General features: G+C 40.6%; 9 protein-coding genes, 1 long non-coding RNA gene and 1 other non-coding gene across 38 annotated transcripts; 5 read left to right on the top strand and 6 right to left on the bottom strand.

Moving 5' to 3' along the window:
- Nucleotides 1-11,472: 11,472 nt before the first annotated feature.
- Nucleotides 11,473-16,822, bottom strand: ACOT4 (acyl-CoA thioesterase 4). The gene is made up of 3 exons (XM_043556556.1): nt 16,096-16,822; nt 14,980-15,182; nt 11,473-12,325 (listed from the first exon to the last, which is right to left on the bottom strand). The coding sequence occupies exons 1-3, from the start codon at nt 16,547-16,549 to the stop codon at nt 11,720-11,722; spliced, it is 1,263 nt and encodes a 420-aa protein (XP_043412491.1). The 5' UTR covers nt 16,550-16,822; the 3' UTR covers nt 11,473-11,719.
- LOC122469863 lies at nt 12,378-12,448 on the top strand. The gene has a single exon (XR_006293744.1). It is a non-coding gene; the product is annotated as a small nucleolar RNA SNORD56 (small nucleolar RNA).
- Nucleotides 16,823-42,153: 25,331 nt separating the features above from the next.
- Nucleotides 42,154-48,229, bottom strand: LOC122469297 (acyl-coenzyme A thioesterase 1-like). The gene is made up of 3 exons (XM_043556554.1): nt 47,652-48,229; nt 45,851-46,053; nt 42,154-43,490 (listed from the first exon to the last, which is right to left on the bottom strand). Exons 1-3 carry the CDS (start codon nt 48,220-48,222, stop codon nt 42,891-42,893), a joined length of 1,374 nt encoding a protein of 457 aa, XP_043412489.1. The 5' UTR covers nt 48,223-48,229; the 3' UTR covers nt 42,154-42,890.
- A 46-nt stretch (nt 48,230-48,275) lies between these two features.
- HEATR4 (HEAT repeat containing 4) lies at nt 48,276-98,346 on the top strand. Of its 3 annotated transcripts, none has more exons than XM_043556533.1 (18): nt 48,276-48,385; nt 57,608-58,561; nt 59,737-59,924; nt 60,909-61,049; nt 65,111-65,314; nt 66,534-66,677; nt 70,344-70,523; nt 72,211-72,371; nt 73,018-73,122; nt 75,434-75,552; nt 76,474-76,654; nt 77,404-77,473; nt 78,284-78,473; nt 79,163-79,241; nt 79,960-80,119; nt 81,543-81,601; nt 95,984-96,146; nt 98,042-98,346. In XM_043556533.1, exons 2-17 carry the CDS (start codon nt 57,651-57,653, stop codon nt 96,140-96,142), a joined length of 3,051 nt encoding a protein of 1,016 aa, XP_043412468.1. In that variant the 5' UTR covers nt 48,276-48,385; nt 57,608-57,650; the 3' UTR covers nt 96,143-96,146; nt 98,042-98,346. The 3 variants fall into 3 exon arrangements, with proteins under 3 accessions (XP_043412468.1, XP_043412471.1, XP_043412470.1); XM_043556535.1 differs by lacking the exon at nt 48,276-48,385 and adding an exon at nt 52,205-52,362; XM_043556536.1 differs by lacking the exons at nt 79,960-80,119; nt 81,543-81,601; nt 95,984-96,146; nt 98,042-98,346 and adding an exon at nt 79,658-79,704.
- RIOX1 (ribosomal oxygenase 1) lies at nt 76,224-84,120 on the bottom strand. Of its 2 annotated transcripts, XM_043556538.1 has the most exons (3): nt 81,321-84,120; nt 80,700-80,876; nt 76,224-76,746 (listed from the first exon to the last, which is right to left on the bottom strand). In XM_043556538.1, the coding sequence occupies exon 1, from the start codon at nt 83,928-83,930 to the stop codon at nt 81,747-81,749; it is 2,184 nt and encodes a 727-aa protein (XP_043412473.1). In that variant the 5' UTR covers nt 83,931-84,120; the 3' UTR covers nt 76,224-76,746; nt 80,700-80,876; nt 81,321-81,746. The 2 variants fall into 2 exon arrangements, with proteins under 2 accessions (XP_043412473.1, XP_043412472.1); XM_043556537.1 differs by having other exon boundaries at nt 80,700-84,120.
- Nucleotides 98,347-100,243: 1,897 nt separating the features above from the next.
- LOC122469300 (histone H3.3A-like) lies at nt 100,244-101,257 on the top strand. The gene has a single exon (XM_043556557.1). It carries the CDS (start codon nt 100,331-100,333, stop codon nt 100,739-100,741), a length of 411 nt encoding a protein of 136 aa, XP_043412492.1. The 5' UTR covers nt 100,244-100,330; the 3' UTR covers nt 100,742-101,257.
- Nucleotides 101,258-117,395: 16,138 nt separating this feature from the next.
- Nucleotides 117,396-320,436, top strand: NUMB (NUMB endocytic adaptor protein). 14 transcript variants are annotated; one of them, XM_043556544.1, is made up of 13 exons: nt 117,401-117,488; nt 160,011-160,143; nt 202,286-202,373; nt 243,877-244,017; nt 275,695-275,769; nt 281,427-281,459; nt 298,833-298,907; nt 301,220-301,360; nt 310,594-310,798; nt 312,688-312,981; nt 314,695-314,844; nt 317,319-317,465; nt 318,368-320,436. In XM_043556544.1, the coding sequence occupies exons 4-13, from the start codon at nt 243,892-243,894 to the stop codon at nt 319,081-319,083; spliced, it is 1,962 nt and encodes a 653-aa protein (XP_043412479.1). In that variant the 5' UTR covers nt 117,401-117,488; nt 160,011-160,143; nt 202,286-202,373; nt 243,877-243,891; the 3' UTR covers nt 319,084-320,436. The 14 variants fall into 14 exon arrangements, with proteins under 14 accessions (XP_043412474.1, XP_043412482.1, XP_043412479.1 ...); XM_043556543.1 differs by lacking the exon at nt 117,401-117,488 and adding an exon at nt 117,662-117,798; XM_043556545.1 differs by lacking the exons at nt 117,401-117,488; nt 202,286-202,373 and adding an exon at nt 117,662-117,798.
- A 2,128-nt stretch (nt 320,437-322,564) lies between these two features.
- On the bottom strand, nt 322,565-356,104 carry PAPLN (papilin, proteoglycan like sulfated glycoprotein). 4 transcript variants are annotated; one of them, XM_043556530.1, is made up of 28 exons: nt 355,963-356,104; nt 352,857-352,928; nt 350,447-350,562; nt 349,548-349,608; nt 349,197-349,299; nt 347,287-347,417; nt 346,340-346,463; nt 345,893-345,973; nt 345,636-345,808; nt 345,392-345,515; nt 344,872-344,998; nt 344,433-344,498; nt 343,691-343,898; nt 342,922-343,104; nt 342,585-342,726; nt 335,879-335,959; nt 335,475-335,715; nt 334,358-334,478; nt 333,952-334,090; nt 332,411-332,888; nt 331,567-331,704; nt 331,336-331,460; nt 330,889-331,042; nt 330,185-330,322; nt 329,331-329,458; nt 329,139-329,247; nt 326,672-326,838; nt 322,565-323,006 (listed from the first exon to the last, which is right to left on the bottom strand). In XM_043556530.1, the coding sequence occupies exons 1-28, from the start codon at nt 356,101-356,103 to the stop codon at nt 322,831-322,833; spliced, it is 4,047 nt and encodes a 1,348-aa protein (XP_043412465.1). In that variant the 5' UTR covers nt 356,104; the 3' UTR covers nt 322,565-322,830. The 4 variants fall into 4 exon arrangements, 3 of the variants coding, with proteins under 3 accessions (XP_043412465.1, XP_043412466.1, XP_043412467.1); XM_043556531.1 differs by lacking the exon at nt 344,433-344,498; XM_043556532.1 differs by lacking the exons at nt 349,548-349,608; nt 350,447-350,562; nt 352,857-352,928; nt 355,963-356,104 and having other exon boundaries at nt 347,287-347,469; nt 349,197-349,287.
- Nucleotides 356,105-358,208: 2,104 nt separating this feature from the next.
- LOC122469290 lies at nt 358,209-362,060 on the top strand. Of its 2 annotated transcripts, XR_006293431.1 has the most exons (4): nt 358,209-358,900; nt 360,130-360,191; nt 360,686-360,803; nt 361,601-362,060. It is a non-coding gene; the product is annotated as an uncharacterized LOC122469290 (long non-coding RNA). The 2 variants fall into 2 exon arrangements; XR_006293430.1 differs by having other exon boundaries at nt 358,222-358,900; nt 360,686-362,060.
- A 10,037-nt stretch (nt 362,061-372,097) lies between these two features.
- On the bottom strand, nt 372,098-443,579 carry PSEN1 (presenilin 1). 4 transcript variants are annotated; one of them, XM_043556528.1, is made up of 12 exons: nt 443,431-443,579; nt 433,890-433,971; nt 433,670-433,797; nt 409,476-409,726; nt 406,522-406,663; nt 400,537-400,604; nt 399,034-399,254; nt 394,093-394,191; nt 385,038-385,124; nt 382,131-382,304; nt 375,107-375,225; nt 372,098-373,359 (listed from the first exon to the last, which is right to left on the bottom strand). In XM_043556528.1, exons 3-12 carry the CDS (start codon nt 433,742-433,744, stop codon nt 373,204-373,206), a joined length of 1,392 nt encoding a protein of 463 aa, XP_043412463.1. In that variant the 5' UTR covers nt 433,745-433,797; nt 433,890-433,971; nt 443,431-443,579; the 3' UTR covers nt 372,098-373,203. The 4 variants fall into 4 exon arrangements, with proteins under 4 accessions (XP_043412463.1, XP_043412461.1, XP_043412462.1 ...); XM_043556526.1 differs by having other exon boundaries at nt 433,658-433,797; nt 443,431-443,571; XM_043556527.1 differs by lacking the exon at nt 433,890-433,971 and having other exon boundaries at nt 433,658-433,797; nt 443,431-443,560.
- Nucleotides 443,580-453,186: 9,607 nt separating this feature from the next.
- RBM25 (RNA binding motif protein 25) lies at nt 453,187-514,184 on the bottom strand. 5 transcript variants are annotated; one of them, XM_043556521.1, is made up of 20 exons: nt 513,916-514,184; nt 505,868-505,984; nt 505,635-505,755; nt 499,091-499,140; nt 497,349-497,516; nt 491,697-491,754; nt 486,097-486,257; nt 476,931-477,116; nt 475,512-475,565; nt 475,190-475,273; nt 471,385-471,671; nt 469,842-470,064; nt 469,453-469,542; nt 466,857-466,930; nt 464,344-464,494; nt 460,929-461,253; nt 460,281-460,555; nt 459,846-459,944; nt 458,013-458,060; nt 453,187-454,214 (listed from the first exon to the last, which is right to left on the bottom strand). In XM_043556521.1, exons 2-20 carry the CDS (start codon nt 505,907-505,909, stop codon nt 454,122-454,124), a joined length of 2,589 nt encoding a protein of 862 aa, XP_043412456.1. In that variant the 5' UTR covers nt 505,910-505,984; nt 513,916-514,184; the 3' UTR covers nt 453,187-454,121. The 5 variants fall into 5 exon arrangements, with proteins under 5 accessions (XP_043412456.1, XP_043412459.1, XP_043412458.1 ...); XM_043556524.1 differs by lacking the exon at nt 505,868-505,984 and adding an exon at nt 511,445-511,504 and having other exon boundaries at nt 513,916-514,104; XM_043556523.1 differs by lacking the exon at nt 505,868-505,984 and having other exon boundaries at nt 513,916-514,104.
- Between the last annotated feature and the right edge of the window lie 18,300 nt (nt 514,185-532,484).

The following is a 532,484-nucleotide window of genomic DNA, read 5'->3' as shown; positions in this document are numbered from 1 at the left end:
CGAGATAGTTTGACCCAGAAACTATTGTACGAACAGAATGAAACACTAGTTCACAAAAATACAATTTTAAAATATTTTAAGGAAGCTCCACACCCAACGTGGGGCTTACAACCCCAAGATCAAGAGTTGCATTCTGTAGAGACTGAGCCAGGCAGATACCCCCTAAAAACGTATTTTCTATTTGCCAGTTCTCTGGCTATTCACCACCAGCACCATCCGTGCCCTGCAATAGCTCTGCTTATAACCATTTGGAAGAGCAGGATGTAAATCTTTGAGAAAATATGAATGCCAGTTTATTTGCAATGTAGTGAAAGCAGATTATTTGGGCAACTGGGGCAGCCTGCTTCAGGCTGATTCAGATGGTCTCTTTAATTATTCCTGATTCCTGCTGTTATAACTCTTCATGACTGCAGTTATTTTCCAATTTCCCATAAGTAGGATCGTGGTAATCTCCATAAGCTCATCACAGAAACAGAGCATCTAACTCTTAGATATCATATTCAGAGGAGAGCGCTCACTGTGAGACCCTCTCTCCCCCAATTCAGCTTGGTCAATCTGAATGTCCTCTGCCTGATCCTAGTAGCCAATTTAACATAGATTTTCCAGAAGTCCGGTTCTATATTATAGTAAGAGCTGGATTTCTTGGTGAGTCAGTAGGTCTCTTCTCAAGAGTGTGTCTATTTGTTAGCCCTTGGAAGCCTTCTTCTTTTACCTTTATTACTGGGAAAGTTTGAGGTGATTTATGGAGAAGGACTAAATAAATTTGCCCTTCAACATCATGAGGAGAAGTCAGAGACTCTTGTCTCAAGAGGCCAGCTGAATGCTCCCTGCTGCTCTGATTTCTTGAAAGCCCAGGAGATAGTACTCTCATCCCCTCATCTTTTTACCCTAAGCTTTAAACTCCAAATCTTCTCCCCAAATAGACTTTCCTCTCATAACATCACAGTTTTCTATTTTAATATTGTCATTATAAGTCAGACCCAGGTCCTGCTAGCTGGAATTGTCTTTGCTGCCTAATGTCCTGTCAGTGTTTTTTCCAGGTGCACAACCTAATTCTAGCATACCCCATGGACTACATAGATTTAGACTACATAGTATTGTTTCCACTGGTGGTGCTTTGAATCTTGAGTGTGGTTCCCAAATTGGACATTTGAAATCTCTACCATAGGACCTTGAACTTGTCTAGGAGGTGATAATATCCTTGGATTAAATGAATGGCATGTGCAGGGTCTTAGAAGAATGTTGTATGTTCACATCATCAAGAACAACATGTAAGAACTTGGCCCTACCAGCAAGAATTACTGGGAACTAGTAGAAACCTCAATACTGGCTTATGATACACAGTGACTGTGCAATATTTACTTTAACCAATGCCAAAGTTCATATAGTTCCAGGCTTTGGACATACCTGAGACCAAACAAAAGCTACATCAGAATCCTGGGATTATGAAGAAAATCCAGAAAGTTGATACCTTCATGCAGATTATATATAGTTCATCTTGGAGTGGACAATGCCTTTTCATTTCTTTATGAGCATGAAGTAAGGTAGATATAAAGAAACTGATTGGCATTTCTGTGATTGGTGAAGATCTTAGGGATGGCACAATATAGGAGACACTCTTGATGAACCATCATCCCTTCTCATGTGATTAAAAGTCAAAGGTGTCTGGAATTACAATTGTAGTGGGCAAGATCTTGTACTAGATAGATAGATAGATAGATAGATAGATAGATAGATAGATAGATAAAGAGAGACAGAGAGATGCAAGACAGTAGAGAACCCCATCATAAGACAAGAGAATCATTCTGTAATAAGAGCACCACCCATTCATGTACTTACGAGATTAAAATGGTAAGAAGAGTGCCTCGCTGGCTCAGGCAGTAGAGCATACAACTCTTGAATCTCAGGGTTGTGAGTTTGAGCCCCATGTTGGGTGTAGAGATTACTTAAAAATAAAATCTTAAACAAGCAGCAAAACTAAAAGGCAACCAACAGAATGGGAGAAGATATTTGCAAATGACATATCAGATAAAGGGTTAGTATCCAAAATCTATAAAGAACTTCTCAAACTCAATACCCAAAAAACAAATAATCCAGTAAAGAAATGGGCAAAAGACATGAATAGACACTTCTCCAAAGAAGACATCCAGATGGCCAACCGATACATGAAAAAATGCTCAACATCACTCATCACCAGGGAAATACAAATCAAAACCACAATGAGACACCACCTTACACCTGTCAGAATGGCTAACATTAACAACCCAGACAACAACAGGTGTTGGCAAGGATGAGCAGGAAGAGGATCTCTTTTGCACTGCTGGTGGGAATGCAAACTGGTGCAGCCACTCTGGAAAACAGGATGGAGGTTCCTCAAAAAACTAAAAATAGAACTACCCTATGACCCAGCAATTGCACTACTAGGCATTTATCCAAGGGACACAGGGATAAAGGGACACATGCACCCCCATGTTTATAGCAGCACTATCAACAATAGCCAAAGTATGGAAAGAGCCCAAATGTCCATTGATGGATGAATGGATAAAGAAGATGTGGTATATATATATATACAATGGAGTATTACTCAGCAGTCAAAAAGAATGAAATCTTGTCATTTGCAACTACATGGATGGAACTGGAGGGTATTATGCTACGCGAGATTGGTCAGTCAGAGAAAGACAAATGTCATATGACTTCACTCATATGAGGACTTCAAGACACAAAACAGATGAATGTAAGGGAAGGAAAACAAAAATAATTAAAAACAGGGAGAGGGACAAAACATAAGAGACTCTTAAATATGGAGAACAAACTGAGGGTTACGGGAGGGGTTGTGGGAGGAGGGATGGGCTCAATGGGTAAGGGGCATTAAGGAATCTACTCCTGAAATCATTGTTGCACTATATGCTAACTAATTTGGATGTAAATTAAAAATAAAATAAAATAAAATAAAAATTATTTCTCCAATAAAATAAAACAAAATAAAATAAAATACAATCTTAAGAGACGTGCCTGGGTGGCTCAGTCAGTTAAGCGTCTGACTTTGGCTTAGGTCAGGGTCTCACCATTCTTGAGTTTGAGCCCCTCATCTGGCTCTCTGCTGTCAGCGATGAGCCTGCTTCAGATCCTCTGTCTCCCTCTCTCTCTGCCCCTGCCCTCAAAAATAAATAAATATTAAAATGAAATAAAATAAAATCTTAAGATAAAATGGAAGAGGTAGGATTTCCTGCTGGCTCAGTCAGTACAGCATATAATTCTTGATATCAGGGTTGTGAGTTTGAGCCCCATGTTGGGTGTTGAATGTTTATTTTTTAAAAAATAAAATAAAAATTTAGAAAAAAAAGATGTAGAGGAATTGCAATGCTAGTGAATGATTTTATGCAGAAGAATCTCAGGAAAACCACAAAAAGACCCAAAGCCTACCAATCTGTAGCACATCACTAATTTATGAGATTATAATGAATATGTGTACAGAATTTAAATTACTGGTCCATATTCATCTGATTAGTAAGGTTTTCCGAAAGAACCAGCATCAGAAAGGAAGTATTACTTACTGAAGACCATTATCTGTTGCTCTTTTTTGAAATGAAACTGGTTTAGTATTTGTATATTGTTGCTGTGGTATGTAAGTATATTGGGTTCAGACCGATTTAAGACATGAAATACACCCAGGGAGTCATCTTAAGCTGTCTTATGTTGGGTAAGAATGGTCAGGGGAAATCAGTCTAGCTAAGAAGATCTCAGTAATAGATTTGAGAAGCTGGGTAAGGAACTCAGAAAAAGTAGAGACAAGTGACTCTTCTTGAAGTCTATATCATTAACTTCTGTCATAAAAGAGCAAAATGGAAAAATGTAGTAGAAATATAAAGTAGATAGGTTATCGCATATCAGATAAACACTACAGAAGTACATTTGCACCCATCCCTTGGAATAGACCTACACTGCTCCCTTTATGTGAATCAGTTCGGGATGCCTAATGTGGTTCTAAATACTGGTGGGCAACGAAGATGTGCAAGGAACACAGAGGGTCCTAACCTAAGGCAGGCAATTCTTCTGGAGTTTTCTTTCTTTTTAAATCTGTATTGATTTTTTTTTAAAGTTAAATGTTGAGTACATCAGAAGAATAATTGAAAAATATGTGAGACTTTAAGGAAAAATAATGACCATTATCTAGTAGTAGTCATAAAACATTGTCTTTACTTCTGAAGCCCCTGTGTGCTGCACCCTGATCCCAATCAAAGGTAATCACCATCTTCAATTTTGTGTCTATTAACCTTTTAGCCTTCTTTATAATTTTATCGTGTTTGTGTCTTTGAACAATATTTTTTACTTTTACCAATTTTTGAATCTTACATAATACATTTATTTTTTTTTTCTTGATCAAAGTTTTTATTTAGCTGAATGCAAATCTTTTTTTTTTTTAATGTTTACTTGTTTATTTTGAGAGTGAGAGAATACATGCTCAGGAACTGAGGAGGGGCAGAGAAAGAGGAAGAGAGAGAATCACCACGCAGGCTCCAACCTGTCAGCACAGAGCCAGACATGGGGCGTGATGTTTAGAAATTTGAGGTTATGATATGAACCGATATCAAGAGTTGGACGCTTAATGGACTGAGCCACCAAGGCACCACTAAATGCAAATCTTATGAGTATATTCTATTTAAAAGAATAACATCTCTGTGTAGTATGATTTGTAGATCATACCATACAATGTATACTTATTTAAATGTATACTTATTTAAATGTATACTTATTTAAAGTATACAATTCAGTGGTTTTAGTATATTCACAAGGTTGTGCAACCAGCACCACTACTAATTCAAGAACAATTTCATCACCCCAAAAAGAAACCCTGTACCCCTTAGCATCACTCTCCATTTAAGCCCAGGTGTCTCCACTCCCAGCCCTAAGCAACCACTTACCTACCATCTGTCTCTATTGATTTGGTTATTCTGGATATTTTTTACAAATGGACTCATACAATTGTGGTCTTTTGTGACTGGCTTCATTCACTTCACATAATGTTTTCAAGGTTTATATTGTAGTATGTATTAGTACTTACTTTATTGCAAGACAATATTCTGTTTTGTGGATATGCTGTACTAAATTTTAATTTTCTGTTGAATGATTTACACTTGGGTTGTATCTGCTTCTTGGCTGTTGTGAATATTGCCAATATTTCTTGGCTATTGTGAATATTTCTGCTGTGAGTACTCATGTGCAAGTTTTTATGCATATGTATATTCTTGCTTTTTTTGGATATACTCTAGGTCTGGAATTGCTGGTCATTGCAATTCTGTATTTAACCTTTTGGAAAAGCCAGACTTTCCAACTGGCTGCACCATGTACAATCCCAACAGCAGTGTATGAGGGTTCCTCTTCTCCACATCCTCACTAACACTTGTTTTTATCTTTTTTTAAAAAGTAGGTTCCACTCCAACATGGGGCTAGAACTCCCGACCCCACCATCAAGAGTCACATGTTCTACCTACTTAGCCAGCCTGGCGTCGCTCTATTTTATTATAGCAATGCTAGTGGGTAAGAAGTGGTATCTCATTGTGACTTTAATTTGTATTTTCCGGATGCCTATTGGTACTGAGCATCGTTCCATGTGCTTATTGGCAGTTTGTATATTTTCTTTGGGGAAATGACTATTCATATCATTGACTATTTAAATTCCCTCAGCCTGAAGTTCCACTCACTCTTTCATCTTCAATCAAGTCTCTGCTCAAAGACTACCTATTCGAATATGCCTTCTCTCACCAGTCTTTAAATAGATATCTTTTTTTTTTTTTTTTCAACGTTTATTTATTTTTGGGACAGAGAGAGACAGAGCATGAATGGGGGAGGGGCAGAGAGAGAGGGAGATACAGAATCGGAAAGAGGCTCCAGGCTCTGAGCCATCAGCCCAGAGCCCAACGCGGGGCTCGAACTCCCGGACCGCGAGATCGTGACCTGGCTGAAGTCGGACGCTTAACCAACTGCGCCACCCAGGCGCCCCTAAATAGATATCTTAAATTAGGTATCACCTCCCTCAGGCTCTCATCTTATATTTTTTATTCTTCACACCATTTATCATTTTATTTTCTTACCTCCAAACTAGAGTAAATGCTTTTGACAGCAAAGACTTCGTTATCTTTGTTCGTCTTTGCCAGGAGCTTAGAACATTCCCCGCCACACTGTAGGCTTTCCATAAATATTTGTGGAGTGAAGTGGGATGACTGAAGGCAACAACAGGAGAGAAAAAAAGCTGTTCTGTTACTTTTGGAGTTCCTTTCAACAAAGGTTGAATAAACACAGGTTTATTTCACCTTGACAAAGTAAATGCCATATTAGTAAGACCTAATATAAATCCATTTGAATATACATAGGAGATACGGAGTTTAAACAGATTGGTTAATATGTTTTCACTCTTATGTGGATCCTGAGAAACTTAACAGAAACCCATGGGGGAGGGGAAGGAAAAAAAATGAGGTTAGAGTAGGAGAGAGCCAAAGCATAAGAGACTCTTAAAAGCTGAGAACAGGGGTGCCTGGGTGGCTCAGTCGGTTAAGCGGCCGACTTTGGCTCAGGTCATGATCTCGCGGCCCGTGAGTTCGAGCCCCGCGTCGGGCTCTGTGCTGACAGCTCAGAGCCTGGAGCCTGTTTCGGATTCTGTGTCTCCCTCTCTCTCTGACCCTCCCCGTTCATGCTCGCTCTCTCTCTGTCTCAAAAATAAATAAATGTTAAAATAAAAATTTTTTTTAAAAAGCTGAGAACAGACTGAGGGTTGATGGGGGGGTGGGAGGGAGGGAAGGGTAGGTGATGGGCATTGAACAGGGCATCTTTTGGGATGAGCACTGGGTGTTGTATGGAAACTAATTTGACAATAAATTTCATATATTAAAAATAAACAAACAAACAAACATTAAAAAAATAAAAATAAACAGATTGGTTAAACTGACTTTAATTTTCATGGAGATTTTATTTCATTCTTCCTTGTTGAAAAAATTCTTAGAACAACGTTTAACTTATCATAATTCTGTTACCTTATGTGTTTCCTTTATGCCCTATACATGTGCCTACTGTCACTTGAGGTTAAGGTGTCCATCTCTTATTTTCTGGAAGGAAGTCAATACTATATATGATCTTATAGCATTTTTTAGAGCACAAGATTGAACACACTAGGAAAATCAACCTGATATCTTGCCCTTTACTGAAATGTATAGTCCAATTACATTTAATGTAATTACTGATCTATTTGAGCTTAAATTATTATTTATTTTCTTTTCTGCTTATTCCATAGTTTTTATCTTCTTTTAGATTTTTAAAAATTATTCCATTTGCCTCCTATATTAGCTTATGGTAATAACTTTCCTGATTTATTAACATTGAATAAAAATTAATATTTGTATCACCTTGTGAAAAATGCAATAACCTCTACTTATTTCCTTCCTACATATGCTATTTAATTCTTTGTGTATTTGAAACCCCATAGTATATTATTTGTAAATATTTATTTAGATTTATCTATGTATTTACACTTTTCATTATATTCCATTTCTTCCTTCACCTACTTGCTTTCCCCTAGAATCATTTTCCTTGTGCTTGAAGAATACTCTTTAGTTTTTCCATTATTGCAGGTAGGCTATATTATCTAAATTCATATTTTTCTAAAAATGATTTTATTTTGATTTCATTAAATTGTTTTCAATAAACTTTATGAACAATACATGCTTCCATACTGAAGTATCTATTTTGCTAGTTATAGGCTTCTAGGTTGTCAGGTATTTTCTGTCATCACATTGAGGATATTATTCCAGTGGTTTCCCTTTTCCATTATTGCTGTTTTTAAGTCAGTTGTTAGGGGCGCCTGGGTGGCGCAGTCGGTTAAGCATCCAACTTCAGCCAGGTCACGATCTCGTGGTCTGTGAGTTCGAGCCCTGCGTCAGGCTCTGGGCTGATGGCTCAGAGCCTGGAGCCTGTTTCCGATTCTGTGTCTCCTTCTCTCTCTGCCCCTCCCCCGTTCATGCTCTGCCTCTCTCTGTCCCAAAAATAAATAAAAAACGTTGAAAAAAGAATTTTAAGTCAGTTGTTAGATCTATTGTTTTTCCTTTGAAGGTTATCTTTTTTCTGTGGCTACTGGTAAGGTGTTTTTTCCCATATTTTTCTTTTTTTATACACATATTTTTAGATTTAGATTCAAATTAGTTAACATATAGTGTAGTATTGGTTTCAGGAGTAGAATTTTGTGATTCAGCACTTACATATAACACCCAGCGCTCATCCCATCAAGTGCCCTCCTTAATGCCTATCAACACATTTAGCCTATCCCTCCCCACCCCCCCCCCACCTTGCTGGTAAGGTTTTTTGTTGTTTTTTAATGTTTATTTATTTATTTTGAGAGAGAGAGAGAGTGCCCTTGTGCACACAAGTGGGGGAGGGGCAGAGAGAGAGAAAGGGAGACAGAATCACAAGCAGGCTCTACACTGTCTGCACAGAGCCCAATGTGGGGCTCAGTCTCACAAACCATGAGATCATGACCTGAGCCCATACCAAAATACAGACTCTTAACCCACTGAACCACCCAGGCGCCCTGCTAGTTAAGTTTCTAATCTTTATCTTTCTTTTCAGTTTTCCTACATAACAAACAATTCTGTGGGAAGACTGCATTTTCCAAAGATCACTGCAACACTAACTCCCATCTCAGATGCTCTTCTAGGAAACTTGCCGTTTTCCTTATCAGGAGATGGGGTCTATAGCCACTTCTCCTTGCACTTGAGGTCTTTGTGTCCACCTCAAACAATAGAGTACAGTTGAAATGATACTATGTGACTTCCAAAGCTAGATCGTAAAAAATGCCATGTATTTCTGCCATCCTCTCTTGGGAAATTCATTCTTGAACCTCCGGTATTATGCTGTGAGAAAACTCAAGCAGCCTGTGGACATACCTATATATACAGGAATCACAACTGCTTTTAGGACTAGGTGGCAGGTGGAAGCTGGAAGGACTTCAAGAAGCCTAAAGGGCCGCATGGAGACTATTATTGAGGGCTAAAGGAAAGCAATAAAAACTTACTGGAAGCTGAAGGCAAGAATGACACAGTAAGGTGAAAAATGGAAAATATACCTAAATGAATTCAATAATCTGGCTAAGGTGATTTCCCAGCAGAATACCCACAGTGCCACCCGGCTTCTTCTTGCTGCCTGTGATAAAATGCAAGAGGACAAATTAAAGAATGCTCTGTTAAATATGAAGGAAGGAGGACTTGCCAAGTTTGACAATAATACTGTTTGTCCTTCCCAGCCTTCCCATGTGTTAATTAGTCTTTAACTAAGACAGGACCTCAGATCAAAGTCAAACCTGGAATGGGTCTGTGGAAGATCATTTGTAAAGACCTCAGAGAGATTCAAGGTAGCGCTTCATGGAACATTTCAGACTGACAAAAGGCCCTCTGAAGATTTTAAGGTGTCCCTAGCAGATCCTATCAAATAACAGAGCTTCTACAAATCTTAAGAGTATTATCCTGCAGCATCCTCACAGGAAGCCCCAGGTAGGGAAGTTCTTATCTCAAATAGACTTCTAGTGGTATGTTTTATCTAATAAGGTGAATCTCACTAAGGTTTTTAGGAAACCCACATAGTTCTTAAGAGAATTGTTCTGGTAGAAGTACAAATTTGAACTAAAACAGAAAAAAATGCCCAAAAAAGGGGGAGGGCGGCACCTGGGTGGCTCAGTGAGTTAAACGTCTGACTTTGTCTCAGGTCATGATCTCATGGTCTATGGGTTCAAGCCCTACATCGGGCTCTGTGCTGACAGCTCAGAGCCTGGAGCCTGCTTTGGATTCTGTGTCTCCCTCTCACTCTGCCCCTCCCCTGCTCATGCTCTATCTGACTCTCTCTCAAAAATAAATAAAAATTAAGAAAAAAAAGAACTTTGGACTCCTAATATTTTTCATCTAGGAAGCAGATTGAGGAGGCTTTGTAGTTATTAATTCAAGTTTTCTTATGGAAAATAAAGGTAACTCATGGGGCAGATTTTCAAAAAATGGTTACAATGTTTCCCATCCCACATTCTTCTAGAATCTCGCCACTCCCCTTTTTCAGAGGTGAACTCTATGTTCTCCTTGAACTTGGATGGGTCTTTGTGATTGCCTTGACCAAGAGAGTAGGGCAAGAGTGATGCCATGTAGCTTCCAAGACTACATCAAAAGAATGGCATGCAATTTTGCCTTGCTCTCTTGCATCCAAGCCCAAGTAGCCAGGGAGAAGGTCCACGAACTGTGAGATCATGACCTGAGCCAAAGTCGGACGCTCAACCGACTGAGCCACCCAGGCGCCCCCATAAGAGACTCTTAAATACTGAGAACAAACTGAGGGTTGATGAGGGGTGGGGGAGAGGGGAAAGTGGGTGATGGGCACTGAGGAGGCACTTGTTGGGGTGAGCACTGGGTGTTGTATGGAAACCAACTTGACAATAAATTATATTTAATATAAATAAATAAAAAATAAATAAGGGCATGAGAGTGAGACCCCCCCCCCATGATGGAATTAGTGCCCTTCTAAAAAGAGGAACAGAAACCAGACCTCACTTTCTCTGCCACATGAAAACACAAGGAGAAGTCAGCCATCTGTAAGCCAGTTAAAAGCCCTTATCAGGAACTAAATCTGCTGGAACATTGATCTTGGACTTCCCAGCCTCCAGAATGAGATAAGTATCTTGTTGTTTCAGCCATCCAGCCTATGATATTTTGTTACAACAGCCCACGCTAAGACATAGTGCTTCTTGAATTGTGGCTTGATGTCCTTATCAGTTTTGGAAAATTCTCAACCCTTATTTCTTCAAATACATTTATGCAATGCTTTGTAGCCCTGATGTCAGGAAAATGAGGAATGATGCCTCTAAGAATGTCACACTATGATTTTCCAAACTATTCTTTTTTTTAATGTTTATTTATTTTTGAGGGGGGGAGGGGCAGAGAGAGAGAGAGAGGGACACAGAATCGGAAGCTGATTCCAGGCTCTGAGCTGTCAGCACAGAGCCTGATGCGGAGCTTGAATCTGTGAACTGTGAGATGACCTGAGCCGAAGTCGGATGCTTAACCAACTGAGCCACCCAGGCACCCCTCCAAACTCTATTCTTAAAGGCAGGAAGCAGGAAAATAAGTCACAGTCATTCATCCTTGGAACAGAGCTTAGACTTAACTATTCTTGGGACAGATGCTCCCCTTCTTACCTCAACTCCTCCTCCCAAAGAATTCATCTCTGATATCTGTGAGGAAAAGGTCAGTCTGGCTATCCTCATATCAACACCTCTCTATACAGTTTTGGCCAATGAAAATTCTATCCTGCTACCAGTATTTGAACCAGTAGCAAACATTGGATGGCAATTCTCCCAGAGATAAAAAAAAAAGTAACCTAGTATTTATTCAACTTTAAATTTCATCCACAGCTCAAAGTGGTAAGTAAAAACCATCTAGAAGAAAACATAAATTTTAACAGGGAATGCTTTTTATTTGTGTGTGTGTGTTGTATACATCTAACTGAATCTTCTGTAATATGCATGTATTACATTAGTAAAATTAATGAAAGAATAATTTATTCAAATTGTTACCTAAAACACATCATTAATACCCATGACATGAATTTAATGTTATCCAGGGGACAACCAATTCACATATGATTATTAAACACCAGAATCTGACCTTGAATTTCTTGTGCAGACAACAGACCCAACACATTACAATTTGGGAGAAGCTATATTCTGGGGACCTCCAAGATGTTTGCAGAAAAAGGTTAGAATTTGTTTCCAAGCATCTTCCTGGGCCTTAGAATGAGCCCTGGGCTCCCCACCCCAGAGCACAGGTTTGTTCAGTAATTTATGCACAGAAGCTGGGCACAGGGGGAAGTAAGGAGGCTCAATGTAATGCCCAGTCCCAGGATAAGAGATGATCTTAAGTCTTTCCTTTCCATGGGCCTGTAACCGTTCAGAGGCTATTTGGGCATATAACTCACTCCTCCAGTTATGGTCATCCTGACCCACGATGAAGAGGATGGGCCCTTGGGCCTTCTCAATTGGAATCATGCTGGGGTTCTCATAGCCTCCTACAGTATCATTCCGTGTATCCACAATGTCCAGGAGGCCTGAGAAAGTGACCTTGATTCTCCTCAGATCATAGCCCAATGAAGGGATGCAAGTCTGCTTGTAGTATATAGGTTTGTTTCCACTTAACCCAGATCCATTGATGGAAACTGTGGCTGAGATGTTCTTTAAAAAAGAGGCCATGGAGAGACAAATATCAGCCCCTAAAGAAATGCCCAGAAGCCCAATGCCTGGGCCCTTTACCTGGAAGAAAAGAAGAAAGAAGCATCAAGAATGTATCTAATAGAAAAATGTTCTACAATGATGGCAGCATTTTTCGTCAATAGCAGCTCACCTAGTGAGTGTTCATACTTTCAGTCTTAGTGAAGCTGAGGGTAGAGGAAAAATAAGAAGTAGCTGTCCTATTAGAGGTTGACAAAAAAAAAAAAAAGGAAAGAAAGAAAGAAAGAAAGAAAGAAAGAAAGAAAGAAAGAAAGAAAGAAAGAAAGAAAATGGGCATTTGGCTGGGTCAGTGGGTAGAGCACACGACTCTTGATCTTAGGGTCCTGTGTTCAAGCCCCACATTGGGCATAGAGATTAGTTTCAAAAAATAAATAAATAAAGGTATTACCTATTAAAAGAAAATGGAATGTAACTAGAGATGCTGCTACCTTTAATTTGTGAATTGGACACAAGAGTATCAACTTCAGCTCAACTTCAACCTCAACCTCTTTCCCATATTAAACATATCTGGCTGAACACATGGCAAACAATTCTTTTTTTTTTTTTTTCATGGCAATCAAAGATTAACCTCACTGGCAAGTCTGGGAATCATTTACAAATGTTCCAGAGAATCATCCACTAGAGAATGCCCAATCATGGAGCCTGTGAAATTCAGGTCCACATTCAGGTAGGCACAATCAAGTCTCAATGGGCCTAGGTGGAATCAAGTTCTGTTCTATTAAGTGAAAGATTCATCAAACCCCATCTAAATACACTACCAAATAATTAACTCTATAGAAACAAAGACTTCAGAATCAAATTAAGTAGTTCTTAGCTTCTGAAATGCGTGAGCAAGTTCTGGTCAAAATTTGGGAACACACATAGTAAATTAAAGATTAAAAAATCAAAATAAAAAGATTCCAGTGAAGGAAACAAACAACAAAACTAAAAGGTAACCTAAGGGATGGGAGAAGATATTTGCAAATTACATATCTTATAAAAGGTAGTATCTAAAATATAGAAAGAATGTATAAAACCCAACATGCAAAAAACAAATAATCAAATTAATAGATGGGCAGGGGCACCTAGCCAGTTCAGTCAGTAGAGCATATGACTCTTAATCTCAGGGTCCTGAGTTCAAGACCCACACTGGGCATGGAGCCTACTTAAAAACAGTTAAGGAAGGAAGGAAGGAAGGAAGGAAGGAGAAAGAAAAAAAGAAAGAAAGAAAGAAAGAAAGAAAGAAAGAAAGAAAGAAAGAAAGAAAGAAAAATGGGCAGAAGAATGAATAGGCATATTTTTAGAGAAGACATACACACCAAAAAAAAAAAAAAAAAAAAAAAAAAAAGAAGAGGAAGACATACAAGCCAACACACATATGAAAACATGCTCAACATCACTCATCATCAGGGAAATGCAAATCAAAACTATGAGATATCACCTCACACCTGTTAGAGTGGCTAAAATCAATAACACAAGAAACAAGTGTTGGCATGGATGTGGAGAAAAAGGAACACACATATACGGGAATGCAAACTCGTGTACCTACTGTGGAAAACAGTATGGAGGTTCCTCAAAAAGTTAAAAATAGAACTATCCTACAATCCAGTATTTGCACTACTGGGTATTTACCCAAAAAATGCAAAAACATGAATTCAAAGGGATACATGCACCCCTATGTTTACTGCAGCATTGTTTACAATAGCCAAATTAGGAATCAGCCCAAGTACGCATGATAGATGAACGGATAAAAATGTGGTGTGTGTGTGTGTGTGTGTGTGTGCGCGCGCGTGCATGTGTATGCATGTAGATAGATAGACATAATTGAGCCATAAAAAAGAATGAAATCTTGCCATTTATAACCCCATGGATAGAACTAGAGAGTATAATGCTAAGTGAAATGAGTCAGTCAGAGAATGACAAATACCATAGAATTTCACTCATAGGTGGAATTTAAAAATCAAAATGAGCAAAGGGAAAAAGAGAGGGAGGGAAATCAACAGACTCTTAACTACAGAGAACAAACTGATGGTTACCAGAGGGGAAGGTGGGTGGGGTTAAATAGGCACTGGGGATTAAGGCTGCAGTTGTGATGGGCCTTGAATCACTATACTGCACACCTGAAAATAATATAACACTGTATGTTAACTATACTGGAATTAAAATTACAAAACTTAATTAAAGGGGCTCCTGGATGGCTCAGCCAGTTGAGCATCCAACTCTTGATCTTGGCTCAGGTCACGATCTCATGATTTGTGAGTTGGAGCCACACGTTGGGCTCTGCGCTAACAACAGGGAGCCTGCTTGGGATTCTCTTTCTCCCCCTCTCTCTGTCCCTCCCCTGCTTGCTCTCTTTCTCAAAAGAAATAAATGAACATTAAAAGAAATTTAATTGAAAAAAGCATGCAAAACTAACAAATTAGAAACCCCATTTGCATAACAAGAGGAATTTTAATGTCCCTGAATAATTCCTTTAAATAAAATCTCACATGGATTTTATGATTAATTCTGCATTACTAAGCCATCTGACAGAGAAAGTGTAAATAGGCACCTAAAGCCAAGGAAGTCTCCAAAAGAAATCTCTGTGAAGGAAGACTAGAGCAGCATCAGGGCACCTGGTACAGGTGAGTGCAAAGTGACACCATCTCTGGATGTATTTCTGGAAAGAATGATACAATAAAGGACATTAGGAGAACCTGGGAGTGTTGAAGCATGTAGCATACGGCTTCTTCAAAGTAGGTCAGGTCTATGCTATCCAATTCCTCGGGAAGATCTTCAAAATTATAATAAGCTAGCGCCAACGTGGCAAAGCCATGACCAGCCAGAAGGCTGGCTCTGTATTCCAACAGGCCCCCTCCAATTCCAAAGATGTCAATGATCCCTGGGAAAGGTCCAGGTCCTAGAGAATAGAATAATATAAAGGAAAGGCATTATACATTTAATGAATTTGTTTTCCTTTTAGAGATCTTTCTAAATTACTTAGTGGGTTCCTATGAATCAAAGGCAAAAATCTGCTCCCCAAGTTACTACTGCAAAGGAACACAAGTACCTTGGAAAGAGGAAAATCTACAAAGTACCTTCTCAGTGATGAGTTTATCCTCCATACGATTCTATAAATTATCTACAAGATTCTAAGAATTTTTGGTTGTCAGGAGAGTAACAAAGTCTGTCATTAATGACTGCAGCATGGAAGGAGGAATTTCATGTTTCAGACAATGTTGATACACAGTGTCCTGTTAGGGGATTGGACATAAAATTAAGAATCTTGAAATAAAGCTTTATGTTGGGTTGCATCGACCCTTGGCTTTCGTGTGTGCGTGTGTGTGTACTGATATTTCAGATGTCTATCTAGAGAGAGGAAAGAAAAATAAATACCCAGAGATGACTTCAGGTGAGAAAGGCAGGGGAGTCTTAAGTGTGACCTGTGGCACCGAGGGCCATGAAGAAGTGGGGAAAAAAAAATGACATGGCAATCCTTCCTTGATCGTTATCATTTTCCCTAAGACCAGTCGGGCTGATGAGATCTACAGAGTAGTTTTTAATAGCAAGGTGGACAACATGCCTACCCATTTTTTTTTTTTTTTTTACCTTCGGAACAATACCCACCTCATTGAGATATTACGGAGATTAAAAGAGATAATGCCAGCAAAACGCGTAACACAGAGCCCAACATCTCAAAATACACACCCCGGTTTGTGCACTGCTTAGCAATCATCAGCTTCTCTGTCCTTAGGGACGACCTAAATTCTCCCTAAAGCAGTACTGGAAACCACGGCCACGTGGGCACCCTGTCCCGCGTGCCTAGCACTCACCAGGCGGCAGGAAGAGCGTGCCGCGCACGCGGCCCGAGCGCACCGGCACGCGCCGCATCCCCGGCCGCAGGAAGTCGCGCTCCAGCACCGTCCGGCTCAGGACCCGCCCGATGTCGGGCTCAAGGCCCTCGAACACCTCCACCTCCACCGCGAAGGGCGTCTGCACGTCCCGCTTCACAAACCGCCAAAAAGGCTTCTCGGGCTCCAAGGCCCAGAGCAGCCCCATGGGCTCGAGCCCCGTGAAGCTGCCGCCCAGCGCGGGCGCGCGCGCCAGGTCCAGGAGGCCGCCGGCGTCCGCTTGATACCGCGCGTGGGCCCGGAAGAGCGCGCCCTTCTCGTCGCGCAGGGACGCGCGCAGCGTGACGTGCTGTCCCGGGGAGAGGCCGCGCACGGTGATGCGCACGGGCTTGTCCCAGCCGCAGCGGCCCGTGGGCTCCAGGATCACGGTCGCCATCCCTGCCCAGATCCGCGTGTAGCGCTCGGCTGCAGTCGCGTCTAGACCGTGGAGAGCGCGCTGGAGGCCCGAAGGGATCAGGCGTCCCCCGGCGCCCGACGGTAGGTGGTGGAGCCGCGTCAGGAGGCGTCAGGGCGCTTCAGACCCGTGGACCGCACGCCCGGGACTCGTCTCAAGGAAAAGCAGCAGGTCGTTCTCTCAGGCCTGGGCGGTGCGGGCGTCCTGAAATCTGGGTGTAGCGTCCAACCCGCCTTCAGAACACTTGTCTCCCTCTGGCCATTGTCACTTGAAGGGAAAATTGTTGGGTAATTGATTCGTGGTGAAACCATAGCCTAACGAGCTTAGGCAGAATTCCAAAAATTCCAGCCCCTTCAGGGAAAAGGGCTGCTTTTTTTTTGTTTTTTTTTGGGGGTGGGGGGTGGGGTGGGTGGGTTTTTTTTGGTTTTTAATTTTCAGTACATTATAACGTACACACAAAAAGCGCTCAGGCCGACCCTAAGAGTACAACCCAGGAAATTTTCACAGCCGGAACATTCCCGTGTCACCAAGCACACGAATCCAGAAACATCATCACCAGCACTCCAGCAGCTACCCTCATTCCTGCTCTAAGCACCTCCCCTGCCCCCACAGGTACTCTATCCTACTCCAACAAAATGGGTTATTTTATGGAAATGAATCCTTCCATGCGTCATCTTTAGTGCTTTCCGCTTTGGCCCAACATTATGTTTTTGAGATTCATGTATATCGTTAGGCGTGGTTGCAAGATGGTCTATTATCACTGCTTAATGCTATTCCATTTTGTGATAGGAAAGGATTTGTCAATTTTACTATCAATGGGCATTTGATAGTTCTCAGATTGGGACTGTAGTGCTATGAACATTCAAGAACCTATTGTTTGATGGACATATATGTGCTTTTCAGTGAAGTATATACCTGGGAGTGGAATTGCTGTATGGTAGGGAATGCATGGGTTTCAAACTTAGTAGATGCTAAAAGTCAACTTTTTGAATGTGACCCTTGAAGCAGCATAAGGTTCAAAGATGCCCAGCGCTTTATTTCTACATATAACAGCTATGCTTTATCAATGCCCAAATGCTTTACATACAAAATTCAGCATGTTCACAAAACACTGGGATTATGTTTCAAATATTGCAAAGGAAGAACTTGAGGCTTGGAGAATATGAAGCCACGAAGTTTACTCTCTAATAAGTGACAGAGCTTTGACCAATTCCAAATGTGGAGCTCAAAGGTGAGAAGCAGCATGGTGGTGAGGTATAATCAGAGTTCTACCTCTGGCTTCATTAACTAGTTCTGTAGCCTTAGGCAAGTTTTTTTTATTTTTCTAGGTCTCAGAGTTCTTGTGTGTAACATGGTAAAAGTCTCTCATAGAGAATGAAACATGATACTGTATGTGAAAGTCTTAGAATGTGTGAAGCAAAATGTAATGTTTGATTTCATAATTGCCAGAGACTGAGCCCATGTGTGTTTCATTTCTCCTGGTCTGAAGATCATTGCCAAAGGTTTGTATATTGCTTTTTAAACTGCTCTGTGCAAGAAAAATCATGGTTCTTTTTTAGAGAAAAAGAATACATTAGAAAAAATTTTAATTTAATTATTTATCTTTGAGAGAAAGAGTGAGCAGGGGAGAAGCAGAGAGAGAGAGAGAGAAGGAATCCCAAGTAGGCTCCAGTACAGAGCCCCATGCGGGGCTCAAACTCAGGAACCGCCAGGTCATGACCACAACATCATGACCTGAGCCAAAATCAAGAGATGGACGCTTAACCAACTGAACCATCCAGGCGTCCCCAAAAATACATGTTTTTTGAAACAGATGTAAGCAATACTGAAAAGTTTAAAATGTGAAGTGATAGAATCTCTTCTTCCAGTTCCCCCTTTCCCCGAAAGATGGGTGCATACATCTTAATTTTTTTCTGAATGTTTGCAGTGTGTAAGCATACGGAAGTGTGAACATACTGAATCTATGTTCTGCAACTTGCAGACCTACGTTTTTATTTTTCTGTATATACAGGAATAGAATTGATAGGCCATATAGTAACTCTATCCTTTTGAGGAGCTGCCAGACTGTTTGCCAAAGTATCTGCACCATTTTACAGTCCCATAGCGGTGCATGAGACTTCCAGTTTCTCCACATCCTTGCCAACACTCATTATTATCTGTCTTTTTCATTATAAACACCCTAATGGGTAATAGTTTCTTTGTACTTTTCATTTGCATTTCCTTGATGGCTAACGATGTCAAGCATCTTGCCATGTACTTATTGACCGTTATATATCTTTGGAGAAATGTCTCTTCAGATCCTTGTCCTGTTTTTTGTTGTTGTTGTTTTGTTTTTGTCCTTTTTTTTTTTTTTAAGTTGGGCTGTCTTTTTATTATTGAGTTGAAAGGGTTTTTATATATTCTACATACATGTCCCTTATCAAATATGTGATTGACAAATATTTTTCCCATTCTGTGAGTTGTTCTTTTATTTTTTTTAAATTAAAAAAATTTTGGGGGCGCCTGGGTGGCTCAGTCGGTTGAGCGTCCGACTTCGGCTCAGGTCATGATCTCACAGTTTGTGAGTTCGAGCCCCGTGTCAGGCTCTGTGCTGACAGCTCAGGGCCTGGAGCCTGCTTCAGATTCTGTGTCTCTGTCTCTCCGTCTCTCTCAAAAATAAATAAACACTAAAAAAATTAAAAAAAAATTTTTTTTAAAGTAGGCTCCATGCCCAATGTGGGACTTGAACTCATGACCTTCAGATTAAGAGTCACATGTTCTACCCACTGAGCCAGCCAGGTGCCCCTATTTTTTTAATGGTATCCTTTGATGCATGAAAGTTTTTGGATTTTTTTGGTTATTATTTTTAAAGTAAGCTCTATGCCCATTGTGGGGCTTGAACTCATGACCCCAAGATCAAGAGTTGCATGCTCCACTGACTAAGCTAGTCAGGTGCCCCTACTCCTGTGTTTTCTTCTAAGAGTTCTGTAGTTTTAGCTCTTACATGTAGGTCTTTGATTCATTTAGAATCAATTTATGTATGGTTTGAGTTAGGGATCCAAATTCATTATTTTGCATGTGGATATCCAGTTGTCTCAAGACCATTTGTTGAAAAGATCTTTCTTTCCCCCATTGAATTTTCTTCTCACCCTTGTCAAAAATCAGTTGACTGTAAATATGAGGGTTTATTTCTGGACTCTCAATTCTGTTCCATTGATCTTTATGTCTGTCCTTAGGTGTGTACCACATTGTCTTCATTATTGTTGCTTTGTACTAAGTTTTGAAGTTGGGTATTACAAATCTTACAACTTTACTCTTTTTCACGATTCTGGGTTCCTTGAATTTCCATAGGAATTTTAGGATCAACTTGTCAATTTATGCAGAGAAGCCAGCTGGAATTTTGATGGAGATTGCATCGAATCTATAAATCAATTTGCAGTCTGCTAGGGTGACCATAACAAATCCCACAGATTTGTGGTGGCTTGAATGACAGAAATTCATTTCCTACAGTTCTGGAGGATAGAAATTTAGGATGAAGCTATCAGCAAGGTTGTTTCCTTCAGGGGGCTGGGAGGGAAAAATCTGTTTACAGACCTCTCATTTTGGCTTCTAGATGACCATCTCTGTGTCTTCACATGGTCTTCTCTCATGCATGTTTGTGTCCTAATTTCCTCTTTGTATAAGGACACTAGCCATATTGGATTTGGGCCCATTCATATGGCCCTATTTACTTTAATTACCATTTTAGAGGTCCTATCTCTAGGGTGCATAGTTGGCTCAGTTGGTTAAGCTTAGGACTCTTGATTTTGGTTCAGGTCATGATCTCAGAGTCCTGAGATCTGAGATCAATCCCCACCTCAGGCTTCGCCTCAGGCTCCACTTCATTGGTTTCCACATCTGGCAAGAAGCCTACTTTAAAAAAAAAAAAAAAAGTTACTGTTTTAATGGTTACTGTTAAAACTTTAACAGAGTGAAGAGTTACTCTTTGCCTTTCTGTCAGAAAATGACAAGATCTTGGAATACTTTTAACTCTCATCAACTCTCATATTTTTGTTGCTTTCTGTTTCCATTTATTATCTGCTTTTATTTATTTTATCAGTGCCTTCTTTCCTGTGTTTATATAGCTATATTTTAATCTAAGTTATTGAGATAAATGATTGGTTCTTTTATTTATTTATTTTTTTATTATATTCCAATGAGTCTATTTGGGCCTGTGCTTTCCTTCTGAATACCAATATGGCTATGTACAGGAGGGTTTGATGTGGACTTTTTCAGTATTGTTTCATCATAATTTTTAACTAGTTTTTAACTTTCTACAGCTCCTTTTTTTTTTTTTAATGTTTATTTATTTTTGAGCGAGAGAGATAGCACACGTATGTGAGTGGATGAGGGGCAGAGAGAGAATCCCAAGGCACCCTGGCACCCCTAACTTTCTACAACTCCTTTTTAATCTGAGTTATTTATTTATTTTCTAAATCTGAGTATTTAGAAGGAGCTTTCATTTTAATTGAAAATTTAGGGGCACTTGGATGGCTCAGTTGGTTGAGCATCCAACTTTGGCTCAGCTCATCATCTCCCAGTTTGTGAGTCTGAGCCCCCCTGTTAGCCTGTCAGTGCAGAGCCTCCTTCAGATCCTCTGTCCCCCTCTCTCTGCCCCTCCCCTGCTTGCGCTTTCCCAAAAATAAGTAAATATTAAAAAGAAGTTAAAAATTTTCCCCAAGTAATTTTGTATATTGTAAAAGTCTAGGAGTAGGAAAGAGCTTAAAATGGAAACCAACAATCTTTTTCCCACCCCTCTTCTATCATAAAGTTCCGTGTCCTTCCGGCAATCTCTTTTAAACTGTTTCTATTTTCACTTGCTTTTATGGTTACCTCCATTATACTAGATACTATGCCTATACCTCCATTTCTTAATTTTTACATTTTAGAATTATCTATTGACTCATGAGTGTTCAACGTACTCTTTCTTCCCCTCTCAGTGTTTGACAGATGTGTTATTACTTTTGACTATTCTGTTGATTACTTTTGTAATTTTAAATACTATATTTAAGTCTTTATTTCTAGTTCCATTGGATCTATGACCTTTTTTTTTTAATGTTTATTTATTTTTGAGAGAGAGAGCATACATGCACACGTGAACCGGGGAAGGGCAGAGAGAGAAGGGGACAAAGGATCCAAATCAGGCTGTGCGCTGACAGCAGCAACCCTGATGTGGGGCTGGAACCCACGAACTTTGAGATCATGACCTAGCCAAAGTCAGACGCTTAACTGACTGAACCACCCAGGTTCTTTTGAAGATATGACTTTTGAAGATAAAGACTTTAGGCAACCTCTATGTTTTCCTTAATGTTTTCTTTCACTTTTCTTCTCTCCCAGAGAGCTGTTAATATTCCATGTAGATAACAAATTTCTTGTTAATTTCTGACTAAACACCTTGCTTGGTGTTTATTTAAAAAAAAAATTTTTTTTTAACGTTTTTATTTTATTTTTGAGAAGAGAGAGACAGAGTGTGAGTGGGGGAGGAGACAAAAAGAGGGAGACACAGAATCTGAAACAGGCTCCAGGCTCCAAGCTGTCAGCACAGAGCTGGATGCGGAGCTCGAACTCATGGACTGCAAGATCATGACCTGAGCTGAAGTCGGACGATTAACAGACTGAGCCACCCAGGCGCCCCTAAAGAATATATTATAGGGGTGCATGGGTGGCTCAGTCAGTTAAGCGTCCAACTCTTGATTTGAACTCAGGTCATGATCTCACAGTTTGTGGGATCAAACCTCACATCAGGCTATGTGCTGACAGTATGGAGCCTGCTTGGGATTCTCTCTCTCCCTATCTCTCTCTCTGCCCCTCTTCCACTCACACATGCTCTCTTTCTCTCAAAATAAATAAACATTAAAAAAAAGAATATATTGGGGCACCTGGGTGGCTCAGTCGGTTAGGCGTCTGACTTCAGCTCAGGTAATGATCTCGCGGTCCATGAGTTCAAGCCCCACATCGGGCTCCCTGCTGACAGCTCAGAGCCTGGAGCCTGCTTCGGAGTCTGTGTCTCCCTCTCTCTCTGCCCCTCCCTGTTCATGCCCTGTCTCTCTGTCTCAAAAATAAATAAAAATATTTATAAAATATATACACACACACACACACACACACACACACATATATATATATTATAGTCTGCATCATTTTTATTCTCAGGATTTTCTTGAACTTTTTTATGTTCTGTACATTGTCAACTTTTATATATATTGTAAGAGTATTTGAGAAAAATATATTGTGTTGCAAACAAAGTTCTCTCTTTCTCTAACTAAACAAATTAATTATGTAGTTTAAATCTTCTATATCTTTACTAATTGTTTATCTTAGATCTATTAGTTTCTTAATGGTTGAAACACATAAACGATTATTGGAGAGCTATAAGTTTCTTGTATTTCTAAAATGTTTGCTTTATGTATTTGAAACTTCATTAAATAGGTATATAAATGTGACTCTTCTGTTGTCTTGCTGAATTGCCTATCTTTTTAATACATGGCCACCAAGAATAAACACTATATTTTCACCTCCTTTGCAGCTAAGAGTGAACGTGTAACAAAGTTCTGGCCAATTGTATACAGGCAGAAGTGGAATGTGAAACTTTGGGAAGTTATTCCCAAGGGAGAGGGTGCCCTTCTGCGCTTTTCTTCTTCCTGCTGGTTGGATTTGTATATAATACTAGAGCTGAGGCGGCTAGTTGTCCTTATCTTAGAGAGCAAAATGGAGTCTCCCATGTTAAGCAGGAGCCTGTGTCAAGCAATGATGCAAGCAGTTAAAGGTACTGCACCTATGAGATACAGCTAGAACCCGCATCAGCTGACCACCCAGAACTGATAACAAGCAGGAGTAGAGGAGGTCTGCAGAGACCCAAGATCAATTAAATCCCTTTAAAAAGGGGAAGATTTTTGCAGCAAACTGTCAGACTCTTCAGACATGACCCCTCCATGTCTGACCACTTAAAAAAGGCAGCTGCCACCGAAGGCCCTGCCCAGTTGATCTTGGAACAGAACTGAGATCCTTCACTGCCTGAATGGCAGCAAGTGCTGAGATCCAACCTGGACCGGACCAAGGCCTTGTCTCCACTGCCTGCCCACAGACTGACTTCATGTTTGGTTCCTTAACTTCCTACACCCTTCTGTTATCCTGTTGTGTTACTTGTCTTATGTTCTGCTCTGTGTGCTTGTAAGAAGCCAAGTTTAATCACATGGTAAAATGTCATTGAGTTTGGAATTCCTGAACCTGCTTTATAATTATGATTTACTTTGCTTTATGATTGAATAAAGCTGACATTGTGGAAAGATCCAAATCATGTGTGCGCTTTCATAGCACGCTCATGATGCTTATATCATGATATGGAGCTACTTAGTGATCATGGTATCTCCCCTACCAGATCACTATGATATTGAAGCCACTTAGTAAAGGCAGCAGAGCTTGGGCCCCTGACATTGCAGAAAATAATCCTTGCATTGTGCCGCTTATCTGGAATATTTGTGTGAGAGAAATTAATATCTATGTTGTTTACACCACGGCTTGGGGGATTTTTCTGTCACTAGCAACCAACTCTAACCCTAAATCCTCTTTTTAACTTTTGTGCTGATAGTTGGGTCTCAGCAAGTCTCTTAAGACTGATAGGAATTTCTGCTAATTTAGAAAGGAGGTTCAGAGGTTAGGCAGCTAAAGAAATGATAAATTACCCCTTTCACTATGATTGGTGCAGGGAGTTTGGGGCAAACTACTAAGTTAGAAGAAATAGTCCTTACAAGAGATTACCCTCACTTCTGATACCAACTGCAAGTTTGGCATGGGGGAGGGGTCTCAAAACTACCCACAGAGTCAATAATACGCTGGAATGACCCAGAGAACAGGCAGAAAGCTATTATATTCATATTATGGTTTATTACAGGGAAGGTACAGATTAAAATCAGCCAAAGGAAGATATGTCCAGGAAGTTTCTATCATGGGGGCGGGGGGAGGGGCAGAGAGAGAGGGAGACACAGAATCTGAAACAGGCTCCAGGCTCTGAGCTGTCAGCACAGAGCCTGATGCAGGGCTCAAACCCATGAACTGTGAGATCATGACCTGAGCTGAAGTCGGGTGCTTAACCGACTGAGCCACCCAGGTGTCCCAATGTGAAGCCTTTTAATCTGAAGGCTGAAGTTGGCTGCACATACTCACCCTCTAGGCATGTGACCACGTGTACTCTTGAGTGTGGGAGGACTTTATACTGTGGCTGTGGGTTTTCTCTTATCCTGAATGTTATTTCTTCTTTCTTTCTTTCTTTCTTTCTTTCTTTCTTTCTTTCTTTCTTTCTTTCTTTCTTTCTTTCTTTCTTTCTTTCTTATTTATTTATTTATTTATTTATTTATTTATTTATTTATTTATTTATTTCGGGGAGGGGAGGGGAGGAGCAGAGAAAGAGGGAGAGAGAATCCCAAGCAGGCCTCACACTGTCAGCACAGAGCCCAACAGGGGCTCGATCTCACAAACCACGGGATCATGACCTGAGCTGAAATCGAGAGTTGGATGTTTAACCAGCTGAACCACCCAGGTGCCCCTTACTTATCCTGAATTCTTAAAGCTAAGTAAACTTTGGGGCACCTGGATGGCCCAGTCGGTTAAGCGTCTGACTTCCTCCACTCAGCTCATGATCTCAAGGTCTGTGAGTTCAAGCCCCGCCTCAGGCTCTGTGCTGACAGCTGAGAGCCCGGAGCCTGCTTCAGATTCTGTGTCTCCCGCTCTCTCTGCCCCTCCCCTGCTCTGCACCCAGTCTCTCTGTCTCTCAAAAATAAGTAAAAACATTAAAAATATAGATAAATAAAGCTAAGTAAAGTTGGTGCTGAGTAAAGCCTATTTGTTTCCTAAATTTGTGTAATCCAAAGCCAAGACGATTGCTATTAAGACAGTGCGCTGGACGTGGGGACCTCCCATTGGGTGGAGACCAGCAGCATAGATGGTGAAAGAATTCACCCAAGGCCAAACAAAGGAGGTAGAAGTTTATTGAATACAGTGCAAGGGAGCAGAGGACAGTACAGCAAAGGAGAGACTACGTGCCAGGAGGCAGTGGTGGGGGCTGTCGTTAAGGGGGAAGGTGAGGAGGTATGGGAACCTATGGAATTTAACTTTGGTAACTGTGTCCGAAGGTAAGTAACCCACTGGTCAGCTAGGACTTCTGGTTATTTTGAGGTGGATTGCCGAATGGGCCTATTTGTATTCAGCCCAGGGGTTATTACCATGGCTCCTTCTACCTTGCTCAGGTTTCTATTGCTAAAATTGGTTGCCTAGAAGTGGCCTCTACACTGGAATTTTCCATGCCTTAATTTTTTCTCGTACATTTCCCACCTCTTACTGTCTCAGCAAAATTATGAGAGGTTTTCTTAACTCTTCCTTCCAAATTCCTAATTTGGCTATTTAGCCATAGCCATTTTGTTTTTCAGCTTATCTACTGAATTGTTTATCTCAGCAATTATATTTGTAATTTCCTTTTTTTTTAAGATTAAAAAAAATTTTTTTAATGTTTACTTATTTTTGAGACAATGCAAGACACAAAGTGCAAGCAGGGGAGGGGCAGACAGAGGGAGACACAGAATCTGAAGCAGGCTCCAGGCTCTGAGCTGTCAGCACAAAGCCCAATGTGGGGCTCGAACTCACGAACCGTTGGATCATGACCTGAACTGAAATCAGATGCTTAACCAACTGAGCCACTCAGGCGCCCCTTAAGATGTTATTTTTAAGTAATCTCTACACCCAGCATATGGCTCAAACTCACAACCCCTAGATAAGAGTTGCACACTTCACCAGCTGAACCAGCCAGGCACCCCTATATTTGTAATTTCCAATGAATTCTTTGATTCCTTTTTTAAATTGCAATTTTTTTCTCATTTTCATGTGAAATATCTTCAAATACCAAATCTGAGGATGCTGAGAATTTTTTCTAAGTTATATATGGTTCACTGGATCATCTGTGTTTACTTTCGGGTCAGTGGTTCTGTTTGCTCAATGTGGTCCTTGTGATTCGTGCTGCTGGTTTCCCTCATGATCCATTTATATTTATAAACAAAGGATTAGACTAATTGGTATAGGTAGATTGCAAGTTCCCTCTGCAGTTGCAGGAGTCTTTTTCCTCAACAGGCCTCTCTCCTCAACTCCTCAACGGAGAGAGTAAACCCCCAGTTACAAACAGTATGACAGTATTTCCCAGCCTCCTCTGTAGTTCTGTTGGGTTTGAATGACTAATGATGAGGGAGTGTGAGGCAAGCTGAGGGCAAAGTGCAGGCTAACAGCACCCGCCCTTCCCACATACACATGGGATATGTGTGATATTCCTCAGACACTCCTGGCTACCCAAGAACAAGGGAAAGGAAAGAAAACATGGTTGACTGATAGAGATCACAGTCACGCAGGACAGGAGTTTCCTTCAGTTTATGGATAACTTAGTAAACTGCAAGAAAAGGGCAATCTTATCCATAGCCTCATCTCCAGAAATCTATATAGACTCCATTTCCTGGAGCCCTAATATCACTCTCATTAAGATGTAAGGAGGTTTAAGTGCTTGCCATGGTGATGTGGGAGACAAAGGCAAATGAAAAATTAAATTCCCTTACTGACTACAGCCCAATGACAAGTCCTTGAAACAGGCAGAGTGACCTTCCTCTAGAAGTTCAGCTGCCTTGATGATGACACTTTGCTAGGGGCAATAGGGAATCTGGCTTAACATTATCCTGACCCCCCAGGATTCTGTAAATCTACCTTAACACATAAAAATTCCTTTGGAAACTTCCTTTATCTCAACTCCCCCAAGATATATGCTGGCAGTCATACTCCAAGCTTATGGTTCCCTGATATACATCTGAAGGGTCTCATGACTGAGGTTTTACTAAACGGTAATAAATGGTGTTTTCCTAATAGCAGCTGGACCCTCAAGGTCCTGGAAACCTTGCCTCCAAAATATCTTAGAGACTTTCTCTATCCCTGACCCCCTCCCCACCTGAAGGCATATAATCAGTTACCCTGTCACAACCCCAGTGCAGCTCTTTCTGCCCAAGGGTCCTATCCCCGTGAGTTAATAAAATCACCTTTTTGCACGAAAGACGTCTTAAAGATTCTTTCTTGGCTGTCAGCTCCAGACCATCCCATCATCACCCCAAAACACCATCAACTAAGTACTAATGGGATGAGGGCAAAAATTATACACCCTAGGCTGGTCATAAAACACGACTCCTTTTCTCTTTCCTTCACATGGCGATTTTGGAAGCCAACCCAGATGTTCCAAATGGCAGGGCTCCATCATAGAAGCCTGGATCCATAAATCAATGCTTGAATAACAGCTACTTAAGTTTGGTTCCCAACTTGCTTCAAATTGTGAGGATAGTGACAAACCATTGTTGTTTTAAGCCACTGAGATTTCAGTTACCAGGGCATACCTAGCATAACCTTAATAACTGTTACCATGCCCAGGGCAATTGGTCCGGAGAGTCTTCATGTTCTTTGTGTTTGTTCATTTTGAGTAAGATTTTTTTTTTTTTTTGGAGCAGTTCATTTTTGAATAGTCTCCCCATATTTGGCCTATGGTTTCTTTCATTCATGTCTATCCCATTTCTTCTGTGTTTTATATTCTAGGAAATCTTTATATTCTCTACACCTTTAAATATCACTCTTTTTTTATTTTCTAAGATTGTTATGGATTTATTCTTTTTTCTTTTTTTATTTTAAGTAGGCTTCATACCCAATGTGGGGCTTGAACTCACCACCCCTGAGGTTAAGAGTCATGTGATGTATGGATGTATGGACTGGGCCAGCCAGGCACCTGTTGGATTTATTCTTTTTTTTTTTTTTTTTAAGTTTTATTTATTTATTTATTTATTTATTTATTTATTTATTTTGAGAGAGAGAGCAAGCATGAGTGAGGGAGGGGCAGAGAGAGAGGGAGATCCTTCCCATGAATTGTGAGATCATGACCTGAGCCAAAACCAAGAGTCAGATGCTTAACTGACTGCACCACCCAGGCACTATGAATTTATTTATTTATTTATTTATTTATTTATTTATTTATTTATTTTAATGTTTTTATTTATTTATGAGAGACAGAGCATGAGCAGGGGAAGGGCAAAGAGAGAGGGAGACACAGAATCTGAAGCAGGCTCCAGGCTCTGAGCTGTCAGCACAGAGCCCGATGTAGGGTTCGAACTCATGGACTGTGAGATCATGACCTGAGCCGAAGTCGGATGCTTAACCGACTGAGCCACCCAGGCACCACTGGATTTATTATTTTTTTTAAGTATGTCTTGGGGTGGGGGCCGGGCACCTTGGTGGTGCTGATGGTGCAGAGCCTGCTTGGAATTCTGTCTCTCCTTCTCTCTGTCCCTCCCCTGCTTGTGCTCTCTCTCTCTCTCTCTCTCTCTCTCTCTGTCTCTCTCTCAATCTCAAAATAAATAAACAAACAAACAAACAAAAAACTTTTTTTTTTTAATGTGCCTTGGGACACCTGGCTGCTCAGTTGTTGGAATGTGCCACTCCTGATCTCAGGGTCGTGAGCTCTAGCCCCACATTGGGTGTACAGGTTACTTAAAATAAAATCTCAAAAAAAAAAAAAAAAAGTATTTTTCATTTGAAGGGATTTGGAAGAAGAAGAGTGATGAATTTAGTCCATCAAGTTCAGCCAATATTATTTCCTATATTTATTATCAATTTGTATTTTACCTTCTGAGAGCAGTCTTTTTATATCTTTTGACCAAGTTTCTTATTGGTTCATAGAAGCCCTTTACATATTTCCTGTGTGTTATGTGTTATATTTTCTCCTATTCTGTAATTTATCTTTTAATTTTCTTTTGCCGTACCTTCACATTTTATAATGTTCGATCTCTTGGTCTTTTCCTTTAGTGTTAAAAAACACCATTCAACCGAGCAAATTTGAAGATCTAAGTGACCTTATTAATCGTAATTCATGAATTGGGCAGCATTCCATCTAGTAAGTGGAGGGGAGCTGTGAAGAGTTGTACAAAAGGGAAGATTTTTAGAGGGAGAGTGGGGCAAGACGTTATTAGCAAGGTCACCCTTCCTAGGGAGAGGATCAAGGGGTCTTATTATGCAGATTACCTCATCTTCCTTTGGGGAATGGCTAGGGCCTCAGGACAGATTCCTCAGTAATTGATGCCGAAAGAAAATTCTTGACTGACCAGTTAAGACTGTTTATGGGAGAGGTTGGAATTGGGGGTTAAGCCCAGGTTTGGTGACTTGGCCTAAATGACACCGTTTTAGGCCCGTGATTTTGTTTTTAACAGTTTCTGGGTTTTGTGTCATGCTAAGGAATACCTTTCCCTATATATGATTATTACATTTTCTCTCTTATATTTTTCCCTAATCTCCTACTTGTATGGCTTTATTTTTTAACAGTTAAACATTTTTAATGTGTTTATTTCCCTTCAATGAGTTAATGAAGGCAGATCACAGGCATACCCAGAGATTTGTCATTCTTTTGTTTGCTTTTAATGTTTATTATTTTTTTTTAAATTTTTTTTTCAACGTTTATTTATTTTGGGGACAGAGAGAGACAGAGCATGAACGGGGGAGGGGCAGAGAGAGAGGGAGACACAGAATCGGAAACAGGCTCCAGGCTCTGAGCCATCAGCCCAGAGCCCGACGCGGGGCTCGAACTCACAGACCGCGAGATCGTGACCTGGCTGAAGTCGGACGCTTAACCGACTGCGCCACCCAGGCGCCCCAAATGTTTATTTTATTTTTGAGAGAGAGCGTGCGAGCACAGGGCAGGGCCAAAAATGGATGTTTAACAGACTGAGCCACCCTGGTGCCCCAACAGTTAAACTTTTATTCCTTCCAGCATTCAGTTGGTCTTTTAAGAATTCTTTAGACAGGGGTGCCTGGGTGGCCCAGTTGGTTAAGCATCTGACTCTTGGTTTGGGCACAGATTAGGATCTCACGATTTGTGAATTTGCATATGTCTGCCTCTGCTTCCACAGCATGGAGTCTGCTTGGGATTGCTATCTGCCCACCCCCTCTCTCGAAAATATATAAATAAACATTTTTTAAAAAAAGAATTTTTTAGTCATGTTAGTGACATTATAGTAGTTAAGCTTCTTTTGATTGCAAGTAAGAAAAACAAATTCAAACTGGTTTAAAAGAAATTATGGGAATTATACATTGTAGGGGAGGCAAAATGATTTCTCTCTACCCTTCAAAGTCTCCTAGCTGGTCTAAGAATTAAATTGACGTGAGGAGACAGATTAACAGGAGAGAAAAAACAAAGTTGTATTATGTGCACATGGAAGCCCAATAGTGAAATTCAGACCCAAAGCAATGACCAAGGCAGGCAGTTTTTAAAAAATTATTTTTATGGTAAGCAGTCTTTATACATTTTAGACAAAGATACAGTACATTTGTGAGGAATTAACAGTACAAAAAAAGACTTGTGTTTAGGAACTTAAATTAGTAAGGAATTCTGAACAGAATCTGGGCTAAAGTAGTAAATTAGTAAAAGATAGCAAAGTTGGGGTGGGTGGTGAATGAATTCACCCAAGGCAGAAGAGATAGAAGTTATGGAATACAGTGCAGGGGAACAGAGGGCTGGACAGCAAAGGAGTGACTGTCTGCCAGGAGGCATTTGGGGAGTGGGAGGCGGCCAGCTGAGTTTGTGGGGGAGTGAGGAGGTATGGGAACATATGGAATTTTCCATTTTTACTACCTGTGCCTGATTATTAAGTAGCCCATCGGTCAACTAGGGTCTATGGGTGTTTTGAGGTGGGTCGCCTAATGGGCCCAGTGGTCACTGTGGACCCTTTTCCTTACTCGGGTTTCCATTGCTCATGTCTACTGCCCAAAAGTGGCCTCTACAGTTGGTTTATACAGCCTTTTTCAGCTCTAAATTCCCTATCTCTGGTGATAAAGATGTCTCTTTCCCTTCTGGTACAGGGAGGGTGCCTTTCTCAGGAAAGATTTATTTCCTTCTTTCTGGGGGACAGAGGGAGTTCTGAGTGTCCTTGCACAGGCTGGTTTTTTTTACATAGTTTTAATTAGAAATAATTAATTTGTCATTGTGGTACATTTAGGGGTGTTCTGCCCAGGGCCCCTACAGCATCTATTAGAATGTCCAAAATCCAGAACACTGACAACACAAAACACTAGCAAGGATGTGGAATAACAGGAACTCTCATTCATTGCTCCTGGGAATGCAAAATAGTATAACCACTTGGGAAGACAATTTGGCAGTTTCTTACAAAATTAAACATACTTTACCATATGATCTAGCAACTGTACTCCTTAGTATTTACCCAAAAGAGATAAAAACTTATATCCACACAAAAACCTGCATACAGATATTTATATACCAGCTTGATTCATAATTTGCCAAAGTGTGAAGCAAACCAAGGTGTCCTTCAGTAGGTAAATGGATAAACAAACTTGGTACTTCCAGACAATGAAATATTATTCAGCAATAAAAAGAAAAGACTATGAAAAGGCTATGAAAAGACATGGAGGGACTAAATGAAAGAAGCCAAGCTGAAAAGGCTACATACATTATGATTCCAACTCTCTGACATTCTGGAAAAGGCAAACATGGCAAAAAAACCAGTGGTTGCCAGGGGTTGTAGGGGAGGGAGTGGTGAAACAGGTGAAACAGGTGAAACAGGTGAACACGAGGATTTTTAGGGCACTGAAACTATTTTGTATATTATAATGGTGGATTCATGTTATTATACATTTGTCCAAACCCATAGAATGTACAATACCAAGAGTTAATGTAATCTAAGGACAGGTAGTAATAATGGGTCAATGTCATTTCATCAGTTGTAACAAATGTGGAGCTCTAGTGGAAGGTATTGGTATTGGGGGGGAGGGGGGCTGTGCATGTATAAGGGCAGGGGGCATATAGGAAGTCTCTGTACCTTCTTTTCAGTTTTACTGGGAACTTAAAACTGCTCTAAAAAGTCTTTTATAAAAAAAAACAAAATAAGGAAATTTATTGCATGGAAATCAAGAATAAGTCTGGTTTCATATTTGTTTGATCAATAGCTCAGTGACGACACCAAGAACGATTTCTTTCTGTCTGTTCTGCCATTCTTGATGTGATAAGGCGGCTGTCAGAATAATTGGGGCTTCAGGCTTCTTCATTCGTGTTTAGTGGGAGAGAGAACATTCAGATCTCCAAGTATGTGACCTAAATCACATATTTTCTTCTTTTTTTTAAATGTTTATTTTTGAGACATAGCCCATGCAAGTGCGCGGGGGGAAGGGCAGAGAGAGGGAGACAGAGGATCGGAAGCTGGCTCCACACTGACAGTAGAGAGCCTGATGTGGGGCTTGAACTCATGAACCATGAGATCATGACCTGAGCTGAAGTCAGATGCTTAAATGACTAAGCCACGCAGGCACCCCTAAATCACATGCTTTCCCTGGATGGAATGTTGAGATTGGCTTAAACCAAACAGGGACCACCATCATTGCCTTTGCCGCCAGAGTGGAGTTAGCTTTCCCCAAAGCCCATTGCTACAGGGAATGGGTGATGCCTGAATACAAATCAGGAATTCTTCTAAAAGGGAGAGGGGTAGTGTTTGCTGGGTAAGTACTTGACAATATCCTTGAAAGCACTGGAAGAGACCCATTATGGCATTGATGGCCTTTAGAAGTTAGGGTAAAAAGGGAAATTTTTTAAATTTAGAGAAAGAAAATGGGATTGATAGGATTTATGACCATTAATGGAACTAATTAAGGAATTTGGAGGTTGACTTTTAGAAAACTCTTGTGTTTTTAGATTTGAACAAAGAATTTGACATAAGAAAACAGGAAACAAGAAGAAATTAAGCACATAGCAGTGCGAGATAAAAATTCTCCCTTAGTTTCTCTTCAATTCTCAAAATCAAGTGGAGAGGAGAGAAACACAGTGGAAATGAGTCGGGAGAAGGGGTTCAGGGGAACGATATCCCAATATGTCCCTTAGGCATACTGATCATTTTGAGCTAAAGGCAATTGAAAAACAGCAGGTGCCGGAAAGGCCCTCATCCCCTCTTCCCCTGAAACAGAAGATGAAACTCCCAGGTGAGAACCACCCTCCCTATACCAGGAGGAAAGAAATCAGTCTTAATGCCAGAAGGAGTCAAGGCTGAGAGAAATCTGCACAAGATCTTATTAAAATACTTCTTTTCCTGGGGCCCCTGGGTGACTCAGTCAGTTAAACATCAGATTCTTTTTCTGATTTTTTTTAAGAAGATATTTATTCATTTTTCGAGGACGGGTTGGGCAGAGAGAGAAGGCGACAGAGGATCCAAAGCGGGCTGTGCACTGACAGCAGCGAGCCCAATGTGAGGCTCAAACTCACAAACCTTGAGATCATGACCCGAGCCGAAGTTGGGCACTTAACCAACTGAGCCACACAGGCGCCTCAAATGTCAGATTCTTGATCTCAGTTCAGGTCTTGATTTCAAGGTTGTGAGTTTGAGCCTTGCGCTGGACTTAAAAACCAAAACCAAAACCAAAACAAACAAATAAAAAAAACTTCTCTTCCTTTAGTTTCCCCATATACTCTACTTTTTCACAATTGCCACTCTGTTCAATCTAGTATGTAAGTACTTGGGTTTTGCCACTTATTTGGGTTGTCCGTTTCTTGTGGAGAGTTCCTTGTACATGTAAAAATCAAATTGGTATGTTTTTCTTTTGTTAATCTGTCTTATGTCAATTTGAATTTTTTATTTTTTTAATTCATTTTTGAAAGAGAAAGAGAGAGAGAGAGAGAGAGAGAGAGAGAGAGAGAGAGAGAGAGAGAGGGCATAAGCAGGGGAGAGGCAGAGAGAGAGGGAGAGACAGAGTCCCAGGCAGGCTCTGCAATGTCAGTACAGAGTCCAAAGCGGTGCTCGATCCCACAAACCTTGAGACCATGACCTGAACCGAAATCAAGAGTTGGACACTTGACCAACCCCAGGCGCCCCTGTCTTATGTCAATTTAATTCTCAGGCTCAGGTAGAAACCCTAAGAAGGCAGAGGTGAAGCTTTGCCTCCCTACACAAGTGGGATAAGGTAAACCCACAGGAAATTCCTAGCAGAAGTTTTGTTGATACTAGAATAGTAATGAGTGTCAAAATAGAGCACAAATGAATGTTGCTGAAATTGGGAGTGAGGCAAGAAGTTCGTCAAATTCCTAGAATCAGTTCTCGACGACTCCTCAACAAGTATGGAAGATACAATATTCTTGTCAGTAAGATCAACCAGCAGTCTGTCCCGACACTCAGAAGAGCTGATCAAAGAAGTGTTGCCTAGGAATGATGGGTGGCAGATTGCAGGGCTGAAGAAATCATCTACTGTCTACACCAAGCATGGAATAATCTAATTTTTCTTTATTAGTCAGGAAATGAAATAAACTCAGTATTCTGTGGTAATATCACCACAAGACCAAAACATAAGGACATAGAAAACATAGATAAAACAGAGACAAAGTATTGGATACGGCTGAACTTTAATGAAAAAGTAAAACAATGTTTTCCATGAGAATCCAAGAAATTACACTGGTTTGACACTTTATGTATCCTTAGAACTCTGGTTTAGCTCCCCCGCCCTACTTTTTTCCACAATTCTCAATTAGTGGCCTACTTTAAAGTTTGCTCTTCCACAAGAATGATTTTTTTTTTATTATATATTTAACACCCTTCCATTTTATACTGATTAAATTAGTAACATAGTATTTGATTAGCCAAGTTCCTGCAGACTTTATGATCCTTAGACTTTTTTGAGGTAGGGAATGTTTATTTATGGATCGTTTTCTTTCAGTGATTTTCCAGCATTATTCTGTTGAATGTTTATAAGAACTTTTTTTTTTCAAGAAAAGTAGATATTCAGAATTTAAAAAAACAGCTATTGGAATTGAATGTTGGTTATATGGATGTTCTCTTTTATTTAATGGATATTCTTTTTGAACTTATTCATTAGTGGTGTATTCTGTATATTCTGTATATTAGGGAAGATCTATAGTTCTCATCCGATGTCTATCTTTCCTGTGTGTCTCCTTTACTACTGACACAGAACACTTTACTTCTGACACTTATGGTCGCTAAATGTGTGGAGTGGCGTTTTTTCCTCACACGCAGCAATGTTCTGTGACACAAGCCGGGTATCCTATACCCAGAATTTAATTCAATGCTGACACTATCTACCTAGAGACAGTGTCTGATCTCACAGGTTAAGGGCTCAGTCGCCCAAGGCAGCTCCCACCCTATTTTACATGCCGATTCCAAGTGGTAGGGCCCCAGGTTACCCACAGATTTGGAGGTTCCCACAACCCTCTCTTCAGGTTCAGTTAATTTGCTAGAGCAGCTCACAGCACTCAGGGAAACGCTTATTTATGTTTACCAGTTTATTACAGGATATGATAAATGAGATAGATGAGCGGCCAAATGACAAGATACATGGGGCGAGGTCTGGGAGGGTTCTGACCACAGGAACTACTGTCTCCATAGAGTTGGGGTATGTGTCACTCTCCCAGTGTGGATGGCTTCAACCTGGAAGCTCTAAAAATCTTGGAGCATGTGACTCTTGATCTCTGAGTCATGAGTTCAAGCCCCACGTGGGGTGTAGAGATTACTTAAATAAATAAAACTTTTAAAAAGTGATAACACATCTTAACTGTAAACCAATTATTCTGTTCTTTGAGTAATCTGCCACAATAAATGTAATACTATTGTCATGGAGAACGGGCACTTAGTGTAGTGGCTAGGAATTTAGCTTTTGAGTGGAAAATTATGTTGAAATGCAAAATTATTGATTTAAAGTAGTTTAATTTCAAGTGTTTCTTTGGTAGAACTAGATAGATTACATTCTAAAATTGATTGAGGTTATACCTTCTTAACTTCTGTACAGACATAGTAATAAATTCACTTATCCCTTATTTGTGTCCAGGAATACACTCATCCTCAACAGTATCTTTTTTTTTTTTAATTGAAAAAGTGACAAGAGTAACTCAAACATATTAAAGTTATGGAGTTTGAACATTTTTAGCTTCATTTTTACCTTATAAGAGTGTTACTTATTAGTCATAACCTAAGGTGCCAGTGAATTTTTGGGTTGCCTTTTTGCGGGGGGGGGGGGGGGTGGTGGTGGTTGCAAAAAAGAGTTCCAAGAAAGGGAAAACATGGAAAAAGTGTAACCAAGTTATCCCATCAAAATCATGAAATTTTGTTTTTTTATTTGTATGCATACCCATAAAATATACAAACTTATTCATTCAGGACAGGTATAGCTATTTGAGATGATATCTTATAATTTATAGCTATGACTATATCTTTCATATGTTATTGAAGCAAGAGTCCTAATGGAAGAACCCTCCCTTTGGAGCCATTTCTTCCCACTTCTCAATTCATGTGAGGCTTACACATCTAGGGAAAATGTTCATGCGGGGCTTTTGTTTGTTTGGTTGGTTTTTCATGTCAGAATAGTTTTGAAGAGGCAGAAAGAAATTTCTCTTTGGGGGAGATTTCCTTCTGTGAGCCTAAACTTTTTCCACATAGAAGCTCTCCTAGAGAAGGGTCTTTTGGTCTGGAGTACTGTTCATTACCCAAAGAACTTCTGAGAGTATAACCTTTCCTCAATTGTGTTGCCACAGAGAATCAGTCACATTCCAGCTTAGGAACAGAAGCTTCTTGGTGGAGAGTCTCCTTTCTAACCCATCATACACATACAACTTCTTGTCACTTTGTGGACTTGCTAGGGGATGGCATGGACTTTTTTTTTTTTTAATGTTTATTTATTTTAGAGACAGTGAGACAGCACAAGCTGGGGAGGGGCAGAGAGAGAGAGAGGGAGACACAGAATCTGAAGCAGGCTGCAGGCTCTGAGCTTTCAGCACAGAGCCCAACGTGGGGCTCGAACCCACAGGCATGGCATGGACTTATACAAAAATGAGACCACATTTTGGCTCATGTGGTAATTTCTCCACTTTTTGATCTGATTCATTGTCATTTGCTTTGGAGAAAAAGAAGCATCCTTCAAATAAAATTTATTTTTATTTTTATTTTTCAACGTTTATTTATTTTTGGGACAGAGAGAGACAGAGCATGAACGGGGGAGGGGCAGAGAGAGGGAGACACAGAATCGGAAACAGGCTCCAGGCTCTGAGCCATCAGCCCAGAGCCCGACGCGGGGCTCGAACTCACGGACCGCGAGATCGTGACCTGGCTGAAGTCGGACGCTTAACCGACTGTGCCACCCAGGCGCCCCTCAAATCAAATTTATAAATATCCTTGTAACTCTGGCTATCTTACAACTACTCAGTCCAGGTTACCCTGAAGGACACTGCCTTTATTTCTATGAAGCTGTAACTCTATTCATACTTTAGATTTTAATGTAATTAATAATTCATTTTCCAGGAAAGAAACTTAACTCCTCAATCAGATGTACCAGAAGTATTTATACTGTAGTAGGGGAAAAGAGCAGTCCCTCTCACCTTGCTGTGACCATTGGAGCCCATACTAATTCATACTCAACTGATTGGCTGATTCTCATTCATAAATCTGAATAGACTCCATCATTAATGTCTGCATTCTCTTTGTTTCACCTTATATGGGCTCTGTCCATCTTCATAACAAAAAGATAACTGTAATTTATTTTATTTTTATTTTTTTAAGTTTTTATTTTAATTCCAGTTAGTTAACATACAGTCCTATAGTAATTTCAACTGTACAATATAGTAATTCAACAATTCCATACATCACCTGGTGCTCATGACAAGTGCACTCCTTAATCTCCATCCCCCCCACCCAACTCCCCTCTGGTAACCATCAGTTTGTTCTCTATAGCTAAGAGTCTGTTTCTTGATTTGTCTCTTTGTCTTTTTTCCCCCCTTTGCTCACTTGTTTCTTAAATTCCATATATCAGTGAAATCATACAGTGTTTGTCCTTCTCTGACTGACTTCTTTTGCTTAGCATTATACCCTCTAGCGCCATCCATGATGTTGCAAATGGCAAGATTCATTATTTTTTATGGCTATAATATTCCATTGTGTAGACACACACCACATCTTTTTTAGCCATTCATCAATCCATGGACACTTGGGCTGCTTTCATATCTTGGCTATTGTAAATAATGCTGCTATAAACATAGGGGTACATGGATCCCTTTGAATTAGTGTTGTATTTTTTGGGCAAATACCCAGTAGTGTGATTGTGAGGTCATAAGGTAGTTCTGTTTCTGGCTTTCTGAGGACCCTCCATACTGTTTTCCATAGCGGCTGCCCAGACTTGCATTCCCACCAACAGTGCACCAGTGTTCCTTTTTCTCCACATCCTTTTCAACGCCTGTTGTTTCTTGCGTTGTTGATTTTAGCCATTCTGACGGGTATAAGGTGATATCTCATTGTAGTTTTTATTTGCATTTCCCTGATGGTTAGTGATAATGAACATCTTTTCATGTGTCTGTTGGCCATCTGTATGTCTTCTTTGGAAAAATTTCTGTTCATGTCTTCTGTCCCTTTTTAATTGGATTATTTGTTTTTCCAGTTTCAAATTTTATAAGTTCTTTCTGTATTTTGGGTACTAACCCTTTATAAGATATGTCATTTGCAAATATCTTCTCCCATTCTGTAGGTTGCCTTTTAGTTTTGTTGATTGTTTCCTTCACTCTGCAGAAGTTTTGAATTTTTTTTCATAGTTTATTTATGTATTTTAATGCTTATTTAGCTTTGAGACAGAGACAGAGCACAAGTGGTGAAGGAGCGAAGAGTGAGGGAGACACAGAATCCCAAGCAGGCTCCAGGCTCTGAGCTGTCAGCACAGAGCCTAACATAGGGCTTGAACTCATGAACAGTGAGATATTGACCTGAGCCAAAGTCTGATGCCCAGCCGACTGAGCCACCCAGGTGCCCCTATTTATTTTGAGAGAGAGAGAGGGTGGGGGAGGGACAGAGAAAGAGGGAGAGAGAGAGAGAGAGAGAGAGAGAGAGAGAGAGAGAGAGAGAACGAACCCCAGGGAGGCTCTGCACCATCAGTACAGAGCTTGATGCAGGGCTCGAACTCACGAATCATGAGATCATGACCTGAGCTGATGTCTGATGCTCAACCCACTGAGCCACCCAAGCACCCCAGAAGCTTTTTATTTTGATGTAGTCTCAATAGTTTATTTTTGCTTTTGTTTTCCTTGCCTCAGGAGACATATCAAGGAAAAAAAAAAAGTTGCTGTGGCTCACGTCAGAGAGGTTACTGCCTGTGTTGTCTTCTAGGACTTTTATGGTTTCAGGTCTCACATTAAGGATTGTAATCCATTTTTGTGTGTGGTGTAAGAAAGTGGTCCAGTTTCATTCTTTTGCATGTTGCTGTCCAGGTTTCCCAACACCCTTTGCTGAAGAGACTGTCCTTCCTGTTGGATGTTGTTTCCTGCTTTGCCAAAGATTAATTGACCCTATAGTTGTGGGTTTATTTCCAGGTTTTCTAATCTGTTCTATTAATCTATGTGTCTGTTTTTGTGCCAGTACCATACTGTTTTGATCACTACAGCTTTGTAATATGACTTAAAGTCTGGAATTGTGATGCCTCCAGCTTTGCTTTTTTTTCCTTAAGACTTCTTTGACTATTTGGGATCTTTTGTGGTTCCATACAAATTTTAGGATTGTTTGTTCTAACTCTGTGAAAAATGCTGTTGGTATTTTGAGAGGGATTTCATTAAATGTGTAGATTGCTTTGGGTAGTATAGACATTTTAACAATATTTCTTCTTCCAACCCATGAGCATGTAATATCTTTCCATTTCCTTGTGCCATCTTCAATTTCTTTTCATCAGTGTTTTATAGTTTTCAGAGTACAGGTCTCTTAACCACTTTAGTTAAGTATTCCTAGGTATCTTATTATTTTTGGTGCAATTGTAAATGGGATTACTTTTTATACCTCCATCTTATTTCAGAAGGGATTAAAGGAGGGTCTCTTCAGCTCCCCATGTCTGTGCTCTAAGGCCCAGTCAAGGAACATGGTCATCCACACTGTTTTTTTTTTTTTTTTTAAGTTTATTTATTTTGAGAGAGAGAGTGCAAGTGGGGGGAGGGGCAGAGAGAGGGGGAAAATCTCAAGCAGGCTCCACACTGTCAGCACAGAGCCCAATGTGGGGCTGGAACTCACAAACCACAAGATCACAACCTGAGCTGAAATCAAGAGTTGGATCCTTGAACGACTGAGCCACCCGGGTGTCCCTGGCCATCCACACTCTTAACATCTTTTTGTTTCTGTCCTGAGGCTCTTTCAGGAACCTGCTCCACAATCTCTGAGGATGCTAAGTATTCCAGCATGATGAACAAGGGAAGAGATTGCCTTGGAGAGTATAGTTAAACCAGTCTGGTTTTTCTTGCCCACGTGCTTAGGAAGGCATGCAGAAAGCACAATCAGCAGTGCAGAGAAAGCTACCTACCTGCTATTACATTCCTGGGCATGGGTGGAAGAGGCATCCCTCAGCCCACTGAGGTTAGTGGGGACTAGAAACTATATAAGCAACACATTTTCTTCATGTGAAAAAAAGAAAACAAAACCTTCGAGTCTTTCATCGCTTTTTGCTTCTTTATTTTTTTCAAAGTTTACTTATTTGAAGGAAAGAGAGAGAGCCCACACGCACCCACAAGAGGGGGAGGGAGGGGCAGAGAGAGAGAGACAGAGAGAGAAAGCATCTCAAGCAGGTTCCACAGCTAGCGAAGTGCCTGATGCAGGGCTTGATCCCACAACTGAGAGATCATGAAAATCAAGAGTCGGGTGCTTAACTGACTGAGCCACCCAGGCATCCTACTTTTTGTTTCTTTTAGTTCTCAATTTTCTTCTATTTTAGTCCTGACTTGGCAGAGCCAGAAACCACAAGCCTCAAGTTAGCACCCTTACTAGAGTTTTTCAAAATGACATTTTATTTATTTAGGTGCTATCTGAATCTGAGGCAGGATTCTCAGTAATGTAGCGATTTAGAAAAATTCAATGAAAAAACAGAAGAGAAAGGGATATATAAATAATATAAACCATAATCCATATTAAGAAAAAAGGATTACGTTGCCATGTTTACATCTTAATAATCTTCCTTTCCTCAGGGCACCTGGGTGGCTCAGTCGGTTGAGCATCTGATTTTGGCTCAGGTCATGGTCTCACGGTTTGTGAGTTTGAGCCCTGCTTTGGACTCCGTGCCTCCCTCTCAAAAATGAATAAACATTTTTAAAAAGTTTTAATAATCGTCCTTTTCTTTTTCTATAATTGTAAATATATTTCCATGTCTGTGTGGATTTCCTGTGCATATGCTATTAAATTTGATTTTTTCCTGTTAATCTGTCTTATGTCAATGTGATTCTTAGTCCAGCTAGAAGGACTTATGACAGGACAGGAATTCTTGCTCCCCGACAGTGGAGACAAGGCTGAAAGCACTGAAAGGAAACAGCAACTTTATCTGTAATGTCCCAATATTTAAACTTTAATAAAAGTTGCTTATACTTAAGGCTCTGTTTTCATTCCTGACACTGTTTGTATGGAGACTTGTTGCGGACTTTGAGTCTGGAGTTCTCTCTTGTCCAGCAAGAGAGTGGATGCAGAATTAAATGTGAGAGAGGCTAATGTCTGGGAGGAGACAAGAGCCCTGAGTAAGGATCTTTGCTCTGTTTTTATTAGGATCAGAACGCTTACAAATGTGATGAACATGCAGAAAGAGACCATGAAACCATGAACATTAACTCATATGTGTGAGAGAAAGGGGGTTTCAAGGATATGTAGTGTTAAGGGTTTGGGTCAATACAAAACAAAATCTTTTCCGCTGAGCAGATGGTTGTTTACACAGGCATGAGGCGCTGTGTCTGTTTATCTTAACTTGCCTAAGGGAGAAGACAGATACAGCAGGCTACCTCAGGGTCAACAAGGCACCTTTCTTTGGCTAATTAGCTCCACTCTGGGCAGCTTCACCCTGCTGCTGTCTAGGTCACCCTGTTGACCCTGTTGACCTATTCTGGACATTCCTTCCTGTGAAAGCAGCTTTCTGCTTTTGTACTATGCTGGGAGTGCTTTTCCCTGTTGACCTAATGTTGGACGCTTTCATTCTGTGGCTTCCCATTCTTATGCTTTTGTACTATGCTGGAGGCGTTTTCGCCCTGTTTACCTTTTCTTGGATACTTTCATCCTAAACCTTGTTAACCCATTAGTGCAAGCTCAGGGAATTCCTAAACTTATTCCCCACAGAGACTATTTTTAACAGTAATGTTATTTAAAGAGAACGGAATAAAAACCCAAAAGCGTTAGCATAATACCTCAGATGAACTGACTTTACCGGATACTTTTTAGCATATATTGGTCTCACACTCACAACCTTCAAATACTGGGTTATGTTTTCAAGAGAGTCTGCCTAACTTTCCCCCACCCAAGTGTTTGTGGAAGAAAGTCTGGAGCTGCTTCCAAGCATCCACCTGGGCCATGGCATGAGCCCTGGGCTCCCCTCCCCAGATGACAGGACCACCCACCAAGGTGTGTAGGGAAGCCTGGCACAAGGGGAAGTAAGGAGGCTCAATATAGTGCCCTGCCCCAGGGTAACAGATGATCTGCGGCTTTTCCTTACCATGGGCCTGTAAGCGCTTAGAGGCCTCATTAGCATAGAATTCACTCTTCCAGTTGTGGTCATCCAGACCTACTAGGAACAGGAAGGCATTCTCAGCCCTTTCCACAGGAATGAAACTCTTCTGGTCAGGTCCCTCCAAAGGGCTGTTCAGCACATCCAGGATGTCTGCCAAGCCGTCTCTGGTCAGCTTGATGCGACTTTGCTCGAAGCCCACAGGAGGCAAAGTTTCATCCTTGTAGTGTAAGGCTCCCCCCACATTGGCCACAGAGCCATTGATTATGACGGCGGCGGTGATGCCTTTCAGGAACGAGGCCATGGAGAGGCAGAGATCACCTCCTTTGGAACTCCCAAGCAGCCCAACTCCCGGACCCTTTACCTGAGAAAAGAACAGAGGAGAGAGGAGAACGAGTCCATGAACAGTGCAGCATGATCTGTAGTGCCTGGAACTGGATACCAGGCAGAACTGAGTCAGAATCTGGGCTCTACCATTTGCCAATTTTACAACCTTGGGGTGTTTACTTTTCCTCCTCTCTGTCTTTTTTTCTACAGTCTCTCCATCATCATTCTTGGGTGACTTCAACAACCATGTGGAGGACAGAGTAAATACTTTGGCTTCTCAGTTCCTTGACCTCAAACTTAAACAATGTTTTTTTCCCTACCCTGTCTCAGCCATCCACTCCCACTGTCATAACCTAAACTGAGTCATCATCAGTGAGTAGTTCATCTCTAAAACCTCAGCTTCAAGCATTCCACTCTCTGATCACCATCTTCAATAATTCCAGGCTAACCATTCTTGTACCACCCAAGTCCACCTCGGTGGCCTTGACTGCCACTGTTGTTTTAACTATCAGTATGTCTCTTGTGTTCTTACTTGCCTCTCACTTACTTCAGATTTCAAGCTTCTTTGTTATTATCACTTCCTTGTAACCACCCTTAACTCTAAGATCTCTCTGCCTTTGGTCATACTTTCCTGGGAAAACACTAACCTTGGTTAAACCCCCTTATTCACTTCCTCCAGACCTGTATTTGTGCAAGTGAACACTGCCGGAAAAAAACTACACATTTATGCTGACAGAGCTCACTTTCATTTCATGACCACAAATTTCAGATAAGCATCCATATTTCCCATCTATCCTGCCACATTTCACTTATGTGCGCTTCCCACTTCTGTAAAAGACTGTGTCACACCTCCTACCTCCTCAAGCCCCTTAACCTTTAACCTTGTTTCTTTCACTTTCAGCTCTTCTACTTGGTGGAGAAAATAAATAGCCCAGTAGGAACTGCTCCTCATTTTCCCCTGCGAGATCTACTTAGTGCCATGTGAACTCAAGCTCTATACCTTCTCTTCTGTTTCCAAAGAAGCAACTCTGTGCTTATCAAAGGCCCCCTGCTGCTTGTACTTGGGATCTCCTCCACTCTCATTCTCAAGGACTTCACTCCTACAATTACATCATCTCCCTCTCCTCTTTCATAACTTTCTTCTCAAATGGCCCATTCCCATCAGTGTACTTAAATGCTCTAGTATCTCTTCCATTTTCACAACAGTCCCTCCACCTCACATCCACTCTGCCCTAGTTTTCTACTCTCTTTTACAGCAAAATTTGTGGAGACAAAATTGTCTATAGCTGTTCTTCTGTCTTCCCTTTTCTACCTAATCCCCTCAGGGTAGCTTGGGTTTGCACTATTCCACAAGGACTGCTCTTGCCCCAGTTACCAAAATCTTCTATTACAAGTGGCCATTTGAGGGGCACCTGGGTGGCTCCAGAATTAAGGATCCGACTCTTGATCTCAGCTCAGGTCATGATCTCAGGGTCCTGAGTTTAAGCCCCACATCGGGCTGTGTGCTGAGCGTGGGGCCTGATTAAGTCTCTCTCTCTCAACAAATGACTAAACTTAAAAAGAAAAACAACCCAAAACAAACAAAAAACCAAATGGCCATTTGAGTCACCTGTCAACAGCAGTCATTTTTTTTTCCTTATGACTTCTCCAATAGCACCCTTGACTGGTTTCAACCATTTACTCCTCATAAAAGAAAAGTACTAGGAATTAAATGATATGTTATTACCATCCCAATTTTTCGGAGGAAAGGGAGGCCCCAAGGTCATGGAACTAGTTACTAGTTGGTGAAATCAAACTTACATTTAACTTTAACTTTTGTCTGTCTACATCTTGTGCTGGTGCCATTACACCCTATCACCTTTTCTAAGAGTTCCACAGCTTCCCATCCACTGTGAGCTCTGAACTGTAAAATAAGTAAGGTGTATCTTCTGATCCTCTGATCCTCTGAACCTATGAAGCCCTCAAAGCACTTGCTAATAACTAGCTTCTTTGGCGGCCCAGTTCTTCATTTAATACTGTGTTCTCAGAAGGGCCACAAAGAAGGGAGCATTGTTAGACACAAACATTTAACCTACGGCCTTCTGGAGATAAGTGATTACCTTCCCCTTTCCCTCTCCTTCCTGTATCGAACTTAGGGTTCTCACATGTGTTTGAGCTGAATATAATAAACTATAAAATACTGGAATTTAAAATTCCAAGCCGAAGAAGAACATCTTTAGTAGCAGAATATATGATAACATATAATTGCAGACAAACTGTCTACGTGAAGTAACTATAAATGGTAATGTGTGTTGGGTACTGGGAGTAGCTGTTGTGAATTTGTCAAGTTGTATCAAAACCAAGAGCAGTCAGGAGAACACCTGATACACAGATCACAAAACCTAGAGACATTCCAACCTCAGGATGATCCAGCAGGTAGTTCACAGCTTCTTCAAAGTACTCCAGGTGGAGGGTCTCTATGCCCTGGGGGAGGTCTTCATAGTTATAATAAGCCAGAGCCATCACAGCAAAACCCTTGCCAGCCAGCAGACAAGCTCGATATTCCGGAAGGCCACCTCCAACTCCAAAAATGTCCACAATCCCAGGGAACGGCCCAGGTTCTTTGGAAGAAGCAAAACACAAAACTGAACTATTTCTTAAACTCTTTGCAGTGGTGTCAAAAGCCATGTGTTGTCTACTTGGTGATGTCAAACTTTTCTATTGACAATCAGAAATGTTAGAAGACCTCTGGCCTTCAAAGATCCAGACAGTGGCACAGACTCAATCCACACTTCCCCTATGCCCAGAGCTTCAAAGCCCCATAGATTTTTTACAGTAAGTATGCATCACTTTTCTAATTAAAAATAATTTACAAGTAGACAATGAAAACAGCAAAACCACTGCCCACTGCCCCCCCAAAAGTGACAATGCCAAATGCCAGAGAACATGTAGAGCAAGTGGAACCTTCATACATTGACGGTGGAAATGCAAAACAATACAGCCACTTTGGAAAACAGTTGAGCAATTTCTTATAAAGGTAAACATATACTTGATCATATGATTTAACAATCTCACTCCTAGGTGCTTACCCAAGAGAAATGAAAATTGGTGTTCATACAAAAACTTGTATGCAACAGTTTGCAGTGACTTTATTCATAATCTCTAAAGACTTGAAACCCAGCCTGAAAACCCCAGTCCTTCAACTGTTGAATGAATAAAACTGAAGTATACCCATGGAATGGAGTACTACTAAGAAACAAGAAGAAACGATTGGATATATGGAGCATGAATGAATCTCAAATGCATTAAACTAGACTCTGTTTATGGGACATTTTCACCCTTTACACAAAAAGTTTGTACTTAACATGCAAAATCTGAAAAAATGATAAGGCAAACACTTTACACCCAACACCTTAAGAAATAACTCAGTACTAACTATCCAAGCCCCGAGTATCTGTGTGCCCCTTCTCTCCCTTTTCACTATGCTGAATTTTATCATTCTCTTATTTTTCTTTACAGTATTACCACTTATACATGTACCTTAAACAGTATTTTATCTTGCCTATTTTTTGAGTTTTATTTATCTGAATGGAATGATATTGAATGTGTTCTTCTGGGACTTCATTGTTTCACTCAGGACTCTTTTGAAATTCATCCATGTTGATTTTTTTTTTTTTTTTAGGGAAACAGCTTCTTTCCTTCCCTTTCCTTCCTTTCTTCCTTTGAGAGAGTGCAGGAGGGCGGGGGGGGGGGGGGGGGGGGGGGGGGGGGGAGGGGCGGAGAGAGAGAATCCCAAGCAGTCAGCGCAGAGGCCTTGCTAACCCACCAAGCCTGAGATTATGACCTGAGCTAAAACCAAGAGTCAGACGCTTAATGGACTGAGTCACCCAGGGGCCCTATACCAATTTTCTTAACCTTGATATACTGTGGGAGTTAGAAGCAAACTTGCTATACTGAGAAACTATTTTAAAAGTCGTTAAAGACTTGGAACTACCTATAAAATGTTTTTGCTTTTACTTACAACTGTCTTTTCCATTTCCTTATGATGTCTTCTAACTGACCTCTAAGTTTTGGAGCAACAGAGCCACCTCCCCAGGCAGGGTACACTTTAACGTCCCCACAGACCTCTGCAATGTTGGGAGTTACATCCTTACTCTTGGTAGACGTGCAGGAGACCAGAGAAAGGCAGACAGGACAGCCTGGGACGCAAGGCACTCACCAGGCGGCAGGAAGAGCGTGCCGCGCACCCGGCCCGCGCGCACCGGCACCCGCCGCATCCCCGGCCGCAGGAAGTCGCGCTCCAGCACCGCCCGGCCCAGGAGCCGCCCGGCGTCGGGCTCGTGGCCCTCGAGCACCTCCAGCTCCACCGCGAAGGGCGTCTGCACGTCCCGCTTCACCAGCCGCACCAAGGGCTTCTCGGGCTCCAGGGCCCAGAGCAGCCCCATGGGCTCGAGCCCCGTGAAGCTGCCGCCCAGCGCGGGCGCGCGCGCCAGGTCCAGGAGGCCGCCGGCGTCCGCTTGATACCGCGCGTGGGCCCGGAAGAGCGCGCCCTTCTCGTCGCGCAGGGACGCGCGCAGCGTGACCGGCTGTCCCGGCGCGAGGCCGTGCACCGCGATGTGCACGGGCTCGTCCCAGCCGCAGCGGCCCGCGGGCTCCAGGCGCCAGGTCGCTGTCCTCCGGGCAGGTGCCCACGAGACCCGGCCACCAGACCATAGCTTTGGAGAGCCTGGCAGCTGACCCCATCGGCGGAGTCCAGAAGCTCGCAGTATAGCCACAGAGGAGGCCACCATTTTGTGTTTTGACTTTTGACCTCGTTTCAATGAACACCGTGGAGAAAGTTAGAAACCAGTAGAGACCCTCTAGTGGCAGGCTGCCTCAGCTGCATGCTGAGAGCCCTGTGCGGCCAAGGAGGACGCCAAATTGAGCTTGGAGGGCCAGACTCTTGCACATCAGGTCAGTAGCTTACTTGTAAAAAAAAAAAAAAAAAAAAGCCAAAGCGGCGCCTGAGTGGCTCAGTCGGTTAAGCATACGACTTGGGATCAGGTCATGATCTCACAGCTCGTGATTTTGTCCCAAGTCCGGTTCTATGCTGACAGCTCAGAGCCTGGAGCCTACGTCAGACTGTCTCCTTCTCTCTCTCTGCCCCTCCCCGGCTGGCGCACTCTCTCTCTCTCTCAAATATAAATAAACAAATAAAAAATAAAAGAAAGAGCGAAAATAGATATACATGAACTTGCTTTATATACTGAAAAACCTGCACTTTTTATGTGGGATAAGAATTTCCTAGTTCTGCTTCTCATAAGCTTTTTGGCTTGTGCAGTGTTGGCTGCACAGGGGCTGGCTGCTGGCTGTCAATGGCTAAGACGAGTGCAGGCCTGGAATTGAGTCTTATCAATTTGTTGACTGATTCACTCCCATTAATAATTATAGGGCGTTTCATTAAAAGTGTGCATCATGGTGTTTTGCTTGTATATTTACCTGTGTATATGCTTATCTTCTACACTATCCTACATTTTAGGGGCCTGGAGTCTTACTAGCTGTGTGACCTCAACCTCATTCCTTATAGGTGTAAAAATAGCCAGTTGAGATTATACTGCATTGTCAAGTTGCTGTATTTAGGCAAACGTGATCTCTTTCTCATCCGGGACATTTCACCTTTTCCCCACTTTTTTTTTTTTTTGAAGTCAAGTCTTTAAAAATTTTTTTCATGTTTATTTTTGAGAGAGAGAGAGAAAGAGAGTTAGAGCACGAGTGGGGGAGGGGCAGAGAGCAGGAGATACAGAATCCCAAGCAGGCTCCAGGCTGACAGCACAGAGCCCCATGTGGGGTTCAAACCCACAAACCGCAAGAGCATGACCTGAGTGTAAGTCAGATGAGACACTCCACCGACTGACCCACCCAGGCTCCCCTCCCCACTTTTTCATAAAATCCACCCAGGAGTGGATATTTCATTAAACTTAACTTCAGGCCCTTTCCAAGGCCTTGTATTTGATTTTACATTCGTGATTTTTCATATCCTTTTTATTAGAGAAACCTGCAAATTGTGTAAGCTTATTTCAAGCCCACAATTTGTGTTTGCCACTGCTCCCAATAAGGCCACCCAAGGACTTTTTACTTAGTTTCGAATGTTCTTCTGTCCTGCTGGTCATTAATCATGCAACTCCCTATAGCTCTAATTACTTCTGCACTGGTTCTGTGGGATATTTCAGTGTATTTTGGGCACAGAAACTAAAGAAAGTCAATAATAATAGCTAGCTCTTAATCCTTACAAGAACCTTATGAGAAAATTAAGGCCTGGAGAGGTGAAATGATTTGCTAAAGTTAGATCAAGCAACTAGATATACTGGGATTTATATCTCTGCAATCAGATTCCAGAGTCTGTGCTCTGAACCATTATGCTTTAAATGTCTTTTTTTTTTTTTTAAGTTTATTTATTTTGGGAGCGCACACACAAGCACGAGGGAAGGGCAGAGGGAGAGACAGAATCCCAAGCAGGCTGAACTTGGAGCCCGATGTGGGGCATGATCCCATCACTGTGAGATCATGACCTAGGCTGAAATCAAGGTGGACGCTTAACCAACTGAGCCACCCAGGCGTCCTGTATTTTGGGTAGTTTTAATTTTCTTCTTTGTCCATAATTTCTATCAGAAATAACATGGCTTTTATAATTAAACAGTATTTTTTTAATTGTATATAGCAACATAAAATGTGCCATTTTAACCATTTTGTTTTAAGTGGGCTTCATGCCCAGAGCAGGGCCCAAACCCATGACCTGGAGATCAAGACCCAAGCAGAGGGGTGCCTGGTGGCTCAGTTGGTTGAGTGTCTGACTTCAGCTCAGGTCATGATATCATGTCTGTGGGTTCAAGGCCCACATCAGGCTCTGTGCTGACCGCTCAGAGCCTGGAGTCTGTTTTGGATTCTGTGTCTCCCTCTCTCTCTGCTCCTCCCCTGCTCACACTCTCTGTCTCTCAAAAAATAAAATGTTAAAAAAAAATAAAAAACAAAAAGACCAATAGTTGGACACCCAATGGACAGAGCCCAGGCACCCCCATTTTAACCATTTTTAAGTGTATAGTTAAATACACTCACATTGTTGTGCAACCATCACCACTGTCCATCTCCAGAACTTTTCATCACCCAAACTGAAAAGCCCCCACAGCCCCTGGAAACCACTTTCTGTCTCTAGGAATTTGATTGTTCTAGTTACCTCATATAAGTGGAATCATTCAGTATTTGTCCCTTTGTGTCTGCTTATTTAAGTTAGTGTGTCTTTCAGGTCCATCCACATATGTAGCATGTATCAGAAATTCCTTCTTTTTTAACGCTGAATAATATTCTGCTGCATGTATGCAACGCATTTTGCTTATCCATCTACTGATGGATATGGGGTTGTTTTCACATTTACTATTGTGAATGTACTGCTATGAACATGAGTGTACAAATACCTGTATAAGAGCCCCTGTTTTCAATTCTTTTGGGTATATACGCAGAAGTAGTAGGATTGCTGAATCACATGGCAATTGTTTAATTAAAAAAAATTTTTTTTAACATTTATTTCTTTTTGAGAGACAGAGACAGAGTGTGAGCAGGGGAGGGGCAGAGAGAAAGGGAGACACAGAACCCAAAGTGGGCTAGCTCCAGGGTCCTTGCTGTTAGCCAAGAGCCTGACATGGGGCTGGGACTCACGAACTGTAAGATCATGACCTGAACCGAAGTTGAACCAACTGAGCCACCCAGGCGCCCCTGTTTTAATTTTTTAAAATGTTTTTATTTATTTTTAAGAGAGAGAGAGGGACAGAATGTGAGCAAGGGCAGGGCAGAGAGGGAGACACACAATCCGAAGCGGGCTCCAGGCTCGGAGCTGTCAGTAAAGAGCCCAGCGCGGGGCTAGAAATCACGAACCGTGAGATCATGACCTGAGTCGAAGTCAGGTGCTTAACTGACTGAGCCACCCAGGTGCCCAAATTCTGTTTAATTTTTTTTAAGTCTTTCAGTCTTTTCATCTCAGAGACCATGTCTTTTCACCCTTTTGTAAGGGTCCCAGGGTCTGAGCACAGCTTGAGCCCAGGCACTGAAGTGAGTGCTCATTTCTCTCAGTGGTAACCACCTGGATAGCATGGCCCCAGGTCAACACAACAGACAGAACCTTATGCCCAGAAATCTTCCCTACCGTCAGGACAAATTAGTTCTGTAAAGGAACTCCTGAAGACTAGTATTCTGGAAGTCTGGGATTTTACTATTAGCAATAGGGGATTTGAAGAATACCTTTGTAAAAATAGTGTCATCAGCTGATAATCTAGCCAGGATTTGGGGACCAGGAGAGATGGAATTGAACTATGTGAAGGAAGGGGATTCAGTGGGGGGGTGGTGATGAAAGGGGAACAGAAAAGACCCCAAAGACAGACCCATTCTATTTACTGTTTGTTCTATCAGCCTAGTGATCTTCATGGCAGAGCTGGGTGTTCATGTGTTCACTGCTTTGCCTTTTCTCAGCAGTACTTATGAAGCCTAGTGGGGGAAAAAATTGAGCAGCACACATCTAGGGGTTTATTTTCAAAGGATGACTAGGAATCCATTGTGGCATCAATCAATAAATACAAGGCAATTTCCCGAAGTTGTTTACAAAAGGAAATTAAATAAATAGTCGAAGATACCACTGATTGAACCTGCAAATTCTGTGAGTAGACTCATGGAATTCTAAAGAGGTGTTGCCTGGTAACCAATATAAACAGCTTTGGAACCTAAGAAACTACAGAAGGTTTAAGATGCTTTTTGATGACTGTGTTGTAGGAGGCCATTTTGAAGGTAATTTCAAAACACTTCTATTTTACCAGTACCTGAAAAGAGTTTTCGTCAGCTGAATGATATAAGACAGCCTGAAGTAGTTGAAAAGATTTTGATTAGGCGTCAAAAGGGTATTACTTCAGGTATCAACCACTACTGTGATCTTAGTCATGTTTTTCCTCTCTGGGCCTCAGTTTTGATATTTGCAAGATATAAGAGTTGAAACAGAGTCATCTTTCTGGCAGTTACCTTAGTAATCTCAGGAGTCGGCAGTATATCTGTGTGAGTACATGGCAAGGAATAGTAATTAGAAAGTAGAGGGGAAAGGGGCGCCTGGGTGGCTCAGTCGGTTGGGCGTCCGACTTCAGCTCAGGTCACGATCTCGCGGTCCGTGGGTTTGAGCCCCGTGTCGGGCTCTGGGCTGATGGCTCAGAGCCTGGAGCCTGCTTCTGATTCTGTGTCTCCCTCTCTCTCTGCCCCTCCCCCGTTCATGCTCTGTCTCTCTCTGTCTCAAAAATAAATAAACGTTAAAAAAAATTAAAAAAAAAAAGAAAAAAAAGAAAGTAGAGGGGAAAAAAATGAACTTTCTGATGAAGAAGAGGCAGCAGAGAGAGGGGTGTGAGTCAAGCCAGGTTGAGGCTGTGTTCCCTGATCCTGCTCTCCCCACCACTAAGCTTCTTTCATATATCCCAAATATAGCTCTTGGGGGGGCGCCTGGGTGGCTCAGTCAGTTGAGCGGCGGACTTCAGCTCAGGTCATGATCTCGCAGTCCGTGAGTTCGAGCCCCGCGTCGGGCTCTGTGCTGACAGCTCGGAGCCTGGAGCCCGTTTCAGATTCTGTGTCTTCCTCTCTCTGACCCTCCCCTGTTCATGCTCTGTCTCTCCCTGTCTCAAAAATAAATAAAACGTTAAAAAAAAATTAGCTCTTGGGGCTATGGCTTCTCTCAATTTAATGTGTATGAACACCTGTGAGAGCTGGTTAAAATACAGATTTCTAGGCCTCACTTGCAGCCTACTCAATCAATATTCTGGGGTGTAGCACACAGGATTCCTCATTTTTAAAAATTTTTTAACGTTTATTTTTGAGACAGAGACGGAGCATGAGCAGGGGAGGGGCACACAGAGAGAGAGACAGAGAGACAGAGAGAGACAGAATCCAAAGCAGGCTCCAGGCTTGAACCCACCAACCGTGAGATCATGACCTGAGGCGAAGTTGGACACTTAACCAACTGAGCCACCCAGGCACCCCTGGGATTCTGCATTTTAACAAGCTCCTCAAATGATCTTGATGCAGAAGATCCTTAACCATTAACACTGTTGTAGAAGCTGACTGTCCCTCTTGGGCCCTACCTTAAAATCTGTGGGTATAGGGGAGAGTGTATTTTCAAAAGCTCTCAGAAAACTGTGCTAAGGTTTATTGCTTTTTAGCCTTCTTTGACAGTTTCTGCTGCTTTAATAACAAAGAAAAAGCAAGGTATTACTCCTTTTGACATGAATCATTCAGCCCACTTTAATTATTTCTGGAGAATAAAGGTACCAGACCAGGGGGTGAGGGTAGGGGAAAATTTGGAACCTCTGAGATATCACTCATTTTGAATCTGGATTCTTCTATTAGGTTTTACTTGGAGGCACGTGGCCTAGCCCTTCCTGCCCCACTCCTGCCTGTCTAGCCTGGTTCTGAGAGGCACAGAGATAATGTTGCTGTTTACCAGATTGTGGGGCCTGGTCTGCAGTTATCCCAGGTTTGACTACAGGATGCCATGTTTCAATTTCTTATGCTCTCAGTATACAAAGGCACCTGGACCTGCCACCCTGTTTTGTTTTAAAGTAGGCTCCATGCCCAACATGGGGCTCGAACTCATGGCCCTGAGATCAAGAGTCGCGTGCTCTACTGGCTATGCCAGCCAGGCTCCCCCTGCTTTTGGTTCTTAAGGGGATGTTTGTGCCTCAATGTTGGTCTAGGTAACATTTAAGTTTGGATAATATGGGGCCTCCAAACTCCATTCATAGGTTTTTTTCTTCCCTCTCTATCCACCTTCTAATTGCCTAGGGCCCCAATAATCCTAACCTGTTCCCTAAGTGCCCAATGCACCATCTAACTGTGGGACCCCAGAGACTTGCCTTCTGGCGGCAGTAGTCCATACTGTAAATCAGTTAACAGTTCCTCTTAGTTGTGTAATACTTTGAAGCTTGCAAAAAAAACAAAAAAACAAAAAAACCCTTTCATACTTGCTCCTTAATTTTGAGCTTCATATCTACACCAAATTAGATATCAAACTGAGACAAACTAGAGATATTAAATCACATCCCCAAGGTAACATGGCTGGGAAGTGCAGAACTTGGCCTTACACTTGTCTTCTGACCCAGTGTCCATCTAGGACAAGTCGCTTTTGACAAAACCCTTCAACATTTTGTCCTGTCCTCATTTCTTTTCAAAACACATCAGGTATTATTCCTCTTTTCACCAACCTGCCTTATTAGATGAGAATAACTATCCCTTGAGAATTTACAAAAAATGGCAATGCTAACATGGTATTCTCTCTGGGATGCTGGCACTGTAACCAAAGATTCTGTGTGTCACAGGCCAAAGAGTGTATATATATGTATTTTGGGACATCCAAAATCATTCCATATAGTCATCTTGGGGCAAAAACTGGTCCTTATCTGTTTTTCAGGTGTTTAGGATCAAATGCCTCCTATCGTAGGAGCAAGATATTGACACACTGATGTGTTAAGAATGATAAAATGTTCTATTAGGCAATACACAAGGCACAAGAACACTAATATTGTTTTCATCTAACAATTCATCTTCAACCAGTAAGAGTAGGCACTGTTTCAGGAAAAGTATCACTTGTGACCACCTTCTAACCTTGCCATAACTTTTTTACATTAACTTTTAAAATACTCACTGCCCTCATGGCCATGTTGCCTTCATGGTTGTGAAGAGATGGAACAACTAAATTTAGTCTTATGTGCAAAAAATCCTGGCGGGATATCATATTAATCACGTATGACTTAATTTGAGTGACATCTAGATAAAAGCAGGCTCTTAACAAAAAGAAATACACCAATAGGTCAGATTTCATACACAGAAGAAAGTAGAAATAATCAATCAATCATCATCATCATCATCATCAATCAAGCCCTGGGAAGCCAATGTGGCATGGAGGTGAAGTGCTCTTAAGTTGGAATCTGGCAACTAGGTTTAAAACCTGGCTCCTCTTCTTATGGCCTGTGTGACCTGAAGCAATTTACTTAACCACTCTGAGCCTCAACTTCTTCCCATTCGCATTCAAGACCGTAATATCTTCCCCATGTAAAGCCCTTAGCAAATTGCAGGCACACCTCATTTTATTTTGCTTTACCTTAATGCACTTCACAGAGATTGCATTTTTTTACAAATTGTAGGTTTGTGGCAACCCTGTGTCGAGCAAGTCTATCACTTCCATTTTTTTCAACAGCATTTGCTTACTCTGTGTTTCTGTGTCACATTTTGGTAATTCTTGCAATACTTCAGACTTTTTCATTATTATTGTATTTGTTATGGTGATCTCTGATCATGACTCACTGAAAGCATAGATGATGGTTAGCATTTTTTAATTAAGGTAGAACATTTTTTTTTAAGTTTATTTCTTTATTTTGAGAGAGAGAAAGAGAAAGAGAGCAAGTGGGGGAAGGGCAGAAACAGAGAGAATCCCAAGCAGGCTCTGTTAGCGCAGAGCCCGATGCGGGGCTCAAACTCATGAACCTTAAGATCATGACCTGAGCCCAAGTCGGACGCCTCGCCAGTTGAGCCACCCAGGTGCCCCTGAACGTTGTTTATTAAACATAATGCTATTGCATACTCAGTCAATTAAAATTTAACTTTTACATGCACTTGGAAAACCAAAAAGTCCATTAGACTCACTTTTGTTATGATATTTGCTTGACTGCAGTGGTCTGGAAAAAAACCCACAATATCTCTGAGGTACGTCTGTACTCCATTATTGTCAATTATCATTATTAGATGAAGGACTTCAGAAGGAAAATTTTTTTAATGTTTGTTTATTTATTTTTCTGGGAGGGGCAGAAAGAGAGGGAGCATCCCAAGCAGGCTCTACGCTGTCAGCGCAGAGCCTGACGTGGGGTTCAAATTCGTGAAAACTGAGATCATGACCTGAGCCAAAATCGAGTCCAACACTTAACTGAATGAGCCACTCAGGTGCCCCCAGAAGGAAAAAAATTTAAAAAAAAAATTTTTTTTTTAAAGTTTATTTACCTTGAGAGAGACAGAGACCGTGTGCAAGTCAGGGAGGGGCAGAGAGAGAGGAAGAGAGAGAATCCCAAGCAGGCTCCACACTGCCAGCATAGAGCCCAACGTGGGGCTCAAATTCACAAAACCGTGAGGTCATGGCCTGAGCTGAAACCAAAAGTCAGAGACGCTTAACTGACCAAGCCACTCAAGCACCCCAGAAGGAAAATTTTTAAAAAAGCAGTAAATGTAAGCTAGCTAAAACATGGAAACAGCTTGCCCCAGTAATTAAGGAGGAGGTGATTTAGCTACTTGGTGAAATACCCTGTAGCTGTTAGACACTTTAACAGTGAGGACTATGTAGTAAGATGGTAAAGTACTGGGGGCTTTGGAAGGGCAGCAGAGACAGAAGACATGATCCTTGGACAGTACAGTTAGCTGAATATTTAACAATGTGAGGTGTCACAGGATTGAGAGTTAAAATTACTGGTACAGAATCAGTGAATTGTACACCTGAAACTGACGCTGTATGTTAACTATACTGGAACTAAAAACACAGATAAGAAACTGGTACAGAGTAGGAGTGATTTATAAATTTGTGTGGGACATGGAGGCCTGGATAAGGTCAAGAAAGTTGTGGAGCAGGTAGGAACTGACCTAGGCCTGGAAGAATGGACAGAATTTGTCAAGAATGGAGTGTGCTAACACACACAGCGGGCACAGAAGGAAGCTCCACTCTGTGGAGGGAGCGATGGGTAGAGATGAGCTAAGAGACTCAAGAGGTTACAGTCGGACAAGGTCATAAACTGGGGTCACACTCATGGAGAACTCTGAATGCCAGGCTGAGGTATCTGAACTTTATGCTATAAATAAGCCTTTTGAACACACATAAAGCAATATTTGAGGAAAAATGAAGGGCTGAGATTTGAGAACAAATGGCAGAACTGGAAGCAAGGGGCTGATACAAGGAATGTTTAGAATGTTCACCATTTCTTCTTTTTTTTTTTGTCCCTCTTCTAATTCACGTGGCTTCTCCCCACTCAGACCCACCCCTGCTCCCCTTATCTGTCTTCCCTTTTCTTCCCTTTCTGTACTGCTATGGCCTACCAATTTCTGCTGACCTAGAGCTCTCACCAGTTCCTCCCATCTCCTCAACAGATACCTGGTCACACCTCCAAACCCTGCATCTGGACCAGGGAGTATGGAAGGAAGCCTTTGCTGGGAAAGGATGACCAGAACCCAACATGGAAAGACCTTTCTTTCCCACCATTTCCATCAGTCACTCCCCCCACGGCTGGGATGGGGCATGATCTTTACCCCTTCGAAACCAAGGAACAAGGAGGAATGTGCCTCTGTCTCCAGTGTACCTCCAGTCTACCACTTTAGCCCACATCGCTGTGTGCACCTCAAGAACCAATATCTGAAAAAGGCTGCTACAAACCTTACCTTCTCTGAGGAGGTGGTGTGGCAGCGAGGGCTTTCCAGCATCCCTTTCAGCCAGTACAACTTTGACCATCTCTATAATGCAGACCACATCATGCAGCCTACCCAGATCAGGAGGGCCCAATATGAGAAACCTATCAGCTTCAAGTTCTTGGGTTCTTCAGGTCCCTCAGCAAGGGTCACCTCCCAGGCTGTGAAGACAGAAAGCTCTGCTGAACTTAAGAAGCAGCTGAAGGAATCAAAGCCAGCAAGTGTAGTCCAGGAAAAACCTTGCCCTCTCGTCCCTCATTCCTTCAGGGATCCGGACGTGCTAGGTCTGTCACTTTCTCCAGATGTGAACCTGGAGGTGAGGGAAGCCTGGCTTCCACCTCCTGAGAAGGAGGCCAGAGCCTGGGAAGCCATCGTGCTGGAAAAGCTGAACAAGCGCACTGCCCGATGGATCCAGAGCAAGCGTCCCCTAAGGTCTCGGGTATCCCCCAACAAGTGGCAGAGCTTTCTGCACCAGCAGTACGACTGGAGCCACATCCGGGATGAGCTTTCTTCCACCAGTGACCTGGAGCTCTTGAAACAGCTGGAAGAAGAAGAAACAGCAGAATTTGAGGATCGAAGTGTTATCCTGCCAATCCAGGAGAAAAAGAAGCCAGAGCTGCTGCTTCCTGTTTACTATAGGTAGACTGGCTGAGGCCTCTGGCACACCTTTGAGAATGCTTGGCTCCCCTTCCAGGACTCCTGCGTTAGTTCACATTCCTTATTTCAGAATGTGCTGTCCCATCAACCTCTTGGAGTTCTCCACTGCCAACCTACTCTCTAAGATCTCCTTCAAGTAAGGTTTCACAGCCTAGGCACTACTGACATCCTGGACTGGATAATCCTGTTGTGGGGGTCTGCCTTATACCTTGTAAGATGTTTAGTAACACCCCACTGGATGACAGTAACACTCTGTAGTTGTGACAACCAGAGAGGTCTCCAGTCATTGACACATGTCCCCTTAAGGGACAAAGTCACTCCCAGATGAGAACCACTGGCTGTAAAGGGATTGGTTTTGGGCCTTTCCTAATAGACTGAGCGATTCTGCTGATCCAGTTACTATCCAGGTGCTCCCAGAAATGTATCCATGGGGAAAATAAGGTTTGGTCCTGCCTCGCTTTGAATTAAGGAGCCAATGTGTCAGTGCCTCAAAAACGAACTGGCAGCAGGACAGAGAACTAAACAATTTGAGGGAAGATTACTGCATATTTCTGGTTGCTTCCTTCTCATTTATAGCTAGATGGAAGACTGGAGCTAGTCTAATGTCCCTGATTCCCAAAAGCGAACTAACAGTAAGTGGGAATCCATTAATTTGTCCATTTATTAGATAAATATAAACTGCATTCCCACTACTTGCCAGGCACTCTGCAAAGTACTGGGAATACAACGTAAACGAGAGATATGGAACCTTTAAGGAGCTTATATGTTCATGGGGTGGAGAGGCATGAAATAAGCACATACATAATAAAGTGAAATAATATAGAATTGGTTCCCTTCCCCACATCAGTGCAATCTCTAAGGGCACCAATGTTGTTGTTGTTTTTGTTTTTTTTTTTTAAAGGGTAATGCTGGGAGCATGGCCACTCTGTCATACTGTCCAGTGGCTACAGGAGTGGCTCTATTAGAGGAAGAGGAAGTTGGCTGCTGATAGGTACCTTCATAGGGCATCTTGGGAGCAAAGTGAATAGTTAAACATAGGTGTTTTCCAGATGCTCATGTGTGTATGAGGTGAGCTTAAAGAGGAGCTGTGGGTCTGATGGAAAGCAGGAGGTCCATCTCCCACCTTTCCCTTCTCTCCCTCTCTCCCTCCTGCTAAGATTGCCCAATTACTTGCCTCAAGTGCAGACAGGTGAACCTATGCCTGGCAACAATAAGACTGCTGAGGGTATCAAAGGAAAGAACATCTGCCAGCCCCCGAACCAGAGGTACTTTCGACAGGTGAATCCTCGAGCTGGAAAGTTTGCTTACTCCACAGACAACACCTTTGAACAGGAAATATACTTTGGTAATAGAGCTGGGGTGTCGTGCTGGGGGCTGGGTGGACATGGAGCAGGGAGGTGGAAAGTAGCCAGGGGATGAAACAGTCATGAGTGTGGACAAGAGGCTCTGGATGACCATTTTTTGGGGGGGGGGGGGGGGGGCGGGGAAGAGGGGCAGGCAGGTATCTGGTGCAGGCGAAACTGTTTTCCCTCTTCCCCTTTCTCTATCCCTTTCTGTTACTAAGGAGGCTGTGGAAGGTGGGGTCATAAAGTAAACAGATTTGGCTCTGAGAACAACTACCTCTTGTCTTCTTTCTTTCCCTTTGAGATAATCCCCCATTGAGGTGCTATGTTAGAAAAAAATCGTGGGATTTGGAGTCTAGTGGAGCCTGGCTTAGCACCTTTCCACTAACCTTCAGTAAGTTATGTAATCCCTCTGAGCCTTATGGACCTTATTTGTAAAATGATATTAACAAAAATGCACCTCAAGTAAAGAACAGACAAGAAAGCATCTATAATGCTTCTTGGCTCATGCTCAATAAATGTCCACTACCTTCCCCTTCCATCTTCCTATCCTTTAGACGCTTGGGCTTCCAAGATACATGATCTAGGTCTGTATGTTCCAAGCTGTTTATTCTTCCTTGCCCCCATCTTCTTCCTAAACTGTCAACTGAAAGTCTTCCTAAAGCATTTAACAGAATTATTCAGATGAAGGTATTTATGAATGGTAGGAAATGAATTAAATCTCCCTTTATTAGTACTTAACTTTTAATAGGGGACAATGCCTGTAAGTTAGACAGGTTCTGCTTTGGTTTCAAGCCTCTATGAAGCCACCAGCTCATATTTCCAAGCAACAATCACCTTCAAGGGATGCCCCCACATCATGGTAGTCGTAAGTCCTAAGAGCTTAGAGTAAAGCAAAAGGAAATTGGGTCTGATCCTGGTGACTGAAAACCCAGCAAGACAGGAAGGAGGGTGGTACTAAGGACTCCTTATTTATTTGTTCACAGATAAAGTCCAGGTCATCCACCAGATTGGTGCAAAGAGAGACCATATTTTCCTGGAAAACTTCAATAGGTACAAGAAGCAGCTCTCCAAAGTTTTCCCTGAAACCCCAGAAAGGTGGACTTCCCAGCCAGTTCCTGAAGCACGTAAGCGGGAAGTGGATAATAGGGGTGATGAGGAAAGTGTGGCTATTTCTTTAAGGACCCTGTTTTATAGGCTGGGCATCACCAGCATGTAGCGGAGTCGCTTCCTGCCAACTAAAAATCATCTCATAAAATTATAAAACACTAACTGTAACTAGGAAGAACCTTTGTGGAACATCCATTCAGTTGAAATCAGGTCAAATTTAGATGTAACCAAGAGATTTAGGGCTTGGTCTCCTTCCAGGAGAAGTACATTGAACCCTTGATCCAGCACTGTCCTGTCCCTTTGGGCTGGCTCTACCGTCCCATTCCATTCTCAGACCCATACCTGCCTCAGCTACTAGGGTCATCCTCTGTTCTAAATTTGTTTTATATCATTCTTGGGGTGCCTGGCTGGCTCAGTTGGTAGAGCATGAAAGAGGAGAATCTTTTTCAAAAAATTTTTCTTGTTTTTGCTACAGGTTTCTTATAGCTTTTTTTTTTTTAAGTTTATTTATTTTGAGAGAGAGAGAGAGGGAGAATCACAAGCAGGCTCCTCACTATCAGCACAGAGCCCGACTTAGGGGCTCAAACCCACAAATCGTGAGATCATGATCTGAGCTGAAATCAAGAGTCAGACACTTAACCAACTGAGCCACCCATGCATCCCAAGAGAGAATCTTAAGCAGGCACCATGCTCAGCACAGAGCCCAATGCAGGGGGTGGGGGTGGGGGGTGGGTCGGATCAATTCCATGACCCTGGGGTCATAACTTGAGCTGGAATCAAGAGTGAGACACTCAACCAAGCCACCAGGAACCCAGAGCATGCAATTCTTGATCTCTGGGTTGTTAGAGTCCCACGTTGGGTGTAGAGATTACTTAAAAAAATCTTCAAAAAGAGAGTATCATTCTTGATTCTGAGAGCGAGAGGGAAGAGAGATGGCTAGGAAATGAGCTTATGAAACAAAAAGTGCCCATCCTCCAAGGGACTATGCTTCCATGTCCCATGACCCTTCTCTTTGCAGTGTCACTGCTCCAATGGGCCTCCTGGCGAACAGAAACTAATGGTAGCGGTGGAGAAAGCACCCCAACAAAGCTTTTGATTGGGTCTATGCAAATCACCTTCTGGGGCTTCACTAGCTTCATTAGAGCTACTAATTGTCCCTACAGCAAGACACTTTTGTAATACTGATTTTTGTGATATTTATTGATACTTAGGGGACTTTGTGAATGCATTTTTGTAAACCATTAAGTGCTATACAAACTCAAGGATTTATTATTAGTATACTACCTTCCCAGAAGCCAACTGGATTGCTTATGTCCTCCCCTCTGAAAAGAGGTGAATCCACAGAGACAGAAAGTTGATCAGGTTGCTGGGGGAAGCGAGGAATAGGCACAGGGTTTATTTTTGGGGGGATAAAAATATCCTAAAATTAGACGTTGTGATAGTTGTACAACTCTGTGAATATATTAAAAACCACTGAAATGTATACATTTAATTTTTTTAAATGTCTTTTTTGTTTTTTTGTTTTTGTTTTTTTGTTTTTAATTTTTGAGACAGAGAGAGACAGAGCATGAGCAGGGGAGGGGCAGACAGAGGGGGAGACACAGAATCTGAAGCAGGCTCCAGGCTCTGAGCTGTCAGCACAGAGCCCGATGCAGGGCTTGAATTCACAGGGTGTGAGATCATGACCTGAGCTGAAGTCTGATGCTTAACCGACTGAGCTACCCAGGTACCCCTGAAATGTATACATTTTAAAAGGATGAATTTTATAGTATGTGAATACTACCACAAAGATGTTATTAAAAAAAGAAACCCCCCTGCTGCATTCAGATGCCTCACCACCTGCCTCACAGGCATTTTTTCCCTAGTGTGCTAGGTGCCTGCTCTCTTCTTCCCTAGAACACAGAATATTTAATGAACAGAAGCTGTGGAATCTTTCCCAAACTTCTTTTTTTAAATAGTGTTTGAAATTGGGGGCACCTGGCTGGCTCCATTGGTAGAGCCTGCAACTCTTGATCTCAGGGTCATGAGTTTCAAGCCCCATGTTGGGTGTGGAGCCTACTTTAAGTAAATAGTATTTGAAATTGTTCTGGGAGAAGGCAAGTCCGAATAGTAATATACATACACCTTCTTATAACTATTTTACTCCTTATTTCAGGAAATACTAGGTATGAGAGAACCTGAAAAAAAAAAATAGGAAAATTCCTGGAGTTAGATGTGGGTAGATTATTTTACTCTCCATTTTGATTGAATTGAAAAACTTAGATAATTTCTTTAAAATGACAAAAATTCTCAAGATACAAAGTGTACTTACTGCTATATAGCCTTAATTTCCCCCAAATCATGATATAAAACTCTAGTGTGCCCACAAGATCACTACAGTTCTTATATATTAAGCATAGGTCTTATGGTACAAAGTCAAAGGCACCATTTGTTTCTGCTAAAAAGCATACTGTGCCTTTTATACCACAGAAAGCCACAAGGTTGTTGCTTCATGTGCTCCCTTCAGAGGACTTTTTTTTTTTTTTACATTTATTTATTTTGAGAGAGAGAGAGAGAGGAGTGAGCGAGCATGGGGGAGGGGCAGAGAGAAGAGAGAGAAAATCCCAAGCAGGCTCTGCACCATTAGGGAAGAGCCCAATACAGGGCTCCATCCCACGAACTACAAGATCATAACCTGCACCAAAATCAAGAGTCAGACACCCAACCAACTGAACCACCCAGGTGTCCCATCTTCAGAGGACTTTTGACATAGAACGTGGCTAATGGGTGTGTTTTAACCTGCCTAGAACTTAAAGGACCAGAAGTAGAATTAGTGTTGGCAGTTGTGCATGTTTATTCCCATGGAGGTTAAATACCAGAGATTCAAGACTTTCTCACCACATCTTTTTTAACTCCCTGAGCAGGGGGACAGAGGAAGAAAGGAACTAATCCAGCCATATCTCACTTTCTTGGGAGGGATTTCAAGCAGGCTGAGAGGAAAGAAATGGTGGAGTGTCATGTGGCAAAGTATCGACTCCCTGGGAGCTGACCTATCTGGATGTGGTTCTACCACTCTGGCTGCACACCCTATACTGAAAGGAAGCCAGCCCTCAACAGGGTGACTGAGCTCCTCCAGTATGACCAACCTGCGGCAGAACCATTCAGAGGGCATGCTCTGTATGGGCATCTGAACTAAAACTGCCCTCGAGTCTCACAAGACTCTTTACATTAGAAGAAAGAAATGGTACTGCCTTCTTTGCTCAAAGGGAAGAATGGATTCAGAACAAATCTAAATGTGTTAGAATGAAATCTTGGAAGAAACATAAACCATTGGTAGTGACAGATTAGAGCATGAGACTGATAAGTGATGCAGCAGATAATGAATTTGGTAATCTGGAAAAGTTTTTATCTGTTTTGCCTTCTCCACACAACTGCTCTTCTTAGGAAGAGGCTTTCTGAATTTGACACCAGGGAGATCACCAAGTCTAGAAAATCTAACCAAATTTATATAATATGCTCTTCTGTCCTCAAATTTCCAGCTGTTATTGGTCAGAATGAGGAAAAACTCAGAGATACTAAAACCTTTCCAACTTAGCAGCTTGTAGCAATGTTTCTTCTCCCAAATTAAAAACATTAAAAAGAAACACAAAACCAGCACCTGGCTGGCTCCAGCGAAGAACATGCGACTCTTGATCTCAGTGTCATGAGTTCGAGTTCCATGTTGGTTGTAGAGATTACTAAAATAAACTTAAAAAGAAAAAAAAAAAAGAAAACCTCGTAAACTAGGAATGGACAATTACACTCTACCTAAACTGCAATATATCAGATACTGGATTTTATGAGAAAATCTTATTACATATAAACATATTTATATTCCTAAAGATTAAACTTATAAAAAGGTTTGCACAGATCTCAATCCCCCCCCTACCCCACCCCCTCCATCAGCACAGCTTTATCATGTCTGCCATCAGGACTTTTCCTAATTCTCTATAATCATGGGAAAGTCTGCTCTCAAGAGTTTTGTTTCGCCTTAATGCTAGCTGGGAACACAGGGTCTAGGGCACTGGGGTAAGACTATCTACACTGCCCTAATGAACAGCCTGCAGGCCTGTGCAAGGAGTCCCGCGCTGGATTGCTCTGCCCACCCCAGTCAAGGATCTGCTGCTCCAGGTGGATGAGGAGGATGTGCCCATTAAGACCAGGAGGCTGAAGAAGCAGGAAAAATCCCAGGAGAAGGCTATGACTTGGGAACTGGTGGTGCTGCAGCGGATGCTGCAGGAATGGAAGACTGCCTGGGCTCTGAGTAAGTGAAGGGGTGGGGGTGGGTCCAGAGATAGCAGTATATATTTTAGGGAGGAAGTTCTTACCTTGGACTAGTTTCTCAATCTCTCAAAATCCATTCCTTGCGAAACATACAAATCTGGTTGCCTCCTCAAGTTTACAATAGAGAAGAGCCTTTTACACAATCATAGTTGACATATAGGCTCTTTGCATTGGCAGGTTTGACTTCAGAAATTTGTGTATACTCACTATCACTACATCGAGGACTCTTCTCAGACAGGGCCTGTCTCATGACCTCTGAAACTTCATGCTCAATAAATGATGCAAGAAGGGAATGACGAAATATGCTGCCCATGCAATGGAAATGTAGTAATCAAAAGAAACTGTAGTTGGCTGCGGTATAAATAACCCTTTTCTAAAATGTGTATGTGAGGCTGGGAGTCTCATATATACATTCTGCCTTTGGAGATATGGGCGTAGAAGGCTGAGTGCCTAAGGGCAGAGTAAAGGCCTAGCAAGGACTGTGTAAAGCTAGAAGACCTGAGGACTCAGGGCTGCTGGCCTGCAAAACACGAGACTAGTTTAATTAGCGTGGGACAAACAGGCAATCCATCACATATACTAGATTAGATAAACAAAAAAGGATTGAAAGAGATTGAGAAAAACCTACTTGATGCTTGCAGAGAAGTTAGCAATAAAGTGAGGAAGACCCTGAAAGCCAGACAGAAGAGCCCTCAAAGGCAGGGCAACATAATAACCACTAACAGTTGAGCCCTTGTCAGGCATTTTACTAAATACTTTGTCCAGTTAACTCATTTAATATTCAAAGTAGCTCAATATGGTAGGTTCTAGTATCATTCCCATTTTACAAATGAGAAATATTAAGCTCAGAGAGGTTAAGTAACTCATCCAAGGTTACACAGCTAATAACTGTGATTCCAAACTGGGTATGTTTGACAACAAAGTACCCTTAATCACTATGTTTTATCACCCCTATTATTTTCCATATGGTAACAATGAAGAGCTATTTAAACAGAGATAGAATATAAAATGGGATGGGGGGGTGAAGTTGTGTTTGGGAACTGCCCCAGAGGGCCCAAGGATTATCAGGGAAGTAACTTCCCAAAGAACCGTGGAGCCCTTTATTTGTCTGAGCTAATGTTTTGCTTGAATTGTGCTAGGAGAAAGCAGACTAACTCTAACCTGATGGTTTTCTTCTCATTTCCCTCCCTGTGGCATAGTTACTGAGTGGCACCATGAGACAGTAGAGGGCCTGCTGCGGGGCTTGGGGGACATGCATGATGACATTCGGATCCGAGCCATCATCACATGTGCTACAGCTGCTTTAGAAAGGCCCCGGATTGCCACCAGCCAAGGGGACTCAGGTCAGAGCCAGAATTGAACTGTTTGAGAATATAAGCAACTCAACACAGCCACGATGTTAACTGGTGCAGACCTTCAACCTTATCTGAGATCATTTTACAAATGTGGAAACCAAGGCCCAGACACTGGCCTGAATACACACAGCTTATCATCAACGGAGATGAAATTAAAATTCCTGACTTATGGTCCAGTGCTTTTTACATCACATTTCATTACCTTTTATTTACTCAGCAGTTTCATGGAAGTCCACATTGTTCCACCTTGAGAGATCCCATTTGTAATAGCCAAAAATTATGTGTGTGTGTGTGTGTGTGTGTGTGTACATTGTAGTCATCAAAAGAAACTGTAGTTGGCTGTGGTATAATATACATACATGTATGTGTGTGTGTGTATACACACACACACACACACACACACACACACACACAATTCACTTTCCCCTCCTGACTCTATTTTAGCACTTCTTTTTTTTTTTTTTTTTTTTTTTTTTTTTTAATTTTTTTTTTTTTTTTTTTCAACGCTTATTTATTTTTGGGACAGAGAGAGACAGAGCATGAACGGGGGAGGGGCAGAGAGAGAGGGAGACAAAGAATCGGAAACAGGCTCCAGGCTCTGAGCCATCAGCCCAGAGCCTGACGCGGGGCTCGAACTCACGGACCGCGAGATCGTGACCTGGCTGAAGTCGGACGCTTAACCGACTGCGCCACCCAGGCGCCCCTAGCACTTCTTTTAACAGCACATCTGAAATCCAAACTGAACTAATCGCCATAGACCCCTCCCCACTTTCCAGATCTCAATCAGCAGCCCTACAATACAGCTATTTGCTGAGTCAGGGCCCTGGGAGTCCTGGACAAATCCTTATTCTTCCCATAACCAATAGATTCTACTCACTCTGCTTCCCTCTTGGTATATTCATCAGTCAACAGATGAATATAAAAGGAGGGAATTCTCTTCCCCTGACTCACTTCCCAGTCCTAGTCCCACCCCATGGCACTCCGAGTCACCAATGTTAGTTTGGCATTTCACATCTTTCTTTGTGCTTTTCCAAATATATGCCAACATGCATGTAGGCTTTTCTACTTATTATAAAAATGAGTGAATTTTATCAGCCATTTCCTAGTTTTTTCTCCTTTAATTTGTGCACACGATGAATTCTCTTGTTAGGCTATAACAGATCATGATATATTATTCTTTTATTACTCCACTGGGTTTGATTTGTTAATATTTTGTTTATTTGTTTGCTTGTTTATTTAGAGAAGAGAGAGCACAAGCAGGGGAGGGTCAGAGAAAGGAGAGAGAGAGAGAATCCCAAGCAGGCTCTGCATGGTCAGCGTGGAGCCTGACTCAGGGCTTGATCCCACAAACCATGAGATCACCTGAACTGAAATCAAGAGTCGATCAACACTTTACTGACTGAGCCACCTAGGTGTCCTGATTTGTTAATATTTTAATGTTTTATTACATTTGGTAGTTTACTTCTGTTAAGTTTTAGTTTTTGCTAGCTTTATAAAATGAACTAAGGACACAGCCATTTTTTCCAATGGTCTTAATCTCTTGGGAAAGCAATGTCAATAGCTTTTTTCCTTAGTAGTAATAAGCACTGAAAAAGGAACATTTCCCATGTACAACAGCCAGAATTGTAATCTGCTGAAGCGCCAGTTTAACAAGACAGAAGGACCCAAATGATAAAGTGCTATTGAAAGGACATAAAACCAACTGACTTATTTCTCAAATGCCCTCACATTTTATGTGAAGCCTGGACTGACACTTTTTCCTCTTTGCTGCTGGTAGCATCCTAATATTATTCTGTCCTAATATTTATTAGTCTATCATAATAGTCTGTTTGCTTTTTTGCCTTTCCTACCAAACAAGGAACTCCTTAATGGCAGGAACTAATTTTATTTCTACGAAGTTGTTAGGTTTTTTAAAGTTTCGTTTCACTTATTTTCTATCTACCAAGTTCCAGATAAAGGGCATTTCTGCTACCGGTTTTTAAATCTGCTGGAAAACTCCTCATTTCTCTTTACCTGATTAACTTCTATACTTGTCCTTCAATTTTCAGCTATCAACTCTTCTGAAGAGTCTTCCCTGCCCCATTACCCAGACTTGGTTCATTCTCCCCACTACATGCTTCCACACATATACTTTTTTTTAAAAAGCTCTATGCCCAATGTGGGCTTGAACTCACGACCCCAAGATCAAGAGTTGCATGTGCCCCACATATACATTTTTTATTGTATACTTATTTCCTTGGGTATTAAATGGATGATGTATTTTCAGTGCCTGGCACAGATAAAACCTTCAGTAGGCAGCAACTGATTATTATAATCTTATCCCCAGATCTTCCACATACGTACAAAGAACACTTTTGTCTGCTCCGAATTATGCCTTCCATTTGATCCCTTTCACATGTTGGTGTCTAGATTGATTTGTTTTGTCTTGTTTCTTCCCCATACATTCTCAAAGAAAATTGTCTTACTCATTATTTCTTGAAATACTCGTTTGACTTCTACATATTCCCCTAAAATACATGTTTCCATCTAGCCTATTCTTAACAAATGGCAGAGTAGCCCACAGCAGTAATAAAACTGGACAGATAAGAAATCTTAAAATTCCTCGTCACAGGTCCAGCTGTTTCTTCTTGGGAAGTCAGTTAGCCTATCTGAATTTCAAATTCCTTATCTCTAAAATGAGGATAACTGTGGATGAAAGGTTAACAGGCCCCTTCCCCTTCTACTTGAGAATTTGAACTTTAGTTAAAATGCCTACCTGTTGCCCAGATAACCTGATCAGGATAGGAACTATCTTTATAGGCAACATTGTTTATGATAAAAATAAACTCTGATAAATCACATTTGGACTGGAAAAAAACTGTAAGTGAAATATAAATACTTTAAAGGGGCACCATCCTTTGGGCTTCCATGAATGCTGTCACTTAATAACAGGCATACCCTTTGTGGACCCTGGAATTATATCTATGGAGTTGTTCTAAGACATACTAACTCCTGTGGAACATAGCACTTGTCCCCAGAAGGATGTGTGGAATGCTGTACAAACTGCATCATGAATTCTGGCCAAAAGGAATGCCTGCTGCTACCCTGTTGGCAAACTGTGCTCCTATCTTATATTCTTCTGAAGACTGGTGCTTTGTGTGGCCTGAGTCTTGTGAGTCTGTTTAAACCTAAAAAGACTCCTGAAATAACTCACATTTCAGGTGGGCTCTACAGTTAATACCTGCCTTGCCTACGTCAATGAGGGCTAGAAGATTGAATGGGATAACATGAAAACACTGTAATTGGCAAAGCACTACCTAAATATAATTGCTATTATTTTTATTATAAATACAAAAAATATACGTGGTAAATAGGTTGATTTTCATCACTAAAACTAATGGTGAAGGTCACCATCGTCTAGCTAGAAACCTTCTGCAGCTTGAATCCAACCCTTTAGAGGCCAGATGATAAAGGATTGGGAACTGGCATGCCCAGCACAGAAGTGAGCCATAAAAGCCTGCCCATTGCAGGGGCTCAGCTAAACTCTTATTAAGTAGCAGTAAGCATCTGCAACTGAGACTGAGGCCGACCACTGTGTGGCTATGGGAAGGAAGCTGTGTTTCAGGGAAAATCAACGTGGCTAGCACTCCTTACCTGGGTCTCTCTTGAACATAGACAAAGAGACCGTGAAGGCCCCATCTATCAAGGACTTGCCAGAGGTTCTACAGCCTGCCCTGGAAGCTGCTCTTTGTGATAAAAATGCCAATGTGCGGATGGCAGCAGCAGTATGCCAATATGCCATACAGTCACACAATCCCCTTGCTCGGGACATCATGCAGACTGCCCTTTTAAAGGGTGAGTAACTCCTTGTCACTTCTGACCTGGGTATATGGGGTAAAGACAGGACATCTCACCATCAGCTTTTCCTGATCCTTTCTTCTCCAATATCATGCTTTGCGATGTCTACTGTATTAGAGGGTTTGGGTTTATGTTTATGAACATCCAGAGATAGCTATTCTTAGGGTACTTTTCCAAAATAGGTATATTGCCACCTAGTGGTACCTAAATATTTCATGGATACATTTGCCTAGAAAACATGTCCCCTTTCATACAAATTTAATTTTTAAAAGAAGTTTGTGTTTAGGGGCACCTGGGTGACTCAGTCAGTTAAGCATCTGACTCTTGATTTTGGTTCAGGTCGCAATCCTAGGGTTGTGGGATCAAGCCCTGCGTTGGGCTCTTTGCTGACAGCATGGAGCCTGCTTGGGACTCTCTTTCTCTCTCTCTCTCTCTCAATCCCCTCCCCCCCCACCCCCGGTCCCCCCTTCACACTCTGTCAAAATAAACTTTAAAAAAAAAGAAAAAAGGAAAAAAGTTTGTGTTTGTGTGTTTATGTATGTATGTATATAATCTCTACACCTGGCATAGGGCTCAAACTCAGGACTCCGAGATCAAGAGTCACATGCTCTTTGGACTGAGCCAGTCGGGAGTCTCACCACAGATTTCCTTTATTTATTTATTTAAATTTTTTTCATGTTTATTTATTTTTTGAGACAGAGCACGAGCCGGAGAAGGGCAGAGAGAGAGGGAAACATAGACTCCAAAGCAGGCTCCAGGCTCTGAGCTGTCGGCACAGAGCCCGACGTGGGGCTTGAACTTACAAACTGCAAGATCATGACCTGAGCTGAAGTCAGATGCTTAACCAACTGAGCCACTCAGGCACCCCACCACAGATTTAACTTTTTTTTTTTTTTAATGTTTATTCTTGAGAGAGAGAGAGAGAGAGCGCTAGCGAGAGCAAGAGAGACAGGGAAACAGAATCTGAAGCAGGCTCCAGGTTCTGAGCTGTAAGCACAGAGCCCGATGTGGGGCTCAAACCCAACTGTGAGATGATGACCTGAGCCAAAGTCAGTCACTTAACTAACTGAGCCACCCAGACGCCCCCACAGATTTACTTTTAATTGAAAAGATGTAAATACTAAAGAATACTTTCTAAAAATTAAAAGAAAAAAATCACCCCTGTTCAAACACATCATGCTTCCATTCTCTACATTAACTTACAGGCATTGTCCACATAAAGCAAAAAGTTGTCAGGTGATTTGCCCAAGGGGGCTGACCCCTCTCTGAAAAAGTACGTTTCTTCCTTTCCTGGGGGCCTGAGCAGACAAGGACAACTGGCTGACTGGTTTGGCCTTCTGCATATAGACCTTAAAAAACCTAATTCATCGTCTTAAGAAAGCCTCCACTCTAGCCTTCCCAATCTCTAGGGGAATGAATAATTGCATCTCTTACCCAGGTCGTAAAAGCCTTGTTGCTGTTACCCAGTAAAAGCCTTTTAGGATTTGACTTTTCAGGTTAAGATTTTCAGTCTATATTGAAAACCTTGATGTGATCCATTTAAATATAGGCGTTGATTTCTCTACAGGGAGGGGCACAAGGAAGTGAGATACCAAGCAGGCAACAGCCTTCAGTACCAATGCTGAAGGCTGACTGTTCACTCTGTGGGAGAGCAGATCACCATTTTTTTTACCCCACCTGACAGGTAACAGCGTGGACAGCTGGGCTGCAGCTCAGTGCCTGGCTCTGGAAGGTGCTGCCACATACCCCGTGATTAAGAGGATCCTCCAGCAGCTGTTTAACAAGAAGAATGAGGACACTGAGCATCAGTCTTATATGCTCCTGAGCCATCTCAGTGGGGAGACAGTATGTGTCCATTACAGGGTCAAAGAAAGAAACCAAGTTGTGGGGAACAATTGAGTCTTTGAGGTCAGTACGTGTAAGGAATTGAAAATGCAGGTGGTTGAGTAAGACGATCTCACACATAAAGCTGGAAAAAGCGTGTGGGCGAACTGGGGTATGCAGGTGTGTATACAAGGAATAGGGACACCTGCCACCTGAGAGAAAGGTGAGAAAAGTAGGTTGCAGATGGTTTCTGTGTTTGCAAGAAGAGTTGTGATATGTAGGATTTGCTTCTGCTACAAGTTTAGAATTGAAAACTGCACAGGCCCACAAGTGTGTTTACTTTCAGTAGAGATGTGAAACTCACAAAGACTGAGGCATATACAAATCACTTTAAGAGTAAAGATAGTTAAAGAGAAGGCCCCAGGAGTCTCTGTTCAAGTTACTAAATCTCTATTTTGTTCTCAGATTTATGATTCCAGAAGTCAGGGGGCTCAGATAGAAAAGTACCCTGTATATTATAAACTACTCTTTCCTTTTTGGAGGGATGGGCATCTCATGTAATTGTGACATTAATTACGCTGAATGCCATGTTAGGATAGAACTTCTTCAAGGCTCCAGCATCTCTCAAAGTTATCATAAGTATCCACATAAGTCTTCCATTCCTCAGACCCTGATACACACCATGCTTGCTGTGGAGCTGAACAGCCACCAGTGGAAGGACCGGATTGTGGCCTGCCAGGCTCTTGGGCGGATCAGTGGAAATGTCAGTTTGGTAAGCCTGCTGTGTTTCCAGGACAGAAAGTCTAAGCAAAAGGAGGCTGGGAGCCCTTCCATGTTTTGCTGCTTAGTATCCCATTCTTACCAAGCAGGTCTTTGTCTTCACACTGCTACCTTAGTCCTTAACCCAGGATTATCTTCATATGCCACCATGTCTGACTCAAGCCACCTGCTCCTTAGCATGGTAGCAAACCACAAACTGTAATCTACCCACAAATAAGCAAAAAAACAAAAAACAACCTAGGAGAATTTAGAAACTTTTATAGTACTTTTACATTGCCTTAACATTAATCTACCATTAAGTATCAGTCAGTGACACCTCCCTCCCCCCCCAACTGGTCCTTCAGCAAATAGTTTGAGAAGTATGGACTTAAACTACCCAACAACCCAACCATACTAGTGTCTATGTTGGCTCTGAGTGTTCAGCACATAAAGAAGGTATAAAACATAGTCACTACTGTGGCGCCTGGGTGGCTCAGTTAAGCGTCTGACTTTTGGTTTCCGTTCAGGTCATGATCTCACAGTTCATGGGTTCAAGCCCCGCATCAGGCTCTGTACTAGCCGTGTGGAGCCTGCTTAGGATGCTCACTCTCTCTCTCTGTCCTTCCTCACTTGCTTTCGCTCTTAAAATAAGACTAAACACACAAATGATTCAAGAACAAGTGATAAATGTAAGATACGCTCTTAATTTTCAGAGAGACATTATTGTAGGCTGAATCTATCAGTTTAAGTTCTGGGAAGGAGTGTGGGACATATGGACTAGACTTGGGCAGAACTGAAGAGGGACTTCCAGGCAAGGTAAACCCTGACCATCATTTGGGCTTTCACTTGACCTGCTTCTTGCCACTATTTTTGAAAACATCTTCAGCTATCCAAACGGGGATATCCCCTTCTTCCTGTGTGGCGCTGTATCTTTTCCTTGTAACACTGAGCACTTCCAAAATGGCCCAGAACACTGCCATACCCATGAGAAGTGAACACCTTCCACCCTTGGGCTCTTGCATGTTGAGTGGAAAGCCCAAAACCTGGTAGAATTCAGTAAAATCACCTGAAAATGTTTTAGTCTGGGTTAATTCTGCCCCAGCTGCCATGTACCCTTCCTCTAAAGTCCTGACCAGCAGCACAGGCATGACCTGGGTTTGTTAGAAGGGCAAAATGTCACTTCAGGCTAACTCAGTCAGAATCTCCATTTTAAATCTGACTCATTTGCACATTCACCTCCTTAGAACTTGGCACTCAAGATTGCCAACCAAAAGTAAAAAAGACATGCAGAGCAGCCAGGGGACTGACCAGATAAAAATGAGTGCTTCAGGTCAGACTGCTGGAATGAAGAAAGGCACTATGTGTATTGGTCCTTCACTCATTCAGTAAGCAAGCAGTTTCTGACCACATCCTACGTGCTAGCCACTATGCCAGCACTGGGGATGCAAAAATATTATGTCTTTTCTTGATAAATGTTATAAATAGCTACAACAGAAGCAACTGTAAAGCATTACAGGGATTTCCTATGCTTGCAGAGGGCAGAGGAGAGTTCAGAGATACTTTTTGAGCTAAATCCTAAAAGAGGTTTCAAACAGGGAGAATAGCTTGGGCATATTTACACAATCATGAACTACAACTGTAGTAATCTTTGTCTCTTCCCTTCCTTTTTTTGAGAGGGGGAGGGAGGAGGTCAGGAGGGGAGTGGGGAGAGAGAGAGACAGAAGGAGGGAGAGAGGGGCAGGCAGGCAGAGGTCATGTGGGGGGAGGGAGAATCCCAAGCAGGCTCCACACCCAGCTCAGGGCCTCACAACTGTGAGATCATGACCTGAGCCGAAATCAAAATTAAGAGTCGGATGCTTAACCAACTGAAGGCACCCAGGTGCCCCTGTCTCTTCCCTTTTGAATGAAGTACTAATATATAGATATTGTAACATATATAGGTCAACTGTCCTGCTTTGTCCAGAACACAGGACTTTTAGTACTAAACCTGGAAAAATCCCAGGCACAGTGGAATGAGTTGGTCACCCTATTAATGTATCACCATCACATTTTAAGTCCTTCAAGTACAGATTACATTGACCCCAACATAGTAGTTTGGAGCCTAAGCTTAGCAAACTGGGTCTGAGTCCAGGTTCTAGCATTCAACAGGTTAACCTTGGGCAAGTAAACCTAAGACTATTTTGTCATCTGCAAATTGTAATCTGCCTCACTGGATTGTTTGGGAGGATTAAGTGATGGGTAAAAACACCTGGCACAGAGCCAAGCACAAAATTGACATTCAATAAATGGCAGCTATTTTATACCTAAATTATACCTCTTTATAGGATATGAAACATAAGTTGATCCAGCTGATGCTGAGTGACTGGAATAAGGAAGTGAGACGTGCAGCGGCCCGAGCTCTGGGGCAAATGAGCCTTGGGAAAGAGGTGCACGACACAATCAGGTAAGACGCATAGTTACGTACACAGTTAATGTACAGTTAACACGCACACAGTAACTTTTATATTCTTGTGTTTAGGAAGCCTGGGATCCAGTCAGCCAGCATCTGCTGAGTTGCTTTGTATGCTTGGCATTGTATTAGGTCCCACTGCAGGATTATCTTAAAAATAAAAATTACCAGTCCCTATGGACACTAACAATGTGCCTAAGGAAAGAATCATTGAGTGCCCACTAGGTGTTAAGCACTGTTTTGGATGTTTGAGGGTTCAAAAGCATGACATGATTCTGACTGTAGGGGCCAGGCATAATTTACAAATGCTTAGTAAGGTCAGCTTTCAGAGAGGATGGATAAGAAAACTACACAGGCAGAGACGCCTGGGTGGCTCAGTCAGTTAAGTGTCTGACTTAGCTCAGGGCATGATCTCGCTGTTCGTGAGTTCGAGCCCCACATCAGGCTCTTTGCTGTCAGCACGGAGCCTGCTTCATATCCTCTGCCTCCCCCTCTCTCTGCCCGTCCCCTGCTCTGTTTCTCTCAAAGATAAATAACCACTTAAAAAAAAAAAAAAGACTACATAGGCAAAGAGAAGGGAAGACATTTCCAGGCTGGGAGCCAAATGCGCAAAATGAGGATGGCATGTGTGAGGGCAGTGGAGAGAACTAGACTGAAACAAGAGGTACATGAAAGTTTCCTTTATTCAGTCATTCAACATAGTTTAGTGCCTAGCATATGCTAGTAATAGGGGTCCAAGTAAATAATGGAGGTCTCTACCCAGTGAAACTTCAACCTCACAGGCATAAGGCTGACTAGGAAAGGGTGGGAATGGATAATGGAGACCCTACAGAGGTTTGATTTTATCTTGAGGGCATTGGTGGTGGGGATGCCAAAAGTTTAAGGAGAGAAAATAAAAGCACTTATGCTTTATAGAGTCAAGCTGAGTCAAGGAAATACCCAGGAGCGTGTGGAAGCTCTCTCCCTTATTGGTGGGCTCAAGCTCATGACCGCCAAGCTTCTCCCAAGTTTCCTGAATTGCTTCTCTGATGACTTCATGGTAGTTCGGTGGGCAGCCTGTTTGGCAGCAGGTGCCCTGCAGATCCGTGATAAGATGGTGAGTCAAAGAAACATGTTGCCATCTTACCTGATTAACCTGAAGAGTGCATTACCTGAGTTTCCCTTGTTGTGCATACTACACTCACCATTCTGTGGGGACACAGAACGAAAGATCAGAAACTGGAAGGTTAGGGGGTAGACTGGCCACATCAATCAGTTAGAACCACATTTTGCTCCCAGCCAGCCCAGACTTAACTCTTGAGCATATCCCTGAATCCTGTTCTCACCTCAGTTATGGGCTTTATGATCAACTCCAGTGAATGGAGTTATAATCCCTAATTATTAGGGGGAAACCTGATTCAAGGTGTTCTAAAGAAGCCTGTATGACCACAGAACTGTGAGCGGAGGAAAATCTAGATAAGCGATAATTCAGCTACTGCACTGTGTGTGTAGACCAGTGCTTCAGCCTCCAGCTCATTTGTCACTAGAATTGACAGAAGCCCATTTTTCAGTTGTAGAGCATTTTTTGTTTTATTTGAGAGAGAAAGCGTGTGCATGTGAGCAAGGGGGAAGGACAGAGGGAGAGAGAGAATCTCACACAGGCTCCACACTCAGTGCATACCCGATGTGGGGCTCAATCCCATGACCCTGGGATCATGACCTGGGCTGAAAGCAAGAGTCAGACACTGAACTTGAGCCACCCAGGTGCCCAATTATAGCACATTTTAGAGATAAGAGGGGTCCCTGTCTCTGGTTCACTTTTCCTCTGGTCCTCTCCACTCAACACTGCCCTTTTATTCATCCCAGGTCCTTGAATGCCTTTTGAACCTGATAGAGAGAGATCCTTACTGGAAAATCAAGGCCTTTGCCATTCAAGGTATGACAGGAGTGGCCCCAACTCTTCAACTTCAAATAGCCTCCCAAATGCTAGTATAGATCCCCAGAATCTCTCTAGGAAGGGGATAAGGTGTAGCTGAAGGGATGATTACACCTTCTCAGAAGTTCTTGCCTGAGAAATTAAAGACTATTTTCTTCTTTTTAATTTTCAGTTAAAGATCCCAAGTCTAGATCTCTGTCAAACTTGTTAAGGCAAAGGGCTGACAAGACAGTCCCTGCCAATAGAATTAGGACTAAGTTCTAAGTAGGTATCCACTATAGGACTCTGTAAAAGACCAGATTCAAGACTGCTACAGACTTAAAACCCTGCCCTCAAATTTTCCCAGGGTTCCTTTTTAAGGATCTTTGGCATTGCTTGTCTCTTGGACAATCTTTGCCCAAGGTAAACCTGTGAAGTAATTGTGTGTCCTTTCCCCATCATCTTGACTTGATGAGGCCAGTGTTCTGAGTTATCCGCCCCATTATCTCATCCCTAGATAAATAAGTAAATTAGTTTATTTTCATATTGTAAGGGGTAAGGATGGGATGGATCCTCCCTCCCCATCCCCACAGGAATCCTTTGGAGACAATGTCCTACTTTAACCCATCCATAAAATTCTAATGATAATTGTCATCCAGAAAAAGATACCAACAAAATACTTAGTTTAAGATTTGCAATACTTAATTTAGCAGGTAGCTGTCTATATGTTATTACTATTTATTAATAAGGCCGTTTCTGGATGTTAGGATATATAGCCAACTCCCTCTTAAGTGACAGTGGAACATACATACTGCCCTCTAATGTCTGCAGCTTTGGGTCAGATTGGCCAAGTGAGTCCCCAGCTGACAGACCTCCTGCTCTGGGCCATCCACTATGAAGAGTCACCAGGTGTACGACTAGAAGCTTGCCGTAGCATCCTAGCCCTCAACCTCCAAGGGGACCGGGTCAGGGACACCTTCCTAGATGTGCTGCTCCTAGAGAACCATGAGGCTGTTCTAAAGTAAGCTCTGAACCTGACTCCTGCCGTGACCTCTTATACTGCCCACTCTCCCATCCTTGTTAACACAATACATCCCTGCATTTCTAGGCTGTCTAATGGCTGTAAAAGCACAGGCTCACCTGTGCCATCCACCTACCTACCTACCTACCTAAGTGGGTAACAGAAAAACTGGCCTAAATTAGATAGGTCATGAAGTTCACACACCTGTTCTCCATTCCAGGTGGTTTTAAGTTATTCATTTATCCAGCTAACATTTATCAAGTGCCTACTGTGATGACAGGCTTTAGAGTCAAAAAGACCAGGGTCTGAATCCCAGGCTCAGGTATATACTAGCAATGTGAACATGGGTAAGTTACTTAAACTTTCTGAGCCTGTTTTTTCATTACCAAATGCAGATTATAAATCTGCCTTATGGGTCTGTGGTAATAATTAAAGAGATGACATGTTTAGTACCCACCATTAAGGTGTTCAATAAATGGTACCATTAGTATCTTCGAATATATCCTCCTAGAAACTACACCAACATCCCTATAAGCTAAGCACCATACCAGTTTTGCAGATAAGGCTCAGCAAAATGCAGTGAAGATTGGAATTTAGGATTCCTGTCTGATTCCTACTCCTGTGTTTTCCACCCTGATACCTTTTTTTTGAGGATAAAAACAATCTAAGAAGTACCTCTTATCTTTCAGGGAAATTCACCAGGCCATGAAGATACTCAACTTAGAAAATGAAGGAAACCAAGAAATGCTTCAGGAGATCAAGAACAGGGTAGTTAAGTGCAAGCTATGTTTTCAAGAGTTCCTCAGACCCTTTTCACCATCACAGAAATACTTTCTACAACCCCTCAGATACATATTTTCTGAAGATACAAAAACATCTATGCAAGATCAGACTATAAAACCCTATTAGTAAAAAAAAATAAAAAATAAAAAAATAAAAACAATCACCGCATCAGCCTATCAAGTAGCCCTCAAAATCAGGGTTGTTGTTTCTGAAATATATTTCCTTCTCCTCCCATTTTCTGCCCACCATCAACTAAACCCAAGTTTGTTTTTTACAAGTAGACCTAGAGATGGAATGAGTGGCTCGAGCTAGCCCCTAGATTTTCCTTTTCCTTTTTAACCTCCTAATCTGGGCTTTTACCAAAGAACATTCTAGTTCAACAGGTGGTTCTAATTTTTCAGAGTTGTTAGAGGAGATGAAGAAACAGAGGGACAAAGACTTTAAAAATGTAAGATTCTTTCTTCATATAATTCACAAAACCAGCTTCACATCAAGCAAGCATTTCTTAGGTTCCTTTCATCATGCCCAAAAAGCTAAAGTAAATTTCTCATTAACAAGTGTAAAACCAACATCAGAAGAGAATGCTCTGAGGCATTGTACCACCACCTAACACCAACAGGCAAATACATTACTTTATTAACGCTTTTTGATGATTTGCAGCCTAATACAATTGTTTTTTTCAACATCATTTCTTCTGATCTAGATTCAAACACTAAGCCAAAAGGACTTGCTGACACAGAAAATATTCAGGATGGAGAGGGCCATAGGAAAAATGAAGGAGGAAGCAAAACGTGTCTACTGGCAGCCCAAGGAAGGGCATAAACCATTGAAACTCCATACTTTTCTACAACAAACTTTTCAGGGTAGGTTCCCTAGGGGTGAGTACTATCACGTGACTCCTTTAACAAGCCTTTTCTGGGATCTGGTGTTTGGGGAGTTTAGTTTTGAGCCTGGTAGGATGAGTCAGGAAAGGTTACTACCTTTCCTTCTTAGCTGCCATCCTTTTAGTCCTTTTATTTTTTTTTCTGTCTGTCCCCTGGTTTTTATTTGCTATTTTGTCACTTAAAAAAAAAAAAAAAAAAGAGGTAGTTCTAACTGAACTGATTTGAAAAGTTAGGTCCAAAACTGACAGATTAGAAAAACAAGAGTATAAAACAAACCAAAAAACAAAACAAACAAACTACCGTATGTTTGATTAAGCATCCAAACAAAGCCTTGTGAGTTTAACTTTTAATAGTAGTTACCTCTGGAAAGTAGAACTGGAGAGAGAGCTATCATTTTTATTTTATGTACATCCATGCTTTCCCAACTTAAAAAAAAAGACCTCAGAAAGTTCTCAATCTTATATAGAACTGCACCTATCAGATATGGTGATAGGCTCTGAAAGTTCCAGACACAACCTAAATGAAGTGCAGACATCAAGCTGTACCAAAATATACTTACAAAATCTGTGTGCCCAGGTGTAGCGGCAGCCTCAGATCATTCAGCCAGCTGCCTACCAGCCACCACCCCAAACCCAGGTCTTCTGGTTCGAAGTCCAGTGCTCTCTCTGGTACACCAGGCTCTTTTCCACCAACCATGAAAATATTCACTTTCCAGGTTTGGGGAAGATTCTTCCAACTGCCAGAAAAAAATGAGAGTGGAAAGTAACTTGAACACCAGCCTCCCTTCATGGCCAGCTTGCTATAAGTTGGTTGACTGAGGCCTATGATAGCACAACTAGGTGACATGCTGTCCCTTGGGGAGCAATGCCAGCCACTGATGCAAGCAAGCACGGAGCAAAAACATAATGCACTCTTAACTTTTCCAATAGGATTGTGCTGTTTGGGGTTCAAGTAGCATGATTAAAATGAATAAATTACCCCCAAAGTTATAGAATTGGCCTCAATCCTAAAGCCACCCCAGGTTACCTTTCACATCAGTCATTATAGATTTTTCCTATCTCCCACCCCCCAACCCAATTCCTTCATAATAATCTAGCCTTTAAAAAGAGAAACATTCTTTGGCACTTTAATAACTTTTCTAACATTCATACAAACTCACAGTAGCAAACAAGATACTGACCCCAACCCTCCCCCCAAACTGAAGAGAACTCAAATGAAGGATGCAAATTCCAAATAAAAACTTCTAATGTCTCAAGCTGAATGACACAGCAAGTGCTACACAGTACGCTGAAGCCTGAGGGTGATGAAGCTGGTGCTCTGAAATGATCAGGGACCAAAGTTACTTCTGCAAAAATTGCTCCTTTTTTCCACCTCCAACTTCTGCTTTTACTTTTGTGCCTAGATGAAGTGGTGATTCCTGGAAAACCATCTGAAATTTGTGACATTAAAGCAGTCATAAAGGTAAATGTGAGCAGTCATAAAGGTAAATGGTTATCAAGGTAAGAACATGAGTCCCTCCTACCCCACCCCCCTGCCAAAAAGATGGTAATGGTGGCTAAGAGAGAATCACCACTGTCTTGCTTCCAACAATCAAGAAGAAACCAGTTCAGGTTAGAGGCATCTTGGTGAGCAGCAGCCCCTTGTCATATAACATGGTCGCTAAGGAAAGCTGGTCCTCCACCGTGTCACAGGGCAGGTCCCCTACTCTCACAAACTCTGGGTAGGAGCGGAGCAAAAGTTCCATGGCATCAGCTTGCTGTGGGTATATCTCCAAGCACTTAGGCTCTTCCAGATGATAAACACGGGAGTTCTCCACTGTATAATAGAGAAACAAATGGCCTCCCTCACCCACCAGCCGAGCTATCCCATCCTGAAGCATGTGCACTTCTGTTTCTGTTGTCAACTGGGCCCCCACGTTAACAGGTTCTCCAGCCTCCCAGCGAATTGGGAGCCCATAAACACTTAGTGCCCTCTCTCTATCAGTCAGCACAGGGGGCAGAGAGTCGTGGATGAAGTCTTTGGCTCGCTGGTCAGCCACAGCATCGACAGGGGCAAAGTGTCCCAAGCGGGCAACCAAGACTCGCACCTTCTCCATAAAAGCGGTTCTTCGTGGATCCTTGGAATCTGAGTGCTGGGCCCCCATGTAATCCATGAAATCTCGGGGAAGACCCCTTCGGAACTCCACATTTTCTTCCATGGCAGCCTGCACTGCCAGGGGCAGGACGGCCTCCAGGAAGTCGCCCCAGGTATTGCGCTGGTACGTGGACAAGGTGAGGTGCAGAGAGTGCACTCCATCCTGGCATTCGGCTTGGTGAATGAAGCCCCGAGGAAAGTAGAGCAAATCTCCAGGTTCCAGCACAGTCTGCAGCACCGGCTCACCGAGGTCGTCCTGGCTGAAGTTGGGACTGGATGTCAGGGCCAGCTCCTCGGTCGGGACCCGGGGTCGGTACACACGCCAGAGTTTCCTACCTTCCAGCTGCAGCACAAAAGCCTCGATGTCGTCGTAGTGGGGGGCAAAGCCCTGCGAATTGGGGGGCGTGAGGTAAACGTTGGAGCCTGCCATGCTGCCAAACTGCTCTTGGAGCACGGCCAAAAACTGCCACACTGTGGTCGAGAAAGCCTGCGGACAGAGGAGGCGCAGGGAGCAGCCGGCCTGGTACAGGGCCCAGGCGGCGGCAGGCAGCGCGCGGCCGGGGGGGTTCAGGGTCTCGCGCCGCCCGTTGACGTACCGAGCAGCATCCAGGTGCTGCCCGAACTGCACCTCCTCGTGGCGCAGCATGGAGTCCAAGTCTGCGGTGGAGAAAAGCCCCTGATAGTAGGCGTGGTCCTGCCGCCGCACCAGCACCGCCTCCCGCTCCCACAGACGCCGGTAGAAATGGTCGGGCGGCATGGGCGAGATGAGCCACTCAAAGAGGCGCGCGGCCCGCCGCCGGCTGCTGGGGATGCGGTTCAGCTCCGCCAGGACGCGCTGCAGCGGCGAGTCCCAGGCCAACTCCCCGCCGGTGCTATCCACCTGCGGCCCCGACAGCGTTGCGGGGGCCACGGATGGCGGGGCGGCCGCCAAGTGCTGGGCAGGGCACAGCAGCGCCGAGGTCTCCACCACGCGCGCCGGCGCAGCGGGCACCTCCACCAGGCGCGCGGGAGGCGCGGGAGCCGGCACTAGGCGCGCGGGCAGGGCGGGCGCCTCCACCAGGCGGGCCGGCGGGGTCTGCGCCTCCACCAGGCGGGCCGGCGGGGTCTGCGCCTCCACCAGCGCGCGGGGGGTCTGCAGGGAGCGGGACGCGGGCGAGGCCTCCAGCAGCTCTGCAGGCCCCAGGTGACCGTACGGCTCTCGCCGGGCCGCATCCGGGACGGTCGCTGCCCCACCAGCCAGCGGGTCTCCAGGATCGTCGACCGTCGACTCCACCCTCGAGTCCTCCGAGTCCTCGCTCGGCAGTGTCTGGGCCCTCAGTGCGGCCATGCGGGACGCCACGCTTCTCCTCAGCTGCCTTCGGATCTTCCTGGGCCTTAAGGGCAGGGCCAGGACCGACCCGCTGTGTGGCTGCGGCTGACGCCGGCGTCTCAACCGCCCGCGCCTCAACAGCCCTGCGCTAGCCCGAAGCCCATCCATGGTGGGAGCACCTTCTGAGCCGGGCCAGGGCTGGCTAGAAAAGAGATCTCGCGGGGAGCGGCTGCGGGGCACTCTGGGAAGGGGGCGCGGCCTCCAGCCGCCTCCGGGTTGGCCACGCCTGCCATTCTTCCGCCCGGCGCCTCCCTCTCGCCCGGCTGGTGGTATGTCTCTCACCACCATAGCGGAGTAGCTGCCAGATCAGCAAGGATTTCACGTTTGCAGGGCAATTTAAAAACCAAATTGCCGGGAACTCTTTAATCTCTGTATATTGGAGTGTGCCCCAGGACGTCCTCATTCCCGAACAGCGTGTTTCCCAGCAACTTTGCACGGGAAGCCTCGAAATTCTTATTTTAAAGGAACGTCCTCGGGCAAAGAGCGAGATTCCTCAGGCAAAGTTCAAACCGGAATGGGGATGGGGGGCGCACCGGGTCTTCTTTCTGAGCAGATGACGTCATTGATTGACGCCGTAACTTCCCTCCTCCTTTGGCCAATACACAATCTCAGTAACTGTGGAGGGTGGGGGGGAGCCTGGCTGACTCATTTGGTAGAGCATATGACTTGATCTCGGGGTTGTGAGTTCAAATCCCTCCTTGACACAACCTCAAATTAGAAAGAAAAAAAAAAAAGCACGGATAGACAAAATTCCAGTCATTTCCCTCTCTATGATATGAGAAAGAAGTTAAAAAAGAAAGTTATGAGCTTTTATACTTGGATTCTTGATATCTGCCTTTTTCACCCCATCTGGGATTTTGTTTCATTAGCTACGACTTCTCCAGAGTTTTGGATCACACATCTGAATCTTAAATTGACTTATTAAATCTGAGCCTCTCATTTAGCAGGCACTGTTCAATGTGGTAGGTATGAGGGTGCAATTGTTGAGAACAGCATGGTCACTATTCCATGTAAGTATTATTGCTTTGTACACAAAGATTCTGTGTCTTCATTTGAATCATTTAAGATAAATTTCCAGGAACTGAATTGCTGGGCCAAAAGGCAAGATAGTTTTTGTTATTGTTAGAAGGTTTTACCAAACTACCTTCAAAAGGGTTTACCAAATTGCCCTTCTAAAGAGTTTAGTGTTGCAAGCAATTAGGAGTATGTTAGACTACATGGCCTATAGGGCCTTTTCACTGGTTCTATTTGATCCCCAGTCCTCTGGACTCCAAACACTTACCAAAGCTTTTAGGTTTTACCCTTGCCCATGTGTCACATCCACCTTTTAAAATTTCTGCCTGTAATATGGTCTATTACAGTGGCCCACAATGGGGGCGATTTTGCCTCAATTGGGGGTGGGGTGGAATGTTATATAGTGAATAGAGGCCAGAGATGCTGCTAAACATCTACAGTGCAAAGAACACCCCCCCACACACACACACCCAGATAATTATGTGACCCAAAAGTCAATAGTGCTGAGACCAAGAATTCCTGATCTATTACAAGTAGCCTCCCAACTGATCTCTATCTTTGATCTCTCCCTGTGCTAATCTATAACACAGGTAGCTACAACATTAATTTTCTCAGGTTTGTATACCCAGACTTGCCATCACCCCACTCAAAACCCATCTGGTATTCCATCCACCAATCCAAGTTCCTTAGCTAGGTACTGAAGTCATGTAATGCTATAGCTTTATCAGCCACAACTCTCCCAAGCTCTACTTCTGTAAGTTAAACTATTTATTGTTCCTTGCCTATGTTCTCCATACCTTTACTCATGCTGTTTCCCCCAAATGCTGTCCTCCAAACATCTTTTGCGAAAACCCTTATTAAAGCCCATTTCATATTCCATCTCCTCCCCAAAGGCTCTCCCATCTCTCTAAGAGAACTTTGACCCTTTCGCACGAGCAATACACCTTGTATTGGTGTATCGTGTGCTTGTCATATTCCTTCCTAAACTTCCTAAACTGTAAACTCTTTCAAAGATTGTGGGATTTCAAGGAAAGGTCTTCCTTATGCCTTTTTCTCTTGCTTTTAGCAAACTGCCTTTCATACAAGAGGTGCACGGGAAATGTTTGTGGGAAACAGACCAACCAGAATTGATTCCTTGTCACTCATTAGTATCTGTGGCATTATTAGCCCAGTCAAGTTACTCTCTCAGGTCTCAGCAATCTTCTCTGTAAAATGGGAATAATAATTAAACTTACTTCTTCATTGAGTTGTGAAGATAAAATAATGCATATAAGGCATTTAGCACAGGGTCTGGTACAGAACTAAACACTTAAAAAATGGTAGCTATGATAATAATTTATTATTATGGAGCAAAGCCCTATAACATGGCTTGTGTGCCCTTGGCCTGGTTTGGAGGAACTTGGAGTGGGATAAGACAGGAAGTTCTTGAATTGGGCAAAGTGACAGCTGGGATGGGGAGATTAAGATTATTTTTGCATATGTTCCATGGAAGTTTAAGTAAATCTACAGGGACCATATCAGACAAGGCCATTGTGTAAGGAACTACTCTGCAGTTATTAGACCAAGGGTCAAAGTATGAGCTGGGGCGGGTGGCAGGGGGGCAGTATCATATCCTCCCAAGTCCTGTGTCTAGTTTAGGGCTTCAGTGCACAGAAGAAGGGACAGCAGGAAAGGGATCCCTCTTCTTAATTGACACACAGGTTGTGTGTGCTGGCAAGGCCAAAATATCAGATCCCTGGGGAAATGTTGAAGAAGGTAGTTTAGTTTGTCACTGGGAGATTTAACTACCTTTTCAAAGGGAATAGTTTTCAGTAGACTAGGGATACATCCTGCAGTGAACTAGGGGGATGGGCTGTGCTTCTGGGCTCACAAAGCTTGGGAAGAAATTCAGCTAGAGGAGAGCTCTAAATTTATATTTTCCACATCCGGTACAAACATCTCCTCTCAGTGTGTCCTGTGACCTCATCCTTTGCTTTTTCAACATTTTGTGATTTCCGCAAAGAGTATTGTTGCTATCTGTCTTCTAGTTTCCCTTGTGACTGAGAGACATCTTTTGGAGCCTGACTTTTTTTTTTTTTTTAATTTTTTTTTCAACGTTTTTTATTTATTTTTGGGACAGAGAGAGACAGAGCATGAACAGGGGAGGGTCAGAGAGAGAGGGAGACACAGAATCGGAAACAGGCTCCAGGCTCCGAGCCATCAGCCCAGAGCCCGACGCGGGGCTCGAACTCCCAGACCGCGAGATCATGACCTGGCTGAAGTCGGACGCTTAACCGACTGCGCCACCCAGGCGCCCCGGAGCCTGACTTTTTAAAAATGTCATCACTTTTCCTGTAATGCTACTTAGTTCTCACTATAAAAGCAGATATTAATAACCATCTTCAGAAATACAATTGAGTGACATGGAATAATGTTCTTAATGTATCATTGGGTGGGAAAAGAAGCAGACGCAACAAGTATTCCAGTAGGATCCCATGTGGGGGGACATTTATGTATGTGTGATGTGTATGTGTATACCTACCTATCCATATATGCATACATACTGTTAAAAAGCAACATTTGAGTAAGTTTTCAGATCTAATTGGCTTTATTCAACAAATTTATGAATTAGGAAGCATCCCATCCAGCAAGTAGAAAGGAGCTCCAAGTTGTACAAAATGGCAGGCATTTTATAGGCAGAAAGAGGGTGGGACAAAGAAGTTAAAAGAATGGGATGTTTCAGTGGAGGTTACCTTCCCATAGGGGAAGACAAAGGGTCTTATCATACGGATTACCTTAGCGGTGCAGATCTGGAAATTCCAGACTGATTGGTTTAAAGTTCCACTGTTGGGAGAGGCTGGAAGTGCAGTTAGGTTTAAATGTTGAGTCTTGATGGGGTTTAGCAAAAGTGACTCCCTTGGGGCCTGTTGTTTATTTCAAAGAAAACATGCTACTAAAGGAAGTTTTGGTGTGTTTGCACCACAATATTTAACAGTGATTACCTTTGGGGGCGCCTAGGTGGCTCAGTCGGTTGAGTGTCCCACTTCAGCTCAGGTCATGATCTCACGGTCTGTGAATTTGAGTTCCGCGTTGGGCTCTGTGCTGACAGCTCAGAACCTGGAGCCTGCTTCAGAATCTGTGGCTCCCTCTCTTTCTGACCCTACCCTGATTACTCTCTGTCTCTCTCTCTCAAAAATAAATAAACATTAAAAAAAAATTTTTTTTTTTAACGTGATTACCTTTGTATAGTGGGATTCAGGTGATTTTTATCTTCTTTGGTTGTTTGTATGTTCTGGGTTTTTCACATAAAACATACTGTTAATGAAACACAAGTTCAGCTGCCGGTCACTTTAAAGGCGAATACTCAAAAGACGATAGATAAGTTTTGTCTGAAAAGGAATATGAGCTTTATTCAGGAGTCTGGCCATCTAGGGAGAAGGCAGACTCTTGTCCAAAGGAGAACTCCCAGGTTTCTGCCTGTTCCAGAAGTGTGTGTGTGTGTGTGTGTGTGTGTGTGTGTGTGCGCGCGCGCGAGCACGTGCGTGCGTTCGCGAGCGGAAGATCATGAGCCAGCAGGCGCCCGCTGCAGACTCCACGATGCCAGCCTCAGTTATCTTGGTACTACTCAGAGGTTGTGCAACAAGTTCTGGTTCCTTGGTACCCAAGGGTTGTGCAAGAATAGTCTGTTCTTTCTGCAAAGGAGGACAAGGTCTACATATGTGCAAAGAGGTCAGTAAAGTCATTTGTGTGACCTTAAAAATGAAAAACATGTTGCTAAGAGGTATCTGAGTTAATCAGAAAGCTAAGGGGACTTCAAACAGACTTGCTGGCTTCTGTGGTCTGGGAACGTTGTGGTCCTCTATTCCACAAGACCAGTGGCCAGCAAATCTCAAAGAAAGCAAATTGGTTCTGTTACAGATGAAGGTCCTTCATCTCCAGCAAGCAAGGAGTGTGTTAACTTGAAGCTAGTTAACTCTTAAGATCAGCTAGAGTGCTGTTACAACATCCTTGTGCAATTAAAAATACAGTGTTTTTTAATCAACAAACTTTACTTTCCCAAACTCATCTCATTTTTCTCGATCTCCAGTCATTGTTTGTCTTGCTTTTCTGTTTTTTTTGAGTCAATAGAATTCTCTTTTAAAAAAGAGAGATGCCCCTGCATGGCTCAGTCGGTTAAGAGTCCAATTCTTGATTTCGGCTCAGGTCATGATCTCGAAGTTCGTGAGTTTGAGCCCCTCGTTGGGCTCTGTGCTGACAGTGCAGGCCCTGCTTGGGATCCTCGCTGTCCCTCTCTCTCTGCCCCTCCCCCACTTGCTCTGCCTCTCTCTCTCTCTCTCTCTCTCTCTCCCTCTCTCTCAAAAATAAATAAGCTTAAAAATTTTTTGAAAATCAAAGGAACTTGACATTCAGATTATAGAAGTTAATAGTTGCTTATCGGAGAAGTTGCTATAGAAAACAAGTTAAATTAGGGCACCTGGGTGGCTCAGTCAGTTAAGTGGCTGACTCTTGATTTTGACTCAGGTCATGATCTCATAGTTTGTGAGTTTGGGCCCCACATCGGGCTCTGTGCTGATGGCATGGAGCCTGCTTGGGATTCTCTGTCTCCCTCACCCTCTCCCTCTCTCCCACTTGAGTGTTTGCACTTGCTCTCTCTCAAACTAAATAAACAAAAAAATAAATAAAATTCAAATACACTGGAAGGTGTATTAGTTTGCTAGGTCTGTCATAACAAAGTACTACAGACTTGATGGCTTAAACAAAAGAAGTTTATTTTCTCATAGTTCTGGAGACTGGAAGTCTGAGGTCAGTGTATTGACGGAGCTGGTTTCTGTGACCTTGTTCCTTGTCTTGTGAAAGGCACCTTGTCTTGTAAAGGACACCAGTCATATTAGATTAGGGTCTACTTTAATGATCTCCTTTTAACTTAGTTACCCCTTTAAAGACTATCTTCAAATATCATATCCTGAGGTACTAGAGGTTAGGACTTTAACATATGAATTTTGTTGGGAGGGGCATACAATTCAGCCCCTAGTGATACAAGCTGTCTGGGTTTGAGGACCCAGAGGGGGTCTTGCAGGACCAGCCAAGAGGATCCTTGGCTTTATGCAGGATAGAAATCAAACTCAAGCCAGCAGGAAGTGAGATCAGAGTTTATTGAAGATATAGAGAGAGTGCTGATGCAGACAGAGCATCTGGGAGATTCCAAAAGGAAAGAAGAATCTGGGATTTGGGGATGATGGTCTGATGTACTATCCTCTCAGGCATCCATGAACCGTTCAAAACAAGGCCGGTGCTCAGGTGTCCTCCATAAGTCACTTATGTCCCTGGAGCCAGGGGTCTCGGTGTCAGGAGTTAGTGGTGTCTGGAGTCAGTGTTCTTGGAAAACCTCGTGACCACCCCACGAAGTCACTTCTTAGATATCATCTATTGTGCTGCAAGACTCCAAAGAACTCATTAACTCCTTGACCTTTACAAGGAGGGCATACATTGTACCATAAGCCCAGATGCAGGGTGGGAGTGCAGGTCTTAGCAAGAATAGAAGCAGGAAAAGGAGTTAAAAAACAGCTTTTGGGGGGCACCTGGGTTACTCAGTCAGTTAAGTATCCAACTTTGGCTCGGGTCATAATCTCACAGTTTGTGAGTTCAAGCCCCGAATCGGGCTCTCTGCTAACAGCTCAGAGCCTGGACCCTCTTTGGATTCTGTGTCTCCCTCTCTCTCTGCCCCTCCCCCACTTTCTCTCTCTCTCTCTCTCTCTCTCTCTCTCTCTCTCTCTCAAAAAAAATAATAATAAACATTAAAAAATTTTTTTTTAAATCAGCTTTTTTTTCATGGAGTCCCTTCAGTTTCCTTGTCTCAATAACAGGGGGGTGATATCTTAGAACAACCTCAGTTTTTCCCTCTTGTATATGGAAAAGCCAGTTCTTTCCTCCTCTTGTGTCTTTCTTATGTGTCTCCTTTACCCTTCACATACAAAACATTCACAACACTTCACTCGGACACTTCTGGTCCCCAGATGCATGAAGGTTTTTCTTCACAACAAGCAATTCTCTGCAACACCAGCTTGGGGTCCTACAATTTAACTCAATTCTAACCCTATCTACCTGGAGATAGTGTCCAATTCCACAGGTTAAGAGGGCTTGGGCCCTCAAGGCTGCTCCTGCCTTACTTCAGATGCCAATCACAAGTAATAGGTCTCCAGGTTACCCTCAGTTTCTGTCCAATTTGACTACAAATCTGAGGTTCCCGCAACCGCCTCCTTGGTTTCAATTAATTTCTTAGAGTAGTTCACAAAACTCAGGGAGACATGTTTACCAGTTTATTAAGGATACGATGAAGGGGACAAGTGAAATGAACAGCCAGACCAAGCCACATAGGGGGAGGTCTGGGAGGGTTCTGAAAGCAGGTTTTGTTCTTATGGAGTTGGGGTGTGTGTCACACTCCTGGTGTGAATGTGTTCACCAACCAGAAATTCTTTGAACTCCACACTATTGGGAGTTTATGGAGGCTTCCCCCCACAGGCATAATTAATTATTAATTATTGGTTTCTAGCCCCTTTACCTTCTCTAAAGGTTGAGGAATGGGCTGAAAATCCCAAGCTTCTAATCATGGCTTGGTCTTTCTGGTGACCAGCTCCCACCCAGAAGCCCACCCAGGGTTATCTCAATAGACCAAAATATCCTCCCCTTTCTCTTTATCACTTAAGAATTTACAAAGGTTTTAAGAGCCCCGTGTCAGGGAAGGGGTCAAGGACAAATATGAGAACAAAAGATGCTCTTAGTACTCTTAAGAAATTATGGGAGCTTCAGGAGCTCTGTGCCAGGAATGGGTGGTGGAGGAGACTAACATATATTTTTTCTATTATCTCACAGGTGATATATACTGAATCACAAGTTCCTTTAAGTACTTTTCCTTCATGAAGGAAGGATCATATGAGAAGTTGTTGAAAGGGGAATAGGAAAAAAGAGAAATAAAAGGAAAATAAAAGAAAACAAATGTCCAGGGCAGTGATTCTCAACTCAAAGTGATTTTGCCCTCAGGGGACATTTGGCATTGTCTAGAGACATTTTTTGGTGTCACAGCAGGAAGTTGCTACTGGCATATAATGGGCAGAGACCAGAGATGCTAATAAACACTCTACAATGTATGGTACAGCCCTACAGCGAAGAATTATTCAACCCAAATGTCAATAGAATCAAGATTGAGAAACTCTAGTATAAACTTTCGGATGACTTCACCAATATAAAAAATTGAAGTCTTTGAATTATTCTACTTTTAGAAATCTATCCTTTAAAATATTCACCTGTGGGGCACCCGGGTGGCTCGGTCAGTTGAGCGTCTGACTTCTGCTCAGGTCATGACCTCATGATTCATGGGTTTGAGCCCCATGTTGGGCTCTGTGCTGACAGCTCAGAGCCTAGAGTCTGCTTCAGATTCTGTGTCTCCTTCTTTCTCTGCTCTTCCCCTACTCATGCTCTCTCTTTGTCTCCCAAAGATGAATAAATGTTAAAAAAAAATTAAAAATATTCACCCATGTGATGGGGTGCCTGGGTAGCTCAGTCAGTTAAGCATCCAACTCTTGATTTTGGCTCAGGTCATGATCGCATGGTCATGAGATCAAACCCAACGTGGGGAGCCTGCTTAAGATTCTCTCTCTCTCCCTCTCTCTCTGCCCCTCCCCGACTTGCATGCAAGTACACTCTCTCTCTCAAAATAAATAAATAAACTTTAAAAAATAAATTAATTAATATAAACCTTTAACATAAAAAAATAAATGAAATATTCACCCATGTGTACAAAGATACACACATACAGATGTTCATTGCTTATAATTTCAAAATTGGAAATGATGCAAATGCCTGTTGATAGGCAATTGTTAACAAGAATGACAAGGAAGGATGTTTAAAATATATTGTAAATTGGAAAATCAAATCGCCAAACAATATATATGTTGTCTTATGTTTTGTTAAAAAAACACAATTCATACATTTATATATGGTTTCTTTATTTTTTTAATTTTTTTTAATGTTTATTTATTTTTGAGACAGGGAGAGACAGAGCGTGAGTGGGGGAGGGGCAGAGAGAGAGGGAGACACAGAATCTGAAACAGGCTCCAGGCTCTGAGCTGTTAGCACAGAGCCCGATGCAGGGCTCGAACCCACGAACCATGAGATCATGACCCGAGCCGAAGTCGGACGCTTAACCGACTGAACCACCCAGGCGCCCCTATATATGGTTTCTTTAGAACTGTATATGTTGTGTGCATATGTATATGTGTTTACACAGGTGAATATCAGGAAAGATATATACCAAACTGAAGACAGATGTTTTCTCTGGGAATGGGATTACGGGCAATAGAAGAACTTTCGTGTTTTACGTCATATATTTCTGATTTACTTTGGTTAAGGCCTCAAGGAATAAGCCTTTGCTTCGTCCAATGTGAGACAGATTGCAGTCTAACTTTGAGACTACTGACTTCTAGTTTTTAAGACTTACCAAATTACTATAATTCAGGGGTCAATAAGTTGTGGCCCTCAGACCAAATCCAGCCTGTCTCTGGTGTTTAAACACTCCATGGAGTAGGAATGATTTTTATAATTTTGAATGTTAAATGAAGAATAATATTTTGCAACATAAATGTATACAAAACTCAAATTTCAGTGCCCACATGTAAACTTATATTGAACACAGCCACACTCATTCATTATAAACTGCCTGTGGCTACTTTCCCATGAGATGATGATTGAACCGTGAGATCATTACATGAGCTGAAGTCGGACGCTTAACCAACTGAACCACCCAGGCACCGGAAGCGTGTGACTCTTGACCTCAGGGTTGGGGGTTTGGGTGCCATGCTGGATGTAGAGATTACTTAAAAATAAAATCTTGGGGTGCCTGGGTGGCTCAGTCAGTTAAGCTTCTGACTCTTGATTTTGCCTCAGGTCATAATCTCACAGTTGTGGGATGGAGCCCCACATTGGGCTCTACAGTGGGTGTGGACCCTGTTTGGGATTCATTCTTTCTCCCTTTGCCCCTCTCCTGGTTACACTCTCTCGCTCACTCTCTCTCTCTTTCTCTCTTACTCTCTCAAAAATAAAATCTTAAAAAAAATTTTTTTTTAATCTTTTTTTAGGGGCATTCATTTTTGAATGCCAGCTCTCTGTAAAGACAGCTTTCATGCTATTCACACTTTCTGATCTTATACTCTATTAAACTTTTGCCTGCTGCTCATTTAAAAAAAAAATCTTTTTAAAAATGCTTATTTGAGGGGGGAGAGGGGCAGAGTGAGGGAGAGACAGAATCCCAAGCAGACTCTGTGTCACCAGCCCAGAGCCCAATGTGGGGTTTGAACTCACAAACTGTGAGATCATGACCTGAGCCAAGATCAAGCCTGATCCACCACATGCCCCAAAAATAAAAAAAAATCGTTACAAAGATAAGTGTTTTCATTTTAAGTTTAATAGATGCAAATGGTATAACTTTTAATATTTACATATTCAGTATTTACACATTGGTATATTTTTTGTTTGTTTTTAATTTTTTTTTTTTAATTTTTTTTTTTCAACGTTTATTTATTTTTGGGACAGAGAGAGACAGAGCATGAACGGGGGAGGGGCAGAGAGAGAGGGAGACACAGAATCGGAAACAGGCTCCAGGCTCTGAGCCATCAGCCCAGAGCCTGACGCGAGATGGTGACCTGGCTGAAGTTGGACGCCCAACCGACTGCGCCACCCAGGCACCCCATTTTGTTTGTTTTTTAAAGTTTATTTGTTCATTTTGAGAGACAGAGAGAGAGAGAGAGAGAGAGAGAGAGGAGGGGAGGGGCAGAGAGAGAGGGAGAGACAGAATTCCAAGCAGGCTCTGCACTCTCAGTGCAGAGCCTGATGCGGGGCTCGATCCCACAAACCATGAGATCATGACCTGAGTTGAAATCAAGAGTCAAACACTTAACCAATGCAGCCACCCAGGTGCCCCTGTTTATTAATTTCAAAATTCTTTATTACTTATTTTTTCTTTTTTTTTTTTAAATTTTTTTTTCAACATTTTTTATTTATTTTTGGGACAGAGAGAGACAGAGCATGAATGGGGGAGGGGCAGAGAGAGAGGGAGACACAGAATCGGAAACAGGCTCCAGGCTCTGAGCCATCAGCTCAGAGCCTGAAGCGGGGCTCGAACTCATGGACCGCGAGATCGTGACCCGGCCGAAGTCGGAGGCTTAACCGACTGCGCCACCCAGGCGCCCCTTATTTTTTCTTTTTTGAGTAAGCTCTAGGCCCAGCTTGGGGCTTGAACGCATGACCCCAACATCAAGAGTCAAATGTTCCACCAACTGGGCCAGCTGGGTGCCCCTTCATTTTTTGTTTTTTTGAGGTTTTTTTTTTTTTCAGATTCCACATATGAGTGAAATCATATGGCATTTGTGTTCCTCAATCTGACTTATTTAACTTAGCGTAGTACCCTGCAGGTCCAGCCATGTTGTTGAAAAATGGCACGATATCATCCTCTTTTATGGCTGTAATATTCATGTGACTGTGTTTCTCACATCTTCCTTATCCATTTCTCTATCAATGTACACCTAGTTTGCTTCCATAGTTTGGCTGTTGTAAATAATGCCGCAATACACATGGGAAGCATATATCTTTTCAAATTAGTGTTTTTTGTTTTCTTTTGGTAAATACCCAGTAGTGGAATTATTGGATCATAATGGTATTTATATTTTCAACTTTCTGAGGATACTCCATACATGTTTTCCACAGTGGCTGTACCAATTTATATTCCTACCAACAGTGCATAAGGGTTCTTTTTTTCTCCACAGAGGATCTCTCTCTTTATTATTCCATGGACTAATACAGAAAATTGATATTACAAGTATCTAGATTTCTGAGGATGCTTTAACCTAGGTACAGGCTCAATCCTGGCCATCACTATATTGGTTTATGGGTTGAAATAGAACAGGACTGCGTCCCCAGGGACTATTCACCCTGAGTGAACATACCTCCTCGGCACACCCCTGGAGCAGGTCTCTTTATTCACGGCTACAAGAGTGGCCCATTGCTGCTGCTGCTGCTGCATGATAGTAAAGACAGAAAATGTAGGCTAGCCCCAAACATCACACAGATACCCAAGACTTCTTGGGCAGAAAATTCAGGCATATTTGCCACATTAGGCTTCTGACTGGGGACAAGGAAAGACAGGTCTTGAATTCATATGATCTGTTTTTTTAGTTATTATAGTAGTTAATAAAGCTGTTCTGATAAACCATGGCTCACAAGGCTTTCTCTTTGGGTCTACCTTTTACGTGAGACCACATGTTTGGCATATGCACTCATGTGTTAATATTTCTCTGCAGCCAGTCAGGCCCCGCACACCAAATCCGTGGTCACAGAGTCCAGTCCTGGGCCTAAACACAAGAAGCAAAGGTCGACCATCACCTGTGAAAGATCTACGCACTGCCCGGGAAAAAAGGATCGTGATGGGACCGTTTGGATCTGACAATCCAGATCTCTAGCTGGGTAAATACTCAGAAGTTTTTTCCAGGGTCATATCCTCTTCCCCCTGAAGGAAAAGTGATTATTTTTAGGACGATCCCTTCTCTTGCTCCAAGACAGGCAGCAGTGGACCTAGTCACATCCTGGTTCTTTAATTGATGTCGTACAGTCTCCTTGTCATTATGTATATAAAGAAAAATCTATTTAACAGTAGTCCTATTTTTTTAATGTGCACCATTTACCCAGAAGGTTAAAGAAAATTGACATCACATTAGATGATTGAGCATATTTTCCCATACCACCGACAGGTTACAAACTAATTTATAGGTCAGAGCTCCAAATTTTACTAGAGTAGAAATATTGAAAGACCCATCATCTCTTGCAAAGTATATAAAGAGCCCTCTGAAACCCAAACTAGAGTACCATTTGTCTAGGAAAGAGACAGCTTTCGTAATTTTTTTTTTTTTTTAATCTACAAGTCTAGTCTTGTTCTAGAGCAAGTTCTTTACAAGAGTGTTACAAGAAAATCAGGGTGGTGGGCTGGCTCAGTCGGAAGAGCATATGACTCTAGATCTCGGGGTTGAGAGTTCGAGCCCCACGTTGGATATAGAGATTACTTAAAAAATAAATTAAAAATTAGGGGCGCCTGGGTGGCGCAGTCGGTTAAGCGTCCGACTTCAGCCAGGTCACGATCTCGCGGTCCGGGAGTTCGAGCCCCGCGTCGGGCTCTGGGCTGATGGCTCAGAGCCTGGAGCCTGCTTCCGATTCTGTGTCTCCCTCTCTCTCTGCCCCTCCCCCGTTCATGCTCTGTCTCTCTCTGTCCCAAAAATAAATAAAAACGTTAAAAAAAAAAAAAATAATAATAAATTAAAAATTAAAAACAACAAGAACAACACAAGAGTGTAGTAAGAAAACCAAGCTGGTGCAATCATTTTCCCTTTGCACCACACAGGTGGGCATGAACACTTTTAGATCCCTTGGAAACATTGATGCAGTTTCACAAGGCTGATTAACAATTCTTATGAACCTCAACAGTACCCTATGGCTTTAAAGCTTTAGGCATGATGAAAGAGTTGCAAACCACGTATGTGTCATTAGATGGCAGTCTGTAAGAGCACACTGATGCAGGCCGGCCAGGTCGAGAACCCAGAGGGGATCCTGCAGGACCAACCAAGAAGGTCTGTGGCTTCATGCAGGATAGAAATCAAACTTGAACCAACTGGAAATGAGATCAGAGTTTATTGAAGGTACAGAGAGAGTAGATACAGATGGAACATTAGGGAGACTCGAGAAAGGAAAAGGAACAGGAGTCTCATCTTCGCTTGGGTCTAGAGTTTTTCCAGAGGGTTGTGGTCTAGTGTACGTCTTCTCAGGGATCCAGGAACTGGTCAAAACATGGGTGAGTGCTCAGGTGTCCTCCATAAGTCACTTATGTCCCTGGAGCCAGGGGTCTTGGAAAACCTCGTGACCACCCCACGAAGTCCCTTCTTAGATATCATCTATTGTGCTGCAAGGCTCCAAAGAACTCATTAACTCCTTGACCTTTACAAGGAGGGCATACATTGTTTGTACCATAAGCCCTGATGCAGGGTGGGAGTGCAGGTCCTAGCAAAAATAGAAGCAGGAAAATGAGCAAAGAAAAAAAACAGCTTTTTTTCATGGGGTCCCTTCAGTTTCCCTGTCTCACAACACAATGCCAAAAAATAAAATAAAATAAAATAAAATAAAATAAAATAAAATAAAATAAAATAAAATAAATCCCCATGGAAGAGGAGAGACCCAGAATTCAAAGTAGTGTGACTCCAGCTTTGTTTCCTAAATACTGATCTCTATTTATAACTGACAAAGTTTTGGGACATTTAGAGGTGAAAATATAAACTATAAAATGAGTGAATCTTTCCCTTTTTCTTCTCTTCCAGTGACACTGTTATCACCAGAAATATAAAAAGCAATAATTTCCACCATGAATGCCTCACAGCTATGGAACACAGGGAAAAAAGGACTTTGGGGGAGTATCAGCTAACCACAAAACAAAATCTTTCCTTTCCCTGACTCATGTAACCCATGTTTTTATTTATTTGTTTATACATTCCCTCCAAGTGAAATGCTGATTCAAAAAGTATCATCATGGATATCAAAGTTATTTCCACTTCTATCAAGCCCGAGGATTCTGGAATCTGGCTACCATGAGGCATTTGAGACAATAAATAATTCTGTACAAGTACTTTCTCAGCCCCTCTATCTTTGACTTTGTCATTTCATAGTGAAAGGACTTTATTGTGCACTCTGCATTGCTGGCCAGAACAAGAGGGCCAATGAACGCTTCAGTCAGTCAGCAAGGCCAGACAGAAGGTCTAGTAGAAGGTCTGCACTGTGGGAGATGTAGCAGCCGCAGAAGAAATGACCCTTGTGCTCAAGGAGTTTACAAGGGGTTTTATAAGACATACATACAAGAATCTTTCAAAGACAATATGCTTAATCTAGTAGGAAATGTGTGGCACCCAGCAGATGTGCTGTAGGAGTCGGGGTGGAGGTGGGAGGTGCTGGAATAGTCATGAAGACACAGGAGTTTGTTTGGATCTCAGTGCACAGGACTTGGATAGACAGAGAGAAGACCCTCCAGATGAGGGGAAGGATATGAGAAAAGGCTGGAGGAAGGAATGAGCTTGCTTTTGTTAATCTGTTCATATAAACAAAATATTATACTGACAAAATACTCCAGGAGTATCCCAAACCCTTTATAAAGAGCCTTGCCTGTCCTTCCCGACTGAAACATCTGTAGGACATGCCCTTCTCAGTTGTCTCCTTTTTATTGTTCCTCTTTTCCTCTTTCCTCTCCCTTTCTTCTGCCACAGACCTTCATTATCTCCACTGGCTGATTAAACAAGTGACAGCTCCCTATCCTACCCTAAAAGGAAGCTTCTGTTTGGCCCAGCATGTGAGAGAAATGCAGTGCCAACCTTCTCTTGGTTGAGATCTAGAGAAAACTTCCATTTTTCAACCAAGATTCACGTCTTTATCAGTTTACACATACCAGCTAAGTTAGTATCCATTAGTGAATTACCATCAACAGCAATCTTCTTGACAAGACCAACAGCAAAGTGGGGCTTGTGGGTCAGAAGGAAAGCATCTGTGTTAGAATTTACTCCCTCTTCTTCACAATCTCCTCCTGGTTATCACTTAATCCTCTCGCTCTACCATCATTTCTTTAAGAAAAAAAATTTTTTAACGTTTATTTTGAGACAAAGAGAGAGTGTGCACGCGCAAGCAGGAGAGGGGCAGAGAGAGGAAGAGAGAGAATCCCAAGCAGGCTCCTCACAGCCAGTGCGTAGCCGGAAGTGGGGCTCAAACCCATGAACCATGAGATCATGACCTGAGCCAGAATCAAAAGTCGGATGCCTAACCAACTGAGCCACTCGGGCATACCCCCCATCATTTCTTGATGATCTATATTGTCAGCAAACATTTATTAAATGCATGTATTATTGGAGCACCTGGCTGGCTCAGTGGGTTAAGAGTTAAGATCAACTCTTGATCTCGGCTCAGGTCATGATCTCACAGTTCATGGGACCGAGCCCCGTGTTGGGCTCTGTGCTGACAGTGCAGAGCCTACTTGGGATTTTCTCCATCTCTCTCTTCCCCTCCCTTTCTCCCTCTCTCAAAATAAACAAATAAAACATTTTAAAAAATGCATCTATTTATTTACTCATCATGGATACGTCAGGAAGCATAAGACCGTTTCTCTTACTTTGAGGAATTTGTCATCCAGTTGGATAAAATAGGATTGTCTGTTTAGAGGCAGCATCAGACCCTCTCAGGGGTCAAGAATGAGCTGGATACTCTAACATTTTTGAGACTCCAGAAGTACTTTATTTATTTTTTTTTTTAACGTTTATTTATTTTTGAGACAGAGAGAGACAGAGCATGAAGGGGGAGGGGCAGAGAGTGAGGGAGACACAGAATCTGAAACAGGCTCCAGGCTCTGAGCTGTCAGCACAGAGCCCGATGCGGGGCTCGAACTCACGGACCGTGAGATCATGACCTGAGCTGAAGTCAGACGCTTAACCCACCAAGCCACCCAGGCGCCCCTCCAGAAGTACTTTAAAAAATAAAGTGCCCAGGCTGTCGCTCGCTAACGCCAGCTCCACTTCTAGCTCACTGAGCTCCAGCCGAAGGAGAAGGGGGGTAAGTGAGAAGGTCTCAGTACCATGGCTCGTACAAAGCAGACTGCCAGCAAATCCACTGGGGGTAGAGCACCGAGGAAGCAACTGGCTACAAAAGCCGCTCGCAAGAGTGCGCCCTCTACTGGAGGGGTGAAGAAACCTCATCGTTACAGGCCTGGTACCGTGGCACTCCGCGAAATTAGACGTTACCAGAAGTCCACTGCACTTCTGTTCCACGAACTTCCTTTCCAGCGTCTGGTGCGAGAAATTGCTCAGGACTTCAAAACAGACCTGTGCTTCCAGAGCGCGGCTATCAGTGCTTTGCAGGAGGCAAGTGAGGCCTACCTGGTGGGCCTCATTGGAGACACCAACCTATGTGCTATCCATGCCAAACGTGTAACAACTATGCCAAAAGACGTCCAGCTAGCGCGCCGCATACGTGGAGAACGTGCTTAAGAATCCGCTCTGATGGAAAACATTTCATGCTTTAAAAAAAAAAAAATTCTCTTCTTCCTCTTATTGTAGTTCTGAACGTTAGATATTTTTTTTCCATGGGGTCAAAAGGTACCCAAGTATATGGCTGCAAATGGAAAAATCGGGGACAGAAATCAGGTATTGGCAAGTTTTTCCATTTTCATTTGTGTGTGAATTTTTAATATAAATGCAGGGACATAAAGCATTAATGCAAGTCAGAATGTTTCAGTGAACACATTTCAGCAGTTCAACTTTATAACAATTATAAATAAACCTGTTAAATTTTTCTGGACAATGCCAGCATTTGGATTTTTTTAAAACAAGTAAATTTCTTATTGACGGCGACTAAATGGTGTTTGTAGCATTTTTATCATACGGTAGATTCCATCCATTCGCTATACTTTTCTAACTGAGTTGTCCTACATGCAAGTATATGTTTTTAATGTTGTCTGTCTTCTGTGCTGTTCCTGTAAGTTTGCTATTAAAATACATTAAACTATAAAAAAATAAAGTGCCCAAACTGAATTTTAATAAATGATGGTAGATTTTTTTAACATATACACTTAAATCACTGCTTTTAACACAAATGACTAACTTTTGAAATAATGTCAAAAACCTAAATTGACATGAATATTCATAACAGCGTTATTCATAATAGCCAAAAAGTGGAACCAGTTCAAATGCCCATCAACTGATGGATGGATAAATACAATTTGCTGTATCTGTACAATAAAATATTATTTTTCAGTAAGAATAAATGAAGTATTAAAAATAATAATCAATGAAATATTGATACAGGCTACAGCATGGCTGAACCCTGAAAATGTTCTAGTAAGTGAAGGAGGCCAGTTTCAAAGGACCACATATTGTATGATTTATATGAAATTTCCAGAGAGACAAATTTACAGAGACAGAAAGTAGATTAGTAGTTGCCTAGGACTGACAAAGGTGGGAATGGGGAGGGAGAGGAGAAAAGGAATTGACTACTAATGGGATTTCTTTCAGGAGAGACAAATATGTTCTAAAATTAGACTGTGATGATGGTTGCACAACCCTGTGAATATACAAAAAAAACCCGTTGCATTGTATGCTTTAAGTGGGTGCATTGTATGGCATATAATTATATCTCAATAAAACCGTTTTTAAAAAGTCTAAATTGAGGGATGCCCGGGTGACTCAGTTGGTTAAACTTCCAACTCTTGGTTTTGGCTCAGGTCATGATCTCCATGTTCATGAGTTCTAGCCCCCCTCTCTGGCTCTGCGCTGACAGTGCAGAGCCTGCTTGGGATATTCTCTCCCTCTCTCTCCGCCCCTCCTTGGCTCTCTCTCTTTCTCTCTTTCAAAATAAATAAATAAACTTTATTTTTTTAATGTTTATTTTTGAGAGAGAGACAGAGACAGAGACAGAGCATGAGTAGGGGAGGGGCAGAGAGAGGGAGACACAGAATCTGAAGCAGGCTCCAGGCTGAGTTGTCAGCACAGAGCCTGACAAGGGGCTTGAACTCACAAACCGTGAGATCATGACCTCAGCCAGAGCCGGACACTTAACTGACTGAGCCACCCAGCTGCCCCAAAATAAATAAATAAACTGTAAAAAAAGTCTAGCTTGAAAGCCTTTTATGATTACAAAAGGCCCACCAGTGTAGGATGCTGAGCAGTGTGGCACAATGGATAGAACACCAGTTCGGAAGTCAAACGCATCCGAATCCAAATTGTCTGCTACTTACCAATTGTGTGACCTTAGGTGAGTTATTTAAATTCTCTGATACTTCTTTTGTTTACTGTGAAATGAAGACAACAGTTCCTCTTATAAGCCTGTTTTGGGATAACATTTATTTTATTATTATTATTTTTTAATTAATTAATTTTTGAAGAACATGTATTTTTAAAATATGTCCTAAACAGTTATTATGTTCTAGGCACTGTTCTACGTTCTGGGGATACAGCAGGTGACCAGGACAGTCAAGGTTCTCTATATTACATCTCACACAAGAAATTGAGATTTTTACATGAAATCTCTCTGATGTTAAATAATGGCAACTAATTTAAAAATATTAAGACTACCATAAGCTAACACTGTGCCAAATACATCTATGTGCCAAATTCTGCCCTTAGGCTGATAGTTTGTGACTCTTGATACAGACTTTTCACGTGGTAAATTTCTAGAATATTGCCCACTTGGCTGAACCTTGGCACTCAGCCTGTTCCCATATGTTGCCCAGCACCAACCAAAGAAACATTTCTCAAAATTCAGGGAAATCATCCTAGCAAGTAATTGAACCAAGCAGTGGCCTGGATCCCATCTCTACAAAATGCTATAGCCTTCCTCGCTGACCCAATGAGGTCCCATTTGTTTTGCATGCCTGGGCTGAGCTGGTATGTTCTATAGGATGGATGTGGAAGAGATTGTGCTTTGCATGCCTTTCAAGATCATCCATCTGTCCTCTTAGGACCTCTGTGGGAGGCCAGTTTAGGACACGGTCTCACATGTTAGACCCTTTTGTTTTCTTTTACCTGCTGATATGTATCATCTCAACTGTTTTGGCCAAACCTGTAAGCATGCAGTAACGGTACAGGCAGCTCTTTCCTGAAACTCAATAATAGATGATTAATTTAATTTGTTTTAATTCTCTAACATATTCACGATCTCAGAAAAAAAAAGTTTTAAATTTATCTCGTAGCTCTTCAATTCACAATCAAACAACTTCACATTGCTCATTTATCTATCTCCGGAGCACTTGAGTTTGAACTCCGGGAAGAGGGAGTCTAGAGAGAGGATTCAGGAAATCAGTGCCTTCATTGGACCATACTATCCCATCAACAGCAAACTGTTGTTTGGAGTACTTCACCCCATTGGATCATGGAATTCCCTAATGCCCTTAAGTTTGAAAAGCTAAGTGGAGCACACCCGACTTCCAAAAGTCTTTGCAAAGGCTATGTGATGTGATAGAAAAATGGTACACTTGAGTTCGAGTTTCCTTCTGCTACTAATAAGTATAGGACTCTGTGCAGATTACCTTATCATTCTGAGTTTTACTTTGATCATTTGTAACATGGAAAGAATAATAATTAGCTCGTGGGTCGATTACAGTGGTTCTCAACCTGGTTGCTTTTTAAAATTGCTTTTGTAAAATGTCACAGCACGTGCCACACCTCCAGCAAATTAAGTCAGAATCTCTGAAGGTGAAACCCAGACACCAGCAAATTTTTAAAAGCTTCACAACCCATTCTAATATGCAATGAGGATTGAAAATAACTGGTGCGGCTTAAATAATGTTACTTGTGTAAAGCAGGTACTCAGCAGTTCCTCGTTAGTCCCCAATTTAAGTTTCAAACCAGCAATTGATATGTTTGGGATGTGTTCTTTTTTTTTTTCTGATATTCATAAACTTTAATGAACTCATTATTAGTTCTTATTGTTTACAGATTTTTTTTATTATGAAATCTATTGTCAAAGTGCTTTCCATACAACACCCAGTGCTCATCTCAACAGGTGCCGTCCTCAATACCCATCACCCACGCACCCCTCCCTCCCACTCCCCATAAACCCTCAGTTTGTTCTCAGTTTTTAGGAGTCTCTTATGTTCTGGCTCCCTCCCTCTCTAACCATTTTTTTTCTTCCCCTCCCCCATGGTCTTCTGTTAAGTTTCTCAGGATCCACATAGGAGTGAAAGCATATGGAATCTGTCCTTCTCTGTATGACTTATTTCACTTAGCATAACACTCTCCAGTTCCATCCATGTTGCTACAAAAGGCCATATTTCATTCTTTCTCATTGCCACATAGCATTCCATTGTGTATATAAACCACAATTTCTTTATCCATTTGTCAGTTGATGGACATTTAGGCTCTTTCCATAATTTAGCTATTGTTGAGATTGCTGCTATAAACATTGGGGTACAAGTGCCCCTGTGCATCAGTACTCCTGCATCCCTTGAGTAAATCCCTAGCAGTGCTACTGCTGGGTCATAGGGTAGGTCTATTTTTGATCTTTTGAGGAACCTCCACACTGTTTTCCAGAGCGGCTGCACCAGTTTGCATTCCCACCAATAGTGCAAGAGGGTTCCCATTTCTCCACATCCTCTCCAGCATCTATAGTCTCCTGTTTTGTTCATTTTAGCCACTCTGACTGGAGTGAGGTGATATCTGAGTGTGGTTTTGATTTGTATTTCCCTGATGAGGAGCGACGTTGAGCATCTTTTCATGTGCCTGTTGGCCATCTGGATGTCTCCTTTAGAGGAGTGTTTATTCATGTTTTCTGCTCATTTCTTCACTGGATTATTTGCTTTTCGGGTGTGGAGTTTGGTGAGCTGTTTATAGATTTTTGGTATGTGTTCTAAGACTGCACCACTAGGTGTCGGTAAGAGCCATACATATTGGTTAGGAGTTTCTGATTATCTGTTGTCCAGGTAACAACTATGTACTATTACAGAACTATTTGTTGAGTACCTACCTTATGCCAGTCACAGTGCTAATGACTCTTAAAACATGGGATTTCTAATCCTATATCAAGTAGGCAAGGTAGTTGTCCCAATCATGAGGAAGCCAAGGGTCCGAATGATTCTGTTACTTGTACAGGTCACAGTAAGTAGCAGAACTGAGATTCAAGCTTCATTAATCCATTTTCTCAGTCAAAACCGCTGAACACTTACTATACACAACATACTGTATGTATCTGCTATTGGGGATCCAAAGGTGAATAAAGCATAGTTTTCATCCTCTGGAAGTCCATCTTTACCCTTAATTCCTAGGTACATTTAGGAAGAAAAGATGGGCATGTTCTTTTACAGTTGTTATTAGCCTTGGGATAGCTATATCTTCTGAAGAACTCAAATGCTGCTATCCTAAGAGGATGGAATGACCCTTAGGTAGAGTTTCCTGGGATAGCTGTTCCACTGTACCCAGCCATTACAATAAAAGTTTAAAAATTTGAGAGCCTGTTAGATTCCTAAAAGGCTAGAGATCACATCTGGCCTGTTTTAACACTGTGGTATTTGCTTAATTTATATCCTCACTAACAAAGTATCAGCATAGAGTACGTATCTAATTTTTAGGCAATGAATATTGCTGAATAAATAAATGAATGCCCAGTACTCTGCTAAACGCTACAAAAAAGAGAGGGGGAAATGTTTAAAGAAGTCTGCACCTTATTCTGGTAAGCAAATCTGAATACTGCCTTCCAAAGGAAAGTTCTAAGGAAATGTTCTAAGAAGCCCCAACTGATCATCCCTGTGGCAGGAAAGTCTCAGATCTTGGAGAAGTTTCTAAATGAGTCAGGGACCACTGGACTGTTATACTACTAGATTTGATCAGGGGATCCAGAGTCTGATGGCTGCTTTAGGGTTTGTTCCATGTCACAAGGATACCAGTTGTGCTTGTCTCTAACCAAGCCTTTTGACAATTAGGATCATAGGGATTACTAGGCTGGGTCAAACCCATAGGCCATTCAGTAGTCTCTTTGGAGAAAAGGTTATTTAAGTAGTGGAATGTAGACCTGATTATGAATCAGAATCACTTGAGGGAGCTTCGCAAAAATGAGATACAGATCCCTGGACCCTGTTCCACCCTAGTGAAGTGAAATCCCTGGAACTAAGAGAGGAAACTGGGATCCTTTTTTTTTTTTTTTTTTTAATTTATTTTGAGAGAGACAAAGTATGAGTGGTGGAGGGGCAGAGAGAGAGAGAAAGGGAGAAAGAGAATCCCTAGCAGCCTCCAAGCGGTCAGTGCACAGAGCCTGACTTGGCGCTCAAACTCATGAAAACGTGAAATCGTGACCTGAGCTGAAGTTGGACGCTTAACTGACTGAGCCACCCAGGTGCTCCAGATCCTGGGATTCTAATATAGAATCAGGGTTGAAAAATGGCTGGTTCACTCATAAATGGCTCTGCAATTCATATACTTTCTATATTCTGATTATATTCCTTCCCTGGGTAAGAATTTCGTGCATTTATCACTTACAGTGTGAAGTAATATTTCTTTTTATCAATACTAAGCTTATCTCTTTTGGAAGTTTGTAAATAACATTGAAATCCTAAGATTTAGGGATTTCAGCGATGAGTCCGTGTTCATTTAACCCACGCTTTTTGTGGTACTGTGGATTTGGGTCTGCTTTCCCCCTAAAGCGGGCCTATTAATCACATGCCCATTCTTGTGATTTTTTGTTTGTTTGTTTGTTTACAAGCAGCTCTGGCTTTATCAAGTGATCCATTCTGCATCAGGTAGACAACCTTTGCCCGCTTTGTGCAAGAGCAGAAAAATAATATCTGTTCCTGTGATAATTGTGACCTGGGATGGCTGCCGCTTTAGGTCACTCAGGACAGGTGAGCACTTGTTGCAGATTTGGGTTAAAGTCTTGTTATGAGTCTAGTCAGCCTGCTAGCTTTGGAGAGACCAGGAAGGGGCTTATACTTTTACTTAATTGTTCAAAGACTAACATACTCCTTCAGAATGACAACCTGAATGGTTTGCAGAAAGAAACCAGAGAAGGGAGTGGAGTGGGAGTATTTATAGAAAAACACACAAGGGGTTGAATAGAGAAGAATACCAGGTTCACATACCTGCCAAATAAAAGGAAAAAGGTCTGATTTAACCACTTTCTTTAAAACAAAAACACTGAGTGATTGTAGGTAGAGAGCTACAATTGGGGTGATCATTTGGGGATCTCCAACTGTCCCTTGATGAATCCAAGTTTCTAAGTAGCCTTATGTACATGTAAAAAAAAAAGAGAGAGAGAGAGAAAGAGAGAGAGAGAAACAGAGGAGAAAGTAGGCTTGGGAGAGATACTGAGAGAGAGAAGTGTTATCCAATCACAGCCTGTACAACCCTCTAGGCAAGTTAGACCTGGCCAGCATCTGTCTGCACAGAAAATTTATCAGAGCGTGGTTGGAAATTTCTAATACTCCAGAGATGAGATTTCTGGTTGTATTCCTTATGGACCTCAACAATGACCCTGCTCTAAGCTAAGGTTATTAGAAAATAGATCACTATTTTCTACAGCTATGAAACTGGGATTGGTCCGCCCAAGGTGAAAAAACTGTGGCCTCTGCTTCCACTACGGGTGCTCAAAGATGCTCTGGCTTCCGTATGATCAACACTCCAAATAATAATAACTCCACATTCAAAATAATAATAACTTCTCCTGGCAATTCTTTTCATCTAGAGATTTCAAAGCATGTCACCCACACCTACTCATCCCCTAGGTAGCTGATTAAGCCACATCTCTGACATTCATCTTTCACTTGGGGTCCTCCCATAAATTGATGACTAAGCTGAAAAGAGTGTGGGCCTCCTGACTCAAGGTCTCACCCTCAGTACCTACTCCACTTTGCTACCCAGTCTTGAGCAGTTTGTGGTACTCCCACAGGGCATAGTTCTTTGTAGGGGCCTACGTATCAGATCTATCTGCTTCTTTGCTGTCATTACCTCCTACTGACTGCATTTCTGGTTCCCTAGTGTCCTGGCAACTGAGCTGTGCCATGGTCACATCTGGGATGCAGGAACTGTTGAAGAATCCACAGGGATTCTTCATGTCTTGTCATCCTTTATCCCAGTTTGCACCTCCTCCCACAGACTCGAGGCCATCATAGTACTGTGTTTTAGGCTTATTTTTCCTCCTTCCCTATCTCCAGTCTCACCTCCCCTCAGCAACAGGAAGCCACAGGCCCAGAGGAAGGAAAGGGAGGGAAACGTCTTTTTTTTTTTTTTTCCCCTCTCAGATTGCCCTCTTGTTCCCACTGAGGGACTGAGGCCATGAATATTGGCCTCAATGGGAAGAAGAAAGGATTAGAAGGATGAGTTTTTGCTTCTATCACTCATCCTGAGGGAGTTAGCTTCTTATTGATTGATTGATTGATTGATTGATTGATTGAAGAAGGGATGGCTCAGTGCAGACCCTTAAAGGGAAATCCGTCTTAGAGTCTGAGGGCCGCCATTTTAATATCCAGTCTGTATTTTAATATCCAGACCAGAATGGTCTCGGAGGAAATTGAACTCTCCCTGTCCCCAGTGTTGGGCCTTCCCCAAAGGAGTACCTCTGCCTTGGGGAGTCTAACAAAGACAGGCAGTGGGATTCCAAATTCAGAATGCAGGGATGGGCCCTATACGCTGGCGGAGGGCTTTATTTAGTCATACTCCACTACTGTGCTTTTTACCTACTAATTACTATAACCACTAGTGATCATTATATGATAATTAGCACATGCCTTTTTTATAACTCCCAGAGCACCACCCCAAAATAAGTGATGGTGTAGGGTGGCAAGGCTGCTCCTAGAGACAACTCCTGACTCATTCATTCACTAAATATGTAGTGAACTACAGTGGGCCAGGCCCTGTGCTGGGCAGCTACGAGCAGCATGAATGTGGTTCTTGGTATCACAATGCTGACACAATACAGGAGGAATAGGCACTAAGGAAGCTTACATGTGGGATGTGTGTATCCAATGTGGAAGGGTCGTGTGTATAAGAGGGGCACCCCACCCAATGGTGGCTGGGAGAGGGGAATGTCAGAAGGTTCCGCTGTAGTAGTAGAAGCTAGTCATGGAATCCAACTTAGGGTAGGCCTACACTGTTTGTTTAATTTCCCCAGAACATAACGTTGACACCAAAGCTGCCTCCTCATATTAACCCTACAAAGTAACTCCCAGGCTATGCCAAATACAGTGCCTCCAACTCCGCTTCTGTACAGTGGGACACTACCTTGGAAAAGTGTGGAAGTGTGAAATTCGACACAAGTGGAAGATGTTATTATTGTATCCCACTAAAGAGAGTCTTTCAGCGAGGAAAATGGCACCAGGGAAATAGGTGCAGAAATCAGAGTCTTCTATTTCCACGCCCAAGCCCAATTCTCTGTGCCCTTGAAAGGGTCTGGGTCTGTGATGGGAAATAGGTTTGTCTGTCTCTCCTTGAGCAACAACATCCTTCTTATCAGCTGCTGCACTGAGAAGACACTGATGTCCTCTTGCAGGAAACTGACAGGAAAAGAAAGAAAGCCTACCACTAAATACACTTCCTGAGAGCAAAATGAAATGGCTGCGGCCCTGGCTGCCTGTAGGAAAGGGCTGAATAAATAAATACAACCATCCCTATTGTGTAGTCAGACTTCCTGGGGGCAAGTCCTCATCTCCCCCGCCCCTTCTTTCCCTTCTAAAATTGGCCATCCTGCAGAGGAGCAGAGGTTTTCCCCAGCTACTGAAAGGTATTGAAACTTACAAGTCTCCAAACACAGAGAAAATACAGAGTTAGAAGGAGAGAAGACAAGACTCACAGAAGGAGGAACTTGATATTGCTACACACCTCTCCTTTAACCTCACAGAACTTTTTCAGCAACTTCTGCTTTGAACCTTTCTGTGCACAAGTCTGGTAATGTCTGGAGACAAGTCAGGAGGAGAAAAGCCTAGGGCTAGTGCATCTCAGAAAATCCATGGGCCTGTTAAAATCACCGCTGGGCAGGTGACCTGATTTGGAGGCAGAGGTGTAAACTGTCATCATCTGTAAATATTTATTGAGCTCTAACGGTGTAGCACCATAGCAGAAACTGCTTGAGAAGGTGACTCTGCAGCAAGGAACAGTTCCAGGGGCTCCTGGCTGGCTTAGTTGGTGGAGCACGCAACTCTCGATCTTAGGGTTGTAAGTTCCAGCCCCATGTTGGGTGTGGAGATTACTTAATAAAATCTTGAAAAAAAAAAAAAAAAAGAGAGAGAGAGAGAGAGAGAAACAATTCCAGTCTAAAGGATCCTAAGGCATTTCCTTGTGAGGAGCTTTTTTCTTCTGCATGGAACACGGACAGAAGGAAAGAACATGTACACAAATGGGGCAGGGGAAGAAGGCATTGGGAGGATAAAGAGAGACTGGGGATAGATACTTCTGGCCTGAAAAGATGAGATCAGATGAGTACTTGAACCTTTGTCTTTCTATAGTGTCTTTGGTCTAAAGATTATTTATACTTTAGGAGAACCCCCCTCATTTTTCTCATATAATCATGAGTGAACCCTGAGAAATGACTCAGAGCCAAAATAATGGGGTTTCTTTGATTATACTTCCTCATTTTCTCTGGCCATAGGCCACCCCTCCATATCCTCCTTCCTTATAAGGAACCTAGCTTCGACCCAGTCACTCCAACCTCTTAGTAATCTTTCTTTCATGTTGCAAACTAGACTCTCTCCCTCCTACTTTCTCTTATTTAAAAATTTAAAAATTTATTTTTATCTTTTTTAAAGTTTATTTACTTTTGAGAGAGAGAGAGAGAGAGAGAGCATGCAGGAGGGGCCGAGAGAGAGGGAGACAGAGAATCCCAAGCAGGCTCTATGCCATCAGCCCAGAGCCCAGCCCAGAGCCCAATGCGTAGCTTAAACTCACAAACCGTGGAGATCACGACGTGAGCTGAAATCAAGAGCCAGTCACTTAATCGACTGAGCCACCAGGTGCCCCTTTCTTTTTTTTTTTTTTAATTAAAAAAAATTTTTTTAAGTTTATTTAAGTGTTTGCTACACCCAAACATGGGGCTCATGACCCGGAGATAAAGAGCTGCACACTCTTCCGACTGAGACAGCCAGGTGCCCCTCTTCCTCCCACTTTCTAATTGCAAAATTGCTATTCTTTTAGTCTCTTGGTTCTTGCTGCTCCCAATCCAGGTATGGAAACTTTCTCTTGAGTGTCCTTACTGTATCCACAGAACCTGTGTGGGAATTACCCTTTCTCTTATCCTCAGTTGAGGACTGACTTAGCAGACTGCACGGTGACCAGCTTTTTTTTTGAAAGGGACAAAGACCACACAACCAAGTCCCTGCCCCCCCGTCCCCCCTCCCCCCGGAACTTCCATGGAGCCAAGCTCAGATTTCTGCATAAAGGAGGTGCTGCCATAATTAGCCCACCTTGCAGGTTTTGAGCATATCTTCTTTGAGCACATCCCCATAGCATAGGGCAGGCAGGAAATTAGGCTGAAGTTTAGATTTGTTGGCCATATTTTATGAATCCCAAATCTGCCATTACCTTCTGGCAAGTATACGATACACATAGATAAATGAGACAAAATATTTGAAAATAAGATCATCCTGGAAAGGTTACTATAATCATAGCATATCCAGTAGCTTGGAGAGGAAAACAGATATCACATACTCATAAAAGTTAATAATAACTAATGGCTACTGTGCACATACCATGTGCTCAGTGCTTCCTGAATTATGTAGATTATCTCATTTATTCCTCATGAAGATTTTGTTCTAATAGCTAGAAGGGGGAGAAAACCATTATATACTCAATAATAACATAAATAGGAATAATAATTATTATATAAGCCAGTTATATATGTCAGGGCTTAAATTGAATATTTTCTCTCATTTAATCTTTTTTTTCTTACATTTATTTATTTATTTTGAGACAGAGAGAGAGAAAGCACAGGGCGGGGGTGGGGGGGGGGTGGGCAAAGACAGAGGGAGAGAGAGAGAATCCCAAGCAGGCTCTGTGCTGTCAGCGCAGAGCCGAACCCCGGGCTCGATCTCACAACCGTGAGATCATGACCTGAGCCCAAATCAAGAGTCAGATGCTTAACTGACTGAGCCACCCAGATGCCCCTCTCTCATTTAATCTTTTATTTATTTATTTATTTATTTGTTTGTTTATTTATTTAAAAATGTTTATTTTTGAGAGAGAGAATGAGAGAGGGAGAGAGGGGGGAGCATGTGCACATGCAGGGGAGGGGCAGAGGGAGAGAGGGAGACACAGACGCTGAAGCAGGCTCTAGGCTCTGAGCTGTCAGCACAGATCCTGATGCGGCACTGGAACCCACGAATCATGAGATCATGACCAAGATCATGACCTGAGCAGAAGCTGGATGCTCACCCGACTGAGCCACTCAAGTAGCCCTCTCATTTAATCTTTAAATGAAACCTACAAGGAGGTGTTGTTATTATTTCCTAAGGTAGGCCACTTCTAAAGTGGCTCCAGTGATCCCCCTCTTGGTGTCTATATTCTCGTGTAATCCTCTCTCCTTCAGCGTGGGCAGTACCTAATGTCTTGCTTCTCAGTGGTAGAATGTGTCCAAAGTGATGCGATATCAGTTCTGTGATTAGATTACAAGTGACTGACTTCTGTCTTGCCAGAAGTCTCTCTTTTGCTGGTCCGCCCTCTTGCTTGCTTACTCTGATGATGTAAGCTGCCATGTTTTGAGATGCTTTGTGGAGAGACCCTCATGGCAAGGCACTGAGGGAGGCCTCATTCAATAGCTCCTGAAGATCTAAGGCCTTAGTCTAAAGCCTGTGAGCTACTGAGTTCTATCAACAATGATGTAAATGAGCTGAGAACAGATCCATCCCGACTGAGCCTTGAGATGATTACAGCCTTGTAAGACCCAGAGCTAGTGGACTCAGCTAAGCTCCATCAGGATTTCTGACCCACAGAAATGGAGATAATAAATGTTGTTTTAAGTTACTAAGTTTTGGGGTAATTTGTAACTAACGCATCCCATTTTGTAGATGAAGAAAACTGAAGCTTGGGGATATAAATCAACTTTCCCAAAGTCACACAGCTAGTAAATGGCAGAGTCAGGATTTGAACACATTTAGATTCAAGAGTGATTTCAAGTCTACTTTCTTACGTAATTCCAGTGCTTGGCAAACTGTAGTTCTAGAAGGCATTCTACTCTCTGAAATCCTTGGAATGCAGCCATGTTTCCAGGAAACTCTTTGTGTGTAAAACAGAGATGGACAAAAGTTTAAATGGTGCTTGGTGCTTTGAGCAGCCCACTCCCTGCTGCGGAAGAATGGCTGGTCCACCCATAGATCTAGTGATAGTAACCAGGGGCTCTATTCAACAGCATAATGGCAGAGCTAAGAGCTGCAGCCCATCCATTTTGCAAGCACTCAAGCTATCTTATCTATAAAATGCAAGGTGGGTAAAGGGGTAGTACACATTTTTCTTGAGGATGAAAATACATGCATTACATAATGAGGCGGTCTGATGTGCTATTTAAAGATCATATGAGCCCCAGCATTAGAAAACAAATGGTTCTACCTGTAGGAACACCATTTTTCACTTAAACCCCCCCCCCCCCCCCCACACACACCTTTTTTTTGGTAAGCTTCTTCCCATCCATGGGAGACAGCTTTGAACTTTGAAACCACAGTGCTTTGTTCCAGCAGGGAAGGCAGCTTGGCACTTCTCTGTGTTGGAATCTCCGCAGTTTGAGATGGTGAAAACATCTTCTTCCAGACGGTTTCCCTTTCTTCATCCAGAGCTTTGTGCCAGTGATCACCTTTATAAAAGGTGGCTGCACGAATCTTGTCAGCTTTGCCCTGATGCCAGAGCAGCAGGCTTTGAGCTCAGGGAGGTTTTCCAGGTGCCAGCGGAGCAAAGATCCCATAGGGTAAAGTTCTGGCATGGTTCTCCTTTCAACCAGTGACAGGCTACACTTTGTTGGTATAATTGTGCAAGCTGGTATAAAGTCCACAGCCAGAGAGATGGGGGTAGGACTCTAAGCTGGCTCAGAACTCTGTGGCCTCTTGACTTTGTCTAGCTTTCCTTACTCTCTTCTCTGCTGGCCCTGCCCCCCACCCTCCTTATCCCAACCCCTCCTCTCTAATCCCTTCATCCCATCAGTCTCCATCTTCAGGGATCCCTGACTCAGGGAACTACCTCTTATCAAATATCTTGGCTTGCTTCCAATTGCTAGAAACAGGCAGCTCTGGCTCTTGTCTACTATCAGAATGATTTTCTTCCCCACCAGTTGTTTGTTTCGCTAATCCATTTGGAATTGTGTCTAGAATCCAGTGTTGGGGGAGGGGAATCCAAAAATAAACAAACAGAAAAGGAGCTTTCCCTAGTGACATTGCCCCCACCCCGGACTAAAATAGAAATGACAGGAAACCTGGATTCTGCTCCCTTGAAAAGTGATATGATGAAAAGAGAGCAGAAAGTAGCATCAGCATTCGCTGAAGCCCGAGGCCTTAGACATCAGGACATCGCCGCAAGTCCTTCGTTTTCTACGTAATCAGGATTTATAAAGGCTATTTTTGCCTTTAATATACCTGCTATCCTGGTCTTGCTCAAGTGCCTCTGAACAGATACCATCTGCACCACCTCCACAGCCAGCCACACAACACAAAGCTACAGACTCCCTGACTCCAGTGTTCTTGCTTTCTAAGATGGGGTCTTAAGAGTGGTGAAGACATAACACAGGAAAGAACAGAGAGGCGGGATGAATTATGTGGTAAGGTTATGTGATAAGGCTCATGCAAAATCAAAACGTGGGGCACAAGCAATAAACTTTCTAGTACTGTGTGGACTTTAATAACGTAATAAATAGCTTTCTGTTGGATCAGAGAATGTTCCTTAAAATCTTCCTTCTTTAAGATTTTTTCTTTTCTTACTGGACTGAACATGTTTATTTTACTTTTTTTTTCTTAACTGATTTCCATAAGGAACAGGAGTGGTAAAATGTATATATGCATGTATGAGTGAAAACATTTGTGAGTACTTTGTTTTCACGGAACGGAATGAATAGCTGACCTTTGTGGAAGTATTCCTTGTTTTGTGATAGTTATTTTGTTGAGTTCCTGGACTTAGATGGCAAGTCCTCTTAGTGAGGCTGGACTAATTCTATGTTCTCTATGGCACCAAATCACTATGGCTGTACAAGAGCCATTATTACCCCAAGTACCATAATAATGCCCATGCCCTCCTATGACGTTATTGTTGCCTATCTGCCAGGACATTAATTGCCTTCTAACTTGCTCTAAAATTGGTAGGTAGGGCATACTGCCAAGACTAGAGAGAAGAAAGCCGCTGGTAATATAATAAAAGGCTGTGTAAAGGATATGCTGATACCTCCTTCTCACTGGGGAATCTTCACATTTGCATGTTACTTCATTTGTTATGGATGTTAGCTCAGGCTTGCCTTATGTCGTGGCTTCCATCTTATCATGGTCAATGTCTGATCTTTCCTTTGACTGAATGATTCAGACATCTCCGAAGTTATTTTGACTTTTCCACTTTCCTTTACAGGCTTTTTATGAGTCATTGAATTGAAGGGGAGGTTATTTCTAAATTGGAAGGTGAGGATGAGGGAAGGGGGAGGAAAGTTCCGGAAAATAACTGGGAAAAGTCACCTTATTGTTATAGTTACTGGAGGAATAATTTCTGCTTAGTTTGGTGATATGTAGTTTATTCAAAGTTGACTAAAAATATAAGCTAGAAATTAGACTTTTTTTTTTCCTGGATAACAAACAGTGAAGTTTTAGACTACTTGTAGCTTGCTCTGCAAAGGACAGGGAGGTGAGTAGAAGAGACATGGGACAAAGAGTTAGCTGGAAGAAGAAAGGGGCAAAGCACAAAATTTCTGAAGTCCAGATTCTCAGTCTCACAGGAAGTTCCCAACCATAAGGTAATGCTTGTGAGGGGGTGCCTCCTTGACCTGTCCCAATCCATCTCTGGTTTGTTTCATGGTCCATGGGTTTGTGTATTACAGGTAGAGTTGTGAGAAAGGTACATTTAAATCTGACTTAGAAATTTAAAGAGTAATCAGGCAAACATTTTGTTATTTAGGACCATGAAAAGTGGGTGGAAATTAAAAAGAAAAGCAAAATCTAAGGATGGATGTATTTCTAGGAGCACAAGAGTTTTTATAGCAACACCAGATTTCTCAAAAATGCGTACTGTGACTTGTACCCAAATGAATAAAAAATGCAATCATTTATTCTCGTGCATTGTGCTAATGTGAGAAAAGAACTGCAATTCATTCAACGGTCCTAATTTAGAATGCTAGGAAAAGACAAGCTTTCAAATATCTGACACACATCTAGTAGGGCTATTTATGAACTGCTGAACATAAAAATCAAATTGGGAGAAGGGGCGGGGAGGGACGGAATTCTCATTTCCAGAGCATCACACGGGTAAATGTGGCCCATTTCGTCCAAACTTGCTCATGGCTGCTTGGTCACTTGGCAGGAGCCAGGGGTGAGTCTGGAGAACTCTCAACATGCCACTTCAGTTTATTAACGACGTTGTAACTGCAACCAAAGTGGGCTGATTTCTACTAAATAAATGGTTGTGCTTTGCCCTTTAGCATGAAGACTTCTGGAAAGAACTTCAAGGAAATAGGGTGCATTGAGACTTCAAGAAGAGGACATTTTTATCTGTGTAAGTGCTTTTCTCCCAAGGAGTTGGAAAACACTCCTTAAACACAACCTCTGATGTTGGTGTTTTGTAAGTACTACCCTCTAAACTATCAGTGATAAACTTCTCCTAATAGGGAGGGAACTGGAGAAAGGGATGAGTTTACAGAATGAACTCTGCAACAAAGAGTTAACCCTTCCCCGGTAACCTCGATTGTGAACATCGGCCCCTTCCTTGCTTTCTACTGCGCAACCAAACTGTGCCCAAGTTTGAACCAACCCTGGCGCTACATCCCTTGCCAATTGACTTAACAGACATTTTCGGTAGCCTATCATAACTTCGAACTGCCCTACCATCAACCAATTACAACTAAAGCTTGGTCCAGGACGCTGTGAGTCCGGGAGGGGGCTAATACCGGGTCCAGGAAAAGGGGCGGTGAGGAAGCTATGACAGACGGGTAAGTGAAACCAATCAGAATAGAGAGCCGCCGCCCCACTATCCAATGGAGAGGTAAGAACTATGAAACGGGGTGGGCCTGTTGTCATGGGGGAGGTGGTGGCGCTTGATGGCTACTGGCGGCCGAGGTAAAGGCAGTGGCGCTGGAGTTGGTTGGGGGCAGCGGCAGGTGAGTGCCGGTAGCGCGGGCCTGAGGTCTGGGGGCCGTCGCGGGGCGGAAACTCCAGCTCGGAGCTCCGGAGGCGGAGGCCGGAGGAAGGGGGCCTGGACTGTGGGCCGGGTCGGGCCGGGGCCAGGGCGGCGGCGGCGGCGGCTGCGGCGAGTTCGCTCCGACTGGGCTGGTGGGAGAATGGCCCGGTTCCCGGCGGCGGAGTTCGCGTTGGCAACATAGGCTGGGGGCAGACCCAAGCGGTTCGTGCCGGGAGGTCCCTTGGGACGTCCCGCTGCTTGGGCGCTGACCGGCGGCCGGTGTGTGAGCGGTAAGTTCCCTGAGGAGACGGGAGCGGACGGGGTCCCGGAGAGGGGGGATGACCCGGGGTGACCGGCAACAACCTGGTCCAAGGACCGGGTGACTCGGGGATACACACCCAGGACAGCTGGGGTGCGAGGGAAGAGAGCAGAGGAACCCGGGAAACCCAGGAGCGGCCCGAGCGGAGGGAGCTGGGGGGCCGGGAAACTGGGAGTGGCCCGGGTCCGAGGGAGAAGAGACACCGAGGGCGGCCGGGGTCCGGGGTGACAGTGAGCGGCCTGGGTCTGAGCGAGGGGCGTCGAGGAAAGGCAGAGAGGGGTGTGGGGACTCTCCTGAGAAAGGCGGCTGTCCGAGGGTGGAGGACTCCGGGGGAGTCTAGGAGAAGCGGGTCTTTAGGAGGGTGGGACCTGTGGAGACCTTGAACAGCTGGGGAGGAACAGGAGCTCCCAGCCCCCACCGCTTGTCTGGGATGGGAGACCCAAGACTGGACTGGGAGCTCCTGGGTCTGAGAATCCGCGGGGGACCATGGGACCTGGAGCAGTAGTTCGGATTTGAGACTGGGGTGAGGGGGTCTACCGGGGAGTGGAAGTTCTCTCAGTTGGAGAGTAGTCACGCAAAATGACACAGGGGTGGGCGGGGAGAAATAATTTCCTTGTAGGAAGCGCGAAGTAGATAGGGCGTAGATAGGACGCAGTAGGAGAAAGTTGCTCTGGAAGAGAGTGGTGGTCTTGTGGAAACTGCCCGTAACAGCAGATATGAGAAATTTACAGTGTAGTTATTAGTAGATTCTAAGGACTTCAGACATAGAAGAAACTTCGGCTTCATAATACTAAGGTGCAAGAGAAGAGCATCCTAAAAGCAGGGTTAAGTGACTTGCATTCTAGTGGCTTAGAAAAAAATTTTTGTTTTAGGATGACACCAATGATATTAGAAAATGAGGACATTGACAGGATGGGGAATTTGAAAGGAAAAAGGGGAGGTGAGGAGTAGCTGAAACTAAGGGAGTAGGAAGGACTGGGGACTTGATCAGAAAGAGGGGAGTCATGAAAGGATAGACATACTCTGGCCAAATTTAAAATAAATTCCACCACTTAGCTTGGATAATTTAACCTCTCTGTGCAAGTTTCCGAATCTGTACGATAGTGATAATAATAGTCCCTATTTCATAGGGTTGTTTTTTCACATGGGTTAATATTTGTAGAACTTTTAGAATAGTGACTGGCATCGAGTAAGCAGTGGGTACTTACTGACTAGATTGTTAAATAGAGGATAAAGACCCGAGTTTTTTTAATGCTGTGATTCTCAAACTTTAGCTTGCACCAGAATCACCTGGAGGGCTTGGTAAAATACAGACTGCTGGCCAGAGTTTCTGATTCAGTACATCTGGGGTGGGTCCTGAGAATTTGTATTTATCTCAGGTGATGGTCAGAGGATCCCACTTTAAAAGCCACTTACTTCAGTGAAAACAGTAATAATGTTTAAACTTCTCAAACTGTCTACCCTGCTAGAGACAAGTAGAGGCAGATTGCAAAAATGATCCAAATATAAGGGATATCCTCTATTAAGCCCTATGTTTCTCAAACTGCGGATTGTGATTTATTAGTAATTTATAAAATCAGTTTAGTGGGTTACCACCAGCATTGAAAATAAAATGAAATAGAACAGAATTGACTAGCATTGCATTTGGTGAAGAAAAATGTTGTTTTGGGAAAATTTTCTTGTGTGTGTACTAGGTCACAATGTAGAATCTGTTTCTTATAGTCAAAGGAGTTTGAAAAACTGTTTTGAGCCATGCAGTGCAGCAAAAGTAGCCCTTCAGTAGGGCTTTCTAGGGACTGAGTTTATTATTTATTTTTATTTTTCTGGTAATTCTGTCTCAGGTGGTCGTACATTCTATTTAATTTCTTTAGCCTGCAATTTGGTTTCTCCTATGTTTGCCTGATCACATACTGCGTTGTGCCTCTTTTTAGATATTGAGAATCTTTGGCATGAGGACTTAAGGAAATTTGAGTCAGAGAAATGAAATTGAGTGGTGTTTCACTTGTGCCCTCTTGTTTACCTTTCTTTTTATACCACGGTATGGTAACCCATTGTCTGTAAAAAACCTAAGTATGCACAGACATATTGGCAGTAAACAACTAACGCTGAAATGGACTGGTTTGAGAACAGTTCATGTATAGAAAATAAGTAAAAACCAAGTAAGACACATTTCAAAGAAGAAAAGCAAAGGAGTGTTTCCTTTTTAAAAGAGAGTGAAAGTAATATAAGGCTTCTCATGGCCTTACACTAATACAAAACATATAAAAGCATTTTTTTTAAGTTTATTTTATTTTGAGAGAGAGAGAGATTGTACCCGTGAGCAGGGGATGGGGAGAGAGAGAATCCCAAGCAGACTCCCTGCTGTCAGTGTGGAGCCCTATGGGACCCTGGGATTGATCATGACTGGAGCTTAACTGAGCCATCCAGGAGCCCCTAATATGAAAGCATTTTTAAGGGAATCAGATATACTTGTGTATTTTAGATTTCTAGGCTTTTGAAGAGAGAAGAAAGTGATAATAATTCACAGTAAAATGCACCTGGGATAGAGGCTTAACTACAAAGCAAATAGTTTATTAAGCAGGAGCCTTTGTTTTGATGATTTTCTCCCTTGAGAATGAACTGGATGTGGTACATGTTGTAAACTTAACTTGTTTGGGGACCTAAATACAATCTACAGTACCTTTTTACAGCTATGTTAAGAATATGTGTATTTTCTGTGCTGTTCTTGGTTTCCTTTTTCTTCTGTAAAAACCTAGATGGTTTATATTTAGGAAGAGATGATTATATTAATTTTTGTGGCTACAGGAACAGAGAAAGTATTGAAAACTTAGAGATTCTTGCAGCTCTCTTTAAAATCTTTAAGGGATTTATGTGGCCCTTTCATTAATGTTTTATGAAATTGTGAAGAAACTCTTGGTGTAGCTTTGCATTAGGATTTTTACATAATTTTTTCTCTCAAAAATAATTGTTCTCAGATTTTTATATTTCATTAAAATTTTTATTTTTGTTTGGAAGCCTACAAAACATATAATCATTATACTTTTGAACTGAAAAAAATAAGCAGTCTTTTCACAAAAGAAATTTACTGATTTTTGTAACAAAGGTTCCAAGGATGAAAGCTTTTGAATTCCTTGCATTGCATTAAATGGAGGATCCCTGCCGCCACAGTGGTTGTTCTTTAAGTCATTGTGCAGTTGGTGGACACATTTGTATAGATCATTCAATTCTTTGCTAATTGATGGAGGAATGTAAAACCTTAATAATTGAATGTGGGGGAAAAATATAAAAGTTCACTGTTCGTAATTGTGAACATTGACCAATTTGATTACTTGCTTTTTAATAAATGGACTTTATTCAGTTGACTTATTATTCATCCATAATCTAATCACACTTACCTATGAATAGCTCTGATTGCTCAACTCATTTTATAGTGAGATTTAGTAATCTGTAGTTGAATGAATGGTGGTTTCTAAATCCCAAAGAAACTGTGTTCCTGACTACAATTTGGTGAGACTTAATTTCACATATCAAAGAAAATTCAAGTAAATGATTTAGAAAAGAAGTTCAATTAACACTAGTTAATTAAGTTTATTTTCTATTTCAGTAGCATTTTATCCTTTTTTATAAATAGCTTCTGATCTGCTCTCTCTGCTGCTGGCCTTCAACTACCCATATAATAAACCTTGATGGAAATGTTGGTGCCTGAGAATTTAGTAGTGTAAAGGTACAGAAACCTATGTCTCGTTTTCAGTTTGCTGAGAGAATTACTTTTATCAGAAAAGATCCCTTGGGAAAGTTACCACCTTAAAAAAAAGGTGTTGTTGTTGTTGTTTTTAAGTTTATTATTTTTTTGAGAGAGAGGGAGAGCCAGCAGGGGAGGGGCAGAGAGAGAGAGGAAGACAGAATCCCAAGCAGTCTCCACACTGTCTGCGCAGAGCCCAGTGCGTGGCTCTAACACACTGTGAGATGATGACCTGAGCCGAAAACCATGAGTTGGACACTTAACCGACTGAGCCACCCAGGCGCCCCTTGTTTATTTAGTAGAGTACTTGAAAACCTGCATTTTATTTTTAGCTTGCCAAAACATATCTATTATGTTTGATAGATTGTGATTTCCACAGAATGACTCTTGAATTCTGAATTCCAGTTTCTGAATTCTGATACATGTTTCCTTGATAGGGCTAGGGAGAAAGGAAACAATTGTACTCCTTAAATATTAAAAAATAAATTTGCTATCTAATTTTTTTTATCTTGACATGATGATAAATTATTTGCCAAGAAAATTTGTTTCAGTCATATAACCTATTGGGATTTTCATTATTAAAGTTACAAGTACTGTATAAAACCTTAGGATGTTTGTTCAGATCTGAGCCACAGGTTCTGATAAATAGGATGTCCTCATGATACTGCTTATATATTTTTGAGAATATAAAATACACACTTGGAAATCTTAGAGCAAAAGGAGGATTGAAACTAAGGGAGAACGAGGAGAACACTGACATGTGTTTAAGGAGGAGTCTGGAGGATCTGTAGGAAGTATGTCTAGAGTAGTGAGCCCCTCTTGGCAGTTTTCCTAGAGTGACATATGTAAAGGAGGATGATCCTATTTGCAGCATTCTCCCATGGACATATTTTTTGTACTGTGCAGTTTCCACTGCCTGCTATAACTCTTCCTTTGTTATCTTCCACTCAGGAAAGCAGGTCAGAATGCAAGTGAATAGACTGAGAATTGCTAGTCCTAGAGGATGGGAGCCTGGGCAGTACCATGTGGATTTAGAAGGCTGGACACTTGTCTCTGCTTCTGCAACTCTTGGGAATAGGTCCCTAGCAGTTGTAACTAGGGCAAGTCATACCATTTGTCTTTCTCTGGTGGAGTCTGGGATTAAGCAGTAGGAAGAGACCCCCAGCCATCTTAAATGGGTTAACCAAGGAGCTAGTGTGTTAATAATTAATGTTCAGTGACTTCCCCTTCTCTCACCACCAAAGTTGAGTTATTTAGGGAGGAAGAGGGATTGAAAGCTGTAGAACACTGTTTGGCTCCTGAATAAAGGGAAAGTCAGGGAAGACTGAGAAAAGCAAAACACTGAGAAAAGCAAAATTTGTAACTTACTTAAGATTGACCTTGGCTATCTTTGACCTTAGAGAAGTAAAAGTTAGTGATGCTTTGTCCTGGTCAATCGTGTACAAGTATACCTTCGGTGCTTTTTAGTTGTGTCATGTTGTGCTGCTTTGCATGATTTATGAAGGTTTATTTAAATATTTTTAATATAACCAACTTTGTTATAAGGAATTTTTGCTCCCAGTATTCTTTAATCAATATAATTTTTTTTCAAAGAATCTTACAGAACCATAGAATACCCTGATGATGACAGAAGGATATTTGTAACTACTATATTATGAAATTGAAAAAGGCATTGTGTTCTGAGGAAGCATGATAGAATGGACATAATCCAGGTTTTAGAATTATATGACCATATTTTTGATTCCTGGCTCTGTTATTTACTAATTTGTCATTTTATTGAAACTCCCTTAGCCTCGGTTTTGTCATCCATAAAATGGAGCTTATACTAGCTTCTTTACCAGCCTGATAATGAGAATTAAATGAAAATCATTTTGTTTAGTGCCTTGCCAATAGTGGGCAGTCAACACATGGTGATGTTAATTATTAATAATTATAACAGTACTAAGCCTATTGTTGACTGCTCTGTTTAGAAGGGCTAATATTCCAAATAGTGTGAGTATAAACAATTTGGCAGTTAGGAAAACCAGAATTTACTTAAAATTTTTATATGTGCTTTAAACATTTACCATCTTAGTTTGTTTATGTGGTTGGTTTAGTTTGGTAGATTAGACTAAAACATGGGGCAAATGAGGCTCATATTTTACTCTGTGGTCATGGGCTCTAGCATATTACCTGATCCTCTTCCAAATATGTATTGTTGTATGAGTTTTTGTATGCTTTTGTTAGCAGTGGGAACCCTTAACCCTACTTCAAGAAAAACTATTAAACATTATAGATTGAATGGTTCTAAGTTAGTTTTAAATGCCAGTTAGAAGGCATTAGTTATCCTCCCCTACAGTTAATACAGTCTTCTTTACTATTTAAGTAGCTTCCTTTGTTAAGGATTTGGTCAAAGGTGAAAGAAAAATCTGTATCTGTAGAAAGCTGTTAAAAGCTGTATTTCTTAAAGTACCTCTGATGAAAGCAGGTGTGTAATTTCTATAACATTCATGATGTAATGGACTTTGCCTTAAGTTTAATTAGTGTACATAATTTTTTTAAATTTTATTAAAATTTTTTTAATGTTTATTAATTTTTGAGAGACAGAGTATGAGTGGGGGAGAGGCAGAGAGAGAGGGAGACACAGAATCTGAAGCAGGCTCCAAGCTCTGAGCTGTCAGCACAGAGTCCTATGCAGAGCTCAGACTCACTAACGGTGAGATCATGACTTGAGCCGAAGTCAGACGCTTAACCAACTGAGCCACCCAGGCACTCCAGTTGTCTTATTTTTAGTCCTATCTGTGGAATAACTTGAATCTCTCTCTTTTTTTTTTTTTTTTTTAATTTTAACATTTATTTATGTTTGAGACAGAGACAGAGCACGAACAGGGGAGGGGCAGAGAGAGAGGGAGACACAGAATCTGAAACAGGCTCCAGGCTCTGAGCGGTCAGCACAGAGCCCGGCGCGGGGCTCGAACTCACGGACCGTGAGATCATGTCCTGAGCCGAAGTTGGACGCTTAACCGACCGAGCCACCCAGGCGCCCCTGAATCTCTCTTTTAATTCAACTATATTTTTTGCCTTTAAGTCACAGTAAATTCTTAATTACTTCCACCCAGATTGGCAGTGTGATAACTGATCCCTAAATTCTTTTGGGTTATGAAGTATAGCTATGGAACCGATTAGACACATTTTTCATTAGACTTGACTTGTATTTTATTTAAGCTAATATTTAAGTATTGGGTCTCCCTGGCATTGAATATCGTTATTAGCAGTTCTCAATTTGTTACCTGCAACTCTTTGAGTTGGAGTGGGTGTTTTCTACAGTTAATCCATTTTCTCATCAAATATTATCATAGACAAAAGTAATAAGTTCTAAAAATATATGTATAGCTAAAACATGTATTTTTAGAACTTATTACTTTCATACATATATACATATTACATGTATTATACATTTATACATATACATCATATGTATAAATGTTGAGATGAACTAAATTTTTTCTTTTGAAGGCTAGACTGAATTCATAGTAGTTTTGGTTGACTATTTGCTCTGTCAGTGGATGTTGAATATATTCAGCTATTATCATATAGAGATCAGTTACTATTTTAACTTTTAAAAGGTTCATCCTTAAAAGCTCTCAGCCTACTTTTTCTACCTTTTACTTACCCAAACGTGCCATTTCAGAAACACTAGTATACTTCTGTTACCCCTAACATGGCAAATACATTCTTTTTTTTGTCTTTCTTTTTTTTTGGACAGATATATTCAGACATAATCGACTACAAGGAAATTGCACATGTTTATACAGTTTGATGAGTTTTTACCTATTTATCCACCACAATCAAGATAAGGAACATTTGGGGCGCCTGGGTGGCTCAGTCGGTTAAGTGTCTGACGTTTGGGTTCTGCTCAGGTCATGATTTCATGGTTCGTGGGTTTGAGCCCTGCATTGGGCTCTGTGCTGAGTGCGGAGACTGCTTGGGATTCTGTCTCTTTTTCTGCCCTTCCCTGCTTGTGTGTGCGCACTCTCTCTCTCTCAAAATAAGTTAGAAAAAAAAAAAGATAAGGACAAAACCACTCAAAGTTTCCTTGTGCCTCTTTGTAATCTATTTCTCCTTTTCTACCCACAGAGGTAACCACTAATCTGCTGTCATCATAGATTAGTTTTCATTTTCTAGAATTTTATGCAAATAGAATTGTATGGTGTGTGCTTTTTTGATAGGTCTGGCTTCTTTCACTCTACCTAATTTATTTGAGATTTATCCATGTTATTTTGTGCATCAAGAATTCATTCCTTTTTATTGCTGAGTAGTATTCCAATATATGGTTATATCACAATTTAAAAAATCTATTCTCTTGTGGTATTGTTTCCAGTTTTGTCTTCAAATAAAGCTGCTGTGAACATTCCTGTATAAGTTTTTGTATGAACATGTGTTTTCATTTTTCTTTGATAATATATCTAGTAGTAGAATTGCTGGGTTATATGGTAACTCAGTTTTCTAAGGCAGCTATACCATTTTATATTTTTGCTGGCAGTGGGAAATGAATATTTCAGTTTCTCCATATCCTCACCAACACTTTTTTTACTTCTGTTTTTTATTATAGCCATCCTAGTAGATGTGAAGTGATAACTCACTGTGGTATTGTTTTCAACTTCCCTGATGGCTAATGATGAGAATTTTTTCATGGGTTTATTAGATATTTGTTTATCTTTGGAGAAATGTTTTTTAGGATCCCTTGACCATTTAAAAAATGGGGTTATTTGCCTTTTATTATTGAGTTTGAGTTGTAAAAAATATACATTCTGGGTATAAGTCCTTATTAGATAAGTGATTTGCAAATATTTTCTTTTTTGGGGGGAAGGTTGTTGTTGTTTTGTAACCTCTATACCCAACGTGGGGCTCTGACTCATGATCCCGAGATGAAGAGTTGCATGCCCTTCTGACTGAGCCAGCCAGGCACTCCTGTTACAAAAGTTTAATAAAATATTCTGTCTTGTTATTAATTCTTCCAAGTAGTAGTTTGTTGGCCTTTTGGTCTGCTGTGGCAGTTGGGGTCATGGTGCTGAGGGAAGCAGTTTAGAGTTGCAAGAATGGGTTATAAATGAACCCACTGATTTAAATATATGGTTGTATGATTTCATTGTTATGTTACTTTATTTTTTTTAATGTTTATTTATTTTTGAGAGACAAAGAAGAGGACATGAGCAGGGGAGAGGCAGAGAGAGAGGGAGACACAGAACCCGAAGCAGGCTCCAGGCTCTGACCTGTCAGCACAGACCCTGACATGGGGCGCGAACTCACGAACCACAAGACCATGACCTGACTCAAGTCGGACACTCAACCGACTGAGCCATCCAGTCGCCCCCATCCTTATGTTACTTTATACTTGAACATTAAATGAAGTTCAGGTATCATTTTTCTGCTTACAGGGCAACCTTGTGTCTGTAGTTCTAGGCAAGCTTCCCTGCTGGACTTTTAATGGAAATTAGGGTCAGATTTTTTAAACATGTTACTTAAAGGAACAATAGTTTCTATTATACCCCTTCTTTTTTCCCTCTCTCCCTGCCTTTCCCCTCTTTGACTCACCTACCCTAGTATCTTTTTATCTAAAGAAGACACTTCTTTTGGATTAAACATATAGCCTTTTTCTGAGGGATGATCAAATACTAAGGCCTTATTCTTTATGGAAATTCAAGGAAATGTTCTATAGTGATGTTTAAAAACATAGAGAAAAATTATAAGGATTTTAATTAGCCGAGGTAAATTCACAATCAAGAATTAACATCATTAATATCAAAGTTTTTTTTAATATCAAAGTTTTCTATGTAATCCTAGTTGAAAGTGAGAAATAGCATGCTATTTTCCTTTTCATTTAAAGTATAGTAAAAATATAGTTCTTTTACAACTTGTGCGATTTACTTAGCCTTTTGAGATACACTGATTCTTTTTTTTGAGAGAGAGAGCGAGCAGGGAGAGGGGAGAGAGTGAGGGAAAGAGAATCCCAACCAGGCTCCATCTGTCAGCACACAGCCCAATGCAGGGGCTCAAACCCAGGAACCTCCAGACAATGACCTGAGCCGAAATCAAGAGTCGGACGCTTAGCTGACCAACCCACCCAGGCTCCCTGAGATAAACCGATTCTTTGTTTTAAGAACATTTAACTCTAAATTGAGCCCTTTTTTCCTGTGTTTTAATATGCATTAATTGTTTTCTTTTTGGAGATCTTAAAAGCAAAGTATAGTATACATCTTTTATATGGTATTTGAATTTTATGTGTTTCCTCTCTGTAGAGTTCTGAGGGCAGTACTTTGCCAAGTAAGAACTAATGTCCTGGGAAATTAGGTTGCTGGCTTGACTTCTTACTGTGCTTTTCTCATCTTTTTCATTGCTTTGTAAAAGAGCTGGGCTTACTTCTGTGGAAAATAACTAAATCACCTAATTATTTTCCTTAGCTCAAATTAAACATGATTGGTATACATTTGCATCATATTGAATTCTGTAACTTTTTCTTGTTATAGACTTGTTTAACATACCTTGAAGGTCTTTGACTTCATTTGATAAGTTGGCTATTTGTATAGCCAAGTAATACTAATGGTGTGTTCCTTCAATGAATGTTCTTATTCTTTAGGTCTTTTCCCCCACCTCTAGTGGACCTAATCAGTGTAGGATATCACTTGTGCAAGAAAGCCCAGATACTTATGAAATATAATCAAAGTCTCTATGATATTGACCCTTCATTATTTTTTAAATGATATTAACATTTATTATCTCTGTGTTTACCTTATGCAAGTTTTTACTATATACATAATTTTGGAACTTGCTTATTCTATTCTACTCTATATACAGAGAGAGTGTGTGCTTGAGTGGGGGTAAGGGGTAGAGGGAGGGAGGGAGGGTGGGAGAGAGAGAGAGACAGACAGAGAGAGAGAGAGAGAGAGAAAATCTTACGCAAGCTCTACACTCATCACAGAGCCCTATACAGGGCTTGATCCCATGACCCTGGGATCATGACCTAAGGCAGAAATCAAGAGTCAAATGCTCAACCCACTGAGCCATCCAGGAGCCCTTGGAACCTGCTTTTTTTTAACATACATTTTAATATCATTACAATTATTTGAAAACAGTTTCAAACTGCTGAAGAAAATTCTATTAAAGGATATATCATCGGGGCGCCTGGGTGGCGCAGTCGGTTAAGCGTCCGACTTCAGCCAGGTCACGATCTCACTGTCCGTGAGTTCGAGCCCCGCGTCGGGCTCTGGGCTGATGGCTCAGAGCCTGGAGCCTGTTTCCAATTCTGTGTATCCCTCTTTCTCTGCCCCTCCCCCATTCATGCTCTGTCTCTCTCTGTCCCAAAAATAAATAAAACGTTGAAAAAAAAAAAAAAATTTAAAAAAAAAAAAAAAAAAAAAAGGATATATCATCATTTATACAACGAGTTTCCATAGTTTTCACATTCAGATTGCTTATTAATTGCCAATTATTATAAACAAATTATTATAAACAAATTATAAACAAACAATTATTATAAACACCACTGACTGGTGGCTCAGTCAGTTAGGTGTCTGACTTTGGCTTAGGTCATGATCTCACGGCACATGAGTTCGAGCCCTGTGTTGGGCTCTGTGCTGACAGCTTAGAGCCTGGAGCCTCCTTCAGATTCTGTGTCTCCCTCTCTCTTTCTGCATCCCACCCCCACTCAGGCTCCATCTCTCTCTCTCTCTCTCTCTCTCTCTCTCTCTCTCTCAAAAATAAACATTAAAAAAAATTATAAACAAATCTTCATTTATATTGCTAAACATATAATCTTTGTCCACATTTCTATATTGTTAAGATAGATTCCCATAAGTAGAATTATCAAGTTCAGGTTTACATTTCTAAGGGTTCTCAAGAGAGCAAAACATTGCATAATTTCTTTCTAGAAAGGTTGTACAAATTTACATTCCCATTAGCAATGTATGAGCTTGAGATATATATCTTTGCCAGCAGTGTTATCATTTAAAAATATTTGCTAATTTGATAGGGAGAAAAGAGTAACTAGTCTCTGAAATTCATATTTTATCACTAGTGGAATATTTTAAATATCATTAACCTTTAAGTATTTCCTTCGAGTGAAGTTATGTTTCTGTTCTTTGTCTTTTTTTTTCTCTTTTTGAGTGATCTCTAATTTTTTTTAATGTTTATTTATTTTTGAGAGAGAGAAAGTACGTGTGCACTCATGAGCTGGGGAGGGGCAAAGAGAGAGGGAGAGATTGAATCCCAAGCAGGCTCTGTGCTGTCAGCACAGAGCCTGATGTGGGGCTCGAACCTGTGAACCATGAGATTGTGACCTGAGCCAAAATCAAGAGTTGGATGCTTAGCCAAGTGAGCCACCCAGGCGCCCCACATGGTCTCTAATTTTTATGTGGAATCTAGGGATGGATAATATTCAAAGCTGTGATTTAATTTATGTAAATGATCAGCAAAAGTGTTTAATGTCCTTTTCAATTTTGTTTTGCCCTCCTTCCTTGCAAGTGCTTTCTGATTTTGTCTGTTCTTGAATTTCATATAAATGGAATGATACTATGTATATTCTTTTTATCTGGCTTCTTTTGCTTAACATACTTTTGAGATTAATTTTGTTTTATATTTTTTATTAAGGAAATGGAAAGTTACAGCAATAGTATTTAAAATGCCTTTTAAATACAATGCCATTTAAGCAATGGCTAAACCATGGTTTGAGTATTCAGTTTATCTCAAGTACAAGTTGTATCTCCCTAAGACACTGTTTCCATCAAAGTAGCTATTTTAAGCCAGCCATCTTTTTATACATGGATAATTTCTGGAGGGAGCATTTAGGATGAACATGCACCAAGAATGCATAAGGAAAGAAAATATATGTGTACATACCTTTAAGAGTATCACTTAATAAAAGGAGTATCACTTAATAAGACCCTGGGGTTTATTTGGCTCTTAAAAGCACCAAGTTAAAATTTTTCAAAAGTTTATATTATGGCACAAAAGCTCAAGTGAGTTACTAAACAAAAAATAAGATTATTTTCAGAATAAAAATTATTTTCAACTAGGGATAAAAATGCATTTTAAAATGAGACAGAATTTGAAGAAAATAAGACGTCCTCATTGAATAATAAATTCATATCATTATTTTAAACAACAGATAATTTCATAGGTCGTACAGTATTCCATTTTATGAATATCACACTTTGTTTTTCCATTCTTCTGTTGATAGACATTTGCGTTATTTCCAGTTCTGCCTGCTTTGAATAAGGCTGCTATAAACATTCTTGTACACGTCTTTTTGGGAGCATATGTTTCATTTCTCTTGGTTGAATACTTAAGAGGGGAATTGTTAGGCCACAGGGTACATGTATGTTTATAAGAAATTGTTGGGGGTGCCCGGGTGGCTTAGTTAGTTAAGTGCGTGACTTGGTTTTGACTCTTGGTTTCGGCTCAGGTCATGATCTCACGGTTTGTAAAGTTGAGCCCCACTTCAGGCTCTGCGCTGAGAGCGCGGAACCTTTTGGGATCTTCTCTCTCCCTCTTTCTGCCCCTCCCCTGCTTGCTTGCTCGCTCACGCACTCTCTCTCTCTCTCTCAAAATAAATAAACTTAACCATTTGGCAAATTCTTTTTTTTTTTTTTTTTTTAATCTACTAGCAGTGTATGAATCCAGTTGCTGCCAATCTTTGCCACCACTTGGGTTGTTAATTTCTTTGATTTTTTTAGCCATTCTCGTGGGTACAAAGTGATGTGTTAGAATGGTTTTAATTTGCATTTTCCAGATGAATAAAGATGTTGAACTTTTTTTTTTTAAATCTTTACAAAGCAAATTTGCAGATTAATATCAAATATCTTAATAAAAAGTTCAGGATGTTTTATTACTACATATGGATCTAGACTTATTAATCTGATTTGTAAGATCAGAGCTTAATTTGTAATTAAAAGTAAAATGAAGGGGTGCCTGGGTGGCTCAGTCAGTTGAGCGTCTGACTTTGGCTCAGGTCATGATCTCATGGTCTGTGGGTTTGAGCCCTGCATCAGGCTCTGTGTTGACAGACAGCTCAGAGCCTGGAGCCTGCTTTGGATTCATGTCTCCCTCTCTTTCTGCCCTCCCCCGCTCACACTCTGTGTCTCTGTCTCTCAAAAATAAATAAACATTAAAAAAAAATTTTTTTTTAAGTAAAATGAGAAGAATTTATTTCAAGCGTATGATTTTTCACAAATTATATATTGTAGTGATAATTCATACAGATTTATTGGAGTTAAGAAAAAATTGACTGTTTATTATTTGTGAGAATTTTGTTTGATAGTAAATGATTCAAAAGGAAGACTTGAGGCTGTGTTTTATAGAGCTTATTTTGAATTTGGTACATTGAATCGCTGATTCAGGAACATTAAAATTGCATAATCTGGCTAGGAAACTAGTCTGTATTTGAGCCACATGTGAGAACTGATATCTAGTAATGGGATCAGGTAGTAATAATACTAGCAGCAGCTAATGCTGTATTCTAGGCATTGTTCTAAGTGCTTTACGTGCACTAATTTAATTCTTGCAATAACTCCTATGAGGCAGGTGTTATTATCCTGTTTTCTTGTTGAGGAATCTGAGGCACAGAGGTTAAACAATTTGCCCAAAATCAGAGCAAATGGTAGACTCAGACATAGATAATCTGGCTCCAGAGGTCATATTCTTACCCTTCAGGGCTTAAGTGGTTAAATGCAGTCAATTTTTAGTTTTTTATAGAGCACTATCCTTGTGTGGCAGTGGCGGTCATTGTTTAAATTGGGATTTCTTTTCTTTTTTATGTTTATTTATTTATTTTCAGAGAGAGAGAGAATCCCAAGCAAGGATTCTCAGCACAGAGCCCCACACGGGGCTTGATGTCACAAACCATGAGATCATGACCTGAGCCAAAAACCAAGAGTCAGACGCTTAAGTGACTGAGCCACCCAGGCGTCCCAAATTGGGATTTCAAAGTTTGCAAATAGGTTCTCTGCAAGTCTCTCTCACTTCACTCTTAATACTCCTGTCATATATCCCAGGGTGGGGGTGATTTATGGAAGGAAAGTTTTATCTGAATTAACAGATGGTGAACAACTCTAGTAACCTGAGATTGAGTGCTTTCCTAGAGAAGATGTCATTTCTGTTTGTACCTTAATTGAGCCTTGGAATTGGAGCAACTACGTTCAGACAGTCTTCAGCAGTGTTTGTTTAACTGGTCTTTGTAAAAATCTCTAAATGTAAATGTTTAACATCCTCTGGAAACAAACTGAGTGAGATATGAGGTTGATGGAATTTGTGACTGAAAAATATTGGGCCTAATAACAGCACTCCCTAAACACTTGATATTTATAGATATTTATAACGTGCTGACCCAGGAATCCATTTTTAAAGCTCTTTTCTTCCTGGGGCGCCTGGGTGGCTCAATTGGTTAAGTGTCCGACTTCAGCTGAGGTTATGATCTCATTGTTTCACAAGTTCAAGCCCTGTGTCCGGCTCTCTGCTGACAGCTCAAAGCCTGGAGACTGTTTCAGATTCTGTGTCTCCTACTCTTTCTACCCCTCCCCCACTCTCACTCTCTGTCTCTCCAAAAAATAAAAACATTAACAAAATTAAAGTTATTTTCTTCCTGAATCTCTCGCATGTTGGATTTAGATAAGATTAATCTTTTAGAGTAGGGCTAGGTTTTTTTTTAAGTTTATTTTATTTATTTATTTTGAGGGGGTAGGGAGGGCAGAGAGAGAGAAAGGATCCCAAGCAGGCCCTGCATTGCCAGCGCAGAGCCCGATGTGGGCCTTGAACCCACAAACCGTGAGATCATGACATGAGCCGAAATCAAGACTTGGATGCTTAACCGACTGAACCACCCAGGCACCCCCTAGATTTTCTTTTTAAGATTTTATTTTTAAGTAAGTAATCTCTATACCGAATGTGGGACTTGAACTCATAACTCCAAGATCAAGAGTTGCACACTCCACTGACTGAACCAGCCATGTGCCCTGTAGATTTTTGAATTTCTTTGAAAGAAGGTTAAGGAAGGAAATGAAAGTATGTATTGGCTTTTTATGTTGCCACACCTTTTGTATCTTTCTCCACTTCTGATTTGACGTTGTTGATATCATGGCTAACTTAAAGAAATTGGGGTAGATGGGAAGCATTTTGTGTGTATTGAATGAAAGGATGTAAACTCTTCAATAAAGAAATCATGAGATAGGGGTTTAATTCCTGTGTGGCCACGCTATGATTTGCCTAAATGTTTTAATCTCTCTGGGTCTTTGTTTTTCTTTAATGAAGTGATGGTATTGGATTTAATGATCTTTAAAGTTTTTTTACTGCTGAAATATTCAAATTATTCTGAAATTATAATGAATAATATATGAATATAGTTAAGTTTTTTAAACAGAAAATAAGTGCCAATGCTGTTTATAGAGTAGCAACCATTTGCCACCAATCTTCATTAAGGATTGTAAGTCATATATCATTTCTATTTACACGTGGGCCTTTTTTATGCTCTGTTTGCCTATCTCAGAGCTGGTATTATACTGTCTTTATTTACTGTAGCTTTGTAATAAATTTAGGTGTCTGGTATGGTGAATCAGCCTCATACCCCCATGTTGTTCTTCTTTAAAATTATCTTGATTATTCTTCAAAATCTCTCTTAACCTTTAAAATTCTGTGATTTTTGTGTATACTGTTTAGACTCCCTGGGTATTTTATCAGTGATCTGTACATTTTTGTTGAATGAATATAGTGAACAACAGCCAGTTACTGTCTAAAGGCTTATGAACAACAGTGTTACAACTTAATATCAGTAAATTACGACTTTTGAGAATTTTGCTAAAAAACTTGCCTTTGTCTTTCAGACGTTTTTAATTAAATTATTCTCAAATTTGGGCTGGGTGTAATATTAAGTATCTTGAGTGGGTGTAATATTAAATATCTTGAGTGGGTGTGATATTAAATATCTTGAGTGGTCATACTCCCCTACCCCCTGCCTGCCACCTCTTTCCATATTCCTTTTGGATTAAAGTTTTGGAAGGAGTAAGATTTTTGAAAAATTGTTATTTAAAATCTTTTGTTTTTAATTTTTTTAAGTGTTTTTATTTTTGAGAGAGAGAGAGAGAGAGACAGCACATGAGTGGGGGAGGGGCAGAGAGAGAGAGGGAGACACAGAATCCAAAGCAGGTTCCAGTCTCTGAGCTGTCAGCTCAGAACCCAGTGTGGAGCTTGAACTCGTGAACCATGAGATCATGACCTGAGCTGAAGTCAGTCACTTAACTGACTGAGCCACCCAGGTGCCCCCCAAAATTGTTTAGACAGTTAGTTTAAAACCACCTTAAAAGTCATGTTAAATTCCATGTGAAATTGATGAAACATTCTTTCAATGAGCACGATCACTTTTTTTTTTTAATTTTTTTTAATGTTTATTTTTATTTTTGAGACAGAGAGAGACAGAACATGGATGGGGGGAGGGTCAGAGAGAGAGGGAGACACAGAATCAGAAGCAGGCTCCAGGCTCTGAGCTGTCAGCACAGAGCCCGACGCGGGGCTCGAACTCACAGACCGCGAGATCACGACCTGAGCCGAAGTCGGACGCTTAACCGACTGAGCCACCCAGGCGCCCCGAGCATGATCACTTTTTACTTTAAAACTAGTTGTGTATATGAGCTCCATCATTTGAAATTTAGATCTGGAAAGGACCTTAGTTTTCATTTACTTGAAAATACTTTATATTGGGGCACCTGGGTGTCTCGGTAGGTTGAGTGTAGGACTTTGGCTCAGGTCACCATCTCATGATTCCTGAGTTCGAGCCTTGCATCCAGCTTACTGCTGTCAGCATGGAGCCCACTTAGGATCCTCTGCCCCCCCTCTTGTGGCACTCCCCCCACTTGTGCTCTGTCCCTCAAAAATAAATAAACCTTGGGGCATCTGGGTGGCTCATTCGGTTAAGTATCCAATTCTTAGTTTTGGCTCAGGTGATGATCTCATGGTTTATGAGTTTGAGCCCTGCATCAGGCTCTCTGCTGTCAGCATGGAGCCTGCTTTGGATCCTGTCTCCCTCTCACTCTGCCCTCCCCTGCTCACTCTCTCTCCCTCCCTCTCTCTCGAAAATAAATAAGCATTAAAAAAAAATAAACCTTTAAAAAGAAAAGAAAATACCTTATATTTTCATTTTATAGTGGGTGAGGTTGAATTCTGTAGCACACTCACTGAAAATTTTTTGTTCCCTAACATCACTGAATATTTCATTGGGATTCTACAGTTTCTCTATGCTGTAGCTGTTTTGATCTTGTTAGCCTCCTCTTCCTGTGTGTCCTTCACTTTTTGCCCTTTTTGTCTTTTTATTAAGCCTGTTTGCTCTGCTTTGAATGAATGTTTTTTTTCCTGTTATCCTTCTAAGCCATAATAGAACCATCTTCTTATATGAGGGCTTTCTTATTCATCACTTTTTCTACATTATATCTCTTTCTCTTTTGATCCCATACCACTTTGTAGCAAAATTATATGGCATAGTATCTGCTTTGCATTTATTTATTTATTTATTTATTTATTTATTTATTTTTCTGCTTTATAGTTAAATATACATTTTTCTCCTTAAGTAGATAATGTACATACTGGGAACAGGATCTTTGTCACTTTGACTTATTCTTTATCACTCCCACAGTTGCCTATCATAGTTCTTTGCATGTAGTGGATCCTCAGTGGTGTTGGACTTGAGTTAACTTAATCATCTCTGCCCCCATGAAACGTGTAATGTAGTGGAAGGGGATATACAATAAGAAGATAAATAAGTACACAGGAAAATTGCCATTTTAGAATATGCAATGAAAATAATAGTATGCTGTGATGGGAGAATAAAGGGGGAACTAGTTTTGCTCTTGTTGGAGAAGGCCACACTTAGGGTTGACATTTGAATTGCTATGAAGAATTAAAAGGAGCCATCATGCACAGAGCTAGAGGTATTCTGTGCATGTGAGAAGACTAAAGTGGGAAAGAGCTTGAATTTTTGAGGAACTGAAGTAAGGCTGGAACCTCCTAGGTGTGAGGAAAAGTAGCTTTTAAAGATGCTACTTTAGATAGGTATAAAGAGGTCAGATCATGAAGTGCCTTGTAGGTTGCTGTAGGGGATTTGGATTTTGTTCTAAAGGTAATGGGATACTATTGAAGGATGGTAAGCAGAGGATAAGATAAATATGATCTACATTTTGAAAACATAAATGGCTGTTATCTGGTAATTGGATTGTAGGGAAGCAAGAAAGAAAGCAGGAAGAGCAATTAGGAGGGTGTTGGAAGTAGAGACAGAAGTGGATGGATTCAAGATGCATTTTAGGGGCTCCTGGGTGGCGCAGTCGGTTAAGCGTCCGACTTCAGCCAGGTCACGATCTCGCAGTCCATGAGTTCAAGCCCCGCGTCGGGCTCTGGGCTGATGGCTCAGAGCCTGGAGCCTGTCTCCGATTCTGTGTCTCCCTCTCTCTCTGCCCCTCCCCCGTTCATGCTCTGTCTCTCTCTGTCCCCAAAATAAATAAACGTTGAAAAAAAAAAATTAAAAAAAAAAAGATGCATTTTAGCTGTAGAGTTTTCAAGATTTACTGATGGATTAGATGTGAAGGAGAAAAAGAAATCAAAGGAATAAAAGCTTATTCCCAAATTTCTGGCTTGGCGTTTATTGAGATATAGGTGGAGTGGGAAAAGAACATTTAAAAAAATCTTTTTTAATATTTATTTTTTATTTATATTAGAGAGACAGAGTGCAAGCAGGGGAGGGGCAGAGAAATGGAGACAGAATCTGAAGCAGGCTCCAGGCTCCAAGCTGCGAGCTGTCAGTACAGAGCCTGATGCGGGGCTTGAACCCACGAGCAGTGAGATCATGACCTGAGCCGGAGTTGGATGCTTAACTGACTGAGCCACCCAGGTACCCCGAACATTTTTTTTTTTTTTATTTTTTTTAATGTTTACCCATCCCTGACAGAGAGACAGAGCATGAGCAGGGGAGGGGCAGAGAGAGAGGGAGACACAGAATCTGAAACAGGCTCCAGGCTCTGAGCTGTCAGCACAGAGCCCGACGCGGGGCTCGAACTCACACTCACAGACTGCGAGATCATGACCTGAGCTGAAGTCGGACGCTCAACCAACTGAGCCACCCAGGCGCCCCCCAAACATTTTTTTAAGAGGATGAGAATGATTGTTTTGGATCTGTGAATTTCCAAGTGACATCTGAAATGATAATGTTGGGATATGGGTGGCTGGAGCTTAAGGAAAGGTGCTGTTGGGAATTGTCATTATATAGATGGGATTGAGAGGCATGAGGAAAAGGTAAGATCAGCTGTCTGGTACTGAGCTCAGAGCACCCCCAAATATGCTATCTGATGAAGGGGGAGGAGGGAGTTTATATGGGGAAAAACTAGGATTTGTCATGTCATGGAAGCCAAGAGAGGAGAGAGGAACCGTGCCAATTTGATATATCAAAATGGAAATTATTGACAATTTTGTGTTGGCCATCTCTGTATGTCTCTCCAGATCTGTTTTTGCCCTTTTCTTCTCTGCTTTGTGCTTCAGAAGGCTGACCTCCATGGTTTATATCACCCAGGCTTCTTTGCCTTCTAGCTTCGTGTTGTGTTCCGCCAGTGGAGGTACAATTGACAGGAGATTGGACAGTGGAAGGAGAAAGAGATTAGGGTTTTTATTCCTTTTCCTTTTCCCTATGTGGCTGCAGTTTAGGCAAAAACTGCATACCTCCACCTGTGGCTGCTTAGCTGCAAAGTACCTTTTCCACTGCCATAGCCTTTTCTGGTTCCAGTAACTTAAGGTTACAGAGAGGTGAGAACTTGTACCCCTGTACTTTCTAGGTGTTTAGAGAAGGTAATAGCTTCTTAATAGCTCTCTAAATAGTCTGTCCATTAAGCTCTCTTCATTTATTCCTTTAAGTGTGCTGTTTAAGAGGCAGTTTCAATGAACTTGTGAAGGTAGATCAGTTTGGAGCAGGTTGAATAGTGAATGAAAGGTTGGGATTAGAGACTGTGAGAGCTGATACTTTTCTGAGAAATGTGACTATAAATGTCAACTGAGGAATGGGGGAGGAGGTGGAGCATAGCTGTGTAGGGAATGATGGGGTACTCGTAAAAAAACCCTGTAACTATGGGAGGTAATGGTACATGTTTACATGAAAATGAGAATGATCTTGTAGAGGAGGAACAATTGATGATACCAGAGTGAATTATGAAAGGAAGGAAATCTTTAAGTGAAAGATAATACAAAGAGCAAACTTCAGTGGCCATTTAACAGTAATCAGAGATACGCATTTTAAAGTAGGGGAAAAGAAGATGACTGGTTCAGTTTGGGGGGGGGTATGTTATAGATTTGGTTGTGGAAAAATAGGGAGCTTTCATCTGATGGCTTCTATTTTCTTAATAAAAGTATTGTAAACTAAGGAGCAGGAAAAATGGAGAGGAGGGGTGAAATGTTTAAGGATTGAGGACAAGTTATACAACAGCCACCACAGAGAGCTTTTAGAGTAATATTGCTGTGGTTGAAGTTGTTAATTGTGAATTTAGGACAGTAATCAGTCTGAGTGGATATGTGATTTTTGTCACTATTTGGCTGCTCTGTTTTGGTCATAGAGAAGGTTAACAGGAGTTTTGGTAGGAGAGTGTGAAGGAGACGTGGGAAACATTAAATTGGGTGCAAGCAGTAATTGAACTGTGAAATCTGTATTGGATAAAAAAGACAAGTGAAACCAGGAGAATGATAGGGAGAAAGTGGAAGTGGAGGGTTTCATAAGTAGGTGGTCTCATTAAAACCAACATTTATTTTGGGGCACCTGGGTGGCTCAGTTGGTTGAGCATCTTTTTTTTTTTTTAAGTTTATTTATTCATCTAGAGAGAGAGCACAAATGGGGGAGGAGCAGAGAGAGAGGAAGAGAAAGAAAGAAAGAACGAATTGCAAGCAGGCCCCGAGCTCTTGCTGCAGAGCCCGATGTGGGGCTTGAACTCACAAACGGTGAGATCATGACCTGAGTATGATTTCAAACATGACATTTTAAAGCCTATTAAAAAATATCTATTTGATAAATGTGAATATTTATCAAATCAACATCCTTTGTTAACTGCTTTCTACATATATATAGCACACAGGAAAATTTCCTCTGATAAATATCTGGATCTATGTGGGATCTTTCTATGAAATTTGTAACATAAGATATAAATTTATTTTTCCTTAAAACCATTAAAAAGCTCTTATTCAGGGGTACCTGGGTGGTTCAGTTGGTTAGGTGTCTGACTCTTGATTTTGGCTCAGGTCACAACCTCAATAGTTTGTGAGTTCAAGCCCCATGTCGGGCTCTGTGCTGGTCTCATGGAGCCTACCTGGAATTCTCTCTCTCCTCTCTGCCCTTCCCCAACTTGTGCTCCCTTGTGTGTTCTCTCTCTCTCTCTCTCTCTCTCTCTCTCTCTCTCTCTTTCTCTTTCTCTCTCTCTCTCTCAAAATAAAAACTTAAAAAAAAAAACAAAAACCAAAAACCCAGAAACCTCTTATTCATTGCTGGTACAGTCTTTTTAGAAAACAGTTTGGCAGGTACTCATATACAGTTAAACACACACGTACTGTAGTGATCTAGTAGTTCCACTCCTAGGACTCAAGTGAAAGGAAAACTTACAGTCAAGCAGAAACGTCTGTGCTAATGCCCCAAACTGGAAACAAATTCAAATGTACTTCAACTGTGAATTGATCAACTCTCGTACCTCTGTACAGTGGAATACTATTTGGTAGTGCATACAGCAGCATAGGTGGATATCGAATGCATTATGCTGAGTGAAAGAAGCCAGACGTAAAAGGCCACATACTGTATATGATTCTATTTTAAGATATTTTGGAATTAGTGAAGCTAAAGGGACAGAAAACTGTGGTTGCCAGGGAGTGGGGGGCATGTGGGAATTTTTTTGGGAAGTATTACATTGCCTATATCTGTTCTGTATCTTGATTGTGGTGACGGTTATATGACTGTATATATTTTTCAAACTCAGAAGTATACACTTGAAAGTGAATTTCAGGGGGTGCCTGGGTGGCTCAGTTGGTTAAGTCTCCAACTTCGGCTCAGGTCATGATCTCACATTTGGTGAGTTTGAATCCCATGTCTGGCTCTGTGCTGACAGCCTGCAGCCTGTTTCAGATTCTCTGTCTCCCTCTCACTCTGCCCCTCCCCAACTTGCGTGCTGTCTCTCTCTCTCTTGCTTACTCAAAAATAAACAAACATCGGGGCGCCTGGGTGGCGCAGTCGGTTGAGCGTCTGACTTCAGCCAGGTCACGATCTCGCGGTCCGTGAGTTTGAGCCCCGCGTTGGGCTCTGGGCTGATGGCTCAGAGCCTGGAGCCTGTTTCCGATTCTGTGTCTCCCTCTCTCTCTGCCCCTCCCCCGTTAATGCTCTGTCTCTCTCTGTCCCAAAAATAAATAAAAACATTGAAAAAAAATTAAAAAAAAATAAACAAACATCAAAAAAAACAACTGAATTTCAGGGTGCCTGGGTAACTCCAGTCGGTTGCATTCAACTCTTGATTTTGGTTCAGGTCATGATCTCATGGTTTGTGAGATCAAGCCCCACGTTGGACTCCTTGCTGACAGTGTGGAGCCTGCTTGGGATTCTCTCTCCCCCTCTTTCTCTGACCCTATGTGCATGCATGTGCTCTCTCTCTCTCCCTCAAAATAAATAAATAAACATTAAAAAATATTAAAGTACTTTGGAAAACTCTCAAGGAAATGTTTAAAAAAATGTTTTTTAATGTTTTATTTATTTTTAAGACAGAGAGAGACAGAGCATGAGTGGGGATGGGGCAGAGAGAGGGAGACACAGAATCCGAAGCAGCTTCCAGGCTCTGAGTTGTCAGCATAGAGCCAACGCAGGGCTCGAACTCACGAACTGTGAGATCATGACCTGAGTCGAAGTCGGACACTTAGCTGACTGAGCCACCCAGGCGCCCCTCAAGGAAATGTTTTAGATTCTACTTATGTGACTTTTTTGGGAGGAGAGAGTGATAGGCATCATTAGCACTTGTAAAGTTCTTTGAAACTTTAGAAAACATGAAAATTTGGAATTTGTTTATGTGGAGCAAACATTCCTGTCAGGTGTTTTAAAGAATGTTATAATGTTAGAATTAGTAGGGAAAAAGAACCTGAAGCCTAAGTTAGGTTAGCCAAAGTCACACAACTAGTTAGTGACAGAGGTAGGTCTAGAATTTAAGTAACGGATTACTAATTTGATGTTTGTTTTACTAAAACACACTTTTTATTCTGAGTTATTCCTTCTAGAGACTATTTTTAATTCCTTTTCGGAACCTTTCAATTGTGTCATCCTAAAGCTGGAAACCACTCCCTTCCTAGTGGTAGGAAAGTCCTGTGTCTGGTTGATAATAGGACTGTGTCTGGTTGATAATAGGAAGGCTAAATTTGAGAGATCCTGCATCACTTAAAGTTTGCTTAGACATAATCAACAAGTTTAGTTATAAAGACACTTTTCTTTAGTTGTGGCAACCTGTATGCTTTAGTTTTGGAGTTGTCAAAGGCTACCAGTTAGAAATAGGTTTTTGTAACTTTATTGCATTAAAAAAAAAAAAACCTTTTCAGATTATCATGATTATTAAGTGGTAGGTTTTTTCTGGTTATTTTAAGTAATGAGGATTTATCTTACAAATACCCATGGGTATGAGGAAGCACCAGAAAGTCTTAATTAGTTACACATTCAGGAAATGGAGAATGGAATGTCCAGAATATAACAGATTTGTCTTCTTTTTTTAAAGGAAAGTATAATTTAATTATTTTCTATTATTTTCTTTAAGTTTTTATTATTGAAGTATGGTTGACATACAATGTTATATTAATTTCAGGTGCACAATATAGTTATTAGACAATCCTATACATTATACAATGTTCCCTCCTTGTATAGAAATTTTATGCTTGCCTGTGGACCCCAATTCTAGAACCGGGTTTAGAGTTCTTGCCCTTCAGAGATATTGGTGATAGTGTGGATATTGCAGATCTAGTCACAGAGCTAGCAGGTGGCCTGGTTACTTTTTTGGTTTTGAAGCTGGGTCTGTGTCCTGCAACCTTCATTGGAGTGATTTAGTATAAACCATACCTCCAGGCAGAGTTGGCAAGTTGTATTTTTTTTTTTTTAAAGATTTTATTTTTAAGTAATCTCTGTATCCATTGGGGGGCTTGAACTCACAACCCTGAGCTCAAGAGTCGCATGCTCCACTGACTGAGCCAGCCAGGCACCCCAAGTTTTCTTTATGAGGGAGCCCTACCCCAGCCCTTGCTCTGGCTTAGCTCTGATAAACCCTCTGTCTTATATGGAGCACTTTAGTCCCTGTTCCCCAGGGAAGCCAAACTTCCAGCTGCCACTGTTTCTGGACTAGGACCCTAGTGGGTTCGTGGCTTTAGCACTGCTTGCCAATTTGCATTTATGTTTCTTAGTGCTGCTTGAGAGAGATGTATGTTATTTTTTGAGCTATTTATGCATTGTTTATTTATGTATTTAACATATTTTGTATATTGTTATTTGGGTGAATTTACTGCACCACGTAGAAACCTTTTTAATCTTTCAAAGTCACAGTTTTTCATCTTTAAAATTGGAATTATAGGGGCTCCCGGGTGGCTCAGTCAGTTGAGCGTCCAAGTTCAGCTCAGGTCATGATCTCACCGCTCGTGGGTTTGAGCCCTGTGTCCTGCTTTGTGCTGACAGCTGGGAGCCTGGATCCTGCTTTGGATTCTATGCACCCCCCGACCCCCACCTTTTCTGGCCCTCCCCTGCTCGCACTCTGTTGCTCTCTCAAAAATAAATATTAAAAAAAATAAAAACGGAATTTGAATTATAGCCATTACCTCTTGTTTTTTATGCTGATGAAATGAGATTATATACATACTGTATCTGAATTCTGTGAACAATGCCTAGCCTATATAAGTCCTTTATATATGGTAGCTCTTAAATTTTCAAGTAAGTCCTGTAATTCCTTTTTGGTTTCTGTGTTTAGACAGATATCTATATCTATATCCATTTCCATATCCATATCTATATGTATAATGACCCCAAAACACTGGTCAATCAGTATTTGAAATTTCTGCAAATATGTCTGGGGATTATGGCATGTTTTGAGGCTTTTGGGTAAGACATTTAAATCTAATTTTAATGTGTGTCTTAGCAACTTTGAATTTGAGGTTTTTCAAGATGAATTGCAATTTTTTTCAATATAATAAAGTGCTTAAGTGCTTAATTCCTTGTATTTGTGCTGGCATTTAAAAATATTCAAACGATTGATATTAAGTTCTATTGCATATATTTTCCATTAGCTACTAATAAAAAAAGTCAGTGCAGTATGTATAGATACCACAGAGATTATGGAAGCTGTAATGGAGTGAATTTCAAGTCAGGAAAAGGGAAGTAACAGTGTGTATGAGGGAGAAAATTAGGGTTTTGTTTGAGGTAGAGTTTTTGGCTTAAACAATCATAGTTATGACTGAGTATAACTCTTCTTTGGGAAAGAGTAACAAAATGGTGAGATAAAATATAAGGCAGGTGCTCCTGGCTGGCTCGGTCTGTAGAGTATGTGACTCTTGATCTTGGGGTTGTAAGTTCAAGCTCCATGTTTGGGTCTAGAAATTACTTAAAAATAAAATCTTAAAAAGTATGTTATAAGACAGCATGTGTGTAGTTTATAACTAATATGCTTGCATATTTTCACTACCTAAAGTCTTTACCCTACTCAAACTTTACCCATGAATTTAGAAGTATAGATGAAAAGAAATTGTTTCTTTTAAAATAGAAATTCAAGGGGCACCTGGGTGGCTCACCTGGTTAAGCTTCTGACTTTGGCTCAGGTCATGATCTCTCTCCTCATGAGTTCAAGCCCCACGTTGGGCTCTGTGCTGACAGCTTAGAACCTGGAGCCTGCTTTGGATTCTGTGTCTCCCTCTCTGTCTCTCTCTGCTCCTCCCCTGCTCACACTCTGTGTCTCAAAAATAAATAACATTAAAAAAAAAAAAAAAAGAAATGTCAAGGGGTTTCTGGGTGGCTCAGTTGGTTAAGCCTTCAACTCTTGATATTGGTTTAGGTTGTGATCTCACAGTTGTGGGATCAAGCCCTGCATCAAGCTCCATGCTGAGTATGGGGCCTGCTTGGGATTCTCTCTCTCCCTCTCTCTCTCTGCACCCCCCTCTCCACACATGTACTCTCTCTTTCTCTCTCTCTCAAAATAAATAAACATTAAAAGACATAAAATAGAAATGCCAAATTATTATTCTTGGGTTTTGGATTCAATTTAGTGGAGAGTTGAGTCTTGTAGATTATTGTCTATTACTTTTTAGGAAGACTATATTATTCTGCCCTTTAGAGATGAGTCTAAGAAGATTGTGCTTGTGATAAATGATCTTCCTTATTACTTCAGTTGAAATAATAAGATATACTACTTCCTTTTTCCTTTTACATCAAACTCTGAGTATGCCTTTGCTTTTATTTTTGTCTTATATTGTAAACTATTGTGTGCACATGAGTGTTTGGATCTATGAAAGTGTATTATCAATTAAGAAGCATAGCACAATACTATTTAGAGTTTTAAAGTAATCTACCAGTCATGAATGAGCACTAATTCAATATGCCATCTCATCATTTTGTTATCCTCAAATGAACTTCAGAGAATTTATTCTGAAAGGACTGATCTACTATCTACGTTAGAGGTGCTGTGGTTAAGCCGAGATTTTATAAAGTTTTTAATGGTTATGCATTTCTCCCCAAAGGGTAAGGTTTTAAAAAAATACACTGTTAACCCTTTAACTCTCAGAATCAATGGTGTGGTTCTGGAACATTGGATTAAGTAGAAGATTGATTAAAATTGCGATCCAGAACCTTTTCGATGTTAGGAAGTAATTACATACTATATATCATGGTAATTGCTAAAATTTTACTTTTTTCTGGGGTGTCTGGCTGGCTTAGTCAGTGGAGCATGCAACTCTCGCTTTTTTTTTTAAATTTTTTCTTGTTCATTATTTTTGAGAGAGAGAGAGAGAGAGAGAGACTGAGAGCAATCAGAGAAGGGGCAGAGAGAAAGGGAGACATAGAATTGGAAGCAGGCTCCAGGCTCTGAGCTCTCAGGACAGAGCCCAACGCGGGGCTTGAACTCACAGACCACAAGATCATGACCTGAGCTGTAGTCAGCTGCTCAACCGACTGAGCCACCCAGGCACCCCAACTCTTTTAAAAAATATATATTTATTTATTAGAGGGTGTGGGCACATATGAGCGGGGGAGGGGCAGAGAGAGAGGGAGAGAGAGAATCTGACAGCACAGAGCCTGATGCAGGGCTTGATCCCATGAACTGTGAAATTATGATCTGAGCTGAAATCAAGAGTTGGATGCTTAATTGACTGAGCCACGCAGGCACCCCTGTGACTCTTGATCTTGGAATTATAAATTTGAACTCCATGTTGGGTGTAGAGATTACTTAAAAATCTTTAAAAATTCCTCATATTCAGAAATAACCACTGTGGGTAGTACAACTGTCTGTGATATATCAAAATACATCGAGATTTTATATTGATCTTTTGCTGTTAACATTTCTGTTGTATTGACTGATGAGTTGTTTTTTTATTTATTTATTTATTTTGAGAGAGAGAGAGAGAGAGACAGCACAAGGTGGGGAGGGGCAGAGAGAAGGAGAGAGAGAATCCCAAGCGTGCTCCATGCTGTCAGCACAGAGTCCAATGTGGGGCTCCAGCTCATGAATCGTGAGGTCATGACCTGAGCCGAGGTTGGATGCTCAACCGACTGAGCCACCTAGGTATCCTAGTGAGTTTCTTTTTATCTGTATTGCCATATTGAATCTTTGTGAAGCAGTATAGTTTGATGGAAAGAACACAGGATTTGAAATCCGAGGACTTGAAGTCCTGTCTCTCAGTTTACCAGCTCTGTGACTTTGACCTTTTTTTGTTGTTCTCCTTATAAGTAATATAAAAAGAATAATGGTATCTGTCTCATAGAATTGCTATAAAGATTCAAATTAAATAATGCTCTGTAAACTATAACATGTTTTGAGTGTTACAGTGCTTTTCAATTGGGACATTTGTTGTATTTTAGCAAAATAACACTGCCCTCAAAGATTGATGTCACATGGGTGAAAAAATTGCCAACCTTTGGTTTAATGTATCAGTTTCATTTAGGGTAAGTATCCTTGTGTTTTAATCTGCCTTTATACTTTCTCCAATAATAAATTTCTTCGCTGTACGAGGATTTCTTCTTTGCCAAAGTTAGAAATTGGGTAGGCTTTATCATTACATTCAGCTTTATGGTGTCATGAAAATAAAGGCTATATGGAGGCCACACTGGGACTTATCCTTTCTTGTAGTCACTGGTTTTCAATGGGGTCAGTACCCCTATGAATGTTTGAATTTTTGAAGGTGCACTTTTGGTTGCCACAGTAATGAAGGTGGGGTGGGTATATATTATTGGCATTCAATGAGCAGGAGCCAAAAATGCCATATATTTTACAATGTTGGAGACAGTTCTGCATGATTTTTGAACTTTTTCCCAGATCTTGTAGGTGAAAAACCTGTTTGCACTTATCTGATGTTAATTCTGTTATGCATTTAAACACATTAAAAAAGGTTTTTTTTGCAGCTTTCTGCCCATGGGTCCTGTCCTCTTGTTTTAATAAAATCACCTTTTTGCACCAAACCAAATAAAAAAACAAACACATTGTTTTTAATGTTTATTTTTGAGAGAGAGCGCAAGTGAGGAAGGAGCATAGAGAGAGAGAGGGAGACACAGAATCTGAAGCAGGCTCCAGGCTCTGAGCTGTCAGCACGGAGCCAGACATGGGGCTTGAACTCATGAACTGTGAGATCATGACCTGAGTGGAAGTCAGATACTTAACAGCCTGGGCCACCTAGGCACCCCACATTTAAACACATTTAACAAAGTAGTATTTTGTATGGTTTTAATAGACACTAAATTTTCCAGGAATGCAACTACTTAGTCTTACATTGTACTTTGTTTTGTTCAGAACTTTAATGAGTTGTTAACTGTTTTGGAAAATCGTATTACCGATGGCATTGCCCCTTTTGGCATCTGATTTTCCAGTACAACTCATTTGTGTCAGTCTACTTTGTAGATGTCGTGTGCATGGCATTTCTGTGTATATGTGCCAGTGTCTATTTCCTTAATAATATGAAATCTAGGATGGTTATACCTGAGCATTTACATATTATAATGTATTATTTTAAGTTACTTTCCTTTTTCTTATATTACATCAGGTATCATCTTAATTTTTAAAAACTGAGGATAGAGGGGCGCCTGGGTGGCTCAGTCGGTTGAGCATCCTACTTCAGCTCAGGTCACGATCTCGCGGTCCATGAGTTCGAGCCCCGTGTTGGGCTCTGGGATGATGGCTCAGAGCCTGGAGCCTGCTTCCGATTCTGTGTCTCCCTCTTTCTCTGCCCCTCCCCCGTTCATGCTCTGTCTCTCTGTGTCTCAAAAATAAATAAACGTTAAAAAAAATTTTTTTTAAACTGAGGATAGAAAAATTGCCTTCATTTCAGGTTTGTGCTCTTAAAAAAAAATCTTATGTTTTAGTGGGGTTTCTGGATGAAGCTTATATATTTTTTTTAATTTGATTTTTTATTTTTTAAAATTTACATCCAAATTAGTTAGCATATAGTGAAACAATGATTTCAGGAGTAGATTCCTTAATGCCCCTTACCCATTTAGCCCATCCCCCCTCCCACAACCCCTCCAGCAATGCTTTCTTTGCTCTCTATATTTCAGAATCTCTTCTGTTTTGTCCCCCTCCCTGTTTTTATATTATTTTTGTTTCCCTTCCCTTATGTTCATCTGTTTTGTCTCTTAAAGTCCTCATATGAGTGAAGTCATATGATTTTTGTCTTTCTCTGACTGACTAATTTCACTTAGCATAATACCCTCCAGTTCCATCCATGTAGTTGTAAATGGCAAGATTTCATTCTTTTTGATTGCTGAGTAATATTCCATTGTATGTATTTACCACATCTTCTTTATCCATTCATCCATTGATGGGCATTTGGGCTTTTCCCAAGCTTTGGCCATTGTTGATAGTGCTGCTATAAACATGGGGGTGCATGTGTCCCTTCGAAACAGCACACCTGTGTCCCATGGATAAATGCCTAGTAGTGCAATGGCTGGGTTGTAGAGTAGTTCTATTTTTAGTTTTTTGAGGAACCTCCATACTGTTTTCCAGAGTGGCTGCACCAGCTGGCATTCCCAGAAAAAGCTTATATTTAATGGGACTTTACATTGCCTGCCCAGGGAGAGATAGGAGGTGCATGTTGACCTATGTTATAGGTGTCCATCCTTCTTTTTCCTTCCCCTCTCTTTTCCTTTTCTGTTTTCCCTTCCCATTATGAAGTATTTAATACGCAGACGAGAATATGGTACTGTGTATGTAAGTAATGAAGCGTGTAATAAAACCAATAGCTGTGAACTCATCACCCAGGTTAAGGAATAGAACATCACCAATATTGTTGGTATATTTCTCCTTGATTTCCACTCACCTGCCTCTCCACTGGGGATGAAACTATTCAGAAATTTATTTTGGTTTTATTATTCCCTTCTTTTAAGTTTACTGCATTTGTATGTATTTCAAAACTATATTGTTTAGTATTGCCTATTTTTTAGATGTAAAAATGGAACCATGTTGCACATATATACATATACTACGTATATATTTTTATTTGCTTTGGCTAATCAGTATTTTTTTTTAAGTTTATTTTGAAAGAGAGAGAGACAGAGACAGAGACAGAGACAGAGAGGGAATCCCAAGCAGACTCTGCACTGTCAGCACAGAGCCCGATGTGAGGCTCAAACCCACGAACTGTGAGATCATGACCTGAGCCAAAATCAAGAGCCAGACACTTAACCAGCTAAGATACCCAGGCACACCTCAGTATTCTGTTTTTAAGATTCATTCATATCAGTGTGTATAACCATGATTCATTTTCTCAGATATATGTATTCGTTGTAAGACTGTACCACAATTTATCTTTTCTTCTAAAGATGGACATTTGTTTTATTTCCATTTTGTTGGTATTGCACACATATTTTTGCTTGTCTTCAGGTGTAAACATACAAGCATTTCCTTACAGCAGTGAATTTAAACATTTTTGATATGGTGACCTGCCCCCCATACACAGAGTTGAAAGAAAAATGAGATTGGTATTCATCCTTAATATAGGTGATGCACTCATCTCTTCCATTTTATTTCTCTCTCTCTCTTTAATTTTTTTTTTAACGTTTATTTATTTTTGAGACAGAGAGAGACAGAGCGTGAATAGGGGAGGGGCAGAGAGAGAGGGAGACACAGAATCCGAAACAGGCTCCAGGCTCTGAGCTGTCAGCACAGAGCCCGACACGGGGCTCGAACTCACGGACCGCAAGATCATGACCCGAGCCGAAGTCGGATGCTCAATTGACTGAGCCACCCAGGCGCCCCTCTTTCTCTCTTTAAAAAAATTAAAAAAAAAATGTTTAATTCTTCTTGAGAGAGAGACACACAGAGTGTGAGTGGGGGAGGGGCAGAGAGAGGGAGACACAGAATCTGAAGCAGACTTTGGGCTGAGCTGTCAGCCCAGAGCCTGATGTGGGGGCTCCAACCCATGAACCGCGAGATCATGACCTGCGCCGAAGTTGGATGTGTAACCAACTGAGCCATCCTGGTGCCCCTACTTTTCTTGTCCTCTTTAAGTGCTAATTGTGACCCAAATGTTTTCACAGTTTAAAATATGTGTCTTGGTTTCTTGTGGAGAGCAGTGTGTTGACTTGACTTAACTTTGCCTATAGAGTGTGCCAGATGCTTCTCATGAGGTGAGAGTGCACCTGGATAAGCAGAGCACTGCTCCCACACCTGGAAACTTCTGGTACTTGAGTTCAATAAAGTTTCAGATAGGACTAAATTTGGATTCACCCCTTACATACCTTTCACTCCTTTATGGAATGAATTACTTAGGTATGCCCTAATCAAATATGTGAGTTATACCAGAGTCAGACCATTCTCAGAGGATGCAAGGGGCAAGATGGGATTGGTTGGAGCTTTCTATTCTTGATGTTTACTTTGATGTCCGACTTGGCCCTTCTTTTTGCTTATTTTGACCATAAGCTGTGTATTCTCAAAGGATCACATCTCGGTAGTTTATTCTTCAGTTTTCTGGTGATTTTCTAATGTGCATATGCAGATACTTGAGATCTTTCATCTTACTGGAGTTCTTTGCTATATTCTAGGTAGCTTGATTTTTTTGCTGAAGAGGATGAGAGTTAGTTTACATGGGAATTTATTTGACTTTCATCTTAAGTAACTTGTAAAAAGCACAGAAGCTACATGTTTTAACTCTGATTTAGTGTCTTATTATTTAGAATAGGTATGTGAACTGTAATTTACAGAGCTATGCTTTGAACTTCAGATGAAGAATATTTACATTTGGTACTATTTTTTTTATATTTAGGTTTTTAATTTAATTCCAGTTAATGTACAGTGTTATATTAGTTTCAGGTGTACAGTATAATGATTCAACAGTTCCATACCTCATCCTGTGCTCATCATGACAAGTGCACTCTCTAATCTCTGTCACCTATGTAACCCATCTTCCACCCCCCTCCTTTCTGATAACTATCAGTATGTTCTCTATAATTAAGAATCTGTTTCTTGATTTCTCTCTTTTTCCCTTGTTTGTTTTGTTTCTTAGAGTCCATATAATGAAATATGGTATTTGTCTTTCTCTGACTTATTTTGCTTAGCCTTATACTCTCCAGCTCCATCCATGTTGTTGCAAATGGCAAGATTTCATTCTTTTTATGGCTGAATAGTATTCCATTACACACACACACACACACACACACACACACACCCCACATCTTCTTTATCCAGTCATCAATCAATGGACACTTGGGCTGCTTCCACATCTTGGCTATTGTGAATAATCCTGCTATAAACATAGGGTGCATGTATCCCTTTGAATTAGTGTTCTTGTAGTCTTAGGGTAAATACCTAGTAGTGAGATTACTGGGTAGTAGGGTAGTTCTACTTTTAACTTTTTGGAGAACCTCCGTATTGTGTTCCACAGTGGCCTTAGCGGTTTGCATTCCCACTAACAGTGCACATGTGTTCCTTTTTCTCCACATCCTTGCCGACACCTGTTGTTTCTTGTGTTGTTGATTTTAGTCATTCTGACAGGTGTGCATTTGGTACTATTCTTGATGACTTGTGTAGGGGATACTGAATAATAATAATAGAACAGAAATAACCAAAGTAATGCATTTTTTTAATCTCACTTTTTATGACTACAACTCAAAAATAATAAACAGTGTTTATTCCAGTCTAGAAGATGTGTTATTGTTTTCATTATAATTTTTTATTGTAATAAAATATACATAACATAAAATTTACTATTTTAACCACGTTATAATTTTTTTCTTGTAACTATTTCAGAATGTACAGTTCAGTGGCATTCAGTACATTCACATTATTGTGCAGCTGTGCTATCCATCTCTAGAACTTTATCTTTCTAAACTGAAACTCTGTACACATTAAACAGTAACAGCTTGTTCTCCCCTTCCCCCAGCCCATGGCAACAACCATTCTACCTTCCTGTCTGAATTTCACTGTTTTGTATATCTCAAAAACATGCAATCATACAATATTTGTCCTTTTGTATCTGGTTTTATTTCACTTAGCATATGTTTTCAAGGTTCATCCATGGTGTAGCATGTGTCAGAACATTGTTTTTTAAGGCTGAATAATATTCCATTGTATGTATATGCCACATTTTGCTTATCATTTAATCTTTCAGTGGGCATTTAGGTTGTTTCCATCTTTTGGCTATTATAAACAATGCTGCTGTGAACTTTGCTGTAAAAAATATCTGAGTCCCTTCTTTCAATTCTATTGGTTATATACCTGGAAATGGAATTGCTGGATCATGTGGTAATTATGTGTTTACTTTTTCTGAGGAACCACCATATGGTTTACTGTTTTTTTCCCTAATTAATAATTATAGATCTGCATTATCATTAAAATTTTTTTTAAGTTTATTTTGAGAGAGAGAGAAAGAGTGTGCATGTGTGCACACAAGTCAGGGAGGGGCAGAGAGGGAAAGAGAGCGAGAGTCCCAAGCAGGTCCGCATTATCAGCGCAGAGCCCGACCCGGAGTTCAAACTCACTGACTACAAGATATGACCTGAGCTGAAATCAAGAGTCAGATGCTTAATCGACTGAGCCACCCAGGCGCCCGCCCCTGCATTATCATTTTTAATGGCTGTATAGGATTTCAATGTATGGATATATCATGGTTTATTAGATACTTCTGTAATGGTAACAGTTTTGCTATTATGAACAATGCTATGATCATTCAACAGTACTATTTATTCATCAGATACTAATTGAACACTGGCTACGTGCTGGGCGTATGCAATGGCTCTTCTGTACATATATATTTAAACACATCCATTTACTTAGAATAAATTTTTTTAATGTTTGTTTATTTTTGAGAGGGGGGAGGGGCAGGGAGAGAGGGAGACAGAATCTGAAGCCGGCTCAAGGCTCTGAGTTGTCAGCACAGAGCCCAATGTGGGACTCGAACCCATGAACTGTGAGATCATGACCTGAGCTGAAGTCAGACTCTCAACTGACTAAGCCACCCAGGCATCCCTAGAATGGGATTTTTTACATTTTACATCCCTAGAATACATTTTTTACAAGTGGGACTGTTGGGTCAAAGGATGGGCATATTTTGAAATGTCTTTATTTTCTTGAAAGCTCTTACAATGATAAACTGTTGATAGGTAGAATCTCAATAGTAGTGAATAGGAGTGCCAGATTTTATATGCCTTATAGAACACTTATGGATCTTACTGATTCACATCTTACTGATGTGTTATATGATTATAACACATACCTTATAGAACAGTATGGATCTTACTGATATTTTTAGTATTTGTCAATCTGAAATGATAATTTGTGTCTCTTACTAATGAAATTTGCATCTTGTGCTTATGATTTTATTTCTTCTTTCGTAAGTTATATTTTCATGTGTTTCTACCCATGTTTTATTAATTTATAGGAGCTGTTTATACATTAAGGGCATTAAATCTCTGTTTTATATTGTGGATACTTTACTAATTTGTCATTCATGTCTTAACTTTCCTTCATGATGACTTTTGCAGTGTAGATGTTTTACATCTAAAATAAAGTTATTGATTGATTGATTGATTGTAATCTCTGCACCCACTGTGGGGCTCAAACTCAGGACCCCTAGATCAAGAGTTGCATGCTCTTCCAACTGAGCCAGCCAGGCACTCATAGATGTTTTACATTAAAAAAAAAATTTTTTTTTTAACGTTTATTTATTTTTGAGAGACAGAGGGAGACAGAGCGTGAGTCAGGGAGAGACAGAAAGGGAGACACAGAATCCAAATCAGGCTCCAGGCTCTGAGCTGTCAGCACAGAGCCTGCTGTGAGGCTCAAACCCACGAACGGTGAGATAATGACCTGAGCCAAAGTCGGACTCTCAACTGACTGAGCCACCCAGGCAGCCCTGTTTTACATTTTTATAGTCAGTCTATGATTTCTACTTTGGTACCTTGTTCTGGTGGTCTTTCCTCACCCTAATTTAACATTTATGGCTTTTTTTTGTTGTTTTTTGTTTGCTTTGCATATAATAGATTTCTAGAAAATGTCTTTTAGAAATAGAAATCTCTGCATGAACTGATTATATCTATGTTTTGGACTAAATCTAATATCATAAATAGGGAAAATGAGGTATAGAAGGTAGGTGAGGAATCAAAACTTAATTTTTTTTTTGTTTTTAATGAAAATCTTCATAGAGATTAATGAAAACTTTCTAGACCTGTGCTTGCCATAGAAAACAAAGTACATATTGAACCTAATTTGCTTTTTAGTGATCTCTGAAGAGGTTAGGGATGTATTTCCTTGTTCCTTATTAATTTAGTTATGTAGGCTATGGTAGATGGGAGAAATGATCCACCAACCCAAGAGATATTCTAAACATTTTCTTAAAAGTTTATTTATTTGTTTTGGGTTGACTTGGTGGCTCAGTCGGTTGGGCAACTGATTTCTGCTCAGGTCATGATCTCGCAGTTCATGAATCTGGGCCCCATGTTGGGCTTTGTGCTGACAGCTCAGAACCTGGATCCTACTTCAGCCTCTGTGTCTCCCTCTCTCTGCTCCTCCCCTGCTCGTGCTCTGTCTCTCTCTGCCTCTCTCTCCCTCTCAAAAAAAAAAAAAAAAACAAACATTAAAAAAGTTTATTTATTTATTTTGAGAGACAGCAAGAGAGAGGGAAAGCATGAGCAGGGGAGAAGCAAAGAGAAAGGGAGAGAATCCCAAGGAGGCTCCACACCCAGGGTGGAATCCCACACAGGGCTTTATCCCACAAGGGTGAAATTGTGACCTGAGCCGATATTGAGAGTTAGACACTTAACCGACTGAGCCACCAGGTGCCTGGATCCCAGAGATATTCTAAAAACAGACTCTCCCTGGGCACCTGGGTGGCTTAGTCAGTTGAGCCTCTCACTCTTGATTTTTGGCTGGGGTCATGATCCCAGGGTCTGGGATTGAGCCCCGTGATGGGCTGTGTGCTGAGCGTGGAGCCTGCTTGGAATTCTCTCTCCCTCTGCCCGTCTCCCCCATTTGCGCTCTTTCTCTCTAAAATAAAAATTAAAAAACATTCTCTCTCTCTTTTTTTTTTAAGTAGGTTCCATGCCTAATGTGAAGCTTCAACTTATGATCCTCAGATCAAGAGTCAGGTGCTCTACCAACTGAGCCAGCCAGGCACCCCAACCCCAGAGATATTCTAGAATTTACTTGCTCCCAAAATTTCTTGCACTATGTGTTAGAAGTTCCTGAAATGGATGTTGGCTCAACTGATACTCTGCTTTTTGCTTTTATAGTCATTTTTCCTTTTCTAAGTCCCTAAATCACGTTCCTTGAGACTTTTGATTGCTATTTACCTCTGATCACTTCTCTATCCGGTTGCCATATCTGGTCCCTATTTTTTTTTTTTTTTCTTTATTTTTTTCTATCCCTTTTGTTTCTTTCCTCTATTTAAACTTAAAGTGCAGTAAAGATTGGAAGCACTTTACTTCTGGCTTTAAAGAAACTAATCATACTATGAAATCTTCAGTTTTTATGTACAGATACTTTGCAACAATGTGTACATTTTAGGTTTCCTTAAACCCTTGAGTGTACAACTTTTCTGGATATTTGAGTTTTGCTAGCTACTTGGATGATAGTGTACATGTAGAGGAAGTATTGTCATTTGACCTAAAATATAATTATAAAATATATTAATATTTATAATACAATGATACCGGGGTGCCTGGCTGGCTCAGTTGGAAGAGCATGTGACTTTTTTTTTTTTAAGTGTTTTATTTTATTTTGAGAGAGAGTGTGTGCTCCTGAGAGAGAGCATGAGTGGGGGAGGGGCAGAGAGAGAGGGAGACACAGATTCCAAAGCAGGTTCCAGGCTCTGAGCTGTCAGCAGAGAGCCCGATGTGGGGCCTAAACCCCACATCGAGATCTGCGAGATGATGACCTGAGCCGAAGTTGGATGCTTAACCTACTGACCCACCTAGGCACCCCGGAGCATGTGACTCTCGATCTTGGAGTCGTGAGGTTAAGCCCCATGATGGGTGTAGAGATTACTTAAAATGGATAAGTTAAAACTTAAAAAAAAAAAAAGATATTATAAAAATGTTTTTGAGCTTTATGAACTTAATAGTGAACCTGCTTTGTGACCTTGTGACCAAGTCATTTAAGGTGGCATATTTTTTATTTTGTAAATTTAGATAATCTTTTAGCTTCCCTTTCCTTAGATAGAATTTTGTTTACATGGCAAATGGAAGAGCCAAAGATTTAAAAGTCAGAGGACCTTAGGGATCATCTGTTGTCTATTTTGTTTCTTCTACAAATATTTACCTGGTACTGTTTTAGTCTTGAGGATACAGTGAAGTCTCTGGCTTCATAAAACTTACAGTCTTTTATGAAAAGAAGGTTGTGAAGAAACTGTGTAATCTTATTTAAAGATTCCTCACTTCATTTTGGTGGGTCTTTTTTTTTTTTTTTTAATGTTTTATTTACTTTTGAGAGAGAGAGAGAGAGACAGAATGCAAGCTGGGGAGGGGCAGAGAGGGAGACACAGAATCGGAAGCAGGCTCCAGGCTCTGAGCTGTCAGCACAGACCCCGACGCGGGGCTTGAACCCACAAACCGTGAGATCATGACCTGAGCCGAAGTCAGACGCTCAACCAACTGAGCCACCCAGGCACCCCTGGTGGGTCTTAATATGCTCAAAAGAAAAAGGATCTCTTTCCTTATATGGCAAATCGCAATTCAAAAACTGTAAGGCAGGAGGAAGGGACCCTGAATTAGTACAGTGCCTCTCAAAATTTTCTTTGTATGAATCACCTGACGTTCATGTTAAAATGCAGAACCTGTTTAGTAGGTATAAGGTAGGGACTGAGATGGTACCAGTTGGTGAACCACATTTTGAGTACAAGGAATTCGTATGTAATTAAGAGAAGAGAATAGCATGCTACTACTTGGAGACGAATGGTTTGGAGCCATGCAGCACAGGCTTGGAGTTGTGAGTAGCACATCACACTTGGCCTTGGCAAAATGTAGTTATGAGAGCTGTTAGTGGTTACATATTAAGAAGGGATATGATATTAAGGAGGTAATCACCCATTTTTTGAAAGTCATTCAGAATTGAGATTGGATGGTGATTGGGTCTAACACCTTTGAACAGATACTGGGAAGTGAAAGGAGGATCTTCGGGTATGATGAAAGTAAATATTTAGTTGGATAAACAGAATTTATGAGTTAAGTTTTGAGTAGGAGGTCTTAATTTGTAATTGGGAAGGTTTCCTCTTTATGATCACTGTAATTGGCATAGCAATTCTAGTAAAAAAAAAAAAAGTAAAAATAAGTGTTTTGTTGTTGTTTTTTTAAATAGATACTGTAGTTTTTTTCCATAGGCATGTTCTTTGTGGGAAGTATGTCAGATTTTTGTCTTCCAGGTCTGAATAAAGCTTAAATGCTGTGCTTAAGTTTCTTTCTCTGATCCATTCCTCTAGGGACAGCTACTTGGAACATAAACCAACCTGGGAGTTCTTTTTCTTTCTTTCTTTCCTTCCTTCCTTCCTTCCTTCCTTCCTTCCTTCCTTCCTTCCTTCCTTCCTTCCTTTCAGTTTATTTATTTTTGAGAGAGAGAGAGTGTGCACCTGTGTGTGTGTGTGTGCACCTGTGCGTGTGTGCATGCAAGTGGGGCAGGGGCAGAGAGAGAGAAGGGGAGAGAGAATCCTAAGTAGACCCCAACCTGTTAGTGCAGAGCCTGACACAGGACTTGATCCCATAACCCTAAGATTCATGACCTGAGCCAAAATCAAGCGTTGGATGCTCAATCGACTGAGCCATCTAGGCACCCCTGTTTTGCTTTTTAAAACAGGCCTGCGTATCCAGGTTGTAATATGACAGGTCTGGGTACTTAAAATACACACTTAAAATTAGTTTTGAATGAAAACTTAAGAATTTTTACTTTCAGCTATTATAACTTTAGTTCCTGTTTTTTTAAAAAAGCCATTCGTTCATTCAGTCCTTTTTTTCTAATAAACTATTTATTAATACTTGCCATTATTAAGGAATTGTACTAGGTGCTAGGAATATAAATGGAGCAAACTTGGTTGTAAGCCTTCAGATGTTTAGAAGTTAGTGTACAAAGGTACCTCTGAGTGTAAATCAGTGTTGTAAATAATCCCTTTTGTGCCAGGTCATTAATATATGATACATTTTTAATTTGTCTTCTGGAAAGTATATAAACCAAATTTTTTGGTGGATTGTCTTTTGTTTTTACATTTTATCTATTTACCACAACTCTGTGTTATCTGTAATCATTCCTGTTTTGCAAGTAAGGAAATTGAGATTTAAAGAAGTTGAGTAATTCTTCATACAATTATAAAGCTCTAAAATCCCACTTAATTTGGGGCACCTGGCTGGCTCAGTTGGTGGAGTGTGTGACTCTTGATCTTAGGGTTGTGAATTCAAGCTCCACATTGGGTGTAGAGATTACTTAAAAAAATAAAATCTCATTTTTTAAAGTTTTATTTATTTAAGTAATCTCTGCACCCAATGTGGGGCTTGAACTCACAACCTTGAGATCAAGAGTTGAATGCTCTTCTGACTGCGCCAGCCAGGTGCCCCCACCCCCTGCAAATAAAATCTTAAGTAATAATTTAAAAAATCCTACTTAATTTAAAAATTCATTCATTCCGCTGTTTTACCTCTTGTATGTTGCAAGGTGTAAAGCCTCTATTACAAAACTTAGCATGTTAAATTGTATTTGAGGTTTATGTGTCTATTTCCCTATTAGATTGGGAGATTTTTAGGAGCAGGAACTAATCTTATTTATTTTGGGGCTTCCCCAGCAACTGGTAGAGTGTCTGTCACATTTTAGGTACCTAAAAAATGCTAGTTGAATAGTAAATATGTGGAATGTTAGAAGTAGAGGGGGTTTTAGAGCTCATGTAAGTTGCATACATACAAGAATTTCTAAAAAGAATTCTATATTGTTTACATAGGGCTATAGGCTTTTGATTTTGACTCTTCAAGACATTTAAAAAACTATACTACTGTCTATCACATCATCTCATAAAAGAAACCATTTTAATAACAAAAAATAGGAAAGACAATCTCAGAGTAAGCACAGTTGGTAACTTTACACCCATTTTTTAGTCATGGCTGGCATCTGTTTAAGGATTAGATTTCAGGAACCATTATCTAAAACAACCCTCTCCTTTTAGAGATGGTATATCTGAACCCAGAGAAGTATCAAAATTCTTACAGCAAGGCAGAATGATAACTGAGTTTAGAACCCAGATCTTCTAACTCCTAGCCCAAGATTTTGATCCAGTCACCACAGTCTTCATTACAGGGTGGGACTTAGGCACAGAGAATTTATTCTTTTTTTTTTAAGTTTGTTTTTGAGAGAGAGTGTGTGAGCAAGGGAGGGGCAGAGAGAGAGAGAGGGAGGGAGGGAGGGAGACACAGAATCCGAAGCAGGCTCCAGGCTCCCAGCTGTCAGCACAGAGCCCAATGTGGGGCTCAAACTCACGAACCGGGAGATCATGACCTGAGCCAAAGTCGGACATTCAACCGAGCCACCCAGGTGCCCTAATTCGTTCTTTCAGTAAGATCATATATCTAGTAAGAAGTAGAGCTGGATCTTGAATCTGCATTACTCCACTTTTGGTGAAACCTGTGTGTTCACTTACATGTAATCTTAACCTACTCTGCCAGCACCCATTTAGTTGTGGAGATGGAATTATAAGTGATTGAAAGGAAATGTTTATATTTAGTATTTATTTTCTTTCCTTAAAAATTTCAGATTTGGGGCTTCAGCAACTTCTTCCCAGGGAGGAGGTCCAGTACAGCTGCTGTTGCAACCCAAGGTCTTGATTCACATCCATAGATTGGAATATTGGTGTACCAGCCATCCTCAGATACCTCACTAAGGACAGGTATGTGAAAGAGTAAAGAGGAGAAAAGTAGAATGACTGTAATGTTTTCTCTTCCTATTTCTAGTTAGATACAAACAGTTGACTACCTTTAAAACTTGGCCCTTTATTCCAGTAAAAATAAAGCATTTGAAATCTTAGGTGAGTGGGGCAAAATATTTTCTTGATGGTAAAATATGTGTCAAAATGTTAACAGTGGTGAAACTTAGTGTAATTAAAGGTTTTCTTCTTCCTCTTTTTGTGCATTTTTCAAATTTTATTTATGAGCTTATGTTATCTATTGTTTACTTAGTGGTTCAAAACATACCACAGCATTTATTTTGATTATGTTTCTGTAATTTGGTCAAGACTTACTTGGGGGGGACAGTTTGTCTCGGTTAATATGTAGCCTGAGGTGGAGTAGCTGGAAGGGTGGGGTGGCTTGATTGACTGGGCAGTGGAATCGTTTGAAGGCTTGCACACTCATGTGTCTGGTGGTTAACGCTGGCTATTGGCAGGGACCTCAGCCTGGGCTCTTGGCCAGAACACCTACACATGACCTTTCATTTTGGCTGCTTGGCTTCCTCACAGCATGGTGGCTAGGTTCCAAGAGAGAGCATCCCAGGAGAACAAGGTGAAGTTGCATGGCATATTTGACTTAGTTTTGGAAGTCACATAGTCTTAAATCTGCTTTTTTCTGTTGGTTGAAGTAGTCAGTAAGGCCCACCTGTGTTCAGAGGAGGGGGTAGACATAGACCACACCACTTGAAGGGAGGAATATCAACATCTCATTATAAGAAGAGATACAATGGGATGGAATCTCCCATTGTAGCTATCTTGGAAGAATATAATGGGCCACAGTTTGTATTACTTTTAAGATGAAGAATATAAACAACATGTATAATATATGAAAAGAGGAATATTGGCAGGAAATTATGGTGTCTGAGTCCAGTAAGAATTTTGCGTGTGTTTCCTGTCTGAGTAGAGTAATGATGCTGAAAATAAGATGCCTAAACAGGAAGAGGTGAAATAGATTTTGAATTTTTGTATCAACAAAGCAGCATAATGAAAAATAGAGATAAAAATTTATAAACAAGATGCAAAATAAAATTCGGGGGCATCTGGGTGGCTCTATTGGTTGAGTGTCTGACTCTTGATTTCTGCTCAAGTCATGATCTCACAGTTTCTGAGTTCGAGCTCCTTATTGGTCTCTGTGCTGACAGCATGGAACCTGACTGGGATTCTCTGTCTCCCCCCCCACCCCAAAATAAATAAACATTAAAAAATAAGATCTGCATCTTCGGTTTTTTGTTTTTGAGTCAGAATTGACTGAGTTTATGAAACAATGTAGTTTATATTTATTTTAGTTCAAAGGCTACTTGTTTTTCCCCCCTTATTTTAATAATTGGAGAATTATTTGGGAAACTGGTTTCCAATATGGTAGATTTAAGAAACTAGTGCCAGTGTTATTGTATGCATCAAGTTTGCTTTTTCTGCTGCTTTTGAGGAAAACTGTGTAAGCTCTTTTTGGATTGTCCAATTTTACTTGCTAAATTTCTGGTAATTAAACATTTTTTTCCAATGGAACAAGAAAATTTACCAAGTTGTAGAGTATTTGGTTGTATTAATCACACTTACTCACCATTTATATAAATTACCTGTCGCAGGTTTGAATATAGCTAGTACTTAATTTCTGGGTGTAATGGGGTAATATTTTTAGATTATCCTCTAAGTATTACATGGAGATGTTGTTCACTATAGGTGGGAAATAAGCTATAATTAATATGTACTATTATATATATACATATACTCATTATCTCTTAGACCCAGAAAATTTTTTTGCTGTCTAGATATGAGCCTAATTTGGCAGCATTGGTTCAGTCCTATTTCCTAGGTACTCACAGGTAGATATCCTACAGTGGAAAATGACGGAGCCAGCAATTGTGACAATAGAGGTAATCTCAGAAGTTTGCTCTTTACTGTGAATAATCAGAATTGACTGAGTTTATGAAATAATATAGTTTATATTACTTTATTATTTTCAATTCAAATTCAAGTTAGTTAACATACAGTGTAGTCTTGGCTTCAGGAGTAGAACCCAGTGATTGATCTCTTACATATGACACCCAGTGCTCATCCTGAAAAGTGCTGTCCTTGATGCCCATCACCCATTTAACCCATTCCCCCTCCCACCCCTCCAGCAACCCTCAGTTTGTTCTCTGTATTTAAGAGTCTCTTATGGTTTGCCTCCCTCACTGTTTTTATCTTATTTTTCCTTATCTTCCCCTATGTTGATCTGTTGAGTTTCTCATTCCATGTGTAAGTGAAATCATGATATCTTTCTCTGAGTTATTTCACTTAGCATAATACCCTTTAGTTCCATCCACGTTGTTGTAAATGATTTCATTCTTTGAAACAATATATTTTAGTTCAAAGTGTAATAAATGGGAAAGCTGTTCTGTTTCATTTTTCATTTAAAAACAAGATGAGATGTTTTCCAGTAGACATAGATTGGGAATAATGGTTAGTGTAAAATATTGTATATTAAATAACAACAATATATGCATATATACACAAGCATATATAAAACCTTTTGTCATTAACTTACCTTATTTTTTGTTTTAAGCATTTTTAAATTTATTTTGAGAGAGAGGGAGGGAGTGTGTGTGTATGTGTGTGCAAGTGGGGAGGGGTCGAGAGGGAAAGAGAATCCCAGGCTGCACTGTCAGCGCAGAGCCCAGCACAGGGCTTGATTGATCGCAAACCACAAAATCATGACCTGAGCTAAAACTAAGAGTCAGATGCTTAGCCGACTGAGCCACCCAGGTGCCCCTGTTTTAAGCATTTAAAAATTTTTTTTAATGTTTATTTATTTCTGAGAGAGAGTGTGAGAGTCAGAATGTGAGCAGGGGCAGGGCAGAGAGAGAGACGGAGACACAGAATTCAAAACAGGCTCCGGGCCCTGAGCTGTCAGCACAGAGCCCTGCACGGGGCTCTAACTCGGGAGCGTCAAGACCATGACCTAGGCCGAAGACTGAAGATGGACGCCTAACCGACCGAGCCACCCAGGTGCCACAACAATAAAAACTTCTAAAAAACCCTATAGAAATTGCAAATATGATTGTGTTTACTCTGTGACATTTTATTCAATCCATGGAAGGAGGTAAATGATAAAAGTTCTTTTGTAAAGATGAATATGTAAATATTCTTCTAACATGCAAAAAAAATTTGAATAATTGTGGAAGGCAGAAATTATATTTCTTTGGGGTTATTGGTTATCCTACTCATCAGTATTCTTTTTTTTTCTTTAGTATTCCCATCTCTAAAATTACAGTGACACTCCATTGAAAAATGACATTCAGTTCATGCTTACACAGATTTTTGGCAAAACAGAAGTTGTGTGACTTTCTTCTCTGGAACTCCCCACCCCATTATTAAAAATTAGAACACTGGGGTGTTCGGGTGGCTTAGTTGTTTAAGCTTCCAACCTTCAGCTTAGGTCATGATCTCATAGCTTGTGAGTTCGAGCTCCGCATCGGGCTCTATGCTGACAGCTCAGAGCCTGGAACCTGCTTCAGATTCTGTGTCCCCTCACTGTCTGCCCCTCCCCCACTTGTGCTCTGTCTCTCTGAAAAATAAACATTAAAAAATTTTAAAAAAGGTATAACACCTTTTGTGTATGAAATATTTAACAAAAGTGTGTAAAATTTGTGGTAAGGAAGTGATTGGCATTGCATAAAATTTAGCATATTAACTCTTTTTTATTTTTTTTTTTATTTTATTTTTTTTTTTGTAGGCTGGTTGAGTCACTTTATTTATTTTTTTTTTCTGAAATTTATTGACAAATTGGTTTCCATACAACACCCAGTGCTCATCCCAAAAGGTGCCCTCCTCAATACCCATCACCCACCCTCTCCTCCCTCCCACCCCCCATCAACCCTCAGTTTGTTCTCAGTTTTTAACAGTCTCCTATGCTTTGGCTCTCTCCCATTCTAACCTCTTTTTTTTTTTTTTTTCCTTCCCCTCCCCCATGGGTTCCTGGTAAGTTTCTCAGGATCCACATAAGAGTGAAACCATATGGTATCTGTCTTTCTCTGTATGGCTTATTTCACTTAGCATCACACTCTCCAGTTCCATCCACGTTGCTACAAAAGGCCATATTTCATTTTTTCTCATTGCCACATAATATTCCATTGTGTATATAAACCACAATTTCTTTATCCATTCATCAGTTGATGGACATTTAGGCTCTTTCCATAATTTGGCTATTGTTGAGAGTGCTGCTATGAACATTGGGGTACAAGTGGCCCTATGCATCAGTGCTCCTGTATCCCTTGGATAAATTCCTAGCAGTGCTATTGCTGGGTCATAGGGTAGGTCTATTTTTAATTTTCTGAGGAACCCCCACACTGCTTTCCAGAGCGGCTGCACCAATTTGCATTCCCACCAACAGTGCAAGAGGGTTCCCGTTTCTCCACATCCTCTCCAGCATCTATAGTCTCCTGATTTGTTCATTTTGGCCACTCTGACTGGCGTGAGGTGATACCTGAGTGTGGTTTTGATTTGTATTTCCCTGATAAGGAGCGACGCTGAACATCTTTTCATGTGCCTGTTGGCCATCCGGATGTCTTCTTTAGAGAAGTGTCTATTCATGTTTTCTGCCCATTTCTTCACTGGGTTATTTGTTTTTCGGGTGTGGAGTTTGGTGAGCTCTTTATAGATTTTGGATACTAGCCCTTTGTCCGATATGTCATTTGCGAATATCTTTTCCCATTCCGTTGGTTGCCTTTTAGTTTTGTTGGTTGTTTCCTTTGCTGTGCAGAAGCTTTTTATCTTCATAAGGTCCCAGTAATTCACTTTTGCTTTTAATTCCCTTGCCTTTGGGGATGTGTCGAGTAAGAGATTGCTACGGCTGAGGTCAGAGAGGTCTTTTCCTGCTTTCTCCTCTAAGGTTTTGATGGTTTCCTGTCTCACATTTAGGTCCTTTATCCATTTTGAGTTTATTTTTGTGAATGGTGTGAGAAAGTGGTCTAGTTTCAACCTTCTGCATGTTGCTGTCCAGTTCTCCCAGCACCATTTGTTAAAGAGGCTGTCTTTTTTCCATTGGATGTTCTTTCCTGCTTTGTCAAAGATGAGTTGGCCATACGTTTGTGGGTCTAGTTCTGGGGTTTCTATTCTATTCCATTGGTCTATGTGTCTGTTTTGGTGCCAATACCATGCTGTCTTGATGATGACAGCTTTGTAGTAGAGGCTTATTAACTCTTTTTTAGTGTAATGTCAGTAAATACATTCACATTGTTGTACAACCCAATCTCTAGAACTTTTCATCTTGTGAAACTGAAACTTGATACCTGTTAAACAACTCCCTATACTCCCATCCCCTCGCCCCTGGCAACCAGGATTCTATTTCTGTCAATGAATTAGACTACTCTAGGTACCTCATATAAATGAAATCATACAGTATTGTCTTTTTGTGACTGGCTTATTTCACTGAGCATAATGTCCTCAAGGACATTTGATGTAGTATATGTGAGAATTTCCTTCAGTTTTGTTTTAAATTTTTAAAAAATGTTTGTTTATTTTTGAGGGGAGGGGAAGATCAAGTGGGGGTGGGGTTGAGAGAGGGAGACACAGAATCCGAAGCAGGCTCCAAGCTCCAAGCTGTCAGCACAGAGCCTGATGCGGTGCTCGAACTCACGAACCGTGAGATCATGACCTGAGCTGAAGTCGGAAGCTCCACCAACTGAGCCACCCAGGCGCCCCAGAATTTCCTTCATTTTTAAGGCTAAATAATATTCTATTATATGTATATACCACATTTTTTTATCCATTCTATAAAAATAGTTTCACTTGTTCCTTTCCAAGTTGGATTTATTTTATTTTTTTTCTTAATTCTCTAGCTAGAATGTCTAGTACAGTGTTGAATAGGACATTGTTTTTTAATGCTTTTTTTTTTTTTTTTTTTTTTTTTTTTGAGAGCATGCAAGCAGGGAAGAGGGGCAGAGGGAAAGAGAATCTTAGGTAGGCTCCACACTGAGTGTGGAGCCTGGCTCAGGGCTCAGTCCCATACCCATGACCTGAGCTGAAATCAAGAATTGGACACTCAACTGACTGAATGACCTGGGCACCCTTAATGCATAACTATTTATAGTGTTTAATAGAGCTAGGCTTATTTTCTGCATTTTGCCAGGGAGGTCTTGCCTTTTGACGCATAGGATGATGTTTCATGTTACGTGAAGTACTAAGTTTTCTTTTTGTCAATTCAGTAATATTGTAATAGCTTAATCGTTCATCAAGACAAGATTATTTTACATTATAAGGTATTGTTAAAAGTATAGATTTATCTTGATTTTAACCTGATTATAATATTAAAAAAAAATTTTTTTAAGGTTTATTTTATTTTTGAGACAGAGACAGAGCATGAACGGGGGAGGGGCAGAGAGAGAGGGAGACACAGAATCGGAAGCAGGCTCCAGGCTCTGAGCCGTCAGCCCAGAGCCCAATGCAGGGCTCGAACTCACAGACAGCGAGATCGTGACCTGAGCTGGAGCCGGACGCTTAACCAACTGAGCCACCCAGGCACCCTGTTAACCTGATTATAATATTTTAAAGAAATGTTAGCTTCTGAGAAAGTTTGGAAGTTTACTAACTCCAAGTTACTTTTACAAATTTACAAATTGAGGAGTCTGTATCAGAGGATTGACAGTAAAAACTTCCTAGGTCCCTATTCATTAGGATACAGATTGTATGTTAATCAGTAAACATTCATATTAGTGATCTAAGGATAAGAGAAGTGAACAGGTGAGGAAAATTGTTGAGGTCTGATTGGAAGAAAGTCATGCTGTCATTAATGGAGATATTTTACAGAGATGTTTTTCTTTCATCATCTGTGGAAAAGAAAACTTGTTCATTAATTCTGAATTTCAAATAACTGTTTGAATTTATAAGAAAAAACTATAAGAAGCCTTTTCTGACTATAGCAGGAGGAAATCAGAACTCCCCCTCCCACTGGGATAATTTAATCTTTGGAAAAAGGAGACTAAGAATTTTGACATCTTTGAATCTCTTGAAAGTCTTAAAACTGGATAAATATCAGGAAAGTCCAATTTTGACAGTAGTTAGAGGTAAATTAGAAAATCAGTGCTTAAGGGGCGCCTGGGTGGCTCAGTCGGTTAAGCGGCCGACTTCGGCTCAGGTCATGATCTCGCGGTCCGTGAGTTCGAGCCCCGCGTCGGGCTCTGTGCTGACAGCTCAGAGCCTGGAGCCTGTTTCAGATTCTGTGTCTCCCTCTCTCTGACCCTCCCCCATTCATGCTCTGTCTCTCTCTGTCTTAAAAATAAATAAACGTTAAAAAAAACTTTTGAAAAAAAAAATCAGTGCTTAATAAAACCAGGGTTAGAATGAGCAGTGAGGGGTGAGTTAAAGATTAATCAGGTATTTTGACATTGATATTTAAGTCACATCTCCTCTTTTTGAGTATTATGCGTTAATACTAGTTTATATATATTAAAAAGTTCTGTTTAACAGAAAAACATAATGGAATGAAAAATGTGTTATTTTCAGAGTCTATTAATCATATAAGAAAAAGTGGTTATACATATCATAAAACTGTACCACTGTCCAGCATGTTGCATTTTATCTGATTTGTGACACATTGATTAAGAAGTAAAGGAGAATAGAGGCTTGAGCACCTTACAGAGCTAAGTCTGTAAAGTAATGACAATGCCATAAGAAGGAATTTCTCAGATCTCAGGGTACTAAATTAAAATTAACTCTTGGGGCATCTGGGTGTCTCAGTCAATTAAACATCTGACTCTTGGTTTTGGCTCAGGTCATGATCTCACGACTCGCAAGTTTGAGCCCCGCATAGGTTCTGTGCTGATAGTGCTGAGCTTGCTTGGGATTTTCTCTCTCCCTCTCTCTCTCAAAATAAATAAATAAACATTTAAAAATAAAAAAATTCTTTCACCAGAGCAAAGCTGAGATTGTATTGATTGGGTCTGGTTTTTGGAATTTTAAGATTAATAAGAATATTGTTTATTTTATTGATGTAATATGTACCTGTTAAATATGTAATCTCAGTAATTTTTGATGTGATAATTTGATAGCCTTACTCTGCATTTTAACTTGAAGCAAGTCCTCTTTGCGTTCTCATTATCACTGTCTTACATTTAGGTCTCCATGGTGTCTTTTGACTGTCAATTAGGCCCCTTAACAACCTTTTTACTTCCACCTTTCTGTTTTCTAGGCAATTAGGAACTTACTTTGCATAGATTTCTACATTAAAATATTCACATTATGTTTAGTTTTTGTTTTCAAGCAGTTTTATTGACAAATAATTCATATACATAAAATTCACTTGTAAGGGTACAAATCAGTGATTTTTAGTAAATTTACAAAGTTGTATAGTCATCACCACAATTCAGTTTTAGAACATTTTCATCACCTCCTAGAAATCCCTTCTGCCTATTTGTAGTCAATTCTTATTTCTAACCCCAGCCTCAGGTAATCATAAATCTACTTTCTGTCTCTAAAAATTTGCTTTTCCTGGAGATTTGATATAAATGGAATCATACAACATGTGGTCTTGTGTCCAGCTTCTTTTACTTATCTTAATGTTCTTGAGGGCCATTATATTGTAGCATGTATCAGCATTGTTCCTTTTTATTATTGAGTAGTATGCTGTTGTATGGATACACCAATTTTATTTATTTATTTATGAATTTATAAATTTATGATTTTATTTTATTAAATTTTTTAAAAGTTTGTTTTGAGAAACAGAGAGAGTGAGTGGGGAAGGGGCAGAGAGAGAGAGTGAGAGAGAATCCCAAGCAGGCTCTGCACTGTCAGCACGGAGTCTGATCTCAAAGCCACAAACTATGAGATCATGACCTGAACTGAAACCAGGTGTCAGATGCTCAACTGACTGAGCCATCCAGGCACCCCTGATTTTATTTTTAAGTGATCTCTACACCCAGCATGGGGCTTGAACCTGCAACCCTGATATCAGGAGTCACATGCTCTACTGACTGACCCAGCCAGGCATATACCATCTAATGCTGGATATACCAATTTAAAAAGTTAATTCATCAGTTGATGGGCGTTTGAATTATTTCTACTTTTCATCTATTATTTTATTTATTATGTCATCATTTAAACACTTTCTACTTTGTACATTTAATATATGTATACATTTAATACATTTGACCATAATGTCTAAATGTAATAAATATACATATATTGAGGGGATATACTCAAAAGTTTTTAGTAATGCGTATGGGATCAAAAAAGTTTGGAAGTCACTGTTCTAGTCCACAACAGTCAGAAAATAGAAAACATCTAGAATTATCCTTAGTCACAGGTCTGATTGTACCATTCATAATTATACTTTGCTATCTGTGAACAAAAGGTAAATTTCTTAATGTGATGTTTAAGGAGGTGTACCTTTATGGACCTACACTTTTTATCTGTTTTCTAGCTACACTTCAATCTTACAGCTCAGTGCTTCTGTTTATTTTTACGGGGTTTTTTTTTTTCAGTGCTTCCTTTAAGATTATTCTCACCAAATTCCTTGTAGTTCCTTTAATATACGATGCTCTTCTGCCTTTGAGCTTTTGCCAGCTCTTCCTACTTCCCAGAATGCTGTGTCCTGCCCACCTTGTCTTTTTAGGGGTACCACAATATATCATTTAAGCTCCAGCTAAATCACTTCTCTGAAGTGCTCCCTAGCTTGTCCATTGAATTGCTTCATCTTCTGCAATAACTCTGTATCTAGTATGTACCTTTATTATAGCAGCTCTCAAACTAAATTGCAGTTATTTACTACATCCTCTCCTAGACTGCTACCTCCTTGAGGACAAAGAAGGGGCCTTATTCATCCAATACTTATTGCTTAAGTGAATGGAATAGCCTTATGAATGAGGCACTTGGATGACCCTGATAGTGATTACTTCTGGATGGAGCTCTACCCATTATCTCAGTTTTCAAAGTTTTTGTTATGTATTACATTGGGTCCATACCTACATAAGTTGAGGGTGAGCTCAGAGTTCATAAACAACTTTATGGACTCGTTTCCCTGAGGACACAGAGAAAAGGAAAAAAAAAATGGAGTTTGTCCTGTCCACTTGGAGGCAAGGGCTCCATTGAATGGAGAGGAAGGTTCCCCTCTAAATTTTCACCCCTGGAGGCTTTCTATTTTCAGATACTCTTGCTGCTGCTGCTGCTGCTGCTGCTGCTGCTGCTGCTGCTTTGCTGTACTCACCACAGAAGACCTGGGGACTGGAACATGAAAGGATGGGGAGAAAGAGAGGAAAAATTCCCAAAGGATTTGGGAATCCTCACTTTTTCTGAGCGTTACACGTTCCCTTTTCTAGCTTTGAGCGAGAGCTAGAGGGCTTCTTCTGTATTTCTCACCACCTGCGCCATAGTGCTCACTTCTGAGTTTTGGATTGTGTTGAGTTTAGGCTGGAAAATACTAGAGGAAAGAAATGTTAAGTTCACAGCAGGTTCAGTGATACTTTGAATTCTGGTGCTGTTCCCAAATCCACCTGTAATATTTACTTTTCAGGGTCTTCAAATAGTTGTTGATGCATACTGTCCAGGTTTTATAATTCAGTGAGAGATAAAGGGAGGTGTTTGTTTATCCTATTACCAAACAAGAAGTCTTCTCAGTACTTTGGTTTTAACATTTTATTTTGATATAGTTCTAGATTCATAGGAAGTTGTAAAAAGAGGAGAGGTCTGGTGTGACTTTTACCTAGTTTTCCCCAGTGGTTATATTTTACATAGTTATAGCAAAATACCCAAGCCAGGAAACTAACATTAATGCCAACTTTTATTATGAGACATTTCAAGTGTGTAAGAATGTTGAAAGAAGAGTACATTGAACATCTGTATCTCTCTGATAATTCAGTAACTTAAATATTTTGTCATACTTTATATATATGCTTTATATATATATTCTAATACATGTGTATTTTTTTCTGTGAACCATGAAAGAAAGTTGCAGGCATCATTATACTTCATCCCTAAGTACTTAAGTGTCCATCTTCTTAAAAAAAAGGTCATTATACTTCAATAAATATGTAATAAAAGCAAATTATTTTTCTATTTAACTCCCAATACCATATCATACCTAAGAATATTAGCAATATGAATTTGGGAAGACAGTGGTCTTAATGTTTCCAGGTTTTTGTTTTGAAGTTTACTCTTTTTTTTTTTTTTAATTTTTTTTTTCAACGTTTATTTATTTTTGGGACAGAGAGAGACAGAGCATGAACGGGGGAAGGGCAGAGAGAGAGGGAGACACAGAATCGGAAACAGGCTCCAGGCTCTGAGCCATCAGCCCAGAGCCCGACGCGGGGCTCGAACTCACGGACCGCAAGATCGTGACCTGGCTGAAGTCGGACGCTTAACCGACTGCGCCACCCAGGCGCCCCTGAAGTTTACTCTTGAAGGCTTAAGTTATTATTTGAGGGGATGGCCCTCTTGATGATATATTCTTGGTAATTGTTTTGAGAGTCTGAGCTCCTACCATGTGTGCAATTCAGAGCCCCTGGATCTTCCTGATTCTGTATTCTTGTTTTCTGTCATTCTTCCCTCAGCTCAGACTTCCTAAGCTGTCTGAGCAAATACTTAGAATAGTCCTTATCAGGAGATTATAACTTTGTCAGACTGATTTAGGACTAGCAAGTAACTTTGGTTTTAGTTATTTGTCAGGAAATTACAGTTAAAGTTGTGGTAGAGTTTCTGATATGGTGGTGTATAAGGATTGTATCCAACTCTAAGTAATTGAAAACCTGACTACAAGGCTTAAACAAAGAAAGGTCTGTTTTTCTTACATAATTCTGGAAGTAGGCAGTTGCTCATGTTGTTTCAGTGGCTTAACAATGTTGGGACCCATATCTTTGTGATTTGCTTGGCCTTCATGGCCCTAAGACAGCTCCAGCTCCAGACTTCCACCCACATTTAAGGAGGAAGGCAAAAGGTCCAGGCTGAGCAAAAGCTTTCCTATTAGTGCTTCTAGCAAGTTACTTCTAATGTCTCCTGGGCCCAAATTGGGTCATATAGTCACTTCTAACTGTAAGTAGCTTTTGGCCTCTATAGTGAGAGGCAAGGAGGAAGGAAGGATTTGGGAATGGCAGCCAGTTTAGGCAGCCAGTTAATAGAATCTGTCACAATTATATGATTGCATTCATTTTCCTTCAAAAATTCATTTGACTTCAGTACGATATTTGGTACATAGGTGCTTTATGAATATATAGTAACATCTTACTGGGTATTGTGGGAAACAAAAGGAATTTTACTAATATTATATATATATCTTAAAATATAAATCCAAGTTAACATATAGTAATAATTTGGGCTCTGTCAATACTTTGGCTATTGTCAATAGCACTGCTAGAAACATTGGGGTGCATGGCATGTGCCCCTTTGAATCAGCACTCCTGTATCCTTTGAATAAATACTTAGTAGTGCAATTACTGGGTCGTAGGGTAGTTACATTATTAATTTTTTGAGGAACCTCCATAATGTTTTCCAGAATGCACCAGTTTCCATCTCTGATTTTTTTTTTTTTTTTTTTTTTTTTAAGAGAGAAAGAGGGTGCCCACATGTGAGCAGGGGAGAGAGAAAAAGAAAAATCTTAAGCAGGCTTCATGCCCAGTGCAGGTCTTGATGGGGGGCTTGATCTCACGATCTGAGATCACGACCTGAGCTGAAATCAAGAGTCCAGCGCCTAATCGACTGAGCCACTCAGGAGTCCCAAAAGGAATTTTAAATTTAGTTGTGAAGGTGAGCTTTTGCTTATGCAAGGCAAACCTTAGCTTGAATTTTGGGACCTTGGGCATGGTTTTAAATATGTAAGCATCTGTTTTCTCATCTGTGAAATGGGGTTAATAATACCTGACTTTTAGGGTAATTGTCAAATGTGAAGGAGATAATTTAAGTACCTACTACAGTGCCTGCTGCATTGGAAGTGTGACAAGGAGATATTATTAGACATTGTGCTAGAGTGGAAGAGCATGGACTTCATAGTTGACAGACTTGATTTGATTCTTAACTTTCACTACACAATAAATGTGTGGTGTTAGGCAAATCAATTAATCTCTCTGAGATAGTTTATTAATGTGCTGTGTTTATCTCTCAGGATTATTAGAAGGATTAGAGATTCTATTTGTATGGTGCAGTACCATGTAGGCTTTCAGTAAAAGGCATCTATTCCTGGGGGTGGCTGGGTGGCTAAGTCAGTTGAGCATCTGACTCTTTATTTCAGCTCAGATCATAATCCCAGGGTCATGGGATCAAACCCTGTGTCAAGCTCCATACCGGCTGTGGAGCCTGCTTGGGATTCTCTCTCTCTGTCCCTCTGCCCCTCTCCCCTGCTCATGTTCTCGCTCTAAAATTAAAAAAAAAAATTAAAGCATCTGTTCTTACTATTTTTAGTTATTACTTATAAAATTATAATAGGTAGGGAACCAGTCATTGAATTTACTTTAGAAATTTATGTGAGGTTTACTTTATTTGTAGTAAAAGGGATATTCATTAGTAGTGAAAATGTTTCATCTGTTCAAAAACATCAGTCAGCTGCAGAAACTGGACACTATTACTCTTGGAAGCAAAAAGATTTCTAAATTTAGTTGTGAAGGTGAGCTTTTGCTTATGCAAGGTAAAATGGCATGAATTTTGGGACTTTGATATAATGGTGTTGTGTTGTGAATCTCACTTGTTCTTTTTTGCTCAGTGCTCTCTTAAGATTTAAACATATTTAAGATTTAGTTTAGGGGCATGTGGATGACTCAGTAGGTTAAGAGTCTGACTCTTGATCTCAGCTCAGGTCTTGGTCTCAGGGTCATGAGTTCAAACCCTGCATTGGACTCCATGCTCGGTGTGAAGCCTACTTAAAAAAACAAAAATCTATAACTATTGACAGTTGTATAATATTCCATTGTATGCACATTTCTACATTTTATTTATTTGTTTCTTTAGTGGATTTTTAGGTGTGGCTTGGAAACTGCTAACACAAAAGTACTGCTATGCATTTCCTTATACTTTTGACTTGTGCAAAGGTTTCTTTGTGGTATATATGAGGAAAGGAATTGCTGACATATGGTCTGTATACATAATTAATTTTACTAAATATTGCCAGATTGTTTTCTAGAATGGTTGCCTAGTTTATGCTCCCACCAGCACTGTATAAGGGTTCCCATTTCCTTAAATCCTTACCAGCGTTTGGTCTTATCCATCTGTTTAGTCTTGCAATCTGATGGGTATAAAGTAGTATTTTGTTTTAATTTATATTTCTGTGATTGAACATGAGATTTGACATCTCTTTATTTACTTGATACCGTTTGCATTTCCCTTGCATGTTGAGTAAAAAATTTACCCAAATCATACGTATTTGTTGTAGATATTTTTTAAATTTGTCTTTTTTTTTTGTTGTTTTTTTTTGTAGATGTATTAAGACAATTTTTTGTACAGAGTATTTTTTGTAATTTTTTGAGTTTATTATTTATTTTGAGAGAGAGAAAGAGAGCATGAGCAAGGGAGGGGCAGAGAGTGAGGGAGAGAGAGAATCCCAAGCAGGCTCCGCACTGTAAGCATGGCATCCAATGTCGGGGGTTGAACTCCTGAATCATGAGATAATGACCTGAGCAGAAACCAAGAGTTGGATGCTTAACCGACTGATCCACCCAGGTGCCACCCCTCCAATTTTTTTTTAATGTTTAGTTTTAAGAGAGAGAGAGAGAGAGAGAGAGAGAGAGTGAGCTAGGGGAGGGGCAGAGAGAGAGGAAGACACAGAGTCCAAAGCAGGCTCCAGGCTCTGAGCTGTCCGTACAGAGCCCAACATGGGGCTCCAACTTACGGACTGAAAGACATGACACTTGAGCTGATGTCAGACGCTCAACTGACTGAGCTACCCAGGCACCCCTGTAGGTATATTTTTTTAATTTATGTTTTTTATTTTTTATTTTCAAGAGAGAGGGGGAGAGAGAACGAGCAAGCATGTACCTGTGTCGGGGAGGGGGAGGTGGAGAGAGAGAGAATCTTAAGCAGGCTCCACGCTCAGTGCCGAGCCTCACCCAGGGATCATAATCTGAACCAAAATCAAGAGTTGGGTGCTCAACTAAGTGAACCACCCAGGCGTCCCTGTTGTAGATATTTTTGAAAATGCAGATCATCTATAATACCCTCGTCCAGAGATAATTATTGTTAACTTTGGCTATATCTTTCTGGTCTTTAAATATTCATACACATATAAATTTATACACAAATGTGTATTTTTGTTTATTAATAGGATCATATACCCAGTTTTGTAATGTACACTTTCCATTCCACAATGATTTATGACCATTTTCCTGTGTTTTTGGAAATGTATCTATATTACCATGTAATAGGTGCATATCATTTCATTTTATGGCTTTAAGTTATTTGATCTTATATTGTGGGATATATATGCTTTTTTTTTTTTTTTTTTGCCATTAACAATACTTTGGTGAACTGTTAATCAAGCCTAAGCCTACATTTTGATGAGGCAAGGCTAGAGGGATTATGCTCTTACTCCCTTTGTGAAACTGGGCTTATAGTAGTAAGTTGCAGCTGTCTCAGTTTATTTTCCGCTTGAATTCTATGGTTGCTATTAACACCTCGATGTTGCAGGGCTAGACTTTAAAGAATTCCCATTTAGGCCTTATTCTCTTATTTGCTCGCTCTCTCCTTTTCTCACTTTGGCAAGGCCTGGTTAGTAAAGGATAGTGGAAGAATAGTGGATAGATCTGTATTTAAATATCCTTGTCCCTTCTGATAAAGGAGCTGCTAAATTTCAACTGTCAAGAACTCTAATCTAAATTGATAACTCCATTTTATTTTTTAAACTGTTAATAGCTTTTTATTATAAAAGTAAGAATGTTATAAAGCAATTGAGAAAACAGAAAATGATAAAATAAAATTCCCATAATCCTTCTACTCAGAGATAATTGCTATTACAGTTTTACCTTATATCCTTTTAGATATTTTTCTACATGGTGTGCATTGGCTTACCAGAACCAGTAATTAAATAATTATGCAAGCCAAAATCATTGATAACTTGATATTAGCTACAGTGGGAATAGTTACACCACAGAAATTGGCAAATGCTATAAATCAGGGCTTCTTTCTCTCTGCCTAAATCCATCCAGAGCCAGTTATCAGCACACTACTGCATACACACACACACATACACACACACACACACTCACACTTAAACTCACATTCACACATATGTATATAGTATCAATATAGATCTACTTCACTATTAATGGCTTCATAGAAGTACGTTGTATAGATCAGTGGTTCTTAGTGTGGTCGTTGGAGCAGCAGTATCAGGGTTACCTGGAAATATTATAGACATGTAAATTCTTAGCCTCCATCCAGACCTACAGAATTACAAACTCTTCTGTTAGGGCCCAGCCAGTCTATGGTCCTACAAGCTCTGAGGGTGACTCTGATGTAGAATCACTGATGAGAACCAGTGGTATAGATATACCATAAATTATCTGATTGGTCTGATGATTTTTGTGTGATAAATTTCTAGATATATGCTCATTTAAAAATCTGTAGATGGATAGCCAAGTTGTATTTTAGAAAGACTACTAGTTTCCATTCCCACATGAAGTCTACATCAGTTTCATTTTAGGTTCTAGTTCCATGGAGAGAAAAACAGGTTAAAGATCTTCTTTTCTAGCTGCATCTATATCAATTTATCCATCCTAGAACTCATTTCACTTGCATTGTCTTCAACAATAAAGTGTTTTAATGTTATTTATACTTTCAAAAAGAGGACAGTTCAGACAGAGGGGAAAAAAAAACTATGCCTTGCTTGCAGAACACATCTAGCATCATGTGTGACTATACCTGTGAGTACCTACCTTTAATCCTCATGTGAATGATTAACTCATGCTTCTTTCCTTACCTTTGGCATATTACATTGTTCTGAAACACCACTTTAAAGTGTGTTAAGACCTGCTTGCTGTGAAAGTTGCTATTAATGGTTATAAGCTGTTAGAAAGGGGCAAAAGATCCTAGTAAGAGCTTGTGACTCCGCTTGTAAATATTTTAAAGATTTTTGTTAGGGACTCCTAGGTGGCTCAGTTGGTTAAGTGTTCAACTCTTGATTTCAGATCAGGTCATGATCTCACGGTTCATGAGATTGAACCCTGAGTTGGGTTCTGCCCTGACTGTGGAGCCTGCTTGGGGTTCTCTGCTGCCCCACTCCCCACCCCATTACCCCCACTGTGCATGCACATGCACACTTTCTCTCAAAATAAATGAATAAACTTAAAAAAAAAGATTTTTGTTAGGTTAGGAGCTAGAATTTATTAGTATTGGCTAAAAGCGGATAATTTAAGCAGCTTTGCTATATTTCCTTGGCCCTGATTTTTGGCACCCATGTTTCTTCATTTTGAACTTTTATTGAAGAAGAGTTGCAAACATCAAAACTGGCCCTTATCCCAAGCTTCATCCTTAAGGTACTTTTTTTTTCTTCCCCCTAGAATGAGTGCTTTGGACTCAAAACTTAATTTTATGATGACATTAATAGGGTCTGCCAAATTGCCAATATTCCAGATTATACAGCCTCAGAAATGATTTTATTATTTAACAATTTAATGCCTTAATTTAGGTAGATTAAACTTAAATAGTTCTGTTTGAAGTGATGTCTCTCCCAAGCTTATGTTCTTGACCTGAACAGTTAAGTTCTCAGAGATTCTGCTCGGAAGGAAAAAAGAAGATTGGAATTGAAATGATAGCCCCCAGTTCTTTGTTGTTTCATCTTACCTTCCAGTACAGTGTGATAGCTTGGATAGCTGCTTATCCTGGATTAAGTCACTTGATTTCTTGGTGCCTCAGTTTTCTTATCTGTAAAATTGAGCTGCTGATACCCATCTCACAAGATTATTATCAGGATTAAATACAATATATGTAATGTGCACAGCATAATTCTCATAGGTACCTAGTAATAAGTAGATGCCTTTTGATTTCTCCATTTTGTTGTTGTTTGTTTTAGAGAGAAAGAGGGAAAGGGCAGAGGAAGAGACAGAATCAGCACAGAGCCTGATGTGGGCCTTGATACCATGATCCTGGGATTATGCATGACCTGAGCCAAAATCAAGAGTCAGATGCTCAACTGACTGAGCCACCCAGACACCCCACGATTTCTCTTCTTGATATAAGCATTCCTCATACATAGCTCTCTCCTTTGATATTTCCTCTCCTTATACTGGTAGTTCTTAACTTGTCCTCCTTTCAGAATCTAATATAAGGAATGATCTCTCTTATCAGAAAAATTTGCCTATTAAACTTTACCTGTAGTTTGGGGGAGTTTATAGGACCCCCACCACACCCCACCTTTCCCAGAGCTCATCTTTGAACCAGGTTGAGGATATTTGTAGACCATCTCCTAGGCAGACTCTCCAGTTTCCTGGATTCAATTGTCATCTCAGTATAGGTGGCTCCTAAATGTGGTTGTCTGGTGAACTTCTACTTGCTGGACAGATTGATCATGATATCCTTGTGTAGTAGAGACTTAATAAGTGAATGGAGGAATAATCACACATTTTAATTTTTGATATAGGCCAAATAAATTATGGCTCTATGTGGCTAGTTTTAGAGATCTTCCTCACTATAAGTTACAGCTAATAAAGTTAAGTGAGGTTATGTATTGATTTAGGCACAACTGTCTCATTTCTTGTGGAATCCATTGACACTTAAGTGTGAACTTGTGAAAAAGGTTTTGGTCACAAATTCTAGTGAGGGAATGAGTTTCCAGGAAACCCCTCAAATGTGGTAGCTTCTTTCGGACCATCAGGTTATAGCCAAAATGTAATCTCACCTGAAAATTTGCTATTTCACTGCCAAGAATTATGGACAGCTGTATGTTATTAGAGCCTTGTGCCTTCATCTCTTCCATCTCTTCTCCCCACAGTTTTAGGTAGGACTCTAATAGTTGCAGAGGACAGAAACCCAATTTAAGGGGGAAGAAGAGTTATTGGCCCAAGTAATTGAATAATTAGTCAATCTGATTTGATAATTAGAGTCAAATCTGATTTAGTAGAGATTTAGGGGCTCAAATGACTGTTAGGGGCTCCCACTTTTATTTCTTATTACTCAGCTCTATTTTTCTTTACTTCTTTTCCTTCTGAGACAGGTAGCTTTATTTATGTATGTAGTCAAGGAAGAAGGCTGCAAGCAGGCCCAGTTTATATTGGTTTTATAACCTCAATCCTAGAGAAAGAGAGGTAACTTTCCTCTAGTATCAGAAAAAAATCCTGGGAAAGACTGTGGACTTGATTGCTAAATTACCTATATAAATGATTCTCAAAGTGTGGTCTCTGGGCCAGCATTATCAGCATCATCTGGGAGCTTATGAGCAATGTAAATTCTGGGGCTTCTGCCCAGTTATACTGAATCTGAAACCTTGGAGTTAGCAATCTGTGCCTTAACAAGCCTTCTGGGTGATTTCTGATGCATGCAAAAACTTGAGAACCATTGAACTATAGTATCAATATTCAACAGCTGTCTGAAATAGAGAAGCAGAATCTTCACCTTTGGAATAATTAATGGTTTTATTACTTTCCCTAACAAGTGCTGGTGAATGATTTTTTAAAATTTAAATTTCTGCAAGATTACGGTCTGTACAGTTCATTTTGAGCATTTCAATTCTCTTTAAGTAGATGAGTTTCTCTAATTTTTAAATGATATACTGTCATCAGGAAAAAAGCAAAGCAGAGTAACATTATTTGCATGCCATGTATATACCAGTCAGGTCAAATATGTTTATACACAGGTCTTGAGTCCCTCACACAATTCTCTAAAATAGGTCCTGGTTTTGTATCCCCATTGTTGCTTAAAAACAACAACAACAACAACAACAACAAACAAACAAAAAACCTGAGGCTGAGAGAGATTTGTCTGACATAGCCTCAAGTTGTGGATCTCATCAGCAGAAAAGTAGAGTTTGAATGTAGACATTCAACAAGCATTTTATAGAGCGTCTGCTGTGTGCTGGGACCTGTTTTAAGTATCAAGATACAAAACTGCTTAAGACCTTATTTTTGTCCTCAAGGAACTTAGTCTCATAAGGAAGACAAGACAGTGCAGAGTGCAGGGTAATGACTCCGATAACAAAGATCCTGAAAGAGTGATTTTGTACACTGTCAAGGGAGCTTCCAACTTTGCTTGGAGGATTGGAGAAAACTTCAAAAAAAAAAAGGATATGAGCTTTGATGTTTAAGTAGACATCATTTTGAAAATTCCTTTGATAGTGGAGCCTGGGTGGCTCAGTCGGTTGAGCTTCTGACTCTTGATTTTGGCTCAGGTCGTGATCTCAGGGTTGTGGGATTGGGCTCTATGTCGGGCTCTGCTCTGAGCGTGGAGCCTGCTTAGGATTCTCTGTCTCCATCTGCCCCTGTCCTTTACTCACGCACTCCCTCTCTCTCTAAAATACATAAAATGAGAAAAGATTTTAAAAAATTCCTTGATAAGCACAAAAATCTCATTCTACTTTCATGTTTAATGAAATTTTAAAGTAAATTACTTTTTCTAAAAGCAAATGAGAGCAATGTTAACTTTAGAATGCTTTTGCAAACAATATTTGCCTTTTATCCCATTATCATAATGTGTTTTCGTGTCCTTGAAGGAGGAGCTTGTTTTAGCACTTCATAATTTTAAAAACTACATTGTATGCCATGGTAGATGTGCCTTAATTTATTCAGCCAGTCCCCCAACTTTTTTTTTTTTTACATTTAAGCTTATAGTTTTTACTGTTATAAATGGTGCTATGGTGAATGTTTTTTACATTCATCTTTGTATACTTGTATTATGCCCTTATTATAATTCCTAGAAATAGAATTAATGGACCAAATATTTGTATTATGCATTTATATTCCTCTTTTTGTCATCTGTCATTGTCATTTGCCTTTTTTTGTTTGTTTTTAAAATACTCTTCATATGTTATGCCTTCATAACATGAGTTATATTTTAGGGGTTTGGTACACTTGTTTTTCATTTTTGTTGATAAGTAGATTAAACGTAGTTAATTTCTGGTGATCTTTTGGCATGTAAGCCTGTTAAAGTAAGGCAATACACATAAGCAGTTTGTCTCTGTTAATATAGTTTAAGGTAGTACACTTAAGAGGAAAGAATGCCAGTAGAAATCACAATGTACATATGGTCACATCTTAAACAGTGGCTATTTAATCATATGATTTTATTTTATTGTTTTAATATTTATTTAGTTTTGAGAGAATGCAGGTGGGGGAGGGCTAGCGAGGGGGGGACAGAGGATCTGAAGTGCACTCTGTGCTGACCGTCTGAGAGCAGCAAGCCCAAGGTGGGGCTCGAACTCATGAACTGCAAGATCATGACCTGAGCTGAAGTTGGATGCTCAACCAACTGAGCCAACAAAGTGACCCAATTATATGATTTTAAAGTTATTTTTGTCATTTATGTATTTCCCTATCCAAGATATAGGAATAGTATTAGCTTTGTTTTTGCCTATCTTATAAAATAAGAAAAGATATGTATAAAGTGGGGACCACAGACATTATTTGACATATTTAAAGTCATATAGTTTGAAAGTGCCAGTGAGGATTTTACCACAGGTCTTCTGACTTCAAGTCCAATATTCTCTCATCTGTGTTACAGCCCTATTAGAGATATGGTATATAGAGCAAAAGAACTATAGAAAATAAAGTACATATGCTACATCAAACCATCTGTTAGCTTTTCCCATGATACCATAGCCTTTAAAAAACAAAAAAAACAAAAAAACCCCAAAAAAACCACATGCCTTTGAATTCCATTTTCTGTTCCAAACAAGTTGATGAGAGATTCAGATGGAATTTAAATGAACAGAAGAATGTATTCTGAGATGGGTAGATTACTGATAATAAAAGAGAAAATTATAGAAATGGTAGTATAAAGCTGGAAGAACTATGGCTACCTAAATGATATTGGAATATAGGAAGACATAAACAAATGGAAATATTAGAAAATAAGAATACTGTTAGTGCAGTGACTTTTTGTCTCCAAGTAAACTTTTTTTCATCCTTAGGTAGAGAGATTTCTTTTTAGATGATAATTGGTCTCCAGGATGGAGCTGACTTTGGACACACACACACACACACACACACACACACACACACACACACCCCCATACCACCCCTGTAGATTGTGAACATCAACATAAGTTATGGTGATATGAATATGGGCCACAATGCATTTTTTCATGTAATTTATTCCTGGTGAACTTAAGTGTACGCTATAGTCACATCAATTAGTGATCTGGCCTGCAAGGTGTACATTTTCCTTTACTAAATTTGTCAAAATTCTTGGAATTTTCTGGGAAACAAATCCAGTAAATACATTTGTTTCAGCCTTTTTTTTTTTTTTTTTCATTTGAAACCCTATTCTTAATAGGGGATATTAATCTTGCCCCTGAAGAACTTTGGATCTAGTATGAAGTAAACTGGTGAATATGTACCTGTCAAGTTTCTTCTTTAATACTTGATTTACAAATGATGAAAAATGTGAAACTGAGTACTCAGACCCACAACAGAGAGGCAATACTGATTTTTAAAAGAAGTAATAAAATATGTATAAATCATTTATTCTAATAAACTTCTACCAAATTTGCTTTCTGCTGTACTACAGTCATTAAAATTTTCATTTCTTTTTTTAATAATTTTTTAAATGTTTATTTTTGAGAGAGAGCACGAGCAGGGGAGGAGCAGAGAGAGAGGGAGACACAGAATCCAAAGCAGGCTCCAGGCTCTGAGCTGTCAGCACAGAGCCCAGGCTCTAACTCATGAACTGTGAGATCGTGACCTGAGCCAAAGTCAGACACTTAACTGACTGAGCCACCCTGGCGCCCCTAAAAGTTTCATTTCTGATTTAAAAAAAATTTCTTTACAAGGAAGTTATATCTTACCACGGAGATGTTTTCCAGAATTTTAGTTTTAATGGTAAGGTTTCTTCTATTGGAATTCTTAAAGCATCTGATAGATTAGGTGTCCTTTATTCCCTTTGATTTATAATCTCACTGGTTAGGATTAGGCTGGGTACATATTAGAGTATCAATGAAATCTTTGTGGTTGCTAGATACTAAGGACCTTTAAAACCTTTAGATTGTACAATATAGGAAAAAGTTTGGAGTTTTCTTTCCTGTTTTTTTGTTTTGTTTTTTGTTTTTCTGTCAGAACTTCCTGATGGTATTCAGCTAGGACTCAGGGATTTTCTTCTAGAGATCATGCAGCCTGTTCACTCTTTAGGAGTTACTCAGAATCTTTTTTCCTTTGTGGTATGTGCTTACCAGGCAGAGTAGCCATGGTATTCTAGTAAGAAAACCTATTGCCAAAACACTCAGTAGAGCAGAAAACTGACCTACTTAATGCTGACAAGTTGAAAAAAAATCTGTGGAATTGTACCAGCATTGGATCAACTTCTTCCTTCTCTTAGGGTGAATGGGGTGGGGGTAGAGAAGAGGATAAGAAAAGATAGTGAACTGCTGCAGGGAAGTAAGTAATGTAGTAAATGAATAATTACCTGAAGTTATTTAATTAAAAGCTATTCATCTGGTAGAATTTGAAGGCCTCTAAAACTTAAAAACTTTAAACTTAAAAAAAACTGTAAAAAAAATAGGAAATTCCTAGGAATTTTATGCTAATAATTTAGGAAAGCCCTCTAGGTAAAGTTGTCTGCCAACATTTGATGAATAATTGTTTTTTTGCAGGATATGGTGAAGTTATTTTTTTTTTTCAGTTTATTTTATCAGTGTGTAGTACATTTTGGAGTTTATGGGTACTGAGACAAAAAAAAAGAATGTTTGGAATATTTATTTGTAGCAAGTGACTATGGGCCTTAACTTTGTCAAACTCAGATTTTCCAGTGTTATCCAATCTAATTTTCACTACTCTCAGTATCTCTAGCATCTAAATTTTAGAGATGTGCTGTCCAGTACAGAAGCCACTAGCTATATGTGGCTACGTAAATTTTAATAAATTAAAACTATTCTGATTAAAATAAAAACTCTAGTTCTTCTGTCAAACTACCCACATTTTAAGTGCTTACTAGCGGGATGTGGCTAGTGGCTACTATATTGGGTAACACAGATGTAGAAATTTTCATCACTGAAGAAACTTGTGTTGGAAGTTTCTGTTGGAAAGATCTGTTGTATCATGTTTTCTAACCCCCATTGACCAAAGCAGGTCACATGGACAAAATGCAAATTAAAGAGGTAAAGAAATAGATTCCACCTCTTGATAGGAAGGTAACTAAGTCACAGTATAAAGGAGTGTACATAAGGAATGAAGAAATTGTTGCCATTTAAAAAAAATTTATTTATTTTGAGAGAGTGTGCATGCATGTGAGCATGCACAAGTGGGGGAGGGACAGAGAGGGGGAGGGGAAAAAGAGAATCTCAAGCAGCCTCCATGCCATCAGTGAAGATCCCACGAACTGGGAGATCATGGCCTGAGCTGAAATCAAGAGTCAAATGCTCAACTTACTGAGCCACCCAGGCACCCCTATGGCCATTTTTGCGAAAATTTCCTGCTATCATTTTCTGGACAACACAAGGACATTGTTACCCTTTCATTACATTTATCATTTTCCTCTTGGTTGCTTGTTTTTGCTTTGTTTTTATTTTGTTGTTTTAAATCTGTATTTAATTTTACTCACATACTTCCTTTTTCTTTTTTCCTATGTTACCATGCTTCCATCTGAGATTACTACCTTTCTTCATAGATAATTCCTTTCTTTTACTGTGGGTCTACTGGTAGTGAATGTTCTGTTCTTACCTGAAAGCATTTTTTATTTTGTCTTTATATTTGAAGGATTCTTCTTTAATAATGAGAAATTTTATTTCTTCCCATTTTTTCCCTAAACTCGTATTTTCATTCTCCTTTCCTCAGAGGATTTATCCTAATATTTTTATGCTTAAACATATTTTAAAAAATATTAATTCTAATATAGTTCACATACAGTGTTATATTAGTTTCAGGTGTACAATATAGTGATTCAGCAATTCTATACATCATTCAGTGCTTATCACGGTAAGTGTACTCTTAATCTCCTTCTATTTCATCCATCCCCCCACCCATCTCCCCTCTGGTAACCATTCTTTTGTTCTCTGTAGTTAAGAGTCTGTTTTCTTTAATCTCTTTTCTTTACTTCATTTTTTTGTTTGTTTGTTTTGGTTTTCTCATGGTGTTTATTACATATTTTCTCTTAATAAAGTGAATATTCAGAATGAGAAATCATTACAGGTTTTAAAAAGGCTCATAAAACCACACACATCAGAAAATAACATTATTATTAACTGGCAAAATGGTCATTTTTTTTTTTTAAGTTTCCTTCATTTGATTGCCTTTTTTTTTTTTTTTTTACAACGTTTATTCATTTTTGGGACAGAGAGAGACAGAGCATGAATGCGGGAGGGGGCAGAGAGAGAGGGAGACACAGAATCAGAAACAGGCTCCAGGCTCTGAGCCGTCAGCCCAGAGCCTGACGCGGGGCTCGAACTCACGGAGTGAGAGATCGTGACCTGGCTGAAGTCGGACGCTTAACCGACTGCGCCACCCAGGCGCCCCTTGATTGCCTTTTTAAAAATTTTTAACCTTTTAAGTTTTTTTACTTTTTTAATTTACATCCAAGTTTGTAGCATATAGTGCAACAGTGATTTCAGGAGTAGATTCCTTAGTGCCCCTGACCCATTTAGCCCATCTCCCCTCTCACAACCCCTCCAATAACCTTCTGTTTGTTCTCCATATTTAAGAGTCTCTTATGTTTTGTCCCCATCCCTGTTTTTATATTATTTTTGAATCCCTTCCCTTATGTTCATCTGTTTTGTATCTTAAAGTCCTCATATGAGTGAAGTCATATGGTATTTGTCTTTCTCTAATTTTGCTTAGCAAAATACCCTCTGGTTCCATCCACATAGTTGCAGATGGCAAGATTTCATTCTTTTTTATTGCTAAGTAATACTCCATTATATATATATGGAGTAATACTGCATTATATATATATATGTATATACACATATATATACATATATACGTATATATATGTGTGTGTATATATATGTGTGTGTATATATATATATATACATATATGTGTATATATATATACATATATGTATGTGTATATATATATATATATATATATATATATATATATATATATCTCACATCTTCTTTATCCATCATCCAGCATTGGACATTTTGGACTCTTTCCATACTTTGGCTATTGTTGATAGTGCTGCTATAAACATTGGGGTGCATGTGCCCCTTCGAAACAGTGTACCTGTATCCCTTGGATAAATACCTAGTAGTGCAATTGCTGGGTTGTAGGGTAGTTCTATTTTTAATTTTTTGAGGAACCTCCATACTGTTTTCCAGAGTGGCTGTACCACTTTGCATTCCTATGTTTCCTTCGTTTCTTAAATTCTACATATGAGTGAGATCACATGGTATTTGTTTTTCTCTGACTGACTTGTTCCACCAGCATTATACTCTAGATCCATCCATGTTGTTGCAAATGGCAAGATTTCACTTGTTGTTCTGGCTGAGTAATATTCCACTGTGTAAAACACTACATCTTCTTTACGCATGCATCTATCAATGGACACTTCATAATGTGGGCTGCTTCCATAATTTGGCTATTGTAAATAATGCTGCAGTAAACACTGGGGTGCATGTCTCCCTTGGGATTAGTGTTTTTATATTCTCTGGGTAAATACCTAGTAATGGAACTACTGGATCATAAGGTAATTCTATTTTTAACTTTCTGAGGAACCTCCATGCTGTTTTCCACGGTGGCTGCACCACAGCATTCCAGCAGCAGCAGGGCACAGGGGTTCCTTTTTCTCCACATCCTCACCAACACTTGTTTCTTGTGTTGTTGGTTTTAGCCATTCTGACAGGTGTGAGGTGATATCTCATTGTGATTTTGACTTGCATTTCCCTGATGGCTAGTGATGTTGAACATCTTTTCATGTGTGTGTTGGCCATCGGTATATCTTCTTTAGAGAAATGTCTGTCCAGACATTTAGAGAAAGTGGTCTAGTTTCATTCTTTTCCATGTAGCTGCCCAGTTTTCTCAATGCCATAGGTTGAAGAGACTGTCTTTTTGCCATTGTACATTCTTGCCTCCTTTGTCAGAGATTAATTGACCATATAATTGTGGGTTTACTTCTGGGCTCTCTGCTCTGTTCCATCGATCTATGTGTCTGTTTTTTGTGCCAGTACCATATTGTTGTGACTACTACAGCTTTGTAGTAGGTCTTGAAATCTCCGTTTGTGATACCTCCAGTTTTGCTCTTCCTTTTCAAGACTGCTTTGACAGTTTGGGGTCTTTTGTGGTTCCATACAAGTTTTAGGATTATTTGTTCTAGTTCTGTGAAAAATGCTGTTGGTTACTTTGATAGGGATTGCATTAAATCTGTAGGTTGCTTTGGGCAGTATGGCCATTTTGACAATATTTGTTCTTCCAGTCCATGAGCATGGAATGTCTTTCCATTTCTTTGTGTCGTCTTCATTTCTTTCATCGGTTTTTCAGAGTACAGGTCTTTCACCTCTTTGGTTAAGTTTATTCCTAGGTATTTTATTATTTTTGGTGCAGTTGTAAATGGGATTGTTTTCTCAATCTCTCTTTCTGCTACTGCATTATTAGTGTCTAGAAATGCAAAGGATTTCTGTATACTGATTTTGTATCCCATGACCTTACTGAATTAATTTATCGGTTCTAGTAGCTTTTTGGTGGAATCGTTGGGGCTTTCTATATGTAGAATCATGTCATCTGCAAATAGTGAAATATTTTACTTCTTCCTTACCAATCTTGGATAGCTTTTATTTCTTCTTCTTGTCTCATTGCTCTGGCTAGGACTTCCAGGGCTATGTTGAATAAAAGTGGTGAGAGTGGATATCCTGGTCTTGTTCCTGATCTTAAGGGGAAGGCTCTCAGTTTTTCACTGTTGAGTATGATGCTAGCTCTGGGTTTTTCCTTACATGGCCTTTTTTATGCTGAGGTATGTTCCTTCTAAACCTGCTTTGTTGAGGGTCTTTATCATGAATGGATGTTGTACTTCGTCAAATGATTTCTCTGCATCTACTGAAATGATCACGGTTTTTCTCCTTTCTCTTGTTGATGTGATGTATCACGTTGATTGAGTTGTGAATACTGAACCACCCTTGCATCCCGGGAACAAATCCCACTCGATTGTGCGATTGTGGTGAAAGATTTTTTTTAATGTATTATTGGATTCGGTTTGCTAATATTTTGTTGAGGATTACTGCATCTATGTGCATTAGAGATATTGGTCTGTAGTTCTCTTTTTCTGTAGTGTCTATTTGGTTTTGGTATCAGAGTAATGCTGGCTTCATAGGATAAATTTGGAGGCTTTTTGAAGGATATTTTTATTGGGCATAGAATTCCAGCTTAGCAGTTATTTTTTTTAAGTATTTTAAATATATCCTATTGTCTTCTGATTCCACTTTTTGTTGTTGTTAGGGAAGCAGTGTCTTTGGTTTCCATTAGTTTTTTTTTTTTAATTTATCATTTTTAAAAGTTTATTTATATATTTTTGAGGGAAAAATAGAAGCAGAGAGACAAGGAGAGAGAGAATCCCAAGCAGGCTCCATGCTGTCAGCACAGAGCCCAATGCAGGGCTTGATCTCACAAACCATGATATCATGGCCTCAGCCTAAATCAAAAGTTGGATGCTTAACCAACTGATCCACCCAGGTGCCCTTCTTCAGTTTTAAATAATTCTTCCAGGTGGGTTTCTTTGTATATAAGTTGCTTGGATTCCATAGACCCCTTTGAATCTGTAGCTTGATGTGTTTTGTCAGGTTTGGAATATTTTTAAGATATTGTTTTTGCCCCAGTCGCATTCACTACTTCTGGGATTCTGCAGAACTGTATGTTCTATCTTTCTCTGTAGCCTATATGCCTCTCATGTGCTTTTCTTGTTTTTCCATCTGTTTTTTGTGTTTTTTTTTTTTTGTCCTTCATGTGGATATTTTCTGTTGATCTGTTTTCTAACTTATTTAGTGTCAAATCTGTTATAAGCATGTTTTTCTAATTAATTTTATATTTTTTAGTTTCAGAATTTCAGTTTTATGATTTTTTATTTGTCTGTATAGATTCCAAGTCTCTAGTGAAATTCTCATCTATTTTCCTGAACATATTAATCACAGTTCTTTTAAAATCTGTGTCTGGTGATTTAAGATATTTGGATCACCATTTGGTCTTTTTTTATTGCCTGCTTTTTCTCTTGTCTTTCAGTCATTTGGTCTTGTCTCCTAGCATTTCTGGTAATTTTTAAAATGAATGTCAGATATTGTGTATAAAAAATTATAGAGGGTGTTAATGATGATACTGTTCTCTAGAAAGGATTTAATTTTCTTGTAGTGGTATTTAAAAGTAGGAGCAAATGACCTTGATCCAATACAGGCTTGAGATGACTTGAGGCTTTGTTTTAGACTTCTTAAGAGCTGGTTTAAGTCCAGTTTCCCCTTACTCTGAAGAGTGTTGTCCTTCAGAGGTATCAAATGGAATCCTGGGGTATTTGCCAGAGGCTGTCCTTCTTGGCAGGCCCTGAACTGTAATTTTTCTTTTCCCAGCACTGTGAACCTACCAGAAGTTCTACTTACCTTTTTGGCTTTAAAATAGCAACCCCCCCCCCCCCCCATCCCTCTTGCTCCATGCACAGGTTAGGATTCAGTAAATACCCTAAGGGCAAATGCGGTACAGAATTTCCAGATTCATTTTTCTGTGGTTGCCTTTTATGTGGAATCTCAGCCCCTCAAATCCTACCTGTCTTGATAAGCCCTGAGCTCTAATTTCTGTCTCTGCAGTCCTGTGAGATGGCCAAAAGGTCTAGTATGCAGCTAGTTGCCTCAGGAGGCAAAAGTAGTGAATGTCAGACTTAGCTCTGCCTTTTCTTTTCCTTCGGTATTTTGGCTTCTCATATCTAATCTGCTTTCTGTGTATATTTTTTTGTTTTTAAATCCTGTTTTTATAGATTTTGTTGCCAGGAGAATTGATCAGACACAGTCTACTCTATAACAATTTGTAAGGGATGTTTCTCATTAAATCATTTCCTAAATAATAACTTATAATAATAAAGCAATATTATAAACAATTTTAAGCATTTACTAATCATTTGCAGTGAACTTGACAGATGAGGATCCTGCCGTCATGCTGTTTTTATTCTTGCAGAGAAGAGACGTATTAAGTACACATTTATTTATATTGTGATAAAGTGTAAAAGAGAAGCAGGATGTTACTTGCTTATTATAGAGATTTAGTTCAGGTGAGAGAGGCAGTGGTCAAGGACAGTTACTTTGAGGTAGTGATATCTGAACAGAGCTCTGAAGAATGAGTAGAATTGGGGGCAGCTGGGTGGCTCGGTTGGTTAAGTGTCTCAACCTCAGCTCAGGTCATGATCTCCTGGTTCGTGAGTTCAGGCCCTGCATGAGGATCTGTGTTGACAGCTCAGAGCCTGGAGCCTGCTTCAGATCCTGTGTCTCCCTCTCTCTCTGCCCCTCTCTGGCTCATTCTCTCTCTCTCTCTCTCTCTCTCTCTCTCTCTCTCTCTCAAAAATAATAAAAATTAAAAAAATAACGAGTAGGATTAACTTAGGGAAAAGTAAGCTATTGTTAAAACTATCAATTAGAGAGACCTTATGGTGAAAGGAAGCATGGCAGGTTTAAGATATCAAAGGACAGGTGTAGTTGGACCAATGGGCAAGCCCAAAGTTATGCCAAACTTTTTACAAGCCTTATTAAGGATTTTATCTTTTTTCCCCTGCTTTTTCCAATTCTGATCTGATCATTGGTCTGACTCTAATTCATCTTCTGTCCCTAAACAGAGTTATTTATTTTAGTTATTTATTTGGTACAAATATATTAGGTGCCTTTTGAAAACAAGGTTCTAAATTAGATGCTGAAGTTGATTAAAGACAACATGGAACATTGGCTCTAGAGTCAGACAAACCTGAGTTAAAATGTTACCCTACTAATTATCTGTATAGTTTTGCATCAGTTATTTAATATCTCTAAACCTGAATTTTCTGATGTGCTAAATACTAATGGAAGTGATAATAGGATTAAATGAGCTGACTGATAAATATCCTCAGTAAGTGGTGGCCCTTTTTCTTTTTCTTTCTTTTTTTTCTTTTTCTTTTCCTTTTCTTTCTTTCTTTCTTTCTTTCTTTCTTTCTTTCTTTCTTTCTTTCCTTCTTTCTTTCTTTCTTTCTTTCTTTCTTTCTTTCTTTCTTTCTTTCTTTCTTTCTTTCTTTCTTTCTTTTGTTAGAGAGTGCAAGCAGGGGAGGGGGCCAGCGGGAGAGAGAGAATCTTAAGCAGGCTCCATGCTCAGAGCAGAGTCCAACATGGGGCTTGATCCCACAACCCTGCGATCATGACCTGAGCTGAAATCAAGAGTTGGATGCTTAACTAAGCCACCCAGGCATCCCAACAGTGGCCCTTTATTACTATTAAACAACTATAAACTATGAATTCTACTCTCAAGGTGCTTAAATTCTATAGGACATGATCTACACCAATAGTTATAATATGTAAAATGTAGTAAATGCTACAAGAAGTTTTTGAAAAAGCAGTGATTCAGAGGAAGGAGATACTGCTTCCAGACTTGGAGTAGTTAGGACTGTTTAATGATGAATATTACGTGTGATAGACTTGGAGGTAGCCATTTTCAAAAGCTAATATGACATATAGCTATCTTATTCATAAACTTTTACATTTTATTGGGCTTAACAACCAAACTCCTGATTTCTCCCCTCATAATATCCTGTGAAACCATATGAAGAACTTGGCTTCCTTTCTGACCTTGTTTCCCATTCTCCCTTTACTAAGAAAGCTATATAGCTACATTATCTCCTTTCTATTCCTCAAACACACTGGGCATAGTTCTGCCTCAGGAATTGGGCACTTGGTGTTCCTTTGACCCAGAATGCTCTCTCTCACCTGTGTACTTGGGTTTTCCCTCTTACTGCTCAATATCTTCAGATCTGTCTGCTCAAATATAACCTAGTGAGATTTTCCACTCCCAGAAACCCCACCCCTGTCACTGCTGCTGCTGGAGTGCAGAAGAGTGGGGTGCCCAGTGTAGAGAGAAAGTGTGGAGAGGAGTTAAGATGATGGAGAAATAGGGTGACCAGGATTTCCCTCACCCTCAAACACAGCTGTATTGAGGTCAGATCACTTGGAACACCCAGGAAATTAATCTGCAGAGTGGCAGAAGGATCTCCACAGGTAGAGGAGACAGCTCGGCAGGATCTCAACTAACAAATCAAAGCACACCTGATGGAAGGTCCAGACACTCTACCATGACAGGCAAAGAGGAGCTTTGCAGAGGACTGAACAGCGGGATAGAGCAGCCAAATGTGCAACAACAGAATGCAGGCAACACACTCCAAAAACACTTCCTGAAGTGCCAGGCCCTGGACAGTGTATGATCCCTTTTTAATATAGTAGTACTCACAGGTGCAGGACACATTACAAGCTATTAAAACACATAAAGGACAGAAACCTAGCCAAAATCATGAAACAGAAGAATTCTCCTCAAAAGAAAATCCAGGAAGAAATGACAGAGAATTGCTCAAAACAGATATAAACAACATATCTGACTAAGAATTTAGAATAACATAAGACTAATAGCTGGGCTTGAAAACGTAGAAGACAGCAGAGAATCTTGCTGCAGAGATCAAAGACCTACGAAGTATGGTGAATTAAGAAATGCTACAGGGGTGCCTGGGTGGCCCAGTCGGTAAGTGTCCAACTTCGGCTCAGGTCATGATCTCACTGTTGGTGAGTTCGAGACCCATGTCGGGCTCTGTGCTGACAGCTCAGAGCCTGGAGCCTGCTTTGGATATTGTGTCTCCCTCTCTGTCTGCTCCTCCCCCACTCACACTCTGTCTCTCAAAAATAAATAAACATTAAAAAAAAATTTTTTTAATGCTACAAATAAGATGCAAAATAAACTAGATACAAGGACAGCGAGGATGGAGGATGCAGAGGAGAGAATAGGTGAAATAGAAGATAAAATTATGGAAAATGATGAAGCTGAAAAACAGAGGGAATGAAAATTACTGGATCATGAGGGGATAATTAGAGAGCTGGTGATTCCATGAAACGAAAATAATAGCCATATATAGGAGTTCCAGAAGAAGAGGGAGAGAAAGGGGAACAAGGTTTATTTGAACAGATTATAGCTGAGAACTCCCCTAATCTGAGGAAGGAAACAGACATCCAAGTCCACGAGGCACAGAGAACTCCCTTCAAAATCAAAAACAGGTCAACACCATGACATATCATAGTGAAACTGGCAAAATACAAAGATAAAGAGAGCTGAAAGCAGCTAGCGACAAACGGGCCTTAACCAACAAGGGTAGACACATAAGGGTAGTAGCAAACTGTCCACTGAAACTTGGCAGGCCAGAAGGGAGTGGCAGGAAATATTCACTGTGTCGAATAAGAAAAATATGCAGCCAAGAATCCTTTATCCAGCAAGGCTGTCATTCAGAATAGAAAGAGAGATCAAGGCTTTCCCAGACAAACAAAAACTAAAGGAGTTCATGCCCACTAAACCAGTCCTGCAGGAGAGCCTAAAGGGTATTCTGATAGTGGAAAGCAGCAATGACTACAAAGGACCAGAGACATCACCACAAACATGAGACCTACAGCTAACACAATGGCACTAAATCCATACCTTTCAGTAATCACTCTGAATATAAATGGACTAAATGCCCCAATCAAAAGACATAGGGTATCAGAATGGATAAAAAACCAAGATCCATCTATGTGCTGTCTACAAGAGACTCATTTCAGACCTAAGGACACTTGCAGATTGAAAGTGAGGGGATAGAAAACCATCTATCATGCTATTGGACGGCCAAAGAAAGCTGGAGTAGCCATACTTCTATCAGACAAACTAGATTTTAAAACAAAGACCGTAAAAAGAGATGAAGGGCATTATATCATTATTACAGGGTCTATTCATCAAGAAGAGCTAACAGTTGTAAATGTTTATGCCCCCAATATGAAAGTACCCAAATATATAAATCAGTTAATCACAAACATAAACACCTGTATAGATAATAATACTGTAATTATAGGGAACTTGAATACTCCACTTATAGCAATGGACAGATCATCTAGGCAGAAAATCAGTAAGGAAACTATGGCTCTGAATGACACATTGGACTAGATGGACTTAACAGATATATTTAGAACTTTTCATCTTAAAGCAGCAGAATATACATTCTTCTCAAGTGCACATAGAACATTCTCCGAAATAGATCACATACTGGGTCACAAAATAGCCCTCAATAAGTATAATAAGGTAATATTATCTTATAAGTATAATAAGATAATAAGTATATAATAATACCATGCATATTTTGAGATCACAATGCTATGAAACTTGAAATCAATCACAAGAAAAACCCTGGAAAGTCCCCAAATGCATGGAGGTTAAGGAATATCCTCCTAAAGAATGAATGGGCCAACCAAGAAATTAAAGAACTACTAAAAAAAATATATGGAAGCAAATGAAAATGAAAACAAGATAGTCTAAATCCTTTGGGATGCAGCAAAGGCAGTCCTAAGGTGAAAATACACTGCAATTCAGGGCTATCTCAAGAAGCAAGAAAGGTCCCATATACAGCCTAACCTTACACCTAAAGTAGCTAGAAAGGCAGCAGCAGAAAAAGCCCAAAGCTAGCAGAAGAGGAGAAATAATAAAGATTAGAGCAGAAATAAACAATATAAAATCCAAAAAAAACAGTCGAACAGAGCAATGAATCTAAGAGCTGGTTGTTTGAAAGAATAAACAAAATTGATAAACCCCTGGCCATATGTCTCAAAAACAAAAGAGAGAGGACCCAAATGGTACCAAATAGGACCAGGGTAAAATCATGAATGAAAGAGCAGAGATCACAACCAACACCACAGAAAAACAGATCATTAGAGAGTACTATGAAAAATTATATGTCAACAAACTGGACAATCTGGAAGAGATGGACCAATTCCTAGACACTCACACACTACCAAAACTCAAACAGGAAGAAATAGAACAGACCCATAACCAGCAAAGAAATTGAATCAGTTATCAAAAATCTTCTAACAAATAATAGTCCTGGACCAAATGGCTTCCCAGAGGAATTCTACCAGACATTTATAGCAGAGCAGAGTTAATACCTATTCTTCTCAAACTGTTCCAAAAAACAGAAACGGAAGGAAAGCTTGAAGCCAACCTTACCTTGATTCCCAAACCAGACAAAGACTCTACTAAAAAGGAGAATTAGAGGCCAGTATCTCTGATGAACCTGGATGCAGAAATTCTTGACAAGGTACTAGCAAATCGAATTCAACAGTATATAAAAAGAATTACTCACCATGATCAAGTGGGATTCATTCCTGGACTGCAGGGCTGGTTCAATATTTGCAAATCAGTCAACGTTATACGTCACATTAATAGAAGAAAGGATAAGAACCATATGATCCTGTCAATAGATGGAGAAAAAGCATTTGACAAAATACAGCATCCTTCCTTAATAAAAAAAACCCTTAAGAAAGTCAGGATAGAAGGAACATACTTTAACATCATAAAAACCATATATGAAAGGCCTACATCTAGTATCATCCTCAATGGGGAAAAACTGAGAGCTTTCCCCCTCAGATCAGGAACATGACAGGGATGTCCACTCTCACCACTGTTGTTTAACATAGTGTTGGAAGTCCTAGCCTTAGCAGTCAGACAACAAAATGAAATAAAAGGCATCCACATTGGCAAAGAAGTCAAACTTTCACTTTTTGCAAATGACATGATACTCTACATGGAAAATCCAAAGACTCCACCAAAAAACTGCCAGAGCTGGTACAGGAATTCAGCAAAGTCTCAGGATATAAAACCAGTGTACAGAAATTGGTCACATTTCTATATACCAATAATGAAGCAACAGAAAGAGAGATCACGGAATCGATCCCATTTACAATTGCATCAAAAAACGTAAAATGCCTAGGAATAAACCTAACCGAAGAGGTAGAAGATCTCTGAAAAGTATAGAAAGCTTATCAAAGAAATTGAAGAAGACACAAAGAAATGGATAAAAACATTCCATGCTCATGGATTGGGAGAACAGATATTGTTAAAATGTCAATACTACCCAGAGCAATCCTCACATTCAATTCAGTCCCAATCAAAATAACACCAGCATTCTTCACAGAGCTAGAACAAACAATCCTAAAATTTGAATGGAACCACCAAAGACCCCGAATAACCAAAGTAATGTTGGGGGAAAAAAAACAAAGCTGGGGGCATCACAATCCTGGACTTTAGCCTGTATTACAAAGTTGTAATTGTCAAGACAGTGTGGTATTGACACAAAAACAGATACATAGATCAATGGAACCCACAAATGGACCCACAAGTATATGGCCAACCAATCTTCCACAAAGCAAGAAAGAGTATCCAATGGAGAAAAGACACTCTCTTTAGCAAATGGTGTTAGAAGAACTGGTCAGCAACATGTAGAAGAATGAAACTGGACCACTTTCTTACACCACACACAAAAATAAATTCAAAATGAATAAAAGACCTAAATGTGAGACAGGAAACCATCAAATTCCTACATGAGAAAACAGGCAGCAACCCCTTTGACCTTGGCCACAGCAGGTTCTTACTTGACATGTCTCTCTCCGAAGGCAAGGAAAATAAAAGCAAAAATGAACTTTTGGGACCTGATCACAATAAAAAGCTTCTGCACAGCAAAGGAAACAACAAAACTAAAAGGCAGCCTAAAGAATGGGAGAAGATATTTGCCATGGCATATCGGATAAAGGGTTAGTATCAAAAATCTATAAAGAATTTACCAAACTCAATACTCAAAAGACAAATAATCCAGTGAAGAAATGAGCAGAAGACATGAATAGACTTTTCCTTTTTTAATTTTTTTAGTATGTGTTCATTTTTTAAATATATATATTTTTACATTTATTTATTATTGAGAGTCAGAGAGAGACAGAGCATGAGCAGGGGAGGGGCAGAGAGGGGGAGATACAGAATCTTAAGCAGGCTCCAGGCTCTGAGCTGTCAGCATAGAGCCCACTGAGGGGCTCGAATTCACAAACCAGGAGATCATGACCTGAGCCGAAGTCAGATGCTTAAACAACTGAGCCACCCAGGTGCCCCTTATTCAGTTTTGTTTTTTTTTTTTTTTGAGAAAGACTGAGTACAAGTGGGGGAGGGGCAGAGAGAGAGGGAGACCCAGAATCTGAAGCATGCTCCAGGCTCTGAGCTGTCAGCACAGAACCCGATGTGGGATTTGAACCCATGAACTGTGAGATCATGACTTGAACCGAAGTCAGACACTTAACTGACTGAGCTACCCAGGTGCCCGTAGACACTTTTCCAAAGAAGACATTCAGGTGGCAAACAGACACATGAAAATATGCTCAAAATCACTCACCATTAGGTAAATACAGATCAAAACCACAGTGAGATACCACCTCACACTGGTCAGAGTGGCTAAAATTAACAACTCAGGCAACAACACATGTTGGTGAGGAAGTGGATAAAGGGGAACCCTCTTGTACTGTTGGTGGGAATGCAAACTGATGCAGCCACTCTGGAAAACAGTGTGGAGGTTCCTCAAAAAATTAAAAATAGAATTACCCTACAACCCAGCTATTACACTACTAGCAATTTATTCAAAGGATACAGGAGTGTTGATTTGAAGGGGCACATGCACCCCAATGTTTATAGCAGTGCTATCAATAATAGCTAAATTATGGAAAGAGCCCAAATGTCCATGAAGTGATGAATGGATCAAGAAGATGTGGTATATATACACACAATGGAATACTACTTGGCAAGGAAAAAGAATGATATCTTGCCATTTCCAACAATGTGGATGGAACTAGAGTGTATTATGCCAAGCAAATAAGTCAGTCAGAGAAAGACATATCACATGATTTCACTCACATGTGGAATTTGAGAAACTTAACAGATGATCATAGGGGAAGGGTAGGAAATAGCTTACACATAGTAAGATCTGATTAAATGATACCTGTTATTATTATGCAGTTTTGTACTTAGATTCAGACTGAGTTTAAGATGTGAGTGATACGACTTAGCACAACTGAGAAAGATCAGCGGCACCTGGGTGGCTTAGTCAGTTAAGTGTCCGACTTCAGCTCAGGTAATTATCTCACAGTTTGTGAGTTTGAGCCCCACGTTGGGCTTTGTGCTGACAGCTCACAGCCTGGATCCTGCTTTGGATTCTGTGTCTCTGTCTCTCTCTCCCCTTCTGTTCATGTTCTTTCTCTTTCTCTCTCTCTCTCAAAAATAAATAAACATTAAAAAAAAGAAAAAAGAAAAAATGACTATTTCAGAACAATTTAAATAGTACTTTCACGCAAGAATAATTTACAAGTACCAAAACTATTAGGTGAAAGTTTGATAAGGAACGTGATATTTACATAGCCTCAAGATAGTTCCTTACAAAATATTAACTTATTACAAAGAGAAAATTAGTAACTTTACAGTAGAGAAACTTGGCAGGAGACTCTTTTACCAAATGATCAAAGTTAGTATCACTGATAATAGAACCCACTAGCCTCTTGGAGTTTTTGATATGTGCGTGAAGGACCCAACATTACTTTGTGACATTCCTGTAAAAAATGCATAGCCTGAGTTTAAACATGAGAGACCATCAGACAAACATAATTGAGGGACATTCTGCAAGATAACTAGTCTATATTCTTTTAAAATATTAGTTTTAAAAGACACAGACTAAGGAACTGTTCAGATGGTAAGTTTCTATAGAGACATTACCACTAAATGTAATGCAAGGTCCTGAATTGGATTTTGGACTGGGGAAATCAGTAGCTTTAAAGGACATTTTTAAGGCAGTTGGAAACATTTGAACATGGAGTGTAATTATGTAACAGAAATTTTAACATTGATACAATACTGCTCTGATTTGCTACACTGTGGTTATCTAAGTGCATTATCTGTCTTCCTGGGAAAATACTGTAGAAACATTGAGTGCTGCTCATATGTGGATCCTGAGAAACCTAACAGAAGACCATGGGGGAGGGAAAAGGGGAAAAAAATAGTTACAGAGAAGGAGGGAGGCAAACCATAAGAGACTCTTAAATACTGAGAACAGAGGGTTGATGGGAGGGTGGGGGAGAGGGGAAAGTGGGTGATAGGCCTTGAGGAGGGCACCTGTTGGGATGAGCACTGGGTGTTGTATGGAAACCAATTTGACAATAAATTATATTTAATAATAAAAAAAGAAACATTGAGTGCCAAAATGGTACAGTGTCTGCGACTCACATGGTTCAGGAAAAAAAAAGTGTGAAAGAATGACAAAGCAAATGAGGGAAATGTAAATAATCAGTGGTATTTGCAAGCTATATAAAATAAAAAGCTACCTAAAAATTCCTAAGTCACAATTTTTCATATTTGTGAGTTGTGATTGAGCAACTAGATTTTATTGGTTATTAATAGAGTCACAAAAAGGACAAAAATTATTCTCATCACTTACAGAAAGTAAAGTACTGAAGGAAATGCTTATCAAGTTGAAAAATTACAAATTGTTAAGATACAGAGCAGAAGGACTTGAATTTTTGTTTGGAGTTCTGTAATGGCCAAGTTACCTCAAGCACCTTATTTTCCTATATTCATTTCCTTTGATATGTTTACAAAAGTTTTTTAAAGGATTTCCTAAGGATTTCCTATTTAACTAATAAGTTTTCTTTAAAAAGGGTGCTTTGTGAAAACAGATTGCCATATTCCAGACAAAAACTTTTATAAATTTATTAAGAAAATTTGAAGGCTATTTTTGGAATTATATTTTGTTTAGTTTTTTAAAGTTTTAATTTAAGTTCCAGTTAACATACAGTGTAATATTAGTTTCAGATGTACAATTTAGTGGTACAATTCCATATAAAATGCAGTGCTCATCACAACAAGCACACTCCTCCTCAATCCCCATCACCTATTTCACCTATCCCCCACCCCCCAACCTCCCTTCTGTTAACCATCAGTTGGTTTTCTATAGTTAAGAGTCTTTTTCTTGGTTTATGTCTCTGTCTCTCTTCCCCTTTGCTCATTTGTTTTGATTCTTAAATTCCACATATGAGTGAAATCATATGGTGCTTGTCTTTCTCTGATTTCACTCAGCATAATACTCTCTAGCTCCATCCATGTTGTTGCAAATGGCAAGATTTCATTTTTTATGGCTAATATTCCACTGTATATATTTACCACATCTTCTTTGTTCATCAGTTGATGGACACTTGGGCTGCTTCCATATCTTGGCTATTAAAAATAATGCTGCTATAAACATACGGGCACATGTATCCCTTTAAATTAGTGTTCTTGTATTCTTTGGGTAAGTACCTACTAGTGCATTTTTGAAGAACCTGCCTACTGTTTTCCAGTGACTACAGCAGTTTGCATTCCCACCAGCAGTGCATGAGTGTTCCTTTTTCTCTATATCCTTGCCAACATCTGTTCTTGTGTTGTTGGTTTTAGTCATTGACAAAGATGATGTGATTTGTCATTGTAGTTTTGATTTGCATTTCCCTGATGATTATTGATGATGAGCATCTTTTCATGTGTCGGTGTTTTTGCAATTATTTGTTAAAAGGGAATATATTAGGGAATGGACATTCTGTATTAAATCTTTGAGCTAGGGGCGCCTGGGTGGCTCAGTCATTGAAGTGTCCAAGTTCAGTTCAGGTCATTGCTCACAGTTCCTGAGTTTGAGCCCCACCCACATCAGGCTCTCTGCTGTCAACACAGAGCTTGCTTCAGATCCTCTGTCCCAGTCTCTCTCTGCCCCTCTTCCACCCATTCTCTTTTTCTCTCTCAAAATAAATGCATAAACATTAAAAATAAATAAATCTTTGAGCTACAATGAACAATCATTTTAATAATTATTTTATGTAATAAGTTATTTTAATACTTAGTAGAATTCTTGCTATTAGACTGGTGACATTCATAAAAACTCACCTTGATAATATTGATGAGCTGTTTAACAAAATTATCGTATAGGGCTTTTGTAAAATATTATTCCTATCATTCCTTTAAAAACAGGTTTTTATATTGTATTACTAAAACTTCCCCCTTCAAAGAAACAACTAACTTTATCACAAATAGATAATGTTACAGATGATTTATTGGTAAATGCAGGTATTAATAGAAATGTGTTTATTTATTGTAAAATTATTTTATTGAGATTCTAAAGGCAGCAATAGTGACAATTAAACTTGTTTGACCCATAAAATACTAGTTACAAATGAAATAATCATTCCTTAGTAGTAATATACTAATACCCTGCTTTGATGACATGCCTCTTTCTTTGTATTTTTCTTACAAAAATTTCTTCCTACCATAGCTAGGAATCACTCCTTGTCGATACAGCTATTCACGTTTTGGGCCCCTTGAATACTATCAGTCTTTTTTTTTTTTTAATGTTTATTTATATTTGAGAGAGAGAGAGAGAGAGACAGAGCATGAGTGGGAGAGGGACAGGGAGAGATGGAGACAAAATCTAAAGCAGGCTCAGACTCTGAGCTGTCAGCGCAGGAGCACAGCCTGGTGCAGGGCTCCAGCTCACAAGCTGTGAGATCATGACCTAAGCTGAAGTCGGACACTCAACGGACTGAGCCACTCAGGTGCCCCTGAATACTACCAGTCTTAGAAAGGATATGTACGGAATGGAATTTGTGCGAGTTGTCAGCAAACAACAGTGTCTGTTCTGTTCGTCTCTTTCTTTGTGTCTATACAGTATTTTATATTTCACAGATTCAGTCTTTTACCTCTCAGGCATTTGACTTGTAATTAGGGGAATTATTTGTTATGAATTAGAGGAGATTTTGCTTCTACACCAGTGTGTGGATTTTATAGTTTCTATGGTAACTTGGAGTGGTCATTTTACATCATTAGAATAAAGTCCTGTTCTCTGGGGTAAATTGAGAATCTCATCTTTGTATTTTGTGTACCTGTATTTTGTTTGGAGTTACCCTATCACTGTAACATAGCAGTAATTATGTTACAACAACAGTTTTGTGAGATGTTTATTATTCTCATTTTACAGATGAGGAAACTGAGGCTTGGTGAAGTTACGAAACTTGTCCAAAGTCACACAGCTTACTGTAAAGGGCACAGCCAAGATTCAGAGCCAGGTCTGTCCAACTTCAAAACTCTTAATTGTAGCCATGAAACTTTGAAATAGCTGTTAAGTATCAACCTATGATAAGTTATATTGCTATTAATATTGCTTAACTGTTGTTTAACTGTTACTAATAATTTTTTTAATGGTGAGTTTTTCTGTCCATGATAATTTTATGTATCTTTTAAATATTGTGAAAAGAAGTATAACATAGTAATTGAGGGTCTGGGCTCTCGAGACAGATTCCTGGTTATGAATCCCTAAGCTTTTCTACTTGTGTGACATTAGGAAAGTGACTTAACTTTTTCTGTACCTCAGTTTTTCTATCTGTAAAATGGTGATAGTAATATTATCCACCTGATAAAGTTGTAAAGATTAAATTATATAATATGTACCAAAGCACTTATAACAGTACCTGATACATAGTAAGCCATCAATAATCATCTCCTAGGAGTTAGTAAAACAAATGATCATTATTTCTATATCAGGAAACTGAATAAGGAAAGTTTAAGCACCAATATAAGGTATCATAAAATTCACATGAACTAAAATTAAATTTGAATAAGTTAGACCTAGGGAAAATCATACATTTAATCAATTTCACATCTGTCGTAGAACAAACTGGGCAACTGCTTATGAGCCTCACAAGTACAAGAATATTTTACGTGTAAGGACCAAACATAGTTCCACTATAAATACCCTTTGAGCCCTATATGATCATTGTATTATGAATGTGTTTTATCTGTTTTCTCCTTATAAATGCAATTTATATTCAGAATAAATGTTTACATTTTTAGGTGGCTTTTAAGGAGATATTTTGGCAATATTTGTAGATAATTACAAATAACCAAACCTTATGTGTTATGTAAAATGTTGGCAACATTTCATCATTTGCAGGAATAGTTACCAGAACTTAACATTGTATTGAATGTGCACAGTGATTGACCTTTGAACTGGTGGGGCCACAGCACATTCAGCTAGAACTCATCCACGTACTGATCACGTACTCTTTACTAATGCTTGTTCATTGCAGCTGTAAGAATTCTTGGGGCACCTGGGTGGCTCAGTTGGTTGAGCGACCAACTTTGGCTCAGGTCATCTCTCACGGTTTGTGAGTTCGAGCCCCGTGTCGGGCTCTGTGCTGACAGCTCAGAGCCTGGAGCCTGCTTCTGAGTCTGTGTCTCCCTCTCTCTCTGCCCCTCCCCCACTCATGTTCTGTCTCTGTCTCAGAAATAAATAAATAAACATTAAAAAACATTAAAAAAAAAAAAGAATTCTGAAGTGCCACATCCACTCTTACTATAGCTTAAAGTAAAATATGTGATCAGTGACTAAGAAGTTTATACCAATTGCAAATATATGCATAAATGGGAGTATTTTGGGTCAAGTTCTGCAAATATTCCAAAGCTGTTGTTTTAAAATGGGACTTTCCCAGGAGTGCTTGGGTGGCTCAGTCAGTTGAGTGTCTGACTTGATTTCAGCTCAGGTCATGATCCTGGGGTTGTGAGATCGAGCCCCATCGGACTCTGCACTGAGCGTGGAGCATGCTTGGCATTCATTCTTTCTCTTTCCCACTCCCTCTTCCTCTCTTTCCCCCTTTTCTCCCCTTCTCTCTCTTCTTCCTCTCCCTCTCCCCATTTGCCCCCTCTCTGGCTTGCACTTTCTCTCAAATAAAAATTAAAAAATATATGTATATGTATGTGTATATATTATATATATGTATATATATTATGTATGTATGTTGTATATATATTAGATAGGTATATATAAATTAAATAAATACATAAAATGGGACTTGCCTTGTATATGAGCCCAAGATCTCCCTGTAACTTTTTTTTTTTTAATGGTTTTTTATTTATTTTGAGAGTGAAAGAGTGAGCACAAGCAGGGGAGGGCAGAGAGAGAGGGGGACAGAAGATCTGAAGCCGGCTGTGTGTTGCCAGCAGAGAGCCTGATGTGGGGCTTGAACTCACAAACTGCGAGATCATGACCTGAGCCAAAGTCTGACACTTAACCAACTGAGCCACCCAAGTGCCCCAGATCTCTGTAACTTTTTAAAAAAGATCTTTGTAACTTTTAATCTACACGTGCATTAATTCTGTTATATGATACCGAATCTTCATATCCTTGAACATGGTATGTCTTTCTAGTTCTTTAAGTATTTAAAAATATCTCAGTAAAGTTTTTTATTTTTCTCTAAATGTCTCTCAAACCTTCTCTTTGAATTATTAGATGCCTTATTTCTTGTTACTATTATAAATAGTATACTTTTCCTCTTTTGTTTTTCCTTTCCATTTCTATTTGCTGATGTAAGCTTTTTTGGTAAACAGATCTATGTTCAGTCACCTTACTAAATTACTTTATTAAAATAATGTGAATGCAAATTGTGTCTTCCTTTGCAATGCTTACATCTTTTCTCCTTTTTTTGTCTTACTATACTAGTTAGGACTTACAGCATAATATTCGATACAAGTGTTAATAGTGGGCATTCTTATGTTGCACTTAAAAAAATTTTTTTTTAATGTTTATTTATTTTTGATAGAGTGTGAGCAGGGGAGATGTAGAGAGAGGGAGACACAGAATGCAAAGCAGGCTCCAGATTCTAAACTGTCAGCACAGAGCCCAACACAGGGCTTGAACTCACAGACTATGAGATCGTGACCTGAGCCGAAGTTGAACCTAACTGACTGAGCCACCCAGGCGCCCCATGTTGCACTTAATTTTTAAAAGCAAGTGCTTCATGGAATGCCTCGGTGGCTCAGTTGGTTAAGCATCCGATTTCGACTCAGGTTATGATCTCACGGTTTGTGAGTTTGAACCCTGTGTCGGGCTCTGTGTTGATAGCTCGGAGCCTGGAGCCTGGAGCTTCAGATTCTGTGTCTCCGTCTCTCTCTGCCCCTCCCCTTCTTGCATACTGTCTCTGTCTCCCTCTCTCTCTCTCTCAAAAATAAATAAACATAAAAAAAAACAAAGTGAGTGCTTCTTATGTTTTATGATTAAGAATAGTGCTTGCTGTAGATTTTTTTTCTTTTAAGTTTCTCTGTTTAAGTAAACGGTACACCCAACATGGAGTTCTAACTCATGACCCAGAGTTCAAGAGCACATGTTCTTCCAACTCAGCCCCAGATGCCCCACTGTTTGTTGTAGGTTTTTCATAGATATGCTATAGGTTAAAGACATTTCTGTTGCTAGTTGGCTAAGATGTTTTTTTGTGTGTGAAGAATGAGTATTAAGTTTTATCAGACACTTTTTCTGTACTTGTGAGATCATATGTTGTCCTTCCTTATTCTGTTCAGGGTGGTGAATGACATTTATATATTTTCTAATGTTGAATTACCCTTGCATTGCTGGAATGAACCAAACTTAATCATGATAGTCTTTTTTTTTTTTTTATACATACAAGTGGATTTAGTTTATTAGTATTTCATTTAGGATTTTTGTATCTATGTTCATGGGTAATGTTGGCCCATAATTTCATTTCTTACATTATCTTTGTTTGATTTTGGTGTTCAGATCATACCAGCCTTGGGGTGCTTACCTGGCCCAGTCGGTAGAGCATGTGATTCTTGATCTCAGGGTTGTGAGTTCAGGCCCCATATGGGGCATAAATCTCAGTTTAAAAAAGTAAATTAATAAAAACAAATGTCAAAAAGATTATAACAGCCTCAAAGAATGAGTTGAGAACTATTCCTCCCCCCTCCACTCTGGTCCCCCCATCACCACTAACGGTTTATGTAAGACTAGAATGATCTGGGGCCCCTGGGTATCTTGGTCGGTTGAATGTCAGACTCTTGACTTTGGCTCAGGTCGTGAACTCATGGTTGTGGGATCAAGACCCGTGTTGGGCTCAGAACAAAGTGCGGTTGGGATTCTCTCTCTCCTGCTGTCTCTGCCCTTTCCCTCCTTGTGCTCTCTCTCTCTCTCTCTCTCTCAAATAAATAAATTAAAAACAAAACAAAACAAAAGACTAGAATGATCTGTTTCCTGTTTCTTGAACATTTGGCCAAACTTCTGTTCAACTGTCTGGGCTTAGTATTTTGGGGGGAGTGAGTGGGCTTAGAATTTTTTTTGGTAGGTATGTATTCAGTTTTCTAATGGTTTTATTTAAATTTTCTGTTTGTAGTTACGTCAGTTTGTAGAAAAACTTTTTCTTTGGGGCGCCTGGGTAGCTTAGTCAGTTGAGCATCTGACCTCAGCTCAGGTCACGATCTCACGGTCTGTGAGTTTGAGCCCTGCATGGGGCTCTGTTTTGTCTGTTTTGTTTTGTTTTGTTTTTTAAGTATTTGGCATAGGGGCACCTGGGTGTCTCAGTTGATTAAGCATCTTACTCTTGATTTCAACTCAGGTCATGATCTCACAGTTGATGTGTTCAAGTCCTGTGTTGGGCTTTGTACTCACAGTGCTGAGCCTGCTTAGGATTCTCTCTCCCTCTCTGCCCCTCCTTGCTCATGTGCATGTGCGTGTTCTCTCTTTCTCTCAAAATAAATCAATAAACTTAAGAGTATTTGGCATAAAGTTATTCAAAGCATTCTTTTATTATCCTTTAAATTTCTGCTTAGTATTTCTTTTTTATTCCTAATATTTTTTGTGACTTCTTTTTTTCTTCATCTATCTTGCTAAAGTGTTTATATATTTTCTTAGCTGTGTCAAAAACTAGTGCTTGACTTTGATTTTCTTTATTGTATGTTTTCTGTTTATTAATTGTTGGTCATTTTCCTTTACATACCTTTTAAGTGAAAAGCAGAATCTAATATAAGGACATTAGAGTATCTCATATTTTCCAAGGACAGGATTTCATGAAGAAATTTTTTTTTTAATGTTTATTTTTGAGAGAGAGAGACAGAGCATGAGCAGGAGAGGGACAGAGAGAGAGAGAGGGAGACACAGAATCTGAAACAGGCTTCAGACCCTGAGGTGTCAGCACAGAACCCAACGCAGGGCTCAAACTCAAAAGCTGTGAGATTTTTTTTTTTTTTTAATTTTTTTTTCAACGTTTATTTATTTTTGGGACAGAGAGAGACAGAGCATGAACGGGGGAGGGGCAGAGAGAGAGGGAGACAGAATCGGAAACAGGCTCCAGGGTCCGAGCCATCAGCCCAGAGCCTGACGCGGGGCTCGAACTCCCGGACCGTGAGATCGTGACCTGGCTGAAGTCGGACGCTTAACCGACTGCGCCACCCAGGTGCCCCAAAAAGCTGTGAGATCTTGATCTGAGCTGAAGTTGGATGCTCAACTGACTGAGCCCACCCAGGTGCCCCCCAGGTACAGGATTTCAGTCGGCCTTAAGAACAGCTGCACTCAGGGGCTTACAGTGCTACTAGAACTTTACTTCTTTCCTTTGAGTCTGTTTCTTTTGTCTCATTGTCAACTGGGTTTTCTATTCTTCGGTCTACATGGCAGAAAATGGTGACAGTGAGCCTCTGAATGTGATGTCATTCCCAACTTTGTGTGCTCTTGATTCCTCCAGTGATTTCAGATTTTTCCATCTGGATCACTTCTTTGTTTTTGAAGATTTTTTTTTCTTTAGAATTCTCTTTAATGAGATTTTTTGTAGTAAACTCTGTTTTTGTTTGTTTTTGTCTGAAAGTGTCTGTATTATTTTTTTTTGATAGATATTTCACTAGGTATAAAATTACAGGCTGGCAGTATTATTTTAGTCATTGGAAGAAATAATTCCACTCCCTTCTGGTTTCCATTGTTTATATTGATAAATCAGCTGCCTAATAGTTGTTAATATAAGTGAATGTGTCTTTTTTTTTTTTTTTTTTTTAATCTCTGGCTGCTTTTGTACTGTTTATGTTTTTGGTTTCCTGAACTTTCATATGCTGTGCCTAGGTATAGATTTCTTTTTATTTTTCCTGTGTGAGACTTTTACTGTGAATTGCTTATTTTCCCTGGAAAAATATTTGTGGTTCTTCTTTGAGACCCGAGAACGAAATGCGTTGCTTCAAGAGTATATACCTTTAGGGGCGCCTGGGTGGCGCAGTCGGTTAAGCGTCTGACTTCAGCCAGGTCACGATCTTGCGGTCTGTGAGTTCGAGCCCCGCGTCAGGCTCTGGGCTGCCAGGTCACGATCTTGCGGTCCGTGAGTTCGAGCCCCGCGTCGGGCTCTGGGCTAATGGCTCAGAGCCTGGAGCCTGTTTCCGATTCTGTGTCTCCCTCTCTCTCTGCCCCTCCCCCGTTCATGCTCTGTCTCTCTCTGTCCCAAAAATAAACGTTGAAAAAAAAAATTTAAAAAAAAGAGTATATACCTTTAGTTTTTTTCCCCCAGATACCTCAAGGTACTGCAACATGGTGACTAAATTTATCCCTAGAGGTTTTGTGCCACCCTAATGGGGTGACTGTGGATTGCAAATATGTGTATGAGCCTTCTTGTCCACAACCTCTTAGAAATCCTTGTTCTCTTTCCATCAAGAAGACAAATTTCCTTGTCCTTCGGTGATGAGATGTGGGAAGAGATGGACTGGATTTACTTCCTGTTCACTCTTTTCCTGAACATAAAACTTTTGGGGTGTGTGTGTGGGGGCAGGTCTCAGTTTTATGCAGAAAGGTTCTCCTATTACATTTCCATGTTGGGTAGGTCTTATTCTTTGATTTCTGTTTTCTCCCAAGAGATCATCAAAAGTGAAGCTCAACTTGGTGAGTTATGCAGATGTATACAGGATAAAAACTCTTTCATTATGCCACTGCTCTCTTTGAGTTTCTGCTTTCTTATAGATTGTGGTCTGGTTATTCCTTTATGATCTTGTCAACTCTTCATGCTTCAGTGCTTTTAATATTTTTTGAAATAAAATTTTACCCATCACTTTTAGCTGTTTTCAATGAGATAATTGGGTGAAAATCTAGCCTGATATATTACTGGAAGTGGAATTTTATTCTAATTTCTTTGTGTTTTCTTTTTGTGATTCCTTCAGATAGATGCTTAACTCGCCAATTACTAGGCTTTTTTCTCATATAAGCATTTAAAATTATACATTTAGGTCTTTCATCCATTTTGAATTTATTTTTGTGTATGGTGTAAGAAATTGGTCCAGTTTCATTTTTCTGCATGTCGCTAAATTAACTCAGGAAACAACAGATGTTGGTGAGGATGCGGAAGAAGGGGAACCCTTTTGCACTGTTGGTGGGAATGCAAACTGGTGCAGCCACTCTGGAAAACAATATGGAGGTTCCTCAAAAAATTAAAAATAGAACTACCCTATGACCCAGCAATTTTATCCAAAGGATACAAAATTTATCCAAAGGATACAAAAATGCTGATTTGAAGGGGCACATGCACCCCAATGTTTATAGCAGTGCTGTCATCGATAGCCAAATTTTGCAAAGAATCCAAATGTCCATCGACTGATGAATGGATAAAGAAGTGGTGTGTTTATCTATATCTATATAGATATACTGTGGAATACTACTCGGCAATGGAAAAGGATGAAATCTTGCCATTTGTGGGGCGCCTGGGTGGGTGGGTCAGTCACTTAAACATCTGATTTTGATTTTGGCTCAGGTCATGATTTCACAGTTTGTGAGTTCTAGTCCCATCTTGGGCTCCACGCTGACAGTGCAGAACCTGCTTTGGATTCTCTCTCTCTCCTTATCTCTCTCTGCCCCTCCCCTGAGTGTCTCTATCAATAAATAAATTTAAAAAAAAAACTTGACATTTGCAACAATGTGGATGGAACTAGAGTATGTTATGCTAAGTGAAATAAGTCAGTCAGAAAAAGATACCATATGATTTCAGTCATGAAACACAACAATTTGAGAAACACAACAGATGAACATAGGGGAATGAAGGAAAAATAAGATAAAAACAGAGAAGGAGGCAAACCATAAGAGACTCTTAAATACAGAGAACAAACAGGGTTGCTGGAGGGGAGGTTGGTAGGAGGATGGGTTAAATGGTCGATGGGCATCAAGGAGGGCACTTTTTGGGATGAGCACTGGGTATCATACGTAAGAGATGAATCACTGGGTTCTACTCCTAAAGCCAGACTACACTGTATGTTAACTAACTTGAATTAATATAGGGGTGCCTAGGTGGCTCAGTTGGTTAAGTGTCTGACTTCAGGTCAGGTCATGATCTCATGGTTAACAAGTTTGAGCCCCGCATAGGGCTTTCTGATGTCAGTGCTGAGCCTGCTTTGGATCCTCTGTCTCCCTCTCTCTCCTCCTCCCCTGCTCATGCTGTCCCTCTCAAAAATAAACATTTAAAAAAATTATACATTTATAAGTGACTTAATAAGGTTTGAAATGGAATATTTTCATTATTTTTAACTATATCCATTTAAGATTTTTCATTTTCTATTATAATTTTTAGGTATATTTGCTCCTTTAAGCCATGACCTATGATCCTCAAGTCAATTAGGAGTTTTGAAATACATGAATTTTAAAAGATGTATCTTTTTTGTTATATTTAACTCACCTCTAAAAAGAATTCATGATTTTCAGTTTGGTTCACAAAGCAAGACTCAACTATGTGCTATATGTAAGAGATATAAAAAGTGATTTAGAAAAGCTAAAAATAAAGGGAAAGGCAAAGATATGCAAAGCAAATGAAAACAATATGAAAGTATGGGTTGCTCTGTGACCACTCTTTTTAGGGATTTTTCTCCCCTTCCTGATAACAAACTTTAGTGAATAACCAGTATTCCATATCATTGAGACTTTTTGAAGTTCTCGGAAGATTGATTTTATATTAACAATTGAATGGTCATTTTTCTTTCTTCTTCTCCTGCCCCTGCCCCTTTCCTTCCCCTCTTCTCCCTTCCCTACTTCCTCTTTTCCTTACACTTTAACATCTCTGAAACTGGGATCTATCTCATATTGGTATGCATCTTACTACTCATGATATTTCACAGTTAATGAACAGTTATTAATAATTAATTTTGGCAGGAATTTTTCTTAGTGCAACATATCTTGCAATCTCTGGCATGTTAGTTTTGGTGAAATATACATTATACGTATCATGACTCTTCCTTCATTCCAACCCATCCCCTGCTTGAAATGCATCCCCTTTTTTGTCCTTCCTATCCTATGCTTACTTATATCATTCAAGACCTTAAGGGTAGAAATAATCTTTAGTACTTCATGCTGGTTCCTCTTCTGCCAGCACCTAGCATAATATGTTGTTGGACACAGGGTTTTAAACAAGTAAGGGAAATGTGTACATATAATGAATCATAGCATGGGCTGTGATATATTTATATTAGTGATCAATTTTTTAGCTTGTTAGTAAGAGAAGATAAACATGTACATTTTGGATAGAAAGAACAGAGCCCAATGATTCCTATATAAAGCAACTTTGAGAATTCATTGGATCGATGCTTAGTCATCTGATGACGGTCAAGGGTTTAACCAATGAAACAAAAAAAAAATTATGAACTATAAACACTGAAGGAAATAAAAAGAACGGTATAATACAGAATAATAGAGAATGGTATTTAGAGGAAAAAAGAAGGCCTCGTCAACAAGATATATTTTTTTTAAATACTTGCACATCCACAAATATTTTTTTTTTAATGGTTATTTTTGAGAGAGAAAAAGATCATGTGCAGGGGTAGGTCAGAGAGAGTGGGAGACACAGAATCCGAAGCAGGCTCCAGGCTCTGAGCTGTCAGCACAGAGCCTGACACGGGGCTTGAACTCGCAAACTACAAGATCGTGACCTGAGCTGAAGTCTGACACTTAACCAACTGAGCCACGCAGGTTCCCCAATAAGATATTTAGGTTGAGACTTGAGATAGGAATGAAAGACAGAAGTTCTTGAAGGGTCTGAAAGAAAAGCATTTCAGACAGGGAAATAGCCAACCCAAAGTGGGAGAGAGCTTTTAGTTAACTGAAAGGCTCATAGCTAGGGAGAGTGTCACCTCAAGGTAAGAGAAGCAGGCAGGAGCTATACCTTATATGTTAACATTTACTCAACCTTTGTGATGTTCTGGGCATTGTTCCATGCATTTCTTGGGCATTGTCTGTTATTCTGCCATACTGACTTCCCAAATGCTGAGAGTTTGGATTTAATTTGAAGGTGCATTAGAAAGCCATGGAACTATTATGCAGTGCATGATTCATTTTACGTTTTTAAAGATTACACTGGCTACCTTGTACACAGTTGATCAGAGGGGGACAGTAGAGGAAATAAAGATAAATACTGGTTGATGGCTTATACTAGTAAGATAAGAGGGAAAGTTGTTTTGGACCATGGTTCTTGATGGTGGAGATAAAGAGCAATGGACAAACTTAAGATAATATTTTATAAGTCTTTTGTTAATGGTTTGGATAAGGGGAGAGGATTGTGAGGGAAAAGGAGTCCAATCACAGAGCAGAGAGGGTTAAAGAATTGAAGAGATGATGTATGTAGATGATATGTGAAGTTCTTTGTGAGGAAAGGAGTGCAGAGCTGTTTTTAACCTTCTTATTTCTATAATTTTTCCAGTGACATTTCTGTCTCTCTTTTAAATTCTTGGAACCAAATATATTTTTATTCTAGTCTGCCTCTCCAGATTCAGCACCTTTTTCTCATCCCACACTTAACAGATGCTTAGAGGAGGGAAGTCAGTGTAAAAGTAGGCTAGCATTCTCAGCAGTTCTGCCCTTTTTCATCAGGATGTTCCTTGCTAAATCAGTCCTTGCTATATCAGAGAAAACCATTTTGTTTTATAAGTACAGTTTAATTTTTGAAGGAACACCATTTTAATGAAGTCAGTTGTATATATTTGTATTGTGAGGTTAGGGGTGATGGCCATATTTTTATGTTCAGTCTTAACATGCCTTAAAAGGTAGAGGTGAGTATAGCTGAATTGCAAATTCAGTTCACCGATTGTTTTCTCAATTGAAAGGCAAGAGATCAACTAAAAGATAAAATTGATTGTGTAACTAACCGAAAGAAAAAGTCTTCAGAAGAGATAGCTTTGTTTCTTTAATATTGCAGGTTTTTTAAATATTACAAGGTCAGCTTTTGAAACCACTGTTGACTGCAGTTTTAAGTAGACAGGTTCTTTACTCATTTTATGAAGCTCTAGTTTTCTCTTACAGTCTTTTAAGAGTGAATAAAGAAGCCAGAGCCACATATCTAAACAAAAGAAATAATTTTGTAAACAAGATGAGTGGGAAGATTAAAAGGAAGGTAGAAACTGAAAATTAAACGCTGATGATAGATCAGGATCGCAAAATACTGTTTAAATCCACTTAAATTTTCAATAGTTACAGAATCCTTTGAGATTCTGATGAAAGTTGAAGAATCTGGTCCCAGAAAGTGCACAGACAAGTGCACATTCAAGTTTGTGTGTAATATTAGGGCATTGCCAAATCTGAAGAGCCTGATGCACGATGCCCTAGTCAAGAACATGTGGTGTAAAAGGCAGTCAGGGTGAGGGAGTATATGGCTGAAGACTTTTGGCATTCAAACTGTGACAGTGTTCCCTTCTCAAATACCAATCTTTAGGACAACCAAGATTAATTTGTTGTTTTTAAGCCTCTGGTCTGACAGCTGATAGCAAAACAACTTTTAGTTTTAGCTATTGAAAAATTAGAATAATCTGTTCTTAAAATCTTTTCTTTGAAAATGCTGTAGATGGCAGAACTTTCTGAAATAAGGCAATATTGTGTTCAGGATATCCTAACATACGTAACTCATAAATTTGAACTGGAATAGAAACAAATTTTAAATTAACCAACAACTGTGTATATACAAGAACTAAATGAATGTTTCTTTTGAGAAGTAAATTTAAACAAAAGCAAAACCAGCCCTTTATTCTTTCTACCTTTCTATGAATCTGTTTGTAAATTAATTTTTATCATAAAAGTGACTGAGCTTTTAAAATGAATTTTATTGGGGCACCTGGGTGGTTCATTCGGGTGAGCGTCAGACTTCAGCTCAGGTCATGATCTCGAGGTCCGTGAGTGCAAGCCCTGCGTCGGGCTCTGTGCTGACAGCTCAGGGCCTGGAGCCTGCTTTGGATTCTGTGTCTTCCTCTATCTCTGTCCCTCCCTGCTCACTCTCTCTCTCTCAAAAATAAATAAATATTAATAAAATAAAATGAATTTTATTAATTCTGTAAGTTTAATATTGAGTATTTTAATTTTACTGTGGATGATGAAGCTATACTTTGTTGCAATTCACTTGGCTCCGTGCCTAAGTGGAACACTGAGCCAGTGATACAACTTAATAAGTTATAAATTGTTTCCTGTTAGGCCAATATTTAATGTAATCCAGAATTCTTAGAATTCATTGATTCAGTAGGAGATTGACTAGATGACCTACTGCTGAATCCTTTGGCCATGTGGAAAGTCTAGGATTCCTTATATTTTTTAAACTTACTTAACTTGATGAAATAAAAAAAATTTTTTTTCACTCTAAATGTCTTATGACTTGAAAGCATGTTACACACCATAAGAAATAGTAGAAATCAAAGAAAACTCAGAGATGAGTTTTTTTGCTTTTTGCTTGTGGTACAATATTCTTTGTTAATGTAATGATTATTTAATATGTCATTTTTAGCTTAAATTTTAGTGAGTGAATAAAAAAAATGTTTTTGGCAGATGGACAGTCAGTGCATTTTTTTTTCTCATAACTTTCCCTGTAGAATTCTGGAATAGAAGTGTGAGAAAGAATATAGTAGGATTGTATATTTTCACATCCAACCATATTTGTTTAGAGAATAATAAAGTTAAAGGCAATAAAATTAAATTTAGGTTCTCTTTGCTGTTCTACTCAGCAAGTTTCTTCTCTACAGTGTTTTTGTGCCTCCCATAGTGTGAGCATACCCTGTGATTCTAGTGCTAGATAGATGCTTTTCTCATGGCATAGTTCCTAAGCATAAGGCAGCTACTTTAACTGTATTCAGTTGAAAATAGCAAACTGTTCCATACTAGAAAAATCCTGTTTGTGTTGGATTTATTGCAAGATAGTGTAATACTATACTTTGTGGCTGATTTGAGGTATTCCCAAGATAATTATCAATTTATGTGATTTTTGCTTTTAGTGCTATCTTTGGAATAGCCTTGTGGGATTAGAGTCTCCTGAAAAAAGAAGTTTAGCTAATTTAAGGAAATTTGTGAGTTTTCTATTTTTTCAGGTTTTCAAAATGGTACCTATGGTTTAATAGTTTAGTTTATATATTGTTACATTTGGTACTAGTTAATACATTTATAAAAATTAGAGTAATCTTACCATTTTGGCTTTGTTTCTTTTTCTTACAAGGAAACAATCTTAAGTGTCAGGGTCAAGTTTCCTGAGTGTGTCTTTTATATCTCCTATGTATATCAAATTTGGGCTATAGTTTTGGGGTTTTTTCTCCTCATAGTTAACTTTCTGAAGCATACTCCTGTCTTTTCCACTCGTCCTTATAATTTATATACAAGAGAGGCCTAAAGTTAGAGGTGTGGTTGTGACTATAGAACAAATAAAAGCAAACAAATATAATGTAGGGGGGAAAAACTCTAGAAAGTTCCCATTTCTCTAAGAGTTGTACCTCTAAAGGCTTCTGGTTCATTCCAGATTTGGCTGGACAGACTAAATTTCAATGACTTTATTTTTTTAAATAAAAGTGAGAAAGTCTTTTAACTTTTATAACTATGTGTGATTTATTTTTCTTACTCTTTGTTAGATATCTCTTAATTATGTGTGCATATGTATTATATTTCTATATTCCCCATCTTAATCCTCAGTTTCAGGAAAGGATTTTCCACCTTAATCTTCACCTAAAATTATAAAATAGTTGATCTATCCAAAAGAATATATATAACATATGTGGGGTATAGAGCATAATGAACTGAAAACTTGTGTATCTACAACTCAGTTTAAGAATTAGAACAGGGGTGGGGTGCCTGGGTGGCTCAGTCGGTTGAACATCTGACTTTGGCTCAGGTCACCATCTCATAGTTGGTGGGTTCTAGCCCCATGTCAGGCTCTCTGCTATCACCGTGGAGCCTGCTTTTGATCTTCTGTCTCCCTCTGTCTCTGCCCCTCACCTGCTCACTTGCTCTCAAAAATAAATAAACATTAAAAAAACTTAAAAAAAAAAAAAAGAATTAGAACAGGGGCGCCTGGGGTGGCTCAATCAGTTGAGCATCCAACTTTGGCTTGGGTCATGATCTCATGGTTCATGAGTTCAAGCCCTGCGTCAGGCTCTATGCTGACAGCTCAGAGCCTGGAGCCTGCTTCGGATTCTATGTCTCCCTCTCTCTTTGCTCCTCCCCTGCTCGCTCTCTCTCTCTCTCTCTCTCAAAAATAAACATTAAAAAATTTTTTTTCTTAAAGAATTAGAACATTACTGGGGTGCCTAGGAGGCTCAGTCAGTTAAGTGTCCAACTTCAGCCCATGTCATGATCTCATAGCTTGTGAGTTCAGGCCCCCCATCAGGCTCTGTTCACATAGCTCAGAGCCTGGAGCCTACTTTGGATTCTGTGTCTCTGTCTCTACTGTCCCTTACTCATGCTCTGTCTCTCTCTTAAAAATAAAAATAAAAAAAAAAAAAAGAAGAATTAGAACATTATTTAACATTCACATTATAGGGATCCGAGAAAGAGAAGAGAAAGAAAGGGGGACAGGAAATTTGTTTCAAGAAATAATAGTTGAAGACTTCTCAAATCTGGGAAAGGAAACAGAAATCCAGATCCAGGACACAAAGAGAGCCACAAAATCATACCAAGACACATAGTAATTAACATGGCAAGGAGTACTGATAAGGAGAGAATTTTTAAAGCAGCAAGAGAAAAGAACACAACTCTCCATATACAAGGGAAATCCCATAAGTCTCTCAGCTGATTTTTCAGCAGAAACTCTACAGACCAGAAAGGAGTGGCATGATATTTTCAAAGTGCTGAAAGAAAAAAACCTGCAGCCAAGATTATTCTTACCAGCAAGGTTATTTAGAACAGAAGGAGAGATAAAGAGTTTCCCAAACAAAAATTAAAGGAATCCATGACCACTAAACCAGCCCTACAAGAAATGTTAAATGGGAGTCTTTGAATGGAAAGGAAAGACCATAAGCAGGAGTGAGAAAAGCTAGGAAGTACAAAAGCAGTAAAATTAAGTATGTCTATAAAAATCAGTCAAGGGATTCACAAAATAAAAGGATATAAGAAAGTATGACACCATATACCTAAAAAATGGTGGGGGTGGGTAGTAAAGAATGGGTTTAAACTTAAGTGACCATCAACTTAATATAGACTGCTCTATGCCTAAGAAGTTATATATGAACCAATGGTAACCACCAGTAAAAAATCTGTAATAGAAATACAAAAAATAAAGAGAAAGGAATCCAAGTATATGGCTAAAGAAAGCAAAAATCATAAGAGAAGAGAGCAAGAGAAGAAAGGAACAGGGAAGAACTACAGAAACAGCCATAAAGCAAATAGCAAAATGGCAGTAAGTACATACCTATCAACAATTACTTTGAATGTAAATGGACTAAACGGTCCAATCAAAAGACACAGGGTGGTGGAATGCATAAAAAAGTAAGAGCTGCCTACAAGAGACTGTTTTCAGACCTAAAGACACATACAAATTGAAAGGGTAGGGATAGAAAAGCATTTATCATGTAAATGGAAGTGAAAAGAAATCTAGGGTAGCAATACTTATATAGGACAAAATATACTTTAAAACAAAGACTGTAACAAGAGACAAAGAAGGACACTACATAATCTAAAGGGGAATAATTCAACAAGAAAATATAACAATTGTAAAAATTTATGACCCAACCTGGTAGCGCTGAAATACATAAAGCAGCTAATAACAAACATAAAGGAACTAACTGATAGTAATACAATAATAGTGGGGGACTTCAACACCATATTCACATCAATGGATAGATCATCAACAAGGTAACAGTGGCTTTGAATGACACATTGGACCAGATGGAGCTAAGAGATATACATTCAGAACATTCCATCCTAAAAGAACAGAATACATATTCCTTTGAAGTATGGAACATTCTCCAGAATATATCACATATTAGGCCACAAAACAAGTCTCAACAGATTCAAAAAGTTGAAGTCATACCATGCACCTTTTCTATGAAAACCGGAAGCACTATGAAACCGCACTATGAAACCGGAAATCAACCACACACACACACACACACACACACACACACACACACACGCACCTGGAAAGAACACAGATACATGGAGCTTAAATAACATGTTACTAAACACTGCATGGGTCAACCAAGAAGTCAAAGAGGAAGTGAAAAAAAAATACAATGAGACAAATGAAAACAAAAGCACATTGATCCAAAAATCTTTGAGATGCGAAAGCTGTTTTAAGAGGAAAGTTATTGGAGTATAGACAAACCCCAAAAGCAAGAAAAATCTCAAATAACCTAAACATACACCTAAAATTAGAGCTATAAAAAGAACAAATGAAACTCAAAACCAGTAGAAGGAAGGAAATAAAGATTAGAGCAGAAATGAATGAAATAGAAACTAAAAAACAGTAAAACAGATCAATGAAACCGGGAGCTGGTTCTTCAAAAAGATCAACAAAATTAATAAACCTTCAGCCAGACTCATCAGAAAAAAACAAACAAAAAAAGAGAGGACTCAAAGAAAATCAGAAATGAAAGAGGAGAATTAACAACACAGAAATGCAAAGGATTATAAAGAATATTATGAAAAATTACATTCCAACAAATTGAACAACCTAGAAGAAATAGATAAATTCCTAGAAACATATAACCTCCCAATACGGAATCAGGGAGAAATAGAAAATTTGAACAGACCAATTACCAGCAATGAAATTGAATCAGTAATAAAAAATACTCTCAAGAAACAAAAAGTCCAGCACCAGACAACTTCACAAGTGAGTTATACAACACAATTAAAGAAAAGTTAATACCTATTCTTCTAAAACTATTCCAAAACACAGAAGAGGAAGGAAAGCTTCCAATTCATTCTGTGAATCCAGCGTTACTCTGATACCAAAACCAGATAAAGACTCTACAGAAAAAGAGAACTATAGACCAATATCTCTAATGCACATAGATGCAGTAATCCTCAACAAAATATTAACAAACCGAATCCAACAATACACTAAAAAAATCTTTCACCACAATCACACAATCGAGTGGGATTTGTTCCCGGGATGCAAGGGTGGTTCAGTATCCACAACTCAATCAACGTGATGCATCATCACATCAATAAGAGAAAGGAGAAAAACCGTGATCATTTCAGTAGATGCAGAGAAATCATTTGACAAAGTACAACATGCATTCATGATAAAGACCCTCAACAAAGCAGGTTTAGAAGGAACATACCTCAGCATAAAAAAGGCCATGTAAGGAAAAACCCAGAGCTAGCATCATACTCAACAGTGAAAAACTGAGAGCCTTCCCCTTAAGATCAGGAACAAGACCAGGATATCCACTCTCACCACTTTTATTCAACATAGCCCTGGAAGTCCTAGCCAGAGCAATGAGACAAGAAGAAGAAATAAAAGCTATCCAAGATTGGTAAGGAAGAAGTAAAATATTTCACTATTTGCAGATGACATGATTCTACATATAGAAAGCCCCAACGATTCCACCCAAAAGCTACTAGAACCGATAAATTAATTCAGTAAGGTCATGGGATACAAAATCAGTATACAGAAATCCTTTGCATCTCTAGACACTAATAATGCAGTAGCAGAAAGAGAGATTGAGAAAACAATCCCATTTACAACTGCACCAAAAATAATAAAATACCTAGGAATAAACTTAACCAAATAGGTGAAAGACCTGTACTCTGAAAAACCGATGAAAGAAATTGAAGATGACACAAAGAAATGGAAAGACATTCCATGCTCATGGACTGGAAGAACAAATATTGTCAAAATGGCCATACTGCCCAAAGCAACCTACAGATTTAATGCAATCCCTATCAAAGTAACCAACAGCATTTTTCACAGAACTAGAACAAATAATCCTAAAACTTGTATGGAACCACAAAAGACCCCAAACTGTCAAAGCAGTCTTGAAAAGGAAGAGCAAAACTGGAGGTATCACAAACGGAGATTTCAAGACCTACTACAAAGCTGTAGTAGTCACAACAATATGGTACTGGCACAAAAAACAGACACATAGATCGATGGAACAGAGCAGAGAGCCCAGAAGTAAACCCACAATTATATGGTCAATTAATCTCTGACAAAGGAGGCAAGAATGTACAATGGCAAAAAGACAGTCTCTTCAACCTATGGCATTGGGAAAACTGGGCAGCTACATGGAAAAGAATGAAACTAGACCACTTTCTCTAAATGTCTGGACAGACATTTCTCTAAAGAAGATATACCGATGGCCAACACACACATGAAAAGATGTTCAACATCACTAGCCATCAGGGAAATGCAAGTCAAAATCACAATGAGATATCACCTCACACCTCTCAGAATGGCTAAAACCAACAACACAAGAAACAAGTGTTGGTGAGGATGTGGAGAAAAAGGAACCCCTGTGCCCTGCTGCTGCTGGAATGCTGTGGTGTAGCCACCGTGGAAAACAGCATGGAGGTTCCTCAGAAAGTTAAAAATAGAATTACCTTATGATCCAGTAGTTCCATTACTAGGTATTTACCCAGAGAATATAAAAACACTAATCCCAAGGGAGACATGCACCCCAGTGTTTACTGCAGCATTATTTACAATAGCCAAATTATGGAAGCAGCGCACATTATGGAAGTGTCCATTGATAGATGCATGCGTAAAGAAGATGTAGTGTTTTACACAGTGGAATATTACTCAGCCAGAACAACAAGTGAAATCTTGCCATTTGCAACAACATGGATGGATCTAGAGTATAATGCTGGTGGAACAAGTCAGTCAGAGAAAAACAAATACCATGTGATCTCATTCATATGTAGAATTTAAGAAATGAAGGAAACAAAGAAAAAAGATTTAAAAATCAGACTCTTAACTATAGAGATCAAACTGATGGTTACCAGAGGGGATGGTGAAATAGAAGGGGATTAAGAGTGTCCTTACTGGGGCACGTGGGTGGCTCAGTCACTTGAATGTCCCACTGTTGATTTTGGCCTAGGTCATGATCTCACAGTTGGTGAGATCCAGCCTGGTCAGGCTCTCTGCTGTGTGTGGAGCCTGCTTGGGATTTTCTCCCCCTCTCTCTCTCTGCCCCTTTCCCCACTTGCATACTTTATCTCAAAAGCAATAAATAAACTTAAGAAATAAAGTACAGTTACCATGATAAGTACTGGGTAATGTATAGAATTGTCATAGCATTATGTTGTACACCTGAAGCAAATATAATACTGCATGTTAACTATACTGGGATTAAAATTAAAAAAATAAAGAATTAGAACATTACTAAAACTTTTAAGTCCCCATGTGAACTTTTCCCTGTTATGTCCCCCTTTCTTTTACCTCAGTAACACTGCTCTTAATTATGTTTATCATTCTTTTATTTTCTTTAGTTTTGTTAATTATGTATGTATCCTTGATGTTATCTTGTTTAGTTTTGCATATTTTTGAGAGGCAGTGTAATGTCAGAAAACTAAGAACACAGATTCTTATGCCAGGTGGTTCTGCCACCATGTAATTTGGGCAAATTACTTCTCTGTGCCTGCTTCTTCATGTATGAAAAAAGAGATTAAAAATAGAATTTACTTGGGCAACCTGGTGGTTCAGTTGGCTGGGCATCTGACTCTTGATATTGGCTCAGGTCATGATCCCAGGATCGAGGGATTGAGCCCCCAACCCCGCATCTGGCTCTGCGCTGTCAGCTCACTTTGTCTCTCTCTATGCCACCCCGCATGTGTGTGCATGTTCTCTTTCTCTCTCTCTCAAAATAAATAAATAATCTTAAAAAATATAGAATTTACCTGATAGTGCTGTTTTGAGGATTAAATGAATCATTACCTGCAATGTGTACAGTGCCTGTTATATAGGTGATATTTTCTCAGTGTTGTTAGTATGCATATAAATGAATCATAATATAAGCAATTTGCTCCCTTCTTTCAACATTGTGATTGTGAGATTCATCCATGTTATATGCTGTAGATCATTCCTTTTTACTTCTCTTACTCTTGATTAATTTATTTTTTGAGATTTATTTTTTATCAAGGTATCATTTTTACTTCTGCAGGGTATTCTAATGTGTGAGTATTCTGTATTTCTTCTCTGAATGGATAATTAGATTCTAGTGTTATTTTACTGTTACAACAAACAGTGCTACATAGATATTATGTTGCATACCTTTTTGTACACCTGTGTGAGAATTTCTCTAGAATGTAGACCTAGAAATGGAATTAGTAAATTGTAAAGGAATATGTGTCTTCAACTTTCCTAGGCAATGCCAGATTATTTTTCAAAATGGTTGCACCAATTTATGCTCCTATTAAGGGAGTAAGAATGCTTTTGCTCCATGTTTTATTATTTGATTATTTAATATTTGCTAAACTGACAGAGGTAAAATGACATATGGTGTTTTGATTTGCATATTCCTGATTACTCAGAAAAGTGATACTTATGCAGTCTTTCTGAGTAGTCCATTCTAATGTAAACAACCACTATAGAAAGTCTTGTATTATTATAGAGTTACTCTTATTAAAATATTTTTATATTAAAATAATCCAACTTCATTACCGTAAAACTAACTACATATGCCACATTGATAAGCCATTGTTAGAAATTATACTTTTTGTTCCATTAATTCTTGGTCTTTTTAGTTTCATTACGTTTTTCCAACAGATAAGACCATTTCCAGCTTGTGGCTCACCATGTGAATCAATTATTGTTCCTTATTGTATATTAGAGAATTTTTGTTTGTTTAAAGACATAATAGTAGTATACCTTACATGACTGAACTGGCCATAGAAGATTCTTTTAGGAATTTTAACCTCCTTAGTTGTTGAGAACATGTCAGATGAACCTTTGCTTACTAGTTAAGTTTTTCTTAACAGAGAATCGGTTTAGAATGCTTTCCTTTATTTGGGGTTTTATTTTGCCATTTTCTGTATGTGATGTTTTTAGGGGGCATTTAGGAGTTAATCCTATAATTAGTCTCTTCCCTTTCATGCCGGCTTCCTGTGGTTAGGGACAGTTATTTCTTAACAATCTGTAAACTTGCACATGAAACTCTTACTATAGTATTATTCACACAGTGGATGCCTGATATTTATTATATCTTCTTGTTCTTTATTCTTCCCTGTGTAGAGCAAATTACTCTAAAATGTGCATGTAATCCATCATACATTCATACACTTAGGCAGTGTTGAAGAAATTTATTTATTTTGTTAAGCATGAAGTTAAATTGCCATGAAAAATAGGACAGTTCAGCTGATCTTTTGATTGATACTGTAGATAAGACTTCCTGTTTGAAACAGTTGATCTGTTTGTGTTTAATTTCAGCATTAATAGTGGGATCTCATATACCTGTCTCCCATTTAAATAGACTTAATGTGATTTCAACAGATACTGTATCAGTGAACAGTGCATTTTCTAGAGCTGTTAAGGAAATCAGATTCAGGAGCACTTCTATTAACCATCTGGATCCAGTTCACCATCATCTGTTGTATTATTATAGTAGCCTCCTAATTGTCTCCCTAACCTCATGCTTTTTCCCTTCAATCCATTCTTTTTTGTTTTTAAGTGAATAATTCAGTGGTATTTATTAGTACATTCACAGTGTTGTACAACCACCACCTCTGTTTCCAAAACATTTTTTATTCATTCATTTATTTTTTTTATGTATAATTTACATAGTGTTATATTAATTTCAGGTGTACAGTATACTGATTCAGCAATTCCATACATTACTCAGTGCTCAATATGATAAGTGTACCCTTAATCCCCTTTGTTTCACTCACCCCCCTACCATCTCCCCTCTGATAGCCACTAGTTTGTTCTCTGTATTTGAGACAAGGTTTTTTGTTTGTCTTCTTTTTTCTTGGTTTGTTTATTTTCTTTCTTAAATTTCACATATGAGTGAGATAATATATTTGTGTTTTTCTGACTGACTTATTTCACTTAGCTTTGTATTCTCTAGGGTCCATGTTGTTGCAAATGGCAAAATCTCATTCTTTTTTATGACTGAGTAGTATTCCATTGTACACATATACCGTATCTTTATCCATTCATCTATTCATAGACACTTGGGTTGCTTCCATTATCTGGGCTATTGTAATAATGCTGCAGTAAACATAAGGGTGCATGTATTTTTTTGAATTAGTGTTTTCATTTCCCTTTTTTTTTTTTTAAGGTTATTTATTTTGAGAGAGAGCGCACACAGACGTGCAAGCCAGGGAGGGGCAAAGGGAGAGAATCCCAAGCAGGCTCTGTACTGTCTGCTCAGAGCCTGATGTGGGGCTCGATCCCATGAGCTGTGAGATCATGACCTGAGCTGAAATCAAGAGTTAGATGCTCAACCGAGCTCCCCAGGCACTCCAATGTTTTCATTTCCTTTGGGGAAATTTGCAGTAATGGAATTACTGGATCATATGGTAATTCTATTTTTAACATTTTAAGGAACCTCCATACTCTTTTCCACAGTGGCTGTAGCAGTTTACTTATAAAACTCACTTGAGACCTAAAGACACGTGCAGATTGAAAGGGAAGGGGTGAAAAAACATTCCTCATGCAAATGGAAGTAGAAAGAAAACTGAGGTAGCAATACTTATATAAGCAAAATAGAATGTAAAACAAAGAATGTAACAAGAGACAAAGAAGGATACTGTAATCATAAAGGGAACAATCCAACAAGAGAATGTAACAATTATTAATGTTTATACACCCAACATGGGAGCACCTAAACACATAAAGCAAACTATTAACAGACATAAAGGAAGAAATTAACAGTAATGCAATAATAGTAGGGGAGTTTAACACCCCGCTTACATCAATGGATAGTAGTCATCCAGACAGAAAATCAACAAGGAAATAGTGGCTTTGACTGACACATTGGACCAGATGGATCTAAAAGATACAGTCAAAACATTCCATCCCAAAACAGGAGTATACACATTCTTTTCAAGTGCACCTGGAACATACTATAGAATAGGTTATGCTGGCCCACAAAACAAATTTCAACAGATTCAAAAAAACTGAAATCCTATTCTTGCATCTTTTCTTAAAAAATTTTTTTTAACGTTTATTTATTTTTGAGAGAGAAAGAGACACACAGAGCACGAGCAGGGGAGGAGTAGAGGGGAAGACAAAGAATCTGAATCAGGCTCCAGGCTGCACACTGTCAGCACAGAGGCCAGTGCGGGGTTCACACTCATAAATCGCGAGATTGTGACCTGAGCCTAAGTCAGCGCTTAACCGACTGAGCCACCCAGGTGCCCCATCATGCATCTTTTCTGATCACAACATTATGAAACTAGGAATCAATCACAAGAAAGAAAAAAAAAAAAAAACTGGAAAGATCCCAAATACGTGAATCTAAAGAACATGCTATAAACAATGAATGGTTCCACCAAGAAATCAAAAAGGAAATCTTCAATCCATTCTTTTTTTTTTTAATTTTTGTTTACTTTTGAGAGAAATAGAGAGAGAGAGTGAGTGTGAACAGAGGAGGGGCAGAGAGAGAGGGAGACACAGAATCCGAAGACAGCTCAGAGCCTGACACAAGGCTCAAACCCACAAACTGTGCAATCATGACCTGAGCCAAAGTCGGACACTTAACTGACTGAGCTACCCAGGCATCCCTCTTCAATCCATTCTTAACCCAGCAGCCAATTGCAAAACAAGTTCTATTTAGAACCTTGAATGACTTCCCATTTCTCTCAGAGGAAGAATCAGTGTTTAGCCTACAGGACCCTATATGACTTTGCCCTGTGTAACCATTTGGTCTCCTCTCTCCTACTCTATTGTCTTCATTTTGCACTGAACACACTTTCACTGACCTCCTTTCTTTTTGTCAGACACTCAAGACAAGCCAGCCCCTCAGGAGCTTCACACTGATTATTTTCTTTTTCTGGAACTGTCATCCTGTTCATATAGCTCACTTTTTTAGCTCCTTCAGTTCTTTGCTCAAATGTTACTTTCTTAACTTAAAACTTTATCCCTGCCTCCAGCACTTCTGATCCCCCTCTTAACGCTGTTCATCTTTTTGTGTATAGCACTTACCATCTTCTAACATGCTAGTCAGTGGTGTGCTAGTAAATGTGTCACTGCTAGTTCTCTGTGTAGTTGTAGCTTGAAGGATGGTTGATGTTTCGGTTTGTGCTAATGACTAAGGTCAAAGTGAAACAATGAAGGTGTATGTCAACATTTCCCTGGCATGTTGATGATGTGAGAAACTTCTTTGCTGAATTGGATAGTAGTTTTCAATTACTAGAAGAATATGTTCTCCATTTTTGTGTAGTTCATAATGTAATGGTTCTAGACAGCACACGCTTTGAATTTAGTCAACATTAACATTTTCTCCATCAATTTCTTAGATCTGGACATTAATAAAACAATCATTCAAGCTATGATTAGTAGGTTTTGCCAAATTCTGTGGTGTAAATACTTCCACTATGGCTGATTTCAAGCCACCAACATGAAGTCACTGAATATGATGTTGTGGAGATACAGAATAGCCTAGCATTACATACTTTTTCCACATACAGATACAAAATCATAAATAACTTCAGGAGCATAAATAATAAAATGTAATAAAATGATCAGGAAGTGATAAGTTTTTAGTATTTATTAACTTTGTTTTAAATAACTTATTTAGGGGGCACCTGGGTGGCTCAGTCCGTTAAGCGTCCAGTCTCAGCTCAGGTCATGATCTCCTGGTTTGTGAGTTTGAGCCCCACATTGGGCTCTGTGCTGACAGCTCAGAGCCTGGAGCCTGCTTCGGATTCTCCCTTTCTCTCTACCCCTCCCCTGCTCATGCTCATGTGAGCGTGCGTGCTCTATCTCTCTGAAAAATAAACCTTTAAAAAATAATAAAATATACAGGGGTAGCCGCATGAAGGTAGCCGCATCTACTGAAACTTGGCAGGCCAGAAGGAGTGGCGGGAAATATTTAATGTTGCGAATAGGAAAAATATACAGCTAAGATTCCTTTATCCAGCGAGACTGTCAATTGAGAATGGAAGGAAAGACAAAGGTTTTCCCAGATAAACAAAAACTGAAGGAGTTCATCACCACTAAACCAGCCCTACAAGAGATCCTAAAGGGGAATCTTTGGATTGTTGCAAAGACTACAAAGGACCAGAGAAATCACTACAAGCATGAAACCTACAGATAATACAATGACACTAAATCCATATCTTTTAATAATAACACTGAATGTAAATAGACTAAACGCTCCAATCAAAAGACATAGGGTATCAGAATGGATAAAAATCAAGACCCATCTATTTGCTATCTACAAGAGACCCATTTTAGACCTGAGGACACCTTCAGGTTGAAAGTCAGGGGATGGAGAACCATGTAACATGCTACTAGAAGTCAAAAGAAAGCTGAAATAGCCATACTTATATCAGACAAACTAGATTTTAAACTAAAAGACTATAACAAGGGATGAGGAAGGGCATTATATTATAATTATGGGATCTATCCACCAAGAAGAGCTAACAATTATAAATTTTTATGCACCCAATTTGGAAGCCACAAATATATAAAACAATCACAAACATAAGCAATCTAATTGATAGGAATGCGGTAATTGCAGGTTACTTTAATACTCCACTTACAACAATGGACAGATAATCTAGGCAGGAAGTCAATAAAGAAACAATGTCCCTGAATGATACACTGGACCAGATGGACTTGACAGGTATATTCAGAACTTTATATCCAAAAGCAGCAGAATATACACATTCTTCTCAAGTGCACGTGGAACATCCTCCAAGTTAGATCACATACTGGGTCACACAATAGCCCTCAATAAATATAAAATAATTGAGATCATACCATGCACACTTTCAGATCACAGTGCTTTGAAACTTGAAATCAACTACAGGAAAAAGCCTGGAAAACCTCCAAATGCATGGAGGTTAAACATCTTACTAAAGAATGAATGGGTAAACCAAGCAATTAAAGAAGAAATTAAAAAATACATGGAAACAAGTAAAAATGAAAATGAAAGTCCAAACCCTTTGGGATGCAGCAAAGGCAGTCCTAAGAGGAAAATACATTGCAATCCAGACCTATCTCAAAAAACAAGAAAAATCTAAAATACAAAATTTAACAGCACACCTAAAGGAACTAGAAGCAGAACAGCCAATAAACCCCAAGGCCAGCAGAAGAAGAGAAATAATAAAGATTAGAGCAGAAATAAAAAATATAGAATCGATAAAAAGAGTAGAACAGATCAATGAATATCAGACAAACTAGATTTTAAACTAAGAATGAAATGAAACTAAGAGGTGGTTTTTTGAAAAAAAATAAAATAAAATTGATAAACCCCTAGCCAGACTTCTCAAAAAGAAGAGAGAGGACCCAAATAGATAAAATCACAAGTGAAACTGGACTTATCACACCTAGCCCCTCAGAAATACAAACAATTATCAGAGAATATTAGGAAAAATTATGTGCCAACAAACTGGATAACCTGGAAGAGAGGGAAAAATTCCTAGATACCCACACACTACCAAAACTCAAACAGGAAGAAATAGAATATTTGAACAGACCCATAACTAGTGAAGAAATTGAATCAGGTATCAAAAATCTCCCAACAAATAAGAGTCCTAGGTCAGATGGCTTCCTAGGGGAATTCTACAAGACATTTAAAGCAGAGTTAATACCTATCCTTCTCAAACTGTTCCAAAAAATAGAAATGGAAGGAAGGCTTCCAGACTCATTCTATGAAGCCAGCATTACTTTGATTCCCAAACCAGACAAAGACTCTACTAAAAAGGAGATTTAGATGCCTATATCTCTGATGAATCTGGATGCAGAAATTCTCAACAAGGTACTAGTAAAGCGAATTCAACAGCGTATAAAAAGAATTATTCACCATGATCAAGTGGTATTCATTCCTGGGCTGCAAGCCTGGTTCAATATTTGCAAATCAATCACTGTGATACATTACATGAATAAAAGAAAGGATAAGAACCATATGATCCTGTCAATAGAGGAAGAAAAAGCATTTGACAAAATACAGCATCCTTCCTTAATAAAAACCTTCAAGAAAGTTGGGACAGAAGGAACATACCTAAACATCATAAAAACCATATATGAAAAGCCCACAGCTAATATCATCCTCAGTTGGGAAAAACTGAGAGCTTTCCCCCTAAGACCAGGAACATGACAGGGATGTCCACTCTCACCACTGTTGTTTAACATAGTGTTGGAAGTCCTAGCCTTAGCAGTCAGACAACAAAATGAAATAAAAGGCATCCACATTGGCAAAGAAGAAGTCAAACTTTCACTTTTTACAGACAACATGATACTCTACATGGAAAACCCGAAAAAGGCTCCACCAAAAAGCTGATAGAGCTGATACATGAATTCAGCAAAGTCACAGGATACAAAATCAGTGTACAGAAATTAGTTGCATTTCTATACACCAATAATGAAGCAATAGAAAGAGAAGTCAAGAAATCAGTCCCATTTACAATTGTACCAAGAACCATAAAATACCTAGGAATAAACCTAACCAAAAATGTAAAAGATCTGTATGCTGAAAACTATAGAAGACTTATGAAGAAAATTGATGAAGAAGACTGAAAGAAATGGAAAAACATTCCATGCTCATGGATTGGAAGAATAAATATTGTTAAAATGTCAATACTACCCAAAGTAATCTACACATTCAATTTAATCCCAATCAGAATTGCACCAGCATTCTTCTCAAAGCTAGAACAAACCTAAAATTTGTGTGGAACCACAAAAGACCCCAAATAGCCAAAGTAATATTGAAGGAGAAACCCAAAGTGGGAGGCATCACAGTCCCAGACTTTAGCCTCTACCACAAAACTGTAATCATCATGACAGTGTGGTATTGGCCAAAAACAGACACATAGACCAGTGGAATAGAATAGAGAACCTAGAATTGGACCCACAAATCTATGGCCAACTAATCTTTGACAAAGCAGGAAAGAGTATCCAGTGGAAAAAAGACAGTCTCTTTAGCAAATGGTGCTGGGAGAACTGGACAGCAACCTGCATAAGAATGAAACTAGACCACTTTCTTATACCATACACAAAAATAAACTCAAAATAGATGAAAGACCTAAATGTGAGACCGGAAATCATCAAACCTCTCGAGGAGAAAACAGGCAACAACCTCTTTGACCTCAGCCACAGCAACTTCTTGCTCTACACGTCTCCAAAGGCAAGGGAATTAAAAGCAAAAATGAATATTGGGACCTCATCAAGATAAAAAGCTTCTGCACTGCAAAGGAAACAATCAACAGAACTAAAAGGCAACCAATGGAATGGGAAAAGATATTTGCAAATGACATACCAGATAAAGGATTAGTATCCAAAATCTATAAAGAACTTACCAGACTCAATACCCAAAAAACAAATAATCCAGTGAAGAAAAGGGCAGAAGACATGAATAGACTCTTTTCCAAAGAAGACATCCAGATGGCCAACAGACACATGAGAAGATACTCAACGTCACTCATCATCAGGGAAATATAAATCAAAACCACACGGAGGTACCACCTCACACTGGTCAGAGTGGCTAAAATTAACACCTCAGGAAACAACAGATGCTGGCAAGAATGTGGAGAAATGGGAACCCTCTTACACTGCTGGTGGGAATGCAAACTGGTGCAGCCGCTCTGGAAAACAGTATGGAAGTTTCTCAAAAAATGAAAAATAGAACTACCCTATGACCCAGCAATAGCACTACTAGGAATTTATCCAAAGGATACAGGAGTGCTGATTCATAGGGATACATGTACCCCAATATTTATAGCACTTTCAACAATAGCCAAACTATGGAAAGAGCCTACATGTCCATCAATTGATGAATGGATAAAGAAGATGTGGTTTATATATACAATGGGCTACTACTTGGCAATGAGAAAGAATGAAATCTTGCCATTTGCAGCAATGTGGATGGAACTAGAGGGTATTATGCTAAGTGAAATAAGTCAGAGAAAGGCAGATATCATATGTTTCACTCATATGTGGAACTTGAGAAACTTAACAGAAGACCATGGGGGAAGGGAAGGGGAAAAAATAGTTAAAACAGAGAGGGAGGGAGACAAACCATAGGAGATGCTTAAATACAGAGAACAAACTGAGAGTTGATGTGGGTGGCAGGGGAGAGGGGAAAATGGGTGATAGGCATTGAGGAGGCACTTGTTGGGATGAGCATGAGTGTTATATATAAGCAATGAATCATAGGAATCTACCCCCAAAACCAAGAGCACACTGTACACACTGTATGTTAGCTAATTTGATAATAAATTGTATTTTTAAAAATAAAAAATAATAAAATAAAATAACTTACTTAGGGGCGCCTGGATGGCTCAGTTGGTTAATTATCTGGCTTGTGATTTCGGCTCAGGTTATGATCTCACAGTCTGTGGGATGGAGCCCTGAGTTGGACTTGCACTGACAGCACAGAGCCTGCTTGGGATTCTCTTTCCCTTGTGTGCTTTCTCTCCTTTCTCAAGAGAAATAAACTTTAAAAATTTTTAATAATTTATTTTATTATATGGTGTATAATTTAATTTTTAATAAAGGCTGTGTTTAATACCCAGTTTGCGAACATGCTGAAAACTTATTTGATCTTATCTGTAAATAATCTGCCTACTTACTTTCTATCTTCATAGAGGCAGGCTTTTTTTGTTCTTTTTATTGCTTTATGGCATGGTAGATAGTCAATAAATACTTATTAATAAGTTTTAATTAAAATATTCAAGGTTTTGTAATATGTAAATTAAAATTTACATGAACAAATGTCTACGGGATGCTGAGTAAAACAAATCTTATCTTCAAATAAATGTGAAACCTCTTTTCTCTTTTTTTATAATTTTACCCTTTTTTTTATTTAAAAAAATTTTTTGTAATGTTTCTTTATTTTTGAGAGAGAGAGAGACAGAGCGCGAGCCAGGGAGGGGCAGAGAGAGGGAGACATAGAATCCAAAGCAGGCTCCAAGCTGTCAGTACAGAGTCCGACGCGGGGCTTGAACCCACAAACTGAACCGCGAGACCATGACCTGCCGAAGTCAGATGCTCAACCAACTGAGCCACCCAGGCGTGCAAACACCTGCCTCTTGATTTCAGCTCTAGTCATGATCTCACGGTTGTAAGAATGAGCCCAGCATCAGGCTCCACACCCAGAGTTTGCTGTTATAATTGTAAAGCTTTGATGGTTGTAAAAATGTTACGTAGAAATAGGAAAATCAGGGGGAAGAGCTTGATTGAAAGGAAACATGAATTTGATTTGAAGACATCTGAGGTGGAGTTGGGAGTACATGACTATAATTCACACCAAAAAATCAGGGCTAAGTATTAACTTTCTATGATATATATAAATATTATGCTTAAAATTAGTTGACTTTTAACCCATTAAAAAAAATCTCAGTATAATCTTTGAATTCAAGGAAGAAAAGGTATAGCTTCAAACTTAAATATTGACAGGGACATTTAAATTTTGCTAATAAGGTGAATTACATTGATTTTTGAATGTTACTTAACTGCATTTCTTAGAAAAACTCCATGTAGTCATGATGTATTATCCTTTTAATGTTTTGTTTGGTTTGATTTGCTAAAATTTTGTTTAGAATTTTTGCATGTATGCTCATGAGAGATACTGGTCTATAGCTTTTTTTTTTTAATGTATGTTTATTTTGAGAGAGAGAGCATGCACACACACACATGTGAGCCGGGGGGAGGGGTGGAAAGAGAGGTAGACAGAGAATTCCAAGTGGGTTCCATGCTGTCAGCACAGAGCCTGACTTAGGGCTCAATCTCAGGAACTGTGAACCTCTGGGATGCAGCAAAGGTCATAAGAGGAAAGCATAGATCTCAGATACACAACATAACCTTACGCCTTAAAGAGCTGGAAAAAGAACAGCAAATAAAACCCAAAACCAGCAGAAGACAGGAAATAATAAAGATTAGAGCAGAAATTAATGCTATTGAAACCAAAAAAAAAAAACAACCCAAAAAACAAAAAAACAATAGAACAGATCGATGAAACCAGAAGCTGGTTCTTTGAAAGAATTAATAAAATTGATAAATCACCAGCCAGTTTGATCAAAAAGGAAAGGACCGAAATAAAATCAAGAATGGAAGAGGAGAGATCACAACCAATACAGCAGAAATAAAAACAATAATAAGAGAATATTATGAACAATTATATGCCAATAAAATGGGCAATCTGGAAGAAATGGACAAATTCCTAGAAACATATACACTACCAAAACCGAAACAGGAGGAAATAGAAAATTTGAACAGACCCATAACCAGTAAAGAAATCAAATCAGTAATCAAAAATCTGCCAAAAAACGAGTCCAGGGCCAGATGGCTTTCCAGGGGAATTCTACCAAACATCTAAGGAAGAGTTAACACCTATTCTCTTGAAGCTGTTCCAAAAAATAGAAATGGAAGGAAAACTTCCAAACTTATTCCATGAAGCCAGCATTACCTTGATTGCAAAACCAGACAAAGACCCCACTAAAAAGGAGAACTATAGACCAATTTCCCTGATGAACAAGGATGCAAAAGTCCTCAACAAGATATTAGCCAACCGGCTCCAACAATACATTAAAAAAATTATCCACCACGACCACATGGGATTTATACCTGGGATGCAGGGCTGGTTCAATATCCGCAAAACAATTAACATGATTCATCACATCAATAAAAGAAAGGACAAGAACCATATGATCCTCTCAATAGATGCAGAGAAAGCATTTGACAATATACAGCATCCTTTCTTGATAAAAACCCTCAAGAAAGTAGGATAGAAGGAGCGTACCTCGAGATCATGAAAGCCATATATGAATGACCCAATGCTAATATCATCCTCGATGGGGAAAAATTGAGGGCTTTCCCCCTAAGGTCAGGAACATGACAGGGATGTCCACTCTCGCCACTGTTATTCAGCATAGTATTGGAAGTCTTAACCTCTGCAATCAGACAACACAAAGAAACAAAAGGCATCCAAATCAGCCAGGAGGAGGCCAAACTTTCACTCTTCGCAGATAACATGATACTCTACATGGAAAACCCTAAAGATTCCACCAAAAAACTGCTAGAACTGATTCATGAATTCAGCAAAGTTGCAGGATATAAAATCAATGCACAGAAATCGGTTGCATTCCTATACACCAACAATGAAGCAACAGAAAGAGAAATCAAGGAATCGATCCCATTTACAGTTGCACCAAAACCCATAAAATATGTAGGAATAAATCTAACCAAAGAGGTGAAAAATCTATACACTGAAAACTATAGGAAGCTTATGAAAGAAATTGAAGAAGACACAAAAAAATGGAAAAAGATTCCATGCTCCTGGCTCGGAAGAACAAATACTGTTAAAATGTCGATACTACCCAAAGCAATCTACATATTCAATGCAATCCCTATCAAAATAACACCAGCATTCTTCTCAGAGCTAGAACGAACAATCCTAAAATTTGTATGGAACCAGAAAAGACCCCAAATAGCCAAAGCAATCTTGAAAAAGAAAACCAAAGCAGGAGACTCTTATTAACCTGATAGAAGAATTTGAGAAATATTCATCCCCCCCCCCCCACCGCCCTTCAATATTTTGGTAAGAGTTTGCATAGAATTGGTATGATTTCTTTTTTTTTTTTTTAATTTTTTTAATCTTTATTTTTGAGAGAGAGAGAGAGACAGAGACAGAGTACAAGCAGGGGAGGGACACAGAGAGAGGGAGACACAGAATCCGAAGGAGGCTCCAGGCTCTGAGCTGTCAGCACAGAGCCTGACGCAGGGCTGGAACTCACAAGCTGTGAGATCATGACCTGAGCCAAAGTTGGACACCCAACCGACTGAGCCACCCAGATGCCCCATAGAATTGGTATGATTTCTTAAATGTTTGGTAGAATTCATCAGTGAATCCATAGCCCAGGAGTTATCTTTGTGGAAAGATTTTTAACTATAAATCCAATTTCATTAATAGGTTAGGTATAGGACTGTTTATGTTATCTATTTCGTCTTAAGTGAGCTGTGGTAGTTTGGCACTTGCAAGGTGTATTTCCATGTTATCAATGAATTTGTTAGCCTAAACTTGTTCATAATATTCCCTTATTATTCTTTTCTATAGTGATGACATTCTTTCATTCTTGATATTGGTCATTTGTATCTTTTTACCCCCTGATCAGTGTGGCTACAGGTTTATCAGTTTTGTTGATCTTCTCAAAGAATAATCTTTTGGTTTCCCTTTTTCTGTTTTTATTTTCCTACTTTTTACTGCTTTCTGTTCTGATCTCTACTCTTTCCTTTTTTCTGCTTACTTTGCACTTCTTTGTCCCTTTAGTTTTTATAGGTGGAAGCTTAGGACATGGTTAAGTAAGACCTTTCTTTTATTTTTATTTTATTTTATTTTATTTTTCAACGTTTATTTATTTTTGGGACAGAGAGAGACAGAGCATGAACGGGGGAGGGGCAGAGAGAGAGGGAGACACAGAATCGGAAACAGGCTCCAGACTCCGAGCTATCAGCCCAGAGCCTGACGCGGGGCTCGAACTCACGGACCGCGAGATCGTGACCTGGCTGAAGTCGGACGCTTAACCGACTGCGCCACCCAGGCGCCCCAAGACCTTTCTTTTAAAAACAAAAAGTACAGGGGCGCCTGGGTGGCGCAGCCGGTTGAGCGTCCGACTTCAGCCAGGTCACGATCTCGAGGTCCATGAGTTCGAGCCCCGCGTCAGGCTCTGGGCTGATGGCTCAGAGCCTGGAGCCTGTTTCCGATTCTGTGTCTCCCTCTCTCTCTGCCCCTCCCCCGTTCATGCTCTGTCTCTCTCTGTCCCAAAAATAAATAAACGTTGAAAAAAATTAAAAAAAATAAATAAAATAAATAAAATAAAAACAAAAAGTACAGACATTTTGGGGCACCTGGGGAGCTCAGTCAGTTAAGCGTCCACATTTGGCTCAGGTCATGATCTCATGGTTTATGAGTTCAAGTGCAGAACCTGATAGTGCAGAGCCTGCTTGGAATTCACTCTCTCTCCCTCTCTCTCTCTCTGTCCTTCCCCTCCCTCCCTCCCTCTCTCTCTCTCTCTCTCTCTCAAATAAGCTTATAAAAATAGATATTTAGTGCAGGGTTTCTCAATAGTGGCACTATTGACATTTTAAGCTAGATGATTCTTTGTTGTGGGGCTGTCCTATAGGATGTTTAGCAGTGTCCCTGGCCAATACCCACTAGATGCCAATAACACCTCCCTGGGAACAACCAAAAATATTTCCAGATATTGCCAAATGTGTCCAGATATGCAGTGAATGTCCCTGGTTGAAAAGCACTGGTTTAGTGCTATCTTGCTAAGTATTGCTTTTGCAGCATCCTGTAAATTTTTATAGATTGTGTTTTCATTTAGTCCAAAATACTTTCTGAATTCCCTTTTGATTTGTACTTTGACCCATGGGCTATTTTGAAATGTAGTTTACAAATATTTGGTGATTTAATTCCATTGTTGTTAGACATCATACTTTGTATGGCTCCTTTTAAATTTGAGAGTTGTTTTATGGCCCAGAACATGGTCTATGTTGCTAAATGTTCCACATGCACTTCAGAAGAATGTATAATCTGTTATCATTGGATAGAAGAATTCTATAAATGTCAATCAGATCATGTTGGTTGATACTGTTGTTCAAGTTTTGCTGTTTATATACTTGTTGATTCTGCCTACTTATTCTATTGGTTATTGAGAAGGGAATGTACAGCCACTCCAGCTTTATTTTGACTACTATTAATGTGGTGTATTGTTTTTTGTCTTTTTACTTTTAACCTATTTGTGTCTTTATGTTTAAAATAGGTTTACTGTAGGGGCGCCTGGGTGGCTCAGTTGGTTAAGCGTCCCACTTTGGCTCAGGTCATGATCTCGCAGTTCATGGGTTCCAGCCCTGCATTGGACTCTGTGCTGACAGTTCGGAGCCTGCTTCAGATTCTGTGTCTCCCTCTCTCTCTGCCCCTCCCCTGCTCATGCTCTGTCTCTCTGTCTCTCAAAAATAAACATTAAAAAAAATTTTTTTAATAAAAAAAAGTAGGTTTACTGGAGACAGCATATAATTGGATCTTGCTATTTTATCCATTAATGAAGAGCTAGTTGGTCTGTTTGACTACTGGATAGCTAGTGTCGCCGTTTACGGTGCTGTCTTCTCTAACTCGTCTATTCCTGATCTCACCTGGAATATTTCGAGATGGGGACCCACATGGTGGACAGAATGGAGAGTTATTGCATCTTCCTCTTTGGACCAGGCAGTTGCCCACAAAGGGAGGGCAACCCTCTGAGAACCATGTAGGGAGCCAATGGGTATGCCTGGGAGAGATGGGACTTTGGAATCTGACTTGTATTGTTACTGGCCAATCAAAACCTTCACTGGCCTTAGTACTCTGTTAAACTGGGTATTAACCTATTAGTTGTTGAGTTGTGGAAGGTGAAGTGATGGATAGGAGAGAAATCTAGCACAGTGGCTATTTACTATCTAGAATGTAAGCATTGCAAAAATGTAATCACTGGTATGGCTGTATGTATTAGTACATACTGGCCAATTATGTAGTGCGTGCACTTCTTACCATGTTTAAGTAAGCTGAGTTTAATTCTGTTTACTGCATCCTACCTTCTATTAGGGAAAAAGAGGAAAATGAAGAGACATTCACAGGAAAAATTACACCTATAATGACTGTCTATCATTGCCCTGACCTCTCCCCAAGAGAAGCCTATACACATCCCTACATGGAAGCCCTATCAGCATCCCCCTCAAATTCAACAATTCATTTTGCTGAGGCCTAACTAAAACTTAGGAGTCATATTTGGATTTCTTTCTCTTCCTTAACATCCATAATCTGTCACCAATTCCTGCCATTGACTTTCCCCATCAAAAGAATCCTGTTGATTCAGCAAAGCTGAGGTTATTAAACTTACTGCAACAAGGGCAAGCACCAGTTTGACAGTCTTGGTAGTTAGGGGAAGTCAGGAAAGAGTACTTCTAGGGATTTGAGATTTGTACTCATGTGGTTTAAGGCACGTCCTTCAAGATGGGGAACTGTTTGGGATGGGCAGGGTTTTGACATGATATTTAGAATTAGTGGACATAATAAGAAAAGGGTCTTGAAGCAATTTGTTATCCTGTCAGGAGACCTGTTTGCTCTAAGGCACACACTGTTTACCCAGATAAGTTAGTTTGCAAGAATTTCTTGGAGCAAACAATGAAGCTAATTACTGGTTTAGTCTTATCACCCTGGGCAAAAGAAAATTTCTTGCAGCAGATATATCATGTTGACTCAATTCTCTTTGCTACTCTTACTTTTAAACTTTTCATTTCCCTTTTTCTAGCTACACCACTACCACTGGCCTAGTTCAAGCTGTTTTCATAAATTGCCTAGACTATTTAAAACTCCTTCTGGGGCGCCTGGGTGGCGCAGTCGGTTAAGCGTCCGACTTCAGCCAGGTCACGATCTCGCGGTCCGGGAATTCGAGCCCCGCGTCGGGCTCTGGGCTGATGGCTTAGAGCCTGGAGCCTGTTTCCGATTCTGTGTCTCCCTCTCTCTCTGCCCCTCGCCCGTTCATGCTCTGTCTCTCTCTGTCCCAAAAATAAATAAACGTTGAAAAAAAAATTAAAAAAAAAAATAAAAAATAAAACTCCTTCTAACTCATTTATAGTCTTTTGCCCTCAGATTTGTTTTCCATACTGCCACCAGAATAATCTAACTATGTTGCAATTCTGACCATGTCATTGACGTGTGTAAAACCTTTTAGTGGTTTCTGGTTGTCCATAGGATGAAATCAGTACCTGATCTTTGTCTGCACTCTTCTTGAATTGCTGCCTAGCATTTGATTTCCTGCATCTGTTTGTTGATGCTGTTGCCTCTACCTGGAATATCTTTTCCCTCCTATTGTATGTGGCTAATTTTTGTTCTTCCTTTAAAAGTTAACTCGGGCAATATCTTCTATAGGAAATGTTTCCTGAACCTTGATTGTGCTTCCAGAGCATACTTTGCATAGTGCTATTATTACATTAACCTTTCATGAGGGGAGAGAGCCACCTAAAGGCAAATTGTCTTATTAATTTCTGTATCCACTAGCATCTGCAACAGGGCCCAGCACATAGTAAGTTCTCAGTTTTTACTGACCCAAACAAATTGGGTCAGACAGAAGGGGAGGACTTAAGGGGAGGTAAGAGGTGATGATTTAACTTTAAATTGATGTATTTGAGGCAACACCAATGCACCTAAATAGAGGAATTTGAATACAAGAGTAAGATTATTATTATTGGGAAATCATCACAGTTGGAGTGATGGTTTAAGTTGATTATTTCACCAAGAGTGATAGTATAAACAAGGAAGTACAAATTGAGGACCGATATTTGGGGAATACCCTCAGTGGGTGGGAAAAAGTAGAGGAAGCCCTCAGAGTATCGGCAGCAACAGAGGTGAAGAAGATAAGCCAGAGGTGTGGGGTTTTGGGGTGGGGAGAGACAACAAGGAAAGAAGTGTACAAAGGAGAGCTGGAATCATGGTGTCAAATTTTGCAGAGCAGTTAAGAATGAGAACTGTGAAGAGATTTTCTACATTTGGCAATTATGTCTAGCTAGTACAATGGGGATGACTTTTTTTTAAATTTAGTTTGTGGTACAAAGTAAGATTTTTTTTTTAATTTTTTTAACGTTTATTTATTTTTGAGACAGAGAGAGACAGAGCATGAACGGGGGAGGGTCAGAGAGAGGGAGACACAGAATCTGAAACAGGCTCCAGACTCTGAGCTGTCAGCACAGAGCCCGACGCGGGGCTCGAACTCACAGACCATGAGATCATGACCTGAGCCGAACTCGGCCGCTTAACCGACTGAGCCACTCAGGCGCCCCAAAGTAAGATTTTTTTGTTCTCATTTTTTATACTAACAAAAATATATACTTTACCTGTGTTCAACCAGGACTTTCTCAAGGGGTATGATTTTCTTTATTTGGTAGTAAAGTTTAACTTTATGGAGGGCCTATAGTGAATGTTACTTTATATTAACAGGTTTTGTATTTTTTCTTGTTGTCTCTTTTGTCTTTGTAAGCAAAATCATTATATATAGATTACTTGAAAACAGAATGTTTGGTCTCTCCCTTGCTTATTTACAAACCATTGGTAGTTACTCATTAAGAAGTAACAAGCAAGATATTATATTTTCATTTTGCCAAGTTCATTTTAGAACTGTTATGATTATATCACTCATTTTCAAAAAATTTTCAGCCATGAAACCCTTTCCTTAAACATATATGGAATCCCAATATGTGAATCAGATAAAGTGGAGTTTGTCTGTTTGAAGCTGTGACAGGGACCTGATGTCCCTCCTGAATTGAGTGTAGTCTTCTAACTTTGTTCTCTTTATTTCCACAACCAACTAGTGGCACCTGGGTCTCCTCCCTGGAAATCCTAGGGCTACTTAAAGCATAATTTGAAAATCACTGATAAGTAATACTCTCTGTAGAAATGCTGATAATGATTTTAGTACTGAAAGTCACAAGATTTTTTTTTTTTTTTTAATTTTTGAGAGATACAGTATGCACAGGGGAGGGACAGGGAGAGAGCAGTGGGTCGGGGAGAGAGCGGTGGTGGGGGGGGGGGGTAGGGCAGAGAGAGAATGGGCAGGCTCAGTGTGGGCAGGCTCCACACTGTCAACACAGAGCCCTAAGCAGGGCTCAAACTCATGAACCATGAGGTCATAACCTGAGCTGAAACCAAGAGTTGGACGCTTAACCAACTGAGCCACTCGGGCCCCAGTCACAAGATATTTAGATTCCAAATCTTGATACTTCTGTTCTCTTATTGGTCAGCAGAATGTACAACAATAAGTAACTGCCCAAAGATGAAATAAACCTATACTAGAGTTATTTAGACAGAGACCGTATGTCTTCCTTTAAGGGAAGTTGTCAAGGTGGTTCTTTTGTCAGTGGGAGGCTGGCCTACCATTATCTCTGCAGTCTCTTCCAACACCGGTGATTCTCTCTGCTCCTATATGTCTACATTTATCCTACCTGGTAAATATTATCTAATATGATGGGGGTCTATTTTATCTTTTATTTCTTCAAATTTATAGTGTGCCATGTATATGAGAGATGCAGGGGTAGTATTTAAATAAATAAGATAGAGTTTACTATTAAGGAAATAGAAAATTGCTGTTAGGTTTGATGAGTGCAGTAAAAGAAGTAATCCAAGGATATTAATGGGAATCATATGAAATGGAAGGACCTAACCCCATCCAGCTAGGGGCTTGTCAAGAAGACAATGCTACTAGCTTCCCTGAAGACTCCCAAATTGACTCTTCCAAGATGAGTAGACTTTAATCAGAGGCACATGGGGAAAGGTCTTGCTAGGCAGATGGAGGAACACACAAATAGGCTCTGAAAGAGGGCATGCCTTGTTTGGAGAGTTGTAAGTAGTTTAGTGTGGCTGGAGCTTAGCATGTCAATGGGGATTGGTGAGTGAAGCCAGATGAAAAAGCACTGTGTTTTGCCAAGTTTAGGAATTTGGACTTTATCTGGAAAGTATTGTGAAGCAAGTGAAGGATTTTAAGCTGAGTAATTGCATGGTCAGATTTGTGTTTTATAAAGCACTCTGCCAGTAATCAAGAGAACAGATTAGAATGGACCTTTCTTGGAAGCAAAGCAACCATTAAGTAATAGACTTTGGCAATAATTTACACAAAAATGTCTGAGGATAGAACTGATGTGGTGGGTGGGGGAATGAATTCAAGATATACTAAGGAGGCAAAAGCAGCAGAATTGTTGGTCAGAGAAAGAGTGAATGAGGAGATGACTTTCAGGTGTCTGACCAGGACAACTGAGTGTAGGTTACCCCCTACGCCTCTTTTTTTGCTAAGAGAAAGAAATTAAGAAGAAAGGAAGCTCTTGGGCTTTTTACCTCAAGATTCTCAGAGTGCCAACTTGAGCAAGGATATAGGTTTTTTTTTTTTTCTTATATTTGTGTATATGTTTTAAAGTATGATACGAGGAAGTAATAACAGGATGTATTGTCAGGAAAGGTTGTGGAATTTGGGGGAGGAATGAGGGGAGCCTATTAGATTAAGGTAGACTCTTCTTTAAAGTAGTTTAGGAATGAGTCATCTACTTAAAGGCAAAAGAGTGGACTACCTTTTGTCCAGTCGTGTGATTATTTAGTATCTACTTCTTATACTCTACAAATCAATTGTGATTTGAGAAAAAATAAATTCATTTTTAGAAAACCCAGGGGTTTTTACATTGCCATTTGTCAGAATTTTTACCTTTTAAGAAGATATGTGGTAAGATTGGCTCGTCTGTGCAAATTAGCTAATTTAGTAATAGTTCTGGTGTGGCATTATGCATTTTAAAATACAAAATTATTTTCCTCAGAATGCTAACTTTGATTTTTGAAGCTTTTCATTGGTGTCATTTGGGAACTAATGTTCAATTCCTTGCTATTTAACACTCTGACAGAGATGTTTCCTTTTATACCTTTGTCACATCATTTTCAAAAGTTAAGATCTCTTTGAGACTGGTTGAGGTGGTTAAATCCCTTCAGGGAAAGAATGAACAATGCTGTGCTCCTTAACGGAAAACTGGAGATATTGGTTTCAGATTTTGAGACCTGCTCTGTAAAGGGACACTTATTCATTACATTTATTCATAGGTTCTTGAATGTCCTGTTGTTTTTTATCAGTTAGGTCTTCCTTCCCTGTAGTTTTGTGATTTCTACTGAAGGCATTAGAGAGGTACCTCTTCTAGTAACAAAACCAAAAATGACTATAGTTTAATCCCTTTTAATTTACAGTTAATGATGAGACTTGGACCTTTATAATGGAAAGCTATTAGTTTACTTTCATTCTGTAATAATTATAGATATGAAAGTACATTCTGATGTTATACTACTTGCAAGAATTTTTTTTCTTTAGAATAATTTAATCCTAGTAGAACTTCTTCTTTAAGTATGTTTAAAGGAAACTTTATTTTCTTCCTTTTTATAAAACATCTTTATGAAAAGGTGGTTACAGTCCATGCTTTGTTTAATGTTTTCTAATAGTAAGTCAAAAAGGTCCTAAATTTTAGTGTTTAGGAATGGTTTTTTTCCTAATAAGTATGAAAGTTTTCAAAATGTTTTCAGAAATCGTTAGCAGTCTATAATTTGACCTACATGTACAGATTTCCTTATTCAGGAATTAGAATGGATTTGAGGGGTAGATCAATAGGAATATTCATTGGATTATTACAATTAAAATGCTTGAAACTTCTTAGAATAACATCTCTTCAAATCATACAAGTTATTTGAATTAGTATTATAGTTGTTTTTTTGAAAAATGAAATGATTTGTTTGAGCTTAGAGTTACTCTAAGAAGAGGGATACTAATTGCTCATTTTCTATTAAACCAAAATGTTTAGTTTGGAACATTAGTTTTTTATCAGCATAGTAATCCAAAGTTTAAATATATGAGAAGATAATAACTTCTTTTTCATATTTCTTTTACTCTGTCTGCAGGTTGTAAAAATTAAAATGAATAAACTACGGCAAAGTTTTAGGAGAAAGAAAGATGTTTATGTTCCAGAGGCCAGTCGTCCACATCAGTGGCAGACAGATGAAGAAGGGGTTCGTACTGGAAAATGTAGCTTCCCAGTTAAGGTAAGAGCTTGTGCTTCTGTAATTCTAGATGCGGAAAAGAATTGATAGTCTATTGTGTGTGAAATCCTATTAATTAGGACAATTAAAAGAGAACCCTCTAAAAATGAATCTCTTCATCTTCTGCTTCAAGGTAGAATTAATAAGGAAAACGATTATAATTAGTGATTTTTTTTCTCTTTATATTTAAATAGGAATTTCTGATATATACTCTAGAATCACTACAAATAAGATCATTTCTGATGAAAAACTAATCCTGAAATATCTAAAAATCCCAAATTATTATTATTATTACTATTACTATTATTATTATTATTTTTAATAACAACTTTGAATGGATAGCTTTCCTTGTTTTGTTTTGTTTATTTTTGAGAGAGAGTGAGTGAGCACAAGCAGGGGAGAGACAGAGAGAGGGTGACAGAGGATCTGAAGAAGAGAGCCTGATGTGGGGCTTGAACTCACAAACCTAGAGATCACAACCTGAGCCAAAAGTCGGACACTTAACAAACTGAGCCACCCAGGTGCTCCCAAGTCCCAAATTATTACAAATGAAATTATTTTGAGTGGTAAATGTTTACTAAGTGGTGGAGCAGAGGGAATAAGGAGTCTGTTTTCTTAAATACAGGCCTGGTATGTTCTAGAAAATCTTAAAAGAGTTAAATCAAAAGGAATTTTCTCTTTAATCTTACAACTGTTAATCTTACAGAGGTCATTTAAACTAATGCCTTCATCTGTAAGATCAGAAAATGGAAGCTCAAAGAAGTAATAACATAATGAAGATCTAGAGAAGGGGGTGCCATATAGGTGTTTTTTCTTACTATTACTTGACACTCTGAAGAAGGGTCACATTTAAGGTCATGAAAGAAGTATACATGTTATAGAAAAGAAGTAATTTATAATTATATAAGCATGCTATGAGATGTATTAAGTGTGGATATAAAAAAATAGAAGGAACTAGACCAAAATGTTAATATCTTCCAGAAAAAAATTTAGTCTAATATAAAATGTTAACATATTTCTCTATTTTCTACATATTCTTATGTATACATAGTCTTATTGTGATTTTCTACCATTGATTGAAACATAGCCTGAAGCTTCAGAAAGGAAAAAAATCTATATGACAGAAAAGTGATTTATAGAATATACGTTTTAAATAAATACATGAAAAATATACAAATTTTTCCACAGTCTGTCAATTACTAAGCATTTTCTGGGGTGCCTGGGTGGCTCAAGTTGATTAAGTGTCTTGACTCTTGATTTCAGCTCAGGTATTGATCCCAGGGTCATAGGTTTCCAGACTTAGTAAGGATCCTGCTTTCTCTCTCTTCTGTGTCTGTCTGTCTGTCTGTCTGTCTGTCTCTCTCTCTCTGTCTTTCTCTTTCTCTCCCCCGCCTTCCGTCCCTCTACCCTCCTTGTGCACACAGTCTCTCAAAGAAAAAAAAAAAAGAAATCCTAATCACTTAGCTTTGCTACTTATTCGCTGAAATGAGTTCTTTTATAGGAATAATAAACTTAAATATTTTATTTTAAAATTTTTGGCATGATATTAAGATATGAAAAAAACCCTCTCATACAAAAACTAACACTCTTCACTTCCCCCAACCTCACCCCCCAAAATAGGCTCATTTTGATTATACGAGTAGTGTGGAAATGGGTACTCTTACACATTGTTGATTGCTTGGAATATAAATTATAACATATTAGGAGAGCAATTTGGAAATATCAGTTAAAATTTTAAATGCACTTTTCATTTGACCAGACATTTTACTTTTAAGAATTACATTTAAGGGGCACCTAGCTGGCTCAATTGGAAGAACATGCAACTCTTGATCTCAGGGTAATGAGTTTGAGCCCCAAGTTGGGTATGGAAATTACTAAAAAAAATAAACTTAAAAAAAAAGAATTACATTTAAGTACATTCACAGATAAACTGGCAAAAGTGGTCATCTTAGCATCGTTTGATAGCAAAAATCTGGAAACAAGTTAAATGCCCATCATTCTGGGATTAGATAAAGACGTTAGGAATCCATTAAGTAGAATTCTTTGCCACTATTAAAAAACAAGAGGGGCGCCTGGGTGGCTCAGTCCGTTAAGCGTCTGTGCTGACAGCTCAGAGCCTGGAGCCTGCTTTGGATTCTGTGTCTCCCTCTCTCTCTGTCCCTCCCCTGCTCATGCTCTGTCTCTCTCTCTCAATAATAAATAAATGTTACAAAAAAAAAAAAAGAATAAGATAGGTCTGTATTCATTTAATAAAAATTTTTGAATACCTACTGTGCACCAGGCATATGCTAAGTGGTAAATAAAAAGACGGTTCTTGCTCTTGTAGAGTTGATAGTGTCCTTGTAGGAAGACAGACTTTAATTAGATATTTGCATTAATATGATTACAAACGGAGATAAGTGCTTTTTAAAGAGGGAAGGCTATGGTGTAAGAAGTTATATGAGATGAACCTGGAAAGAAATAGGGTGGGGCCCTTGTAGGCCATGTTAAGGATTTTGGACTTTAAGAGTTACTGGAAGCCACTAAATGGTGTGGGGTTTTTTCATCTTTTGTTCATTTTATTGTGGTAAAATATGTAACATAAAATTCACCATTATAACCATTTCTATGCGTATAGTACACTAATATTAGTAACATTCATATTGTTATGCAGTCATCAGCACCACCCATCTCCAGAACTTTTTCCTCTTCCCAAACTGGGACTGTGGGTGTGGTGTGGTTTGGAGGTAGTCCATAGTAGGTGCAAAGAGTCTGGTGAAAGATTATTACAATAATCCAGAGGAGAGATCATGTTTAGTCTGGACTAAGATGGTAACTGTGGAGACGAAAAGAAATGAAGTAAATTGAGAGATAATTAAGAGATAAAGGCAATAGGAATTGGAAATGGACTGAACCTAGGGAATGAAAAAGAATGGTGTTAAGGCTGATACCTGGTTTCTTGTCCCAAACTGATAGAGGTGATGATCATTGACTGACAGAGGAAACACTGAAAGAATATTCTCTGACATGCTCATACAGAAAGATGACTTTAGTGTATTATTAAGTGATAAAGGCAGGGCATGAACAGTATACATAGTATGATTCTGTTTATAGTTAAAAAGAAAAAATCTGGGGTGCCTGGGTGGCTCAGTCTGTTAAGCGTCTGACTTCAGCTTAGGTAGTGATCTCATGGTTTGTGAGTTCGAGCCCCACGTCAGGCTCTGTGCAAACAGCTCGGAGCCTGGAGCCTGCTTCAGATTCTGTTTCTCTCTCTCTCTCTCTCTCTCTGCCACTCCCCCACTTGTGCTCTGTCTCTCAAAAATAATAAATAAATGTTAAAATTTTTTTAAAGAAAAAAATCTATATATCTGCTTATATATATAAGAAATACCTGTTAAGAAGACACAAATAAATATGAATTACGGAATGGGTGTGAAGGTTTGGGGATCTTTTTACTTTTCACTATGTATCCTTTGGAACTAGTGACATTTCTTGTCATGAACATGTTATATTTGTAATAAATAAACATATATATTTTTAAAAACCTCATTCACAGGGTTCTGAGAGGCTGGTATATAGTACTGAAATAACTGAAGTAAAATTAATCGAAGCACTTCCAATTGGCTATGAAATATACAACTTTTAAGTATTTTGTGTGTGATAAATAAGGTTCACTATCATTCAGTGGTACTGTCATTTGTCATAAGAAACAGCTGATTAGATGTGCTTTAGAGATAAACATTTAAGATGTAAGATTTACATCTTATGCAGGCAGGACACCTTACTTAGGACGTTTTTTGTATGATCTTCTCCAAATGGTGTTTTGAAATCCTTTCGACAAAACATTCATCCCCTCTTCTACGTGGTGGCTCCCCACCCCTTATCTGCCTTCCCTTCCCACCCCATGCACTTAAGTACAAATGCCATATGGTTGGATAGGAGAATCAGAACCTGAATTATTTTCTATAGCCTAAAAATAGATGAATTTCCTCAAATATAGCTGGACAAATGATGTCTTATCTGGCCTTGTCTTGGGGACTACTGAATTCTGAACTACTGATGAGTTGGTATAAAAAGTTTCTCATGTAGACAACTAGTAAGGTGATGAGCATGCTCACTGAGGAAGAACACGTTTGAGGGTAGAGAAGATGAATTTCTTTTGAGGTGTCTAGGAAAGATGGACATGAAGATACCTACTTAACCACAAACACCATGAGTTTTCATTTTGAGATTACAAATAAATTCTAGTAAGTAGGCAAATTTGCAAATAAGGAATCCTTGAATAATGAGAGTTGACTATATATAAATTATCATTGAAGTCATGAGTAAGTGAGATTGCCTAGAAGAAGTGAGAGGAGAGGGGGGCCTAGGACAAACATAGAAGGGACAGGCAGTGAAATGGGTTATCTTCAAAGGAGAATAAGAATGAGTAGCCAGAGAGGTATAAGGGAAACCTGAAGAGTGTGATCTCAGAAGCCAAGTTTCAAGGAAGGAGAAAGTGGTCAAGTGCTATCGAGGAGAAAATGAAACTTCATTAATTTAAAAATTTGAAAGTCCTGGTGATTCTAATGATAGCACTTACAGTGGAGTCATAAGGATGGAGTCTAGATTGAGGAGTGAATGGATGCAAAATAAGAAAGAAGATGACAAATCTAGAGATTACTAATTCGAGAAGTTCGTCAGACAAGGTTGTGTGAAGATGGGGAGGGGAGAAAGGGAAGTATTACAAAGCCCACAAGGAAACTTTTAGTGGTGATGGCTGATTATTATATTGATTGTGATCATGGTTTCTCAGGTATATGCAAGAACTCAGCATATTGTAACTTTAAGTATATATAGTTCATTATATGTCAGTTATACCTCAATAAGGTAGTTAAAAAAATTTTTAATGAAAAAGTTTGTCTTCAAAGGAGAGCAGAAAGGCAGAGTAGCAAAGGGAGTGTGAGGTTGAAAAGCTGTGTGTTATTGTTGTTTTTACCAGTTTTACTAGATATAATTTACATACCATAAAGTTTACTCAGTTAAAGTCTATAAATCACTGGTAGTTTGATTTTATGTTGAATTTTGTTTTTAAGGTAGGAGAGACTTGAGCATAACTAAAGGGCCTTTAAGAAGCATGTAGAAAGTGGATTTGTTTTAGATGGAGGAAGGATGCTGCTTCTATTTTAATAGTAGCAAAGGTAACAAACGGAGTGTAAATGCCTTACATTTATGGTGTTGGTGGCTTAAAATTGGAGTTTAAAGGCATATTTTCTCAAGGAAATAGGAAGTGAAGACATCTGTAGAAGAGTGAGGAGAGTTGTGGAATTAGATTTGAAGACATTAGAATAGCTACTCCAGAGGATGGGAGATACAGAATATGCAATTACTGGAAATAGAAATGTGATTACTAGACTGTAATCAAGTGAAACTGCAACTAGTTTGATCTCTGCCAAGTATGTTAAAGTATACTGGTGCCTGTATAAGTACAATTTAGTATTACAATTTAATTAGTAATTAATTAAAGTAGGTTTCAAACCTTGTCTTGCAATTCTGCTAGTGTAACAGAGATCATCTTTTTTTTTTAAGTGTTTATTTTGAGAGAGAGAGAGGGAGAAAGAGAATCCCAAGCGGTTCCATGCTTAGTGCAGAGCCTGACGTGGGGCTCAATCTTGTGAACCGTGAGATTATGACCTGAGCACATATCAAGAGTCAGACACTTAACTGACTGAGCCACCCAGGTGCCCCAATAATTTTTTTAATGGAGGAGGAATTTTAATGTTAGAAGTGAAGTATTACCTATAAAAACTTAATGTAGTGGTTCTCAAAGTGAGGTCCCCAAAATCTTTTTGTGAGATCCTGAAGTACTTTCTTTTCCAACTATATATCTGTGTGTGAAAATATGTATCAAAATGACATATTCCAATAGATTGAATCTAGATGCAAATTTGAGAATCTAGTTTTCTATTAAGCCAGATATTAGCCAAATTTGAGAATCTAGTTTTCTATTAAGCCAGATATTAGGGAGATTTGCAGAAATGTGAAACAGTGCCACCCTTCTCACAAAATTGTTTCATTTTGATATAGTTATTTTCCATTAAATGCCATTTACATTAACATGTAAATGCATTTATTATTTTTCAATGAATTAAATATTTTTAAAAGTTCTTAGTTTTAATTTCTAATATAGTAAAATTATCAATAGATATAACTGACACAAACAAAAATGCTTTGGGGTCCTCAGTGTAATTGGGTCCTGTGACCAAAAATTTTGAGAACCGTTGATTAAAAACAGTATGCTTCAGGGGCGCCTGGGTGGCGCAGTCGGTTAAGCGTCCGACTTCAGCCAGGTCACGATCTTGCGGTCCGGGAGTTCGAGCCCCGCGTCGGGCTCTGGGCTGATGGCTCAGAGCCTGGAGCCTGTTTCCGATTCTGTGTCTCCCTCTCTCTCTGCCCCTCCCCCGTTCATGCTCTGTCTCTCTCTGTCCCAAAAATAAATTTAAAAAAACGTTGGAAAAAAAAAAAAAAAAACAGTATGCTTCAGGGGCGCCTGGGTGGCTCAGTCGGTTAAGCGGCCGACTTTGGCTCAGGTCATGATCTTGCAGTCCGTGAGTTCGAGCCTCACGTCGGGCTCTGTGCTGACAGCTCAGAGCCTGGAGCCTGTTTCAGATTCTGTGTCTCCCTCTCTCTGACCCTCCCTTGTTCATGCTCTGTCTCTCCCTGTCTCAAAAATAAATAAAACGTTAAAAAAAAAACAAAAACAAAAAAAACCAGTATGCTTCATCAGTTAAAGTAATATACTAAGTTTATTTGTAATTGCGTACTAACATTATATTTTAAAATGCTAGTGTTATTTTCGGTTAAAATCAGTTGCTGGAATCTAAGCCAGTTCATCAGTCCTTTGATTTGTAATTAAAATCTTAATTCTCTAGTTATGTAGAATACATACAGAATGCTAAAATGGACCTTCTGTTGGATAGATTCTGGATTTCATATTATCTTCAAATTTGGGAGATTTGAGGGTCTGGATACAGGATTTATGCTTATTCGTATTGTTTGTAAACTGATCTAATTCAATTCACTGCTAAATGAGATGGAAGGACTTCATTCCATTGGTTTAAGGTTATAATCCTGAACCAGGAAGTGGGCTGGTATGTACAAATCGGATAGACCAAATGGAGAATTGAGCACATGAATGGCTGGAATTGGATGTGTTTACCTCCTGGACCAACATTTTGCTATATTAAGTGATCTGCCAAGTTGTTCTGGGCCCCATTTCTTTCTAAGATAAGGATTGCCATTGTGCTAGAAGTTTTAAGAGGTAGTATTTTAATAATAGGGTTTTTTGTGTTGTCCATTAGAACATGGTGAGGGGGATCATCTCCCCACCCCCTGCCCTAGCAACACCAAGCAGCTCTTAGACACCAGCGTAGTGTTTGAGAATTCATCAGATTCCAGTTTCATGCTTCAGTCCTATAAGACTTTCCTCTCACCCCCTATTTCAGATGCCCTACTTCACAAGCCCCAGGCTGTTAACCTGTGTTTTTGAGTAACCAGTTACAGATTGGAGATCCAATGATCTCCTTAGAGATTGGCTAGAGCTGCCCACAGAACTCAAGGGGACACTTACATTTAATAGTTGATGAAAGGACATGATAAAGGGTATGAATCAACAGTGAGATAAAGAGATATATAGGGTGAGGTTTTGAACAAAGTAGCTTCTGGCCTCATGGAGCTTGGGGACTGGCTTGGTGGCATGTGAAAATGTTCTGGTTACCCAAGTATGGAAGCACTCCAAAAATAAAAGCCAAAAAACTGTCCTTTTGGGTTTTTATGAGGTATCATTACATAGTCATAATTGACTAAGTCATTGGCTGATTCAGTTTCTAGCCCCTCTCCCCTCTCCAGGGGTTGGTAGGTGAGACTGACAGATCCAACCGTTTATTCACATGGTTGGTCCTCCTGGCAACCAGCTGCCATCCTTAGGTGTTTTCCGAGAAAGTTGCCTCCTTTATGGAACAAAAGACACCTTTATCACTCTCAATACTCAGGAAATTCCAAAGATTTTGGGAGCTGTGAGTCAGGAACTGTGGATGAAGACCAAATATATATGAGAAATACATTGTGGTTATCTGAATGACCAAATCTGTGTTTCTTATAAATCATAGTATCACACAGGCTTTTTTTATTTTGCGTGTAAGCATATAGCCATGGTACAGAAAGTAGGGCTCTTGCTATTTCAGTATTTCTGATCCAGTGGCTTACCTACCATGTAACGTGTATTTTGATGTACAATGTTAATACTAAATTAGAAGTTACTAAATATACTTTTGTGCATGAATGCACAAAAAAAATAATAAAATGGGAAAATAATCACAGATACCATTGGCATTTTTAAAATTAAGATTCTATAGGGGTGCCTGGGTGACCCAGTCAGTTGAGTATCTAACTCTTGATTTTGGCTCAGGTCATGATCCCAGGGTCATGGGATCAAGCACTGCATCAGACTCTACTCTGAGTATGGAGCCTAAGATTCATATTCTCTCTCTCTCTCTCTCTCTCTCTCTCTCTCTCTCTCTCCCCTTCCCTCTCTCTCCCCTTCCCTCTCTCTCCCCTTCCCTCTCTCTCCCCCCCTTTCCCTCTCCCCCTTCCTCTGCCTCTCTCCCCTACTCTTGCCCTTTCTCTTTCTCTCTCTTAAAAAAAAAATATAGGCAAATAAACTTGAAAACATGGATAGAATTGGTAATATTCTTGGGTTGTATAAATGACCAAAACTAACTCCAAAGAAACAAAATATAAAAAGACCAACTCCTGTAGAAGAAATATTGTAATATGTAAAAGTTACCTACCTCCCTTTTTCTACTTTCCAACCCTAACATACCAAGGGAACTATTAATATATTTTTTTTAAGTGTACTCATTTATTTTGAGAGAGAGAGAGAGAGTATGTGCATGCATGTGTGAGCGGGGGAGGAGCAGAGAGAAAAGGAGAGAGAGAATCCCAAGCAGGCTCTGCACTGCCAAGCGTAAGGCTCAACCCCTCGAACCGCAAGATCATGACCCAAGCTGAAATCAAGAGCCAGATGTTTAACCAACTGAGCCACCCAAGTGCCCTGGGAACTATTAATCTTTTAACGAAAAGATGAAAGTCATGCTTTATTTGTTCATCAGCGCCTTCCAAATTCATTTTATAACCTTAGAAATTTCTTTTTATATGTGTAGCATTCTAAAACTTGACAGCATAAGAGAAGGAAACTACAAACTAAATTATTGTATAGATATTAACACAAAACTTTTGACAAAATATTAACAGACAGAATCCAGCAACCTAATTTAAAGTAGGGCACCTGGCTGGCCAAGTCCAGTTGAGCATCCAACTCTTGGTTTTGGCTCAGGTCATGATCTCACAGTTCGTGGGTTTGAGCCCTGCCATCAGGCTCTGTGCTGACAGCGTGGAGCCTGCTTGGGATTCTGTCTCTCCCTCTCTCTGCTGCTTCCCTGCTCTCTCTCACACACTCTCTCTCAAAATAAATAAACTTTTTTAAAAAAAGAATAATTTATACCCTCACTCATCATTATCTAAAGATAAAGACTAGGGAGTAAATGTCTTTTATATCAGAATGGGACAGCCCCTTACAAACATACACACAGAGACTTCCTACTGCTTTTCCTTTGGCTAGGATTGAATTAAACTTCCATGCTATAGTTGCAAGGAAAGCCAAGAAAGCAATTATTTGCTATTTTCAGCTGTACCAAGGAGTTAGGCTCTTTTGGCAGGGGAAATCCATTGAAAGACTGGCTGACATGTAGGCAACTAACAATGTCAGTCACTGTCATTATATCATATCTATACTTCTTAAATATCTATCCTCTGCCTTTTTGTTCTTTCTCCTACTGCTACTGTTTAATCGAGTCCTCAGCTTTTTTTTCTCCCTAGACCATTATAGTTCTCTTGACTGTTTTTCTTGTGGCTAATCCCTTTCAAACTATTATCTTAAGGCTGTAATAGTGATCTTCTTAAATTGCAGATATGACTATGTCACTTGCCTGCTTTCTGTCCTTCATTGGCTCTGTAATAAATTTTAGAGAGGCATCTAGAGCATATGCTTTCTTTTTTTTTTTTTTCAATACATGAAGTTTATTGTCAAATTGGTTTCCATACAACACCCAGTGCTCATCCCAAAAGGTGCCCTCCTCAATACCCATCACCTCCCCTCCCCTCCCTCCCACCCCCCATCTACCCTCAGTTTGTTCTCAGTTTTTAAGAGTCTCTTATGCTTTGGCTCTCTCCCACTCTAACCTCTTTTTTTTTTTTTTTCTTCCCCTCCCCCATGGGTTTCTGTTAAGTTTCTCAGGATCCACCTAAGAGTGAACACATAGGGTATCTTTCTCTGTATGGCTTATTTCACTTAGCATCACACTCTCCAGTTCCATCCACGTTGCTACAAAGGGCCATATTTCATTTTTTCTCACTGCCACGTAGTACTCCATTGTGTATATAAACCACAATTTCTTTATCCATTTAGAGCATATGCTTTCAAGCCAAACTACCCAAGTTTGTATTGGTGCTATGCCAGTTATTATTAACTGTGACCATAATCAAATTACTTAAACTTTCTCCACCTCTGTTTCTTCAGCTGTAAAATGAGAAATAGTACTTATCTAATATAGGTGTTCTGAGAAATAAATGAGCAAATACGGTACATGAAAAACACAACACTGCTGGCACATAGTATACAATAAATTTTGGTGCTGCTGTTATTGTTATTTGTTAGATGCCAACTGAATACTGGAGTTCTAAATCTGCATTTCTTATTTCTTGGGTTTTTTCCTTAATTGAATTTTTAACACTGTAAGTTAAATATGTTCTCTTGAATAGAAGTCAGAAGCTTTTGATAGATGTTTGATGCCTGAGGACTTAATGCATTGGTCGCAGCAATCTCTTACAGCTTTAAAAATTCTATTTATCCCAAGGGATGGGACTTTTATTGCTACTCATAATTTTATTGTCTGAATGTGACAATCTTCTGCATATGCAATAATGTTTCATTTCATAGCTGCCTCACACTGTAATTTTTTGGAAGATGCTCCAGTTGACTGGTAGTGATCCAAACGTAAGGTTCACATATATGGTACCAATGAAATAAATCAATCGAAGTGACCAGTTGGTTAATAGATAGATACATTGTATTCATTTCTTAGTTCTCTAGCTTGCTAACAGTGACAACTATACATCATAATCTGGTTTTCTGTTTGAAACATTAAAAATTTGGGTGTGCCTCCCTGGCTCAATCAGAGGAGCATGGGACTCTTTATCTCAGGGTCGTGGGTTCAAGCTCCCGGTTGGGTGTAGAGATTACTGAAACATTAAAAATTTGGGAAAAATGTTTCTTGTTTCAGATAACTTTTTAACATAAACTGTGAAATGTTATTGGTTTATGAATCCCAAGCATTTCGGTTACTCATGATTTGCTGTGCATTTTGAAAGGAAGTGTTAGTTCTATTCAGAATCTCTTAAGAGCTGATGATTTTGTTTATGACATAATATGATGCAGTGAGATTTCTGTTACATGATAGTGCTAGTGAATAGTTGGTGATATCTGATTATTTGAAGCCAACACTGAATTCCTGTGGTCTAGACTTAGAAGATTGTGTTCTTTTTCTTTCTTTTTTTTTTTTAATTTTTTAAAAGTTTATTTATTTTTGAGAGAGAGAGACAGAGTATGAGCAGGGGAGAGAGAGAGAGCGAGACACAGAGTCCGAAGCAGGCTCCAGGCTCTGAGCTGTCAGCACAGAGCCCGACATGGGGCTCAAACTCACAAACCACGAGATTATGACCTGAGCTGAAGTTGGACTCTTAACTGACTGAGCCACCCAGGCGCCCCTAGAGGATTGTGTTCTTAAGGACTACATTATGATTTTATAACCATGATATGTGAATTAAAATTTTATTAAAATGGTGTTGAATTTAATTTAAACTTAAAATTTTTCATTGAAGTAATATATGCTTGTGGTGAGAAAACAACACCTTCTCTACCACTAATCCCACTTCCCAGGGACATTTAACCATTTTTATTTCTGCTTCTATAATTGGTAATATTTTACCTTCTTTAGATAATATCATTTTAGTGTCTGTTCTTAACTTACCAGTTTTATCATTGGTTCTCCACTGTAAAGGTGACAAAGGATCATTTAACCCACATATCCTGTCCTTCCATCTTCTCTTTGTCTCTTCTCCACCCAGACTTTTGGAATTACTATTTTTGGTTTTTCTTTTTCTTTTTTTTTAAACTTTTTTTTTTAACGTTTATTTATTTTTAAAAAAAAAATTTTTTTTTTCAACGTTTATTTATTTTTGGGACAGAGAGAGACAGAGCATGAACGGGGGAGGGGCAGAGAGAGAGGGAGACACAGAATCGGAAACAGGCTCCAGGCTCTGAGCCATCAGCCCAGAGCCTGACGCGGGGCTCGAACTCACGGACCGCGAGATCGTGACCTGGCTGAAGTCGGACGCTTAACCGACTGCGCCACCCAGGCGCCCCTAACGTTTATTTATTTTTGAGACAGAGAGAGACAGAGCATGAACGGGGGAGGGTCAGAGAGAGGGAGACACAGAATCTGAAACAGGCTCCAGGCTCTGAGCTGTCAGGCCAGAGCCCGACGCGGGGCTCGAACTCACAGACCGCAAGATCATGACCTGAGCTGAAGTCGGCCGCTTAACCGACTGAGCCACCCAGGCGCCCCTATTTTTGGTTTTTCTATTAGTTTCCTATACTCATAAATTTTTTCTTCTTTAATTTTAGATGGTATATCTCGATTCTCTACCATATAAAATAAAAATACTAAAACCCCTAACTCTCTTACCTTCAAACTTATGTCAACTGTGCTTTTCTTTTTAGTATTATAAGGTCAGTAACATTTACATTTTGTCTTACAACCATAAATTGTCCCCCTTTCTTTTTTTCTTTTCTTTCCTTTTTCTTTCCTTTTTTTTCTTTTTTTTTTTTTTAGTAAGGGAATGAGAGAAAGAAGCAGGGCTAATGCTCACTTGACGCAGGACTCATGCTCACCCAAAGTGGGGCTCTTGGTCACCTGTTGGGGGGCTCAAACTCAAGAACCATGAGATCATGACCTGAGCCAAAGTCCGATGCTTAACCGACTGAGCCACCCAGGTGCCCCTGTCCCCCTTTCTTTGTCAAGTTTAGTGTAAGAGGTTTCAGTATAATGATTCTTAATTGTTTAATGTAGAGCTAAGTAATGTGTTACATTTTCTTCTCTATGAGTCTAGTAATTCATTAATTCATTTAAAAGTTATTCAATTTACTGAATGCCTGCTGTTTGCCGGACAGTGTTCTAGGCATGGGTAGTATAGCAAACAAAACAGACAAAATTCCTGCACAGTGTATACATTCTAGTTGGTTTTAACAATGAAAAAATAAAAATGTATGAAGTACCTGGTATGTCAAAAGGGTTCTAGGTTTGAAGGAAGTGCATGGTGATAAGGATAGTGAAATTTAAAATAAGATGGTTGGGGGAGCCTTCACTGCAAAAGTGACTTTTCAGTGAAGACTCAAAGAAAGTAAGAGGCAGATTGTAGACAGAAAGGGCAGCAAATGCAAAGGGTCTAGGGCAGGAGAATGGTATGTTGGAGACAGAGCAAGGAAGCCAGTGTATTTAGAGCAGGTAGTACAAGTAGAGGTAAGATCAGCTAAGTAGCAGAGTGCCTGATCATGCATGTAGTTTAATACTTTTCACACTGGTCAGATCTATCATCTATATTTTTACTACAAATATCTTATAATACTTCTTATACTATCCTAAATGAAATATATGCATAGTATAACCTACTTATGCTTACATAATTAAATATATAAAGAAGAAACAAAAAAACGTTAATAAAATTAAACCAGTGTGTGAGTGCTTGGACATAATTACCCTAGAAGACCTAAAGTAGTAAACCTTTACCTTAGAATCACTGTGGATGAGAGCTGCAAATGTAGACTGATACGATATATTGATAACTCATATACCACAAGTGGATTGTAAGTGGTGATGTTATTTTCTGAAATGGTGAACAGCTTTTGGTAAAATTCTTATCAAAGTAAAATTCTTTCCTTGATTGACATAGCAATTGCAATTATGCAAAAAATATTGTGTATATATGTAAAATGGAGTTAGAGTTTAAATGATTACAAGTAAGTTTTTTATCCATTCACTTAAAATGGATACTAATGCCCAGTAGCGCAGTCAGATGTCATACAGGAAGCAGGGTATCATCTGTGCACAATACCTATGAGTAATTTTCCAAGTCACTGTTACCAAAAATGCCTCCATATATTTCCTGAACACACCTCTTTGAAAAAACCAGTGGTATAGAGTCTTATAAGACCATTTTAAGGACTTTGGCTTTTATTTAGAGTGAAATGAGAAGCCACTGGAGGAATTTGAGCAGAGGAGTGACATTATATAACTTAGATTGTAAAAGGATTACTCTGACTCTTGTGCTAAGAATCTACTGTAGAGACGAGCAAGGGTGAAAGCAGAGAGACCGGTTAAGTGGCTGTTATGAAAATCCAGACCTGAAAGATGATGATGGCTTACATCAGGGTGATAGTACTGAAAGTGGTGAGAAGGGATTAGATTCTGCATGTATTTTGTAGATAGGGCTGGTGGTATTTGTTGATTTATTAAATTTGTGAAGTGTTGACAAAGAGAAAGAGAAATCAAAGATAGTGTCAAGGTGTTTTTTCTTTTTTAAGTTTGTTTATTTTGAGAGAGAGAGCATTCACACAGGAGGGGCAGAGAGAGAATCCCAAGTGAGCTCCCGCTGTTAGCAAGGAGCCTAACTCAGGGCTTGAACTCACGAACTGTGGGATCATGGCCTGACCTGAAATCAGAAATCCAATGCTTAACTGACTGAGCCACCCAGGCATCCCTAGTGCCAAGGTTTTTGATCTGAGCAATTGGAAGGGTAGAGTTGCCATATTATTTTAGGAAAGATGTTGTTAGAAGAATAGATTCATGAATGAAGGATAACATCAGGCATTTAGTTTTGATTCTGTTATTGGTGTCTTTTTCAAAATTTCATTTTCTGCTTATTGCTGTTATAGAAATACAATTGACTTTTTAAAAAATTGAAATATAATGGACATATAACATTATATTAGTTTCAGATGTACAACATAATGATTCAATATTTGTATATACTGTGAAATGATACAATTGGCTTTTGTATGTTGAAATTATATCTACAGTCCTTCTAAACTCATTTATTAATTCTAATAATTTATTTGTATATTCCTTTGGGTTTTTTACTAATACAGTTATATTATCTCTGAATAATTGTTGTATTTCTTATATATACTTAAAAGTTTTTTGTCCCGGGGCGCCTGGGTGGCGCAGTCAGTTAAGCGTCTGACTTCAGCCAGGTCACGATCTCGCGGTCCGTGAGTTCGAGCCCCGCGTCAGGCTCTGGGCTGATGGCTCAGAGCCTGGAGCCTGTTTCCGATTCTGTGTCTCCCTCTCTCTCTGCCCCTCCCCCGTTCATGCTCTGTCTCTCTCTGTCCCAAAAATAAATAAAAACGTTAAAAAAAAAAAAGTTTTTTGTCCCTTTGTTTCATTGGTCAGGGACTGATATATAACTCTGAGTAGAATTGGTAATAACAAGAATTCTTACCTCATTCCCAATCTTGCCACAGTTTATCAGATTAAACAAGTTCCCTTCTGTTCTTGGTTAAAAAATAGTTTAAATTATGAGTGGAAATTAGGTTTTATCAGAAGTGTATTCTGTACCTATAGAGGTTATATAATCTTTATCTTTAATTCTGTTGGGTAGTAAATTATACTTAGTAGATTTTTTGAATAGTTAACCTTACATTCCTGGAATAAGCTCAACTTGATCATTAGAGGTACTCAATCAAGTTGAGTTTACTGAGTATATTTCTGGATTCTCTTTGCTAATACTTTGTTCAAAAATTTCACATCTAGGGGCGCCTGGGTGGCGCAGTCGGTTAAGCGTCCGACTTCAGCCAGGTCACGATCTCGCGGTCTGTGAGTTCGAGCCCCGCGTCGGGCTCTGGGCTGATGGCTCGGAGCCTGGAGCCTGTTTCCGATTCTGTGTCTCCCTCTCTCTCTGCCCCTCCCCCGTTCATGCTCTGTCTCTCTCTGTCCCAAAAATAAATAAACGTTGAAAAAAAAAAATTTTTTTTTAAAAATTTCACATCTATACTTTTGCTCCTGAATGGATTGTAATTTTTCTTTCTCATAATGTCCTTGTCTGGTTTTATATTAAGAGAAGCTGGATTACAGTTTTAAGAAGGCTCTGTCTACTTCAGGTTTACTTCTACTTTTAGGGAATTCTTTTTGGCATTTGAATTGAGATACTTTGGTGTTCACTGGTGTTAATCTAGTTGGTCTGGAACTCTAATTCTTCACTCTTCAGCAAATTGAAAATGCCAAAAATTCATTCTGTTTAACATGTTCCTCTGTTTCATGTAATTAAAAAAAAATGTTTTTAATGTTTTGTTTATTTTTGTGAGAGAGAGAGACACAGAGTGTGAGTCAGAAAAAGGCAGAGAGAGAGGGAGACACAGAATTCGAAGCAGGCTCCAAGCTCTGAGCTGTCAGCACAGAGCCAGATGCAGAGCTCTAACCCATGAACCCTGAGATCATGACCTGAGCTGGTCGGATGCTTAACCAACTGAACCACCCAGGCGCCCCTGTTTCCTATAATTTTTGTGGGTTGGTTCTTAAAGGCTTGATCAGATTTAGCTTAGATTGTGTTTGTTTGCTTGCTTGCTTGCTTGCTTGTTTTTCCAGGAATACTTCATTGGTGTTGTGGGCTATGATCAGGAGACGCACAATAGCTGATTATCTTTTTGTGATATCAGTAGCCATTCATGATCATTGCCTGGGATTATTAAATCATTAAGTTGGAAAATGGTGATACTTTAATTCTGTCATCCTTTCTTTACTTATCAGCTATAATATTTTTATAAAGCAAAATCCCCCATATCTACTCTTTGGTTAGCAGTACTATAGTGTTACTAGGAAAGTCAGGGTAATTTCATTTATGAAGGAAATATTGAGCTCTGAGGAAGAATGCCCCCCACCCACTTCAGCCATAAACAACATTGCCAAAATGGATGACTATTCCTATTTGATCAACCTCTCTTTCTTTCTTTTTTTTTTTTTAAAGTAGACTAGCATTAAGTTAATGTATGTAAGACCAGTAAACTATAAACCATTATTTGAATAGCAAAGTTGCAGAGGTAATGTGAGATAGTAAACAGAAGATAGTGAGATAGTTGAAAGAAGAAAGATCTAGAAGTGAAAAGATCAAAGTTTTATTCCTGGCTCTGTTAATTTACTAGTTATATGACTTTGTGTAAATCACTTAACTTTTTTGACACTGTGTGCCACATTTGAAAGGTAAAGTTTCTGAATCTCTTTAAGTTCTTTTCAGCTTTAAACTTCTGTGATTAGATTTAATGCATATATTTAGGTCAGATGACTTGTTCAAATGTAATTGTACTCCAAAATTATATGTAAAAGTAACCCATTTTAATTTGACTTAACTACTCTCCTTTGATTAAAGGCCTGAAACAAGTTTTGATATCATGTTCTACACATCTACATCCTATATTTGCTATATAATACTGGACATGTATACCTGATAATGTGCCTTACACTTTCTTGTAAATTAATCATTATGTTACTTTTTGCTAATGTTGGGAAGTGTTGACTACGTAGTCTTTCACATCAGAACTCTGCATTTCTTCTCAGAACTCCGCATTTCTTCTCATAGCTAACATTACCAAAAATAAGGGGGGAAATCTATTTGAATAATTTTTTCAAGGAAAGGAAAAATGACCTAATTCATCCAAGAATGAAATTCCACATACTAGTTTTTCTAAAGTACATTTTTGTGAATAAAAGTCCCTTACTCAGAAGGAGTTCGGAAAAGGCATACAGACAAAAGAAGTCCCAGTGTCAAATATTTTAGCCATTAAAACACAAGTCAGCTGCAATTCTTCAGTGAGATAGTGTCTCAGAAAAGAAAAGAGACCTCTTTAATAATGTTTTTTTCAATGGGCATGTTTTTCTCATAGTCTAGTAAAGCACAACACTGATTTCCATCTCCACATTTCCAAAATAGATTTTGCAGCTAAGAGTCATTCCATATATGAGATATTTTTGTTCTCTCCTTTCCATTAAGTCTCCCTACCCCCCCCCCTTTTTTTTTTACCGGGATAAATACCCATAAGAGATCAGTTGAAGTCACCACAATGATAGAATAAAATCCTCTGGAAACACTTGGAAACCTATATTCATATCTCAGCACCTAAAGGTAACTCAGCGACCATAAAACCCTACTTTGTCATTTTATTATTAATAAAAAATGGAAACAGGGATTAAGTGACTTGGATATAGTATTAGGAATGAGTCCTAATAAAGAAAAAGAAAGAAAACACAGATATATAATACTAGAGATAAGAAAGTGAGGAGACCCAATCACAGATTTAAGTTATGTGAACATTATATAGTTTATGGTGATAAATTTGAAATTTTAGATTAAGAATGTTCTAGGAAGGGGGCGCTGGGTGTCTCAGTCGGTTAAGTGTCCAACTTCAGCTCAGGTCATGATCTCACAGTTTGTGGGTTGGCGCCCCACATCAGGCTCTCTACTGTCAGCACAGGGTCTGTGTCAGGTCTCTCCTCTTTTCTCTCTGCCCCTCCCTCCTCTTCTTTTAAAAAAAGAATGTTCTAGGAAAATATATATTACTAAAATTAATTAAAGTAGAAAATGAAAAGTTGAATAGGCCTGTAACCATGAAGGAAATAGTGTTTTTAAAACCCAAAACTATCTCCCCAAAAAGATTATAGATGGTTACACAGGTTGATTCTTTCAAAACCTCAAAGAATAATTCTTATGCTCTTTAACTATACCAGAGCATATGGGGGTTGGGGGAGAAAAGAATGGTTTCCAGATTTTTTTATGGCATTAACAGAATCCTGATATAACAAAGATAGCATAAAAGAAAAAGAAAACCATAGACCAGTTCCACTTATAAATATAGATGAAAAAGTAGGCAGAAAAATAGAACAAGTAGGATCTAAAAGTATAATAAAGACCAAAGTAGGGTTTAACTTAAGAATCCACAAATAATTCAGTATTAGGAAATTTGATATAGTTCATCACATTGATGAACCTAAGAAAAGGACTTCATCATTGAAATGGAAGCAAAGTTGAATGATACACACTTGTGGATTTCAGAACTTAGTACAAATCTATAGTAATCAGAACAATGTCATACTGACATAAGGATAGATGTATAAAACAATGTAATAGAATTGAGAGTACAGAAATAAACCTATACATCTGTGGCCAATTGATTTTTGAGAAGGGTACCAAGACCATTCAATGGGGAAAGAATGGTCTCTTCAACAAATGGTGATGGAACAACTTGATTTCCACATTGAAAAAAAAATGAAGCCAGACCTCTACCTTACACTATGTACAGAAAATTAACTTAAAAGTTAATATAAGAATATAAGAATAGGGGTACCTGGGCAGCTCAGTTGGTTAAGCATCCAACTTCAGCTCAGGTAATGATCTCACTGTTCCTGAGTTCTAGTCCTGCATCGGGCTCTGTGCTGATAGCTCAGAGCCTGGAGCCTGCTTCGGATTCTGTGTCTCCCTCTCTCTCTGTCCCTCCCCCACTTGGTGCTGTCTGTCTGTCTGTCTCTCTCTCTCTCTCTCTCTCTCTCCCGCCCCCCCCCTCAAAAATAAATAAACATTAAAAAAAATTTTAAGGAATATAAGACTATTAAGTCTTATAAACCATAAAATTCGTAGAAGAAAACTTAGTGGTAAATTATCATGACCTTGGATCTGGCAATAGATTCTTAGAAAAGACATCAAAACCATGAGCAACAAAAGAAAAAATAGATAAACTGGACTTAATTAAAATGTAAAATTTTTGTGCACTAAGGAAGTTATCAAGAAGATTAAAAAACTGCAGAATGGGAGAAAATATTTGGGAATCACATGTTTGATAAGAGTCTAGTATTTAGAATATATAAAAGAACATGATTTAAAAATAGGCAAAGGATTGGAATAGAAATTTCTCCTAAGAAGATGTACGGATGGCCAACAAGTACATGAAAAGATACTCAACATCATTAGGTATTAGGGAAATACATATCAAAACCACAATGAAATGCCACATCACACCCACTTGGATGGTTCTCCTTTAAAAAAAAAAAAAAAAGGAAAATAAGTTTTGGTAAGGATGTGGGGAAACCAGAATCCTTATATGTTACTAGTGGGAAAGTAAAATGGTTCAATTTCTGTGGATGGCAGTTTGGTGGTTCCTCAAAAAGCTAAACATAGAGTTATCATAGGACTCAGCAATTCTGCTGCTAGGTATATACCCTCAAAGAAGTGAAAACTCAAATAAATACGTGTACATTCATTCTTGTTTATACCACCACTATTCATAAAGTCAAAAGGTAGAAACAGCCCACATATCCCTCAGTGGAAGAATGGATATACAAACTATGGTACATACATACAGTGGAATATTGTATGTATCAGCTATAAAAAGTAATGAAGTTCTCCTGTATACTACGATGTGTGAACCTCAAAAATAACTTGCTAAGTGAAATACTCCAGACACAAAAGATCACATATTGTATGATTTCGTTTATATGAAATATCCAGATTAGGTAAATCCATACAGACAGAATGCAGGTTATTGGTTGCTAAGGGGCTTCAGGAAAGTGCTGCTACAGGTAGTAGATGCTTAATGTGTACAGGTTTTTCTTTTGGTTTTTCTTTTAAAATTAGATAAAGGCGGTGATTGCACAACACTGAATGTACTAAGTGCCACTGAATTATTCACTTTGAAATGGTTATGTGATGTGGATTACCTCTCAATTTTTTTTTACAGTTTAAAATATTATTCAATCCCAATAAATCTTCTTAGCAAAATAGGAATAGAATAATACATTCTTTAAATGAGTAAAAAACTGTCCCAGGGTCATACATGGTGAAATATTTCCATTGAATTTGGGAGGATGATGAGGTTGCTCTTTTTTTCTTTTCTTTTCTTATTTTTTTCTTTTTCTTTTCTTTTTTTCTTTTTAGAGAGAGTGAGTAGGGGAGGGGCAGAGGGAGAGAAAGAATCTTAAGCAGGTTCCATGTCTAGCGTGGAGCCTGATGTAGGGCTCAATCTCACAACCATGAGATCATGACCTGAGCTGAAATCAAGAGTCAGAAGCTTAACCAACTGAGCCAACCAGGCACCCCAAGGTTGCTCTTATATAGGACTGTTATTCAACACTGATTTAGAAATGGTGATAAGTACCTTTGGATAAGAAAATAAAAGTTACAGGGGCGCCTGGGTGGCTCAGTCGGTTAAGCGTCCGACTTCAGCTCAGGTCACGATCTCGCGGTCCGTGAGTTCGAGCCCCGCGTCGGGCTCTGGGCTGATGGCTCAGAGCCTGGAGCCTGCTTCCGATTCTGTGTCTCCCTTTCTCTCTGCCCCTGCCCCGTTCATGCTCTGTCTCTCTCTGTCTCAAAAATAAATAAAACGTTAAAAAAAAAATTAAGAAAAAAAAAAGAATGGGGCGCCTGGGTGGCGCAGTCGGTTAAGCGTCCGACTTCAGCCAGGTCACGATCTCGCGGTCCGTGAGTTCGAGCCCCGCGTCGGGCTCTGGGCTGATGGCTCAGAGCCTGGAGCCTGTTTCCGATTCTGTGTCTCCCTCTCTCTCTGCCCCTCCCCCATTCATGCTCTGTCTCTCTCTGTCCCAAAAATAAAATAAATTAATAAAAAAAAAAAAAAGAAAAAAAGAAAAGTTATAAAAGTGGGAAATCAAGACTTTTTGTGTCTTATTTGTTTCTGCAGATGTTATCTTTGAAAAACCAAGAGAATCAACCAAAAAACTGCTTAAAATTATAGGAAACTCCAGTATTTTGGCTACTTACAAGATATACTAAAGCCAATAGATAGCAAAAACAGTTTTGTTGAAAAATATGACAGGTGTTTTCATTCTTGCAAAAAGTGTATTAAGCTAACATAGAAATATTCCCAATACAAATATCTAGAAATGCTGAATACATTTATAAACAACCTTTTTCTCTTAAAACACATCTGAGCTTTCAATAAAGACCAATCTCTCCAGTTACTAGAAATTAAGAGGGAATTTGCAAACACAGCAGTAATTATGCTGGCATGGTACAACCTAGGAGGTAGAAGATTTGTGAGCTAGAGCCTTTGGTTTTAACATTCATTCTAAAAGTCCTGGACTTATAAAAACCAGAGCATCAGAACTGAGAACCCAGCATAGAACCAGAAACTTCAGTGGGCTTTATAATCAGTGAAATATAGAACTAAGAGAAGAAGCAAAAAACAAAACAAAAAAATTAAAAAGCAGAATCTTGCCTCTGCTCAGATCCTGGGTGAAAAAAAGGAGTCTCTAAGGAAAAATTGAAACTGTGGATTTGGACTTCAGATGCTAAAACCTGCATGGTGTAAGAATCCTCAAATTAATTACAATAGGTCTTAGGCTACTGATACACCTGGGGTATCTTTTAGAAGCAAATATAAAATCACTCCATATTCCAGAATGCATGAATTTCCCTCAGTGAAGTTGAGCTTCAGTGAGGATGAACTTACAGTTTAAAAAGTAAGTTATAAATCATATATGAAAATGATCAGCAGATATAATAAGGATTATACAATAAAGGACAAGATTAGCTCTGTAAGAACTTGAATTGATAGACTATAGAGGACACTATAAAATATGTATATATAAAATCATTAGAGACATACAAAAATTCAAACCATAAGAAAAAAATAAGACATGAAAAAAAAGGAATTAAATCTGACAAAGAATCAAATCTGAGCTTCTTAAAATGAAAAATACTGTTACTGAGATTGTATTTGGTGGATAGATTCAATAGTGCATTAGACCTAGCTGAAAAGAGAATTGGTAAACTGGAAGGTAGATTTAATAAAGTTACCCAGAATGCAGCACAAGATGATAAAGAGAAAATACGAAAAAGAGATGAGGAAACATGGATGAACAAATTAAAAAGGCCAGTAGAACTTCCAGGCCTAATGGGAGCTACAGGAGGAGAGAGGAAGATGAATTCATTTAAAGCAGTATTTGAATCCTCAGATTGAAGAAGCAAATAAGATAGATTAAATATAGTCTGATATATTTTTGTCCAGTTGATTTTTGACAAGGGTGCAGAGTCCACTCAAGGGGGAAAGAATTGTCATCCATGCATCCATTGGGACAGCTGGATTTTCACATTAAAAAAAAATTTTATGTTTATTTCTGAGACAGAGACAGAGCATGAGTGGGGAGGGGCAGAAAGAGAGGCAGACACAGAATCAGAAGCAGGGTCCAGGCTCTGAGCTGTCAGCCCAGAGCCCAACACAGGGCTCGAACTCACAAACTGTGAGATCATGACCTGAGCCGAAGTCAGTCACTCAACCAACTGAGCCACCCAGGCGCCCTAGGATTTTCACATTTAAAAGAATGAAGTTAGAGCTCTACCTTAAACCATGTAAAAAATTAACTTACTGAATCAATGATCTAAATATAAGAGTAATAACCATAAAATTCATAGAAGAAAGCACAGGGGTAAATCTTCATGATTTTAAATATGGTAGCAGAGTCTTAAATAGGACATCAAGAGCATGAACAACAAAAGAAAAAATAGATATATTGAACTTCATCAAAGTTTGAAAGTTTTGCGCAAAGGATGTTTTCAAAAAAGTGAAAAGACAATATACAGAATAGGAGAAAGTATTTGGAAATCATGTATTTGATAAAGGCTTAATACCCAGAATATAATGAGAATTCTTACAACTCAACAATTCAAAGACATACAACCCAATTAGAAAATGAGCAAAGGAATGAAAATACAACAGTTCAAAACCTTTGGGGTGCAACAAAACTTTCCTAAGAAGGGAAGTGTATAGCAGTACAGGCCCACCTCAGGAAGCAAGAAAAATCTCAAATAAACAACCTAACCCTACACCTAAAGGAGCTAGAAAGAGAACAACAAACAAAGCCTAAAGCCATCAGAAGGAAGGAAATAATAAAAGATTAGAGCAAAAATATATAGAAACTAATAAAACAATAGAATAGATCAATGAAACCAGGAGCACTGGTTCTCTGAAAAAAAATCAACAAAATTGATAAACCTTGAGAGAGAGGGAGAGAGATAATCCTGAGCAGGCTCTGCAGGGCTCGATCTCACCAACTGTGAGATCATGACCTGAGCCAAAATCAAGAGTTGGACACTTAAACAGCTGAGCCACCCAGGCACCCCCTCTAGCCAGACTTACCAAAAAGAAAAGAGAAAGGACCCAAATAAGTAAAATCACAAATGAGAGAGAAGAAATAACAACCAATACCACAGAAATAAAATTATAAGAGAATATTTTGAAAAACTATATGCCAACAAATTCGAAGACCTAGAAGAAATGTATTAACTCCTATAAACATATAAATTACCAGAACTGAAACAGAAAGTAAACTTGAACAAGCTGATAACCAGCAAAGAAATTGAATTAGTAATAAAAAAAACTCCCAACAAACAAAAGTCCAGGACCAGATGGCTTCACAGGTGAATTCTACCAAACATTTAAAGAAGAGTTAATACCTTTTCTTCTCAAACTATTCCAAAAAATAGAAAAGAAAGGAAATTTTCTAAATTCATTCAGTGAGGCCAGCATTACCCCAATACCAAAACCAGATAAAGACACCATTAAAAAAGAGAACTACAAGCCAATGTCCCTGATGAACATAGATGCAAAAATTGTCAATAAAATACTAGCAAACTGAATCCAACAATACATTAAAAATATTCAGCCTAATCAAGTGAGATTTTTTTCCCTAGGTTGCAAGTGTGGTTCAGTATTCGCAAATCAATCAACATGATATATCACATCAATAAGAGAAAGGTAAAAAAGAGAGAGATAAAAACTTTGATCATTCCCATAAATGCAGAAAAAGCATTTGACAAAGTACAACATGATAACTACCTTCAACAAAGCAAGTTTAGAGGCAACATACCTCAGCATAAAAAAGGCCAAGTATCAAATATGGAAAACCCAAAGCTAGCATCATACTCAATGGTGAAAAACTGAGAACTTTCCTCCTACAGTCAGGAACAAGGCAGGGATGTGCACTCTCACCACTTTTACTCAACATAGTGCTAAAAGTGATAGCCACAGTAATCAGACTACAAAAAGAAAAGGCATCCAAATTGGCAAGGAAGAAGTAAAACTTTCACTCTTTGCAGATGACATGATACTATATATAGAAACGCCTAAAGATTCCACTAAAAAACTACTAGAACTGATAAATTCAGTAAAGTCTCAGGATACAAAATCAGTGTACAGAAATCTGTTGCATTTCTGTACTCCAATAATGAAGCGGCAGGAAGAAAACCTAAGGAATCAGTCCTATTTATAGTTGCACCAAAAGCAATAGGATACCTAGGAATAAACCTAACCAAAGAGGTGAAAGACCTGTACTCTGAAAACTATAAAACACTGATGAAAGAAATTGAAGATGACACAAACAAATGGAAAGACATCCCATGCTAATAGGTTGGAATAACAAATACTGCTAAAATGTCTATACCACCCAAGGCAACCTACACATTTAATGGAATCCCTCTCAAAATACTAACAACTTTTTTCACAGAGCTTAGAACAAGCTATTCTAAAATCTGTATGGAACCACAGAAGACCCTGAATAGCCATAGCAACCTTATGAAAGAAAAAGCTGAAGGCATCACAATTCTGAACTTCAAGTTATATTACAAAGCTGTAGTAATCAATATACTATGGTACTGGCACAAAAATAGACACATAGATCAATGGGACAGAATAGAAGACCCAAGAATGAACCCACAACTATGTAGTCAATTAATCTTCAACAAATCCGGAAAGACTATCCAGTGGGGAAAAGACAGTCTCTTCAACAAATGGTGTTGGGAAAACTGGACAGCTACCTGCAAAAGAATGAAACTGAACCACTTTCTTACACCACACACAACAACAAATTCAAAATGGATTAAAGACCTGAGTGTAAGATGTAAAATCATAAAAATCCTAGAAGAGAACACTGGCAGTAAATTTCTTTGATGTTGACCATAGCATATTATTTCTAGGTACGTCTTCTGAGGCGAGGGAAACAAAAGCAAAAGTGAACTGTTGGGACTACATCAAAATAAATGTCTTCTGCACAGCAAAGGAAACAATCAACAGAACTAAAAGGCAACCTATGGAATGGGAGAAGATATTTGTAAATAGCATATCTGATAAAGGGTTAGTATCCAAAATCTAAAAAGAACTTATAAAACTCAACACCCCAAAAATGAATAATTAAAAATGGGCAGAAGAGATAAATAGACATTTTTCCAAAGAAGACATACAGATGGCCAACAGACACATGAAAAGATGGTCAACCTCACTTATCATCAGGGAAATGCAAATCAAAACTACAGTGAGAGAACACCTCACAACTGTCAGAATGGCTAAAATCAAGAACACAAGAAACAACAGGTGTTGGCAAGGATGTGAAGAAAAGGGAACCTTCTTGCACTGTTGGGAATGCAAACTAATGCAGTCACTCTGGAAAACAGAGTGGAGATTCCTCAGGAAGTTAAAAATAGAATTACCCTACAATCCAGCAATTGCACTACTAGGTGTTTACCCAAAGAATGCAAAAATATTAGTTCGGAGAGATACATGTACTCTGGTGTTTATAGCAGCTTTATCTATAATATCTAAATTATGGAAACAGCCCACTGTTCATCCATTGACAAATGGATAAAGATGTGGTGTATATATGCAATAGAATATTACTTAGCCATAAAAAAGAATAAGATCTTGCTATTTTCAAGGACGTGGATGGAGCTAGAGAGTAGTATTAATGCTAAGCAAAGTAAGTCAGAAAAAGGACAAATACCATATGATTTCACTCATGTGTAATTTAAGAAACAAATGAGCAAAGGGGAAAAAAAAGAGGCAGATGAAGAAACAGACTCTTAAATATAGAGAACAAACTAATGGTTACCAGAAGGGAGGTGGGTGGGGGGTGGGTTAAATAGGTGACAGAGATGAAAGAGTGTACTTGTTTGTGATGAGCATTGGGTGGTGTATAGAAATGTTCAATCACTATATTGTACATCTGAAACTAATATTACACTCCTAACTGGAGTTTAAATAAAACTTAAAAAGTATATAAATAGGCCAAATTTTAAAAAATGAGCAAAGGATATGAATTGGTATTTCTCCAAAGAAGATATACAAATGGCTAATTAGCACACAGAAAGATACAGATACTTAGTATCATTAGTCATTAGGAGCATGCAAATCAAAATCACAAGATACTACTTGTTTAATACTACCTATTAAAGGATGGTATAATTTAAAAAATGATAGAAAATAAAGTGCTGATGAGCATGTAGGGAAATTGAACCCGTCATACACTTTGATGGGAATGTTAAATGGTGCAGTGCTATGGAATATACTTATTAATCTAGAAAGAAATGTACAAGAGTATATTTGAAGGCTACTATAAAACTTCAGAGATATAAAAGACTTGAATAAATAGTGTTAGATGGAATAGGTCAGTATTATAATGTCAGTTTTTCTCAGATTAACTAGTGAACTTAAGGTGACCTTAATTAAAACACCAAAGTTTTTTTTGGACAGGAATTGAACAAAATTATTCCAAAGTTGATACCAAAGATTAAACATAGGAAATAACCAGGAAAATTCTGTGGGAGAAAAATTAGTGAAAGTGACCATGCTAAACCATGTTAAAATGCATTCTTAAATTAACCGTAATGATCAAAATAGCATGTTATAGTGCCACAATAGAAAGACACAACAGTAGAACAAAATAGAAAGTCCAGGATAATGTAATTTTAAAAAATATATATTTGGCATTTCAAGTCAGTGATTAAGGGTAAAGAAACAAAAAGAACTTAATATATGTGACAAGGCACTAAGAATGAGCTGCCAGAATTTGTTAAAATGTCAGAACAATGATGCAAATAGTTCAGTTGCTAAGATTTTACTCTTTACCACTGCTTTATTTTCTTTGCTTATTGGACCACAAAATTAAAATTATGTTTTTGGACTTTGAAAAAGGCCAAATATCAACAGAAAATAAAGCAATCCTTTCTAGAGCTGAATTCAACTAAGGAGGTATTTAAAAGTCCATTCATCATTGTCTTCTAAGCTGAAAAATAGAGCTTTCCAGAATTTGAGTGTAATATACCTATCACTATTGCATCTAACTGAATGATGAAAACAGTCTTCAGTGAGAGAGTACTTTATTATTTCTGAGTGTGAGTCAATCTGAACATCTAGAGCTAGTTCAGAGCCACCAAACATTTGACTTTTCTGATAGCCTATAATTTGGGGGTAAAATTGTTCTAACTTAGTAGAAAAAAGAGGTAAGCAAAGATGACGAAATATGGAATCTGTCTTAAAGTTATCCTTTGTTGAGCCAGACAAAGGTACACATGAAAATTTGCTACCAGCATCCTTTCTTATTGATATGAAATACTATTATGTATTGTTTTTAATGTAGTAGTTTAGAAATTCTCTAAAATTTGAAGCCCTTGTATATACTGAGTATCCATAATGGATTCAGTGATGTTGAGTTTGAGAAAACATTACCACTGTTTCTCATCTATAAAACCAAAGAGTGGAACTAAATGTGGATCTAGATAGAAAGTGTTTAGAAAATAAAATTTGTAGCCAAAATTTGTTGCACTTGACAATCTAAAATAGAATATGTAAAGATTTATCTTGTTGGATTTCATATTATTCAGATTTGGCCTAAAGAGGTTAGACTCCTTCAGCTTAGAACTATATATAATACATCATTTGATTCACTAAAAAGTGAGGATTCTTCCTATTTATATAATGTTCACTCAAAATTATAGCTGTTAAAATTCTTCAGACATTTAATTATTTTGGTCTTAGGTAATGATCGTTATGATTGATGCCTCAAGTTACTTGAAGTCAAATAGTTTCCTAAATTGATTGTAATACACTGGTTTTACGCACTTATGCAGTATTGGAAAGATTTGAGTAAAAATGAAAAATTCCATACATATGAGCATTATAAGATGGTTCTTGGTCAGGCTGCTTGGGTTTGAGTATTCACTAGCTCAGTGACCTTGGGCAAGTTACTTAAACTCTATGCCTGTGTTTCCTGGGGTTCTTGTTGTTCTGCTCTCCCATACGTTCCCACTGTTTCACCTCTATGCAGGGCCAAATGGTGGGAGATATACAAAGGGGGAGAAAAGCAGAAAGGGTGTTGGTCCCGTCTTCCTGGAATCACAGTTTCACTAACCGGGAGGAAAGTTCCCCTCCCTCAGAAGTGTGGCTCTTGCAGGTTTCCATTGCTGCCATCAGCGCCACCACCACAGGATATTTTGGGGAGCTGGGATGTGAGACAACAAAGAATTAAGAGAGAAAAATAAAAGGGAGTATGATTCCTATACTCTCTCCTGATCTTAGAGCCACAGCTAGAGTGCTTTTCCCAGAGTTCTTTTTTATTTCCCTCAGAGTTCTTTCTTTGCCACAGCACTCACTTTTGGATTTCTGGCTGTGTTAAGTTCAAACTGGAAGCATCAAAAAAGAGAGGGAGGAAAAAAGGAGGAGGAGAATGGGAGGTAAACTCCCTGCCAGTTCAGAAGTACTTTAGGGTGCCTGGATGGTTCAGTCGGCTAGGCATCTTGAGAGTCTGGCTCTTGATTACAGCTCAGGTCATGATCTCACAGTTTTGTGAGTTCAAGTGCTGCATCAGGCTCTGCGCTGACGGCACAGAGCCTGTGTGGAATTCTCTCTCTCCCTCTCTGCCCCTTCCCAGATCCATGCTTGCTCACTCATTCTCTCTCTCTCTCTCTCAAAATAAATACTAAAAAATATATATCTAAGATCCTGGTATTCTTCTTGAATTTCTTTTCTACTCTTTACAAAAGAGACCTCAGATAGGTGCTCCATGCATTCTGTCCAGGTTTTATGGTTTCATTCAGCGGGTTGGACAGAGAAAAGTGGGTCTACTCAATGTTAACCCAGAACCAGACCATAAATTTCCTTTTAAAAGAGAGCACTTTCAGGGGTGCCAAGGGGGTTCCATCGGTTGAGTGTCCAACTCTTGATTTTGGCTCAGATCGTGATCCCAGGGTTGTAGGAGCTCATGTGGCTCTGTGCTGAGCATGGAGCCTGCTTAAGATTTCCTCCCTCCCTCCCTCCCTCCCTCTCTCTCCCTCCCTCCCTCTCCCTCCCCTGCTTGCAAGGCTCGCACTCCCTCCCTCCCTCCCTCCCTCCCTCCCTCCCTCTCTCTCTCTCTGTCACAAAATAAATACATAAATACATAAATAAGAGTACTTTTGTAATATTCCCACCATCCCTTCTGTTTTCTCTTACCTATTCCCATGCTAAGGTACAGTTTGAATTACATTACTGTAACCTTGCAAAAAAAAGCTTTATTAGCTCTCTATGGACTCTAGGATTAAAGAGAGACTCGGGGCCCATGGGTGGCTTAGTGGGTTAAGCATCCAGCTCTTGATTTTGGCTGGGATTGTGATCTCACGGCTTGTGTGAGTTCGAGCCCCACGTCTGTCGGGCTTTGCGTTGACAGTGCGGAGCCTGCTTAGGATTCTCTTTCCCTCTCTCTACGCCTCCCTCACTCACACACACACTCTCTTTATCTCCAAATAAATAAACATTTGAAATAAATAAATAAATAAATAAATAAATAAATAAATAAATAAATAAAAATAAAAATAAATAAAGACACATTCCAGCATTAAAGTTCCCCAGCTGTATATATCTCATGTTCTAGCCAAACAGGAATACTTGCAGATATATAGTTATGCTTTTCTACACCTATAACTTTTGTTAAGTTCTCTTGGCCTGAAATAGTTTTCTAGCCTTTCAATTTTTGCCTCTTCAAATTCTACACATCTTATAAATATTTTTTTAAATGTTTATTCATTTTTGAGAGAGACACAGGGACAGAGACAAAGTGTGAGTGGGGGAGGGGCAGAGAGAGAGGGAAACACAGAATCCCAAACAGGCTCCTGGCTCTGAGCTGTCAGCACAGATCCCAGCTCAGGGCTCAAACTGACAAACCCCTCTACACATCTTTTAAAGCTTAAATGTACTGCCCTCTTAAAATTTGTTTTTTAGTTCTCTGCCCTGCTCTTATATGCTTGCCATAAAAGGAATATGTGATCTCTTCATCCTTTGAGTAACTGTTCTTTTTATTTGTGCCTTTTTCAATATGTGTGTATACATATACGTACATGTATTTATTTATGTATACATACACAGTTGATTTTAGGATTATTTTTTGTGTTCAGAGACACAGTAACTGTGTCTAGCACAGGCTATTATGTTCAGATCCAATAGATTTAGGTAACATTTAGTGCTTACCATGTACTTTTTCACTTCTCTATAACAGCTCTTTGAGACATTTATTCTAAATCTCATTTATATGAGGACACTGAGGGTTAGAAACATTATCTTAACTCTTCTATAGTAGTAGTTTCTTACGTGCAGAAATTTTGATATTCAATTTTCTACCAACTGATACTTGCCATATAGTAGCTACTCAATAAGCATAGCAATAACCCTAACTTTTTTCTTCTTTTCTACAGTACCTCGGCCATGTAGAAGTTGATGAGTCAAGAGGAATGCACATCTGTGAAGATGCTGTAAAAAGATTGAAAGCTGTATGTATTTGATGGTTGCCAGGGTTGATCTATATGCTGAAATATTTTTTTAAAGATTTTGCTCAATAAATTTTAATGATTCGCTATCCAATAACAGTATTTCTCTTAAGGCAAAAGATGTGGGCTCTCTAATAAAGAGCATCTCATGTTGTCATCCAAAGATGTCAATAATAAAGACCAATTTTGCCAATTTAGGCCAGACATTATCCAAAAGTTACTTTTGATTCAGAACCTAAATTAAACAAGTGGTATGAAATCTTACAGATGAATAATGTTCTAAAACCAAGAGAAAACTATTAGAGTTAGTGTCTTAACTGTGGTAACTGGGTTTTAATTACTGATTTTAAATTTATTACAATAAACAGCTTTCCAGGAAAAAGTAGAAGATAGAGTTACCTGTGATGATGGCTAGTGAGGTTTACAGTTGGGGGGAGGGCTTACTATTTTGGCTACTACTCCCCAGTTTCCTTCTATATACTCCTTTAACGTAAACAGTGTATTTCCCCTGCCTTTTGCACAAATTGAGCATACTTGAAATGGAGAGGCCTTTTCCAGGATACATAATGTTTTCTTTGCCTATTATACCATAAAACAAATCCCAGGCACAGGCCTGTGTATTTAGTAAAAGGAGAGAATGGATTCAGAATTCATAAAGGTTTGCAGTAAAGTGTTAATATCATATTGTGGATAGATTTGAAGAATGTTTCATAAACTCTGACAATCCTCTTCGCAACCTTCCTTCTCTCCAATGTGTGGCCTTTTACCCTTTTGCTATGAAAGCATTAACCATTACTTTTGCATGCCCTGCCCTAGACAGCATTAAATACTTGTTGCTTTAGGTTTGCTCGTATGGTAGGCTGTCACAAGTCTGGCTACTAGTGAGTGCTTTTTTTTTTATCAATTTGCTTAATAATCAAAACTTTTCTACTTCTTGGTACATCTCATATGACCTCTCTTCTGTAATCCCTCAATATAAAAGATACAATAATAAAGAAGCAACCAACTTAGAGAGGTCTATTATATTTTGGAACAAATGTCTGTGAATCTATTGTAGAAGGGAAAGGAGAAAAATAACTGATTATAGTATGCAAAAAACTAAAAATAAACCAATATGTAGACACATGTACATATACACACACATACATAACATTTACCTCAGATTTTGGTCATTTAAATTCTTAAATGATTGAAGCCCTTCCTAGTCTAATCATCATTAATGTTAAAGGGATTATATTCATCTATTATGATATGTGAAACTATAATTTATAGATTGGTCATGTCCACTTGAGTTTATTCTCCAGTTACATACAGCCTAAGTAATGTAATTTTCCAAGAAACATAAATTCAGTCTCTTCTTTAACAAAATAATTCTGAGTTCACTAGAAGAATAAGTTTAGCTTAGAAAATTTTTAAAGTAATGCAATGATTTGCCCTACTAGTCATTAAAGAATATTTTAAGCATCATAATACTAATGATCGAAATCAATAGACAAATCAGTGAATATATTACGTAGACCTGAAACAAACTACAAATAGTTATTAAATCTTATAACTTATATAACTTACACCTAGAAGGCTAGTCTTTTAATTCAGAGTGTGGCTTCATGTTCACTTTCTAAATAAGGGAAAACTAGGGATGGTTTCAGTTTGTACAGAATATATTAAGAAATGGTATTTAGTTTAATGAGTAGTGAATCCGCTTAAGTGGTTTTTTTGAGAGAGGGTGAGAGAGCTTGAGCAGGGGAGGGTCAGAGAGAGGGGGAGACACAGAATCTAAAGCAGGCTCCAGGCCTGGCTCGATCCCAGGAGACTGTGAGATCATGACCTGAATCAAAGTCGGATACTTAACTAACTGAGCCATCCAGGTGCTCCTTAAGTGTTTTTTTTAAGCCTACTTTTCATTAGAAACATCTCTTCATTATATACATAAGTTAATTGTGTAAAATACAAATGAATAAAAACAGTACATAAAATTTCTTGCAATCCCAGAGATGGCCATTATTCACCATCTAATTTTATTTTTGTTTTTATTTAAAGCTTATTTTTTTATTTGGAGAGAGAGAGAGAGAGAGAGAGCGTGCGCACAAGTAGGGTAGGAACAGAGAGAGAGGGAGGGAGGGAGAATCACAAGCAGGCTCTGCATTGCCAGTGCAGAGCCTGACACAGGGCTCGGACTGACAGACTGAACTATGAGATCATGACGTGAGCCAAAATCATCAGTTGGACGCTTAACCAACTGAGTCACCCAGGCGCCCCTTCACCAGCTAGTTTTAAAACTAATTTTTTTAGGAGCAACTGGCTGGCTCAGTCAGAAGAACATGTGACTCTTGATCTCAGTTGTGGGTTCAAGCCCCATGTTGAGTGTAGAAATTACTTAAATGTATAAAGTTAATAAAAAAAACTAATTTTTTTAATCAAATGAAATTTTTACCTTTTTTTTTAACCATGAAGATTATAAACTATAAACATGATTATTTGAGGTATGGGACTATTTAGTTAATAAAATTTAATGGGTTTTATTTTCATCAGAAATAGTAACCAAATTGCCATTTAAAAAATTATGCCTATGCCTGGAACAGTGTTTGGTACATAGTAGCCACTCAAAAAATATTTCTAGAATGAGTATACAGAAAATAATTAGGCCTTCAATATGTGGTCAAATCAAATCTCCTAACAATTATCATTACCATATGTTACATTTAGTGTTTTAAAGTTTATGAAACCCTTTTATGTATCTCTAAAATATCCTGATTTCCCTATGGTCGTTTATGACTAATACAAAGTTTTACATATGTCAATTGCTTTTCTGGATATACTTAAACTTTTAAACTTTCAGGGGAAATTGACCACTTCTGAACTTTTCATTCAAGAAGTTCTTTAAAGTTTTTCAAACTAATGCTATCCAAGAGACTTGGGGCAAATGTTGTGTATAATTTCAGATAGATAAACATGTATTTAACAAATAAGATTGAATTTTTGGGTAATCGGGGTCAATTTCCTATTTATTATAGTCAATAAAACTCCCCCTTACAAATATTCTTTCTAATTCTGTACTGAGAGGCTTGCAGTAAGTTGGAATTCTTCAGGATGTTGTTCTTCTCAGACCATATTAGTTCACAAATATTTATGATTTTTCTGTTCTTTTCATAGTTTTACTGTGCAGAAATTTCTGGTTGCCTCCTGCCCCTTATCAGACATTCATCAAACATCTATAATCTGCTGTGTCAGATGGTTATATTGTACCAAAAGCTATGTCTCCTTCTTAGATTTTCAAATAAATGGAAGTAAATGTAAAAGAAAATTAAAGAAGAAATATGTAACTAGTTTGAATGCCAGAGTTTTAAAATTTAAAGAATTATATAGCTCAAATATATCAGTTAAGTAGCAAAACAAACATCGTAAACTTATTACTTGGATGATAGTTGAACTAAAAATGTGACATTCTAGAGCTTCTTAAATTTATAAATAATTTAGGAAGCTGGATAATTTGCAAGTATGGTTTCTATTTTTCCTCAATGTAGTCTCTTATAATTTAGGATTACTTTAATATCAACTAGAAGTTATGTGCATAGTTAATATTCTCAAAAAGATACTGTAACTAAACAAAATTGAATTTTCAAAATGCTTTTCAAGAGCATAAATATGTTTAAATTCTTTTCACTTTGTATGATAAAGTTAGTTAAAGGTATTTTTCTACTCATTTATTTTGTGACATGAGTGCACAAATTAGCTGCATTATTTGTGACATGAGTGCACAAATTAGATTGTATAGGATAAATAATAGAAACAACTATTGCCCATTTTCAGTGCCTTTAATGACATAGGCAGTTGCAGGATGAGTAGCAATGTCATTTATCAGTCTATTTTGTAAAAAGTGTATAGGGCCTTTGGTTATCTTGCTTGACACTAGTTCAATACACTCTTCCTTTTAAAGGTCTTTTCTTCCCATTGTCTCTGAATGTCTCTCCTTCTCTGTCTGGGTTTTAGACTAGTTTCATTATACTGACAGTTTCTAATATGTTGTTTTTTTATTCACTATTTGATATATTTGCTTTAATATATGTTCTTGTTTTAGCAGGTAAAAGAATCATAACTTGTTTTAAAAAAAACACTAATATTCTCTGATAGCTATCTTTTAATGCATTTGCACGTCAACTTTTTTTGTTAACATCTGAAGTCTTTTATGAAGAGGGCAAACTACATGTTTAACAAGAGCTTTCCTGGGAGCTAAATTAAATATTAACAGATCTCCTTCCCTCTCCTCCCTAGCCCTCAAGAATGGTGAATCTTTTAACTTGGGCTGCATCTTTAAAAGCTGATGGTTACTCACAGTCTAACAAAACTAGGGTCACCAAACTTGGCAGTAGAAATAAACTTACTCGTATTACAATAACTACCTCAATTACTTCATTGTTTTTCCAGCTTAAGTTCAAAACATTTTTTGGAAATCTTTGATGCTGTTTGTGATTTTCAAAACTTAGGTAGAAAACAAACTATTCAGTGTTTGAGAGTAGTGAATGAGTTTATAAATTGTTTGAGAGAGCAAAATTTCAGTACATTTGTCTTTTTCTAGATACTTATCCAACATTAAACGCTGATTTTAAAAACGAAAAGCTTAAAGTATAGTTCAACCAGAGTTAGGAAATGTAAAGTTGAGACAGCTTGGGTTAGAACCCATCTACTTTGCATTCAAGTTCTGATTTTAAATGGTAGCCAGGTTTCAAAGTTGTACATGCTTAAAGATTGGTGCTGGGACCATAGTTAGCTCTCTCTTATCTACATAGTTTCAGAGCTGTATACTTAGAACTGTCAATGCAAGTTTCTTTATTCTAAAACAGTAGCATTTTAAAAGAAAACAAAACCCTATTTTTAAAATTTCTTTTGTGGTTCTTGTTTGGTTCTCAGATATATTTGTTTTTTCAGCTGCAATGAAAACATTAGCTTTGTGTTCTTTATAGCTGATTTATTCTCTTTTTGGAATAGAACATATCTATTATTTCCCCCATGATTGTTGTGGAATTGATCAGCCCAGCTATAACATACAAATTGATCCTAATGCATAAGTAAGGATTCTCTAAGTAACCTCTTGAACTCAGTAAGAAAAGTTTGACAAGGATTCTTGCTACATACTCATAATTTAATTTTATGTGTTGCATTTTTTATGTGGTTATTCAAATGTGGACTGTTTTTTTAATTCATGACTTCCACATAGTTGACCACTGATGTTTACATTGAAAAAAATGTATATGGAAATTGAAAAATGTATTTACTACTCACTATTAGGAAATTTAAAATGCAAATCTTGCCAAACCAATATGTGTTCATCTTTTTCTCTGCTGCCAAATTTGGATAATCTCTGTTTCAAAAGTAAATACAGAATACTAAACTAACTAGTTGCTCTGCATGGATACACAGGTTCTGATTTCTTCTCACTCCTTTCATGGATTCTTAGGCCATATAGTATGTTTCCCTGCATTTTCATGCACCCTTCCTTTTTCCCTGTCACTCCTGGTATGGATAACTCTTTAAAACTCTCACTCCCTCCCCTTCTCCTACTTTGCCCTTTACCCAACTTCTGTATGTGCTTATTGGTGTGAAACCCTGGGACATTTAGCCCATACAATAATAGCGCTCGACTTGTCCCCCTGTTCCTCCAGGAAAGGAAGTTCTTCAAAGGCTTCTTTGGAAAAGTAAGTTTGATGCCACATTCGTGCTTGCTTTATAAGGAGTTACACCCCTAGTATAGCACTGACATTGGTTTCTTCATAATACAGGAATTGATTTGACTATAGAGGGAAATTAATAAATTGGAAACTTGCTATCTATGATGTTAACTGTGTGTCTGTTGATACTAAAATCCAATAATTAAAGCAGATAAGTTAAAAGAGGATTATTTCCTCAAAGCTAGGTATTAAATTTAATTTGATCTTACAAAGCTGTTCATACTAGCATATTAGCTGGGTTTTTGGCAAGTGGGTTTTACTTAGTGCTCAATGTTGAGGGAGAAATGGGAAGAAACACTAAGTTCAAGTGGAAATTGAATGTACACATTTTACATTCAGTGCTAATACTTTTTTTTTTCAGTCTAAATCAAATTTCAGGTAAAGTGAGTGAAAGTACATAAACCTACATTTGGAGATTCTGTGATTTTTTTTTTTAAAACCTGGGCTGCTAATCTAAGAAAAATTATCTTAATTAGCAGTCTACCAAATATCTATCATTATGTGTGATATTCTTTCTGTACATGCTTTTCAAGTAATGATTATTTAATGTTCAGAGTTTCTTAAAATTAAGAATATATATACAAATAGCTAAATACATTTCTAACATTTTTGTGTCAAAGCTTATCATTGTTTAGTTTTGAGTAAGTGCTACAAAATAATTCAGACTGAGACAGCATAAGAAAACACTACTGTCATTGGATAACTGACTATAAATTATAAAAAGTTAATGTGAATATAAAAATCCCATCACAATTTTTTTTTTTTACAAGGTGGTTTTGTTACCTTGGAAATTTGTTTTAAAGAACAAATAGTTTCCATTTCTTAAGTAAATATTTTAGTTGTAACTTGTTTTTACATGTTCATGTAGGTCACCTTTATACTATAAATTTGTCTATAAACAAATTTGAAGAGCTTGAATGGCTTGATTCAGTTTACTGCTGTGAATCTGAAATAGAAAGTCATATAATTTACCCACATATGTCACAATAAAATTTCTTAGTAGACATCTTGAGTTTGAGTTAAATTAACAAGTCTATATCTAGAAAGAATTAATCCTATAGATATCTGCATCATTACAGTTAACCCTGAACAATGCCAGGGATCAGGGCCTTCATCCCTGTCTGCAGTGGAAAATCCCTGTATGATATTTGACTCTCCATGAACTTAACTACAGTAGCCTATTGTTGACCTTACCGATAACATAAACAGTCCATCAACATATATATATTTTTTTAATGTTTATTTTTGTGAGAGAGAGACAGAGCACAAGTGGGGGAGGGGCAGAGAGAGAAGCAGACAGAAGATCTGAACATGCTCTGCACTGAGAGCAGAGAGCCCTAAGTGGAGCTCAAACTCAGGAGCCATGAGATCATGACCTGAGCCAAAGTCGGATGCTTAACCAACTGCGCCACCCAGGCGCCCCATCAACACATATTTTGTATGTTATATGTATTATATACTGTATTCTTATGATAAAGTAAGCGAGAGGAAGGAAAATGTTAATTAAGAAAATCTTGTGGTACCTGGGTAGTTCAGTGGATTAAGCGACTGACTTCAGTTTAGGTCATGACCTCACGGTTCATGAGTTCTAGCCCCACATTGGGCTGTCTGCTCTTGGTGTGGAGCCCGCTTTGCCCACTTAGGATCCTCTGTCTCCCTCTCTCTGACCTTCCTCCACTTGTGCGTGCTTACTCTTTCTCTCTCTCTCTCTCTCTCTCTCTCGCTCTCTCTCTCTCAAAAGTAAACATTAAAAAATTTTTTTTTAATCTTAAAAAATACATTTACAGTACTGTATTTATCAAATCTGTACATAAGTGGATTTACACAGTTCAGTATTCAAGGGTTAACTATATAAATAGGCATTATAATTGTTAAGGAAGTTTTTGTGGATATTTATTCTTTTCCAAATAGAATTTCTCAAAGCGATTTTACATCACCATAATTATTATACAATTTAAACTAGCTTCCAAGTGATCAGTTTTTAATATGTCTACTTTAGTAAAACAACCTTGGGGCACCTAGGTGGCTCAGTTGGTTAAGCATCTTGATTTTGGCTCGGGTCATGAGCTCATGGTTTGTGGTTTGAGCCCTGCTTGGGTTTCTCTCTTTCTCAAATAAATAAAAAAAATAATAATAACCTTGTATAGACCTTGCATAGAAGGCTAGGTTATAGAAAATATTGATTTGGTTTATAGAAAAAACTTGTTAAAAGGTTATACAACATGCTGTTAGGGAACAAAGGTAGCTTTCAACTCAAAATCATCCCAAAGTGGCAATATTCATTGCTATATAGAATGGAGTCAGGGTGCACTTACAGTGTAGCTGAACTGGGTCACACTGTTGCATTTTGCCACATGATTATATGGTATGAGAAAGAAAATTAAGAATCATCTCAATCCTTAAAATAACCCTGAAATTATTATTCTCCCTATTTTACAGTGAGGAAACTAAAGTTTATAGAGGTAGGTGTCCTGCCCAAATTCACAGATCTGATAAGTGGTAGAGGCTAGAATTTTGGACCCAGATAATTTGACTCCAAAGCCCACATTCTTAGTCACTATACTATACAGTCACTCTGTTTTCTTATTATTTACAACCAAAGTTTTAAAGATTGAAGCTTGGGGTGCCTGGTTGGCTCAGTTGCTGAGTGTGTGGCTCTTAATCTCAGGGTTGTGGGTTAAAGCCCCGCATTGGGTATATAGATTACTGAAAAATAAAATCTTTAAAATAAAATAAAAAGATTTAACCTTAAAAGGTGCTAATAAATAGCTTCCTATAAACTTATTTCACTTTATATTTTTTTGTTTATTTATTTATTTTGAGAGAGCGTGTAAGCAGATGAGGGGCATAAGGAGAAGGAGAGAGAGAACCCAATCAGCCTCTGCACTGTCAGTGCAGAACCTGATGTGGGGCTAGAACCCACAAATGAGATCATGATCTGAGCCAAAATCAAGAGTCAGACTCTTACCTGACTGAGCCACCCAGCCACCCCTCAACTCACTTTTTTTTATTAAGGCTTTAAAGAGTTTTTTTCAGTGGTTCAAACCAACATTTTATTTATTTGGAGATGTTTATTTATTTTTAATTTGTTTTAATATTTATTTTGAGAGAGAGAGCAGAGCGTGAGTGGGGAAGAGGCAGAGAGAGTCCTAAGCAGGCTCTGCACTGGCAGCACAGAGTCCAGCTCGGGTCTTGATCTCACAAATCATGAGATCATGACCTGAGCTGAAACCAAGAGTTGGACGCTTAACTGACTGAGCCACACAGGAGCCCCTTATTTGGAGATATTTAAATCATACTAGTGAGTTTTACTCTCACAGAATTTCCTTAAAAGACGCTCAGCAGATGGGCAGTAGGTGTTGTACAGAAGTGTGGAATCACTAAATTGTACATCTGAAGCTAATATTATACTATATGTTAACTAACTGGAATTTAAATAAAAACTTTTTTAAAAAGGAAAAAAAGATACTAAACAATCTCCTACTAGCATCTGTGAACCATTGTGACTGTCAGAATTCTTTTGTTATTGAAGGGAGAATTCTTTTTATGGCAGGACAATTTTATTCTAATGTATAATTTTTTATGTTATAGTAAGTCATTTAAAAAATTATAAAAACCAATGGGGAAGAAGTATTACCCATAATCTCAGCAGAAATGTGCTTTTAAATGAAAAACTTTAATTTGGAGCCTTTTAAATCTTTCAAATTGCCATTACTCAACCCACTTGCACACTAATCTACAAGAAATTGCCTGGCGGAAGAGACTTGGTTTGTCAAGTTTGCCAGGTCATTTGTGACTTAATGAAAGCTGAAAATGAAGAATCTCATCGAACGGTATATGATAGGTAGGTTTTTTGTTTTGGGGGGTTATTTTTGTTTTTGTTTTTTATTGCTTATTTACCTTTGAGAGAGATAGAGAGACACAGTATGAGCAAGGGAAGGGCAGAGAGAGAGGGAGACACAGAATTGTATGCAGGCTCCAGGCTCTGAGCTGTCAGCACAGAGCCCGACGCAGGGCCTGAACCCACAAAGTGTGAGATCATGACCTTAGCTGAAGTCGGACGCCTAACCGACTGAGCCACCCAGGCATCCTGGTAGGTTTTGGGGTTTTTTTTTTGTTTTTTGTTTTTTTAATTAAAGTATAGTTCACATATATACATGTTAGTTTCAGGTGTATAGTGATTTTATAGTTAATTACATTTTGAAACACTATGATAAAGGTAGTTATCTTCTGTAACCATACAATGCTACTACAATATTATTAACTATTGAGTTTTTAATCCAGTACAGTTTCTCATAAATTTTGACACTTTCTTAGCCTTCATGTCATGTATGGTTTAGTGGTCGAAGATAAAGAAAACAACAGTTAGGAAGAGGGGTGTCCACCAAGCACATTTGCATAAAAGTAGGTAGATGAAAGGATTATTAGCCCTGAATCGGGATTTATAGATCATCGCCAGAAGGATTGCTTCCTCTTTTTCCTAAGTTGTTTCCTGAACCTGACCAATGGGTCACTTCCCTATTCCTGCATCACCAGTTAATGGAAGCAGTGTCTCCACAAGCTTTTGCAATAGGGAACAGATAAACCTGAGTCTGTTACTGTATTATTAGCTCATTGTAAGCTTATATGCCTCTTGGGTCTTTTTGTTTTGTTTTTTTGAGAAAGAACACAGGCACGTGTGGGAGAGGGGCAGAGAGGTAGACAGAGGGTCTGAAGCAGGCTCTGCGCGGACAGCAGAGAGTCCAATGTGGGACTCGAGGTCATTACCTGAGCCGAAGTCAGACACTTAACCGACTGAACCACCAAGGCGCCCCAAGCTTACACACGTCTTTAGAAAGAAGGAAAAAAACCCCGAGAACCATTTTCCAAACTAGCTACATTAAATTGCTCACCATTGTTAGGAGAGCCAAGAATGTACTCAACTTTTTAGGATGTACTGCATACAGCTTCATTAGTGTATTTGGCCGTACCAAATAAATACTTGATTAACCCAAGTGATTACATGGCACTTAACATTTGATTGAAAAGGATTTTATAATTTTAATATATTTGAGGAACCCTCTGAGCTAGGTAAACTATATTCCCATTTTATGAGGAACTGATTGAATACAGAGATATGAAATGTTCTTAGGCTATTGTATTAGAAAAATTCCAGTCAGTCTACCTCCTGTGAGTCTCTCTTCTATGAATTTCCTTTACTACTCACATAAAATATTCATTTCTGGTCCCCAAATATGTAGAGATTTTCTTTTCTCCCACACCAACCAATTTTTTGCAACCTCAGCTGGTTATTCCACACTTTAGCTCAGTTCTAACACTGTCTACCTGGAGATAGTGTCTGATCCCACACCTTAAGGGCTCAGTCCCACAAGACTTCCCCTACCCTACTTCCAATGCCAGTCACAAGTAGTAAGTCCCAACGTTACCTACAACTTCTGTCCAGTTTGGCTAAAAACTGGAGGTTCCCACAATTCCCTCCTCTGGTTTAATTTGCTAGAACAGCTCATAGAATTTAGGGATATACTTAATTATGTTTACTAGTTTATTAAAAGATACGATAAAAGAAACAGAAGAAGAGCTACACAGTATGAGGTCTGGGAGGGTTCCGGGAGCTTCTGTCTCTGTGGAGATGGAGTGTGTCACTCTCCTAGTACGATGTGTTTGCCAACCTGGACGCTGTCTGAACCTTGTACTATTGGGGTTTTATGGAGGCTTCCTCACATAGGCGTGATCAATTATTAATGATTTCTAACCCCTTTCCTTCTCTGGAGGATGGATCTGAGGTGAGGCTGAACAAGCTTCTCATCATGGCTTGTTCTTTCTGCTGATCAGCCCTTATCTAGGAGCCTACCCAAAGCTGCCTCATCCAACAAAAGGTGCTCCTTATCAGTGTCCTTATCTCTTAGGAATTTACAAGGGTTTTAGGAGTTCTGTGTCAGGGATGGAGTCACAGACCAAATATCAGAACAAGAGATGCTCACAGTGCTCTTATCACTTGGGAAATTAGGAAGTTACAAGGGTTGCAGAAGTTTTGTGCCCAGAACCAGGAGCAGAGACCAGTGTATATTTTCCATTATCTCAAAGTGATTTGCTTATATTCATATAGAGCTTTATAGTTTGTGATATGCTTTGACCTAATTTCTTATTTACTGTTCACAACCACTCAGTGAATTAGGATAGTTCATGAAACTACATTTTACAACCAAGCTCAAAGAAGTCACCCAGTTAGTAGTAAAGAGCAGTGCCTACCCTGAAACCAAGGTTTTCTGAAACTTGGTGCAGAGTTTTTCACCTACTCCATATTGATGTTCTCTCAGAAGTACGCTAGATAGCACAAGGGCCTGAATGTTTCCCACAAACATGCATTGTATGCCTTGCACAGTTTATAAATTTGAATTAGTTGCCAAAATGTCAAACATGAGAGTTTTCACATGAAACTTAGAATATCTTAAGAATTGGAAGATCTCGTAAAACAATGCTTTCTATGTGGCAGCAATGGCTTGAGTTGAGTAGCCAGTGTACCCTTTGGTTGCCTATTTGCCATAATCCCTGCAACTCCCTAATGTCCTTGCACTCAGCCTGCTTCACTCATTTGTTTTCTGCTTTTAACCCTGTAGATATTTGAGTTTATGAACTCCTCCCCATAGATATTTGAGTTTATGAACTCCTCCTTGGGCTATTATGTCACTTTGAATTCGGAGAGGGGAGGGCACTTCTAACTGTGTAAAAATCACCAAAAATACTATATCTGTTCTTAGCAGATCCTGTTAATGTCCTGCCAAATATATTTTTTCATGTTCTTTTGCTTTTTCAGTTGTTAAATGGCATAATTAGAAATGGTTGTCTTTTAGAGAATGCATGGTTGAAGAGTAATATGTGGTTATATTACTTTCAGTCCTAATTGTTGAGAGAAAACATTTTGTGGTATTTATGACTACTCTTCAAGTCAGTGTACTCAACATCTACATTCTGTTTTAGATTTCCCAGATTTTCTTCTCTGTAACAAATCATACTTAACTGCTTACCTTCATTCTGGATCCTTTTCTTTAAGAGAGAGGGAATATCTGCTGCCTCTTTCCTTGTTTTCCTGTTTTTTAAATTCCCATGCCCTTATGTAAATTTTACCTTCTTTTGTATTTTATTAGATGCACCTTTTATGATTTGGGTTTTTTTTTTCCCCTTTTGAAGTCCATTGTAACAAATTTCTGAAGGAAAAAAAAAAGACAATCTCAAGAGTTATCAGAAGATTTCCAATTATCCTTGGTTTCATTAATTCCTATAACATGATCAACTAATGTGTCAAACACTGACCTCTTCTAGATTACAAACAAATTCATCAACTTTTGGAGTCATCTTTTTTAATTTGTATTCATGAAAACACAGTGGTTCTTGAGCTCAAATCACACTGTGTAAAACATTAGGGAGTATGCTAGGCTATCTAGATATAAAGATGAGCAAGAATCTTTTTTTTTTTTTTTTTTTTTTTTTTTTAGCTCTTACTTTCTCATTTTTAGGTAACTATTTGACACTTCTTTTTTCCTTAAGCCTCCAGAATTTCTTACTCTGTTCTCTTTCAGCTGATGACCTTGCTTCTTACGTCACTGAAAAAATAGAATCAATCAGAAGAAAATTCTAGCATGCGCTGGCACCGCATCTACTCACCTACCTACATCCATGCTCATATGCTGTGTTTTCCCTCCTATTCAGGAGATGAACTGTATGAGCTCCTAGCCGAGACCATCTCCTCCACTAGATTCTTGTTATTCCAGTTCTTTATTACTCCAGCAATGCTCCCCACACTCTTTTCCATATCAGTTTTTCTTTCTTATAGTGGATCAAAACAAATCATCTTTATTTTAAAAATGCTGCTTCTTGGTGCCTTCAGTTTCTGCTCTCCCTTCCTCTGTTAAACCTATTTAATCAGTCTTTTTACCTTCACCACTCCACCAAAGCTGTTCTTGTCAAGTTTTTTTCTGTATCATTATTCTAAAGGTCCTACCTACCCCCTTACCTGACCTATCAGCAGATCTCTCATAGTCCATTCCTCCCCTGCTATAAAACACAGTTCATCTGGAGTTCAGGGATCCTGCTCTTGGTTTTCCCTCATATTGCTGCCTACTTCCCAGTCTGTGGACTCTTCTCTACCTACACCTCTGCCTTGATGATCTCATCCAGTGTCATGGATTTAAATACCATCTCTGTGCCAATGACTGAAATTTCTATCTTGACATTGCCTCTTGACTTCACAGTGGTGTTTCCATCATAGAAGCAATATAGCATAGGGGCTAGGGCACAGACTCTGAAGAGTCAGGTTCTTGCATTTAATCTTGGCTCAGCCACTTACTAGCTTTGTGACCTTGGGAAAGGTTCTTAACTATTCTGTATCTCAGTTTCCCCTCTATAAAAAAAATAATAATAATAATACCAACCTCATGTGATTATTGTGAAAATTAAATAAGTAAATATTAGCAAAGTGCACAAAACAGCCTGCGATAGTGGGCAACTGTTAGGTATCATCATCATCATCATCATCATCATCAAACACTTTATATGAGGCATTTCATACTCCTGTGTCACAGACCTAATTCCTAATCTTTTCCTCCCAAACTACTTTCCCCTAATCTTCCCCATCTCACTATACAACAACTCTGTACCTGTGCTCTGGCTAAAAATCCTGGATCTAATCTTTACTCCTCTCTTTCTGTTGTACCCTATATCTATTCCATCAACAGTTTCTGTCTCATTACCTCTGCACTGCTGCCCTGATCCAAGCCATCTTCTCCTCTCACCTGAGTCATTGCAGTGGTGTTCTACTTCTGCTTTCATTGTGGTTCCCCTTACCATCTGTTCGCAAGATATCAGCCTGAGTGATCTTTTTAAGACAGAGGGCTCATTGTGTTGTTCCACTGCCCCAGATCCTCCAGTAGCTTTTTGCCCTACTCAGAATGAAAGCCAGAGTCTTTTAGGCCTTCTAGGCCATGGTACATGAATTCCCACTGTCCCTTCTCCTATCTTCTACTCTCCCTCAGTTCCATCCACCCTAGCTTCTTGGATATTCCTTGAACCCACTAGCTATGCTTCCGCTTCAGGACCTTTGCACTTGCTGTAACCTCTATTCTGGAATACACATCATCCAGATATATGCATGGCTCACTTCATCTCTTTCCATTCCTTCTTCAAAAGCCCCATTCTCAGTGAGGCATTCACTGAGAACCTCATTTTAAATTCCAAATACCACCTTCCTCTATATACACATACTTTGTGTTCTTCCTCTTTGCTTTATTTTTCTCTGATAGGGCTTATCACCATTTGCCATACCATACAGTTTATTTATTTGTCTTTTCTTCGCTAAAACATAAGCTCTCTTAAGACTGAAATCTTCACTTAGTTTGTTCACTGCTGAATCTTTAATGCCTAAAATAGTATGTGATCCATAGGACCTGCTCCAAAATATTTGAATTAGTGAATGAATAAATGAATGAATGACAAATGCACTGCTTTCAAGTTCAACCTGTAGTGGAAGGAATCAGGTAAAGAAATGGTTCCCAATTATGTGACAGAAACAGGTATTACTAGAGCAGAGAGGAAGATTGAATGTGAGAGTGTGATGAAGGCTTCTAGGAGGAGGTGACACCTAAGGCTGAGATGTAAAATAATGACTTCCAGTTAAACTAAGAAGAGAAAGGCATTTCCGACAGAAGGAACAGCATTCACAGGACCACTGGGATGAGAGAGAAACATGCTCTCCTACTCACTCATTCATTCAAGCTAGGGATATGCAGAAGGAAACAGATCCCCCACGCTTTGGGTATGGTTGACCAAGCATCCGGGAATTGTTCATTGTGAGAAGGGGCATGATGAATTTGGTTTTAGACAGGTTGAATTTGAGATACCTGTGGAATCTTCACAGTATTAGAATAATCCCTAGGTTCCCCCCTTCTGACAATTAAAAGTGACTTAGCAAACTGGAAGAGCTGAACTGCCTCTCTTTCTTTGCTGTTTGTTTCAACCTTCATGCTGTTTGCTACCTTTAAAGGCTCCTCTCACTTATAATGCAGGAAATATAGTGTAACTTAATGTCCCAGATTAAAGGGTTACTGTAGTGTTAGTGAAACAGCCATTAGAGATAATGCCAGCCTCAAATACTGGTGAAAGTTGTGTTTCTTTCCCTTTGCCATTTTGTCCTTTAGGGAATATTCACTGTATCTTGGAATTATAAGACAAAATTTGTTCCTTATACAGTTCTGTTCGTAAATTCAAATATCATTTTAAGGTCTTTCTCAGATTTAAAAAAAAAATGAAGCCCATTTTTCTGTGAAACAAAAGCTTCTTACTCATTTATTACAAGGCATACCATGTTATAGTTGCCTGTTAGCATGTCATTACTCTGTAATGACTGGGTTATCTCTGTGTGTAGGTGTGACAGAAAGACTGACCAGTGATTCTTTACATGTTGGGTACACTCGAAGATCATTTTGGTTTGTAGAGAAAGAACGTTGCACAATAGAGTGGCAAATTACTATTGCTCAGAAAGAGTGACTTGCTCTGCCTTTCCTGCCCAAAGCGGTCTGTTTGCTGCAGTTGCTTCTTAACATTTCATTTATGCCAAATTATGCTTCCTGTGTGTCTTTACAGCATTTATTTGCTTTGGCTTAAACATTAGAACAGCTGTTTAACCTTTTTGTTCTAATCTACTATCATACATCTAGCAGATTTGTCTTGCCTGCAAATATCACTTCTATTTATGTTGATTAATTGCACGTTCTTATCTCATTGGTGATCTTGGCAATCAGAACTTTGGACTTGGGCAGCACTGAGATCTGAGTTGCATTTTGAAACAATAGATAGCATATAAGCACATTTGTAAAAGAAAGAAGGAAAGGAGAAGGGAAAGATAGGGAAGGAAAAAGGAAAGAAAAGAAAGAAAGAAAAGGGAAGGGAAGGGAGAAGGGAAAGAAAGGGAAGAAAAAGAATAAGGATAATTCAGAGATATAATTCCAAATGAGTGTAATATTTCAATATTGTCTTTCCAAAAAGATTTAATTAGTGGTTACTTTTCAGGGATTATGATGATTTACATCAGAGGTTGGCAAACTATGGCCCACTGTTTTTATAAATAAAGCTTTACGGGAACAAAGCTATGCCCATTTGTTTACATATTGTCTGTGGCTGCTTTTCCACTAGAGTAGCAGAGTTAATTAGTTGTGACATAGACTCTATAACCTGCAAAGCTTTAAATATTTGACATCTTGTCCCTCACAGAAAGTTTGCCAATCTCTGATCCAAACAGTTTAAAAACGTATTTCTCCAACTGGAAGTCTGAAGTACTTCCCTAGATAATACCAATATGTAAAATTAAAGAGCAACCATAAGGATATGCCTACCAAGACTATCACCAATATGTGATCATCATCCTTTTTCTTTCTTTAAGTGATATCTACTTTTTAAAAACAAGCAAACAATCTTTGGAGATAGGTAGGTAGATAACAGTTCTTTGTTGTAATTAGTTATTTCAATTGCCTTTTATTGTGAGTAGCTTTTATATTTAGGGGAAAGTGATCTTTTAGTATACTTAGCTATAAGTTACTATTTCTGTGTCAGTTTTGCAATCCTTTTGTTTCTTCGCTTATATTTTCATTTGAACATTACCTGTGCATTTCTCTTACTTGCAGTACAAGTTTCTTAATTCAATAATTTGTAATAGATCCGCTAACTGCTATCATTTTCTCTTAATATCAGAGTCTGTTTAATTTCTGTATTGGCTTATGTCTACCTATTTTAAAATTCTAAGTTGGACTTATAGAGAGTTGCATGGTTTCTAGCTCAGTTATACTTGACATTTGTCATGTTTCACTCATAGGTTAGTGTGATCTTCTCAGATTTTACCAGTTTAAATATGAAGTTACTTAAGTTCCGTCCATGTTATTAAACGCATCTTCTTTCCTTGAAGAATAAGCAATTTTCTTTTTGTTGTAAAACCATGTTTTTCATAAGTGACTAATCAATGTGAACTACCTATAACTTTGAAATTATTTAAAAAATAGTTTTGGAACAATGGTAATGAAGTATTATGTAGTCTTTTTTTAAGGGGTGTTTGCATCACTAAGATGTACCTAAATTCTGTATTTCATACTTGCTCTGGGTTATCTTTGTATTTCAGTCTTTCGGTTAGCTAACTTTGACCTTCCCTCCTAGGATATTGGCTTGAATAGACATTTTTAGGGCACATAAAAGCAAAAACTTTGATCTTCTATGACTTTCATCATTTTCTGAAAAGTGCTTGGCGATCTTAGTTTATATTATCAGAATGGAAGACTATAAAATGCACAAATACTACAGGAGCATTGCTACCATAGAATATGTATGATGAAGTCTGGACTTAAATTCAACTACAGGTGTCTTTGAGTGTTAATATCTCAACATCTGATTGAAGTAACTATATGTATCCAAGAATCGGCACCCAAATGTGGGAACAAATACAAGAAGAACTCATACTATGTTTTCTTCCCCTATTTAGAAGATCAAAGGCCATGGAATATGATAAATACAGTGCCTCAGTGATATATTAGTACAATTCCATAAAATTTATTATATAGGCATACCTCAAAAAGCAGAGATGTTTTCATAACAGTGTAATTGGGCCAAGAAAATGTTATATTTTGCTACATATGGTAAGGAGACTAAATGAGGAACAATCCCATTCTAAAATGACCTTTGAGGGGCACCTGGCTGGCTCAGTCAGAGGAACATGCAACTCTTGTTCTCGGGATCATGAGTCTGAGCCCCACGTTAGGTGTAGAGATTACTTAAATAATGACCTTTGATTTTTTTTCTGCTTTCAGTCTCCCAACCTGGAAGTAGTCCTATCTGTTGACTCAGATGCTGAACACTGCAGACTACAGTTGAACAATCAGTGGACTGATAAAGCTGCAAATTTAAATTTCTTACACAGGATTTTCACTGTCATTTGTCAGTCTTCTGTGTTACTGATCAACTTTCCCTTATTCCCTTTAGTAGATATTTAGCAACTTTATTCCTTCAGCAGATATTTCTTTTTTTTTTTTTTTCCTAATGTTTATTTTTGAGAGAGACAGAGTGTGAGCGGGAGTGGGGCAGAGAGAGGGGGAGACATAGAATCCAAAGCAGGCTCCAGGCTCTGAGCTGCCAGCACAGAGCCAATGTGGGGCTCAAACCAACAAACCGTGAGATCACGACCTAAGCCAAAGTTGGACACTTAACCAGCTGAGCCACCCAGGCACTCCCAGCAGATATTTCTTAAACTCCTGTACTGTGTCAGGCATTGTTCTAAGCTCTGAGGTTACAACAGTAAATCATAAAGATGGAAAAAATCCCTGCCCTCATGGAGCAAATCCATGGTGCAAAAGCTTAGGGTGACTGTCCGAGCCCCACTCAGACCTCTTCTGTAAAGGCACCTGCTACTATGTGGATACTGGGTCCCAGCACCTATTTTTTATCTTTTTTGTCAACTTTTAAATTGTGTTTTATTGAAGTATAGTGGACACACAATGTTACATTAGTTTCAGGTGTACAACATAGAGGTGCAACAAGTCTATACATTACGCTATGCTCACCCCAAGTGTAGCTTCCATCTGTCACTACAATGCTATTACAGTACCATTGACTATATTTGTCATTATGACTGATTCATTCCATAACTGGAAGCCTGTATATCCCACTCCCATTGACCTATATAGTCCATTCCTCCCCCCTTCCCCTCTCTCATCAGTGTGTTCTCTGTACTTATGGATCTGTTTCTGCTGGGGGTTTTGTTTGTTTTTTAGATTCTACCTACAAGTGAAATCATATGATATTTGTCTTTCTCTATCTGACTTATTTCACTTAGCATAATACCCTCTAGGTCCATCCATGTTGTCACAAATGATAGGATCTCGTTCTTTTTTATATTCCATTGTGTGTGTGCTTTACCCTTCTTTATCCATTCATCTATCGATGGACGCTGGGGTTGCTTCCATATCTTGGCTGATGTAAATAATGCTGCAATAAATACATGGGTGCATATATCTTTACAAATTAGTGTTTTCATTTTCTTTGGGTAAATACCCAGTAGTGGAATTACTGGATCATATGGTATTTCTATTTAATTTTTTCAATGGCTTAATCAGTTTACATTCCCGCAACAGTACATGAGGGTTTCCTTTTCTCCACATCCTCGCCAGCACTTGTTATTTTTTTGTCTTTTTTATTCTAGCCATTCTGACAGGTCTGAAGTGATATCTCATTGTAGTTTTGATTTGTATTTCCTTGCTACTATAGTGATGTTGAACATCTGTGTATGCATCTGTTGACTATCTGTATGTCTTCTTTGGAAAAGTGCCCATTCAGGTCCTCTGCTCATTTTTAATCAGATTATTTAGGGTTTTTTGGTGTTGAGTATTTTGAATATTAACCCCTTATTGGATATATAATTTGTAAATATCTTCTCCCATTCAGTAGGTTGCCTTTTCATTTTGTGCATGGTTTCCTTTGCTGTACAAAAGCTTAGGAAAGGTTTTTTGAAGAGAGTATTTAATATTTACAGATTCTTCTTGCCTTTCATTTACTTCTCAACCCAACCTAGTCTGACTTCCACTTCTGTATTAGTCAAGACCTCCAGAAAAACAGAACCACCGTCTGTTTTCTCTTTCTGTGTGCATGTATACACACATATATGTATATGTATATGTATATCTTTAGATATCTATATCTCTACATATATAGAGAGGGAGGGGCTTAAGAATTGGGGCAGGCAAGTCTGAAATGTATAGGGCCAGCCAGCAGGCTGGACTCTCAGGCAGAATTTCTGTATTAGAGACTTGAGGCAAAATCTCTTCTCAGGGAAGCCTGTTTTTAACCCTTAAGGTATTCAACTGATTAGATGAGTCCTACCCGTATTATCAAGGGTAATCTCCTTTATCCAAAGTCAGTTGCTTGTAAATATTAATCACATCTACAAAATATCTTCAAAGCAACATCTAGACTACTGTTTGACCAAAAAACTGTGTGATCATAGCATAGCCAATTTGACACACAAAATTAACCATTACAACTCTATCACTCTACCACATCTTCTTCATTGCTAAATCCAGTGGACACTTTTCACATCTTTTCTTGCTTAATCACTTTGCAACACTTGACATTTTGGACCACCTACTGTTTCTTGAAACCCTTCTCACTTAGTTTCAATAACCCTAGTCTGTCCATTCTTCTGTCCCTTTGGCTATTCTTTTTCTGATGCTTCAGAGACTCATTTTCTCCCAATTATTTAATTATTGATATTCTCTCCAGGTCTTGGCCCTCTTTTTACTCCCATGATTGATATTTCCCAAACTAAAATTCCATCTTAGAATTCTCTACTGAGATTCAGACCTAAATATCCAATAACCTGTTGTTTATCTCTACCTGGATATTGCATAGGCATCCCAAACTTTGCTTGTCTAAAACTGAAATCCTGTTCTTCCCCTCTCAAACTTGTTTTTGCATCTCTTCTTTTCTCTTAGTTTGTGGTACCGTCTTTACCTAATTACCCAAGTCAGGAACCTGAGAGGGATCTTCCTATTTCTCTCTTATATTTTCCATTTAAAACTTTCTCATCTGTATCCCAATCTCAATGAAAAGAGCTTAACCCTCATTTTCTGCCATCTGGAATCATGTTGTAGTCTTTCAGCCTCCTTTTCAGTCTCTTTCCAACCCATCTATACTGCTGCCACAGTGATATTTTTTAAATGCATTTAAAAATTCAGTCAGTAGCTCCTAATTGCCTATGTAATTAAGATAGAATTCTTAAGTAAGTGTACAAGGCTCTCCATGGCTAGGCCTTTCCTATGCTTTATCTTCCACTGCTCCTCGCTTACCCATCCCACTTTCAAGCTTTTAAAGAGCACAGACTTGCCCATGTTGTTTCCTTCCATATCCTGTGCTGCTGTTTCTTTTGCCTGCCATGTCCACAACCTCTGTCACTTCCCTGACTCCTTACCCCTACCTTGTGCATCTAGAGAAATTATTTCAGAACCTAGTTTGATCTTCTCCTTTGAATAACCTTCCTTGATTCCACAAATAGATTTGACCATGCCTCCTTGCTGACATCATTATACATTTTTCAGCTCTACTATAACACTTCCTACTATATTATTTATCTTTTGTTTAATCATCACCTTTCAGTGGGCTGTAAACTTTTAAGTGTTTCTGCTGCCTGGCATGTGCTAGGCTCTTATCAGATGTGTGGTGATAGTGGAGATGATGAGCCCAGAGTAAAGCACACAGTTCATTTAAATAAGGCCATGCCTTCCATATGGAGGAGCTCTGGGCTTGGGCACATACAGAGGAGAATGGTAGACATTTCTTTATCCTCTTCTGTCCCTTCTAGAGGCTGCTGCAACTTTTTACTACCAGTTTCCTTTTAATTTATACTTTTTAACGATGTTCTAACACCTATTCTCAGCGTTTATTTTGTGTTCGTTTTATTTTGCTTGTATCCTTGGAGCATTTGAAAAGACAGGAAGCTGTTAAATTACTATTACAAAGTCCCAATGTCTCATTTTCATTCCATCACAAGAGAAATCCTACATCAGCTTGTTCTCACATGATTCTTGTGTGCCAAAAGAAGTCTTTTCTCAGCCAGTAAAAAGAATTCATGTAATAATAATAGTATTTTTTTTAATTTTTTAAATCCTCCTATGTCCCCAAAATGTCTCCATGCATTTAATGTCAAATTAAAAACTAAACCAGTTCTGTGTTAATCCTGAGAGAAGAAATAATGGTCTTTAAAGATTAGTATAGAAATAATGAAGACTTCTTGGGTATTTAACATGAAAATTTCAGATGACCAAGGGTTCTGCTGTACACATTGGAGTCAGAGGATAGGTCAGCATCTCAATTTAGATCTATGTATATTGCTTTTTACTGTAAATACGTTTGTAGAAGATACTTGTGGTGTAACTCCTTATGTATTAATATTTACCTGACTCTTGGTTTTCTTGGTTGATTTTTTAAAGGGGTGAAGAATCTACTTATGAATTCTTTGCCCTTTATGGAATGTGATATCATGGTTTTGAGTCCACCTGTCCCTTCCCCCTTACTTAATTTTATCTTATTGTTTTGCCTTGTGTTTCTACAATAATGGCTTTGGCTTGTTTTTTTCCTGAATGTTTCTGCAGTTTGGTTTGAGTATCTGGCTTTGGGCACCCCTCCTGAACTCGGACTCCATCTGTACTTGTGACTTTTGGAAGGCAGAAGTCAGTGTTTTCTATTGAAGATGACTTTTTTTTTTAAACATTATATATCTGTGTGTCTCCCCCCTTCCTTTTTGGTTTCTCTTAAAAGACTGGAAAGAAAGCAGTTAAGGCAGTCCTGTGGGTATCAGCAGATGGACTCAGAGTTGTGGATGAAAAAACTAAGGTAAACATTTTATATGCTTTAATGTGTTACTGCTCATGTTTTTTGAATTTTATCCCTAATGATCAGATATAATGCCATTAAGCTGCTGCACTCACTCTATCCTTCCACTTTGTCCAAAGTACAGTCTTCTGAGATACTAGTGTTCAGGAAACGAAATTAGTTACTCATTTACCTTATAAAAAACACAATTCTCTCAGTATTTTGCTCTACATGACAGCATGTTTATGTAGTAAGCATTTGAACTTAATGTTAAGATTTCGTTCTTACACATTTTAAGAAAATGTTTAGCCCCACAGATTTGGTGTAAAAGATGATGGACCTTTTACCAAATTAAAAAAAAAAAAAAAGACCACACCTGAAGTTTCTTCTTGTTCCTTAATAAAGGGAACTATATTCTTAGAAAGTGATATTTGAAATGATTAACCTGCCATACCAAACACCCAATTTAAGTGAAATCTTAAGGACTAGTAAATGGCTTATTTGGTTAACATTTACTTAGAATCTACATAATATCTCAAATCATAAGTGGCATTTATCATTTGAAAGAAAATGATCCTACATGCATAAAGAATAAAGACATAGAGAGGGGCAGGTGGGTGATGCGCATTGTGGAGGGCAGTTGTTGGGATGAGCTCTGGGTGTTGTATGGAAACCACTTTGATGATAAATTATATTAAGAAAAGAGAGAGACATAAACTCTGACCTTAGAGACCATAAAAGTGTTATATAAGCACATTTAATCATTAATTAAAATTTCCTAAGAGACCTAAAGCCTGGAGAAATTTTAACATGAAGGCAATTTTTCTAAAAAAAAAACACGTATTATTGAAGGGGGGGGGGGGGAGTCTGCAGGTAAAGAGCAATTTTGATGGGTAACTTGTCTGATACATTTTAAGTGACTTAATACAGCTGCATGAGTTCTTTTGACCTTCCATCTAAGGCTTTTTTTTTTTTTAATTTCAAGAGAAGTGGTACCCTTTTTTTAATGTATGTTTATTTTTGAGAGACAGAGTATAAGCGGGGGAGGGGCAGAGAGAGGGAGACACAGAATTGCAAGCAGGCTCCAGGCTCTGAGCTGTCAGCACAGAGCCCAGCTCGGGGCTCAGACTCACGAACTGCGAGATGATGACCCGAGCCGAAGTTGGACACTCAACTGACTGCGCCACCCAGGCGCCCCTCTACACATCTTTTAAAGCTTTAAAAGCTTAAATGTACTGCCCTCTTAAAATTTGTTTTGTAGTCCTCTGCCCTGCTCTTATATGCTTGCCATAAAAGGAATATGTGAGCCAAAGTAGGACACTTAACCGACTGGGCCACCCAGGCGTCCCAAGAAGTGGTACTCTTAAATGTACATTATTATTGAAAACAATGATCATTTAAACTTATTGTTAAGAACTTATGTATTTTTTTTAATGTTTTGGATGAAATGTGTTATACATGGAGGCTATCTTTTTAATTGTTTTATACCAGTTAGAAAGTGATTTTGCCCCCTGCTGGCTACTTGTAGCACTGGTATTAAATTGGTTCTTTTTCCACCTTTAGTGATAATAGTAATTGGTGGCTTTTCACCCTTGGACTCATCAGGAATGGAAAAGAAATTTTGCAGTGCATATAGTCTATAAAGGGCTCATATTTAGAATATATAAAGAACTCCTACATATCAATAAGAAAAATGACAGACAATCCAAAAGAAGAATCATTTTGCTAAAGAGGAAATTCATAGTAAGCACGTTATGCAAAATAAAATCATAATGAGCCATTATGGTGATGCTTTATAAAAACTATTTTGTTTGATTTTATGTTTTAGCTCTTATAGCCCCACCTCAGCATCTAGGGATTCTAGACTGGGAATATCACATAGAAGAATCTCAGAGCCTCAAGATTTTAAAAAACATTCTGTGTGATGTTTATACTGTGTGTATACAGTGCCATTCAGCAAGTATATAAAAAAGTCATAGTTAAAATTAAATGATCACTAAGTTAATATAAGTTATATGGGAATCAAATGAGATATAGTGATTTACATATATTATCAAATTGAGCATGGACCATACCATGAGAAAACTAAAAGCAGCAAGCATATGTTTTAGAACAGAAGATGAAGTGAGAGAGGCATCTGGGCAGAGTGCCTCTTGGGATTTCTCCTAACTCAAATTCTTAGTATTCAGGCTGCTGGCCTCAGATCTAGCTATTTCATAGTCTCAATTCATTTGTTGTGGAGACTCTATTGTGAAGTGAACATCCTGTGTTTATTCTGAGAAGCTTGAATAACTTGATAAGTCCTCTGTTCCTCTGTGCTTCCCTTTTTCTAGGACCTCATAGTTGACCAGACAATAGAAAAAGTTTCTTTCTGTGCTCCGGATAGGAACTTTGATAGAGCCTTCTCTTACATATGTCGTGACGGCACCACTCGGCGCTGGATCTGTCATTGCTTCATGGCTGTCAAGGACACAGTGAGTCCCAACAGTGTGGATTTCATCATGACTAGCCTCAGTTGGCCAAGCAATTTCCACTGCATTTTTTTTTTCAAATGTTTTATTTATTTATTTTGAGAGCGAGAGAGCGAGCGTGTGCACAAGCATGAGTGCGGGGAGGGGCGGAGAGAGAGGGAGACAGAGATCCCAAGATGCAGGGCTCGAACCCATGAGCAGTGAGATCATGACCTGAGCTGAAGTCAGACACTTAGCCAACTGAGCCACCCCGGTGCCCCTCCACTACATTTCTAACATGTACCTGCTGTTACAGCACTTGGAAGTGTCAAACTAGCCTGCTTTTACTCCTTTTATTCAAGTAGTTCACACTCTTGGTGTGACCCTGAGCCCACAGAGCTCCATAATTAGCTGAGATCCAAGGTCATTAAAGGAAAGTAAAAGTGCTCTGGTGATGGTTGCTGCTAAACTTTACTTGAAACTTTTCATTATTAGAACTGTGTTCAAGATTCTTACATGTATTTATTTGCTAATACATCTGGGTATAGATACTGACATTGAAAGGCGCTTATAAATTTATTTGCAAAGAAATTCTATAAATGAAAGAGCTGAGTTGGAGTATATTTTCAATTAATTAAGAAATAAAAATACTGGGGCACCTAGCTGGCTCAGTCAGTGGAGCGTGTGATTCTTGATCTCGGGGTCATGAATTCAGACCCCACATTGGGGGGTAGAGATTAATTTAAAGAAAAAAAAACCTAAATTATGGTACATTGAATTTCTGGCATGCCAGAAATTGTTGCATAGTAGAAATTTTTGGTTTTGTTTAAAAATGGAGAATAATTAACCTATTATCCTTCATGTAAATTACCCAAAATTCTGACTTGAAAGACAAGTCTCTTAGATGATGATGATCTTAACTACAGTAGAGCATTGAATGTGTAATTGTAATTACTGAGTTTTATATATTTTTTTACTTGAGAGAGAAAGAGCAGGCTCCACACTCAGCACTGAGTCTGATGCAGGGCTCAATCCCATGACCCTGGAATCATGACCTGAGCCAATATCAAGAGTCAGATGCTCAACTGACTGAGCCACCTAGACACCCCTGTAATTACTGAGTTTAAAAAAATTTTTTTAATGTTTATTTAGAGAGAGAGAGAGAGTGAGAGACCAAGTACAAGCAGGGGAGGGCAGAGAGAGAGGGAGACACAGAATCCCAAGCAGGCTCTGGGCTCTGAGCTGTCCACACAGAGCCCGACGCAAAGCAGAACCCATAAACCACAAGATCATGACCTGAGCCAAAGTCAGACGCTTAACCGACTCAGCCACCTACCCATCCCATTTTACTGAGTTTTTTGTAAGGCCAGACAGAATAAGGCAGTATAGTCATTCCTGAAGGCTACAACTCAATAAAATCTTGCCAGTGTTTAATCTAAAAGGGAAGTGGTGGCTGTACTCTAAAATTCACCAAAATGTTTTTTCAAAGCTGTTGGAGACAGCGCTATAAACTGTTAAGAGTCCAGGCTCTGACTCAGATCTGGGTTTCAGGCCTTGTTCTGGTACTTACAACTATGGGATTTAGGGAAAGTTACTTGACATTCTTTAAGTCTTAGTTTCCACTTCTATAAAATGAAGATAACAATTGTGAAGATTAAAGTAGATAATTGATATAAGCACTCTTAGTATAGAGTCTGACACATGCCAGCTGCTCTGAAAACCATGGCTAATATTGTCAAAGCTGTACCTCCTTGGTTTGACACAGTGTGTTAATGAGTTGAAGTAAATAAACTACACTTTCTTCCTTTGTCTCTCAGATCTTAAGCCATAAAGCAGTGCATTTTGCTATCACTATACTCACAAAATCAAGAGTTCAAGAGTTTCCTTATATTAATTTAAAAACTGTTTTATTGTCAAATCCTGGTATTTCATTTCAGGCTGTTTGAATCTCCTTGGCCAATGGTTCTTCTGTATCAGAATCACCTGGAGGGCTTGATAAAAACAGTTTGCTAGGCCCCACCTTCAAGATTTTTTCATTCAGTGGGTCTCAGATGGGGCTTGGGGAGGGTCTGTCTTCAAGAACTTCTGCCCTAGGCCTAGGAGCAATATTAAACTTCTTTGGACAATAGCTCTGTCCTTGTAATAGAACTGTGTTCAAAAGCAGACAGGTTCTAAAACTCCGGTTCTCTTTCCTATTTCATGCTTCAGTGCCCTACCCTTGTATCATCCTCCTAAGAAGGTAGATGGAAACTCATGTGGACTCATAAAAAGTAACTCATTCTTTTAATAAGCAATAAGCAGTTATGTGAAATATTACAGTTTACATTTGTGTGATATTTAGGGTCAAAAGGCATTTCCGACATTACTCCTCCTTATGATATCTGATATTGGCATATAAAATTCAGGGAAATTACTTGAACCATATGTAGGAGCAGCTACAGCTACCTACATGGTGTGATTTTGAAAATTCCACAAAGGGCTCTCTGTTGTCAAATATCTCTTCTTACTATTAGTGATGCCAAAAGTTACTATATCATCTCTAACTTTGTTATTTCACAATTAGGGATATGCTTTAAAATACAGATAACCCTGTTGAAAATAATCCATTGAGTTTATTAAATTTAGGTAATCCAGCATTTCTTTAAAATAATGTTAAGTTTATATAAGCTCTCTTCTCACACAGACAAATCAGTTTTATCTAATTCCTTTTTAAGTGTACAGTGTGGGTGAAAACCTACTTTAATTTTTGCCTGTGTGTGGTTGAGAGGGAGAGTTGTGAGAGAGCTAGAAGATAGGAAAGGGGGACAGCATCAAAGCAATGAGGGTCTAGAATGGTGTTGGGGAGGGGAGTGTGGCATTTGGATAGAGGAGACTGAGAAAGCTAAGCTTTCCTTTTCATAATTCCCTTGTTGTTGCTGGAGTTGTATTAGTTATCCAAAGTCTTAAGTTTGTACCTTTTGTTCTTGGTTTGCACATTTTGTCCTAGATATGTTGACAGTCTATTCAAGCTCCTGAAACTTGCCTGCCTTTCCAGTAGTTTCTTAGAAATGCTGGTACATATTACCACTGTTCCCTTAATTGGCAAATGTAAGATTTGTGTCAAGACTTAGGGCCTCAAACCTTGAGCAGTGTCTCTAAAGCTAATATGAGTAACAGAGAGAACCTGACTGGGAAGGTCTCAGTAGCTGGTCACAAAAGTACAGGTTACTCATGGTCACTTTACCCAGTGTCCACTACAGTAAAGTATCATTAGCATTACCTAAGGTAATTTATTCATTTAATTTGCCATATTAATATATTAAAATATAATTTTAGAGGCGTCTAGGTGGCTCATTCAGTTAATCATCCAACTCTTGATCTCGGCTCACATCATGATCTCACGGTTCATTAGTTCAAGCCCCACATTGGGCTCTGTGCTGACAACACGGAGCCTGCTTGGGATTCTGTCTCTCCTTCTCTCTGCCCCTCACCTGCTTGTGTGATCTCTCTCCCTCTCTCTCAAAATAAATAAATAAACTTCAAAAGTAAAATATAATTTTAAGCTGGACTTGCCAACATTTTGCCTTGTGTAAAAACAGACTTATTTGAAGATGGCAGAATAGCATGAAAGTATTTTTGCGTCTTGTGTCCATGAAATACAGCCAGATCAACACTAAACCATCCTGCAGACCTAGAAAACTGATTGAGGATTAACACAACAATCTGCACAACCTGAACCACAGAACTCAGCAGGAATTCACCCCAAAAGAAAGAGCAGGAAGAAACGACAGCCAGGGACTTAACCAACACAGATACAAGCAAGATGTCTGAACCAGAATTTAGAATCATGGTAATAAGGAGACTAGGTGGAGTCGAAAATAGATTAGAATCCCTTTCTGTGGAGGTAAAAGAAATAAAAGCTAGTCAGGATGAAATAAAAAATGATATAACTGAGCTGCAATCTCGAATGGATGCCATGGCAGCAAGGATGGATGAGGTAGAGCAGAGAATCAGCGATATAGAGGACAAACTTCTGGAGAATAATGAAACAGAAAAAAAGAGGGAGACTAAGGCAAAAGAGCATGACTTAAGAATTAGAGAAATCAGTGACTCATTAAAAAGGAACAACATCAGAATCATAGGGGTCCCAGAAGATGAAAAGAGAGAAAAAGGGTAAAAGGGTTATGTGAGCAAATCATAGCAGAAAACTTTCCTAACGTGGGAAAGACACAGACATAAAAATCTAGGAAGCACAGAGGACTCCCATTAGATTCAACAAAAAAACGACTGTCAACAAAGCATATCATAGTCAAATTCACAAAATACTCGGGCCAGGAAAGAATCATGAAAGCAGCAGGGGGAAAAAAGTCTTTAACCTACAAAGGAAGACAGAACAGGTTTGCAGCAGACCTATCCACAGAAACTTGGCAGGCCAGAAAAGATTGGCACAATATATTCAATGTGCTGAATCAGAAAAATATGCAGCCAAGAATTCTTTATCCAGCAAGGCTGTCATTCAAAATAGGACAGATTAAAAGTTTCCCAGACAAACAAAAATTAAAGGAGTTTGTGACCACTAAACCAGTCCTGCAAGAAATTTTAAGGGGGACTCTCTGAGGAGAGCAAAGATGAAATAAATAAATAAATGCATACATACATACATACATACATACATACCCAAAGCAACAAAGACTAGAAAGGACCAGAGAACACCACCAGAAACTCAAACTCCACAAGCAACATAATGGCAATAAATTCATATCTTTCGGTACTTAACTCTAAACATCAATGGACTAAATGCTCCAATCAAAAGACAAAGGGTAACAGAATGAATAAGAAAACAAGATCCATCTATATGCTGTTTACAAGAGGCCCACTTTAGACCTAAGGACACCTTCAGATTGAAAATAAGGAGATGGAGAACCATCTATCATGCTAATGGTCAACAAAAGAAAGCTGGAGTAGCCATATTTATATCAGACAATCTAGACTTTAAAATAAAGACTGTAACAAGAGATGAAGAAGGGCATTATATCATAATTCAGGAGTCTGTCTACCAAGAAAACCAAACAGTTGTAAACATTTATGCTTCAAATGTGGGAGCACCCAGATATATAAATCAATCACAAACAAACTCATTGAAAATAATACCTTTATAGAAGGGACTTCAACATCCCACTTACAGCAATGGACAGATTATCTAATCAGAAAATCAACAAGGAAACAATGGCTTTGAATGACACACTAGACCAGATGGACATAACAGATATATTCAGAACATTTCATCCTAAAGCAGAATGTTCTCCAGAATCGATCACATACTGGGACACACATCAGCCCTCAACAAGTACAAAAAGATCGAGATCATACCATGCATATTTTCAGACCACAACGCTATGAAACTCAAAATCAACCACAAGAAAAAATTTTGAAAGGAAACAAATACTTGGAGACTAAAGAACTAAAGAACTAAAGGAATGAATGGACTAACCAAGAAGTTAAAGAAAGTACATGGGAAGTTAAAGAGTACATGGGAGGCACCTGGGTGGCTCAGTCAGTTGAGTGTCCGACTTTGACTCAGGTCATGATCTCATGCTCATGGGTTCGAGCCCTGCATCGGGCTCTGTGCTGACAGCTCAGAGCCTGAAGCCTGCTTTGGAATCTGTGTCTCCCTCTCTCTCTACCCCTCCCCTGCTCATACTCTGTTTCTCTCTGCCTCTCAAAAAATAAAAACATTGAAAAAATTAAAAAAAAAAAAAAGTACATGGAAGCCAATGAAAATGATAACACCACAGCCCCAAATCTCTGGGATGCAGCAAAGGTGGTCATAAAAGGAAAGTATATAGCAATCCAGGCCTTCCTAAAGAAGGAAGAAAGGTCTCAGATACACAACCTGACCTTATACCTTAAAGAGCTGGAAAAAGAACAGCAAATAAAACCCAAAACCAGCAGAAGACAGGAAGTAATAAAGATTAGAGCAGAAATTAATGCTATTGAAACCAAAAAAAACAGTAGAACAGATCAATGAAACCAGAAGCTGGTTCTTTGAAAGAATTAATAAAATTGATAAATCACTAGCCAGTTTGATCAAAAAGGAAAGGGCCCAAATAAATAAAATCAAGAATGGAAGAGGAGAGATCACAACCAATACAGCAGAAATAAAAACAATAATAAGAGAATATTATGAACAATTATATGCCAATAAAATTTGGGCAATCTGGAAGAAATGGACAAATTCCTAGAAACATGTATACTACCAAAACCAAAACAGGAAGAAATAGAAAATTTGAACAGACCCATAACCAGTAAAGAAATCAAATTAGTAATCAAAAATCTCCCAAAAAACAAGAGTCCAGGGCCAGATGGCTTTCCAGGGGGATTCTACCAAACATTTAAGAAAGAGTTAACACCTATTCTCTTGAAGCTGTTCCAAAAAATAGAAATGGAAGGAAAACTTCCAAACTCTTTCTATGAAGCCAAGACCAAAGACCCCAATAAAATGAAGAACTATAGACCAATTTCCCTGACGAACATGGATGCAAAATCCTCAAGATATTAGCCAACCAGTTTCAACAATACATTAAAAAAATTATCCACCACAACCAAGTGAGATTTATACCTGGGATGTAGGGCTGGTTCAATATCCACAAAACAATCTGTGATTCGTCACATCAATAAAAGAAAGGAAAAGATCCGTGTGATCCTCTGAATAGATGCAGAGAAAGCATTTGACAATATACAGCATCCTTTCTTGATAAAAACCCTCAAGAAAGTAGGGATAGAAGGAGCGTACCTCAAGATCATAAAAGCCATATATGAAAGACCCAACGCTTGGGGTGCCTGGGTGGCGCAGTCGGTTAAGCGTCCAACTTCAGCCAGGTCACGATCTCGCGGTCCGTGAGTTTGAGCCCCGCGTCAGGCTCTGGGCTGATGGCTCAGAGCCTGGAGCCTGTTTCCAATTCTGTGTCTCCCTCTCTCTCTGCCCCTCCCCCGTTCATGCTCTGTCTCTCTCTGTCCCCCCCAAAAAATAAATAAACGTTGAAAAAAAAAGAAAGACCCAACGCTAACATCATCCTCAATGGAGTAAAACTGAGAGCTTTTCCCCTAAGGTCAGGAACATGACAGGGATGTCCACTCTCGCCACTGTTATTCAACATAGTATTGGAAGTCTTAGCCTCAGCAATCAGACAACACAAAGAAATAAAAGGCATCCAAATTGGCCAGGAGGAGGTCAAACTTTCACTCTTCGCAGATAACATGATACTCTACATGGAAAACCCTAAAGATTCCACCAAAAAACTGCTAGAACTGATTCATGAATTCAGCAAAGTTGCAGGATATAAAATCAATGCACAGAAATCAGTTGCATTCCTATACAACAATGAAGCAACAGAAAGAGAAATCAAGGAACCGATCCCATTTACAATTACACCAAAAACCATAAAAAACCTAAGAATAAATCTAACCAAAAAGGTGAAAAATCTATACACAAAACTATAGAAAGCTTATGAAAGAAATTGAAGAAAACACAAAAAAATGGAAACATATTTCATGCTCCTTGATAGGAGGAACAAATATTAAAATGTCAATACTACCCAAAGCAATCTACATATTCAATGCAATCCCTATCAAAATAACACCAGAATTCTTCACAGAGCTAGAACAAACAATCCTAAAATTTGTATGGAACCAGAAAAGACCCTGAATAGCCAAAGCAATCTTGAAAAAGAAAACCAAAGCAGGAGACATCACAATCCTGGACTCCAAGCTGTATTATAAAGCTGTAATCATCAAGACAGTGTGGTACTGGCACAAGAACAGACACTCAGATCAATGGAATAGAATAGAGAACCCAGAAATGGACCCACAAACGTATGGCCAACTAATCTTTGACAAAGCAGGAAAGAATATCTAGTGGAATAAAGACTGTCTCTTCAGCAAGTGGTGCTGGGAAAACTGGAAAGCGACATGCAGAAGAATGAACCTGGACCACTTTCTGACACCATACATAAAAATAAACTCAAAATGGATGACAGACCTGAATGTAAGACAGGAAGCCATCAAAATCCTCAAGGAGAAAGCAAGCAAAAACCTCTTTGATCTTGGCTGCAGCAACTTCTTACTCAACACGTCTCCAGAGGCAAGGGAAACAAAGGCAAAAATGAACTATTGGGACCTCATCAAAATAAAAAGCTTCTGCACATCCAGGAAACAGCAAAACTGAAAGGCAACCGATGGAATGGGAGAAGATATTTGCAAAAGACATATCAGATAAAGGGTTAGTACCCAAAATCTATGAAGAACTTACCAAACTCAACACAGAAAAATAATCCAGTGAAGAAATGGGCAAAAGACACAAATAGACACTCCTCCAAAGAAGACATCCAGATGGCTATCCGACACATGAAAAAATGCTCAACATCACTCATCATGAGGGAAATACAAATCAAAACCACGGTGAAATACCACCTCACGCCTGTCAGAGTGACTAACATTAACAATTCAGGCAACAACAGATGTTGGCGAGGATGCGGAGAAAGAGGATCTCTTTTGCACTGCTGGTGGGAATGCAAACGGGTGTAGCCACTCTGGAAAACAGTATGGAGGTTCCTCAAAAAAATTAAAAATAGAACTGGGTGCAACTACCACCTAGAAATTGCACTACTAGGTATTTATCTAAGGGATACAGGTATGCTGTTTCAAAGGGGCATATGCACCCCAATGTTTATAGCAGCACTATCAGCAATAGCCAAAGTATGGAAAGAACCCAAATGTCCATCAATGGATGAATGGATAAAGAAGATATGGTGTATATATATACAATGGAGTATTATTTGGCAATCAAAAGAATGAAATCTTGCCATTTGCAACTACGTGGATGGAACTAGAGGGTATTATGCTAAACAAAATTAGAGAAAGACAAATATCGTATGACTTCACTCATATGAGGACTTTAAGACACAGAACAAATGAACACAAGGGAAAGGAAGCAAAAATTATATAAAAGCAGGGAGGGGGACAAAACATAAGAGACTCTTAAATATGGAAAACAAACAGAGGGTTACTGGAGGGGTTGTGGGAGGGGGGATGGGCTAAATGGGTAAGGGGTATTAAGGAATCTACTCCTGAATCACTGCTGCACTATATGCTAACTAACTTGGATGTAAATTAAAAAAATAAAATTTAATTTAAGAAAACAGACTTATTTGTGGTCCAAGCTTATTTGTAATTGTACTGTAACTCTAAAAAAGTTTTTTTAAACCTTCTGTTATATACAGGGTGAGAGATTGAGTCATGCAGTAGGCTGTGCATTTGCAGCCTGTTTGGAACGGAAACAGAAGCGGGAGAAGGAATGTGGAGTGACTGCTACTTTTGATGCCAGTCGGACCACTTTTACAAGAGAAGGATCATTCCGTGTCACAACAGCCACAGAGCAAGCAGAAAGAGAGGAGATTATGAAACAAATCCAAGATGCCAAGAAAGGTACAATCTGTTCTATTACAATTTATGTTTATTTAAGCCATTTTTCCCAGCAGGTTAATATTTGGAAGCTCTCAGGGGCAAGCTTTCTCACAAAGAGAACTCTTAGCAGTATATGAAGACTTTAAGAGCAAAGCTGAAAACCTAAACAAAGGCCTTTCCTTTACAGTAAGTGGTTTAGTGGCTTCCAAAGTATTTACTCTTTCCATTACCAGAAGCTGTCTGAGGAGGCTGAGAGTGCAGCTGAAGAAGCTGCAAAGACATTACCCCCCGTGTTTAAAAACAAAATTGGGGAAATCTACATCCTGGAACAGACTTCTAATTTTGATGTATCTGATCTCTGTGAGAGGTACATGCTACCAAGGACCTACATTCTTGAAGGAAGAAGTACAAGTTGCAGGTTTAGGCTACAAAGGACCCACTGATGGTGATGCTAGGTACAAATGTGGGTAGACATTTCACAGTGATGTTGTTCTTATTAGATTATTACTGTGTTTTAGTGCTTTAGTGAAAAAAGTCCATAGAAGCTAACCCCTCTTTTTCCCATAGCCAAATTTTAGTGTGTGATTTTGCAAAGTGTGATTTTTTTGCAGATACACATGGCAGCATAGCAGAAATACCTGTGCGGACAATTCAGGTCACTCAGAAGTCTCTTGTGTAAAGTTGGGTTTGAGTGTATTGTAAAACTAAATGATAGGGCTTGGGGGAAAATGCTTTGCATTCTTGTGTGCAGCTAGAGTTGAAACCCACAAGGAATATTTTGGAATTAAAAAGTTCAGTATAAATATACAAGATTTGATAAAAGTCTTGCTCATTTTTTACTGTATGCTTTTAGTTCTAAACCAGCCACTAAAGAATGCCATTCATTGAATACTGACCCAAACAACTCTAATTCTTAAGGTTAAAAAAGGGTTCACATTTTATTTGAAATTAAATTCTTGATTGTGAATTTTTTTTTATTTCTTATAAACATTTGTGCCAGAATACCAAGGAATAAAATACCATGCTGTTTTTATCAGAAAATTTAATATGCGTAGCTATTATTTAGTGTGCTACAGTGATTTTTCAGACTGGAAGCATATTCTTTAATACCATCAAATAATACTCTTGGCTACACACAGCAGCTGCCAAAGTGGTTGAGTCTAACATCTAGAGCATTATGAGGGGAGGCAGGTAGAGATTTACCACATTCAGAATGGGACTCAGCTGGTACTTACATGGAAATAGTTTTGTATTTAGGTATAATCCAGTTTAAACTTTTACTTATGGGGGTGCCTGGCTGGCTCCGTTGGTGAAGCATGCAACTCTCACGGTGGTGAGTTGGAGCCCCATGTCGGGTATAGATTTAAAAAAAAAAACTTTAAAATTTTGCTTCTGTATGCTTTTATTCAAATGAGACACAAATGCACATTGTGATTTAAAGACTGCCTTTTGACATTCTTTAATATCTAATCAAACTTACACTTGTTTAGACCTTTCTGACTCTGCCACTTCCAAAGTCCTCTCTCCCAAAAAACAAGCAAACATTGAAAACTATGAATCATCATTCTATAAACGATCTCACATTAGGAGTTCATAGGTGCTGGGTGTTTTGTTTTTTTTTTTAATCTTGGTCAGTGTCTTAAAGAAAATCTTAAGTTATGAATCATTGCATGAGAATCAAAGATCTGATATTTGTGTCTTAGTAGATATATCATGTGACACGTAGTAGGATATTAAACCTTTTATTTGTCTGAAACGTAGGAGATCTGAGCCCTGCTTGTAACCTGCCCTTTAAGAGACTTTGGGAAGCAGATGGGTAAAAGGACATAAGAAGGTTTTGAGTTCCTTGACTGTATAAGCCGGAATTATTTGAAGACTGCTAAGGTCCTCTTTCTCTTGACTTTCTTGAGCTGAAACAGATAAGACAGCTGTCGGCTCATCAGTGGCTCCTGGCAACACTGCCCCATCCCCATCCTCTCCCACCTCTCCCACTGCGGATGCCACTGCCTCTCTGGAGACGAACAATCCTCATGCCATCCCACGCCGGCATGCGCCCATTGAACAACTTGCTCGCCAAGGCTCTTTCCGAGGATTTCCTGCTCTTAGCCAGAAGATGTCACCCTTTAAACGCCAACTATCCCTGCGCATCAATGAGTTGCCTTCCACTATGCAGAGGAAGACTGATTTCCCCATAAAAAATGCAGGTAATGCAGCATCCACCTGACTCATAAGTGCTTTGCACTGAAGCACTATCGTTATTTCCAGTGGTAACACTAAACCCATCAAACTAGCCACCCTCTCTTCTGAGCCTGGTTGATGGTTGTATGTATCTTGTGTCATTTCCCATTGAGAGAAAAGTAAGGTTCATGGAGAGGGTCGTGAATCCTTCATTTCTCTTCAACAGATAGGTATCAGAGCCATGATGGAAATTCCTACACTGAGCTACAAGGTTTGTGATTTGTCCTGATGGAAGTGTGCTACCTCTCAGCCAACCTGCTTCCAAACATCAAGGGTCTCGAGTTTCCATTCTAATCCTGCCATTTGGGACCCAACAGAGAATTAATTTAAAAGGCTTTGGAAACACATCTATTCAAATAGCATTACTCTCAGATGTACCAGAAGAAATGGATAAGTGCTCATTGTCCTTGTGGCTGGTTGACTCCGTACAGAGGAAACTCAAAACGGGTCTCCTGTTTAAATCAAAAATCTGTTTTTCATCAGAGACAGTGAGCTTGCTCACATATATTCATTACCTTTCAGAACTGCCACACAAGCCTTTGTGTGGCCCCTGTACAGCTGAGCCAGCCCTGGTAGCTCTATCCTCATCGTAAGATCCAGAGCTAAAGTGTCAGATCTGGTCAGTGCTTTTATTGGGCTCTATTTTACTTCACTCTGAGACATGACAAGCCAGTGCTATAACAGAATATGAGGAAGACTGTTTCAATAAGACACTCCCAGTGATGGTATAAAAGTCCAGAGTGTTAAGTTCTTTTGACGGATGAAAGGAGGCCTAAACAACAGTTGGACTGGATGATTACTGAGGGTCTTTCCAGCTCTCAACACCTATAAAAATGGAAACTCCAGATGCTTCTAATACCTTGTCTTCAGTCGTCTTCTGGAGCAGATGGGAAACAAAAAACATTCTTTTCATAGTTGAGCAAACCAAAGGTTCACCACACATTATCAGCTTCCCCTGTGACAGAAGTATCCTTATCTCATGGTTCGTGGGTTCAAGCCCTGCGTCGCACTCTGTGTTGACAGCTCAGAACCTGGAGCCTCTTTCAGATTCTGTGTCTCCTTCTTTCTCTACCGCCCCCCTCACACTCTGTGTGTGTCTCTCTCTCTCTCAAAAATAAACATTAAAAAAAATTTTTTTTAAGAACAAAGCCTATAGAGTCCTGGATTTCAGTTTACTTTTTCATGTTATCACAGTTCACATACTTGCTACTTCAGGAAAAAAAAATGAGTGATGATATTATTGTAGCTTATTACAGAGAGAAGGACTAAGCTGCCACTGGTGCCCCTGATTTTAACCCATCTTCTGATAGAGTTACTAAGTGGCTCCAGAACTCTATGCAGATCACAGCCTTGGGAATTAGTTGGAAGGCAAACAGGTTGCAGATGTCTTCCAGAAAAATGTAGCTAACTGACACAAAAAAAGAATACCAACTTCTCAGTAGTTTCACACAGGAAAGGAAATAAAGAACTGGGGATTTGCAGGGAGGAAAATAGTCCTTAGTACATAAATTGTTGACATTTTATACTAAATTTTTGAAGCTGCTTTTATAGCCCCACTTGACAGTTGAGACTTTTCCTTTCGCAAATAAGGGATGTGTTATAAAATGCCACCTTGTGTCATACTGTTACATTTCAGGATCAGTTTTTCTGTCTGGAACCATTTTCTGTTTGCCTTGCAGTGCCAGAAGTAGAAGGGGAGGCAGAGAGTATCAGCTCCCTGTGCTCACAGATCACCAATGCCTTCAGCACACCCACGGAGGATCCCTTCTCATCTGCCCCAATGACCAAACCGGTGACAGTGCTAGCACCACAGTCTCCTGCCTTTCAAGGTTGGTGCCCTCTTAGCCTGCTCAGCTGTTCTCTGTGAAGCTTGTACTTTCATGGCACAGCTCACTCACTCTCGGTGGGCATTCTGAGCTTCCCAAGAGCTGGTCGGACCTGTTAATTTCCCTGTTGGATGATGTCTCAGATTTGTTAATTCCCCTTTTCCACAATGTCTTTGTGCTTTGTTCCCGCTCCTTTTTCCTAGAATGTCTGCATTCATCACTGCATGTACCTTTCTGTCTTTGATCCCATTCTGTTAAGAGCTTCTGTAGTCCCAACCCACTGCTTTACTTCCCACTTAACTATTCAGAGTATCCAGCCAGTTCTCCAGAAGCAGCAGTCATCAGAGTTGGTTCCAGCGTATGCTTTCTTTAGCAGAGTGGCTCTCAACCCGAGGCAGTTTTGCCCCTCTCAGGGAAAATTTGGCATTCATTGGTGACATTTTGGGGTGTCATAAGCTGGTAGGGAGTAGCTGCTATTGTCATCTGGGCTGAGGCTAGGGATGCTACTAAACATCCTTCAGTGCACACAATGGCAGCCCTCACAGCAAGGAATTTTCTGGCCCAAGTTATCAGTAGTGCCAAGGTTAAGAAGATTTGGATTCACCTCGTCTCCATCCTACCACAAGAGGCTCATAAAGAAAAAGGCACTTCTTTTGGCTTCTTAGTTCATTTCATCTTCTGTAACAAGTGTCCTAAAATTTACCTTTGTAAAGGCATTGAGGACTAACTAAAAGTTGTTGTTTCCAGGATACTGAGTTAATACTTGGTGTTGACTCTGAAGTCAGCAAGGAGTCTATATATAACTTAAATAATAGACTTTTAGAATTTGAACTCTTTTTTTTTTTAACGTTTATTTATTTTTGAGACAGAGAGATAGCATGAACAGGGGAGGGGCAGAGAGAGAGGGAGACACAGAATCTGAAACAGGCTCCAGGCTCTGAGCTGTCAGCACAGAGCCCGACGCAGGGCTCGAACTCACGGACCGTGAGATCATGACCTGAGCTGAAGTCGGACGCTTAACCGACCGAGCCACCCAGGCGCCCCTAGAATTTGAACTCTTACAATCGCCATTTCTTCATTTCTTTTGAGAAAGAGCTCAAAACGGGGAGACAGTACCCCACTCCTTTCTGAGGAAGCTACCAATGCTTTTCCTTCAGAGAGTCTCTTTTAAAAACAAAAACAAAAAAATCTGTTATAATCATGTGCACCAAATGGCTTTTCATTTCATCTAACAAATGTTTATAATACCAACGATAGGCACAATTTATGGAGCAGATATTAGCACAGTGCCTGCCACATCATGATGAGGACTCAGCATTTTCTCATTTAATCCCCACAACAACCCTTTGAGGTAAGCAATACAAATCAGGAAAATGAGGCTCAGAGAGGTTGAATAAATTTCCCAAATTGCACAGACAGGATTTAAACCCAGGTCTTTCTGAATATCGTTACTGTTACGTTCCGCTACCTATCTCTGAATTTACAGTGCCTATTTACAATGGGATGTACAAAACTAATAGAACGTAGTCCTTTCCCTGCCCACAAGCGGCTCCCAGTCTGAGTGAGCTAGTCTTTTAAGACAAGCCCTGGGGTAAGTAATACCGATGCCATAAGCATGGTTGCCCATCTTAAAGAGGGAGTGATTGAAGTATAGGGCAGGGGAAGGTGCTTGCTCCATACTAACTATGATAGAGAGCTGGGATAAGGAATAGAAACTGATGGAAAAGATGTCTGGAGTAAAGGAGCAAGGATTAAGAGATTTTCATAAAGAGAGACAGGAAAGAATAGTAGTGCTTTGAGATATTATGAACATTACTGAGGGAAAAAAACTTCAAAGAGATGAAAGTAATTCTGTAGCGAATTAAACATTAAGCAAATGAAAATATAAAAATTTATTAAGCAAATGAAAATATATACCAAATTTGTTTTCTCATTTGTAGTATGAGGATACCAGCCTTATGGGATTTTTGAGAGAATTAAATAGGATGATGAATGCTTAAGTACTGTTAACATAGTGTCTGGCACATCATAGAGGATCATTATATTTAACCCATTGTTATTGTTGGCATAATTTGATCTTTTGGAAAAGTGGTAGGAGAAGGAAATGCTTTATCTACATCTTATGCCAACGGCTAAGCTATACCTAGAATTGATTTTTGCTGCTTGTAAGACAGAGCAGCTCTGTTCAACTTAATTGGAAATTGTTTCTCTAGGCTTCATTCCCTCTCTCCCTGTTCACATATTTTCCTAGAACAGTCATTTGACTTTTTTATCAGTATAGCTATTTTAATTACCTCTAATTCCCTCTTTGCCCAAAGGTTTGTGTATCCCTTGCAAGATGGCATGGTTATCCCAACACCAACTTTTCTGTCTTATCTGTTCCACCGTTATCGCACATCGGCCTGACCGAGCTCCAAGGGGTCACCCATTCACCCTGCATGAATTAACTCCATCGATGTTGTCTGCTCCCATTGTAGCTAATGGCACTGACTCAGCCTTCCATGTGCTTGCTGCTAAGCCAGCCCATACTGCTCTAGCACCCGTAGCAATGCCTGTGCGTGAAACCAACCCTTGGGCCCATGCCCCTGATGCTGCTAACAAGGGAATTGCAGCCACACGTTCGGGTAAGGTGGCCATGGGTGGTGGTGAGGATTCTGGGATCAGATAAGTGACGCCGATTCAGAAATCAGCCATTTACCCAAGTGGGAACCGGGGAGGAATCCTTTCAGGAAAAGTGTGTTCCCTCCTGGAAATAAACTATTAGGAAAGGATGGTGAAGGAGAGGAACTCAAGAGATTAGACTGATAGTTTCTAGGGCTACAGAACACAACTACCCCTTAGAACTTTCACAAAATACAGATTCCTGGGCCCAACCCTGAGCTGACCACTGGATTTGGAGATAAATGGATATGCCCGTAACAAGGGTGGGAACCTTGCCTCTTACAATGGCAGGCCTACAGAAAAAGCTTTGTTTTTTGCTTTGCTTTACTTTCTAGTTTTTCTGTAATGAACATTTGTTAACTATAAAATCAAAACAAATTTTAATAGTAATAAAGGCAGTTCACCTGAAAGATAACATGTCTCTCGAAGCAAGACAGGGGCCACAAAGTACAGCACCATGTCCCTGGTTATTTTCTTTTTATTCTGTTAGAGCAAAAGGTGAATCACCTTGGGCTCTTTAGAGCATGTGCAGGCCAATTTCTGTAGCACGGAGGAGCCACAGCAATAGGAAGGGGTTTCAGATGCCAGCCAGCTGCCTTAGTTCCATGGAGTCTGAGCCCTATCTAGACAGCTCCTCAGTGTGGCTGCGATAGCAGCATGGTCTGACAGGTTTCCTTTGTCCTAAAGCAAAACCTCCTCAGCTGGTAATAGAGACTTTTCTCACACCTGCTAGAACTACAAAGTGTCCCATTAGGGGCATTTGTTCCACATGTTAGGATCATTCAGGTAACCAAGGTTACCAGGTAAGGAAGGAAGCCCCTAACGATTCTGATTCTTTTGTCTCTCTTGATCTCATTGGTTTCAGGGACCGAGTGGAGTCAATCTTCTGGTGCTGCATCTCCAGGTCTCTTCCAGGCTGGTCACAGACGCACTCCCTCTGAGGCTGACCGCTGGTTAGAAGAGGTGTCCAAGAGTGTCCGGGCGCAGCAGCCCCAGGCCTCAGCTGCCTCTCTGCAGCCAGTTCTCCAGCCTCCTCCACCCACTGCCATCACCCAGTCAGCGCCATCTTTCCAAGGGAATGCATTCCTCACCTCTCAGCCCGTACCAGTGGGTGTGGTCCCACCCCTGCCACCAGCCTTTGTCCCTGCCCAGTCCTATCCTGTGGCCAATGGGATGCCCTATCCAGCCCCTAATGTGCCTGTGGTGGGCATCACTCCCTCCCAGATGGTAGCCAACGTGTTTGGCACTGCAGGCCACCCTCAGGCTGCCCACTCCCATCAGTCTCCCGGCCTGGTCAAGCAGCAGACATTCCCTCAGTATGAGACAAGCAGTGCTACTGCCAGTCCCTTCTTTAAGCCTCCTGCTCAGCACCTCAACGGTTCTGCAGCTTTCAATGGTGTAGACGATGGCAGGTTAGCCTCGGGAGATAAGCACACAGAGGTTCCTGCAGGGGCCTGCCCGGTGGATCCCTTCGAAGCCCAGTGGGCTGCATTAGAAAGCAAGTCCAAGCAGCGTACTAACCCCTCTCCCACCAACCCTTTCTCCAGTGACTTACAGAAAACATTTGAAATTGAACTTTAAGTAGTCTCTATGGCTTATGTATTTTGCCCATACTTAGGCAAGGGCAGGGGCAGAGGTCAAAGAAGCAAAGGGAACTTTGTGTTCCCAGTCAGTATACTTTTCACTAATCCCAAAGGTCTTAAGGAGCATGTCCAGGCACAGAGTGCTAGGAGAGGTGATTTTGAAAAAAATGGAAGAAACATTCCTAGAGAAGAGTTGTCTTGCAGTTGGGCTAAAGAAGTCAAGGAAATGTTGCCCTCTGTCCCCCTCCTACTCCCTCAGCCCCTTAATAATCTCTGGCAGCAGAGAGGCAGAGTATCTGAACAGGAATCTGTATTCAAAGCACATTTACTGGAATATAAAACACAACGGGAAGCAAAACAATCACCCTTCATTTTTCAGGCCATTCACCTGCCGCCTCTCACTGGCCTGTCTTAGAGATCAAGAACATGGTGGCCTGTGCTTGGGCTGGGGACGAGAGGCAGGCCGTGCTGCCAGAATTCCCAGGAGGGCACAGCAGCTGCCCAACAGAGCTATATTTTAGGGGTAAAGTTGAGCTTCCACTTTGAGTAAGAATAAATATTATAAATATATATCAAAAAAGCCAAAATCTTTATTTTTATGCATTTAGAATATTTTAAATAGTTCTCAATATTAAAAAGTTGTATGAGTTGTAAGTAATCTTGCCAAAGGTAAAAGGGTTAGCTGTAAGAAATTGTACATAAGATTGATTTATCAGTGATGCCTATTGATGTGGAGAGAGGAGAGGTTGGGAGTTGCAGATGGGATCCCTATTACTTGGTATCATTCGTTGTAAGTAGCACCTTGCAGCAACAATCATGCGTATGACCAATACAGTCCCTAGGTGGTAGTTTTAACGAAAATGAAAGAGCAGTATTGTCCTGGTTTTAAACCTGTGATGAAATCCTAATGTCATTTTAATGGAATCAGTCTGAATACATTCTACAGAGAATACGTATTTTCTTTTATATACTGCTGCAGTTTCCTTATGTTAATCCTCTACTTTTAACACTAAGGTGACAATGACTTAATCATATCCATGGACGGGAGCACAGGTTACTGTGTTGATTTGTCATGTGGGTCTCGGGTTTTGTTTTGTCCTTTAGATTTTGTCCCCACCAGCTTTGTGGGGATGGAGATTCTGGTTTAATAGCTGTGTGTGAGCCGGTCCCCCCAACTTGTGGTGAGAGCATCCCGTTGCCAGTTGTAGCCACTTGACCTCTGGTAACGACGTGAGATCCCATCTCATTTTTACTTTTGAACGTTGGCCTTACAATCAAATGTAAGTTATATATATTTGTACTGATGAGAATTTATAATCTGCTTTAACAAAAATAAATGTTCGTGGTAGAAGCTTTTGCCCCTGAAGGGCTGGTCTTTCCCCTTTTCTTTATTAGTAAATGTGTTTTAGTTCTTTTTGGTCTGTTCTTGCTCCATTCTGCTGAACTCCAGTTTGATGTCTAGAAAATCTTTTATTGGGACTTTTTTTTTTATTGAAGTATAATTTGCATACAATGTTAACTTCAGGTGTACAACATATTGATCTGATAATTGTATACATCACACAGTGCTCACAATAAGTGTGGTCACCATCTGTCACCACACATGTTATTACAGTATTGTTGACTACATTCTCTCTGCTATACCTTTCATCTCTGTGACTTACAACCGGAAGATTGTACCTCTTAGTCCCCTTTATCTATTGTGCCCATCAGGACTAGTCTACTCTTAAAATTCACTTTTGTATTTATACTTTAGGCTTTGGTTGATCCTAAGCATATCTCTGATGTCAGATCCTTACTGCTCAAAGTGTGGTCTGGAACAAGAGCATGGACTTCACCTAGGAGTGGAGATACAGAATCTCAGCCCCACCTCTGACCCCCCCTACCTAGTAATCAGAATCTACATTGGAACAAGATTCACATTCTGAGAAGGCCCTGACTGAAGCAGTGAATCTCAGCGTTGGATATGTATTAGAACCACCTGGGAAGCTTTTAAAATTCTCATGTCGGGGAGCAGGTGGGGACCCACATTCAGGTATTTTTTATATATATATTTATTTTTGAGAGAGAGAGTGCAAGTGGGCAAGGGGCAGAGAGAGAGAGAGGGAAACACAGAATCTGAACCAGGCTCCAGGCTCTGAGTTGTCAGCACAGAGCCTGATGAAGGGCTCAAACTCACAAACTGTGAAATCATGACCTGAGCCGAAGTCAGATACTTAACCTGACTGAGCCACCCAGGCGCCGCTCAGGGTGTTTTTTTGTTTTGTTTTGTTTTTTAAAGAAAAAGCTTCCAGTATGGAAGAGGGTTGAGAACCACTTGTCTAGATTGAGTTTTATTGTTTCCCTAACCTTGGCCCGCTCTTCTGTGACTAGTTCTAAGAACTAGCTAACCTCAGACTTACCTTCTAAATTACATTGCCAATTGGCAAATAAGGAATTGGGGAGTCCAGGAAAATAGCCCTTAGTTTCCAATTTGTATAGCAAAACCAGCCATGATAAATGAAAGGGGATGCTCCTCTGTATTTTTTTTTAAATGGAAAGAAAAAAATACCTCTGCCCCTAACCCATGTTTCCTGTGCTGAATGAGAGGTAGACGAAGAAGTATCACTCACCCATGATGCAGTTTGTCTCTTTTCCAGCCAGTGCGTTGGTAATAAAAGTCAGCTTTCCCTATAATGCCTGTCTTTCCTGTGTCCCAGAATAACCTGTCGCTTAGCCTTGGCTTAGCCCAGCCAGTCTACTGGAGGATGGGTAGAAGGTTAAAGTGGAAAGGGACCTGGAAGCTCATTGAATCCAGGCCTCTTGTTTAGCAGCAAGGAACCGGAGGTTCTGAGGGATGGAGAAGGATTTCTTCCAACTGAAATCCCTTCATTGTTAATACATTGCCTTCTCCTCCATTGGTCCCCTGTCCTGCTGCTCCCTGTTTTTAATAGTCTGATTTGTATCTGGAAGCAAACATTTTGCTTCACAGATTCCTGCTTGGGGAGGAGAGGCTCCCAGTTGGTCACTGTACAGAACAGGTCTGTCAGCTTGATGCAGGTGTGAGGCAGTCCTCACCACCAGGCTCTGCAGGTCAGCCTCAGGCGGAGGGCTTCAGGCACCAGCTTCTGCTGAAAGTAAGGAGCTCCCCCCGACCCCGGCCCCATCCTGTCATGCTCACACAATAACGCAGCTGCCGCTCCTTCATCCCACATCCCTGTACTGAGCCTTACGTGTCGTGTTCCACTTTGGCAAGAGCTTCACAAACATGCCATTAACTGTATGTACAGATGCGAGTTGAAGCTGGTTGCTACACTACCTGGAAGGGGGAGGTTGACTAGAGTAATGGACCACTGTTTGACACTAGATGAGATGGAGTTCTAGCAAAGAAACTTGCCTGACACAGCAAGAGTTAGCGTGCCCGTGTGAGACAGGTGTTAACTTTGAACCCATTACACACCTCCCCACCCAGCTTTAAATGAAGTGAGAACCCTGGTAGCTTGCTTTAGAACCCAGTGAATTGATCCTGTATAACAAATTATAGAAGGAAGCCGTAAAGTAAAGGGTGTCCTTATCCAAGCAGACTCCTCTTGACCGCTGCCTGTAGTGTCGGAAGCGAGGCAGGTGCTGTCTGCTGCCGAGGCACAGCACTGGGGGGGGGGGGGGGGGCGGCGCTGAAAGAGCCCATTCTCTAGAAGATCTCTCCCTTTGCCAGCCAGAGACAGCAGCCCGAGACTTGCTTCAGGACTGGGGCTGGAGCTAGCCTTCATCCCTGCTGCCAGACAGGCCGAGCATGAGGCTGGAAGCGGGAACAGCTAGCACAGCAGAAGCTGGAGTAATACTCGTTGCCACAGAGCTGGGCCTGCAGGATCAAATCACAGTTGGCCAGCTCAGGCTGATCCATACACTCCCTGCTGAGGTCCCTGGACTGGGCTGCCAGTGCTGTAAAATAAGGGAGAGAAAGTGGTTAAGGAAGCTGTGTACGCTGAAAAGTCCCACCTATTCTTTCTTTGCCTTAAAGGAAAGCAACACTAGATCTGCCAGATTCCCAAAAAGTACAGTTATTCTGGAACCTTTTAACACGTGTGTCTACAGTGCCTCCCCACCCCCTGCCATGGGCCTCATTTAGGCATGCAGTGGTCCTCCGGTTGTCCTGCAACCTCAGCCCAATGCAGACTCCCAAATAGTGACTGACGGGATGATTAAACATCTCCTGAAGTTAACTCCTACCCTTGCAATTGTGACCTGAAGAGCTGAATGACAGCTGCCTTAGCCCCTGGACTGGGAAGGGAGTAGGATCAACCTAAGTAAAATTCTGAGTTGGCAAGAGCTGTCCTCTCATTGCTGATTTAATGTGTTGTGCCTTCAGTAGCCCCAGTGCATCTCAGTCGCTTCGTTCCCCATCTTCCCAATTTTCCCACACTCCCCCGCCCCCCAGAGAGAGCAAGTATTAGGCAAAGTGATTAGAACAGCCTTGTGAACTATGGCTCTAATACTGTACTGAGCACAAAAATGCTGGTTGCCACCCCACCCCCCGCCAAATGTGCCAGGGGCTTCTGTATCTTAAAAATCCTTGTGAGAAGGGCACCTGGCTGGCTCAGTCAGTAGAGCACGTGACTCTTAATAGCTGGGTCAGGAGTTCGAGCCCACGTTGGACATAGAGATTTAAAAAAAAAAAAAAAAAAAACGCCTGGCTGGCTCAGTTGGTACAGCACGCAACTACCTATCTTGGGGTCATGAGTTCCAGCCCCACGTTAGGCATGGAGACTACTTTAAAAATAAACAGGACTACTGAAAAAACAACCCCTGTGTTTCATTCTGCTTCTTCCTTATAGGACTGAAGTGGCCTTACCTAGTTAACTTCCCTTTCCCTTCTGGAAGGGGCTTTTGGCTTAAGCCAGAGTGACACCTTCCCTAAAGTCAGACCTCATAGGCTTAATCTTTCTCTCTCCCCTTGCTTCCTCCCAAAAATACAACTAACAGACTTTATCTGAGTAGTGAATGACTTTTGGTATATCAGTATAATGAGAATACAAACTACAGATGACCCTTGAACAACTTGGGTTTGAACTGCATGGGTCCACATTTTTTTTTAATGAATACTGTATACAGTACTATATTTCCTTTGATTTTCTCAACAATTTCTCTTTGTTGTAAGAATACACTATATAATACATATACAATATGTGTTATCAGTAAGGCTTTGATCAACAGGCTATTAGTAAAATTTTTGGAGAGTCAAAGTTATACCCAGATTTTTGTAAAGAGTATTGGCACGCCAATCCCTGTGTTGCTCAAGCATCAACTGTACCTACATTTACATAAATAGCAAGCCATTCGTACATATTAAGAAATCTGTCATTCTGGCATCAACTTTCTCTGAGCAGTTGCAGCCCGGGGGCCTATCACAGGGCCCAGAGGTTTGGGGTCCCACATGATGGTTAAGCACACCAGCTCTGGAGCCAGAAGGCCTGAGCACAATCCTGGCTCTCCTATTCCCCAGCTGGGTGACTTTGGGCAAGTTACTTAAGCTCTCTGCCTGTGTTTCCTCATCTGAAATGGAGATGATAATAGCACCTTGGGCACACAGTAACTGTGGCTAAAATTTGAGTGCTTACCTGTGTTTTGTTCCATAGCCTCATTCCCTCTCACTCAAAAAAGTGAGTGATGCCCTATGTTCTATCCTTACAGTGTTTTAGGCAAGTCTTTTAGGCAAGAAGGTTGAGAGGTCCTCAAAAGAAGTATGTCCCTTACACCAGAGCAAGACTAGGTCAAGACCCCCTACTCTGATGCTAACATTAATTGCAGTATGCCACCAGACCATGAATAGGGCAGAGTGAGGCATGAGGCAGCCTCAAGCAGTGAGACCCTACAAAAAGCATAAACAGGTGAGAGCAGAAGTCTGCAGCCTAATCAGAATGAATACAAAGACAGGAGAGACCGCTTCTAAGCATGAAAGGTGCCCACAAAATATCTAAGATTAGCAGCACTCTTCCAGCAGAGGGCAGGAGCCTGACTCCGACGGCTCCTGTCCTGTCCGGGAGGCCCATCATGCCAGACCATTTCAGCTTACAACCACACATCAGCAGGGGCCCCACCAGACTTTGCCCTCAAACAAGGCTCTGATTATAATTCGGCTTCTCCTGTAGACAGATCTACAATTAATCACAAACATGAACACCTGGCTCCTCTGACAGCTCTTTTTCTCACATAAATCTGCATTCTGGTTTATCTAGAGTCTTGTTAAGTTTGGTTGGTATGTAGACAAGAGATCAGTACGCTGGGCACAGTAGAGATGAGAAGCGGCCCCTGCAGCACAATGTTTTTGCCAAGGTAATGCCTTCATGCACACATGCACTCAGTCACCAAGCCTGAGCACCTAGTGATGCCAGGCACTGACCTGGGGACCTAAGGACTCGAATCCCAGTGGCTGTCCTAAGGAGCTCACAAACTGGAAGCCTACATGTCAGTCTGATCCACTAAGCAGCATTTCTACCGCAGACCTTCATCCTCTAGCACTGGCCAGTTCCCACCTTCGGCGTAGCAGACAGGCGGCAGCCAGGCCTGACAGCCCTTGCTAAAACAACACTCTTGGTGCAGTGCTGCAGCCCTGATTGCTGTGAACGTCCAGGCGGACAGGAAAGGCCCTGGCACCTTTCCCCCAAGCCTGCTGGAGGCCTCCTGAGAACTGGTGGCTCGGCCTGGGGCACTGCCCTGCTGTCCAGGCAATCCATGAACCCAAACCAAGGACACGTGGAAGGGCAGGCTGGGCACAGGGCAGAGCCTCCTCTGCCCCCTTCCCTCTGGCTTATTTGAAAATAGGGCTCTTATGAATCCATCTTCTCAAAATGTGAAAATAAGTGCATCTCCAAATTAACACCTCTCAAATTAGACTGCATCTGAATTGATGGTCTCTTAGCACTGTGTCTTTAACAGCATGTTTTTCTTAGTGGTATGAAACTAATTGTTTTGCGATATGGTGTTTAGGTTTATTGAAATGTAACTCAGAGCAAGAGCTAGAGAATATAAAATATCAAACTGCCCAGTAACAGGTGTGATACTTCAGGGAAAAGAAAATTAAATATGAGGACTAGGTTGTAGTCCCAACTGGGCCACTAATTTGCCGTGTGACTTGTGGAAACATCACGTAAGGTCTCTGGATATCTGTCTCATTTGTAAGATGACGATACTAATACTTGCCCTTCCCTTTCTGAGTTATATGGTCAAAGGGCCATGAAGGCACTTCTCAATCATAGGACCACTTTTTGCCACCCTAATTAGAATGGACAGACTTAATGGTCTGCCTTAAGTATTACATATCCTACTTCTCGAGATCAGTAAGTCTAAATGATATTTAACGTCATCTATTAAACTATTACCAGATGCCCATCATCTGCATTATTTCCCTCACCTCGCCGCAGCCCTCTCAGGTGGTGGAATAGCCCTCTGTATATGTGAGAAGAGGGAGGCTTAGGAGAGCCCCTTGCCACAAGTGACGCTACCAGGAACCGGCAGAGTGAGCCAGGACTCAGACTAGAGTCACTCAGACCTGCGCAGCACAAAGCCGGCTTTTGGAAACAAGTGAGTCCCTGGGGTGGGCCTCTTACCCGGCGGGCCCACCTTCACCTCCGTGCTGCGGCTGACTGCCTGGCTTCCACGGTAGGCACTGCACGTGTAGGAGCCCTCGTCTCTGGGCTGCAGGTTGTGGATCAGCAGTGTGCCATCTGGGGACTGGTAGACTCGGTGCCCGTCGGCCCGCACCGGCAGCCCATTCCTGAAGGGGACAGGACACTGGGAGAGCCGTCCATGGCCTCTGGTCTTGAGGCCCTAGGAGGCCATGCTGCCACTCCCAGTGCCCCAGAGCCCAGAGACAAAGGGAGGAGGTAATCACTGTGGACAGAGGACCCTCACTTCAAGAAAGAGATGGGCCAGGTGCCAAAAAGAACACTATCAGAGCAAAATAACTCAAAAGTAGAGGGAACTCACCCCAACTGAGCACACTGGTCTAAGTTACCATGAATTTGCCTCTTACCCACAAGGGAAGCCCCACTCTCACTTTTTATCAGCAACAGTCTTGCCAGCGGCTGTGTGGTGGCCCTGTGCTGGGCAAGCGACGTAAGCGCTCCCTGCCTTGAGGGTACTGGGGTAGGTGTTTAGGGGCACCCTCCCTGAGGAAGACAGAGCTGAGACCCAACTTGAGAATGAGGAGGAGCAGCTGGCCAGCCAACGGGAGAACAAAGGGACTCGGGAGCTGGAAGGCAGAGGCCATGGTCAGAGCAGGGAAGGAAGTGGACAAGGCCTCAATGGGAGTTTGGACTGGACCCTGGGGGGAATGGAAGAGTGTGAAGTAAGCAGGACTGACAGAGTATCTGCCCTTGGATGACTGGGCCTAGGACAAGCCTGAAAGCAGAGAGCAGGAAAGTGGCTCCTACAGAAGTGCACACATGGGTAAGGGGAGGATGTGCAAGGTAAGGGAGGAGAAATGAAGGACCACAGTGGTTACTCAGGGTTGCTGGGTAATGGCGGTGCCCCTCCACCATGGGGAGATCCAGGGCAGGGAGGACAGGTCAACGGTGAGTGTTCTTTTCCACCATTTGGCATTCTGGATGCCCATGAGATACAATGCCCATGAGATGCATTGGATTTGAGGTCTGGACCCAGACAGTCTATCAGCACTGGGTGGCCCTGGAAACCACGTGTCAACAAGGTTGCCCAAGGTGAAGTTAGACAAGCCAAGGACCAAGGACAGACCCTGAGGTGCATCCGCCTCCGAGACATTGGTGTGAAAAGGTAAACCAGCCAGGAAAACAGAAGCAGCAGCCAGAGAAGGAAGAACATCAGAAGACAGTAGTTTCCTGGAGCCAAGAGGAGGGAGCATGTCAGGAGGTGCAAATGGTCAGCAGAAGAACACCTCTCAGGTCATGTGGGGACTGAGATAACGTCCAGAACGTTTAGGAACAGGTCAGTATCCTGGAGTGGTGGGTGGATGTGAGCCCCTGTGCAAGGACTGAGCTGTGAGTAGGGGGTGAACAGGTGGAGACCCCCAGTATGAACAGCCATACTGTGAGGGGGAGACTCCAGATGAGGCCAGGGTCTGCAGGGAAATACAGGGTCAGAGGAGGGTATCTTTTATGTTATGCTTTGAAAGCGGGGACTCCTGAGCATGTTTGCTGCTGGTAAGATCAAGGAGAAGCAAAATTGAAGACAGAAGCGCGAAAGGATAATCAGAGGCCCGACCTGATCAAGGCAGGCCTGCACCAAGAACAACTGCTGAAAAGCCTACGGAGGCTCCCTGCCTCCCTCCTGCGTGCAGGCCCCTTTCCATCCTGACATCATCTCTCCAGTACTCACCTCTGAGGCTTGATCAAGAACATCCTTCCCCTCCTCAGCCAAAGTCACCTGCGTTGCCACCCTTTGATTCCCCCAGATAGAAGGCAGCCTCAGTGCTCCGTGCACAGATAGCACTGAGGGCAGACCTCTAGAGCTCAGGGGACACAGGGCCATCTCCTGCCTGGGGAGTATCTGGGGGGCTCAGATTACCCCCAAGACCCCCAGAGCCTAGGCTATTGCTGACACACTGCAAGGAGGAAGGGGGCCAAAAAAAAAAAGTTGCTGAAAGAAGGAATGAACGAATAAAAGAGCAACTGATCTGGTGTAAACGACACTGAAGTCCCCACAGCTGAGTATACCCAGTGGTTCTCTACCCCCATCTCCAGATACTGTCAACTGTCATGACTTGGGAGGAAGCACTACTGGCATCTAGTGGGTGGGTGGCCTGGATGCTGCTGAACACCCTACAATACACAGAACTGCCCCAACCACCAAAAGTTATCAGGTCTGAAATGTCAAGAGTGCCGAGGTTGAGAGACCCTGGTGTAGCCCAACCAAAAGAAAGAGAGCAGTCCTGTGGGGCCCCGCTATGTAGGGAAGGGGGTGCTGCCACCAGGCCTGCAGGTAGGAGTTGAAGAATGAAGGCCGCGGGCAGTGGGAACAGCAGTATCGCTGCAGAAAGGTGAGCGTCTTCTCCAAACTACGAGCCTCTGAGGGCCAGGCCTGCCTGGAATAGAGCCTTACCTGGACCACCTGATGTTTACACTTTCTCCTGTCACCACGCATAGCAGCCTGGCCGTGTCACCCTCTGGCACCAGCATAGTAGAGGGCAGCTCTGTGATGGCCAGCTCCCCTAGGGCAAGGAGGAGGCATTGTCAGCCACCACACCAGTCCTGCCCCACCTGTGCCACCTGACCCTCAGGACTGCCACCTCACCCAGAACTCTGAGCTGGACCCATCTCTGGTCTCGGTCCTGCCCGTTGAAAGCGACACAGGCATAGAAGCCGCCATCTTCCAGAGCCACGTGGCTGATGACCAGAGAGCCATCGGGCTGCAGCTGGTGTCTAGAGACAAAGCACAGTCAGGTAGCTCCTCCCCCAAGGTGCTGGAAGAAATGGGGGTGGGGCAGGGTCTTCCTTTCCCCATAAGAGGCTGAGTAGCCCTTTCAGTGGGGTCTGAGCAAAGAGCCATCTAACCTTAGGCCCTGAGGTCCTCCAGATGCTGAGCTCTCTCGTTTACCTGAAGGTACCTGGCTTTTAAGCCCGGCAATAAACCATTTCCAATATCCAAATACAAAATAATTCTGGTTTGGGTTTCTAGTTCTTGCTGTGCTCATTCAGTAGACTCAAATCTTGGTTCTGCCACTTAGGAGCTGTATGGTGTGTTAAACTCCTGTGTGTCAAATGGGGATAAAATAGCACCTACCTCCACATGGCTCTCCTGAAGACTGTATGATAGAGAACAAGCCGCCTACTCCTAATGGGCACGATACATGCCCATGCTGTTATGGTTACAGCCAGAAATGGGTCTGCCTCCATTTTGTCCCTCAGCCATCACCTCTCCTTAGCTAGCCTGTTACTTCTGTCCACTAACCACAGTGGAAAGACCCAGAAACCCAAATGTTGGTCTGCCCAAGGAGCCCTACCCCCAGCGGTATCCTCTCTCAAGAGCCCCTGGAGTCCTGCTCAGGACTGACCAGAGGTGGCACCTGGCAGCTCCCTCCCCTGAGGCCTGCACAGGGTCAGGGGCTAAAGGCGGGACAGGAAGGGGAAGAGAGGAGCTGAACAAACCTGGGGGAAGAGAGGGGCTGCCCATCTCTTTGCCACTCAATGGCTGGGGGTGGGAAGCCCTCAGCACGACAGGTCAACCGGATCCGCTGACCTGGATGGGCGTCCACCACCCTAGGCTGGTTCCTGTCCAGAAGCAGCCTGCAGAACAAGCACCCCACAGCCATGAGAGGGGGGACTCTGTCTGCACAAGCATCTGACCCCCTTCTCCCTCTCCAGCCACATTCAGCTTCCTAAGAAAGCTGCTCTGTGCTGGTCAGGACATCACCAATAACTACCCGGGGCAGTCTAAAAGCCACCTCCAGCTTTCTCGCTTTCCCCACCCCCAACCACCACCCCAGAATCTCGACTGTCTGCTCCCCGCCCTGCACATCTGCTTTGAGATCCTGCACATCTGCCCTGCACAAGGCACTTTGACTTGAGCCCCTCCAGCCTTCTGCAACCCCTCTATAAACTCCCATCAAGGCCATCTCAGGCTCTCCAGCTCCTGCTCTGCTTCCCCTCCCTCAGCTCCTGTGCCCTGGGCCATGGGCCAGTCTCAACTGTTTGGGGAAGGGAAGAGGGCTCCCTTTCCACCTCCCTAGTCCTTGCCCGGCAGAGCCCTGTGACCCCACCCACTCTCCCTTCCTTTCACCACTGGGACCCCCATCGGCCCTGGCCCTCCAGTGGGGTAGGCTGAGAGCAGAATGGCGTTGCTGCACTGTTACCTGGTCGTGGGCCGAATCTGCAAGGAGGAGACAGCCCCCAGGCCCCCCGCGTTCCCCACTAGGCTGGACTCCCGAGGACTGTGGCCCTGGGCTGGGTCCCTGGTCTGAGGGAAGTGCCTTGGCTCAGCCTCAGACAGCACGGCCACGTCACCCCCTGTCATGAGGCCAGGAGAAGGGGTGAGCTGTGGGGGGAATGCAGTGGAAGGAAGGAAGGGCCACGAGGCTGGCCAGGGACGTGTGGAAAAATGAGGGTCACGAGGGGGAAGACATCCACCTCGGCCCAACTGGAGCACGTGGTCCCTGCCAGCAGAAGGGGCCCCTCCAGCGTGGGAGCACCCTGGCTCAGGCCCTCCCAGCCAGCGCCTCCCACCTGGGGCCATGACAATCCTCTGGGTGTGGGGTGGGGACGGAGACCTGTTCCGCTGGGCGTGGGGTGGGGACAGAGACCTGTGACACGAAGCTGGATCTTCTGAGAGTCACGGCCTGGCCTGCTGCTGCCACAGCTGTAGGTGCCAGTGTCCTCTGCCCGCAGGGGACTGATGACCAGGGAGCCATCGGGCTGCAGCTTGTGCCTGAATGAGGAGGACAGTGAGCCCAGGCCCCCTCAGGCCCCAGTGCTCCTACCAGAGTGCTCCTACCGTAACCCTGCCTGCACCCTCCCATCCCAGGGGAGATCACCTGTCAGAGGAGATGGGCCGCCCATCTTTCTGCCACCTGGCGTGGGGCTCCGGGGAGGTGTCGTCTTGACAGAAGAGGCGCACTAAGTGCCCCAGGGCCGCCTGCACCAGGGCTGGCTCTGAGCCTGCCAAGCTGATCCTGGGAAGTGGGGGTGAGAACCTGCACTAACAACACAAGCGCCAGGGCCAGGGACTCCCCCTCCATCAGTGTCCCACCACAGAGAGCTCAGTGCCCATCCTGTCTCAGGCACCTTTGGGGTCACAGGGTCCCCTGGGAGGCCCAGCTCTAGAAGCCCGTGGCCTCAGGAATTCACTCCACCCCCACCCCGGCTCCCCACCATGCCCTTGGACGTAGCTACCTCAACCTGGTCCTGCAACAGCAGCAAGGGAGGTACAGAGCCCAGGGCGTGGAGAGGTCGGGAGAGAGAGCTCACACCAGATTCCCGTGTAGAACTAAACCACTGCTTGATCCCTTTGGAATTTCAAGTTTTACTTATTTGTTTCTATTCTCCCCAAAAGTCTCATTAATAGGACATAGTCCCAAGACTGTGGAACCCATACTAAATCTAAGAGAGAATATCACCATTTTGCAGGTCAAGAAACGGAGGCTTGGAGAAGTTGGATGAGTTGCCAAAGGTCACGAAGCCCGCAAGCTTTTCCAACTAGACAGGCCCCGGGGCGTCCCGGCAAGATCAGACCCAGGCACCCACCATCTATTGGCGAAGGCCCCCCCAGGCAAGACCATTTGGAGGATTTGAGGTTAGGGATGGGGCGGGAGGATCTGCGGACTTCAGGGTTTGAGCTCCAGTGGGCGCAGCTCCTGACCTGGGGAAGGTAGGCCTCACCTGTAGGAAGAGCTGTGGGAGGGCGCCGCTGGCCTCCCGGCATCTCCACCCAGTCCAGGGGCACTGGGCCCAAGCTCCTGGCTCAGGGGCCTCTCTCCAAAGGCCTGGGCGTGGCCCTCCTCTCCAGGCCCAGGCTCTCGGTCTCGCCACCAGAGGCCACCAGAAGGCAAGGGCCTCGTCTGGACTGTGGCCCCCGTCCTGTGCCCGCCGGCCTCTTGCTGGCCTCCAGGACCGCTGCCACCACCGTCTCTATGGGTGCTCTGGCCAGAGGCCCCAGGCTCAGGTCTGGGGGGCTCCTGTTGACGTCCCCGGCAGCTGTTCACGCACTCCTCTTCGGAGGCAAAGTTATTGCCGTTGCCATGGCACCCGCCATACCAGAAGCGGTTACACTGGCCCACGGAGGGGACGAAGTACCAGCGGGCGGCCCAGTCCGTGCAGGAGCCATGGGCACTGGGCAGCAGGCACCGCACAGGGTAGGCTGAGGGGACAGGGAAGGGGCAGGGAGGGGGCAGGTCATCAGGCTGCAGATACTGCCCCGGCAGAGCTCTGCCAAGAAGTGCCCACCGCCCCCTCAGCCTCAGATGTGGGAGCCAGGCTCTTCCCAAGTTCACAGAGCGGGTCTACGCCCCTGTCTGGGCCCCTGACCTGGCCCTGGGGACAGTCTGCTCACTGCCCAGACCTACCTGGGCTGGGATCACCAGCAGCCTCCGGGATCAGCCCGTCCACCTCCACCCACAGAACTAGAGCGCTCCAGAAGGTCAGGGCCATGAGCAACCTGGACTGGCTCCCTCATGCCCCTCCCCATGCCTGACCCAGGTCCCTAGAGTACACACACGCACTGAGCTTGGCTTTGATGTACTTAGCTCGAGATAAGAACCCAGCCCTCAGCTCGCAGGGACATCTGTGAAGAGGCCCAGCCTCTGAACCCGCCTCCAGCCCCCAGCCAGCCTGTTCTAACGGCCTACCTTCCCAGCACAGCCCTGCTCTGCCTCTCTACGGACACAGAGGTGACTGCGGCTGGCCCCTGCGGGGGTCCCATCCAGGGACCAGCCTCCTGCAGACTCTGACCACCAGCCCATCTGGCTTTTGAGGTTCCCATGAGGGTCCCTGCCGGTGCCACCCACATATCCCATGCTCCAGTCTCAATGACCTCCCTCTAGGACTCATCCCAGGCAGGGTGGGGACATCCCTGTCCATCTGGGCTCTGACCACCCTATACCATCTCTGCCTCTGGAAGGGGCTGAGCCCCCATGGTGGGGGCGGGGCAGGACAAGCCTTCCTTGTCTGTGGGCGCCCTGCCTACAATTCTCCCCAACTCCCACAAGCAGTCAGATGGTTTCAAATGCAAACTGTTGGAAACAAGAACAATATGGCACTGTTCTCTGACCTGGCACCTAGCAGGTGATCAGTAAATATTTGTCAAAGAAATGAATGAATAACTGAGCTGGTAGGAAGATCTGGGTGGGGCTCTGTGGTGGTTAAGGGGGGCAAAGCGGGACCACAGCCTACTCACCAGGAAGGATGAAGGGGCATCCACTCACCATAGCCGGGCTGGCCCACACAGCCTTCCCCAAGAGGACCAGCAGCAGAGGCCACATTATCATAGCAACAGCCAAACCGGGAGCCCTGGCACTCACTGGGCTCCTTCTGCTGAGCCTGGGGCTGGTGGGCCTTGGGAGCCTGCGGAGGAAACCCAGACTGGGAAAGTTGGGAATAGGTCTGGCTCTTGGTGGGGACTCTAGGCTGCCTGGGGAAGGAGGACAGGAAGAGGGAGGGACAGAATTGCAGTACCCCAGCCTCAGGGGAAGGTCAGATGGACCCCCCTGCACACACACACCCCCACTCCAGCCTAGGCCCGTATCTGAAGCCCAAGTGCAGACAGTCTGGATCACAGTGGCGCTGAGCAGGTGCGGGACTCCTGCCCACTCATGTGAACCAGACACTTACTGTGGAAGCCACTGCTCTCGACACCGGCCTTCTCCCGGTCTTATCACTGCTGTAAGATGCTGCACAGCCAGCTTGATGGGGCCCCTCAGCCACAGACACCCCATCAGGGCAGCACCCGTACCTAGACAAGCATTACACAGCAGTCTCGTCACCACCCAACCCCTGATCCCCACCCTCACGGGATCCCCTGAGCTTCCAGCATCCTGGAAACTGGGCTCTGAGGCTCCCTACGCTGGGAGCTGAGCAGTCAAGGATCCGAACGGGAGACACCGTGTCCTTCCACGTGGGGCATACCATTCTGCATGCCAAGCCACATCCACCAACCACTCAGTGGCAGCCAGGGACACAGCAGTAACACAATAAGCAGGGCCGTGTCTCCTGATACCTGACGGTTCCTCAACTCCTACCCAAGGTGGAAACCCCTAAGCGAGGAGAAAATTCACTAAGCCTGCACAAATCTTGGCTTCCCGGGTAGGTTTTACAAAATCGCAGCAGATGGGGGATGGGGAAAAGAGGGGTGAGCAGAGCCCTCCTCCTGTTTCAGCTCTGTCAACCACAAGACGGGAAGGAAGGGGAAAGAGGAACACATCAGAGCGCCTTCCGTGTGCCAGGCATCCTGGGACGGTTCCATCCTCACGGCAACCCAGCCTGTGGCTGTCACTGTTCCCAGTCTCACAGAGGAAGCCAAGACCAAAGGAATAACTTGCCCTGATCACGCAGCACACAGCGGATAGATCGCCACCGGGCTGCTGGCCCCAAAGTCTGGGCTCTCAGCGCCCCAGCCCCGGAGAGACCGGTAGCCTGGTTTGGATCTGGAAGCTAGAATTCTATCCCACGTGCCTTCCCAGAGCCTCAGGCTACACCTCAACGGGCTGACTTCGGTAGCGAAAGCGGAAATTCTTACCCCCACTCTGCACATTAGGAAGGTCAGTGACAGGAAGCAGAGTCCCCAAGACTGCACAGTCAGGGCAGCTGGGAGATAACACCTCGGAAGTCCCATCCCTGAGCTCTGCAAACCCCACCCCCTCTCTGCTCGGAGTCGCTGCCCTGCCCATCAGATACCATCCCCCGGCCCCATCTCCCTTCTTTGACTTGGTGAAGAGGAAGAGGCACCTACCTGCTCTGCTGACATGAGGCCCCAGGACAGCCCTGCCACTGTGGCCCAAGAGATACAGTGTGGCCGTCAGGACAGCACCCATAGGGGCTGAGTCTGCAGTCGTGGGGTGCCAAGCCAGACTGTCTGTGTGGGGATTGCTGAAAAGAGGGGGCTGGGGCTGGCAGGTGGAGGCCCTGGGCTCCTGTGGGGTTTCCTTGGGCCGAGGGCTGCTCTTGACGGGCCCACCACTGGCCTCTGGAATCTAGAAAGAAGAGGAAGCAAAAGACACATGAGGTGTCCGCCTGGACACCTCTCCATCTATGTCCACACCAGACCTACCTCTCCCCAGCCCCCCTAAACCACCTACCCCCCTCCAACCTCCATCTCCAGGGCCCTGTGTTGGGGGCTTCCACTGAGCTTCTCACCTGAGGTGGGGGCCGCCTGAGGTCCCAGAGATATGCGAGGATCCCCGGGGCTGCTGTGCATGTCCTGCATGCTGGGGACGCCTGCAGGGAGTGGGCGGTCAGGCCCACGCCGTGGCCACGCTAACCACCACGTGGTCCCACCCCACCACTCAGGCAGCGCCTGGGGTACCCAGGACAGCAGAAGCGAGAATGAGCAGACCTGTGATTTCCTAAAACACCCTTCCCCTGTTTCAAGAGTCTTTAGTCCTAGAAAACACTGTTACATGTTGCGCAAAAAGAAAAGCCAGATATAAAATTAGCATCGGTGTTTGATCCCAACTACGTAAAACAAAACAATGATACTTTTAGATTGAACTGATGACAAGACAAACAATCCAATTAAAAAATGGGCAAAGTGGGGCACCTGGCTGGCTCAGTTGGTAGAACAGCCAACTCTTGATCTCAGGGTCGTGAGTTTGAGCCCTGCGCTGGGTGTGGAGATGACTTTAAAATCTTAAAGGGGTGCCTAGGTGGCTCAGTCCGTTAAGCATCCTACTCTTGATCTCTGCTCAGGTCACAATCCCAGTTCTTGAGTTCGAACCCCACATCAGGCTTTGCACTGATGGTGCAGAGCCTGCTTGGGATTCTGTCTCTCCTCCTCTCTGCTTCCCTCCCCCCCCCCGCCCCCGGCTTGTGCACCTGCTCACTCTCTCTCTCTCAACATAAATGAACTTTTAAAAAACGAAAATCTTAAAAAAAATAATTTTAAAAATGGGCAAAGAACTTGAACAGACATTTCTCCAAAGAAAATATACAAATGGCCAATAAGCACACGAAAAGATGTTCAACATCATCGGTCATTACAGAAATGCAAATCAAAGCCACAGTGAGATACTCCTTCACACCCACTAGCATGGCGGTCATCAAAAAGGCTGAAGTAAGAAATGTCAGTGAGGACGTGGGTGAACCGGAACCCTCAGGCACCGCGGGTGGAAATGTAAATTGGTGCAGCCACCATGGAAACAGTTCGGCAATTCCTCCAAAAGTTAAACATAGAATTATCATGGAGCCTAGCACTTTCTAAGGCATACACCCAAGAGAAATGAAAACACATGTCCACACAGAAACTTACGCACGAGCATTTATAGTAGTCTTATCTGTTAGGGCCAAAAGATGGAAACAACCCAAATATACATCCACAGAAGAATGAATAAGCAGGTTGTGGCATATCCATGGAATTGTTATCAGCCATAAGAAAGAGGTCGTGCTGATGTGTGCTCCAGCCTGGATGAACCTTAAAAGCATTCTGCTGCCTGGGTGGCTCAGTCGGTTAAGCATCTGACTCTTGATTTCAGCTCAGGTCCTCATGACCTCACAGTCACAGGATCAAACCCCGTGGCGGGGGGAGGGGCTGGAGCCTGCTTAAGATTCTCTCTCCCCCTCTCTTTGTGCCCTTCCCCCCACACCGCACTCTCTTCTCTCTCAAAATGATAAAATTGAGAAAAAAACATCCTGCTGAGTGAAAGGTAGGCACAAAAGGTGTATTATTCCTTTTATACGATACATCCAGAACAGGCAAATCCATAGAGACAGAAAGCAGATCAGCTTACCAGGGAAGGCAGTTAGGGTTAGCGGGGAGTGATTACTTAAGGGCTACAGCAGGGTGCTTTTATGGGTGATGAAATATTTTAAAACTAGAGGAGAGCGGGTGATCGTACAACATTGTGAGTACACAGCACCAAAGCATACACTTTGCAACGGTTAACAGTATGTTACGTGAATTTCACCTCAATAAAAAAATTCCATATTAAAAACACTTGTTTCAAAAAAAAAAAACACAATTTGATTGACAGATGAAGGGATGGGAGTAAATCATGAAAAAGCACATATAACAAAATAGCAGGTATAGAATTTAAGTGTGGGCACATGGCTGCTTGCTATACAGTTCTTCAACTATTCTGTATGTTTAAAATTCTTCACCAGCCTTCCTCAAAAAATTAAAAATAGGCGCCTGGGTGGCTCAGTCCATTAAGCGTCCAACTTCGGCTCAGGTCATGATCTCACAGTTCATGAGTTTGAGCCCCACATCGGGTCCTGTGCTGTCAGCCCAGAGCCTGGAGCCTGCTTCAGATTCTGTATCTCTCTCTCTCTCTCTCTCTCTCCCTGACCCTTCTTTGCTTGTGCGCTCTCTCAAAAATAAAGACTTTTAAGAAATTAAAAGAATTACCACATGACCCCCAGTAATTCTACTACTATTTACCCAAAGAATACAAAAACACTAATTCAAAAAGATGTATGTATCTCTATGTCTATGCAGCATTATTTACAGTAGCCAAGATTTGGAAGCAACCTAAGTGTCCATCGACTGATGAATGGATAAAGAAGGTGTACATATGCACAATGGAATATTACTCAGCCATAAAAAGAACGAAATCTTGCCATTGGCAACAGCATGGATGGATCTAGAGAGTATAATGCTAGGCAAAATAAAAGAAAGACAAATACTCTAGGATTTCACTCATATGTGGAATTTAAGAAACAAATGAACAAAGAAAAAAGAGAAAGAAACAGACTTGTAACCACAGAGAACTGATAGCTGCCAGAGGGGCAGCGGGTGGGGGGTGGGGGAAATAGGTAAAGGAGATTAAGAGCACATTTACCACGATGAGCGCACGGAGTAGAGAATTGTTGAATCACTACATTGTATACCTCGAACTAATATAATACCGTATGTTAAATATACTGGAATTAAACAAACAACCAGGCCTGTCTTCCTGAGCAGATGAGGGTCTGCTCAGAAACATGAGAGATTTTTTTCACCACCTTATTGTCCAACTTGGTAACAAACTTACGAAAAATCATGCATTATACCATTCCCGTGGGTGAATTTTATGGTATGTACTTAACCACTTCAGAGTTATCAAAAAGATTTTTTGTCATAAAATGGAGAAAACCACAAAAGGGTGAGTAAGTATGAACAGGAATTTTTCTTTATGATGCATAACAGCACTCACCCCAAAATGCTCCTGGTGAAAGGTTCTGAGCACTTCGTGGGGGTGGGGGGAGTGGGGGAGTGTGGTGACAGGATGGGAGTGGGGGACTTCCTTCTATTTATCTGTGTGTTTCAAATTTTCCACAATACGCATATTACCACATAATGGAACAAAGTTATAAAAACTAAGTGAAAATTCCATCTCCACAAGGACTAGCTCTTGCCAGCCCCCAGGGAATATTCAAAAAATACTTTAGGGCCGGAAGACCCTAGCAGATACGCAGTAAAATCTGTTTTCGTTTCATGGCCTCTCCCACCCAGGCCGAACCCCAGGAGAAGGCAGACTCACACTCTCTCCCCAGTTCCGTCATCTCCTGCGGGCACCCCCAGAACCACATTCACAATCCCCAGCCAGCAGGCCCCTCTGTCAGCTCAACTTGAAAGACACCTTTCTGCCCAGCCCACCCTGCCCCGGCTTCCCCTCTTCTCACCCACCTTTCGCGCTTTACTTGGAGTCCGGGGCCCCTTCCCACACACCACGTGGGCCCCAGGCTCTGCTGGGCAAGTGCCTGGCCCTTCCTGTTCAGGGCCCCTGTGAGCGCTTGCATTTCTGCAGCCTGCTCCCCGCCAGGCTCCTGCTCCCACAGGCTCCGCTTCAGACTGTCCTCCTAAATAGCTTTCACGGGGTCACTATCAACCTGCAAAGCTTTCAATGGCTCCCCTGGGCCTATCGGACAAAAATTTTTTTTTAATTTATTTTTAACGTTTATTTTTTTTTTTTATTAAATTTTTTTTTTCAACGTTTATTCATTTTTGGGACAGAGAGAGACAGAGCATGAACAGGGGAGGGTCAGAGAGAGAGGGAGACACAGAATCTGAAACAGGCTCCAGGCTCTGAGCTGTCAGCACAGAGCCCAACACGGGACTCGAACTCACGGACAGTGAGATCGTGACCTGAGCCGAAGTCGGACGCTTAACCGACTGAGCCACCCAGGCACCCCCCTATCGGACAAATTTAATCGGCAGTCCCGGCCTGAGGTCCCCAGCCCTAAGAGCCCCACCTACCCTGGACAGACCTCCTGCCACCACCCCCGCACCCTGGCTGAGGGCTGGCTCTGGGGCCCTACTGGCCTCAGGCAGAGCTAGCTACTGAGCACTTGGAATGTGACCAGAGTGACCGAGAAACTGAGTTTTACGTTTATTCTAATTAGAATTAACTTAGTTTTACACTTAAAAACTGATGCTCGATTCACTTAGTGGAAAATGCTTCAGTATGTTTGGAACAACTTCAGTATGCGACTCTACTCTTCCAACTGTACATTTTATGAAATCTAAATATAGATCAAGTATGCCAGTGAAATTTTAGCAACTGAATTAAGATATGCTGTCTGAGTGATGCACGGAATTTAGAAGATTTATTTTTTTTAATCTTGTGAAAAAAGAATGTAAAATATCCTGCCATTTTTTGTATTGCTTACATGTTAAAAATATTTAATTGGGTTAAATAAAACATTATTTTAAAAAAATGTTTTGAATGTTTATTTTTGAGGGGGAGAGACAGAGCGACAGAGCACAAGCAGGGGAGGGGCAGAGAGAGAGAGGGAGACACAGAATCCGAAGCGGGCTCTAGGCTCTGAGTTGTCGGCACAAAGCCCGACGTGGGGCTCGAACCCACGAACTACAAGATCATGACCTGAACCGAAGTCAAACGCTTAACCGACTGAGCCACCCAGGGGCCCCCCGCCAAACACTATTTAAATTAAGGAAATTTTTAAGTAATCTTTATACCCGACAACATGGGACTTAACCCACTACCTTGAGATTGAGTCACATGCTCTACTGACAAAGCCAGCCAGGCGCCCTGAACAAAACATTATTTAATATAAATTCACCTGTTCCTTTCTCCTTTCTTAAGTTTATTTATTTTGAGAGAGAGAGAAAGAGAGCGAGCGAGCAGGGGCGCACAAGAGGGGGAGGGGCAAAGAGAGAGAGAATGGGAGAGAGACAGAATCCCAAGCAGGCTCTGCACCATCAGCGCAATGTGGGGCTCGAACTCATGAACTCTGATATTGTGACCCGAGCTGAGATCAACAGTCAGACGCCCAACCAACAGTGCCACCCAGGCGCCCCTTCTTCCTACTTTTTAAATGCGATTCTTAGAACATTTTAAGTAACAGATGTGGCTTCCCTCTATTTCTGCCAGCAAGTGCTGCTCTAGAAAGAGAAGGAGCAGAGGCTTCCGCAGGACTCCCCTGGGCACACCAGTTAGCACCGCAGCGTTAGTAACGGTACCTACACCCCAGAAGCCACCTAAGTTCTAACTTCCCGCCCATCACGGACTTCTGTCGAGAAGTCAGGAGATGAGAAAACGTTCACACACCAAAGGGCTGTAAGGGGGGGAAAGCATGCACAAAATCCCACACACAAAACAAGGAAACACACTCGATTCATCCCACTAACGCATGGGATTGAGGCAATCCCACTTGTCTATATGCTGCTTTCCTAATATCTTCCGATTTTCTACAACGAACACAGATTATTTTTATAAAAGTAGCAGTGAAGGTTATTTCTTTTGCACTTCAGCCTGGCCTGAAATGCTTTCGGTTTCCTTCCTTTCTACCTACGTGAATGCCTCTCTGGGGCAGGCTCAGGGCCACCTCTTCCAGGAAGGTGTCAGTGGTTCCAGGGGGCTTGACTCAGAGGAGCTGGAGGGCCCTCCTGCTCATGCACCACAAAGGCCAGGCCAGGCCGAGGCACCCCAGGAGCCTGGCCCAGGGGCCCCCACACGGCCTCACCACCACTGCTTCCGACCCTTTGCTTATCAAGCTCTGTGTGTTCAGGCACGGTGCCAAGTTACCATCGTAAGAAAAGCACCCTTATTAACCCCATTGTACGGGTGGGCAAATTGAGAATCAGAGAGGAGAGGCACTCACCCAGAGCCACGTGGCTGGTCAGCAACAGAGAGTAGAGACTTAAACTCAGGTTAGCTGCTAACTCCAGACAACTTGCTCTTAGTCACCATGGCAGGGGCCTCCCTTGAAGGTCTACCATCGTGGCTCACGGGGCCCTCACCACTAGCACGTCAGGGCCAAACACACCTTCCTACGGTACCAGGGGCCGCCACCCACACTCCCCTCCTCCCAGCTGAGCCCCAACCCACATTCTTCCTCTATATCCCGTCCTCACACCGAGCAAGTACCGGCCTCTGGGCCCTTTGTCCTGCAGCTCCTTGTACCTGGGACATCTTTCCCCGTCAGGATGGGGGTGAGGGGAAGGGGAAGACAAGGGCAGGAGCAGTGTGTGAGGACAAGCTCTCCTGGTCCACCTCCCCCCTCTGTACTCAATCACGCAGTCATTCGATGATAAACATTTACCGAGTACCCACCTCGTGCTAAGTTCTGGCGGGGGGGGGGGGGTATAAACGGGAATAAGGAAGCCAGTAGGCCTGACAAGCCGTATGCAATCACTGTGGCACAAGGAAGTAATCCCAAGAGTGACGGCAGTTACGTGGGCTTTGGGGGATGGGATGGGGACACGGCCTCAGATGGGGAAACCGGACTGATCACGGGGCTGCACAGAGTTAGAGGCTGCGGGCGGCAAAGCCTTCAGCAGACAGAGACGCAGGAGCCCCGCCGGTGCCCGGGTGGCACTTAGGAAGCGCTGGCTGGTTCGTGGTGGGGAAAGACGTCAGGCCAGGCACACTCCACACCCCCTCCACCCCCACCCTGTCCTCACCTGGAGGAAGGTGGCAGGGCTGTGTGTTACAGGGCTCCACCTCCCCAGGCTTGGACTGCACCAGGCTCCCACAGCGGCTGGGCGGCCCGAGGGCACAGACGACCTGGCGACGCCGAGTGCCCGAGCTGCAGCTCTTGGAGCACTGGGGCCCGCGGGGTAGGCGTGCAAACAGAAGGAGAGAGACCCTGAGGCTGGGGGTGCCCACAAGGAAGGGAGGGGGAACACGCCCGGTAATGCAGGTCAGACCCAAGCATGGTCAAGTGTCCGGCCACCCGTCAGAGACCCAAGGGGCCGGGATTGGGCAGCAGCCATGGAAGGGAAGGAGGCAAGTGCTCACTAGACCCCAGGCGCCCACATGCCAGGCCTGGTCGCTGACGGGGGGACAGTCTTCATGCGCGCAGGGCTCAGAGACGGGGGGGCGGTCCTCCAAGGAGCACGCTGTCGCCTGGAGCAGAGACCCCTCATCGCCCCGGCAAGTGACACTCCGCTTCCGGATCCCGGCACCACAGCTGACAGAACACTGTAAGGACCAGGCTGTCAGCAGGAGCTCGTCCTCGCCCGGAGGAGCCATGCCAGGGCAGACAGCTGGAGGCGCACCTGCCGGCACGGAGGGTGGACAGCACTCTACTGCCCACGTCCGGTTCCCGGGCACAGGGAGGCTGAGTCACTCTTCTGAGGCCACACAGCCTACACCAGGGCTGCTGACACCAAGCTTAGGTACATTTTCCACATCCCCTCGTTCGAAAGTTGGACATATGTACGTGCCGGAAGCAGCTGACCAGCAGCCCCAGACAGTGCCAGCTCCTCCCTCGCCCCCAAACAATGGGCTCAGCTGCTTCTTCGTGCCAAGGCAAAACCTTTCCCACCCTGCCTGGGATCCTGGAGAAGGAGGAAGAGTCCAAGAAGCTCCTCCTAGCCCCCGCCTTGGCCACAGCTCCCAAGACCGCCTAGCAGGTCACCTTACCTCTCCGGATCTATTTCCCCAGCAGAGGAGAAGCCTCCCAGTCAGACTCTGCTGCCGCCCAGGCCCCCAAGGCCCAGCACCTGATTTCCTCCCCTCCCTCCACCCCACCCCCACCCCAGCCCCTTCTAGGCAGGGGCCTCACCTCTCCCCAGGGCTCCGCGCTCCAGGATGCACAGCGCTGCAGGTTGCAAGGCCGCATGGTGGGGGGCTTCCCGGGCAGGCCTGCACACTCGGCCTCCTCAGTGGCCTCCTGGACGCCAGCCCCATCGGACAAGACGCAGTAGACAGAGCGGGACTGGGAGCCGCCGCCACAGGAGGCTGAGCAGGGCGACCAGGGCCCCGTCTTCCAGCTGGCAGGGAGCAGGAATCTGGTCAGGCTGGCCCAGCAGCAGGAGCCGGAGCCCAGGCCCAAGCTGGCACCGGCTGTCACACGCAGAGTGGGCTGGGGATCCCCCAACCCGGCCCCAATCTAGGCCCGACAGGTGCAGGGGGAGGGGAGGCAGAAAGCTCTGCACCAAAGGCCAAGCCCTCCACTTGCCATCTCCCACCACCGAGCACTGGTCCCTACAGCACGGAGCCTAGCTGCCCGTTTTAGCTTTCCTGTCCTCACTCGATCCCCCTTTCTCCTTCTCACCAGGTGCCCTGTCGTCCCCAGCCAGACTCCATTGCCACTGCATCTGACCTTAGCTGGGGCATCTCCCAGAGGGGTCGTGCTCACCCACTCGTGGAGTGGTACTGCCCGGCCCTGCGGCACAAGGACCAGAGGACAGGGCAGCCCCGAGTGCACCATGCAAAGCCAAGCCCACCACCATCCCGAGAGGCCAGCTGCCACCAAGGCCATGGACTGCACCAACGTGGCAGGGAGCCTGTGGCCTGCAGATTACCTGTTCCTGCAGGCACGCTGGGCCCCAGCAAGGTGCCACGCTCTGGGCTGGTGCAGGTAAGAGGTCCTTGGTGCGTGAACAAAGGCATGGCTGATGCCCACAGGCCCTCTGGCCCGATCCCTGGCCCACTTCTTGGCATCTGCCAAGTCCCCTGCTGGCTCAGACAGGGCCTCCAGTACCTTTCCCCCACTCTCCCACCACCGTCCTGGACATTCTGAGCACTGGGCACACATGAATGGACAGAACAGCCCTGGATCTCATGCCCATGCCCCTCTACTGCTTTCCCCCCGTGGCAGCTGCCTCTGCCCCACTCTGGCCACAGCTGTAGGGAGACCTGGACTAACCCAACTGTTTGCTCAAGTGGCCTAGAGACCACACTGCCTTCCTATCCAAGGGCCCGGGCCCCACCATGGGTGGAGGGGGCTGGCAGAGGCCTCACCGCTTGGTCTGCGGACAGGGGTGAGTGCTGCAGGGGCGGTGGTCAGTCGGCCGCAGCTGGGGCTGGCACATGTGGTCAGGGTAGACCTCGTTGTCAGTGGTGCAGAACACTGGGCGGGACTGGTGACCTGTAGAGGCCCGGCCATCGCGGGCAGGGGGGGGTCCGTCAGCCTCCACCAAACGCATTCTCTGGGCTGGGCATCATTCTGGACACACCCCAAGTGTCATCTTGATTCTCAGCTGACCCCCTGGGATAGGTGCCATCGTCATCTCCAATTTACAGATGAGGCAACTGAGGTTTGAGGAGTATGATCTGCTGGTGATGGAACCCTACTACGATGCATGGTCATCGGCTCCGAGCCCAGCCTCCGCTGCCACCTTGGGGAAGCCTTCTTTGGTTCTCTTAGCTTAGAAGGGGGGGGACCCTTCATGGAGTCCCCAACCCCTGGGTTTCCTCCAGGTGACCCCCAAGACATGCAAATGCCCCACGTACGTGTCCATCTCCCCGGGGCTGCCCTCACCTCCACCGCACTCGGTGCTGCAGTCACTCCACGAGCCGTGGCTCCAGTGGAAGCCGGGCCGGGGGCTGCCCAGGGGCAGGTGGTACTCGTAGCTCACGCCTGGGTTGGGCTCCTGGCTGAGGAGCTGTGCGGGAGGGTCCTCACTGAGGCCTGCCCCCAGTGGGATCCCTCCTCATCAGCAGGACAGTGGCCCCCACCTCGCCTCTCGGGGAGCAGGTGGCCCCGCTCCCTGGCAGCCCCTCACCTCAATGACTAGGGGCTCTGAGGTGGGGCCACGAGCCAGGAGCCGCTCAGGTGCCAGGTCCCCCTCGGCCCCTCGCTCGTAGTGCAGGACAGTGCTGGCCACAGGCAGGGCCCAGGCACCCCCGATGGTCCAGTGCCCGTTGAGGTAGTATTCGCCACGGATGCTCTTCACCGCTGCGCAGAGGTGAGCCACCCGGTCAACAGCTGGGGCAGGACCCACCGCCCTGCCACAGCCCAGACTCACCCCGGACCACTCACCCAGGAAATTCCTGCTGGCGGCCGCCTCCTCCACCCGGATGCTGGTAGCCCCCGAGGGAATTATGAGGATCTGGTTGTAGCCTGCAGGGGCAAGGATACTCTGGGCCCACCCACGCCCCGGCAGCACAGACGGGGTCAGGGACAGGCAGGGCTGGGCAGCTTGGGGAAGAGTCCTCCAGAAGGGAAAGTGGTCCCGCAAAGGTGAGAAGGGTCGGCAGGCTTGGGCGCCCAAACTGACTGGGGATTTGGGGGGAGGGAGGAGGAAATGGGGACCGTGGGGGAGGGTTGAGCAGGGGCATCCAGCTGGTGGCAGTGTGAGATCACACTTGCCAGACTGGACCCTCCCAGTGCCATGAGGGTTACTCGGATGGAATGGAAGGCAGGAGAGGAAGGGACAGGCAACACACCCTCGTCTCAACGGCCTGTGGGCCCCCAGAGAACCCCCACCTCTGCTGAGGTCATTGGCATCAAAGGTGCCTGTGACGGGGTAGCAGGTGGTGCCGTCACCCCCACACTGCAGACACTTGTCCTCCTCCTTTGATGAGTCTAGGTTGTGGTCACAGCCAACGGCCTACCGGGCAGAGGAGGAGATGAAAAAGACCAGGGGGAGTCACAGATACACCAGGATCCAAACGCTGGTCGCTGGTCAGATCAGGGAAGAGCAGTGAGTACTCATCAGCCATTGAGGCCGAGTAAGCATTGGATGTAGCCTGTGGCCGGCCATCTACCTCTTCTGCCGGCTCAGCACCCGTCTCCCCTCCTCTGGCAACAACACCTCATTTCCCACAGTGTGGACAGAGCCCCCCAACGGTGGGTGTGGGCAAATCAGCAGGTTCTACGCCTTGCTCAAAGAGAGTGGTTCACGGGACGCCCCGAGCCAAGACAAATCAGAGGGAGCCCCAGCTCACTGGAACTCCTGGAAAGAGGGCACCCTCTCCAGCCAGAGCTTGGAGCTGCTGGTGGCCATGTACACACCTCACGTTTCCAGCAATCTCATCCAGGCACCTGAAGTTGCCAGCCCATCCCCCGATGGCTTTTCCCCCCCCCTTTGTCAGTTTTAGTTGGGTTTCTGTAACTTGCCACCCAGAGGGTTGCTCTTATCCCGGTGCTCAAGTTTTCAAAGGGCAAAGTTAAAAGGTCCTAGGGCATCTACAATACAAAGACACCTTAGAAGCTGGTCATGGTAAGACATCAAGCTCATGAGAGCCACTGGCCCTGCTGGCGTGGGGCAGGGGACATCCTGCAATAAGCCTGAGTGGGGCCCCAGGCTGAGTAACAGGGGTGTGGGGGTGGGGGGGTGGGCAGGGGGACATCCTTCAATAAGCCCAAGGACAGGATGGGCAGCATGGGGGGAGGCAGGGAGCAGGTGGGAGGTGGGCAGGGGCGCAACTCACCCGGCAGCTGCCCTCCACACACACGTCCCGTTTGCCAGGCTCGCAGGGTGTCCCGTCCACGACAGCCTCCCTGTGCTTGTAGTAGAAGTTCTCCCCCTTGGGAATGCAGTTCAGTTCACACTTGTTCGGGGCTGAGCAGGCAAAGGGAAAAGCTGAGACCCCGGGCAAGCACCAAGTCCTACCCTAGGAACAGGGAAGCACGGGCAGGGGCCAGAATCACACAGATGGCAGAGAGAGAAAGCCCTTGCCGCAGTTCCCCCAGTGGCTCAGAACCCCGCCCCACCCCAGGGAGAAGGGACGGCCACAAAACTGCTGCATTCCTGGGGATCAAGTTGAAGAAAAACCCCAAGATAAAAAGCCAGCCACTTGAAGAGGTCTACCTCATCCTTATAGACAAGCCCATGTGTTAACAGTCAGCTATTCTAAGGAAATTATTCATAGAATACTATGCACGTTGACTTTGCTATAAAGAATTACAAGGACTAGGGGCGCCTGGGTGGCGCAGGCGGTTAAGCGTCCGACTTCAGCCAGGTCACGATCTCGCGGTCCGGGAGTTCGAGCCCCGCGTCAGGCTCTGGGCTGATGGCTCAGAGCCTGGAGCCTGTTTCCGATTCTGTGTCTCCCTCTCTCTCTGCCCCTCCCCCGTTCATGCTCTGTCTCTCTCTGTCCCAAAAATAAATAAACGTTGAAAAAAAAATTAAAAAAAAAAAAAGAATTACAAGGACTATGCGGTAACATGTGAAGATGCTCATAACACACGATGCAAAATGGTGCTATGTAATAACCATAAATGCGTAAATGTATATAGAGAAAATAACGTGAAAAATGCTAAAATGGAATGCTAGACCAATCCTGTGAAACACCAAAGAAGGCATCCCTTGCATGACCCTTTCTAACCTTTCCTCTGTGTTCCAATTTTTTTCTTTTTAAAAATTTTTGTAAACATTTGAGAGAGACACAGAGGGAGACAGAGCATCCCAAGCAGGCTCCACGCTGTCAGCACGGAGCCTGCTGCAAGGTCGAACTCACAAACCGCAAGACCACAGCCTGAGCTGAAATCAAGAGTTGGACGCTTAACCGACTGAGCCACCCAGGTGCCCCCTTATTTTTCTATAATACGGATACATTTAAATTATCCAGGCAGAGCAAAGAATGTCAACAGGCTCCCCTGGGGCCACTCCTCTAGCCAAGACCCTCTTCCCCATCCCTTGGTACACACAGGATATAAATGCTCATTTGATTCGGAATCCAGAGTACCATACTTCCCAGGAGTCATTTGCAATGGGCAGTGAAAACTAACACTCAGGATAAGCCTAAGGAATCTTCTGACGCCTCTAAAATGTTTTAATTGCGTACAAGTGTTTTTTCTGAAACCGTATTGCTCTAAAAATTAACCACTCTCCTCAAAGCTCTTCAGAGCAAGCCCTTGGGGGCCAGAGATCCTGAGTAAATGGACTCTTGCCATACCAAGCCCCTTGCAGCCCCAGCCTGCAGTTGGCCCAAACATGGACCCACCCTACCAGCACTCCTCCTCCCCAAGGCTTCTGTGCACCTTGAGGACCTCTGTGCACCATGAGGAATACTTCTGGAGCAGGCCAAACAAAGCCGCGCTTCACATGGCAAGGACGTGGCCTTCATGGCTTTGTTTGAAAAACAGAGATGGAAAAAAGGATGGAGAGACCTCAAAATGACCCCGGCTGTTGTGCTGCAGTGGGCACACGCCAGGAGAACGGTGGCACCGTAAGGTTGTTGTTGTTGTTTAATGTATTCGACAGAGCATCTGTAAAATGGTGGTAGGGATTGTGTAATGGAAGATCAATGTAGGGAGGAGATCCCAAACAGGTGGGGCGCAGTGTGGAGCAAGGCGGGGTGCGGCAGCAGGGGCACCGGTGCGGAGGACCGCCACTTACCCCCATAGTAGGGCAGCCATTTGTAACGCTTTCCCTGGAAGTCCTGGCCGTCGAACTGGGCACACTGCTCGGCCCGGAAGTCCCTGGCACCGGTGGGGCAGCTCTGCGGGGTGGGGGGGGCCAGCAGGGAAGGGAGGGGCAGGTGGGCGCTTCCTCCCCCCCCCCCACACCTCCTTGCTGTTTGGCGCAGCTCCAGAGCACCTCCTTGCTGGGGCTTTGGGCTGCTGGAGGGGAGGCTGTCATTTGCGGTGTGGGGTGAGGAAGGGGCTTCCCGCAGCCCAGGCTGTGCACCAGTGGGAGGACGCCCCGGGGACTGGGAGGTCAGCCGGGTAGGGGGTCCCAGAGCTTTACCTCAGTGTGGCAAGAACGGTGGCTCCGGACAGGGCCCACGCAGCTGGAGCCTCCGTCTGTCCTGAGGATGAGAACACCGCACCGGGAAGGCCCGGACCCTGCCAACCAACACCCCCTCCTCCTCCTGGGGCTCCCCCGCAGGCCCCGCTGGACAGAGGAGGGATGCCTGTGCACGCACAGGTTCCCCCAGGTAGGTGTAATGAGCCCCGAGTTTATACTTGGAAGAAGCTGGACTCAGCAGCCTATTCTGGACTTTCTCTAACTCAGGGCTACTTGGCCTCTTAAAGCAGTTTTCCAAAGAAAACCCGAATTCTGCCTTTGGAGATAAAATAAGACGGAATATATGCACATCTGGTAAGGTTTTTCTGCCATTTAAGGTGTATATGAGCATAAGGTGCTTAGAATAATAGCTCATGTCTCTTCCTCTTCACGCAAGGTTCTCAGGAATAGTGAGGTAACCCACCAACAGGCAAAGGGTCACCCCCTTGTTTTGTGCCCCACCCGCCATGGCACCTATCAGAGTGCAGGGCACATAGGCGCTTGATCCCTCACTTATTAAAGTGGGAGACACGTATACTTAAAGAGGCTGCAGGTGGAGAAAATGCACAGGTTAGCAATTGTTGAAGATCGTTCAGTAATTCACCAAGAATTTACTACACCTGCCACCTGAAGCATTAGGAACCAGAGACTCGGGCACGTGAGGCAGGCCTGTCTCTAGTTCCCCTGAAATCAGGTTGATTGCTGGAATCAGAGTGTACGTATGTAGGAAATGGACTTGATTCCAAATATTCCACTGATGCTGCTCCCAGGACAAACCTATTGCTCAGGACTAGCGGGCTCCCCGACCAGCCTGCCCCCTGCCCTCTTCTAACAGGCTGGCCCCGGCCAGCCTCCCCTACCTCTGGGAGTAGCAGGGGCGCTCCCGGAAGCTGATGCCCCCTCCGCAGGTCCGGCTGCAGGGGCCCCAGCTGCCCCAGGGGCCCCAGAGGTCACTCTGCCGCCTCACCTTGGGAGCCTGGAGGAAAAGACATGCAGAGGAGTGTGAGTCACTCAGCCCCCCACAAGGGCACTGGGCTCCCCAGAGGACCCTTGCCTAAAAACATTCCCCGATCTCACCTCGGGAGCCAGGCCCTTCAAGGACTCGGCAAGAACACCAGACACCCCGAACATTCATTTACAGAACTCGCCGGCTTTCACCATAAGGGGCCAAAAGCCCTACTGCAAGCATGCCCTGGCCTCCTGTGCCCAGCACCCACGAAGCAGACATCCACTTGCCCAGCAGATGGGAGGGAGGGACCAAGCCTGCCAGATCTTAGAGCCGGGCTACCTACCCCTCCACACTGTCTCCCCGAGGAACGAAAGCACATTTGGCTTCAGCCACGGGCAGCACAGGCATGCTTTGTTTCTCTATAATTACTCAAACCACAAGCTGATGGTGTGGAGCCAGAATAAGCGGGTCCAGCCCGTCCTCCTGCTGGCCTGTCCTCACCTGCTCCTGCTCTCAGTCCCCAGTCTCTCCTGTTCTGACTTCCTCCTCCCAGGGCAACTCAGGGGCCCCCTTTCCTGCTGCGCTCTTCCCAGGGCTGTGCTGTGCCGTGCAGGGGTGGGGGGTGAGAGAAGGTGTGAGTGGGTGGAAACAGAGGCAGAGGAAACCACTCCTGACCAGCCTGGGGTTGGCAGGCAGTGACTGGGCGTGATGGCCAGGGTGCATATCCGCTTTATTCATCCCTAACCCCTGTCAGCACTGAGAAGAGCCAAGAAGCACTCGGGGACCCCGTGGTGGCTCTGCCCTTGGCTGAGGCCAGAAATAGGAGGCAGCTGAGCTGGGTGCGTGCAGTGGAGGGGCGGAGGAGAGTTCTAGGCCCCACCTGAGCCACATGGTGTGGGGAGGAGGAGGCAGGAAAAGGTTGCTCAGGTGTTCCTAAGACAGAAAGCACCTAATAGGACCCAGGTCGTTTTGTGCACCTTGACTCACTTCACCTGCACAGGAACCTGAGGGTGGGTATTATAACCCCCAATTAAAGGGAATCTAAGGCCTGATGATTTGCTTACAGTCACACAATTGTTAGGGGGGTGGCTCTGGGTTTCCTCCTGGGGCCTTGACTCTGGCAACATAGCCCCTCCACCTGAGCGATGGCTTCATGCCCAGGCACCAGAGAAAGCCTGTGCCAAGGATCTCATGGTGTGACATTTAGGGAGCAAGGACCATGGGGTGGCAGAGGTGACCGTGGGCAGCTGGCCTCTAGCCCACCCATCACTCTGTGGCCCATGCTGCCTGGCCCTGCCCCTTCTCATCCTTGACTCACACTCTACAGAGGCGGCATTTCCCCTCCTTCCCCAGGGACTGCCTGTCTCACAGACGGTGGACAGGGATGTGGGGGTCCCCCTAGCAAAGAGCTCTCCGGGGGCAGGATGGGACCTGGCTGCTTCCATGCCTTCCACCCAGTCAATGCCAGCAGAAGCTTGGCAGGAGCAGCTCCCAGGACCAAGCCCAGCTCTATGGCCCCTCCTCTCCTGGAGGTTTGTCCTGCCATCTAGAAGATTTTTCATATAACCTCAGGCCCCCAGGTTTGCTCTCCAGGAAGCTGTTCTTCGGGCCCTGTTAACAAAACAGCTACACTGATCACCAGTGGGCTCCCGTGTCCTCTAAATTTGCACTAATGCAGTATCCATGAGCCTCGTGTGGCTATTTAAGTTAATTAAAGAAATCAAATCAAAGAAAAAACAATTCTTCAGCTGCACGAGCCACATGTCATGTGCTCGGTAGCCACGTGTAGCCACTCAGTAACCAAGTGTCTATCTTACAGGACAGCACAGATTCAGGACGTTGATCATCTCAGAGAGGTCTGTTGGCCATCCCTGCCCTGGATGCCAGCCCCCAGCGAGGAGGAATGACCGGCACCCACAAACCTCGAAGCACAAACAGTCAAGCTGAGGGGCAGCCCGCTTTGTCCCAGGCAGACTGCAGATGGGATGAGCCATCTAGCCTGCGTCTTGGCTTGTGCCAGCACAGCCCCCTCCCCTTCCTTCCTCCCTGGAAGACTACTGGGTGGGGGGAGGGCAGTGGCAAGTTGCCATTCCTGCAAACTGCACCCTGCAGCCTGGCGGGCAGCTCCGGGCACCTTGACTAGACCCCTTCAAGGTGCCATCCGCTTTTAAAGGAACTTTATTGTTTTTGGCCTTCCCTGCAGGGACAGGGCTCTGAGCTGCGGTGGGGTGGCTCCTCCCTGGTCCTAAACCCTGGGGCATTCCCCATCCCCCATTCCCTGCTCCCAAGCTGGGAGCCTGGCCAGGTAGGGCCGCACTCACCGAGGACCCAGGGGCCGGGGCCAGCAGCAGGGGCACGAGCAGGAACATCCGGATCTCGGCCTGCATCTCAGCCTGTGGGAGAGGCCGGGGTGGGCAGGGCAGGGATCAGGACCGGTCAGTGGGTGGGCAGGGGTGCATCCCTCCCTCCCCGTTGCCCACAGGTGACCAGAGAGCTACAGGGGGACCAGAGGGAAGGCCATGGGGCTCAGTGGCGCTCATGTCAGCAGGGAGGGGCGGGGTGGAAGTGGAGAAGGCCTACTAGTGGCTTCTAGAAGTCCAAGAGTATCTTCTTTCACGATTCAAAGGGGAAAAAAAGAGGGCAATTAAAGATACTTCTCGTTGAGGGGCATCTGGGTGGCTCAGTGGGCTGAGTGTCAGACTCTTGGTTTCCACTCAGGTCAAGATATGGTGGTTCGTGAGATGGAGCCCCCATGTAGGGCTCTGTGGTGACAGCGCAGAGCCTGCTTGGGATTCTCTCTCTCTCCCTCTCTCTCTGGCTCTCCCCTGCTCACATCATCTCTCTCTCAAAATAAATAAATAAGCGTTTAAAAAAAATACTTCTTGTTGAAAGACCGGTTCAGAATCAAAGCAATCAGCCTATTTTTAATTTAGCAAGAGGTTGCTTTTTAAATTTTTTTTTTTTTTTTGAGAGAGCGTGAGAATGAGTGGGGGAGGGGCAGAGAGAGGAGAGAAAGAATCCCAAGCAGGCTCCACACTCTCAGCTCGCAGAGCCCAAGCAGGGCTCTATCTGAAGAACCCCGAGATCATGACCAGAGCAGAAGTCAAGAGTTGCATGCTGCACCGACTGGGCCACCCAGGCACCCCAAGAGATTGCTTTTTAAAAATCCATTACAGGGATGCCTGGGTGACTCAGTTAAGCATCCAACTTCAGCTCAGGTCATGATCTCCAGGTTTGTGGGTTCAAGCCCCGCGTCGGGCTCTGTGCCAACAGCTCAGAGCCTGGAGCTTGCTTCAGATTCTGTCTCCCTCACTCTCTGCCCCTGTCCCACTCATGCTCTGTCTCTCTCTCTCTCTCTCAAAAATAAATAAACATTAAAAAAAATTTTTGTTTAATCCATCACACCAGTTGTTTCTAAAACTTGTTAATATAGGGGCGCCTGGCTGGCTCAATGGGTGGAGCATGTGACTCTTCATGAGAGGGTTGTGAGTCTGAGCCCCACGGTTAGGTGTAGAGATTACTTAAAAATAAAATCTTACAAATATATATATATATATATATATATATATATATAATTTTTTTAAAGAAATTCTCTGGGGGTGCCTGGATGGCGCAGTCAGTTAAGCGCCCAACATGGGCTCAAGTCATGATCTCCAGGTTTGAGTTCAAGCCCCAAAGAATCAGGCTATGAGCACAGAGCCCACTTCTCATCCTCTGTCTACCTTTCTCTTCCCCTCCCCCGCTCATGCGCACGCGCACTCTTTCAAAAATAAACATTTTTAAAAGTTGCATTTAAAAATCTCTCCCAAGATGCTTTCAAAGTTCAAATGCTTTAAAAATGTCAATTGTAACCCTACTGTAAACCCAAGTCAGCATTTCTCTGCACAAGAAAGTCTCCACAAGTAGACCCCAGTGTGGTGTGTGTGTTCAGTCTGTGCACTGTACCAAAGAATGACATAAGCAATTTGCTCCTTCAGTACAAAACAGCAAGCGAGTACTGACTTGTAAGTTCAAATTTACAAATCTGTAATTCTACCAATGTTCTAATTTTTTTTTTTTTTTAGCATAAAATGACTTCATTTTACAAGGACAAAACAGAGCACACACAAGCCAAGTTCAGCAAAATTTAACCTGGCACGTTTAGCGACGTACATGCTTCGTTAATTTAGCACAAACACTGATTCATTTGGTCGTTATTTTCACAGTCAAATCAGAGGTTCCTGGGGCTTGCAGGCGGGGGGCAGGGGGGACGGCCTTCTCTCCCCACACCCCACCGCCCAGGACGACCTCTGCTCTGCGCACCCCGCCCCGCAGCTCCTGTAACAGCACCGTACTGTTCTAGGGCTCATGCCAAGATGAGTGTTGGGGAGATGCTTCTCTAAAGCCGGCTGCCTTAAGGGGCGGAGGTGAGCAGAGCCAAGGGAGAGACGGAAGGACAGAAGAAAGACCGGACTTAAAATTGCTACTAGGTACCACCACCACGGCTGCAATTACACTAGATCAAGGCCCACATATGTAATCCCAGGGTCCTGGAAAGCCTGGAAGGCTATTTCAATTCACTTGGGAGAAAAACGCAAAAAAGACCGGCCCTGGGTCTTGGGCACCGGACGACTATGCGGGGCTCCCCCAGCTGCCCGAGGGCAGGGCCCGCTGCGCACCCGCCCGACAGTGGGGGTCCTTTCACACCGTGTCCCCGAGGAACGCGTTGGTGCCGGACCTGGGCCGAAGCGGAGGCCAAGCCCGTCTGCTCCTCCTCGCGGGGGCTGGCCCGCGACCCGTACTTGGCGTCCCTGCGCGCCAGGCGCCACATGTCCGCAGGGTCCCCAGCGGATGCGGAGACGCCCGAGGCCGGTGCGACACCCTTCCCCGTCTGCCTCCCACGCAAGAATCTTCCCCACGTCGGTCACGAGGAGGCGCCCGCGGTCCGCAGTCCGGGCCCGGGGACGTGCCCGCGCCCCCCACCCGCCCGCCCGGGAACGCGCGGGCGCAGACCCTCCCAAAGTGGAAAGGTGACCTTCCCACGCGAGGCGCCAGGGCCACCGGGCACGTGCTGGCCCTGACGGCACCTCCGGGAGGGGCACGCTCGGTCTCCTGGGCCCGGCGCCTGGGAGGCGCGGCAAAGGCGTCCCACCGAGGCAAGGTCCGAGGGGGCGGACGGCGTCTGCGCGGGGCTCCGGCTGCGTCCGACCGCCCACCACTAGCCCCAGTGGCTCCCGGCGTCTCCCGCCCGCCGGTGACCTCCCAGCCCCGCCCGAGGTGCGGTGCGGAGCGGTGACCTCGGTGGACAGAGCCGGAGGCGGGTTCCCCTCCGGGACCCCCTACTTCCTCTGATACCGCTCTTCCTGCGGGCCAGGCGGGGCACGTTCCTGCAGCAGCCCCGGAGCGAGCCGCCCCTGCCCCCGGGGCACTGTCCCTCGGCTTTCCTACCTGGGTCTCCGGCCGCGCGGGGCACGCAGCGCTGCTCCGTCGGTGCCCGCCCCTGGAATGGGAGGTTGGCCTGGCGGCGCGGAACGCCTGCGGAGGTTGGACTTTCTCTCCCTGCCGCTGGCTGGCTTCTCCCCGCCCCATCTCCCCCCGCCCCAGCCAGCCCTGCAGACACCCATCCCCAGTCCCAGTGGAAAGCCCCCGCCCCCCTGCAGTGACCCGTGCTGCGTCCCCTTGGGTCTGTGCCAGAGCTTGGCTTGCCCTCCATTCTGTGTTTCCTCTACTGGGGGGGGGGGGGGGGAGAGGCGGGGGCACCAGTCACCACCCCGGTCCCACTTCCTCTGTCTAAGCCATCCATCTCTGTATCATCCCGCTCCATGCTCACCTTACATACAACACACCTCTGCGTCCAGCCGTCCGCCTCTTCCACCCTTGAATTCTGTACAGGCAGACCTCACTTTCTTGTGCCTCCTTGGGTTGTTGGTTTGGAGGATTGAGGGTTTTTGGTTGTTGGGTGGTTTTGTGTTTTGGGTTTTTTTGGTTTTTTTGTTGTGTTTTTTTGTGTGTGTAATTTGCTTGATTGCACTTTATTGCATTTTTTACAAAGTGAAGGTTTGTGGCAACCCTGCCTAGAGCAAGTCTACTGGCCCCATTTTTCCAACAGTATTTGCTCACTTCGTGTCATATATTGGCAATTCTGGCAATATTTCAAAATTTTTCATTATTTTATGTTATGGTGACCAGTGATCAGTGGTTAGGATGCCCTGAAAGTTCAGATGACGGTTAGCATTTTTCATCAATGAAGTCTTTTTTAATTAGAAAAAAAATGTGTTTTTTAGGGGCACCTGACTGGCTCAGTTGGTAGGGCATGCAACTCTGTTTTTTCTTTTTTAAATATCTATCTATCTATCTATCTATCTATTTATTTATTTACTTACTTACTTACTTACTTACTTACTTAGAGGGGAGCAAGGCAGAGAGAGGGGGAGAGAGAGAATCCCAACCAGGCTCTGTGCTGTCAGTGCAGAGCCCCCTGTGGGGCTCAAACTCACAAACTGTGAGATCATGACCTGAGCCGAAATCAAAAGCTCAGCTTAACCCACTGAGCATGCGACTCTTGATCTCAGGGGTTGTTAGTTTGAGCCCTGTGCTGGGCATACAGTTTACTTTAAAAAAATGTTTTAGGGGCGCCTGGGTGGCTCAGTGGGTTAAGCATCTGACTTCAACTCAAGTCATGATCTCACCGCTCATGAGTTTGAGCCCCGTGTTGAGCTCTGTGCTGACAGCTCAGAGTCTGGAGCCTGCTTCAGATTCTGTCTCAGTCTCTCTCTGCCCTTCCCTCGCTCATGCTGTCTCTCTCTCTGTCTCTCAAAAATAAATTTAAAAACATTTTAAAAAATTTTTAGTTTTTTAGACATGTTATTGCATACTTCATAGACTACAGTATAGTGTAAACCTAAGTTTTATATACACTGGGAAACCAAAAAATCTATTTGACTCACTTTATTGTGATATTTGCTTTATTGCAGTGGTTTGGGGCTGAACCTGGCGTATCTCCAAAGTATGTCTGTACTTCAGCCACAGCTGTTTCTCCTCACACAGGCTGCTGTTTGCTACCCTCCCAGCCAGCTTTTCACACAGCCTAGAATGCACTCTGAAAATCCACTCTACCTTGCAAGCTACTACTCATCCCTCAAGGCCCTGACCAAATATCACCTCTTCTAGAAGCCTTCCCCATACCGTAGCAGGCAGAATTGGTGCCCGCCCCGCTCCCTCAGTCTCTGTCCCTGTCTGCTGTAGTTTATGGTGCATCACTCTGTGGGAACCTGAGTCTCCCTAACTCAGCTTGTAAGAGGCTAAGGACAAAGCTTGCCTCCCCATCATCTGTGCCCAAGGTACTAGTTAGGATCAAAGTAGGGACTCAAAACATGTGATACATTTCATTTCCTTTTCACATTGTCCTTTTTCTCAGCAAAGGCACTTCTTGCCTGCCATCCCTTTTTGACTGAAAATCACCTACCCCCAGGAAAATAGCATTGGCCCTGGGCCGCATGGGAGGTGGGGAGGTCACACGGCTGGTCCCTTTCCCTCATCTCCTTTATTTTTTTTATTTTTGAGAGAGAGAGAGAGAGAGAGAGAGAGTGCGAGCAGGGCAGGGGCAGAGAGAGGGAGACACAGAATCCAAAGCAGGCTCCAGGCTCCGAGCTGTCTGCACAGAGCCCGACACGGGGCTCGAACCCACAAACCGCGAGATCATGACCTGAGCCAAAGTCAGATGCTCAACCGACTGAGCCACCCAAGCCCCCTCCCTCATCTTCTTATACCTTCCGTCCTTTACTTACCCTGAGCACTGGTCATTTCTCCCATGGCCTCCTTTCGGGCAGAGAAACACCAGTAGGAAGCTCCCCGCCCCCGTTGAGAGCAGCAGCCCCTGTAGATCATCTCTCTAAGTTGTCACTGATGCTCAGACAAGACGCTTATTAAAACGTAAGCATTTTACATCTGTCCCATTCCTTACCCATCAGTGAAGAAAGAAGCGGCAGCAGCTGTGTAGCAGGGGCCCCTGGGGACTAGTGTGAATTCTTAGGCAAAGATAAAGCTTGGCAGAGAAAAGGGAGTGGAATTACCCAAAGCCTGTCTAGAAAAGGAAAATAGCTTCTTCCATTCAAGAAGCCCCACTCCCTGCCCCCATCAGCCAGGAATTTTCTGGGCTTGGTCAAAGGTCCCTTAAGTGGGAGGAAGCTGCTTCTCCCGCTCTGGGGGGTGGGGCCGCTGAGGCACCTTCCTGGTCTGCTCCTGTTTTTCCTCAGTGATCCCTTCTCAGGCACCCAGCCCCATGATTTCTTGCTCCCCACCACCGCTGCAAAGAAGACCCAGAAGGTAGGGAAGCAGAGTCAACACACAGCGTGAAGGAGCCAGGCTCGAGCAGTTCCCGGCTTGGGTAAGTAGTCCTCTCCCAAGCCTCAAGTTCTCTACCCCAGAAGGATGTGTGAGCACGGTGCCCAGAACATAATTGTTCACCAAAAATTGTGTGCACAGTTGGTGCACACACACACACACACACACACACACACACACACACAAAATGGTGATTTAGAAAGAAGACTCTGGGGTGAGACCAGAGACCTTCCCTCTCATTGTAAATCCCCCTCTGCCTGGCCCTTCTACCTGCTGGTCTGAGAAGCCCAGGGTGCAGAAGGGGGTACAGCCCTTGGAGGCAGACAGACCTAGACTGGGAACCTGTTCTGCTCTGTGTGTGAACTTAGGACTAAATCATGTCACCTCCTTAAGCCTCAACTTGCTCAGCTGAGCCTCACACAGAGCGTGGTAGAGTAGGGAAGTACTTAGCCGCTATAAAGCTCCTACTAAGTGCATGCTCAGCAAAAGTTCCTTCTGCCCCGTGCTCCCTCTGCCTGTTTCCTGGGTTCTTTACATCTGGATCATCTCAGCAGATTGCAGATCCAGGGACACAGCCTAGAAATAAGTGGCCAGATCTTCTTGTAAGGCTGGGTTAGAATGGAAACGCATTCCAGGCTCCAAGGATAGGCCACTTCCAGGAGGCCTTCCCTTAAAGCCTACCTCTGTGCTCCCACGGCGCCGGGATTGCACTTTGGAACTACTACAGTGATACGAATGTGTCCCTTTCCTCCCTCTAAATTGTGAATCTCGCAAGGTCAGGGAAAGTGGAAGCCGCTTTATAGCGGCTAAGTACTTCCCTACTCTACCCACCCTCTGTGCGAGGCTCAGCTGAGCAAGTTGAGGCTTAAGTAAGGACATTGAGAGCTCATGGAACGGACAGGAAGCCTGGAGAATCAGGCACAGACAAGGGCCAGAGTCCCCACCAATGCCATAGACCATGGCCCAGGAGCAGTTCTGGTTAGGACTGTCCTGTTGGTCTCTGGAAGCTGCCACCACCACTTTCAGGTTACAATGACCCATATCATCCCCAGAGAAAACCCTGAATGGTCCTCGTAGATGCCAACCCCAACAGGAAGGAGCACGGCTGCACCCTGACCGCCAAGACCTACGAAGCAAGAGTCGGCAGGTTGCCCGGATGGGAACCTCGTTCTGATGTGCAGCTGCTGGCACATGGCGCTTGTTTAACTGGACTTGGGGAGGATGCTGCTTCTCTTCTTCCCTCTCTTGCTGATGGTTGTTTATTCATTCCAGGGACACTTGAAGGCCTCCTCTTCCAGAAGCTGCGGAGAGACCTGTCCAGTGGTGGCAAACGCGTAAGTAACACCCAGCTCTCTGGAGGGAAAAAGTGCTGCCCAGTAGCCTTTATCAACTTCCGTGGGTAAATACTCCATGGCTGTTTTCAGGCTACCAAGGTGATGTCGCTAAGCACAGAGCTGGGAAGATACGTGGTCGGCTGTCCCAAGCTGTCGCAACACACAGACCGTCTTGCCCTTGGGGAGTTTACCTTCTAGTAGGGCACTGCATTCTAGCGCTATGTGTTAATCCAGAATAAAATTATCTGCAAAAGGAAATCCAAAAGGAAAAAGAATGCTTCACATGAGAGGATTTCTCCGTTTCTCTCTCTGCCTTTTCTTCCCTCCCCCTCCCATGCATCTATCCATTTCCCTTGCTGGAGTCATTCAAAGTTGGGGGTGGGTGGGGGAGGGGAGCATTAAATGCCCCTTGCCAGTCTGCCCCTCAACTTGACTCAGTGCTTTCAGATCCCAACACTAATCTGTCTTCCTCCCCCTGTTGCTGCCATGTCCAGGTCAGGACCTTGAAACACCGAGCAAGACCATGAGAAGAAGTCCAAAGCTCAGTATATCTGACAAGTGCTGTCATAAGATAAGCCACCTGACCTGTGGAGGGGAGGTTTATGCTCAAAGGTGGGACAGAAATACAGCTCCCTGACACTTCCTGCAGACACGAGGGCCACCCAGAGAGAAAGAACAAATCCTGGGATGTCCTTCAGTGACATCAGGCCTGACACAGACCCACCCCATCTGCCCCATCCTCAGTCCAGATCCCGGGACAGGGCACCAGGAGGGAGGGCGAGGCCATTTGAAGACGCTTGGTGTTAGGGCAGCAACACGGAGGGAGGTAGGGGGCTTTCCAGAAAATATTTCCTGATTGGCTTCCGCCCAGCAGCTCCAGCCTCAATCTCATCCCTTTCCTTCCACACGGGAACACACACACTCACTCCTGCACACGTGTGTGTGCACACACATGCTCACACACACCGTAAGGGTCGGCCTACAGTCTCCTGCAGAAGCTAACTGCATGAACTCCTGGAGACATTAAGGGAGAAGGTGTGAGGAGCCCACTTTGCCCACCCTCTGCTTCCTAAGTGGGAGGGGGCTTCAGAGCTCAGGCTCCCACAAAGGTCAATGTGGGGTGTGGGGCCAGTCTGCAGCATGCAGTCCCGGAGGGTCCCCCTCAGCTCAGGGTGGGTGTCCCATGGCTGAGTGGCAGTGGCCTCGGTGCCCCTATCAGCAGTGACAGAGACAGGGCAGGTCCTCTCTCCCCCTCTGAAGCCCCCTGTGCCTCTGCCTCAGCATCCCCTGCTCTGCTGCTGCTGTCCCCTGTGGGCTGCCAGGGAGGGCCGGGGACTGGGACCCCCACAGGCCAGCTGCCAAAGCTCTTCAGATCCTTTCTTCTCGGTCTCTCTCCACCGCACTCTCAGGGCACGGCTCATCTCCTCTGCCGCTTCAGCCTCTGTATTTGGATAATTCTCAGCCTGGAAGCTGACAAGTGTCTGTGCCTTGTGCCAAAGGCCTAGAAACATTACTCAGAAAGTCAGAGGACCAGCACCTCTCAATTCGGAAACGCAATTCCCAATGCTCAAGTTAAATGAAAGGGGGAAATTCTACTAACTTTGTCGGGGGGGTAGGGTGGGGTGGGGAGTTTCTCTAACTTCAGTAATTTGTGAACCTATTATCCTGACCCTTATTTTAGAGCATGATACCACTTAAAAATGCATGGACATAAAACTAGGTCTAAGCCTTTTATTTTTACAGCTTTATATAACTATACTCCTATTACATATGTCTAGGCCCCAATTCCTTATTAGAAACTCTCGGGGCCAAATGTGTTTCAGGGTTGAGCATTTTTCAGATTTTAGAAGTTACTAAACTGCATATGACATACTACCTCCAGTACTTTCTGGAAGCTTTCTTTAATCAAAACCAACCAACCAAAATCAACAACAAAACTACATGCACTTATACCTCTGCAGCAAAACATACAAATATTCACCTAAACAGGCTAAACTGAGACTCTGAATAGCCTCAGGCCACACCTACTCACAAGCCTAGGAGAAACCTTTTGGTTTTCAGAGCCTTTTGAATTTCATAATTGCAAATAAGGGATTGTAGACCTGCACAAATTAAACACAACATGACTACAAATGGGGTTCACAACGTTAGCACAATGTTAATGACGGTGACAGAGGCCGGTGGCCTGCTGAATTCCATCGTGGGGGAGGCGGTGGGAGACGGTGGGGCTGGAAGAGGTGTTAAGTCCATGTAGTCCCCAGGCCTGGGTTGGAATCTGGCATCTGTACTCACTGGCTGGGATGTGTCCGGCAAGTTAACCTTCCTGCATGGCAATTTCTTCATTTTTAAAAGGAAGACAATACGGGGCGCCTGGGTGGCTCAGTTGGTTACGCGTCCAGCTTCGGCTCAGGTCATAATCTCGTGGATCATGTGTTTGAGCCCCCCATTGGGCTCTGTGCTGACAAGAGCCAGGAGCCTGGTTCAGATTCTGGGTCTCCCTCTCACTCTGCCCCTCACCGGCTAGCACTCTTTCTCTCCGCTCTTTCTCAAAAATAAAAAATAAAATTAGAAAAAAAATTTAAAAATTTAAAAAAATAAAAGGAAGACCATAGATTAATGTAAACAAAAATCAATGTTAAAATGGAAACTTCCCAGGAGTCAACCGCCCCAGGGGCTGAGAACAAAGGAGGGCAGCAGAGAGATGGGGGTGGCCCTGGGGACCCTGAAGGCTCTCAGCACAGGCCTCCACTCAGCACACACCCTGAATTCCAGTTGTGACTGGGCTGCACTGGTGGCTAGAGTAGGGGAGGAAGTTCTCAAAGCAGGGTTTGCAGAAAGACACCAAATACACAGCACAAGGCATGGATTCGGGGAACATCAACTTTTAAGATTGGGAGTGTGCTATGTTGGGGGGGGAGGGGTGAAATATATTGGGTAATGGTTTATGATGGTGTTGTGGTTATCTTTCTGTTGAAACGAACCTACAACAACATGATGAACCCTGAGAACGCTGTGCCAAGAGAAATAAATGAGACACAAAAAGACAAATACAGCATGGTTCCACTAATTTGAGGTCCCTAGAGCAGTCTAGTTCATGGAGACAGAAAGTAGAACAGCAGGTGTCAGGGGCTGCCGGGAGGGCGGGGTGGAGGGCTGGTTAGTCCGGGACATCTGTGCTGGTGACAGCTGCACAACATTATGAACGGCTTGAATACCTATGAACTGCACACTTAAAAATGATTCCGATGGTAACTTTTATGTATATTCAACTCCAGACGTTTCTGCACGGGGCTGCTACTTTGGGAAGTGTCCTAGATGCTCAGGGTCCCGTGTTCCCCTGTTGTTGAGCTTTAGTTAGAAAATTTCCAACTTGACAACACATTATATTTGGAAAAAAAAAATTTTCTTTCAGAAACATTGTCAGACTCTGCATTTTACAGAGGAGAAAACAGAGTCCCAGAGAGGTGATCCAACTTGACAGAAACAGGTCTCCAGTGCCCCTCCATCCTGGAGCTAAGAAGCACAGGCTCTGGGCTGGGCCGCCTCTCCCACCTGCTTTTTCTTTTTTTTAAGTTTATTTATATTTATTTTGAGAGAGAGAGAGAGAGAGAGAGAGAGAGAGAGAGAGAGAGAGAGAGAGAGAAAGAGAGAGAGAAAGAGAGAGAGAGAGAATCCACACCATCAGCACAGAGCCTGACATGGGGCTCGAACCCATGAACTGTGAGATAATAACCTGAGCTAAAACAAAGAGTCGGATGCTCAAATGACTGAGACACCCAGGTGCCCCTTTTTTATTTTTTCCCACCTTTTTGTTGTGCATGAGTCTGGGCTGTTCCTCACCATCTCAAAGCTTCCGTTTTCTCACCTGTGAAATGAGGAGGGTTCCCTTCTCACAGGGTGGGATGTGGTCGACCTGAGACTGTGCTTGTGATGGGCTGGGTGTAGTGTCTGAGGCACATTGATAGGAAATGCTCAGTGGAATTGGTTTCACGTGGCAACTAGGTTCCTCTGGGGCTTTTCTTGGTTGAATGAGGGGTAAGTACAAGGATTAAGAACTGTGCTGTCCTTTATTCCTCCTGCATTCAATGTGGTGACACTGACCCAGGACAAACCCATGTATTTATTTCTCAACATCACAAGCGTGCCTGGGGTAGGAATTCTGTTTGGATTCAACTCTGAACACCCCCTATAAAATGCAGGGTCCCTTAAGCAGATAAGGCTAATTGGCCTCCTGTCTCCACATTCTCCATTATAAACAAGGGCAAAATTAGTAAATGTTTGTTCCTACTTAAAACATCTTCCCTGTTTAAACAGACCTGTTTACGTCGTCCTGCATGGAAATCCCCTCCTGTGGACCCCTAATCCACCATTACTTCATTGGCTCACAAACACTTGTTGAGCAACTACCTCCCAGGAGGCCTGGGATGGGGCGGTGAGTGCACGCACCCAGCTCCCCCCACCGCTTCCGCCCGCTGGTCCCCACACCGCTAGAGGGTGCGGGGCGGGGCGGGGCGGGTTGGGGGGGGCTGGCGGCCAGCTGGGAGGCACAGCCCCGCGGTCTGCGTGTACTTGCCTGCACTGGCTCCCCTCATCCTGCCAGAGGCGCCAGGGTGGACGAGAGACCTTCTCTGCTGGCTTCCCTGTCCAGAGAACCGGGCCACGACAAAATAACAGAGGCGTGTGTCCGGGCGGCTGGGGGAGCCGCGTGAGCGTCAGACCCCCGGGAAACGGAACGAGGCCGCAGGCCCGCGGCCCCCACGGAGGGAGTCGGATCCCGGGGAGGGGTGAGGCGGCGGCGGCGGCCGGGGAGGGGCGGATTTAGGGACGCGGCTGCGAAACCAGCTGGGCCGGCCAGCCCCGTGGGGGCAAGGCAGGAGCCCCGTGCGGGGGTGGCCAGGCCTCGCCCTCCTCCTCTTCCTCCACCTCGCCCGCCAGGCTAGGGCGCTGCTGGGGGAGGCGGGAGACGGAGGGCCCTAACCAAGCAGCAGGTGGGCAGGGAGCCCGCAGCTGCCAGGCAGCCCCGCCTGCTCACCTCGACGTCCCACTGAGACCGGCCTCTCTGGGTCAGATCACCTGCCTCCCCTCACAAAAATGTTTACCAGTGCCTTTGACTTAAAAACAAAAATCAATCCGTGCAATTAGCACAGGCTTGGAGTGCCTTGGTGAGTCACATCTTTAATGACCAAAGTTGCATAATCACTTGTAACACGTCTATTTATTACCTCATCGGTTTCTCTAGGGCACAAGAGGGAAAGGGGAAAATCTGGTCCTTGATGGCCAGAAAGAGTCCCTCAAAGGATAACCTGCTACATGTGGACAGGGGTGGGGAGAAGATGGTCCGTAGGTCTCCCTACAGTGGCTGCTCCGGGGTCATTGCCACGGGCCCATCTGACACAGGGGCACCTCGGTTCGGGGGCAGTATTCTCCATCACCAGAGTCAACACACTCACCCCTAAGCTAGCTGGTTGCACTGTGGGGTTCCCACAAAGGCTGAAGGCCCTTAACATTCACGGAATTCCCTTCTGAAGGGCCAGGAGAGCCGTTTGAGTGCCAGAGTAGCCATAGAAAGAAAATGTGAAGTCCGTTCTGCCTTTACCAGCCCTGCCCTAGAAAGCAGACAGGAAAGAGACCAGAGTGAAGGCAGAGGTCAGACAGGATATAAGAGTCCTTCCCATTCCACTGGGACTTTACAGTCCTCAGGCCTGATGATGTCTTCTTATTGTTTATTTGCTTTGAGAGAGAGAGAGACAGAGAAAGCGAGCGAGCATGAGCAGGGGAGGGCAGAGAGAGGGAGAGAGAATCCCAAGCAAGTTCTGTGCTGCCAGGGCAGAGCCTGCCACAGGACCCCATCTCATGAACCATGAAATCATGACCTGAACTGAAATCAAGAGTGGGATGCTTAAATGACTGAGCCACCAAGGCACCCCGATGATGTCTACTGATGACCTTCTGGCTGGGTTATTCCAGAGAAGACTCCTGAACTAGGAGGGAATGGGGCAGGGGAAGGAAGCTTGGGAAACCAAGGCTTCCCAAGCAGATAGATTCCCGCGATGGCAGAAGAATTGGCAGAGAGGTCATTTTCAGTTTTTCAGAAAATCTTAACAAATCCTACATTCACATCTGTCTGGCTCATGCAAGTAAAACCCAGTCACCTCACCAAACAAGCTTAACGCCATTTTACAGCATGTGTAGGTAAATCTAATTAGTAAATAGAAAAACAAATTACTACTAATAGGCTACAGTGCTTGGTGGACAAAATCTTGAAAAATCTAGATGCAGGATAAAGTCCCCCAAATCTCTCCTCAGTGTCTCCCAGTATTTGAGAGACTACTGTGTGTCCATCACTGTGCTAGCCATGTCCAGAGGGGATGCACCGGCCCTTAAAGAATTCACATAAATCCGGGTATTTAAATGTAGTATATACTGACCTAGCTCCTGGTGTTATTTCTACTTTTAGATCTTCCTTATACATATCTCTGAGTTTAGTGGCTCTTGACTAGGTCTGCTACCCAAGAAAACTAATCACAATCAGAAAATTACATGCATTCCACCTCAAGGTATGCTTATGGGTAAAGGGGTAACAAAAATCCTTTCCTCTTTTGCATAGGGAATTGACCTGGCATAACTATGCAGTTAATTTTGGGGGGGCGGGGAGAAGGGCAAACAGTGGCAGCAAGAGTATGTCACCCCTTATCCTAAGAAATAGGACTCCATTGGGGTGCCTGGCTGGCTCAGTCAGTGGAACACGCAACTCTGGATCTCAGGGGTTGTGAGTTCAAGCCCCACATTGGGTGTAGAGATTACTTAAAAAAAAAAAATCTTAAAAAATTAGGACTCCAACAAACCTGGGTTGAGGCCCTTCCATTTCTCCCCTTTAGAGGGTGTGGCATACAAGGCACAGAAGGGCAAGCCTGTGTAAGAGAATGAATCTTGGTCAAGATTAAGAGGTCCCCCGGGAGTGCCTGGGTGGCTCAGTCAGTTGAGCGTCCAACTTCAGCTCAGGTCATGATCTCACAGTTCGTGGGTTCGAGCCCCACATCAGGCGTCGGACTCTGTGCGGACAGCTTAGAGCCTGGAGCCTGCTTCGAATTCTGTGTCTCCCTCTCTCTCTGTTCCTCCCCTGCTCATGCTCTCACTCCTTCAAAAATAAATAAAAACATTAAAAAAAAAAATTTAAGAGGTCCCCTGTGCTGAAAGGCCCGTGTAGCAGGTCAGGTCACATCCTCCATGGTTTCTACAAATCATCTAATGAAGAAGATATATTCTAAGTACCTATGGAAGATTGTTAGCTAAATGGGTTTTCCTCTGGATAAACCATCACTTTAATTCAGAAACCAATTATCTTTGGGTGTCTCATATACCTCTTCCTTCCTGATTTTGTTTTTGGCATATGTTGTCTTCGTGCCAATTCTGATTCTTCCCTTTTTCTCAAATTTGGTTCGAACTTTGTTTCTGGAAAACATTCCCATCTTAAACCCTGTCTTTTGCGGATCCTTCCATTGCTCTGGACTCCCAAATATAAGGGGGCAACATTGTACTTACGGAAGCTGTCATTTCACTTCTAACCAGATCCTAAGCAAGTACTCCCCCCCACCCCCCCCACCACACACACATGCAGAGCACACAGAAAAGTACCCAGAGAGAATGGTTGGGCTACAGAAGACTGTGGTACTTACCAAGTGATGCAGGAACTCCAACATCATTATTCTTGCTTCTCAACTCTGCCAGAGGACATTCTTCATCTCATTAAGAACACTGTTGTCAGTACCCCCAAAAACCAGAAACCTCTCCCAGCAGATGACAAATCATGATAGTTCTGTGGCAAACTTTCGTGACATTGCTACAAGATTCAAAAAAGCAAATGATTCCCAAAGGAGGGAATGAACAATGAACACCTTCCATGCTTCCTGATGCCCTTAGCCAATATAACCAGGAAGGCACCTCTCATATGCTCCTTCTGAGAACAATGGCCAAATTTGGTTTTCTTGCCACGATCTTATTTCTGATCAATCATTCCCAACATTTTATATGCTATTCACTATTTAGAAACAAAAGGTTTTGGAGAGTTTTAGGAAAGTGACAGGACAATCAATAAAAGTAATGTTTTTTTCCATTGATGTGACCTACATAGTATTTTTTTTAAGTAAGCTCAACACCCAACATGGGGCTTGAACTCATGACCCTGAGAGTTGCATGCTTTACTGACTGCGCCAGCCAGGCACTCCCATAATGATTTTAAAAAGACAACCCTCCAGCACATAAAATATCTGCACCGCACTACAGCATACACGTCCCGTGAGTTCTTGTTTTGACAGCTTTTACATCAATTTGAGTTAGATATTTTCTAGAAAAAAATTTTTTCAGAAGCCAAGTATTCAGAATAGTTGTTTCAAGGCTTTTCATGGACTTAATACTGTATCCTTCAGAGCTGTGGCCTGCTATGGTCCATACCCTTCCATTTTGAGTGAATAACAGGAACAACGCATTTATGTTTCTTAACTGTGTCCTGATAAAGGTTCAGCAGTTCCCAGTTACACATTATACTACGTTCACGTAAGAAAATTAGCACAGCTGGATTCATGCAGTCTTTATTAATTTGACAAACACAGGAAAACCTGCAATCTATCAAAATTATATCTCACCAAGAATCTGAAAGGTATTTTAAAAAAGACGTATTCACAGTCTGTCTGAATCATGTACAAAGCAGTGCCTGTAGAAGCAAAAGCCAGACGACAAACATGCCCGCTGAAGCCTGCAGCCAGCACCTCCAATCCCGCAGTGAACAATCCTGTACTACTTTCTACAGCTGATTGATTTCGAAGCTGCCCTTTTGCAACAATTATTTATTTTCAAAGGAAAACTGCTTCCTGGGAAATCTTTCCTGCTACACACACCAGGCTCAAGTGCTAACACCACTTTCCAGGGCCCAGGGTGGACCCAGCTACTTCCTGAGGGCACTGTTGCAGGCATCCAAGGCCCTGGTAAACATTCAAAGAAAGGGTTCATTTCAGCACCAGGCTGATTTTTAATGCACGCATCTGAGGTGTTTCCTGCCAGAGAGGATGGTTCAGATGATGCCATCCAGAGGATTCAGGAGGTGAGCATGACGACACCCTTGTTAGTACACTGCTCAGCAATTTCACTGAAGCCTGTGAAGAGTTGAAACCATTGTTTTTAATCTCCTGTGTTTGGGGGCATTTAAAGAGAAGCAAGAAAATCGTTAAGGATCACTTCTGGTCTCAAACTCATGATGATGATACAGTTTCATCCCAGGGCAAGACCAAATGTCCAGTTTTCAAGTTCCCTTTGCAGAGTCAGCTTTGTGGACACCCCCGGAGGTGAGGAGAATGGCGGGTCAGGCCGTTATAGACTATCCAAAAGCAGATAGAGGAAAAGGAGTACTTCATTGAAAGGGTTGGTTTCTGGAAGAATCAAGATCACCTTTGTAACATCAATTTTATAAGCCCTCAGTGATGGTAACCATAAGAAGGGGTTACTGACAAGTACCCAATATTTTAGAGAAGTTCAAGATGGCGTGTATCAGGAAACAGGAAACTATAGATGTATTCTGAGGATAGTCTTACTCATCTTCACATCTTTAGACTCGAGCACCATGCCAGGAACATGGAAGACACTGAATAAATGTTTTCATAGTGGCCTCTGAGCTCTTTCTCTTCTAGGGCTAGATCATGAATGGGGCAAGTGTGCAAGGCCAGGCACTGGAGGTCAGGCTTCCTCGAGACGCTGACCCTGGAAGATCTTATGTGGGAGCTTAACCTTTGTCTCATATTCTACAAATTATGACCAGGATGACTATATAGTTTTCTTAGGCCAAGTAAAGGCCAAGTACTAAACGTACTGTATGGACACTGGTTATGGGAGAAGGGTTTTTAAAAACAAGAGACACTTTAAAAAGTGAGGATTCAAGAACTCAAAAGTGAAAAGCCCATGCTTCTGTAGCAAAATCAATAAATCATTCACTTATGATTGTTTTCTTTCAAGTTGCTTAGAAAGCTTTTTTTTCTAATCAAGAAATTTAATCATTTACAGTGAGAGCGGTGATCCTAGGACCGACCATACACTAACCTCGTGAGAATCAAGAACAGGAAAACACACTCTTCCTCTTTGAAAAAAGGTCCGTTATCTTCCAAATATGGTTGGTATGCCCACAGGCTAGTAGCAACCTTCTGTATGTACACACTCTTGGTTCCGTAGGCCAGTCAGACCCAGACATTAGTGGTCACTCTTCTTCCTCCTCTTCATTAAGCAGGTTGCCTGGGCTGATCCTGCTTTGTTTGGCCAGCTCCACAGCCACCCCTGCCCTGTGTGAGGGCACATCCTCAGTGGACTTGCTACTGTTTTCCCTGGTGATAATCTAGTTTTCATGGTGGAAGACTAGCATTTTGACATTTCAAAAACAACTGAATTAACCCTAAGAAGAAAGTTCAAAGTTCTGTATCTGAGATTGGCGATTTAAAGAAAAGAGTTCTTTGCTGAGCTGTGGTCCGTCCTGCAGAAAGCGAGATTTATTGCCATCTTTCTACATAGGACAGTGATACAAAGGATGGATTAAATCTCACACACACACACACACACACACACACACACACACACACCCACCCCACATACCCTCTTCTGGGATAAAACCTTTCATGAAAGATATGGTACTTTTGGGACCTTCGCACTAATAACTAGTCTAGATCAGGGCTCCCTCAAGACTGCCTCAAATCATGAACATATTCAGGTGGCTTTGCTGTAGTGGTTCAATCATGTGTCTTTCTAGAAGTTAATACCTACATTGCTATATATGAGGAAAAAGAATCCTGGAAAAAAGGGGCTAAGCAAAGAGATGCGAGAACCTATTTTAAGCCCCACTCTTTCTGTGCATTGACTTGTTTTTCCTGCATTTCTCAACTACCTAATATGAGCCAGTTTTTACTTATAACTCCAGTTATACTCCAACAGCACACTACTGCTAAATTTAGTTTCTTATAAAAAATATGCTGTGACAGAAAACAACTATTCTAAACTCCAAGGACGGGGTACCTGGGTGGCTCAGTTGGTTGAGCATCCAACTTCAGCTCAGGTCATGATCTCGCGCTCATGGGTTCGAGCCCTGCATCGGGCTCTGTGCTGACAGCTCAGAGCCTGGAGCCTGCTTCGGATTCCGTGTGTGTGTGTGTGTCTCTCTCTGCCCCTCCCCAGCTGGCGCTCTATGTCTCTCAAAAAAATAAAATAAAACATTAAAAAACAAAAACAAAAACAACCTCCAAAGGGAACTGCAAACTAGATCATATGATAGGCTGGAGAGAAAGCAGGAACAGGAAGAAAAGCTGGCCTTTCTTCAGCCACAGGGGGAGACTAAATGTCTCACAAACGCTTATAATCTGATCACTGTGGCTAAAGGTGGTCAGTGGTAAAAGAAGGGCTATGCCCAGCAAAGCTCCATTTAAAGGTGTCATGTGCCCACAGGCTGATGGCTCCGTTTATGTGCACTGTCCAGCTGAACTGCGCAGGACCTCAACTCCACTGCCCGCTTCAAAGGTACAAAGGTACACTGAAATGAAAGGTAAGGCAGAAGGGAAAGCACAAAACACCCAGTGTGAGGTTCTTGAGGAATAACTTGGTTCTCCTCCTTAAGATCTGCCCACGGGACATTAACTCATTTTGTCCCATTGGCTGTTAGTGGTCCCATCTTTTCTCTTCTCAGCATCTGGTTCGCCTCCTGACCCTTGGTTCTCCCGTGGCTCACCGAGTAAAATCATGGCTTTCTCCAAACTCTTGCTTTGTACTGATACAACTGACTTTATAATCCACCAGCTTTTGGCTATTGGTTTAAATTCTGACCTAGTGTCAGAGACAATGAATGGGTTGTAGTAAAAAAAAAGAAAAAACAGGACAGGAAGTGCTTCACCAGCCATTTTACTCTTCTTTAATTCTACTGTCTTTGGGCACACATTGTATTTGCTACTGAAGAAATTATGACAGTGAGGCTGACAGCACTGATTCATTAACACATTCTTTGCACCACACAAAGAGTAAAATCCTAGAATAACTGGATCATCTGCTACCACAACAGAGCTGTCTCATTTGCTGTAGAAGAGAATGCTTATGGGGAGTCAGGGAGAGATGGGAACAATGGAAGCATCCAGGGCAAGTAAACCTACAAGTATGTCTAAAAATAAAGAATTTGGTGGAAAACCCAGAATTCACCTAAGGCTGACAGGAAACCGTTTAGATATAGTTCCATTCTTTCCAGAAATTGCTGAATTTGGAACCTGAGGTTAAGACTTTTAGGATAAAGCAAGTAAGTTCAGACTGGCCATGGGAAGAAATGCAACCATAGATGAGTTTCAGTGCTTGAAAACAAAAATTTTCAAAATCAACCTACATATCTGACTTGACTCAAGGTGAAAAAAAAAAAAAAGTCTTATTTAAAAATGAGAAGTCTGCAGCAGAAAGGTTTGAAAGTGAAAGTTAGAGCCCCTTTTCAAAAACCTTTTCGTGTTGCTGCTGGTGCCTGCTCTCCTTACAGTACCTCCTGAAAAGGTTCAGAGTTCAATACAGGTTTATTAGGTTGATCTTCAACATGTAGTTTAAGATGAAGAGTCCTGTTTGGTTTAAACCGTGTCATTTAACTTCTCGGTAATGGGAGTCCTGAGAGTCTGCAGTGTTGGTAAAATCCACCTGTGACCAAGGGTCAAATTGCTGGTGGGAGCACAGCAACTTCTTGGTCCGCCCCTCCTCCTCCTCCTTGTCCCTCAAATCTGGTAGTTTTTGCACCGAGGGACTCAGTCCGTCACGATGACGTGTGTTCAAAACCATTTTCTGTAGACATCTTCTTCCAGTGCCCAGTGGTACAGGTGGTCAGGAAGACTTGGAAGGAAGCTGCAAAAGTCCAGCTGGGAATCTTGCCTTTGTTAGATGTGGACACAGTAAAATCATCTTTGTCCTCCCCAGGTTTAATTATAGTCAAAGGAGAAAAATCCATGGGATTCTAATTGCAAATATACTATATATAAAATTGATGGAATGCTAACTGGTCCATAAAGGGCTGTACAAGATAATCTGTGGCAAAGTAGAAAACAAGCCCAAAGGTGATAGAGATCGGAAGAGCTGGCAGAGCTTTCTTGAAAATGGCGAGGAGTAATAATGTAAGGCACAGACCCTGTGGACAAGAGGGGAGAGACACAAACTCAGGTAAAATTAGGAAAGTATTTCATGCAAAAACAACCCAATCACAAGTATTTAGTTCACTGAATATTATCCTTTGAGCTTAAATTTTAGGGCAATTTTTTTCGTTACGTTTGGAAACAACATTTATTTTCCTTTACAATACAGAGTTCATTATGCACACACTTAATTCTAGGTAAGGAATAGAATCTAAAAATAAAACTATTTTTTAAAAATTAAATAATACTGAAATTTCTACTTAAAATATTGAGTTGGCTACTGTGAGTTTAGTTTGGCTGACTAAAGTCCTGGAGGCGAGAAGCATCCTTTATGTTGTACGGGGGCAAAGAGATGCTCACAGAATAAACCAATACAAGTTCATGGAGCATATACAAGTTTCTCTATCTGAAAGTAGAGCGTTCCTATGAAGCCTTTTGTAAGCCGAAACAGCATAAAGCGAAGCATATCCCCACTTCCTGAAAGTTCCAATTCTGCCACTTTTTTTAATGAAAGACCTTCATTAGTATGATAACAGCCTTTTTGTAAAAGCAAAAATCTTCCTTGGATTTCTTTCTGTTATCGAAAACAGCAAAGTGGTGTAATATGCACCTTCAGAAAGCAGGAGAACACCTGTGTTGCTTTCTTGTAAACACAGAGCAGCCATATAATACTGTCCGTTTTTTTATCCTAACTACTAAGACAATGTCTGAAAACCTAGCATTTCAAGTTTATCCAAAATAAGTCATTTTCCTCTTAAAAGATACAACACATCCAGAAAAGTAAATAAAAATAAAGAAAAATAAAACACATGAAAATTCTAACTGGTTTTATGATCATGATAAACCACAGAGGTCAGCATAAAATAAACTCGTAAGTAATGGCTCTCAACTCACCTCTCATCTAACTTCATGGACACATATCAGACATCACATCTTTAGCAAAAATACCACTAAGAAATACCTTAAGAGTTACTTATAGTTTTGAAAGCGTCGGGGTTCATGTTGTGGTGCTACAAGCAAGACCTATGTGGCATCGTGCACTGTGTTAGCTTTGCTCGCCTCAGACTTGCTGCCCCCGGAATACTGCCTGCTGCAGGTTGAGGCATTAAAGGCAAAACCACCACCAGACTCAGGAACAAAGTGAGGATGAGTACCCCTTTAAGACTGATCTAACACAGCTATTTTCCTACATGTCTACGCTGCCAGGCTTGAAGCAGCTGTTCCCAATCAGAGGTGCTTATCAGAACTTTCCGGGGAATTAAAAAAACCCACACAATTAAAACATTAAATATCTCAGGGCAGGGATGCACAGTTCTAATGGGTAATTTTAATGGGTGGCCAGGTGGCAAACTATTTAGGTGAGGTTCAGTTAATTTGTTTTTAAAAAGCTCTCCAGGTGAATGGCACACTCAGCCCAGCTAGGGTGAAAACAGATTGCCTTAGGGCCACTTGGGTGGCTCAGTCCATTAAGTGTCCTACTCTTGGTTTCAGCTCAGGTCATGATCTCGTGGTCTCATGGTTTTGAGCCCCACATCGGGCTCTGTGCTGGCAGCGCGGAGCCTTTTTGGGATTCTCTCTCTCCCTCTCTCTCTGCCCCTCTCCCACTTGTGCTGTCTCTGTGTCTCTCAAAATAAATAAATAAACTTTAAAAAACAAAAAATAAAACAGACTACCTTAAAGGGACAGCATAATCAGAGTTCTGAGGTGAGGATTTCAGACATGTTTTTATTAGTGTATACTTACAATTAATATGGCTACAAAACAGGCTATGGTTGTGTTCCAGTCTCCACTGGCTGTTGCAGAAGCTTTACCAACCAGAACACTGTAGAAAATGAAGTCTCCTAATCCAAGTTTTACTCCCCCTAAAAAGGAAAGATTATGAATATAAATGTTTGTTACTTTTTGCCATCAATTCAAAAGTGTCACTGCCATATTCCATCCTGTATTGAATGAGAAAGCAGTAAAGGACATATAAATTTTGGCTTTAGCTAGGTTTTCTTTCTTTTTTGTTTTCCTCCAATATGAGTTTCAGATTCTGTATGACTGGCTCTGGGGTCTTCAACATTGAGATGCTGTTGTTACATATAACAAGGAACAATAAATAACAGCAGTCATCTATTGACTGCCTGGTTTACACCCGGCACTTGTTCTAACAAATCTTCACGAGAACCCCTATAATTTACTTCATAAAATTCACCCATTGTTCAATTATTGTAAAAGATGTAGAGTTGTCCAACCATCACCACAATCCACATTTCCATCACCCTAGCCCTTAAGCAACACTGATGTCTTCTCTCTCTATAAATTTGGCTTTTCGAGACACTTCATAAAATGGACACGTAACACTATGTAGTCTTTGTGACTGGCTTCTTTCACGTAATGTATTTTCGAGGTTTATCCATGAAATTGCACTTGTCTGCACTTTCTTTTTACTGGTCAGTTTTCCACTGTGTGAATACACTAGTTGATGGACAATGGAACGTTTTCATTTTGGGGCTATTATGAATAATGGTGCTATGAACATCATGCTGTGACCAGGCGTACACATCTTTGTGTGGACATTGTTTTCATTTCCATTGGGTAGATTCCTACAAATGGGATTGCTGCATTATATGGGAAGTTTATCTTTAGTTTTTTAAGAAACTGCCAAATTGTTTTCCATACTGGCTGCACCAGTTTACATTGCCACCAGCAAGACCTCAGGGTTCCAGTTTCTTTACTTCCTTCACCAACACTTGATATTGTACCCTTTTTGATTACAGCCATTCTGAATAATGGTGTTGAGCAGAGTTTCATGTGTTTATTACCTCTTATATTTCTCCTTTGCTGAAATGTTTATCCAAAGCATGTCCGTATTTTTTAAATGGGTAATCTCCTATTATTGAGTTGTAAGCATTCTTTATATATATATCCTTAACACAAGTCTTGAATAGACTCGAAATGTGGTTTGTATAGCTTTTCTCACAGTCTGTGTCTTCTTTTCTTTTTCTTTTTATGTTTATTTATTTGAGAGGAGGAGAGAGAGAATGCCAAGCAGGCTCCACACTATCAGCACAGAGCCTGACGTAGGGCTGGATCCTAGGAACTGTGAGATCATAACTTGAGCCGAAATCAAGGGCTGGATGCTTAACTGACTGATGCCACCCAGGCACCCCTCTTTTCCTTTTCTTAATGGTATCTTAAAAAAATTTTTTTTAATAGCAAAATATACAACTCAACGGCATTAAGTAAACTCACACTGTTGTACTACCATCCTCATCATCCATTCACAGAACTCTTTTCATCTTGCAAAACTAAAACTCTGTACGCATTAAACACAAACTCCTCCTCCTTTTCTCCCTCCATTCTCTGGCAACCATCATTCTATCTTCTGTCTCTAAGTTTGACTACTCTAGGTACTTCATATCATACAGTATTTGTCTTTTTGTGACTGGCTTACTTCACTTAGCATAATGTCCTCAAGTTCATCCATGTTATACAGCATGTTAGAATGTCCTTCCTTTTTAAGGCTGAATAATATTCCACTGTGTGTATACACATTTATACACTCATCCATCAGTGGACACTTGGATTGCTTCCACCTCATGGCTATTGTGGATAATGCTATGAAATTGGGTGTACAAATATTTCTCCTCTTAATGGTATCTTTTGAATGCAAGTTTTTAATTTTGGTGAAGTCCAATCTATCAATTTTTTCTTCTATGTATCAGTGTTGTATTGAAGAACTCTGCCCAACCCAAGGTCATAAGTTTTTCTCTTTCGTTTTCTTCTAGAAATTTATTTTAACCACTTACATTTCAGTTTATGATCCATTTTGAGTGCATTTTTGATTGTGGGCATGATGGACGGATAGGGTGAGGCAGGAGTTTCCACTCATTCTTTTGCATGTGGATATCTAATTGTCCCAGCACCACTGGTTGAAAAGATTACATACCCTTTTCCTGTTGAATTATTTTAGCATCTTAGTAAAAAAAATTATTGACCATAAGTGTAAGTATTTACATCTAGACTAGCAATTCTGTTCCACTGATTTATATGCCTCTCCTTGCGCCTGAACTGATTACTATGGCTTTATTTAATTTTTTTAAATGTTTATTTATTTTTGAAGGAGAGAGAGTGATCATGAGCAGAGAAGAGGCAGAGAGAGGGGGACAGAGGATCCGAAGCAGGCTCTGTGCTGTCAGCAGAGAGCCAGATGCGGACTTGAACTCATGAACCATGAGACCATGACCTGAGCTGAAGTTGAACACTTACCCGACTGAACCACCCAGGTACCAAATTACTATGGTGTCAGAGTAAGTTCTGAAATCACATAGTATAAATCCACCAATTTGTCCTTCTCTTTCAAAATTGTTTTGGGTATTCAAAATCCTTTACATTCCCATTTTTTTGAAATGTAGCTTGTAGACACTGACAAGCTGATCCTAAAACTTACAAGAAATGCAAAGGCTATAGGTTTTCTGTTATCCAACATTTTTTCCCTTCAAATTCTTTTAAAAAAAATATACACTTAAGTAAAGGCTAGGGACGCCTGAGTGCCTCAGTCGGTTAAGCATCTGACTTTTGCTCAGGTGATGATCTCATGGTTCAATGGTTCAAGCCCCACGTCGGGCTCTGTGCTGACAGCTCAGAGCCTGGAGCCTGTTTCAGATTCTGTGTCTCCCTCTGTCTCTGCCCCTCTCCCATTCATGCTCTGTCTCTCAAAAGTAAATAAAACATTAAAAAAAAAAAGTAAAGGCTAAAACATGGATTCAAAAGATATGTTTTAACTTGGGATCCATTATTCATCCATAAAGCTTTAAAAGTGGCTTTCATTTTTCTCTTAAGTATTCCCAACTGAAGTTTGACCCTGGTTTTAACGTTCATGTTGCCTGGGTTAGAGAAACCACTTCCAGGGGAGAAAGGCAGAGGGCCCTGAGAAGTAGTGTGTTCCACATGTGGGTGAGAAATAAGCAGAGGGCTGGTTAATAAGATATTACAGAGAAACCAGTGTTCTTGAGTTGTGGGAGCCAGAGTGAAGTCTTCCTTAGTGGAAAAGATAAACATATGACCCATGAAATCCAATGTTATGAATTACTGGGTCAGCTACCCTTTAACTTGCTAACCTTCCCAGACTGATGAATATACACACCAGTTTCACATGTACAGAAGAGGCCAGTACTACTATTTAAGTACTTGTATGATCCAGAGCAAGTTGATTAACTTCTTTTAATCCTCAAATTCCTCAGCTCTAAGATGGGGATTATGAGCTATTACATAGGGCTGTTATCAAGAATTAAAAATTAGGGGCACCTGGGTGACTCAGTCAGTTAAGTGTCTGACTTCAGCTCCGGTCACAATCTCACAGTTTGTGGTTTTGAGCCCCGTGTCAGGCTCTGTGCTGACAGCTCAGAACCTGGGGCCTGCTTCGGATTCTGTGTCTACCTCGCTCTCTGTTTCTCCCCTGCTTGTGCTCTGTCTCCCTGTCTCAGACATAAATAAACAAAAAGAAAAAAAAAGGCCGGGGTGGGGATGCCTAGGTGGCTCAGTCGGTTAAGCATCTGACTTAGGCTCAGGTCATGATCTCATGGCTTGTGAGTTCAAGCCCCGTACTGGGCTCTGTGCTGACAGTTCAGAGCCTGGAGCCTGCTTTGGATTCTCTGTCCATGTCCCCTCTCTCTCTCTCTCTGTCTCTCTGCCCCTCTCCTGCTCACGTTCTCTCTCTCTCTCAAAAATAAACAAACATTTAAAAAAATGAGTTAAAAAATAATACAGGAAACGTTCTTGGCACATATAAAGGCTAAAATATATAATAGCCTTAGAAAGACATAGATTTCAATTTCAAATGTTAAGTGCTATAAGAAACTAAAACTAAGTTCTTCAGAAAAAAAATGTTACAGAAGTGAGATTTTTAAAATAATGCAGGGAAAAACTTTTGCAGTTATCTGAAAACAAATATGTATTTAGAATATTCAAAGAATTATTACAACTCAATAAAGAGGCAAATAAAAATGGTCAAAGAATCTGAATATAGTTCTCCAAAGAAAAGATAAAAATGGCCAATAAGCACACAAAAAATTACTCAATATCATTAGCCACTAGGGAAATGCAACTGAAAACCATAATGAGACACCACTTTATACCTACTCTAGATTATAATCAAAAAGATAGTAAGTGTTGGTGAGGATGTGGAAAAATTGGGGCATTCACACACTGCTGGTGGGAATGTAAAATAGTATGGCTGCTTTGGAAAACAGTCTGGCAGTTTCTCAAAAGGTAAAATACAGAGTTACCAGAGGACCCAGCAATTCTACTCCTGGGTATATACCCAAGAGAAATAAAAACATGTCCACACAAGAACTGGTACATGAATGTTCACAGCAACATTATGCATAACAGCCCCAAATGGAAACAACTCAGATGTCTATTATCTGATGAATGGATAATAAATGTGGTATATACATAAAATGTAATATTATTTGGCTACAAAAATAAATGAAGTACTGACACATACTACAACACAGATGAACTTTGAAAACATTGGCCTAAGTGAAAGAAACTAGTACAAAGGATAATATAGTGTAGGATTCCATTTATATGAAATGTCCAGGATGGGCAAATCTAAGATAGTATATTTGTTGGTGTAGGGGGGACATGGGAGCTAATGAGTATAGACTTGCTTTCTGAGATGATGAAAATGTTCTAAAATTCACTTGTAGTGACGGTTGCACAGCTCTGTGAATACAGTAAAAATCACCGCATTGTGCACTTTAAGTGGGGGGGGGATGGGAGGGACTGGAGAGCTGGACGGCTGAGGATTGTGGGATTTCTTTTGGAAGTAATGAGACTGTTTTAAAATTAACCGTGGGGTGTCTGGCTGGCTCAGTTGGTAGAGCATGCAACTCCTGATCTTGGGCTTGTGAGTTCGAGCCCCATGTCAGGTACAGAGATTACTCAAAAATAAAGTCTTAAAAAAAAAAAAAAACAACCTGCCTATAATGTATTATTTTACCTTTTTACTACTAAAATCTCTTCTTCTACTTGAATAGTAAAATTCCTCTCCCTCACTTCCCCTGAGGTTACAGAAAAGAATCTGTAGAGTCAAATTTCCACTCCTGAAAACAACAGGCTAATTTTACTACGTTGATAAATTTTAAGTCTACTGATGAGTAGTACACTTAGGATGAGCCTGCTACTGGCATGATGTTTGAGGGAAGTATATTCTGAAATTCACTAAAAGGAAGACCAACAGCCTTCACATGGGAGAAATATATTTTAGGGGTGCCTGGAGCCTGCTTCAGATTCTGTGTCTCCTTCTCTCTCTCTGCCCCTCCCCCACCCACGCTGTCTCTCTCCGTTTCTCAAAAATAAATGTTTAAAAAAAAATTTTTTTTAATATTTTACATTTCTAATTAAAAAAACCCTTCAGTTTTCGATTAAATGCTGATTTTAAAAGGTTGTTCAGAGATGGTTACGTTACTGGATGCTAAGATGATGAAAGAATGTCAATTACTAGTTTATAGTGGTCCCAGATAAAGAAAATATCATTCTGAAGTTAGGAGGGGCAATACTTGGGTTTTCCTTTAAAAAAAAAAAAAAAAAAAAAAAAAAAGAGACAAAGAGAACATGAGAGATGATCAGGAGAGAGCACTCAAGTTGCAAGGTCAGTCATGAAAGACTGCTATATACTCAACAGCTGTATTACTTCTTTCTTTTGGCTGTAGGCACCTTTGAGAAAAGAGAAAAGAAGATGCAACCTCATTATGGTGGTAACTTTGCAGGCAGAGAATGTATCAGCAAAGGCAAGCTTAAGCCTGGCTGTAAGACGAGGCAACTGTGTCTAGTTTCCCTGGAGTGTGAAAGTCACAGACTGTAGCGGACGCTAACATCTGGAAAACTCAGCCAAGCACCAAAGTTAAGTATGTGCCAAGTTCTGACCCAGTTAAAAGACTAAACCTGAGCTGGCTGTATGTAATAAGTGTTCTGCTGAAGCTCAAGGATAATGTCAAGATCATAACAATTAGTGATTAGTGAGTAAAGAAGCTAAGAAATTTAGGTGTTTGTTTCTTTAAAAGTACTTAATATTTTCACTGTAATGTTGTAATCAATCAAGAGTTTCACTTTTCTGGGGAAAAAAACCCACAGAGAATAATTTAGTTGGAAAATGTGCTAATCTCTTAATAAATCACATCTCTAAGACTAACTGAAGAGACGACTGAGCCCTAACCAAGGGGGGGGGGGAGGGGCTCTACTGGCTGATAATGTTCCCAAGAAACCCCAACTGCTAACCAAGGTCTAAGTGACAACATATCTTAGACACTGAACAAATGCTTGCATTTCTCCCAATAACCAAAATCCTTTTGTCTTTAAAATTAATAAAATACAGTGCTTGCCAGCAAAGGGAATAATGATGTAAAAGGTTGAAACATTCAAACTCACAGGTCTCTACACACCAAAGAGGAAATATACTAATGAAATTTTTGTAAATAAATATTGTAGTCATGAGTCTTACTGGAATAATAATTTCCAAAAAATCTTTTATCTTTTAAAACAAATGCCAAAGTTCAGGCTGTAAAAGGCCATTTCCAAAAATCTGAGGGGCAGAATTTGGCCCATTAACAAATGTAACTATGAGAAAAGCAACAACTATTAATATTTCCCACTAAATGCTATACTCTGTTATTCAGAATTAGACTGTACCACTCTTGATCCATTTTATTTTTGAGGAGTTTGGTAATGTAGCACCTAAAGGAACTCATGACTTTTCAACATAGAGTAACACACATACTTTCTTCTGGGTCCTCACTGGCTAGAATGCTGCTGGAAAGTTCCTGCACAGCAGCTCGTGACTCAGTCGTGGAGTGATGAGGCCCTAGGCGGTTGTCCCTCTGGGCTTCCCACTCTTCACTGAAGCCACCATCATCGCTCTCTGTCACAGGGTCTTGGGACTCCCCTTCTGTGCCTTCAAGAGAAAGTGGAAATTACAGCTCTGTAATACTTAGGAAAAAATGTTAATACCTTTAAGAAAACTACACGGAAACAGTAACTACCCGACTGTCACTGCAACTAGGTTAGCTGGCTCCTAAACCACAAATCACAAGCTGTAAAAGTACCTGGAGGTTGCCTACCCGATAGTCATTTCTCTCCTTGTTTCCTGAAGGCAGAGTCCGGATCTGTTTGGGTTTCCACCTATCCTGCACATGACTCTTCCCAATGACAGTTCTAAGGCTGAGGCTGGTACTAGCCAATGTGTGTTGAGGCCAAGTCTGCTCTGAATTTGGGGGGAAGTTTTTCTCACTCTTTTGAGACTCAAGAAGAAACAAACAGCCCCTTTCCAACCCTGGATGATGTCTTATCTGGATAAAATGCCTGGAACTGCAGTTGCCATCTTCTGACCATGAGAAGCAGTAGACTGAGGACGAAGATTGTAGCTAAAGATGACGGAACCAGAAGAAGGAAAGAACCTGGGCCCCTGATGATATCAACGAACCATAAAATTCCCCAACCCCACAAATGCCTACACCTTAGGACTCAACTCTAAGTTAACACAAGAGAGAACGTAACTCTTCTTTGTTTAAAGCAACAAAGATCTGATCTCGGCTGCCCAAAGCTTCCTAAATGATGGCGCTCACCAGTGGCTTCAGTGACCAGGATAAAAAGCATACCATTATGGGAGGTGGGGTGAGGTAGGAAAGTGGGGGTGAATTTTTTTATGGGCCAGTCATTTTGTTACGATGATCAATCTTACTGAAAACTGTGAGCATAACATGAAAGTCCTGAGAAACTTCCATACATTAAAAATAATTAAAATACATGTGAAGTTGATAATACCTTTTCTCTCCTTTATTATTATTTCTAATAAAGGTAAAACATGCTCATAGCAGAGGGAGGTTTACCATGAACAAGTAAAGCTTGCATCCTTCAGACCTCTCACTTGCATGGAATTCTTCTGGGAGGGGCCAGAGCAATTCTGTATTTGCAATTTGTATTCTTTTTCTTAACCATGTCTTCACAAAACCTGAATCTTCTATGGTTTGGAGTTTACATAATCATATAAACATAAGCTAAGCATAAGCTTTATAAATAAAAACTGCACTGCCTGCTCTGCCCCATCCCTCCTCACTCCTACTTCCAAACCTTCAGACATCCCTCTTGGGAGCCCTGTGTCTTTTTGTTCCAATGTAACTTCTAGTTCTTCTAACACAGTGGTTTTTAGCTAGGGGGTAGCACCTCCCTTCCAGGGGGTGTTTGAAGAACCAGGATGGAGGCCTCTTTGGTTACTGCAACACCTCAAAGCCACTGTTAGCATTTAGTGAGTGGGGGACCAGGAATGCTAAATATCCTGCAGTGAGGGGAAGTCCCACACAATGAAGAATTGCCCACCCAAAATACCACAGCACTCCCGCTGAGGAGCTCTGAAGTTCAGCCAGGTCCTTCTAACTACAAGGCCTCTCCCCATGTCTCCTCTTCTAGAAAGTTCTTCAAATCTTCAGCTGGTTCATCACCTACTGTCACTGCCTCAGGGAAGCCTTCCTGATTTTCCAGAGTAAAGGAAATTCCTCTTCTATAAACTTTCATACCAACTTATACATCTCCTTTGTAGGCTGATCACAAGTGTATGAATTATTTGTGGAATTAGTTGTTGAACATCTGTATCTCCCCAAATAGGTTAGAAGCTCCACAGGGACAAGGTATCTTGTTCAGGGCTGTACCCCAGTGCCCAGAAAAATACCAGGCACACAGGAGCTCAATCACTATTTGTTAGAAGAATAAAATCTTGCTGTACCAAAACCACATTCATACTCACATATATAACTCATAGATAACAATCTTTTAATTTTCTTTAGTTTCACACAGGTTAACATAATAACTGGCCTCGTAACAACTGTTTCCAACGTACTTCCCACTTCTCTACCTGGACTGCTGTGGGGTTCTCAGGGGACAGTGCCCTCCTTGCAGCACCAACTCGGCAGATCTCCTGGCTCCATAAAACCCCAACTTCCCTTTTCCTGACAAACAGTAACTCGATTAAGGCCCTTTTTTCTTCTCTCACCAATCTTTACTCTGCCTGTTTTTCAGCTTCCTCATGACGTTAGCTCTTTTTGTTTTAAAAATAACTTTCCTTTCTTCTTGACTATTTATGGTGTGCTATTATTCCAGTTCTCTCCACCAACTCCTACCTTATGTTCTCCTTAACATCTTCGGTAGTACCCACAGAGGCCTTTGGATCTCCCACCCTGGATCATTACTTTTATTCTCCTCCAGAAAGTCCTGTCCACCTGGAATATTTTATCTTCTTGGTATAAACATGATTGCATCTCAAGTCAAATTATACTTAAATTACCCTGGCCATATCAGATAAGAGGCTCTCATTTTTACAGGTTTGGAAACCAAGAGTATTTTTCCTTTTTTAAATCATAGCCTCAATTTGAACCTTTCCATACTGGTATTAAGGGCACCGAATGGCAGAAGTTCTTCACCTAGGGTGCCTTGGGTGTGCAGTTGGGTTTAGAGTGTCTGAACTCCTTAAATATTTATCTGTATTTACTGGATATTACCACAGCTTTCAGGAGGTGCTCAAGAGTCCATGACCAAAGACAGAGGTTAAAATCATTGCTTCTTAGCTCACTGTCAGCCAATATAACAGGACAATGACCCAGAAAAAACAGGAAATTACCAAATAAAAGTCACCTACTTTGTGCATTACAATTGGAGTTTTTGGATACCTTCCTTTGGGCTTCTGGGTCTCCTTCTGCCATATTCACCAACCACACCATTGTTGCTGTTGGGAAAGATAAAAGTCCAGATGAGAACTTTAAACACAGAAAGTATGGACTAGAGAACAGGCCATTATCTTCCTACACAAATCACCAATCTTCTTAATGTTGCCTTAAGTATCTTTAACAATCAGAAATAAATGCAGATTAAAAACCATAAAAGGTTTTCTTTGATTTGGGCAGATTAAAGAAAAAAATCCTAAAACTGAGCATTTACTCTAGCTTCCCAACTGCAGCTGCTATTGTAGAACAGTTCCTCATTATTTCCAGTCCCTGCAAAGTAACCAGAGAGAAAACTGTTCAGGCCAGTCAGACTCAAGCTGGACTAGCTGAATTTCCTAAAACAGTGTGAAATCACTGATGAAAATTACTTATTGGAACTAAATCAGAGAACAAACCAGGGCTCACAAAAGCATCAGATGATCATGATGATTCTAAGGATGACTGAATAAGTTTCTTTCACATTATGCCTCACTTCTGGATTTTCAATAATGCTAAACTACAGGATATACAAGTATTAAAAAAAGGTTAAAAGCAACAAACATAAAGGGGATAGTCAACTGGCTTATTCTATGTCCCTTCCATAAAAATAACATATATATCTATATAGATCTAGGTATATACACACATCTCTGTCACATTTTAAACAACATGAATACTTTAAAATGGTGCTTCTCCTATATTGCAGGTGGGTTAAAAAAATGGTATAGCTCCTATACAGCTCCTGTTGAAAAAGAATTTGGTAACCTCTAATAAAACTGTATGTGCCAAAAAAAATGAAATCTTGCCAGTTGCAACATGGACGAACCTAGATGTTTATGCTACTACACTAAAATAAATGAATAAACAAAACAAAACAGAAGCAAATCCATAAATACAGAGAACAAACTGGTGGTTGCCAGAGGGGAGGGTGGATGGGGGATGGGCAAAACAGGTGAAGGGTATTAAGAGGTACAAACTTTGAGTCATAAAATAAGTCATATGGATGTAAAGTACAGCATAGGGAATAAGTCAGTAATATAAAGAACTTTGTAAGGTGACAGATGGTAACTATACTTACCACTGTGAGCATTTCATAATGTGCATAAATGCTGAATCACATCTGAAACTACTATAATATTGTATGTCAACTATACTTCAATTAAAAAAAGAAACTACCTGTGCATTAACCCTTTTATTCAGGAATACCACTTTTGGGAAATATCACCAAAATACACTAACAATAATACAAAAATACTTATAAACATGTGCATATAGGGCTATAGCAGAAACCAAATGCTAGCAGCAACCTGAGTCTAATCTATGGTCACAGTAAGCAATTTTAAATAAGACACTTGGCATCTATGAATTTCTGGCTTGTTATCACTGATTTTATAATTATATCCATGTTCCTAATACCCTTAGGCTTTCTGAATAACTTATGAAACAAATACACAACCAAAGAAGCTGAAAATTCTTTTTTTTTAACCTTTTTTTAATGTTTATTTATTTATTTATTTTATTTTAAGATTTATTTTTGAGAGAAACAGAGACAGAATGCGAGTGAGTTAGGGGCAGAGAGAGAGGGAGACACAGAATCTGAAGCAGGCTCCAGGCTCGGAGCTGTCAGCACAGAGCCCGATGGCGGGCTCGAACTCATGAGCTGAGCCAAACTCATGACCTGAGCCAAAGTCGGACACTCAACTGACGGAGCCACCTGTTTAATAAACAGGTGTCCCTGTTTATTTATTTTTGAGAGACAGACACAGAGCATGAGCAGGGGAGGGGCAGAGAGAGAGAGAGAAGGAGACACAGAATCCAAAGCAGGCCCAAGGCCCCAAGGTGTCAGCACAGAGCCCGATGCAGGGCTCAAACCCACAAGCCAGGAGATCATGACCTGAGCCGAAGTCGGATGCTCAACCAACTGAGCCACCCAGGTGCCCCTAGAAGCTGAAAATTCTATAACAACTACACTTTCTTGTTCACTGAGGCTTCAGGATTTTAAGGTAGGACAAGTTTCATTATATGATAACCCAACTAAGTGGTCAAAGTCAACATAATCCAGGTATGCAATACACTCTTAAATTCAAACCCAAAGAAGAGAAACTCTGTATAAGGCTTATGAATTTCTGTAGCCTTCTTGGCAATGAAGGTAGCAAGTATTTATTTGATTTTCTCTATGCAAGTATGAAAAAATATAACAACAAACTCTTTTGTTTTAACATTTAATAGTACCATGGAGGGGTGCCTGGGTGACTCAATTAAGCATCCAACTTCGGCTCAGGTCATGATCTCCCGGTTTGTGAGATCAAGCCCCACATTGTGCTCTGTGCTAACAGCTTGGAGCTGGAGCCAGCTTTGGATCCTGTATCTCCCTCTGTCTCTGCCCCTCTCCCACTCGCACTGTCTCTCTCTCTCAAAAAATAAACAAACAGTAAAAAAAAAATTAATAGTACCATGGAAATCAGGCATCAGCAAACTTTTTCTATAAAGAGCCAAATAATAAATGTTTTGGGCTTATGGGTCACATCTAGTCTCTGTCACATACTCTTCTCTTTTCTTTTCTTTTTTATTAAAACTGTAAAAACCACTCTTGGCATACAGGCTGTACAAAAACAGGTTGTGGGCCAGATTTGGCTACAGGCAGTAATTTGCTAACCACTGATGTAACTTATCATGAACAGAATATGTAGTTGTTGAATGAATTAATATTACTAAAATAATATCTAAAAACCCACTTCTGAATCTTTTAACACCAAACATCTTAGATTAGAAAAATATGCAATTTTAAAAATTAACATAATCTAAACTCCCCCAAACTGATATGAAATCAAAGAAATGCTTTGAATGAAATGATCTACCCTCAAGGAACTATTAGCCTCAGTTTTTGATAAGCTACCAGAGTAGACCACCTCTACTAGGGAAGAATGATTTAGTTCCAAAGCCAGGTGTACATTTTTCCTGTCAGAATGATGGAAACAGAAAACAAAAAAATGCTGCTCATATTTTGTGAGGATAAGATGCTTTTGCAAACCAAATATCATTAACTGGGGAAGAGTACAGAAATGCAAAAAAGGATTGCTTTTTTTAAAAATTATTTTCTTAATGTTTTTTATTTTGGGGCGGGGAGGGACAGAGAGAAAGGGAGACAGAGAATCCCAAGCAGCTTCCAAGCTGCCAGTGCAGCCTGAGATTGATGTAGGACTCGATCTCACAAACCGGGAGATCATGACTTGAGCCAAAATCAAGAGTCAGATGCTTAACCAACTGAGCCACCCAAGCAGCCCCAAAGGACAGCATTTTTAAAGAGCAAATAGTAGGGGCGCCTGAATGGTTCAACTGTTTAACTCAGGTCATGATCTCACGGTCTGTGGGTTTGAGCCTGCATCAGGCCCTGGGCTGACAGCTTGAAGCCTGGATCCTGCTCCGGATTCTGTGTCTCCCTCTCTCTGACCCTCCTTCACTCAAACTCTAATATAAAACAACAAATATTTAAAAAAAAAAAAAAAAAAAGAAGAAGAAGCCCTCTCAAACTCAGTGATTTATAAAATCCTCATGACAGATTTAGTATTTCATGAGAACAGATGCTTTCTTGGACCTGTCTGATATACACAGAAGGTAAAGGTTTATGCTTAATGTTTTTCCACATATGTTGAATTACTGTTAAAATATCTTAGAATGTCAAATGTTATGCAGACTTGAGTTTTTAAAAATGTGACATGCAAATGATATTTTAAAACAACAAAGTAAACGCTTATTTGCTGTATAAAATCAGTATGTATGTTTAATGTTGTGGCAAACTGAAAAACCACTGCCAATTCTTCACCCCTCCTGCACCCATGCTCGTGCCATGGCTACTGCATGTCGTTCTCCTCCTCTTCCTGACCTGGGGCTCAGCTATGTGGTTTGCTTCAACCAATGACACGTGGAAGGGGTGACGGCATGCTAACATCAAGCCTAGGCCTTCAAAGGCCTTGCTGCTGCTCTGTCGTTCCTCTAGCCAGTAAGAACAGGTCTTCGAGGAGCCCACTGCTGGAAGAAAGGGAGCACGTGGAGCTGGGCTAGAACAGCCAACTCAGATCAGCTCAGTGAATCAAACCACCTGCAGATATGGTGGGGGGGGAGCGGGGGGCGGGGCGGTGATAAGTGACTCGTATTTTTAAGGCACTGAGTTTTAAAGTTTTAAGGTTTCAGTTTTAAACCACCTTAAATGTGTCACCACATTATTGTGACAGAAGCTAACAGTAGACAGAACAGTAAAACAATGTAAAATTATGAAAACACAAATAATAATTTAAAAACTCAAAATCCCTCCCCTTTGACATCCATAATTAACTTTTTAAAAAACACAAGGGACAATTAAAACTCTACAAGTGGAGAAAGGTATAAAGAAAAATATAAAAGCTACCAAATCTCTAAATCCCACTTCTCAGAGGTAAACACTACTAGCCTTTTGTCAGTTTTTAAAAAGTATCATCAGGATTGCATGTATACAGACATCCATCGACAGCTCCTTTCCCCTACTCCTCCCACAGGACACTGCATTACTGCTTTCAATCTTGCTTTCTGTTTTTAGTATGTCATCTTTAACATTAAAAAAAAAACACAACTGGACATATACAGAGCTACTGCATTTTTTTTTTTTTTGAAAGAGAGAGAGTGAAAGCGAGCGAGCATGCTAACAGGAGAGGGGCTAAGAAAGAGGGAGAGAGAATCTCAAGCAGGCTCCAAGCCCCAGCACAGAGCCCAACTTGGGCTCGATCTCACAACCGTGAGATCATGATCTGAGCCGGAATCAAGAGTCAGATGCTTAACTGACTGAGCCACCCAGGTGCCCCACTGCCTCATTCTTTTTAATGCCTGTACAATTATCTATTTTATGATTGTACCATAATTATTTGCAAGTGTTCCCTTTGATGGATACTTAGGTTACTTCTAACCAGCATTCATTATTAACATTTGGTGGAACATTCTGTATGCACAAATATAAAAAACATAAATGGATTTTTATTTCCAGGAATAACACATAAGAAGCTCACACCCAAATGTGATTAGGAGTAAAATGTTCAAAACGTCATCTGTTCTTTTCTGTTAAAAAACACAGGAAGCAGATGATAATAAATTTATACTGGAGAAAGAGTAACACAACGATCCTCGCATTCCAGACAATGGGTTTCTTAACACTTTATCAGACCTCTCTAGCTACAAGCACAGTCCCCACCTTTCCACCTCCTGCAAGTGACCTCACATCGAGTTTACAAGAAGATTAAGGTCAACTAACACGTGCTCTCAACTTTACCTGTATCTTTCACTATGTCTCACTACCCTCTGCATTTCCGTCTTCCTTTTTCCTTCTTTCCAGGTCTTTCCCTGTTCTCATCTAATTCCTCTTCCTGAACTCCTAGAGCAATTTCTACCTGCTTTGTTGATAACCTTGTTCCATTAATCATTCCTTCTTGCTGGTCATTTCAAAGGCTTTCTACACAGGCTCCTTCCTCTCAACCTTAGAAACACAGTTACATCTTCTGTCTCCTGCCAACACCTTTCCTCAGACCTGCTCTCCTCTCAAGTCACCACTGCCCTGGCTATGAGACAGGAATCTGCAGCAGTAGGTGATGTGTACTGTCCCAACCCTCCTGCACCACCCATTCTCTGGCCACACCTTCAATTCCACTGCCAGGATCAGCAACAGCAAAACAGACACACTTCCTTCCCTTAGGAGCTATTGCCTCTGGTCCTATCACTCTACTGAAATGCTCTCTTAATTGCCACTGAAGATGTCCAAGGCACCCAAATCTATATGGTTTATTTAGTCCTCATTATCTTTGGCTTCTTTGTAGCATTTGACATTCTCTCCTTAAAATTGCTTTTCTAATAACCCAACAGAATAATAGGCAAGAAAAAAAAAGCCTACAAGGATATGTATCATATTGATTATAGGGGTAACTGCTAGTAAGGTATTATGATTGGGGATGATAGTTACAGTGAAATTTTGCTTTATCTACCATATTTAATATTTTCCAGCATAATCAGTTGCACAATTAAAACTTTTGAAAACATGTAAAACAATACTATACCCAGTCACAAAATAAGAAATATATATAGCTAAGAAAAACATGAAAAAAAGTCCAAATAATCACTAATAGTTACTAGTTAATAACCCAAGATGCAAAATAAATAAGAGGTTATTTTTTGCCTATTTGTTTCACTCACACGTAATAACGAAGGTATAACGAAACTGGTACTTTAACACTACTAAAGGAAATATAAACGGGTATAGCCTTTTTAGGAGGCAATTTGGATCTATCAAAATTTAAAGGCATACATCTTTTGACTTAGAGATTCCATTTTTAAAAAAAATTTTTTTGACGTTTATTTATTTTTGAGAGACAGAGAGTGCGCGCACATGAGGGGGGAGGGGCAGAGAGAGAGGGTGTAAGGGTTAAATTGTAGTGTAGGGCTAACTCATAGCTTGAAAAATAAGAGCTTTGTTCTGACACTGAAGGTCAAGAGATAACAGCCTTGCTTTACTCTTGTAAATTATGCTTCGTACTCTTGTAAATCAGGCTTTACCAATGAAGGAAACAAAAGCTCAAAGAAAAGAGCATCAGAGGCAACGTCAAGGAGATCCACTGGTTGCAACTTAGCGAAGAAAGTCTAAAATAATCACCTCATCTGGGAACTGTTTCTAACTCATCTGGGAACTGTTTCTAACTCATCTGGGAACTGTTTCTCTGTTCTGTTCCCAGGTAATGATAAAACTATGTGATCGGCTTTCAAAACTCTGTACCCCGGCTGTTTGGGGCCGCACTCTGATCGAGAGTGTTGGTCCCGATCGGACAGCCTTGCCTCTCACTGCAATAAACTTTGCTGTGACTGTCACTGGTGCCCGTAGCATTCTGTTTCAGGAGTCGTGTGGATGCAACAAGGGAGATGCAGAATATGAAGCAGGCTCCAGGCTCTGAGCTGTCAGCACAGAGCCCAATGTGGGGCTGAACTCACAAACCGTGAGATCATGACCTGAGCCAAAGTCGGATGCTTACCCGACTGAGCCACCCTAGCGCCACAGCAATTCCATTTTTAAGAATGCATCTTACAAAAATATTCACAAAAATGTATGCTCTCTGCAAGCCCTGTTTGTGACAGAAAAGAAATGGAAATGATCTACAGGTCTACCAATAAGGACACCTATTTCTGGGCATCTACGTAAGAGAATACTATGTAGCCACTTCACATACTGACAAGGAAAACAAGTCCTGATACTCGTTTTTGAAGTGGAAAGTCCTGGCTATTCCAATTGTCTGATATTTTCCTCTCTTTAATTGTTGTCTCTTCATTTTCTCACTCTCTGAACACAGGAGTTGACAAAGTTCTCTCCTTGACAACCTCTCCTCATCCACTTCTGTCTGAACCACTCATCCACTCCCAAAGCTTCAACTACCACCGCCACAATGACCCTTTCAGTTCTGCACTTCTAATGTCAACCTTTCCCCAAGAACTAGCACTTTGCTTCTACACTTCTGGTGGAAATTTCTCCCTGGATGACTCAGAGGTCCCATCAACTAAATAAGATATGTGCCCAGACAAAACTAAACATTCCTCAAACAAGAGAAATGTTTCATCATCACCTTTCCTTCAGGCTTAAGACTTCTCTCATCGGTTGCTAGGAATTACCTACTAATTCTACCTCCAAAACCTCTTGTCAGTCCTCTTCCTTGACTGCCATTCCCAACACCAAAATTCAGACCTTCATCATCTCCCACCTAAATTACAGCATTATCTGCTTAGTTATGCTTCCCATTACCTCAGTTTTCACTGCCCCCAATTCATCTTGCACAATGCTGCAAGCTTATAAAGCCACAGCTCTGATCACATTTCTCTTGTGCTCAAGAACCTTTGTGATTCCTCAGTGATCACATACAGATATCTAAGCCAGACACACAAAGCTATCCTTGATCTTGCCCTAATCTGCTTTCTTGCCCTAATCTGCCTTTCCAATTTGTACTCCACGTTCTAGTCAATCTGAACATCTGAAATCTGATAAAGATGCCCCATTCTTATGTCTCAAAGACAGTCTTGTGATAAACCCCCTTATGGAATCAACTCTTCCATCTGTGTTTGCAGAAATCCTACCATCCTTAAAAGGTTCAATCAATCCAAATGCTATCACATCCATGAAGCCTTCCTGATCCCCCAGCCAGGTTTTTCCCTCTTCGAATTCTCTTGACACTTTGTGCCACTTCTGGATCAGGTAAGAACGCCTTGGATGTTGCTTATTTATACACTCTAAACTGTAAGCAAAGGAGCTTTAAGGAAGGCAAAGTATCTTAAACATCTTTATGTCCCCCACAGTGCTCTGGCAGCAGATTTGGTCAAAGCCCAAATGCTTATGTACCAAATGATTAGGAAGAATATGACCCCAAAATAACAACAAGAGGAGCAAACAGATTGTGAAGGAACAGTACCATTCTTTCAATGAATTAGGGCAAGCTTCACTGGCAGTAAGTGTACATAACAAATGCTCATTCTTGACATACGAGACTTTAAATGAGAACACTGGCTCCCCATTATCTAAATAGTTCTTCTTCTCTAAGTTTATTTATTTTTGAGAAAGAGAGGGTGAGCTGGGGAGGGGCGGGGAGAGAAAAGAGAGAATCACAAACAGGCTCTGCACCATCAGCATGGAGCTCGATGCAGGACTCAAACTCACGAACCATGAAATCATGACCTGAGCTGAAATCAAGAATCGGATGCTTAACTGACCGTGCCACCCCCTATTTCTTCTGGTTCTGTATCTATTGAAAACTGTCTTGAACTAGGTTCAAGTGGAAGACAATAGTTACCAAGGAAACAGGAATGTGTAGAAGTTCCCTTAATGTTATCTATGCTTTTAAAATGAGAAAAAGTACGATGATAACGACCACAACCACTTGTCTTTGAGTTCCTATAAATTCTAAGCTGATTACTAACTTAACATTATTCCAAAATACTTACAGGAGTAAATGAGAGCTGGAAAGAGAGTTTCATTTCTTTCCTGAGCTGTTTCAACCAGCATACGAAGTGGGCCTTTTGGACACAAAACAGCCACTAAATCTAGAAAGAGAAAAAAAAATTATTTTTAATCTGGAAAAATATATCAGCTCAACTTGTAAATGGGTCTGCTAGGGAGGAATTAACCAAGGGAAAAGGAGTAATGTCTTATTTAGAGGGGAAGATGTTGAATGAATATGAAATAAACAGCAGGTAAACTGGTGGGGGGGAAGGGACAACCTAAACAAGATACACAAAACCACACAGAAGATCCACGTAAATTTCATTTTGGTTTTGCCTGCTAGTTGGTTAACAGTGTATCATTACTGAGTTCTAAGAATACCTCTTCCCAGTTTGAAGAAAAGAGGCAGAGATAATGACAAGTTCTTATTTCTGCTTATTGGAATTTCCGATCTCCAATAAGCAGAAACAAAGACAAGCCACTTCCAAACAAATCTTATCAGGAGCCACAGATGGAAGCTTTACACTGAGAGGAATTTAATAGAGGGAATTACTCCATTTTTCAAAATATGGAGAGTAAAAGATTCATTCCCTCTCCTTTTTAAAAACAGTGTAGGTACTACTTAGGGATACTTCAAGTAAGAGGGAAGTAAATTTAAACAAAACAAAATAATAAATCTTTGCATGAGAAACTTTAGTATTTCTTTTGTTCTCCTGTCAAAAGCATTTCACAATATGCAAGCCTCAGAATGCATGTGGAGCTGAAAAGTGGCCTATTTCATAAAAATAGCAACTCAGAGAGGAGGAGATTTGCCTCAGCTATTTTTAATTCTATCTCTTTCCATCAACTGCAATTTTTCTTACATTTTCTGTGCCATAAAAATTCAAAACACAGAAGTACAGAAAATTTCAAATATTTAACACTATTAAAATGGGTAGCTACATTTGTCAAGGAAGACTTGACAGCTTGTGTTGACACTGTCATCATTCAGATGCATTTAAGTAAAAAAACCCCTCACACCTGCAAGTGGTCATGTCTCCTTTTATACTACTACCACTCATATACTAAAGCACACAAAGAATTCTCAGCTCTCACTGCTTCCACTTTGATTTGTTTTGAATGACAAAAGGGAAATTTGCCGTGCTCTGAAATAATGAGATTTTCAACCTGTTTGAAGGGGCTGTGTCCTGTAACTATCTCGGTTTTATGACATGCTGCCCCTTACAGAATCGCTAAATGATAAACTCCCTTATTTTTAGAACAATTAAAGTGACTTAATTTTGTTTAAGAATTTTTAGAACCTGTGTGACAAATTAAAAAATCTTCAGACCTTATAAAAAGGGAGTTGAGAATCACTACTCTAAATGATGGATACAATCTCTTAAAGGAACTCAAAGCTCTGTAGAAATAATTTGTATCCTGTATGGTAGAAAGAGGGGTAAATGGGAGAAATAATGTAACACAGTAGAAAGCATACTGGACTTGGGATTCAGATTCTAGATCAAACACTGTAAGCCTGGGCAAATACTTTACTTCTCTAAACTTCAGGTTTGTTAGCAGTAAACAGGAATTATTGCCTTGATTATGGGATTTTATATTTTGAAAAATAACAGCTAACATTTGCTAATACTGTTCTAAATGTATTATATGTATTTTTTCATTTACTCTTCACAATAACTAAGATTTAGGGGTTGAGCATTGTGATTAATAACAGACGGCCAATAACTGATAGGAGAGGAGCCTGGTTCTGAACCGAAGGCAGCTGCCTCCATAAGTGGCACTCTTTGTTTTTGGACATAAAAAATAGCACCAGACTCGTTATTACAATTCGCCTGTAATGTCTACTGATAGAAAATGCCACATTCCGTTTAATTAAATTTTAACTTGCTTGTGTATGTCACAACGGTGCTCTGTGAGGCCTGTAGCCTGGGGCTGGTAGGGATGGTGACAGTCCCACTGAAACCCTTGTTCAAGAGCCCAGCATTGTGTACTTTTACAGGTGAGATAGTCACTATTAACAATGTCTGGAACTCTACAGTGGATAAAGTGAGGCCTAGACTGTGGCTTTAATTTGTACAGAGACATGTGTAACCTTGATATATATTTTGGTTATCTGTGAGGCCAGAGATTCTCACAGTTATTTTCCTTAAAGAGGAAAACCTTGGATAAGTAATTGCTGTTGCTACCATTGGTGGAACCAGATGACTACACCATTGGCAATGGCCCAGGCGTCTGTAAAAATGCAGAGATGAAGTCACTTGTTGGCTAGGATAAGATGATTGGCTAAAGTTCAGCTAATTTTGCTGACCTCTGGATCCCACTCTCTGATCAAGGATGTCTGGGTTAGGGAACGAAAAGAAGGAGCTCTTTAGTAAGTTTCATCACGTGTAACTTTGATGCTGTCCATCAGGTGTACAAACTCCCACTGCCGTCCACTCGTTTGTTCCCAAAGGGCTTCCCAGGTAGCCACAGGTCTGAGAGAGGGGTGACCTCTTCTAGCACCCTGTCAACCAGCAGGGGACTAAGGATAGAAGGGGCCACCTCTCTTGTAGGTGCAATGCTCCAGAAGGCCCAGACTTGGCTCTATCCTGTAGGTAACATTTCTGTCTTAGCAGGGAGGCCCTGGTAGTTGTCTTGAACTTGCAAAATGCTGCCTCCATGACACACAGAAAGATATGGAGCTCCACAGGTTCAGGGCCTGTGAAAAACGTTTGTTTCCAGGAGAGCTCAATACGTACTCTCCAATTGCCACTCTAATGGTATATAGCAGGAGACTGAGGAGGGCAGTTTCTCACACCAGAATCCACGGGCAACTTCTGATCATAAGTGGTCCAGAGATTTCAGGTGTGAAAGGAGGTTGCCAGAGCTCCTACAGTGAATGATTCTCTGGAGGTAGGGAGAGGGGACATTAAAGGAAGTGACTGTTCTATTACAATTTGGAGATTCTTAGAGCCCTTTATTGTAGGAGGCCCCAATTCAAGATGGGCCAATTTGTTATTAACAGTATAAACAGGCTTAAGTAAAATTTGTAAATGAGGGATAGGTTGCCTCCAGATCCCCAAAACGCCTAAAAAAATATGGGGCTTATTTTAACATTGTGGATATAGGGAGGCTCTGTTGCTATTTCTTGACGGTGTCAGAGATGTAGAAGGCCTCAGTGTGGAGTTATTTCCAGAGACTATACTGTAAGCCCTGGGTAAGTGAATGGGGTAACTGCTGAAACATCAGCAATGTTCTGGTCTCAAGGCTGTCAAACGCGATAGCACAATGAGAACAGAGCCCCCTGATCTCCCAGAAGCCAGTTAGGGAACCAGACCCCTCTAATTGCCTAGCAGTCCTTGAAACTGCACATCTTCCCTACATGCTTTCTCGTAAACACCAGATGTGTTTTTGGTCTACGTCTGGAGGCTCTTTGGGTTTTCCTCCCATGTTTTCACATTCTTTGATGTTTATACCTGGTGAACATGAAATAAAGACTATGTGCAGTTTGGTGCTGCTGCTGTCTCACCGGTAGAGGCAGCCCTGCACATCCACTCACTCTGAGAACTTTCTCTTCAGTGCGCAGCTACACCTCAGCCCACCAAATAATTTTCAGGAATTCAACTGGGGTGGCAAAGCCTTGTACTATGTATAGGCAATGCACACCCCATTTTTTTAGCTCCTTTGTGAATATTTGTATATCTCCAATGAGTATGTCAAATGAATCTCTTCAGAGGATAATATCATCAGTGTGATGTTGTATCTGTGCTCCTGGAGAAAGCTGGATGTGGTTAAGATCTAGACAACAAAAATAATACGCAACGGTTACACTGCTGAAGAATTCCATGAGCAGCTAGGTAAAGATCTAACATGTGTCCCTTTGAAGGTGAAAGCAAACTGCAGCTGTTGAAAAGGCACTGAAGAACATATTAGTAAAATCTCTGCAAAGTATTTACCAGCTGCTGATTAGATGGGGGCCAGAACTGGCCACAACACAGCTATGCAATAATAGATGAGTACTCTGCAAACCATCAAGTACTGTACAACCTAAGATCATCATGAAAAGCACAAACAATATATGACTTCTATAGTTCTAGGACTGCTCAAATATGAGAACAGAACCAAATTAATTCTATTTCCACAGACTTTTTCTTTATTAATCAAGTGGGGATGGTTAGGATTCCTACTACAGGTCACCTAACATTTTAATAAGCATTTGAATAGCAATAAAAGAGCACTGTCTAATTATAATCAGAGACCACATGCTGACCTCTGAAAATGGATCTCTTTTTGGCTTTCGTGCAGGGCGACAGCCACGAAGTACATACCTATACAGCTGCTTTTGTTATTCATGGCAACGGCACATTCTGACTGTTCAGCACCCATGTCATACTGGTTGTTCATGAATTTGAATCTCACACTGCCCACATACGTTTTATTTTTAAAAGAATAATTCTGCCCAGGTTACCTTATAAGAAGTAGGTAACCTAATTTTGATTTTAAAAACCAACTGAGCATTTTATGTGTATAAAGTACTCTGCTAGTGTTTTTCAACATATGTTCTGAACTCTTACAACTCTGGGAAGCATCGTTCCCATTTTCCAAATGAGGAAACGGAAGCTCAAAGAGTTTGAGGCACTTTCCTAATGTCACAAAGATACTCAGTGCTAGAGATGGGACTTAAATCTGAGTCCTATAGACTTCTAACCAGAAGTCTATGGATCCTTCCACTAATCCATCACTGGGTTCAACTGGGGGGCACTCAGAAAACATTTTTAAAGAACTTAACCTCAAAACAATGGAGATCTTTATATGAAAAAGATACTATAGCTAATTACTTATTTACTGAAGAGCTATGGGATGTAACAGTTATCACTTTCCTAAGTCAAGATAACTGGAAAAGGAAGGGAAACACACCAGTGAGGTACTTCTGTGATGAACAAAATGTCAGTCTTGAGTTTTACCATATACTGAAATCACAGCCAAGATGAGCCATGCTGTCCACTCTGGGAGGTACTTGATAAATACCAAGGCCATGAGGGCACTGATCATAATGAGATATGCCTGCTGGAGTCGCAGCGGCCCTTTCCAGTGAATGGCAATCATTCCCACCACACCAAAATTCCAGATCAGGAGTGCAACAGTAATGTAGTCCATGGCAACATTGTAGGTTTTAAACACTTCCCTGAAAAAAATTAAACAGAAATCTAAAAAGATTTATATATAGTAATTTTCATCAAAGCATTGTTTAGAACTATGGTTCCCCCAAATTAGATATTCCTATCTCACCTTCATATTTTCATATCTTATTATCAACTGTGCTATTAATAGTTTCCTTTAAATTAGTTCACTTTTCCCCTCAAGTTGAGCTTATTTATTTTTCTTTTTTTTATTAAAAAAAAATTTTTTTTAAACGTTTATTTATTTTTGAGACAGAGAGACAGAGCATGAACGGGGGAGGGTCAGAGAGAGGGAGACACAGAATCTGAAACAGGCTCCAGGCTCTGAGCTGTCAGCACAGAGCCTGATGCGGGGCTCGAACTCACAGACTGTGAGATCATGACCTGAGCCGAAGTCGGACGCTTAACCGACTGAGCCACCCAGGCACCCCTATTTATAATTCTTTGAAAGAGAGAGAGTGAGCACAAGCAGGGGAGGGACAGAGGGAAGGAGAGAAAGAGAATCTTAAGCAGGCTCCACACCTACCACAGAGCCCCTGACATGGGGCTTGATCTTACAAATATGAGATCATGACTTGAGCCAGGTACTTAACCAGCTGAGCCACTCAGGTGCCCCAAGCTGAGATACTGATTTAGGCTCAGGTCACAATCTCACAGTTTATGAGTTCGAGCCCCGTGTTGGGGTCCGCACCGATGGAACAGAGCCTGCTTGAGATTCTCTCTCTCCCTCTCTCTCTGCCCCTCCCCTCCTTGATCTCTCTCTCTCAAAATAAATAAAAATAAACTTTAATATTTAACTAAAATAGATTAATTGAAAAATTAAACATGTGGGGAGCCTGGGTGGCTCAGTCAGTTGAGCGTCCGACTTCGGCTCAGGTCATGATCCCACAGCTTGTGGGTTCGAGCCCTGCATGGGGCTCTGTGCTGCCAGTTCAGAGCCTGGAGCTGCTCTGCATACTGCGTCTCTCCTCTCTCTGCCCCTCCCCGACTCGTGCGCACTCTCTCTCAAAAATAAAGAATGATAATAATAAAATTAAACACGCAAAATAAATTTTATAGCTAGGACATATGATGTTATCAAGAAATTTAGTGTAGCCATTAAAAATATATATATACATAGATATTTTACAATACTAACCAGCCTTATATATACCAGGTACAAACTATATATAAAAACAATTATAATTTAAGAGTAATTCATCAACAAAGTACGTGGCTTTAAGTCACAGTTATATAGATCAAACAGATTTAATTCCTGAACAACAGACCAAATATTTCACCACTTACCCCAAGTAAATGAATGAGAAAAAGAACAGCAACAACAGAGATGAAATAATAAGCCAGGCATGGATGACCTAGAAAAGAAAGCAGTTCATGTAACTGACAGATACCATAACCCTACAAAAAGGCACATTTCTTACTTCAAAAATAATGTATTATTTCTGTATGTGTTATGGTTTTCAAATGGCAGAAATCAAACTGATTTTGGGATCAGTGCATACTTCTATTAGAACTCTTTGGTGCTGAACTACTACAGAAGAGAAAATTCAGCAAGACATATACAGACCTTGTTCCTTTACAAATATATGAAAATTAAAAAAAAATTTTTTTAATGTTTATTTTTGAGAGAGACAGAGTGCAAGTGGGGGAGGGGCAGAGAGAGAGGGAGACACAGAATCTGAAACAGGCTCCAGGCTCTGAACTGTCAGCACAAAGCCCAACGTGGGGCTCAAACCCACGAGCTGCAAGATCATTACCTGAGCCAAAGTCGGACGCTTAACCAACTAAGCCACTCAGGTCCCCCAGAAATATGTGAAATTTTAAAAATAATACAGTCTAAAATAAATTATCAATTCATTTGACTTTTGGGGAACCAAAGGTCCACATTTAAACTTTAAAGGAGCAATATTTTCAATGGAAATTTTTTGTGGTATTTCTGAAATAAATGGAAAAAACTGAATACAATAAAATTGAAAATCAGATATTCCATTAGGTGACTTGTATATGCATACATTAACTGTATTAACAAAAATAAGCCTTTAAATTATATAACCATTTGATGAAATATTCAGAATCTAAAGTTTCAGTAAGTATTAGAACACTTTCTATTTTATTTAACATGGTTCATTACTAAGTAGTAATATTACGAATTCTTTGGAACACTTCTAAGTCCATCATCATGCACAATTCATACAGCACTACACAAATATTAGTCACTATTACTCATGTACAGCTTATGAATATGAGAGATAGAATCAGAATTTGACTTTTGTCATCTGTTACACAGATGAACATTTTAAATGTTAATTTTATGTAACAGGTGTATTTGGGAAAATACAATACAACCCAGGGAGCCTGGAGATTTTAAGAACAGAATGGAGAAGCACAAAAAAAAAAAACTGTCAAGTAATTTCTAACCAAATTGAAATTATTTTGAGGTGGATACACCCATTATATGCTTCAATCTTTCAATGAAGCTTACTGTTTAATGACAGAAGTTACTTAACCAGTAAATTTTCCAAACATAGTCTCTTACAGAGTATTATTTTGTCTTCATTAAAAAAAAAAAACCTCCCACACCCACCTCCCAGATCCAGTTGTTCCAATAATCAGGCTCTAAGCTATCAAAATCTAGTTGTGATTAAAATGTATGTTAGTTTTTCTTTCTCTTGTGGTTCTGTTTTGATTACCCAAGGTGATCTATGATTGTCAATGCCTTTGAAAGATTTCTGCTGCCTCTTTTTCTTTAGAACAACTTTATAAAATGGTACAATTTGGGGAAAAGTCAAAGGAATGGCTTTACATGGAAGCTGGTATTCCTTGGACATCTGAATAATCTAAACTGACTACCTGAATACAACAAACTTAATTTCTAGTGTTCTTTCATAAAAATTTCCCCCAACAATGTATTATAAAAAATTTTTCAAACATACAGCAAAGTTTAAAGAATTTCACAGTGAATATCCAGCTACCATTCACATTTTGCTATACTTGGCTTTGCAGCATTTCTATCCAGTTCGCCATCTAATAGTCCTTTTTACTTTTAATACATATCAAAGTAAAGTGAAGACACCTATACACTTCCCTCTGAATACTTCACCTTTAGCAAAATATTCTAAAGGGAGCCCTTCCTCTGGTTGGTCTGCAGAAAACCCAGTAAAGCTGAAAGAGCAAAAAGCAACCTCCTTGAGGGCTTCCCAGTCCCTCATACTCCCAAGTCTCAGCTACAGAAATAATCCATTACAAAACTAAAAAGTTATATAAAATATTACAAAACAGAAGAGCTTTAACAAGTGGAAGATGTACACTGGTACCCCGTATTAAGTGCTGAATTAAAAAGCAGGAGTAAACACTGAATACTAGAAATTCTCATCTTTCTTGAGATAAGCTCTTTGTTTTTTCAGCAAGGGAACATGGGGCATTATTTTAAGAAAGCATTTATCTGAAAAGAAAAGCGACATATATGCATAATATTGAGAAGATAAACACTAAAAGAAGGAAACAATTCCCACTGATTGGGGACAAAGTTGTTAATTAACTTTTTTTTTTTTCAGGTATGTTTTCTGTCTGCACGTATAAAGACCTTTTAACAATATTAGAATCAAGTAATATATAGTTTAATATTCTGCCTTTTAAAAAATTTTTTAGTTTATTTTGAGAAAGAGCGAGCAAGCAAGAGAGGGGTAGAGAGAGAATTCCAAGGAGGCTCCGTGCTGTCAGCGCAAAGCCTCCTTGGAATTCTCTCTCTGCCCAATGAGGGGCTTGATCTCATGAACTGTGAGAGATGACCAGAGCTGAAATCAAGAGTCGGATGCTTAACCAACTGAGCTACCCAGGTGCCCCTTAACCTTTTCTTATTTAACCTTTTCTTATTCCCAATTTCTTAGGGAAGAATTACAATTTCCAATTTTTTTCTCAATTGTAACTTATGCTAGGATAAATATCTTAGCATGCACATATTTTCCTGCATTTCAAATTCTTTATTTCAGATATATCATGAAAGCAAAATTATGGAATCAAAGTGTACAGACTCTTATTACTGACTATTGATATATATTGGCTTAGTGACTTCACACACAAAAACGCCTGTATTAATCTTTACCAAGTCAATAGGTGAAATGTATCAATTTGTTATTCTAATGTTTCTTGTTTTTCTATTGAGGAAACATATATACACATCTCTCTGTTTCTCTCCTGGCCATCTACATTTCCTTTGTAATTCCTGTGGCTTGGGTTTCTAAAAATTTATAGGATGTTCCTAATTTTTTTTCCTTTTTATAAAGATTTCTTTTTTTTTTTAAAGTAATCTCTACACCCAATGTGCGGCTCAAACTTACAAGCCAGAGGTCAAGGGCCACATGCTCTACAACCAAGGCAGCCGCCCCTACGTAGGAGCCAGGCGCCCCTACGATGTTCATAATTTTCTTAATAGTTTGAAAGGGCTCTTCATATTGTAAAGATATTAGCCCTTTGTCTGTAATAATGGTTTTTGGTCACTAATGTTATGATTTTCTGAATTATTACCTGAATTCAAAGCCTCTTCTGATGATGACTAAATAGCACTTGCCCTTTTTCTAGAACATCAGGTGGTAAAACAGGCTTTTTTTCCCCATCTTGCAAAAATCCCTAGTTCAGCTTTCCTGTGCTAAAGGCTCTGAAAGAAAAGAGCCATGCTTCAGTGTAGAACAGCAGGCATCTCCTCTAAACCCTGAACTAGCCAGGCCGGAAATCATGTGCTTTTGGTAAGTTATATAGTTTCATCTATAACCTGATATGTAATAATTAACTGCCTTTTCAGTTTCTACCTTTTTAAAAGTTTGTCTGGTCTTTTAGCTTCTTGTGCTTCTCACAGACATTGCACAACCAACCACTGACATAACAAATCTTCAGGGTTTATTTCCAAACAGGTCCTGGCAAGTTTCTGAATTTCTGACTCAAAAGCTCCTTTTATTTTACTCTAGGAATCAAAGTAAACAACTTGTTCCTATAGAATTGGCTGTGCCTGCTAAGACTTGAACTTAATGTTAAAAAGCAAAACAAAACAACACCCATGAACAAATAAATGTAGAAATGTGGCTGAAAATAAACCCTTGCATACTTTCTAAAAGAGTTACATGAGATGTAACTAAAAGATGCACAAAACTGACCAAAAATGTATCAAGAGAGGTTCGAGGTGCCATGGAGTAAAAGCACACCTACCCTGTCTCTCCTGCCAAACGCAACCATAAAACTTGGAGAGAATGCATGCAGCTGCTAGGTGAGGACTCTGAAAAGTGAACAGAGTCAGGTGGGCTGGGGAATGAGAAATAAGTTGATCACTTTTTCCCCTCCAGTACTATCCTCCTCCATTAGAATTCAATGCAGCTCTGACTGGGCATTAGCAAGACAGTGAGAGCTCTAGAAGCCTAGTTCTGGAAAGGAACAGGAAAGAGGTCTCCTAACAAAAAAGAGAATGCACAAATCTCAATTTTGGGTTTTTCCTTTCAGCATTCTCTCACATTCAGCTCTCAAAGAATCCTGTGGGGGTGGCAGTGGGGGTTGCAGGAGCCTAAAGTTCAGAGGGGAAGTTTCCTCTGTAACCTGGAGGAGCTGTACTTCCCAGAGAGTGGGGCACATTGCACTTGTTTCATTTCTGTCCTCCCACTTCGTGGCCCCATCATTGGTAAAACAAAGCCCCGTCATTGGTAAAATAAAGTCATTTCTAGCTGGAGGAATGGAAAAGGGAGGCCAAAAAACCCAAAAAGTACCAGGGAGATCACAGAAAGGAAGAAGCTTAGCAAAGCAAACTTTTAAAGCTGTTATGAACTTATTGGTCCTTCCTCAAGGTGTACAGGTGTGGTTATGACCCTAAACAGGATACAGACTCCCCATAAAATGCAAAGAAGAAAAGTACCATGTAATCTAGATAAGAGTCACAAAGTGAGTCCAGCAGAGCAGAAACATGGACCTAGTAAGTAAACACAGGCAGACAAAGTTATTGTCATGAAGATACTTAAACGGGGAGGAGAATGCTTTGCAGCAAGGGTTTACATCATTCGCTCTTTGGTTTTCTGAGTATTAATGACACTTGCCATCATCATACACACCTGTCTTCCATCTTTTCCACTTGCTAACAATGTCAAGACTACAGATGGCCAACACTTAGGTTAACACTCCCACCCACTCAAACTTTCAACAAGCAAGGTTAAATTCTGCATAATTTTAAAGTTCGTGAACACTGGAAAGGTATTTGATCTTACTAAATACCAGCCAAATGCAAATTAAGGCATTTTGTTTCATCTATAAAAATTAAAATTCAATGCTGGTAAATGTAGGGTAAGACATTCTCATTCTCTACTAGTGTTAAGTACAAACTGATACTATCATTTTGAAAAAGGAATTTTGCACACCAAATGGTTAAAAATATGCAGATAATTCATCCCTGAAATTCTGTGTCTAGGATTTTACCCTAAGGAAATAATGTGAAAAACTGAAATAGCTCCACAAAGACATTCATTGTTTAGAATAGCAAAAAACTGGAAACAACTTAAATGTCCAACATCAGGGAGATTAGGGAAAGTAAATTACAATACGCTCATTGAGTCAAATGTTATGTAGCCTTTAGACATATTTTCTGAGAATTTATAATATGGAAAAATGCCTATCCCAAAGTAAACGTTAAGAAAGGACACATACTGATTATACATTTTATCTTAACCATGTTAAAGAATATACAGAAATAAATAGAAGGAAATCGAGTAGACTTCAATATTTGGAAAGTTACCATTCATTTCTTTTCTTTGAGAAAGACCCTAAAGGCTCATGACTTATAATAATTTGTGATTTTTCTGAGGCACGCATCTGAAATATGTGCCAGGTGGCAAAAATTCAAGAGTGAATCCCTTAGCTAGCAGGTGAGCTAAGTGGGCAGAGGCTGGGAGTGTTGGGCCTGTGTCTTTCCTGCACAATCTCCCCTGCCCTTATTTCCCAAGTTAAGAACCAGTGCTCCTGCAGGAGAGATAGTAAGGGAATGGATGGCTCCCAATACAGAAGTGGGAATATAACCAGTCACCAATGAGTTTAACACCAGGGTCTGAAGGAGGCTCTACTGGCCTGTACTCAAGAAAATCTGAAAATTAAAAATTAAATTTTTAAAGTTAAACTAAAAATTAAAAAAAAATTAAAACTTAAAATCAAATCAGTTCTACAACATAAGACCCTTTTGTACAAGATAGGAAAACCCAATCACAAAAAGAACATGGTAGAAACCAAAGCTCCATATCTCACGCTCACCTTATAGCACCTGTATTTATACAGAACCACCAGGAGAATAGTCATGACAACAATGACGCTGATCATGATAGCAGCATTCAGAATTGAGTGTAGGGCTCTCTGCCCCACGGTCTCGGTGTCTTCTGTGAATGGGGTATAGATTCTGTAATAAAACAAAACACAAAAGCCCCAGGTCAAACCACATACCCTCTCCTTGTCTTGTTTCTTTGATTCAAACTGGTATCTTTAAGTGACCTTTTTTCCATCTCAGCAATCTAGCCAAGAATTTTAGCTAAGAAAATTAGCTATACTTTAAATTAAGTGCTTTAGGGTTGCCTGGGTGGCTCAATTGGTTAAGCATCTGACTCTTGGTTTCAGCTCAGGTCATGATCTCATGGTTCATGAGATCGAGCCCCACGTTGGACTCTGTGCTGACAGTGCAGAACCTGCTTGGGATTCTCTCTCTCTCCCTCTCTCTCTGCCCCTCCATGACTCCTGCTGTCTCTCTCTCAAAATAAATAAACTTCAGAAAATAATAAATAAATAAATAAATAACTAAAGTGCTTCAAGATAAAAAGAGATATCCAAAATATGGAGAGGTGGACTTCCGTGAACCAGACACTGGCTCCATCTAGTGGATGCTTTATATTGAAATAATTACTCCTCAAATGTTCTTTCTCCATAGCTTATTAGCAATTTGTTAAAGAACTGGGTTCTGCCATATACCGAGGCTACAAATAGTTGTCAGAGGAAGAGGGCTTATAATACAGTGGCTTACAATTATTTTTTTTCACCTATAGGAACTGTTCTGATATAATATATCCATCTTCCCCTTGGTTTCTCATTCACATAAACATGCTTTTATTCCAGGTCCTCAGTCTCCCAGCTAAAAGACTTTTTTCTGACTTCTTTACAGTTAGGTGTGGCCACGAGGCTAAATATGGTCAATGAGTTATAAGCGGATATGTTGTGCTGAACTTCTAAGAAAGGCGTTAATTCTGCTGAGATGTCTTATATCCTCTTCTCTGCCACTCCTTCCTGCTTCCTGTTGTCTGATTTGAAGCCTAGAGCTCCAGTACCAATAAGGAACCTTGAATAACATAAATGATAGAAGCTAAAGGAAAAGGAAAGAAGACTGAATCCTTGAAAAATGTGAAGTCACTATACCAATCTGGACTGAGTACCCAATACCACTCTCTGGGAAACAGATAAAATATGTATACCATTTAAACCAGTTGTTTTCATTTCCTGTAACAGGGTCAGGCAACTTTCTGTAAAGAACTAGAGAGTACACATTTTTTAAATTTTATTTTATTTCATTATTTATTTTAGAGACAGAGAGAGAGTGCAGGCATGGGTGAGAGGGAGGAGGAGGAAGAGGAGGAGGAGGAGGAGGAGGAGGAGGAGGACAAGAAGAAGAAGAAGAAGAAGAAGAAGAAGAAGAAAGAGAGAGAGAGAGAGAGAGAGAGAGAGAGAGTGAGTGAATTTTAAGCAGACTCCACACTCTGCACAAAGCCCAATGCAGGACTCGATCCCACAACCCTGGGATCATGACCTGAGCTGATATCAAAAGTAGGGATGCTCAACTGACTGAGCCACCCAGGCACCCCAAGAGAGTACATATTTTAAATTTTGCCATATGGTCTCTGTTCCAACCACTGAACCCTGTCATTGTAGTATGAAGTCAGTATGAAGACAGCCATAGACAATATATAAATGAATGAACATGGTTGTGTTTCAGTAAAAGTTTATTTATAAAAACAGGTGGCAGGCAGATCTGTCCTTCGGACTATGGCTTACTAACCCTTGTTCTATAACATGTAGCCCAAACTAACTCTAACGTACACAGATAATATTACCTAGTCTCTTTTGGCTACTGTCTCCAATCCCTGCCCTTTACTCATTATCTTAGCGTTTCTTCCAAAACATTACAAGTTTGGCTTTCAGAATACCACACAGTTCGCTAATTTCAAATTCCAAAATTCACTTAAAACTCTGTTTGAGCCCAATGGGAGTCCCTGAGACAGAACTAGGTGAATCTGAAAGCATTTTTCTTAAAGGCAAAGGGGTCGTACCAACAGCACCAGAGAATCAACACAACAGTCTCCCAAGAGTCTAGAGAATGCCAGCTTGTATTAATTCTTCATCCTTTCATTTAACGACTTTTTACTGAGCATTTATTACATAACTAGCCCTGGACACTAGTTGCCCTCATAAGCCTTACAGTATAGAAGGAAACCAGGCTTTAAATACTGTAAATAAATAACAGATTTGCATCTTGTGACAGGTGAAAAAGAACAGGTTGCTATGAGAAAGAACATCAGGAAGGACCTAATTCTCTTATGAGGATCAGGGCAATTATCTTTGAGTACTTAGACATTTAAGGGAAGATGAGAAAGATGAGAGGAATTAATCCATCGAAGTTAAAAAGGAGGAGCACCTGGGTGGCTCCATAGGTTGAGCATCTGATTCGGTTTTGGCTCATGTCACGATGATCTTGCGATTCATGGGACTGAGCACAGAGCCTGCTTGAGATTCTTTCTCTCCCTCTCTCTCTGCCCCTCCCCCAATCACACACACATATGCTCCCTCCCTCTCTCTCTCTCTCTCTCTCTCAAATAAACATTTTTTAAAAAGCCAGAAAAGGAAAGAACCTTCCAGCAGAACAATGGGACCAATGGCCCTGAGGTGGAAAAAAATCAATATTCAATTCTTTACCTGCTCAATTCCAAATAAATTCAGCTCTATCCAGTGATACCATACATGAAATAAGATTCTGTAGCTCTCATTTTCTCTACTTAAAGCATCAAGTAATAATCACCCCTCATTATCTCAACTGCTTCTGGCTGTCCGAGAGAATGAACTCTCTAGCCTTTGTGCCCCTTCAGAGCAGAGGCCACCAAAGTGATAATGACACAGAATGAAGAAAAGCCGTATCAGCCTTGAGAATGACAAAACAAAACACTCATACATACAGCTGTCCATCCTTCCGGGTATAGAAGCTGACTGATTTGATGGTAGCCACGACCACCACCATACAGAGAGTCACCGGGACAAAGAGCATGATCACATGTTTGGCGCCATATTTCAACGTCAGCTCTTCATCTTCTTCTTCATCTTGTTCCACCACCTGCCGTGAGTTACCCTGGGGTCGTCCGTTAGATAGCTCAGGGTTGCCACGCCTCCGCCTTTCACTGCTATGCTCAAGCCGTTCTCTACTGTCATTCTAAAAGCACAAGAGGAACTATTTTCAGTAAGTCAGACTCCCCAGAATCAAGGTATTCTATATTAAACACAGAAAACATAACAATTAGACCTGAGATTAAGAAGAGGCCCATCATTACTTGAGTTCTGAAAGTCTGAGGCAAAAAGAATCAATTCACAAGAGATGTGCAGTTTAAAAGTCTAGATTTTATTCGCCACTGACCAGTGAAGGAACCCAGGTCCTCTCTCTCACCTGGCTCTTAGTTTACCTCATTCTCACCTTCCATTCTCAACCTAAAGCAATTGTACTCATCCTCTGAGGTTTGGCTTAAAAACTGACACCTGCATGAAACATGCTAATGCTTACAAGCACAGTAATCTCACCTTTCTCAAAATTATAAAGTGCTTTCTATCTGAGGTTTCTTTCATACCAGTTTTACAAGGAACTGTCTCACCTTCTTAATTTTAAGTAAGCTCTACACCCAATGTGGGGCTTGAACTCATCACCCGGAGATCCAGAGTAGCATGCTCCACCGCTGAGCCAGGCAGGCACCCTTCACCTTCATTATTAATAAGATTTAAAATCCCTGTGCTGGGGGCACCTGGGTGGCTCAGTCGAGTGTCTGACTTTGACTCAAGTCATGATCTCATGTCTATGGGTTCAAACCCAGTATTGGGCTCTGTGCTGACAGTTCAGACCCTGAAGCCTGCTTTGGATTCTGTCTCCCTCTCTCTTTGCCCCACCCCTGCTTGCGCTCTGTCTCTCAAAAAATAAAACGTAAAAAAAAGTTAAAAAATAAACAAAATCCTTATAGTGATATACAAGGGATCTATTTCTTACAATTTCATGTAAATCTACAATTCTCTCAAAAAATTTAAGTAGGGGCATTGTGGGTGGCTCAGTCAGCTGGGTGTCTGACTTTGGCTCACGTAATGATCTTATGATTTATGAGTTACAGCCCTGCATTGGGTTCTGTGCTGAGCTCAGAGCCTGGAGCCTGCTTCAGATTCTGTCTCCCTCTCTCTCTGACTCTCCCCCACTTGTGTTCTCTCTCTCAAAATAAACATTTAAAAAAGTGTACAAAAATTATTTAAAGGATTTTTAAAAATCTTTAGAGAGAGATAAAATTAGGCCTTATACAATTCTGATACCCCTCACCTTGCCTGTATTAGAGGGAACAATAAATATTTGATGAATGACAGAATAAAACTAGAACCTTCCTTAGATTCTACTTTCCTCAGTCTCTTAATCCAAACACTATTTTCATCCTTATCCTGGGTTTACCCTTTCTTACTCTTCAAGTTCAACTTCCTTTTTGTTATCATTGTTCATATATTTTTTAAATTTAAATTCAAGTCAGTTAACATACAGTGCAGTATTGGTTTCCGGAGTAGAAACCAGTGATTCATCACTTACATATAGCACCCAGAGCTCATCCCAACAGCACCCTCCTTAATACCCATCACCCATTTAGCCCATCCCCCCACAGACCTCCCCTCTAGTAACCCATTTCTTGTCTGTATTTAAGAGGCTAATATGGTTTGCCTCTCTCTCTGTTTTTATCACATTTTATTTTTCCTTCCCTTCCCCGATGTTCATCCATTTTGTTTCTTAAATTCCACATATTTGTCTTTCTCTGTCTTACTTCGCTTATCACTGTTCATATCTAAAACTCAGTTTTTGTAAAGGGGAGAGTGGATACCAAGAGTATTAACAACAGTAATAAAAATAATAAATAACAGGAGAAAAAGAACAACACTCCTCTTCCCAGATAAGTACAGAATAGGAGATGAAAACAGACGGATAGTCACTGTTGCTGGTAAAACGTAATCCGCTTGGTTAAGCACCCTACTCTTGGTTTCAGATCAGGTCATGATCTCGCAGCTCGTGGGTTCAAGCCCCACATCAGGTTCTGTGATATAATTTGGAGCCTGCTTGGGATTCTCTCTCTCTCTCTCTCTCTCTGCCCCTCCCCTACCCACACTGTGTCAGTCTCTCTCCAAATATACAAATACACTTAAAAAAAAAAGAAGAAGAACAACAACAACAACAACAACAACAGGTTCTCTTAGGGGCACTTAGGTGGCTCAGTCTGTTGAGTGACCAACTCTTGATTTTGGCTCAGGTCATGATCTTACAGTCATAGGATTGATCTCATGGGTGTGGGATTGAGCCCCATGTGTGGAGCCTGCTTAAGATCCTCCCTCTCCCTCTTTCTCTGCCCCTTCCCTGCTTGCACATATGTGCACGTGTGCTCTCTCTCTCTCTCTCTCTCTCAAAATAAAGAAAGAACAGGTTCTCTTGGGAAAATCATGTGAGAACATGCCACTTTTACCTTGTTTTTGACTAAGTATTACTGTTATTCATTAAAAATACATTATAATCTTAATAACAGCTTAACATTATTACAATGTACTGGAGATTGTGATATGTGCTTTATGTTAAATTCTCACAGCCTCTCGTCATCACCACTTTATAGACAGGGGAATGGCCATAGCTAGAAAGCATTACAGAGAGGGTTTGAACCCAGGCATGACCAACTACAGATATCAAGCTCTTTTAAAAAAAAATTTTTTTTTTCATTTTTGAGAGAGAGAGAGAGAAAAAGAGAGAGCGCGTGCGCGCGCCTGAGTGGGCAGGGGCAGAGAGACAAAGAATCTGAGGCAGGTTCCAGGCTCTGAGCAAACAGCACAGAGCCCAGCATGGGGCTTGAACCCATGAGCCACGAGATCATGACCTGGCCCAAGTCAGATGCCCAACGGACTGAGCCACCCAGGAGCCCCCCAGAAAACAAGCTCTTAACCACCTCTCAATGTGCTGTTCACAAGACAACATGGGAGCTCTGCAGACTCAGTGTGGGCTGAGTTCGCTTTTACTTTATTTGGATATATTCATCCCGTAAGTAATTATCAAAATTCTATATTCTAGGTACTATACTGTGGCAATACTGAAATTAAAAAGATCTAGATGCTGTCCTCAAGAAGATCATAAAGTTAGCTTTAATACAGGATAACTATTACAACAGAGACATGAACAAAGTGCTGCAGGACTGATCATTCCATGCGGTCAAGAAAGGCAAGGTAAAGATACAATTCCTGAGCAGAAGAGTGACTGTGGTGAATGGAAGGTGAATGGGCTCCAAGCAGACATGACTGTGGGACTGAGGTGTGAAGTTAAAGAGCAAGGCCTACACAGAAAACCAGTGAGTACGCCTGAGCTGGCTGGGAAACAGTCTGTGAGGGCTGCTTGCAGGAAAAGGTTAGGAACAGGTTGTAAAGAACCTCATTTGCCATGCCCAAGGTCTTTAGACTTTGTCCTGTAGACAATAAAAAGTCATAAAAATTGCTGGGGTGCCTGGGCAACTCAGTCAGTTAAGTGTCAACTTCAGCTCAGGTCATGATCTCACGGTTTGTGCGTTCGAGCCCCACGTAGGGCTCTGTGCTGACAACTGGGAGTCTGGAGACTGCCTCGGATTGTGTGTCTCCCTCTGTCTCTCTGCCCTTCCCTAGCTCTTGCTCTCTCTCTCTCTCCCCCCTGCTCTCTCAAAAATAAATAAATAAATAAATAAATAAATAAATTTGGATTTTTATTTATTTATTTTTAGGTTTAGGTTTTTTCCTTTCATGTCTTTTATTTTTATTTATTTATTTTTAATATATGAAATTTATTGTCAAATTGGTTTCCATACAACACCCAGTGCTCATCCCAAAAGATGCTCTCCTCAATGCCCATCACCCACCCTCCCCTCCCTCCCACCCCCCATCAACCATAAATAAATTTTAAAAAATTAATTTAAAAAGTCATAAAAATTGTTAAGGTTGAGGAAGTGACACATTAGATTATGTTTCATTTTGGAGAAACCTGGTAGAGTGATGACGAAAAACAGATGTATAAGAGGTATTTCAGAAGCAGAACTGACCAGGTTTTGTGGCAAATTCCATGTGGATGGTCAGGAAGGAGTCAAGGATGATCCTAGAGGTTTCTAGCATAAGGGACTAGGAAGGTGGTAATGGCACTAACAGAGCAAGGAACACAAGAAGATGGGCAGGCTGAAGGAAAGATAGGTTTATGTGAGGCACCTGCAACCAGGCAGCAAAGTCCAAGGGTAGTTAAGAATACCAAGCCCAAGGGCACCTGGGTGACAATCAGTTGAATGTCTGACTCTTGATTTCGGCTCAGGTTTGAGTTCGAGCCCCTCATCAGGATCTGCAATGACAGCGCAGAGGCTGCTTGGGATTCTCTCTCTCCTCTCTGCCGCTACCTTGATCACACGCTCTCTCTCAAAATAAATAAACTAAAAAAAAAAAAGTTAAAAAAAAATTCCAAGCTCAGAAGGGAGTTAGGGGAAGTCATTAGTTTCTATAGTTATGTAAATGGATGAAATCTCAGGGACAGTGTATAGATGGAAAGCAGGAACAGTATGGACTTGCTGGTCATTATGTAATGCAACAAGGGGGGTGGGGCGGACAAAGGGGGATGATGACCAAGGAGAGAAGTGAATAACCTCTAAACTTCAGCAGCAGGTGATAGGAGAAAAACCAGCCAAAGAGATTAAGAGAATAGGGGGGAGCCTGGGCAGCTCAGTCAGTTAAGTGTTTGACTCTTGATTTCAGCTCAGGCCACGCTCGCACTGCTGGTGGGTTTTCAAGCCCCACATCGGGCTCTGTGCTGGCAGTGCGGAGCCTGCTTGGGATTCTCTCCTGCTCCTCCTCTGCTCCTCCCCTGTTCATGCACACTCTGACTCTCGCTCTCTCAAAGTAAATAAGTATTAAAGAAAAAAAGAATGCTACATTAAAAAAAAAAAAAAGAATAGGGGAGAGGAACCCAGGAACCCAGAAATTCCAGGAACCAATACATCACAGAAGCCAAAGGAGAAGTACATTTCAGAGGTGTCATCAACAGTCAGGCTGTATGAGAAATGAAAAGCCACCGAATTTAGCAGCAGGAAGTTGGCCAATATTTTTACAAAAGTAATAAAGTTAAGAGGGAAGTCAGATCATAAATCATAATAAACTGGGGAATGAATGGAAACTGAGAAATTAAAGGCAATCATTCTTTGAAGCAAAAAAATTTTTAAAACATGTGACAACAGAAGGGATTCACATTTGAAAACATTTTAGGGGTGTTAGAGATTTGAATGTACTTATCAAGTCACAGTATAGAGTTAGGACTAGTGGAAGAGACTGATGATATAAGCCAGGGAATAGGGTAGGGGATAAATGGGGGGGAACAAAGGATCGAGGAGTTGGCCTTACAAAGGAACTGATGCCCTCTACTTCAGCCTGGAGGTCAGGAAGTAACTATTTGACCTCACAGAGAAAGTATTTATGAAGATTCTCAAACCCTATGAGGAATGGGAAGGAAACTATTCCAAAGCACCAAAGGTAGAAATATATATACCACTCAACAAGAAAGATAATTTTTGCTGAACACACATCACTGGAGTGGCCAAGTCCGGTAGGAAGGAAATGAAGGCTCGGGAAGACAGGGACACAGTGTGACAAGTAGCTGAGGAGCAAAGAGTTGAGGGAATTCATATTTCTATTTTCTCTAAAGGAGGTGATGAAGTCATATGCTGATAAGAATGTTATGTTTGTGACTAGTGTTCAGCAATACAATTATAACCAACTTAATGGGTCGATTAATGTGCAGAATAAACTAAAATACAAATATGGGTGCCTAGGGGGCTTAGTCTGTTGCGTCCAACTTTGGCTCAGGTCATGATCTTGAGGTTCTGAGTTAGAGACCCACATCAGACTTGTTGCTGTCAGTGCAGAGCCGTCTCGGTTTCAGATTCTCTGTCTCCCTCTCTGCCCCTCCCCAGACTGCTCTCTCTCTCTCTCAAAAATAAACATTAAAAAAAAAAACCCTAAAATACAAATAATAATAGCTCTCTCTATATAGTATTTGATCATTTACAAAACATGCTCACATCATCTCATTTATTCTTTTCCTATGTTGAAAAAGATTTTGGTAGATGAACACTAAAACAATTTGTTCAAAATCTCAAGTCCAACAGCAGAGGCAGGAATCAAATTGAAGTCTCTGGCTTTTGAAATCTGTTCTTTCTAGGGCACCACAGCTGTCCTATTAGGCTCCATGAACAGTGTAATTGGGTAAGTCTAGCATGAAAGAGGCAATCATAATATGTTCTTTCACAGTACTCAACTGGATGTTCCAGTTTATAATGAACGCCAACCCCACCCTGCCCTACCCTTGAAGCTGATATGGGATGCTAGAGCACTAATGAACCCTTCCTCTTTATAGTACCTCAGATACTATTCTTAAAACTGACTATAGGTTTTAAATTTTTTAAATAAAATTTATTTAAACAAGTAAAACTTTCACATGGTTCTAAAGTCAAAGAGTTTAAGAAGAAAATCTCCCAGTAACTCTCTACTTAGTTGTCTCATCCTCCAGGTTACCAGTCATTGTTCTCTGCAAATCCTTTCAAAGTTTCCTTATGTATATACAAGCAAATACAATATATATTCTCATTCTGCCTTAACACAGAAATGGTAGCACAATAAATGCACTCTGTATTTTTATTTCTTTGCTTAACTATGGATCTTAGAGATTTTTTTACACACCAGTACATAAAGTACATCCTTATTCCTTGAAAAAAAAAAAAAAAAAAAAAAACTTAAACCAGCTATATAACTAGTGTATGAATGTATCATAATTTATTAGGCCAATCCCTAAAGACGGACATTTAACTTCCTTCCAACTTTTTGCCATTTACAAACACTGCTACAATGAATTCCCCCTGCAAGTTATTTCACATGTGCGGAACATATTTGTAGGTAAGTTTTCTGAAGTAAAACTGCTGGGTCAAAGTACAAACACATTTGAAGTCCTGATACAATTGCCAAATCCCCCTCCCTACGGGTTGTGCCAATTTAAAGACTCAACAGTATAGAAGAGTTCCTATCTCAACAAGCCCTTGTCAACACAGTAAACTATGAAATGCTTGGCGTTTTACCAATCTGATAGGTTAAATATGGGCTCGCAGTATAATTTTAACTTCTATTTCTTTTATTATTAGGAAAGATGAGCATTTTTTTTCTATTAACTAAGTATTCATATCCTTTGCCATTGGCTTATGCTACTTAGAACCATATTTGGTACTTTGTTTTAGTTTCTAGGTATAATTACTACACTTACTAATTAATTTTTTAAAAAGTGAATGCTCGGGGCGCCTGGATGGCTTGGTCGGTTAAGCTTCCGACTTCGGCTCAGGTCATGATCTCACGGTCTGTGAGTTCGAGCCCCGCGTTGGGCTCTGTGCTGACAGCTCGGAGCCTGGAGCCTGTTTCAGATTCTGTGTGTCTCCCTCTCTCTCTGCTCCTCCCCTGTTCATGCTCTGCCTCTCTCTGTCTCAAAAATAAATAAATGTTAAAAAAAATTAAAAAAAAAAAGTGAATGCCAGATATATAGGAGACAAAGGACACATAAGGTATTTGTTCTCATGAACTGATTTCAAACAGGGGGAAAGAGGTAATAAATGTGGGATGGTACTATAACAGGGTGATGTGATAAAAAGTACGTGGGATGGGACTACTTTTAGATAATGTGGTCAGATAATATCTTCCTGAGGAAGTGGTATTTGAGCTGAGACCTGAAGGATGAAAAGATGTGAAAGGCCTACTGTAAAGGATGAACTCAGCAGGTCAAGGGGTGTCCAACCCCTGTACCTACCAAAGAAAGATTTGGCCTAGTTCCCCGGCGATAACCTCTAAGCCTTTGGAATATCCTGCCTGTTAAGAGTGTTTTTATTTACATGAAGCTTTGGGTCACATTGCTAACAATGTGATCTATGGTGGAAGTCTTGGGCCACAAGGTATCTGCTTGACCTTGGGAGGGGCTGGAGAACTATGGTCAGTCATGTCTACATGACCAACAGCCAATAAAACTCCTGGACACCAAAGCTCAAGTAAGCTTCCTGGTTGGCAATACTCTGCATGTTGTCACATGCTGTTCCTGGAAGAATTAAGTACTGCTCCTCCAACTCCACTGGGAGAAAACAACTGGAAGCTTGTGCCCGGTATCTCCTGGACTCTGCCCTACATGCATTTTTCTGTCACTAATTTTAATTTGTATCCTTTCTCTATAATAAACTATAACCAGTGAGTATAATAGCTTTTCAGAGTTCTGTGAGGCCTTCTAGCTAATCACTGAACATGAGCATGATCTTGAGGAGCCCCAAATATACTTGTGCATTGAAAACTACAAAATATTTGCTCAGAGAAATTAAAGAGCAAGAGCAAATATAGAAAAATGAGACTACATCAAACTTTAAGACTTCTTTGCATGAAAAAAACAACAGAGTAAAAAAGAACCACAGAATGGGACAAAATATTTGCGAATCATGTATCTGATAAAGGGTAAATATCCAGAATATATTTGGATGTAATGCAACAACGACAAAAAACAAATAATCTCATTTAAAATGGGCAAAAGACTTGAACAGACATTCCTCCAAACAACATAGACAAAAGGCCAACAAGCACATAAAAAGATGTTCAAGGGGCACCTGGGTGGCTAAGTCAGTTACGCTTCCAACTTTGGCTCAGGTCATGAATTCACGGTTCATGAGTTCAAGCCCTGCATCGGGCTCTGTGTTGACAGCTCAGAGCCTGGAGCCTGCTTTGGATTCTGTGTCTCCCTCTCTCTGCCCCTCCCCGCTCACGCACGTTCTCTTTCAAAAATAAATAAAACATTAAAAAATAGCTTTTGGGGTGCCTGGGTGGCGCAGTCAGTTGAGTGTCTGACTCTTGGTTTGGGCTCAGGTCATGATCTCACAGTTCATGAGTTCGAGCCCCACATTGGGCTCTGGGCTGAAGGCACAGAGCCTGCTTGGCATTCTGTTTCTCCTTCTCTCTGTCCCTCCCTGCTTTTTTTTTTTTTTAAGTATTTATTTATTTACTGGGAAACAGAAAGACAGAATGCAAGCAGGGGAGGGGCAGAGAGGAAGGGAGACACAGAATCTGAAGCAGGCTCCAGGCTCTAAGTTATCAGCAGAGCCCGACACAGGGTTTGAACCCACAAAGTGCAGGATCATGACCTGGGCCGAAGTTGGACGCCCAACTGACTGAGCCACCCGGGTGCTCCTGACCCTCTCCGGCTTCTGCCCTCTCCCTGAAAAATAAACTTAAAAAAAAAAAAGATGTTCAAGATCACTAATCATTAGGGAAATACAAATCAAAACTACAATGAGATATCATCTTATACCCATTAGGATGGCTACTAACAAAACAGTAACAAATATTAGGATGCAGAGAAACTGAAACCCTTGTGCACTATGGGTAGGAATGTAAAATGGCATGGCATTTATAGACAAAAGATTAAAAACAGAATTATCATATGATCCAGCAACCCTACTTCTGGGTATATATCCAAAATAATTGAAAGCAATATCTTAAAGAGATATTTGCACACCAGTGGTCACTGCAGCATTATTCACAATAGCCAAGACAGAGCTACTCAAATGTCCATCAACAGATAAAGAAAATGTGGTACATATGTATAATGGAATATTATATTCAGCCTTAAAAGAGAAGGAAATCTTGTCACATGTTAAAACATGGATGAAACTCTGAGGACATTATACTAAGTGAAACAAGTCACAAAAAGACAAATGTTGTACAATTCTACTTGTTGAAGTATCAAGTATCAACTCAAAAAAACAGAAAGCATAATTGCGATTGCCAGGAGCTGGGGGAAGAGGGAAACGAGGAGTTGTTCTTCAGTGTGTAGAGTTTCAGTTTTACAAGTTGAAAAATTTGTAGAGCTCTGTTGCACCACAATGTGAGTACAGTTAACACTATTGAACGGGACACTTAAAAATGGCTAAGATAGTAAGTTTTAAATTTTGTTATATATTATTTACCACAACTTAAAAAAAAAAATGTTTTTGGGAGGGTGCCTGGGTGGCTCAGTTGGTTAAGTGTTCAACTCCCTCTCAGGTTGTGATCTCGTGGCTCATGAGTTCAAGCCCCACATCGGGCTCTGTGCTGACAGCTCCGAGCCTGGAGCCTATTTCAGATTCTGTGTCTCCCTCTCTCTCTAACCCCTCTCCCGCTCACGTTCTCTCTGTCTCTCTCTCAAAAATAAACATAAAAAATTAAAAAAAAAATTTTTAAAGACCTAAATAAATGTATGGATACGTTGTGTTCATGGATTGAAAGGCTCATTATTGTTTCTTTTAATTTCTTAATTCTTTATTTTTAATTATTTTTAATTTACATCCAAATTAGCATATAGTGCAACAATGATTTCAGGAGTAGATTCCTTAGTGCCCCTTACCCATTTAACCCATTCCCCCTCCCACAACCCCTCCAGTAACCCTCAGTTTGTTCTCCATATTTATGAGTCTCCTCTGTTTTGTCCCCCTCCCTGATTTTATATTATTTTTGTTTCCCTTCCCTTATGTTCATCTGTTTTGTCTCTTAAAGTCCTCATATGAGTGAAGTCATATGATTTTTGTCTCTGACTAATTTCACTTAGCATAATACCCTCCAGTTCCATCCATGTAGTTGCAAATGGCAAGATTTCATTCTTTTTGATTGCGAGTAATACTCCATTGTATATATATACCACATCTTTTTTATCCATTCATCCGTGGATGGACATTTGGGCTCTTTCCATACTTTGGCTATTGTTGATAGTGCTGCTATAAACATGGGGGTGCATGTGTCCCTTCAAAACAGCACACCTCTATCCCATGGATAAATGCCTACTAGTACAATTGTGAGTCGTAGGGTAGTTCTATTTTTAATTTTTTGAGGAACCTCTATACTGTTTTCCAGAGTGGCTGCACCAGCTTGCATTCCCATCTTTTTTTTTTTTTTTTTTTTAATTTTATTTATTTTGAGAGAGAGAGAAAGCGTGAGTGAGGGAGGGGTAGAGAGAGACAAAGAGAGAGAATCCCAAGCAGGATCTGTGCTGGGCTCAAACCCATGAACCACAAGATCATGCCTGAGCCGAAGTCAGATGCTTAACCAACTTGGTCACCCAGGCTCTCCAAGACTCATTACTGTTAAGGTGTCAATTATACCAATACCTCACTCCCAACTGATCTATAGATTCAATGTAATCTCAGTCAAAATTCCAGCAGGCTTTTTTGTAGAAACGCTTGCAAAATCCATATGGGAATACAAAGGACCTATGCTATCGGAAACAACTTGCAAAGTTAGAGAACTAATGCTATTTGATTTCAAGACTTCTTATACAGTTACCATAATCATGAAAATGTAGTGGCACAAAGACCGACAAACAGATCAACAGAACAGACCAGAAAGTCCAGAAATAAAAAGATACATATTTAGACAACTGATTTTTGCCAAAGGTACAAAGGCAATTTGGTGGAGAATTTTTCAACAAATGGTACTGAAACAATTGGAAATCCAAATGGAGAAAAATGAACTTTTTCCATATCTCATATGATGTACAAAAAAATTATACTATACAGACTTAAATATAAAACCTAAAACTGTCAAGTTTCCGGAAGAAAACATACAAACTTTTGAGAACCTGAGTTAAGCAAAGATGTTTTAGATATGACACCCAAAAAAAGGTCTACAAAGGAAAAAACTGATACAAAAGATTTCATCAGTATCTAAACCGACATATTTCCACTTCTCAAAAAACACTGTTAAGAAAATAAAAACGGGGCGCCTGGGTGGCTCAGTCGGTTAAGCGGCTGACTTTGGCTCAGGTTGTGATCTCGTGGTCCGTGAGTTCGAGCCCGGCGTCGGGCTCTGTGCTGACAGCTCGGAGCCTGGAGCCTGCTTCTGTTTCTGTGTCTCCCTCTCTCTCTGCCCCTCCCCCGTTCGCGCTGCCTTTCAAAAATGAATAAATGTTAAAAAAATTAAAAAGAAAGAAAAGAGAAAAGAAAAGAAAAGAAAAGAAAAGAAAAGAAAAGAAAAGAAAAGAAAAGAAAAGAAAAGAAAAGCACCTAGGTGGCTCAGTTGGCCACCAAGCATCCAGCTTCAGCTCAAGTCATGATCTCATAGTTCCCTAAGTTTGAGCCTTGCTTTGGGCTCTCTGTTGTCAGTGAAGAGCCCACTTCAGAACCTCTGTCCCCCTCTCTGCCCCTCCCCCGCTTGCTCTCTCTCAAAAATAAGTATTTAAAAATAAAGAAAAAAAAAAGGAAGCCAGACAAAAAAGTATGTACTGTATGATCTCATCTGTACAAAAGTCTAGGAAGTGAAAACTAGAGTATAGTGACAAAAATTTGATAAGTACTTGCCTGGGGATGAGGAGTAGCTGCGGAGAGGCAAGAGGCAAAGACTGCAAAGGAACACGAGGAACTTTGAGGGTGATTAAATTCATTGACTGTGGTGGTTGTTTCAAGGATATAGTCACATGTCAAAACTTATCAAATCGCATACTTTAAATATGGGTAGTTTACTGAATGCCAATTATACCTCGATAAAGCTGTTCTAAAAAATAAAGGGTCTTTCTCAAAGGGGTGTGTAGGTGCTTTCAAAGTGTTAAATGAGGAGAGTAACACTAGAACTACTAATAGATTTCCAAAATGAAAAATCTTCGCAGCTAAATATTAAGATGATGACTTAGCATTAATTAAAAAAAAACCACTTTTTTATTATGGAAAAAGTTAAGACAAATACTGTCAGAAATGTAAAATGAAGTCCCATGTGCCCTTCACTCAGCTTCAATTATTAACTCATGGCTAATCTTATTTCATCTATTTTCCCATACATCCTGCCCCTGTGTATGAGGCAAATTTGGATGCATCATTTCATTCAGAGATATTTTAGCACAGACTTCTAAAAGATAAAGAACATATAGGCCTTTTGTGTGTGTAGCTTGGTAGGTCATTTCTATCTTTAAAAACAGACTTTACTCTTTAGAGCAATTTTAGGTTCACAGCAAAACTGAGCAGAAAGTACAGAGTTCATAGGGCCGTTGGATGACTCAGTTGGCTAAACCTCTGACTCTTGATTTTGACTCAGGTCTATTATCTCACAGTTAGGGGATTGAGCCCCAGGTCGGCTCTGTGCTGACATCGTGGAGCCTGCTGGGAATTCTCCCTCTCCTTCTTTCTCTGTCCCTCCCCAACCAGCCCCCATGTGCCGGTGCACACATGCTCTCTCAAAATAAACATAAAAAAACAAAGTACAGAGTTTACATATACCCCTTGCCCTCACACAGCCTTTCTACCCCATCAACATCCTATACCAGAGTGTACAATCAATGAATGTACATTAACATGTCACTATCACCCAAAGTCCATAGTTTACATTAAGGTTCAGTCTTGTGTCACACATTCCATGGGTTTTGAAAAATGTATAATAATATGTATCCACCACAGTATCATATAGAATAGTTTCACTGTCCTAAAAATCCTCTATATTCTGTTTATTTATCTCTCTCTCCCTACTACAACTCTGGGAAACCACTGATTTTTTTTTTTTTTTTTTTTTTTTTTTTACCGCCTCCATAGTTTTGCCTTTAAAAGCTATTTTCGGGGGGGCGTGGGTGGCTCAGTCAGTTAGGCGTCCGACTTCAGGTAAAGTCATGATCTCATGGTTCATGGGTTTGAGCCCTCCATCCGGCTCTGTCCTGACTGACAGCTCAGAGCCTAGATAGAGCCTGCTTCAGATTCTGTGTCTCCCTCTCTCGCTGCCCCTCCCTTGCTTGTGCTCTGTTTCTCCAAAATAAATAAGTGCTAAAATAAAAATTTTTAAGCTATTTTTAAGGTTCAGAAAAACAAGTGCTATAGCCATTATAAATGCTTTCATTTCAGTGGCAGAGGGAAGGATTACTCACTATATAAATGTTGTAAGTGTCAGGGAGGGTGGGGTCCTTTGGGAAATGGTAAGTATGTGGGAAGTGAGTTCCTATGAAGCCAGATTCCCCACATCTCCTACACGATAAACTCAGAGGCTTTGTTTTAATTCCTTCTCCCTTCTCCTTACTTCAGAACAGGATGCAAGTACAAGTCCAGCCACCCAAGGCATGTGAATCCTCAAACAGGGAGAATACTTCTCAAGCAGCAAAAACTGTGGAGGTATTTTTAATTCAGTGTAGTGCTTGTTTTGTTTTGAACCTTGTTTTCTGTCTGCCTTTTTTTTTTTTTTTTTTTTTTAAGAGCGAGAGCATTTGCGCAAGCCAGCAGGGGAGAGGGGCCAAAGGAGAGAGGAAATCCCAAGCAGGATCCAGGCTCAGCACAGAGCCCAACACAGGGCTCAATCCCATGGCCCTGGGATCATGACCTGAGCCAAAATCAAGAGTCTTGGACACTCAACCAACTAAGGCACCCCTGCTTTTTTTTTCTTTAAGTTTTACTATTGTAATTAAAAGATTATACTTAGGGGGTGCCTGGGTGCTCAGTCGGCTGAGCATCCAACTTCAGCTCAGATCATGATCTCAGGGTACCTGGGTTCAAGCCCCATGTCGGGCTCTGTGCTGACAGCTCAGACCCTGGAACCTCTTTTGGATTCTGTGTCTCCCTCTCTCTCTGCCCCTTCCTGGCTTGTGTGCTCACTCACGTGCTCTCTCTCTCAAAAATAAATAAATAAACTTAAAAAAAAAAAAGCCTACTATTAACCATTACCTTACACTACTGATTGGATAAGCCAAAAAAAAAAAAAAAAATCCTACTATTAACCATTACCTTATACTACTGATTGGATAAGCCATAAGTAACACACGATTGAAATTATCTCAAAATTCTCACTGTTACACATAATGCTTCAACAAATATGCTTGTCTACATTTCTTGGCACTCTTATGGTAATATTTGTATAACATAAATTTCCAAAAGTGGAAATCCTAGGTCAAAATGTGTGTACATTTTTAGACTTAACTGCCAAATTATCTCCAAAAGGCCTATGTATTTGCAGACTCAATTGACAACTTGCTTCCAAATAAACAGAAACTAGGGCGCCTGGGTGGCTTAATCTGGTAAGCATCCAACTTCGACTCAGGTCATGACCTTGCAGTTCATGAGTTCAAGCCCCATGTCAGGCTCTGTGCTGACAGCTCAGAGCCTGGAGCCTGCTTTAGATTCTGTGCCTCCCTGTCTCTCTGCCCCTCACCTGCTTGCATGTGGTCTCTCTCTCTCAAAAATAAACATCAAAAAAAATTAACCAAATAAACACAAATTAAACTCCCATGAGCAACACACAAGAATGCCTATCTCCCCATATCTTTAGTAGCAAGGAGTTTCTTTTATTTTTTTTTACTGTTATCTCTACCCCCAAAATGGGGCTTGAACTTACAACCCAGGGTTGCATGCTTTACTCACTGAGCCAGCAAGGCACCCCATAGTGGGTTTCAATCCTTGCTCACTGATAGGTGAAAAATGAAAAGTTTTCACTTCTGTGTTTCTTCGTATTATTAAGGTTGATCAACTAGTCTTTTCATGTATTTACAGACATTAATATTTATTCTTATATTAGTATTGTTCAAATCCTTTGGCCATGCTGTTACTGAATTGTTCATATTTCTTTTGACTTCATAAGAATTCTTTGTACATTAAGGTATATCTGTCATTATGCATTATCAGCATAATAATAATTTGTCCAGTTTATTTTTTTCTTTTTTTTGTTTGTTTCTATTTGTTTTGTTTTTGCCCAGTTTATTTTTTTACTTTATTCATGGCAGTTATTGCCACACTTAAGTTTATAATTTTATATTGCTGGGGCGCCTGGGTGGCTCAGTTGATTAAGCGTCGAACTTTGGCATAGGTCACAATCTCACAGTTTGAGAGTTCGAGCCCTGCACTGGGCTCTGCACTGACAGCACAGAGCCTGCTTGGATCCTGTCTCCCTCTCTCTCCTATCCCTCTCAAAAATAAACATGAAGAGAAGAGAAGAGAAGAGAAGAGAAGAGAAGAGAAGAGAAGAGAAGAGAAGAGATATGAGGTTAGTTCTATCAGTCTATGATTTGCTAACAACTTAATAAAGTTCTTCACATTTAATGTTTTGAATTAAAAAAAGATAATGCAGAAAACCTTTATTTTTAAAGACTAAACATGCTGTAATTTTATAAATTTAGCAACTGAAGGTATTGGACTCACATAAGTACGCTTCAGCAATTGCTTTATATAGAGAATCATTATTGATCTTTCAATGGATTACTACTTTAAGGTTTCTATTTTATTTATTTCTATTTCATTTACAAAGGACTGACATTTTCTAGTGTAAATCAAAAAGGCTGTTGACAATTTATTTCTTTGAGGTCTAGAAAATTTAGGTCAGAATAAAGGAACATGAATAAAAATTCCAAAATCCCATTTATGAATCTTATCATTTTTCTCTGATGTCACTTTCCCTTCATTTCTTTACCTAAATAATTCGTTCTCAAACCCCAGACCGAAAGCACTGGCAAATTCTGAGAATGGATCAGAAATGCAAACTCTGTGACCCTATCTCAGACTTACAGGATCAGTAACTTTGGGGTTGGGAGTCAAATAATTTTTATTAACAGTTCTTCCAGAGGATTCCAATGCACAAGAAGGTTTGAAACTCCCTGCTCCAATATACATTTTAATTTTTTTTTATTTTAATTTTATTTTTGAGACACAGAGAGAGCATGAGCAGGGGAGGGGCAGAGAGAAACGGAGACACAGAATCCGAAGCAGGCTCCAGGCTCTGAGCTGTCAGCACAGAGCCAGATGCGGGGGCTCGAACTCATGGAGTGTGAGATCATGACCTGAGCTGAAGTCGGATGCTCAACCGACTGAGCCACCCAGGCGCCCCTCTAATATATGTTTTAAAAAGGCTCATCAACAATATAAAAAAATCCTAGACTTACTCTAAAAAATTCTTCTATGTTTTAGAAAACTAAGGTCTCAGCTAATCCACATAAAAGATGTAAATCTACACCAACTCAAAACATGAATTTTCACTATTCTGAAGTTTATACTTTCAATTTCCTCTAGTTCCAGTATATTCCTGTCACATCAGATGAAATGGAGGCTTCTGGCAAAAAACGATGACAAGTCAAGGAAAAAGAGCTCTACTCATCAAAATTTTGCACCATAAAAATAAAACATTACAAACTATTTTAACAGGTACAGTAAAAGTAAACCTAAGGATTATGACAGATCACAAACTACAGAAAAAGGCCCAAATAATGTTCTTGTTAGAGCTACTTTAATATCCAAACTATACAATACATTTAGGAAACCAAGAACTTCAACTATTTCACAACTTGTAAGCTTTGGCCTCTGTCAGAAATAGTTGACTCATTAGCTAGCTTCTAGAGATGGTGAGTAAACTAATGGAAAAAAAGTAAAAACTTTTGATAGAATGCCACCTCTAAGTAAGCAAGGCAAACTTTCTTGAGGGAAAAAGAATAAAATGAATTCTCCACTTAGCTCCTGTGACATACCAAACTACCTTTTTTTAATGTTTATTTACTTATTGAGAGAGAGAGGGAGAAAAGAGAGAGAGAGAAGGGCCGAGAGAAAGGGAGAGAGAGAATCCCAAGCAGGCTCCGTGTTTACAGTACGGCTGACAGCGCCAGTGCAGGGCTTGAGCATGCGAACCAGGAGACCCTGGGATCACGACGTGAGCCGAAATCAAGAGTCAGACGCTCAACAGACTGAGCCACCCAGGCACCCCAAAACTTACTATTTTTTAAGGAAAATTTTCTAAAATGCATTGTAAACATTTCAGTCTTTTAAACTGGAGACTGACAAACATACCTCGAGGGCATAATGTAATATATGGCTGTCAATACAGGCGCTTTCAAAGACCCAATGCTAGCATGCTGTTTTAGTTTCTTTTACATCAGTTCCTCTAACTCTCCTACTACTCTTACTCATCACAGAGAACCTTGAATGCTTCTCCCCTTTCCATAGATATTCCTCAAATAGCACACTGTCCTTTTGCAACTTTTCTTCACATTCAAAAACTTCTTTTAAAAATAATTTTCTAGGGGCGCCTGGGTGGCGCAGTCGGTTAAGCGTCCGACTTCAGCCAGGTCACGATCTCGCGGTCCGGGAGTTAGAGCCCCGCGTCAGGCTCTGGGCTGATGGCTCAGAGCCTGGAGCCTGTTTCCGATTCTGTGTCTCCCTCTCTCTCTGCCCCTCCCCCGTTCATGCTCTGTCTCTCTCTGTCCCAAAAATAAATAAACGTTGAAAAAAAAAATTTTTTTTTTAAAAAAAAATAATTTTCTAGGGTCGTCTGGGTGGCTCAGTCAGTTAAGCGTACGACTTTGGCTCAGGTCATGATCTCATGGCTCGTGAGTTCAAGCCCCACGTTGGGCTCTGTGCTGACAGCTCAAGAGCTGGAGCCTGCTTTGGACTCTGTGTCTCCCTTTCACTCTGCCCCTCCCACACTCATACTCTGTCTCTCTCTCTCTCCCTCAAAAATAAACATTAAAAATTTTTTTTTTTTTAAAGACAACTAGTAGAAAAATGGGCAAAGAACATAAACAGGCAATTCGCAGAAGAGGAAATGCAAATGGCCAATAAGCATAAGGAAAAAAGTTCCACCTTATTAGAAACTAGGAAAATACAATTAAAGTAACCTGAGGAGTCATTTCAAACCCATCCAACTGATACACACGAAGTCAGACAATACCAAAAACTGGCCAGCATATAAAAGAATGAAAACTGCTGTATGCTCTTGATATATAACCACTTCAGAAAACATACTGGCAAACTCTAATACAATGTAAGATCCATATACCCAATCATAGTGATTATCATTGAGAAGCTCTTACATGTGCAGAAGGATTAATGAATAAGAGTATCATTGCAACACTGCTGGTTACTGTGAAAAACTGGAAACTATTAAATATTTATAAACAAAAACTAGATCATTTTTATATGTTCACAAAATAAATAAATGAATGAACTAGAGCTTTATGCATCTATATATACATAAATTCCAAAAACAGGTCTCTTCTGCAACATGTACTTATGCATTTCAAAAATGTGGGAATTTTCTTCTACAACTTTCACATACACACATATATTTCATACACAGTTTTAAAACCTGCAAAGTGGTGATATATTAAATATCACTTATGTTCATAAATATAGTAAGCATGACAAACACTAAATTCAGGATAGCAACTAAAGGCCAGGAAAATAAGAAGGGGAATATGGGAGAGAGGCTCCAATTTTATCTTTAATTTCTTTCTGTTATATAATTAGACCATCTGTCCAAATTAATTGCAAATTTTGTTTAGTTTGGTGAGGATTTCATTTCACGTACGATCAATATATAACAGAAACAAAAAACTTAGTGAAAATACTCTTCAAAATTAACAAAGTATACAAAGCAAACATGACAAGACATTAAAGTTTAATAAAGTTGGGTGGTAGGTAAATGGGTACTTATTACATTATTTGTCATACTTCCTGCATACGCTTAAAATATTTCATACTAAAAATTTCAGAAATAAACATTTGGATTAAAACAAGACCACAATTTTTCAGCTCTCTTGACTAATCTCATCAAACTCTAACTCCCTTCACTGTGAATGAGATTACCCATAGCTGACAAAAGGAAAACCTCTTTTCTGGGCTAAGACAGCCCATCATCTATCTGCTAAGGATGGAGGAATGAAGTCATGGGCAACATTTTGTTTCTGGAAAGACAGAAATGTTTTAAATGTTATCTTCTACTTGAACACTAACGATATACCATTGCAATTATACTTGAAGTTACACAACAAAGTCATCTGAGTAAGACTGGGTTAATCAGATCCAAATGATTTTAATTTCATTATACTTCTCATAGGGTAATCACCTTGATCTTATTTTCTCAGGACTGTCCCAGTTTTAAAACTGAAAGACCTGTGTTCCAGGGACCTCTCGGTCTTGGGCATACCAGGACAGTTGGCCACCCTAACTCCTGGTCACAACAAAACTTAGGAGAGAGAATTTATCTAATAAACCATCTTAATTATACAGATGGGAAAAATGAGGTACTAAGAAATTAAGTGAATTAAACCAACTTACAAACAGCTGTTTCAAATTACACCTGGATGAGAGTTCTTTCCTTTAAAGGGCCTATTTATAGGTCACTCAGCCACAACCGCTAATTGCCAATTCATCACTGTTCCTGAATCCTCATAGGTCCCCCAAACCCAAAAGATTGCCCCATAAGTTCAAGACTACAGATGCTCCTGACGTTGGAGGAAGAGACGGAGTAAAGGAATAGAAGTCCATTTTTTACACTGATTATCTGAATAAATTCTGTAAGAAAGTTACTTTCCTTCTAGTTTCAAAAATATGTTTAAATGAATGTTCATTTATTTTTATAATATTTAAAATAACCTATATGCACACTCTAGGGGATATATTGTCATAGATAAGCACCTTAACAGAACATTTTAATAGCACTTTAATTCAGAGGCCCTAAATACATGGCCCTAAAACTAAATAATGTTTGTGACAGTATCTAGCACAGGGTCTAACTCACTGAAGACATTCAATATGTTAGTTTCCTTTCCTGAGCAGCATGGAAAGACTGAAACTTTCCACATCTCTCAATTTCCTTGTGATTCTTCTAAACTAGCCACTGAGCAAATAAAGAAATAAGCCTGATAAGGACTTTTGATGCCTGCAGAGGCTTGTCTTCATGTGCTTGTATCTAACAAATCCACTCTCCAAGAGGGGAAATAAAAGAGCTGCTTTCAATTAATCCACAAAAACAGTCATCTACATTCAATTTAAATTTGGACCTACCCCCATTTTTTCATAACCAACCAAAGCATGTACACAATGGCTTCTTTATAGCAAAAAAAAAAAAACAACTTAACAATGAGATTCTTTTCCTTTTTGGTTTTGTTTTGTTTCAAGTACACTGGTGCAAAATGAATACACAAGACTTCGTATTTTCCTTCCCCAGAATTTTTTCATACAATATCTCCTTTTAGTATTGTAACATTTTCCTGGGGTAAGAGATAGTTGTAAGAACAGAAAGAACGCTGGAGGAAGCTTGACATTAGAAAGCACAGTTTTATGTACCAGGTTTGTCCTATAATTTTCTATGTGATCTTGGACAAGCATTTAAACTGCAAAATGGGAATAATACCTATCCCATGGTAACTGGAAAGTATGAGAATGTATACAGAAGATATTTGTAAGCTGCAGAAGACATTTTTAAGAAGATAAACAAAAGATAAACTTATTTGATATCCCATTATCAATGGCAGGGTTAAAATTAAATAAATCAGGCCTGGTTTTCTAGGCAGTGGTCCCCTAAAAGATCTGGAAGGTACCACTGACAACATTAGCACTAAGACTTGCTAAAATTACACGAGTACATGTAATTATCAATAAAAATCCTATGTCAACTGTAACTCCTCTACAGCACGCTTTATTTCAATTTATCAATCACTAAGGTATAAAACAAGGCAGACAAAAAAAATATACATATACCATGAAAGCCCCACAAAACCTGAGTGTGAGGGATGTAAGTAATACTGCATTAACAATGGAGAGCTAACTATGTGCCAAGCACCATTCCCACAGCTGGGGATACAGGGTTACACAGTAAAGGGAGGCAGATAAACACATTAACAAGTTAGTAGACAGTATGGTAGAAATGCTGATATGTGCTATGCACAAGTAAAGCATGGAAGGGTATAAGGGGTAATAGGGTGGGGAAGGGGAGTAGAGGAAGGAAAGGCCTCACTGATAGGGTGACTCATGAGGTGACCTAAATAAAGTGAAGAAAGCCATCTGAGAAGAATGGGAGAATAATCCAGGACCCAGAGACAGAAATGAGGAAGCAGTGAGTAAGGGAGAGGTTAATAAGAGATAAGACAGAGATGGGGGCAAAGGAGAAGAATCCGGTCAAGACCTCAGACCTGATTTTTTCTGAGATGAGATACCTTTGGAAGGTTTGGAACAAATAGGTGACATATAACTGTGTTGTTGTTGTTGTTGTTTTTCCCTAAAATTTGTTAGTGGTGGAATCTTTTGTTCAAACGGATCCACAGAAGATCAATATGTAAAAAGATACAATAGGAGCTGCTCTAGTTAAGGAAGGGAAGTTTCTTAGTTAGGAAACTAAGTTGGGACTGTCCCCATTTTCCCTCTCCCTACTCTGAAGTAACAGTTTTACAAAGTCTGTGGCATTGAAACTACCAAGGAACTTCATAATCTGGTCTCATGCTAACTTTTCAAAAATCTATTCCGGGGAGGGGCGCCTGGGTGGCTCAGTCAGTTAAGCTTCCGACTTCGGCTCAGGTCATGATCTCGCAGTTGGTGAGTTCAAGCCCCGCGTCAGGCTCTGTGCTGACAGCTCAGAGCCTGGCACCTGTTCCAGATTCTGTCTCCCCTTCTCTCTGTCCCTCTCTGGCTCATGCTCTGTCTCTGTCTCTCTCAAAAATAAATAAACATTAAAAAAATTTTTGGGGGGGTTTAAATCCATTCCAGGGAAATAGCAAAAAGGAGCATATCGAGCTGCTGTTACAAACATGTTTCCACAAAAACCAGTCTTTGTAACACCCATTATCAACCAAGAACTGAGGTAAAAACTCTTCTCCTCTCCCTTCCTTCACACACCCCTCGGACTACATACTACCCTTTACAGCTTGTGTTCCCTTTTAGGGCTTCCCCTGATAATTATTTTAACTTGATCTCACTTGATTAAAAATGTTCTGGCAGTACAGTGTGACCTGCCTCTGATGACATATCTCTGGATACAGCTTCCCTGTCTATTTATATTTTAGGAACATTCTTCCTCCACTAGTGTTATTTCTTCTATCAGTGATGATAGAAGTTTGCTCTACTCTAATCCTACCCATTCATCAAAGAATATTTTGTGAAGCCTTCCTCCTCACATTTTGACCCTTAATTGGAATCCTAAATCTTAGTGTGAAGGGCACTTCCAGGCCATCTAGTTAGTGCTCTAGCTCATTGCTCATTCCACAGACTAACTCTCTGCAGATGTGGTTGGTAGTTTTCCAGCCTTCTCTGGAACTGCTTTTAGTGACAAACACAATAAGCCACAAGGCAGTCCGCACCCTTTCGGATGTACAACAAATTATGAGATAATTCTTTTTTATTGACCCAGAACCTGTTTCCTTCCACCACTGGTTCTGCTCTCTGGTTCTAACAGGGGAAAGTCTGATCCCACCCCACCCAACCTGACCCCTCACAGCCTGCATAGCTTATAGCTGGCCTTCTATGTTCCCCCATTCTGGCTCCATCTCTAAAAATCCTACCAATTTCCCAGCTATCTCACAGTCCATCTGTGGGATCTACATTCAATCTGTAATGATTAGCTAACAGAGTTGCAGGCAGGTTGGACATCTGTGTCTCATAACACTAATTACACCCCTTTCTTGATTCTCTCCTTTGAACTCTTTTTTTTAACGTTTATGTTTATTTTTGAGTGAGAGAGCAAGCATGAGCAAGGAGGGGCAGAGAGAGGGAGATACAGAATCTGAAGTAGGTTCCAGGCTCCAAGCTGTCACCGCAGAGCCCAACTTGGGGCTCAAACCCATGAACTGTGAGATCATGACCTGAGCCAAAGAAGGATGCTTAACCGACTAAGCCACCCAGGTGCCCCTCCTTTGAACTCTCTTAGGATTTCTACACTCAGTCTTGCATTCATCACTGTGCATTCTCCCAATGAGCATTTACTGGGCACTGTCAGGAACCATGCCGGGTACTGAAAAAATAAAAGTAAATAAAATGTACTCGGCCCATGGAAGAGTAAGAGTAAGTTAATGTAAAATAACAAATAGCTGGGGAAGTTGGAGAGGCTTTAACAGAGGAGGCAATATCTGAGGCAGGGAGAAACTATATTAACACCTACGTCTCACACAGCCTTGTGTCCCCAGCACTAAATGGTACAATGCTTTGCCCTCAGTTGAAGTTCAGCAAACAGGTAAATTTGATAAAGCAGAAAAAGCTTGCTCAGTCCCCTCAGCCTCTCTTGGAAATGAGGGAAGGTGGTCACTGAATCCGTAGTCTGGCAAGGGCAGTTTCAGGGGTTGACACTGTACCTGGCTACGTACAGTATTGCTCAGGTGGTTGTCCTCGGACATCTGTGCATTCTGGAAGTAAGACAAGGGTGCCGGTAACTCTGTCATTGGAGCAAGCGTATAGAAATACTTTTTCACAGAAAACAAAACCTCTTGGGGTTCTGAAAAAGGAAAAAGAAAACAATCCTTTGTGCATTACAATTATACTTTGATTTTCAAACACTTCCATAAATTACATTCAGCCAAAACAAACCTTTCTTTCATGTGTTCTCCTCCAAGCCAAGCTTTCTAAGGACCTCTCAGGCTGCTGTCATTTGCAGGCTCCCGGATCAGGTCTGAAATAGGATTTTACCAGGTCACCCAGAGTTGATCAAACCCTTGTAAATCTATTCACATGAATCAAACACTTATAATACCAATTTGTAAACCAGAAATGTATTAATCTGCCATCAACTTCAAGGGACAAACTTTTGTCAGTTTGGTAATGAGCAAATCTACTTGAGAAATCAAGTATTTTCAATCACAAATATATCCAATGATTTCAGATTTAGAGCAAAGGGACCTAAAAGATATTAAAGAATGTTCTCTTCAACATTCCTTTTCCTATGATGACTAATCCAAATTAACCTTTCTATCTCTGTAAAATTGTCTAGGGCTTTTAATTTTGCAAAATTCTCTTTGTTGTCTCATTTATCCTTACCACAATGCCCCCAAGCCAGGGGAAGCAGGTAACATACCCATTTTACAAAAGCAGAAGAGGACCTGAGTTCAGCGACTTGCTTAAAATCACACAACTGGGCAGACCAGGACAAAAATCACAGACTCCTAACTCCCAGCCTTAGATCTCTCCTTTGCATCCTGGCCCAGCCTTATTTACACATTCCATTCGGTCTCCCAGAGTTCACCCTGGGGGGAGGGGGGGCGGGGACACATTCCCATTTGCCTGTCTGCCTTAATTTCCATCAGCCAATATTTTTATTTCAACTTCCCTTTTCATAGAAAGTCTTCAGAAATACAGAAGGAAAAAAAAATCTGTTTGTATACCTAAGCAGTATTCTCATTTACACACAGTAAGACATTACCACTTACACGCTCACACGAAAGTATTTTGTCAATGTCCGGTTTCATTTTCACTTTCAACTTGGGTATCCTCTACCCTGTAAATACTCTACTTTTTACATTCTAGTGATTTTTCATCAAAAACACCGAAGGCAGATTAAAAACACACACACAGAAAGTAATTTTCTCCTCTAGTACTGAGTTCAAATTAACCCTTAATTACCTATACCTAGATCATTTAAATCATGACAAATTTTTAATCAAGGTATGCTTCCCTCCTATCCTACATACTTTTAAATACCATGCCAACCTTTGTCCTCCCTTCCAGCTTCAGCCCATGGGTAGCTGACATGAAATCAGGGGATTGCGAATGAATATTAACTAAATAAGAAATAACTAATGTAAATTTGTTTTAAAAATAAAGTTAAACATACAAATAGAGACAACAGTCACCTTTATGGTGGTTATTTACTCAAAGTGGATATTTGGGAAGTTTTTGCGAGTATTGGTAATGTTTTGTTTCTTGATCTGGGTGCTAGTTACACAGGGATTTCAGTCTGTGAAAACGCACTCAGCTCTGTACCTATGATGTGTGCACATTTCTATATGCTTCAATTTAACAATTCAGAGATTTTTGTGGAAGTAAACCTACATTTATGGTTATTCATACCATTGGTCCTGTCTCTTAAAACGAATAAAATTAAGACTTGGCAACATGTATGTTAGCTTACCTAAAAGAGAGCTGCATGCCAATAGAACAGATATATTTTTTATAAGTCCAATAAACATTCAAAGTAAATATTCTGATCTATGCTTCTAAGATATTTTAAAGTTGACAATTTTAACATTAATGTAGCATTAATGATCAGCAAACAGAGCACATATTATTCCCTTCTTTCCCACAAAAACATCCAGTATAGTACCTATCACCTCAGCTAACCCAGAAATGCCAGAGGATGGCAAACAGAAAAAGCTACAAGTTGGTCACTTCCACTGATTGCCTGCTATACCAGATCATTTGAAGTATAGCTCTATTACAGAAAAACCTTCAGAAATCTGTCATTAATATTCTCATATAATCCCTCAGAAACAAAATAATAAATAAATAAGAGAGTGTTAGCCAAATGAAACAAGCAAAATACAAGAAGGGGCCATGCGGGCAAAAATAAATAAAAAGTAAGTAAAGTATATTACCAGATAAAATAGGAAAAGAAAAGTGATTGCCTATTTACTAAATAGTAGTTTACTGGCTTTTTTTTTTTTTAACGTTCATTTTTTTATTTTGAGAGAGAGAGCCGCGAGCGGGGAAAAAGGCAGAGAGCAAGCTCTCGCTGTCAGCACAGAGCCCAACTGGGGCTCAAACTCACTAACTGTGAGATCACGAGTTGAGCTGAAATCAAGAGTCAGATGCTTAACTGAGCCACCGAGGCACCCCTACTGGCTATCTGTTTACACCAAAACTCAGAGACAGACACTGAGGGGATTTACTTAATTGCATTCACTTCATCCATTTTACATATGAAAGCCATGTGGCACACAGAAGTCTACTAACTTGCACAAGGTCACATCCAGTAAGCAAAGGAGCAAAGCAACGGCTCACATACTACATTATGTTGCCTCTGTGCAACAAACTCCATCCCTGCCCTTTGGAAGTTTACAATAAGCATTGAGTTACATTATGAAACAAAAAAAGTTATAGTGAGCTGATTTTTATTACTACTAGAACTGCTGCTTAGAAGTAAATGAGATCTTTAAAAAAAACCTAGTAAATGAGATCTTAAACTTCAGTGACTGAGCTAACGCTAAATTAAAAATTGAAGTGTCGGGGCGCCTGGGTGGCTTGGTCAGTTAAGCGTCCAACTTCGGCTCGGGTCATGATCTCACGGTCCGTGAGTTCGAGCCCCGCGTCGGGCTCTGTGCTGACAGGTCAGAGCCTGGAGCCTGTTTCGGATTCTGTGTCTCCCTCTCTCTCTGCCCCTCCCCTGTTCATGCTCTCTCTCTGTCTCAAAAATAAATAAACGTTAAAAAAAAAAATTATTAAAAAAATTGAAGTGTCAAAAGTTTTCCCAATATATACTCCTAGTATTTGTATCTGGTCATTTTAATTTTAGTAGTTTCTACTAGTAGCTTTAGGTTTATAGGATCTGTTCAGGTATTACAAGAAACCACACAAACTGATTATCACACTGGAGATTTCTCAGACAAGTCTTGTAAGAAGCATCAATAATGTGGTAGCCACTTTGGCATATCCCAATATCACTTTCAAAGGCACATCCTGTATTTACATGTGAAAAATTAAGGGTCAGGAAAGGTGAATGAATTTGCCAGTGCATGATTATGGGGCAAGTAACACCGGTTCCGGAACCCAAGTATTCTGATGCCCAGCCCAGGTCTTTTCCAGTTCACTTAGAGAAAGCTCATGCTTCCACTGATGCTTAGAAGATCACAAAGCTACAGGGTGACCCTTCTTGGAAGGGCTGCTCTTTACATGGAGCTCAGCAGGAAGCACAGGCAAGCACCAGCCTGGCCTGGTGAATAAACAAACATTGTTGGTACAAAGAAAGGCACAGGCAAAGCCTGATTTGATTCTGGTCCAGTAACAGCTGAAAACAATTGAGTACTGCATGAAGAAGGCCAATGACCCAACTGTCCAACTGTCCAGGCAGTGTGGCAAAGGACACTACTTGATTTTATAACATCCTTAGCATTCTTGCCCTGAGAACCAAAAAACAAAACAAAACAAAAAAACAAACAAACAAAAACCCCCAAAAGATAGCTGTTGGGAAGTGAAGATCTTGTGACCCGAACTGCAAAGGGACGGAAGTAGATTTTGCTGTTTTCTCTCTCTGGCCACCTGCTAAAGATTTTCTGAGACTGACAGAGCACAACACTTGAATTCACTGCCATCCATTTCCTTTTTCTCAAGACACCTGCTCAATCAAATAAAAGGAAAAAGAAATCCTTCTCTGATGGGCAACTAAAATTTCCATTATACACAATGATACTAAAAAAACCCCAGAAGAATACAAATAATCTCAAAGCTTACATATGCTGAACAAAAGTCCATCTAATCAGAAAACCTATCCATCAGCACTTCAAAAAGTATCATAAAAGTAAAGGTTTAGAATCCCAAAAATAAGTTTATTAAAAGTCCCATTTAAGGAAGCACCAACAGAAACATACATTTCTGTCTCTCACTCCATCTCAAGGTAACAACTAAACCTCAAACTCTTACAGTAAGCTTACTTAGTTACTGATATTTCTTTCTTCACTGTCAGAGATAAACGTAAAAATTTGTGTGTTTTTTTTTTAAGTTTATTTATTTATTTATTTGGGGAGAGAGTGCACATACACAAGCTGGGGAAGGAGCAGAGAGAGAGGGAGAGAGAGAATTCCAAGCAGGCTCCCACAGCCTGACTCCAGACTTGGACCCACAAACCTTGAGATCATGACCTGAGCCAAAATCAAGAGTTGGACGCTTAACGGACCAAGCCACCCAGGCACTCCAACAAAATTTGTATTCCACATAAACAAACATCTCCATGAAACTTATCACGATCTTGTCCAGCACAAAGAGTTGGTGGTTTAATGACTCTAGTCAATTGACTAGTTATTCTTCTTCACTTAGAAAACCACCATAAATAGGGGCGTCTGGGTGGCTCAGTTGGTTTAGCATCTGACTTCAGCACAGGTCATGATCTCACAGTTCACGAGTTCCAGCCCTGCATCTGGTTCTGTGCTGAGAGTGAAGAGCCTGCTTCAGATTATGTCTCCCTCCCTCCTTTTGCCCCTCCGCTGCTTGCACTCTCTCTCTCAAAAATAAATAAACATTAAAAAAAAAAAAAAACCCACCAAAAGTATTTTTTTAAGTACCTTTGTATCGTGATGCTAAGAAGTTTTTAAGTGCCAAATGAGACTGTGATTTATTTTCCACAAAAGTTATTTATCAGCTTTGATGTTAGTTTGACAGCTTCTTCCTGGACAGGCCGCCCAAGTTCTGATTATATGGATGGGCTGGGAAAGCCTCTATTTGAGTTTTCAAAACCTCACATCCCACAATAAATGTAACCAATCTCCAAACTGCATTCATAATTAAATTTAATAAAAATAATTTGAAATTAACTTAAAACTTCAGGAATATATATATACTGGAAAGACTCTGAATTTTAAGAGACTGGGAGCAAACAATTTCCTCAGTCTTACAGGAGGCTTTGTGAAGGTGGTAGACTCCAAAAAGAGCAAGGATAGTGATATATCTATTTGGTGATTTTTTTCCCTCCTCCGTCCCACTCTACTTCTGTGAGCCATCTGTGGTAGATTAGATTATTATTCAGCAAATATTCACTCCTCCCCAGCATCTCCCAGGGAAAAATAGACTTCCCCACGCCCGGGATATCGAGCTAGGCTCTGTGACTTGCTTTGGCGTCAAGGTGGGTGCAGCCTACTAGCCACCCTGTGCCTTTGTGCACAATCATCTGACTTGCTTTGGTCAAAGGGATCTCAGCAGATGTGACACAAGCAGACTGCTGAATTTTGCTTGTGGAGTTGGTCTTCTTTTGCTTCTGCTGTTGCCTTGAGAAGAGCTTACCATGGGTAGCCACTGCCCCTTCAGCCTGGGCCCCAGAATAAGACATGCAAAACAGAGCTACCCTAGCTGATCCATAGTCCTGCAACTTGAGGCAAATACGGAGTCAAATACTCTAAGGCACTGGGTTTTGGGGAGGTCTGTTATATAGAGTTACTATAATTGTTTTTAAATAATAATGGTTACATGTGCTCAGAAGATGCACTGAAAACGAAAAAAGACTTACAAATCCAGGATTCTGTATCTGAAACCCTTAAGACTAAATGTGTTTGGAATTCGTATTTTTCTCAGATTTTATAAAGGTAGTACAATGCAAATACTGTATGTTTTTAATGCTCCCTCAAAGTCTTAGAACCACAAAATAAACACATTAATAAATATATAGTGAGGGGCGCTTGGGTGGCTCAGTCAGTTAAGTGTTCAACTTCAGCTCACGTCATGACCTCACAGCTCATGAGTTTGAGCCCAGTGCTGGGCTCTATGCTGACAGCTCAGAGCCTGGAGCCTGCTTTGGATTCTGTGACTCCCTCTCTCTCTGCCCCTCCCCTGCTCACGCTCTGTCTCTGTCTCTCAAAAAATAAATAAATGTTAAAAAAAATTTTTTTTAAATATATATATTATATAGTGAAACATATAAGTAGTCTTAAATTACAATAGGTTCAGGTTAGATTTTTCTATCAAATGAATGACACAAAGCCTTTTGGTTTTTTCAGGGGCTTTTGGATTTCATAATTGTGGACATGGGACTATGGTCTTATATTATCAATATTTGTAATCATTTTAAAGAATCTTCCCCCAAGAAACCTTTACTTTCAGTAACTCTACATGGAAGGTATGATTACTCCCAGTTTGTCTCAAATTCATTGTGGAAATGGGTTGAATACAAGTAATCTTTAATGAAAACATGACTACTCACATCTAACTAATTAGTAAATCAGTGGTTATACTCAGCAATCCTTGCATTCTCTCTTTTGCTTTACATCAATTTAAGGAACTGTATGGGGCAGTGTGAAAACCAAACATTAATACCCTTTAATCAACACACACTTTCAGGGTTTCTTCTACAAAACCAGACATTGTGATAGGTGTTGGGGATGCTACCAAATCAGATAATGCTTCTGTTTCCTTAAGGGGCTAACTCGCTAGAGGAGACGTCAGACAAGTATATTTTTATATTAATTACATGTTGAAATAAAAACTTTTAGATGTACTAGGTTACATAAAATAGACTATTAAAATTAATTTTATCTATTTCCTTCTACCTTTATAAAACTTGTTCATTAAAAAGTTTTAGGGGAGAGGCGCCTGGATGGCTCAGTGGGTTAAGCGTCTGACTCTTGATTTCAGTCCATTTCATGATCTCAGCTTGTAAGATCAAGCACAGAGCCTGCTGGGGATTCTCTCTTTCCCTCTCTCTGCCCTTCTCTGCCATAAACAAACTTTTTAAAAAAGTTTTAAATTAACATTTGTACCTCATACTGTTTCTACCAGACAGTGCTGCTCTAAATCTTCAGCTCCTTCTGCTATACCAGGCCAGATACTGAAAATTCCTAACAGCCTTCTTCCCTCCCTTCCTCAGCCTTTGTGACACTGAACTCTGGAGGTTCTCCTCCCGCCACTCATTCTCCTCAGGTGGTTCCTCGCCCTTCTTCCACTCCTTCATTCTAAGTGTTCCTAGGGTCTGCATGGGCCTCCTTGTCCCCTTCCTTTCATTAGGCATTGCTCCAACATCAACTAGAAAGTCTATTTCAGTGACTCTCATATTTACAGCTTCAGGTCTGTCCATGGGACATCTTCATCTGCTGGCACTTCCAAAGTGATACTTCCAAACCACTTCCTCATGTTCCTCTCTACACTAGTTCTTTGCTCCTAACTTCCTTATTTCTGCAATCGTTTCCCCCTTTCTCCAAACTTAAAACCTCCTACTCAACTTTATATTTTATTCCTTCTCTACTGGATGCCATGTCCTGTTCATGTTTTTCCTCCTTTCTAAGCCCCTGTCATCACCAAAGATCAAACTCCCATCATATCTCACCTGAATTATGCAAAAGTCACCTCAATTCTCTTATCCATTCTAGCCCCCACTATTAGATTAATGTGCCTAAAGTTGTGACCACAACAGTGTCACTTGTAAAACACATTCCAAATCTGCCTAACATCACATGAAGAGTCAGTATTAAAGGTCTTTGAAAGGTTTTTCAGAATATACCATAAAGAAGTCTCTCCCTATAATCTTCAATAATATTAGTGGGAGAGGCACCTGGGTGGCTCAGTCGGTTGGGCATCCGACTTCGGCTCAGGTCATGATCTCACAGTCTATGAGTTTGAACCCTACATCGGGCTCCAGGGCCTAGAGCTTGCTTCAGATTCTGTGTCTCCCTCTCTCTCTGCCCCTTCCCCACTCACGCTCTGTCTCTCTCTGTCTCTCAAAAAATGAATAAACGTTAAAAAAAATTTTTTTTTTTTAAATAATATTAGTGGGGCACCTAGGTGGCTCAGTTGGTTAAGCGTCCGACTTCGGCTGAGGTCACGATCTCAACAGTTTGTGAGTTCGAGCCCCGAGTCGGGCTCTGTGCTGATAGCTCAGAGCCTGGAGCCTACTTCAGACTCTGTGTCTCCCCCTCTCTCTACCCCTCCCCTGCTCACGCTCTGTGTCTATCTCTCAATAATAAATAAATGTTAAAAAAAAATTTTAATAAAATAATATTAGTGGGAAAGCAGGAGCAGAGGAAGCCTGGATCTGAGAGAGGAACAGGATCACCTAAGCTTTGGTAACGTATGTTGTACTTTCCTGCTAGGGTGGTTCTCAGAGACCAACTTCAATCTTCAGTTTCCCCTAAATGAAAATCCTTGCAGCAGTCTAGGACAGGTACAGCCATTAACTTAAAATTCAGCAAAAATCACATCCATTCAAAGAAAGTATACTTAGGACCAGAAGAATGGAAAACCAGATACTAGATGCCACTTCTATTATCTACTGGGCGAGGGTAGGGAGAGAATCCATGCACTCAATATATATGATCTTTTTCTCATTGTTAAGGGTTTATTATTAAATGGGGGTGGGGGGAGGGCTTAAGTTGGTTGAACTCTGCAAATGAGTTAAGGAGAAATGAAACAAACAGGCTTTTTTGCAGATGACTGAAATTAGCCGAATGCAACAAGCTCCAATCTACTTTGCTGTTTTATTCTCCTTCATAACAGTTATTTTAATGGTCAGAGTGGGTCACTAGAGGCTTAAGATCCAGAGAATCCCTGTTTGTGATACACCCTGATTATAATACCCTTCCCACTTTAACTCCAGGAGTGAAAACCTTTCCCTTTCCACTGTTAAAAAAGAAACTCAAATAACAAGACTCCTTAACCAGATGTGGTTTCTACTTGCCTGAAACTTCAGAGAATGTTACAAGCTTTACAGCGTGCTCTGTCATATAGTTATATATGCCACAGTTATTTGCATCTTATCCTTATCTCCCAAAGTCCTGAATACTATATTAATCTTGCCCAAAGCAGGCAAGTAGTGCTTTTAAAATTATTATTAAATTTCTCTCTTACAATAAAAACATATTTATTTGAAAAGAATCCGAACGGGAACAAAACGTAAATATCCAAGACACATGCAAAGCAATGAATATCATGCTCGCGACAGTTCCAACCAAGGCAAAAGCATCGGACCCTGTTTTCCTCCTCGAGCGTCAGACACAAGGAACTTAGCCCTGAGTGCCACTCGCTTCCCCAGACAAGGACACACTCAGGGCATGAGGCGCGGAGTTTCACTAGTTGCTCAACCAGACCGAGGGCAAGGAGCTTCCTCTTTCTCCTGCTCCACTCCAGTCGAGACCGGCAATCCCGGCCCAGGGCACCTGCGCCCTGAAACGTCTTCGGGAAACCAGCACTTCCGGAACAAATCTACGGAGGGGAATCTCTTCAACCTGACCGCGCGCTGCGCCGGGAGCAAGAGAAACGGGCCGCCCCTCCTCGTTCCCCACTCGGGGTTCCTCGGTCCCCGCTCGGCCGCGCCCCGTTCCTCATCCTCGAGGACACCGACTCCACGGCCCGGGCAGCGACACAGGGCCGGGCCCTGCCCGCGACCGCCCGTGTCTGCACCGTGTGAGGGGCACCTTCCCTTCTCCCCTAAGTCCCCATCACGCACCTACTCTTCCCTCGCCGCCGACACCGGCCCCTGGCAGGGGAGGCTCCTTCCCGAGCAGCCGCTGTTTTGTTTCCGATGTGAAATCGCAGCCTCTGGAGCTGCTCGGCCCAGGCCCCGCCCAAAAGGCTTCACTGGTGTCGTCATTTCCGGCTCTGGCGTCGTTGGCGGCCAGCCGGGGGAGGGGCGGGACCTGTAAGGGCAAGAGCAGGGCCCACCGGTGCAGGGGCGGGGCCTAGAGAAAGAGGGTGGGGCTTCCGGTAGCGCGGGCGCAGATTGCGGGGCAAACCCTGCGCTCCAGTCGGCCCAGGGAACTAGAGGAATCCGCCCAGAGTGCTAGCTTGAGTCTGAGATTGTCAGGGATTCGAGGCTGCTCTTGAGCTGAGGATGAACGTTTCTACCTCACCTGGGCCCAGCGGGTGCTTCTTCTGGCCTACAAGTGATGGCAACTTAAATCTAACGTTTCTTTCATTTATCTATAGTACCTATTTATAGTGTTTCTCAATGCGAATCAGCTGCACCACAGTCAAGAGGATACTAATTAAAATTGTAAATATCTGTGCCCTCCACACCCTACCCAATGAATCAAAACTTACGGGAGGAGGGGGGTGGAACCTGAAAAACTGCATTTTAAACAAACATAGCCGGGTAGTACCTGGGTGGCTCAGTAGGTTAAGGGGGGCGGACTTCGGCTCAGGTCTTGATCTTGTGGCTGGCGAGTTGAAGCCCCGCCTCAGGCTCTGTGCTGGCAGCTCAGAGCCTGCCGCCCGCTTGGGATTCTGTTTCCCTCTCTCTCTCTGCCCCTAGCCACTCCCACCCCACCCCACCCCACCCCACCCCCCGTCCCCGCTCACACTCTGCCTCTCTGTCTCTCAAAAGTAAATAAACATTAAAAAAAAAAAAATTAAACAGCCCGCGATTCTTAAGCTCCAAAGTTAAAATCCAGTCTTCTTAGATAATAGGCTTCCAGAGAGCATAAAATGTGTCTATTTTTGAAATGCCCAGAGTATTTCATACACAGTGAATTGCTCAGCAGTCACTTAATTTCCGCGTCTGCCAGCTTTTCGTCCAAATTGCAATAAAGACAGTACCAATAACTAACTCCTTAAGTAGTATGGCATACTCAGACACTCATCTGAAAGCTAAGAGTAAAACTAGTACTACCATGTAAAACCAAAGGTGAAGAATAGAGAAATGCTCAAATTCACAGGTAATCTGAAAACTGACAATGAAATCAATGATGCATGGCATCTGGTCAAATGGTATCTTTTGTTTCTTTTAAATTCGTCCCCCAATATAGCCCTACATGTTCCTAAAGCATGGGTCCCCAATCCCTCCCTCCTCTCCCCACCCAATACATAGACAGATTTAGAAGTTTTTTCCATGAACAGGAAAGAGATATGTTAGAGGAATAAAAATGTTGACACTCCCCTTCAAAACATTTAAGTTTATTTGAGAAAGAGAGGGAGCATGAACAGGGGAGAGGCAGGGAGAGAGAGAGGGAGAGAGAGAATCCCAAGCAGGCTCCATGCTGTCAGTGCAGAGCCCAATGCGGGTCTCAGTGCAAAACTGCAAGATCATGACCTGAGCTGAAATCAAGATCCTGATGTTTAACCGACTTAGCCACCCAGGTGCCCCCTCAAAATATATTTTTAAGTTTGGTTTGTTTGTTTATTTATTTAGAGAAAGAGAGTGAGAGAGGGTGGAAGGGCAGAGAGAAAGGGAGAGAATCCCAATCAGCACAGAGCTATCCTACCTATCAGAGCAGAGCCCAATGCTAGGCTTGAACCCACACACTGTGAGATCATAACCTGAGCTAGAATCCAGAGCTGGATGTTTAACTGACTGAGCCACCCAGGCACCACCCCCCAAAGATATTTTTTAAAGCCTTCACTGAATGCAATCTGGTAATATGTATAGAAAGTCTTAAAATGCTGGTAAACTATTTTTAGAAACAATCTCAAAATATCTGTGCAAAGATGTTCATGAATTATTATTCACATCTCACAACAAATTATGGTTCACCCACTTCACAAAATGCCATTAAAAGTGTTTATGAAGGTTATGTGTAACAGAAATGTTCTGATTCTGTTAAGTTAAAAAAAAATAGACATGAGATTTATGCATATGGGGGCATGTGGGTGACTAAGTCGGTTAGCCTCTGTCTCTTGATTTCAGCTCAGGTCGTGATCTCACAGTTCATGAGACTGAGCCCCACATTGGGCTCTGCACTGACAACACAGAGCCTGCTTGGGATTCTCTCTCTCACTCTCTCTCTGTGCCCCTCCCCTGCTCCTGCTCTGTCTCTCTCAAAATAAACAAACATTTTAAAAAAGATTTATGCGTATGTATAAATACAACTATGTCAAAACACAATCCTGCAAAAAGAAACAAAACGGTTATTTTAAAAACAGCCACCAGTGACTGAGTAACTGGACCACAGATAATTTTTCCTTTCGTTTTTGGGATTTATTCATCTTAGAAATATAAACATCCTGGGGCACCTGGGTGACTCGGTTAAGCATCCGACTTTGGCTCAGGTCATGATCTTGCAGTTTAAGAGTTCGAGCCCCACATTGGGCGTGCTAGCTCAGAGCCTGGAGCCTGCTTCGAGCTCTGTTTCTCTCTCCCTCTCTGCCGCTTCCTTGCTCACACTGTCTCTCAAAAATGAATAAACATTAAAAAATTTAAAAAAGAAATATAAACATCCTTGGGGTGCCTGGCTGGCTCAGTTCATGGAGCGTGTGACTCTTGATCTTGGGACACGAGTTCAAGCCACATGTTGGGTGTAGAGGCTACTTCAGTAAATAAATCTTTAAAAAAAAAAAATACACATATCCAGGATTTGCTGAGGAAAAGCAAGCAAAGACATTGGGAATGACAATCCTAGGCATCAAGGAAGAAGAGTCCCAAATAAGGAGCAAATGTCCATGGTGCTAACTGATCGACTAGGGTAGAGCCTATCACATCAGAGTCTCCTTTTAGGCTATCACCAGTCATCAGTGGGATGGTGATATAAACATTTGAGACTTGAGGCATTTGGAGGGAACATATAAGCTACTCTTTGTGGAATCTCAATAGTGGAAAGGAGTAGGAAAGGTTAAGTTTTCGTGTTCTTTAAAATTTTTAGTCCAGACTGAAGAAAGAAAATAATGGAATACTTGAGCAAGGCTCAAGAAATTGCAAAATGTAGTTAGAAAGTAGGGCAGTGGAGATCTCCTGGATAGGATAGGTGAAGGTATCTATAATTATCTACAGAAATAAGGTTTAAGACGCATATCATCATAAACTGGAAAGCTAGAACTAGAGAATATGCCTAATGCCTTCTTTTTTTTTTTTTAGTCGTCACACCCAGCATGGAGCCCAACTCAGAGCTTGAACTAATGACCCTGAGATCAAGACCTGCAATGAGATCAAGAGTCAGATGCTTACCCTACTGAGCCACCCAGGTGCCCCGCCTAATGACTTTTTTAAAGATAAGGTTTTATTAAACTTGAGACTTAGTTGCTGAGTAAGGGGGTGGGGGTTGGGGGAATCAAATGACTTGTACTCAGTGAATATTTTTTCCACACCTACTGTATAGTACTGGAAGTTCAAAAACAGTAAAAGCTGCAATGTTTGTGAAAAGGAACTGAAGTTCAGTAAAAGAACAAGAAATACAGCACCGAGGATCCAAAATATCTGCAGTGGTGCATTTATATTTTCCCAAGGGTTTGGAACTTGGGGACAGGAATGGAGAAGCAAAATAATATGAAGGGTGGCAAAAAACAGTATTAAGTGGAGCGCCTAGGTGGCTCAGTTGGTTAAGTGTCCAACTCTTGATTTGGACTCAGGTCATGGTCTCAAGGTTCTTCAGTTCAAGCCTCATGTAGGCTCTGCTCTGACAGCCAGGAGCCGGCTTGTGATTCTCTGTTGCCCTCTCTCTCTTCCCCTCCCCTACTTGAGCTCTTGTCTCTCAGGATAAACTTAAAAAAATAAAATAAAATGAAAACCCACAGTAGTGAGTGGTGAAAGATGAGGCAGATGGAAATCCAGAGTGCCAGATCTATTAGAACCACTTGGTGGAGACAGACTATTACAGATTAGAGGCTAGAGCAGTCACTGGTCACTAGCACGTAAAGTTAAGACCTGGTCAGAGAACCAACACCATTTCTTTATGCCACTGATTCCAAGGCAATCCTACTCAACACTTTCTACACAAAAGCAAGTTGCCATTTTTTTTTGAGTAAGCTCTACGCCCAACGTGGGGCTTGAACTCATGACCCCAGAGACTAAGAGTCACCAGTTGGTCAGTTGGATCCACCAACTGACCTACGCAGGTGGCCCTTTATTTATACACAATGTCACTGCCCCGTTTCCTATGGGAATAAAGAATTGAAATAGAATAAATTGTCATCAGAGCTTCGTGCTTGGCCACTATCTCATTAGCTTTCACATCAGTCTTATTCATTGCAAGGATCATCTCCTGAGACTTGGACCTGATGAAGATAAAAAGCTAGTTATCTCTTTACTTTTTATTTTTTAGAGAGGAACAGAATGCATGAGCAAAGAGGGTCAGAGGGAGAGAGACAGCTTAGGGAGGCTCCACACTGAGTGGAGCCCACACTGACATGGGGCTCAATCCCACAACCCTAGGATCATGACCTGGGATGAAATCAAGGGACCCAACCAACTGAGCCACCCAGGCTCCCCAAGGGCTAGTTATCTTATCTTGTATTTTTAGCCTTCAGTTCTTGTGTATGTTTGTATTTTATTAAATCTTTTTTTTTTTTTTTTTTGAGAGAGAGAGAGAGAGAGAGAGAGAGAAAGACAGAGACAGAGACAGTATGAGTGGGGGAGGGGCAGAGAGAGAGGGAGAGGGAGACACAGAATCCGAAACAGGTTCCAGGCTCTGAGCTGTCAGCACAGAGCCTGATGCAGGGCTCAAACTCACAAACCTCGAGATCATGACCAGAGTCAAAGTTGGATGCTTAACCAACTGAGCCACCCAGGCACCCCTAATCTCCTCCTTAACCAAGAACTTGGGCCCTTCCTTTTAAAAAATGTGCCTCAATAAAATACATAAAAACTAAACTTTAATAGACTTTTCACCTATAGTAACAACTAGTCTAGTCTCTTCACTAGGGTGTATTTACTAGTATTTTTCAATTGACAGGAAAGAAATGAAGCTTTGTAGTTTTTGGATTCTACAACGTAGTGTTCACTAATTTTTCCTTTTGTTATAAAAAAAAACAGGAAAAATAGCTGTTCAGAACTAATTGCTTCAAAGATTTGCGAAAAATGTTTCATGTGGAGGAATTTTATTAACAAGCACTTCCCTCTCCTTAGGTTGATGTCAACATCTAGACCAGATCTGTCCAATGTAACTTTCTGCAATCATAATCATGTTCTATGATCTGCAGTCCATCTAGTATTGCTGGCCACTTAGCTATATATGGCTATTGAGCACTTGAAATATAGTGTGGCCAAAAAATATATATTTTTAGTCACGTGACATTCAAACATTTGAAATATGCTAGTGTTACTGAAGAACTGAGTTTCAAAATTATTTAACAAACGTAAAATCTTTGATAGTGCAGATCTAAATGGTGAATTAGAATCCCATATATAGGCCTCTAGACACCTATCTGTCAAGAACACTGTTGCATTGGGTAGACTATGTGATCTCTAAGTTCCCTTCTACATATTACTACCTCTGCTAAGAATCTAATGTCCCTTTCCTCTCAACCATGAAGTTAGTTCAACAGTTCAGACAGTACATTGTGTGTATATTAGCATTCCTCTCATTATTCCTTCTTTACCATTACTGTCTGCTAGTAGAGGAATCTTGTCTTATTAATGTCTATCAGTCTACCCACCTTTTAACATGAATGCCACATATTGTGTTTCAATGGCTAAATAAAAAGTTATACACCAAAAAGCAAAAGGACTGCCTCTTAACAATTCAGCCACCGCTTGACACGAGAAGCTAGGTCATAAATCCAACTACTATGTGATGTGGCAAAGTAGGTAGACGTGGGAGTGTCATTTAATGCAGACAACATGGCTTGAAAAAAACTTTTATTTACTTTTGTTTATAGAAATTATTTTCTTCCTGGGCATTTTAGATTGCTATTCCTAACCTTGGCCTTCATACGAGGTAAGTGATAAAATGAAAGGCAAAGATACTGTCGAATAAAGATGAAACTGTAAGCACTCAAATGTAAATAAACAAATTACATCAATAATCCAACATAATCACATTTCAAAAATTCTACCATTTATCAAAAATTATAAGCTCACTTTGGCCCACAGTATGCATATTATAATAATAGTTCTTGGGTTTGAAATACATATGTGTGAATTTCCCAGTTTCCTTCCTGACACCTAGACTGACCGTTTCTCTGCCTATTTGGGATTCTGTCTCATACTCTTTATATGCAGTGGCATTCAGAGATCAATTTCAACATCCCTTGCCGCGCAATACTATTTCTCAATTTCATATTGTTAAAAGAAGTCTGATATATGACCTGAAAAGATCTGTAACCATTCTTTTTTTTTTTTTTTAATTTTTTTTTTCAACGTTTATTTTTTGGGGGACAGAGAGAGACAGAGCATGAATGGGGGAGGGGCAGAGAGAGAGGGAGACACAGAATCGGAAACAGGCTCCAGGCTCTGAGCCATCAGCCCAGAGCCTGACGCGGGGCTCGAACTCACGGACCGCGAGATCGTGACCTGGCTGAAGTCGGACGCTTAACCGACTGCGCCACCCAGGCGCCCCAGATCTGTAACCATTCTGACATAAAAAGCTTTCAGCAGTTTTGTGTAGAAAGTAAAAACGATTATAGAACTCATCAGAAAAAGCTGAGTAAATAAGCCTCATATACACACTACTATTTATTAGCATTACAACTTTTTTTTACTTCATATGGAAGGAGACAATAAGTGTTTAGTTTCATATGATTTGCGAGCTGTTTCTCAATTTATCCAGCATATATCTAGCACTGGTGCCTGATTGGTACCTGATTAGAAACAGCACTCTCTACAAAATCATTTGCCTCTACTACATATGCAAGTGTTATGGTAAGAACCAGAATAAGTGAAAACAGTTCTCTAAGGAGAAAATGTTCTGGGACTAGCTGGGAATAAAGCCTAGAATATTACAGTCAGTCTCAGGCACCACTTTTGGAAGATTATGTTATGTTCAAGAACATACATAACGTGCATCTATCTGCCTCAAAAAGAAAAAAAATGTTTCTCTCTTTAAAGTCCACTTAAAAAGAAAATTACACTGCATTTGTGTAACGTTAGGACAAAATACTAGTACAGGTTTCCCTGGCTTTTCAGAAGTCAAGTTACTCCACTTTTACACAAGACCTACATAGACCTACATTAGCACCTTTTTTGTCCCAACCAAAAGAAATCTGAACAGGATTTTCGCTTTTACGAGAAAAGGGAACATACAGCAAAAATAGCAATCTGCGTTTGTTTTACAGTGAGCCCTTACAGAGGCAGCAAGAGAAGTGCCACCAAGTTCCTTCCTGGGGGACCACACTCAGCATAGGGCCACCACAGCTTTGAACTGTGTCCCTGATTTATCTGGATATATTTTGTGTGTCTGTTAGCAGTATTCTAAGATATCAGATAAGTGTGACAGAGGTTACCTTTGGGCCAGGAATAAATACTCAAAATAATTTCTCCATATAAATTAATGGTTATTGTGTCTTCACTTTATGCCATTTCAGCTTTCATAACGTTTCACAAGGGTGCCCCTGGGTGGCTCAGTTGGCTCAAGTCATGATTCATGGTTCCTGGGATTGAGCTCTGTGTAGAACTCTGTGCTTGGGATTCTCTCTCCTTCTATTCCCCACCCCTACCCCGCCTGCTCACGCGGATGCCTGCATTCTTTTTCTCTCAAAAATAAACAAACATCAAATGTTTCACAGGAACGCTCAACTTCAATAGCACGGGAAACCTGTACTGAGAACATACCTTAAACTGCTAATCAAAATGTAGTCCCTAGATCAGTTAACACTGGCATCACCCAGAAGCTGGTCAGAAATGCAAATTTTCAGGCCCCCCTCTAGCCCCACTAAATCAGAGTCTACATTGTAATAAGAGCCCTAGCTGATTTAGGTACACATTAAAGTTTGAGAAAAACTACTTCAAACAACTGATCTTTCCTCCATTAACAAATGTACATATTTAATGTTATTTATAGGATCAAATGAGGAAAAAGCATGATTTATTTTCTGCCAGATCAAGAATGATTCTCAAGATTTTCATGTAATTTTACAAAAACTTGAATGAATGGGCACTATAAAGATTTCCAAATTGAAATTAATCTATGGGCAAACGGTAAAGATAACCCAGAAAGCTCAAGTAATTTATTAGAAATGTTCTTACGTGTATTCTCCCAAACACTAGAATACACTAGTTTATACATGTCCGATTCTTTATATACAAATCTGAAAAACAAGAAACTGAAAACCTTAAAGTTTAAGCTTGGTGGCAAACCTGGTCTTGAGTGGATAGGAAACCATTATAAATGATCTTTAACCCAGTGACTGTGATCACTCCTGTCCCACTGCAGAAATGTGATGTATGAGTTTGGGATCACAACACAAATCTTAGTGGAGATGTGAAACAGTATATGGTATGTGCCCCAAGACTTGCAGATAGGGACCCTCAAGATAAATACAGTGAGAGAGCTGGAGAAGATAAAAGCAAAAGAAATGAAATCTATCTGAATAAACCTTCATGCTAATGCTGGCTAAATAAACACAACCTAATATGATGCCCTAGAAGCAGTAACACAGTAAGATAGAGAGGAATGATAGACTGTTTGAACAAGGTACAAAGCTGGAGGGATTAATCTGAGAAAAGGCTAATAAATAAATTTGTAGATGGCAAGGAGCATGAACTTTCTGAAATTTTCCCTGGAGAAACCAGAACTTAAAAATGGTAATACTAAAAGACTGTATTCTCCACAAATGTATAGATTAATCCAAAATAAGGCAAATGGCCCCTTTGACCTTCAGTTACTAATACTCATAAAAATCAAGTACATCAAAAATTCAGCCCACATTTTCAAGTTCTGTTTCTAGTATGCACTGCACAATTACAACATGATGCCATTTATTTAACAAGACTCTGAAAGAATGGGTCCCCAAGATCAAATATATACAGTTTTAATATTGGAAATATGTACATAATGGAACCACCTCAAGGTTCAATGTTAAGAACAGTGTTTCAAATTCCTTTTAAGATGTAAAAAAAAAAAAATCTAGTAACCCAAGCTCAGTTATGCTTTTATAACAAACCCCACTACCCCCAATTTTTATCTTTCTTTTAAATAAATACTCAGACATGGGAATAACTGCACCTAATTTGTGTTAAGAACTGTTTAAAACCTGTTACATTTTCAGGTAATTTTGCTCCCTGGTGAAATTCTGTTCTACAATAAAGAAAGCCCCATAATATGTCTCTAAGAACACCATCAGTATATTTTTTAAACATTGGTGAGCAGAGGTAAACGAGGTGTGTGCGTGCATATACACTCATAAGATATAAACCTTTACAAAAGTGAAAACAAAAAATTAGTGGTAACTGCCATAAATGATTTACTTTACACTCTTAAGAATAAGATGTAAACTTTGCAAACTGCCATGCTCAATTCCTGTTGGTCTTTTTTCCAGATTTTCCTAGTCTGTAAAATTACCTAATTTTACCTTTTGTTTTTAAAAATGATTTTTTTCATCTATGCTTGCAGATTAAGGGGTTTTGTTTTGTTTTGTTTTAAACAAAAGAATACACCAAAATAAAGCTAAGGACCAATTAGTGCAAAAATGCATCAAATAACGTTCTCCAGAATGTAAGGATCTGCCTCATTTCTGAACAATGAAATTAAGGGGAAAACCATTATGATTCACGTTCCCTTAAAAAAGACAGGCTGAAGCAGCCAGCTATCAACAGGAAAGCCCCATTCCATTCACCAAACTGTTGCTGGCCACAAGAGAATACCATGCTCTGGGACACTAATAACCTAATTATCCCAAACATTTGGCTTGGCATAATACCACGTTTCCTTTAGAATTCTACTCTTCAATAAGGAAATGTTTAAGGGAGCCCTCCAAAGAAAATTAGGGAAAAGTAAGACATTTATACACATTCACACGAACACATTCATACAGAGATACAGTAGGAATGGATTGTCTGCTAATCTTAGCACTCTAATTTTAAATTCCATGCCTTCAGGAGGGCTTGCCATTTTTGATCAAGGGGTGGGAAAGGTAATAGGTATGGTGGGTATTCTTTCAATTAAAATCATTCATGTACGTTCCTATACAGTACAGTTCAACATTAAGTGCAATTCTGCAAAAGAATTGGGGAGTCATTTTAATATTTACAAGAAATAAATCAGCAGAACAAGATTATATCAGATAGGCTGTGTACAGTAGCTGCGGCTTATAAAACATACCAGTAATTTGTACCTGGTGAGTATAAAGAGAACCAAGGTAGGATTCAGATGTCTTTACAACCAAGGGAGTACAGAGGGCATCAACAAATTAGAGGACAAAAAAATTCACATTTTCTACATTGAAAAAAAAATTACAGATCTCACAAATGTCTTTGAAGACAAAGAAAAAGTCAAAGTCCTCTGAAGGGTGGGAAAGAAGAAGCAATCTGAAACGGAACTCTAAATGTAAAAAGTTTTACTTCACAAGACCAATTTTCTTGGCTTCTGTTTCATATATCAATAATCTCCACATTTTGACTATAAAAACTTCTGCTTCTTCATCAAGTACCTGGAAAAGGAAAAGAAAAAACTGAAAAGACAGTAACAGATATAAAGCAATTATCAGCATCTCCCATTGGTGACTGTAGTTTTTTTTTTAAGGTTTTTATACATTGACATTTACTTTCATTAAAATGACTTGAAGGAAATCTGTCTAGTGTGAGAAGTGTATTAAGTAGTACAAATAAATTGCACACACAAGGGGTGCCCGGGTGGCTGAGTCGGTTGAGCGACCAACTTCGATTCAGGTCATGATCTCACAGTTTGTGGGTTTGAGGCCCACATCAGGCTCTGTGCTGACCGCTTGCTCAGAGCCTGGAGCCTGCTTCAGAGTCTGCGTCTCCTCTCTCTGCCCCTCACCCACTCACGCTTTGTCTCACTCTGTTTCTCAAAAACACATAAACGTAAAAAAAAAAAAAAATTTTTTTTAAATTGCACACACAAGAAAAGGCAATGCATTCAGGAAAATTCCATGGCCTATCAAATACTAACACCACAATACTTTGTCAACTCCCTTAAAAAATCCCACACAAAATTTTTAAAAATTCCCTTAAATTTTTCAGTGATGACAATTAATTAAAGAACTCCTGGGGCACCCGGGTGGCTAAGTCAGTTAACAGCTGACTCTTAATTTTGACTGAGGTCATGATCCCAGGGTTGTGGGATCAAGTCCTGCATCAGGCTCTGCACTGAGTGTGGAGCTTGCTTAAGATTCTCTCTCTCTCTCTCTCTCTCTCTCTCTCTCTCTCTCTCTCTCTCTCTCTGTTCTTCCCTATCCCACCCTAAAATACAAAAAAACATTTTTTATTTTAAAAATACTTCTGTTCTTTTGTTTGTTTGTTTATTTTGAGAGAGTGGGACAGGGGCAGAGAGGGGGCTAGAGAGAGAATCCCAAGCAGGCTCCACACTGTCAGCTCAGAGCCCAACACAGGGCTCGAACTGACAAAATGCAAGATCATGATCTGAGCCAAAGTCAAATACCCAACCAATTGAGCCACCCAGGTGCCCCAAAGAGTCAATTCTTAAAAAAAATAATAAGAATAAAACTTAGTCAGACTCCTATGAGCCAGACTTGTCCCACAGTTTAAGAGAAATGTGCACCAACACTAATCAATGTGAAAAATATACCTTAGAAATAATATAGAACTAGGTACAAAATACAATCAAAGTTCATTAGCTTATGTATAATGAGGAAAGGTACAGTTTGAAAAAGCCAGATTTTTAATAAGAACAAAATACTACTTGAGCTAAAAAAATTCAATTGCGTTTATTCAGGAAATATTTAGAGGGTGAGCTTTTGCAGAACCAATTGACAAAACTAGCTCAATTAGCTGCTTCCTACTCTGATCAACAATGAGCCAGAAAATTAAAACAACATAAATAATTGACCAGTAAAGAGTCTAATTATACTCCGGGGGTAGCTGGGTGGTTCAGGGGATTAACCATCCAAATCTTGATTTCGACTTGGGTCATGATATCACAGTTCATGGGTTTGACCCCTGCATCAGGCTCCATGCTGACACTGCAGAACCTGCTTGGGATTCTCTCTCTTCCTCTCTTTCTGCCCCTCCCCAACTCATGCTCACGCTCGCTATCTCTCAAAATAAATAAACTTAAAAAAAAAGAAAGAGCCTAATTATACTCCAAATATCAAAATATTTCAACAGATCAAAATGGATGGACACTGACACGACAGCTTCTCTGACAGAGATTGCAACTCTGCCAAGGCCAAATACTACAACAGTTTTTTTGTTTTTAAAGTTTTACTTTTTAAAATAATCTCTACACCCAATGTGGGGCTCAAACTTGCAAACCCCGAGATCAAAAGTCACATGCTCTTCTGACTGAGCCAGCCAGGCACCCCTAGAACATTGTTTGTTTTAATTCCTTAACTCAGACCCAACTATAAAATCCCTCTCTCAACCCCAAGGATAACCTTTTAAAGAGGCCTGAAGGTCAGGGAAATTCAGATTCTATCTATCCCCAAGGAGGGATCTATTCACATTTCTCCTTTCATCTGAGGATCAGCATTATGAAGTCAACAAGCTTTTCACAAATACTTTATCAAAAATTCTAAACAACAGCTGCCATCAGGCTGGCTGGATAACAGAAAACTAATGTTACCTGGCTTTAGACATCATATAGTGCCCAGACACAAAGGAGCTCGACCTGAGAGCTCCCTTTGGTTAGGCACCCCCTATGCCCTTCCTTTCCTGACAACTCTGCAGCTAGAAATATGAGCTATTCCAGGGACCTGTCATCTAAGAACATGCTTGGTGTTTCTCCCCCGACTCATCTTTCTACTCCTGCCTTCCCACTCTGCCTTTTGGACTCCATTACTCTTTATACTAACTACTCTCAAATTCTTCAATTAGTTTTTTCACCTATTCACCTTAACTGTAAACCTGGTGTGTCCCTGAAAGACCCTGACATTCCTATAGCCTTCTCAGGAAGTTCCTTACTTTCGAAGCCTTAGTCTCAGAGAGGGGAAGCTACTGGGGCCTCCCTGTTTCTCTTTGCAAACATTATTCTGACCGAGGTTCACTAGCTCTCACTACGCTACTTCCCACTCCAATAACAGCCATCTAGCAAATACCTAGTCTTCCACTCACAACAGATGGAACACTCTAGCTTTGCTTCCTATATTTCTCTTCAATCTCTGTCCAAACACACAGGAATTTCCACTTCTATGTGTATGACCCAGGCAGAAAATTCACATATAGTCTAAACCAGGACATCAGCTTGACCCCAGAAACTGTCTCTCATGGCAATATTTGCAACACACCATTGTCTGGATAACTTGTCTGATTGTCTGAATACATCACTTCTTTCTTAAACATTCTACTCTCTCACCATAACCGCTCTTCCCACAGTGTCACTGGAACCACCAGCCCTTCGTTCATGCAACCACCAGCTTCATTCCGATGTTACTGCCTTCTCTTCCTAGCTTGGAGTTCACAGTCCATTCAACCATTCTCACTTCCACCATCAGTTCTGCTCCTCCTTTCTTTTCTCACAAAATCACAATGTGAAATAAATGCAACTACTGACTTGATTCTAATACTCAAATTACATGTAAGTCGGACTTGAGTTTAACTACTACCTGTCCAAGTGACAAAAGTTACAGAAGTCTTTCCAAGTCTGCTTATTTTATTTATTTAATGTTTTTAAAATTTATTTCTGAGAGAGAGAGAGAGAACAAGAGGGGAATGGGGGTGGACAGAGAGACACAGTACAGAGGATCCGAACTGGGCCCTGCACTGACAGAAGCAAGCCTGATGCGGGTCTCAAATTCATGAATCGTGATTGTGACCTACACCGAAGTCGAACACCCAAACAACTAAGCCACCCAAGCACCCCTTCAAGTCTCAGTTTAGATGGTAATTCCTGTGATGCTTGTCCTAACTGCTCCATCTCCTCTGTCCCCACATCTTTTTTTTACATACCTCCATGATAACAAGTATATTATAGTATCCGAATTAGTATACCTATCTCCCTGCTACTTCTTTAAGAACAGACCCAGTAAGCACTTAATGAATGTTTTCTAAAGGTATGGATAGATCCAGGATTTATATTTATGATACATACAAACAACAAAGGCAAGGGAGGGAGAGAAGACTGTTAATGTTGTCTAATGACATCTTGATGTGAGTACTTTTTAACTTCTTTTAATGTAGATTCACATTTTAATTCAGACTTCTAAAAAGAAAGATTCTGGAACCAACAAAGGTAAAAATTTAACCAAATACAGAGAAGGTTAGTCTGTTTACAGATATTGATTAGAGTAGTAATAATAAATGTGACTTACCATGGCAACATCATCTAAAATGCTCTGAGGTGAACTATGAGCCATAACCTAAAAGAAACAAATAATCATCATTTTGAAAATGAATTCAAAATTAGCAATATAGTCAAGAAATGTTTAAAGTGCCCTCAAACTAATATGGGAATTTCTTGTGACTAAAGAAACTTGCTATAAATTTCTTAATTCCCAGAACCCCACTCTCTTCAATGGAAGTTTTCCACCAGAACTTGGGATCTCGATCATTATACTATGTGTTCTAATTCAAATCTGGAGTACAAATTTCAGTGCTACAATAATTACAAGTGGAAAGGGCAGCCTAAGTTTGCTAGAACAGTAGTGGTAGAAAAATAAGCACCTCCTTGAAATGTAATTAGTTATTCCTTTACAGAAATATAGTGCTTCTACTATAATAACTGCTTATTAACAATAATAAAGCTTTGCCTCCAGGAGACAACGGAAGGATGTAGTATACCTTGGTGGTTAAGAGTATTAAAAGTACAAGTTATACAGACTTGGCTCTTACTATGTAACCATGGTCAAGATACAATCTCCCCCTAAGCCTCAATCTCTTCATGTATAAAATGGAGATAACAATAGTAATTTATACTTCCTAAGGTTGTTGGGAGGTTTAAAGAACATAAACTCCCATAAGATGCTTAACACAGTACCTGCAAAGAACACAGCTCGGCACACAGCAAATCAATCAATAAAAAGGACCATTATCATTCTATGAAGGAAACTATTTTGCTCCTCTTTCTAAGGATGGATGACTGACAAACTGATGAGATAACCTATCAGCTGTCTCCACAAAAACCTCCCCAACTTGGGGTGCCTGGGTGACTCAGGCAGTTATGCAATCTGACTTCAGCTCAGGTCATAATCTCATGTTTCAGGTGTTCAAGCCCCACATCGGGCTCTGTGCTAACAGCTTGTAGCCTGGAGCTTGCTTCAGATTCTGTGTCTCCCTCCCTCTCTCTCTCTCTGCCCCTTCCCTTCCCTGCTCGTGCTGTCTCTTCAAAAATAAATAAACATTAAAAAAAAAAAAGCTTCCTCAACTGTACTTCAGCAGCATTCTAACTGTTAAGACAAGAAGATGGTGGCAAGGCATTCTCGGGGGCAGAAGAGAGCAAAACTGGCAGCAGTCAGCAAATCTGTTCTCCTTGACCCTCTGAAATGAAAGCATATGGCATAAGGGTATGAGATAGGGTGGAGGCCATGAAATCTCTTACCTGAAACTACCATAGACTTAATTTTGCAAGACTTTTTTATTTTAAAAAGTGTCTAATATTTTATTTTATTTTATTTTATTTTATTTTATTTTATTTTATTTATTTATTTATTTTTTTAATTTTTTTTAATGTTTATTTTTGAGACAGAGAGAGACAGAGCATGAACGGGGGAGGGTCAGAGAGAGAGGAAGACACAGAATCTGAAACAGGCTCCAGGCTCTGAGCGGTCAGCACAGAGCCCGACGCGGGGCTCGAACTCACATATGGGGAGATCGTGACCTGAGCCGAAGTCGGACGCCCAACCGACTGAGCCACCCAGGCGCCCCTATTTTATTTTATTTTTTAATGTTTGTTTATTTTTGAGAAAGAGAGACAGAGCATGAGTGGGGGAGGGGCAGAAAGAGAGGGAGACAGAGAATCTGAAGCAGGCTCCAGGCTCCGAACCGTCAGCACAGAGCCCAATGCAGGGCTTGAACCCACAAACCGTGAGATCATGACCTGAGCTGAAGTCAGATGCTCCACTGACTGAGCCACCCAGGCACCCCGAAAGTGTCTAATATTTCAAAGATAACACAAATGTTGGGGATGGAGGGAGTAAAAGACTAACCTTAGAACAAACAAAATCAACTAATGTAGCTTCCTCTTCACCTATGTATTCTATAATTTTCTTATTAATCCATGGTCTAATCCGTCGTTCCATCAATATCTGCAAAACAAAGCATGGTTACTCAATTAAAAGAACTTTTTATTACATTTACTAAAAAGTCTAATGTTAGTGATTTTTCATAAGACTAAAATATAGCATGCTATCATTCACAAGTTGAACTAAGACAGGTAGGTATCAAGATACAATTACTTGCTTCTAGTTTATGAAGACTTTAAGTACCACCAAGAATTTCCTGAATCGTCTACCTAAATTCCTTGGCAGGTCAAGATGCCAGCCAAATTATCATCGGTATTTGGCATTAATAGAATCAACTGAGTTTGTATGCTATGATCAAAAACTACTTCCAATAAAAATGAAATACAATTTGCTACTCACAGAATCCACAATAGACCAATCCAGGGGATAAGCAAAGAGCTCAGGTTTGGCTGTTGGGATTTTCTCAATGAGGCTCTTGATGTGTTTGCGCTTTTCTTCAGTGTTTACGGTGCCTTTGGCAGCATTTTTATCATCTTCACCATAATCCAAGGGAACCAGTTTCCGTTTTCGGGGTACATCATCACTGTCTTCATCCTCAAATTTGTTAAAGACACTATCTACAGGGAGTTTCTTTCTCTTCACAGAGTTAGGTTGACCAGGACTATTGGAAGCACCTATAGTAAAAATTCTATATTAGCATGATGACTTCTTCAACTTTCATTTCATTTTACAACCCACCATCCCTCAAGAGCATTGCATAATATACTTTCACAAATCTCAGAGAAAGATCCCAACTGTAAAAAATAACTCACTACTCACAAGTGCTAGAAAATTTAACTTTTCACTTCTTCTCAGAACTTGAGGCAGCTGCAGATATAGGAGCACTAGTAGAACTACGAAAACAATCGTGAGCTAGAAAAGCATTTTTGAGTATTTTTCTATCTACCTACCAAGCAGCACGTTACTTATGTTTTTTCCTTAAGGCAAAATTTAAGTGTATACAGGGGGGAAAAAATAAAGGAAAGAAGGAAGAAAATGCTAACGTACCCAGTTTAAGACTTAGTCCTATTTTTGGCCTATGTTCCTCAGGTTGCTGTTGATCTGGTGAATTTTCATGAGGAATAATAATACCACAAGGAGACTCATCCCCAGGAGTGTTGGGAGTGGCATTGCCACTGGCAGAGGAAACAGATGGGGCAGAACTGATGGGCCTCAGAGTTGGTTTGAGACAGGGCTTTTGCTCTGGCTCTTCTTCCTCTTCCATGGGTTCCTCTCGTTTTTCTTCTTTTTCTTGCTTTTCTTCTTCCTCTTCCTCTGATTCTGGTTCTTGCTTTATTTGTGGTTGTCTGCGCCTTTCAGCCTCTTGTTCCATCTAAAACCAAAAGATAACGTGACTAACTTTAACAGATCACAACTATACTCAACCAGCTTTTTTTTTATATTATCTTTCAAAAAAATCTTTTTCTTTCTCACTAGGAATAATGAAACACTGCTTGCTTCTATAATCAGAAAGCTTCATAAATCTGTATGTTAGGTACTCTGCAAAATGTTTTTTCATTTTTAACATTTATATATACAGTTATTTATACCCTTCAGATAAAACAAAGGTAAATACATAATAGGTGGCGAATTCAAAATGAAAAGATAGGTTTTTATATTTTTGTTAAAGAAATTATAGCTCAAAGTTTCATTTTTTTTTTAAATGTTTATTTATTTTGAGAGACAGGGAGAGAGAAAGGGAGAGAACTGGAGGGGTTAGGCAAAGAAAGAGGGAGAGAGAATCCCAAGCAGGCTATGCTCTGTGCAGAGCCTGACACGGGGCTCAAGTTCACCAACCATGAGATCAGGACCTGAACTAAAATCAAGAGTCAGACGCCCAACTGACTGAGCCACCGAGGCACCCCCCAAAGTTTTATTTTAGAACAGTATAGATAATACATAAGAGGGAACTCAAACCCTAGCTTGGTCATAACTCATTTGTTCTATGGCACCTGGCTGGCTCAGTTGGTATAGCATGCAACTCTTGATCTTGGGGTTGTAAGTTTGAGCCCCACAGTGGGTGTAAAGATCAATTAAAAATAAAATCTTAAAAGATTTTTTATTTGTTCTTTCTAGGTCATGGCTAAGGGCGGTAGTCACTTTTGTATTCACGAACAGGAAAAGAAATGGGGAGGGTGGCGCCCGGGTGGCTCATTTGGTTACGCATCTGACTTCAGCTTAGGTCATGATCTCAAGGCTCGTGAGTTCAGGCCCCACGTTGGGCTCTGTGCTGACAGCTCAGAGCCTGGAGCCTGCTTCAGATTCTGTCTCCATCTCTCTCTGCCCTCCCTCTCTCAAATCTAAACATATAAAAAAAAAAAAAATGGGGAAAATTTTTTGGAGTTAAAAGCCTATTAACAGAGCACCTGGGTCACTCCGTTGGTTAAGTGTCCAACTCTTGCTTTCAACTCAGGTCATGATCTCACAGTCATGAGATCAAGCCCTGCATCGGGCTCCAAGCTGGGACTTGAGCCTGCTTAAGACTCTCTTCCCCTCCCCAACCCACACTTTAATAAATAAATAAAAATAAAGCCTATATGTCAAAATGAACACTCTCCCTGAAATCATGAAAGATCACACACACACACACACACACACACACACACACAAAATAACCATTAAAAGCATTATAAAAACTTGAGTGAATAGATCAATAATTTCTCTAAGCATGAAACAGAAAAACAGGGCAAAAAGATCCTTAACTATGTAACAATTAATAATTGGTGCATGACATGACTCGACGCCATAAAACTATCAACTCACAAAGTAGGACAATGACAACTAAACAATGTAAGGCATTCAAACTCACTGACAGAGAATCAAAGCATAAAAACACACCTAATCTGAATGTTACAATAGTAAGGACTTAAAAGACTAACAACACACTACGATGGTCAAGGTATAAAAAAAGACATAAAGGCTATACACTGGCAAAATTCTGGGTGGAAGATTATACTCTATTTAAAGGCACATTAGAAAATAGCATGTAGGGGCGCCTGGGTGGCGCAGTCGGTTAAGCGTCCGACTTCAGCCAGGTCACGATCTCGCGGTCCGTGAGTTCGAGCCCCGCATCAGGCTCTGGGCTGATGGCTCAGAGCCTGGAGCCTGTTTCCGATTCTGTGTCTCCCTCTCTCTCTGCCCCTCCCCCGTTCATGCTCTGTCTCTCTCTGTCCCAAAAATAAATAAACGTTGAAAAAAAAAAATTAAAAAAAAAAAAGAAAATAGCATGTAAATTATAATCCCATTTACAAAACTTATCTTAGTAGGATATATATATGCCAGTGTGATGACATTTAAAAAGCAACCACAAATCATAGCACCTGGGTGGTTCAGTTGATTAAGCGTCTGACTCTTGATTTCAGCTCAGGTCATGATCTCACAGTTTGTGAGTTCGAGCCTAGAGTGGGCTCCACGCTGATACCACAGAGCTTGATTGGGATTCTAGCTCTCCTCTCTCTGTGCCCCTTCCCCTGCTCATGCACTCTCTCAAAATAAACATTAAAAAAAAAGTTTACAATACTATTAGCTTCATAATATATTAAGAACTAAGCACTTTTCTAAAGTGACACACTGTTCTTTTTTTTTTTTTTTTTTTTTTTTTAAGAGAGAAAGAACACCAGCTGTAGCGGGAAAGAAAATCTCAAACAGGCTCCACGCCCTGTGCGGATCAGGTCACAGGGCTCGATCTGACAACCCTGGGCTCATGACCTGAGCTGCAATCAAGAGTCAGACGCTTAACTGATGGAGCCACCCAGGTTCCCAACACACTCTATTTTTAAAAGAAAGGGATATGCTATGTCCTATAACAAAGTCATTTCCTCTTTTTTAAAATATTTTTATCTTTTTAATGTTTACTTATTTTTGAGAGAAAGAGACGGAGCATGAGTGGGGAAAGGGCAGAGAGAGAGAGGGAGACAGAATCCAAAGCAGGGTCCAGGCTGTGAGCTGTCAGTACAGAGCACGACATGGGGCTCGAACTTGCAAATTGTGATATCATGACTTGAGCCAAAGTCAGATGCTCAACTGACTGAGCCACCCAGGCACCTCTGTTTTCCTTTTAAAGTGAAAAGTTGTTCATGAAAACATCTTCAATTTATTTAAGAAATAAAAGATTTCAGGTGGCAATGAGAGAAGGAACTCAACCCAAAAAAGTCAGGAAGTGTCAACGCACATTACAGGAAGGACAGATTTCTATAAATGTTTTCTTAGATGACGTTCCTTTAACTTAGGTAATATTCACAGAAATTAAGGAAGAAAACAGCTGGAAGATGTTTAGAATTAAAATTGTAAATCAACTAACACTGGTGATTTGTATGATAGAATAAAGAAAAAGACAATATCCTCCCCAAAACCAGCAAGATACATGAAACATAAGCTGCATCTCCCTTATAAGAATACTGTTGTGAATGTTATATTATCTCACCCTCTGGAGCTCTGCGTCTGGATCTGGGTGTCCTTCAGCCAGAAGGCGCTGCCTGATTTCCTCTAGCTCTTCCTTCTCTCTTTTCCTGTCCCGTTCATCTGCTTCCATTTCCTTTTCCCTATCACGCAATCTTTTCTGAAGAGCGCTTCCTCTGCAAAAGTAAAACATAACAGGCCTTAACATTCACATCAGCCAATAAACCTAACAGAAGTATCTTCTCCAGAAGTATCTTCTTTAAATACTAAAAGCTATATGATAAAAGAATGAAAAATGTGTTACTGTTCTTTATCTGCAGAACACCAACACCCAAGACAATGTGCTACCTGGTAATGTTTAATAAGGAAACATTGTCTTCTCATTTACCACCATGACTCATTTTTAAGTCATTTTATTTATTTGTTCATTTTTAAGTTTATCTTGAGAGGGAGAGAACATGAGCGCAAGAGCAGGGAAAGGGCAGTGTGTGAGGAAGAGAGAATCACAAGTAGGCTCAGTGCTTACTCGGGGATCGATCTCAGGAACCATGTGATCACGACTGGAGCTGAGATCAAGAGTCAGCACTTAATTGACTGAGCCACTCAGATGCCTCAAGTCATTTTAAATAAGTATCTAAAACAAGTAGAAAAGCAGTTTTCAGATGAAAGAAAGCTCTCATTTTGTACTTATTACAGAGAGAAAACCTGACACATAACTTGTGTTCTTTTGGATGCCAAGTTGTGAAAAATTAATACAAGGAGTAGTAATACCATGAAGAATAGTTCTTTTTTTTAATGTTTGTTTATTTTTAAGAGAAAGAGACAAAGCGTGAGTGGGGGAGGGGCAGAGACAGAGGAAGACACAGAATCCGAAGCAGGCTCCAGGCTCTGAGCAGTCAGCATAGAGCCTGATGCAGGGCTCGAACCCACGAACCATGAGATCATGACCTGAGCTGAAGTCAGAGGCTTAACCGACTGAGCCACCCAGTCGCCCCGTTCTTTACCTTCAATTTAAATCAATTCTTTCCATAATGGAAAACATCCTAGAAGGAAGTAGTGCAGAATCAACAGAAAACAAGAGATTCTCCCTACCCAGCAGTTTATTACATATCCCAGAATGTTGAAATTCTGTAATACTGATTTTACAATTCAATAATTTACTGACTTTTTTCCCCTTTTCTAAAAAGTCAAATCCTTGGCGTGCACTTAAGTTGCTAATTCCAGGGGCACCTGGGTGGCTGAGTTAGTTAAGCGTCCGAATTGGGCTCAGGTCATGATCTCTCAGTATGTGAGTTCAAGCCCCACATTGGGATCTGTGCTGACAGCTCAGAGCCTGGAGCCTGCTTCGGATTCTGTGTCTCTGTCTCTCTCTGCCCCCCTCCCCCACTTGTGCTCTGTCTCTATCAAAAATAAATAAAATGTAAAAAAAAAAAAAATTGTTAATTCCAATGTTTTAATTATGTGCAGTGAGTATATTAAAATTACACATTAAATGCCTTCCCTACATGCCTGGATCACGTCAGGTACATGAGATAAAAAAAAAAAATCACAATATTGTCCATAGTTTCAGGGAAATTATAGTTTGGGATGGAGGAAGGGGAACAAAGCAAACAAATTTACACTACTGTCACAGCACTAAAATTAGAGTAGTTTATTATTATTTTTTAATGTTTACTTTTGAAAGAGACAGCACAAGTGGGGGAGGGCACAGAGCAGGGGAGACACAGAACCCAAAGCAGGCTCCAGGCTCTGAGCTGTCAGCATAGAGCCCAATGCAGGGCTCGAACCCACGAACGGTGAGATCATGACCCGAGCTAAATTCGGACCCTAAACTGAGCCACCCAGGCGCCCCTAAGAGTAGTTTAGAAATGCCATGGGAACATGAGTTTACAGGAGGAGGAAAGGTAGGCTTTACAACCCTCACTTCAGAAAAATATGTCAATTGGGCAGCGGATGGGATGGTGTTTGGTTGGCTTCGTAACATTCTTGAAATCCTTGAAGACAAAAATTTTTAGACCACCTTAAATAGTTATTACTAGCTATTGGGGCACCCGGGTGGTTCAGTGGGTTAAGTGTCCAACTTCTTCAGCTCAGGTCACGATCTCGTGGTCCCTGTGTTTGAGCCCCGCCTCGGGCTTTGTACAGACATCTCGGAACCTGCTTCTGATTCTGTGTCTCCCACTCTCTCTGACCCTCCCCTACTCATGCTCTGTCTCACTCTCAAAAATGAATGTTAAAAAAATTTAAAAAACAAAAACTAGTTATAACTTGTTATAAAAACTGGACCTCTTTAAAACACATGAAAAAAGTTAAGCGGTTTTAATACTATTATGGACACCCCCCAAAAAAGATAGAATTGTTGGTCTCTTTCCAACAGTTCTCCCCTGTACTCCCCAAAACAACATATCAAATATGGGGGTGATTACAAGGTAGAACATGCAGATTTTCTTTATTATCCCACTGAGTGAACCTGTCTGCTCTGGTAGGGAACATAAGGCTAATACTAAAAGATGAGCTCATAAAGCAAGGCTTATTTACCTGTAATATTTGGGATCATCTCTATCATCATCATAATCTTCTAAGAATTCTTTTAGTCGTTTAGCTTCTTTTGCCTGTGAGAAAATTGAAGACAAAGTGTACAAAATTAACATGTGGGTAATGTTAGGTTACCCCCTTAAAAGGTCATATTTGTTAGCCCCTCCTCCTTTCTTGGGAAATAGATTTTTCTCATCCATATCACTTGAATACTATAATTCTCATGTACTTGATATATTTAATTTAAATAACATTAGATATATTCTATCCTTTACTCTTGAAACAAGTCAGATTAAGGACTTATCCTTGCAAAAAGCACATACAGTATGCCACATATAGTATTTACTCCCTGAATATAATCTTCAACATATGGTAATGAAACTTGAGCATACCAAGAAACAAAATTGTAAGCTATTTTATAGAATCTATTAAAAAAAAAAATTCTACATTTCATTTGTAGGGTATTATGCTATAGAAAGCAGTTTTTATAAAATGTAGAATTGAAAATCCAAATCATGTTCACGCATAAAAATCTAGGGGTGCCTGGGTGGCTCAGTCAGTTAAGCGTCCAACTCTTAACTTTGGCTCAGGTTATGATCTCAAGGTTCATAAGATCAAGCCCCACATTGGGCTATGTGCTGGACATGGAGTCTGCATAAGGTTCTCCCCACCTCACCCCCGTCACTCCCCCACTTGTGCATGCGCACGCTTTCCCTCAATCAATCAATCAATCAATCAATGTAACACCTATCTAACTCTGAGTGCACAAACCATTAAAGTATAGGACTTTCTCTTATTTTTGGAATTTCAAATATAATTATATTTAATAGCACTTACAGGTAACAATTACATAAAGCTATACAATATAAGTAAATAAATATTTACTTAGAATTTATATTCTCATCTATTATATCAACAACTTTTGTAACTACACACAAAGCAGATAATGCTAGGCTTCTAAATATAATAAAAGTTCATTATTTTGACTAAAGTAAAATTTTAATAATTTCATCCAGTTCAAATGTTACCTCTCTGTAAACACCTCCCTAACCTAACCATCTATCCATCACAAATTCCTACCCCCAGACAGAATTAGTCGTTCTTTCTGTACTCCCTAAATACTGTAAACACACATTTACCATACCTTAAACACTCACACACACACTACAGTAACTACCTACCTAAAGTTAGAAGTAATAGTTACTCTTGTGTGCCCAGTACCCAGCACAAGCCCAAGGCTGGGATATAATGTACACACAAAATGGGTCAAATAAACGAAAACAGGCTGTCAAGCAGAAACGACAAAATTTACAAATATCTAAATAAAACACAGGATGGTGCATGAGGCACATACTAAAAATACAAATGTAAGTTACCAGTCTTGAGGAGTAGAAACTTTCACTTTTTACATCATATACTTGTTACTCGCTTATGTTTATATAATGAGCACGTAACTGCTTTTGTAACTGGACTTTTTTAAAGCTCTCAAAGAATAATAGGAAATTTTTCTCTAGAAAGACAGATTTCAGATTTGCTTGTTAAGAAGCAGAATCACTTCAAATCTATTCCACCATGTTGTTCGTGGCAAACATTTCTTATTTTAACTGTTTCTCACTATGTTATTCTCTTCCTATTTTCTAACCTAGCGATGAGAAAGAAATTCCAGAATGGGAGCACCAGTTCAGGAGAACTGAAATTACGTTCATTCTCTGGCATTATGGATCTACTACACAGAAAACCCATACTATCTATCTAGTTGCTGCATGCACCCTCTTTTGGTTACTTACAAATACTCCCTCTATGTTTCATGTTCAAAAGCTATTTGAAAATTCCTAAGTTCTGTGACGTTTTTGGAAGAACAATCTCCAAACTGGAGATAAAGAAACCTTCATGAAATTCTGGCAAAGACAGAACGCATGGAACATGCCACTAAAACAAATACTATATAAAATCTTTTGTCATTCTACTTAGTAACGGCCTATGCGAACTGCTTTACTATTATCGTTTATCAAATAGCGTGAACGCAAAATGTAAGGTTCATTTTTATGATTATCATGTATTTAAAAGAAACAGAGCATAAGGAAAAAAGTAATTCGTAAATACTATATACTGAAGATAATAATTTTGATTTATAAAAACAGAGGTCTTTCTTTACACTGTATGTTAACTGGAATTTAAATAAAAACATCAAGAGGGAAAAAAACAGGTCTTCTCATGGCACGATTCCCTTCATCCACATATACTACACCAATACAGAACAGTATCAATGCCTCTTCAAATTCAAAATGTTGTAGATTCTTAATCAAAGAATGTTCTATAACTAATCATTTTACACATTCCTCCTCTATGACAGATTCACTGCAGTGGTATTGCCAAAAGGTAATTTTGTTTATAGGCAGCAAAAATGTGAAAAATAAGAGTAAGAAAGATTTTGATGGTCTGGAATTGTCTGAAGATTATTTGAAATATGTAAAAATTAAGTTATCTATGCTGAGAGCTTATACATTTTAATTATAAAGTTACTTCTAATTCTAGTTAATGGTAAAGAATTTGATCTGCTTTTTATTTGAAAAATCACTTATCAACCTAGAATAATTACCATTTCTCTTCTTCTTTCTTCTTCTCTTTCGGCCTCCTTCTCATACTCCCGGGTTTTCTTCCGTTCTCTGATTTCCCAATTCTTAAGGCGCTAAAAAAAAAATTGCCAAAGCTTCACAAATGTAAGCAAAGGGCCCCAACATGTTTGACTAGCTTACTGACTAGCAAAGCTTTAAAACTGAAAGCATTTCAAGGTTTGGGAGTTCGACCCCGCATCAGACTCTCTGCTGTCAACAAAAAGCTTGCTTTGAACCCTCTGTCCCCCACTACTCTCTCTCTTTGTCCCTCTCCTGTTCACGCTTGCGCATGCGCACACTCTCTCAAAAATAAATAAACGTTAAAAATTTTTTTAATTAATTAAAAAAAATTTAAAGCATTTCCTCAATTTACCTCTTGGTAAGCAGCTTCTTTCTCGCGGAGTTTTCTTTCAAGTTTTCTTCGTTCATAAGCATCCTCTTCATCCTCTTCTCGGTCCCGCTTCTTGTCTTTCTCTCTCTCTCGTTCCCGTTCCCTTTCTCGCTCTCTCTCGCGCTCTCGTTCTCTTTCTCGTTCCCGTTCTCTCTCTCTCTCTCTTTCCCGCTCCCGTTCCCTTTCACGATCTCTGCTCTTTTCTCTATATAAACAAAAGATTTACAAAGTCTGTCAATCCCTCTGTTTTCCTTTAAAACCGAGGGAAAGGAGGACAACATATATTACAAAATACACAAAATCACAGGCCAGAATTTAGCATTGTAAACTCCTCTACATTCACCAGAAAGACACAATATAATTCTAGTCCCTAATTCTAAACTGCATTCTAAATTCAGCGTTAATGCTTATCAGTATTTCAGAAAACAGACAAACCCACATATAAGAAATGCGAAGGACTGACAAACAAGTTAAAAGATAGTCTACCCCACTAGTGATCAAAAAACACAAATGTTGGCAAAGATGTGGAGAGAAGAGCATGTTGCATGGATAAATTATAACTGTATCTACCAGCAATGAAGTGTCCTCCAATATTTAAGTCAAAGTGATAAAAAAATTGCAGAATATATGTAGTATGATGCCATGGATCTCATTAAATACAAATATATGTATGTACATAGTACATAAAACAATAGTTTATGTATTCGTATCTGTAGTAAAAGTATGCTATTGTATATATGTCAAATTCTCAATAACGGTTACTCAAGAGGATAATGATTATTCCAGCAGAGGAAGTTAAAAGATTTTAATGCCCACTAAAGATTAAGGACACTGGATTTTAGTTTCAGCAACTGGTGGACTAAAAGTGGACCTCCTTTTGGTTACAATCAGGTGAAAACCTACAACACAGAAATGTATTATCTGAAAACCAACTTGGGGAAAAAAGGTGAGTTTTTCATCCTTCCCCACTTGCTTCCTTTTGTTCATTTTTTCTTTACCTCATTCCTAAATAATTTAAGATGATTCATCAAATTCAACAAAATTAAGGAGAAAAATAATAAAACAAGGTGAAATTAACTAGAAGTCCTAAATAGAGAGTACATTGAGAGCTGGGCCAGGCGGGGGGAGTTGTGGCCATACAGCAGGCTACAGGACCACATACAGACATGAGTGGCTAAAAGCAGTGGTCCTAGAGCTGATTTCCCAGGACATGGGACCTCAATGAAATGGTAAACAGAAAAGATGCCCACCGACCCAGGGAGACAACAGGGACTCATGTCTTCCCAGAACACTGGGTGGAGAGTGGCTGCATTCTGGGTCCGTGTAAATCCTGGCTTCAGACAGTAATTAACTCTGAAGTTGAAAACCGTTACTTGAACCAATGCTTACGTGTGTGAGACAGTAAGCCAGGCACGCTCTGTGGCTAAGAAAATTCTCTCCTCACAGAAACATAAACAGTGTGGAGAGTAACAACGTACAGTTCTACTGAAGCAATCAGCAAACAGTAACTTCCACCAAACCTTACCTTGATCGACTCCTGTCCTTATTCCGATCCGAGCTCCTTTCCCGATCGCGGTCCCGGTCTCTCTCGCGGTCTCGGTCCCGATCTCTCTCTTTAGTGCGGTCACGATCCCTATCCCGTTCTCGTTCCCGCTCCCGTTCCTTCTCCTTTTCTCGTTCACGTTCTCTTTCCCTTTCTCGTTCCCGTTCTCGCCTTTCTCGTTCCCTTTCACGCTCCCTCTCTCTTTCTCTCCGTTCTTTCTCAATTTCCTGTCTTTCTTTTTCCTTTTTGCCTTTCTCTTCTTCCAGTTTCTAGAAACCAATAAAAGTACTTTTAGAGTTAACTCTGTAGCTCCAGTATTCAGATATTTCCCGGCGCATTGCCCAATATGGGGAACAAAAATAACCAAACCACTGGTACTTTAATATTAAGTACTTGTGGTTTTACTTGGCAAATTAAACTGAAGCAATCACAAGACTATATAGATTGCGTGCAAACCCAGATACTCTACACAGACCAGGAATCTCCAATCTTGGATGCTGGGAGATTGCGTCAAGTGTGGCTGGCCACTCAATGATTACGTAACAACTAAAATGACCATGAGGAATGTGGTGATTAAAAATAATATCTAGAAATACAATCACTTAGCTAAAATGTAATTCCTCTCATTATGAATTTCTGTAAACCAGTGCAACTACTGATTTACTACTGATACTAAATATAACCCCCAGACTTCCCATTACGTAAAAGGTTACTACTTGAAGGTTTTAAAGGGGAGGTGGGGGAGGAGAGTCAGGTCACTGTAATACAAATAATCTTCTACCCTCTGGTTTGCCCACCCTCCAAAAGATAAGCTGAATTCAGCCAAGATTTGCCCTATTATCTCAATGGAAACATTTACTCCCACCATTACAAGATGGACAGCCCACCAAATACAAAAAGTTTGAAAATACACTCACTTCAAGCAAAAATGTACATAATTGTAATAGTCTCATTTCACTTAATTTTAAAAGCAACATATTTATGCCCATTATGCCTATAAGACAATAAAAATATATCAACAGTGATAAATCCATCCTTGGAAGGAACGATTGCATATGAACTTACAGATGCTGTGCTAGGACATGGATCGCCAACACTGGATTAACCTTGCCTACAAGCTATGTTTCTGGGAGGAAGAGCAAGTACATGGTTCACAAATAAACCAAATAACAGAGTCAGACCAAGTTTGTACCCTGACAAGATTACCAGTGTACCACACGGTTTCTACACAAACTCCGAAAAAAAGAAAAAAAAGAAAAACCCAAACAGGAAAAACAAAACGAAAACAGAATACATTTATCCCTTTGGTTCCATGTTTAGTGTCACCGAAAAGAAATTTAAACTGCAACAATAAAATGTGCATTTTTTTTTGTCTTTTCTCAGTCATGTAAAGCATTTAAAACAACTTTAAAAAGCAATCTTACCTGTCATACTCTTTTTCTCTCGCTCATGGTTCAGAGAACTGACAGAGGATTATGAAAGAGAAGCTAATGCATGAGAAATCAATATATTCAGCTGCTGTGCCAGTCTATATCAAAGGAGAATGTAGGCAAAGCCAAGACTGAATACACTGAAGTTACAAAGAGAAGAGAAAAGAAATGGTAGAAAGAGGACAGAAACTGAAAACTATTTAAAGGGGCAAATTAGAATGTCTGAAACAGTTCTAATGGACTATAAAAATTTGTATTGTAAAATGAGGCTAGACTACACAAAACTTACCTCAGTGTCATACACTTATAAAGAAATGTTTATTTCTGATAATAGATACTTACAGATCTATTTTAGCTGTTCCAATAATAATCTCTTTTGTAGGATTTAATGTTTTTACTTTTGCTTATTCACTGCACTACTTCTTTTTTAGATGTATAGTTCCACTTAATGTAAATAATAATTTGTTTCAGAACTCATTTCAAAAGTTTTGTTCTAAGTAAATACACAAGTGAGTGAATCTGGACCATACTAAATGCACTTCTAAAACAATCTATATGCAGTAGGTAGACACACACACACACACACACATATATATTTTAAGACAAACACTAGAGAAAGAGAATATGGAAGTGAGTCTAAAAGGATGTAAGAAAGTAATGAAATAATGAAGAGGAAAGGACAGGAAAAAAAAAAATCATAAATCTTACCTTAGTCTCTCTTCAGACTCGTCCGTGCTGTAAATGGACGCCCCCTGCCACGCTGATACCCTGACAGTCCGTGGTTATTTAATAAACTCATACCAAAACATGCAAAGGTTCACTGAGCTCATTTTTTGTTACTGGAGTTTCAAATGTCCCCTTTAACCATACCACCCAACAAAAAGAACTATATTTTGTTTTCATTTTGATCTTTTTTTAAAATACATTTTGGAAATTCAAAACATCCCCACCCCCCACCCCCAACAACAGTGAAGTAAGTCTAAGGCAGTCAAATGCCTGACAGCTTCTCAAACTCTGAAGCAAATATCTTTTGAATTAATTTGTTAAAAACACAATTTCATCATACTTTACCAATGACATGACAGGGTTTAACAAATAACAACAAGGGGGTAAACCACACACACAACCGTATACCATTTTCAAGCTTACTCAGGCCCTGAATTTGCGTATTGAACCTAACCAAAAGTATCCCACAGTATCCCAAAAGTATCCCAACTAATGACTTCCCACAGACTACCATTTAAACTCAAAATTAATTTGGGAAAACTTTATTTGTGCTTTTAGATACTTAGTTCCCGGAAAAGCACTGTGTATGTGAGCTAGGGCTGGGCATCTGGATAATAAGTGTTCAGCAGCACTGATTCAATAGCATTAATTGTCAACTTGGGATTTGGAAAGCAGTAAGAAAAAAGAAGATCGTATAAAAGAAAAAATGAACACTTAACACTTCACTGAGTTAAAGATCACTCAGTATTTTGAGTAATAACCAGTAACATCTTATTATCTCTAACATGAAAATACATTTCATGCGATATTTGCATTTTACCGTCCATAAGCATCACCTTCAACACCAGCGAACACTCACAGATGCACTGTCATTGAGAGAAGCTTTCAATAGGCAAAACTCGTGAGTGGGATTTACTATGCACAAATACCCATTTCCAAGCCAGTTACCCCTTTGCATATTTTTCTGAGGGGGCATCCATAAATATAATAAAAAACAGAAGCTCATACTTACATCCTATTCCTTGTTACTTTCCAAGCTGAGAGTTTCATCTTGCATTAGTCACCATATGATCTCTATCATAATGGTGGGGGTCAATGAATAGATTAGCTTTATGGGAATTTACAGTTCTTCCATGCATCTAAAATTTGGTAAGTCTGGTAACCACTGACCTACTTTTTAAAATCTCCCCCTCTCAACTTAAATCTACACAAATATAAATCTTAAATTTCAATCTCGGCCCTAAAGCAAAGGTTTTCCTACGATTAAGTTAAATAAATGCCCCCAGCAATACACTACAGTGTAGGTTATCCTGCTGCCCCACTGAATCTAGTTTAAATCTGATCTTGATGTTCATGTTAAAATCTAAAAGTAAAATTAGCTTTTATTCATACTCAAGTGAGGTGACTGTAGAGTAGTCAGTAACTGCAACAACTAAGCACAATATGTCAAGGACCACTTTAAAATGGTATGGTCTTCTGTTTCTTTGTCTCTATCTAGATATTAATTAACCTATAAAAAGCATTTAAAATTATATTCTAATGTAAGGTTGATTTTTTTTTTTTTTTGTCTGTTTGCTTTGGATTCTGTAAAAAGTCTAGATTGGTATCAAGTGAAAAAACAAGAATACTACCTTGTGTGTGTCTCTGAATTTGCTGATCTCTCGGGATATCAGATCTCTTTTGTCTTCTTCCATTTCTATAGCATTTATATCCTCCTAAAAAAAGATAGGGGGGGATAGGAGAGAACGCATTATAGATCAATCTACATCAATACAAATATATTAAAACTAGAAGTTAGATATTCTGTACACATTACAAATAGATAGTAACTAAACAAACAGAACTTATATAGTAAGAAATCTAGTGATCTAAGTTAAATAATGAGATGTCAGATGAACAAGAATCACAAATCTGGCCATTAGCAGTAAACAGTCATTGTCAATGTAAACGAACCTTAGTGATGAGTGGATAAGGGATCAGTGGGGCCACTGGAAATCTACGGAAAATCTGCGGAAAAATCCACAAAGATTAAAAAAAAAAAAAGCAATGAGTTAACATTACTCTGCACAACAATGCTCTGTATGTTTATACTATAAGCAATGCAAGATTTCTGTGACATTTTCTTGATTTCAAATTACTTAATAAAAAAGATTTCACTCACTCTCTTTAATCCCTCCTGTCACCTACCACCTCCTCACCCTCCAATTCCCCCAGGCAATGGAATAAGCAAAGTCTCACTAGCAGGATTTTTTCCTCCAAACCCAGGAAAAAATCATACCAACAAAATTCACCCATAATTCCTGCCATACAGCAGGATTTGATTCTTTCCTCCCAACCCAAAACAAACAAATATGTCTAGTAATTTTTTCCCTTCCCATTAACGCTGGAAGAGGAAGAACAAACTCTAAAACATCAACTACCTTATGACTATCAATTCCCATTCCCAACAACTGGCATTTCACTAGACAGGTTTTTAAGGTCACATAAGGAAAAACAAGCCAAGTGATAAAAATGTATTTGTCCAGAAAGCTAATTGAAAATGAAATTCAAAATAAAATAAGGCACTGAAATTCAAAATAAAATGACTGTAACTACCCCTTCATTTTAAAAACTAGAGTGTATGTTTCACAGTACTCTTTCATGGCACATATAATCTATGCACATAAGATACTTCCAATATTTCAAAAAAATACTCCCCATAATTCTCTAAATTTATCCAAAGGAATGAATATTAAAAAAAAAAAATTGTCTTTCAACCTGGACTCCTTACTATTTAATTAGTGTAGGCAGGCAAAGAGTGGTAAATTAGAATACCCTGGGGAGGAGTGTTTCATCTTGTACTACTCTTTCACAGTCCTCCAGTTAGAAGTTCAGTGGTGTTACTGTCCACAGAGGGAAATAAGCAGTAGTTTATAAGAAAACGTGGCTAAGAATCAAAGAATGGGTGAAAATCCTCAGTGAAGGACATCTGGTATCCTGCTTAGAGCAGGGATAGAACAGTATCAGGGAGTAAGACAAAGCAAAGCCAGCCCCTTCACGGCCGAAAAAACAAAAACAAAAAAACTTCCTTTGTCCCTTAGTACCAGCTTCTACTTCGTGAGTTAAGGTTTTTTCTTTATGAAATTTGAATCCACAGATAAATACAAGCATCCATGCCAGTGCATTTCAAACACACAAAACAAACATTTTGGTAAAAAAATTCATGAGTTACTTGATTAAACATGGTCAAATTAGGCTTAACTGTATATTGTTATAAATGCTAGTCATTTTATTTTCCCCTTGAAAGTGAAAATGAAATGAAAGCACAAGAGTGACACCATAAAAAGTAAACCGTAGAAATGACTCTGTTGTCAGAAATCAAGTAACACATACGTCCTCCTTCTTTTCCTTCTTCTTCTTCCTGGGGTGAGAGTCAGATTCTTGTGAGGGGGCATTGAGCTCACTGGAGTATTCTCGAATTAAAACTTCAATGGCCCCTTTGATCATCTGATCTCTTCTCTTTGTCTCTTCATCTAAGGCTTCTTCATCATCATTAGTGACAGTTTCTGGCCTTGCATTCTTTAAAAAAAAAAAGGCAAATTCAGGGGAAGGAAGGCAGAAAAAAAATTAAAAAAAACAAGAAAATTAAAATCATTCTAAAACAAGGTAGTACACAAAACAAACATGTTTTTCTCCAAAAGAGCATCTCTGTAGTCCGAGTAAATGCAGATTTGGTTTTGTTCTTAACTTCACAAAACTAAACTTCATTTGACTTACTGATTTTTCTCAGATACTGATACTTTATCATTTTCTTTTGCTTTCTTCCTTTAATAGCTAATATTCTGACCCCCAACCAGTTACAGGAAGATTAAACCACAGGACTAACATAGTACACAAATACATCTGCAAAGCTTTCAGGTTTTCAGACTGTCTTGCTCAAATACTTCCACAAACTAACGACATTTACTACATTAACCAATTCAGACTTGAAAATTTAATTATGTGAAAAAAACAAAATACACTTGTACGCACACTATGACAGCCACCTTTACAGACACCATTTAAAATAAACAAAAGCAAAATAAAAATAAAAATAAAAATAAAAATAAAAATAAAATAAACAAAAGCATGTGCAGGTTAAACAAATGAAAAACACTAGGTAGCTATATACAACAAAATGCAAGAAAAAAAAAAAAAAAAAAAAGACAAAACAAAACGCAAGCATCAGATAGGCCAGGGGCTGAAACAACTGCATCTCTTTTCCCCTTCTGCTTTCTATAATGTGGAAATACCACTTAAAAAAAAAACCAGGTACTTATACTCTAAGAAGGAACCAACTCTAAATACTACATAAGTCTTTCTCCCATGACTTGCACATGTAGTATTACAAAAAATAAAAACACAAAATTCATGTTGTAATGCTTCTCGCAAGTAACTATTTGCAGGATTTATTACTTTTTAATATTTATTTATTTATGAGAGAGTGTGCACAAGCAGGGAAGGGGCAGGAAGGGGTTGGGGGGGTTGGGGGGGGTGGCAGACACAGAATCTGAAGAAGGCTCCAGGCTCTGGGCTGTCAGCACAGAGCCTGACATGAGGGCTTGAACCCACGAACTGTGAGATCATGACCTGAGCCAAAGTCAGACACTTAACCAACTGAGCCACCCACGTGCCCCTAGGACTTTATTATATTTTAAAAGAAAACTAGACTAATTGTGTTGATGTGAAAAAAAAAAAAATTACTGACTTCTAACGTACTATAATTCTTTTTGTTTTTATCTTAGTTCTATTTTAAAAGGCACCTGGTAAAGGAATTAATTCAATTCAAACTACAAAATTTAATCATATATATTTAAGTTTTTTTGTTTGTTTGTTTGTTTTTTAGTAATCTCTACACCCAACATGGGGCTCGAACTCACGACCTCGAGATCAAAAATCACTTGCTCTTCCAACTGAGCAAGCCAGGTGTTCCCAAACTACAAAACTTAGAGAATGACCTCAAAATTTTGGGTAATTTCGTTACTCTCAGTCTTTTCTTAAAACTAGGAAAAACAGAAAAGTATGACAAGCAAAAACATAAAGATGTATACAAAAACTTTTGTAATTTAAAACTGTACACACACATGCCTCAAAGTAATTATCTATTTACTTGGTAAACATGTTGTTATGTGTTTTCAGATTCAAATAAGAACAATGCTCTTCCGCATAAATGCTGGCTCTTGTCACAATGCATACAACTATTCAAGGTAAGTTTCACATCTTGTAGCTCCTTAATATAACTTAGTGATGTCAGATTTCATAATTCTGAAAGCAACCTTCAATGGATACTTCTTCAACAGGCAATTTTTTTTTTTTTTTTTTTAAACAGCTCACAACCCTGAGATCAAGAAGACCTGAGCTGAGATCAAGAGTCAGGACACTTACTGACTGAGTCACCCAGGCACCCAACAGGCATTTATTTCTTAATTTTCTCAACAAATTTTTTTTTTCATTAGGAAAAAATTTTTTTAAGTAATCTCTACATGCAAAACGGGGCTCGAATTCAAACCCCGAGGTCAAGAGTTGCATGCTCTACCGACTGAACCAGCCAAGCGCCCCCTGGCTCAACAAATTAAGAGACTACTATCTGCAAGGTAGGTACTAGGCTAGACGGCAAAAAATTCAATATGGGGAAAAGAAATGACCTTGCCCTTAAGTATTTAGTAAATAGGATAAGAAGTTACGATACAGGTTAAGGTTAAGTTAAGGTACAGGTTAAGGTTCAAGTTAAGTTATAAAGTGTGGTATATATAAAACTAACCACTCGAAGTTCCTCACTTTCCCAAACCTGCCTCTTGATCCAATCTTGCGCCAACTTTTTACTTGGTTATCTTGGATAAAGAAGCTTTATGCAAGAACAGTAATTAAACTTAAAATTTATTTACCAAAAACACTGTAATCTATAACTGTGGTGATGTGTTTTTACTTTAAATCGATAATATATGGCAATAAGGTCTCTGTGCAGCATTCACTAAAATCCCTTCAGTAATGCTCTGCTTCTTCACGTCTTTTTTTTTTTTTTAAATAATTTCTTTAAGTTTATTTATTTATTTTGAGAGAGACAGCATGAGTGGAGGAGGGGCATAGAGAGAGAATCCCAAGTAGGCTCTACACTGTCAGCACAGAGCCACCAGGTGCCCTCTCCACAGGTTTTAAATTAAATAATTAACCTGCCAGTAAGTTGCCACTGAAACTGTAGGTCCGGAGACACACATGAACCATTTCAACCCAAATTCTCAACTGCTGAGACCTAAATTCTGTATTATGAAAATACCTTTGGGGTGCCTGGGTGGCTCAGTTGGTTAAGTTCTGACTTCAGCTCAGGTCATGATCTCACAGTTCTTGGGTTTGAGCCCTACATCAGGCTCCACGCTGACAGTACAGATTTGAGCCCCTCTCCCTTTACCCCTCTCCCACATGTGTGCACCCTGCCCTATTTCTCTCTCTCTCTCTCAAAATAAACTTAAAAAAAAAAGAAAGAAAGAAAGAAAGAAAGAAAGAAAGAAAGAAAGAAAGAAAGAAAGAAAGAAAGAAAGAAAGAAAGAAAGAAAGAAAACACACTTTCGGAGAGACCATCAAGTCTGTCTTTAGCATTTCCCCTACATTCTAAACTCCTTTCCACAAACCCTCTACATCTCCATGCTTTCCTAAGCATAAGACTAGAAGTAGGGTTATAAATCTGAAGGCCTGGTCATTTAAAAATACTCAGAAGCCCCTGAGGTGCCTCCCACCACCATCCCAAATCAAATTTAAATATTAGTATAGCTGGTCATACCTAAGTTAGGAGTAAAGCATTTGAAATGAATTCACACCTTATGAATGACTGCCATCCTCTGATCTACAGAGAAAATGTACATTTTTAGGGGCACCTGGGTGGTTCAGTCAGTTAAGTACCTGTCTCTTGGTTTCAGATCAGGTCATGATCTCACAGTTCATGGGTTCGAACCCCACATCAGGCTCCATGCTGATGGTGCAGAGCCTACTCGGGATTCTCTTATCTCCCTCCTTCTCTGCCCCTTCCCCCACTTGCTCGCATGCTCGCTCACTCATTCTATCTCAAATAAAGTTAAAATTAAAAAAAATTTTTTTTCTTTAAATATTTATTTATTTTTGACAGAGAGAGACAGACACAGAGCATAAGCGGGGGAGGAGCAGAGAGGGAGATACAGAATTCAAAGCAGGCTCAGGCTCCAAGCTGTCAGCACAGAGCCCGACGTGGGGCTCAAACTCACAACTGTGAGATCATGACCTGAGCCAAAATCGGGATGCTCAACTGACTGAGCCACCCAGGCGCCCCTAAAGTTAAAATTTTTTTTAAAAATGTGTATTTTTAGAAGGAAAGCTTATTAGCCCAAATCTCTTCACCAACTGTTAATGTAAGAAAACCAAAAATAACCAGACATATCATGGAAGGAAAAGTTCTTTTTGGTTTCAACTTAAGGTCTACTTCTGGGTCTTCAACCATACACAATTTTCTGATTTCCAGTTTTTTCTTCACTTCAGAAACAGAAAGCACGTTCAGTAACACTGAGCAGCAAAAGATGAGGGAGTTAGCAGTACAAGAGGACCACAGAAACCAACTGAATATCTGCGAGGTTTATGTGGCCCACCTATTTAGCTCTTTTCAGAGGAATTAAAAGCTTCAATAGTAAAGCTACTGGTAGTAAAGCTGAAAAACACCTCTTCCAGGCTCACTCTTTGGCACTGACTTGGTTTTGACTCTAGGGTCCAAAACAAGAACTTCTTTGGGAACTTAAGTAAAAGCAGAGCACTTTCTTTTGAGAAAATGTAGATTCAACCAGACTAATCTCCAGCAAAGATGTAAAAATTAAAGATGTCCCTATCTGCAGCATGCATCCTCAATTAAAATGCAATGCCAAGAGGCTCTGTCCAGAGATTATCTGTACTTCCAACACTAGTCAGAAGTCATTTTTTTTTTTTTTAGTTTATTTATTTTGAGAGAGAGAGAGCAAGTGGGGAGGGCAAGAGAGAAAGGGGTACAGAGAATCCCAATCAGGCTCTGAAATGTCAGCACAGAGCCCAATGCACAGCTTGAACCCACGAACCATGAGATCATGACCTAAGTTAATGTCAGACACTTAACGAAATGAGCCACCCAGGCACCTCCAGAAGTCATTCTTGAATGTGTGGTTAACAACCACTACTTGTGACGATCAAGCAGATCTCTCTACTCCTAATTGCTACTCCTGAACAGCCAGAAAGCAACAGGGCATGAACTACACCAGTATGGCTACCCCAAAAGGAATACTTTTATTAATGGCCAAAGATTGCTCCTACAAATTCTGCAAAATCTATATGAAAACTTTCAATCAAGCTGTTAGACAAAACACATAATTCCTCTTGAAATTCTGGGTGAAAGTGCTTACTTCTGCAGCACATATACTAAAATTCTGGGTCAAGAAAAATCTCTCTCTTTCTAGACAAACTTGTGTTTCTTTTCTGTTTTACCCAGTAAGAACTATACAAATAATTGTGCTTTGTCTTCTGCTTGGGAATCAGGAAAATGCCTGAATACATTATCATATGAGTTCCTTAATGTCTCATTTTTTTTTTTTTTTTTTTTTTTTTTTGAGAGACAGCACAAGTGAGTAAAGAGCAGAGAAAGACAGAGAGAGAATCCCGGGAAGGGCAGAGAGAGAAAAAGGGAGATGGGGAGAGAAGCAGGGCTAACCCGAAGTGGGGCTCATGCTCACCCCAAGCGGGGCACGACCTCGCCCAAAGTGGGGCTCAAGCTTCACTGGATGCGGGACTCGAACTCAGAACAGTGAGATCATGACCTGAGCCATCCTTAAAAACTGAGCCATCCAGGCACCCACTCCATGTCTCATTCTTGTTATCATCCATCTTAGGTCAGTTTTCTACACTTCTCCACAACAATCAACAATAAAGAAGAAAGAACAAGAAATACCTTCTCATATTTTATCTTGAAAAATCATGACAAATCTCTAATCTACTCCATAATAGTTACATTTACTTAAAAGTTATTTGAAAAAAAATGATCTGATAAAAATATCTGAGAAGATCAAAAATTATCTGATCAGCATTGCTTTTTCTTTTCACCAATACTGTTGAGTAAGTTGCCATTCTAGGAAACTATGCCCTGTCTTGTGACTTCAAGTATCTCTGGGCACTATGCCAAATCCACCCAGACGGCAGGTCTGTGAATGTTTTAAATTTCATCTTACCTGAAATAATTGTTCTGTTTTTATTGGAGGTGGCTACAATTCTATTCTTAAAGATACAAACAGATTTAAATTATGGTTCCTCTCACTAATAGTGATTAGAAATTAAATCAAAGTCACAACTGTGCATTTCCTTATACAAATAAAGTGATTTGCTTCATGTACAGAGTACATGATCTGCAAATGCTACAAATTAAACCACCTCACCAGCTAATGATTAAACACAGGGAAAAAAAGAAAGACACCCAGGGAATTATATAAAAACTGTGAAGACATTAAATCCATGCTTTATTTTAACTAAGAATTCAGTTATCACTGCAAGGAAAATCTAAAAAGTCTTATTTTAGAGTTGTGGGTTTTTTTGGGAGAGAGACAGCGAGAACTGCCCACGGGGGAGTGGCAGAGGGGGTGGGGGAAAGAATCCCAAGCAGGCTCCATGCTGACAGTGGGGCTCAAACTCTAACTGTGAGGTCGTGACCTGAGCCAAAATCAAGAGACAGGTGCTTAACCGACTGAGCCCCCAGGCTCCCCAGAGAGTTGGTTTTTTGATGTGACAGGAAACACTGTTGCTGTGAAATACAGCTTCTACTCCAGAGAAGCTGCATTTTATTATTTCTTTACAAAACTAGGTAAAGACAGTAAGATTACCAGGTGAGCAATGTAACTGCAACTGCCACTCAATAAATGAGCATCCCATTCTTGCTATGGGCAACATACTGTCCTAGGTTCTGCAGAGGTACAAGAGGAAGAGACACAGTCTGTGAGCTTATTGTCCTTCCTGTTTGTAATCAGAGACATGGAAATCAAACAGGGCACAAGGGGGATGAGAGACAGATACCAACAATATATGTTACAAAGCGGACTGTCCTAACACCAGTAAAAACCTGGAAACATAGATGGGAAGAGAGGAATTAATTCTGCCTGAGAGAAATCCAGGATACGACTGACAAAGACTGTATGAATCAAGTAACACTGTAATTAGATCTGGATAGAACTGCAACAGGGAGCTTGGATGGACAACAAGGACACGAGATGTCAGAAAAGCACAAAGGAAGTTCGTGGAGATATATGATTGACATGAGCAGAAGGATTGATGAGAGAAGCTAGAAAGGTAGACTGAAGGAGCCTTGAATGCCATACTAAGAAGACAAGCTTTATACTACGAGAAATTCAAAACCATTAATGATGTACGAGCACACAGTTGACATACTTATGTTTTAGAAATATAGGCGCTGCTAGAATAATCAGATGAGAGGAATGAAATCCAGAGAAATCAGTTGAAATTTACTAAAAGTCCAAGAAAAGACAGAAGTAAAAAAAAGTCTATTTACAGAATACAGAGAATCAATCTCTATTTATGAAAGAAAAACAAATTCACATATTCCAATTAAAACTATATTCATCCATACAGAGAAAAAAGTCTGGAAGAATATGCAACAAAAACATATACAGGGGCTCCCAATGGTGATAGGATTATGGGTGCTACTGAATTTCTTCTTGAAATAGTTTGCTTTACACTGGGTGTTATATGAAAGTGATGGATCACCAAGTTCTACTTCTGAAACCAATACTACACTGTATATTAACTAACTTGAACTTAAATAAATTAAAAAGTAAAAAGTAAATAGATGTGTCTAGGCAGAACTCACAATAAATGCTGATTAAACTGCAAAAAAATTTTTTTTCAATAAATGACGGCATGTACTTAAAATAACAGTTTGCTTTATAAAGGTTTTTTTTAGCGCTTTTTTTAAGAGAGAGAGAGAAAAAGCATGCATGAGTGGGGGGAGGGGCAGAGAATCCAAAAAAGGTTCCACAATGACAAGACAGACTAATGTGGGGCTCAAACTCACGAACCGCAAGATCATGACCTGAGCCAAAGTCGATGCTTAATTGACTGAGCTACCCACGTGCCCCAAGATTTTATTTATTTTTTCTTAGTGTTTATTTATTGCTGAGAGACAGAGCGTGAGCAAGGGAGGGGCAGAGAGAGGGAGACACAGACTCCAAAGCAGGATCCAGGCTCTCAGCACAGAGCCTGATACAGGGCTTGAATCTACAAATCGTGAGATCATGACCTGAACCAATGCCAGACGCTTAACCAACAGCCACCCAGGCTCCCCCCACGATTTTCTTAATAACATTTTCTGAGGTTTTGTTTGCTTGACAAAGAATATACACTGTTTTGGTAAAGGAGGGAAGAGTAATACCAAAAAAGCTATTTCTATTTTGAATGACAATGAAAGCGTAAGAGCAAAAAGGCATTTTTGCTTTTGTAGAAGAAAGAAGGTAACAATAAATCCATTTTAAATCCATTCAAGTTTGAGATGCCAAAAGGAAATAGGAAATATACTCAGGTTTTAGCTATTTTTTGTTTTGCTGAAAGGGAGTAATGACGAATACATTACAACACATGAAAATTTCCTTTACTTTAGCTTCACTTAATATGGGACCCAACTGAGGAAAGTAGTAAGATTTATTTTCACTTATTTTAGAGCTTGTGGGGTTTTTTTTGTTTTTTTGTTTTTTTTGAGAGCGAGAGAGAGCACACACTCACATGGGCGACGACAGAGGAAGAAGGAGAGACAAAATCCCAAGCATGCTCCACGCCCAGCATGGAGAGCCCAAAGCGGGGCTAAATCCCAAGACTCTGAGATCATGACCTAAGCCAAAATCAAGAGTCAGACACTCAAGCAACTGACCAACCCAGGCACCCAGAACCTGTGTGATTCTTTTTTTCTTTTAGTTTATTTTTATTTATTCTGAAAGAGAAATAAAGAGCAAGCAGGGGAGGGACAGAGAGAGGGAGACGGAATCTGTGCTGACAGCACAGAGCCTGACGTGGGGCTCCAACTCATGAACTGTGAGATCATGACCTGAGCCAAAGTCAAGAGTTAGATGCCCAACTGACGTGAGCCACACAGGTGGCCCCAGAACCTGAGTACTTCTAAAACAGAGGGTAACTAATTAAAATTGTGTAAGCTGAACTATATTTTGTTGTACTTACTTACAAAGCTACCTTAATGAATTAGCTGTTAGGAACAGTCTGTACCAGTGTTTTTTCTGGCAACTTAACCTTGTCCAGCCTCCCTCACTACCTTTATCCTAACCTGGAACAAGCAAACCAACCATCATCCACCCCCTATGGGTAGATAAAAGACTTCGATAAACTGCAAAAATACCCTCCTGCTTTTAGCCACAAGTACATATTATGATGAGGATGATCTCATGAAGCCCCATATTAGATTCCCTTATAAGAAGTACTTATACTGAAAGAGCACAGTAAGCCTAAAAAGACAGCACTATAAAAAACATACCCCATTAGAAGCTTTCTTTTTTGCTTTCCATTCATCCAGTTGTGCCTTTGTCTTTGCATCAACTTTAACAAGTAGTTTCTTCTCTCCAATCTGCAGGTCATGCAGTAACCTGAGCGCACGGAGGGTAGATTCAGGTTCCTTATACTCACAGAAGCCAAAGGCTAAAAATGGATGTAAAGAATTCATCAAATATCAATAGTTATGAAAACACAGTATTTATGGAAAATTAAAATAATTAGAGACCAAATGTTTTTAATACCAAGATTTTTCACATTGTCACTCCTCTCTTTCCTTCAATTACCTTTGATTTTTTTTAACACCCTCAAACCGAAAGAAAAAAAGAAAAACAGGAAAGAAAAATTCTAATCAGGGAAATTGTTACTTATTAGAAGTGCTGATAAAATATTTAGCAGAACCAGCAAATTTCATAATGGAGTCTTTTAATTATTTCCTGAATTCATTCCACCCAGACTTCCTAACAGTTAGCGACAATTATATGACATCAGGCTGCTTGAACCTGTTAAAGCTCTTTTCAACTCTGAGTCGTTAAACTACAAAAGTACTGAACTTTTATCCTAGTTATGAGTCTAATTTTTCTGTGTCTGTTTCATTTTAGTAACTACTCTAAGCATTATTACCATGACTTTAAGCCAGAGATATTAAAACATAAATTTTAAAAGAGTAATCTAAAAATTTAAAGTAAAAAAACAAACGAATCCAAATACGTACACAGTTAAGGAAATAACCACACAGAAAGGAACTATTCTGAGTGATTTTAAATTTTTTTCTTTCTTTTTTTTTAAATTTTTTTTTTTAAATGTTTATTTATTTTTGAGAGAGAGACAAAGTGTGAGCAGGGGAGGAGCAGAGAGAGAGGGAGACACAGAATCCGAAGCAGGCTCCAGGCTCTGAGCTGACAGCACAGAGGCTGATGCGGGGCTCAAACTCACGAACCGTGAGATCATGACCTGAGCTGAAGTCAGACAATTACTGACTGAGCCACCCAGGTGACCCTAAATTTTTTCTTTTAACGTTTATTTATTTTTGAAAGAGAGACAGAGTGAGTATGGGAGGGGTAGAGACAGAGGGAGACACAGAATCCGAAGCAGGCTCCAGGCTCTGAACTGTCAGCACAGAGCCCAATGCAGGGTTCAAACTCACAAACTGTGAGATCATGACCTAAGCCAAAGTTGGACACTTAACCGACTGAGCCATCCAGGCACCCATCTTCTGAGCGCCTTTAAAGCAGTAAATTTGACTCTAGATTTTTTAGTGTGATATATCATAAAGACAAAGACCTGTCAACAGAAAACTTCTATCACCATATTGCTGATGAGTGTAGATGTTATTAGTCTTACATTGTTGTATATGAAATATGAGATGAACCAAGCCAGTAATTATTTAACAGTCTATCATCCCAATGTCCTTGAAACTCTAGATTCTCAGTATGGGAATACAGATATAACAGAAAAGCTTAAATAAAAACCGTTTAGTCCTGAATGTGAATTAACGTGCATTGGAAAAATGTAAAAGCAAAGACTAATAAACAAGTCTCGTAATGAATATACCTAATTGCCAGCTTGTGATTTTTAAAGCAATTTACCACTAAAAAAACCCAGAGTTCCATAAAGAAATGGCTGACCCTAAGTCTAGGACGGAAAAACTACTAGATAAGCTTAGATTCCAGACCAAATAACAAGGTAACTATTAAAAACAGGCTGGTGACAAAACCAGTGGAAATCCAACTTGCAGAGGCGACTTAAGACAATTTAAGCTTCACTAGCAATAACGACAATAAATTCTTATTAAGTGTAACAACAAACCGAATAGGCTTCAATCCTTAAGTTCACAATGGTTCTTTAAAAAAAAGTCACTGCTGGGGCGCCTGGGTGTCTCAGTCTGTTAAGCGTTGGACTTCAGCTCAGGTCATGATCTCATGGTCCATGAGTGCGAGCCCCGCATCGGGCTCTATGCTGACAGCTTAGAGCCTGGAGCCTTCTTCACATTCCATGTCTCCCTCTCTCTCTCCCCTCCCCAACTCATGCTCTCTCACTCTCTCTCTCTCAAAAATAAATAAAGGTTAAAAAAATTTTTTTAATAAAATATAATAAAAAAATAAATTAAAAAAGTCACTGCTAAAGAATGTTGAGGACACAAACTCATCGTTTTGAAAAAAAAATCAAGGAACCAAAGCATTCACCCCATTTTCCTTACATCAATTATACCTCTAACCAAATACTAGATGGAGATAGAGGTTTATTCTTACAGCAGTAGTCTAATAAAGACTTTTTAAAAATGTTTTTTAACATTTATTCATTTTTGAGACACGGGGGGGTGGGGGGAGAGAGAGAGAAAGACAGACAGACAGACAGACAGACAGGGTGAGTGGAGGGGGGGCAGAGAGGGAGACACAGAATCTGAAACAGGCTCTGTGAGATCATGATCTGAGCTGACAGACACTTAACTGACTGAGCCACCCAGGTGCCTGATTTATTTTCCTTTTCTTTTTCTTTTTTTTTTTTCTTTTTAATGTTTTGGGGGTCACTGGGTGGCTCAGTCAGTTAAGCGTCAGACTCTTGGTTTCAGCTCAGGTCATGCATGTTCTCATGGTTGGTGAGTTCGAGTCCTGCATCAGGCTTTGAACTGACAGTGTGGAACCAGCTTAGGATTCTCTCCCTCTCTCTCCGCCCCTCTCTCACCCATTCCCTCAAAATAAATAAAAACTTGAAAAAAAGTATTAAAAATTTTGTTTAATGTTTATTTATATCTAAGAGAGAGAGACAGAGACAGAGTCAGGGCAAATAGGAAGGGGCAGAGAAAGACACAAAATCTGAGGCAGGCTCCAGGCTCTGAGCTATCAGCACCGAGCCTGACACAGGGCTTGAACTCATGAGCTGTGAGGTGATGACCTGAGCCAAAGTCGGACACTCAAGTGGGACGCTTAACTGAGTGAGCAACCCAGGCACCACAAGAAGATTTATTTTTCAATGAATGAATGACAGTAGTCCTCAAATTAGACTAGCGCATTTTGCAATCCTCCAATGAATAAATCAATCCAGGAACAGACAATCAACAGCTGCATCTCAAACCACAAAAAATTAAAAAAAAAAAAAAAATAATAATAATCTAGTGTCTGATGATGGAAGAACAATACCTTTAGAAAATTCTTATAAATAAAAGCATCAAAAAAATAACACATATGAACTCAAATCAAAGTCTCAAGATACAACTACCAACCAGTTTACATAAAATACGGAAGACCAGGGCGCCTGGGTGGCTCAGTCAGTTAAGCATCTGACTTCGGCTCAGGTCATGATCTCATGGTCCATGAGTTTGAGCCCCGCATCGGGCTCTGTGCTGACAGCTCAGAGCCTGGAGCCTGCTTCAGATTCTGTGCCTCCCTCTCTCTCTGACCCTCCCCCGTTTATGCTCTGTCTCTGTCTCAAAAATAAATAAACACTGGGGCGCCTGGGTGGCTCAGTCAGTTGGGCGTCCGACTTCAGCTCAGGTCACGATCGCACAGTCCATGAGTTCAAGCCCCGCGTTGGGCTCTGGGCTGATGGCTCAGAGCCTGGAGCCTGCTTCCGATTCTATGTCTCCCTCTCTCTCTGCCCCTCCCCCGTTCATGCTCTGTCTCTCTCTGTCTCAAAAATAAATAAACGTTAAAAAAAAAATTAAAAATAAATAAATAAAATAAACATTAAAAATTTTTTTAAATAAATAAATAAAATAAATACAGAAGACAGAGAAGCACTGGCATATTATTCTGCGTGGAGCTGCAATCAGCAAATCTAGACTAAAGGAACACTACTGGGAAAATGACACAGTTTCTTCCACAAATAACTGCAAAGGAAAAGAGAGCGAGAACTTAAAATACTTTTAAAAAGTCTTAAAAATATGCCAGCCAACTGCAATATGCTGACTATGTATAGATCCTGAATTAAACAAAATATTTAAAAATTGGTATTTGTGACATCTGAACACTGACTTACAATATTAAGAAAAATAGTTAATTTTTGAAGATCTTATGATAGCATTTTCAGTAAATTTTTAAAAAAACTCCTATCTTGTAGAGATACACACTAAAATAGGATGAGTGCTTGGGATTGCTTAAAAATAATATATAAAGAGGGGGTGTGATGGGTGCTTGGGATTGCCTAAAAATAATATAAGAAGGCGGTGCCTGGGTGGCTCAATGGTTAAGCATCTGATTCTTGACTTCGGCTTAGGTTGTGATCTCATGGTTCGTGAGTTTGAGCCCTACATCAGACTCTGCTCTGAGAGTCCAGAACCTGCTTGGGAGTCTGTCTCCCTCTATCCCCTCTGCCTCTCTTTCTCAAAAATATTTTTAAAACAATAAAAGAAATTAAACAATAAATTTAAAAATAACATAAGGAGGGGCGCCTGGGTGGCGCAGTCGGTTAAGCGTCCGACTTCAGCCAGGTCACGATCTCGCAGTCCGTGAGTTCAAGCCCCGTGTCAGGCTCTGGGCTGATGGCTCAGAGCCTGGAGCCTGTTTCCGATTCTGTGTCTCCCTCTCTCTCTGCCCCTCCCCCGTTCATGCTCTGTCTCTCTCTGTCCCAAAAATAAATAAACGTTGAAAAAAAAAATTAAAAAAATAAAATAAAATAACATAAGGAGGAAATGGATAGGGTACAGGTTAAGCACAATTGACCATGAGTTGATAAAGCTAGGTGATGAGTATGTGGAAGTTCATCACACTACTCTAATTTTATATATGCATGATTTTTTCCATAATAAAAAGTGTTTCAAGAATGTACATCAGTCGGGGTGCCTGGGTGGCTCAGTCGGTTAAGCGTCCAACTTCAGCTCAGGTCATATCTCACAGTTTGTGAGTTTGAGCCCCGTGTCGGCTCTGTGCTGATAGCTCAGAGCCTGGAGCCTGCTTCAGATTCTGTGTCTCCCTCTCCCTCTGCCCCTCCCCTGCTCACGCTCTCTCTCTTTTAATAATTAATAAACGTTAAAAAAAAATCTTTAAAAAAGAATGTACATCAGTCATTACGCATCTGACTTCGTCTCAGGTCATGATCTCATGGTATGTGAGTTCTGGCTCTGCATCAGGCTCTCTGCTGTCACCATGTGGAGCCTACTTCGGATCCTCTGCGCCCCCCCCCCCCCGCCCAACTCCCACCCCTCCCCTAGCCTCCCCACACCCCGTCTCTCAAAAATAAACATTAAAAAAAAGAATAATGTACACCAAACAGGTGCTTTTACCAAGAAGAAAGAACAGCCTGCTTCTAAGACAAACAGGTCATCTCACCATCAGTTCTCTTGCTTCCTGCCTAAGTGTTGAATGCTAATCATACACTCCTGCTCCGAGAAAAAGACTTTTCAAAACAATACTGTAAAAAAAAAAATCTGAATATTTTTTCCTCTCCCACCTCTTTCCTGTTAATGCTTTTCCACTTTCTAATCTCAACTCCCAGCTAAATCTTTCCAACCACCTTTAATCCTATTCCAGTAAGAAGGAAGACAAAGAGTGCTAACAGAATACTCCATGGTTAAGGGAAATAAGAGTCAAACATGTAAGAAGCTATCTATGTAGCTTAAAAGGATCTTAATAAGAAAGAATTACCTACCTTGAAGTTTCCCAGATGCACCTTGTACTCGCTTCCAACTCAAAACCAAGCCACATTTCTTCAAAATAAAAAACAAAAAATGATCATTACCATTTAATAAAATAAATTAATTTGTAATAAAAATAAGAACACAATCATATTTCCACCAGGAGAAAAATAAAAGAAAAAAGAAAAAAATCATACCAGCTATTAAATTTCTTAAAATTCTCTCAATTCCCACAAGCTTATTATATAAAAGAAATATACAATACATCATTTAAAAGAAAAATAATAAATTCTTACAGATTCTCTTATTTGCAGAAAATTGGCTACCTTTTAATATAGAAATTTTACAGCATTATTTACCTTATCCAAAATATATAAAACGCCAAAATTACCAATATCATAGTATTTAAAATAAACTATAAAAAATTCAAGTAAATTAGTCCATAAAAATTATGTTTTAAAACACATGTATATACTATAAACAACTTTTTAAAGATTTTTTTTAAGTAATCTCTATACCCAATGTGGGGGCTCAAACTCACAACCCCAAGATCAAGAGTTGCATGCTTTACCCAGTGAGCCAGCCAGGCGCCCCTATATCATAAAAGTCTTTTAGTAACATGGGTAAATGCTTGATAAGGATACAAAAATAACATGGGACATGAAATTGCAAATATACAGTAAGACTTTATGCAATGAAAAAAATTTTCGATAAATCAGAAATATGAGCGGAGCAGGTTACCTGAAGAGAACATTATTTTGTTTAGTTGCAAAGTTTTTAAACATTATTTCTAATTATTAAAGTAAAAGCTAGAAGGTTAAAAAAAAAAAGTTATTTGTGGAAAATGGTAACTGAAGACTGCCTGTCAAAACTAAGAGAATGCATGTATTTTTCACATCTTCCTTCACAGAAACCAATCAAATGAAAATCAAGGAATATAAAAGATAAAAACCCATGAGATCAAACATTGCAGGGGGAAACGGCACCAGAATTCAACAAAATTTTAAGAAGACAAAAGGCAAGGGGCGCCCGGGTGGCTCAGTTGGTTAAGCGACCAACTTCGGCTCAGGTCATGATCTGCCCATCCGTGAATTCGAGCCCTGCGTCAGACCCTGTGCCTGTGCCTGTGCTGACTGCTCAGAGCCTGGAGCCTGCTTCAGAGTCTCTCTCTGCCCCTTCCCCACTCACGCTCTCTCAAAAATGAATAAACATTAAAAAAAATTTTAAAAGACAAAAGGCAAATGGAAGGATGGGAACTCATTCAGTGTATCAAAGAAAGGCATAACTCCCAAGTGTTAACAGATGAAGATACTACTGAGAAAGAATTAGGTTAATGGATTCTACAAAGCCAAGTGGACCTAGACTAGAGGTAAAAGGTGCGTACAGTAGAGAATGGAGTTGCAGAATGAAGCTGAATAAAAACAGGTGCTTGCCTGACAATATGAATATGGAACAATCAAAGCCTCAGAGTTCTTTTCAAGCAACTACTCTAATCTCCACCCCCAGAGAAGATAGCCTGCTATCTTTATAAGAAACTATACTATCCCCATCCTCAGGTAAAGACAGAATGAAGTTATGAAGAAAGTAAACAGAACAGATATGAAAGATCAAGAAGGGATACAGAATGGGTAACAAGGGCAGCTAATCATATACTCACTAGGCATGAAACCAATCAACTGATGGCTAAATTACCCTACAATGATGTTCAACATTTTACAAACCCAGCATTTCCACACAAAAAGACTTTTAATCCCTAACTCTTAAAGGTAAGCAATCAAGGATCACTAGACATTTAAGGCCTTAAAAGAAAAATAAGGGGTACCCTGATGGCTCATTCAGTATAGCATGCAACTTGATCTCAGGGTTGTTGAGTTTGAGCCCTGCATTGGTCACAGAGCCTACTTAAAACTTAAAGGGGAGGGGCGCCTGGGTGGCTTGATAGGTTAAGCGTCCGACTTCGGCTCAGGTCATGATCTCACAGTCCGTGAGTTTGAGCCCCGCGTCGGGCTCTGTGCTGACAGCTCAGAGCCTGGAGCCTGTTCGGATTCTGTGTCTCCCTTTCTCTCTGCCCCTCCCCTGTTCATGCTCTGTCTCTCTCTGTCTCAAAAATAAATAAACGTTAAAAAAAAAAATTAAAAAAAAAAACAACTTAAAGGGGAGCCCCGGTGGCTCAGTTAGTTAAGCATCTAACTTCGACTCAGGTCATGATCTCACAGCTAGTGAGTTCGAGCCCTGCATCAGGCTCTGTGCTAATAGCACAGAGCCTGCTTGGGATTCTCAATCTCTCTCTCAAAATAAACAAACTTTAAAAATAAATAAAAATAGAAAGATGTTTCAAATAGAATATATACATTATCTCCACACACTTGTACACAAATATTCACAGCACCATTATTCACGACAACCAAAAGTGGAAATAACCCGATTGCCCATCAACTAATGAATGGGTAAACAAAATGAGGTATGTCCATCAGATGGAGTATTTGGCCATAAAAAGGAACGAAATACTGATATAAGCTACAATGTAGATGAACCCTGAAAACATTAAGTAAAAAAGAAAAGACAAAACACAAAAAGCCACACATACCCTATGATTCTCTGTCTATAAAATACCCACAATAGGCAAAACTACACAGACAGAAAGTAGGATAGTGGTTGCCATACACTGGGGAGAGAAGAGAATGGGAAGTGACTTACAGGGTATAGGTTTTGTAGTTGGGGTGATGAAAATGTTCTAGAATGAAGTTAGTGGTGATGTTTGTACAACTTTGTGAATATACTAAAAACAACTGAATTATTATGAAAGGGTGAATTTTAAAGTATAAGTATTATGTCACAATAGAGATTTTTTTTAAAAAATGTCCTCCCAACATTCCTTTGGAAAAAAGTTGGCATTATCTTGTAAAACTGAAGATAAACATGCTGTAAGACTCAGAAATTCCACTTCTAAGAGAATACATGACAGAAGTTTTTTCATGTTCACTGAAGACACGACATTACCAGTAATCATACAGCAAAACATAGTGTTAAGAAATAGAAACAATCCATAAGACTATCATTAGAAAATTTTAAATTCCAGGTCATGATCTCTTGGTTTGTGAGTTCAAGCCCCACATTGGGTTCTGTGCTGACAACTCAAAGCCTGGAGCCTGCTTCGGATTCTGTGTCTCCCTCTCTCTCTGCCCCTCCCCTGCTCATGCTCTGTTTCTCTCCCTGTCTCAAAAATAAATAAATAAATAAATAGATAGATAGATAGATAAATAAATAAATAAAATTAAAAAAAAGAAAATTTAAAATTCATGGTACATTACTACAATCCAATGGTACACAGCAATAAGTAAACTAAAGGTATATATATATTAGGTGAAAAAAACAAGTTATATAGTATAGAATTAAAATTTAATTATAAATTTTCTGAATATATAAATATGTAATTAAAGTAAGAAATACACACATGAATGATAAACACCAAATTTAGGATAGTGGTTTACCTCTGATAATTACCTCTGTGAAAAAAGAAGTGGGAATTGGGGCCAACTGTAATGATTTATTTCTTAAGAAAAAAATCTAGGGGCGCCTGGGTGGCGCAGTCGGTTAAGCGTCCGACTTCAGCCAGGTCACGATCTCACGGTCCGTGAGTTCGAGCCCCGCGTCGGGCTCTGGGCTGATGGCTCAGAGCCTGGAGCCTGCTTCCGATTCTGTGTCTCCCTCTCTCTCTGACCCTCCCCCGTTCATGCTCTGTCTCTCTCTGTCTCAAAAATAAATAAACTTAAGAAAAAAATTTAAAAAAAAAAAAAAAAAAAAAAAAAAAAAGAAAAAAATCTAGAGATAGTATCACAAAATACTGAATCTGACGAAGCTAGGTTTTGTGGTGTTTATTTCCTAAACATTTTTTAATTCAAGGATCATACACTCTACAAAACAGAAATGGCAATAAAATCAAAAAGGAGAAGATTTTAAAATCACTTCTTTAAAAAACAGGAGATTATGGAGGGAGAGAGTATAGGCACTGTTGTTTTTTATTATAAAACCATTATTATTTCACTTAAAGTGCATTTATCACCAGGATAAAATTTTTCATCTTTTTTTTTTTCTGTTTATTTTTGAGAGAGAGAGAGAGAGGGCATGGGACAGAGCATGAGCAGAAAGGGGAGAGGAGACGGCGACACAGAATCTGAAGCAGGCTCAGGGCTCTGAGCTGTCAGCCCAGAGCCCAACGTGGGGCTCGAACCCACTAACAAGGGAGATCATGACCTGAGCCAAAGTCGGAAGCCTAACCAACTGAGCCACCCACCCGTCCCAGGATAAAAATTTTTAAACTAAGAAAAAAAGAAATCAATGAGGCAACTGGATGGCTCCGTCTGTTAAGTGTCTGACTTCACCTCAGGTCATGACCTCACAGTTAATGAGTTCAAGCCCCACATCAGGCTGTCAGCACAGAGCCCACTTTGTATCCTCTGCCCCTCTCCTGTCCATGCTCTCTCTCTCAAAAATAAATACACATTAAAAAAAATTTTTTTTAAACATCAATGTCAGGGGCACCTGGGTGGCTCAGTCAGTTAAGCATCTGACTTTGGTTCAGGTCACGATCTCACAATTAGTGAGTCTGAGCCCTGAGCTGGGCCCTGCGCTGACAGCTTGGAGCCTAGAGACTGCTTCAGATTTTCTGTCTCCCTCTGTCTCTGCCCCTCCCTGTGCTCGCGCTTCTCCCTCTGTCTCTCTCAAAAATAAACCTTTTTAAAAAAAATGTCAATGTCATGAAAAACAAAAACAAAACAAGCAAACAAACAAACAAACAAGCAAAAGACAGGAAGCTATTCTGTATTAGAGAAGATGTCTAGGGGCGCCAGGGTGGTTCTGTGGTTAAGCATCCAACTCTTGATTTTTGGCTCAGGTCATGAGGCTCAGGTCGTGACCTTATGCTCTTATGAGCCTCATGTCAGTCTCTGCCCTGCCAACAAAGTATAACAATTCAGTACAATGTATAATCCTTGACTGAATCATAGATAAACAAAATGCAGCAATTATGGAGATTATTGGGAAAATTACATATGAACTGCAAATACATTCAGTTAACAATATTATATCAGGGGGGAAAAAATACTGTATCAGCCTTTTTTTTTTTTTTTTTTTTTTTTTTGAGAGAACGCACAAGTGAGCAAGGGGCAGAGAAAGAGGGAAAGAGAGAGAATTCCACAAGGGGCAAAGACAGGGAGAGTGGGAGTGGGAGGGCTTGAGCTCATCCCCAGTGAGGCTAGAGCTCACCAACCTTGAGATCAAGACCTGAGCCCAAGTCAGATGCTTAACCAACTGCATCACCCAGGTATCCCAGCCTTAAATTTCTTAAGTATGATGATGGTTTTGTGATCATATAGGAGAATGTCCTCCATCTTAGGAAAAACAGGAAGTATTTAGAGATGAAACATCACATCACAACTTAATCTCCAATCATTCAGAAAAAATGTGTGGGGTGTGTGTGTGCGCGCAAGTAGAAAATAAATGTGGCAAAACAAAATTGTGTTTCACTATACTATTCACTGAACTGTTTTGCAGGATTGAACATTTTCAAAATAAAAAGCAGAAAAGGATTATTCAGTCCTATCTGCGTTTTCATAAATTTGAAATCGATAATAAAACTTAAAAATGAAAAACAGTTTAACACTTACAGCAAGGAGCTGTCTTATAAGCATGTCTGAAGCTTTCTCAGAAATGTTGCCAACAAAAACTGTAGTAGTGGGACCACAATTTTCATCATTTTCTTTAGCCTTTAAGCCTGGATGATCCTTTCTTGCTCCCAAATGCTTTCCAACCATGGACACAGTGGGTACTAAAACCTAGAGTGAAAAAAAGGCAGTAAAATTGGACCTGGCAATTAAATTCCCATCACGTTTAATGTAACATTAAGCTAACAACAATTTTTAAGTAGTGCATACACAGCAATTAGTAAAGGTTCTACATACCTAATCTAAAGCTCCTATCATTTTTCATTAACACAAAATTATTTGCAACAAGTTCTATTATTAGATAACCTTTCTTTTAAAAACAACTTGGAAAAGAAAATAAAAATAACTTGGATGGAAATTTCTTTATATTTAAGACCTAATTCTTAAATGTCCACGATATCATAAGTGATTTAAAATTATCAAATATATCCCGGAGATCCGTCACAACTCTGTACACACATAAAAGCAAATTTCAATTATCCCTGCTAATCCTCTGACAAGAGTATTCAAATACTCTCACAGCATTCTCCAAAACTTAAATTTTACCTTCATCAGTTGCATTTTTTACTTTTCCTTTGTAACTTTCAACTTCCCAGAGAACCAATCTTACTCATTTTTACATCTGAAACTGAATTTAGCAAAACATCCACAGAAGGCACTGAATAAAGAGTGGTGAACTGAGGGAGCTGCTCCAAACCCCAAGTCCCACCTTTTCCTAGGCTGAAATGCAAGACAGTAAGTACCTGTCAGGTGGAGGTTTTCCAAAATACCCCAACAATGGGTATCTGATCCAAGAAAAATTAGACCTCCCCTTGGTCTGAAGAACCATATCTTCTTAGTGGTCGGCCTCACAGCAGATTGTTTCCCCACAGAGTTACCATCTCCTTTTTAATATAGGTAACACCTCCTTCTCCCTCCCATTTCAAAATCCACAGGTAGAGAAACAGTTGAAAGTAATGAGATCTACCCTCCCTCAAAGAATTCCAAATGAAGCTTCATATTCTACCAGTTAACTCAAAGAAGAATTCTGGCTAAATAACAGTTAAGAGGATTATTATTTATTCATGTGTAGTAGCATGTTAGCATTCTTAATGAAGATACTGAGAATGTACAAAAGCTTTGATGAATGTGAAGAATTAAGGCTTAAGAAGACTGAAAATGAAACAGTTTAGCAGAGTAAAGGCTTCAATAAAACTTTACAAAGCTTAAAGATACCATAACAGACAACAGAGAAAAAATAGGTTGGAAGGGGCTAAAATTAGGTACGTATGAGGAAAGAATGGAAATATATTCAACTCAAATTTCACTTCAGAATTTAAATTTCTGCTAAGATCATTCCTACAGTATTTTTTCTTTCTTTTATGAGATTAGGCATGTCAGATCATTCTCCTATCTCCCAGGACCAAGACAAAATGAGAGAATGGTGAAAAAACCAATGTCCTAAATCTGAAAGAACAAGTATATGAAGAGTGTAGAGAATACGAGGGAAATCATAAAACTATTTAGGGAGCCTATTTTAGGGGCAACTGCATAATATGCATAGCTGAGTGAAAATGATACTCAAATACATGGATGCTCTCACTCCCCATCATTCTTTTAAACATTAAAATACTTTATCAAGTTGTTTAGCTTTAAAAGAAGTATTACTACTGTATCTCCTCATTCCTCCTTAAAATTGTACTTACAGTTGGAGCAGGAGCCATAATGCTCATTGGTACAGGAATCATTGGGGTCCCTGAGAAAAAAGGCATAATAAATTGTAAGAATACAAGTATATAAGACTACATTCTATATCAACTACGTGCCATACCAACAGATAAAAATGCAGGACTAATGACAATGAGATATTGATGAATGCCTTATTTTCAAAAGCAATGGGGCATCAGACCAGTCCATATAAACTTACATAACAACAAAAAAAACTATTCAAAAAGCAAAAAGGCTGCCACAATATGCTTTCGTCTCAGAAGTTTAAAAAACTCTATAGTTGTTGATTCATGTTCATCTGATTCAGTACATCCTGAAAGCCAGTAACTTACACAAATACAGGTTCACTTATGGGTAAACAACAGTATTAATGAATCCTTCAAAAGGTTAAAAAAAAAAAAAGGTATCAAATGAGAAACGAATCTGGAAACCTAGATAGAATCGTGTTATTGCTGGTTCTTTAATAAAAACAAAAATCAGGGGCACCTGGGTGGCTTAGTTAGTTGAGTGTCCGACTCTTGATTTCACCTCAGATCACGATCCCAGGGTCATGGGATCGAGCCCCAAGTCAGGCTCTGCACTGAGTGTGTAGCCTGCTTTAAGATTCTCTCTCTCCCTTTGCCCCTCTACCCTGCTCACACTCTCTCTAAAAATTAAAAAAATAAGGCAGCCTAGGTAGTTCAGTCAGTGGAGCATGAGACTCCTAATCTCGGGGTCATGTTTTCAAGCCCTACGTTGTGCATAGAGCTTACTTTAAAGAAATTAAAAATAAATTAATTACTTAAAAAATTTCAAAATAAACCATGCAAAAAATATGACCAGGAATGTCAGTCAGTGTCAAAGAAAATCTCTAAGACAAGTATCTGCTGCTCTGAAGGTTTAAGAGAGATTAATGGGCTATTACTGACATCGTAGTGAAATCTGCATTTTTGTTTTTAACTACATTGTTTACCGATCAATGGCTGGCTACTGTATAGAGTGTCCTTGTGTATATAACTAATGAAATCTTACCATTCGAGTACTAAGAAAAAGAATGTAATGAGGGCAAAAATCAGTGAAAGATTTTGTCCAGTTTTCTAACATAAATTTTAAAATGCTTCTAAATACATCTCAAGAAGTTCCAAAGTCGCTCTTCAGTTCAAATTTAACATCAACTTAAAAGAATTCTCCAGCTAAGACTGATAATAAATTCTTAAACATTTAACATTATCCATTTATCTTCCAATGTAACGCACTTAAAATAACTTTTAAATGAGAAAAATCAGGATTCCTATCAATACACCAAAAGAATATTACAAAAACGGAAAAAACATAGAAGTGCTTGGCTGGCTCAGTGGGAAGAGCATGCAGCTCTTGATTTCATGGTCGTGAGATCACACTGAATGTAGAGATTAAGTAATTAAACTTAAAAAAAAAAATAAAAGACTTCGGAATCAAACCTGGGTTCAACTCATCGTTATGTCATGCCTAACTATGCAACCGTGGCCAAACTCTTAAGCTACAGTTTCCTCAACTGTAGTAAGGTAATCATTTCTTTGGAGTACCTATGAGACTTACGGAGATCATTTGTGTGTAGCACTTAAATACAGTGGATGCTCAAAACTAGAATTCATCAACCTATCTAAAGTTTTCACTTTGTAAAATAAAAAAATAAATCCTCCCCCCTTTTTATCAACTGTAATCTATATGGCACCTTTTCCATAGGTAAGCTGTTAAAGAAAAAGTCAGAAAGACATAGTAGAAAAAAATGTTTTTTCCTTTTCTTTTAAAGTAAGCTCTAGGGGTGCCTGGGTGGCTCCCATGATTGAGCACCCAACTTCGGCTCAGGTTACAATCTCACAGTTTGTGAGTCCAAGCCCCTAGTTCGGCTCTGTGCTGACAGCTCAGAGCCTGGGGCTTGCTTCAGATTCTGTGTATCCCTCTCTCTGTGCCCCTCCCCCACTCTGGCTCTGTCTCTCTCTCAAAAATAAACATTAAAAATAAAAATAGTAATAATAATAAAGTAAGCTCTAAACCCAACACAGGGCTCAAACTCACAACCCTGAGATCAAGAGTAACCCGCTCTATCGAGTCATCCAGGTGCCCCATTGTTTGTTCCTTTTTAATAGTTACTAAAATTTGAATGATACATTTTTTTTTAATTTTTTTTTTTTAACGTTTATTTGTTTTTGAGACAGAGAGAGACAGAGCATGAACGGGGGAGGGTCAGAGAGAGGGAGACACAGAATCTGAAACAGGCTCCAGGCTCTGAGAGCCCGACGCGGGGCTCGAACTCACAGACCGCGAGATCATGACCTGAGCCGAAGTCAGCCACTCAACCGACTGAGCCACCCAGGCACCCCTGAATAATACATTTCTTAGCCCAATTTACTAAATTTCATGCAATATGAAATTCATAATAGAGAATGTATTACTACTCATTACAAAGATCTATACATGCTAAGTATACAAAGTGTGAACAGTGCAATACTATGCTGTTTTTAAAAAACAGAAATAAGAGGGAGGGCACCTGGGTGGCTCTGTCGCTTGAGTGTAGGATTCTTGACTTTGGCTCAGGTCATGATCCCAGGGTTGTGGGATCAAGCCCTATGTGCTGAGGATGGAGCCTGCTTAAGATTCTCTCCCTCCCTCTCTCTCCATCACTCCCTTGGCTTGCATGTGTGCCCATGCTCTTGCTCTCTCTCAAAAAAAAAAAAAATTTTTTTTTAAATTTAAAAGAAAATAAAGAAAAACAGAAGCAGGGAAAGAGTATACATAAGCAAACACATCAGGATATGCATAGTTCATCTCTGAAGCGTGCACACTACAAACTGGTAAGAAAGGCTATGTTTGGGGAAGGGAATTCTCAAGAACTATGGGGAAAAAACTTTCTTTTTCTATATGCATAGATTACTCTTTAGGGAAAAATTACGGTTATTTTTCAAATTTATTTTCTAATTTAATATAGAATTTGACCATCACACTTAAAAGTGCAATTAATTGCATTAATAAGCAAGAGAAGAAAATGATTCATGAACATGGGTTATGTGTGGTCTTGAATTACTACACGAGTTTAGCATACTACTTTATTATTTACCTTTTAAAGTACTGATGCTCTACAAAGAATGCACAATGAGTTGCAACTAAAGTCTGATTTATCACCCAAGTATATTTCCCTGAACAGAAATGATACTGTATGCTATTATAAACAGAATCAGAATTAATAGTGTTATTCTGAATAAATGCCAACATTAGTATGGCAATGACCAAACAGGCAAGAAGAAACACTTACAATCTGGTTTCAGGAGCAGCTGACCCACCTTTTTTTTTTTTTTTTTTTTTAACGTTCACTTATTTATTTGAGAGAGAGACAGAGACAGAGAGAAAGAGAAGACGTGAACAGGGGAGGGACAGAGAATCCCAAGCAGACTCCACACTGTCAGCAAAGAGCCCCACACGGGGCTTGAATCCACCAACTGTGAGATCACAACCTGAGCCAAAATCAAGAGTTGGACACTTAACCCAGGTGCCCCCTGCTGACCCATTTTAAAAGATATGCAGAGAGTAGTCTTAAGAGAAACAGGTTTCATTTATCTTCTACTTCCGTTTAATAATTTGGTATAATGTTCATCAGAAAAGGTTAAATTTAGTATTTGCTCTTTAAAAAAAAAAGGAGTTAAACTTTTTTTAATGTTTATTTATTTTGAGAGAGCGCGCGCGCACGCGCGCACACACACACACACACACACAGAAAGCACATGCGCACAAGCAAGGAGGGGCAGAGATAGAGAGGGAGAGAGAGAATCCAAGCAGGCTCCACACTGCTAGTGAAGAGCCCAATGCAGGGCTCAAACCCATGAACCATTAGATCATGACCTGAGCCAAAGTCAAGAGTTGGAAGCTCAACCCAACTGAGCCACCCAGGTACCCCATCAAAGGAATTTAAATCTTTTCTATAAAACCAATCTACTAGTAGGGAAATTAAGGCACTGATCTTTCAGTCATCTTTCCTGATTCTGAATAACTGATTATGCTTCATTCCCAAATCCCTTAAATTTCTTCATAAAGAAATTTTTTTTTTTAATTTTTTTTCAACGTTTATTTATTTTTGGGACAGAGAGAGACAGAGCATGAACGGGGGAGGGGCAGAGAGAGAGGGAGACACAGAATCAGAAACAGGCTCCAGGCTCTGAGCCATCAGCCCAGAGCCCGACGCGGGGCTCGAACTCACGGACCGCAAGATCGTGACCTGGCTGAAGTCGGACGCTTAACCGACTGCGCCACCCAGGCGCCCCATAAAGAAATTTTTTAAAAAGTAAACTATTCTTTCCTATAAAGCTATATAACACAAGGGTTTTGTTTAAAAAAATATATATCATGGGGTACACCTGGTGGCTCAGTTGGTTAAGTGTCTGACTTTGGCTCAGGTCATGATCTAGAGATTCGTAGATTCAAGCATCATGCTCTGTGCAGAAAGCTTGCTTCAGATTGTGTCCTCTCTCTCTGCCTCTACCCCACTCGCATTGTCTCTCTCTCAGCCATGTTTATCTTGTGGCTTTTCATACCTACTCCAACACTGCTATATACTTGCCCTAGGAGTAGAAGGCCTCAAAACTGAGTCCGTAAAATGTGTTGTGAATTAACAACCCATCTTATGAGCCAACTTCAATGTACTGCTGATCTCTCAACAGTAAAACACTGTAATTTCAAATAGATAATCCAATAGTTAAAAACAGGTCTCTGATATAAGGCTTCCCTCAAACAGGATGCCTGGGTGGCTAAGCGGTTAAGCATCTGACTCTTGATTTCAGCTCAGGTCATGATCTCACCGTTTGTGAGTTCGAGCCCCACATTAGGCTCTGTGCTGTCAGTACAGAGCCTGCTTGGGATTCTCTCTCTCCCCGTCTGCCCGTCCCCTGCATGCACTCACTCACTCTCAAAATAAATAAATTAATTTTTAAAAATTTTAATTAAAAAAAAAAAGCTTTCCTCAAATATTTCTGGATTATTTACAGGATCATTTGCTGATTTCAGCAAAAAAGCAAACATAAGAAAAGCAAAACTTTTCACATACAAATTAAGGACAGTTCTTAAGATACTGTCTTTTGGAAGAGAAGGTGATTTTGTATAAAATTTTTTCAGCCCTGTTAAAAATATCTGCACTACTGCCCATAAACCAAAGGAAAACTCTTGCTCTCTAGGCCAAGCAATGTTAAGATGTACCTCAAGATAATGGTTCTCACCTGCTTCGGATTCTGTGTCTCCCACTCTCTCTACCCCTCCTCTGCTCACACTCTGTGTCTATCTCTCAATAATAAATAAATGTTAAAAAATAAAAATAAAAAGATAATGGTTCTCAAATGTGGGTTCTTAGTTTTGCTTAAATAGATCCTTAGGATCCGCCTATGAACTTATTGAAAATAAACATTCCTAGGCCCCAGTACCTTGAGGATCTGAATCAGTGGGTTGGAGTAGGGCCTGAAAAAAAAATTCTTTTTCTTTGGACCTCAAAGAGCTTTGGAGAGAGGAAGCTTTTATATGGTAATCTGGAAAGCTCTCCAAAATATATTATCAAGCATAAAAAAAGGGGTAGAACAGTACATATAGGATGCTACTATACATCTACATTAAGAAAAAAAAAAAACCCATTGGATAAAAGAATATATACTTGTGATGGCATGTAATATGTACTAAAAAGTATCTGGAAGAATAAAGAAACTAATGACTGTTTAAAACAGTTTCCCTCTCAGGGCGCTTGGCTGGCTCAGTCGGTTGGGCATCCGACTTCAACTCAGGTCATGATCTCATAGTCCATGAGTTTGAGCCCCGCATCGGGCTTTGTCAGCTCAGAGACTAGAACCTGTTTCGGATTCTGTGTCTCCCTCTCTCTCTGCCCCTCCCCCACTCACGTTCTGTCTCTGTCTCTCTCAAAAATAAGTAAATGTTAAAAAAAAATTTTTTTAATACAAAAAAGTTAAATAAAAATAAGTTTCCCTCTTTCGGTAAGAGATAGTAGTAAGTTATGTAGGAATTCAAGGAAAAGTATTCACTGTATACCTTTTTGATGACTGAACCATACGAACGTACTGCCTTTTTAAATTTTTGTTTAATGTTTATTTTTGAGAGAGAGAGACAGAGACAGAGTGAGCATGAGTGGGGGAGGGGCAGAGAGAGAGGAAGACACAGAATCTGAAGCAGGCTCCAGGCTCTGAGCTGTCAGCACAGAGCCTGACGCGGGGCTCGAATTCATGAACTGAGAGATCATGACCTGAGCTGAAGTCGGACGCTCAACTGACTGAGCCACCCAGACACCCCCCTATTTTTTTTTTTTTTAAATAAAGGGTTTTGGTTTTTTTTTTAACCTCCCCAGATGAATTTGATACTCACCCAGAGATGAAAAGTACTGCTACAGGAAAATGATACATCACATTTACAAAAGGATGCTAACAGACATCTTTACTACTAACACATATCATTTTCCTAAAGTTAACAGTGTAATGATGAAACTGCAGGTTAAAGAAACAACAATATCCACAAACTTACCTGGAGGTACAGGTGGAGGAAAACCAGGAAACTGTGGGGGTGGAATCCCTGGTGGGAGTGCTGGGATTCCCATGGGAGGGCGATTCAAATGAGGGGGAAAAGACATTCTTACTGCAGCGGTCTAAAGAAAAAAATCATGACAAATCATTTTATTTGAAATCTTTGCAATTTGATATGCCTGGTTTGTTGGCCTTCATTTTTAGAGTATCTGCAAAATTCTAAAGTTTTCTTACCCAAAGTAGTTGGCAAAGACCCTCTTTTCTCTGTCTGTCCATTGAGAATTTTTAAAACTTAGATCTTTTCTAAAATAAGTTCCCAAAATGTACACGATCTAAATTCAGGATAGACTCCTACAATCATGTGGGAATACATATAAAGGAAGAAAAAAATTTTGAGGTTCAGTTAATATCCAAAAATTAAAAACCAAACATCAACGAATCTTTTTAAACCAAACTCAGAATCCAGGAAGGTTATCTAACAGTTTTTTTTTTTAAGTGTTCTGATGCAGTCATTTTTTACACACATCAGCACCCTGAAAACTAAATGTACAAAGTTACGCAGTATTTGTTGACTCAATGTTGGCCAGTTCCTCAAGGACAAATGACTGTCTGTCTCAGTAAACTATAAACCTGAGGGGGAAGAAACCGCCTGACATCAGGTCACATGGTAACCACTCAGATATAAAGAACATAAAATTTGTGACAGTGAGAAAGATGTCATAATTTTTGATAAAAGCAAAACTCTTAACCATTCTTGAATGAAATTCAATGAATGAATGAAATTCAAGAATCAGATGTTAGCATTTGATTTAATGTAAGAATACACTGAATCGCTTCATTTGATTTATATTACTTAAAAGAAATTTAATTTTGTGTTTTAGCTAAATGAATGTATTTAAGACTCCTTTATGACCAAATTTTATATTTTCATCAACATACTTGAGTGTCCAGAACTATAAGAAAAAGTAGAAAAACAATGTGATGCCTTGGGAAGATTCCATGTACCAATTTTAAAAAGCAGCCAAAATCAGTGATCCCGTATCAGTGATGGCACTAAATAGTAGCAATTTAATGAACAGGATGTTTGTTGGATACTAGGAAAAATTTCACCTACACTCTACAACTGAAGGGGTCTAGAGTTGTTTGAAGCTTTTAAAGAACATTTGTACTATTTCTGTGTGTGTATTTCATACACTGATTTACTCACCCTTCAGAAGAGAGAAGATAAAAAGTGCATGTCTTCCACTTCCTCGCCCCCTAATCCCAACAGTTTGGTATATACCGTTGTATTCTTCTAAATAGCTTTCTATACACAAACTAACATACAATTATTTGTGTTTTTCTGCAAACAGTATAATCATACTATATTGTTACGTGCATTTCTCCTTCATTATCATTAACATCTCTTCATATCAGTTCACAAAGTTCTATCCCAACCTTTATAATGCAGTAAACTACCATAATACAGGTATACAATAATTATTCAATCAACAAGGATGATTGGCTCCACATTTTGCCTCTTACAAATAACATTGAACATTCCTAGACATACTGGATATATAAATCTATGCACCTGTGCAAATAATTTTATAACACAGCTTAGTACTGTATGTATCTACACTTTACCTCCAAATCATCCTCCAAAACTAACGTACAAATTTATATCCTCACCACCAATACGTGGGTATGTATGCCCTTACCTCAGATCCTCAACATCACTGGAGTAAATCAGTGTTTAAATTATAACAGTCTAATAGGTAAAAAATACTCTCATTTCAATATGTATTTCCTTAATCACTAATGAGGTTGAGTATCTTTTTACCTGTTTATTAGACTTTTCTTTAAAACAGTCTTAGATAAGCATGTCCTTCAGGCTCACAGCTGTTCTTCCTCAGTGTTGACTTAATAAGTCAGGATAATACAGGATTATTTAGGATAATTCTATAAAATCTAAACTTCCATTTCAGAAAACACAGTACACTTAAAATATTTACAAAGCTTTACAGGTAAAACAAATTCCTAGAATTTCATACACTTAGAAAATAAGGTACTGGAAAATGCTTTAAAATCTTAAGCATCAGCATAAATTAAAAAGGAAAAATGGAACTAATTTAATATTATAAATGTGTTGAATTTTTAATCTTTTTGTAATACTTTTTGCCCAAAAATAAAAACAAACATTCTACAGGAGGGGGCAGAAGTGTATCTCCTTTCAAAAGAGGGCTACTGTCCTACTTACAGAAGCTCTTCTATTATCATTATAATACTCTATCTCAGCACTTTCTTAGGAGGGCAGTTGGTATTAATACCTGTTGAATAAATAAATTAGTGAATGAATCAGTAAACAAATTTATTAACAAGCTCCCATGTGCCAATTTCTATGCTAGCAATGACCCAGTGTCTAGCCTCACAATGTTTTTACAAAGACCGGAGCATGAATTTATTGCCAAGTATTAAGCTGTAACCATTTTTTTAAAACCCTTTATGTTCTTGGTGTTTCAACTGTATTTCGTGGCTCTTAAAGGTATAATTCATTCTGTAAGAATAACCAGATTATATGTTTTATGCTAACGTATGCATTCTATTCACTTCTAATTTTTGTTATATGTCCCTTTCATTTAAAACCATCCAAAACTTGCTTATTCATAGGTGAAACTTCAAAGGTAAAGAAAGGTATCTTAATAAGATAATGGTCCCTCCTATGGTCAGAAAACAAACAATTCTGATGATCACTGACCAATATTAATGTTCACTTTAAACACCCTAAAGTGAGAGTATCAACCACTTTTTTCAACATAAACTTTTATGTTTTGGCATGTGTGAAAATGACTAAGAATACTTTTATTTTATTTTTTTAATTTTTTTTTTAAATTTTTTTTTCAACGTTTATTTATTTTTTGGGGACAGAGAGAGACAGAGCATGAACGGGGGAGGGGCAGAAAGAGAGGGAGACACAGAATCAGAAACAGGCTCCAGGCTCCGAGCCATCAGCCCAGAGCCCGACACGGGGCTCGAACTCACGGACTGCGAGATTGTGACCTGGCTGAAGTCGGACGCTTAACCGACTGCGCCACCCAGGCGCCCCTGGAATACTTTTATAACCGTAAGCAAAGCTGATCAGTTTTTAGCTACAGTTGATAAATTGTAATATTCTCATAATAAATTATATGGAGATTCAAAGTTGGTAGGTACACTATCAACAATAGCCGAAGTATGGAAAAAGCCCAAATGTCCATCAATGGATGAATGGGTAAAGAAGATATACTATACATATACAATGGAGTATTACTCCAACAATCACAAAGAATGAAATCCTGCCATTTGCAACTATGTGGATGGAACTAGAGGGTATTATGCTAAGCAAAATTAGTCAGAGAAAGACAAATATCATATGACTTCACTCATATGAGGACTTTAAGACACAAATGAACACAAGGAAAGGGAAGGAAAGCAAAAATAATATAAAAACAGGGAGGGGGAAAAAACATTGAGACTCTTAAATATGGAGAACAAACAGAGGGTTACTGGAGGGGTTGTGGGAGGGAGGATGGGCTAAATGGGTAAGGGGCATTAAGGAATCTACTGAAATCATTGTTACACTATATGCTAACTTGGATGTAAGTTAAAAAAATAAAATAACAACAACAAAAAGTTGGTAGGTACGTTGTAAAATAAAGTAGGGAAAAGAACATGGGAGCACTTTACTTTAAATATGGTGGTTGGGCCTCACAAAGAAGACAGGCAAACTGAACGAAGACTCCAAAGAGGCCAAGACAGGAAGCCTCATATATGGAGGCAACAGCCTTCCAAGCAAAGAAAACAGCAAATATAGGAGCCTGAGGTGATCATGTAGTGTTTTGTGGGAGGAAAAACAAGGCCAACAGCTGGAGCAGAGTACTTGAGGAAAGCAAAGATAAATGCCAAGTATTCTTGGGGGAGCGGGCTCACAGAATGTAGTACTTAGTAGGCCACTGCAACGGTTTTGATTTTTACTCTGAGATGGAAAACATTTGAAAGGCTTTTGACCTGACTTACACTTTAAATGCGTCACTGGCCACTGTGTTAGTAAGACTGGCATTTTAATAGCGTCACTGGCCACTGTGTTAATGAGACTGGAGAACAAGTGGAGATGCAAAGGACTACTACTATAATAATACAGACAGGAGATGGTGGTCTGGAATAGGTGGTGAAAGTGTTAGATTCTGGATGTATTATTTCAAGTGTAGCCAATTGCTGACGGATCACACAAGGAGTTTAAGAAAAAGAGAGTTGCAAAGGTTATTTTATTAGCACTGAAATGATTTAGGTAACATTTACAAAATACTTGTATTTTTCACTTTCACTCCGGAGGGCTTCACTTTTAGAAGGCTCAAAGCATTTTTTTTTTTTAATAAGATTTTATTTTTAAGCAATGTCTACGCCCAACGTGGGGCTCACACTCACAACCCCGAGATTAAGGGCCACATGCTCTTCCCACTGAGCCAGCCAAGCGCCCCTAGAAGGCTCAAAGCATTTTTACCGGCTCAGTATGAAACCTTATAGCCCAAAGTAACAAAATGAGCACCTATCACGCGAGTATTCCCTATCTTTAGTGCCTACTTCAGTGTGGCAGTGGCCATACAGATTTATTACGCGTTTGTCAAAATTCACTGAAATTAAATGGGTGCATTTTATTGTATGTAAATTTTATCTCAATAAATCTAGTTTCCTCTGTCCAAAAAAAAAACACTTTAAATAACATGTACCCCTACCACTCAACATATGCGTGCATTCTGCTTTTCTTTTTTTCACTTTTTCCTCTTTATGTTTTTTTTTTTCTCCTTATGCTGTTAAATCACTCCTTTTCTCACACCATTTACTGCTAATAACCATTCCTCCATTGCAGATTTATCCCAATAGAAAAAATATTTCACCCGGAATAGATTTACTGGCTAACCCCATCCAGACCCGGTGTGCCAAATTTCTGAATGGTAAGAGGCAAATGAACCAACAGATTCTCCTGAACAAATACTTATACAACTCATTCATTCAACAAATATCTAGCTCCAATTGTGTGTCAGATTCTTTTCTAAACATTATTTTCCTACAGTTACACTGCCAGTCCAGTAGCTCTTCATTGAATATAAGTGATCAATACTGTAGCGTGTGTTGTTCCCTGCTCTGCTTACAGCCTACAAGGTACAATGGACTGACATACCTGTCCCAGCCTAAGGAAAGCAAGCCCCTCAAAACCGCATCTCAAACTGAATTTCTACAGAAGTGGAGTCTTGGGGAACTATTCCCAGGAAAGAGTATTCCATATCCAAAGAAGAACAGGAAATGCTTGATTAACAAAATGTTTCTTTTGCAGGAAAGCTTTTCAGAGGTATGAAAATACTCAAGTGTTTAAGTCTCCAAAAAGGGACGTGATCTTTTTCTTAGCTTTCCACTTTGCGGTTTTACCATTTTCAATGATTAAAAAGCGATACTATTTACAGAGAAAAATTAGTGGTAGTCTGGAGCTGAGGTGGGAACAGGGAGTGACTTGCAAACCAGAAAGAAGGATCCTTTTGGGGGTAACAGTCACACAACTCTGAACACTTACTAAAAATCATCAAATTGCACATTACAACAAGTGTATTTTATGTATCAATTACACCTTAGTAAAGTTGCTTTAAAAAAAAAAGCAATATCAATTCAGAACAAGTTCAGGCTAAATCCAATTAAGACCTGTAAATTAGATAATATTGAATCAATATTAATTTCCTGATTTTGTTCACTGTACTGCTATTAAATATGAAAATACCCTTATTCTAAGAAATATACACTTACGTATTTAAGGGTTAAGGACACCTCATCTGTGGCTTACTAGCAAAACATTTCAGAAGAAAACTATGAAGAAAAAGAGGAGAGGATAAAGTAAATTTGTGAAATGTTATCATTTGGGGAATCTGGGTGAAAAGCTATTTAAGAATTCTTTCTACTATTCTTGCAACTTTTTTGAAGTTTGAAATTGTGCTGATTAAGTTCTAAAAAGCAGTATCAGTAATTCTGGTGGTGTAAATGTTATGTTCTTTTTATTTTCTGAAGTTTCAAAATTTTTTTAAAAAGCAAGAGAAAAGCTATTCAAAAACTTTAAGGGATAATCAATCGAAATCCTCTTAGGAATGGCAGTGGTAGTTGTCAGAAAAGACTATCAAGAGGTTAAACAAAATACACAGAATGTTTTTGTAAGACGTTGAAAGATTTGATGACTACTTCTGCTTCCAAAGTTACAAAATAGTCAATACAATTTTTCTTTAAATCGTATATAAATGAAAAAACTATATAGCTAATCAGTGACCCAAGAAGTTACTTGAAAATCCCAAACTAATATCGGGTCTGAAGTAATTACCAATATTAAAAATGAACTCATTTTATTTTAATAACAGATTTAAAGCCTTAACACAGTAAAATAAAAAGATACCAAACCACAAACAAAACAAAACAAAACAAAACACCTTGGCCCAAACTATTATTAACATATAGTGCCTATATGCAACATTGGGACAATGAAAACATTTTCTTACTAGAAATGTTTTAGAATCAAACATTCAAACATACATACATACATACATACATACATACATACAGGAAAAACCATATTTTGGAGACCAGAAATGGGAATCCGGTAACTCCAAGAAGAATTATTATTTAATAAAAGTATTAACTAACATTTTATTTACTTCTGTTTACAAAAGCCTTCAACATACATTATCTCACTGAATCTCCCAAATTACCTGGTGTAGATATATTATTGTCCTTTTACAGATGAAGAAGCTATTTTGTCCATGGAAACACAATAAGTGAGTGGGGACTCCAAGGTCCCCACTATCCTGAAATTACCAATCCAAAGGCTGTTTTCACTGTATCACAATGCCTCTTTCTAGTAATAACATACCAAGAAGAAACTTTTTATTAAGGGTTAACTTTGATTTTATTTAGAAAAGTCTATTCAGAGTACACTGGACGACACGTTAAGAGTCAGGATCAGGCTCTTGTACTTCACTGAAATTTCTTAAATAACAGTATCAGTTAACGCAAACTAAACACTATGTGACTTAGACATCGCACTAAGGATTTTACATACTTTTTCTCAATTAATCCCTAATAACAATAACCTATGAAGTGGATACTTTTATAATCCTCAATTTACAGATGAAAAAAACCCAAAGCTTCAAGAAAAGTTAGATTAATTAGAATAGTATAGTATCTGCTTGAATCATGAGGACCAACTGAATGCCTTTCAAGGCCCCTGAATGTTTTTGGAAAGCTTTTAAAAATCAAAGTTCCCAAGACCATATAAAAATTGTTTATACTCCACTGCCAACTACCTAATTCACAGTACTTCATACTAGAGCAGTCTGGTACAAGAGAAGTCCAATCTCTTCCCTCCTTTTGGTCTGCTCCTCTCTGCCCAGGATCAAAATGGCTTTTCCATGGCAATATAAATATCCACATTACATAACTTCAAAATAATCTTCGTACTCCTAGATCTACTTCGAAAAACGTATTTAAAAAGTACTGAAGACCAAAGAAGAGTAAGAAAGAAGTAACACATTTTAATGTGGAGCTTGGTCATCGCCTAGAATGAATGGGGATATAGTTTACTGCAACCTCCAAAGGAGGAAGGGGGCAGGACCACAATACTCATCACAATCTTAGACAAGCAAACCAAGAGGGTGCCAAAAAAGGTGGGCATTAGCTGAATCCGGAGTGGGTGTGGGGGAGTGCACTCGGTGGAGGGCTCTGGATGACCAAAGAGGAAGGGAAAGAAATCCGTTGGTGGCCGGCACCTCGCTAAAACGGGTGGCTGCTCTCTGGCTTGTGGGCAAAGCCTGGGGCAAGAGTGTCCTAGGCCCGGAAAATCTACAGTAAGGTTCCCCAGGCTCGGGTTAGAAAGGGGCCTCAGGGAAGGGCTCCCCAGGGGCAGACCGATCGTTTTGTGGCAAACGTGGAGCCCAGAAAAGGCCCAGGCGATCCACTCAGTGACGGGCCGTGGGAGGGAAAGAGAAAGTGGGCGACAATGCAAGGAGGAAAGCTCTGGCAGTAGGTCCCGGCCTCCACGGGTTCCTGCTGGGCCCACTGGTTTTCGAGGCCTTAGAGAAGTGAAGAAACCCAAGCCTCGTGCCAGCCCCCTCCCCCACCCCAACCCCTTTTCACCCCCAATCCCAACCCGGCCCTTTCGCACCCTCCCTGGTTTCCCCTACTCCCGGTCTCCCGGGTCTCCCGGTTCCCACACGCGTTCAGAGGCGTGGACTCACCCGCCGCTCAGAAAACAGTACGGTCTTCGCGGCCTTCCGGGCTCCAGGTTACGAGTGGGCTCCACCGGTTCGAGGTTTCTGCGCACCGCTCGCCGGGAGACTGGTTCCGAAGCGCCTACTCGCACAGGCCGCAAACACAGCCGCGCTGCGCGGGGAGCTTCTGGAGGTCTTCCTCTTGCCCGGCATGCACTGCGGCCAGGCCGACTGAAGAGGAGAATCATAGAGAAGAACGTGTATAGATAGTCTTCCCTTTGGCTCTGAATCACCACGCAGCGGCCAATAACCATAGAGAAGGAGAGCCTGGTGGGGACTAGAAAGGCTCGAACTGTAAATTACGACCCACCCTGCCATTTTTGATTGGAGCTGATTGAATCTTATGACTACGAGACGCCATCTTGAGGTCAAGGTTCCGCTGCGCGGGGCGCTGGGGTTGTTAGATTCTCACTTTTTGTAGTTTGTGTTTCCGGGCGTACAGGCTTGTTTTGTGGCTGGTTGAGGTGGGATGGACTGCTAACGGGGCTTCACCTAGCACGTTAGTGCGAACTCCCAAATGCTAACTTTCCCCTGGAAAACAGCTATTCTTGATACCAAGAAATAACTGCCAGAGGGCGTGGTGTGTTGTTTTTTTTTTTTTTAAGTGCACGCGCACACCCCTTGTGCTCACTAGTAGAGCCAAAGAGGGGGCTAAAGATACTTGAAATACCTAAAATAGCCTGTAAAAACTTTTAACACAACTTTCATTCTGTAATGCAAAGGTGCTGAAAAGAAATTCACTTGTTAATGGAAATGAAACTAAATTAATGCAACTAAGTGAAACTAGTCATAAATGATTCTTCAATTTATGCCCTTTACGGTCAATATCTTTTTACAGGCCTTTGTTTCCCAACTCTTCTCAGGCTTATCATTTATTGGACATAAAGTTGTTGGCTCCCTGAGTGTTGGAAGGTAAATGCAAGTAAGATTTTATCCTTGTTTGGGAAGAGCCACAAACAACGTCAGATGATAGACTGACCACTGTGTGTAAAACTGAAACACACTCCCTTTCTTTATCTGCTTTTCCTATTGGATTTTACTCTACAGCATTTATCACCACTTACTAACTTTATATTTTTCTTATTTATTTTCTGGTTTGTCTTCCCCTACCCCATCATAATGTAAACTTAAGGAGTACAGGGATTGTTTTGTTCACTGCTGTGTCCCAGTGCCCAGGGCCTAAGACAAGGTTTGGCATATAGCAAGTGCTCAATAAATATTTGTTGAATGAAAGAAAGGATTATACATTAAAAAGAAAAAGAAAAAATGATTATACATGAGTACCAACAGAACCTAAAATGCAATGGGAACACTAATGGGAAAGGCTATATAACATTACTACCATTTGTAAAATTTACATCCATCTGTATTTCCACTCATTAGATTTTCTTAATGTTAGTAGGGCTAATAATATCTCTTCCCCAGGGGTGCCTGGGTAGCTCACTGGGTTAGGCCTCTGACTTGATTTCGGCTTAGGTTATGATCACACAGTTCATGACATCAAGGCCTAAGTCTGGCTCTGCATGGTCAGCAGGGAGCCTGCTTGGGATTCTTATTCTCCCTCTCTCTCTGCCCCTCTCCTCCTCTTTCTGCTCCTCCCATCTGCCCACCTTGTGTTTGTGCCCTTGGTCTCTCTCCCTCTCTCAAAAATAAATACTGGGGTGCCTGGGAGGCTCAGTTGGTTAAGTGGCCAACTTTTGATTTCGGCTCAGGTCATGATCTCACAGTTCATGAGTTTGAGCCCTGTGTCAGGGTCTGCGCTCGCTGCACAGAGCCTGCTTCAGATCCTTTGTCTCCCTCTTTCTGGCCCTCTCCCACTTGCGCTTTCTCTCTCAAAAATAAATAAACGTTAAAAAAATTTTTTAATAAAAATAAACACAAAAATTTTTTTTAAATATCTATTCCCCAGAGCTATTGCGAGGATTAAATTAACTAATGCATGTGAAAGTCCTTTTTTCGGTGACGTGCTAGTCAAACGCTAGTTACATTTCACAAATAAAAGCGAATTGTTGGGGCATCTGGGTGGCTTGGTCAGTTGGGCATCCAATTCCTGATTTCGGCTCAGGTCATGATCTCTGGGTTCATGAGCTTGAGCCCCTGGTCGGTCTCTGTGCTGACAGCGCAGAGCCTGCTTGGGATTTTCTCAGTGTCTCTCTCTCTCTCTCTCTCTCTCTCTCTCTCTCTCACACACACACACACACACACACACAATAAATAAACTTTAAAAAAAATGAATTGTCCTTTTTTTTTTACAACTACAGGCATGAACAGAAATCCTTTCAGGTGATTCTATATCCCTTTGTTTTGCCAGAACCATTTTATACAAATTCCTGTATTACTTTATAATAAAATCAAACCTTAGAGAGTTGTCTCCACCAAGTTTGCCAACTTTTTTGTAGCAGACATTTGTTGCTTATATTGACCTGGCAGCCGTTCCCCTGCCTTTGGTAATGGCACTCCACGTTTCTTAAAAGAAACCATCCTTCCACTGCTCTAGATCTTTGTAGTTTGGATGTAACGTCCCAACCTTAGAGCACCGGGATAAAGTTGCAACCCAATCAGAGCCTGGTAATTGAGTATTTCTGTTGTACCAGGCACTATTTTAAGCACCTTGCAAGTATCAACAACTTTAAACTTCACAGCCACCCACTGACGTAGGAACCATTGTGGTACAGATGAAGAAACCAAGGCTTGGAGAGGTAAAATAAGTTGTCCAAAGTTCTAAGAACAGTAAGTGATGGAGGTGCCTGGGTGGCTTAGTTGCTGAAGCATCTGACTCTTTATCTCATCTCAGGTCTTGATCTCAGGGTCATGAGTTTAAGCCCTGAGTTGGTCTCTGTTCTTGGCATGAAGCCTACTTCCAACACAAAACAATACCAGTTAAGTGATGGAGCTGATCTGGTTCCTGAGTCCATGGTCTCAACCATCACATTATGCTGCTTCATCTAGCAGGAATAATGCTAAAAGGGGCTGGGGGAGGGGACTCTGTCTTTTTTACTTAACTTAAATCTGGGAGGATTTCACCTTAGAACTAGTGGGGATAAGAATGAAACAATCACAGAAGGAAGCGGAGTTAAGAGCAGGTGCGAGATTTTTGACAATATCATTTGAGAACATAGATTCAGCCATTCTTGAAACCATGATGCTTCTAGGCTTCTCAGTGTGTAAGCCAATAGATTCCTTTTCCGAAATCAGTTCGAATGGAGTTTTCTATCCCCTCAACAGAAAGCGCCCTAAACAACTCACTTGTATGTCACTTGTAGAGAATAGGTCAGGCCATTCACCTGCAATAACAGGCCTCCCCCTTCTGAGGAGTTTTTCCTCATAGGCCCTCGCTGAGGAAAATGACTGGAGATAATTAATTCGGATATTGATGACCACATTATGTGCATTCTGACCCTATTCCTATGGCCACAGCTGGTCAGCAACATAGCCTGTGACTTTTGAGAGAAACATTGTTTAGTTGGCCCACACATATCCTCCCAAGAATTTAAACCAGAGATGCAGAGGAGTCAATTAACTGACAGCAAAAGGGAAATGTAGTTAGTTATAGGTGATAACATAGGTGAATCATATGAAAAACAGAAAGTCACTAGAATAGGCAAATTGTGCCCTAGATTGAGAGGAGGAAATTTTTGGAATTCTTGTCAAGCACCTGAGCTGTCATCAGAACTGCTGGATTTAAAGCAATATCCTGCTGACTATCTAATCTCCCCAAAGCCCAGCCATGTAGCTTCAGTCCCTGCGTCATCGTTCAGGACATATCCCACTGTATGATAGTCCGTTTCTCGTGTATTAGACACCGAGTTCTTTCAAGGAAGGGAGCACGTGTTTATTCACCTTTAAATGGGCAAGCTAGACACATAATATTCAAAATATTAGTGGTTTTTTTTTTTTAAATCACAGCATATCTTTAAAATGTAGCAAAATGGGGATGCCGTGGGTGTCTCGGTTAAATGTCTGACTTCAGTTTAAGTCATAATCTCACAGTTTGTGGGGGTGGTGCCCTGCATCAGGCTCTGTGCTGACAGCTCAGAGCCGGGAGCCTGCTTTGGATTCTGTGTCTCCATCTCTCTCTCCCTCTCTCTCTCTCTCTCTCTCTGCCCCTCCCCCACGTGTGCTGGCTCTCAAACTAGATAAGCTTAACTGACTGAGCCACCCAGGTGCCCCACAAAAGGCAATTTTCCATGGACTATGCTTTGGGCTATAACGAAGAGATGATCACGTATCCTTGAAAAATGGATGGCTTGTTAAAATGTTGTGATAGAAACATGCAAAGTATTGGTAGTAGCACTTACCCTAGCCAGAAGATCAGAAGTCAGGAAAGGCTTCCAGGGGGAAGTTTAAGCCTGAGCTACATTTTGACCAGTGCTGTAAAGGGAGGACAAATGTTGAATAAAATATAGCAAATTCTCCCCTTTATTAGTAATCACAGAAATGCTAATACCATAGTGAGATAATCATTTTAAAGCCCTTTCCTTTGTAAAATGTAAAAAGTCTGAGAATACAAGGATGTAGAATAACAGGAATACTTAGGCATTTCTGGTAGAAGTGTATATTGGTACAACTATCTTGGCATAACCTAAAAAAATAAACCATGTGTTTTCCCTATGACCCAGCAGTCCACTCTTACTGTTGTATAAAAAAACCTTTGCGGGGCGCCTGGGTGGCTCAGTTGGTTAAGCGGCCGACTTCGGCTCAGGTCATCATCGCGCGGTCCGTGAGTTCGAGCCCCGTGTCGAGCTCTGTGCTGACAGCTCAGAGCCTGGAGACTGTTTCAGATTCTGGGTCTCCCTCTCTCTGACCCTCCCCTGTTCATGCTCTGTCTCTCCCTGTCTCAAAAAAAAAAAAAAAAAAAAAAAAAAAAACAACCTTTGCGTACATGCACCAGGACACATATTCAAGAATGTTTCTAACACCATTGTTAATAAAAGAAAAAAAACACTCGAAATTACTCGAATGTCTAACAAGAGAATAAACATATTTTCAATAAGTCACATGATGAGCATTATACAAAAATAGAATGAATAAACTACAGTTACACACATGAGATATTGAATGAAAAAAAGACAAGTCAGAAGTCTATATTGTATGATACCATTATCAATGAAGATCAAAAACTGGCCTATGTAATAATCTACTGTTGAAAGAAACAACAGTAGATTTTTTTTTTTAAACCAAAGGGTATTTCAGGGTAGTGGTTACCCCCTAGAGTTATTATTTCCCTCCTGGAGGAAAGAAAGGTGATGAGAAAAAAGAACATATATGTAGCCTCGATGGTTTTGGTAATGTTCTGGTTCATAAACTCAGTAGTGGGTTCACTGGTTTTCATTTTATTATGCTTCATAATTTACATATGCATTACATCAATACAGTAAATATTACATAATTTTAAATTAAAAATAAATTATGCAATCATGTCTATATATACTTAGAGAAACATTTTATTTTGCTTTTTAGAATTTTACATAAATGGAATCATAGAGTTATTCAATTTTTACTCAGTAGGGCTAGGATTTTTTTGGTATGTTAAATCAGTATGTAGAAATATACCTAATTTTGGGGTGCCTGGATTGCTTAGTCGGTTGAGCATCCAACTTCGGCTCAGGTCATGATCTCAGTTTATGAGTTTGAGCCCCACATCAGGCATACTGACAGACTGCTGTCAGCTTGGAACCTGCTTCAGATTCTCTGTCCTCTTCTCTCTGCCCCTTCTCCACTGGTTCTCTCTCTCTCTCTCTCTCTCTCTCTCTCTTTCTCTCAAATAAACATTAAAAAAAATGAGGAGTTCAGTCTTTAAAATTAGGTAGATGGGGGCGCCTGGGTGGCGCAGTCGGTTAAGCGTCCGACTTCAGCCAGGTCACGATCTCGCGGTCCGTGAGTTCGAGCCCCGCGTCAGGCTCTGGGCTGATGGCTCGGAGCCTGGAGCCTGTTTCTGATTCTGTGTCTCCCTCTCTCTCCGCCCCTCCCCCGTTCATGCTCTGTCTCTCTCTGTCCCAAAAATAAATAAAAAACGTTGAAAAAAATTTTTTTTAATTAGGTAGATGTTTTAATGTTTTTATTTTTATTTTTGAGAGAGAGAGAGAGAGAGAGAGAGAGAGAGCAATTGGAGGAGAGGCAGAGAAAGAGAGGGAGACACAGAATATAAAGCAGACTCTAGGCTCTGAGCTGTCAACGCGGAGCCTGACTTGGGCCGAGCCCATGAACTGTGAGATCATGACCTGAGCCAAAATTGGGGCGACCCAGGTGCCCCTACCTCATTTTTTAAAATTTTATTTATTTTTCTCAGGCGTGCCCGGCTGGCTCTGTCAGTGGAGTATGCGACTTTTGATCTCGGAATCATGAGTTCAAGCCGCATGTTGGGCATTGAGCCTACTTTAAAAAAAAGTTTGGGGTGCCTGGATGGCTCAGTTGGTTAAGCATCAGACTCTTGATTTTGACTCAGGTCATGATTTCACAGTTCATGGGTTTGGGTCCTGAGTCAGGCTCCATGCTGGCAGTGTGGAGCCTGCTTGGGATTCTCTCCCTTTCTCTCTCTGACCCTCCCCTGCTTGTGCTTGCTCTCTCTCTCTCTCAAAAATTAATAAACTTAGGGGTGCCTGGGTGGCTCAATTGTTTTTTTTTAACCTTTTGAATTAATAAACTTAAACAAAAAGTTTATTTATGTTTTTCAGGAATCTCTATACGTAACATGTGGCTTGAACTTAGGACCCTAAGATCAAGAGTCACGTGCTCTTCCAACCAAGCCAGGCAGGTGCCCCTGAATATTTTTAAAATTGCTACATTGGGGGTGCCTGAGTGGCTCAGTTACGTCCCTGATTCTTGACTTCAGCTTCTGTTCCTGGGATTGAGCCCTGAGCCAGGCTGTCAGTGCAGAGCCTGCTTGGGATTCACTCTCTCTCCCTCTCTTCCCCTCCCCTGCTCCTGCGCTCTCACTCTCACTCTCTTTCTCTCTCAAAATAAATAAATAAATAAACATTTTTAAAATTGCTACATTGTATTCCATAACATGGTTGTGTCACAGTGTATGGACTAGAATTTTCAGAAGCAAATAACAGATCATTCAACTCAAACTGGCTTAAACAGTAAGGAAATGTTTTGGCTCATCCAACAGAAAGACTAGATTGGCTTCCCTTCAGGGTTGAGTGATCCAGAGGCTCAGTAATTTTATCAAGAACAAGGTTCTTTCTGCCTTCCTTTTTTTCTCTTTGCTCTACTCTCTACAATGTGGGCCTTCTTCTTTGTGGTTTTTTTTTTTAAGCTTTCATTTTTATTTATTATTTTTTTAGTAATCTTACATCCCATGTGGGGCTCAAACCCATGATCCCAAGATCAAGAATTTCATGGTCTTCCAACTGAGCCAGCCAGGCTCCCCAATGTGGGCCTCATTCTAAGGACAGCTCCCCTCAAGGTCATAGAATGGCTATATTGAGCCCACATGCTTTTTGATTCAGGAAAGAGACCAAGTAGATTTCAGAAGCTCTTCTAGAAGATCAAGGAAGAACATTCCAGAAGCTCCAAGAACCTGAATTGAATCGCATCCTACACTGAGTTTCTTGCTCTTGCCTGAAACAATCATTGGAAAATCAGGCCTACCCCTTGAGCTAAGAGTCCAGTCACCTTTCTCTGAAACCCAAGGTCTACACTGGGGAAAAGGAGACATTTAAGCAAAATTAGAATTCTGTTAGAAAAGAGGAAGAGGGAAATAGTTACTGAGAAGGCAACCATCATCCACTATATAATTTATTTAATAATTCCCTTATTGATGGATATTTGTTTCTATTTTATACACATTTAAACAGTTTTGCAATTACCATCTTTATACATGTTTCCTTAAAAATACATGAAACACCGGGGCGCCTGGGCGGCTCAGTTGGTTAAGCATCCGACTTTGGTTCAGGACATGATCTCACAGCTCCGTGAGTTCAAGCCCCACATCAGGCTCTGTGCTGACAGCTCAGAGCCTGGAGCCTGCTTCTGATTCTGTGTCTCCCTCTCTCTGCCCTGCCTCCACTTATGTTTGGTCTCTCTCTCTCTCTCTTTCTCTGTCTCTTGGAAATAAACATTTAAAAATTTGAAAAAAATACATGAAGTATTTGTCTATAATTCTCTAGAACTGATATCAAGGCAAGGTGGAAGGCTATGCTAATTTCTAAATTTGAACAGATAATACCAAATAGCTCTTCAAAAGGGCTATATCAATTACATTTCTACAAATAGTTTAAACTTGACATATATATATATATATATGTATAAAGCATTCTAATGGGAGACAATGACATTTAATTTAACTTTTATATCTCTGACTTTCTGTAATAAAGGAATTTTTTTCTCTTTCTTTTAAATTTATTTATTTATTTTGAGAGAGAGAGAGAGAGAACATGCATGGGAGGGGCAGAAGAGAGAGGGAGGTGAGAGCGTCCCAAGCAGACTCTGTGCTTTCAACACGGAGCCTGTTGTGGGGCTGGAATTCATGAACCATTAGATCATGACCTGAAATCAGAAGTCAGATGCTTGGGGCGCCTGGGTGGCTCAGTCAATTAAGTGTCCGACTTAGGCTCAGGTCATGATCTCGCGGTTTGTGGGTTTGAGCCCCATGTGGACTGTGGACTGTCAGCCTGGAGCCTGCTCTTGATTCTGTGTCTCCCTCTCTTTCTGCTCCTCCCCCGCTCTTCTCTCTCCCTCTCTCTCTCTTTTTTCTCTCTCTCCCTCCCTCAAAAATAAATAAACATTAAAAAATTTTTTTTCATTAAAAAAACAATAGAGACACTTAACCACCTGAGCCACCCAGGCACCCCTAAAAGTACCTTTGTCAATAACTGTTATCTGAACCCGGTCTCCACCAATCCAATAAAACTACATCTACTTTTTGCTAAGCCCAATGGACATTTCTTCGCCTTTATCTTATTTTACTTTTCTAGCATGTAAGGTTTCTGACCACTGCCCTCTTTCCTTGGCTTCTGTGTCCCACCCTCTTCCTCCTACCTCTCTGCTTCCTCTTGTTCATTCTCCTTTGGAAGGTCCTCTTCTTATGCTCATATCTTAAAATGTTGATCTTCTGTAAGGCTTCCCCTCCCTACTCTAATGATTCCACAGCGAACTCGTGTACTCTTAGGGCTTCAACAACCATCTCTTCCCAGGTCTATTTCTGTAGCCTATATCATTTCAGTTCCCTTCTCTTATTGGCCAGCTACCTACTAAGTACCTCCACTGGGAATATTCCCTGGGCACTTCAAACCCACCATGGGCAAAACTACACTTACCACCTCCCTTGTTTTTGCAACTATCATCCTCATCCAGGACATTTTCATCACCCCAAATAGAAATTTCATACACATTGGGTAGTCACTACTTATGACCCACTCCCCACAGCTCCTGGCAACCACTAACCAGCTTCCTGTCTCTATGGATGTGCTTATTCTGGGCACTTCCTATAAATGGAATCACAGAACATGTGACCTTTTGTGTCTGTCTCCTTTCGTTTAGTTTGCCTTCAAGGTTCAGCCATCTTACGCCACTTCATTGACAGCACTTCATTCCTTTTTAGGCTAAAGAATACGCTGTTGTATGAATATGCCACATATTATTTAACCATTCATCAGTGGATGGACACTTGGGTTGCTTCCCCCATGAATAATGGTACTATGTGCATTTGCGTGCAAGTTTTTGCTTGAACGTGTTTTCAGTTCTCTTGGCTATGTCACTGGAAGTAGGACTGTGGGATCATATGGTAGTTCTATGTTTAACTTTTTAAAGAAATGCCAAACTGGTTTTCATAGCAGCTGTGCCACTTTACGTTCCCACCAGTGAGGTTTGAGGGTTCTGTTTGTCTACACCATTGCCAGCACTTGTTATTCTTTGGGCTTTTTTCTCCCAATTATACCTTTCCTGCTTGATGTGAAGTGAGATCATTAGGGTTTTGATTAGCATTTCTCTCATGACTAATGATGCTGAGCACCTTTTCATGTGTTTGTTGGCCATTTGTATATCTTCTTTGGAGAAATACCTACTTAAATCATTTTCCCATTAAAAAATTTTTTTTGTATGATTCATTTTTATTTTTGAGAGAGAGAGAGAGAGAGAGAGAGAGAGAGAGATCACAAGCGGGGGAGGGGCAGAGAGAGAGGGAGACACAGAATCTGAAGGGAGACACAGAATCTGAAACAGGTTCCAGATTCTGAGCTGTCAGCAACAGAGCCCCATTCGGGGCTCAGACTCGTGAACCATGAGATTATGACCTGAGCTGAAGTCAAACGTTCAACTGACTGAGCCACCCAGACGCCCCCCTTTTTCCATTTTTAAAAAATGTTTATTTATTTATTTATTTTGAGATAGAAATAGAGAACGAGCAGTGGAGGGGCAGTGAGGGGAAGACAGAGAATCCCAAGCAAGTTCTGTTTTTTAAAAGATTTTATTAAAAAAATTGTTAATGTTTATTTTTTGAAAGAGAGAGAGTGAGGGTGAGCTGGGGAGGGACAGAGAGAAAGAGAGAGAGAGAGAGACAGAAAATCCAAAGCAGGCTGTGCTCTGTCAGTGCAAAGTCTGACATGGGGCTCAAACCCACAAACCATGAGATATGACCTCAACTACTCAACCGACTGAGCCACCCAGGCACCCAAAAAGATTTTATTTTTTTTAAGTAATCTCTATACCCAGTATGGGGCTCGAGCCTGCACACCCAAGATCAAGAGTTGCAGGCTCTACCAACTCAGCCAGCTAGGCGTCCCGTGATTCATACAAGTTTTTAATTTTGATGAAGTCCAATCTACCTATTTTTTCTTTGCTTATGCTTTTCGTGTCATATTTGAGAGACTATTGCCTAATATAAATTATCGTAGTCTGTTCAGGTCACAAATATACCCACTGGCTGGGTAGCTTACACACAGCTGATTTTTACTGCTCACAGTTCTGAAAGCTAAAAGTCCGAGATCAGGTTGCCAGCATGGTCAGGTGAGGCCACTCTTCCCAGTTGCAGACTTACTGTATCCTCATACAGCAGAAGGAGCTGTGGGATGTCTTTTATGAGACTAATCCCATTCGCTAGAGCCCCATTCCACATGACCTAATCACCCCTCAAAGGCCCAGCCTACTAATCCCATCAGCTTCAGGGGTCAGAATTTCAACATATGAATTTTGGAGGGTTAAAAATACTCAGATCTTATCACAGGGTCGTGAGGACTTATGCCTATACTTTTTCTAAAAGTGTTATACTTTTCACTTCTTTAGGTCTTGGATTAATTTGAGTTGATTTTGTATTGTGATATAGGGATCCAAATTCAATGTTTTGCATGGATATCCAGTTATCTCTGCACCAATTGTTGGAAAGGTTATTCTTTCCTTCATTGGACAGTTTGGAATTCTTGTCAAAAATCAGTTGAACAGGGGTGCCTGGGTGGTTCAGTTAGTTAAGCATCAGACTTTTGATTTTGACTCAAGAGGTCATGATCTCACGGTTCGTGGGGTCTATTCTCTTGGGATTCTTGGGATTCTCTCTCTGCCCCTCCCTGCTTGTTCTCTCTCTCTCTCAAAAATAAATAAACATTTTTAAAAAATCAACTGACAAAAATGGATGGGTTCATTATGGACTCCCAATTCTATTCCATTGATCTACATTTCTTTCTTAAAGGATTTTTTTGAGAGAGAGATTTAAGATTTTTATTTATTTATTTATTTATTTATTTATTTATTTATTTATTATTAGAAAGAGTGTGTATGCAGACATGCAGAGAGGGGAGGGGCAGAAGGAGAGGGAGAGAGAGAATCTTAGGCAGGCTCCATGCCCAGCGCTGAGCCCAACTAGGGGCTTGAACCCATGAACCGTGAGATCATGACCTGAGCCAAAATCAAAAGTCAGACATTCAACCAACTAGACACCCAAGTGCCCCCACTTATCGTTCTATATTTCTTTTTTTTAACTCTTCTTTTTAAAGTTTATTTACTTATTTTGAGAGAGAGAGCAAGAGTAAGAGAGAGAGAGAGAACACGAGCAGGGGAGAGGCAGAGATAGAGGGAGAGAATCTCAAGCATGGTCCATGATGTCAGCTGTCAGCGTGGAGCTCTATGTGGGACTGGGGCTTGATCCCACGAACCATGAGATCATGACCTGAGCTGAAATCAAGAGTCGGACGCCCAACTAACTGAGCCACCCACCCAGGCTTCCCTGTCTTTTCAAATTTCTTTTAGTAATGTTTTGTAGTTTTCAGCATACAAGTCTTTCATCTCCTTGGTTAACTTTATTCCTAAGTAGTTTATTCTTTTTGATGCTATTGTAAATGCAATTTTTTTCTCCTGAAACCATAAAACTCCTAGGAGAAAATATAGGTGGTAAGCTTGACATTGGTCTTAGTCAATTTTGGGGGGCTTGACACCAAAAGAAAAATTAACAAAAGCAAAAGTAAACAAGTGGGACTCCATCAAACTCAAAAGTTTCTGCCCAGCAAAGGAAACCATCAACAAAATGAAAGGGCAACCTACCGAATGGGAGAAAATATTTGCAAATCATATATTTGCTAAGGGGTTAATTCCAAAATATGTAAAGAACTCCTACAACTCAATAGCAAAATAGAATATTATTTTCATACAGTTGGCCAAGAGGTACATAAAAAAGGCGCTCAACAATACTAATAATTAGGGAAATGCAAATCAAAACTTCAAAGAGATATCATCTCACCCCTGTCAGAAAGGCTGTTATTAAAAAGACAAGATATAACAAGTGGTCGTGAGGATGTGGAAAAAAGAGAGCCCTTGGGCACTGATGGTTGGGAATGTAAATTGGTGCTGTCACTATGGAAAACAGTATGGAGGTTCCCCCTAAAATTAAAAATAAAACTGCCATATGATCCAGCTTCTGTGTAATTATCTGAAGAAAATGAAGGAAAAAAAAAAAAAACTAACTTGAGGGGTACCTGGGTGGTTAAGTGTCGGACTCTTGGTTTCTGCTCGGGTTATGATCTCATGATTAGTGGGTTCGAGCCCCACATCAGCCTATGTGCTGACAGTAAGGGGCCTGCTTGGGATGCGCTCTCTCTCTCTCTCTCTCTCTCTCTCTCTCTCGCCCTCCCTGCTCATGCTTTCTCTTTCTCAAAAATAAACTTTAAAAATTTTTATTAAAGGAAAAAAACTAACTTGAAAATGTTAAATGTAAATGCTGCATCATTGCAGCAGTATTTACTACAGCCAATATATGGAAACAACCTAAATGCTCATTAATGGATGAATGGATAAAGTGTGGTATATATACACAATGGAGTATTATTCAATCATAAAACAGAATGAAATCTTGCCATTTGCAACAATACCGATGGACCTGGAGGGCATTATTTTAAGTGAAATAAAATTACTGTACGATTGCACTTTTATGTGGAATCTAAAACAAACAAAACTGATAGATACAGAGAAAAGACTGGTGGTTGCCTAAGGGTAGGGTGGTGTGTGTGAAATGCGTGAGGGAAGTCAAAAGGTACAAACTTCCAGTTATAGGGGAGTCTGGGTAGCTCAGTCGGTTAAGCCTCCGACTCTTGGTCTTAGCTTAGGTCTTGATCTTAGGGGTGTGAGTTTGCGGGCCTACTTGAAAGTCACTAAGGGTAAATCTTAAAATTTCTCATCACAAGAAAAGAAGTTTTGTAATTTCGGATGGTGATGGATGTTAACTAGACTTATTGTGGTGCTCATTTCACAATGTATACAAACACCTGACATAAATGTTATATGCTGATTATACCTCAATAAAATAAAATAAGTTGGAAAGTGTTCCTTCCCTTTATGTTTTTTTGGAAGAATTTGTGTAGAATTATATTATTTCTTCCGTAAGTGTTTTGTTTTGTTTTGTTTAGAGAGAGAGAGAAAGAGAAAGAGAGCACAAATGGGGTAGAGGAGCAGAGAGGGAGATAGAGAGAATCCCAAGCAGGCTCCATGCTCAGCACAGATCCCAATGAGTCTGATCCCATGACCCTGGGATCATGACCCGAGCTGGGTGCTCAACCAACTGAGCCATCCAGGTGCCCCCATAAGTGTTTCATAGAATTCACCAGTAGAGTCATCTGGGATTGGGGGGAGGGGGTGCCTGGATGGCTCAGTTGGCTAAGTGTCTGACTTCAGCTTGGGTCATTATCTCATGGTCATGACTTCCAGCCAGGCATCAGGCTCTGTGCAGACAGCTCGGAGCCTGGAGCCTGTTTAGGATTCGGTGTTTCCCTCTCGCTCTGTCCCTCCCCCATTCGCACTCTGTCTGCCTCTCAAAAATAAACATTAAAAAGATGGTTTAAAAAAAGTCATCTGGGGATGGAATTGTCTTTCTGGGATGGTTATAAATTAAAATTCCACTTAATGGATCTATACGCCTCCTGAGTTCTCCCTGAAATTCTCTTTTTCTTTGTATTTCGCCCTAAAATTCTAGTTCCTCTCACCTCACCTTCCTCTGAACTCTGTCTCTTTAACTAGGTGAAATTGCTATGATCAGCTTGGGTTCTCCCTCCCTGCACTGCACCTGGAAATTCTCTCCAGGTTGTAACACTGGGGCAATTAGCAATTGTATGGCTCACCTCACTTGTTCTTTTTTTGGTGGAGATTAATGTCTTTTGTCTCAAAGTCATTATTTCATATACCTTGTCTAGTTCTCTAGCTGCTTAAAGTGGGAGGGTAAATATGGTTCCCATTATTCCATCATGGCCAAAAAGAAGTCCATTGACTTTTTGTTTGTTTATTTATTTTTGAGAGAGAGAGAGAGTGTGTGTGTGAGCTGAAGAGGGGCAGAGAGAGAGGGAGACACAGAATCTGAAACAGGCTCCAGGCTCCGAGCTGTCAGCACAGAGCCCGACGTGGGGCTCGAACCCACAGACTGTGAGATCATGATCTGAGTTGAAGTCGGACACTTAACTGACTAAGCCACCCAGGCGCCCCCCCCCCCCCATTGACTTTTTAAGTTCAGTTTTGTATTTTCTCCTTAGAAATCCTGCCTCATTTTTTTTTTATGATTTCTTGCTAGTTTTATCAAGTGATTCAATATTTTTCTCTATATAATCAATATATTTGATAATTATAATAGCTGGGAATCTCAGAGGTAAAAATACCTCGCTTTTTGCAGATTCTTATTCATGGGGGCTTGTTTTTGAGTTCATATTTAGCCTAGGTTTATCTGCGACAAAATCAAGGAGCCTAGGTTGAAGATTCTTCCAGAGCGGGTTTTCATTTATACTTGCTATGTGCCACTGGGCACTACCAGCTTGGGATCACTTCATTTCAAACTCAGACCTTCATGAGGGTAAAACTATGTTTACTATCATTATCACTATTATTAGCAGTAGCATTATCATGATTCTAGTATAGTCTACCTGGAGTCACCAACACTAAGACAGGTTTCTTTTTTGATTCCTTTGCCCGCAGGCAAATTTTTTTCTAGCTCACCCTTTCACTCAGCCTGTTGAGGCTCTAAGCTCTGTTCTTCAAGGGCTCTCTTTTATTGCCCAAGACTTATTTTCCTATTCTCCTACGTAATTATTAATTATCATGACTCTAGGATAGGCTCCTGAGGCTTCCCCACAAACTTACTACTTTGGGATTTTATACTTTCCTTTTTTTTTTTTTTTTTTTAAGATTTATTTTATTATTATTATTATTTTTTAATTTTTTTTTCAACGTTTATTTCTTTTTGGGACAGAGAGAGACAGAGCATGAACGGCGAAGGGGCAGAGAGAGAGGGAGACACAGAATCGGAAACAGGCTCCAGGCTCTGAGCCATCAGCCCAGAGCCTGACGCTGGGCTCGAACTCCCGGACCGCGAGATCGTGACCTGGCTGAAGTCGGATGCTTAACCGACTGCGCCACCCAGGCGTCCCTTATTTTATTTTTTTAGAGAGAGACCATGAGCAGGGGAGAGGGGCAGAGAGAGAGAGAGAGAGAGAGAGAGAGAGAGAAGAGAATCTCAAGCAGGTTTCACACTCAGCATGAAGCTCAATGCAGGGCTTGATCCCATGACCCTGGGATCATGACCTGAGCTGAAATTGAGTCAGACACTCAACTAACTGAGCCACCCAGGCACCCTAGTAATGCATGTAAATGTATATTTGCGTAATTTATCCAACATCTGAATATTCTTCTACATAAGCATTTTTAGAATATCAAGTCAGGCATACTCTTAAAAATAGAAGTCTGTGCTGACAGTTCAGAGCCTAGAGCCTGCTTCCGATTCTGTGTCTCCCTCTCTCTGCCCCTCCCCTGCTTGTGTCATGTCTCTCTGTCTCCTGTCTCAAAAATTCATAAACATTAGAAAAAAATTAAAAAAATAGAAGTTTCATTCTGAATTCCAAACTGTTCCTTTTATTTACTTATTTTTTGCCATTGCTCCAGACTTATGGTCCTTGGTCAGCCCACTGGTTGAACAAATGTCTCATCCACACTTATACAATAGGTATATCTCCAAACATAGGGAAGATATTACATTTAGGGTACACTCTCAGTAGCAAATGTCCACCCTGTTCATTGTTTTTGGGCGTCAATTCCAAATTCCCTGGAGCAGAGGGTCTGATTGGCACAGCTAGGGATTAGGCTGATAGAATACAAATGTTATTGATTGGGACCCACCTCTGTGAGTCAATGTGGCAGTTTTCAGAGAAAGAGAAAGTAATTATCCACTGAGAAGATACTTTAAAAGGTATCTATTTTGCCTTTTCTACCTGCTAAAGAGCTTCAATAAAGTTAATCATTCTGCAGTTCCAAATGACATAATTGTTTTAGCCTTAGTAGTAAAAATAATGGGTAATGTTTGAACACTGCCTGAAATCCTGTGTTGAATACAACTTTGGGCTGTATTTTTGGTTTATTTTCTCACCTCATGGTATGGTTACCAAGGGCCTTTTCACAAAGAAAAAGCTTTCATTTGATGATGTCTTTTTCTTTTCTTTTTTTCTTTGATATTATTTATTTATTTATTTTTATAATTTACATCCAAGTTAGGACATGGTTGAGGTCTTTTTCTTTTATATCAATTTTCTCTTTTATGATTTGTGTTTTTGGTATCATGCCTAAGAACTCTTCACCCAGCTTGGTCCTGGATTTTCTCATGTTTCCTTCTAAAAGTAGTTTTGCCTCTTACATTTAAATCTATGATCATTTTTGGGGCACCTGGGTGGCTCAGTCAATTAAGCGTCTGACTTCAGCTCAGGTCATGATCATCTCACAGTTCGTGAGTTCAAACCCCGTGTCGGGCTCTGTGCTGATAGCGCAGAGCCTGGAGCCTGCTTCTGATTCTGTTTTCCTCTCTCTCTCTGCCCCTCCCCCACTCTGTCTCTTTGTCTCCCCAAAATAAATAAGCATTAAAAAATATATATAATCAGTTTTGAAATAATTTTTTAAAGGTTTATCTTTAAATAATCTCTACATCCAACATGAGGCTCTAATTTACAACCCTGGAGTCAAGAGTTGCATTAAAAAAAAAAAAAGGGTTGCATACTCTTCCAGTTTTGAAATAATTTTTTGTGTAATTACATATGAGGTTTAAGTTGAAGTTAATTCTTTGCCTGCTTCTTGTCCAATTGTTCCAGCACCATCCTTCCTCTAGTATCCTTCCTGTGTTGGATTACTTTTGCACCTTTGTCAAAAATTGGCTGAGTGCGTGTCCAAAGCTGAGAAGTGGAGAGGAAAACAAGGTCCTAAGCATATTATTTGATTCCTAGATTGGGCGTTTGCTGCAAGTGTAATTGCCCAGATTGTTGAGTACCGTGAGCCAGTACTTTTATTGATTAAGGCAGTTCGATTTGTGACTTCTGTCTTAACTAATGGAAGAAACATGCAGATCGTACGTTGGCAGGACATAAATATAACCTGGTGAAATATATTATCATATATAAGAAAAACAGAAGTGGAGTACACTTAACCATTTAGGTATAAGATAAAGCAAGGTGCTCTTGGCAAAATCCAGGATGGCCACTAATTTGTTATTTTATGGTACAACAGCTAACCTCCCTTTGTATTTGTGGGTAATCCTTCACCATGTCATGCCTCTCATTCTGGAATTCAAGAGAAAAATCCTCCCTCTTTCCACTTTGCTTATATCCAGGGCATAGGTATGTGATCTATGTGAGACATTAGATTTTCCTGCCTAGGATTTTGAATCTTGAGAAAGAGTCTGAATAAAAGTGCACACATTACCACACTGGCTTAAAACAACACAGATTTATTATCTTATTACATTTTTTAAAAGGTGTTTTAAAGCAAGGGGACAGGACCCGTGGACAGGAAGAGCTGCCCCTACGGTTCTATAGTTTATCAGAAGTTGGATATAAGTTTACTGGAGTAAAACCAAGGCGTGGGCAAGGCTGTGTTCCTTCCTGAGTCTGTAGGAACTAAACTGTTTCCTTGAGCTTTCCAGCCTCTAGCCGCTGCCCCTGCTCCTCCCCCGCCAGGGTTCCTTAGCTCTTGGTTCCCTTTCTCCATCTTCAAAGCCAGTAACTCTGTTTCTGTCATCACGTCTGTCTAGGACAGACAGCTGGGAAAGGTTGTCTGCTCTGTGATTAGATCAGGCCCACCCGCATAACCCAAGA

Source organism: Prionailurus bengalensis, chromosome B3 (genome assembly GCF_016509475.1).
Source record: "Prionailurus bengalensis isolate Pbe53 chromosome B3, Fcat_Pben_1.1_paternal_pri, whole genome shotgun sequence".
Taxonomy (NCBI): Eukaryota; Metazoa; Chordata; class Mammalia; order Carnivora; family Felidae; genus Prionailurus; species Prionailurus bengalensis.
The sequence above is the reverse complement of the archived record's forward strand: the minus strand, read 5'-3'. Positions and strand labels throughout refer to the sequence as shown.

Bases quoted from the DNA above. Each gene is read 5' to 3' on its own strand.
- PSEN1 (XM_043556526.1), bottom strand. From the start codon at position 433,744: ATGACAGAGTTACCGGCACCCTTGTCTTACTTCCAGAATGCACAGATG. The intron at 406,664-409,475 runs GTATGTATGAGT...GTTTTATTACAG, and splicing joins ACCCGGAAGGATGGACAGCT to AATCTATACCCCATTCACAG. The intron at 385,125-394,092 runs GTAAGTATTTTG...CTTTCCCAACAG, and splicing joins TCCAGCTCTCATTTACTCCT to CAACAATGGTGTGGTTGGTG.
- HEATR4 (XM_043556533.1), top strand. From the start codon at position 57,651: ATGGAAGGAAGCCTTTGCTGGGAAAGGATGACCAGAACCCAACATGGA. The intron at 66,678-70,343 runs GTCAGAGCCAGA...TCTTGAACATAG, and splicing joins CACCAGCCAAGGGGACTCAG to ACAAAGAGACCGTGAAGGCC. The intron at 77,474-78,283 runs GTATGACAGGAG...TAATGTCTGCAG, and splicing joins CAAGGCCTTTGCCATTCAAG to CTTTGGGTCAGATTGGCCAA.
- PAPLN (XM_043556530.1), bottom strand. From the start codon at position 356,103: ATGGGGCGGGGAGAAGCCAGCCAGCGGCAGGGAGAGAAAGTCCAACCT. The intron at 343,899-344,432 runs GTAATCTGCAGG...GCTCCCTGCCAG, and splicing joins CAGCGTGCCTGCAGGAACAG to CTGGAAGACGGGGCCCTGGT. The intron at 335,960-342,584 runs GTGAGGACAGGG...CACTCCCTGCAG, and splicing joins GCCCTGCCACCTTCCTCCAG to GCGTCCCCAGCATGCAGGAC.
- ACOT4 (XM_043556556.1), bottom strand. From the start codon at position 16,549: ATGGCGACCGTGATCCTGGAGCCCACGGGCCGCTGCGGCTGGGACAAG. The intron at 15,183-16,095 runs GTGAGTGCTAGG...TCTATTCTCTAG, and splicing joins CACGCTCTTCCTGCCGCCTG to GACCTGGACCTTTCCCAGGG. The intron at 12,326-14,979 runs GTTCTCCTAATG...CTTTTCTTCCAG, and splicing joins ACATGCTTCAACACTCCCAG to GTAAAGGGCCCAGGCATTGG.
- NUMB (XM_043556539.1), top strand. From the start codon at position 117,429: ATGGCTACTGGCGGCCGAGGTAAAGGCAGTGGCGCTGGAGTTGGTTGG. The intron at 301,361-310,593 runs GTGAGTCCCAAC...TGTTATATACAG, and splicing joins TCATGGCTGTCAAGGACACA to GGTGAGAGATTGAGTCATGC. The intron at 310,799-312,687 runs GTACAATCTGTT...GACTTTCTTGAG, and splicing joins AATCCAAGATGCCAAGAAAG to CTGAAACAGATAAGACAGCT.
- RBM25 (XM_043556521.1), bottom strand. From the start codon at position 505,909: ATGGACAGACAGAGAAAAGAGGGTCTTTGCCAACTACTTTGG. The intron at 471,672-475,189 runs GTAGTATTCTTG...ATTGGTTTCTAG, and splicing joins AATTCAGAGACACACACAAG to AAACTGGAAGAAGAGAAAGG. The intron at 460,556-460,928 runs GTACGTTAGCAT...TTTTTACTATAG, and splicing joins AGGACTAAGTCTTAAACTGG to GTGCTTCCAATAGTCCTGGT.
- LOC122469300 (XM_043556557.1), top strand. From the start codon at position 100,331: ATGGCTCGTACAAAGCAGACTGCCAGCAAATCCACTGGGGGTAGAGCA.
- LOC122469297 (XM_043556554.1), bottom strand. From the start codon at position 48,222: ATGGTGGCCTCCTCTGTGGCTATACTGCGAGCTTCTGGACTCCGCCGA. The intron at 46,054-47,651 runs GTGAGTGCCTTG...CTTCTTCCAAAG, and splicing joins CACGCTCTTCCTGCCGCCTG to AACCTGGGCCGTTCCCTGGG. The intron at 43,491-45,850 runs GTTGGAATGTCT...TTCTTTTCTCAG, and splicing joins ACCTGCTGGATCATCCTGAG to GTAAAGGGTCCGGGAGTTGG.
- RIOX1 (XM_043556537.1), bottom strand. From the start codon at position 83,930: ATGGTGGTGAGAGACATACCACCAGCCGGGCGAGAGGGAGGCGCCGGG.